The sequence below is a fragment of the Strix aluco genome, chromosome 15 (assembly GCF_031877795.1).
Source record: "Strix aluco isolate bStrAlu1 chromosome 15, bStrAlu1.hap1, whole genome shotgun sequence".
In the NCBI taxonomy this organism is placed as follows: domain Eukaryota; kingdom Metazoa; phylum Chordata; class Aves; order Strigiformes; family Strigidae; genus Strix; species Strix aluco.
The window spans coordinates 11,183,199-11,734,990 of record NC_133945.1 but is presented as its reverse complement, the minus strand read 5'-3'; the positions used below and the strand labels follow the sequence as shown (position 1 = coordinate 11,734,990).

Genomic DNA, 551,792 nt, shown 5'->3' with positions numbered 1-551,792 from the left:
TTTGACTATCATTTCAGCATCCCTTCCTCTTGCAATTATAGCTGTAGAAACAAGCTGTAGAACAACACCTCTAAAATATTATGGCTTGACACACTGCCCAGAGGATTTAGATACATCAGTGCCTCTGACTTAGCTAGCAAAAGCCCTTGCGCAACCCAGAAGATCTCAGCCTAAATTATCTAGAAACATGGTATTCTTAACCAAATCATTTTGAATCATGTTCAGCTGAGTTCATGTAATATGTGTGGAGACTTTCAGACCAGAAGCAAGCTATAAATTGAACAAGTGGCTGTATTTGACTTGTGAAAACATGGTGTGGTACAGAAGGAATCCCTTGTTGCTCTTTTGGGTGAGGAGAGAACTTATGACAATATTCATCGCAACTATAATTCAAAGCTGTCATTTGTTTCATTTTATGTCTTTCTTCTCAGGGATTTATAAACATATACTTTAAAAGCTTGTAGCAAGATAGACTAAAATGTAGGCATTTCAGCATATTAAAATTATGAATGAGAGAAAGAGCTGTTATATGGTCTCATTCACTTCTTAGGTTGATATATTATCACTAAAAAAATATATCTCTTACTATTTTACTGCCCATTTCAAATTCCCGTGACTCTCACATACATGGCATACAAAGACAACAGAACATCTCAGATTATACAATTGCCCAGGAACTTGGAAAATTTCTGTGTTACCCCATGACTTCTTTCCGCTTTCCAAGACCAACCTGTGGTAGCAAGGATGTCCTCTGTAAGGTAGCACTTGTACTGTAGTTCTCTCCTCGTTAGCCAAAAAATCCAAAACACAGGACTGAAAAAAGGTGAAATGGGTGATAACTATCCTTGCTTTATCCTCAATGCCTGGCTGTGGTTTTCCTGCAGGTGCAGCTTTTTCTCACTAAGAGATTGTACCAGGACAGAAGACAGGGGCTATAAAATCACTACAGCTCTCCCTTTCTGCTTCTGGGGTCAGGTCAGGTCAGTCAGGGGCTCTGGGTCTGCAAAACTGGTTTTCTTTTGGAAAGCAGTACTTGGCAGCCTCTTAGCTCAGAGAGGAACAGATATAGTGAAGGTCTTTATTCTTTAGAAGCTGGGTTGTAGGTCAGGAGCTCCTGACAGGGTGGTTCAACCTGAAGGTCTCTACAGAAGGCAGACTGGTACTGTCAGGGATATAAACGTACTGTTATGAACCTCATTCTGAATTTCTATAAGCACAATTAGTAGTATTTAAATAGAATAATTAAAAAAAAAGGTCACTCATCCTTGCCATATTGTAACCAGCTCTCTAGGGTCTCCAGTTTCTTTCCTGAACTGTGCTACAGCTTTCTAGACCTATAAAAATTATTCTTGATTCCAGTTCTAATTAGACATACAGAAAAGCTGAAAGGGAGACTTTTCTTTGGCATGAGACATGCAAGCATCTTGGAAGAAGGGAGATATTAGCTAAGATGCTGGGAGAAGTTTCCTTTCCTCTGTGCCTCTGATGAGAAATTGGGGTGAATTACCCACACCTGAGCAGTGCAAACCTAAGTACACTGCAGGGTTCAGGCAGTGAATGGCAAGAGCTGAGTTCAGGCCCTTCGCGTGGCTGGGGGAGCTGAGGACACAGGACGGATCTGGAGGATATTGTAAGAAGTGGAAGGGCTGATTAATTAAACAAGCTGTGGAGTTGCTTCTCAGTATCTAGCAGGAATCTAGTGTGTTTGCATCCATGCTGCCAGGTAGCTAGAGCTTTGACTCATGAATTTCCTGGGTATTTGGGAAGGGAAAAGGAATTATTGCCTTGTTTCGCTATTTCTTTTCTATGTGGGCAGGGGTGAGTGAGCATGACAGATGGGAAACTGGAGCCAGGGAGTGAACTTGTGGCTCTGCCTTTCAGCTTTTGGGGCTGACACAGTCTTGAGAACAGATCTGTACAGCCCAGGGAGGGGCAAACCTCTACTTTTGGGGTTCATTTCTGTTGCCCCAAGACAGAGCTAGCAGCTGGCCTGAATTTCTTTTGAAAACTTCATGGGTTTCTGAGAGTCTTTAGGCAAAGAGTGTTGCTCTTCCAGGGTGAAATGCATCCTCTTACAGGCAATGAGGGCTTTCTGAGCTATCTCAGCAGTGGGTTCAATTTGAGGGTGCCTTTGCACAGGGACAGCTTGTTCTTGGTGGTTCTTGTAGGGAGGGCGCAGTGGGTTTGGCATGCAGAGGTCGTGCATTTCAGCACACGTGCATGACAGCAGATTACCACAGTGCAAGACGATGACTCTGAAAGGGCTGTCACTGCGTATTAGGTCAGTAATCCATGAACTGAGGAGGATTAGCATGATGCAGTGTAACATCTCTTTAGGAGTCCTACATATCTATCAGACAAAAAGATTCACTCTAAGAAGATATATAAATGTCAGAATCCAATTGGTTTGTCTCCAAATCTCAAAAAATGGGTGTAGCAACAGCACCTAGACAATGGCATACCATGAAATCTGCAGTAGTCTATCATGGCCATAATGTGTTCAGCACAATAAATATAGTGTGCACAGTAAATAACAGATAAAAATAGATAATATACTTCTAAAAGCACCTAATTACAACTGTATCTGACAACCTAGAATAGCTTACTGTTTTTTCCTGAGTAATTCAGATGAGAGCCTTATTTTGTTTTGTTGTTTTTCTATTATTTAAGCATCAAAGAAAATTCACACAAATTGAAGAAAAAAACCTCTTATTGTTTGAATTAGATACCACTGTTGTGATCAGCAGTACCGGGCAAAGCCCATGATGTATATACAAGCTGGAAGCCCGAAGCAGATTGCAATGTGAGCAGCAGCAAGAAGCATTGTGTAGGAGGAGGGAACCTGGGATTTCAGCCTGACTGTTGCCTTTGGGCGCTGAACTGAAAATGAACTTTTCTTACGTGGGCATTAAAGGGAGGAGTGTCTGAAGGATATTCTGGTTCCTGCTAGTAGGTCTGTACATGGTACCTACAGGTCCAAGGGGGACATCCTACTCTCTTCCATTGCAGCAATGGCATCATCCCCTTAACACATGCAAACTCCACCTAAAGACCATCCCTGCATTGACGCATTTGTGGCCTCAGCCTAAGAGTGCTGAGTTTCCAGCTTGGAGCTGGACATATACTAGAGCCTTGATAATTTGCATCCTGATGGAGCAAACTTTCTTCCAGGACTGAATGTATGACCACAAAATTCATTTTCCAGAAATTTTTCCAGATGTTTTTTTCTATGGACTTCCCTGCCAGTGGTTGCTTACTAAGATATTTTGGGCTCAATATGCAGAAATGAACATGCACAAGGAAGATTCTTTTTAAACTGTAAATTGAGTGTTTGAGGGAAATGTTAAGTTGCCTGGGACAAGTTTTCACATGGTATTTCAAGTTATTACCAGTTAGAAACTGCTGGATTTCTTGAGAATATTTTTTTATGCTAAAAGTGATTCATAGGTAGCCTCAAGACATAACTCAGTCTGTGACCAGATCAAACTGAATTATCTGCTTGCTTCTACATTTGTATCAGTATAGTACCACTCCAATGCTTTTGGGGGATGTCTAGAAAAAAAGTAAAATTAATTCAGTTTGGTGGGTCAAAAGACCTGAGAAGTGAGGTCAGACCAACTCTGGTCATGGGTAAAAATGAAGAATAAGCAAAAAGGAGGCTGTAGATTTGGTAGAACCAGTACGTTTTCCTCTAATGAGAGCAATTTTCCTCTAATGTCAGAGAAAAAGTTTGTGTCTAGAGATTGTCTTCAAGAGATGCTAGAATACATGCTATCTGCTGCTCCATTTTTTTTAGAGATATTAAACACTTTCCAAGGTTTTCCATTTATGCATCTTTGATGTTGTTGACATGAAGAAGTAATGGGATTTTGAGCAGAATGGGGGAAATGCCCACATTTGTATTCAACCCATTATATGAAGACTTATGTGCTGGGAGATCAGTTCCTCTCTTTCAAATGACCTTCATACACAATCAGCCCCTGTCCCTGTCAGAAGTAGCATGTGTTATGCCTTAAATCTTGCTCAGATACAGGCCCAAACCAAGCAGCTTGCAGATGGAATTGGCAGCTTGAGCTGAAGTGGAATATCTTGAAATTGGAGGTGTCAGATCAGAGCACTCTCCACTTCTATGACTGTGGGAATCTGGGTCACGTTGTGACTTGGCCACAGTAATGGATGACATTAGGATCCCTACATAAATTCCTCTGCCACTTCTTCTAGAAAGGTGCTCACTGATTGATAGACATATGTACAAAACCACCTACATGCTTGAGTTGACCCTGACATAACTTCAAAATACATCCCAGGGTGACTTAAGATAGATCCTACCTGAAAGACAGACAATTTAAAATCTCATCCCTCCAACTGCTGGTGCTGTACTAACACCGGCCATGTGTCTCTCCAGAGATGGTTGCTGGAGTCTGCTGAAATACAGTCATCTCCGTACACCTACGTTGCTCTCTGGAGCACCTGGATGCCTGCAGAAGGTGCCATAAATCAAGCAAGGACTACAATCTGCGTGCATCTTCTGAATCCTCATGCACAGCTAAATGACAAATGAAAGGTAAAGCTGTTGCCAAAATATAAGCAATGCAGCTGAGGAAGCCCAAGTAGGGGGGGAAAAAAACCTGAAATGACAAAGGCAAGTTGATGGTCAAATCCTTTCTTGCAGACATCCATACATAAGCCAGGAGCAGCACTTATGCTCTGATCTCAGGCTGAGCTTTGGAAATGGAGGACAAATCCTCTTCTGATTTGTAAACTAAGCAAATCAGGCTATCCAAAATTGCAAGCAGTTTTCCTTCTAGCATATACTCCTTAGTCCTTCACCATAACAATTTGTGCCAGCCTCTTAGAGTAGCACCAGGAATCTTTGCCACAGGCAGCACTTTATAAACAGTGATGATAAAAGGCTTTTCTGGTTAGTCCATTGACTGAAGTTCACATTGTTTTCCAAATCAAATCAGAACTCTTTCTGCTGATTTTTAAGCGATTCCTTCCTAATCAGTGAAGTCAGTGAGAGTTGTACAGAAGCAGAATTTAGTCCCATTATCTTCTTTCACTGCCCCATTTACAGATGAATAGTCTCTCTGACTTTCTCATGGCTTTCTTAGCTATAAGATTAAATAATTTATTATTTAATCTATATAATATATATTATATATGTAATACATAATTATTTTATCTATATTTCTAGCTGTTTGCTTCACTGATTTGCACTGGATTTCCATTTTTAATGGATGCTTTTTTAGCCTGAATGAACTCAAAAATGCATTATTTATAAATTGAGGCATCTATAGTAAAGTCTTTGCATTGTAATTGGAACTTTGTTTAAATGCTGTCAGTGGCCTTTAGATTCAACAGTTTTCAGCAAGTTTCTTTACGTTTGTCATGCTTACAGAGCCCTCACTTTGTGGCACATCTTCTAGACTTTTATAGGAGCTTGTGTGATAATTCCTGTGAAGTCACTTATTCCTCTAGAGCCCATTCATAAAAGGCTGACCAAGTGCTTTACCCTCATCGTCCATCTGAGGGCTATATTTGAGGACATATTCTGCACTATCTGTACCTGCACAGATGAAGACCCTGCCTATGTATGTGTAGAAAAGGCTTGTTAAACTTTGCTCCTTAAATTCAGTATAGCATACCCCTTCTTTTCTTCACCAGGAGGGACTGCAAGTGTTGTTGGCACAATCAATCCACTTGTCTGGTGTAAGAAAAAAACAATTCTTATTGATCCAGTACCTACAGATCCTCCTGGCTCCAGCTGTTATCCTGAAAGTTGCACTGAAACTGGTGTTTTGGTCCTTCAGCATTGTTCTAACACCACAGTGTTTGGAGGCAGTGGTTCTGCCATGGTAGCTGTTACGCCTTTTTTTTTCTCTGTGTATTGGCAACAGATGAAGTAAAAAAGGTAACTAGAAGTTCATCTGTCTGAGTCCCCCTGATTCCTTGCTGTCCTAAAGGCTCTTAACAGCAGTTAAGCTGTTGGCTATCTTCAGGCTTGATGCAGAAAGTGGAAGGAAGCTCTTCTCTCTGAAGAAGCCAAGATAAGGTTAGAAAACCAGTGCTATGATTCATGTTTGAATGATAGCTCCAGTGGAAAAATAGTTTTTGTAGTGTTCAGGATGTGTGGTCCCCACACTGGATTTTTTTCACCTCTTAAATAGGCAATGTCAGAACCATCCCACAAAGCCTGAAATGATGAGTATTTTCCTGTTAGAGGACCTAATGTAGTGAAGTTGATAGAAACCTTCCCAGTGGTTTCAAGTTTCTTTGGATCCAGCCCGGAGCAGCTGCAGAGGGCCAGTGGTACAGAGCTGCTTTCCTGAGCTTCTGAGAAACACCCTGGAAATAAGGATGTTAAAAATTAAAAGAACTTAATGGTTGTACCCGTGTTTTATTTGACCTCGTGGTCGTATATGTGGCTCCTGGTTGAAGAGTAACCCCTTGACTATTTACATGGGCCTCAGCTTTGCAACAGGTGAAAATAAATGTCATCTACCAAGGAGGGAGGCTAAGAAATCAGAAGAAAAATATATGGACTATACAGTCCTGTGTAGTCTGCAAAGAGGATACAAACCATCTGGCAGACTGCTGCATATTTATGAGAGCACCTCACACATCCTCTTATTAGAGCATCCTACCTCAAGCTTGTCATGCTTGACTAGCATTTTAACAGGTTCAGACACTTATTTACCAGGTCTCTACACTTTGCACCCCAGACTGGATGATTGAGATGTGCTGGAGACTCGCAGGTATGTTGTCTGTCTAACAGCATCCCACAGCCCATTCCTTACATGTTCCCCTGTGTTGGTAGAAATTGTGGTGAACTGACTGGTTAGACACCACTTAAGCCAGGCAACAAGCTTCTTGTTCATTCATTAGCCTCTTCAGACCCATCTGTAGCAATTCATCTAAACCAGCACAACACTGAGCTGGGGTTGTCTGTGCTATTTGGGCATCTGAGGCCCATTGGTCTGTTTTCAGCCTTCAGTGCAAAGCTGCAGAGAGGTACCAGGAACAGCAGACTCTCACTGCAACAGACCATTGCAATTGTCCAGATGAAGTCAGAACCCAAATAAGTTTAAAAAGTTATATGAAACAAAGAAACATGTTTAAATAGGACCACTATTTAAATAAAGCAAAGGCATTAAGACGTCAGCAATGCACCAATATCAGTTAAAGAGCAACTCCTACCTCCACAGCTTTTGTGCTGCATCAGCACAATCTGCACACCCCGTTCCCCTATTACAAGGCACAAGTGGGTGCCTAGCTTTTGCCGTAAATGAAGTCATTAAGAGGACTGCAACAATCACCCTGGTTACAAATCACATCTGCTTACGAACATCACTTGAAGGAAAATACCAGCTATATCAGTCTGTTAGCAGGTGAGGAGTTTGATGATACCAAACATTTCAAAACCTCTGAGCTGGCCTCATTGCAGCATTCAGAGGTGTTGGTGCACATTGCACAGTTGTGGAGCAGGTTTTGGCAGACTATGGAAGGGATGTGTGTCACTTAGATGTAATTAATGGTGCAAGGATACACCCTATAGGCACTCTCCTGATGGCTTTCTAGCATCTGAATTACTTTGGCAAACAATATATTTTTAGAGCTATCCTCTGAGTCATTGAAGGGGAAATAAAAGCTCATGATTTGGTTCACTTGAGCAAGAAAAGGTGCTTTCTTTTCAGGGAAGGATCATGTCTGAGTTCCAGATACTTGAGTCGAGCCTGACTCAACATGGAGTTGTCCATGTTTGTTGCTGCTGCTTTAGACTTTGCTCAGTGCATGAAACCATGACGTGGCAAAATGTATTTGGAAGTACAGCTAGAAGCCCCTTGTCTCCTGCAGCATGGATCTGGGGGAGGCTGGATAACCTCCTTCTCCTGAATTTCTCAAGGCAACTGCCCGAAACCATTTTTTTCTCTCCTTCAGGAAATGTACTATGGGGAGCTGCATTTTCTTCTTTCTCTGCAACATGTTCTAATTTATAGGATGAGATTTGTGATAATTGAGTTCAGAGCTGAACGCTGAGCCTTCTCCATATCCCCTGGGGTTTTCCTGGGAACAAGATGGATTGCCCAGTATGCTTCAGGCAAAAAATAATGAATGAATAAATAAATACATGAATAACAGCATGCCTCATTTTGCCTATCTCTTAGAGAGAGAGGAAGCTAATTCTTTAAGTATCAGGAATGTGCTCATTATGCAAAAATGGCAGAGCAGATGCACATATTCATAATAAGTATATTAAAAATCTCATTTTAGCTCCTAGAGGACAAGTGCAAGTGCAAAATTGGGTGCAATTATATTTATCTTCCCACCTATGGTGCACTCTCATTTGAATATGTATTTGTTTGAGCTGGTTGTATCTAGAAGCATGGAGTTTCCTGTGATTGAAAAAGCAAATTATTATGACTACCAGTCTATGATACTTCATATCACAGTCTGGATCCAAGGTCCCCTGAAGTCACTAAAAAGGTGCTTTTTGAGTCCAGCTGGTTTTGCATTCAGGCAAGGGCTGGTCTCTTGTGCAGCCAGTGCTAAGTGTGTGTTAATAGCAACACAAAAGAGCAGAGGATACAAGCGGGGCTGCTCATCATAACTATCATTTAATCAAACTAAAATGATGAACTGATAATTGGATGTCCTTGCAAGGACTGCACAGAGCCAGAGCCCTGGGTAGGGTCCCTTTCATATACAGAAATAAATCAGACAAATAGTCTGCTTTGGGCAAAGATATTAATCTTTCACATGAGCATGAACAATAGTGGAAGTAAGTGTTGCTCATGAGACCATCGGTCTGTGCCTGACTGCTGTAATATGCTTGGTGCTTGTGAATGAAAGAAGCCACTCTTTCCTACCCTTAACGTAGCATTAAAGACTGTTGAAGTTCTACATGCCCAGGTTTATTAGAAGGCTGTGATAGTGAAAACCTGACTGGGTCTGAGGCAACTACTTCAATAGAGAATTTATATGTTTTCACTTCAGCAACATAAAATAGAGGTAGAGATATAAGACTAAACCCAAACATGGACAGGGACATTGGGAAGAGACCTGGAGAATGGTACCACCCAAGCAAGGAAGATGGACAAAGTTTTCTACTGGAAATTCAACAGCAGAAGTATCCTACAATATATTCAAAATTCTTCTTAATTAACAGTAGAAGTGGGATTTGTGTTCTCCTGAAATCCCAATCCCTGTACCATCTAGGAAAGCATAACCATTTTTTGAAAAATTAAAGTAGTTATGAAAAATAGCACTCCAAAGACCAAAAGTCAAACGAATAGTAAGGAAAGAGTTTTTCTTTCACAGGGGAAAAAGTAACAAGAACAAGAAGGAAATTCTGAAAATGTTCATAAACACAACTATTCCCTAAAAAGTGGCCTTACAACATTTTAACTGAAAACTGTTATTCTTTTATTCCTGCCCAGCCTGCTTGGCTGTGAGGCTGTAGTAAAGATACTGCTGCCATGGTTAGAGCCTCTGGGCACTTTCCAGTACTGCCCTGCACAACTGGCATCTGTCACAGGTGGTTTTACTCAGCCAATGCAGCATATTTTGTCTGGGGATTATTTTTCTCCCCTTTTGACTAATCCCATTACTGTGATTCCACTGGAGAAGGCAAAGCCTAAGAAGTAGCACTTCCATGTCAGGATCAAAGCAGAAAGCAGCAGGGTTTCCCACATCCCCTTTCTTCTGCAGGAGCACAGTGCGTAACCTCAGAGAAAACTCTGTCTCTCCTGCACAGACGAATCCTTCTCTTACAGACAACTATTTTGCCACAGGAATGGAGTTGCTGCCTGCCTATTCCAGGGTGCTATGTAATATATATCATCTGAAAATCTGCTTTTCAAGCCTTGGTGAGCTGGGATTAATTGCAGTTTGGCACTGCAGGTTCCCACTTGGCTCCATTTTTCCAGTCACATATTATGTGTAATCTGAAGCCAGTGCTTTTTCCATATTGCTTTTGCAGTACTAACAATAATTCTCTTACTTTTTTCCTCTCTCTCTCAAGCAAACAAGTTAATAACTACATTTCCTCTTCCATTATCCCTAAAATAAGTGCAACTCCATAATTTGAGAGTTGTGATGTCTTTAATTTTATAAGAAGTGTAGAGTTAAAAGATAAAAGCAGACAAAACAAAGTTCAGCATCTGTGCCTCTAATTTTATTTCTGAAATGAGTGTTAAAACTAGGATGATGCGTACCAATAAGACTACAGCAAGAATGCTAGTTAATAATATGAAGAGAAGAATCTCTATTGAATTATTCTTGGGTTATCATAAATATATCCAAAAATAACATAAGACAATATTAGTTACAATTCTTAGCAGAGCTACCTGTGTGAAATAGGAAGAAAAAGAAATGCTGTGCTTCTGGGACTATTTTTATTTCTGTAAAGAAGACTTTTGCAAGTGCTTTCATCCTCTCCAACATACAAGAGAAAAGGTTGTCTGCTTTCCAAGATTTAATGAGCAACACTTTTGAGTACTGCTATGGATTTACAAGCAGTTTAATGAATATGGTGCCAATGGAAAGCCGCTGTCATTCAAACTGAAAGAAAATATGGCTTAAATAACAGAAAATCTAATGTTCAAGATTGTGACTGAGGAATATAAAAGTCGTGTCTTGTCACAGGACTGTGAGGATAAAACAGAACATCATCTTCAAGGTATTTAATTGGGTCTAGTTCTGCCCCATAAGGTGCCTAACAATTTGGGTCAAGCCCTGTGCATGGTTCCTGTTGGGTCTGCTGGGCCAAATCCTGATCTCTCTTGATTTGCACACTGGCATAAAACCAGATGGGATTTGACAGAAGGGAGAGGTCACGGTGGCAGATACCCTAAACAGTCTGTTGTCCTTTACGAAAGGTGAAAGGAAGAGAGGAGGGTGCAGCTGAAAGCAGTCTTCTGAAAGAAAACGAAACAAGATATATTTCTTTTTGCAATCTACTCTTGATTTCCTTACTTAGATGGAAACAAAGGCAGCAACACAAAGAAAGATTGTGGCATTTAGCTGAACAAAAAGCGAGATGAATTAAGATGCTAATTATACCTCCCATATGAAGACAAAAGACATTTTCCAAAATAACTAAATATTGTGCATTTATCCATAATTAGGACAGGATAGTGCCAGAGAGGAACATGAAGGTAAGAAGACAAAGAAAGGGAGAGAGGGTTTTTTTATAGCTCTTTTTTTTTTTAAGATTGTTAAAATTGCCACCAGAAATATGCTGAAAAAGACAAGTTTGTGGGCAGAAGCACCACAGAATGAGGAAGAAATGCCACAGGAAGGAAGAAGAGTAATTCTAGGAGTAAACAGCTACTTTTAGAAAGTGCCATCTGTCCTGAATATGAGTTTGCCATATACTGTGACTCAAAAATCTTTTTCCATTGAATTCCCAGCTCAGGCTTTGTTAAAAGTTGAAAAACCTTAACCTGACTCAGGTAAGGTCGCATCCCATGATTAATGTGTACTTTCATCTAAAGCCAAAAGTTCCCAGGTAGGAGATTCTCCAGTTCCAGAATTCATCTCAACTCCTCCTGTGATCTCATAAGGTCACTGCATTTTTTCGCCTCAATTCATCCATCTATGGAAACTTGCAGGACCTGTCTGCCTTGGGAAGTGCATGGGTTAATCTGTTCTCACTTGCTAACACATATGGAAGACAAAGCAGTATATAAACACCAGGAGTCTTCATCGCAGTAGATGCTAAAAATTTGATATTGCTTAAGATCACAGTTGGCAGGACATGGACAACAGGCATAGAGTGGGTCACCTCTGTCTTCTGCATGTAAAAGAGCCTGGGATGTCTAAAATGCACAGAGAAATGAACTATTTTGGGTAATGGAAGGAAAAATACATTAATAAGCAGCTTTGCAAGCCACTTATACTCTATCTTCTAATTATCCACAAACATTGGAGGTGGGAAAGTTGTCTTCTGAAATATATTATTCTCCATCAAAGATTGTTTTCTTCAGGGCTTTCTATGATATCAGTAGGAAATCAGAAAATGAGAGGGAAAACAATTAATAGATATAAACTTCAATCAGGCTGGAAAACAGGCCAAATGGATTTGATCCTTTGAGGGAATGAGGCAGGCTTTCATCACTAAGTCCTAGGCAACTCCTAAAGGATGAAGAACTGAGCAGCGAAGGAAAAAAAAGACAGATCCAGTCGAGGATTACATGGGAACAAGCTTAGGCAGAAACTGTCCCCAAATGGCCTTGTCAGGGAGAGAGGCTTTTTCCTCACACTTTCCCCAGAAAGACTTCCCTTTGGATAATAAAACTGTGCTGAGGACAAAACCAAGCAGGAACACACCACACAAAGATTTGTCTTGGGTCCAACCAGCAACAGTTCCCTGCCTTCTTCCAGATGCAACATGGGGGACTGTCACTGTCCCATCTGTCTTTGGACAAAGGACCCCAAACTGTTAATGCCTCTCTTCACCTGAGCCAGCAACAAAGAGAAAGCATAAGAGTGCCTAAGACGAGCATGCCATGTCAAAAGTCTCTCATAGTTAATTCTGACTTAGTGCAGTTTTTAATAGCACCCTTTGCGCATGAGCATGATGAGGGAAAAAATGCATTCATCAGCAGAAAATGAAAAGGCGGATGAAAATGCTGATTTTGGCTAGAAAATCAAGCAGCAGGTGCTGATCCACAGTGTTTGAGGTAGCACTGACCTTGTCTGTAGGTTGCTGAGTGTGGTATAGCACATGTGGGACATGGGGCCTGACTGATTCCTCTTATTCCTCTGGTTTCACTGTGCTGCAACTCCAGTGATTTCTGTGAATTTTCCACCTGATTTATCCAGCCATACATGAGATTACATTTTTTTCTTCATTTCTCTATGTAGTCTCAGCTAGTCCTGCTCTGGAGCTCTGCTAGCGAGCAGCACTTTCACCCACAAGTAGTTCTCTGACTTTAAGAGGATTAGTAGTGCAAAGGAAGTCTTCCTTATGTTGAAATACTGGATATTGCAACACAGTCTTGCATTAAGTGAATGAGCTGAGCATGCTGAGTTTGCCGACTCCAGCTGGAAATACTCTTTATGCTGGTGCTGCTTTGGTGAGCTGGTGGCCTCCAATTTGGACATTCAGAGTCAGATGTCCAAGGAAATTCTTCGATTGTTTCCTATCAGCCACCCACTCTTACCTCTTCCTGCAGAACTCAAATATGAACGCACAGCATCCACACTATTGCATAGATGTGGACAGGGGCATGTAACACACACACGCTTTATTATTTTATAAACACTGCTTATCCCCTTCTCCAATCCCCTACACAGAAGTGTAAAACCACAACCTGCTTTTGAACATCAGTGTACAGAACAAATTATATATTTCAGCATGGGTAGAAAGGAGGGAAACTTCAGGGACTCAGACTGCTCTCAATTAGCAGTTATCTCCAGCAGCTTGTCTGATTAATGACTGCACCTCACACTGTGCCTATATAATAGGTGCAGAAAAGGTGCTTTAAAAGTGCTTTGCTTCTAATTACTGTGGAGACTGAAACAGTGGGTATCTCTTGTTAGAGTAAACATCTTCTCCATCCTTCCCCTAGCTCAGATCTATGCAAGTGCCAACACTGGGCCTGGGTGAGCAGACCACATACAGGTGGGAGCATAGCAGGTACCAGCTGGCTGGTGCCAGCAGGAGCCTGAACGTGATGGACTTGAATAAAGTTATGTGCTTCCATCGGCACTAAGAATCCTCACTTCACGGGACTTCATACCCTGCACCAGAGTTTTTCTGCCTTCATGGACCGGAGTCCAGCTCTTTTGGAGGCGATCCTCAAAGTACAACAGCACCAATCTGTCACGCCAAGCACAAGCCTTCCCAGAGCCAGAGAGCTGCTATGAGTTGGTGCTTAAGCACTAGTGCTTACAACATAACATGTCGGACCCAACTTGTGACTGAACTGTAGTCCCATTCCCTTTTCTGCCACAGACAGTGACTTTGGACAAATTAATCTATTGTGTCTTTGCAGCAGAGCTAAATCAAGTATGCATATACTTTGTCCTGGGGTAGCTTAGCTGAAGTGTGAACAGCCCTATTGTACAACTGGACCGAAACTGCTGTGACTTGATGTCTGCCCCAACTTCTCAAGAGCTTGTCCACTCAGTTCCTGGCTTATGGTGACCTACAATTTGCTACAACTCTTCCCCAGTGAGTTGTAGAAAAACCTCGTCTCTGTTTCCAAGGGAATGCATTGGAAGATCTTTGAAAACTTAGACAACTTCAGCCTGCATCCTTACTCCATGGGGAGAAAGTGAGCAGCACAAGTGAATCTTTCTTAGCCTGCACAAATGAGCAAGCCCAGGCTCAGCACACCACCAAAGCTGAGCAAAGTGAGACTTTGTGATGTGAGCAGGAGGCAAGGACTTGGAGTCATCTTTTTGTTTGGTCTGCTGAGAAAATGATCTTGTACTCAGTGGATCATTTTCTCCATGTCAAGTCTAGTTTAGCATCTACAGAGCTCTCTCTCATAACCTACATATCAACAGTTCTTTGAGGTTGGTTTAGGTATTAGGACACACTGGTGCAACTATCTGGCCAGACCAGTCTGCTGAACTGGTTTCAGTAATGGCTCTGGCATGTCAGGAAGAGATGAGAATGACATCCTCTCCACCAAGTAGCTTCTTTGCTTTGGGCATAAAGGTACAGGTAATAATAGTCACTAGCCAAGAATCTGGAGATCTTTTCAGAAAATTTGCTCTACCAGCACCAAACCCATGGCTGTACTATGAACAGGAACGCAACAACATTTCCCAATCACAGCTAAATTACATGAAAATTACAATCAATTCACCGCTATCTGGGTGACCCTATTCTAAACCTTGCTTCCCTCTCCTTTTCAGTAAGTTCACTTAATCGCACATTCACTGCAAAGTAAAGAAAGGTTTTAAAGTACATTTACCTTGTAAAAATATCAAATCTTCTTTAGAAACGAGCACTGGTGAATTATGAATGAAGGCATGCAGTGCTGAAAGTCCCTACTTATACATTTTTAAATGTAGCCTTTCACTTCTGATAATACTTTTAAAAACCCACTGGACTGAAGCTTACAGTCTATTGCAAAAAACAGCCATATTCTTTGCCACCACGTTCCCTGATCTGAAGAAGTCCCAGCTACTTCAGTAATGCTGCCTCCCTTGCAGCCGGGAGAAGAGGTCAGCACGTCTGAGCAAAGGTCACTTCAAAGGGCAGGAGAGGAAGAATTCATTGTAAATAGAAATTATACACTGAGAAGAAAATGTAAAGATTAAATTGTACATAAATAAAACCCCACAAAAAAACCATACAGACAAATTTCCAGCACCAGAGCTCTTATTTTGATGCTTGGCTGGGCAGGATGGTTGCTGGTGTGGACGTACCCAACCCATCCACACGGACATCCACAAGCAAGTTTGTCCAGTTCCCCAGACCTGGGCACAGACTCAGATTTGATGTCTCCATCCCCAGCAGTGGCACATTGACCTGACAGGTGTTGGAGGGGACATGCTACCTTGGAGGACACGGTGAATTGCTGAAATGTGTGGAAACGAGCCTTTCAGTGCTGTTTCTGAGCTCAGGTGTAACATTCTGCCGACACAGCTGTATCGCACCCGGATGGCAGCTGGATCAGAGCCGGTGCTGGACATCCTCAAATACTCATGGGTGCTGAATGTCCTTAAAAACTTCGCAGGCTCTCCTTTGCAAACGTTGTTTTATTCTGCAGAGTAAGAGACCTACCAAGCTTGAGATAAGAAGCAACTAAATTTAAGTTACAAGAACAAAGGGGGGGAAGAAAATCCCCAGCTTATGCTTTCCTCTCACACACTGTCTCTATCAATCTTTCTTCAGAGACAATTTTCATTACTTTGGAGTTAAAGGCCAGGAGGGGACCTTAGACCTGATCTTCCTTGTGTCAGCGTTTCACCAGGTATCCCCAGACTGAGCCCAGTAATTATCTGACCAAAGCAGTTACCTGAAAGGCAGCTACAATTGATTTGAAGCCATGAGAAAATGGCAAAGTGACCTGCTTACCTTGGCAGCTTTTCCTGATGCCCTCCATTTAACATGGGTGCCTTGTCTCCAGTCTGAATGTATCACTTTTTTGCTATGTTCTTTTTCACCGTGTTGCATATATCCTGCAGTCACTTTTCATTGCAACCTTCCCTTCAGCTAAGCTCTTTCAAACCAGCACTGTCGGTTTCTTCTGAGCTCCCATGAGCACTCCCAAACCCTTCAACACATGAACAGTCTCGTCACCAGTGTCACAGCTGCTTGATCAGAAGCAAAACGACCTTATCCTATCTACCTACTATCCAGTCCAGCAATCAGACCATACCCAGGCAATTACCAACTTTGTAAACTTAGGCCTTATCTAGAAAATCTGGTTTCTATTTGTTTAGCATTAATTATACTCCTGTCCATGCATTTTATCTTCATAGCATTCACCATCCACCTCTTGCATGACAAGATGTCCCACCAACAGGAATGGCTGGCCCCATTCTAGTACTGACATAGCAGTAGCATCCTTCTAGTTCTCGACTTTGCAGCGTTCAAGCTATCCAAAAATGAATTCTCATGGGTCAGAGATTTCCTTGGCCAATTCTTCTGAGATGCTTAGTGGCAAGAATAATGAAGTCTGATTTTTTCAATAGCAGATGATGCCTAACATTTTCCTAGCTGGATGGACCAGGACATACCAGCCAAGCTCATACGAGAAGAGAGCTGCTTTCCAAATACAGAAGGTATCTATTGGTTACCTTTCCCATGGCTGTGTCAGCTTCAGTATCTCCACCTTATATTAGGCCTGTGATGTTGCTAGGATATGCTTTTGCTTAAAAACAAATCTCTTATTTTCCTTAACCATTCCTGCTCTGAATTTTTGGATATATATCTCCCCCTCACGTTCATTGTCTGGACCAAATGATCTCCCATTTGTGTTGGCTGCTGCCCATTCATACACACACTCTTTCTCATGTGGTATATGTTGCTTTTTTCACTCTAGCTGGTGCATTTATTTCATCGGTGAATCGAAAGTGGGCTTTCATCTCAAATTGCTGTCTTCTGTCTCAAGTGGAGTTTTTGCATGATTTTTTTGCATGTTAAGAATTGGCATGTTTTATTCTCATTTTCTTTCCTTCTTTTTTTTCAATCAGTTCCACATGACATTGATCAGCTTTGTGAAATATCTCCTTTCCAACATGGCATATACACTACTGGTTTTGATAACTAAAAATTTGCAGTCAGCAACCTGTGGTTCTGAGCTATAAATACCCAAAACCATTAAACCACATCTCTTACTCAGGTCTGTGATTTTTCCTGGTCTGACCTCCAAAAAGCTGTGCATTTCCTGACACAGACTCCTTTTTTTTTTAAAAAAAAAAAAAAAAAGAGTAAATAGAATGGTTTAGGTAGAAACTTCATGCACCAGGTTTTAGGAAATATGCATATACCATTTGGACCTGGCTCCCATCCCAACATACCAGCAGTGCAGTGTTCCCAGTCATTGGCAATATGCCCTCCTATAAATGCAATTAAAAAATCTCTGCCCAGAAAAAGGGAGAGACCCCAATCAAAGCAAATTACAGTCTTTTCTCAAATTTTTTATCAGACTGCACCATCTAGAGGGCGGCAGCAGCATCATGCAGCGCCAGCTATGAACCGCTCCTGGAGGGGTACCAGCGCTGCAAAGATACTTCTGTATTCCACTGCATAGAAAACATTTCTATATCCCCACTGTCTCCTTGTTATTGCTGTCAAGATGCGCAAAGGCAAGGGGCTGTATGTGCCACAGCAGGACGAAATACCTCTAGGGACATGACCCTGACCGTGGTAACTCTTCCATGCCCTCATCAGCACCAGACTCTTCCTTTGTCCCTTTGTTATTATGGTCAACCTTTAACCAGTGAGGAGCCTTTATACAATATAATGCATACAGACCTCTTTCGTTTCTTCTGTTTATGTATTTTTTTAAATACATATCCTCACCATCTCTGCATGAAAGTTCACTGCGATCAAGTTGAGCAGACCACCATCTGGAGCCAGCAGTTGCATGTGTGCCCCTATTAAATTCACATTAAGCTTGAGAGTGACCTCTTATTTGGCAGGAGAAGTATTTCCTGGTTTGCTGTGTGACAACTGATTTATCAAACCATTAATCAGTTCATTATTAGGTTATTAGCACATACTACTGTATTAATCAATGCACCATTCAGAGGAGGGTGAATGTTTTTGCCAGGTTACGTAGTGATCCATGAAATCTTAGTTAGAACTGAGGTCATCTGTGAAGCAAAAAGCCACTCTTAAACACTGTTATAGCTAAAGATTATTTCAAAGAGGAAAAACTTGTTTTCAGTCCTGGACCACTTAGCTAGAAAGGGGGCATCTAGTGGCGCAGTGGGAAAATATTTTCTTATTGACTTGTTGCATTATTGGTCAATGGCTGTTAGGTGCTATACAGCTGGGGGAGGACTAGAATGCTGCTACAAATGGCAGAGGATGACTCAGGGAGCAGCGAAGCTTGACAGAGACACCAATTTCTGTCTCCAAAGTACGGGTTCATGTGATGTCTCAGACATTCATCAGAGATGTGTCCAGGCTCAGATTTCCCATCAGATAATAAATAAATCATTAATAAAATTAAATAATATACTGAACTACTGCAAAAACTGTTTGAAATAGGCCTAGAGATTGAGGCAAGAGCTGCCTGATGCACAAATACCTACACACAGACAATGTCTTCACATAATTCTCATTTTTAATGCAGACAGCCTAACAGCAAGAGGTTGGGGAAATAGGAAGAAAATGTACAAACTAAACAGCCAGAACAGTGATGGTCACCCTCATTTTGCAGTTTAATAATTCTTAGCATCATCCTCATCTTTGCAGGACCTTGACCCTTCTCTCCTCAGGGAGCACATCACAGAAGCTGAGTTAAATCTTTAAATGGGTTTTGCACAAAAATTCCCTGCTGCTTGCCTATCCAGGGGGGAAAGGCATGAATATGTACCGTGAAGTTTTTTAGGCAGCTGTACTTGAAAATGGCCTCTCTAATGGTTTCAGTTCTGCTCCTGTGTAATGAAACCAAGTAGGCGGCATCTGGAGTCTTTCCCTCCAAGGCATTAAGGGGGATTTGATCCCGAGCAGTGAACAGCAGTTGACCCTGAGGGAATATACAGCCGGGGAGCCTCCACTCTTGCTCAGACTGGCATACCCTGTGCTCTCCCCTTAGTCAAACCCACACGAGCCTGTTTGGGTCACCCTGATAAGCACAGGGGACAAAGCTGGCAGGGAGCCCTGCCCTGCATGGGGCAGAGGGGAGCAACGGGGCAGCAGGCTCTGCGCTCCCTCGCCAGGTCCCCACATCCTGCCAGATCCCAGTGCTCCTCTGGGAGCATCCTGATGCTGTGGCCCAGGACACAGCTGAACCCTTGCTGGGGACATTTCTGTGGTGACAACCTGCTCCAGCATCACAATACTGCCAGTTTCTGATGCACTTTGACATTACAAGTTGAAACCAAATTGCTGTTGACAACCTCACGTAATGCAGGTCTTACTGTGATTTCATTAGCTCCACTGGATTAGTTTCCTCAGAATGGACAAGTTAGTTATTTCTTCTGAGTATCGAGCATTTTCAGCAGTTCAGCCACTTTGAATCATGTTAAATAACCCCTGAGTGGATAATCAGTTATACATGTCATGTTTTGCCTTCTGCGGGATTTGTGGATTGCCTTTCCTATTGCGGATGGAAGGGACCAGGAACTTCTTGATGTGAAACTGCTGGATTTGTCCCCACAATCCCTGGTTCCCATTCCAACATGTCACCATTTGCCTCCCATCACAGCACAGCTTATGCTGTCGAGCACCACTGCATGGGGGAGCCGATGCCAGAGTGGGGAAACAGGATGAGAAAACTTTTCAGCTGGGTACTCTTACACAAAGGTGTTGTCCATTCCTTTGGCATCCCAAGAAGATTCATAGGTTTCCCGTTCTACCTCTCATCTGATAACAAAATACATTGACAAACTGCAAGACGGATGCATCTGTGAGACTCAGATTGCTCAAACAGCTTTATGCTGTCCTAAGGAAAACTGGGGACATCCCTTGAAATCTGTGAAGGGAACGGTTGCTCTTCTTTGCTTCCAAATAAAGATTAAGTTCTAAATTGCCCAAATCAGATATGAATGCATTGGGGTTGGAGCCAGGCAACAAGCTTCAGATCCAGACTCCAGCAACCAAAAATAACCTTGGGAAACAATCTTCTAAACTCCAAGTTTTAATCAAGAACATGTCCATCCCCACTCATATTCCAGGGGAATGAATCTAAATACATCTCTGGCTCTCTACTTGATGCTGTTCAACCCCATACCAAACAAATAAACATAAATAGTTGCAAAGCCTTTTTTTAAAAGAAATTTTCCTCACAAAAGCTAGCAAGAGATACATAGGCCCTTAACCGCAAGAAGACTGAGATGAATTCTTCATGCTCCAAATTTAGAGTTATTGGGATCCAAGATTTCTATTGAGTTTTATTTCAAAATACAAATAAGAGTTCATGATTCAGACAGCCATTCCATAATCTTTTCATCCTGGTCTCTGATTTCTACTTATTAAATAAAATGAACAAAAAGATGTGTTCTCTCCCAAGCTTAGTTATTGCAGAATAGCTCAAAAGTACATTGTACGACCTGTAAAACTCTCATGCTCCAGTTTTCTCAACTGCACACAGTGGTGCACTGCCAGCACGTATCTCTGCTGTATGTGCCAGAATAGGATTCTCCACTTATTTTAAGTGATAATTTGGCTGCTTTGCATCCCACTTCCTAGAAATCTTAATTCTACCCCAATGTATTTTGTCAATGCTAATTAATCTCTCCACATCTGAGCAGTTTTTGAGATTGTTTCTGTTTATAGGCTGCTTCTGCAGTATAAGTTGCCTTTAGCAGCCCAGAGCCTGATGTCAGGTAAGAGGCTGCTTCAGGTCTTTCCCAAGTATGCTGAAAAAATAACACCAAGCACCACTGAGCCTAGCTGACTCAGCAAAGACCCATACTTATTCTCCTGCTGTCGGACACTGCATTGGAACAGGCAGCTCGTATAGCGGAGTTACTTCTACTGCAGATCACCACTTCTCATTTTAGCATGGGCACGGTGTTTGGTTGAGATAAAACTGGAAACAGAGAGCAAAACATCCAAGACTCTTGTATCATTGCTTCCTCTCAGATCAATGCCCTGTGTTGGGCAGTGGCAGTATGTGCTTTGTAGGGTCAGCACTCAACTGTCTCGAAGCATTTAAAATTCCTTCTTGTGATTGTGCCTATCTTTTTTCAAAATTGACTGGTATTGAAGAGGGAAAAAAAAAAAAAGGCAATTTATCAAGACTCCCAGGCAGCTATAAAGAAAGAATGGTTGAAATCATCCCTATGCCTCCACCCACTGGTCACTCCTTTATGGGCCTGTCTACAAATTATAACAGTGAAATTCCTACTTGAGGCTATCATTAACAACAGGATCTGCAATTAAATACAGATACATTCCTTGTTGTTTCCTGGGTCATGTCACCACCCACATAACTCCTCCATGTCTGCTCCTGTTCACCCCAAGCAGCTGCTGCAGTGTCGATTGATACAAGCCCTTTGCTCATGGCTCTATTTTACAAGTACAATGTTGGGCTATTTGGGGGCCCTTGGACTTGTGGCTGCAGACTGTTGTGTGGGCAACAAACAGGGCACAAACCTAACTCAGTTGCTTGTGATGCTTTGTGCTGCAAAATACCTCATATAATTCCATTTTCACCATATGGCTGGATTGCAGCTCTAAGGAGAGATGTGCTTTGTTCACTTTGGGGACCATTCACTAGTATTAGAGCAGATGAGCACATAAGCAGTTGGATTTAGGAATATCTTTTGCATGGCAGAAGTGCTGACTTTGCTCCCCTGTGATTTCTGAAATCCTATTTGTTAGCTTTTGAGCATACAGCCAAATAGAGTCCCTGAATCCTTGAAGTTTCATAAATTGTTGTTTGCCTAGAAATTCACACCAGCAGTTAAAAACATGTAAGTCATCTTATATTATTTCCCCAAAAGTGTTCTATCCAGAACTCAAGAATTAGGACCAATATTTCTAAATTCTGAAGTCCTGAGAATTATTCATAGGAATTGATGAACAACTTGGAAAATAAGGAAGATACTAAAGAAAAATGAACCACTCTCACAAATACTCATTAACTGAGAGGTATCCTTGTAAATAACCACCCTTTTGCTTACACACCTTGTCTAACACACTGCTGCAAAAATAGGTTAGTCAGAAAATACACAGGATTTGACTCTCAAATAAGGAAATCTTCAATTCTCTATCAAGATATGTGGTTTACTGAGAACTTACCTATATACACCTGAAAGCACTACACGCTAGATGAATGGGAAGAAGCTGAGATTCCATTAAAATACTCAGCTTCTTAAAGGTTTCATTTTGTTAAATTCAGCTGTCTAAAGAAAGGCAGCCTCATGCTGAGTATAAGGAAAGGGAGAAAGTTTTAGCACTGTAAGTTAGCTTCAGACACTTTTAAATTCTGAAGATACTTCAAACTGATCAAACTAAAATGCTGATGAAGACAAGTAATCTAAGGTCAAAACATAATGAGAAGAAGCAGAAACAAAGCTAGTTTATATTTTTATATATATTCTTTTATCACACTTACCCAGTTCAAACATAAAATATGACTTCACAAAGAGACACACAGCAAAACTCCCAACCTTCCTAAAGTCAGGCAAACCAGTGACTAGCATTACACTACATATATTTTCACCTGAAACTACTAATGGTGTGAATGCACTTCAGGTGGCAGAGATCAAAGCTTATTTCTCTTTAGACTCTGCTGTGTGCATTGGAAAGCCTCTCATAAGATGAAAAGAATGGAAAAGCAAAAAGGGAGCTTACACCTTCTTTAAGGAGCTATCAGCAGAAACCTCAAAATACAATGTTAGCTGACGGTTCTCTGCTGAGAGTTGCTTTCATGTGATAGATAGCTAAATACTTGAAGGATGGTAAATGATGAACTGTGAATGATTATTCTAATTCAGAAGAAGAGAGGAAGGCTTATGTCTGGCACTGAGGAAAATGTAATCAGATGTCCCTGACACATTAACTGTCAAGTGTTTATCCTGGAATGAAGTTGAGTAGTTTAACTGGTATTATCAAAACATGAAATTTTTTCAGAATGAAGAAAAGCCTTGACAATTGAACTTACTTACAGGGAGAAATACATCAAATCAGATCTATGAGTTAGGAGGGGTGGGTTATCTGAAAAATAAATCATACTGGTAATGGGGAAATATTATTACCACTTGGTAACTAAGAGGTGGAAATCTTGCAAAGCGTGATCCTATTTTAAAGGTGGGTATTGTGGAAAACTGGAATATCCTAGGAGGTTTATGCAGTTACAAGCTGTACCTTATTGAGATACTAGAAGGGATTATGCCTGAAGGGAAACTGGTAGATGGAAAACCTAGAGAGAGGTCATCCTGAAGCTCAGTTACGAATGAAGATGGAGTCCTGCCTACCATGCCCTTCTTCAGCAACAGTGCTCACTTAGGGGCCAGTTTCCAGTTACTTTTGTCCTGCCAGTTTGATCTGTGTTTTTTTGGAATTGTTCATGCAGCTCCCACAAAACTTCTGCGTGGGTGAGAGTTATGAGTAAGTGAACTGGAGTGAATTACTACTTTCAAGTGAAAATAAAATCAACAAAACATAACAGTGCTGCCTCTCCCTACTCCTCCTGTTCCCCAAAGTGCAGGATTTGTAATGCTAAAGGTGCCAACAGCGTGCAGAAAGAGGCAGTAAATGACCATCAGCTGCTCAGTCTGCCTGTGCCCTACAACTGTGGGTCCCAGCTCAATACACACCACTAAACATCACAGGCTTGTGCAAGGGAAGAATCAGAGGTCAGGGGATTTTTGATTCAAATGCCCTCTTGATTCAGACTTGATACAAACAGTCCCTGAAGGGTCATGGCTTTTCACAGTGACTGTCTCTGGTGGTTGGAGACACAGACCACATAGACAAGCTCTGCATGTGCTCCAGCAGCTCAGGGCCCACCTCCTCATCCATTAAGAAGCTGGTGACTCGCATCACCATGGGCAGTTTACCTTTGCACTTACAGGACCACATGCATTCAGTCAGCTTGGGCAAAGCTTGCCTGCACCTTTTATTTGCTTGCCTTATATTTGTCTATCTTGCAATATCAGATAATAAAAACTTGATTCGCTGACTCTGAGCTGTGTGCAAGGCAGATGGGAGAGACAGGTTTGAACTATTTTGAATTTGCTGTGTTGTGGCTCTGTCAAGTGCTTGTGTGACTCCCTTAAACCAAGGTACGTGTGGTAGAGAGCAGACAAAGCACCATAGACACTGGCCAGGTCCTCCAGCCTCCAAGTAGCTCCCAAACGTCTAAATATTGCAATTTGTGACTGGGTAAAATGAGGCTGTTCTGTCATTTAGCTTTACAGCAGTAGGACAGCCACATTGCCTATGGGATATTTGATAGGCATCTCAGAGGCTTGTTGGTGCCACAACAGTAGACCTTAGCTTGGCTGGGAATTAGCTTCTTTGCTTCAGTGTTGCTCCTCCACGCCTGGCTGACTGTTGTCTTTTCTCCTCTGGAATAATTATGATGGCTGAAAATAAATGTGTGGGACAACTTGTGCCAGTTTCCACAATTTAACAGCACATGGACATTTGTGTGAAAGTGTGAGCCAGGATGTTTGTGTTCATTCTCCTAATTCTCTCAACAAAATGGTTTTATAAATAATCAGGCCTTAATTGTGTGATTCCAGTTAATGCAGAGGGAGTTAATTAACATCTGGAACAAGTTTCCTGGCCCAAGCTATTAGCTGTGTCTGGTGCAGAATTCAAACAATGTACGAAATGGGGCCTATAGCCAAATGATTTTGAACATAGCTGAAATGAGAAATGACCAAAGATGGATGAAGCATGTCAGCTGCGCCAAGATAATGTCCGTTTTTGGTAAACAAGTGTGGACTCAGTCAAGGCATGATTGTTGTGCCTGTCCAAGAAGTGCACCCTGTGGCAAAGAATAGGCATCACCTCTCAATTTATCCCCTCTTCAAACCCTCCAGCTCTTCCTATTTGTCTCCAAAAGCCTCATGGATCAGTGATTCCAGAGACATTCACAGCTGGGGGTGGAACAATCCCACCAACATAAAGGCCAGATCTCCTGTGCAACCTTGCACATCTCTACTGTGTTTTATCCCATCTATCTGTGAAGTCAAAGAGGAGGATTTAATCTGGTGCCACTGGGAAGGAGAAGAATACACAAGCAAGCAAACTCTGAATCTCTGCCTCATGTATCTGTATCAAATATAGAAACTGGGATGTGGCCTTTTAACTGCCAGCATCCCTCTTGCAGAAAGGTGCTGGGCAAACCAAGGACAGAATGTAAAATTTTGAAAATCCTTTTAGGTGAACCAAAACCATTTTGTCCACCCTAAACTGATTTTTTTTTTAATTCTTTTTAAAGCTTTTTACTTCTCTTTCCATCATTTTTGGTTTTAAGTAGAAAATAGGATTTAAAAAATCAAGAATTTTGCTTAATAAATATCTAAAAGGTATCTATCTGCCCATGTTCTCCCTCCATTGTCTTTGAAGCCATGACCCCATGGGACCAAAGGAGAAATAATATATTATAGTGCTAATTTGTGTGATATTACTCACAGTCAACCCTCAAACATCAGTTCACACAGCTCCACCAGGAAACCCAGCACTCCCAGGAGCTACTCTCACAGACCTGCAGACTTTCTCCACAGCTCCTGGCTTCTCACCCACTCAGTAGTTGTCACTTCACTTGTTTGAGAGCTTCTCACTAGGAAAGAATTTGCTATGCTCTGGGAAAGGGAGATGATGTTAGAAAAAAGAACAGTCCACTGTGTTGAAGAGTGATGGAGGGGAGTACCAAGTCTGCACACCAAGAATATAAGAAAGTGCCATCTAAACTCCTTCCTGGCCCAAAGGGAAATATAGTCCATCTTGGTGACAATGTGGTCATAGGGCTTTACAAGACTGTGTAAAGCCCTCAACCTGGCCAGCTGGAATTTCTGATAAAAACCATTCGTTTGACCAATTGTCACAACCCAGGAGTAGGTAGGAAAAATGGCTTTTCACCCTGAAAACCCTTATTTTCTTGTTTTTCGGTACCAAAACACACTGAGCATCTCCAGAAATGGATTTTCACATATAACTTGCCAATCTCCATATCTACCTAGGGCAGGGATAATATATCTGAGCTAGTTTATATAATTGCTTTGTTATTACCACCTTTAATATGATGAATTGTTATTGAAGGTTTCTTATCCATATTCCTGTTTTGGTAGAAACCCATTCTGTGTTTTATACATGAGTTCTACATTGCTGCAGCTAGAAGACATGCAGATGAGGAATGCCTCTCCAAATAATCCCCTTGCTAGGAAACATAAATGATTCTTGCTGAGCTCCAGCAAAAAACCACGAATTGTGGTGCAAACTGTATCCCCATGAAGTTCCATATATGAACACAAAAGAAAAGCAGAAGGGAAAGCAATTAAACTGATGGCCATGGGTGAAGCAGAGAACAATTTAGGATGAAATGCAGGTGAACAGTGTAGCAAGACTCATTGCTTTCCTAGAAATGAGGGTCACTGAGTTGAATGTCAGATCCCTTATGTGGGGTATCAGATGCCTTCACAGCCAAGTACCCAGCCAAGTCTGGGGAACCTTCCTCCTCCTTATCTCATATCACAGTAACTGGGAGAGTAATTACCAACACCTTCCTTTCTCCACCTTCTTCTCTGTTTGCCGGAGCTACAGATCTCACACTGATATGAAATTAGTCTACTGGTGGCATAGCCTACCACTGAGTGATCCAAAGCCTACGAAAGCCACCATTTGTCTCCACTGATTTAAACAGAAAGAGGGCAGATTTAGATTAAATAAAAGGAAGAAATTCTTTACGATGAGGGTGGTGAGACACTGGAACAAGTTGCCCAGAGAAGTTGTGGATGCCCCATCACTCCAAGTGTTCAAGGTCAGGTTGGACAGGGCTTGATCTAGTGAAAGATGCCCCTGCGCATAGGTTGGACTAGATGATTTTTAAGAGGTCCCCTCCAACCCAAACCATTCTGTGATTCTGTGATAAATTTAAAAGGTTTGGGATAAAGTCCTAAACTACAACCAGCTCTGATTCCCAAGTCCGTGAGAGAGCAGGAGAAGCTGTGTTGCTGGGAAACACTAGTCCACACCAGTAAGAGGACTGGGATGTCAGTGTGCAGTCCTACACACTGTTATCATGAGGAGTTATAATGATTAGTAATTGAGCCCTGTTCAGATTTATGACTGGTCTGAATTTCATGTACAATTTTCATAATCTGTGTCATAATTAGAAAAATTGCAAATAACTTTTTAATATCAATGTTTAAAAAAATAAGCAAATCTTTCACAGCATTTTTATTGCCTATTTACAATCTCAAATCAAATGGTTTACAACTTTGTGTTCTGAAAATATACAACATAAGAAAACACTAGCCTGGCAAAATTATGCTTTTATGATAATGACAGGGATGAGTTATAGTTACTCTAGTTAAACTATAACTGCTTCACAGATGCTAGGAAAATTCTATTGCACAACATGTTTTGCCACCCATAAGCATGGCACCTGCTAGCTCCACCATGGTACATATAAGAGCATGTTACCATTTCTTTATGAATATTATTTTCAAGGATTATAATTGGACCATAAACATTCACTTGGGGATAAAATATCAGTATGCAGGCTTTAAAAAATACCTTAAGAAATACTCAGCCAGTTTTGCATATCTGGATTTCAAAAGCAAGTTTATGAGAGATAATATATAATTTGTTTCTGATCTTGTAGAATTCAAAAAATGGTCTGAATTCTTCTTATGGTCCATATGAATTTGCAGCAGGTGAATTTAGTGATATTTACAGAGCCAGAAACTAAATCCTCCAGCCCACTTCTGGCTATCAGGAAATAATAATATTTATCCAGAGATTATGTGTTACACTAATGGCAATGGCAGGAGTTTCCTATGCACCTTGCCAAGCTGCCCCTGCACCCACGCATGGTTCCACTCACTCCTGAGATGCTGCTCAAGGACACCAGCACTAGCTGTTATGACCCACCTCCATTTGCGAATTTAGTCTCACAAACCAGCCGCTGAGACAGGAATGTAATCTAAGTGTTATTTTCCACTGAAATGTGTGAGGAATACAGTGGCCATGAGCTCTTGCACAGAGAGTAGAGCTGACCACCAGCCATAATGCACGTTATATGTGCTACACATGGGCAAGCTGATTATTCTCACCACAGGAAAAAATAAAGGAACTGAGGTAAATAACATTACCAAATGTATGACACTACAATCACTTGCTCTAATTCCCATTACAGAAAACTTTACCTATTATATACTGTCAGTAAACATGTGAGGATTTTGGTCCAAGTGTATTGCCTAACTTTCTTAGCAAGGCAGTTTTCATAAATAGAGTATGAAGAACTGAAAAGAGGGCACTAACGGGTTGTGTAAAATCAGAGTCAACTAACCCAGTTCTGCTTTTTAAAAATTGTTATAAATCAGAAGCAAGACTGAATTACTGTCATTTCAGTTAGGTAAAACACCTCCAAAGAGAAGAACCACTGCTAAAAATCAAAGTAGACATTTACTTGTCTCAAGGATCATGGTTTTTAGTGAGGGAAAATCTCCCCAAGTCTGTGGCCTTGCTTCTTCTTTACTTTAAACCTTCTCAGTCCAGCTGGACAGAGTATGAATGAAAAGCAGACATTATATATTTCATTCCCCACCACTGAATCTGCTCTATCTTGCTCAATATTAAAGCCCTGTAAAAGCCTTAGGCAGCAGTAGCTGACCCTTTGTATTAAGACCTCGTCTGCAGTGGGTGCCTCATGCATATGCCTATTGATGTATTTTAGAGTGGAGATAATTTTTTATTTCAGATATCATCTGCTCTGTCTTCATATTCCCAAGAAAACATTTTTTCATGCCATGTATTTCCCCCTACTCCCTGCTATAATGTATTGCTATATTCCACAGAAAAATCTTTCTTATGTCCATCTTCGTCAAAACTCTAGAAGCCACTTAAGCATCATTTTAAAGGGCTCTTTATCACTCAGATGAATTTTCCCCTAATTGTATCCTTTAATTCCAAAAGGGGTTTGGGGACATGCTTTGTATGAAAGATACTATAGAAAACAAAAGTTGCATTGCTAGTGGTTCTACTTCTATATTTCCATCCAGGTAACTGTCTGCACACCAATTTGCTTTTTCTTTTCCAATCCCATTTCCTCCTGGGGCTAGTTCCTGGGACAGAGCTGTCTTCAAATAATTTAATTATCAGGTGGCATACACCTTTTTAGTCCCCCCCCGAAATGGTGCACGATGCCTTTGGTTTACATCACTTGTTGGAAAACACTCCAAAGCATTGAAAAACTATTAAATTGTTACAGTATTGGATGCCAACACACAGGGCTATTAGTCTAATTCATCCTTCAGATCAAAGCCCACACAGGCAGCTCTCCTGCCTACAGCTATTTTCCTTTTACTTTCCTGCTTGACAGTAGTCCCTCATATCCCTCTGTTCTACTTTCTTTGAACATACACATTTTCCTTTAGTCATGGAAATATAATTTATGTCTATTATACTGTATTATAGATTGCAGATCAGGACAAGCGTGCATTACTGCCTGGAACGTCTGTTTACTGTACGTCGGGTTTCTAAAAATAAATAAATAAGAAAGCCACCCTGCTTCGCTGGGGAGAGAAAAATACAAAGGGGGAGGACTCCGGGGCTGGGGGGAGCTGCACTCTGTTCTCAAAGTTTAATTTCCAAGTAGAGACCTTGAAGCATGATTTATTAACATCATGCTGTTTGCTTTTGTCACGTTGTGGATGTGGCGGGGGGAGCGCTGGCCCCTCTCCAGCCCAGACCACCCAGCGAGCTGAGCGGAGCTACCGGTGGTGCACACCCCGGTTCAAAGGTTCACCCCCAATTCACCAGCTCCATCAGTCACCAGCCGCCTGGCTCTGCCACCCCATTGGAGGCAACAGCAATAACAATAATAACACCACCACCCCCCCCCCCCCCCCCCGAAAAATAATATCCTAACAGACGGGCTGTCTGGGACGCGAGAATTGCAAAAACAATCCCCACCCCATCACGGAGAGTATGTGTGCACAGAGGAGAGGGAGCGTGAGGAGGGGGGAGAGAGGGAACGAGACAGACAGAGGGGAGGGAAGAAGGGAGGAGGGAGTCCAAGCTCTGAGAAACATCACTCCATCTCTCTCACTCCACAGGAGCTGAGCAAGGAGCAGGACGATGTTTGACAACACGCAGTACCCCTATAACTGCTTTAATTATGATGGGGATGATTATCCTACCTGTAGTTCTGACGAAGAGAAAAAATTCACCAGACCGGCATACAGGTAAGATGAAGTTTTGTCAAGTCCCTCCATCTCTGGGGAGGTTTCTGAGCTCTGGGATGGTGGGATCATAGCTCTTGGGGGAGTGTGGGACCTCTCCCCAGGTATGCACAGTGGGTCTGGCCCTGGTGTAGTCACCACAGCAGGCAGATTTCCCCCCCCTCCATGTCTGAAGTGTTCATGATTTGTTTCCTACCGTGTGGGGTCACAGCAACTCTGGCATGCCGTTGAGCCACCAGATCTCAGATGGTCTCCTCTGACCTCCAGGAGCCCCGGGAGAAGGGGAATGAAATGTGCAGCATTCCAGGAGCTGAATCGGATGCAGATAATCCCCAGTGCAGTGGGAAGATGCGCAGTGTAGTTCAGAGGGGTACCTAAGGTTCTTCCCACGAGCAGGCAAGGTCTCCAGTGACAGAGTCTCTGAGCCTGGTCTGTCTCACTGCAGCCTTCCAGCTCAGGGAAACTTTTTTGATGGGGTTTGAGAGGTGGGTGATCTTTCGTAATCCTCCTGTATCTAAGCACTCTGCGCTGAGTGCCAGGGCAAACAGCCTGGTCGGGACTCAATTGCCTGGAAATAACGCCTGCATATCACCCCAGGGGCTCAGGGCGGAGAGGCAGCAACCACGCTCAGGGCTTATCCCTGGGACGTCTCGGGTCAGGACACAGATCCACGGGGAGAACTTTTGGAAGCAGGATATAAGTACACATGTACTCATGTGGTCCTAAAAACTGAGTATGTGAGTCAGGCAATGGTGTAACAGCAAGTTTTCCTTTTTTCAGCTACATTGCCTTAATTGCAATGGCCATCCAGCAAAGTCCTTCAAATAAAGTCACCCTCTCTGGCATTTATGACTTTATAATGAAGAAATTTCCTTACTACAGATCAAATCAAAGAGCCTGGCAGAACTCCATCCGACATAACTTGTCGCTTAACAGTTGTTTTGTAAAGGTAAGATCAGTAACTATATATTTACATTCACACTGTGCATGGCTTAAAAAAATATATGCAGGAATAATCTCATCACTAGGAAAGAAGGGAAGCAAACAGCTGAGCTGCAGATCACTTAAAATCTGAGTTGACAATTATAAAGAGTATATCCTTGTCTGATGCGTGCTAATAGGTAACAAATTGAAGAGGATGAAGTTTACATCCTATTCATATAATGAAAGAGAATAGGCTTTAAAGTCTTGTCATGTGTGTTTACACCATTCTTGAATGTAAATGAACGCAGATGTTACGCAGCAGCATCTGTAACACATACAAATACTGAACTGCCTTTAAATAAATACAGGTTCCCAGAACAGAAGGGAATGAGAAGGGGAAAGGAAACTATTGGAGCTTTGCGACGGGTTGCGAATCCATGCTGGATCTCTTTGAAAATGGGAATTACAGGCGAAGACGGAGGAGGAGGAACGTGAAAAGGGAACATAAGGAGCAGAGACCAAGCAGAGGGAAAAGTCCTTCATCCCCTGATGTGTCTTCTATGGACTCTGCATTAAACAACATTTCCTCTTCTGAAAGTAAACACGAAAGAATTGAATCAGGCCCAAGACTACTGGAGCCTCGTGGGTTTGTTCCAAACAGCATGACCAACAGGCAGAGCCTAACAAATTCCTCCTTAGCAAAATCGGATTCTGAAATTAAATTCAGCATCGATTACATCCTTTCAGCCCCCGACCCTTTGCCTGTCCTGAGATCTCAATATAATATACAAGACAATACATATCATCTACTGGAGGCCCAGCAAATTAATCTCCAGTTCTGGACAATGTGATGTTATTTATTCATGGTAATGAAGTCTGAGTTACAGTGTATTCAGCAGCCTCATGTCACTGAAAATCAGCCTCCTCTCTCATTTTCTTCCTGAGCAGTACTCAGAAAGGGTTACCGATTCACCAGCTGACACTCTCTCTGCACCCAAAGAACTTTACTAAGATTAAAGCATAAATAACAGTTACCAATATCAGTTTTCACTATGCTGATATTCATGAAATTCTAGCTCTGTTTTCTAAACTGTCTCAGACATCATTTAACACCACAAAGAATTTCCTTTCTCAAGCAGAATCCAACAGAAAAGAGACTTGCTTATCACCCATTGCTTTATTAAAGACAAAGTGAATTTGATTTCACTTTCACTGGTGGAAATTAGGATTAATTCCACTGAAGTATATAGGTCAGAATTTAAGCTGATCTAAAACAGTGTAACTCTGTTGACTTACACTGGCTGAGAATGTAAGGGTGGGGGCTTTGTTTTCTTAAAAGGAATCACAGAAAATCACTCTGTTTTCCCTTGGTTTTTATTTTAACATCATGTTTCAAACTGTCGTGCAGCTTTAATTCATCCTTAATTAGAAAATGTAGTTATTATAAGTGTTTAAAGTATATTTTTGTTGATATTCAGGGCAGAGTTGTTTAAACTGTTGAAGTGAAGTTTTATTCAATATAATTCCAAGAAAGCTAATTGCAAGACTGTTGAACCCTGGTTGACTTTGGTGGGTAATGTGAAAGAGGCATAGGGCCTCTTAATGCCTTGGTTTAAAAAAAAAATAACCCTCTCCCACTTGTACTATCAGAAAGCTTCCTGACATGCTGCAGTAAAGTCCTTGAATTTATTTCATTTAGCAAGTGTGAAGGGAGACCCGGCTTTGCAAGAAGCTGTATCTAGTGTTGACCAAAGCCAGAATTCCACCTACCTGCTTTGAGACAAGTTGTACATTCTTATTAAATAGATTTTTATTGATCCTTCTTGGAAGCAATTACCAAAGTGGTACTTGATATGATTTCAGCAAAGCTGGTGAGATTTATAATTTACAGAAAGCAGTGTTAGATCATGAGCTCCATTTCTGAAGAAATACATTTCATTACCATTTACATACAGTGGGGTATTTCAGGACAGAACCTGATGGACAATGCTGAACTGTAACAAGCATTTAAGAACCTGCTTTTATACAACTTGTTCACGATGAATTGCTTCCCAGTACCTAACAGCAGCATTAGTAAAGACTCCACAAAATCTTGGGTTTGGCTTGACTACTACAATCTTCACTTACTGCAGATAATAGAAAAAAAAGACAAGGATTCTTCTGGTGGTTTTAAGCAATTATATACAGAGATATAAAATTATCTTTGCAACATGAACTAAAGGTAAATGAAGGTATATGAGATAAGATTAAGCAAAATTGTGCTAGAGGTATGCTCAGGCATGACTTGAATTTTTATGCAGAAGCTTTGACATTTCACTAAGTTATTTTACATTGTGTCTAATATATACTGTACATTTATACTATATATTCTTATATATTGTTATTGAGAAAGGGAGCAATATCACTGCACTTAAATGTTGTAAAAATGCATGATGTACGTTGTCATGATGCTGAAACTCCTGCCATATACTTAAAACTTACCATCAGTAGTATTTCGCACTGATTGGTAATAAATGCTCATTTTTTGGAAAACTATAAAACTTGCTGTCTTCAGGCATTTCCATAGCATGCAAAAGTCTTTGCTTCTTCTCCAGAAAAGACAAAATGGAAAATCATGTCAGTTACACCACTGCGTGTCTTCAAAACTTTGAAGGGATTATTTCTTGTGCGCAAATTCTGCCTTCATATAGGAGCTTTCAATTCTCTGTGAATCGATGGGTTTTGTGGGAGATTATCTGAAAGCAAAATTTGACTCTAGACCTGATTGATCTGCTGTTTACATTGATGTTAGAAGAAGAAAACCTCTAGGGTCACTGGGCAGATGGATTCTCATTTGAAGAGGGACAAGAATTTGCTCCTTCAGTATTTATGTTCAGTCGTAAATAGATGTGGGAAGAGCATGCCCTCATTTCGTACTTCAATGTATGCATGCACTCACGTGTAGGTTGGTATGTGTGCACCTCTAGGATCCTACCTACGTTTATATATTGATGCGTTATATGCAGATTTTTTCTTGATTGTTTTAAACATGGCAATGCTGCTGTTAGGCTGATAGTTATAGTACACATCTGCAGTATATTTGAAATATATATTTTTTGCTCTGAAATGTGCAAATATGATTCTTACTATGTGTTCTTTGTTAATGCTGTTAGCAAAAGGTAACTCAATGACAGCAAAAGTTCCTCCTAAGCATACACCTTACCCAGGTGAACACAGTGGATTGCTGAGACCAATCGAGATACAGTTATGGCTACTAAGCCATATGGGAAAGGCAGAAATACACCCAAGTGTTACAGCAGAGATCCAAAACCATTTTCAGTAAGACGAATTAATATTCACAAATAGCCATGTCATTTGCTCACAGTAAAGTGCCTGCTAGGAGAGACTGTCATACTTGAGTTTCCCTAACATATAATCAAAGAAATTTGTGTACAAATAGGTGTTAACATTTGTTTTGCAAAGGATATCAATCATATTTCAAAAAATGAAGGGACATATTTCAATTTACCCAGTATATTATATTCTGAAGACTCCAGAAAGGTTTCCAGCACTTAAAGTGAATGGCATTTAATATAGAACAACATAACAGGGGTGAGGGCTAGACGTGACCTTATTCAAATGTCGTAGCCATTACAAAGCCATTCCCAATGTAATTATAATTAAATACTTTATGCCTTTCTTGCAAATCCTCTGATCGATCATTGATATTAACATTAATATTGTATTACCCCCGAGCAAATGTCTCCCACACAAGTGTTATGGATCACCAGGTTTCCATTAACAAAGTTGTGAGCTATTGCCATATGCTGGTCGTGGATAAATTTACGTAAATTACCTTTTCTCAGGGAAGGGGGAAAAAAGTCCAGGTTTTTTTCTTTTTATCCCTGCACTCTGAGTCTAGAGATATTTCTTCAGCTCCATCACAGCCTGCCAGCCACTTGCATAAAGCCATAACAAAAGAAAAAAGAAAATCTCACAGGAACATCCCTCTTTGCCCTGTGTTGAAGCAGGTGAATATACTCCAGACATAGCTGGTTTGGTACATGGGTTAAAAGCTGAGCTGAAGCCAGGGCTCAGCAGTGCAGGGCAGGGGTCTGCACCCCACCAAGGCCATCACCAGGATGGTAAGGCTGTGCACAGCAGCCAAAGTGAGAAAAGGTATTGGTGTTTGGCTCAACTCATCATCTCAAGGGGTCTTCCTGACTGCAAAGAGACACCCAGAATGAGACATGGACTTCCTAACCCCAGAAGAGGTGTTTCCCTTTGGGGGCTCACACTGCCTGTCCCAAGCCTGGGATGAGGCAGGAGGTGGGTGAGGGAGAGCAACTCCTCCCTGCCAGGTTGGTGGTCAAGGCAGGGGAAGAACAAGACTTTTGCCTTCTCGTTTTAGGATCATAAATACCTTTGCAAAGGAAAGATGAAAGGTTTCTTTCTGGGGAGAAGCTAGCCTCAGCATCACTGAGGGACCCTGGTGTGTTTTGTTTATTTATCCTTTTAAAGGAAGGCTTCCCATGATAAGACAAAGATTTTGATGGAGCTACGCCAGGTTATTCTGCAGCTATTTGTCTTCTAATGATTTAATTTCTTAGGCTTTTGTCATTGGTGTCACAGAAGTGTTTTTTGCACAGCAGGACGATGCTCTGCCTCAGATTGAAATTCAAAGTACTTGAGCAAGAATGAGGCACTTTTTTTTATCCCACCACAAGTGAAGAGAGGCCAGATAACACCCAGTACAGGCCAGTGGTTGACCTCACCTACGGGAACCTCTGCCTCAGCAGAACCTCCTCCTCATTATGGGAGCGTTAATGCAAATTATGATAGCTGAAAACAAACCTTTTCTTTGTCAGTAAAGCCAAGTTCCCCTATTTTTCTGCCAATCAGATAGATCTTATTAGTTGAGACCCATATAAACAGAAGCTGTGTTCAAGGAGCATTTGAAGGTCAAACTATGCTGGAAAGCTGGCTCTCCCCATGCCTTTGCTTTGTTGTGCTCCATCTTGTTGCTTGGGTTGCCACAACCTTCCTCAGCCACGCAGCAGGTTGGTCCTCATCTACCTTGCAGAGCAATCTGCATGCTCTCTCAAAGCTGAATTGACATTTTAGCACCATTTTCGGGTCACAGAGGGTTTTCCTTTTGCGTAGCGATTGCCTGTTCAGGTCCAAATCTTGTATGTCCTTTCCACTCTGCTACACATCTTCCAGTAGTACAGAACTGGTTGGGACTCTGTGAATTGTACAGTGCAAAGGCCTATGGCATTGTGTATCAAGCCTCGGTACTGTAAATCAAATGCAGCATCTCCCCAGAGTCCCACCACACTCAAGCTGAGGCAAAAGATGGAACCTAGCCCACATGCCCCCAAGCAAACAGGGCTTTAATCTTCACCTCTGGCAGCATAACATGAATCCCTGTCCGTGATCACCACTTCAGATCCCGAACCCAAGATATGAAAATCCTGCTCTGCTCATTCCAGCTGGCCTCTCCCCTCTCTGACTCCTCTGGGGCATGTTCTCCTCCCTGCTGTGTGGGTTTAAATCCTTACAAATCCATTAAGTTTGGTACAATTACTTTTGGAATTGAAATAGCACATGTGAAACTTATACCAATGTCTCTACTCACACAGTCTGCCAAACTGTGCCAGCAACTCATCTCCTAGATAGCATTCTCAGAGCAACAAATGGTCCTGCCTCTTTATTTTGCCTTGGCATTCAGCTTCTGATTGCTTTCTCCAAAACATGGGTACCATATGCACTGGAATGAACAAAGAACCTAGTACATACCCTCTGTCTCTCTTTTACTGGGAATGTCTTTCTTATTGCACTTAGGGTCATTAAATTAAAGAACAGGGTAGGTCCAAGTCCTATGGATCTTGCCCTGGAATTTTTTTACCCAGAGAGCTAACATAAAATTACAAAGTAAGTTGTGCTCCCTCCCACCCTAGCTACAACAGTTGGAGGCAAATCCAACTGTGAGAATTTTGCCTGAGAAAGAACTGCCGGATTTCTCCCACTGTGAAATCCAGCTGTTAATTCAAACAGAAGGGATGGACCTGACCAGATAGGCCAACTGGCTTGTTTCCATCCTGAAGTCCATTGTGTTCCACAAGTTCCTAAATTTATGGTCGTGAAGGTCTTCCAAGCCCTGTAACAAAGTATGACATGCAATGTTTTTGTTATGGAATGTGAGCTGCAAAGGAAAAACAAGGTTTGAATTTATCTTTCAAATTAAGATCCTGGAATCTCTCAGGATAAACAGGCTAAATTAAGAATCAAAACACACCATGTTTCTCACCATAACTATGAAACTGAAAATAGCACTTGCAGAGTACTGTCAGAGAAGAAAACTAGAAGTTGCAGTAAGCCCAACCAAATTTTTTTTTGTCATGACTGCTTCTCTGTGTGTTCATTGTCACTTCATAGCAGGGGTTGGCAGTGTGCAGCAACAGGAACAACCTTTCATCTTTTGGGCGTTTTTGTTCTGCTGGAGTATTTCAGAAAAAAGTTTTGCACTTCAAAATTGAGCTGCTGGTCTCCATCATCAGCATTTACATTAGGCATGTACTATCTTGTCTTGCTCTGAGCTGGATGGAAATAAGATACTGAAATGCTCTTTGACTTGCCAGCCTGTATGTGTAGCTCAGTGCAGCTTTCTCATTGCTATGGCTCCACAAACTAACTGTTCTGCGCAAAAGCCTCTCCCTCTTAGGTCTTTGGTGAAGACGTGATGAAGACTTCATAGTCTTGGAAGTTTGTTCAATTTTCATAGTGATATCAGTGGTTCTAATTTAAAAAACTAGGCTTCCTGAAATTTGCACAGCTACAAAAATGCTACTCTTTCCCTCAGTCATTAAAACCTTTTGTTAGTACTAGCACTTGGCCTTACAGCCCCATGTATGCGGATCTAACTGTCCCTCTGAAGCTGCAGTTTCCATAGCTGCTAATGGTGAAAAACTGTCATGTTTTCCTTTGTCTGGGAAAAAAATTAGGATAGAATCAACTTTTCTCTTGAGCCCAAAGGCTCTGCTGACCATTAGCCATCTGTCCCAAGCAAGAGCTGCTCTAGCTGAAAATCCTTTTTGAGGTTTCATGCCACAGATATTTGTTCCTACAGCAAAATTGCTCCCCATCTTCCCCTCTTTGCCTTGAGGCATTATGCTGTGCTAGTATTGACTGCAACCAGCATCCTCTGCTGCCATCTTCTCCTTCCAGCATGGCCTCTCTGAGACTGGGAAAAAGAAGCAGTACTTTCCATAAAAGTGAATGTGGAAAATAACAGGTGCAATGAACTGTGTTTTGTGATTAATCTGTCTCAAGCTTTTCCTAAGCTGAGGGCTATATGACCAGTTATTGAGCCCTGGGAGGCATTTCAGTACTAATCAGCCCATAACATTGTTCTGCATTGGAGCATCTGGGACTGACTCCATGGGTTGAATCCTGACTCTCATGAAATGAATGCGAGTTTTGCGATTGTGTTCAAGGAACCAAAACTTCATCTTCTGTTGCCAGGACCAGAGATTAATCAGACTAAAGGCCATGTGGACTGCAGAGAAAATTAAATACCTTCTGGCAGTTACCTGGTGTCTTCTCAAGACAAAATAGCAGCTTGTTTCCACAGGTTTCTTTGGCTCTGTCTTTCAGCCAGACAAAATACTTCCTGAATTCAATGGGAAATATATCCAAATAGGGAAGAAGTTCCCCAAAGCCTAAGGGCTGAACACAGCAGAACCAGATGTTGGCATCTGGGGTGAGATTCCTGGTGCAAAGATGTTTGTATGTTCTTTGAGAGCACCTCTGTTCTGGGGCTGGTGTACACACTCAAATAAACAAGTTATACTAAGCTAATACCCAGACTTGGGATCTCAAATTTTCTTTCAACAGGAAACTGTCCCAAGGTCTTCTACAGTTTGGCAAAGGGATGACACTGTATTACTTTCTATTTTGTTTTGCTGTTGTTGAAATTACAGGAAAATAAATATTTTCAAGATGATACATTGTGTATCCTTAATAAATACCAAGGGCATTTAATATAAACTATAGACACATGGTTTGCTTTGTTGTTCTAAGTAACCATTTCCTTTTAACCAAATGAAAAGCTAGTTGTGCTGTGATGCTGCAGATTATAAATTAGCAGCTCTCATATGGTTTTGTGCAATTGTTTCTTGAAGAGCTTTAGGCTACTTCAGACAAAAAATTCAAATAAAATGTGAATTCATTGAACTGTAACTTGCAGTATTAGATTTATAATAAACAAAGGTAGGTCACACAATCATGTCATGGAAAACAACTTTTTAAAATTCAAGCAGCAACATTTTAGTCCAGTTTAGGTTCTGATCCTGAAGTCAAGAGGAAGCTTGGCTCTTTCTGCTTCCCAGTGCGTGAAACCAAGAAAAGCCTAGACTCAGTGGAAAGCACACAGCCAGACATGCATTTCCAAACAGGATTGTTGAGGTAGAAGAGAAGACAGATTTCTTGTCAACCAGAGAAGAAATGATCCAAAGGCAGTAGCAATCTGCTCCCACGCCAGACCAGAATGGGAGGGTCAGGTGAAGAGAGGAGGGGGGCCTGATTCCATCCTTCTTGCAGCGCTTCCTCACTGCTGGCCCTCACCTGTGCTTGGGAGAACAGCTGGGGAAGAGCTGAAATCAGGGGTGGCCACAGCAGAAAGGCAAGCAGCCCCCCAGGGCAGCAGACTGCTTGGGGAACCTGTCTGATTTCCAACCTCAGCTACACAAAGGAAAGACCAATGTCAGAGTATCTCTACCCTCTGCGGATGTACACTTACCTTGACATGGCAGAGGTGGAGCTGTTTTCTAGAAAAGATCCCCCTTGCCTTTAAGGAAACCTTATATCTGGGATGGGAAACACATATTTTCCACAGGTATGGTCTCCTCTGTTGTTTTATAAAGACACCTGGGACGATCTTTGCCTCCCAGGACATGTATACCTCAAAGACCATCCCTTAGCCTGGTCTCACCTGACTTCTCTCCCAGGAGGATGGAGGGGAAAAGCCATGTGAGCTGCTCCTAGGCAATCCCCAATCCCAGCAGCCTGCTCTCTCCCACATCCTTTCCCATCAGGTGACAGCAGAAGGGACACAGGGTTGCTAGGGAAGATGTGCGAGGAGCAGACAACCTCATGTCTGGAAACCACCGCATAATTTGTGCCTGGGTCTGAGCTCCTCAGGGAAAAATGGTAGTACGTTTTTCATGGTTGAAAACAGTGTAGGATCTTCTACTCATGAGATATTTTCTGCCCACGTGCTGTTCAGTCCACACACCGTCCCTGCCCATGATGGGGACAGGCAGCAGAGCTCAGTGTGGGTCGCTGTCCACTGGCACTCACTGGCAGAGAAGGTTCTGCAATGAAGCACTCTCCCCTGAAACACTCCTTGTTTGACAGATGTTTATTCGAGAGGAGGTTTAGGTTTTCTTTTAGTGGATGTTTTGTAAGACAAAATTAATAACCATGATGCTGTGCTACAGCATCATAAAGCCGTAGCTTGCTACTTAACTTTCAGAGATACGAAATTAATATAACTTAATGTATAGGAACTTGACTTCTTGACTTCTAAGCCTGGCTGAATCTCAATCATTTATACCATGACAACAACATCAGCTGCATTTGGAAAGTAAAGACTATATTGGAGCTGCAAACCCAAGTGAAATTTATTCCTGTAAGGAATATTCCTATTAGCAAGTAAGTTTTCTGTGTACTGGGCTCTACAGACATGTGGGCATGTGTACAGCACATATGAAATTGATATCGCTATCTTAATTCTGGGTTGCAATTACTGGAGATGAGGTTTAAAATTTTTCCAACTGCCGAACTCACAAGCTAAATGACTGTATAGCTACTGAAATTGATTATCAGGCTTCCTGTTTCCTTGCTTGTGATCCAGTAATATTGACATATGGTACAAGAAAATTGCAATCTGAACTACTAGTAGCAATAGCTGGAGGCAATTACAAAAGTAGTATTGCTGGTGGTGGCACATAGACTCCTTTATTAGATTTAACCATACTCTGATTATAATCCACTCATTTGAGATAACAGGAAATTCTATATTTCTTTTTTAAACTACAGTGAAGAAAACATTTTTGTTTGCTTCTGTATTTCAGCCTTTTCTGTGAAATAGCCTAAGAAGAAAACCTTCTGGCTCCAGAGATTCAGGTCTATTTTGTCTCCAACATGGGCAATGCCTCGGGGCAAGTCATTTTATGTCTTTGCTTCTCCACATCCCCATTTGCAAGGCAGTACAGAGAGTTCACCTTTGCAAAGCATTTTGTTAGAAACATGCTATATCAGCAAGCTTATGTTATTGACCTTCTGCATTCTCTTCATTTGCTGTCACCTTTCCTGTCTCTGCTTTAATCTTCTCTAGTGCTTGAACATTTCATCCATCCTGCCACTGACCAGTTGCCACAGACCAGTTTTGTAGAGGACTGAGTCATACATAAATGTGTAAAAACTACCAGCTCTCCCACTTTCACGTGACTCCAGGAGCAGAAATTCTCAGAAACACAAAAAAAATACAAAGAGAACTGGGATCGGGTTACAAGGCTTGGAAATGTTGTTACTTCTTAAAAATAATCTTCTTGTTCCTCATTTTCAAGATGAGGTAAACCATACCCATGTCTCCAGTTAAATGAAAGAAATTTTCCAATTTGCATCACATATTAATTCACACTGCCACCTGCATTAGCAAATACTGTACCGTTATAGCAAGTATAAGCCTTTTGCAGCCAGTTTTTGCCAAAAATGTCCACAAAATAACCCTTCTACTGGCAGTAAAAACAAGCAGAGAACCCCTGTAATAGCAAAAGGAGTCTCTAGCGCTGGTGACAATGGTATTGCAATGAGCTATTGAACCACTCTCTTCAAAGGAGCTCTACAATGCCAGGATATTTGTTCAAATCCAAGGAATCCATGCAGGATCTTAAAGTAATTTTTCCATAGTGGATGTTCCCTGGATACAAAATCTGATGTAGAATCCAACTTGACTCTTCTTGTGATATTCCCAACCCTATTCAGACGGGAGTAGTATTCAACATCCCAGTTTTATAGGCTAGACAAGAAGAGAGCTTTGATTTTGCCTTCAGAGAAATTTCCCAGGCCCAAACAAGCTCATTACTTAGCATTTGCTACAAACCTAGTCTTGATGCCATCCTGAAGTAATGATCCATGGCCATCTGTTATGCAGAGGCTGAGAAAAAGTGGATTGTCATGGATCATGGCTTCTCGACAGGCCAACCTTTTCAGAAGAAAAGTTCAGCAGAAGTGGGAAAGTTGTTTGTGTTTGGTTTTTTTTTTTTACTTGCCTGCGTGACTTGTGAGAAAAGAGCTTTTACTAATGAGCTCTGCCCTCCTCAGTCCTTCAGAAGTCCCTGGGGCTTTGCATGTAAGACTAAGCTACAGCAAAAACTAGCTGTGAGTGTGAATAAAACAGATAAAACTGCACTGTAATTAGACATCCTCCACCTGCAACCACTGCTGAAGGTGTAAGGTAGCATCTGTTGGGGCCACTACAAGCCATTATAAGGATGCAGCATAGGACTTTCTGTCTCTTTGCAATGCCAGATGTTTGAAATTCAAAAAAAAGCTTAGCTATAATGAACCCTGACTTTTAAGTCTTGGAAACCTTCTGTGAACCTTAAGAAAAATGAATATTTAAGAGAGTGAGGACGCAGACATGCCAAAATACGATGAGAGTGACTTTTCTTAGTGAACTTTTCCTTTCTCCAAAGGGGACAGAGTGGAAATTTCACTGCTACCACGAGGTGTCTAAGACAAAAATAAGATAAATTCAGAAGAGTTGTTCAAATGTAACCAAATCTGTCAATTTTCTCAAAGCTCTTACTCTGAGTATATCTCTGATCATGACAAAGTGGTAGACGAGTGTATGTGGCAATTGGGCAAGTCTGTCATATCTTCTCCATGGCTTATGTGGAGCCAGACTGTGTTATACTCAGCCAGGTGCTAATCCCCTTTTGCTTGCAATACAAAAGTTAATGGGAATTTCATGTTGATTAAATATGTGTAAAATTATGTTTGAAATGAAAAGTCCCCAGTTAACTGACTATTCATCACTAAAATCAGTTTAAGTTGCATACTGTTTTTCTTGTTAAAATAATTAGTACCCAACCAGGGCAATTTGGAGGACTAGCTGCGTTATTTTAAGGCAGTGTTATGCTTTATTCAAGAAAACTCTTTTGTATTTCAATTATTTCCACAAAGTGATGCAGATAATTACTTAATGCTTTGTCATTCTAATACATAATCCCTCAGCAGGAATATGAACAGTATTAATGGGAGCAGAATTTGGCAAAACTACCTGTAATTTTTTTTCTTACTCTTTTCCATGCCAAATAGAGAACGTGTCAGACAATGAGGTATGCAAACTTTCTATTTTTCACGTGCAAATTGATCCTGAAATAAAATGTATTCCTCTGGCTGCCGCTTCAGGACTGCTTTCATGTCACTTTGGTTTTAATACATTACATTTTAGCCAGGTTTAACCCCAGTCAATAGGTGCACCTTGTTTTCCCAAGATAAATAACTTTACTGAGCAGAATCAGGACCCAAGACTCATTTGTCCTTCATAAAGGTTTGGGTTTTTTGTTTAAATATTAGCATCCACCAGCTGTGCAAAATAGACCTTTTTCATTAGTTGCTTGATCATGGTGGGAAAAGCTATTAATTTAGTCAGTTCCCTGCAATGAGCTCTGGGGTTGCTACCAAACCACAAACTGATGAAAACAATAAATGCTAGACTGTATTAACTGTAAAGGTTAATCCATAAATCAAAGGGAAATGTCAGATGCCTTTTAACATTGATTGAGATGTAATTTGGTGTTGGTAGTGATATGTTTGTTACATAAATTCACAAATGCACTCAATTCCTGTTAGGAATCCGGGTCTTTGTAACTTAAAACAAATTAAGTAGTTTGGTTTTTTTATATAACCATATGAAGATTGATTACCTCATTCTGTTTAAGGTATGATATATTACCAATTTAAAAATAAGTGACTATTAATATCCAGATCTTCTTCCAGGGTACATTTGACTTGGTATGAAAATGAATACACTGTTGTTTTTCCTGAAAGTATGCCATTACCTTAAATATGTCTAAGGCAGTTGTTCCTTTTAATTTTTGTCTTTGATTCATGTTTTTCAAATTACAGCATAAGAATTAGCCTTTGTATAAATGTGCTCAGAAGTATGGAACATATTTTCTATATTATGGATACATCATATTTAAATATATAATGTAAAACAACAAATATGAGGAAATGCCACAAATTAGATCAGAATGGAATACAGTAACTGACGCCAAAACAGCAAGGAAAAGATCATTATGGTCACTCATGGAAACATTTCTTTCCACTACTCTTCATGACAGAAATTTGAGGCCAAGGAATTCTTCACTTGGTGCAAATGAGAATCAGGTCACCAGACCTCAGAATATAAACAAATAAAACCAACCTTTCTAGCTTTATCTATCCAAGAAAATTGCAAAAGAAAGTCCTCAAGAACAGGAGCATCACTCCCAGGTCTCTATTAGCCAAAAATGGAAGCCACAGAGGTTTTTCACTAGCTGTCACTTGGGTGGGCAGGGTGCTGAAGGCTGCCAAAGCTGGGAGTACTCTGTGCTTCCAAACACTGCAGAGTCTCTGGCTCAATCTTTACGTCATATTTCTTTCTTAGAGAGAATCACAAATGATACAATTTAACAGGGTAATCACTGCAAGAAGTCTGTGGGAGTAGTATTTTAAAGGCAGTCAGGTAGATCACAATCATTTTCTTCTGCTTAACTTAGCAGAGCCAAGAGCCCCCCAAATTCCTGAAAGGCAATTGATCCAAACAGGTATCCAGAATGCTTCTAGTAAGATTAAGATGTGTAAGGACAGAAGACTCGGTCAATTTAAAAATTCCCCAAAAGTTCTTAATTTTGCAGTAACAGGACTCTTTGAAGCTCAGCAATGGCAGCCAAGTATTTCAGCAATGGATATGAGCTGGGCAGCACCTTTCCATGTGGATATATCAGTTAACTCTTTACAGCTTTAAGCTCTGAACCACCGCCTGATCAACATTTAAAAGGAGATTTTATTGTCTGTGCACGCACATTACAATTAGAGAAAACACACTCTTTACTTACCTACATTTCATACTTTCTTGCAAATGCCTCGTGAATGTAATGAGACATTTCAGTAATGTTTCACTTACCTCCAACAGATCTTGGCCTATATATGAAATTTTAGGAGGGAAATTCCAGGACACATGTGAATCCCTCTCTGCAACTCCTGCTGTTCTTTGCACTCTGGTACATAGGCCATGATGGGCACAGGTTACACACCTAGATAAGAGGGCAGCAAATAAATGCAATATCCTCAAGCTCAGGTGGCTACACCTTCTGCTTCTGCCCTCCCAGGCAGATCAAAGGCTGGGGAGAAGGCAGAGAGCATGGGGACAATGGGTGATATGTTCTACCATAGTGCTGTGGCTCTTCAAGCTGGGTGGGAGATCTGTGTGGTGCTGTCATTCACTAAGCCCTGGGGACAGTCTGTCATGGCTATCTAAATTAGGTCCTCAGAAGAGGGCAAAGAAAAAAAGATCCAGAAGGAGATTAAGATCACCCTGACCTCCAACCAGCTCCCATGGCTCTGCATTTTGTCCTCAGAAGGAAGCGGGAAAATGTCTTTGTAATCTGAAGCAATGCGGTCAAACATGAACCAGAGATCCACACGCAGGAAAGGCATTCTGATGAACATTACAAGGTATTTTGATGGGAAGAGCAAATCTCTGTGCTAACATAAGTCCATCTCTCTGTCTGGGGCTTTCTTTTACTATTGGCTTTTTCTCTTAATATAAGATTGCAATTCACAGAATTTTTCATCTCCATTTGCCCTGTTTATGTACAGCACTCTAATCAAATGTTCAATACTTCTCACCTTCAAGGATGGAATCGTAATGAGTGTATAATGAGCTACACCACAGCCACTAGTTCCCATGTTTTTTAAACTAGCTTCAACAACTCTGAAATCTTCAGTGTAGATTAATGGAGCCCTGCTGATTCACATGGCTATTGTCTCTGGAAATAAGTGAAAATCATATTAATATTCACAATGTCATTCACTCATATGTTAATTGGAAGGATTGCAAAATAAACTACAAAGACAAACACAAAAAGATGTGTGGCTAGGGTAAATCTCAAGGACAGGAATAATAAAGAGTGTTGAATGGAGAGGGACCTCTGAAACCACTAACTTTTGGGAATTCTTCCTACAGTCCAACTGTCACACAGATGAAATACAGAGGACAGCTCTCTTACCAGTTATCATGTCCATGTTCTTGTCCCGTGGGCCAGTGTAAACGGCAAGGATAACACAAACAGGGCAAGAAGGTCTGCAGAGGTTGAGGTCCTCTTGTAGGTGGGGAGAGGAGTGCCCTGCTGGAAACTGAGCTGCATCTCTACCCCATGGCGATGAGTTTGATCAGCTGAAGGTGGGTGTTATCAGACTTTCATAGCAATCAGCTCAAGGTGATGAAAAATTCCTTCCTGCTCCATCTTCACCCATGGATCGTCTCAGATGAAAACTTTGATCACTGCAATGCTTTGGTGAGATTTCCCAAGTTAAATGTCACTGGAGTTTTTCTTTTCTTTGCTTTTATTTTTCAAAAATTTTTGGAAAATTGTTCCCTTGATTTCTCTGGCTCTGATTCAAACCCTTGGATTTGCCAGCTCAGAACTAGAAAGCGTAGATTCCTTCTGTAAGGATCTGCACTCTATACATTGCTTACATCTGGCCACTTGTAAAGAAAAAAGTATACAACAAACTATATAGTCATCCATGAACTAGTCCTCCTATCAATTTTATGCTAGACACCAGGAGTGATATCACCTACTTTGCTGAACCTGCTCTGGTCTGACCCTGTTTAATTATGTGCAGAACTCCCCATCCAAAGTTTTATATGCTGTGGGAATACCAGCATCAGTGGTGTGTGAAAATAAGAGTAACATTGGGTTTTGTCCTGCTGCTGTCATCTTGGGATGTCTGAATGCAAATATCCAAAATATTTTCCCTTTAGAACAAACCATGCATTCCTCTGTCTATCTGAATAATTTTCTATATTAAAGAAATCAATGAGCAAAGAAAAAAAAAAACCAAAAAAACACAAAACCCCACAAAGGAAAGAGAGCAGAACACACAGACACAGGCTAGGAGTGGGAGGACCCCTAATTCCCTGTTTCTTTTTTATACCCTGATCACAGAAGAGTTGAACTGAATCTAAATTATTCATTAGGAATTAAGAATCACTTGGATTTTTTTTTTTCTTTCTATTTGCTAATTCTTTTCTCTCAGCTACTGTTTCCCCTCCACTGCTGATGACACCAAAGGCCAAAGCCAGACCAGGTATGAAAGGGCACAACACTGAGGTCCAGTCCCTTTCTCCATGTCCAAACTTAGTGAAGGGAGCAGGGTCCCTTGCCCAGTTTTAGATGTCAGAACTATTGCATGACAACCAAGGAACACACAATAAATATGTGGAACAAATTAAAAGGCGTGGGCAGGGCAGGTATGCAGTTCTTTAGCCTTATAAATGTTTTAGTTTCCATTTTAAACTAAGTACCATATACTAATAGGGTCCCATCCTGGCAGAGGACATTGTCTTTGACGTGAGCAGATCTCACTGGAGCCTTTCCACACTTCAGGCTCTTTCTTTTCCCCCATGCAAGCCTAAAGCACTGAAGACCTTTCTTTCCTTACCAGCCAAGAAGTCCGCATAGAAGCCTTTCAGCAACTCCTTGGGTGAAGCACTGTCTTCCAGCTAAGTGAAGCTATCTGAACTGAGGTATTTAAGATACAACTCAGTCAGATGGGTTTTAAAAGCTCTTGAGTTCATCTGTATCTTAACCAGTCCAAGGTCATGTTCCTTAACCCCTGGCTCACCTCACAGAGAATTTCCAAAATCTGCTATTTAGTGGGGAAAAAGTTCTGACTCAGTCTAGTTTTGGTCCTTTCCTTGGCAGGAGACACATCCAGTCTCATCTGCTGTAATATGCTCATCACTTGCCAGCACTGTAACCTGGTTAAGGCAGTGCTGAAGTTCCCAAGCAGAGCTGACAAGTATAAATAAGGGACAGTTGTCACATTTGGTTACAGGAGGGCAGCAGAGAGGAAGGTTGCCTGCAGCAAGAACAGTCAGGCTGAGACAAACTCTCCCATTGTTTGGGGTCATCTGGTCTACAAACTGTTTCACATGAGAAAATTAGATTATGCCAAACCAACTTCTTTGGAGTATTTTTTTTTTTTAATCCAGCATTAAAAGGATGCAAGTAATCGTAAATCTGGAAGCAATCACACACACATCACTTGGAAATGCTCTGCCTCAGCGCAGGAGAAACAGAATATATCAGTGCTGATTGGCCTGGGGTATCTCTCCCCCCACCAAGCCCATGTCCCAGACAAGTTAAATGTTTCATTAATTAGGCTCTAACTATGGTTAAAATTAGGAGAGCTGCAAGGATCTCTCCTCCTCCTTCAGACTAATCCTCTGATTAAAAGCAGGGCCCCCAGTTTGGGCTCTCAGGGTCACTCCGCGTTGCTGGTTTACATTTGCTGATTTGAGTCAGCCTGGTGGGTTCTGTGGGGCAGGAGGGGATTTGGGTTTGGTGCCAGAGCAGGGGCCAAACAGTGGGAGCAGATTGGAGGAAGGGGACACCACTGTTGGCATGCTATGTGTGATGGATGTGCACACACCCAACTGCTCTCATGAGTCTGCAGTAAATTCCAACCATGTATGAACAGAAACTGGGCAAACCCCACCATGGTCCTCAAAGGAAAATATCTTCAGAGAAGGCCACTTAGGACATCCACCATGTGCTTTACTCACACGTGGAGATGTAGCAGAAGGCACAGCCCCTACCTCAAGCCCCCACAGAGCGAGGGATGCCTCACAGGCATCTCCTCCATGATCCTCACAGATCTGTGACACCACCATCTCCAGCTCCTCCACAGCACTGCAAGGCAAAATGCAAAGAAAAGCAATGCTCCAGACAGGAAAAATCTAGGTTTAAGGGTGACATCTTTTTCCCTTGAAGAGGCTGAAAGCTCCTTACCCCTGCCAGGTTCTTGGTTTTCATTTTGACTGTAAAGCTGGCTGTTTTGCAGCATCATTTACCTAAAAGGGAACAGCACATGGATTTCAGGGCCATTTTCTTTTTAAGAAGCAGAGAGAAGATCGCCTCCATCTATCCATCCAAAGTGCTGTCAGACTGCGATATTAATCAGAAAACAATGGTTTTGGCAAGCCATTCTGTCAAGAAACAAAAGTAAACCTGGCCATTGAAGGCGAGCAGTGAGGGTAGCACAACAGAAAAGAAAACAATGGGGACATTCTGTAGTAACCACAAAACTCCAAGCTTTCTGCCATATTCTGTTTTCCATAAATATTGGCCTCACTTTAATGTAGAGCAGCCAAGAACTGCTTGTATGAATTCAGCCTTCCTAACTAAGAGCTTTAATCAACTATACATACAGTTACCATGACAGACAATAACAAATATAAATTAACCATGCTAAGGTACACTCTAGCACCTTTCAACAAAGGCAGTTGCTTCTGGGCAAGAAACCAGTATTTCATTAGACGTAGTGGCAACATTCAGGGAATAGCCAGGGGAAGGATGGACCATTGCCTGCCTTACAGAATCCAACACTTCAAGAATCAAAACCAAAAAGTGGTTAAAATACCTGTAATTTTGCTCAAGCACCACCCCCACCCCCACCCCAGGTCAACATCTCCTCCTGTTTTGGGTTTTCTCCATTTGCCATCCAGCTTTTGAGGATGAGGGGTGACTTGGACATACTGAGCAAGTTTTGTTCCTCATAAATCCAGAGGGTTGAACATGATGTTCTCATAGTAAAAGCTGAAGTTGTCACATGATGCCTCAGCTCCAGGAGCTGGGGCATTTTAATACATCACATACAATGAAATTGGCATTGAGATCCAAAGATGCCACAGCCAAGCGGGATACTGGAGAAATGTTGTGAAGCCCCTATGCACTGGTCCTTGGTTAGCAAATGTGCCTTCTCAAAAAGTACCAGGGGATGAATATCTACCAGCAAAGAGTACTTCATTTTTAGCTTTGAACAGCAGGTATCAGGGAGTGACTTCCCAAAGCAGTGAATCAACTTTATCTAAAGGAAAGCACCCACCCACCAGACCTCCAGGACTATTCCAACTGGGCAGCAAGACTGCCATACAAAGTTGTAGGAAGGGACTTCAGTTTTTGACCAGCCCTGCAAGATGATGTTCCACCTGATTTTTTTAACATACACAGTCTGGAACTGAAAAAAAAATTCTTAAATTTCACTCAAACAAAACATTCCAAGCAAAAATCAACCATGAAATATTTAATTTCCGTTATTCCTCTTTCCCTGAAGCACAAGCATGTTTAGCTCCATCTCTAAACAAAAGTTCCAACAAAAATGTTGGAATCAAAGCAAAGCAAAGCTCCATCTTGAGAACGTTGCAAAGATTAGAGCATTATGAATTATTATTTTGATTTACTGTTTGCTATCATCTTCTCTTGGCTGAAGCACCTGAGAAATTTGATTTAATTTACAAGTCTGTTAGAGGGACTCACATCCACATTTTTTTTCTTTTTTGCTAATAAAATATTTGGCCACAAACATTCACGCAGTTCACATCCCAACACCTCACCAGCTTTGACCCTGTTTACCTCATGAGAGCTGATTCCTTCCTAGTCTGAAGTGGGGATTGCTGGAGGCAGGAGAGATACCACATAAACAATGTTTGTAATATTACCCCACAGCAAAAGAAACTACGATACATTATTTTAACTCTCCCACTGTGCCAGGGAACTTCATCAAAGTGCGTGACCTTGGTAATCATATGCTTTGGCACCCTGCCAGAAACAAACAGTGAGTTTAAAGTCAAGTAATCATTTCAATGCTGATTTTTTTTTTTCTATTACTGGCATTGAACTCTTAATGTTAGTTTAACATACTTTTTGTCTCTAATATTAATATGTACAGATATTTACAGAAAAAACAGAGTGAGTTACACTGGAAGGGAAGATGCTGGAGTCATACTGTTGAAATTCAGCTCGTAAAGAGGAAAAAGAAAGTCCCGATGTTATTTCAGCTGGAATAGCTGCTAAATTCACTACTAGCAGCTTTCCTTGCTGAGAACAGTATCTTTAGCCTGGTCAGTGCTTCTGAGATCCTGGGATAAAATTGCCATTAATTGCAAGGAACTTTTTTCTAACTGAGATTCTGGATCTGAGTTTCCATCATGAACCTCAATGACTGTCATTACAACCTACCTAAAATCCAGCCTGAAGAAGACTAAAGCCTGGAGAAAGCAACAGCTCTCTCATTACCATGTATAGAAAGGGAAATATGTTTTTTCATTGACTGCTCAATAAGATCATACAGTTTGGCAACTAGAGATTCCCTCTCTCCCAACAACAGAGCAACCAAAAAAAAACTTGTAGTAAAAATCCCATCAGACTGACAGAGCGAGAGCTCAGACTCGCGCTCAGGAGGCCAAGCCGTGAAGCAGTCTGAAGTTTTTCCATGTAGATGTGCCAAAGACTGTGTTTGCCTCATGTACTTTTTTGCTCAAGAGCACGGTTCAAAAGGGTGAGTCTTGCTGTGATTAAAGCCCTATTATCTTTTGACGAGACTTGTGGCAGGCTTTCTCAGTAAATTGATGGGGTTTTGTGGTTGTTCTAAGTATTCAGAGGGTTCCATGGATACATTTGATAAAATAAAAGGAAAAACATTCAACCCCCACCCCAAGCTTTGGGGGTGGGGAGCTCATCTGTGCTGAAGCACAACTGCTGGTTGGCAGAAGTAGTAATGTAACATGAGTCATAAAAAAAGGCACCACTGGAGTCATCAGACAAGGGGAAGGTGAGGGCAGCAAAGCAACTCTTTAGCCAAATGGCTGTGAGTTAGGATGTGGGTGAGCCACCTGTTATGGCTGAGAAATGATCAGCAACACTAAAATGGATGAATAAGTCAGCACAGAAAAATGTTGTTACAGTAACAGGGGTACATAGATGATAGCACACATCAGTAAACAGGTAAATACAGGATAGTAGAGAGGTTTTATTTTCCCCTTAGCCTATCCTTTTACTCTTTTGCACCTCTAACAGTCTAGAACGCAGATGTCAGCCTGTTTAATGGATGAGACAAACCCAATCTGGTCATTTTTCAAGCAAGTCCATAACTTTATTTTTCAATGAGTAAAAAGTAAAATAAAGGACAAAAACTGTTCTGAAATCTTTCCAGTCACAAAAAGAAGGAATAAAGGTGAGGGAATAATTTTGATGAATTTCAAATTAGATTGTTTCAATGTTTCCTGTATGAAATGTTTTATTCTGAAAACTTTTGCAGTTCATATTTTGATGCTTCCCAGAGTTAAACTCTTTGACTTCTTACTTTGCAAACAGTGCTTTTCTTTTAATAAAAATCACTTCACAAGCCTTGAGAAGGATAAATAGCCTGAAAATTAAAGACAATAATGCATTTTCAGTCAAACAAAAACATGCCTGGTTAACCAAATTGAGAAGTTGGGGAGGGGGTATTTTACTTCATTTCATTCAAAAATTTCCCCAAACTTCTTTCACTTCAACCAACTTCTCCCCCAGCTTTGCTTGTTTTTTCCCAATTTGGTCTCAGAACCACCACAGGTCCTTCATGCCCTATGTCTATCAATCAGGGGCTCCTCTCCCCATGTTGAACTTTTGAAGAGGGAGGAGCGTAGTCACTGGAGCTGTCTGGCAGCGAGGGGGACAGGCTGTTCCCATGGCAGGCAGGGACATGGCAGCCCAGGAGACATCCGTGGCTGATGCCTGGAGGAGCTCTTTGTTCAGGAGAGGAACAGACAGCTTCAGCATGGTCTGGTCTGAGTTAAGCCAGAGTTGAAGCAGTCAAGATTTCCAGTGATGTCCCTCACAAAAGAGGGGAGGAGAAGGCTGACTGAAGATGGGACTCATTGCAGTGGACTGCATGCATATATATGTATATATATGGTGTCTACAAACAAGATTGCCCTTTGGCTTTCCTGTACTACCAAGTAAGATGAAGTCAAGATATTGCAGTCAAAGCATGACTTGTATCTGTTGATGCAGCTTTCTCAGTCAGGTCAGCTGAATGGTGCTATAAGTGCTCATTTCTATAAGTGGACTGTGACATGGGATGTAGGGTAACTGACTGTAGACACTAAACTGAGATGAACTCAGTTCCCACCCAAAAAAAATATAAGGAACCATTAAACAGAGCCTGTATTGGAAACAGGCTTCAGTAAATCTGCCTCATGAATGGGGCAAACAGTAGATGCATTGGACCACCTGTAGGGATAGGGGTGTCAGACGTGTTAGATGATAGATGTATGCTCAGACCTAACACATAGCACAGGAAAATACAGACACTAGCCACAATCCCTGTTCTTATCTTTGTTCTCAGAACAGGCCCGTGGCCACACAAAGAGATAAAGGCAAAACTGGTACCCCATTTTAAATGTTTGAAACCTTAAATGATTAAGGAAAAAAAGTCAAGACAGAGGCCAGGATTAACTGGAAGGAAAATGGCATGGGGATAGCTATGGATCAAATGCTTGGTAACTGTTTATCTCCTCAGATGCACTTCACGGCAGTGGAGGAACCAGACCTGAGGGGAAATGGACATGATAGTCCAACTGGGACATACACTGTAGGAGGATTCCCTAACCCCCTGGTTAAAATACTAGGAAAACTGCTGAAATAACCAAAATACAGGCTTTGAGACCTTTAAAAAAATGTCCTGTAGGCTTGCATTAGTAGTAAGGCATCTGGCTGCTCTTCTCCTCTCTGAAAAATCTCTATTAGACATACTTTAAAGTGAAGCAAAGTAGAGTTCCGCAGACAGCTACCAGAATTGCCCTGCAGTTTCGGTCCCATCGGGTTACCTTTCATCCAATGTCTTTTCATTCAAGCAGCACAACACAGCGTTACTTGTGATGAGGGTTATTGCATCAGCTGAAACTCTCCAGCCTGGTTACGAGTCCCCACAATGGGTGCCAGGGGGTGAGCAGAGGAACGGCTGCTTGCTCTGTCCATCTGTGTCTTTGGGAAAAGTAGTTTAGGGGAGTTGTCCTGGATGGAAACACATTTTTTTTTGCAGTACCCATGACATTGCTGCTTAGTGGAAGATTACCAACAGCCTGAGACACTTAGGATAAGGCTGCGAATGTCACAGGAAAGCTGTATGGTCCCCTGCCCCACGGATCCAGCTGAAAATGCCAACTGCTTTTGAGCAACTTTAATACAGATGCTGTGACTTAAAACATGGATGAGCTTGCTGCATCCGATTGAAGGCTTTCTCTGAGAAGGTAAAATAAAAATTGTAATTCCTGTCATTATTAAAAATATAGTGGTCTCTAAATCTCTCCGAATACAGTTGGCATGAGACAAATCATAATAAACAAATACATTTTGTGGCAGCTAAAGGAATCTTTTGTCGGATTTCACCACATGGTGGCAATAGTAGTAAAGGTTTGATGCAAAAGATTTTTCTGGAAGCTCCCAAGCCATTTAAACTATAAACTGGGCTGCTGTTCAGTTTACCTTGTGGCATAGTATAGCTTTATTTTTCTGTGTGGATAAATCAACTGTCACAGCTCCATTATTAGAAATTGTGTACACTCTTCATTCTCATGCATCTGGTGAGGACTACAGACAAGTCCAAGATTTCTTTGAGTATCTTCTTCACTTCTTTTTTTCCCTCCCACCTTTTCCTCCTCCAAAACACATAATTGCAGCTTCTGTGAAATGTTAATTCACAGAAGGTTGTATTCTCAGAATTGGTAAAATTGCAACATTCAAGTTTTCTTTAGCAAACAAGTGAGACTTCAAAACACAAAAGTTGCCTAAAACTTCCAGTAAGGTCAGATACTTGTCTACCAGTTAAATTGCCAGCAGAAAACAAAACAAAACAAAAACAAAAAACCAAACTCAAAACAACCCAAAAACCAGCAGAAAAAAAACCAAACCCAAAAACCAACCACCAAACACTATGAAAAAACAGTGCTTTAGAGATGAAGTCTGACTTCATCTCTGAAGTACTGCTTTGCCATCCATTCCTCCCAAAACAAGAAAGGAGAATAAATCCAGAGTCAGTTGCTAGTGGTGACTGATGAATATTGCAACATCATTTCTAGAGGTAATAATAAACTCCTATCATCTTTCATTCTGCAGAAATACAAATTCAGTGCTGACATTTACCCATCTCTAGGGTGGAGCAGGGTAGCTGGTTTGCACCAGGCACAGTGTGCACCTTTTGCAGGGGGGAAAAAAGCCACAAGGCACAACAGGGTGCAGGCCATATTTTAGGTAGTCAAAGAATCATGCATGTTGTGGTTGGGGTGAGACACTCGTGCCCCTTAAAACCACCCTGCAGCCACAGTGAAGGGCTCCAAGAATGCTCATTGTAGTCTCAGTTGTTGCATGAGAAGAACGTTAGTTGTTGTATGAGAAGCAGCACAGAGGAGGAGCGCTCTCTCATGCAGGAATTACAACATGACAGCACACACACATACGAGTTAACACTCCATTCCCATGAGAAGTGCCAGGGATTTATGGCTCTCCCAGGGGCTTTGCTGCCACTGCAGCCATGCTCCAGAAGCCCCATGAAGCATTGTCTGTGGTGCTGGATCAGCAGCGGCATTTCCTGGAGCACCTGTGTTTTTCTTGGAGGTCTCTCATCTCCATACTGACCAGACCCAATGTTGCTTATCTTTGGTGATTAGATCAGCTCCTATCTCCAGGATGGAGATATGGGGAAGGAATGATATAAAAACATACCATCCTACACCATCTCGAATGACCTGCCAGGAAGCAGTTTATTTATATGTCCCAGGCACTCAATCTACTGTGTAGATATGTGCAAGCAGGCAGGTGCAGATTTAGCAGGAAAGCCCCCAGTAAAGGCTTTAACCCTACTGTCACCCAATCGCATTAACAGCGAAGGTCACACACTCTACCACATCACTCGGGACCACCTGACAGCTGCCCAGTCTCTTTGCCACTGTTTTGGTGGTGGCCACATACATCCTGGCTAGCAGAATATGGTTGTCACACCTCTTACTGCCATCACCTTCTGAGGGTAACCAAGGTGCATGGGTGAAATAAAATGTCACCTGAGTCAGGCTTTTAAAAATGGCCTTTGAATAAAAACCGGCACCAGTTATCAGGTGGTGCAGGACTGTCCGTCAGTGCTAACAGCTACTGCTGCCTGTGCTTGGAGACAAACACATGAACCACCAGCCCAGACTGCACCATCCGGGGCAACTCCCAGCACATCACTCCACCATGACCATCCACCATTTGTCTCCCAAACCCCATGCTCTGCCCTTCCTTCCCCTGGCAGCCCTGGAGAGGTCAAACAGCCACTGAAAACTGCAATAACATCCCTGAAGCAAGTAGGACCGTGCTGGTTTACCTCAGCTGAGCACTTAGTCCAAGCATCCGTGACTTCATCATGCACGATGCAAAGCCTTCCTTGCAGTAGCTGTGCCTGTGTGCACTGCTCGGGCTGTCCAGCGGCTCTGTTTCAGAAACAAAGCTGTTTGCAGTTCAAATGTTCGATGCAACATCATTCCAAGAAAGGAGCCATCAGTTAAATTGATCTCTATGTCTGAGGAGGAATCTTGGCTGAAATCTTTCCCTGCGAGTCCAACAACAACAGTACATCAGTTACTCCAGTGAATTTCATTTCTCAACCCTTTAACATGTAATTCCTGGACAGATGCCCTGAACTGAAAGAGTAAAATACTCCGCTCCTGGCCACTTGAATTGCATAAGAGTGAATGCCCACTCCTAAGCCATATACAACTAGTTATTTGTTTCAGACTGCCACAAAGCCTGCAGTCTCAAGGGACCAGTATTTTTATATTGGTTCTCCTGAACAACAAATATGTATCACTCAAGAAGGATCAGAAAGAAATAGTGCTGGAATCTCTTACAGAAACTGTCTCATTTAACCAGGTTAACAATTATCACACATGAAAATAATCTGTAAGAGCATGGGGTATGCCTTCTGGATTTTATGTTTGCTTTTTGAATAAGAAGAGACAAGATCCTACCGGGCTTGGACATCCCTGGAGACATACTTTGCTTCGGAGCTTTGGAGTCTTTCGTCCTTGCTCAAGACAGAACAAATCCCTCAGGCAGAACTTTTCTGTGTGTTCTTGGTCTAGTATTCTTGCTTTTAAATGAATCTGTTCTTTCTCCAAGGGCTGTGAATGTCCTGGAGAGTCTACATGAAAGGTGTTCAAATAGCAGAAGAAATCAGTAAGGCAATTTAGTGGGCTATTGCCTTATATCACACTTTAGCATGTGTCTGATGGTCTATCCATTGTTTAGCTAACTGGATAGCAAGGAGGAAGTGAGGGTTCAGCTGCTGTGCCTACTTTTTTTTCTTTTTGTTAATGCATCGAAACATATTATGCCTTGAACTGATGCTTGTAGCAGCAACAGTGCCTTTATACGCCTGGAATATTTATCCTACAGTCCTTCCAGCACCCTTCAGTGCTGTGAGTCAGCAATGTGCACCCAGTTTCTACATCCTGACAGAAAGATGATAAGGGTCACACAGCTGGACACTACCCACATCTGGGGCTGTCCTAAGGAGCACCATCTACTTGAGTGTCATTTAAATCAGGTTCATCATATGATTTATTGGTGTATATATATCATTAGCTGTGCTGTTTGCTTTACAGATGTTACTGCTGGTCTTTCCGTAGACAAAGTCACCCTTTCCAAAAGATTTCCCTTTTCATACATCAAATAGTGTTAAGCACCATCCAGTCTTCAGTGTTATACCCCTTTCCAGTATGCAAGACCTTAATGAACACCTTATCTGATTGGCCATCACACTGGGCATTAGAAATTCATGATTTCTTTGGGCATTTCTCTTAGTTTTGCTCCTCTCTCAGCTGCATTTGACAGAAAGTATTTCAGGCAGCAGGAAATGTTTAGATGTATTAGAACTTCCTTACAGTAAATATGTTTAGTTAACATAGTGATAAAAGAGTAAAGGAGGGTCAGGCTGACATCAGGAGCGCACAGTGCCCAGTTATTCCCATTGTTAGTAGCTGGTGTCTCAGCCAATTCCTGCAGGGACAAGGGACATGGCTGTGAACTCTAAACAGGGACAGTGTGCAGATAAACCTGATTACCATGTTTCCCCTGAACAACATCTGCTTGTTAACACAGTTGTAACTGAGTGCATGCCAGCGCATACTATTGTCTCCGACACTGTGATTTCTTCTACCCCATGCTTTGTTCGGCTGCACAGCCCAGATTCTCCAGCCATTCCTCCTTGCTCCAAAGAAGGGAGGTGGAAGTTGCTGAACAAAGCCAAGCACAGCCCATAGTTCTGCTTTTTATCTTGCTTTTGAAGACTTGCTGTTTAATCTCTTTCTGAACAGGAGCCAGTTCCAAGAAAGCAAGACAGCAAGGTCCTTAGGACAAGATGATGGATGGAGCCATGGAGTTCAGAGCACTTTGTTCAGCCACTCAAGTTCTTTCTTTAGATAATGATAAAGTTAACTGGATCAATTTTAGAGCTTTATAACAGCAGAATGACTATGGATTGACAGGTCATGTAGTACATAACCCACTTAGATGTCATCAGACTGACACAACACAGACTGTACCTGGAGTATCCTGTTCTAGTATGTTTTTAATAAACTAATTTTCTTGTAGATGACATATCTTGAATAATACTAAGATCATGGCTTACCTGGTCAATGTTATCCTGGTTTTATTTTACATATCACCACCTACTAACTGGGACAAAACTCAAGCTTTCCTAAGTCCATGCCAAAGCACCCATTAACTACTGTGAGCTAATCCTTCTGAGAACAGGAGCAAATCCCCATGGAAGTGAATTAGTGTAACTCCATTAACTTGAATGGAGCTTTATTTTCTCACAGCAAGCAAGTAGCTCTCTCCCTTGGTTTCTGAATTAGTCCCACATGTAAAGCAGAACCTCTTCAATGAGTTAAATTGCCTCATTTTGTTCTGATGCAAAACTGACCATAGAGAAATGGTAGAGCCATGTCAACTTACATTGGACTATGGACTCCAAAGACACTTTGTCATCTCCATCATGCTCTTCTAGTGAATCTGAAAATAGGAAACCACGAAAGCAGCTGCCATGGGAGTGTATTGTTCTTGCAACTTGACCAATATTTTACCTGCCCAACTGGAAACCCAGGTGTTCTTCTGAAAGCATATAGTAGCCCATCATTTTACAGACTAATGGTATTTTCAGCCCTTACCAAAATAGACAGGACTAGAGTGCCCTTTCATTTACACTATTTTTATAATGGTTTAATTTCAACGAATAGAGGGTCTTGCTTCTCAGCAGTGTAAACGAGATCAGATTTGTGTCTACATCATTTTTGCAGTTCAAGGCAAACTTGTTAATTTATGCTGAGAAGGGACTGGAATATTCTTTGAAGAAGGCAGTGCTGTATAAAGGGCATGCAGTGATAGCAGTTTTGATGTCTGGCAGTGGGCCAGCATTCCCCTTCAGATCTACACTGTGGTTCTCTCCAGATCCATCCATTTTTCCCTTTTCTTGATGTTTGTAGTCTCCAGAAAGAATCCACCACAGGTAAGCACAAAACACAACTTCACAGTTTCAACAGAGAAGTTTGTGAACATGAGATGTCAAAAGATATGCAGATATGAAAAAAAAAAAAAGAAAAGTTTTGTGATTCACCACTTGAAAATCGTTACAATTTCTTACCATCAAGGAGTAGTGGTGGGAATTGCCAAGAATATGGTGCAGAGGAGACACTAAAGGAGCCCTGGTGCAAGTCAGAGGGGAAATCCTTGCTTTTGAACAAAAGCATTGTGAATTGTACTGTAAATTTTGTTGTTTGTAGAGGTTTGTACAACTTTTCATCTTTAGGTAGCTGGTTCATTGCTTCAGGAAGAAGAAGCAATGAAGTGAAACTCTGATATTGTTTAACAAAGCAACCTGTGCATGTAAGTCAGGGTGAGGTCTTGGCTTTCAAGCTGATTCCTGGCATGCAAGGAAATCCAAGAAAAAGCAACCTTTCATGAATCAGGGGATTGCTGCTGTATTTCCAGCCCTGATTTTGGAATAGAGATGACTGCCCCAGAGTTATTTTATATAGCTACCCTGATTTTGGAGGAGAGATGACTTCCCCAGGGTTATTTTATCTAGCTGCCCTGATTATAGCAGTTGTGTTATGATTCAGGCTGGTAAAAGTGAGATGAGACCAAGGCTTGCTGAAACACTGTACTGATACAATTCTGTTTATTGCTTATACTGAAAAGAAATGACACAGCAGGTTATGTGCAACCTTCACAAACTGAGAAGGTATAAAATCAATATATTGAAATAGCATGGGCAAATTCTGATCCCTGTCACAACTGGAGAATTCTGAAAGCTGAAGCAGCACTGTAAAGGCAGCATATTGCTGAAGGTCTTCTTTGGACCAGATGGTCTCATCTTCCCATCTTACTTGCGCACTGAGTTTGTAGTTGTGTAAGTCAACACCTGAACTCAGTTCACTCATTCGTGCTCTTTCCAGTCTTCAGTGTAGAGCTGGGCAAGATCACTGTTTGTTGCTTGTTATTATTTCTTGGTTTGTGCCTCTGACAATTTCATAAAACAACATTGAAATTAATGGATTAACACAGAAAACAAAGATTTACATATTTTAGCAAGCTGAAAAAGCAAATAAATTTTACTGTTAACTCTGAGACCAACAGAATAGCTTGTCTGGGACAAAATGTTACATTTCCCTTCAAGTTTCAGAAATTTCATTAAAATTTTATTTTTTAAATTGACATCAGGGATGGTGGCAAGTGTTAAGATATTTGATCTGACTGGAAAATCAAAACATTCTCTTTTGAAGGGTGCTTTTTCTGAATGTTTGTTTGCCTCAGCAGGAACAATTCAACAGAAATGAGGCAAATTCACAAAACGTTTTCATGTTGCTGAATCTACGTTTTTGTCAAAAAAGAAAAAAAAAAAAAAAAAAGGCAGCTAGAGCTTTTCCCAGTGCTACTTCCAAACTTTTACAGAAATTAGAGTGAAATGGTACTGATTAAGATGGGGTGGGGGGGCATCACCCTTGCAGTAACTCTATCCAAGTCAATGGATTTACACGAGAGCTGACTCTTGGCTCTTGGTATTTATAAAGCCTATAGTCTTCAGCAGTTCATTTTCAGAACATTCTTCTTCAATGACATGAGGGTGGAATATTGCAGATAATAGCCCTAGTGTTTATAAATGACAAAAGAAGCAAGATTTACTTGGACAACAACATGCAACCTGGGCAATACTGAGGTGTGAGTGCAGATGGGCAGTAGGTTCACTGTAGTGTGCAGCCAACTGGTCAGGAGAACAATGTCAACACATGTCTGATAGGACCTGTCTTTTGCTTCCTCTTCCTCCTCTCACTTGTTTTGTTATTTGCCTTTATTTGGTATGTCAGGTCCTTCAACTATTAATTTCAATGTGCCATTAACCCACATCTTAGAGGTTTCACCCTTCCATTTTGCCAACCTGTGGCAGCTCCACTTCCCACATAACCCGGTTAGTTTATCCAGGAGTCAAGCTTCATACATGGGAGTGAGTGAGAGGACACCCATGTGAAAAGCCCATGAATCTTTCAGACAGGGGCAAGTGTCCTTCCAAAGAGTGCACATGGTTCCAAAGGGGATACAGAGGAATTAGTGTTAAAATAATGTGTTGGTTATGGGAGTTAAAAAAATACGCATAGTTGGAAAACACTCTCCCCCATAAACTGGAAAAACATCAGCTATTGTGGGCTATTTGCCAAGGATTCAAATTCTCATGAACAAGCTCCTCTGAGCTCATTCGAAAATCCTCGTGAACTCTGCTGCCATGCACCCATTAGGTTCAGGATGAAAAGAAAGCCTGGAAGCTGCTGAGAAACCAGAGGGCTGCCAGCCCTCCCAGATCTGAGCGTGGGACTCAGGCGAGCTCTCCCCACCCCATGGAAAGCAGATGACACAACGCTTGGGCTCATTCTGTCCATCCCTCATGTGTTAGAAGCAAAGACAGGAATTAGCTTGCTTCTATTTGTGAGCTTTCACAATATGAAAGGGATTGGGAGAAAACTAGGTGTCTGCATCCATATTTACAAGTAAGCCCAGGCCCAAGACTACTCTCCAGTTCCAACTTACCAGTTGTCCACATCATGGGTACACAAATGCACAGCCCGTCTGGATGGTCTGGTCCTGTGGTGGCTTCAGACCATCTTGAGGTCCTTGGGCCCCTTTCTTTCTGTGTCCAGCTTTTGACAGAAGCTAGAGTTGGTAATGTGCTATGAAAGCACATGGGTCATGAGGCTGGCTGAAGTGAAGCCCTTTCCCAGGTCCTTACAGCATGGTCAGAGTTGTGAGAGCCGGGCTTGCTGTTCTGCAGAGCCTGCTTTTGTGTGAATCACAGGGATCGGGTCCTGCTTGTGTCCTGCCCTCTGCCACACTAGGGTCATTAAAAATATGCTTTGAGTTTTACATGTACTTCACTTTGCTTGGCTATCTGTCCATAGCCATCCTTATCTGTACCCAGAGGTTGGGAAGCCTGCTCTGTTGTAAATCAGTGAGCATGAATAACATATGTTACCAGCCATATGGGCATGTGGCACTACATGTAGGTAGACATGTATGTGTGTCAACTTTGGTGAACTGATTCAAGCATGCAGCAGTGGGGAAAATGTTGCACATTGCACAAGCTTCCTTAGGTGAGGAGGGAGTGTAGGACCCCCTGCCACAAAGTGCTTATTTGATTTCATTTTAGATAAGGACATTCCAAAGTTAAAATCCAAACCTTGATAACGGTGATGAAGAATGAAATTAGTGTTGAATACTCACTGCCATTCATTTTTTTTCTTTTTTTCACAAAGACATGAGCAAGATCTTTCTAAATTATAAATAAAATATGATACCTGGGAAAGAAGGAAGATTCAGAGTTAAGACTCAGCCCTGTAACCTTCTTGCTGTATAGCTGAATAGCCAGCACCAGGACATGATTCGGAGACAGTCTGCGGGCAAGTCCATAGCTGTGCACAGCTGAGAAAATAAAAGACCCTCAGCTAGGGCAAAAACCCAGATAAAGCATCACTTTTCCCCTCCACCCCAGCAGCCAGGGGTGTCACTGATTTCCCCAAAGCCACAGACTGGAGTCCAGTGTCACCCCCCAATCATGGCAGTAGGACATGCAGGTGACAGTAGCACATGCCTCTGAGTCAGTAACCTCCTGGTTTTCTGTTGAGTTAGATTTTTCACTACTCCAGCTGCAAAAGTCAAATGTACTGTGTGTTTTCCCCTGGCATGAGACAAGACTGGGGACCTGGGGGCAGCACTGAGGCTGTCTGGGTGACCCTGGCTGGGCCATTGGTGTTTCTAGGGGAAAGCTGCTGAGGAAGATTTGTAACATCTATCATTCATTTTTGGACGTCAGTGCTCAGGAAGACAGAGATAGTTTGGGGGATTTGTTTTGTTTTAAGAGAAACATTCTTTTAAGTGATATTTTGGAAGGGCTGCTGATAAACCTCAACACTGAAATCCAGGCTAATGGAGGAGGGGAGGTTTGCATGGGAGAGCCTGAGTTTTGGAGGAAAACCAATAAAGATCAACCTGCTTTAGCCACAAATCTCACATAGGCTTACAGAGAACCATTTCAGTCTGCTGTTTGCACAAAGGACGTTTGATCTTTCAAAACTTGCTTTGTCAAAATCCCTTTCACAGTTTGCAAGGGAAAAGCAGTGATTATTTTTGATGCAGATTGCTGGGGAGGCCACAAACATCTGCCACTGCTTTCCTCCCACCATCCCAATGCACAGGGGAAGGTAACTCAGGGAGAGTGATATCAGTGTTTTCTTTACTGCTATTTCAGTGTATGATTTGCAAATTTTAGTTCTAGCGATGGCCTGATGTTGTCCAGTGACATACAACCAGACTGTGTCATCTGCAGCAGGGGGAGAAGAGCCAGTTGTGGGTTAGCTCTCAGGATGGTCTACATTAGAAGTCTAGAAAATGATGGCGCCTTTCTGATCATGAAAAAGTTTAAAAGACTGATTTAAAGGTAAGGGTCAGACATTGGCTCATTTGGAGAGAACCACTCTGCCCCTTCCCTGAGCCTGCCTTTAATATCTAATTATCGGGACTAATGACTAATTATGTGTCTCCAGTCTTTTCGACTTTTAATAATTTCTGTACCAACAAACTTTACCACTTTCCAGGGGAAATGTTATCTGAAGTGTGAAATTAACCATTCTTTTGTTATGAACTCACCACTTGGCCATAGCTGCTAAATAGTTTCAAACCTGAAACATATTTGAACCGTTTCCAAGTTCATCTAGAGCATGACCTTCTGTGTTTTAATAATTATAATTTCCTCAGTAAAGTACAACTCTAGAACCAGAGAAAAAATGTACAGACAGCTGCAGGGGTGGGGATGGCTGACTGTAATGATGAGATTTACAAATATAGCAGGAGGAAAGCAATAAATCTCCAAAACCAAAGTGCCTCCTGATTTTAACCCCTAGTATGCAGCAGTGCCCTGATGGTACAGAGGAGCAGACCTTTCCTCAGGCTGCCCTTATGACAGGGGAGATGGAAAACATGGAAGGAGAATAAGGAGGCAAATAGATATCAGGTTGATCTTTCTTTTCCCAGCGAGCTGCTCTTGTTTCAGATTTTTATCTCCAGCATACTGGTGTAAATCAGCTGAAAGCAGCAGGATTTACCCCTGCTTTGCAGAGACGTGAGCTCTGCTCAGGCGCACAGTCGCGGTATGCATGCACATGTGAGTAATCCCATTGGAATCAAGGACTTGAAAGAGGAGCATGCACATGAGTAATGTTTTGTAGATACAGGGGCTGGAATCTGGGCCACATGGCTCAGGACAATGAGATGTGTCAGTTCTGCATAAATAACACAGGCATTCAGCTTCAAAACTTCAACCTACTTAGCAGGGGCAAAAGTCACTCTTTCCGTTTCACATCTAGGAAAGTGGAGACCAGGGCAGCAGGGTGACCTGCACAGCAGCAAGAGCTGGGATGATCCCAGGTGTTGGGTGCTCCCAGCACCCAGAGAAAGATGGGTGCACAGCAGCCCTTTTGCTCAATGCCTGGATGCTCCAATGTGCAAGCAAGAAAGTGTGTTTTGTGCTGTGATCTTGCTTGGAGGAAAAGCCTGCTGTAGGTACCATCCCTGCTGCAGGGGAATTTGGACCATAGCAAAAGGAAATAACCTCTGTTTCTCCTCCAACAGCTTTTCCTATGTATAGCAATCACCTCCTACAGCCTCAATGAAACAGGGTTAAAAAACAATAAGAGAGACAGTGCGACAGACCACCCAGGTCAGGGTCTGTTTATCAGGCATGCATCACTCCATGCAATGTAAGGCTTCTCTTAGCCACTTCTGGGAGATTTGACCAGGAATATGTCTAACACAACACTTGGCAAAGGAAAGACTAATAGTGTGATTGTTCTGTCGGCTTCTCCCCTTCTTGAGTAATATCATGCTGAGCAGTGTTCGAGTTAGCGATCTGAAAGGCCTTTTCATTATTGTATCGAAAACTCCTCTGACTGCAGATCTCTTAATCAAAGGACTTTTATGTAAAGTCACATTTTTTCCAAAACCAGAAAAGTTCAGGCTCAGAGCATAAACATTAGACTCATTATTTAGAAATAGCAAGTAAGTCCTTTGGGTTCTGGTATCAGATCAAAGCTAAAAAATTAAATTGCTTCAGAAAAAAAAAATTAGTTCGTTTTGGGAATCAGCATATTTCTTGTTTGCTTTTTCATTATGGAGCTAAAAAAAGGAATAGTAAGATTTTGTCGGTGGTTTTCAAGTGTTTTCCAAAACTGGATGGATGCTGCATGCTAAGTACTTCCACAGTCTGTGGAGGCAGAAAATATTTTGTTGACATGACAATAAAAACATTCTGCAGACTTATCAAATTATTTTCTCCTTCACCATCTGTAGCCACAAGAAAGCAACGTGATCACCACACTCCTGTGGCATAGAAACCTGCACTCAGCTGACGTTGACTTTGAACTGAACCTCTGGAGCCTACACCGACATGTAGAGGAAGACATTTCCATCCAGATTGTGGGTGAGACTTGGGAAGTGGCCTCAGTTCAGCAATGTCCCCTGCCAACATGTGTCCTGGCCGTGCTGTCCTGAAGGAATCACTCCTTTTGGGGATGTCCTGTGGTAACTGATTTACTAATGGTGGTTTGGGCAAAGATAACTGGCTTATTATTTTTAAGGATTTTAGCCCTACTACTCTGATCACCAATGCTATCCTATCTTCCATCAATCCTACCTGTCATCCTATCTTCTCCCAGTTTGTGGCCTTCACCCACTTTTTTAGGTTGTGGACACACGAATGATGGAATTGTCTCTTGGCAGAGGATCAGGATGGAGATGTGGGGATGGGAGAGAGCCATGTCAGACAGATCAGCCACTACCAAAGCAGACGCTTTCTCCATCCAAGATAAATCCCACCTTGGAGATCTGCTGCTGCTGACGGCGGTTCCCACCCTTCTGGTGGTGGTGAATCATGAATCCATGGTGCCAACTGCCATACTGGCCACCAGGCACCTCAGAAGATGGGGGAGCAAGGGTAGATGCAAGACTGATATTTGGTATTACTTTCTTTTTTACCATTTCCTTCCTGATTTTTTTTTCCCCCCAACATCAATTACCTGTTGTGCCCACAAGGCAAATGTGACCAACCTTAATTCCTGCTGATTTTTGTGAACTTTGCAAGTGCCTCAGAGAGATGTGGGACTTTCAAGAAGTACCCAAGAGAGCAGACTGCTGAGGGCTGAAGAATGGCAGAAATGCCCACATGTTTTCTGTTTGTGACACCACCGCTGATGGGAGTCTTTTAATCACACAGCAAGACCAGATCATGCTACCTTTACACCACTCCTTAAGATGTTTCCCTTATCTCTAATTTTCTGTGGTCTGCTAGGGTTTTCCCTGCCCCATTCCTCTGTCAGCTAGAAATAGTTTTGAGCATTTATTCCTCAGGAAATGTGAGTTGTCTCCATGATGGCCACAGTTTCCCTGCTTGGTTGTCATACAACATTTCATCTTTTCACTTCTCAGGTCCCCATCTGTACAAAGAGGTTAATAATGAGAGGAAAACAAGCATAGCAGGGCCGGCTACACACAGATCCCCAAGTCTTGAGGCGCTGAGGGGCCATATAATTTCTTAAATGAATCAGTCACATGATATTCTTTTTTTTTTCTTTTCTCCTTTACTGGGTAATTGAACATCATAGATGTTAGGAATCTGAAACATGCGTAGCAGTTATTTATGTACAAATAGCCTTTTCAATGCAAACTGAAGTTCTTGTAGGGAAGAGAGTCCTTCTGTGAACACTGGAGCGAACAAGCACCTGTTTTCACAAATGTTATGATTCCCACAACTGGCATGAACAGTTGATATTCAGGGTATAAACACACATTTTCCATCTCTGCTTTGCAACATTAGCTGTGTTGTCCCCAGCCAAACCTCCTCAATCAACAAATAAATAAAGTTTTTCAAATGACCATCCCCTCCTCCCTCTAATAAGGTCAGTGTTCATCTGGCCCAACTTCTGCCCAAGTCTTTGTGGTGAGCAATTTCTATGGGCTCAGCACTTTAAGGCCTGCAAATAGTCTCCTCGACTTGAAGGTCTCCAACTAGTAGGAGATAGGGGGCCCAAGAACGCAGGTGGATGAGCTTGGCTGTCTTACTGAACGGGAGATGAGTGGCTGTCAGACTCAGCACCGTGCCAATGGAAAGGTGCCTGCTAAGGCGAGAGGATGTAATTTGACCTTGTAAATTCAGTAACATGGGAACCAATTACACAGAAATCCAAGCTTCAGCAGGCAAGACTGCACTCTGGTGTTAGCTGCTCTCCGGCAAACGGCTGCTTGATGCGCAGTAAAGGTTAGGATTGAGTTGATGCTGAGTTGGCAGCAATACTAAATTCTCTGGAATTCATGTTCTGTCTTCAGTAAGGAAGAACAATATATATATATGAATGTCTTCTGGCAGTCCACTTCCATGCTCCCATTCAGCCCCTGACCCATTATTTGGGAAACTGCTACTTGAGAAAGCAGAAGATAAATCAGTGTACAGTAAAAAAATAGCTTAATGTTCTGGCTCAAGGCAGGGAGTCAGAGGACAACAGAGTCTAAGCTTATCTGCTAGTTTAGTAAAATGGTGTGATATTGTATATGAAGCAGGAGAAAGACAAGCTCTCCTGCAGACATTGCTGAGCAAGGTGAAGATACAGGCTGGGGGAAAGAACTGGTCTCAAGGAAGTAGAAGTGTTTCTTTCTTAGATATCCTTTCCTTAACTACATGCAATACAGTCCAATGGATCTCATCAATCATGCCATCAGATCACTTTCCACCACAGGGAGATTGTGCTTTAAAGATACTTGAGCTGGTGCTGCAATCCAAGCAAGAAGCTGGCAAAACACACCACAGCTGAGGGAACTCTGCACAGGCACCACCATCCTCCGTGTGGGTCTGGCCATGGAGCCCCAGCCTCCAATGATCCCTACACCCCACTCCAGTGATAATACAGCATTGCCTCCATGCCACTGCCTTCATATCGCTACATAAAAGCCTTTTTCGAGGAAATGGGATAACACCAACACAAATCACTCCCATCTGAATTGTTCATGGACCTTCCAACACCACCAAAATCAGAAGCACAATGTGCTTGTGGCCAAAATCACTCACTCTATTCTCACACTGGGAGAGGGAAGGGTCAGCAGTAAAGAGATATTTTTCTGTGTTTGAAGGAAACACTCAACCAGAGACCTATTTTTCCTTCTATTATGGAGCAAATTGGCCATAGGTGAAAATGAACTGCAGCGATCCACTTCAGACCAGGACAAAAATTTAATTTTATTTCATTGTAATCAGAAATTTCAGAATTTAAGGGGTAGAAAGCATTGATTTTAAAAATTAAACACTGTAAGATTTTATAACCTTATACTTAAAAGTGTCTATCTGTAAAGATGGGAAAAAAAGGACATTATGAGCCTTTGATGAGCACATAGGACTCTAAGATCCAGGAAGACTTCTGATTCTCTGAAACTCTTAAATGGTCACCTAAATATCTTTTAAACTCTGGCCTGCCTGTGTTTTTGCAGGCAGCAGATGCTCCACTTGCTTTTCAAGCCCAGGCTTCACCCTTCAGTCCTCCACTTGTTCCCTGCACACCTTGAGTCCTGGCCATTATTCTTTGCCTTTGTGTACTGAGCCCCTTTGAGCAGTTTTCATGTCTCTGGCCTACAGTATCTCTCTGTTTCATATCTGAACCTATCCCTTCCCTTCCATATCTACACTTCTAGAGTATCTCTTCCATTCTGGTATTACTTACTCCTAATAACTCTATAATTATATTGTGGAGCCCTGTCAAGCTTCTAGGAACAATGCTTGTATGAAGGATGCTATACAAAATGGACCTCTATTGCAGGGGAATTTGCGCTATGGCAGAGATGAGGAAGTTGATCATTACTCTTATCTAGAACAAATTGCACATAATAACCTTTAATATTTTCTATCAGACTTTGTTCCTCAGACAGACACAATTTTTTTGAAAATTAATCTGTATTTAACTCAATCATCTAAGTATATCTGAGTTCCCAAAATAAGATACTTAAATGTGCATTAAAAAATAAACAAATGACTAGTTCACTGAATGAGGCCCTTGTTTCACTGCCCTTGACATAGGCTTAGGAACTCAAAACTTTTGTATTGACTTAAGATAAATGCTGTAAGACCATTAAGCAATCCATTGTTCTTATGGTACCCAATAATCTAGTCTTTTTATTTAAATATGATAGTAAGTAATCCCAGAGCCAATGAAAGCATGGAACTGACCAGGTGCTACGTTCCACAAATACTATATTGCATAGAAGAGTTTAACTCCTTATCTGAAAAACAGTTGGCTGTGACCATATTAACAATTATATTATCAGTTTTACTTGGCAACATTTATGTGTCAAAATGTATCATGGGTTTCACAGCTTAGTTCCAGAAATAGGCTGTGATATGGGTGACATCATACCTCTCCGTAAAATCCTTTTTTCACTTTTCTTGCTTCCATAAACACTCATACTCCCAGCCCTACTTTGAATTCACTCAGGCTATTAAGGTGTAACGAGCTCTTCCCACCTTTCAGCTCTATGGCATGTCAAGAGGGTTGAAATTTTACCAAACAGCACGTTTTGCCAGTGGAGAACAGGAGTCTTTAGTGGCTCTGCTATAGTAGAATAGGAAAAATGCAGAGACAGTATTAAAACCATAATCATTGTGCAATGAAGAGACACCAAAGGCTGTCAATGACTGAATCAGGCTGTTGGTTCACTGCATGATGTAAAAGGATAAGAATGTGTTATGACTGGGAGGTGTAACTCCCTTACTCAAACAACATCCCTGGATGAGCTGTGCAGATAGCTTAGCCTGGGGCAGGGAGGAGAGGTAGTACTGTGAAAGATTATGAAAAGCCAGGAGCAGGCAGAACTGAAAGTCTCCTCTCAGAACCCTAACTGGTATTTTTAAATAGTAAGCAACCAGATTCTTAAAAACGAAGTGGTAGAAAGTGGCATTGTGAAACTGCATTGCAAAATTCAATTAAGTAAAGTTGCAAATAGCTATGCAACTATCTGTTGTGTCGGAGCAGGCAGTCTGGCTGCCATTTTTATGATTCATGATCAAATATTACACTGTCTTTTCAGTTTTTTCACAAGTGTATATTAGGAAAAAAATTAAATTCTAGCATTCTTCTATAGCATTCAAAGAAAGGATATGAGGCATTCTGCTCTGTATATGTTAATCCTTTCCTTCAAAAAAAGAATGAAAGATGGAGTGTAATTAAAAATATGTAATAAGTTGCCATGGTTAACTCAGTGTCTTCATGAAGTAAGTCACAGACCATAACATTTTGCTTTATTTTGAAGGACCAGTTTCCCGAATCTCAACATAACTGTCTTTTACCTTCAAACTCTAGAAGAACATCCTGAAAGTTATGTGCTGGGACAAACAAAAAAAAAAAATCCACCACTGAATTGAAAAGTTGTCTCAGGAACCACTCAGGAAAATTAAAACATCTAACCTAAATTTTGAAATTGATTGTTTGGTCCACATTAACTCTGGGGCAACATTACTCAAGTTTTAGCCATTCCAGCTTTTATTTAATTTATTTTGGAAAAGAGTTAAGCAACAGTGAAGTTAAGGCACTTCTGTCAGAAGCTGAAGAGAAGCTTTATAACGTACTTTAAGGTCTTTAGGTTTTTTAGGAAGATCCTGTGAGTTTCTTCATGCAAATAGCTCTTCACTGGACAAATAGCATCTGAATATTGGGGTGTTCTTATCAATTCCTGTAGAAGTTTAGCAGTGACATGATACCCAAAGTAAAGGTATATTTAAGAATTTCTTGGGGGGTTCTTTTCTATTTCCTTTTTTTTTTTCCCCCAAAAGCCAGAGGCAAAATTAAAAAAAAAAAAAAAAAAAAAAAAAAGAGGGGGAAAATACAGTGGAATTGCAGAACAAACAAGATGGCAAAATAACAGAACTATTTTTTAATAAGCTGGGAATTTGCCTCAGTATGCAGTTCTTGGAGGAGAGGCAGTTTCTACGAGCTGGCCAGATTCCCCGTTGCAGACATATGGACACCTGGAAGAAAAAACAAAAGAAAGTTTTATTCTTGTCTAATCCTAAGGTTACATTTTTGTGACAAGCATAAGTACTCTTTATTAGGAAAGCCTGAAAGATTGCAGAACCTGTAAACTGCAGCTTTTACTGGATAAATGATAAAGAGGTATAAAACTAGGATCTTTACTCTCCCTGTGAATGCAGGATAACTGTTAACATTGATGAAGCTGCAGAGTCCGAAATTTGTTTTAGAGAGGATAGTGCAGCTGGTGAAAATAAAACACACTGAGAAAAATGCAGTGGAGATGGGGAGGGAGAAGAGGGGGAAATGCTATAAATACAGCCTATATTTGAATTAAACTCTTCTTGATCTTTAATGAGTTACGTTTCCTAAGGGAAGAGAAGAATAAGAACAGTGATGAGGGAGACAAATACTTGTTGAAGATTCAGAAGATATTTTCCAAGGTCCCAGCCTTGAGGCTGAATAGGAACAGAGCTGGACTCACCCAAGGAAGAATACAAGATTAATAAGGAAAACTACAAAATCTGAAATAGAAGAGACATGCAAAAGTATGCTTCTCTCACTGAGACTAAGCAAGGGCTAGAAGAGGATTAAAAAATAAATATTGTTCATATGTCAACTTTTTTTCAAACCTAAGCTATGGAAAGCTTCTTAGCTCTGTGATGATTTTGCTGATCTTTCTATACATCAGTTAGTTATTATTTCTCTATCATGATTATTTATTTTAATCTATTAAATGGAGGCTAGGACTAACTGTGAAGCTGATGTGAGGGAGCTCTGGCGCATCACAGCATCTCCTGGAGAGGTGATATAGAGCACGTTCCAGTGGCATGATGTTGTGGGGGTCCAGGAGAGTCTGGGCAAGGGAAAGATACCGCTTGATGCAGTTTATCCTGCGCTTTTTTTTAGTATGAGATGACCTGAATTATGCCTAAATATTGGCAGTTGGCCTCAGCTGCTTTACAGGGTTCTCTGGTAGCTCTGGGCACTCTTGCTGGGGACATCTGTGGTGAATAAGCAACAGCAAAAGAGCCAGCCTGCTTCATCAAATGTTCTCTGAGCTATGTGTGCTATTAAATGTATTTATTTTTTTTACTCATCTTTTATTGTTAGCATCCAATGGGTCACTGCAGAGAAATCTCCCTTTTTACAGGATGTCTGGAAATGGGCGTTCAATGCTTCCTGTGACTTTAACAGGAGCTGAATTTCTAGAAACAATTGGGAGAGTTGGGAGATCTCAAGCTTTCTTAATACACCAAAAAAGGAAGGAGGGTATTTCCTTCCCTTCGCTTGCAGAGATTTTCTTTAAAATGGAGTAGTTCTCTTTTGGGCAAAGTATGTGCTAATATGTATGGAAGTGTGTCACTCAACTAGATTTCATCCATGACTTGTGGCATTCATTTTTTAAGGGAAATATGTTTTGCCATCAGGACTTATAGCAGTAACATTACCAGTACTCATTTTCATACTTCATGAGCTCCAACTACATCAACTTAAACAGCAAGGTAGCTATTACAAGGGAGTATGTGATTATCTAAAGGCAATATAAAACAGTCATACAGGTTGCAGGTGTTTTATTGGAGTGCTTCAGAGGCACTTTCTCATTAGGGATTGACACAGATGTGTTCGTACATTTTAGAATTCATATTGGGTTACTAAAACTCTTAACATGTGCTTGCCGGGAGGCATTAAAAGTACTACCATCCCCCTCATGAAGCACTTGGATAGGCTGTGTGTATGTCTCAGTGTAAGCACAGTTCCTGAGGTGCTCCTGCATCAGGATTTAGACTACTTTTACCCTTTTCTAAAGACCTGTAGAGTACGTTTCTAAAGTCACCACCAGCCTGTGTCACAAGTTTGTCAGAGCACTGCTTAGCCTCTGCGATGGCCCAGTTTCTGGCACTGGTAAGGATGGGGAATGCAACCACCTAAATGACATCTTCAAGCATTGGGTTTTTTTTCTCATACATGGCCTGAGAAAAACAGAATCTATCAGGAAAAGACATTTCTCTGCAGTTAGAAACAAATATTTTTATGATACCTCGTAAGTATTTGGTGAAGGCAAAAATACTGAATAATCTAAAAGACTGAAAAATGACACTTTTGAAGGCATCTTCTTCCCACTGGCACACTGGGAACAGGCATTGTGGGAACTGGTAAGACTTTAGCTCTGTTGATCTAGTATTCATTTGGCCACAAGATAAAGGTAGAGCTGAACTTCTTTGTACTCTGAGTATAGTGAAAAAAAAGGAGGTGGAGTAAAGTCAGATGTGTCCCCTCTCTGAAGGATCTGCCGCACACAGATAAAATTGATGAAAGACCCAGTCTTACTAAATCACTAATTTGAATAGAGACATGATGGTGAACATTGATGCAGAAGAGCAAAAAGAATGTTTCTGCCCACCTAGTCACCAAGGTTTGCTTCACTCCATGTCATTAGTGTGGTAGGGCACCTCTGGCCCATAGATCACTCCCACACTTTATGGCTTCTTCATACCAGAAGTGGAGCTGTAGAAGACAGGTAACAACACTCTTGATCTGTCATGAACGTCGGATTTATGAGGTCACATACATCCTGTCCTTGGATGTCACAAGTCAACATGTGTCAAGAAAATACATTTGTCAAACATACCTGTTGACTTTCCTGAACAAGTTGCACAGATGCTCACCTCTTCTTTCTAAAAAAAAGGATTGTGTTGCAGCCAACAGTGCTATCAGAGCTCAGGAACAAATAAATGTGTGGCTCCCCTCCAAGGGGTTTTCCCCCTTGTTTCCTCACAATTGACAAAGAAACCAATGTTGTTTAAGAGTAAGGCAGGATGACAAATCCATGCATGTGCTCTACTTTGTAGCTGTCTGAGCCTGCTGCTGCAGTGTTTTCTTAAGAATGACAGCATTATTATATATTTCCTGGCAAAGACAATCTAAACTGATGCCCATTTTCTTCCTTCTATCCTGGGAACTGCAAGAAAAAAAAAAAAAACAAACAAAACAAAACAAAAAAAAACCCCACAATTGTACCCGGGATGGATTAAAACAGGAAATATTATCTAAAATGTTGGAAAAGCTGGCTGACAAGGAAAAAAAATAAATTAAAATAATAATTCAAATCTTACCAGTGGACAGATTTTTGCTGTAGTTTCATAAGTGGATGTAAAACTGGAATAACCTCAACAGAGCAATCGTGTTCTGTTATGCCAAGTTGTATCCCAAATTACTTCAATTCATTCAATGACATTCTTTGGGATCTCTACCAGCATGAAATAGTTGAATGGGGATTGATTTTATAGCAGTTTGAAATACATACCCATCAGAGGAAATCTTAGCCAATTAGAAAAAACACAGACAGGTGCCCATCAAACATTCACAGCATGGTCTTGATCTTTGCCGGGATTTTCCTAATAACAAATGACAAATTAACCTAGCCCATCTCATCAGGGAACCTGTAGGGCTTGTACGCAAAGGAAACCAAGCTGCATCATGGAGGGATTCCATGCAGTTTGTTGTAGCCAGAAAGAACTGATCCTCTTCCTCGTTAGCTGCTCTCATGTGTCTGAAATTTCCCATCTCTAGGGAGCCAGGCTTGAAAGTTAATCTGGAAGGGCTACAAGGAGTTTGCCACGGAAGCTGATACTGTGAAGTTACAATCTGATAAGAGGGAGAGACAAACCAGAGCCAGCTAACAGCTCTCTTCCTCCTCCTGGTTCTGCCACTTACCTCTGGCTGCCCTTCTCCCAGATTGTGCGTTCGGACAGAGAAATATAGATTTGCAATTGCATGAAAACTGCTTGTAACCTCTGACATGATTGCCAGCTACCCATATCTTAGAAGTCTACTTGAATTACAATAAAACACTCTGAAAGTCCCCCCTTCTTCCTCCTGTTTCCTGTAATTAGAATTATGCCCTATCCTGTGGGGTTATTAGCTACCTGCGTGTTGAGCAATTCCTGCTAGCAGGTCCATGGGTAAATGAGAAACAACAGTACTGGGAGAGCTAGAGAAGAGTTTGCACCTCGAAGAAAGGTCTGATGGCATCATCACTGAATTTTGATGGTGAAGAGTAGAGTATGTCCTTGGATGTTTCTGTGAAATGGAACCATCTGGACATAGTCCTGGGCAACCTGCTTTAGGTGACCCTGCTTGAGCAGATGCGTTGGACATGATGACTTCCAGACATCCCATCCAACCTCAACCATTCTGTAATGCTGTGAACCCACTGATGAACTTTGTTTGGTCCAATCTATGTGGTTTCTCAGTCCCTTAGTTACCCATTCATTTTATGTTTTAGAAGAAAAAAGAACTTCCTGCCTCACACATGTCTTCCACTGAGACTTGTCTCACACATGTTTTGTGCTGAGACAGACCAGTAAATCTAATGTCACTCTCTATTTGGCCCATATTGTTAGTTTGTGGGGGAGGGTTTGAGGGGACATGGGGGACTGGGGACTGGAATATCTTTTCTATTTTCTTTCCTGGGGTTAAATATCTTATATTGTTTTCTCTTGTTTTAAACTGGCAATTTTCCCATTGACACACTGGGTGGTAACATGGGCCCACTGAATTCAAACTCCCTCCTGGGCTCAGTGGAGCCAGAATTTCAGCCAGTGTCTTCCATCACATTGTCATAGGTCAGCTCTACCATTTAGGGTTTTTAAAAATGTCATGCAGGTCCCCTGAAGCTCCTCTTCCCACTGAAATAACTGACTTAGGAAGAGTCCTTGGTTCTTGGAAAATTATTACCTGTATTCAGAGGGATGTATATTCTAACTGAAGATTTCATTAGATGATCTGGTATGATCTACTGTATGACTCACTCAATGTCATTTCAACTACAGAGTTCTCTAACTCCTTGATTAAAAAATGTCTTATCTGTAGGCATCTAGTCACCATCTGAAGACTTCAGGAGACAGACAGATAAAAAATACTCCTTCATCCCTTTGCTGTAATTCTCTTCTTAGACTTCATTCTGTTATGTCCTCTTTACAACCTGTCAGTGCATACAGTAATTGGAAAATACAAACTATAGGGAGAGCTTAGTAATTTAGATTAAAAATGAATCACATTCCTCAAAATTAAGAGCATGTGAAACTTAACAGTATATATTAGAATGTTTTTAATTTGGGGAGAGAATTTCAGTAGGGTCATTTGGGAAAATAAACAAACTTGCTTGTTTTCACATTGCTGAGATTTTAACTTTGTTTTCCGGTTATGAAAACATGTCAACCAGCTCAGAGCCTAATGAGAATTCCACCCATCAAAACCAAATTAAGTTTACAATGAGTAGAAATGGTTGAAAATTCTGAATTTTGAGTGCTTGATGAAAGTGTGTTGATCACTTCATTTTTCAAAAGGGAAAGAACAGATTCTGATGTAAATATTGTCAAAGGCTCTTTTCCATATCAATTGTCTGTGTAATTAACAGCAAGTTGGTTGGTTTTGTTCATTTCTTAGGTACAGAGGTCTTCACAAAGGTTGTGGTTCATCCTGAAGTAGGGTTGGTTTATATACATATAACACTCAGAGAATGAAAGCCGTAAATCAGACAGTCTAGTTTATAACTGTAAAAAAGAGATTACCCTTGCACTAGTGCTTTGTCTTCACTAGAGGAAAAAAAAGAAGCTAATTTATAAATCAAGCTAGTCATTGAAATAAGAAATCCACGGAGACAACAGAAAATTTTTACTTCAAAATGAGTTCGTTGCAGCTAGTACACCTACCCAATCTCCACTAGCAGTTAACTATTTTGGTGTAAAAACATATTTTTTTTTCCTCTTGTTAAGACATATGCTAAGATCGGGAGAAAGATACAGAGAAAGGTCAGCAAGGATCAGTCTTTAAGAGGGACAGATTGCTCATTAGTGAATGCAATAGACTTATCACCACAGAAAGAAAATTTAGTGATTGTATTTAAGATGTATGAATGTTTTCCTTGTCAAATGTCATCCCCTTTAGAATTTGGCAATAGTAACTTAATGTAATTTTCTTTCATGTGAAATTCAGCTGGGCTGTGACTCTGTGTGTAATCTTTTTCTCATGATGGTAGTATAATTTGACATATCAACTGTATATTTATAATGGAAATAAACTTCATTATGACTTCCCAAAGGGATCTGATCTAAATCTCATTGAAAGGAAAATGGAAAGACTCCCATTGACTTCTCTGATCTTTGGTCAAACTATTGTTAGCTGTAGAATTCTCACTCTTTCCCCCTTTATGCTTTGCATCCGGAAGCCCCACATATTTTAAATATGTGTATTCGAGTCATCTCTTGTTTTGTTCCCATTGTTTCACAGAATGTTAGAGGTGAACTTGCAATGTAAAACTGAACAATTATCACCTTGTTTCAGTGTTATTATCTTGGCAGCAGAGTGTATGAGTATGAACGCTAAAGTCTCAAGTTTACATTAGATTGCATGGAGAAAATTTTGCAGGAAGGTAACTGCTGACTTCTGTAGCATTGCGATCAGTTACAGGGGAGCAGAATTTGGCCCCATTTCTGCAAAATAACTGTGGCTTTCCCTAGCAGTCTGATCATGTCATAATTCACTTTAATGCTCATATATACTAGCCCAGGGGCTTATATAATTATTACGCCTGTCTCATCATGAAAGACAGATAAATCACACCTGAATACAAGAGTAGGAACTTGTTGTTTTGTTTAGATTTTAAACATTTTAAAATCATTATTAAATGAGCAAATTGCATATGCCCTGCAGTAGAGGGTACAAGTCAAAGCTATACTTCTTACTACTACTGCTATGGATTTCGGAGAGTACAATCTCATTAGAAGGAAGCGTTGATTAACAGGGTTGTGATGAATTTATCTGAATATAATGCAAGGAGTAAAAAACAAAGAGAAACTCATCGGACATAAACTACAGTCTAGTTGGATTTTAGAATATTTAATAGATCAGTTAATACTTTATCCTAAGCCACAAGATACCATATTCATGAGGGACTCTAATTATGCAGACATCTGTCAGGAGTGTTATTTACAGGAAGGTTTTTGAATAACCCAGACAATCATTTCTAGTTAAGATAAAGTCCCAGAAGGTGGGGACTGGGGACTTCCCTCTGACTGGGGAAGCAGAGAGTTCCACATTAGCTGCAACACACAAGGAAGTAACGAAAAATCAAATATTCCATGAAAACAAGTGTCAGGGAGATGAAGATATCTAGGGCCTGATTTAAACCCTAGGGAAGTGAGCAAAAAGGATTTTTTTAACTTCCATAGCCTTATATCAAGGTCTTCTGAGGTATGCAAATGAAAGTATGAAAACCCTGGAGTGTGGTAGAATGAAGATCCTGCAGATATGGGATGATACAAGATTTCTTATTAAGGAAACATGCCTTGCTGCTGGAAAAGCACTCAGAAGCACTAAGCAAGCTGTTTCCAATCACTACATGGTCAGAGTAAATTGCACAGTTCCCTCCCTGCATCAATTACAAATACATTCAGACCATTGTTGTTAGCAGGTATATATTTAACTTCATGATTTTCTCTGATTCATTTATAACTTGTGTAGGTAACTCTTACAAACACCACGAGTATTAGTTGTTGTATCAGCTGTAAGGAGTAGGAATATGGGTCTGTAAAAAACAGGTTTTTTCTTTCTTTTCTTTTCTTTTGTTTTCCTTATATTTTATACTAATGATCTTAATTTTCTTTCTTCTCCAGCCAAATCAGCAGCATTTATATTAAGATAGATACTAAATGACTACATTATTCAGGGCCAGTTTCACTCCTTGGGTTACTGCTACAGCCAACTAAGTGTATAGTTATAATATTCTCCCTCTTCATAATGAACACATGATAGTTAGATCAACTTTACCTCCTGTGAGGAAGAGGACGAGACAAGGGCTGAATGTTAACATCCTGCCTTCTCTTTCTCAGGAAAAACCAAGTTTTGAGTTGCCATGTCCGCTCACACAATTTCTGCTACTCACTTACTTTGACGTCAGCAACCACTGGCACCATTTCAGATAATACTGAGATCTACAGCTTTTCTTTTTCACTCACCATGAAGGTAAATGCCATGTGCAAAAGACTTTGGGAGTTATGGATATTGTAAAAATCGAAAGTCCTCCTCTGTTGCAAGACTTGTGCAAGTAAAAATAGATAAAATCTCAGGAGGCCACAAACTCTCCACTACTTACTGTGCTGATTCAGTTATTCATGTCAGCCAGGCTCCTGTATTTGTCTTTTCCATGCTAGGGAAGACCTTTCCTTGTGACAACGGTAATGTGAGGAATTGGTACCTCTGTTCTGACATCTCTACCAAACTTGCCACACCCTGAACAAAGCAGGACGTGACAGGGAGAGGGGAAGACAAGGGAAATTTACCCATCCCAGGAGCGTGCTGCCTATTTGTTTGTCAGAGAAGGTGTTTATTTACAATGCATTGGGTTTTGTTTGTTGCTAATTTCATTATGAGGGTCCCTAATTTAGATAACACAACTGGTACAAAGTGGGGCTTAAAGCAGGTCTTGCAGCCTCAGGGAGAGGAAGGGGCAGAGCTGTGCTTTGGCAGCATGCAAGGCTTCAGCCTGCAGGGCAGCGGGGATGCTCTCAGGCCATTTGGGTAAAACAAGTACAAATATGGAGAGGAGGGACCCAGGCAGAAGGATTTGACTGTTTAGCATGGTGACAAGGACATTATATCCCCACTTTAGCCCTGGCTCAAACTTCAGGTCCAAAGCTGTCATATGGCTTTAGGCACAATGTCTAAGACTCTGATCATGGTTTTAGCTGAAAGATACTTGAGTTGATGCTAATTGACCCATCCCGGATGCAAGACTTTTTATCTTTGTGGCAAAGGTAATCCTAAATCAATAACATGAGTCCAACATTTACTTTCCCCGCAGCCCAAACCAAAACCTCAGACCTAGTGAGGTTGTGCTCTGCTGTATGCTGTATTGTAGTGTTCAGGTAGGCTACAGCAATATTCCTGAACCCAAGTCTTTGACCTGCTTAAATCCAAGCCAAAGTGACACCTCTAGCATCTGCTACAGTATTTTATAAGGTAAGTAAAACTCAGTAAACTGAGTTTATATCAGTTATTCCCTATAGTTTTCCTCATGATAGTTATCTTGCATTTTTTCTGAATGCTACCCACCCTGCCTCCCCCATCATACTCCAGTGGAAATGAAATGCAGCTCAGTCCTGTCATCTGCTTTATCTTTTCCTACCATTATGGTCACCTGCCATGGCTGACCCTTACCTTTTGTCAGAATTTTGATCTTTTGGAGTAAAAACTCGGTGTATCTTATGAAATAAGTTGGAGATCATTAGGGTTTGTAAGAAATCAAAGGGCAATTCCAGACTGAAAGCAATGGAGGCTCTGACTGTAAACTTGTGAGGATGGCAGAGAGTAAATGGGGTGATTTGTCCCACTGAAATGCTTCAACCAAGTTTGAAAAATCATGGTTGGCAACTACGGAGCATGCAAGTATCAAAGGGAAGTATGGGTTAAAAGGAAAAATCTAGTAAAAGAATGTATCCTTTGTGCAGGGAGGTTATGCATTTAACAGATCTCTACTGAGTTACTTAATAACATACCAGATGCCAGCGACTTTACAGAAAAATGGAATTACTTAGAACTTCAGTGCTAAAACGTTAGCAGGCATTCCTCCTGACTGACCATACATGACTAGCGTATGAGACATTACTTCTGCCACAATAGTTCAAGTTTTGTGTTCTCTCTTTTCAGTGTTTTTATTGTGGATCTATGTAACTGTTCTGGCTGTGTTTGCCATGCAACAAATGGACATTCGTGTTCCATGAAATCACAGGCTGAGGACAGAGCCCTGCCATTTCACCACAGCTATAAATAGGCGAGCTTTAAGTGAACCCTCCCTTCTTGATCATCAAGTCTTGCGCTCTATTAGGGGCTGTGAGTGAAACTGAGGAGGGCGAAAATTGTTTCCCCAGCACTAATCACATTAAGAATTTCAAGCCTGGATGCCAGGAGGGTGATGAATAAGAGCTAAACCACCTTGATGGATCTTGAAGTTTCACTGGAATTTCCCTTGCCTTGAAAATGGAGCCTAGCCATGATAAGAAGTGCCACAGCTTTCTTCACTGATGGACCTTCAAAGAGATTCCTCCTTCAAGGTATATCAGACATGAGACTCCATGGAGAAGGAGGGTACTGGGGTTTTATTAAGGTAGTGGTCAAAATTTTAATTTTATCTCTCATCATTTAGACAACAAAGCTGTAATAGCTGCACCACTAATACAGCTCTGTCAGACCATTTCAGAGAAAGGCTGGGGCTGAAGCCACCCTTTCCATCTCCTGCAATCCTCCCTGTAAAAGTCTCTGGATCAAAATTGCACCCGGTCATTTTTGTCCTTAGACCAGCACTGTTAGTTGTTTTTACAAATCTTAATGCAGGACTAAACCTCTGCTATGACCTTATTGGGAAATTGAGCTTCAGGGAAAGTTGGAATTTGTCTGCAATTTTAAAAAAAAATCTTTTGTAATTTTTTTTTTTTTTTATTTCTTCATGAACCACAGGGCATTAACTTTAACTGATTAGGTGTTTTCTTGATGAGCTTAAGTGACTCAAAGAAATGGTCTGGGGAAAAGAAACAAGTGGACTTTTTGTCCTTCTAAAGTCCACTTTGTTAATAAATTGGCTTTTCTTCAGTAATGTGATGTTAATTTTCCAGCAAACTTATGAGATACTTCTGCTAGTCCTTTAAATGCTTGCAAATATTTTGCAAACAGACCAGCATCCCACGTGTGCAGTGACTGCTGGACTACCTGAGAGAAGAGGATGACTTCACAGTTAAATTCACTGGATATGGACCAAAAAGTTCAAAACCTGCAGGGATTTCATGCATGAGCCTGCACAAACCATTTAATCCATTTTCACCTCAGGCTTCGTAACCAAACTCCCAACACACTAAACGTATTCTCTGACCAGTCTGCAACATCTTCACAGCCACGTCTCTGGGAGATTTCCAGTCCAGTCTGGGGACATGTGCTGAAACCAAGGCATAAATCCAGCCAGACTCACCATCACTCACCTCCCAACCTGTGCCCTTCCTGGGGCATGATTGGGATTTACCCACAGGAGCTGACCTTAATTCTTACAGCAAGTCCAGCAGCAGCAATAGCTCTGTCCTCTGCTCTCAGCTAGGGAGACCTTTCTAATCCTCACTCAGGTTCCTCCTTGGGACTTTGCTAAAATAAATTCCCCTTCAGTTATTGTTTGAGCTACACAGGATTTCTTGTTTATTAAGTTTTTTGTTCTGCAACTTGCAGACCACTTTCTGATTTAAAATGTGATTTAGATGTAGGGCCAGTCTTATTCTTGCGTGGTTTTACCACCAGATTATGAAAGCTACTAATGGAATAGAAATGGTGCTAAACAAAAAATGAAGGCTCATCTAATCCCATGTCAGGACAACCTTTAAAAGAGGGCCTAAGAAAATACAGTTATTTTTAAATTAAATAGATTGGTACATTTACTAAAAGGAAAATTACAGAAAATATTAATGCACTTCTAAACAACTGACCTTTGAGCACATCATCCTGTGGTCGCATGCATGAAAGCAGGGAAAGCTGTATTATCTTCACTGGCTTGACTGAGATGTTAATAGGTATCTGGTTAATGAACCGGCACGCTTTCACTGGTACTCCAAGCTCACTGGGGCTGGATGCTGTTCAGTAAACAGAGGTCTGTGGGACCAGAAAGATTCCCGGATTTGTTTAGCTTTTTCCAAGTGCATTCATGTTTCTCTTTAAATTCTGCAGTCCTCTTCTGAAAAGTTTTCAGAAAGAACAAATGGAAACAGCAATTTTTTGCAGATAAGAGGAAATCCAAACTAGACAGATCCCATCCACCCTACATGCTTTAACATTTTTCTTACCTGGTTGAGTAACAACTCTGTTATAAGTAGATCCCTTGCTTGTGTTGTATTTGTATTGTAGGTGAACCCTCATTGCAAAGGAAGAGCATGACTTAGGTGAGTCATCAGTTTAAGTACCTTAGTGGTTTAATACTTCCAAGCTGCTCTGGACTAAAAGTGTGAGGATCTAATTAGGTCTTAAATTTCAGTGACTGAGTCTACTGGCTGGAAGAGCCATCTACTTCTTGTCTCCTAAGCAATCAAGAGGAGTGGAACAATAGGAGTGGTGATTAGCTCACCCCAAGAACTCTGGCAGGGATATTATCCACCTAATGGGATTAGTATGACGAACGCCTTTATAGTGCAAGCTAAATAAGAAGATGCTAATATTGTGAGACAAATAAATAAATAAATAAATAAATTTTAAAAGTCAATGTGATTGGAGTAGGAATCTCCCTGGCTATCTGCACATTTCATCTTACATTGCCAAGTGGTTCATGAGCCTGTGTAAAAGAAGGGTTTTTATTAGCTTTCATATCCTGTACATTCGTTCTACCTCCTCCCCAGATACTCACCTCAGCTGACTTATGACAAGCACCATCTACCCTATCTGGAAGAAAAATAAACAGTTCTTGAGCCCTCATGGTACAAAAGGAAGTTTAGCTGGTACTCCAAAGCCCTGAACTGGGAGAAATTGATTGATTTATAGTATGAGGAATCCCACAACGAGTCTCTTACTTACATCAGTAGGTTGTAGATTTCATTCTGTTGAAAACAACTTTCTCATCCCCCAAGCATAAATTAATGAATCAATAATTTACTGAGTCAGTCAGCTAAATCTTTCAATAGAAGGGGAGAGGTGAAAAAGAAGTATGCTTCAGAGGAGCATTAATGTGTTATCCTCTTTATTTGGTGCAGTAATCACACTAATTAGGGCAACTTTTAATTAAACCATTTTCATCTAGATTGACTCACAAAATTGCAGTTATTAACAATAAGAAAACTAATGGCTCATATATGCTGTAGTGGATTTTAATAACAGACATGTTAACTGTGAGAACTTGCACCCCACAAGTTTTTCAGAATAAGCAAGTGGGTGTGTTGCACCCACTGCACTGACAGAAATGTCACTATTGTCCACATTGTTTTTATTCCTTTTCCACAATAGCCTAACTCACTGTATATTTGCCTTCTTTGTCTAGCTTGACATTTGGTCCCACACGACCAAATAGTGTCTGGTCTGAGGTAACCAAGTAGGAGTTGGTTGCATTTTAGGGGTTTTTCTTCTTTCTTTCCTAAACAGGTCCACTTGATAACAGAGCAATGAGGCATTTTTGAATGCCACAGGGGCACCCAATGTGGGAAAGAAGCCCCTACCTACATTTTTATGGTCTGTCCACACATGAAAAGGTGCCTTTACAAGATGTCCTTCTTCGTAGTCTAAACATGAAACCTGTAATTAAGTAGGAAAAACGAAGTTACCAAGCAGTAAGCACTAAAAAGGCTCATGCTTCAATAACGTTCTGTTTCTAGGAGCTCAGGTTAGCCTGAAAGGATAGAAATGGTGCAAAAAAGCAGGTCACAGCTATTTCTAGAAATCATGGAAGTGACTGGAGCCCCTTGATGCCAGGAACTGGAATTTCCAGACATTAAAGTAGCACTAGGGTATAGTATATCTGATGCCAAGGAGCTCACAATTATCATTAATTCAACCACAAGTAAGTGCATTTCAGGTAGTACTAAAAGGTTGGATTAAGACTACAATAGCAAGGACAGTCAGTTAAGGATAAAAGTCCAGACTGACGACCCAAGCTCTGCCCATCAGAATGTCTTGTGGAAAAGAGGCCCAATGACATAAACAAAGATCAGAATGATTTATCTCTTGCAGGTCTTGTTTTTCCTCTGTTTTGCAAATGAAGACATTTAAAAATGTACACGTTCTTCTGATTAGATTAGATTAGGTTTTTAATTACTTTTGCAGTCTTCCTTTAAAAGAGCCCTGAAATAGAACAGTAACTATTACTTACATATAATAGACATTTTATAGTCTTCCTAATTACATATATTTCACCAATAGCTATTATGTACAGTCAATTAAACATGCAGTTAAAACACCTTAAATTGCATACCATGGACCATACTGAGTAAATAAATAATTAGGGAGTTATTAAAATGCAAATTCCTTACATAAAGGAGCAATTATGGAAGAAGAAACTATTTTAGTTCATGACTTATTGACCATATCAGCTTTTCTGGGGGTTCCTTCTGCATTAATGTGAATGTTGCTGACACAATAGACAGAGCAGCAAAATGGTTTGTTTCAGTCAATGCCTAATTACTTACAGCTTTTAGATCCTGAGGTCTTGACTTAATGGATTGTAATGGCACAGAAGGGAAAAGGAAGCTCTTTGCACACCCAAAGACTTCATAACATTATGGAAAATAAACTTTATCTATTTTCTCTGTATCTACCTTTCTCTCTGCCTATTATTCAAAATTGGTAATTTTTTTCTTTTTTTTTTTCAGATTTTGCTAACACAAAAGGAACCATTCTGTTTGCCAGATTCATGTCAGTGAAAGCTGAGATCAATTGGAGCTTGGTTATCAGAAACTGGCATAGATCCCATCAGGGTTATGATCTTTCAAGCTACAGGTGAGTCCTAGCTGATGCATGAACTCCTGCTTTGGATTCATGGAGCTGCCTTTCACCTCCAGCTTCAGATGTGCCTCCTGGCTTTTGAACATATAGCTCAGCAATTTGACCACCCTGTCCAAGAGCCTATCCGAAACAACATCAGGGCTTATCTCTTATGGGCACACACATTTTGATCTCTTCAAACATAAGTCATTGGATGTTCACAGCTGGAGGGGTCTTGAAAATGTTGCCCAGGGAAATCTTTGCAGTGTTTTGTTTCAGAGCCACTTGTGTCCTGTTTAAATCATGAAGAGACAAATTACAGCTCAGGAGCTGTTTCCCTTGGACAATCAAAAAAGTTTGGTATATACACAGTTTCTCTGAGCTAATAATCAAATACAGAAACAAGCCCCTAGCGCCACACAAAGCAGCGGAGGCTGTAGACCCTGAAAATAATTCAGTAAGCTAACAGAGGATCTGTCCACTGGTAGCTGTTAAACACAAAGGTTTGCTGCCTGCAGTTCATCAGCCCCAAAGCTACAGCTCAAGCAAAACCTGAAGGAAAACTGAGGGAGGACAACGCCCTGCTCTGCCCTTGCTATGTGTGTGCTTGCAGGACACAATGATGGGCAAAACGGTCCTTTTGGCCTGACCCACTGCAGGTCTTCTTTACCACGGGTTATGGGTATCCAAGGCTGGACTGGGCCCCACAGACAGGGCTGTCCCACCAGGCAGTGCTCAAGCATCTCACGCACTTCTTGCTATGTGGAGTTAATAGCTGCTTTTCTATCATGGTCTATGAGATCTATGTTATTTCTGAAACACAGCACGTTTTGTTTGTTTTCTTGTCCCTACAGAGACCAGACCAGTGAACTTGCTGCATAAATCAGAGAAACTCTTGCCCTTTAGAGTATGTAGAGTGGAGCTGTGTGTGTGCATTACTACAATATATATGCTTTGCCATCAACTTCTTTTGTCTCTCTCCAAAAGAAAACTAAGATTTAATGTATTAAGGATCATTTTCCTTTGCAATAAGGCATGCTGTGTATGCTGAATGAATTTTATTCATATAAGGAACAGACTCAGATTCTTAAACTGATAGTGTTTTCAGTGTTACCCTAAATGTTTAAAATTAATTTCGAGTCCTCCACTTTCCTACAAATACATTTTCTTCAAGATTTAAGAGGAAATTCCTATGTGTTTCTGCTCCTGACAAATTATATTGGCATTATTTTATTGACATCAATTCCAGCTTTGTTGCAATAACTTTCTTCTGATGCTGTGTTCTTTGCTATGACTTGGCTAGACTTACCAAGAAAATTAAAATTAGAGGAAGAGTTACAGTTCAGAAAATATTCATTGCCATATTAATTACATATAAAAGTAATTTTTACAAATCATGTATTGCAAAATTCCACCAGGAAAAAAAAAAAAAAACAACACGTAGCAGTTGGAATAAAACAGTTGGTTACCTTTCAGTTTTATTGGCATGTACAATGTGATTGCATCAAGCCAGATCCTCAGTTAGTGAAAACTAGAAAAACTGTATTGCCTCCAGCATCCACTGCTTCAACCAGAAATAAATAAATCTTTGGCTGTTTTATTGTATGTGCAAGGCAAATAAAATCAGAGGTATTTTTTTAAAGATCATTGCTTAGTGAGGGGGAAAAAGACAAAAAATACTGTCTGAAAATATTCCCATTTAGGGAAGTAATGCACTCCCAGGCATCTCACCGAGTCCATTCAGCAGACACACAGTATAGTGGTTGAGTTAAAAATGTGGGGATATGGGACTGAAACCATGCAATGAGTAGGAGATGAACACACACCTTGTGGACTGCAGAATCTGTGCAAAGCTTGAGAATGTTACCACAGTGTACTGATTATTTTGAAGCTTTTCTTTTCTAACTGATCATGGCTATACAAGGTCACATCTTTAGCCAGTGGAGCTTCCCCTAACTAAAACCAGTGCTGCTTCCTAAAGCCCCTGCTAGGTTGGAGATACAGGCTTAAGCAAGGCAGGACAAAGAGGAAAACTAATGAAGAATGACTTTGTACACATACTGTAATCTCTCCAACAACTTCAACTTCACAAGTTTCAGGAGGAAACTCATCTAATCACTGTAAATTTTTCCTATTTAAAAAGGACAAATAGTTCCTCGCAAGACCATGAGAATTAATTTGGTATGCAATGTAACTAGTTTCAGTAAATTCAGGAAATCATGTGTGGCATACTTTTGTGGAAAAAAAATCCATATTCGCCACTGCTTTTCCTTAGCTCTCCATTTTCAGCTCTATATGTTGAAAAACCACATGGGTCATATCTAATTAAATGTGGACTCCTCTGATAAAGTATCTTTGCCTTGGTTTAGATATCAGCAGCAGTAACTCTGATATGATCAATTCTTTCAGAGCTACAATAGACATAACGTGTTCTGTAAGGTACACAAGGCTGGGACTACAGGAACTTGAATTCAGCTCCTAACTGAGCAACATGCACCCTACATGGTTCTTGTCTGCCCACTCTGGCTTCTCCACATCTATGAAATAACTTCCCCATCTCATGGTACTATTGGCTGGCTGAAATCTGTTAATGAATATAAGGTGCTTAGATGAGTATGTGGATAGATAAGTAAAAGGAGAATTCAAACTCTTTATTTCATTAGTGTCCCAGTCTTTAACTGCTACTCCACACTAAGAAAATGTTAGAAATATATAATGTACTCATGTCGTGTTGTCTTGCAAGCAAATGTTAAAAGAACCACAGTAACCAATTTAAAATATGCGTGAATACATACAGTATGTTTACATTGGTAAACCCAGTCTGTTTGTACTAGGAAGCATTTTTAGCAAATAATTTTATTTATAACTTCTGTGCAAGCATTCCAGACATAGGTGGTCTGTAAATTCCAGAAGACACTATTTTAAAAGGAATTCTTCAACTAAAAAATGAAAGTAATAATATCCTCTTGAGGTGCTAGATACTGCTCCAGCTGGTACCAAGTGTTAATCTTTGGAGAAGTGAACTCATTTTTGTTTTGACACTAAGATAAAGTTCTATGATTTCACAGTGAAAACATTATCTATCCTCGCTCTTTCTACCTCCAATAAAGTTTTACAAGCAATAAAACGGCCTAGAGATCAGCTATCTTCCTGTTGGTGCCTTTGAATATTTCCTTTTGATGCCTACCGCACAGAAACCTCCCCAGTGAATTACTGCAAGGAACACTTTAATACCACTTCTCAATTTAGTTATTTAGTCTGAGCTAGAGAGTCTGGAGGATAGACAGACACTGGGAATAGCACACTTGTTAAAGGCAAGAATAGTCCCAGATAGGAGGAAATCTAGGTTAAATTTGGATTTAAAGCAACTTTTGCTTTCCAAGTACTGGATGATTTCTCCTTGGCTTCTCTTGGCTTGTTCCCTTCAAAGGCTGAAAATGAGTTTTACCCCCACGCCCAGACACTGGTGCCTTCCCCAGGTGGCAAAGCAAGAGTGGAGGATCAGCTTCACTCTGCGGTGGTTTGTAATAGGCTTCACTCTAAACATATAATGACACTGGCGACGGGGTAACTCCCACTTCCTACCCTAAATAACTCTCTTGGGGATGATCCAGTTCGTTCTTAGCCAAGCACCACGTCCTTTCTAACTGGTATAGCTTTCCTACTAAAGTAGCAATTAGGAGAAACATTGCCAATTAGCTAATTGCATTTCTCACAGCTGCCTCAGTACAGATTGCCTTATATGTCATAAACTTCTCTAGGCTTTACAAATGACTTATCTCGGAAGTATTTTTTACAAGCAATGTGTTCATTTATATTCTAATTCCAGGAAAGTTGTTGGCTTTCCTGTTCCAGCCTGTGTAGAACAATGCACCCATCCAGATTTCCTCACAGGGTTTTCTAGCCCTACGCTCACAGAGACCTGAACCAGAGCCTCAGCACCCTCCCGCTCAGGAAATCCCTGTTGGTGCTGCACACAGGAGAATATCCACAGGAACACGTCTCCATAAATCTGCACTAGTTCTAGTCCCCCTTGAGCATCCGCCTCTGCCTACCATCAGGACAGGATATGGTTCTATATGGCTTGTGAGAGCTGGAACTACCCAAAATGGCAATTCTTGGCTTATTATGCTTTTAAGCTTTTAGCAGAAGTGCATCAGCCATGTTAGTCACTTCCTCCCCTTCCTTCTGGAGCCCGTTACAGGAAAGAAGGAACAATGCACCCTTGTGCAATTCAACCCTTGCCTGGTAGGCAACATGGGGCAGTGGTGGCACGTGGCACTAGGACACTCACCCAAGCACAGCTGCCCAGAGATGGAGCAGGAGCAGTGGTGGAAGAGCCAGATCTGAGGGGATGTTCAAGGTGATGTCATTCAGACTTTCTAAGATCATCTTGGATTCATAGGCATCCTGACATCTTGACCCAGTCTAACAAAAGCTGTGGTTGCACTGCTGTAATGTTCACAATCTGGAGCTGTCAGAATGTGACATATTTTTAAACTGATATCTGTCCTACTTCTGCTCATGTTTATTTACACCATTGTGCAAAAAGACTCTTCTCCAGAGAAATACTCCCATCCCATGAATCCTTGTGGGTATAAACCAGACCTCTGCAGTTCTGATTGGCTCAAGCCACTGATTGAAGCAGAGGGGTTGAACTAAACAGCCAAAAAAATAATGCTTCCACTAGAATAATATGACCTAAGCACTGTGCATGATAAGGTCCATTTTGTGCTGCAGAGGAATTTTTCAATGAGAGTCTACAAGTAAGGTTTTTTTCAAACTGGACTAGTAATCACTCAAAAGATCTGAACTTCCACCAAGTCCAGGCCAAGATGTTAAGAAATCCAATCTTGGCAGGACTTTTCAGAGGATGGTTATGTATGGGCTGGTGACATGGAGTTGCAGGCAACTAGGGAAATTAGACCTTCCTTCAGGTAAATAATGGAGAGCATCTACTCTGCCTTGACCAATTCTACTGTTGCCTCCAATGGAAAATACAGGCCCTCCCATGGTTTATTTCTTCTTTCTAGACTATATAAAATGAGTTATTATGAGGGTAGATCAAGAACCTCAAACAAGGAATCATGGGGCAAGAAATACATATAAACCGAGTGCCAGGTATTGTTGCTCACTGTCACAAACCATCACAAGCCCGTATCCTGTGAGAACTGGAGGAGTTAAGCTTCTTTATTTTACCCAAGAATGAGCATAAATGGTTGTCTTTAACTAAATTGTCCACAGATATATTCTTTAATTCCAGTAAGAATTCCCATATTTTCCAGATCTGTACTGCCTAACCTTTCACTGTATCTTTTTTAATTGCATTTTAGCGGCAAAGATATTTTTGTTATTTTGTGTGAGTTCAGCTCCTGCCAATATTTCAACACAATTGCTAGGTCCTGCACATACTTAAAACGATAGGCTTGTGCTGCCTTTCATCTGAAGCCAAATGGGTTTTAATATAGTTATCTCTTTAAAAGCAGTGTTCCCCCTCCTCATTTGCTGCTTCACCAAAACAGGGCAGGCAGGAAATTCTTCATCTAACTTTCATTCATAAACTGGCTTGTAGTAGCTGTTGCAGACGACCATTGAAAGCAATACCAAAAAATCTCATTGGTTTAAATGGGTCATGGATCAGGCCCAAATAGCTTTCTGGACCTTTATCTAAGTTTTGGGGTTTTCCAAAATATTTATAAAGTAATACTGCTCCTTGGCTGGCTGAAATGTAACCTTTCACGTTTTTGGAGACTCTGTTCTTCATTTAGCTGGATAAAAAATACTGGAGACCATACTGGAGTTTCTAAACACAGACCAGAGGACCTTAATTTCAAACCTGCTCATTAACAGGTAGGGTTTGGCGTATGCTACCCATCTTGGAGGAGGATCACTCGCTGCTGGAGCTCCTCACGTTGAGTGGCCAGCCTGGGCCAAACTGCTGTTAACTCTCCAGACCCACTCATTTGCTTCTTGTGCAAATATTTACCCTGGCCCAAAATGATACAAAAGGTTGTGTCCCAAACCATCCTTTCTGTAATAAGTGCATGAAGGGGACACAGTAGAACCAGTGCTGGATCCTATGTATTTCCACGCATAGTCTTACTCCATCCGAACTAGAGGGAGGGAAGAGAAGGCACACGTGATGGTGATGGGGATGGGAAACTGTCCTGTTTACTGAAGGGAAACACCGAGATAAATTATTCACATCTCGCATAGGTCGACTCATAAAGGGGCCTTGTATGCAGACTTGTGTTACTGCAGAGTCTCAGTAGCACATAGCTACCAATCCCCCAGAAGAAAGGGCCTAAGCAGTAAAAACCAAGATTACTCTCCTGTATTTGGGTTTTTTACTGAATTGGGAAAGATTTTAAATGTCATTGTCAGGAAACAGAAGACAGCAACATTTGCCTATAGAACGAAAAGGAAAGGATGCCAAAGAAATGGTTTGCAGAATGGGAGGGAAGGGAAACATCCTTAAAACCATGGTGTAAGCCCTGCTGCTTGCATTCCCCCACCCCATCAGAGCCCAGACCCCACTCCTTGCTCATCCAGGTCCAGTTTTCCAGGCTGCAAAGGCTGGAGTTACTCACATTTTGATTTTTGGTTCAGATGACAAATTCCACTTTATTCCCAGGGTATATTACTAAAACACTTTGAGCCACAGAGTGAGTTGGCCTTTTCAGACACCCTGTGCTCTAAGGAGACAGCCATTTGTACAAAAGTCTGTGCAGTGTATATGGGCATTTAGTAGGGAGATTAATATTAAAATACTCAGCTATCCAGTGAACTTATTAGGATAATGCAATGACTTGAGTCTAGATGTTAGAGTTCACTTAAAGTTCACTGACTATTATGGGACTGATGGTATATAGAATAGCTTAATCTTACCGTGGGAAAACTAAAATCATGTAGGGGAAAATTAGGCAAGACATGGAGGATAAACTTCCATTCCTATGAGAGATACCATGGGACATGCCAAAAAAGGCAGAAAAGGAACCATTTACTTCCAATGCAGTGGGAAAGGCTACGCCGTTACCAACACATACAGTAGCCATTTGCAATCTCGATCTGTTTTGTAGACATTTTGCAAAAGCAGGGAGGAGAAAAAAAGCTGCTTTATGTTTCTTTTGCAGGCACACAATGCAGAGGGGAAACCAGAGATTCAAAAGACAGCTCTGTTTTGCAGGCTAAAGATTCCTGCTTCGTTTACTGACAGGACCTTTCTATGCATAAGAGGAGACCTCCCACACCTTAAATTACTGCACTGAATGGATTTACATTCTGCTTTATCCTCTGCATTCCAGCTCCTGCCCTTAGCCTTGTGATTGTGTGCATGCGACTCCACCGGCTGCACGTCCCAGAGAACTCAGGTCCCCCCCACCAATAAAACCCAGAACCAAAGCTGTAGGAAAAAAAGAATCCTCATTTAGATACATCCTTCCCAAGTGCCCCTGCTTCCCCAAGTGAAATTAAACTTGCAGAAGAAAATATTTGAGAGAAAGTTAAAGCTAATGAAAGCTGCACAAGGTACTTTGGCTTCACTCGTCTGAAGAAGAAAAGTATAGCTCTAGGCAAGCAGGAGCTTGTTGAGTTTTAAGAAATGTTACCTGCTTAAAGGCAGGTAAAATCTGGCATAAGCTGTTAATCCATCATTCACGTTTTTACATGCCAAACTCCTGTAAATGTTTTTCTACCACATCCTGTCTCCTCCTTCCCCAGCTGAAAAATAATAATAATTTTGGAAGGGCATGAATTAGGCCTGTCATTCTTTTTTTCTTTTTTTCTTTTTTTTCTTATCCTTAAACTACATCATATAAACTCCCTATCTCTCGGAGGACTTGATCCTGTGCTCCTAGTCAGGGGGCAAAATTCACCATGACTTCAATTTGAAGTGAGACTCTGAGTTTTCTTCCAAGAGAGAAAAACTAAAGCCTTCTTCCTGCCCATCATATATTCCTGGCCATCATCAGGATAGCACTTTGGTCAGCTACCAAGTGACCCAGACAAGGCTTTCGAGCAAGAGATCCTGAACATGTTCACCTCAGGCAGAGGCAGAAGGGAAAGGGGAAGGGAGAGAGAGGTTGATAATGATATGAAAAATGGGGCAAGGCCAGATTTGAGTAACCTTAGCCTCAGCAAGGAGAAGTGTTGACAAAACAGTCAGCCCGCTGCCAAGGCATTATTCTGGATGAACAGTCCCTGACAGCGGGTTTCAGCACGGCCAGCAGCAGGATGGATCTCTTGCTGTGCCGATGCTCATTTGGGCAGCACTGATGTTGTGTCCTTTGGACCTTCCCATCTCCTGCATGCGTGCATACGAGCACATCCAGTCTCCTCAGAGTAAGAGGGAAGATGACTTTTTTTTTACTATGAATTAGAGCGATTTTGTGAAGAGTTTAGCACCCCATGTTTGCACAGAGACTAGTGGGGATGACATCCACTGCTCACTGCTCTAAACCTATGGATTATTTCAGGGCCAGTCTCACTTTCTAATGGCAGACTGGATCACTATCTGATGATTTCCACATTGAGACCAGTCACCTAGTGACTCTAGAGACATCCCCATTTGGTCTCTCTAGCATTACCTCTGCAACAGGCTCCATTCCCCTTTGCAGAAGTTGAGTCTTACAGTAGCAGTGCCACACCAAGTCCAGTGACAGCGCCCTCCTTCCCACGCACCCCCACGTGCTGGTTACCATCCTTTCGCAGGTCTGCGGTATTGCAGACTCCCTGGTTCACAGCTCACCTCTCCAGATGCAAGTAACAGCTGGAGCACCTGGACTTTGTAACACAATTCTGCTGCGAGCCAGACACTAAAAGAAATATGTAGATCTAACAAAACATCCGAACTCCCCAGTGCACCTGCAAGCCCTAAGTTTCTTTATCGCTCCTTAGCATTCCTTGGTCAGAGTCCTCAAGGGTGCTTGCAGTCTCCCCACCTGCACAGGGCTTTCGCGTCAATTCAGCCCTCCCTCAGCCTCCTTTCTCTTTGCTTAAAGTCTTCTCTCCTCTGTAAGATAGCTCGTAAGATTATGTTCCTTTCTGCTCTCCTCCTAAGCAGCATCACTACTTTTGCCTAATTTCTAGGGATGTGATCTGATATTTAGTGCCACATTTGGCAGGCAGGCTGATTTCCCTGACCAGTAGCACTTCCAAGTGCTCACAACATCACCCATGGGTAAGGCCTTCTGCTACTACAGGGAGATAAAGACTACAGAGAAAGTCAAAGACTCCCACATGGAAAACACAGTTGACAGAGTTGTATAAAATACACAACCTCTATTTAGATCCTTTGGCTTGTCGAGCTGTGCTTTTCCATGGATTTTATTTTCCCCAGAAGTAACAAAGTTATGTATAACACCTTTTAAAAGGCATTTGACATTTACCATATCTATGGAAATATGAGTTGCCTCCCTGATTTCCTGTTTACAGTGTCACCTGTCTGTGGAATGAATAATCCCACAGAGGCATTGGTCTGTAGCAGAATACTTTTCTTTTAAGAATTGTACACACAGAAGAGAGCATTGACACATTCTAACTTTAGGTCTATCTCAAGGCCAAGCTCTCTATAGTGTCAATGCAGCCTCCAGAGAGCAATTCAGGATACCTAAGCTAAAAGTCCTAAATTAAGCCACGTGAATACTTCCCAAAGTGTCAAGGACTCCACACTCAGCGTAAGGAGAGATCCCAGTATGAATGAACCAGGAGGAGTCATTGACCTTAAGAAGACCAGGATTTTCATTCACAAATTTAATGATCTTTTGTTAAAGTGAATGCTGGGGTTTTTAAAGCCATTTATGAACTTCCTTCAGAGTTTTATGAATCTGCATGGAATAATTAAGCAAACAAATCTAGTCCCATGCTAAGTTAATTACATGCCTTGTGGTTTCATATGTATTTTTCTCCCTTTCATAGTTACCTTTTAATATCTCCTCATATTTCTTTCTGACTTTTCTGTATTACTTTCTTTAGTCTTCAGGAAACCCATTATTACTCATGGGACTAAGTAATCAAATAAGTCTCACTGAGTGCAATTAATCTCTTCAGCTAGGAGGCTGACTGTGAGATGGCTTTCACCTTTATTTTTTTCAGTTGCTATGGATCAGCACAGCTTCCCGCTAAACTCACATCTCCATGTCCCTCTGGACCCTGCGATACGTAGGACCTCAAGCCGGGGAGAGTTTCCACCACTCCTGGACAACTATGAACTGACTCCTTATATTTGACTATGTTGAGCAAGGAGGGAAAGGAGGGCTTATTGCAGTATTTCAACGATACCCTTAATGAGGCAAATGATTTATCTTCAGAAAGGACAGATTAATGATAGTTCTATTAAATGTGTGGATTTAAAATGTTAATATTGCAGCAGAATTATAGCTAAGTGCATTTTTATGCAGCTTGGCAGAGTCATCACCCTGGGGACAGGGCTTTCCATCTGAGCTCAGAAGACCAGTTCTGGGGCCAAATATTACCCTGTGTCCTACAGAAACATTAGATAAAAGAGATTTAAATCTTCCAGAATGTTTGGAGATATACCTAGACTTCAGTGAAATTTTGACAGTGTCTCATGGTATTCTTATCAGCAAGTTTAAGAAACGGATTGAAAATAAAATTATGCAAAATGAGAACACAAAACCACAAACTGTTCTCAGGAAGACCTATCTAGAGATTACTCTTAGAAGACAAGTGTAAAGGTTAGGATATTCTGAAAGCCTGTTATTGGTCTGATACTTTTAATAATAAATCATACAATTGACTAGATAATATACTTATTAAATTTGGAGATGGCATCAAGCTAGAAGGTCTGCAATTCGTAAAGATCTTACAGATTGGAGAAATGGCCAAGAAAGGATGAAAGTCAGTAAGGACAAATAAAATTTTCTACAATTAGGCATAAATAATTGATTTCACAAATACAGGATGTGATTAACCATTGACATACCAGTTCTGCATGCAAGAACCTGAGGTTTATAGCAGATCACAAGTTAAGCATGGGTCAGGAATGTCCATGTTACAACAAATGCACAAATGCACCCGTGAGATGTAATACCCAGGAGTCTCGTCTCTAACACACACACACACACATCCACATCGTGCTGGGAATGCCTCAGCTGAGAGATTTCATCCTATTTTAGCACCACAGTTTAAGAAAGATGTGGGCCATTGGCAAGAGTCCAGAGGACAGTAGGGATGACCAAAGGTCTTGAAAACAAGGGCCACTGAAATTCAAGGGTTGTTTAGTCTAGAGAAGGAGACAGAAAGTCTTCAAGTATGTGAGACCTATAGGGAGGGAAGACACAAATTCTTGTCCTTTTCCATTATGGATGGGACAAGAAGAAATTTTCATGAGTTGCAACAAGGGACATCCTGCTTAGGCATTAGGAAAACTTTCCAGTGGTAAGGATAACGCACTGGAAGAGATTGCCTATGGAAGCTGTGAAGTTCCTATTTATTTGAGTTTTTTAAACTGCTAGCAGAGCACAGAGGACAAGTAATCCTCCCCTGGGGCAGAGGGATGAACTTGATGACCTCTTGAGGTCCCTTCCAGCCTGTTTTCTGTGCCTCTATGTAAGCAAGACAAGAAACAAATGAGCATGGGAAAATATCCTGTAGCAAAATACTATAGATCCAGTTCACATAGCTTTGAAGGGCAAGTCAAAAATTAATTGATCTTTAAGGAATTTTAAGCAAAAAATATGCTATTGCTCTCCTAAAGATGTTACATAGATATTTCATAGCAGTGTAGTACTTATAAATTATACCACTATACTGCTGAAGCAAGTGGGAGGACAGTGGGAATATAAAGCTACTCTGTGGTGTGGCTATAGCCAGGGAATTTTAGTATAAAGGAAAGAATCAAATTTTTTCCCATTTAATCCCACAGAGCAAAACTGGCCCATGTATTTACAGAGGGAACATTTTCCTTTCTTGATGGGAAGTGGTGCAATGAGGTATACAAGACCTGCTCACCAGGCAGGGCTCAGCCCAGGCTGCGAGACAGGGGAAACCACTGCCCTGTGCCAGCTTTCAGCCCTCTCAAAGGAGCTGCAGAAAGTCTGGTCTACTGCCGGGGTGGAGAATAAATTGCAATCTTTACTTGGAAGAATATCTCCTACTGCCTCTTGGTGTATGTACCACTAGTATTTGAACCAGTATTGAGTATTTGAGTACTCAGACAATTATTCAAAAGAGGTGAACCTGGGAGACATTTCTAGGCAGAACCAGGAGAACCGGTGAGACAAAGAGCAAATTTAGAGATTTACAAGCTGCTATGTCTGACCACGAGTAGTTAAATTCTGAAGATGTTACACTTTCTACATTTGTCTTGTAAGCTATTTAACTGCATAAAAACTGAATAAAACATGAGTATTTTTGACTGCACAATCTTATGTTCACCTTACCCTATGGGAAGGATAGGCTTGCAACCCTTTCTGAGTGAAGCTCATGCTAATTAAATTGTCATGAAGATAAATATTAAAGTAACAACTCAAAGGAAAAAGTTAAGCTAGGCTGTTATAGATGGCATCACACTGACTAATCATTTCCCACCACTCCTATTGGACTAAATACCTCTGGAAAGCTCTTATTCATACAAACTCATGCAGTTTACAGAGCTTTCTTGATTTAATGAGACATGTATTCTGATAGCCATATAGGAAATATTACACAAGACAGAAGGAAAGAGAATATAATACAATAAGAGGGAAAAAAAAATCACCCTTCAGAATTACCCACTGCAAAGATGATGCTCATTATGTAATTGAAGAGCTTGCTGCATTTCAGACATTTAATTTTTATTTTGGTTTCTTTCTGCAGCAAATATTTATAGCCCTCTCCTTCACTTACAAGAACATCCAGTGGTATTTTAAAAGGATTTAAATAAGCAGTGTGTCCATGTTAATATCCACTCTGCAATCATTTTGACTCAGTTTTCTGGGAGTTATTTTTTCTCAGTGATGGCAAATGAAAACTTCTGCCAGACTGAGATGGGATCTGTCAGATGGGGGTAAACAGAGCATCACGTTGACAAGCCAAATGCACTTATCTGTATTTCAATAAAATTTTAGTTCAAGTCATATCAATACAGAAGGTGGCGTGGGAATTGTTTTAGGTGCATTTTGCATTTCTTAAGTGTGGACCTATAGTCATGTTTTAATGCTATTCTTCCTTATTCTGCTACTGAAGGCTACATGCAGAAGATAAGCATGCCATTTTTTTTTCATTCAGGGCGTTAGTTCCCTGAATATGCACCAGGCATCACCAGAAAATTAGAGAAGTGTAACCAGTGGGTGAGGAGAGGGGACCTCTGACATCTGAACCTCTTTTTTTTTTTTTTTTTTGTGCACCTGATGAGTACCTGCTAGTCTACACTGGCTTTTTTTACATCTTCTGGAAATCAGGCCTCTGGAGAGCATTCAGGGTGCTCCAGATTACTCAGTGTTCTTGAGCGCATAGGTCTAGGTGACTGGCCAAGGTCGTGGGGAAAATTGGAAGTGAAAAACAGACTTCTGTGCCCATTGCTCTCATCAGTCACTGCCCAATGGAAAACACTACTGAGATAATACAACTACTGTCTGAAGCTCACTCACTCACTCACTCATGCCTTTAGAGGACTGGATGTGCTAACCCAGACTTTTTCACATCTCATTTACATCCCTGCATTGGGCCAAGTGTCCATTTCAGAGACATGCATGATAAATGGTGGTGAAAAATCACATTTCATTTCAGTATCAGGTATTATACAAAAGGCAAGTTAAATAGCATCAATCTATTATAAATGTTATAGGAAGGTTGTTCTGTTTTGGAAATACAGTAAAACATTTTCAGCATTTTAGGGAGTGCTCATTCCTTTGAGTTTTACCACATAGAACTGGATAAATAATTTAAACAAACATTGTGAACAGTTTTGCAAAATGCACTTAATGAATTATTCAATGAGCTCTATTTGATCATCCTCAGACACAATACTGCTGTCAACAGCAATGCAGAAATTTCTAAGTAGGTCTTAAATATTCATTTTTCCCCATTTGAGAAATAATGTGTACTCTGTCCTATCACCCATGTTAGCATGTCTTAGAGAGAAATAGTTTCACAAGTTGTCATCTCTCCCTGTATTTGTGTTAAACTTTAAATTTAAGATTAGATTATCTCTTACATATATTTTTTTAAAGATAAGTGTAGGAAAATGTTTGCTGTGCCAGTTAAAACCATGTCTACAATGTAAAAGTGAGTGCATCTCTGGATTCGAATAGTTACATAAAAACACAAGAGAAACAATGGAGAAGGAATGGCATTCCTGGAATGCAGTCCAGATGTATATGGGCTGGGTAAGGCTAGATAAAGTTTTAGAATAAACTCTGCAGTAATAATCACTTAAGACAAAAGGTCTCTAAAGCTCTAATTGCTGATGTAATCCTTGGGTCTTAAGGCGAGATGTCTGAAATTTAGATCAGAAATGAGTGCTATGTGATTTTGCTGACAGGTAGTGAAAAAAAAATTGTGGATATTGAAAGGGAAAGCATGAAAATGAATATTCCCCAAATTTCACATTAGGCGTGAGAAGCTGCTAGAAAGGAAGCAAGTTTCCCACTGGGCTCCTTGGGGACCACAATTACTCCAGATTTATATTTAATATCTGCCTGATGAAGGCAGTTTGATGCAGGATTCGGCAGCAAGAAGAGAAATGAGAATAAAGGCACAAAGTGGAGCAAAACTATGGCACTAGACTTTATCATCCACTATAATCCTTTTTTCTTTACCTGTATGACAAGGCTCACAACCAAGGTAGTTTCCCCTCACAACCCATCTCTGGTAGCGGGAAGGCAGAAAGAGAGGGAAAATACCCATGTGCCAGCTCTGATTCTCTGGTCCTTGGGCTGGTTTTATACTGGATCTGGTTTTTGCTGACTCTGCAGCAGCACAATAGCTCCACTGGGGTGGATCAACTTGAAAAACCAATGCATCACCACTGACTGAAGCAGTGGCATGTACTCATGCAGGGCCTTCACCTTGAAAGCCAGAATGTACACCTACCCAGCCAACAGCCCCAGGGTCATTGCCGTTTGTAAGTCTGAAGGGTCTCTAGTTCTGTCACAACAGAATAATGCGGTTCTACAACACTTGAATTCAGGTAAAATTAGACCTAATGTAGAACTTCCTAATGCCTCCAGAAACAACTGACATTCATTTAACATCATACCTCTGGTCCTGACTACACCATATCCCATTTGCAATATTTCCTCCCCCCACAACATCCCATGAATATCAGACAGAGAGATCTGTTGGATATTTGGCTCCCACCTGCTGCTCAAAAGCCAGAAAGGAGTTAGAGCAGGCAGCAGAAATCTGACTCAGAGTCGTGTAAGGAGAACACTTCCTTACAGGAACGTTAACTTTCACTATAGCTTTGAAGAGATATTGTAGTAATTGGAGATCCTTGGAGAAAAGAGTGTATTGTATGTATTTATATACAAAAATTAATTTATACACTGAACAATGGGGATGTTAGATATTACAGGGAGGACAGACTCACTCATGTGAGGGCCCATATGCACTTCTTCAACTTGTATTTTTCTAGCTTGAAAGTTTCTCACACCTGTTAGCTTTTCTTCACTAAGAAGTATCTCTTCAAATACAATAAAATTAAAAAAGAAGAAAAACATTGCAGCTTTTACCAAAAACTCTCAAGCCTGTAAGTGATGTGCTTTTCTTTTATGATGAGGTGAAACTTTAAAGATTCTGAAAGGAAGTTAGTTTAACCTCAGCATCAGAAAGCTTTGTTTGCAAGTTAATGTACTGGTATTATTTGAATTGCAAGAGTACTGCAGCTCCTTCAGTCTGATGACTTAAAAAGAGACTGAGGATGCCAAACTCTTGAGAGCCTCTGTTCTCCATCTCAGCTGTTTTGTTTCAAAGTCATCCAAGACTGCTGCAGAGCCCGGAAAGAACCCCAAATCTCCCACATCACCTTTGTCTCGTTACCAGATGAAACATTATGCCTGGTGTTGTAACAAATGCATGAGTCTGCAGCAGGCAGAGAAACTGAAGATTTCCTCTTCGTGCAACTGTCCATGTTTTTGCCTAGCTGGGTACATGGCTGCTCATTTTTTATTCTTACATCTTACCAGAATTTGGATTAATAGCATTCAGGCCACATAAAGACAATCAGCTGCAGAGATTGTTTGTGGGGTTCTTTTTAATTGATGTTTTCAGGCAGCAAGTGCTGTTTAAATCCAACCCTAGATTTAAATCCATGTGTCTAGAAGGTAAAGGCTGGAATGCTTTTCCAGAGCCCTCAGATTAACAACCTTGCTATAAAACTCATAGGTGTGATTATTTATTAATTTTCAACCCAACCCTTTAGCAATGAATACAAAGTTGACTGGTGCAGATGTAGCACTGATTTGTTAGTGCTTCACCAGTCTTTTAGTTAATCCATTGAGGTTTTCTTTTTCCCTAGAACTAATAACCTTTCTTGCTACTTTTACATGTCTCTCTTTACTGTACAAGATTCTCGATTCTTCATCCATACAGAAATGTGTCAGACAAGCCTGTGCTGTTGGGAGATGTTGACTACATTGTGGAGGTATTGTACTACTTAAGTTTCTGTGCATGAACAGAATATGTAGCAGCTACACATTACACTAAGTGTCCCCTTAATATTTTCATTGGAATGCTCTGCAGCAGCTTGTTACCCTGTTCAAAGACAAAATATATAACTTAACAATTTACTCCTAGAAGGTATGCTTGACATCCCCCTCCACTTAACCCCAAATCACAGGAACCACAGTCTAAGGTAAGAGGGCAATTCAGTCCTGGCCCTCAACAAGTCTTAATAGTTCCTTTTTGCAGCAAACACTGCCAAATGTGGTCAAATACATACCTGGGCGATGGTTTAGAAGTGCAGTTGGCTGCCAGCAAAGCACTAAGTTGGGATCACTGAACTTTTTTAATTTCTCAAATGCTGCAGAAAGAACTCAGGGGACAGGAATAAAAAAAAAAAAAAAATAAAGGGAGGGAGGGAGGGAGGGAGGGAGGGAGGGAGAGAAAATTAAAAGACATCTGTGGAATAAACTCCAGGACCATCTGGGCAAATCCTATTGAATAGGGTTGGTAGTGAGATGTTGATGCACTCTCACCCATGTACCTTGACTGAGGAAGAACCCAGGGATTTGGCCCTGTTAGATTATATTTCCAGGAAAGATTTTAAAGCAAGCATTAAACTAGAAATGTCAGGAAATGTAACATCTGGTACAGGACTAGGGAGTATTTTAAAGAAATGCAATGTCAAAATAAATGTCTTTGTATCTCTATCTTACTTAAGCATAAACTACTGAAAATCTCTGTCTTACTAGTTCACATAGTACAAGTTACAGCTCAGTAAATTTATAAGTCTGCTGCTTTTGCTGTCTTGATACTCTATCAGTCCAACTCCAGCTGATTCTGGACTGAGATTAGATACAGCCCTGCTTTCCATCTGTGTCGATAAAATGAGAGAAAATGAAATTATTTCTGCAATCTTGTAATTCCATTTCACTTGCTGATTATCAAGAGTTGGCGAGGGCAATGACAGAGACAAAATCCCCAAGGTCACTCCAGCACAACTGTGCCTCCTTATCCTGAAAGACTTCTCTTGCTCTCTTCTAAATTAGTTCATGTGGGAAAAGAAAGATAGGAAAAAAAAAATTAAAAGGAGTACAGACATATCCAATATTCCAAAAGAAAATAACAAGACCATGTCAAATTGCTTTATGTTCCCTTCTGAAAAAACATGCATGTTCAAACAGGCTCTGCAAAAGTATTTGCCTTGCTCACTCTGAACAATGGAGAAGAAACTCCTGTGTGCAAGGGGAAACATCACTTGTAGTTGTATCGTAAGCTTCTCTTTCAAATCAGGAGGAAATCTTGGGGGGTGAAGACCTGCAGGATTTTGTAGGGGATCATACCTAACACTTACAAGCAAACTGTATCTCCTAATGAGAACTACAATGTGAGATCTGGATCCACTAGTGTATGTGCCCTGTTACATATCTATATGAAAGTTATTGTAAGCTTTCTGCAAAGCAGACTGCTTTCCAGGTATCCTAACCTCCATGGAAACTTGATAATCAGCATACTAGGATTCAATTATCCAAACATCTACTGATACAGACTCCCAACAAACTCCCATCTATTTGAAAGTCTGTTTCATATTCCATGAGATTTGTTTTCAGTTCTGGTGACAACAAACTTTCTTGTGAAGTCTATCTGGGTCAAGTTTTCAATCTGCTTTTATGAACAAAATTTACTTGGGAACATCGTGATGTGATGAATATGAGCTTAAGTATCTGTCAATAAAAGCCAATTCATTCTTCAGTATCAATATGGATTCAGTTTTTGCTTGCAAGTCATACTAAAAGCTGAATCATACTGAATCTTCAAGTTATACATACAGAAAAACAAAGCAAGTTTGCAGAGACCTGGCACTAAAGTTCCTAAATCTTCAGTGTTTGTGAAGTTAGAGAGGCAAAGCCAGAGCTGGAGTTTTGTAATCTCTCAAGCCAATCAATACAAAAGATAAGCACAGAAGACATGCACAGATAAATAAAAAAGAGAAGTGGAGGTACCCAGGATGTTAGCTTTGAAAACCAAAATATATAATACGATGGTTTTCTATTGCTTCCTTGGTCACATGTCTTTGTTAAAGCAGATGCCTGCAGGGTCAGGAATGTAGTCAATAAATAGGTCGGAAAGCGTGAACTTCTACTGTAACAGCCTGCAGGGTCTGCTGGCCAGCCAGCACCGATGCTGAGTAAGCAAAATGCTGCAGACAACATGTTTTGCTGTCTTGACCCCCAGAATGGTTGCAGCAACAGCAGCTTTCCTTGCTTGTCAGAGCTCTGCGGTGTTTGCTTGCTCCCAGCCACGGTGCTGCCACCCGAGAGGAAGCACACACATTTCCTAACTTGGCCCCCAAAGCAAACTCATACCTGTGGCTTGGCCAGCAGAAGAGGACCGTGAAGGAGATAGACAGTATCTGGATAAATCATCTCTGCTTGATGTTCTCTGCATGTTGAGATAAAAGGTTTTAATAGGGTAAGGACAATAATAAGGATAATAGGACAGCTCCCTCTATGTGTGGTTGAAGATTATCCCAGAGAAATGCGAAGTGATGCATGTGCAGGCAGATAAATAGCAGCTGCAAACTCTGCAGACACCATCACAGATGGAGGTTAGCAACCTACGGGTGTCTCTTTCAGTTCTGCAAGAAGAAGAAGAAAAAAACCCCTGTAAATTGGAAGAATCACAGTGAAAAGGGAGAGAATAAACATGAAGGATGGAAAGATAATTATAAAAGTATGTTGCACACATTCACAGCAGTGAAGCTTTCTCATCTGTTAAAAAACACAAAGTAAATGTTCACTTCAGAAAACCACATGGGAAATGCCAGCGAAGGCTGGTATAACACCGTGTCCTTCCTTTATTTGCAGTAGCATAAATACCTTTTTATCAGACATTCTAATCTTGCTTAGCATTTAATAGGACAGTGTGCTGGGATATCCACTCTGCTATTTATTATTTAATTAATTTGACAGAAGTCCAAAAATACTGAAGGCAAAACAGTGTATCAATATTTACTGTACTGATTCACTGGAATTAAAATACTGTAAAAACATAACTGTGCACAGACACCGTTTGTCTTGGCCGATAAAATATTTTGAAGTTTCATGTTCAAAACACAGGTTTGGAGTAAAATTATCACTGAAAGGTATTGATCAAGCTGTTATGTTCCTAGCTTTGTCTGATACCACAAAATATTTTGAACAACTTCATTAACTATGGGATATTAATGATCAAGGCAAGGTTAGAAAAACAAAGGCTGACATTGATAACTAAATAAATATTGCCATTAACACACTGGAATCTGGAATTTCTATTGGCCAAAGCTGGACATTTCACTAGAAGTGTGAAGGGAAATGTGGAAATGCAACACTGATTTTTAATATGGCAGAATCTTACTAAATTGTTTCTGTGCAATCCCTTCTCTTCTCTAAATGAGTAGAAAATATTAGACCAGGTGAATGAAAGACCACATGGGGGTCTTGCAAAAGACAAGTGATGGATCCAAATGATAGGGGATTTGATCTGGAGGATGCAGAGAATGTAGAGAAACTGCATTGAGAATATGCATGCTAAATGCTTTTGTTTAACAAACCACTGAAAAACTCCTCCTTTAATCCAGGTTTATGTCAAGAGCACTTCAGTCTGGGTTTCATTCTCAAGCAAGTATTACTCATTAACTGCATAACAGGAGCTCTGCATTGGCATCCTGTCCCCAAACTGAAGTGCCTCAGTATCAAAAAAATGAAATCAAATGCAGTATAATAATACAATAGAGCATAACTCCATTAAAAGCATGCGGAAGAAGGGATATGCTTTAAGGAAACAGTGAGACCCACGGAAAAAAGAATGGGTTAGGAGTGACCGTTGCAGAAAAGATTCTTGGAAGAATCCAGCAAGAATATTCTTAGCTAAAGTTTTTATGTACATCAATGTATAGTATGATGTAAGTCCATCCAGTCCCAAACATATTGCTGAAGACATGATAGCTTTAGCTGCACACCACAGCATTGCACTCTCTCTTCCTTTTCCATGCACTGACTGGTATAAAGTGACATGTACAGTCCCCGTGTTTGGGCAGAGGAGCCTGTGGCATGAGAGGGAAGGTATCCTTAACCAGGATGGCCAAAGCTCAGGGGGGTTTGCAAGAAAAATCAACATAAGTCAAGATGAAGGAGGGTCACTGGTGAGTGCTAGAAAAAAGTCCACAGGCTTGAGAAGCAAATGCACAAAGAAAGGAGTTGACCAGCACACAGAGTATATAATTACTAATCCAGCTTTCTTAGGCAGGCAGGTATCAGGACGACATCTCAGACATTTGTTTTCTTTTTTAAAAAAAAAAAAAAAAAAAAGTAAGAAAGAGATATGGTATCTCTAAAAAAGAGATACCAAGGTTTCTGATTGCTCACAGCAGGGGTAAGCCATTAGACATCAGTCCACATGTCTGTGATGTCCTGATTTTGACTGTCAGTCTCTGACTTTGTGGTGAGTGCACTTCAATGTTTTGCTTCGTTCATGTCTGTAAATTTGGGCAGTTAGGCAGAATCTAAATCAGGTCAAGGGAACTACAGTTCCCCACTGCCCTGGCTGCAAACCAGGATCTCCAGACAGGCAGCTGTGGAGAGCAGGGGAGAACGCTTGTTTAGCACATTCCTGAAGGGCACTGACTATCTGCAGCCATTTTCAAGTGGTTCTCCTCAAGTCAACCCAGGAATGTGCTGATGGGCCATACAGGTAGGGCCAACCTCACAGAGAGGATGCAGGACCTTCAGTACACTGCAGGGAATGTAACATGACCCTACAGTCCCTTGGAGAGCTGCAGGGAGAAGCATCTGCAATGGGAAGCATTGTAGACCAGTGGTCCCCTGCAAAAAATTTGTTATTAGCTCCTAAATTAAGCACACTTAATTGCTTAGCCCCCTTCTACTTTGTGTCAAGAATAAATCTTGTGCAATCATATGAAATAAAAGGAGGTGACAGAGGAAGAAGGGGATGCTGGAGTGTCACCAAGAAGCCAGCATTCACACCAGCTGGGGAGGCTGTGCTTTAAGTCTTCCAGAGCCTCTGGCCTGAGCTGAAGCAAGCAGCATTTCACTCTTTTGCCGGATCACTGAGTCTGAGGGAGGAAATAGGTTGGTTGAGAAACTGCTTTTCACAGAAGAGCCAACATCCTCCAGGATGGAGCACTTAGAAAAACTTTGCATGAATTAGCAGGCAAATGTGAGGCTGGAACAAGTAGAGAGGGACAAAACTTGTCAGTTTGTCATTCATGCAATAATCCTGTCAAATATGAAATTTACTGAATTGGTGAATTTTGGCTTTGTTTTTGGAAGGGAGGAAGGAAGAAGGATATTTTACTTTGTTTGTGATGCATTTGTATTTTTCCAAACTGGAGAAGCAACCCTATTATTTATGATCATTTTTCATCTTTAGAATGTCATATGGCAATTTCAGGATCCTTTCTGAGTGCCACACTGATGTGCAACATCTGAACATCCCAAATGGCTATTGGCTTCACTAATGGGGACAATACATAAATTCAATGCTTGTTGCATATTCAGAACAACCACCAATGCCAGTTTCAATTCTTCATGAATTTAAAACCTGGCTGGAATACAAATCAAATCATAACCCTATATTTTGTGAAACAGTCCACATTTTTTGCCATCAATCTCCAACTCTTCTAGTCCTGAGCCTCTTACAAAAAATTTCATTCCAAAAAGTCCATTACATTCTCATGATCTAGTGTTATGAAAGGATAAAGAACTGTTCAAATTGCCAAAAAAGCTCTGAAAAGACTAGTCCGTCTTCCAATTCCTTGAGAAGGGAAAACTAAATTCACCCCAATTACGTATATACGTGTTACTACAAGAAACACTGAAAAACTCATGACAGGTTGGTCTAGGTGCCAGTCATCTTACAACCCTGCAAGGAAAATGCCTATAGTTAAGGGCATAAGTTATTGTATTTATGGTGACAGAATGGGGATCCAAATCAAGAACTGAAGCTCTACAGAGCATAAGAAATGATACCTTGATTGTCACCCAACAAAGTATCTTTGTTTGAGGGGTAGTGATCTCACTGGCAGGGCTCAGAAATGAGTCCAAGTTTTCAGATTTAAAACTGACACAGAAAACCACATAGTTTCTGGTCTGTGAAGTCAGACGGAGGAGCTGTTATCTGAAATAGTGCACAGCGTCTGAGTAATCTGCCAGACTTAACACATCCTGACTCAGGAGTCCAGGTGGGAAACTTTACTATAAGGAACAAAATGAAATACAAAAATACCTGCTGATAGTTCAGCTACTGCATCATCAACACTCCACAAATAAAGCTGTTAAACGACACGTATCTCCACTGGTGTAATTGCTATGCCAGCTGGAAAAAGTCTGTAAGGATAGGTTTAGGGAAATAAGACTTCCATCACCTGTCCTAATTAAGGCTAGATCAAAAGGTGGAACAATTTGTCTTCATTAAACAAAACAAGAAGATAGAGTGGGTCATTGCCTGTAGAGTTATGGAAGAAATCCTGAACCTCTGCTGGGTGCAATACACTTATACAAAGACCATCTTACGTAGGAGGAGCAACCGACATCCAGGCAATGATCCGGAATAGATAAGCAAGCAATTCATGGAGAAAGACACATCCCATCTCCCCAGGAAGTCGTCGTTCCAAGATCAGAAGGATCCAAGTTCTTTCCTCTATAGACACTCTAAAGCTTTTCTGGCAGATTCTCCCTCCTGACGGCTGTGCCAGGTTCAACCACTTATCACAAGCTGGAGGGGGATGTTTCCCCACATTTATATTTGGCACAAGAATTTCAGCTCAAAATGATGGAGCTGTTACAGAGGTAGTGCTTACGAGAGCAACATCCTCCCAGATGGCCTCATAAAAGAGGGAGAGGGCGAGCTCGTCTCACTGACTTGGAATTGCCAAGTCGGCAGAGTTAAAGATCAAGTTTTGAAAAGAAAAGGTCACATTGCATCATATAAGTGCCGCCCTCCTTGGGACAATAGACAGCCTTAATCCAGCATCACTCAAATCAACAAGAGTTTTTCCAATGACTTGAACAGCAGCAAGATCAAACTTTGAGGACACCATCTAAAGCCAGGGAAGATAATAGGAATCTTTCTAATCACTGGGGTGAGCTTTACATCAGTCCCTAAATGACTAAGACATGGATCCACGCCTGGAGAGAATAAATCTTAAAGGGAATAAAAGCATGGTGTTGCCAGTAGATGATTTTACATTAGTTTAATTTTCAGAATTCCTAGGTGTGCAAGCAGTGTTGACTTCTGCAAAGATTTTGAAAGCCATCCAGAGAGTAAGGTGGAGCTTTGTCTTGCACAGATGCGTCTTTGCAAAGGTTTATAGACACCAAAACCAGCTCAAAAACCATCATCATCCAGCAGCAGAACTTAATACTAAACCACACAGGGTTCCCTGGTAGGACTAATACTAACGGCCTGCGACACACCAGACAGACAGAAGCTGAGCTCTCGTCAAAGTGTTGCCCATGGGAAACTGACACATATCTTCCTCTGGGGGCAGTTGAAAAGGCTGGATAATGCACAACATGAGTGCTGCTTTCCAGCCAGCTGCCATTCAGACAAATCAGGTACCTCTCCTGCATCTGCTCTTGTGAGAGTCTGATACTGAGCAACACCTTGCGCTACACAATTGCATAAATCTTTGAAGTTTAGTGACAAGGCTGTGGGAGTTTTTGCCAAAATAATAAAAAACCCCATCCAGACAATGCCTCCTCCCTCTCTCCTTGCTTGCCTTCCCCACTGAAAAGCACAATCCATTGGTATGTGATAAGGGTTCAGCTTCCAGCCAGTTAAAAATTGCCAGTTGGAAACCAAATCCAGAGAAACCCAGTGAAAAAATAAGACTCTTCTTTTAACCAATGCTGGTTAAACACTGGAATATCTTAGCTTAGGCTCACTATGTATCAGTAGACTTGTAATACACATTCCTCTGGCAGCTTGCTAATATCTGAGTTGGGAAGGGTCTAGGATAAAATTTAAAAAAAAAAAAAAAATTCATTGGTGGTGGACCCAGATTCACAGAAATGTGTTTTCAGAAGCGAAGCTGGTCTTCCAGACAGGGCTGGATTTCAGTCTTCAGCTGTTTTACAGAGTCTTTGTGGCAAAATTCTTGATCCATGAAATTCACCCTAATTTTCTCCTGGGTAACAATACCCTGAAATCACAGCCCATACCCTTGTGGCTGACATTTCATCTTGTAGTGGGGTATTTCAAACCACAAGGATGCCAATTGCACATGTTACTATGTATTTTCTACTGTTTCTGATGAAAGATTTATAGCTTGATTTTGTGGGTTTTATTCTGGTGAGTTTATTGGGAATATCTTAATAAATAGGGCATTCATTGAAATATCCTATATCAGCCACAAGTCGCTTCAATACTGAAGATGCCTGTTGTCAAAGGAAGATTTTTCTCAACTGTACTCTACACACAGAAGTTACTTCTTGTACTTGCATAGGAACCACCCTACACTGAGGCAGATGCAACATGACTAATAGGCTCATCATGACTAATAAATTCACCCCAGTTACAGCACATCAGTCAAATCAAGTATTGCTTTTCACCAGACATGACACATCATGATGTGTAAGGCTGGGAATTTTGAAAGATAATGTTAGTGATAGACTGCACCCTGATGCAACATCTCAAAATGCAATTTTAACTATCTCCAGGTTAACCATGTGGAATTTCTGCTGTGAAGCCTTGGGCCAGGATCTCTGCTGACTCCCCTGAGTAAGCATCAGGTGTTCATAAGGATATTGATCTGCAGTGTCCGTGTCATCTTATTACACAGGGGATGTTTTTAGGAGGTCAGTCAGACAGGTTGGTTTCCAAGATTATTGGGATTAACGTTTGAGATGGAATCATGCCTTAGGTAAAATGCTTACAAAGATCAAACCTTTGAATAGCTTTTAACTAGGATTAAGAGGTGAATAAAACAGGAAAGAGCAAAAGTAAGCACTCAGCAAGAGGGTCAGTCAGTCTGGCTCTGGAACAGGGAGTTCCTCGGTGGCTGCCCCAGCATGGCAGGCCAGTGAGCACTGAGAACTGAGGGTACCTGCCTGATGTCATTGAGAGATGGGTGTATCTAACTGAACTTTAAAGCAATACTTCAACTACTGCCATAAAAAGGGGGGTTGGAAGAAATAGGGGTTTTTAAAAACAAGAATCAAGGTCTGTGAGTTCTGAAAACAAGAACTGGTAACTTTCTGCCATAGTTATGACCCCATTCTCCCACTTCTCTCACTCCCCACCCCAAAATCTGTCATTTCAGGTAAAGAAATACTACCTTTCCTTTAACCCTCACTGCCCAAGCAGTGGGAATTATGGTCTCATCCTTGAGTTTCAACACACAGAGACCTGGAAAGGCGCTGTAGAGTGAAGATCTGAAGCTTTATCATGAGAGCATCAATGTCTCTTAGACAACTTCAAGACTCCCAAGGTTCATGTGAAAACCTCTACTCTGTCATTTCTAGATAATAAACCCCAAACCGTAGCATTTTGATTGGCACTGGTAGGCAGTCACCAGTTTGCTGCTAATTACAACCTAGGGGTGTCCGTGAAAATCACTCTAGCTTGTGGTATCCATGAAATATGCAGAGTGAGAAATATGTAGGCTGATGGGAACATTTTCTTCTGACCTTTGCAAATTTAAATGGTGATGTGGTGGTCACACTGATGGTCAATTTGGTTTGGGGGATCCTTTCTTCATTATTTCTGCTGCTTGATGCTGTAAGGCTAACTGGTGTAGGAGTTAATGGCAAAAAACTCTCCTAAGCTGCAGTTAAGTATGATATAATGAGGACATCAATTAACTTAGGGCAAGCGTTTATGATTAACTGTGAAAATCGGTAGCATTCAGTGGTGCATAACAGCAGAGGGAAGACAGTCTTCCAGACCATTATTTCACTACAAGCTCATAGTCTCACAGCAATTTCTTAAGCGTCCTGACTGAGAAAATATGAATTTTCAGTAGAGCTTCTATTTTGGATGTTACTGCATTTATAATATCAGAAAGGGCCATTACCTTTTCATATAGCTCTCTATAGATGTGACTCTGCCTTCTAAACCTTTATTGAAGCAGAAGAAGAGATATTACGTACTGTAGAGATGTTACATACTATAGACTGCGACTGCTAGCTGATATTACTACATAGTCTGAAGATAAATATGCACTCTATTCTGATATTTACCAAGAGGAGTAGAAAAATTATCTACTGATTTGTGTATCTATAAACCACCTCACGATCTTAGAAAGGGGGTCAGGGAGAAATCTTGATAGGAAGAAGAGATTTATGGATAGCTATGTTTCACCCTGGATAAGAATTTGCAAGATGATGAGGTAGCAGAAAAGGCAGTTCTGTAGAGAGCTGTTTTCCTTCAACAGAGACCCTGGAAGCATGAGGCAGAGAAAAACCAGGCTGTTTGTGTGTAGCTCTGATCTGGCCTCACCTGGCCAAGAGGCCAACCCACAACTGACAGAGGCTGGCAGACCTTCAGTATCCAGCCCAGTCTGTATTCTGGGTAACAAACAATGAGAAAGATAGTGACAAGCTGGAGGGTGTTCAGAGCAGCAAGAGTATTACAAGGTGAGAGGAATTGAATTATAGGGAGAAATTATAACAAAAATGAAATATTGTTCTAGGCCAGGTCTGCACCTAGAGCAAAGCTTTACACATACAGAGTTAGACTGATTTATATTAGCGAAGATTTTAACTTTTAATGTCCTTATTCACGTTGCACAGAACATTTTGGTCCTCAGATGTTATATGGAAGTCAAAGGGAATGTTTTGCCTCTTATCAGAACAGGATCTTAACAGACTATCAACAAGAGAAAGTCAGTTTGGTTGTTGAAGTACAAAAGGTTGTAGCGAGTAGCAGAGATTTCCACAGAAATTAAGAGGAAAAAAAATCATGTAAAGTGTCAGTTAAGTTCTCAAACACTGGGATTTATTTAAGGCCTAAAATTGAGGAATGTTGTTTGTCTATCAAAAGGTTCACTGGCCTGAGTGAGAGCTGGTTGTGCTAAAGGCTGACCTAATTTGTGTAATACAAGTGTCAAGCCAGCAGTAGAAACAGAGCTGAATACCTTGATAATGACAAAAGCAAGAAAAGCCACAGCAGAATAGAGGCAAATACCTAAGTGGGAGGGAAAATGAGGTCTGCAGCACTCACACATACCAATATTCATAGCTACCCCCTCCAACCCTTAGCAGATTGTCTGTTGTGGAGCTAACAGGTCAATAGCCTCTGTAATCTACTGCTGAGCTTCTGATCAAATACTACTCACACTTAGAGTGACTAATAACTATTTCAGAGCTCATTTCTAAAACTGCACAGAACATTTTATAAATGGAAGTGTACCATAACATGCCATTGCAGAAGGTGTCTCAGTTGCTCTGAAAAAGGTCCACCATGAAGGAAACAAGTGTAACTCAACATCTAAATAGCCCAGACAAGCAGTAACAGCCAGAAAAATGCATAAAATTTCACTTGCAGCAGCTGCCAAAAAAATAAAATAAATAAAAGCAGACTTATTTCACCCATTAAATCCATCAACCCCTGGGAGATCCATTAACAAACCTACTCTCAACACCCCAAGGGTCCCACTCCCCAGGATGTTATGCACTGTGGTCAGAATTGCCCTACCCAGTGAACGGTAACGTGCAGAGGTGTCTCCCCTTGCTTGTTCTGCAGGAACTGAGTCTCTCTACAATGATTTTTTTTTTTTTTTCCTCCCTGTAGTCTGGCCAAACGTCCTGCACACTGCGTCTTTTCTGCACACTTCATCAGAGGGAGAGATGGCTGCGGCTGTGCCACCCCTCCCTCTGTGCTCGCATCCAGACCTCGCGAGCTGGGAGCTCGAGTGCAAGGTGTCAGTCCTGGCGGGGGAGAAGTGCTGGCAGCCTGCTCTGCTCTGCTTGGCTTGCAGGAGAGAAAGGCTCTGCTGGTTTGTAGCCCTTTTACAGGAATTCTACGGGCTACAGCCCCCAGGGAGACGTGAACATTAGAAGTACCTGTGAAATGAATCCCACGCTGCCTGGTGGGACTAGTGTAGAACTTGCTGTGAACATAATTTTCCACAGTTCTGGGACATTTTGGGGTAGGATAACCCATAATGAGCTGATGCTGACACACAAGGTGCCAGACACTGTTGCACCCAGGCAAAGTTCCCATCCTTTGCTACTCTGAAGGACAGTGTCATGTGTGACCACTCCAGCCCAATGTAACATCACCACCTATTGAACTTCTTTGAGCCTATGCCATGTAGTAGTCTCCAGTTCATGGAGAATACCTTCATTTTTTGCCCATGATCTCCTGTTTCATCCAAAAAGGCACTGCAGAACATGGGGAAGATGATTATGAGCCTGCCTCTTAATGTTTTTCATTATGTTCTGTGTAAGAATGGTTGAATCCTGGTTGCTATCGTATTTTCACTAGGTATCTAGTAGATATATACATAAATCAAAGCAATGTTTCTCATGGTACAGGCACATCAAACCAGCAATTATTTTCTCATTTCATTTTTAACCACCGAACTCCTGTTTTATCTCTAGATAATGATGAATATGGTTCTGACACCAGAGGTCCACACACTCCTGCTATACTCATTCAGCACAGAGAACAAATAAGTTACTTGCTAATATATGAACTGTCATGTAAGAAGCCACAATTATGCATGATTCACCCCTACAAGCTATGTAAATCTGTGGTGTGTATATATGATAACAAATGAGTGTTACTTGATGGGAAAACACAGGTGCCAAGAACCAAGACTCTCTGTACTACGGATGTCAGATATGGCATCAGTGTTAACACCTCTGCTAACCCTTACCTTCAGGTAGACACATTTCCAAAGGCTTATCAAGCATCCTCTATCACTCCAGTCTGTCAAAGTACTGGCAGCGAGCCAGACCAGATCCTAACCATGCAACACTGTTTAGTGGGAAGGTATGAGAGCAGAGAAAGCACATGCCTCCTTCCATAGATTGAAATGTATGCCACATCCAGGCTCCCTGCTTTCAGTTTTAAATGGTGAAATTTTGGACCCGTGCCTGTTCTTGCCATAGCAGTTATTAAATGGCAGTGACAAACCATAAAGGAATTGCACTGCTTACTCATGGAGCAGCAGGCTTGTTAGTCTTGTTGGAGACAGCCATCAGCAGGACACATAATGAGATATCTCAACCAACATTTTGCCTGATAAAGCTGTTTGTAAAGCTTTGGGTTGCTATTTCACCCACGGAGGTCATCTGCATGTATGTCAGAGAAAGGTACATGGTGGGGAATGATTATTTTTTCTTAACAGTTCTGTCCTCTTCTAAGCAAACATCAGGCCATTAACTTGCTCTGTCCATAATCCTGAAAACATTCATTTCAGTACATGTAAGCATGACTGCACACTCTGCATGATGCTAGAAAAGTAGGGCTTTGTCACATGCAGACCTTTGTAAAGGTGCATCATTACAAACATAAAAAGCAGAAGGACAACATGGAAAGGTTTTGTCACACACCCTCACCTCCCATTTCAGCTCCCACCCTGACATACAATTTACTACGACTTGTATAAAACTGGGTAATTCATAAAATCTTCCAGCATACATGTAAGTCATTATACCTGTTAACATTTTCCTCTCCTCTTGTTTATCTTCAGCAGAAATTATCATTGGACTAACCTTGGCCACTGATTCTGTCTTTGGTTAAGTAAACTAGGGCGGGAAGGAGGGTGTTTGGCTCCCTTTTCCACTTCCATTTCAGCCTGAAGTGCCAAGTCCCCAAGCACATTTTCAGCATCAGCCCTGGGAGAAGTTAACAGGTTAATGACTTGAGCAACTTCCTCCCCATGTGTGCCCAGTCTGCTTTCTGTCTCACGACGCCAGTGAAAGACTGCACAGGTGAATCTGAATTATGGACAAAGCAAGAATGCAAAATTATACTCTTCATTCCAGAGAAAAAATATACAAACCCACAAGTTTCAGGACATATCCTGACCACTTCAAAGTAAAATTAAAAGTTACAGTGGTGGAGAGCTTCATATCAGCACAATTTTTAACATTTGAGATCCTTGATGAAGCAGCTGTTAAAAAGAGTGTTTTGTACTATTTGGCTCTGATTTATTCATGTTATAAATTATAGTGTAGACCACCCCGTAATCAAGTGCTTGTGAACCCTGTGTGTAACACCTTGAAAATGAGAAAGTTGGTAGGTAACAGAAGCAGTTTCCTTCTTTAGATAAAAATGTAGACGCTTGAAACACAAGCCAGAGCAGTCCAAGGGTCAAAGTGAAAAAACTGCTTTTGCTCACAGGTTTTGAATTCTTCTTCATGCCATTCTGTTAGTTATGGTATTGGATAACATCTTTGGTGTTTTCTTAGCCCCCAGTGGACAGTAACACACATACCCAAGCTCCACACACAATTGGAATAATCTGTGCGTTTTGGAAACAAAGGGCTCCATTGAGTCACCGTTAACATGTGTAAATAGGAACGGGCAGAGTGCCACTTTGGACAGGGATACATTTTGATATGTGTCCTTGATTCTCACCCACACAAACTAAAAAAGACCACTTCATTTTTCCTGCTCCTTGCTACAATGCTTCATGCTGTAAAGACTGGGGAAAAAAAATCACTGATTTCTTTCCTTTGAAAGGAATAAAATGCTTCTAATTTGTACTCCCAGTAGGGGAAGAAACTGGTGGGCAGCACGAGCAAAACACTTATTAGCCAGACGATGCAAAGATACAGCAAGAAACTGGATATAATTATGCCAGACACCTCATGTTCATTGTAAGGTGCTATTCACAGGGCTTCTTATCTTCTGAAAACTTTGTCTGAAAATTACTTAAGAAGTTAGAGTGTATCCAGGTGATACCCTAACAGGTCTGGTATCTCTCTCAGGTATTTCTGCATTGTCAATCACCATAATATGCAGACACTATAGCATGCCATAACTCAGTTTGATCTTCTTTTTCTCTCTCCCTCTCTCCCTGCGTGACCAGGTGTGCAGGGTTCCTCAAGCAGGTTTCCCCTTGACTGTTGCTGGTGCACTTCCTTGGCACTTGATTTACAGATGAAAGATAAGTATATGTGGCCACATTCACACAAAGGAAGAGCAGATCTTTTGCTTTCTTTCTGCTGTACAAGTTTTGCAGGGCAATCACTTGTCAATCACACTCCATTCCTGTTCATGTCCCTGAGGTGCAGTTTTGATACAGGGAAACACAATGTACTTTGCTCTGTACCCTGGGGAACAGCATGTGCATCAAGAAACTATCTCTTCATCTCTGTATTCATAGTGCCTCCACTTCCAGTTTCAGAGTTCCTCACAAATTCTTTAAGATGTTTCTCCCTGCAGTACATGCTTAGTTATTAACGGCATCTTAGATTTAAAGGTTTGCAACTAAGACTCAAAAAAGAATGGAGTTTCAAAGACCTCTAGTTTTCTGTACTTCATTATCTAGTTTACTTTTGAAAACACTGAAGATCCAGATCTCAATGACCTGCCCAAGGTCACACCAGAAGTCAGTGGCAGAGCAGAGACCAGAACTGCAGCTGCGGAAAAATTTAGAGGAGAGGATTGTCAATCCTTCCATAATATTTGCATGAGATGTCTAACCAAATAGGTTGAGGAACCCTGAATACTCCAGGCTGCAGAAATCAGGCCACTGAGGCCCAAGTAAACCCTTCCCAAAGCGGCTTAGTGGGTTCCTCAAGTGGTTAGCCCACATATGCTCTACATTCGCTCTTCCACAGGATGTCCCTTAAATAATGTCTGGCTGAAGTAGTTTTTTTGGGAACATTGATAACAAGACAGCTGTATCTGGCATGCAGCTCCCACTCATGCCCATAGTGAATGTGCAAGCCCTTGTTCTGCAAGCAGCAAGTGAAGAGCGAGGTGGCACTTACCTCCCGGAGACAGAAAGAAATACTAGGAAGACCATAGCAATGCACGGTTGTCATTGCAGTGACCTGGTTATGAACAACAAACAGGTCCTCCTAAAAGCAGCACCCCTGAAGCAGGGAAACCTGCTATTCATCCCCCAAAGAAGGCAGTAAGGTTTCAAAACCTGTGGTCCACAGGGATTGTGAAGCCAGCAGCAGAGAGCAGTATGGCATCATCTCCAAGAAGAAACAGTTGTCAGAGACACAGTTAGCAATTAAGCCAAGTGGGCTAGACAAAACAACATCCAAAAGATGTCCGAAGTCCTGACCTCCTTTCTGAACTGATGAGGATGTTTTTATTTTTGTTTTTCATGGCAGGGTGGGAGCATGGTAGAAAACTCACTGGGGTTATTGCTTCTTCCTTGCCTGTTTTTCCTCTCAAACCTGGATTAATGTTTTTGTTTGGAAGGCTTGCTAACAAGTTGAGGTTTTCATCTTAGTAGGTCTGCTAATAGTACAGGACGTTCCCCTGGATTTGTGATTTCAATGCAGGGTTTTCTTCAGAGAGTGAGGAATTTTTTTATTAGAACCAGTCAGCCTACAGAACTGAACTGTACCTAAAAATAGAAGGGATTGCTTTTTTTTAGATGTTAAAAATAGAGATGTATAGAGATGTATAGAAATGGTCATGTATAGGCTGCTTTTACAAGAAGGCAGAGGTGCTCTGAATGGAAACATTTGCTATCTGCCATCTAGCCAAGAAATGTAGCATTTCACAGTGCCATGAGCTGCTGCTTGTGAAGAGCAAAGAAGAATACAGTAACCCTGGATGGTCTGAAAATGAAACTGATATCATGCTGAAATACACACATGTTTCCAGGGAACGAACGAGACATTTATTTTGTGAAGCATAAACAGAATACAGCTCTTCAAAGATGGGGAGGTCCAATGGGATGGATGAAGCAGGATCATCCCATGTTGCTATTGAGCTCGTCTAATTCTCCTGCTGGTGGAACCTGCTTCGGCCCTTCCTCTGAGCACTGTGGAAAGTAGGATTCCTTCCAGTTTCGCTGAAAAAAATTACCAAGGCCCCTTTTTTCCCCTCCAGAATACCTCAGTGTCCGCCCACGCCACTTAGGCTGAACACTGAGCAGAAAACACATGGCTTAGTGGGGAGAAATGCTCCCAGAGATGTTTTCAAAAGCAAACGAAACTCACACCCATTTAGAAAGATGCATCCTCTACTAAGCCCTGTCTTTTGGGGGTGATTTGTCAGGATAAGGATCATATAAAGACAGATGGATTTTGTTTGTTATCCTGTTCTCATTCCATGTTCCTCAAAGTTAATTCTTGATCATATTAATGTGTCATATTATAGCTGAGATATTCAAAGCTGTTAAAGTGATTTGGATAAAAAATTACCAATAACTAGAATTGGAATTTGGCATCAAGATCTGTTAAAAGAGGAAAAATTCTCAGCCTAAAGGTCTATATGCCATCTGAAATCTGATGCATTCATAATTCTGTTAAGTATTAATAGGTTATTCCAAATGCAAAAAACCTCCACCTTTATTTTGAAAAGATATTTGCACTAGCCGCCCCATAAAGACTCTAGGTAGATTTCACATGGCATGGCTCAGACAGTAAGAAGCTCGCTAATATGCTACCCCAACTCATCTAAATGGATAACTGCTTTTTTTTTTTCCCTGAACATTATAAATGGTTCACCAAGTTCTTAAGACATATTAACCATCACCTCCCCAACCTCCCACCACCACATAAATCCCACCCTGGAGAACCAGCTGTGTCTCAAAAATCTCAGGTCAAGTGTTCACAACATTTTACGAGATGTCAGTACCATGTGTGTCAAATTCAGTCCTCGATTACCTCCAGTTTAGAGACACTCATATTTCCATCAAAGGATCTGATACTCCTTGATTTAATGGCTTGGGCAGTTAAGTTTTTATTGCTGTATAGATGTCCTTTCAGGCACAGTTATGTGAAGCAGCCACAGCTCAGTTCAATCCTCTCTAATACCAGGAAAAGAAAGTGGCCAGCAGCCGCCTAATGTCAGTGGTCTTGTGGAGCTCAGCATGCTGCTTGACCTCCTGGTCCATCAGGACTAAGAAGCAGAATAAGAGCTCCCTTCCAAGAGAGAGCAGAAAAGGAGCTTAAAAAAACACCATGGGATTTAGAGAACAGGGTATTCCTTCTGTCTGGTTTGATTCTCTTTCCCTTGCAGGACTATTCCCTGTAGAGATAAAAGAAGGATAGATGCACAAACAAAAAAAGTGGACCTGGATCGAAGATATACCCAACAAATATAGCAGTTTTCCATATGTTCATCAATTATGCAGAGGAAAGATTAGGACTGACTATGACTAGGACCTCTGAGGTGTAAGTTAGCACAGGTCTCAGGAGCTAGCTCGAACAGCTGTGGATGGATTTGCTCAAACAGGAGGTCCCATCCTTTGGGTTCCTACTCCCTTAACTAATTGTAAGTTGTTTTAATAGCCACGATAAAATGCACGTCTGAACAAGTTCTTGTGGTGTCCATGCTACATGGAGCTAGGGTCTTCTTGCTATTTAAAGTGAAATGTAAAACTCTTGATGATTTCCAGTAAAAATTTAGTTCATTCCACTGTTTATGTATAGGTATGCCATATATTTATAGCCTCATAGAGATTCCAACAGCAAATCTGAGGTTATGTCTTGTTTTGCATAACTATAGATAGATTTGGCAGTGAAATGATGTTCCTTTTGAAATGTCAGTGGTGCTCTGAAACAGAATGAATAATAAACAACAGTAAACAATACATTTGTGAAGAAAAGTGTGTATTCCCATCATGGGCAGTAGCTCCAAACTGGATACCCCCCTCTTAACTCTGAAACTACAAGCCAAAGGGCTTTTCCTGGACTTTATGGCCACTGAATTAACAGCAGCTCCTGAGTAGACAGAGAATGAAGTTTTATAAGAAAAAGCATGGGGAGACAGGAACTCTGTGACTGAGTCCTCTGATACAAAGTGTTTGCTCCTGAAAACTTAGAAGCCAAAGGAGAAGATTCCTCTTGTCCCCTAAACAGCACCACATGCATAATTGATTGTAAGCAAGTCATTCATGACAAACTCAAAGCTGCTTCATGCACATGACCACATTAGAGGAGTTCCAGGCCATGGAAAGAACAGAGCTGATTTAGGCATCAATTATGGATGAGAAACTTCAGTATAAATAAACTTGCTGTTTCACCACTGTACACTGAAACCTCTAAATAAAGTAATTGATTTTTCAGAGGCAGAATTCTTGCAGCTTGTCTCAAGGACATATTTTCTGTTTGAGTACATGCACACACACATGCGACCATGAACACACACTGAAACCCTCAAACCTCAACCAAACAGAAACCATAGCTTAATCTATTGATAGACTTTTCTTTCTTGAACAATCCAAGAAAGTAGTTTATCTGGGTTCCCTCTGAAGCCACCTGCCATATTTGCAACTCTGGATGTCCAGCTAAACCCACCATCTCTTCAGGAATTTTCATGAAGGGCAAAACTGGAATTCTCTCTTGAATGTAACTATTCCACTTATTTGTTCAACTTCAGGGCATACCCACACACTCACAGACACACACGTGTGTATATAAATATATAGCTGTGAAGGTGACCTATTTTCCAGCTGCAAAATACTGTTGCTATCAGAGGTTTTTGCCAGCTAGGAAAGAATATGAACCAAGGAGGTGCAGAGCGAGCTGCAGTATCTGCATTACTTAGAGGCTCAGCATGCCAGGTTCACAGGTGTTCAAACTACCCAGGAACCATTTGGCCCACTATTACGGAAAACACGATTTTAGAAATTTAAATCAGCCAGCATGAAAAGGTGTTTAACCAACTAATTACTGCAGGACAAAGCAGAAAGTCAAGGTTTTCTTTACATTTCTTTTTATTGTTTTTGCTATTTTTTCCCTCCCAGCACCTGCAATACTGCTTGCCTGACATCCTTGAGAACTGCTGGCAGTGGAGGAATTTCTTAGCTAGAAAATTCCCAAAGTGTCTGTAGGAAATATTATTCACAGTTGCAACATTTCAGACAGAAAAGAACTTGCAGGAGGGAAAAGGACTAAAAATCAAGTTCTGAGTCTGGACTGACTCTCCAAACAGAGAGACCAAGTACATAACACAACACAGTACATTTTAGTGTACAGCTTTGCCGAGACAGTCACAGCCCCGTGTCACTGGGGAAGGAGGGCAGGAGAAAATGGGCAGGGGATCTTGTTCCTTTCCAATGTCCTTCCTGAAAACTGTGGATCAAATTGGTGGAGTAGAAGCATCTGCCCAAAGCATGATTTCCACCATATTTCTTTGCTGGACTGGATTTAGGGGGAGAGCAGAATTATTCTTCAGCAGAGACTGAAGCCCACAGAGTATCAGCCCTCTACAGGATCACACCTGTAACTGGGTGACCAGGGAACATGAAAGTACCAAGCAGCGTTTCTTCTCTAAATACATGGGACCTATCTGACCTGCCTGGGAGGTACCAGGAGGTACCTCCTGCACACTCTGTCTTTCTCACCACTTCCCAGCAGCTAAAAATAAAGCAAATAGCTCTCCTGAGCTAAAAGTCACAGCCACCATGCAGAAGTGCACTCAGCTACCTCTTTCTGTCCTTATAAGACTATTATTAACAAGCAGAGAGAGAAATATTATCATAAATATATTCCTGAATATGCAATATGAATTATGAATATGAAAAAAATCTCTTTTCTCTCTCGGTTCCTTCAGTTCCAACTCACTGCTAAATATACACCCAGATGTATAGGATGGAAGTGTATAACATTGCCTCACTGACTGAACTCAAAATCCAATTTCTAAAAGAATTTAGTACCCGACTGCCAAAGAAATTTAGGTACCTGAAGATGCAGTTAAGAATATTCCCAAATATTCAGACATCATCAAGTCCTATAATCCATTGTTTTAAAAAGACTTCAGGCTCCTGAATCACCTTTGAGAATTGCAAGTCTGTTTCTGCATTACTTAGGCATTGTAAAATATGGCCATATATATATTTTTGCCCACATTTCCTACTTTGCAGAAACCAAATTATTTTCTTTCCTCTAAATATATATTTATAAATACACATGCACACACTGTAGTTCTGCACTAATTGGTATTTGCAATGTAAGCACTGGCCTTTCCTTCCTTTTTGTCAATGAAAGTAAACATGATCAAAGCCTGCCGGTATTTAATGATGAAAATGTACCGTGTCTCTACCAGTCTTAATGTCATTGGAATGAACTTGAAGATAGGTTTACAACAAAAATAATTTAAAAAAGATTTCATAACAAATTCAGGGAAAAATCCATATTTAGCTTTTCTTTCCTTATTTTGTCTAACGGAAAAAAAGAATAAACAAAGATGTTTTAAAATGACCTAGTGAGGGGCAAAATAAATGCATAGAGATTTTATCCAGCACTTCTAAGGATCTTGGAAGTGCTACAACTACACTGTAGTTTCTTTGTTACAGCTCTGTATACATTTATACAAAAGAAAGATGAAAGAGGGGAGAGAGTGGTTGATATGGGTTGTGAGAAGTTGGTGGAATTAGATGGCAAGGGGTCAGGTTACAGACAATGTAAGCTAAAATGCATCAAAGGATATGAAGCAAAGGACTAGATCAAAGTCTAAGAAGCCAAGTACAAGAATAAAAGAGTGATAATTGTAGGCAGCGAGAGAAAGCACTGGAATAGAAATGTGATAATGGTATGACCTCATGACTCAGTCTTCTTTTTTTTTTCCAAGTCAGCAGTTTCCTCGCACGGGGCGCACAGGCTGAAGAGGGCAGGAGTGTGTGCGGCAGGAGGGAGCAATGCGGGGAGAAGGGAGAGGAATTCTGGGGTTGATAACCTTCTTGGGCTTTAGGGAAAAATTCGCTTTGTTTATTGCAATGTGTTCCATTCGTAAGTTCTCCATAAGATCACAGGGCTGTCCTCATAGGCCCTAGTGTGAAACAGGGAGCATAAAGCTGAAGACGGGTGCCTGGGAGGCTGAAAAGCTAAAGGTCAGATCCTGCTCTCGCAGCCCAGCAGAACATAGCAGACACCAGTGGGAGTGGGTCTGTTTTAAAGTTACAGTTGGGCCCTATTTTAGAGAAATTACTGGGCACTGTCTCTCTGTTCCATGGTTGAGACATCACGGCTGAGAAAGCTGTTGTCATCCAGAGAGCTCCTAAATTATACTCATCTTCAGCTGTAGCTTTGTTCTAAGGAAGATATTTACATTAGATATTAACTTTGATAGGAACTAAATGCATTTTATTGCCAAGAAGGAACTTTCCCTTTAAATCTAACAAGGTCTCTTAGTCCTCACCGTTGTACAGCATGGAGTGCAAGTCTCTATATACCCAAGATAGTTGAGCAGACCAGGGGATCTCTCACCCTGGCTTGCTGGACTGATGATGTAGAGTCTTCTCAGCTCTCACCATGCCCCAGTAGGAATCAATGGCATCGTTTCAGCTGACTGCATCAAGGCTAGGATTTGTTCCGTGATCCCTGAAAATATACATTTCCCCATTCACATAGGTTTTAGTTTGAGACCGGGTAATGGCTATCATCATCCGTCACAATCAGCCCATACTGACATAATTTCTGGTGTCTTTGAAGGCTGAAGCCAAGGGTGCACAGAGTAAAAGCTCCTCTTGTGAACTTGTTGCTGCACTTTGTTCCATGCTTGATCTATGGGAGTGGGTAACAAATGAGGACAGTCATCACAGGCAAGTCTCCTTCCACTGACCACAGGGTTGAATTGGTGCCAAGACCCTACCCTGCTCCAGCGGCTTTGGAAAAAGCAAACAGTTGATGCCAGAGAATAGCAGCTTCTCTGTTGCCTCCTTCAGCAATGTAGACACCTATTTCTGTTTTATCTGGAAGGCAAAGGAGGCACCACTGTCTTGACTCCCTCCAGCCCTTTTGCTTGCAGGCTGCCTTCCCTTCTCCAGTGAAGCCTCAAGACATCTGTCTTCTCTTAAGTGGGTGAACGAATCAAAGTAAACTGCTTATTGGTCTCTCAGATCTCCATTTGTTGTTTGAGATCTGTGCACCATTTATCTCTTCAGGTCCTTCCTTTCAATGCAGCCTACTCAGAGTCATTTGGCAGTGTATTTGTTTATTTTTCTGAGTTAGTTGTTGTGCTCAATCTCAGGACAATGTTATGGGACAGAGGAATCTCTCACAGGGTCCTGGATTAGTGGATTTTGAAGAAGCAAAAAATCTTCAGGAAATTCAGTTAAAGTCTTTCCTTGCTGGGCCACAGGTTCATGTTCAAGTCTTTCTTCCTTGAAAAAATAACTTACTGAGACATAAAAGAGTCAAATAAGCAGACAGCTCCTTCTCTGTCTCACTGAATCTGTTGAACTGTCCTTTATTTTATACCTGAGTGAAACAGCTTAGGAGACCTTCCAGACAAAGATCTTTACCTTCTCCATGTTTGAGTCAAAAATCTTTGGCTGCCCTGGGCTGGATTCTTGAGAGACGCTGAAGGCAATTAGTATGTTGACTGACTTGAATCGGAAAGATCATTGATTTCCAAAGCAATTTTATTTCTCTGTGTATTTCAGCTCTTGAATTTTCAGCTTACATAGAATACAAAACCTGTGTGACACCTCTGTGAAATGTTGCTCTTGAACTCAGACGTCAATCAATATTTCCAGTGTTTAGAGGTCCCTATGCATTGTCCCCAGGAGCTGGACTGGCAGAGTTACTGGAGGAAAAACTCAGGTGTTTTGAGCACACAGGAGGGTGTGGGAGAACAGATAGGAGTGTGATGGTTTCAGGTTCAATGTGTTTGTCACAAAACATGTGAGAAATTTTACAGGAGAGTGGAAATTCTCAGTGTTGCATCTTTTCTGGTTCCCTACAGGCTTTGGCATTCAGGTCAATGGGTGATGCTCCTGAAGAACAGGTCATATATGGAGCCTGTTTTTTCCATCATCTGACCCCAGCACACCTGTGGGGCGGTAGCAGCAGGTTTTTAGTCAGAACTCCAGAGGGCCAGAGCTGCTGACTAGCAGTCATGGCTGAAAGCCAAGCTCCCTTGCAGATACGCTGACGCTGACATGGACCAGAGGTAGCTGTGAAGTGTGGCATGCTATGTGTTGCTCTCTGCCCTCACTAAACCCTTCTGCCCTATGCTGATAAAACAGCTCAGGAAACATTGCCAGGGCTGATCATGGTTCAGTTGTGTCAGGCCTGGTACAAATAATGTGAGTCATGGAAGATAAAGAGAGTAAACATGTAGGAACTTTTGCCTTAAAACTTGCTTAATCCCATCAACTGTTCAAAATTTAATACAGAGAAGCTGCAGTTGCAAGGTCTGAAATGTCTTCTAAAGCTTGAAAGGGACATTGGTCATTGCTCTACCCACTCTTGGGTAGCCACATTGGCATCACCAAGACCCAGATCCACCAAAGATTCATCCTGTTGTGCGCTGAACCACCACTGGTCCCCCTCCAAAGCCTTGGGACCATGCAAGAGTCTGGAGGAAGACACATGGAGGGTAGAAGGAAGTGTGGCCTGCACGATGATATGGAAATTGGCTTGCACATCAATAGAGAACTAGCCAGCAGGAAGAACAGAGTAAACCCATTTACATTAATTTTGGTTTAGGTGCATTTGTGCTGTGAATTCTGATCTTTATAGATGTATTGGAAACACAAAACTTTGTTCCAAACGGTCTTCATAAATCATTATCTTGATAATATGTACATGACAATTCCCAGACATGAAGGGTGTGGATGGATTAAGGAATAGTGGTTCAGGAATATTTAAAGAAATCTGAAGGTATGCATGAGAAGCTTGTCTGAAAGTTGCATTTTATTAGGGAACTAGTTGTTTTTAGACACCTGTAGAGGCCCTGCACCCAAAATTGATGTCATACAGTGTCTAGTGGTTGTCTACCCCGGAAATGTGGGTAAAAGAAACTTCCCTAAAACCAGTTCCTGTTTTTCTTTTCCATTTTCATTCTTTTTAGGGTTCTGCAAAACATGTGACTTGCAATGACTCACATCTTGATGAAACAGCAAATTCAGGCAGGAATTTTCCAGAGTGCTGTTAATTTCAGTGTCACTTGGCTTGGATTTGACCATATCAATTACATTCCAAAATATCAGTAGTTACCGATTTCTGACCCTAGGACACAATAGAGGAGCGCAGGACGACCCAGCAGCCACTGTGCAACTGCCACCCTTCATGTGACCAGAGGACATAACACACAAAGACATTGACACTCATTGTTACTCAAAAAGACAAAACAAGCAAGACTCGCAGCTATAAGACTGGGGTCAAAAGGACAAGAAAGCTTTAAGGTCCTTCACATAAGAGCTGTGGGCTTTCCGAAGAAACGGAAGGTGGAGATTCCTCTGACCTCAACCAGCCTGGCCAGTTTCCTCAACCAGGAAGTCCCCGTATTTTTTTGTACCACATTTGACATGAACCTGGAAATTTTTTACTCCTTTTTGCTCAGTTATTTTCCCATTGACACGTTTGGCCTTGTATAAGAAACCACAAGAGACATCTTAAATGTTTCTTACTCGAGGGTGCAAAGGGAGGAGGGCAGTCAATAATGGGTGTTGGGTGTGCACGGGAGCGTGAAGCATTTGTAAGATCCTCCAAAGGCACCAAAGAGGAAAAATGCCTTATACATAAATCACATCAAATGTTGTCTCTTTAAATGGTAATCACAAAAGAGTTCTATTTTACTCCTTGTAGGTTCATTAAACAAGAGTGTCTAAACTCATGAGGTAGTTTGGCCAAAGTCTTCAATGAAATCTCTATTGCAAGAAAATCATCAGGTAGTTATGATCAATCCAGGAAGTCAGATAAGACAGTGATAGGGAAAGCTTCCTTGCCTGAAGTGGAGCTGGAGGGACAAACATCTCCTTAAATTCCTGTTTGTCAAAGTTGATTTCTTCTTCTGTAAAATTTCAGCAATTTAAGTAGTTTTATGATTTGATATTCTTTCGGTGTCTTTCTTCATTTGGATTATTTAACCTTAGTTAGAAAGCAGAACCATGTTTACCTGGCTTTGGGATTAGTGTCCTCTCAGCACCAAGCATCTTAAGGTCACAGCTGCATCTGGCCAGTCCCACACAGATTTTGGGCAGCCCAGCAATAATTAATTTATCTAGTAAGGCCCCTGTTCCTCAAAATTTTCTAACTTCTCTTAAAAGAAAACATTTCATTCAAATGAGAAAAAGCAACAAAAATGGCCATCTCCCCTGAGATGCCATTGGGTTAGAGACAATTGCAATTCAGGATGATGGGGAAAGTTGATAATAAAATCAGAGGAGACTCAGATGTTTTGTGGATGTTCTAACACCACTGACCTCTCTGTTAAAGGACGTTACTGCTTCCTTTAAAAATGCTAACTTTTTAAAAATTTTTTATGGTTATATAACTGTTTTAGTCCAGAAGAAAGATCTGCAACCTGCAGATAGTTCAGATTTTCAAATGCAAGAAGAAAGAATTGTTAGAAGACAAATTGGGATCTTCTATGACCCCAGTAATTGGGGTCTTCTGTGACCCCAAATAACATGTCAATGGAGAGCAAACCTGTGCACATGTAACTTCTGCTCTTTCATGAAGAATTCACAGCTGTTAATGAAGCCCATGATTTTTAAAGGGGAACTGCCAGTTTCTGAGCAAAACATTCTAGAAACTATATGCTCTGAAGAGTTTCTAAAACAAGTTATATAAGCTGGTTGAAGCTTTTCCCAGTTCTTCCATTGCTTTAAGAGCCTTATCCAGCATGCTTTTCTGTGTGGTTGCTGGTATGTTAAAGAAAATACACAAATGAAAAGTATGATGGGACTCCCGTCTATTTGGAAATGAAGTGTCTGCAGTCTGTGTTCCCAAGGAGCAAAACTATTTTTTGGGTTGATCCATCTTTACGAATCAGCTGAATCCACAGTGACTAAAGGTACCCAAACACATCCTAAACTCTGTGAAATTACTGGCTTAATTCAAGTAGAAAGAAAAATAGTAGTAAAGACATTATAGAGTGAATCCTTAATCTCTCCTCACCTACTACCAGAAGTCCTCTTTAGACACTGCCTAGCCCTGATGTGTTTTCTGCCTGCAAGGAGAAGACACTGAACTACGGAGAGCAGTGAGCTGCTCGTGGGCCAAGCCAAGGAGGGCACCTGCTGTGGAGACAGTCCTCAGACCCCCTGTAATGGGGCTGACAGTCTGTGAGTGGATGAAGCAAAAATACTTCCTGGGAAGTCTTTGGAGGAGGGATGTGAGAAAACTCCTAACAGCCCCAGACATCCACTGGCAACACCTTGGGGGGTTGTGACCCAGAGACTTATAACTCTTCTTTTTGCACATTCTTCCCTTCTGGTGGAACTGTTGCCATGACACATACCATGTCTTAGAGACACTCTCTCTTCCCCACCAGCAGCTGTGTTTTCATCACACACCCCATAAAGCTTTTCAGATGCTGCTCTTGGTCTTCTCTGTTCCCACTCACTCCCCCTTACATCTGAGCACCCCCTTCACATCTGAGCATCCCCTTCAGCTAGGAAACTCCCTCACAGTGAGGAGACCCCCACTGGGAAACAGCAATCACAAACTTTGCTGATTGATTCAAGCTATTCTTCACCTCCTCCTCCTTTTTTCCTTTATCGTTCAGTTTCAGGGAGATTCATTCCCTTGCAAGCTTGTTTGCTTTCATATGCCAAGAATGAATCTCTCCCACTCAGGCTGCATTAATGGCTCATCCTTGTGATACTAAATTTTAGACCCAAGCTTAGACCAAGGTCACTATTCCTACCATTTTGCAAAATGGTAGAAAGCACAAATTCCGTAATGGCTTGTGACAATGAGTTCAGTTCAATATAGCTGGCAGCTTCTCTTAGGCAGATCTGCAGCAGAAGTGACCTCATTGACTGAATGAATCACTTGTCCCCCAGGGGCAGGAATGTTTCTTCCAGAACAGGATTGAAGCTGCTTTCTTACAAAAGCACTATCAGTCCCAAGCAGGGAGTTGGAAGCTGCCTGAGCCACACACCTGTCTTGTAGATAGTTCCTAGGCCTGTCAGGCATTTACCATTCAAAAAATATACATTCTTCATCAACTTGAGCTGAACTTTGGAAAAGGGTGTAGAGGGGAGAAAGGAGAGGAAAGGAGGAGGGGAGGGACTCAAGGGGTTCAGGTGGAAGTTTTTGTTCAACCCTTGACGGAAATAAATATCCAAATCTGTCCATTTTGGCTCTAGTGCATTTGCTAAATGTGCCAAGGCTAAAGTTGTTACCCCATACCAGTTTTCCAATGATTGGTTTCAAAAATAATAATTGGTTTCTCGTTAACAGGATTATCCCAGCATCTTCAAGTGCAATGAGTAAGAAGTACCCTGGAGGGAGAAAAAATGTGAAATGAACCAGTGTGGTCCCAAAGAGCAAGTAGTCTCCATCCTGCCCCAAACTGTCCTACAGGTGTCACAGAGGAGAACCTGTTCCCACCAGGTTTGTAATGGGGCACATGCCCTCATCGTCCCAGAAGTATTTGCCCACCACGTCAGGTCAGGAGTAATCAGGGAGTGAGTTGGACACTTAGACCTGACAGCAAAGCAAATGTGCACGCAAGCCTAGTATATTCAGACTTTTAATGGTCAAGGTTACACTCCAAACTGGATTTGTGACACGCCCCCTGAACTGACACTGGACACATCAGACCAGACACGTGGTGGGGCCCTTGGTCTGTGCTGATCACCAGAATTTCACTGGGGCTAGAGGGGTATGTGAGAAGCGTGGAAAGATGAGAGCTCGGGAGAGCTTGATACATCCCAGCACTTCAACATGTTTTCAGCCTTGCTTATGCTGAATAAAGCCAGAAATAAGAGTCACCTACTCCTGTGGCTATGGCTAAGAGATGCTGCATCCAAGACTTAAATATTTTTGCATGCCTGATCCATACCTCCCATGCGCTAAGAAGCCTTTAAGCTCTTTTTGGCTGATGAGACATGAGCAGGTGGTCCAATTGTGAACAAAATGTCAGAATCCTTTCCCAGCTACAAAACCCCACTTAGAGAGACAGTCAAGCTATGCTGATAAACGTCAACTAGCCCCAGGCACCACCAACCCCCAAATCTCTGCTTTCAGTGCTAACATTAACTCTAATTATGTTCATCCTAAATCTGCTTCCAGTCTGTTTTCATTACCTTCATTCACGTTACTTTACTATCGCTTGTCCCTGCTTGCTGGTCTGACCTATGATCAGATCTATTAGCAGACCTGAAGCAGTGTATTGATATTCATCAGTTTGCATGTGGCACTTCTGCTTTCCTTGACCAGCAATGTAGCCCGTACGTTTCAGATGCAAATTTCTTATACTGGAAAACAGCTTCATGACTGTTTTCAGAGTATTACCAAAAGCCTGTTCCTCTTTCACTGAGGTCAGCAATCAGAATAAACATAAACCCTGATGTGTCATTAGTGGGAAGCTGTCCTTTACACTACACAAACAAATAGCATGCATATTAGATGAGGCATGTAAATAAGGTACCTTTGTTGGATTTCCAGGAGCTCTGGTGGCTTAGATGTCTGCCTAAAAAGTTTGTTTTTACGAAGATGCTCACTCTCCAGCTAACTGATCTTTCTAACACCTAGAGAGAACAGTGATGTAAACATACTTGGGAGATGTCAACTCTGTCTTCTGCAGCGTTGTCACATACAAAGAGGTAGGATAGCAAAGGCCTTTTCTGATTTCCCTGTTTCAGTTGTATGGTAGTGCTGTCTGCAGGTTACATCAGGGAACATTGCATCCCAAGAGCCTGGATTTTCAGATGCACTGAGCATCCAAGGCTTCCACTGTTCACAGTGGGAAGTGTAGGTGCTCTGTGTTTCTGAAAACAACATTTACAGTTTAGATCAACATTTTATATCTGCGTGAATAAAAACTTTGAAGATTATCTCAGTGTTTCTGGAAGGGGTCTAGGTATTTACAGCTTCCCTTGTGCCTACTGAGTGTTGCAGGCTCAGCTCTGAAAGAAGACAAAAGACCAATGTCATCTCTAGGATAAGGGCACTGTTCCCAGTGTAGCTGCTAAAAGGACATATCTAGATCAGAGAAATATACTCCTTTCTTCAGAGAGTTGTAAGATTCTGCAAATGATTGTAATAAGTTGTGAGACCTTGAATGGAAGGTGCTACTGAACAGCAGATTATTATCTCTGGGTGGATTTTATAGGCATTTCTACAGTAGTCATGAAATAGATAAGGAAAATTATATTTTGAATACGTTCTCAAATGTATGTCTCATTTCTGTGTGCTCTCACCCAGTTGGCAAATGAGACAGATTTTTAAAGGATACTTAATGAGGTGTTACTATCCCAACATAATATGTAAGTTCGTTTACTGAATTTATATGTAGAGTATCTACTGATACACAATCATTCTTACAGCATTTTCATATTTAATAAATGCATTTCTAGTATTTACCATTCACTCTCATCCTTTTAGTTATTTGGTCCCTATTCAAGCCATTCAGTAAGACCAAAGATTAGCCACTCTTCACAGGGGTTTCTTTTCTTCCATTTCTCAACTTTGATACTGTCTAACTAAGATATTGCCATAACCTTTCAGAAGAAAGGCTACTACCCGTGGTACTGGGCAATAAGACAGGCTTTCACCACATTCTTTGCTTTATAAAATCAGTAGAAGGATTACCAACACCATTGGAAAAAGCATATTTCAACTGACAAAGAAGAAAAGAGGAAAGTTCCTTAAAAACTAGAGAAGACTCATTAACTTCCTTTCTTTGCATGAGAACAGAAATTAAATCAAGGCCATCCTTGATCTGTGCAAATGAAAGAAAAGAGAAGAGAGTTGCACTCCAGGTTCCTTGCAGAACAGTAATTCCTAAAATTTCTAGCAAGAAACTGAACAATTACAAAACCCCCTTTTGAACATGATGTAGTAAGATGTTCCTCATATGAAGTGTGTCTTTCCTTGAACACAGGCGACTACCTCCTTTACAACCAAGGACATGCAACACTGTCCATGTGAGGAGCAGTTATTTGGAGAGGTGCATAATATAAACACTCGATATGATTCAAATGACCTATTTGCATGCCAAGGTTTCTTCTTCAGTGTTTGAACCCTCTACAGAGATTAATAACCTTTGGATGCTTGAGCAGCAGGCCAAATAACTACTGTATTTTAACTCTATATATGTGTGTTTTATTATTAGTTGTATGTATTGCCTATCCATCTAAATTATGGGTCTTGGGTTTTGGGGTTTTTTTTAAACTTTTCTGTAGAAATAGGAACAGGTCCTTCATTAATGCTAGGTCAAGTCAATGCTTGTTGGGATAAGGGAGGAAACCATTTAGGAGAAAGAAGTATTTTAAATTCCTACCTTCCTCAGTCACTTTTTGAGCTTCACACAAGCATTCTCCTTCTGCTGTTTTACTGTTTCACACTTGAGCAAGAAGTAAATGCGAGAAATGTGTCTCAGAGCCAACCCTGAATGGCTGCACATTGCCACTGATGTGTGGAGTCCCCCATTCTGTAAAGCTTAGCACTTTTCTGAGTTGGACCCTCAGAAAGTCAGTAAAGAGGAGTGTCATCTGGGGTTACTTTTTTGAGAGGATTAATGCCTTAATCAACTTACTTGCTCAGAGAAAAATTAGCAGATGCTGTTGCGCTTCAAGCGTCCTTCAAAACACCAGCAAAAATTCTTTGTGCTCACTAAGATCAGATACATGTGTGAAGGTCCCTATTCAACCCGTGTTTGCAGTTTGCATATTTCTGTGTAAATGTGTGTCTTACAATTAGCTTGAGGATGTGCTTACAGTTGCTTTTACAAGTCCTCATTCTTGACAGTTTTACGGATGTTTGCACTAAGTAGCTTTTAGTGGCATACTGGTGAAACTAGGCACCTTGTTTTCCTTTCTTAAAGGCCCTTGGTTCTAATACCTACAAAGACTAATCCATTTGCCTCAGCTAATCCAGTCTAAAAGTACTCCAGTGCACTTGAAAGGATGTCCTGTGAGCAAAACATCTCACCTTGAGAATGGGGAAAAACTTGTTTTGGAGGTTGCTTCCCTCTGAAGCAGCAACTCCAATTGGCTAATCTATTTAACAAAATTAATTAGAGGGCCATGGATTGAGTTTCATGGCAGACTAAAGCCCAGCTTTCTCAAAGAAAGGAATTCATTGTTGAACCTTTGATGGTCTAAAGGAGGAGAGGTGCATTCATATGTTTTGGGTAACTCCCTCATCATTACTAAGATAAAATAAAAAGGCTTTAAGGTTTCTTTCACCAATCACCCCACAAGTTGGCAATTATATAGGATTACTAGTATCCCATAGACCTGAGCTACCAACAGCTATTTTACTCACTTGTGTAATGCATTTTATAGTAATAACAAAAGAGCCCTTCAGGCTATTTTGTGGTCCATACAGATTTTGAAGGAGGGAGAGCTCTTATTTTTGTTTGTGTTTTGAGTGGGGGCGATGAGCAAAAGGGCATTTGTTCTGCCAAGAGATTAGTGTGAAAGAATGAAATGAAATGAAATGTTTCGGTCTTGTTCAGTTCTAGTCTAATCAAGCCTACTCTCAAATTAATGAGCTCTTACCGGGGGGAACATCTCTCGATGCTGGAAGGCAGCAGTAAAGCTATGCACTTCTATTTCGAAAAAATGTAAAGCAATATCCTTTTTGGCTTCAGATAAAACAGTGAAAGAAGCATTTTTCATCTTTTAAGGTTTGATTTAATGCTACAGTGACTCACAGGGTTTGTGTTTATTGGAGGCATTTTTCTAGAGAGCTGAACAAATTGCCAATAATTTGAGGGTTAGTATTCTGGTCTATTTTGGCTCATGGTGAATGAAAAGTGTAGGACAAGAAAGTCTAGCAAGGGAAAATAAATTCCAGTTATTCTGTGAAAAGGACTTCCTAAACCTTCTTCAGATCATACCAATCCTTCTTAAGTGCCATCTTCTAATAGCCCTTCCTTGTTCTTTCCTGAAGTTGTTCCGTGCTGCTCTGGCTAGTTACAGAAGTCATTCAGCTCTGGAGTGATGGTTCTTCCATGAAGGGAAAAAACTTTCTTTGAAATGTATCATGCATCAATGGCTCACAACACCACAGTCTGAGGGGCACCTCCTGGGCTGGGATAAAGCACAGGCGCAGGTTTGTAGTGGCTGAGAGCTGTAGATGCTGGTGTTGTGGAATAATACCGCACGGGAGAGTCCTCTGTATGCCAACAGATTTAGGTCACCTTGAGCTATTCCACACTGCTTGGAGCAAAATCCATATTTTTTCTACAATAACACCCACACACAGTTTTATTCTACCAAAAGCTAAGGCTGGCAGATCTCAAACTTGCACAGTAGGAAATGCCCATTGAAGTCTCATGTGCAATTGTCATTTGCCCTTTTGTGTGCCATTATAGAGCTTTTATGAATTATCCCAATTCATGCTATTTTTCTCTCTTTATTTGGCACAAAGAGTGGCTGGGGCTCACTGAAACCATATGTGGTTTGTATTCTCTTGTAACCTTGTAATTTCAACAGTGTTTTCAGGTCTTATCTACTGTTCTCTATATCCAAGCATTGTACTGAAGCAAGGTGTGTTCATATATGCTTTGAGTTTCCAATTATATTGCTACTATAGTTTGAGAATATTCCACTAGCATCAGTTAATCTTTACAACACCCCTGTGAGATAAGGCTGAGAAGGATTAAGCCCAAACTTGTTGTATTTTCTAATGTGAGTCATGTAGAGGCTGACTAGCTAAATATACTGCAGTGTGATAGAACAAAAGTAAAAATGTACAAATACAAATCTCGTTGTTCCAGGTCTAGGTGACATCCTTTTTTTTTTTTTTTTTTGACAGGCTGAATCCTTCTGTGTATCAGGGGAATTTAGGAAAGGAGGAATTCACCATGAGTGAAGTCATATGGAAAGTTTCCTCTAAGTTATTTATCTAGTATCACATTGGAGCTCCCTAGCAGACTCCAGGAGAAAATCAATTATTCTGGTCAGGGATTCAGGTCCCTCAACCTCACCATCATCTGTGTTCTTCACCAAGGTCCCTGCCTCATTTACTGTCTGCATTCCAGCTCCTGGGATGTGTGAGGCAATGGCCTGGCTAACAGTAGCCTCCTTCAGCAGAAACCATGATTCATTTCCTCAATATCATTCTCAAATAGTGCTAGAGGCTAAAATGCCAGACACTACAATTCGGTTCTTCTAAGGTTTGCTAACAAAATACCCTTGGATTATACTTTTAAGAAGAAAAATGAAAAAAACAGAGCTTGCCACTGGTGGAAACCTGCTGAGTTTCATCTACCCAACCAGCTAGACTGGACTTTGAGAGAAACAAGGTATACCTCTAACTTTCGAGCTAAGAGAGGAAATGATATCAGTATATATGCAGCATTTTCCTCTGTGGGCAAGCCCTGATGGGGGATGAGGCAAATGAGTTGTCATACAGTCTGCAGGGTAGCAGACAGAAGTGGAAAAACTGGCCTCCACATTTGGAAAGGGATATAATGGCATCTCAGAGGCTTATTAACTGATCCAATCTTTATCCTCTGCTGCTGCAGCATCATAACCTGCCTCTTGCTTCTCTCAGATACACACCAGCATCTTCATTTTGTCTTCAGTGCTGTAGGTTAAGTTGAGAGAGTGAGAGAAAGACTCCCTGTTCCTTACCCCATATTGTCTTTATCAGCCTCAAAGAACACTTGCAAACGTATGGTCTGATTGTTGAAGCCACTGTCTTCAAGATGAGTATGGTGTCCCCAAGAGTTTAACATCTTGAGAATGTGCAGGTAGCAATGCTTAGTGATTTCAAAATGTCTCCTTTAAAAAGACATATCCTGGTCCCCAGGTGAGCACCCCAGCTCATTTTCAAGCTCCTACTCCAAAGCAAAAACAGCACTGTAAACTTTTGGATGAAATAGCTGCAAAAAGTGTTTTAAAGCTGTTCAAATTATTTTTTCCTCATGTTTCTTCCCTTCAAAATAATGGAACTACTTTTGCTAGAACATTATCCAAAATATTCAGGCAGAGGAATACACCCAGCATGGAAGATTCCAGTGGAGACCATTACAAGGCCTTGTTACCAACTCCTTGTAATTTTGCCAGACACTAACAGGAAGAGACAGGCTGCTGTAGCGATAGCTGCTGGTGTCAGCTCCGTGTGGAATGACATGATGAGTCGATATTGTTGAGTGGTGCCGCATGTTGCTTCTGCTAGTGCTCAGAAAACAGAACTTTTTCTTAGTAAATGGTAATGCAACAGGCCACAGTTGTATTTTAAATAAGTACACTTGCAATGATCTGTAAAGATGGAACTAATCAAAGAAATCTGTATGGCAAAGTCACAGAGGCTTTTTTTCCAGAAAGGATTGCTATGCTCAAGCAGCCCGGCTTCCTGCAGATCAAGGTCAACAAACTAGAACCTGAAAGCTCAAGGTGAGCTCTCTTCATCGTGGGCTGCAGAGCAGGGACTGATTACAGGCAAGGCATGTTGGTGCAAACTAAAATTTAAGTCTATAAAATGTAAATAGGAGTGCAGCAAGACAGATCCAGGTCAGAAAGGGCTGGGAACAGGAATTGGTGCAGCCTGTCTACAGGCCAGCAGAAAGGTGCAAACATTTGTGGGATGTGACAAATCAAAATCAAATTGTCTTTCAGCTAAAAGCCTCTCCAAAATGCAGCAATTGTTCTTTTAAAATAAAGCCTCCCTTATTTATCTACCTCAGCCACATAAGCTTGTAATTAGACCATATGCATAGCATCATAGACAGCTCCCTGAAACTGGAAAACTCCAAGAAAGCTTTTCCAAAGTGAAAGTCATATCAAGTTGCCCTTGTTCACAGCATGCTCTTCTCTAGAGAAAGAAGCAAAATTAAGAGTTCAAAGCATATGACAAACACCAACACACCTGAAATGGCTTAAGGGCCGATTATTATTGCTATTATTATTATTACTCTGTCTTACAGCAGTTAAATGTATTTCAGCTCAGAGACTCCAAAGTCCAAAAAAGAAAATCCAGCTGGAAGTACTGTCACATCTTTCTCCTTATCTACCTTCTCTTCAGATGCCATCTGACATATTTTTGTGCTTGCTTTCACGACAAACATGAATCATTCATACATAACAGTGTCACTCAGACTAGTAAAACATCTCTGGCTCAGCTCGCCCTGTAGCCTTTTTATGAGGCTGTCTATCACTCCACATAGTTGGCAATGATGTGTGGACTACCACGGATCTGTTTCTGATCATATCTTCCAGTTATATTGCAAATGAGAACTCCTAATATGGGGCTATCAGCAGACAAATTGCTTAAGCCTAACAATGCCACATGAAGAAGTGTAAACAACTGGAATCTGCTCCATTTAAGCAATGCACAATGCTTGCATTGTGTGCCCAGAAACAACAACTGGAAAGATCGTTTCTGGATTTTTAAGCCAGTCTGTTGCCAAAGCAGAATGGGAAAGCACACAAAAAAGGGAATGTTTTAATGCATCCACTGACACCACTTCAAACTGGAACAGGATCACAGAAAACTCCAGTACTTGGAAAAATCAAATGTTTTACCCTTGAAATTCTCCCTGTGAAGTAGTTTTGGGAAGACCGGGAGGATTGAGAACAAGCAGTAAACAGAAAAGCATGTCACCCCTCAGAGTCTGGGTTTATTGGCACAACCAAATAAAGGTGCAGTCGAAAACTGGTCATCCTATGAACGCTACCTTTCCTCCAGCTACCACAGCTAAGAGGAGCGGAGAGGGCTGCAGTGAAGATTGGCAGTCCCAGCTTCAGCATGTTTGTTCTTGGCTCTCTTTCCCATAGTACTGACTCTTCCCTGGCCGTAGTATTTTTGCTAGATTAAATGTGTAGACTTCTCTATTTTTTTCTTCTGTCCCTATTCATCTCAAAACAGGGGCAAAGAAAATTGGCTCACTCTCAGGTGACAAACTGTAGCATTTCATCCTCTCTCCCGTCCAAATTATTTAGGAGAGCACTGGATGTAGAAGAAGGGGGCAGCCATTGAAGGAACCCATTGTAAACCGCTGATATCCAGCTCCAAGGACTGAGAAAGGCATACTAACTTTAAGTCACCTAGATGGCACTAGCAGAAACTCCATTTGGTGCAAGCTGGCCACGACATCTGGACTTCTCTTTCACCACAGAGCCCTCATTTGTGTGCTGTCTTTTCCTGTGGTGGTGTCCTTTTCTCTACTAGAGATGCGGGAAAAACTGAAGGTGTGGAGAGGACTAATCCACACTTACCTACAGGGGAGAATTGTAGGTTGAGATACTTTCAAGACAAGTTTGTCTTTTTTTGCTCCAGAAGGAGGCTATCTATTTTTTTACATTTTAGGAAGACTGATAACATTCAGTAAGCACAGCACTCTAAAACAGAGAGGCATCCACAGTCACAGGATGTAGAGCCTGAAGGACCTGGCAAGAGCCTGAAGAAAAGCACCTTTGAGGGATAAAAATGCCCTTGGTTAGTAGGGCTGTTTATTTGGGCCTCTCTTGTTTTCTGGTTTGGTTTTTGTTATGACAATTGGATGAAAGTCTTCAGTCACATCAACTTGGAAGCTAATCTACATCTCCTGTTCATAAACCCTTCCTGCTACGATGTAGTTTGTGCTATCTCAGGTATGAAATCAAGCACTGTAGCTTTCTCCAAAAAGTCCTTTGCCATCCTTGTATGAAAGTGTCCTGCTTTTGCTCCCTCTAAGAGATCACTCCCTAAGAGAGGGAAAAAAATAAGCCTTTACCGCATGTACTGGTCAATGATCATTACTTCTTCCTAGTGGAGGAATCCTTGGAACTCCACACTAGTGTCGTCACACCAGTTTTCTGTACGTGGAAGATGACTACTGGCTTGGAGCAAGATCTCAGAGGAATCATCAGTTATTTATTCCCTACATTCACTCCAAACTAGTGTAAGAGTCACCCCAGGAAACTACAGCTAGTAGTTTCATGAAGACGGGGATCAACCAGCTGACACCAGGTCTGCTGTGCTCAGGACTTTTCCATGCTGTGGCTCTTCATAAGTGTGCTGCTTCTCTTGGGGGTTCACTTGGGGAAATTTTGCTTGTGACCCACCAATCCTTAGTTGTTGTATAGCATAGAGCAAATTCTTGCAAAGAAATGTGAACAAAAGCATTGTTAACTGTGGCTAAGAATCACAGGTTGTGACCCCAAGAGGCAATGTGACACCTTCAATGCACATTTTTACCTTTGTAAAATTTAGAAAGTCCTGTGGATGTATCTATCGACAGGGCAATTCCTTGTTGATTAATTATACACACAGTTTTCATACAGCAAACCTGAAGAGAAATCATGTTGAAGAGAAGGAAATAGACCACTATATTCTATGAAATTTCAGCCAATAGATCTTGAATCTGGAAGAGGAAATCTTTCCATAAAATATGAACTGCAACATTTGAAATAAAACAAGTTAGAACCCAAAAGACTGCAGGACTCAGGAAAATAGATAGGTAGCTTGATGAATCAATGCATTTTTTTCTTTTTGGGGATCTTTTTCACCACTGATAATTTTGCTCCTGAACAAAATGAACAGGGAATTGAAATTTCATTGCACAGACATTTGGGGATTCCAGCAATTATAGCATTCCCTTTCAGAGCAAAATTATTTTTTTTTCCCATGGAAAACTTCTGCTTTGATAGAAATCGTGTTTCACTCATGGCTGTTTTCTAATTTAAAGTAATATATAATAAAGTATTGATTTTTAAAAACAAATGACACAATTTCAAAAGAAAATAATGTATCTGCATTTTTTTTCAAAGTTGGAGTTAATTTAGGATGTTTCAACATTATTGGGAATTTTTCATCACTTTTTTTGAAATGAAATTTCCCCAAAAGCAACATGAGCTCACAAATTGCTTTTTTATTATTATTATTTTAGCACTACTGCATTTTACGGATGGGAAAAAAACCCTTCTCCATCAAAGTATTTTTCCAATGAATACTATTCCTGAGTCAAGTAGGAGCATGTCTGAAATCTTTCAGATGGAAGATTTATTATGTATCATTGGGAAAAAAAAAGCTATTCAGGGCCAAATTCTCATCCAAGCTGGTTTGTGCAAATACACTGAGCTCCAGCCAGTGAAAACGAAGCCTTTTCAGTGTACTTTGCACTCCTAAAATAGAGAGGTACCCAGTAAAAAACATGAAAAATGTTAATGTGTGTATGTGCATGTACACACACACACGTGTATGAACATAGCCACTCTGTTACTGCTCCTAGCACTCAAGAAAAGCTTTCTAGATAGTTTTATAAATACATATGTTCAGTGTGATGGCCCATAACGGTATGATTTTCAGGTGGTTTTATTGGCTTCCACTTCTTTAATGTTATTTTTAAAACAGCTTCTTTTATTTTTTATCTTGTGAGAGAGAATTTCATAATCCTATGACCAGATATATCAACTAAATTTTGATACTAATGAGCAAGACCACATTTGCCAAGAGAATCAGCATGTAACTTGCCTGTCACTAAGAGCCTCCCCCTGAACTGTTACTGGATGTTAAAAAAATACTCACTTAATGGAAGCATGACCATTTGTGGATTACAGAAGTGCCCAAACCAGCAAAAGGGTTAAGGAAGTTGTGGTGGAAGTAAACCAGCAAGTTTCTTGAGTACAATTAATTATCCTCACTACAACAACTTTTATTTTTAGAAAGATGGTAAATAGAAAGATGTTTGTGTTGCCAAGCTTCAGAAACCCACTCAGCCCAAAGATTGTCCGAGAATGTTAGTCTGATAATGCGGCTGTACAGACAAAAACATTGTGATGTGTATCAAAATATTGCAAAGGGGTAACTGCTCTGCCAAAATGAAAGCCAGCCCTAACAAATGTGAAGCACAACAAGCTGGGGTGATTCAGTCCATTCCTATAAACAAGATGCAATGGAAAGAGGTTGCATAATTAACCCGCTGCCCTAATAAACAGTATTTAATATGCCATCTATTTAAAATTAAACTGCTGTCAAAAGCAGCGTTTTTATTTCTTGTTTTAATTTTGTTCAAAGCAAATAAAGTCCTGTCTGCGGTATTGCCCTAGGCAATGACATTAACTGTTCCAAATGTGGGTTTTTGCAGCCTGATTTACAATGTTATGGAATGACCAACATTATATTGCTGTTTGAGTGACCTGGATACAACTGAGAAACACCCAGCACTCATCTGGAGCAGGGGGCAATGACAATTTAATGCTCTCCTTGGGCCACCTGGATCCTGTCAAGTGCAGGCATAAATCAAAGCAACCTTCACATGACAGAAGCTTGTCCAGGCTGAGACTAGGTCAGATGCACTCCTTCAAGCAAACTAGAACTAAACTCTAAAAAGTTGTGGTATTATTACTTGTTTTGTAGTAGCTCCTAGAGTCATTTCACCATGCAAGCAGAGGAAGTCATAGTCCAGAACAGTCAAACTTGTCTTCTTTCTTCTGCTTTGGACGCTTCTGCACCTGCTTCCAAATTTCTTGGACAAGTTTGGCCTTGAGCACAGGCTTGGTCTGCACTTCAGATGTAATATTGACACTACCACAGAGGACAAACATTTTGCCCATTTTCACACCACAGACTGGTGGCAAAAGCAAGGACAGGACTTGGGGCTCCGGAGGAGTCAGTTATTCGGCTCTGCCCTGGACCCCAATGCCTGCATGGTGAACGGTGTTGCCAGTTAGATTTGAGCTTTTCAGATGAGATTGAGTCTAACTAAGAAGATTTCTGCAGGTGGTAGAACTTCAAAATACCACCTCTCTACATGGAGGAAAGCTTCTAGTTAAGGAACCACTTGACAATTACACAATTTCTAGTCTTCTCTAACCTATCCAATATAGACTGTAAAAAACACTCATATGACATATATTTCATTTGGAGTAGTAAATATTTATTCTTCTAGAGGCCCAGAGCTGAGCAACACTGGATAATTGAAGTTATTCCTGCATGTACTGGCAGTCTTTGCCTACCCCAACTCTACCACATGTTTACTTCAGCTCTGACATGCAAGACCACCCTTCCATATTTATCCTCCATTGTGGCCATTGTGTGAGTGGAGAATGCCAATCGCTCCAAACTGTGCAGAGCTTGTGGTAGGACTTGTGTTGTGGTGACAGCTGTCCTCTGCAGTCAAGGAAAAGATTCTCTATAGGTGGAGGTAGATTTTGTGGTAGGTGGAAGTATGCTTGGTGTTTTTCATATTCAGATGGACAGAACTGTGGCTGAATTTGTGTATAAAAATGGCAAAGTGAAAGGTAGGATCAACAGGTAAAACTACTGAAAATAAAGAAAACTTAATTGCCCATTAACGTATTTTCTCTCTTCACTGTTGGTCAAAAAAGATAAGAATTATCCATAAAAATCTGCAAAAAATCCATCCCCTGCTGTGGAATTCTGCTTTATTTTTTATTGGCTCCTATGCAGTCCTTATCACCAGAGTATAAACCATTTCACTTCTGAAACATCATAAAATCTCTGCCATTAAAGCCCTGGTAATTAAACTTGTTTGAGATGGAATGGCCATGGAGTTTGTAAGCTGCATGAGAAAATTCCTAAAGCTGTCTTTTACAAAGAGTTTTGATCAGAAATTCTTTCCAGATTTGGGCAGCTGAAATATTATAGAGACAATCTCAAGACAATCTTAATTCATATAGCAATGATTTACTTAGGAGCTCATAGCTCAAAATAGGCTTTGATGGCAATAGCTTATCTCCTCAAATCTGATAAACTCTGAGGACAGATGTATGACTACAATTAACATAAAGTATATACTGCAGAAAGCAAGGAGGAAAATAAGTAGGCTAAGAAAACAGGCACTCCTTAATGCCACCTCTCTTACACTGTACACTTCATAGCCAGGCTCCACACTAATTGTAGGACTCATGAGTAAGCTCAAAGGAAAGGAAGGAGGCTCCACTTCTGGGAGGCTCCCCGCCATGTCTGAGCTCTTTCCAGAGGTAATTTTTACAGCCTAATTAATATCTGTCACCAGTCTCTTCCCTCATGTCTTCTTGGGGAAGAAATCTCTGCTTATGGCCTTGTGTTTTGTGAGGCCAAGGGCAAACTTGAATCATTAGATTGGATTTCTGAATTGCTGGTTCAGTGTGATTTTGTTATGTATTAATATTTTAAAAGTCCAGGCACTTGGAGAAGAAACTGAGGACACCTGTGATGAGACTGTGCTCCTGCAGAGATTCATCCCACCCTTTCAGACCCTCCTGAAGAAAGCTCTCCATTGTCCTGCAGAGGCAGGTCTGCTAGAGAAGTTATCCCATGGTGTGGGAGTTGTTACTCTTAATTTTCATATATTGAGTATCCCAGACACAAGCTATTGGTCTAGGGTTTGTACTTGAGGGAAGGTGAAGGAAAAGTGAGGCTGAGAACTAAGAACACTAAGACCATGACAAGAATCTTACCAACGCAAAGTAATGCAAGGAAAGCAGTCCTGTGTAAGTCTCCTGTAAGACAGCATGAAATGCTATCTGAAAACCAAATGCTAATGTCTTCTCTAACACCAAAATCCTTAAAACTCTTCTTAGAGCAGTGAACAATGGTCAGAAATTGCTTCTTGGAGCTATGCCTCAAAACCACATAAACACAATCAAACCACAAGTTACCGTTCTGTCTAGCTAGCTTGACGAAAATAACATGAGGGTGAAAAGCAAAGCATTTCCAGGTGACCAGTTGAAGGTTGCTTGTGCTACTCCACGTCATGGGGAAGGACACAGCAGGAGAAGAGGTGCTGCCTCTCATGCATTTCTCTCATCACCCAACAAAATGTGTGTTATTTGCAAGGAAGCATCTACTCAAAGAAAGAAGGTGGGAGAACATGGTAATTACATAAAATTTCTCAGGTGCCTACCTTGGCACTGGCCCAGTGCCAGTCAATAGTTGAGGGGTGTTTAGCAAAGCTGGTTGAAACCTGGAATTTCCCTTTGAAGCCAGGGATATTACAATCTTCTGATTATTTTTTTCATACCTTTCTGGAAAAAGAACATGAAAAGTTGAAATTTCCTATGAAATTGAAATCCTGAGTGATTTTGCTCTGATAGCATCAGAACATCCTATTGCAAAGATTTGTTTCAACATGCCTGCCATCTTCACAAGGTCACAATGCTTCACTCCCATGGTATTATTTAGAGTTTTATATAAACACAAATTCAATAGGAATTTTTGGGTGAAAATACAATCTTTTGTTTAAATTGAAATAGTGGTTTTCAGTAACTTCCCCCAAAAAAACGAGTTTGTTTGGCCATAGCTTTCCTTCATTGAACAAGTATACTCTGTTGGAAAATTTCCACAATCTCAAGTCCATTTCCAGTTAAGCCTATGCAGTGAAGTTTTGCAAGTGCTTACATGCTTGCAGGAGCCATGCCATGGGCATATCATTACAGTTCCAAGTTGTTTAATCTTTTGTCTAAATATAAATAGATGAGTGAATATCAGTAATTTCCTCCATCCCTGTAGCTGTGGGGAGTTTATCTGTGCAAGGGAAGGCTTTAGGATTAGGGCCAGTCATTGGGGCTGTTTCCAGGCTATCTGTTCAGGAAGGTTCATGAGCTGTTCAAAGATAACACCCTGTTCATATTTGGCCTGATCAGCCATGCTCCAAAGGGCATCCCACATCAAACCACACACTGATTTAAGGAAACAACAGCTCAGCTGTTCTGTGCCTTGCTGCTTCTGGTTCAAAATGGGAATTTGCCCATGAGGCTGAACTGACTAAAAGGGCCTTTTTCTTCCATTTGGCTGCTTGGACCAACCTTCTATTTTTTTCATTCCTGGCTGATTTGGGACCTGTTGGTGTGCAGAAATCATCTTTTCTCCGTTGACCTGACTAGCCCAGTAAAACTGGAGGCTGTGGTTGGCTTTCTTCAGGACAGATCTCCTGGAGTTTCATGACAGTTTACAGGAGCTTTTGCTCCTATTGGCCATGGTCACCGCTCTTATCTTTTCCTGTAAGTGTTATCAATGTTTTTCTTCTAATCAGAAATGTCTTCTTTTCCTCCCTCTGGTGGGACACTCACCTACCAAATATTCAGCAAAAGGGTGAATGTTCACCCTGATGAACTTGGATCCACATTTCTTCCCAGTCCCACCACTCTCCTCATATGACCCCAGTTTCTGCTTTCCCTGTCCAAGTCCTATAACTAAAAAACCCAGCCCCATCACAGTAGCTAGCTAACATAACCAGATAAAGACAACACAGCTCATAAGGAAAACCTGGAAGGGAAGCCCTAATGTTTGGATTGCACTACACAGATAGTTAAATATTGTCAAAATAAAATGCACCCCCTCCAAAAAAAAGTTTCTTATGGGATCTTGTTGCCCCCATAAGGATTAAAACCCATGCTTAAGATGGGCAACTCTCCTGCTTGGTAATGCCATAATTTAGAAGTTTGCTGAGTTACAGCTATTTGCAGTTGTTAGACTGAACTGTCCTTTCATCTCTGCAATCTCATTCAGTCCCCTAGCATTGTGGGGACACAGGCAAACCACTATAAATAACTGAGACTTTTCATGTCAGCTGGTACGAATACCAGCCACTTCAAACAATCTGACCTTTCTTGGGGATTCTGACCAATCTGCAGTGGAAGACGGCTAATATCTTTCAGGATTTTCCATGGTTAAGGTATATATAAAAATTGCTAACTGTTTGTGTGCATTCCAAATGCTTTCTGGCTTGTTTAATCTGGCTGTGACACTTTGTTCTGTGGTTAAAAAATGAAAGTAACGATCCAATTAATGATTTTGATGAAACTCATTATTCTCACAGCTATTTTTAAACACCACGGAAGGCAAATCAATCTAACACACCTACAAGACTAATATTTTAATAAACTAACAGAGACAGTGGTAAAGCCATGGTATTTTTCCTCTGAACTCTTGTTTTTAAATGAAACCCTGTGAGGTTACCTTGGCATTCCTTTGCATGAAGAAAGCAAAACCTAGAAAATAAATTGCTGTTGGTGTTTCCTGAAGTTCATCTTCAGCTTTAAATTGAAAACAAAATAGAAAATGGCTTCAGCTTCATAATTAGCAAAAGCTGATGAAGGATGTTACTGTAGAAGGTATTAAATGATTATGAGATTTCCCCTTCTTCCACACACCTGTTAAATGGAATGTGATAATGCCTCTCTCTTATTAATATCTTATGAGAAAAGTCAGAGGGGATGTATCCTTGATCAAGAGATATCCATATTATACTTACTGCTATAGTTCAGCCTGGAATATAGGATGAATCTTGTCTCTGTGAGAAACTGAAGATATTGACCCTCTTCTTAGTCACTGTAACCAGAAAGCTAATGAGAAAATGTTATGAAATATGGAAAGCAATCTATCCTGTGGCTTACTTCCTAGCTTTGTTAGAAGCTGTACTGAAATTTCAACAGGATTTTTCATGTCTGGCATCCCCCATTCATTCACACAGTAGCTGAGAGGTTGACCCCCAGCTGCCCCATTTATAGGGATCATAGCAAAAAGGATCACAATTTTCACCCACTGGGAGAAACAGCTTAGGGACGTATTCCTTGGGAAAAAAATTAGATTATTCACAGAGTGAGTCACTACCTGACAGGAACAACAGTGGCTGTATCTAGCTTACCAGGTTTGTTAGGTTTCTTAAGCTGTTTTGCAGTCCACCATGAGCATAGTACATCTCAACTTTAGATGCTCATCTGTTTCAAGATAATAAATTTCCAAAATATATACAGAGATCAGATCTTGGTCTAAAATACATTTTAGACTTTTACCATGCCCTTTCTTGGGCTTTGGTCTTTTCCATTTTGCTCTTTTGCAGCTTAAAGACGAGTTCCCCATTGTTATAGTTAGATGAGAAGCTAGGTACCTAATCGAAGTTGCTCAAGAGCACAGAGCACAGGTCCTTGTTCTGTAGGATCAATATAGCTGGTCTGAGAGTGCAAGAAGAGTTCTCTATCATGTCTTTATATAAGCTCTTAAGTTGCCTACAAGTAAGCAAAGCAGTGTGATGGTGAAAGAGTATTTGCCTACTTGCTGTTGCAGAGTAAAGCTGGAGATAATGAAATTATTGCCACGTTATGAAAGTCTATGCCAAAACTTATTGTCTTCAAACAAGTAGATGCTGATGTGAAATTTGAGAAGCCGTTCACCAGTTTAAAAATGCAATAGATTTGAAGGACATCAATGAGAAAAGGTGAGGAAGGACCGAAGGGAAGTGGATCAGCTGGAATACCTCCCCATCTCCATACATTGCTTTCCCTGCTCCCCAGAATGAGCAGGCAAGTTCTCCCACAGCTTCTGGGAAAAACTCAGAGAGCCTCTACTCTCTACTGTGCTGGGCAGTACACAGCCAATGCAACCACTTACTCTTTATTCTGGCTCTTCCTATTTGCAGCTATATGTTGTGCTTGAATGAGTGGCGATGTTTTTTCACTTGCTCCTTCACAGTGAAGCAACAAAATTTTCAGATGCATTTCTCAGGGACTGTGCTGTCACTGCAGCTCAAGCCAGGAGCTGTAGCAGGGAGCACAGAGCAAGCCCATGACTGGCATTAACAGTGCTCACTCTATTAAAGGCAGCCTTCAGAAAAGAAGAGTTACTGAATGTCAATTAAAATGCTTCAGTGATTTAAGTGGGCAACTTCCAAGCACTGCTTTGTAATGCTACACCCCTCTGTCTCCAGTTAATGGCACTGCTCTTACAGCAGCCCCTAGTAGGTGAATTTATGCAACAGCATTGACAGTGACCTTAAGGAGGGATCATTAAACTACTCTCCTTGCTTGAAATTTGTAACTCTATCTGCTTCCTCTGCGGGAGAGGATGAGACAAGGAGGGAAGGAAAGGAGCAGCTCATTGACCACCCAGAATGAAGGAAGAACCTGAAATTACTTTGTTAGCCTTGATTCTTCTTGGTGCACACCCTAGGAAAAAAGTGAGAGAAAAATTTTAAAAGTGGGAGATATGATACCTGCAGCGGATGAGAGTTTGCTAGTGTCTAAGAGCAGAGCCAGGGCGATCTTACTCCCTGGCAGAGTGGGCAGCACTCTGTAGACTGGCATGGGTCCTGGTGCAAGCGATGCTCCTCCGCTGCCACTGCCAGGGAGGACAAGGGAGGCCTTGTTCTCGCTGGAGCCACTGTTGTCCCAGGGCTCTATGGTCACCGCCCCGGTTGCAAGCACTGTCCCAGCAGCCCGCTGCCAGATGCACCACGAGCACCCAGCACGCTGAAACACAGCAAGAGGCTGGGAGGTGACATCCCAGCAGCCAGCACCACGCCAGCGGACGTTTCGGCAGCTGTGCCTGTTAACGTATGGGAAAGGATGACTTTTGTCACTTGCCTCATCTCAGACACGCTGCAAAGTTCAGCTGAAAGCTTTTAATGGTCCCTTGATGCTGAGCCTGCAGATACAGAGAGATAGAGAGCATAATAAACTTTCAAAATATGATCTAACTGCATAACACATCAAATGTGTATCTTAACTGTATCCAGTGGAGCTGAATGGAAACAAACACACCGTTTCAAACCAGACCACACACAGCAAGATAATGCACATGACTAATTTTGATGACTGATTTTATATAAATAATGCACCAAGATTAGTAGATGCACTGTAATATCCCTTCATTCCACTCCTCTAATTAACTTTTCATTGAGACTCCAACTGGAAGTGGCTAATAAAGTGTTTGCTTTTTACTACTTAGATTAAAAGTACATCCCGTCCTTACCAAAAACAGTGAGTAACTGCATGAAACTTAGGGAATAGCCCGCTTAATGCCATTCAAAATAATGCTGGCATTATAGCTCTTAGCTGGGTGGCAAAGAAATAACAGGTGTGGATAAGGAGTGGGAAGAGTACAGTATTATGGTTGCTACACGTTGTAAATTGCTATGGGAACCAAACAGTTTTGTTCTAGATCAGTTTTGCCACCTACACTAAAGGGGAATAAGACATAGATAACTCTACAGCTGAGTTCTGTTCTTCTGATGTCTGGCAATGTTTAAATGAACTCATGAAGGAAGTGTTGAGTAGCGAAAGACAAATGACCTTTTCCATCTGGGAAAGGTCTTAAAATCTTGAAGCTGTAATGCCTGTGTTTATCAGAAAAGAAAGAAGGGAAAATGCAGGTGAGGAAGAGAGAAGCCAAATCCACGCTATCTGAATTCAAAGAGGATGGCAGGATTTAAAAGACCTAGTGACCTTCAGGAAATTGATCCTGGTGTTGATGGATCACTATATATAGGATGCAAACTAATAGGTCAGCTGTTGCCTCTTCACTGTAGAAAAGGTAAGATTTCCTACTCCTCCAAAGACAGAAACTTCAAATGGCTTTGAATGAAGCAATTTTAACACTTATTACACCATCCCCAGGGATTTTCAAACTGTTTTTCAAATAAGGCAGGCAGGTAGGGCAAATAAGTCCTCCTATCCTGTCATCACTGATGGAAAAACTGATACACAGAGATGTGACACGACTTGTCCCAAAAAACCTCCCTAAGAGGGACTCTCGTCGCTTGCTTCTCAGGTATGTGATTAACCACCAACCACTTTTCCCTTTTAAAAGGTTTCATCAGCTTTCACGCTGGAACTGTGCAGAACCACAGATTTCACATATTTTTTTAATACTATGCCATCAATTAATCCAGGTTTACTCAAAACAGTGCCCAGGGTCTCTTTATAAGTCTATAAACCTGAGAGGACCTATTTGTGATCTTGGGCTGAGATTCAGGTTTTAAAGGAACAGTGAAACTGGGTAATTTTTTTCATTACTTCAATTTTCATACTTAGTTCTCATATTCTACATTTGAATGTGCCTGAAGGGTTTACGTGGAAGGCCACTTGCAGATTTCCAAGGCCTATTTCTGTTTCAGCCTTGACCCCAAATTTTGACTCTACTAAGGCTGGCAGCCCCTCCATACAGCATTCATAATACTAACACCTCAGATATTATTTGAATTGGACCTTCCAAGACACATTAGCAATCAAAGGCACATTTACCAGATCCATCTGTAATGGGTATTGCCCCTCTGTCACACTGTGGTGTAGGAGAACAAAATACTACAGCAGCAGTATCAAAGCTGGATAGAGGAAGCTAATAACAGCAAACAGAACAAGAATAAAAATAAATAATAAAAGGATTACCTTTTAAGCATGGAAAGCTTCCCAAGGTTCAGTATGACTGTGGGAAAGAATTCATAATCCCAGGTTTCATTCAGACCATTTCTGGGAACAAAGGCACCTGTATTAAAATCAGTGTTGTTGATTTTGGCAAACCATGATCAAACAGAATAGAGAAGAATAGAAAAGATGGTATAAATCTGATTATCCCTGGGCATATAATTCTTGGTGCTTCACACATCCTCTCTACTATTCCCACATATGTCTTGGCATGACCTGATATCCTTTGTTTTGCACCACATCTTTTCTGATTGAGTGAAAGCTGAGATCTGAAAATATCCTTAAGATGGTAATAGGGTGAGTATGAGAGAGCACTCTGTAGCTGGAGCGAGCAGGCTTCACAGGGGCAGCCCTCCTACCTGCCAAGTCTCACCACAGTCTCCTGTCCCCTGGATCCTTTTGGAACCCACTCTGAGAAAAATTCAGTCATATGTTTAGTTAATTTTAAACTAAAAACCAGAAGACAACCAGAGTTAATAGTACTCATTTAAATGAGAAGTTCTCCCATATATGGAAAAAGTCCTTGGCCGGGTTTCTCAGCAGCTGGAAACGCACATAACTCCTCTCAGTCCATAGGCTGTTTCAGAGTAGCTAAGCATCAATAAAGTGTTAGAGAGGTAAGAATGGGTACAGACAATGATAGCTAGTAAGGAGAAATGGGAGACTGGCACAGGATCCTTCCACGGCAAGGTGTGGAGCAACTGGGGACCATCACTGTATGGGCACCTTTCCTGAAATTAAACATGTAGCACCTTTACATGCCCCCAAGACCCAGAGCATTTTACAAGCAGAAAGAAGTGCTACCAGCTTAAAGTGTCATTCACTACTGAGCTGTAGCACAGAGTGAAAAACAGAATCTATTCAATAGCTGTTTGGGACAGAAAGAGAAAAACAAGATGACCATTGAAACAGCAGGAGGAATTTCTGGTAGGCAGAGCGTAATTAGCCAAGTTGGCCTGTGGCCAGGACATGGAGGTTAGTCATCCCCTTTTGTGAAAAGTGCCATCAAATCTTCAATGACTAAGACCATTCAGGACCTTGGGTTTATGTCTAATCCAGAAGATGGATAACAATGCTAAAGAGGAAACATCATAGGCGAGTATGATCATAAACAGGGACGATATGCAAGATATCTTCCAGACAGAGGGGGAAAAATGGAGCTCTAGGCACTGGCCAAAACAAACAGAAGTCACCATGATTGGATGGGGGTCATTCCAGGCTACTATGTGAATTACATCAGGAACTGACATTGCCCTCTGCATGGCTTCACAAAGTTTGGCTTTAACACTTGAATGTCACTGGCAGAACAAGACAAAAATGCTGCACCCATGGTCAAAAAAGCCAAGAAGGAAACACAGGGAGATAGAAACTAGGAGTCTGATTTCACTTGGGGGAACAATTAAGAATTATTTATCGAGGATGAACTAATGGATCTTTATTTTTAGAGGAGAGCTTTGGGGAATTTTAAGAGTTTCCCGCTCTTAGATTGTATTTAAATAATAAATAAGTATTTATCTGAGTTCTGGGGAAAGTTCAAGACAGCAGTTCATCCAGTTGCAGCCGGGACACAAGAAATTGTTTTCAAAATTGAAACAATAAGAATAACTAGCACTCCTGAAGCCAATTCAGATGTTCTGCCATCTTTTCTGAAAACACACAAGTAAATAATTTCACCTAGTGTTGTCATTGGGATCTGTGCTGTCAAGACAGGGGAGTACCCCAAAACATACATTTCTGAAACTACAGGACTGATCTGTAACATGTCATTCAGCAAGAAAGTCTGCAACTGTGAAAAATAACTCCTGCAAAAATAATCCTGATCGATTTTCAGCCATCGACAGACTGAACAAGCCTGGATATAAATGCACTTGCATTGGAGTTTGTCTATGGCTTGTATTTGAGCTGAAAGAATGCTTTTCATCTGCTTCAAACTCTAACTAAAATGCAGACCCACAAAGCTAGCCCTAATTATTTACTTTAAAAACATTATGCACTTTGTTTTAAGCACAGCCTTTAACTCTGTCTGCAAGCTATTTATAGGGATTGTGTCTTTCTCTATCCATTTCACACACACACTGCAGCAAAAGGTCATTCATAAGTATGTATCAGAAGTGGAAGACGGTGAAGAGGCATGCTAATCAGACTTGCTCCTAACCACTTGCTGTTCAAAGAGCAGAGTGGGGCTAGATGCTAATGTATTTGACCCTTCAAAAGCTTAGTAGACAATTAGCTTTCTACAGGCTATGATGAACTGCTCTCGTTTGCTGTGCATCCACACATTCAACTGTCATGTTTAACAAGCAGCAGGACCACCTACAGCTGCCCAGCAAGGCCCTTTGCATACTTAACGCTGAGGTTGCCTATGTAGTCACTAGAGAGGAAAAAAGATGTAAAAAGCACAGCTTGGGATGACTTCGACAAACAAAGCAATGTCATTCACAAAACTGTAAGGCTCCAGTCAGTTCCATAATTTACAAAGTTTTCCTTGAATTCTGAGGAACAGCTCCAGAACATCAGTTGTCTTTGCTGCATCAAAGGCAGGTTGTATGTTTCCTTCCAGAGCACCATAGTCACAACCCCTGGAAAACCCAAGGTGATCCTTGACATCTTCATTGGAAATATTATTACTAATATGCCAGACCACATCTGAAGATGTTCACACGTTTGTTTGACATGTCTAGCTCATGTTTCCCTCTGCCCTACCACAGCATGCTTGGCCAATACTGGAGCCCATCATGTCAGAGCACTTCATTCCCATCCATAATTCACAAATTGGTAGTGCAGATTTGATGGTTTTCCTCTTAGATATCAAAGCAAGCTAACCAGGGCTCACAAAGCAAAATCTAAGTAGATAAATGCAGAGACAGATTATCAGAGACTCCTATCCCTCAGTGTCCTTCAAACAATGCAACACCTGAAGATCACCAGGGCTGATAGCACAGCAACTAAATGGTACAGTTGTGAACATCCTTCATCTGAGAAATAACTGTACATAGTTAGTCAGCTACTTGTGAAGGGCATTTATTGGTCTGGTACCAAATCACTGAAACGCTTAACATACTCTTAAGTCACATATGTCCCATAAGTGAAGTACGTCTTTGGCAGGGAGCTGAATCCAAACAGACTTAAACAAAGGCTTAAATATAAGCACATACATAAGTGTCTCACTAAACTGTGGCTGTGTTGACATTTGTATTACTAGACAAGGTGTCAAGCAGAATCATTTATTAGTTTCTTCTCGCTCGCCATTTACTTTTTTTTTTTGCATAGGAGTCTTCATAAAGGGAAGTTGCACTTTATACCAAGTAGGCACAACTAATCAGTCTTTTTTAATACAGAGAGAAATTAGGTGAGAAGAACAATGGTGACTGTGAAATTGGAGACTGATGTTGATGTCTTATTTTTGAAGCCCCTATTTTTAAAAAAGTGCTGTGTTTTAGCCCTTGTCACCAATGATTATGCAAAAATAAGGCACTGTGTTCACTACTTTCAGCTAAAGTTTTCTTTAAAAATTTCCAGCAAGTCAAATTAATGGAAAGTCAGGGATGTTTGTTTCATGAATTAAAAGGAAAGTTTCTCCTTTTAAGTAGCAAAGCAAGAGACTGGGAATGTTGCTTTTTTCTCAATATATACCAGTTATGCTGTTGTACTCTCAAAACTTCATATGCTTTTTATGTTCCTCTTTTGAGCTGCCATGATCTGCCTAAAGACATTCCAGTCCCGTGTCAATTTGAGGGCTACATCTAAGACTCAGCCATAATTCGTCAGGATCAGATGGCAGCCAGTCCTGAATGCACCTCCTGAGAGCTGGGACACTTCTCACCCGTCATGGAGCAAAAATAATTATCTGAAGCTACCCACCTGCTCCAGGGCTACTTTGTCAAATATGATACTTCAGGGGGTGATACCTACCTGTCATACTGATTTTTTGGATGTTGACACAGTGGTTGGAGTGAACATCTGTTGCTGCTACTCCGCTCTGATCTCATTTAGACTCTCCAGAAGCAAAGATGAAAACATGTTTCAGTGCGTCCCTCCTGCCTGCTCCACCTGAGAAACCTTCTGTGTCTCATCTGAGTGGCTGAACAACTGTGACCAGACAACTTATCCCCTTCTCTCTTTGAAACATCAGTTTAATTCCCAGCTACTCACTCACTGAATCCTCACCACCAGTGGCATTCCTCTGAGTATCTAGCTGTGCATATGGCCATTTTCCCATCCTTTCATAGCACCCAAATCAAGGGGAAACTAGACCATTTAGGATCTCAGCCAAAATTACTTTCTTGGGCTGCAGGAGTGAAAACTCAAACCGAAACAGCAGTGCTGCTGAGCTTCAGGCTTAGACATGGTATCAACCCTCTTTTCCAAAGCTGACAGCAATTAGAGGAGGATGGCAGATGCTTTCTCCCAACAGCCTCTTGCTTTAATGAGCACCTTCTCTGCAACTAAAATGTAGCTGCCCCTCTAGACTGGAGACTTTCTGTGTCATGCACAAAGCTTACATACAGTGTTACTCAGTAAATAATAAAGACAGTAATATAATCATAGCTACCTATGGGATAGAGATTTTCTCAGTATGACAGCTTCCAGAAGTTCAAAGCTTTGCATGAACAGAGTACACGAAGGCTGTGTGTGTTAACTAATCAGTGTTTCCATCTCTATGTGATCATTTTCTAAATTACTATAAAAGTGGCACCAAGAGCACAGAAGATGACACTCTTCTGTCTGGGTGCTGTAATCACACTGAATGCATCTGAGCAGACTGCATAGCAAATGGGTACTGGAGATTTTAAATATCTCAGTTTTCATCATCAAACATCACAAGCTAGTTCCTGTTTCCTTCTCAGTCACCTCTCCTGACTCCATCAGGCTATTGATGCAACGTTGAGTGATATGTGGCAGCACGTTACTCTCAGTGGAGATTAATTATTTCTTTTTAAAGGCTCCTACAACCCCCATCCCCTCTGGGTCTCTCATTTGGTAAAGTAGCATGTCAAAAACTAATGGGAAGGTGTGAGATGTGACATGACTTTACGAGAAAAGAAAATTTGGGCCAAAGGCGATGGAGTTTGGATTTTGACAACGGACTTTGTTTTTCTGCTTGTTTCTTCCCCCTAAGAATAAGTTTCTATTTTTACATCTGAATGCATTGCTGAGATTCATACTGTAATTGCTACATGAAATCAGGAGGGACTGCACCTGTGTTGGACCATGAGGGAGAACAAAGTGATGCTGGTTCCTCCCCACACTGACTAATATTTTTTTGCTGTGCACAAACACCACTACCTGCCTGAAACCCCTTCAGCCCTCACATTTCCATTTACAGCTGTCTCCAGAGTTTCGTAAGAAAAGATGATGGATGGGCAGAATTTTATTTCCATTAGAACGAAACCAACAATATTTCCATCTGCTTTATTAAAAATACTAGTTCTCACTTTGCTTAATCTTGAAAAATGAAACATGTTTCTGCAGCTGAGTTTGCATTTTGTCTAGGAAATGGATGCCTGAAGTGGAATGATTTTCTGAGGGAACAGAGCAAGGTGTGGTTTAGTGCATTCCCTCCCATGGGCAGAGGACATCCAGCTTGGGAGAGAGAAGCTGATAGCCTCACAACTACCATCTCCCCAGGGGGTTGTACTTCGGGTTTTTGGCAAGGTGACCCCTGCAGTGCAACAACAAAGGCAGCCAGGGAGATAACTCAAACCTCCCTGTCATCTAAGTCTTGCCACCAGGCTTGCTGCTCCACTCCCTGACCACACCCAAGCTCTGTAGAGCATCGCTCTTCCTCCTTGATGGGTTTCTGTAATTCCTGCTGTTGACACACTGCTCATGATTCGTAGTTGGCATCGGTTACAGAAGATTGCTGGAAGAGAGCACTGAAGTGTTTGAATTCAGTGGGATTGGGTGGCAGGGAGGGAAGCTCGTTAGAAGCACAGGAGCTTGGCATCTAACATAGGGGCCTGAGGGTGTCAGATCTGGGTGAACAACTGCTCTATCATAGTGTCTGTATAACTAAAACTCTGCTCAAAGAATAGAGTTTGTTCAAGGTTTTTCTTTTCTTACATTGCTTTTCCTATTTCCCTCTTGTTTTTCCAGAAATAGAACATGACATTTATTTTTATGGACAACATGATCTTATGGCTATTCCCCTGTGACAGGGTAATCTGAACACAATTATGTTCTGTTGACAAAAAGTGATAAAAGTGTATTGTGTCAACACTCCGAACTAACAGATTTGTCAACTGCTCTACTCTCAGATAACAGAAACATAATTAGAAAATGCTCTGACAGACTCTATCTTCTTCTATGGTTAGGTAAGCCCCAGCTCTGTGCTTAGTTATTGTACCCCCACGTTCTCCCTCTTCCAGCAAAATCTGTCTGGCTGTGTTTTAAATTCAAGTGTAAATTTTGCTTTGATGGACTTCTTTTTTCAGCTTATAGCTTATATGCTTTGAAGTAATTTGACCTAAGTTCTCCATTTCACTTCAATTCTATTACTCCCATTTTTTTTCCATGGCTTTGGAAAAGCCAACTTTTTTGTGTATCATTTTTTGCCATGCAAATTTCCTTCTAGAAAATGTATTTGACAATTGTACCTGCATTACATCCTCCCTCCAGCTGACTTCTTCATAAGTTCATGGACAACAATCTACCTGGACTGCTGTTTTCCTGAGACAGGCACCCACATTTGCCCAATCTGTATGACCAATCCTAAGCACATGCTATTTTCAGCAGAAAGATCTGCATACATCATAACATAAACCACCATCCCATCCTAGGTCTGAAGACAAGTCTGCACTTTGAACTGCTGGTTAGCTGGATGACAATTACTGCTTAAGAGCTAAAAGAATGATGATAGCATTCAAGCAAAATAGAAAAAGCTTTTTCATGGCCAAAAAAAAGCAATTTCCAAAATTTCTGTAAAATATTTTGTTTTGCAGCTGTGACTCCTGCACTGTTAAATGCCATTAAGCAACACTTCCGTTCCAAAGGAGTATGTGCAATGTATATTAATGTTTTCCAAAAATAGGAATCAATAGCCACCAGATGCAAGTGTGGAATGAGTCCAGCATGATAGCACTTGGTCACCTGTCTGAAAAGATCATGAACATTGGCTTCCCCATCAGAACAGAAGAGAAGATAGGTGCTGTGAAGATGCTTTTAATTTACACATCTGGTCCTTCCTCAGCTCATTCCCCCAGCTTCCAGCTTAATTCCCCCAGGTTATGTCAGACTGGGACTCCTGAAAGTCAGTTCTTTTAGGACCACAAACATCAGAGTAATCCAAAGTCTACTCTAATTTGAGGTGCATGCTGGACTCCCTCTCCCTTCCAGCCTATCCACTACAGCCCACCTTGCTCCTCAGCTTCTGCAGTGCCCAGTGCATCCAGCCACAAGGAACCTGACCCCTGTGAGTAGAATTTTGCACAGGCCTTTCTTTTGGTTTGATACATTTGTTGTTTGAACAGAAAATTGCAATCGGTTTTGACAGCAGGGTGAAATGAAATAAATATGTATACATGAAATGCTATTGTTTATTCCCCTGATCCAGCTCCTGCCAGTGGGACTTCTTAGTGTGGGGGTGGAATCAAGGCATTTACATCCTGAAATGAGAATAATGGTGTGGAAGAGTGGTTTAAGATAATTTGGCACCATATTCTGATACCCATAGCAACCTTTAAAGAAAATTGAGCTGGACATTGCAATGGAAAATTAGCACCATCTACAATTTAATTCACAATCCAAATTTCCCAGAAGCCATAGCTCATTACCACACCTACAGAACCACTCTTGAAAGAAAGCACAGATCTGACTCTTGTTCTTCCTCCTCCTCTCTGACTGACAGCCAACTTGCTGCTCAACAAAAGGATGCTGCTGTGAGAAAACAGCTAGGGGGAAAAAAAAAAAAAAAAGGTGCTAAAGTTCTTTTCAGAATTGACTTAAAGCTGCAACTATATTGCGTAATGAACAAGTTTGGATAAAATGAAGCAGTATCACTACAGACAACAGATTTTTGCTTACCCACTAGGTTGTTCCTCTCTGTGTTACTGCACCTAAGACTTATCAAGAAAATCTCCTTGAATAAATGAATATTTATCTTGTTTTATCAGTAACTGTCTCTCTATCCTAATGTATTTGACCACATCAAAACAAGCTGCGTATACCTAATGTGATTTATTTGACCAAAAACACTTGGTCCTAACTATAATGATTTTGTAAGGTTACGTTCAAGATTTTTTTTTGGTACAATTTGGTCATGATTTTAACACTAATCCAAACTATCTTAGAATGCAAGATACTCAGCTTGTAGCACTTGAGTTTTCCACTGGAGTCAATGAGGCCATTATTCACATGCTTAAAATTAGGCATATGCTTAAGTGCTTCGCCTTTGGGATAAAGACCCCATTTGGGACTCTTCGGTACTTAGCTCTGATAAAATCCATCAATCTTGCTTAGATGATTAAAACAAAAGCATCTTTCTCAGAACTTCCAACAGATGTTTTCATAAATTTTAACATATTTCTTTTCCCTGTCTCATTCATTTCCAGTACAAGTATTCCCTTAAAAGCTGAATGAGGAAATCTGTAAACTTAATGGAGGAAATTTATTTGGATAGAAAGACATCTAAAGAAGTATAACAGCACTTGCAATGATCTCTGGCCAAATTCTGCACCCATTAACTTTCTTTATGCCTTTCCCCACTGCCAGATGTATCTGTGCAAATGAGATTTTCCAAAGTAACTATTGTCTTCTCTGAATCCCACAAAATCCTTTCTAATGGTCTCTGAGCAGAGTTTCTAACAAACCAAGTCAGTGTATAACTGCTCACTCCATATGTCTGAAGTGTATTCTTCCTTGCACCCGCCCCATTTCATTCTGTCGACAACATGCATTTTGTCAAATCTCTTACTGCAAATCATTCAGTCAATGAAACTGAAAGACATTTCAGCACATTTTTATCAACAGAATGTAATTTTGTGCAAATCATGCTGTCAACAGGAAAGAATGCCAAAAGAAAAGTGAAAGAGCCCAAACTCATTTGTCCACAAAAAATAAATTGCAGTTTGCTTTTATTTTGTGCATGTAGACAAAATGGAAATAGCAAAACTACCCCATCTGTGGACAAAATTAAAATTGATCTCTTAATTCAGGAGACCAAATGGTATTTGGTAGAAAAATACCAACGCTATGAAGGACAGCTAAGATGCTGAGTCAGAATAATTTTTCCAGCACTGTACACTTTTCACTGTTTTCTTTGTATCAGTGAAATACCACCTGAGATATTTAATCCATTGTAGCAAAATTTTCAGTGATGGGCTCAAACACAGGAAAACAGGCTGAGCTAAAGAAAAACACAGATGCTATTTCATTTTCCAGTTGATGAATGGCTTGGGTTGATCTGCAGGTGCAGGTCCAATGCTGCCTGGACAGTGCTCTCTGGTCACTGATGCTCCTCACAGCTTTGTGTTGTAGCTGTGGCCACCTTCTATTTTTATCTGTTGTGATGCTTTCATCCTTTTGTTGTTTTCAGTTTTGCTCGTGTTATTACAAAGCTTGTTCTTTCAGCAATCGTCTCTATACCTCCAGGTCCCAGACTACCTGGTACTGTGAAGGCTGGCACCATGCAGCACAGCCCTGTGGTCACTAAAGCTCTGCAGGTCAAAGCAAAGCTGTTTTCAATAACTGCCTTACAATTGCTCTCCATCACAGGACTGAATCCACTTTCTACCTCCTAACAACTAAAGGACCTTTTTTGCTGGTCCACACAAGGGACAGGATTCCTGCCCAGCCCTCTGTGAATGCCCAGCAAAACCCACCTAGGCAAAACTTCTGGCTTCTCTAAAGATCAAGTGAAAATCGGCCCTTGGGAGAAGAAGATTACAGGAGGACATTAAACTATTTGCTTTCCTACACTTACTCAGGTTTTACTTCAAGGTGTGTTCTGCTGATTATGATTATAAGCTTATTTTCATAAGGATGGCTATTCAATTCTCTTCAGTATTCTGATACTATTTTTCTATGGACTGGAGTTTTTTCTTTATATGGTAAAAACCAACAACAACCTTCCTGGATTTTGGAGAATTTTACTGTGTTTTTAGATCACCTTATCCCTTCCAGTTCTTCAGAGAATTGTTTAAATAAGGCCTTGGAGAACTGACAGTCCCGAAGAGTCTGTATGGGGCTGGAGGAGCAGAGACAGTGGCTGTTATCCAGCATTTTAGAAATCAGAATGAGACTTACCACATGCCATTTTGGTACACACTGTGGGGGATAACAGATCATTTTCTCCATCAATCCCCAGTCTTTACTGGGGAAAGTGATGATCCAGCCAAATTCCCTGAGTCCTGCTCATCCACAAGAGAGGGACGCACAGAGAGAAGGTACTCATTGTGCAGCATTAAAAATGTAACTGCTTTGAGACACGGGCCAACACACTGACACCAAAAGCTGGCAGCAAATATGTCAGAGGGATCACGAAGTTGGCATGAGAGGGTTTCAGCTAATACAAGAGATTATTTTCAGGGCCTTATTGCGTGCCAAACACAACACAAAGCTGGCCTCAGAGAGCAGCACTTCTGCTGGAGCCGTAGGGGGTGGCAGCAGAGCAGAGCAGACGCTTGGGGAGAAACCTGGCTTGGGTTTTTATCTGGGACAGCACTAGGGCTCTGCAGGGACCAGCTACTTTTTGGCTGTGTATCACTGCTGTGTGCCCTAGCTAGTCTCTATTTGCAGCAGTCTGCCTAAAATGCCTATGGGATGGGTCACCTTTCTGATTTTTATGCTCACGTTGACATAGTATTAGTAGGGGGAGTTGGTGCATCCCTTTGGCTGTGCCAGGCTGCTCAAGTGAATTTCAGATTTGAAAGTCTTCATTTTTGTCACCTTCAAGGACCTCCTCCTGTTTAATCCTTACCTGTCTTTCTATTCAGAGCAGCCCCAAAGGCAAGAAAGTATTCATTAAAAGCATAGTGTCATTTTAAAAGTGGTAGATAGATTCAGTGTAAAGAAGTATTCTGAGGAATGAAAAAATAATTTCATACCATTTTGCTGTGCACTTCTCATGGTATCTTCTCGCCATTTTGGTTGTGTTGACAGTGCTGCATATTGAAAGAAGGATTCATATCTGTGAGGCATAGACAGCAAGCACTGCAAAGCATTTACTTGGTCTAGATCAACAGAAATTTTCCTCCTTTTAAAAGCTATTACACCAAAGCCTTTCTGAATAAGTGGATGAGGGTAATGGCTGTACCTTCAGCCTGGCCATCCTTGTCCACTGGCACTAAATGCACTCACCCTGATCAGTTCTGCTAGCGTGTGACACAGGGCTTTTTCATAAGCATAGTCGACAGAGGGAGACTGACTGCACCCTCCTTGCCCCGACACTTGGTATTGTGGCAGAAAGAATCAAGGTCTTGCCAACTAACCTGTTTTTTCTTTATATGCTGCCTTCAGCTTGCACAAAATCCTTGGTCCTATCTTAGCCATGTCCACCCAATCCCATCTTTTCGACAGAATTTTGAACAAAGGAGAGGAAATTAAGACCTGGGAATTTCCATGTTTTTCATGGCTGATTTCTTGTATGTATGTTACACAATTAACTCACAGGGAAAGCTGGAAATCTTATATCAATACAAAACTACAGTACTTGGCTGTAGGACACCTGGAAATCAAATCATTAATTGCCAGCACACAAGAGGTGGATTGTACATTCCCTGCTGGAATTTACACACATACTCATTCAACAGCAACAATAAATTTACAGCAGTAGTGATCAGAAACAAAGATTCGGATTGCAGCCTGTGTTGCTTGCCTATTATTCTGCCAAATGCAGCCCATCAGCACTTTTAATTTAGAGTGAAAAATTGGGCAGAGATCAGAAGAAAATGAGGAGAGGATTTGAGCGGTTACTTCATGGCTCAGCAGCAACTGCTGCAAAAGCCATGCCTCGTGCATGTTGATGGGAGTCAGTGAGCATCTGCTTTGGTTCCCCCTTCACTTTGAGGGAGTTGAGGCTTGAGATGGGTGTTTGAGAATAAGCTGCTTGAAGAAACTCATGAACTTCCTACCCACATAGCTTGTTGCGGTTCACTCTAGTCCACCTACTCTTCATCATGTCGAGTAGATGGTTGCAAGGCCTTCTGGACCATTTTGTGATAAACATGGGACCTAGACACATACACAGCTGGCCTGTTCCAGGCTAATCTATTCAGTGCACTAAAAATTTTGAGCTCCAGAATAGAACTAAGTCACGCCTTGGTACAAGTTTGATAGTAAGAATTTTGCTGCTGGTTTGGAGATGTACCTATCTGCCGATATAAACATGCCATTGGAGGAAAAAACCCTTAATGTTGTTACATGTAATAACAACAGTCTCCCACATCACTGTGGATGTGCTGCCAAATCATGGCCAGGAAGGAGCAGTAAATACAGTGCTCATGCAGAGCTGAAGAGAGGTGTGTAGTACAGTCAGGATCACCTATTGCAGACTTTATCTCCCAAACCTTCTGCAAAAAATGGCTATTTGTATTGAAAAACTGAACTCCCGGTAATAGAAACCTGGCCATTTGTTTTAAAATGGCAAAAACCAGCTATTCTCAACTTTTTGCAGAAGCACAGAACAGTTCAGATTGGAAAGGACATCAGGAGATTTCTGGTCCAGCCTCTTGCTCAGAGTAGGAACATTGAATTCAGCCCAGGTTGCCCAAGGCTTTATCCAGACCAACCCTCCAAATGCAGCCTCTCTGGGAAATTTCTTCCGATGTGGACAGGTCTCATGTGATTTATTTTTTTTTAACTCTTTTGTTAGTTGGAACCTCCCCTCTTTCAATTTATCACTGTTATCTCTCATGCTCCCCCCATTAACCTCCTCTCTCTCAATTAGTCCTGATTTTGTTCCATACATGTTACATGATACAAGCTTTCAGTGATGGGAATCAATCAACATGCCCCAGTAATTCTAAGTGCACTATGGGGAAATAAAAATAAAACTTTCAGGAAGGGGTATGTGTTATGCAGTTAATTAATGTATAGTGGCATTATGGGGGAGTGTGGCCCAATGAATCCAAAGTGATTTACTGTGTTCTGCTGTGCATCAGGAGTCTGCAAACTCTTTAAATATCTAACATTTAAAAATATGTATATCTTCCAACATGCAGACCTAGAAAATGTTCGCAGGCTTTGATGTTGGCACTTTTCATTGCTGTTTTTTTTGTCATAATAAAATCAGATCTGCTAATCACCATTCATGATATGGAACTTATTTCATTTGAACTGCAGTTCAGAGGAAAACAGTTCTTGGTTCTATTCCTGTCCCAAAATACCTGCAACTGAATTCAAAGATGGACTTCAAACCGCATCCTTTGCTAAAACCAGAGTTCAGTTCCCTGATGCTAGCAGTTGGATCCAAACCTAATGTCGCATCAGTCTTGGCAATCTACAAAAAAACAGTGACTTTCAATCCAAAAACCACCTGTATGCAAAATTATTTCTTCAAAAAACAAATCTGGAGCAGGTATCTGCAAGGCTAGGGAAATCAGGAGACCCTGGCCTCTCTGCTTTGCTCGAACAGCTGGCATTCCAGGAAAGACGCCAATAAAGGACTCTGGGGCGATTTTTGCCAAGTTGAGTTTTTAATTTGTGTAGTTACGTGACTGAATGCAACGTAAATCTTTAAGGTTCGAAAATGAGAAAAGAAAATGGAAGCTTACCAGGACTCTTCAAGGTTTAGCTAGGGTACTTTGGATCCTTCTTCCCCTTGCTCGAACACCTCTAAGCCAAGCTGGAGTGCCATGAAAATTAACCAGAAACCGAGGTATTTTGCCCTGAAGGGTATTAACAGGGGCTGATAATGTTCCTACATCATTTGTAGCCAAATTAAAATCCTGGGACTCTGCTCCACTATGTAAAAGATAAGCCATGCAAAACTAATAGGAGTGAGGACAGTGGAAAGGGATGGAGCCTTCCAGCTCAGCAGCCATGATGGGTTATTCATTAACTTTGGCAATGTTGAACTGATTTTCTCATCACCTCTATTTCATGCTTTCCTTGTAGTGCTCGTACTCAGTGATACAAATCATTGCCAGTGACCTCTGCACTATCCGGGATGCCTTGTGTATATGATCATTTTGGGGGGAGCCTCTGGGCGCTATACCTTCTTTCAAAAGCCGGTGCACAACCTGTGCCCTGCAGTAAGCATTGCCAGTACTCCTACAGAGCAGGTGTAGCCAGCAAGGTCCCCAGCACAGTTATTTTAACGAGCAGGAGCTAGGCTTTCCTCCCATGTCTCACTCAAGGCTTCTTGAAGGCTCTTGCTTCACATCTGAATTGCACTCGCTTCTAATGCATCCAGCAGATTTACACCTGTTGGGGGAGGAAGCCAAGAACATTTTGAAATTACCTGGCCTACAATTTTGGCCATCCTTTGCCTGCTGTTCATTTCCCTGATACATAGAATGAACTCATTCACTCCAGATATTTGGATACACACATCTCTTTTCCAAAACTGCTTGGTCTATTTTAGCATAACTTTCAAGAATGTCTCTTAGTACAGAGAGTCATTGAAAAGTAAAGCACTGTTAAAGCACCCGACAACCAGCTGCATTGCTCCAAAACTGATTTATTGAAAGGGATTTGTGGAAAAAGGGATTTAACATGCCTACTCTTCCAATATAAATGACAGTGCAAAGCTGATCTGCTTTCCGGTTTGTTTGACTTACACGTTTTATATGGCACATGTCCCTGGAGGAATTTATTAAAACTCACTAACAATTACAGTATGGAAAGAGATATTGTGGCCTGTTGCCTGCAGCCAGGCACCAGTTGAACTCCAGGTCTGACAGTGCCACGCACTTGCTGTGTGGCCTCTGGAAGTCACTTGGCCTCCGGGAATTGAGTTGCCCAGGTGAAAGGTGGCCTCAGCCCTCCCTTCCTCTCTGCAGCAGCCCCAGGCTGCTAACGCTCTCAGCTAGATCAGCTCGGTGCTGCCTCCACTGCTGCCTGCACTGCCAGTTGCTAACCACTGCCATCAAAACACAAGGAACAACACTTGTCTCAGGGGTGCAGGATTAATTAATTTACATGGACAATGGCATTTTGGAGATGCTGCACTCTGTCTAATTACCAGGGACTGTAATAGGTCCCAAGTGCATCATTTTCTCTACAAAAGCAGTGCTGCACAGACAAAAGCATCTCTGGGCCCTTAGACTGCTGCATTATTACTGTGGCAAAAGCTTGTCTGACGGCAAGAGCCCTTTGAAGATGATGGCTGAATCAGCTCCCAAATATCAAAGATTTGTTCTGGTTGCCACAACACACAACGGATTTCTGCCGCAGCATCTCTGGGTTAACCTCTGCATTATATTAAAGATGGGAGCAGAAATGTCAAGACCCAAATGGTGAAAGGGAATTTTTGTGACTCATCACTGTGTGTCCAGAAATACTCCAGGCTCCTGTTCCTCAGGAAAATCTGAGGATGTAGATGTGAGAGTGATTCTTTCTGACACTGTTCCTCTGGCTCAACCTGCATTATCATTTAAGGAATCATATGAAAGAGACTGAGAGAGGCTGGAGAACAGACACCTCAGAGCAAAACTAAAATTCAAACATGAGATAAGAAAGCGGAGGGGAAAATGTCAGGGTTTCTCTGGGGAGCACACAGGAAAAAGCAGGCACTACCTGCTGCGACTGTTTTGAGACATCAGGTTCTCTCTACCCACGCTGTATGCCAGCGAGACTCAAACAGAGGCAAAAAAATACACCTGTCTTCTTCAAATCTCTGGGAGCATCACTTTTGCCTTTTAAATGTTCCAGCCTGCGTCATCCGCGCGTCTCCGCAAAAGTCCAAGCGTGCAAAACATGATAACCCCCCCAAAGAGGTACTGCGAAGGAAAGTTCAAAGAGCTGTTGAAGCCAGCGAGGAATTCGCCTGTCAGAGGAAGGAAAAAATGAAAAGATGGGGAAAAGGGAATTGCAGTAGCATAAGGAGAGCTGTGACAGTGAGAGGAAATGGGGCTTAGGAAATGCTGCTGAAGAAGCACGGCAGTAGAAGGACAGGTAGTTGGAGAAGCAAAGCCACGGTGGTCTGTAAGAGACAGGCCATCGCTGGAGCCACTGCAATGAAAAGTGTCACCTGAGTCCTTCTGCAGGGCCCAAGTCCTAGAGCAAAGCCCACAGCAGCACCAGAGATTGTCTGGGGATAGCAACACCCGCCTCCACACAAGCAGACTGCATTTGTGACAGACAAGCAAGATTTCTTTGCACTCTGATGTGCTTTCAGTCACACCGGTGAAATTTTGCAGCCTGAGAGCACTGTGTAGGTGTTTGTTCAATCGTTACCCACACATGCCCAGCTTCCTTGGCAAATACCCTGTGATTTACAGTTGCCTTAGTTGGGCACCTGTGCAAAGCTCCCCATGTATGTTTGGCATCCCTGGTCCCGACCTCACCGTCCCCATCCACCAGGCTCATGCTACCGTTCCAATGACGAACGAGCCATGGGGTTTTTGCACAAAAGAAGGCCCCAGAGAAACACAGGTGTAGGACTGGAGTCTTATATGCAATGTAGCGATACAAAATAAAGCAAAGTCTGCAGTGCTTACTCCATTCTTTCTGTCTTTCTCATTTCCTGTTGCTATGCCATTCTCCAGGCAAATACAAAAGAAACAGCTTCCTCAGCCGCACAAATGAGATTATTCAAAGAGCTGCTCTGTCTTCTCATATTTATTGTGATAGGCAGTGTTAGAAGTGTTTGACAACAACTCAATTATTCGCAATGAATAGGAGCAGGATAGGCAGGCAATTATCCACTTTACCCATGTGAGAGACACCCATATTCAAAATCCACATTCAGAGAGATCCACATTATTTCCAAACCATTTTGCATATTTTTAATTACCAGCTTCAATTTAGCTGGATGGTTATGACTCCAATCAGTGTGCTTTGGAAGGGCTGAGCACTTGGTTTTAAGCCAGGCATGCATTGTCTCATTCACATCAGCACACTAATATGAATATTGGGACTGTTTGGTTTACATTTTAAGAAACAGCCTCCAGAACAGTGCACATCATTAGAAAACCTGGTTAAAAATTTTAATCAAAATACCAAGAAATTAGAAAAATTCCCTTAAATATAGATTTCAACAAGGTGGAATGATTATATCAAAGAATTAAATGTCATGGAAAGTTTTTATGATATGGACTTTTCTTGAACATTTAAATTTTTTTAGAACACACTTTCAAAACAAAATTTATTGCTTTTTCAATGTACATGTTTTTACTTAATACTTGAAATATTTCTACTTAATATTTCAAATATTTTGAGCAATTTGAACTGTTCTTTCTGGAGGAAATATTTATATGGTTTTGATTTTCTTTCTTTACTGGGTGAGAGCATTTCACAACTGCATCATAGGAAGCTGAAAATCTAGTTTCTACCCCTCTGAAGTACACATATATCCTTCTGTATTATTTTCTCCCAAACATGATCCCCTATTGCAACCAAATTAGAGTTAAAAGGGGAAATGACGTTAAGTAATTTTACCAGCTTTCAGCTCAATAATAGTATGTTTCTCACACAAAGAATGGTAAATCACATCTTAGGTCATGAAACTGTTCATTTTTAAAATTTGAAATGGGACTTTTACATCCACTGTCATGCGTGTTATCAGAATATTCTGGCTAGAGGAACCCACATTTCCCTGTGTGAAGGTTTCTAAGTTTCACAGTATCACTATTATTCTTAACTCTTCAGCTGCTGAAGCCATGGGATTAGATAGGATTCGCACTTACTTTTTTTTTCAAGAAAACCTTAAAACACTGAATTAAGCAAAATGTGTTACTAAGGATAATTTAAAGTCTTAGAACCAGAGGTCAAAAAATTCTATTATTTTAAGTGATCTTGGAACTGGGGGAGAAAGTTCACTTATTGCAAATGTACAAAGTTGTACATTTGAATGTACAACTTTGCAATGTTAGTGCCATAATTTTAATAAAGTTATTCTAAATTTGATGAGACATAACAAGGTCAATGGTATTTTTTACAGCTTCCTTACATTTTTACCCTTTCCAATTCAAACTCAAAGCACTTTTGAGTGCTTACACATCTCAGAGCAACTGGGGTTCAAGCATATAGGTTGCTCCTGAATGCACAAATCTAACCACAACAAAAGATCCTCCTTATGCCAGCTGTGAAAATTGGGTAAAATGAGATCAAAGGATCAAGGGTAAGGGCTTCCCACTGCTACCCCACCAGAATATCATTTGAGGCTGTGTACATACTAAGCAATTCAAGAAACTCTCAGTTTCCATCCTTGCTATGTACTTCTCCTCATTTTCAATTTTATTGCATGCTCTTCATCAGTATTCCTCAAAATGTTGACTATGAGCTGGACAAAGAGCACATCTTGCCTGGACATCACCAAGGTCCCAGACCTAGGACATTTCCCACATTGTTGTAGGATCACCCATATTTCTCATCATCATCAGTCATCCAAGTTGCAAAAACACAAAGGGGACATGCAGAGGCTGCCTGGCTGGGTTTTTCTGCAGCCAGGACCTCTGCAAAAATTGGGAGCCTGCAGTAAAATTATGCAGGAGATCCCAGTAAAAAATGAGCAAATCTGCTCCACATTTTTTGGTTTTAATTCCTGTAGCAATATGTCCTTAAGGACATATTTGCTGCCAAATGTGACATTGCCTTGTCTGTGTGGCACCACTTAGTGATTTCACTGTGTGTGTTTCAGGTTTCGCAGCACCGAAAGCTCTTTAAGGCAGTAGAGACAAAGCTCCCTTAAGTCAATGAGCCTTGGATCAGCTCTTAAAAGTGTCAGTGCCGTGACTATTACTTAATTTTTATATTTTCCTTCTCATTCTCCCAGAACATCAATAAGAAAACTTGTTCAGGGAAATTGGGGTCTATATTTGAATATTTATCCAGCAACATTGTGGGTAACATTGGCTCATATTATACAGTGTGTTTATTTTCATTGTGCAGATTTCATCTGCTCAGGGGGTTCAGTTATTTGACCTATATTAATATTTAATGGTACAAATACTTAAAATAAAAGTCCAGGCACAGCCAAGACTTTTGGTAACTCCACTTTAAACAGCCACTCTTCGTTAAAATCTGGCTCTGTTTGAAAGGTTTTGATTTCTTGCAGGGATTGAAACAAGGAGCAGTACTTTTGATGACTGTTTCACGACTGTTTGAATATTGTCTTGGCTAATATTGTTGTACATCAAGTCCGCATTGTAAAGGACCTTTGTACAGTTCTTGATTTACTGAGCAGAAGAGATCTGCAGAAAAATGAAAGAGAAAAATTTCAGCTGGAATAATAAAATCTATCATTGTATCAAAGCAATGTCTGTTTTTACTTTGCAGTCAGCCTAGTCCGGTATTTTAGCATGGGCAGTTACTGAAAATGTAATAAAATGTTGTCTTTCTCTTCCTTGTTTCCCCAGACTAGTGACGACTTAGGTTTTTCACTAAAGACTGTAAAAAAAAAGATATTATTTCATTAACTCTGTCCTCTTCCAAAACAAGGTTCTCCTGAGTTGCCTTAATCTCCTGAATTTCAACCAAAAAGCAATCTTTCCTGGCATGCCTGTAAAAGAAAATTTAGCCTATGAAAAGGGTAGGAGGCTTCTTGGCATTAGGATAAATTATCTGTATAATACAGTTCAGTCTATAGATTTTTTTGCTATGAAGCAGCATGAAAGCAAGTGAATGGCTCGCTATGAATCAACCAGCTGCTTTTCAGTACCTCTTTCATTAATCCAGCATATCTCAGCTTGCCTTTCACTCCTTGCACAGTGAAGAATATCCCTGTGTCTACCTTCCATAGACAAAATGCACACTTTTGCCTCAGGCTGGGGATGTGTTGAGAAGTGGAGGAAAAAACATAAACCAAGCCTCTAAAGAAAGAAAAACAATCTTTAGAAACACACTTAGCGTAACTATGTAAGAATCCTGAAAGTTGATGACATAAAGAAAAAAAAAACAAATTTAGAGCAAATGTGCAATCAGCTTGGATATGATGCAGTTAAAAAGCACACAAAAGCTTTATACAAACTAATGAATTGATTTAAGGCTCCACTGGGTGATGTACCATGACATATTATTTATGTAACCTGTAGTTTACTGTTCACATAGTAATTTCCACCTCCCACCCTGTCAAATAGAAGAAAATTTTTCACCTTAAATCTTAGATGATGATGAGACCAAATAGCAGGAGAGGATGTATAAATGAAAGTAATTTAGTGAAGAAGGTTTGACTGACATGAAAAGACAATAAAAGTTATGATAATGTTAGGGATATCAAAGTGAAAGCCAGGTGGGCAGACGAGAATAGGCAAGTTCCCAAGTCAATCTGAAAGGCGTTCTTCAACACTGGGGAAAATCCAGCCATTTATTTTCCAGCTTATCACTCCATGGGTCAAAAACTATGTATTAAAATTTGAAGCACAAAGACCTGCCTTGTCTAACAATTGTACTTATTGTAGAGACGGGCAGAGAGGAGGGGGAAGGGGAAGAGTTTCAAAAATTCAACATATAGAGAAGATGATTTGGGATTTTCTCTCTGAAAAACAGACCATTTGAATCTCACCCCTTCTACTGTTTGGGGAGGCATGTATTAAAATGTCTTTCTCCAATGTCCATGATTGCTTTTTATTGGAGCATGGCTTCCAGTGTTTCTCAGTTCACTGGATTGTAGTCACCATCTCCATTGAGGAAATAGCCTGGCTCCCTGAAAGTGCTCCCACATGGGATCACAAGACCTGGATTTTCAGAATAATTTAAGAAATGAAGCTCTGAAAATTATCTGAGGCTCTGAAAATTATCTCTGAAATTATTAAACTGCCTACCCAGTGCTTAGAGAGTGCATGGCTTAGCCCAGCAATCCAGTTGATCTTCAGCTGATGTGATGCAGTTTGGATAAGGCCCTTACAGATGGTAAGTGACTAAAATCCAGCAGATCAGTTCCCAAAATCAGAGTGCTGCCAGCCTGTAGAGGAGCCAGGCTGCATGAGCAATGGGTGCTAGGAACAGAAGTGCTGACAATTTGGGGTCCCACTGTTAATGTCATTCCCTAAGGACTCTCTTGCAACCCAATAGGAATTGAGTTGGTAGAGGGACCACCAGTAGCTGTCAACCCAGAGAGATCTGGCTACTGAATTTGTATAGAGCTGACACCTAGTTATACATAGAAGGGTCTTGCTCTTTCTGAGATGGGCTTGACAGCTGTTTAGACATTTTATAAATAATAACAGAAAATAAGCAATCACTCCAAAAACCCATGGGCACTTCAGTTGTGTGAGGGATCCTACACTTCAGTAATAATGCTTTTCCTTCCTGTTGGATTCATTGATGCTTCTGTCCTTGTTCTTATAACTGCCCTGCAAAAATACCAAAAAACAGGCTGGGAAGAGATGTTTTTGCTTGAATCTTTCCATTTTAAGTTTCCATCTCCCCAGATAAAATCAGAAAGCCCTGCTGAGAACAGAGTAAATAACAGCCCCAGTGATTAACTCCTCTTCTTTTAAAGCATACAGTCAGGTGTTCTGAGCACTGGACTAAACCCTTCCAGCTTAACCCTGCCAAGTTGGAAGCAAAAAGAGCTTTTTTCATACTTTTTTTGGGGGAAAAAAGTGTGAGACATTGTTCTCCAGGACAGAAAGGACACAAATGTTTCTATTCTGAACCTGCTATTTTTGGGACCAGTCCAGTGAGTCAGTGGAGAGCCCTTCTGCGTGCTGACATGAAGGAAATCCCGGCTCTGGGTGTTGCTTCCGAACATGCTCTGAGCTCAGCTGAGAACAATACAAGTGTGGTGTTTCCAGTGGGGGCAGCTCAGCTCAGACTGCTGCGATGGATGGATGGATGGATGGATGGATGGATGGACAGTAAGCAGGGCACCACAGCTGGTGAAGCAGCAAAGCACATGGCAAGACTGGAGTGGACATGATCACATTGTCTAATTTAGCCTATTTTAGCTTGCAACCAGAGGTGCAGCACACAGGACCAAGAAAATTTATGGATCCCCTAAAGGCAGGGAATTGAGGTAGCCACCTCCATTGAGCCAAGTCAGAGCATTGTTCAGATGACTACAGCTGGCATAGTGGTTCCCAGTGGTACCAGGGCAGCTCCTCAGAAGAGACAACTGGGGAATTACACCTCAAATCTTTCTCCTCTCCTTTATTCAAAGGGTATTGCCAGGCAAAGAAAAAAAAAAAAAAATTCAAACTGGATGGTGAATTTTATATTAGCTGCTTTTAAGGCATTTGAGACATGGCCTCACTGACATCCTGTCTGGGATGGGAGTGGACAAGGAATACACATTTTTGCACTTTTATCTTAAATTTTCTTTACACACTTACAAAGTTAGCAAAGCTAGCATATTTCCTTTACCTCTCTTTTATAATAAGAAACAGAACGGAGGCCTTAAATTTCACACATTACCAAAACCTGGGTATAAATGTTGGAAAAACATTCCCTTTGTGCAGGAGTACATACTGGGACCACCTTGTGCTAGGTAGTCATGCTAGGAAGAGTCTACAGCAAAGCTCCCACCTGGAAAGGCTGTCATTGGAGTTTAGCTTCCAGACAAACTGGGGAACAACTACTGGTGTCTGAGGAAACACAAAAGTCAGATATAAATCTTGGATTAAACCTAATTTCATTTGCTTTTGTACCTTTTTTTTTTTTTTCTTAAGTCAGAACAACATGGAAATTTTGAGCCAAGAGGTCTCATTCTACGCAAACATTTGAAACACTGAAAATTCAAAGTCTGTGAGTCATCCTGACAGTACAACCAATGTGTTAATCCATCAGCTTTCCTTCCGAGTACCAGTAAGAAGGGGAAATATCATCATAACAGGGAGAACGGTTTCATTTTCCAACATCCACTTCCTCAAGAGGGTACTGGGTAACTAAAGACAAGGCCAAGTTTGCCAACAGATTGGCAGCATTCAGAGTCTCTAGCTTCAGGTATCTAATTTTGTCACTCAGACTGAGGCCCTTAGGAAACCACCTTTGAAGATGTTCATTTAGCTATTCTGTATTGCTCCCACAATGACACAGAAAAGCACCAAAACAATGTTATCACATTATGAGCAGACCTGTGGATCTCCACATTTATTTATTTGAGTTCTATTCATTCTAGCTATTTGAGTTCTATTTTGAATATTTTGAGTGCCTTCTGGTTGTTGGGCAATATTCTACACTGTTCTGGTGAATGGGTCAAATTTGTCATGTGGTTTATTTTCAGCATCTCGATCAGCTGATTTTCATCTTGAATAAAGAAAGACAAGCTTTGGGGACTAGACTCGCCTGTGAAGCAGGAGTTTTTGAAACCATTGGCTTCTCATCTGCAGCTCAATGAAGCTGGGATCAGTAACCAATTCACAAACCTCTTTATGGGCAAGTACTTAGACTGAGAAAACGAGCCATGCCATGTAAACATAAGCAATTCCTCAGTCCCATGAAAGGAGTCACAGACACAACTCCTTCTGATGCTTGCGTTCTGCAAACACTTGTGTCAATACAAAACTATTGCACCAATGTTCATGGAAAGCAAAGGCACAGGAAGTGCAAAAATAGAAGCGATTCATTTTCAGACGCAAATAAATATTTCTGGGGAAAAAAACATTATTTATCCATCCAGCTCAACTTGAATCCCTAAAATCAAAATAGGGTTACTGGGAATGTTGACGGGAAATAGGAAAAGGTAACATAGAGATACCTTGTTGAGTCTATTTCATTGATAAGCAGGTTCATCCTGCATCCCTACAAGCTAAAATGAGTTTATTCCTGCTTCTTCACCAATTGATGGAGCTCTTTACTGAGCGGTGTCTAGCAGTGATCAAGGTGATAGTGTATCTCTTTGGAGAGGCAGCCCTCTCCAAGGATCTGTTAGTGTCATGACTTGCCAATGATGTATTACTCTAAAAATGGTGCCTTCTACAAAAGAACAGGTCCTGGAGCAGATTTAGCCCTAATTACAGGAAGGAAGGAACAGGAGAGGTATGCAGATACCGGGAGATTCATCTTGCCAAAATAGAAAGTGTGTTGCTGCAAGCTGGAGAATTTAAATGGTGATGCTTTGGGAAGAGACCCATGCTAAACAAATACCTCCTCTGCAATAATCAAGAATTAGGCTGGAAAAATGCAGATATCTGAAACCATAATGTATGTGGTTTTTTTAGATAAGAGATTTACTTCTAGCCAGAGAGACTCAAAATACCTTTTAACTTCATCTTCTAATATAGCACAGCGTCTCACATTGAATCTATGACTCAGTATCATACAATCACATCCTGTTTTTATTAGGTAATTTAGTCCTAAGTAGCAACTGAAGAAGTCCCACTCCCCTCTCAGTACTTCTCAGATTTCCTGTATTTGTCACCTGAAGATGATTATTTGATATCCTGCGTTACTGCTAATTATCATTATTTTTTATAGTAGACTTTCACATTAGAAAACTCTGTTAGTCTAATGACGATGACACTTCCATGCAATGATACACCAGGGTGCACATAAGAAAGTTTTTTATGTATTTTCTCCATTTTACAGTGCAAGACTTCGAAAATGGTTGAAACTATTCTATGGCCTTAGACATGTCACTTAAATTAGTAACAAGCCCAGGAAAAAACCCCAAGCCATCTAAACCTCAGTTCCCACTCTAACCAGAGAACAACACAAATGTACCTCTGTAGTGGTTCATTATTCTGTATAATATAACCACCAGTACATTGTCTTTGATAGCTGAGCATGGTAGAGATTAAGTTACTAAATGCTCTTATCATAAAACAGATATTGCAGTCCTCAGGTTTCCTCTGTTAATCTGTTTGTTTTGCTGTATCTGGAGAATAAAAAATGTGGGAGTATGAAACATTTATCTGTTAATTAGCAATTATAAAACAGTAATGGAGCTTGGGTGTTTTAAAATATGTGAGACAATGTTTGAATTTATCCTTCATTTAGAAATATCATAAGAATCTAAGCATATTCTATAAATAATTTAAAATGCACTATATGAGGAGATACGTGTAATCAAATGAGAGACAAAGTCCATGTTGAAAATAATGACCTTTTTAGCAAAGATGGGTGTGTTTCTATAAATACAAATGTCTGGGTACTAGCTTCAGTGTTTGCATTTGCCTAATTCATTTAAGCATATGCAAATGAATACAAGGTGTCAGGCTATGCCATTTAATTGCACAATGAGTTGAGCTTGTCAGCAAAATTTCCTTGCACTACCCTTCCTCTGCTCCACTGATAACAGTAACAGAACACCGACATGCAGAAATATTTGTTCTTTCTCTACATACAGGGCTGAAACATTTGGGATTTCTAGGTGCTTACCTGATGGGGTGCAACTATCATCATCATGGGAGAAGAGGAGAATAAATCAGTCTCTGGTCCGCAGAGCTGTTTTGATTGACACTTGGTGGGATCATACATGTAAGGTTTAACCTGGCAGAGTTTCTGCCCCTCCTGAGCCATAAACTCCTGTTAGCTTCACGCTGCAAAGCAACACCAGACAGAAGTCCCCACGCTGAAAAATTTACACTGAGCCAGCAGGAAACTGAGCCATTTGCAAGTATGTTCACCAGGGAGAAGCTGAAAGGAAAGGTCACATTCAGAAGAGGATTGCTGTGTCCTGATTTCATTGAGCACAATATTGTACTGGTAGGGGAAAAGCAAGCCCTGCGAGGTCTGCCGGCTGTGGCCAAAGCTTGCAGAGAGACAGAGCTGCAAAGAGCATGGGCAGCAATGCACTAGTGTAAGACAGCAACAGAAAACCCATTTCTTGTTAAAGGGGTATTGGTTGGCCTTTATAGCCAAGACATATCCACTTTTTTTATTTACTACTGTCAGGTGATAGACCATGCCTTCAAAATAGCCTTTTAAGGCTTCTCTCCCAAACACTCAGAGGAGGTGAGGAAATGCATAACAGAACCATAAATGTTTGTTTTCTAAACTTGTGCTGGGTCCAAATCCTGAGCACAGAGGAGTGCCCAGGTTAAATTGGGTTTTTCAGCTTGGAAAAGAGAAAAATGGGGGACACAACAAGGATTCAAGAAAGCCATGGGTGGCCTGGCCCTCCAAACTGACCATGAGCTCTGTACATCTCCTCAAGTTGGCTCACCAGGTACATACAGCAAGATGCACAAAGCATCCCTCACTGGCACGGACAGCTCTGCTGTGAGGTTCCTTTGTCTCCAAGCTTGTAAACTGATCTCATTTGTTGTGAGATAGGACTTCTGCAATGCTCTTTTTGTCACTACTCCACATATGGGGGCTTTTGTGAAGCTCCAAGGGCTTTGCAGCTCAGAAGGGCTTCCTCGCAGTCCCATGAATTGCTTTGTATCACAGAAGAACTGCCTTATGAAAGGGTAGGAAAGATGACCAATCTCTGAGATGACCAGCTTAATCAAGATCTTAAAGAGTAGGGTCAAGATGTTGAGCTGGCACAAGCAGTGACCTAGGGAGGGAGCAGAAGGGCCCTGAGGAAGTGAGGCATCAACGTCCATTATTTCTGAAATTTCCTTCTTTGACACTGCCTTCATTTCCAGATCCAGCTAGTTATGAGTGTACAGGGTAGCTTTGATGAATTTTCCAAACCCATGGCCAGATCCTCACCTATGCAGAAAAGGCATGCTTTAATGGCAAGCCAGAAGGAGCTGCCCTCCTTGCCATTAATGCCACCTGAGGATTGAAAGCCATAGGACTAAATCTAGTAGGATTGCAGCCAAAGCATCCTATTGTTTCAGAAACAATGTGCATGTCATTAAAGCATGGCAGGGCAGTGCCTCATTAGCTCCTTAAGACACTTCTCCCTTCCCATCACCATTTCCTTCCCATCACCACCCTGACAAGTGCCTCTAGAAGTAGATGCTCTTTATAACACTCACTGCTCTCCAGCAGGCTTGGTGTTATTTGTATTAATCCAATATTAATATCGCTATTAATCCCAGGGGAGTTGGGAGGGCAGTTATCAAGCAGTGCGTCAGAGCAATGCCAACAGCATCTCACTTCTGCAGGGAGTTTCATGTCCATCCCTCAAAGGCACCACAAAGAGAGAGACTTTAAGAGGTCAGACATTGTAAAACCATAAAAACCTTATACTTCCCTGGAGTACTCCGGATCCTATTCCTCTCCTAACTCTGCACCTTCTCTCGCAACTGCCCTGTATCATGGCAACCAGTTATTGGGACTCTGCATTAATAAAAATAACCTCTGCAACCAGAAATAATTGAATATAACATATTTTCCCTTATCTGTGACTTTCACAAGACCTTGCTTTTTTTTTTTTGCTCTTCCTGCTGCCTTTTTCCTGAGGCCTTCCCAGGGGTTCAGACCCAAGCAAGCGGGACACAATTTTCAAATAGAAATAGCCAGCTTATTCATCAAACAAATTCAAACAGATTTTTTTTCTAAATTGTAGGTTTGCGGGAGTCCTATGTATGTTGGACCTGAAGTTCAGAGATCCCATTTCACAAATAATGTGTCATGATGACATCCAAAGTGTTCTGGCTCTTTCATCTTGGAGGAGTTTCCAAGGGGAAGCAAGTCTGTTCGCTCTTTTGCAAGACTTACCAGGGCATATGGGACACCAGTTGTGCTTTACTGCAACACACAAGCCTCTGCTGTCAACAAAACTGTGCACTGCTAGAAACAAAATTAAAAGAGAGGGGAAAAAATTAAAGTTAGCTTTTGTGGAAGGAAGTCGCTAGTTAAGAACATGGTTGTTGGAAACAGGTGTTAATCTTTACTGGCTCGGTCCCTGCGAGAGTTACACAGGGTGCCCAGTGTCCCAGATGTCCCTGTGCTTCTTGTAATGTCATCGCCAGCTGCACCGAGAATGAAGTGACTTCTCCTCCCTTCCCTGCCCTGATAGACACAGAAGAAATAAAGGGGGACTATATTTGGGAGGAAAAGTCCTACCTCAGTAAGTGCTATGCTGGCTCTATCTGCCATTGCCCATTAGAAGCAATCAGTAGTGATTGCAGTTCAGCTGCCAGATTAACTCAACAGCAAAACTGCTAATATGAATTTTAACTGATGTATGATTTCTGAGCTCTGGCCATGTTACTTGTCTCAAAGAAGCTCCTTCTCCTTCCACTGCTTTATCACATCTTACCAAGTTTGGCAGCGCTGCTCCACAGTCCTGCAAACCTGCAAACCTGCAGGAGGTTTGTGTTGGTGGCAGAGCTTACGGGCAGCTGACATGCAGCCCCGAGTGGTGCGGAGCTCCAGGCTCCAGGCAGACTCATGAAAGGTTCATGAAGCAGAGGTGGAATGGGAGAGAGGTTTCAGGAAACTGCTCTGCATAGTGCACTGGGGCTATTGCATTGTACTTGATAACAGAAGGGATGGCATCATACTAGACTTACTCCCATTCTTTCTATGCAGTTAATAATAATGGCAAGAATTATCTTCTCTTCCCTGTTCGTCCACCGTACCAGGTGAGTCTGATTTTTAGACAATACGATAATGTTCACAGTTACCTTATGATCCAGTTTGCAGCCATCAGCAGTAACACAGCAGCTTAAGTATGCAGCACACACAGCTGTAACGTACATAGAGAGAGCAACCGTGTGTTATTCTGCTTCTGGTCTTGGGCAATTAAACATCTGCTTTCCACAGAGAAATAATCTTTTCTGTATAACCCTAAGGGAAAGGAAGCTGGTTTATTTCATTTTTCACACTATGCATTTACTCTTCATTAAGGCAGATTACAATTAAGGCAGCCCAGCATAACTCAAACCATTCCTTTCCACCAATAATGACAGGGGGCAATTTTTGATCACTGACCACTTCAATCGCCAAACTATCAATCTTTTCACAGTTACTGCCTGTTTATTCAAAGAGCCTTTGGGGAGCTACCAACTAATGTGCTACCTCCAAACACTCCCATGGCACAATTCACATCCCAGCCTCTGACCCATTTCTAATCATTACATTCAAATCATTATTTTTAGATTACACACTTATGAAAAATAACTTCTATGCAAGCCAGATAAAGCCAAACTTGCAAATTCAAACAATTTCACACTATGGCACCATCCAAGATCGGGGCCATAGAATCAGAGAATAGTTGAGGTTGGATGGCGCCCCTTGGTATCATCAAGTCCAGTGTGAATGCCTACGGTCACCTCTACTAAGAGATACAATAAATATAAGTCTGCAAGAACAGAGCAGAGAGATGTTGCTGAGAATCCCAGCATTTGCAATGGGATTTTTAAACTGAAGTGTTTCCTGTGATGTGCACTTAGCTACAGACTTTCAGAAAAGCCAAGAGTACTCCTTGTAATAATTTGTCCATACATATGAACCCCCACACAAGAGTCAAGACATAGGAGCCACGTGCACACAGCTATTTGTGCCCAGACACCTATTCTCCATTTACTGCTGCAGCAGACTACATGTAATTGCTCATGTGTTTACCAAACATGAATGTAAATCTGTCCCCTAAACTTGCCCGGTCCATTTTGACACTTCACTAAACCACAGTGGCTCCCTCAGACAGGTCTTCACTGTCCCTGTGTTTTCCACTTTTTGCACATTTCCATTTGCAATTTTGCACATTTTCCAGTGCAATCAAGCAGTTTTCAAGCAGTTGGGGGTTCACAGATATACACGTGCATTTTACACACTTTGAGACTTCTAAGGCAGGTGAAGAGAGGAAACAGTTTGGCTCCTCCTAAGCCATCACACGGATCTGGAGCGGACCCAAAAGGGTGTGTGTGCATGTGTGAAAGGAAGAGAGAGCACTAACAAGCTCAGGTTGCATCCAAGACAAAACAGTTACTCATTGCCAGAAGCCAGTGGCTTTGCCTACTTGAGGAATTCCCATCCCTAACCTTTGCAGATAAAAAAAAACCATCACATTTAGCTAGCCCCTCATCATCCTCTCATTTATCAAACACAACCAACTATCTCTAACAAGTCAACTAAAGCATACAGGGAAATGCAACGTTCCCAGCTCTTAAACCTATCGGTTACAAGCAAAGAGCCAGTGGCTAAGCAAACAGAAGAGTAATCTTTCAGAGCCCAATTGGCTTCCTATCTATTCTGAGAGTGTTTGCAAATTCAATGGTGATTTATTAACCACTATTGAAGGACGGAGCTGTTAATAAAAGCTCACCTACAAATACCTCAGAAAATGTCAATACCCACTAATGACAAGTTCCTGAGATTCCCATTTAGCCCCAAATCAGCACAATACAGTGTATAAACAATTGTTTCCATTTAAATAATGTGCTTAAATCCCATTGGTTGCTTTTGTTTGAAATAAATATGTAGACCCAGAAAAAACAACAGCACTTTTCATTACCTAAGTTCTTAGAGGCACAGCTGGCAACTCCGTACAGTTAAGATCACGTTCAATGTTACTGAATCAGGATCGAACTCAAAAAAAAGTCTAGAAGTAGTGCTCAGAGGCTCACACTTGCAGAGATCGCTCATGTATTACGGCTTATTTGCATTTGCATGAAAACCGCAGATTTGGGGTATTTTTCATGTACACTGGCCTAGATTAGATGTACTTCAATTGAGAGCAGAATTTGGCTTCCTATCAGTGGGAGTGTTAAGTGTATGATCTCCTAGGGATTAATATTCTGTGTCACTATGTTTTTGTGGAGATCAGGATGTTATGCTAAGGGCCCTCTCAATTAGTTTACAGGCTTCTTTTTTAATACTTGAAACATTTTAATAGTGCCAAGGACCATAAAGTTGTTGTGGCAATTAAAAATAACATTGATTACATTTGTAAGTAAGGTACCAAAAATCATACTATTCATGACTGCCAAAAATAGCAGCTTTGGATTTCTCATAAGAATTTCAGTACTGAAAGGAGGGAAAAAATGTCAGAGCAATCATTCCTCACTCTGGAAATCAGTGAAAAAGCTTAGTGGTCCAGACTGTGCAAGATCCACAGTCCAGACTCCCGCCACTGTGTCCCTCCTGTGCTCATTTAGACATGTGCAAAGTAGGTATAAACTTCTACTGCAACAGAGAAATATTCCTGCTTTCCCAGTTTCCAAAAGCTTAAATGACAAAACATATTATAAGCCAGGGGAGAATCAGCCCCATAATAGCAGTTGTTTAACTGAAACTCCCCAGATCTTTTTTTTTTCTTTTTTCAGAAAGACAAATCGCCTGAGACTAAATTTTTCTTGTATTATTTCTAATAAATTCTGGTCCCAACACAATGAAAATATATTGAAAAAAACTTTTGTCAGACTTTTCTATGAAATTAAAAAAAAAAGATTCGAGTAGAAAAATTAAAGGAAATGTTAAGAACTTAATGTCAAAAATTCAGGTTTGAGCTTAAGTTAGGGATAAAGCTTTGGTAGACATTCCTCCTTACTTTATATAGTTAGTTTTTCTGGTTTTGACTTACAGATCTACAAGAATTTTCATTGCATTTGTCCCATGTGAGAGTTCATTAGACTGTTAAATCCATTTTCAATAAAACATGTGAGGCTTTAACCGTGCATAGACTAATGAATGTCTATGCAATAATGATATGAACTCTATCCAATATATGTGCTGTTTGCAGCATATTAGTAAATATCAGGCAGAATATAAGTCATTTGTTGTAAAGGAGACCATAATTTAAGACACCTAAGGAATTCCAACACTTTGCAAGGCAGTACATGAAGTAACATGTCACTTATGCTGTCATTAAGGCTTATTTGAGAGGTTTAGATAAAGGGGAAAAATGCCAAAAGCAAGCTAACACTTCAGAGGCAGAGTTAAAAAATGACATGCTTTTTGGTGGGGGAGGAGTGGTTTTAATTTTTCCCTTGCTGGGTTGGTTTTTTTTTTCGAATCTGTGTAATTATGACATTCCATTTCTTGCACAGCTTAATACCTCAATGTATTGCCTAGTCTGTGCTGCTCAAATACATTGTCAGGACACAAGCTTTTCTTTCCTAGGGTGCAGTCTGAGTGATCTGTTCCTCCACTGTCAGATTACCCCATTTGTGTCTGGAGCAGGACCCAGTGGGGATACACAGGAATCCTGCAGATCAGCCAGGAAGCACTCCAGCCCAGGAGAGACTTCCCTAATTCCCTTCTTAGGCGCCAGTGCCAACATAATGTTCTTGGCTTCAAGAAGTGTGAGTTTCTGATTCATTTTTATTTTTAAATGAGCCATTGCATTGTGGAAACCCCAAGTCTTTCCACTCCAAGGATTGCCATTATTATTAGTGACTATTAGTAAAGGAACACTGATTATCACAAAAGGGCAACCTTTATTGGAGGTCAAAATACTATCTCAGATCCAAGTCAATAGTGCTGCTTTGTGTAGGTAACCAGCTGAAGATGTAGGGAGGTCTCTTTGTCCAGGATGAGCAGGGTCAAGAGCATCATCTCTAGATTCATGATGCCACTGTTCCTCACAGAAGAGGAACGGCTTCTATTTGGAGAGCAGGGGCTTTTGGTGGGAGAAGGGAAGATAGGAAGACAGATGTGGAAAGAGAATACAAAGAAACAGAAGCATGCAGAGGGGAGGGAAAGAGTGAAGGGCAAGGGAAGAGAGAGAGAAAAAAAATCTGGTGAACTCCCAATGACAGAGCAATAGATTATCCACTTCCCCTGGCCCAGCAAGCTCTGAGGCTTGCAAACACAGCAAGACTAGATGCTGCAAGGGTAAGAAACACTCAGACTCCTATTTCCATGGAGATATGACAGACCAGGCCTTTGCAAGCAGGGCGTGCCTAGGATAGAAACTGCCATGCAGCAAGGACTGGCTCCTCTGCACTTTGCAGGCATGTCCCCATGTAAAACAGCTTTGTATTTGGTTTTGGCCCTTTGCAGCACAGCTGCAAAGTCAGGGCTTTAATTGCATGCCTGGCCGTAGACTATTGATTAATAATCCTACCCAAAAGTGAGCTGGTGACCAGCCCTAGATGAAGGAACCAACCTAAAACTGTGACATAGCTTTGGAAGATCAATGAGCTTTGTCACTCTTAAGAGATTAACTCAGCAGAAGAATGGGAATCTCTTCAAAAATTTCCTTTTCTTTACACCAGCATTATCCTCTTCTGCTCCTGGTAAAGCAGACCATGCTAGGCAAAGTCAGGATTGGGGGATCAGGGCTTCAGCTACACTAAATCTCCCAAGGCAATTAATATCAGCCAAAATGAAGAAGCTGGGTAGGGAGTCACTCACCATGTCTTGGTTTGGGATATTTATTTTTTTTTTATTTCCCTTGGTCTTACTTCAGGAATAAAGAAGCACACACCAATTCAGCAGCTTCATGAGTGCACTGTATCACCCTATAGCCAGAGAGCACAAATCTGGGCACATCAGATGCTCTGGACCCACAGTCTGGGCTTCAAGGTGCAAATCTTGGTCAATGCAAAACCATGTTCTTTTATATAGTGATATATAAGTATGTAGCTGACAGCTCTCACTTGCATTTTACATTATAGAGATGGCAACTCTGCAGGTGCATCAGCATTTAAAACACTCTTGAGTTACTGTGTATGTAATTGCTCATATGTTTGTGCCACTGGCGGGTCTGGCAGAAACCCAATATCACTCCTGACTATGTGGCAACCCTGAGTTTAATGATCAAAACTGAAACAAAAAGCTTAGATAACATTAAAGTCACGTTTCAGCTCAATCTCTGTAACTTTGAACCACTAGGTCAAGGCTGAAAGTTTTCTGCAAAATTTTTCAGGAGGACAGCCATGTAGTTCACTTCAAAGCATGTAAACTTAAAAATCTCATCTTTTCCAGGGGACCATTTTAAAACTGCCCAATGTTGTTGCTGAACAGAATTCTGGTCTGAGAATGAAATAAACCATTAACTTTCTGACCTGCTACAACTGGGTCCTGTTCTGCTGAAGGGAGTGAGCTAGAAACTCACTCCCCACAGTCTTTTGGGCCCATCACCATTTTTGATTCTCATTAGTTGCCTCACAGTAATATAAAGGACCCCCAACAGAGATCAGTGCCTGACAAGATAGATAGAGGGTGGGATTTCTCTCACCTAATTTTAGCTGTCTAAAGATTAGCTATCTAGTTTAAACTAGTCATCTAGACTCCCTTCCTAGTCAATGGAGAGGGATAGGCACCTTTGTGGTAAAATTTGTCAAGGGTCCTAGCTGATGAATTTAATGTGTGTCTTTAGACCTGGATTCAGCAAAGTACTTAAGCAAATGCTTATCTTTAGGCACATGAATAATCTGATCTCTGTTAAGTGGAGCACTTCAGCATGTTCTGAGTTTAAAGATCACCATGGGCCTAAATGCTTTGCTGAATTGCTGAGCATGGAGTCAAGCTTGACATGATAAAGCATGGCAGAGCAGAAACCAAATACGCAGCATTAAGCTCAGAAGAAAGAGGGATTCAGGGAAGGGTGAAGGAAAGGAAGACAATGTTCAAGGGATGGCTGAAACTCCCAGGTATATAAAAGAGACTGGAAGTATTAGAAACAATCCTCCGTGGGTATCTCTGATCTCTGTAAAATTCCCAGTGGTCAGGAGTAGGTGTTCTGCTCTCTGTGTTTCTGCCACAGAAAAACAAGGTGACATTCAGTGCAATAGAAAACAACAAATCCAAAACCAATAAAAGGGAACATAGCTTAAATCCAGGTGCAGTGAATTTATGGATATCAACACTGCAGGAAGTGACAGAGGGCTTAACAGTATCAAAAACAAGGCTGAATATTTCTGAGGATATCCAGAGAGTGTCAAAAATAATACCAAGAGGGGAAATTACGGTGTGGTTACTCATCATCCTTCTTTAGGGCTTAAGCCAGTTTCTAACAGCTGGAAATCAAGACACAACCCACAAGGAAACAACAATGGAGGGCAGGTAACCTCACAGCAGCCAAAGCTCAGATACCTCCCATGACTCTGAAGCTTTTGGTACCAACCCCTGTTAGGTTCACACTGGTGTGTGGATCCAACCCTTTTGAACCTTGGTATGTAAAAAAACCTATAACAATTTCAGCACTTAAATAAACCCCCTGAATTTAAATTTAAAACTCAAGCTTCTCCTGCAGTTAATGGGTGTTCTTTGGACCACAGCACTGCATTTAAAAAGGTTGGCTTGATATTGTAAAGTCTAGGGAGACAACATTCATGTCTATAAAATACCCTCAATGATATGCTCACCTTTCTAAATATCCTGCTCCTTTGAAGTCTCTTCATGCTGATAAAAGTGAGATCTTAACTATTTCCTGAAGTGTGGGACAAAAACAACATCTCAGGTGGTTCTGTACGTGGATGCATGTTTCAGGTTTGCATGCATCTGTACCTGTAATCAAACCTGTCCTCCAGTCTATTAAGCTGAGATATCTTTCTTAGCAGTTATCTTTCTAATCTTGGCATCATTCTGCCTGCAAATTGCTGACAGATTGATGTGATGCAGGTCCCATGGATGAGGATAGGGGAAAGGAGGGAAGCAGATACCAAATTCAGTGTAGGGAGAAAAATATCAGAGTCAAGTGAGACAAGCAGAAGACCCAAAGTAAATGCAGAAATTCAAAGCACACAGCAAAAACCAATTTTGATTGTACTACACAGCATTAGGACCTTTATGCAAGAATGGGTGTTTTACCAATTTGGGTTTGTGACCTTATTTTATAACCATGCTTTTCTTACAGAGCACTGCTCTGAGAGACATCTCTCTCTCTTCCAGAAAGGCCAAGTGATGTAAACATCTGGCAGGTCACCTTGCCTACAGCCCAGACTACAAAAAGTCACAGCTGAAGCACAAAAAATTACTGCTGCACTTCAAATCAGGCATCTCAGATGCCGGTGGTTGGGACAGCACAAAGGCTGAAGAAATCTGAACTCTGAGGAATAAATTCCCCTATTTTTTTTACAGAAAATCTTTGAATGACAGGGTAATTTGCTCATGAGGCTCCAAATGGGAAACAAGCCTGAAAAACATCAGCATCTGGAGATTTTAGCTGTCTTGGTCTAAGAGACGGAGCAGACAGGGAAACCAAGATGGTTTAGTTTTTGTGGGAAAGAAAAAGGACACTGGAGCAGAAAGTCAGAGGAATCTTTTCAGAGTCTGATACAGAACCACCTTTACAATCATTTTCTTTCTCTGTTTATACTATGTTCCTTTTTGTTTTCTTCTGTGTGTGATAGTTACAGGAAGCTGACTGGAGATGTTTTATAGTGCAAGTCAGGAAATATTAATATCACCTTTTAATTACCATACAACACCCTGAGTGCTTTTACAGGATGTGGCAAGGGGGAGAGCTTTATAGATAAAATGAGTAATAGAGCACCTTTCCGTACCTAAGGTCTTTGGGGTGCTGAGCAGAAAATTAAATTCAAAAAACCTAATCAATATTTCTAACACAAATACATTGCTTCTAACTCTTTTGAATTGTCCTTCATCTCTTGGTATTTTGTTTTTCTTAAATGGTCTCCCTGGAGACCAATGCTTGCATGAGGATCAGAGCTTTTCCTTAAAATAGAAAGAACTGTAAGGTTTTAACTCCTGGTGCCTATGAAGAAAAACCTGAAAAATGTTTCTAACAGCCCAGAAGCTGAATAAAAGGAGCCCCATATTTCTCACCCTGTATTTACCGTCTCCATTTTCTGGAGACCTGCCAGATGAAATATGAATATTCATTGTAAATTATCAAAATACAAAGTAAAATAAATGGGGGGGGAATTAACAGTTTAGGCATTACACTGGCAGACTTTGGATGAGTATTCCTGGGTTTTGTTGAGCATCCAAGCAGAAACTCAGGTGCTGGAGCTGCACCAAGCAGCCACACACACCAACACACAGGTCAACACATGGTCATTGATTTCAAAGGAATTTGGGTCAGGTTCAGCTAGAAAATTCCTGGGTTTTGACTGTTCCTTTGAACTTTATTCCTTCTGCAGAAGGTATTGCCATTGATTGATTAAAATCTTAGATCACTGGCCCAGGCTTACTCCACTCCCGCTTTGCAATAACGATGATAATTACTGCTTCAGCTCCTCACAAAGAAATATGTAGTTATCTCTTTATGGAGGAAGAAAATAATGTATTTTCCCCAGTGATCAGCAATCCACATGGATTTCTAATAATCAAAGGGTTTCCTCTGGTTCAGCAGCATGTTGTAAAGTAAAGTTTATGATGTTGAAACAGCAATTGTTGGCGGCTTTCTTCCTAATTTCTTGCATAAGTGAAGTGCAGAGACCAATTTCACATTTTACTGTTACCTTCAATAAAAATTAGCATTTAACTTGTCAGAAAGAGCTAACTCGCATGCCAAGCAGTGTCACAATGTTGAACACTCTGCAGTAGTATGTTTCTGTAGATTTTTTCAAGCAGTAGGGCAGCTCCCAGAATAAAAGAGCCAAGACTCAATTCGTTGCATTTATTGACAGAGAGTTCTCGAAATGCATGTGCTTAACAAAAAGGCAGGCACAGAAGTAAAGCCCAGGGCCAAGTTTAACGGTCTACCAGTGATAGTCTGTGACCAATGGACACTTGAGAAATCTGTATGCTGCCTATGAAATGAATGAAAATGGCTTTTTAATTATGCATCAGCTGTATAAGTTGTTTGCAGTCAAGCCACTTAGAAGCTGTGTGTTGGAAAGATCAAGAGGAGAGTTTTTGTCCTGGGAGCTCTTGAGTTTGGTTGCAACTGTTTTGCCACTTAGGCAAAGCCAAAGCCTTTCCTGGTGGTTACAGCTGAGGTATTCAGATGATGCTGCCACTGTCACCTTCATATATATGAGCTTTCTGCTTCTTCCTTCACCCCTTGTTGTTCCCCTTCACCGTGGTTGTGAGCCCCCACAGCTAGGCTAGCTACATAGCTCACAGTGACACGACCATGTTGACTTTGAGGAAGTTCCATTGGATGTTCCCAGTTTTTTCTACAGCAACAACTGCTCAAGTCAGGCCAGCTCTCCAAACCTACATCACATCACATTGCCCACCCTGCAGTGCCTGAGCTGGCTTTTTTAAATATATGTATATCTGCAAGATCTTTTGCCACTGCAATTAGTGATGTGTGAGCAGCCTGGGTGGGATCCATCTCATCCAACTTCAGCTGCCTAACACGGAGGTGTCTACCCATCTGGGCTTTCCCTGTCATCAATGGAGAGAGGTAAGAACAGCCAGAGGGTGATTCATCACACCTCAGCTACAGGTCAGATACAGTGAGTTCGCTTCTGGAGGCAGGTATTTGTCTCCACGGGTTATAATGGGAGTCTAGACACCTATCTGCAGCCAGACAGACAATTCTGAGACAGTGAAGTGAGAGGAAACCCACCCCACGTACCTGTCTACAGTGGCAGGCACTGATCTCAGCTAGGGGCTTTCAGTGTTACTGGAATGCAATTAGTAAAATGCATAAACATCAGCAGGACCAATTGTCTGCAGGAGATTAATTTTTTTTGGCTCCCTGACTTCCCAGAAATATACCCTCTTGCACCACTTCCACTGCTGACTCCACAGCACTTAAACCAAATCGAACCAAGGGCAAGAAACATTTGAACTGGTAGACAGTGTGTTTGGATGTTGTCTGACCATGTCATAAGGTTGGACTTGCTAAAATATGGAATTTGATAACATTCATGATGTGTTGGTGGGTAAAGAGTTTCTTCCTTCAGTTTCAACCATTTCCTTTCGACAATCCTTAACATTAAACACTGCTGAAAGAATTATTTGATTTGTCTTCAATAGAAAGATCAGGAATCAGTGATAGACCACATTCCTCAGGAAAAAGCTTTCTCTGACCTGGCCAAACTCTGAGTTAAGGACCTCAAGATTTGGTCCTTGTGAATAAACTGAAATGGAAACAACTGTGGTTGAAGTAATGAGATAAAGATCACTGTTTCAGAGGACTTTTAATCAAAATGATTGTCTTAGTTTCTGTACAAGGGGGGCTTCTTTATATAACCCCATTGTCTTTTTGAGTCTGGAAGGGATTCTGTAGGTTTCTGAAGGATTTTCCCATGAAAAAAAAACCAAACCTCTTATAGCAGACTACACTGAACTAATCACTTTTCAACCCAAATGCTCACTAAGCCTCTATTTTAGGGAAAAGGAAAAAAAAAAAAAAAAAAGAGGGGAAAAAAACAAACAGGGATAACTACTGTTTATTCTAAATCAAATGACACCTTATGTAGACTTTTTCTCTTAGGTTGTCTGAAAAATTTACCAAAACTATAAGTTTTGGAGAAGTGCTCAGATTTTGCTGAAATCCACACCACTGAAGGAAGTGTAAAACTCCAACTGACTTTAAGAGGAACAGGATTAGGCCAAAAATGAGTACTTCTGAAAATTCCACACCATTATATTTATCAGTAATGTCTGAAGGGAATATGGCAGACGCTCACAATTCAGATTCACTTCAGATGTAGATCCCAAACTTAACATAATGAACTTGATTAATTCCAAGAAAATATAATTAGGACATGTTTATAGGCATTAAGCCATTTTGATGAAAGAAATATTTTCCAGCCTTATGAAGAACAAGTCGTAACAGACTAGTGCAGGTTTAAAAATCTCAATATGATTAATGAATTGGATTGTACTTCTATCCGTAAGCAGAACAGTAATTTAATTCACTGATGAACAGTAAGAGGACAAAAATTAACCAAACATCCAGTACCTTCAAGTGTAAAAAACCTTAGTAGCCCTACAGCACCTGAAGCAGTTCCCCATTTAAACCATGTTCTGTAAAAAATGGAAGACATCCCTTTAAGCTGAATTAATTACGCTGATAGAACTATATTTATAGCCTTTAAACCTCAAGGATGAAAATAGTATTTCTATATTAGAGAATGATCTGGACTTTCCAGATGTTATTTTGCAAGTTTTAGCCTTACCTCTGATAGTCTTAAGAAACAAACAGGCTGCTTAAGGCATTCTTCCTTGAAATCAGAGACAGCACAGCAGTCCATGCAACACCACAAGTGAAAAGCTCTCTAAAGTCATTCCTAGTTTAAAACATTGCTTTGCATCTGGCCATTCAAAGGAAGCAATGGGACTTACGGATTTTAAAGCTGGTGACTACAAAAACCCGTGAACGTAGCTTTCTGCAGTTGGCAGCGGGGAACAAAAGAAGAGCTACACTCCAACTGGTTTCAGGAATTCAGCTCAGACTTTGACAGACTTTCAGAACTTAAAAGGGAGGAATGGGAAGGGAGAGCAGTTGGATCTGAGCCATCCAAAGGACTTTCTGACCCGGAAGGATTTCTTCAAGCTAGAATAACCATTCTGCGGTAGGCTTTGACAAATGTGCTTAAACAAACAAGATGGCCCAAAAAAAAATTACACTTTATACCATTTTCTGGAGACAAAAAGACAACCCAACTGGAAGAAAGACTATCTGTTAGTTTGTCATGGCTGATTCTCTTCAACTCACAGAGTCTTCAGTAATTGGGAGGGATTCACAGAAGTTCAGTACATTCCTGATTTTTGTATAACAGTAATAACAATGTTCATGATGTGCTTGGAAACCCTCACCATTTTACATGTTCAAAGCATTGTATAAACATCACTTAATTAATAGTTGCTAAACAGTGCTTTATTCAGGTGGTTCAGATATACCTTTGAAGGGTACATAAGTACTCAGATTGTATATTGTGAAACAATTTGATATATTTGTTCATTTTAATTAAGTTTTTCCATGTTTACATACATAATACAAGGTAACAAAACATGATTGTACAGGTGCTAGAAAGGAGAGGAATTATGGGGGCCCAAGGGGATATAGAAAGGTGTAATAGGATCAAACTGGAAAGGCAAATTAGGCAGACTAATCAGGCAGTGTTTCCTACTGACTAAAAGCTGGAGAATTTCTTAACTGTGCACCATGCTATATTTATGGCACTAAATGTATTAGCCAGAACGATGCATGAGAAAGCTCAAGGAAAGCAAGTGAATTTCAGACACAAGTCCCAGAAATGTCATGGAAATATAGGGTCTGCTCCAAAGGCCATCAAAGTCAGTGGAAAGATTCCTACTGAATGCAGAGAGCTCTGGATCCCAGATTTCCCAAGGGAAATCATGAAGGCGTCATTTCTGGCTCATTTTAAAGCAACAAAAAACTGTAGAAGAGAAGTCTGCACTTGAACAGGGGTCACAACCGGTATCTGAATTCTGCTCTTGCTTAGCCCAGTGATCAAGCAGCTTGCCCGTCTCAGGCTTCCTCCTTTGCCTCATTAAAACCGAGTTAGTTGCATTGAAGTTCAGCCAGAGCTACTCACCTAGTAATACCCTAGTAACAACTGATAAAACTAGTTATCTCCAAAAATCGGTCATAAAAAGCTATTACAGCAGACAGAGCAAATGACCCAAGAACAATGAGTATTGCCCTTAAGTGTAGCCCTTAAATAATGACACCAAGGACACATCTGTCACAAAAAGAACAATTCTACTGATGTCCTTTGTTTACCATGGTCTTCTGCATTTGGTTCACTGAACAAGAGAAGGAAGTTTACATAGTTGTTAGAAATGACTGGAAATGCTCAGGGACTGTGGTCTTTACTCTAGATTTTAATTCTTCCCATAACTTATTTTTCAGAGCTAATCTGATCTAGGAGGAGACATAGTTCCTCTCCAGTGTTTCCCCAGAGACTTTGACCTCTTCTGCTCCTAGATTCCACCCTGACCATCGCAAAATATGAAGACTATCCACCAAGTACAGTGGCATATTTAGCCCCACTCATTTGCAAAGCTTTTTTCCACCCTGTTCCCAGCTTCCAGTATTCCCTCTGATTTTCTTCCTCCGCTGAAATATCTTCCTGAGTTGTTTTTTTTTTCCTTGTGTCTGTCCAGTAAACCCCCAAAGTCTGCCCTCATACACTTACCATGGGAGTTTCTGTAGGACACTCAACTTACTAAAATGTGTGGAATTTCTTGGTCCTACTAGTTAGAACATGATTTGGTCTTCATTCAAAGTGAAAGGCAAATATTTGTCTGGCAAGGTGACTCTAAGCATTTACTACACGTTACTTACCCAGTTGAGTCTTGGCAGTTCTCCCTACTGACTCTCCTCTCCTTTAGTTTTTTATGCTCAAATACACTCAAGTAAAACTTCTCCTACCTTATTCTGCTGCTGAGACTAGCAATGCTAATATCCATTCTCTCAGTGTGGGGTGTAATACTGCATTCCCATCCATGTCTTCACTGTCTGAAGCACAAATATGAGCCCTTCCTACCCAGAAAAATAAATACATTTAAGACTACGACTTGCTCAGGCAGGACAGTAATGGAGCCCATATAAGTACTTTGCTGGATAGACAAGACCAAGTCCTAAAATGGGATAAACTTTCATCTTGCTCTTCATGAGGATAGTACAGCCATTTCTCTCTGTGGGATCTTACATGAAGAAATTAGTTCTTGTGAATGTTTCATTCCCCCCACCCTCATGAAGGACACTTGTTGGCATGTTTCCAACCATGCTAGAAGATTGCTGAAGTTTCCTGGAGGCGAGCCAAGCCATGTCACATACAGGGGGCCCACTTTGCATTTTTGGCTTGTGTGTGATTTTTGTTTTCAACTATGGTGGATAAAGTTTTCAAGTATATGACTCATCGGTGCTCTATGTCAAGCCTACAAATCTTTGCTTCTGAAAGCCTTCCCTTGCTCCTAAATTATATGCCAGCCAAGGCCAAAAAAGCAGAATTGTCATTCAGAGGCTCGCATACGGTTCAAGTGAAAATTACTTAGTAGGGGGTGACGTGACTTTATGATACCTATGCTGTCAACTGAGGAGGGCTTTTTTTAGTTAAATGTGATGACAACTGCACCCTATTTATATCAATGAACTTAGGCGTATCAAAATAGTAACATCAAGAGGAATATCCTGGGCAAAAATTTCACACTGCTCAGTTTACGCTTTAAAATAAATATTTCTTTAGCTTACAATTGATCACTGGCTACAAATGCTGGAGAAGTGTTTTGTGGCTTTGACTCCACCCTGAAAACAAGAGAAGGTTTGGGGCTTGGCTCATTCAGGATTACAAGACTGACCAGTCAGACTCATGTGGACATAGGTTGCCATCCCTACGACCAAACATCCACGGTACCACTGGACATTTCACTCTCTCTCCAGGGCAATTTGAGCAGAAAACAACCAGCAATGGAAGAAAACTTGTAGTTTTGTGGTTTGCATCACTCAACATAATTATTACTGAGGAGGTCCAGTGCCCCTGTCCTCCGAGATTTTGGAATGCCCTTTCTGAGCCAGAATCAGTGCAGTTTCACCAGCTGAGTGCAGGGTGGAAGGAGCGTATCTGGAGGCCGGGCATCCCTTTGTACTGTGGAATTTTAGGGGTGTCTTTAGGCTATGCTGAAATGAGAAGCGGCATTCCCCAGCTCTCAGCTTTCACCCTCTCTCCCTAGAGGCTTCCCGAGCAGCTGAGCACAGTCGAGCGGTGCAGGGCTTTTAGATGCATTTCACTTAATGGAGCAGGCAGAGGCTGTGCAGTCTGGTAGTACGAACTCGCTGCTGCTTGTGGTCCCAGAAGAGTTATCCACAGCTCAGCCCATTTACTTAGCTTCATGCTGAGGGGAGAATTCACCTTCAGAGGGTAGGCAAGGCTGGCCTGCATTGCTGAAACAAAATTCAACTTTTAATAGTCATATTTTCTATTTCGTACCCTGTGGTATGATTACCAGAAGTCAGTCTGCTCCCAAATCCCCCTTCCCACCAACTCCCACAACTTTGGAATGGTTTAAGAGGTCACTCTGCATTTTGGTGTATAGCCCTAATTACTACTCAGCACTATAATTGATACGTTAAAGCCTATTAAAATATGGAGCTGAGCCACTGCTTTACAGTCACTGCACTTCTAATGCCAAAAATCACTTAGAGTTTGTTTTTGTGCTTCATTTCAGCTACTTTTAAATAAATGTCTCTCCCCAGGACCTGGACGATACGAAAGGGATTTAGTCTCCGAGTGTGAAACTTGCAGCCTGCAGCACCAGAAAAATAAAGCATTCTTACAAAGCTATTCAAATGGATTTCCCTCACTGATTGCTTCAGCCAAAAGTAAATTATAAGCCAGACATTATCAAAGAAAATCGCTGTAGCACATTCCAGTTCATTTCACTGTACAGCAGGGATTTGAATGCAGAGGTGCAGGCCTTCAGTCACATTTTCATATTTGCAAGGAAACTCACACACTAGAGCAAACACTATTTGTATATGTATACTTTAACTATCACTTCTGTTATTTATTATGGCACAGGATGCCTTCAGGACATTCTTGAGGGGATGAGCTGTCAGGCATGTATATAAAAATGAAGCGGCAAAATCAAGTAAAATTAAACTTAGCAGAACTATTAAAAGACTTACACACCCAGCAGTCAGGCAAGGCTACTGCAGGACATTTCTAAAAGCTCATGAATGCAAGAGGGGAAGGGTCTGCCAAATGCCAAGGTGAAATGTGTACTCTTGCGTATCATTTCAAAAGAAACACTGGGAAACAGAGAGAAAGCAAGAGAACTCAAAGAGCTGACCCACCTGAAAGCAAGTTGTGTCAGAGCAAAGAATAACAAGGGGAAAATACAAATGATGAGATAAATATAGCAGCAATTTATTAGAGAACAGCATTCTCAAAATCTAGGAAATAGAGGGGTTTCTCCAGGACATGCAAAATTCCACAAATACAGAAGGACTACATGAACCATACCTATTTCAAAAGAATTAAATGCTCTGCAGTTAAGACCATGCTGGGAAAACTCCAAGTCAAACTGAATTCTTTATGAGGCCTTTTAAGAAATAGTTTGGCCAAAGTTTCCAAAGGCATCTCAGAAGTCACCGGGCACTTCTATTCAGGCATATAAATGGGCATGCATGCTAGAAGGGTTTTTTCTATTATTATGTTTGTTTCTTCCATCTGGGTCTTTTAAGGAGGCATTATACACACGGAAATAAATCTTCATCTGTGTGGAATTTACCCCACAACACAGGGGACAACCACCAAAGACTGTCAGATGCACCAGATAACACGTGGAGATGTCTTCCCAGACTCAGGACAAATCTGGACTGACACTCCACAAAACATACAGCTTCAGAGGAGCTCAGCTAACTGCCTTATAAGAGTGTCTTTATGTATTTCTCTGGTGCCACACTCAAGAGGGAGAGAGGACAGAGAGAAACTCATTTCTAAAATCAGTGGGGGACTATTGGGTATGATACCTGAGACAGCAGGAGGCTGGACTTTTCAGCCCTGTGTTTCACAATTCCTGAAGCCTTGCAGTTCTCACAGGGGTCAGCACATGTGGATCTGCTGCTTCTTTCAACCATGGCCTGGATTTGGCCACCAGGGAAGAGAATCCCAGACATGCAATGAGACCAGCTTGCTTTTCAAGCTGCTGGGAAAATCTCTACATCAGCTGCATCTTCTCCAGCACAGGGAACTGCCCTACTTAGAGCAAGCAGTGATTCCAAAGTGATAGCCACCAAGGAAATACCGCTTTTAAAAAAGAGGAAGCCCCATGGTGGAGGTCATTTGAGGGATGTGTGGAGTCAGTGTGCTCATGTCCCATCTGGGGCAGGTCACCTGAGCAAGGACAGCGCGCTGCAGTTGGACACCACCGTCCTCCTTGCCTACCCCTCAGAAGACTTCTTCTTATTTTCCATTTCACTCCTTGGTGCTTGCAGATGCACCATGGCCTACAGGTCTGGATTTAACCCAACAGGACATTGCCAGTGACAAAATGATGCCCAAACAACCTCAGCCTCTTTAGACCTTATTACATTTCAGATGTGATCCTGTACAGCTGTATTACATATCCAAACTCTGCATATCACACTCAAGTCTCTGATAAGGAAACAGCTGCTTCTGCAATTCTTGCATTTGGCTGTAACCAGTACGTTATGACAGTTTGGCTCCCACTAAATTTTCCCTACCCTTGGCACAATTGTGACGGTATCTGACTCCTCTCCCATCTCCTAAAAGAAGGAGGATTTTATTCTGGATCCACAAGAAGAAGAGATAGGTCTCTGCTGGTGTTTACGGGATACAGCTCAGCTTTATGAAGATTAGCATTAATAGTGTTTGAAGACCTAACACTCACTCACCTTACTGAGGAGGTGCCATCATAGCTTCTGGAGTGCATTGGACTGACAGCCTGCAATATATGCCTTATACATCACCCCTGCTACACGGTAGCACTGAGCCAGCCTCAGCCAAAGTCAATAAAGTGCCATGAACACTCAGGATAAATTTTAACCAGAATAGCAGTAATTGTGCCTGTTACCCTCTGGAGATGTAGAGAAAGCAAAACCCTCTGATACTGTTTAAGGACCTTTAAACTGCAGGGCAGACTGGCCATGGAAAATCCTTGAACTGAATGAGATTGTCCCAAGGAGCTGCTGGAGGGCCAGTGGACAGGAGCTGCACACTGTGAAGCCACAACTCGTTCCAGTTTTGAGATATGCTAAGAGACTTTTCCATTATTACTTCCAAACAGGACAGGAACAAGGCTTTTCTTGCCATCTGAAACACATTCTACTAGTGTAATACTGGTTTAGGGAAAAAAAGAAAAAAAAAATATTAAAAAAATTATCCTGCAGTTAAGTCGTGCCCAGGAAACATTGTGGAAAACAAATTTTGTCATGTGAGCACTGGAGCATAGATGGGTGTTTTTAACCAACAAGATGATTGTTGTGCTAAGCTAGCTCTCTTTGTGCTCATCAAATGGACTATGTATTTCAAAATTAGTAGTTAATAATAAAATGTCAAAGGGTGAAGGAAGTGCAGGTTCCTCCACATGCCTAGGTCCCTCTTTGGGAGTTTCTGAGCAGTTTCCACATCCATTTGCTATTCAGTCATGGTGCCAAAATGGCCAATAAATGGAGCAGTCATAGTCGTGCTTGTTGTGCTATTCATCCCCAGTTGCTCTACATCGGACAGACACAACTCATTCATTTCATAAGGCCACCAAACAGAAGCTGGGTGGTGAAGGCATCCGGTCCCTGCTGAGTTGGCTCAGGTCTTCCTCACGATGAGGGTCTCCATACACCACTATTGGCCCTTGGAACTGCTCAGCTGCCGAAATTTGTGTTCCTTTCTTCCGATTAGTGAAACAGAACCACATTGTCAAGGAAATGCTCACACTGATCTAATAGGTCATTTCTATCTTTAACTTCTATCATTCAAAATAGAAGGAAATTATTTTCCGATCATTTGAAAGTCCGCATTGTGAGCAAAATAAAGCAAAGTTCACTAACCTTTCATTTGCTTTGTGAGTTTTTCCTCTTATGGGTATTTGAAGAAATCAGATGTGACAATCCTGGACAATTAAAGTCTTTAAGAAAGGTCAAAAATCTCCCCAAAATAGAGAAAATGTAATGTTTCCAAAAGGCTGCTAAGTCCTTTCCAGTAGATTTTGAAATAATAATAATTTTTTTTAAAAAATAGTCCTCTGTTTCTCTGCCAAGTGCCACCAAACATACCCGTATTAAAGCCAAAAACCTCTGTTACAGGCTAGTGCTGCACACTAGAAAGATAAGTTTCCTGATCTGAAAATTAATCTGAGTCATGTCTGCATTTTAGCATTTGTGAGGAGCACTTTTGTTATACTGCTAATTCTCTGATTAGTCTGACAGGACTTTTTTTTTTTATTCAGATAAAGAGATTCTGTAACGCAGCAGACATTACCACATTGTCTTTGTGCTGTTGTAACTGCAGCAGGGAGGAATTGCAGGCTGGGGTTTTCAAGGGCACATTAGCCATTTGATTCCAGCTGAAACTCCACAGAATTGGGCACCCTGTCCTGTAACCATCATGCTCCAGCTCTCCAAAATGTACAGCAGGGATTTCAGCCTCTTCTGGCACAAATTCCTGAGCTAACTTCACCTCTTACGTTAATAATATCAAGTTTTTCCTTCTCCAGCAGTGAGTGGGACTGGGATGAAATTCAGCTCTGGCTTGCTAAAGTTCTATTTTGAGAGCTCACATGAGACTCTCCTCCTGGAAGAATCAAGAAAGTCTTTTCAGCCTCTGGCTACTGTGCACCTCACAGCAGGTTAAAGCGATGTCTACAGTTCCTTGCTTGTTTTCCACGCAATTTTTCACAGTGTCCTTTTTCTGGAGGCTTAAGGAATGGCGAGAAGGGAGGAAGAGAAAAGGATGGCCTACCTACAGATGCTTTGGAAAGGTCATTTCAGTGTTGGCATCTCAAAACTTAATAGTCGTGTGTGTGAGCACCTGCATGAGGAATAAACAAAGCCTGCTTGAAGAACTTACTGAGGAATGCAATGACCAGTGACACGACTTTGTTTTAATACTAACTTCCTACAGCGTCACAAAACGCTCAGCCCTGGGTCAGAAGCAGCTCTGTCCTTAGGGCTACACTGTCACACTGTGTCCTGGTAATCCAAATGTGGCTGGAGAACTGGAGAAAAATGGCAATTTAGAACAAAAGATGCAGGCAGACCTATCTCCACACATGGGAAGGGTAAATCAGCACTTGGCTCAGCTGCCAGACCAAGCCTCCAAACACTGGTTATTGCTACAACTTTCTAAAAGTCGATGGTCACTAAGGACATTAAGCAATGCGGTATCCCCTTTGCAACACAGGGTCTCTGATGCAAGGGATGTATTTTGGGCTGCAACCATTTTAAGTCTACTTGCTGCTGTCACTGTTAACCACTCATGTTAAGGCAGCACGCAGACACCAGGCACAAAGGCAGGGACCTACCATGCCTTAGAAGTGATGACTCTTCACCCAGAGATCAAGCCCAAATGACAAGTGGACAAGAGAATTCATCATGGTCTCCTAATTAATTCATCTGTAATGGAAAATTGATACTTATTCCTCATCTAGGCATTTTCCAAAGATTTTTTTTTTAACTACCTCTAATTCCACTCTAGTTATTAGGTAGCAAACCAGCTGACTGCACCTACAGCCACACAGTTAATGTCTGATGCAGTCACTGAAGCCAAAAATTGTCTCTGAGTACCCTTTCACAGCAAATTCATTTATGGCAACCTGCTTAATGACAAACGGGTTTAGACCAAAACCTGCATAGCAGAGGTCAGCTCCTATTTGCCCTGATGAGGCTAAAAGGGTACGTTTTTATACAGTGACTCAGAGATGATTTCATCATAGATATTTATTAACTGCATTTTTGGGAGTGACATGATGTCAGAGGTCCTCGCAGCAATTGTCATTATCAGCACCACTGCTGGGCACAGCACAGCATTGCTGCTCTTTGGCTTCCTGCTCCTCCACCTGACTGTCCCAGGAGGTTTCTGTATCGTGTGATTTGCACTCTCTGGCCTAGATATTGCAGGAGAACAATTACATAGATTTCAGCATCTTTTTTTTTTTTTTAAATGATGCTAACTTTCCTACTGTGACTGGATCATAAAATTATAGGCAAGCTATCATTTAGTAGGACACCAATGAATTCACCCTCTGCCTGAGTATTTTTGGAAATATTATTGGCTCAGCAGGGAATTAGAAATTAATAAGGGAAACCTATTGAAACTTTCACAATACCTGAAAGATAAATAGGCCATGCAAACCCAGTCCAAATGGTTAATTACCTCTTTCCATTTTAGAAAAAGCTTATGTAATAATCCATTCTTTTCATAATCCTATAAATCTTTTTTTTTTCTTTATAGAGCTTGCTCTTATTGGGTCAACAGGAATTTAGCCATGGATTTTAAATAAAGAGTAAAGAACAATTAGACCTAAATACGATTAAGTCCTAGGAAATGTAACAATATCTTGCTTCAAAAATGCCAGTTTTATACAAAACAAAATAAAAAAGTTTATTTTCAATCAGATGATGTCAGTACAAAAATGCGAAGGAGAAAAAAAAGACCAAGAAAATATTTCAAAGGAAGTAGACCCCTGGGAAGATAAAAGTGCTGTATATTAGGAGAACGATAACAGGACTGGCACAAAATAGGAAATTATAAATATAGACCAGTGGTTCTCAGACTCTTCTGTACCATGACCCCATACTTCAGGAGAGAAAAATTTGGGACCTTATCCATGTAGCCAACAAAAAAGAAGGATGGTCACCTGCTCCCTGGGGATGGAGAACCACAGATCCCACACAGGATACTGAAGCAGAACCCCTTGGAAATCCAGAAGTCATTCTGAACAATAGCTGCACAGCTTTTTGGAGGACTAACCTAGGTAATTTCTTAATCATTAGCAACAATCTATCATCTAAGCTACAACTATTGCTGCTAAAAAATGTTCATACCAGAAAATAGGCCCCTAAGTTATTTAGGTCTCTTGGGAAATCTTAATCTCTGATCTCAAGACCTATTTTCAAAAGAGGCCTGGAAATCAGGACTGCCTTGCTGAAAAGATGATCAACAGCTGAGAACAGCCCAACTCTTTGTGCCCTGGCTCAAATTTCAAAGTCCATGAGAACCAGACTGCTGACTACCTGTGCCACTGCAAATAATGTCATCAGTCACCTAAAGCAATTAGGACCCTACACACCAGTTATCACCGAAGCAACTTAGTCATCCAAGTTTTATCTCAGTGACATCTCTTATTTCCTTGCCTTGGCCTCATCCTGGCCTCAATGGCAGAGGCAGCTGTTGACCTGCACCCTCTGGGGGACCATCTCCTTCCATTCGGGAGAGCAGCTCCAAAAACAGCTCAAGCTGTCTGTTCCTCTGCTGTTATTAGCCTGCTGATAGAGAATGAGGTTGACTTAGTCACTAGCATAACTACAAATATGTTAATAGGAACTCATATCCCCTGACCAAATGTTGAACTCATTGGGAAACTTGCCTGCTGCGTTTTGTTTAAAATGTGAATTGAGCACTCGTTGCCAACATGTATTCTTCTTTGTCCATCACGTCTCGTGGTCTCCTGTCTGTGCACAGCTACATGCCTATTGGCAGGGCTGTAGCGTTGATGGCTTCTTGGTTTTCCTTTTCTGCCTTTGGCTTTGGTCCAGGGAAAGGAGCAGAGGTTTAGCTGGAGAGTGTCACTGACACTAACATCCTTCTCTGACCACCTCAGCGGAGGGGAAGATGACCGTGAAACCACTTGGTAACTTAGCTCAAATTTCACTTCAGTTCTTCCCTTACATACGCTCCCCTTGTTTCTTTCAGCAGACATGGAGCGTTTTCAGTTAGAAAGCTGAAGATGCCATAAACTCGTTAACTTTAAAGAATTTTGTGGCAACATGTTCACCTAAAATATAAGCCAGGTTCTCCTCAGTGGTCTTACCCAACTAACTAAAGTGTCCAGTGAATATAAAAAGCCCCTGAAAGGCACTCTACATTCAGAAAAAGTAGATTTGCATTTTGATTTTCATGACTAATAACATGTTTATCACTCAAATGTCATAGATGTTCTCTTATATGGGGGAAAAACCATGAATATGAAAGGCACCTCCTTTCCCTATGAAGCTCTGTGAGCCAGTGCTACCTTTCCCCACTGATCTATGTTGATCTCTCCTTTTGGGGGAAGAAGGGGTTGGTTGTTTTAGCCAGGTTGAGAACCAAATCCCAAATCCTTTCCAAGCAAGAGATCTTCTGCAAAGACTGGTGATACAGCCCTTTACTTGTGTCTGGCCATCCTGCAGGAAATGAATGGGACTGTCTCCATATGAGGCTTCTCAGTAGTGTCCCCAGCTTATCAATAGAGCATGGCACATAAATGAGAACTTCAGCGAGAAAACAGAAAAGCTCATCAAAATGCTAGCAGCACCCCCACCCCCACACACAAGACAAAAAGGACTTTCATGCTCACAATGATTTTTTTCTTGTATCTGAGACGGACAAGCACTGAGCAAATTTTCACCGTCTGGCCAGACTTGGGTGGGCTCTGCCTCCTCCCGAAGAGAGAAATGTTTATTGAGGAACAGACCTTAATGGTGTGTCTAAGTGGTGTTTGAGTGAATGTGACCTGGGGACAGCTGGGGAGCAACTCAATGACTTATCAGGGAGTGTTGGTGAGAGCCAGGGCTGCTCCTTTCCCATTAAGCTGTTTCAGGGAGATGGCTTAAAACCAGGTGCTTCTGTTACTTGGCTCATCATTGCTCTGAGGAACATTCCTGGCATTTCTGCTTCCTCCTGCAGGCTGGTTATGTGGGGAGCACCAGGGCATCCTGCCCAAACACCCACCTGGGATGGGCTTTCCTCCACCATTGCTTATGAAAGTCTTCTCAGGCTGCCTGTGCTCTGCCAGGAAATGTTGAAGAGCTGAGCCCTGACCTCTAGACTTCAAGCATCCGAGGACCTGTCAGGTGAGGGTCTCCCCCTCACCCTCTTTTCTTCCTCACTCCACTGCTCCACCCTGTCTGAGCCATATCAGTATGAACAAGGCAATGAAGGAGGCCACTGGAGGTTTGGAGGCTACTTGACCAATGGTGCTACCTTCTGCTACCAGAGAGGTGGCAACATCTTACACCATTTGGATGCAATTCACCAAAAAACATCTGTCACCCTCCTGAAGCCAGTGGGGATTGCCAAAGAGAAGGTACTTGTGTCATCAATTTTTAACGTGCATTTCTCCCTGGGATCCATGATATGGATGAACAGGTTTTCTAATTTATGTCTAGTCAGAAACAGAAGAGAAACCTAAGCAAATACGAATAAATTATGGTCAGCACACTTAGCTGGCCTGTGGACTGTTAATGATTTTCTGTTGTTCTGTTATATTCATTCATCCATGATGTGCTTTTATGTTACAATAGAGCCTCCCTATTCTGTGCTACTGCAGAACAGCCTCTCTGGTGGATTTATATAATTCATATTAGTAAAATTTTCATGTGTGCTAATACACGAGACAGCCAGAGAGAAGAAAGAAAGTTTGCTTTGGGGGGTGGGGAAGAGGAAAAATACCATCAGCATCAGACTTAAACGTTTCACTTAATAGCTTTCCTGGAATATACCCATCTTGCCAATAGGAGATAGTAGCTTTAGTAAAGCCATCTCATTCACACAACATATGGGAGCGCGGAGTGTGGGGAAGATGAATCCTTAGAGCTACCTTTTGAAATGTAATAGGATCGCCTGGCTCAGTCAGCCGTGCTGCCTGTTACCAATTTAATAGTAGAAGAATGAAATGCATCTGTGTATCTTTTTCCACTGGAGTAAATATTTTATCTGCAGCTACCAGTTTAATCACACTGTACTCTGCTCCCCACAGGGAGCCCACCAAGAGCTCCCAGCCACCCCTTCGCTGATCTGCCACAGAGGCAAAAGATCAACACTGCAGTCCCAGTAGAGGATGGGGAGGGCAAAAAGTCGCAGCCTTCTGGTTCCTACCTTCCACGCCTACAGAAACCTAGCCAGGACACAAAACTGCGAGACCCCACACACAGAGCAGCAGCCATGAGGACAGGCATGGCTCTGGGCCCCTGCCACCTCCTCAGCTCTGAATCTCCAGGCTTTGCTCTCCTTGCTTGCAGTGACACTGACTGTGGGATCCGCTCTGTCCTGCTCCTTCGTATCTGTTTAGGTCCCCCACAACCTACCATTGCTCTCCTCATTGTGGAGGTTTTTTGCCCTCTTCTGATCTCTCCTCGCTCTCTATCAGTCTTATCCCCCTTCACTCATTTCCTTCCCTCCTTTCCCCCATATTTTTCCATCATTCTTCCCTCTTACCTCCCCCTGTATCATCCTCTTCCAAACTTTACCCCAAGGCATATATTCTCACTGGACCTCTCATGCAGGAAAGAACAACTGGGCTCCTAAAATACAGCTAAAGGTCTGCTTATGCACATCTTTCCTCTTTCTCCTTCCTCTCCCTTTCTTCTCTGCACAGTGTAAGCTGTGGGGGCAGAGACATGATTTTCCCACATATCTACTAGCATGCATTGCACACTATTGTTCTACTGAGCTGTGAACCTACCCAGCACTGTAGTAAAAACAAGTCGCTTAGACAAGGGACACGGTGGATATATTTGCCTTGTTTCTTGGAAACCTGAAAGACAAAAACCTGTTTAGTAGAAATTGGTTGGACATTTTTGCACTGGGAACTGGAGGAGGGAAGAAATTTCAGCCAAAAAAATATCAGTTTTCTAACAGAAAATGTAACTAAAGCAGATACTAATAAAAATGTTCGACTGTCAATCCAGTCTCCATCTTGATGGAAAAATTTCCAGTAGCCTTAGCACACAATATTTTATATAACTGCAAATCAGTTTATAGTATTATGTTTATTTTCTGTGAGTTATTTGTGTATAGAAAAGCAAATCTTTTGTGGCTTACTCTTGTTATGAAAGATTTTTCCAAGATTAGTCACCGTAGTCAGCCGTCCAGATTAAAAATATTTATTGGAATCAGTAAAAGATCAAACATGAAATGTGAGGTGCTGCTAGTTCATTAGGCTACTAGTAATGAATTCTTCCAGAATATATGATTTTCCTTGAGTAATAAAGCTTCATATAGTTGTTTTAAATTCATCAGGTCTTGTCTAACCCTCAACCCCCCCCAAAATCTTGAGAAAATCTCGTTTCACAGTTTCCCATAAAACCAGGTGCAAAACAGCTGCTTTGGGCATGGAAGGATTCCTGAAGCACTTCGTTGGTATCAGTAGCCAGTGAAAAACCATGAAATTGAAGGGATTTTGATAGGTACATTCACAATCCTCCAAGAAGGTGCCATGGAGGATAGTATGGCTGAGCTAGTGTTTCCCACATTTGGAAAAAGGACATTCACGCAGTCTAGTTTTCCAAACTCTGTGAAATTTTACAGTAATGGCTTCATTCTACTCTGTGTTATTTTTGAAAACACCCTCGGTTTGCTCTGTGGGGATGATATGGGTGACTGCACTGATATCCCAAAGCTCACTGAGACCATCCACTGGAGAAAGGAACTCCCCAGTGTTTCTTTAATGACTGTTTCTAGGATAAATGGCTTTGGCTATTTTGTGTAGCATCCATGGGTTGTTGCTGCCTTCCCCATACACCTTCCACTGAATCACTTGTTCATATATGTCAACTAAGACCTTAGGTAAAAGGGGGATTTTGCCTATAACTGCATCCAAAGCCAATTAAAGACAAAGTCTCTCCATAATTCATCTTCTCCAGCAGTACGTCGAATGATCACAAGGTTTCCTTCCACTGATTACCTGTCTTACTATGAGCCTTGCTTGAAAATTGTTCTCTCCAGGCAGGTTCCATAGGAACTGTAATTTAATTAGCAGTAGTAACAAGAGCTAGGTAATTCAGTCCTAGAAACATTTCCCACCTATGCCCCATTCTTCCTCCACCAAACTGAGTTCTGCAACTTCATGGGAAGATCATTTCAAAGAGCATGTTTTCATCCACCTGGAGAACAGAGAGGGTGAGATCATGTAATGTAATAAAGCCTGTAAAATTAATCCTAAATCATTGAGGAAGCAAAAGAAGCAGCTGCAGGTTCCAGGTTGCTAGCTGTTTTTATTATAACTCCATTGAACTACTTAGTGTTCAGCATTGATTTAAAAATATGCCATTCTTAACTACTGGTTAGGCATTTCATTCACTATGTATGGTATTTGAGGAAGACATAATGATACATGCTTAAAAGAGTCAAAACAGAGGATCAAACATTGATACGGGAAGAATGACAGTTCTTTTTTCCAGCCCTACTTTAAATGATTATTTTAAAGAAGAACGTTGAGCAAATTACAATGGCTTTAAGAAGACAGGTCACCTACTGGGACAAATTCTGACTCCACTGCATTGTAGAGGATGTTTTCCAGGGCCAGGGGGGACATGATCATTCTGGCTATAAGACTGATACCAGTGATATTCCTACTGTGAAGAAAGTATTCAATTTTCATCATTTGCTTAAAAAAGTACCGTTTTGTTTTAACAAATGGGAACATAAATGAAAGATATTTCTGTGTGCTCTGCTTACATGAATATTTCCCAGTGTTTTTATATCTCAGTTCTCTAAGGAATAATGTTTTCAATTTCCTTCTGAAATGTAAAATAAGACCTCTGGGCTTAAGGACTCCATAAACGATAGTTCTTACTCGCTTTCTATTTAATTAGCATGAAACAGATCATGTAATCATTCAGGGATAAATCCTGACCTCTCTGGAGGGAGAGGAGGGAAAAGAATAAATGAATTTTCTTCTCTTGTCAATAGCAAATAAACAAATGCAGAAAATGTATGAGGGTGAACTGGCATTTATTGTTCTATTCAGTAGTCAACCTCTAATTGGAGGGGCAGGCTGGCTGGTGAAAGGATCTTACCAGCAGCAGTTGGAGAAGGCATTTAAAATACCGCTCCACATGCTTTGTGCCATTACAAATCTTACTCTGAGTAAACAAGAGTTTTCAACTGCTAAACAAGAGGCATTTACCTTCCACTGCCTATGTTACCAGCATATTCCAAGTTGACTTTTGGTTAGGAAAAGGCCATAGATGATGAAGAACCACTATAGAACTATGTCCATAGGCAAGACAAAACCTTGGCCCAGTGCTCTCAAAACTGTCATTATTTATTGACACTTCTCACAATTTTCCATTGAGAAACCTACCTCTGGAAAAGCAAGCAGTAATGTTAATACAGTCCATAACTGGTTAGAGACACACAGCTGAGCTTTCAGGCTCAAAGGCTCTAGAGACCAGAGCACAGGGACTAAAACCAGGACATTTTCCATGAGCAATTCTCACATCCAAAGCCATGTCCCCTCCTCTTCCAAGGACATGACAAAATTAGTGGCTCAGGAGGCTTTCTTCACAGCTTGGGTTAGCCCTGAGCAGATGAAGTTGGAAAGAAGCTTTGAGATGCTGTTGTGTGTGGAAGGGATTGCCTTAAATACCACTATTACACTGCTCAGGTATCATTTGCTTTTAACACTGGCTAGCCAGACATCTTCGCATACGGAACAGGTTTAGCATTGACTGCAAAAAGGAGACTGTTCCTCAAAGTCTCTGCTTTTGCAAGAGCTGCGTACTGGTTTTGGCCCAGGGATTTGTTGGATGCTATAAACCTGACCTGCTGTTCTCCCGAACTCCAAATAGTTGTTTGTGCCATGAAGTGCAAAGCAAGTACAAAGGCAGCCAGCCCGGTGTGCTAGCAGTCTGCATTTATTTTTCCCTAGAGAGACTACTACAGACTATAGATGCAGCAATAAACATCTGAAATGCCAGGAGAGATGGTCTACTAAAGTGCATGAGGGTAAGGACATAAATGAGTGGAACAAGCAGGTACTGGAGAAGCAAATTAGACACTTTGCTTCCTGTAGCTAATTTAAATGGGAAATGGGAGTTGTTCCAGGTATTCAGTAAACAGGCTTGCAAATTAGCTTCCCACAGTTTCCTTATGCTTCTGTACATGCATAAAGAACATGTACTGCAGTTCATTGCTTTAACACACTTTGCTTCCAAAATCAGTGATTTTTTCCATTAATTTCAGTTACTTGCAGAAATGTTTTCATACCTGGTTGTGAGCAAATAGGGTAGGAGATAACTGGAAGTGAGTGCTAGGCTGTTAATAACCAGGTAGCCAGATTCTTTATTTGTGAAATGTTTCTTGAGCCTGGTGTTACCAGGGGATACAAAGCTGCTTCTCAGTAGCTGATATCACCCTGTACGAGAGAGAGAGAGAGAGAGAGAGAGAGAGAGGCTCAGAACAGCTTCGTATCTTCATCCACTTCTTTAATTCCATATGAATTAACTGGAGGCCAGTTCAGGCTTCAGAGGAGAAGTGCAGAGGGAAGGGGACTGCTTGTCAGAACTGAATCAGTTCCTGTTCATGGGGAAAAGAGGTCTGAAAGCATACACGTTATTTAATGAAGAAAAAAATGGTGTAAACCAACCAATTACTTCAGACTCCAATTTTAGCCCTATATTAGCTTCAACCCTTACCCCAAGATTAATCTATACGCCAACAGATCTAACTGCCTGTGTTTGCCTTCAAAATATCTGTTCTCAAGCTAAAGACAGCAATAAGATAGTGTTACGGAGCTCATAATAGTCTTTAGCAAGTAGATACATGTCCCATAAGCTTTAACAAACAGTCCCTTCCTATGTGCTCCCTACTCTTACATGGGACGTAACACAAGAGTGGAGGAGCCCTGTTTCCCTTGCTTCCAAATCGGTCATAGACTGAAATGTTTCAGCAATATAATTCAAACTTAACGATTCTTGGCTCTTGAAGTACCAGCAAATGGGCCAACAAAGCTCAGAGCAAGACACACGAACACCACAACTACTCACAAGCCATTTTTGCTGGGAATATTCAATTTGCAACATTGTCCATTTAATTGAATGCTAAAGGCAAAAAAGAAATCAGCATTTCCAGTTCTGCTCATTCCTTATATGGTGAAATGTTAGATAACTTGCGTTATTTATAACCTGCACATTTGGTATTTTTTTTATAACGGGGGGAGGAGGAGGACATAGTGGGCAAGAAGACTCTGGATTTTTTCCAGTCTAACTGAAGAATTAAGAATTAAACTGTGTCACAAGCGCAGTCAACTTTATACCTATGCCTTGTAGAAGGGCAAATCTTGACCTGGGCAATTAAAATCAATGTAGCTTATGACTTTAAACAAGGGACTTACACACACCACATACAGCATGGTAAGAGGTAATGAACATTGTTCCTAAAGTTTTGAGCTATAAGGTAGTCTTTAGATGTTTGTATTTCAAGACCTCCATACTTCCCAACTCAGTAACACTTCTAATAATAAGACACTGGAAATAGGTTTTTGGAATTACAGAGATGGAAGATGTCTCATAAAAGTTCCTGGCTTTCTCCCTGCCATGACCATGTTGCATTTTCCATCATGGTGAGCTGCCTGACATGGATGCACTGCTGCTCATTTCTAGGCAAGGCACTCTCCATCCCTCTTGTCGCTGCTGTCCATGTTGTGTTGTATCATCTGGTCATTTTCTTTTTCATCAGTGTCATTGTTCCAATGCTAAATCCTGTCAAACCACACTATAATGACTATTTTCCCCCCATGATGCTTATGTCATGCATAGTGTGGAGCAGACCTGTACCCCAGCCCCAGGTTTCACAGACATCACTTATTAACCCCTCTTCCACACCCCAAGAGGCTTTTATTTCAGATGTGAATTGAAGGTCACACTATTACCCTGCCACTTACCTCAGTCCCCTGATCAGCGTGTAATGACATTTCTCTGCCATATTCATGACCTAGATCTTTTTTCAAAATTGGGAAATAGGCAATTTTATTTCATAGAAATCACTTTAGGACAGATGACCTTTACCTCAATGCGTGTGGCACAAAGCTCTTTCAGGCATGCTGCAGGGCTACATCACAGAAAACTCAGAGGGCACATAAAGTTGCTCTATGTTATCTTCCCAAAATGTCAGTTATTTTCTGCCTAACGGCATTGAACTTGGGAGGAAACCTCTTTGCATGCAACAGTCTTTGTCCTAACTTTTCACTCAGCAATAGAAATGATATACAGAAGATCACAGGTTATTTCTAAACTAATACTAAGCCTAAAGCAAAGGTAAGTAGGGCATTACATATGTGAATGTACAGGCAGTCTTTAGCTGTGGTTAAAGATTGCTTGCAGATGTTGACTACTGTTTTTTATTTTTTTTGCCTTGCTCTGCCTCTTCGAATATTGTTTTCAATGTCCTCATTGTCTTATTAGCTTTCCCTTCCCCCTGGATCCAGCGACATGCAAAAGGAATGACGGTAGATGTTACTTTTTCCTGCTCCGTGGCAGAGAGGAGTGTAGGGTTTCAGAGATTGTAAACTATTTCTTCTGCACTGAGAGATTGTCTGCATGGGTAGAGCCCATTAAATATAGCTATGCTGACAGTATTGCTTCGGAGAGTTCTGTGGGAAAAAATCTGTCTGTGCTATGTTGGTACCTCCAGCCAGGCAGAGCTGTCTTGATAACTCATTCAGATAATGAATAAAATGTGGAATGAATTCCATGCAGGATCAGTGCTCTGTTGATGTGAGAACTGGTTGCAAAACGTACGACAGGATCCTCCTGTGGCTGTTGTTTTAAGCTTGGCAAATACCGTGGACTGTATATGCTAAAGTCAGGATATTATTAAAATAAACCCCTCAAAACTCCAGAGAGCTAAGATATGATGCGGCTTCCTTTGAGCTCAGGTCCCCTTATCGCTGAGATATGTTGTATGTGAATGCAATTTATATGAAGTTTTCTAAGACTAGAACAGCCTGTTATTTCTGCCGTGCCCAGGAAAATCGGGAAAGGTATGTAGCAGTAATAAATCAATTATTTCTTACAAATTAGACCAAGACAGCATTGCCTAACAGCAGTCTTCCAGATGGTCAGGATGAAAGGTGGACTGGTCTGGAGGGGAAGGGAGGATTTCTAGATAACCAAAATAAATGGGATACAGTTTAGCAGTAGAACTGAAAAGATCCAGAGGAATGACACCTGTGTGCGAGGAAACAGATACCGTAGAGCTTAGGTTATATCACTGGGTTGGCAGAGCAGGTTTAAACAAAGAAATTTCCTAGACATCATCAAGGAGGCAAATTCTTTGTGGTGTTGAATTAGGAGTAACCATGGGGATAGAAAATGACAGATTTAAATAAAAATGGTGTAATTCCTAAATATTAGGGGCAAAATATACTTATCCCTAAGAGAAAAGAAACAGTCAAGAGAGGAGTGGAGGGGCAGGCACTAAAACAGGCTGTAGGAAACTGAGGAAATGGGAGGGCAGCCCCAAAGCCAGCTGCTGCACTGTGCAGAAATCAGCCACTGGTTGCCTCTGACGCTGGATGCCTCTGCAGCCAAGACAAGGATCAAGAGTTTTCACCCACTCTTCCTGGACTAATTGTCACTCTGCCATTATGCATGTGGTGGGAACCATTCCCCTGACACGCAGGGAAGCCTGAGATGTGGAGTATTTGTCCTCACGCAGTAACCCTCCCTCAAATGACACAGGATGCTTTCCAGCTACGGCTAGGAGAGATTGGTCCAACATTTCCTCACACTGGGATGTTGAAAACAATAAAAGTTTTGATCCTACAAGCCTATTTCAAATATAACTCCCAGAAGCAGTAGGCTTTTCAACTGAGCAAAGCCCATAACTAAAGAAACCTGATGCTAATTAACTAGAAATTCACTCGTTAATATCTGTATTTTGAAATATTAAAATATAAAATATATTACTATTTGTCTATCAATATTAATGATTCTAACGTTCATCTGTTTCTAATCATGGGAGTAAACCTGTTAATGTTACTGAAGAATACATCGGTTCCCAAAAAACAGCAGAGTTTGTTGAGCAATCTTGATTGTCAGTGGAATGGGCAATTATATGAGTCCCTCAAAGAGGCAGAGGTTCAAAACCCGGAAAAGTCCCTGACTACCCACCACTGATGGCCAAGTGGGAGTCCAAGTAGCTGAATCCAGCTTGTGAGGCAGTTTCATACGGCCCCCATGATAAACCAAGCAGATAGAAAAGTATTTTTGCAGGTAGTCGTCAGTGAGAACTCGGAGGGTCTGGTGAAGCCCCGCACAGATGCCAGGCCCACCTCTGAACATCTGGCTAGGAGTAAGAGTAGCTCTGGAGTCTAGGAAAGCTGACTGTGATAAACCAAATAATCCCTGCTAATTCTCTGCATAACAGGGCAATGCATCTCTCCCTTCTAACTCCAAGAGGGAATTAGTCACACAGATGATTTGGGATGAACCTGAAGGAACAGCTTTTCACTCCATGGGAAGCAAGAAACACTCAACATCATTTTGTTCCTACACATAAAATACTGGTGAAAAAATAACATGTTTTACCAGAGGCATTTTTTCCAGTGTCTCTCAAATCTCTGCCACTTTCCCAGCACTCCTAAAACAATTAATTCTTCAACATAATTCTTCCCCCCATCACTGGGTTTGCTCAGGTCTAATTGCACTTGGGCAGCTGCCGAGAGCATGCAGTGCAAAAGGCTATGTAGCTCCTGGGGGACACGCTCCAAAGGAACAGGGCAAAGACAGACCTATGTCCCTCCTACCTTATGCAGATTCTGGTCTAAGTTGGTCCTAGGGCAACATGGAATAGCCCCATGTTCTGCTATAATTTAATTACAGCCTCCCCACAACTGTCTCCAGGATGATGTGAAGATCAAAATCTACTGAGGGCTCTCACCAGGTGCTCAGGTCTCACTCTGCATTTTGCATACGCTCTGCATCAGTCCCACTGTCCTTGCCTAAGTGGCTACTTTTCTCTTTTCAAAGACAGAAAACAGCCACATCTGCTGCATTTGGATGCTGGACATCTGAAAAAAGAATAACTCGTGAAAATAGCCTGAATGAACCTGCTGAATGGCAAACCATGCCAGCTAGACTGAATGATTTTTCTTGCAGAGATGTTTTTGCTATTTTCTCCTCTGAAAGCAATAGAAATGGATGGGGGAAAGAGCTGATTTCTTTTCTCATGAACGCACCCATCATCAACAGCTTTGTTAAGTCCAAAGAACAGAATAACTCACAATCCAAACCCTATATGTAAATCTCAGAGCTGGCAGGCAAGAAGATGATTTCTGTGTTGTTTTTCTTGTTCTTAAAACTTGTAAATTCAACAAAAGTATTTCAGATGTTGTTGTAAGGTAAACCTCCCTACCTCAGAGTCCAGAAATTTCAGGAACAGAAGTATTTAACACAGACAGAGTGAAACAGAAACATGAATCTCTTTGAGAATAAGGCAAGGGAAAACCAAAGAGCAAGGCAAGAGGACGAGGAATTGTTCTGAGGTCCCCTTTGTAAGTGAAGAGGGTGGGTGGTACAAGATAAAATCAAGAATTTGACTTCTCAAGACAGATGGATTTGAAAAAGGAAAAAAAATTATCTACAGGCTAAACTAAAAATGGTTATCATGGTGAGGTTACGGACTGTTTCAGGCTGCCAAAACAAATAGCTTGCATCCCAAAGCAGTAAAGGTTACATGCATGGAAAATGGAGCTATCCCTGAGGACTAACTAATATACTTCAATTATTATTATAATTTTTTCAGAGAGCTTTGAGAAAACCCGGGCACACTGAACTACCTAGTCTGACTGCATCTACAAAAGTCTTAAGAAGAGATGTTCCAGCCTAGAATTTTTTTCATATTCCTAGCTGGGCTAAAATCAGCTAATGCTGTTTGAGAAGTGAAGGCAGTATTACTTCAGCAACTAACAAGAACGGTTTGAGGCTACCGATATATTAAAAATGCTTTGAATTTCAATAAGTTTGAAATTATTTCCTAATACAGCTCGTGCCACTTCTGCAGAAGACATACCCAAGTAAAATGCAATCACCTCTGGAATTTCGAGTAAGTACAGGTACTACAGGGGGGGAAAAATCCACACTTCTGACAAGGTTGTATCAATCTCCACTTATCTGCTGTTTTGCTAAAACTGCCAAGGTATTGGCAGTGTTTTGCTAAAACTGCCAAAGGCACAGTCTCCAGCCTTGCCCTAAAACTTAATGTAGTCTTTCTGCAGGGTTTGCTGCAGGATTAGTTACATTATTATGCAATTATTATAGATTTGTATTAGCTACTATATAAGAATATTGCTTCTTTTTGGAGCAACCTGCATGGTTGCGAGAGAATGTAAATTCCCCCATGTCCCATATTTCTTCGAGGAGAAGTGTAGCCAAATGGTTAGAGGAAAAGACAGGACACTAGGATCTCCTTGGCTTCTTTCCCAGCTGTGCAAACTATTTAGGGACGGCTTCTCTTCCACAGAAATCAATGAAACTCTGTACTGAACTTTCCTGGGAACATGATAAAATCCTTAATCTCTCTCTGCCTTCCTACCCTATCCTGCAAGATATCAAGCACACTAGCTTAGCCAGTCCAGCAAAGCCCTTAAGCATATGCACGTTAAGTGCAGAATTGCTGTAGCCAAAGCCAGTGCTTGCGGGAAGCACGTCTCTAAGTGCGCTGCCATTTCCAGAGCCAGGAATGAGTGGGGGGCGATTATATTCATCTACCTCCGAAGGATGTTTCAAACATTAAGTAACAGGATTCTTGGAGACTGGGCACAGGATGCAACAGAGGGAGATTATCATTTCTATCCTTATTCTTAATACCTATTAATGGAAATAGATGATAGAGTATCTATGTCTATACATATACAACATCTCTCCCATCCTGTCAAGGCAGAGCATTATCTGGTAAAGAAGCAGTGGTTTCAGGTTTGAAAGGAGGAATAAAAAAAAGGAAAAGCTGTTTATAACACATTAAGCAGATACTATTTGGAAGTTTATACTATAATTCCCTACAGGGAAGCCAGAACCTACCTACAGGGTGTGTTGGGTTAGTTCCTCATTCCTTCTTTTTTTTTCTTTTTAAACTTCTTTTGAAATCCCTGAGTGTGGAGCATACCTTGCCCCAGGGGAACATATTGCTGAGCTGTTACTCACACTATAAAAGGGTGTCACTTCTCGATCCTCCCTTTCTTTGAGGCCCCGATTTGAGGTGAGGAAAGGGCTAACTGGCCAAACCACCAAACCCTAGGGCTTATCAACCCTGGGGCACACAGCAGGATGGTTCTGGGGGGCTCAGCCTTGGTGCCCGGCTCTGGGGAGCTCATTCTGGCTGGGAGTGCTCCAGCCTCAGATTGCGGTGGGCTTCAAGAGCATAGTCTGGAGGTTTGATGTATCTCCTAAAGTTGTTCTAGCCTGGAAGCTGACATTGGCTTAAGAAAGAGCTTTCTTTGGGGGAATAGTTTCCTATGAATGGCTGTAGTTTCTCTCTCCTGAATGACTGGCTTTAGACAGGTTGGGGATTAGGAGGGGGAAAAAAAGGGGGTATCCTCTGAAATTTAAAGCTAAAATCCCTCACTTTCTGTTTTAGTGGACTCCGCTCCTCTTCTGTTTGCTTTTTCCCTGGCATGTGCCAGACGTTGGCCCACAGCTGAGGCTGACACAGGGTCACATCGATGACCAAGTGCTGGCAATCTCCGGCGCTTTCCCCTTCCCCTTCAGTGCAGCGCACAGCTGAGGCACCTCACAGGCCTCAAGGCTGCAAGAAAAAGGAGAAATTCTTTACAGTTTATAAACCTCATTGAATTCACACATCCCCATGAACCTGCAGCCTTCCAGCTCCCTAACACGCCACAACCCAAGCTATGTGAATGAGGAGAAAATCATCAACGTAGTTAGCAACCTACCATGATATTCACTGATTGAATTACTGGATAAATATTTGAGTGGATCTAGCTGACAGGTATGTAATGCATGCAGTCTTAAAATAGGAAGGTAATGGGAAATGAGGAAGAAATGAGCCAAGGAACAGGAACAGGAATGTGATTTCTGGTAATACAGCTCATGTTCATCAGTGCCTTTTTAGCAATATAGAGGACGTGTGTGGTGAAACTGAGAGCAAGACACCATCGTTAAAATAAACTGAGAGAAATTGCAGTTATGAAGAAACAGGGCATTAAGCAGCAGTTCTCCAGGAATAAGACTGGAGAATAAATTTATGGGGATTTATGTCGGCTGAACCTGGCAGGTAGTTTTTAACACGCTCACAAGAAGCAGACATAGCTATTTCCAGTAAAATCTGGGAAGCTGTGGTGGGTGTAGGCTCGCTGGAGAGGCACAATGCTCACACTGGCCTGATGGTGCTGGGCTTGTGGCTCCGCACTGACTCCTTCACCTGCCATCTCCACAAGGGCTTGTTTCCTCTTCAGCCTGAGGATCTTGTGTTTAATTTAAAAAGCTGAAAGGAAGAGGTCGTCCTGATGTACAAAGGCATCAGGGCAGTGCATGGCAGCCAGCAAGACTCTGCTCATGAGCTGTCGAAACAAGCACACATGCAACTCCAGGCAGCATCAGCAAGGGCAGGATTAGGCATCACCACATCCATCAGGTCAAGTCTGTGGAGGTCTCTAAGGACGGGCCAATCATATTTGTGTCATTCAGAGTAAACAGTCTGGAAAGTAATTGCTTTAAAACACATCTAATTCATTTTTGACTGATTTTGCAAATGTTTCCCCTTTCCTCAATGCTGCATTGACTGGCCCTGCAAACCATTTGGCATTGGCCTGTGTGGTGTGTGCAGTCGCTTTGCTCCTTGATGTTACCTCATCAAAGAGCAGCTGAAAATGATATTTCCAGCCAGACAGTTTTCAAGAGTGGCCAGTGAACTCGCTCTGCTCTGTGCCCTCCGACTCACGACTAGATGGGTTTCCTGTATGTCAATTCAGCTACACATCGGTGATAAATTTAAGATTGCGACATGCTGACCAAAAAAAAAATCATGACAGGCTATTTTTGGTTTCAAAAGAAACTCCCCTTGCTAGGTCTTTTCAAGCCTTCACCTCCACATACAGCTGCAGCGGATAAGGAAAACAGGATGCAGGGTTGTAGAGTTGGAGTGTAAATCAAAGGAGACAAGCTGGTCCCTGTGTGTTGCCTGGGTTAGACCTCAACCTTTGAGCAAGGTGAGCAGTTGTCACTTGCTGGGGACTCTCCCAGTAACAGCATTGCCCAGCTGCCTGAGCGTTTATACTGGGCCATAGCCGCGTCTCACTTTTTCCTCCCACTGTGTCACCTCCTTCCCTTGTGCTGACAAGTGATTTAGACAGCCTGCCCTGCTGGCCCTGCATTTGAAATGTAAATCAAACACATGGGACATAAAGCTGGGTTTCAAAGTTGACTATTAACTAGGGCGGAAGGGGTGGCGTGGCAAAAACAAACAGTTCCAAGTTCAAGTCTGAAACCATAAGAGCAGGCTGAAAAACCTTCCTCCTCTTCCACCACCAGCCAGTGTGAGGGTGAGCACTTTCCCTAGGGCAGAATATATTTAGTCATTCCCTGATTTCCCTGATTTCCCAACCTAGGTGCTCGGACTCCAAATCAAGTCTGACAACCAAGTTCAAAGGGAGGAGGATGCTGGGGTGCCAAGACTGGCCTTACACATTAGTGAGCAGTGGCTTTAGCCATAGAATCATAGAATCACAGAATGGTTTGGGTTGAGTTGGAAGGGACCTTTAAAGGTCATCTAGTCCAGGGCTTTTTGCAGTTCTTGATGTCCTGAAAGCTTTTGACGTTGAGCTCTGCAGCGTGCTTGGTCCAATATCTAACACCCAGAATGCTAATTGAAACAGTCTCTGGTATGGAAAATCTGGTGTTTAAAAGTACAGTTTACTCAGTTTCCCCCAGGACAGCTAATGACCAGCCATACCTCTCAAGACATGGGGGTCCCCTAAGCCTCCAGGCCCCCTCTTCTGTCCTAATGCTTTCAAAACCAGTGGAAGTTTTGCCCAAAAAGACATTGGAGGCCCAAAGCAAATCAGTATGAATATGTTTTTTATCAAGTAGGAATGTACCTCTACCATGAACAGAATGTAGTTTAGTATTTCTTACCTGTCACCCTAAATAATTCTGGGGTAAAAAAATAACAGCAACTCCTATTTTCTTTGAAATATTTTCTAGCAGGACTTACATAATTTATCCCTGATAATTCTATAGTGACACCCTCACCATTAAGGTCTAACTCAGAAATAGGACACGAGTGACTGGTAATCCAGAGAGGTTTGAGTCAGTTCTGCTAAGCCCATTCATTCGGGTATGTAGCAGTTCTCTGGGCTTGGCTGGGTCAGCATCAACTCCTGCCTGGATATGAGGTGAGACTTCATTGCTCTCAAGGACAATCTAACATGAAAGAAAACCCTCACCTTTCTCTGAATTCCTTAAAGCGGTATTTTTCATGCAAATTTTCTGCCAGTGAGAGATGGTGAGAAGGGCAGCTGTGAGAAGTACTGTCCTCCAGTGAGTAGCAATGCTCCCAGCAGTGCTGGGCACCACGCTGGCTGAGCAGGGGACAGCTCGAGCCTTCACACACATTACTCTGATAAATGGGTCATGGCCTCTGGTAGACAGGGTGGTGTCCTGGGACTCCAGGGAGCACCTCTGACTGTCAACTGGGGCAACCTCAGACACATCATTTCATCTTTCTGCAGCTCAGCTGCCCTATTTGTGGAGTGACACCACTTAACCACTTCTGAAAATTGATTTTGGAGAGGGAAGCAACACTGTGGCGCTGCTGAGCGATGCTTCCCCACAGACTTAGTCCTGTATTTCTGTTCACAGCAATGGGAAGGGCTTCGCTGGCATATGTGCATTCACAGGTGGCTTTTCCATCTTGGGGATCAGCTCCACCCCCATGCTCTCGGAAGGCAGAAAGCACTAAGGGCAATTTCACATGAGCCACTAACCAACATATCTGTTAATAACACTCCTTTGTTGATATCTTGGACCATTTTCAAACAGGCTTTGTCATCTCCTCCAATATGGGAAAGCATTGTCCGAAACTGTATAGGATTATAATTATGTAGTAGTCTTCCTGTAAATAATGTGTCATTCTAGGGAAGTAAACTGCTCTGCTCGTCATTAGGCTGCATCACAGAGCAAGTCGAAGCCAATTTACTAGAGTAGCAGTGAGGATATCATTGCATGATCTTCATTTCCATTAAACAACTGGATCTAACTGTCTTTTATTTTTAGGGTAACCATGCTGAGCTTTAAAATTGCTTTGATTATAACATAGCTTTCAAATGATTTGTCATGGCCGATCATTTTGCACATGAAAGTTGCTACTAGCTGATTAGGAAAAAAAATCCACCATTGCTTCTTCTATTGCTTAGGAAATTGCAATCCTCAATCTGCAGCTTGAAAAGCATGTTGCCATGGAAATGATGCCTATGCTGCTGTAAATAAAAGTATTCTAGGGTCACCAGGGTCTGCGGCATAAACAGGGGCACAAATACTGCCTGGAAAAGGGCCAGAGTGGTTTAAACATATAGGAAGATAATTTTAATGGTATTTCACTTTCACCATTATCATCAGAAGGACTGATGAAGGTTAACGTGTAGCTATAACCTTGGCACAAAAAGAAAGCAAAAAAAGTCCTAGCTATTGGTATTAATAACAGAGTAAACAGCATTGTAGCCCTCCTGAGCAGCATTTCTCTGCCGATCAGATCAGTGTTCCTCTCCCATTGTATTTCTCACACATTCAACAGTGAAATCTAATTGTATATTCATTCAGGAGCAGTTTTATCGAATTCATGAGGACAGCACACGAGAGCTAAGGAAAAGCGGTTGATGTTTTAAAATGCTGTACCATGGACTACCTGATGGCGCAGTGAAGCTTCCCTGATTCCCCAGCTATGTCCCACCCACAGCCCAGGAGCAACCATAGGAAATTGACCTTTCCTTGGAGGGGAAACACTTTCAAAGAAGAACCTGGCTGAGGGAAGGAGTCCACGTGCCATTTGCTGCTCCTGTGCAAGGGTGATGTGAAACATCTCCACGCAGGACTGAAAGACAGCACTGACACTGTTTCAATGGAGAAATATAGAGGCCAGGGACAGAGAGGGTTTGGGATGCGTTGGTTCGTGCGAGTTTTCAGGAAGAAAGCAGGCAGTTACTGTTTCTGGTGGGTTCTTAATTGTTCAATGGACTGCTCAATGGCATTAAATGGGCCATACCGTGAAGCTGCCTTGGGCAGTATCAGATCAAGGATACATGCTCTTTGTATTTTTAATACCCACACAAGCATCTAGAGCACAGGCAGTCACTTTAAATAAAACTACAGAGATTGCAAATGCCACAGCTTGCTTATTTACTTACTGTCTCTTAGTCTGCCCAAAATGTGGAAATAATGTTTCCAGAGATGCTGGAATTCATGTGCCTGTTGAGGATCCTGGCTCCTGTCCTGGATGATATTGCATATTCAAGGGATGATTCATTCACTCCTGAGAGGGAGGAAGGACTGTACCAGCTGTACCACCTCTCCTTCGCTGACTGACAGCGTGGTGATGTTTCCACAAGGAAGCCTCGTGCCTCCAGGTTAAGCCAGCAATTATGGAACAAACAAAAGAGAAGTGAAATGGAGAGATGATTCAAGGGGAGAGAAAACAAAAGAGAATTGGAAAGGTGATGCCAAGCCAGACTGACAACAAAATTTTCATTTGTCTCAGCCCAAAATGTGCAGACAGGATTCTGCATTTTTTTCATGTATAAATTAACAATGTCCTTTGCCATCTGCAAGGGAGGATCCAGGAGGGAACAGCTCAGCTTTCAGGGCTTTGCCACCCCACTCCTGCAAAAGGGTGGTAAAACCTACAGCCAGCAGCTCTCAGTTAAAGTAAGACCCAGCCCCAATAGCCTGACTGCTCCGTAAAGTGACTTAAAAGTTCCAGAAATGGTTTTTCCCTGTTGTACTCCAATTTTTAAAAAATAATTAATCTCTGCTGGGACAGGAACTGTGTGGGATATGGGGCTGATACCACACGCATTACACACCTCACCATGATTTATCACAGAAGGGCTGGCAGAGGCTTTGAAGGCAGCTGACGTCTCCCAGCTGGCTGGGGGCTCACTCGCATGGCCTCTGCGCCTTCTTAATGGGAACAGGGTGGAAAAGTTGGGCTCAAAGGTTGCTCAGAATGACCAGGAGAGAAAAATCTCCTCCTGCCACTCCTGTGCTAATCAAAGGGGTGTGGAGAAGTAGTTTCGATTCCTCATGTTTCACACTGCCAAACAGAAAAAAAATTAAAAGTCTATATATTAATTACACAGCCAATTCCTGTATTAAGGAAGAAGGCTTCACACTATCAAAATCAGTCTTGAAATTAATCTTGCCTGTGGTATATGGAAACTGAGCCAGATAGTCCAAGCTCCCTTTCAAACACACCTAATCTGTTTACTCCAGGCTTTTACTGCTGGCAGTACCTGGGACTTCGCCTCTGAGATTTCCTACAGTTTGTGATCTTAGCAGGTCAAAGTTTCCAAAGGTGGGGAGAAGAGAGGCAATCCCTTCCCTGCCTGTATGAAAGGTATGTGCCTCTGAGCTACTAATTTAGAACCAATGAATCAGAAATAAGTAACATGAAAACCATCTAACATTTATGTTTACAGAGCACCTCCTCTAAGCAGACAAAAGCATGTGTCAACAGGGAAACTGCCATGTAGAGCTTGCGTGGCAAGCGGCTCGGCATATTTAAACAGCTTTTGCAAAGATGTTAACATGTTGCTAGGGAAGCAAGAGCCTGCATGGATATAGGTGCCCTCCTGCACTGAGACCCGCCATCCGTACAATTGGAAAATGGAGCTGCCCTGGCACTCACAGCTTTTTGTTTTCATCTTTGCAGCTTAAAAAAGGCAGTTCTCCTAGCAGCTGATTAATGGTCCTTCTGGAGAAACTGCATTTTGCACATATTTAAAAATCTTGGGCTAGATAACACTTTGACCTAAAATATAATAGGTTCTTTTTTTTTTTTTCCTGATAGTGGCTGATATTTATAAGTTTTAATACCTTTGTTTTCTAACTTGAAGATCAAAGGTGGCCAGGCTGTGGCTCTGTAGCCTGTGCACCCCCCTGCACGCGTGTGCCTGGTGGGTGCTCTGAGCACATCATCACTAGACCTGGGACATGCCGACACATCTCAGACCACCAGAAGAGACACGCCAGCCTGGCACCAAGAGGTCCTCCTGGGCTGTGGAAATATGCCCGGCACAGCTCCTGCTCCTGTGGTGTGTGGTCCCTGGGGTAATAATTGTCATCCCCTGCCTGTGAACCATTCCCCAAATTTTCTCTTTCCCTGAGCTCTCCATGTGCGTATGTTACAAGCCTGGGTTATACTAAGCCCCTTGCTCAAAGGACCAGAAGGGATGGCTCCCATGGGCACATAACAGCTACACTACAGAAAGAGTGAAAAATTCAGGGAACAAGTGGCACTGTAATATATCTTACCTACCTGGAATATATCTATCCATGTACTGATCTCTATAAACACACCCATTTCTCCATATGGGTGGGTATATATTTGTATGTACCAGTCTCAAAATACCAGTAAGTTTTTATTAGCCCCATTTGCAGATGAGGTAATGATGACAGACAAAGTGCTGTGATCCCTCTAGGCTGTTCATTCTCAGGAGGGGAGAGTTTGGGTCTTCACTCTCCCTAGAAGAGGGAGCTGAGTTTTTCCAAAAGCCAAGTAGCTCCTTGGTGCAGGAGTCTTGCTCAGCTCTCGCTTTGAATCATGCTGGCAAATAAACATGAAAGTGAAAACGGCATTGTGAGATAGTTATGCAAGAGCGGGCGGATCCCAGGACCGAGCCATTGTTCCAAACGTTTAATTAACATTATGAAAGCTGATTAAAGGAAAATCTTTAACCTCCAGGGAGATCCCATTTTCCCTCACTTCCCATACCTCTGCAATTTTCACAATGTAAGAAGGAAAGTGTTATTTAAGGCATGATTCATATCAGCTACAACCTGATCTTTGCCACAGCCATGTCCTGCAGCTCAAATAATCACTAGCAGTGACACTAGACGGGGACACTTCTGAGGCAGCATTTTTCCCCCGTTATACCATGACCTGAATTGCCATCATAATTTCTAGACTTTGTGTCATCCTGGCACGATGACAAGTGTTCACCCACGCTCAAGAACTAAAAGTTAGTTCGCAAGGACAGCGATACCTTCCCAGACACAGCATCTCAGATACAAAGTGTGAATGACACACCACGGTCCGGCTCTGTAACAGCAGGGGTTGTTTGCTTTGGTCACTGCAGCAAATTCCTCTGAAGGCAGGAGATTGAAGCACCATCTCCAGTGACTCCCCATCTAACCTTGAGCAAATCACTTATCCTTACTCATCTTTTGGAAGTGGGGATAAAGGCAGTGTTACCTCTCTCAGGGCATTGCAAACATGTACCCAGGCACTGGAGATGTCTAGGTGGAAAGTGCGATTGCAAAGTCATGTTAGTGGAAAGATTCACTTTCAGCTGCAGTCGGTCTGTAAGCAAGCAGAGCCCCCCCCAGCATTCAGCTGTGTAGGGGTTGCATATTGCCTCTGCTCTCCTAGGCCTATTTTAATTATACGGCACACCCAGCCCATCAGAGACCTAATCCCAGGATCTAATCTTGGAGGCAATGGACAGCTGACTGTCCACACTGTTTACTCGGAGGAGCGCCCTTGGGGCTGTGTCGAGGGCGATGCAGCTGATGGGAAGGGGGGACGTGCACACAGAGCAGGTACTTGCCCAGGGGACAGCCAGGAGCCTGCTCACCCCGCCTGCCCAGGACACATCAAGCTCATCGGCCTCCGACAGCGATGGCACATGAGTGGCATCGGGTAGACACCACGGCCCTGGGACCTCCCCTGGTTAGCAAGAGAGCCTGGGTGGAGGATGCATCTACAGACACCCAGATCTAATTCTTGAGAATACACACGGCTTCAGTCCTCCCCAGGCATCAAGCTTATATAAATACATACACACATAAACACATGATATAAATACAGCCTCTGGCAGCAATAAGTCTCGTATGCATATCTTCAACAGTTTTTCCCATCTGTAGATCTTGCAGGAAAAAGACATTGTAGAACTTCAGGGACCATTCTGAAAAGGTGAAAGATTATCTTTTCCCACTGTTGTCTGCATTCACCTGATGCAAAAACCATTTTAATTATGATATAACGGGATCAGCCTCACTACTCCGACTGTGAAGAACAGGCACTGCTTTTGTGCACACAGAGACATCAGTAGAGTAGAAGCTTTATTTACAGGATGAAATTCCTCCTGCAAAAAACGCTAGAGATAAACCAAAGGAATATTAATGCAACGTAGTGAATACCAAGTGCATGAAATTCTGACTCAATAAAAGGCAGACAGCTGGGTATTCTGATAAAAATGGGCCTTTATTTTGTAATTCTTCCTTTCATTACCTGGATTCTGTGTTTGCCAGAGCAACAAAATATAGTTTCTTTGATACGCAGCAAATCTGAAAACAATTCTGCAAGTAGCACAACACAAAAACTCCCACAAAAAGGGAAAGCTATAAAATTTGAGAGGCAACGAGGCTTTCAGAAGTGCCAGTTTCCCAGTGCAATGGCTGGAAGGGTGGCCTGGCCTGGCGGCAGTTCAATCATTTTGTAACGAAGGACAAATACTTTCAACATCCTGAGAAAGAGGGCGGGGGGGGAAGGGGGGCACGGCTGCCTTGCTTTCCCTCCTCCTGCTATTCTTTCTCCTCCCTCCCCCCACCCCTTAGATTTTCAATAGCTCTTTAGTGTTTCCATCAAAGGCTTTTGCCATTCATCCTCCCTTCTGGTGCCTGCCTTCCACCTGTCTATCCATCACAGCCCTAACCCAGGTCCTTTTTTTTTCCCCCTTTGCTATTTTTCACGCAATGGGATTTGTTTATAAGCTTCTGTATTACCTAAGCTCGAGGGGAGGAGGCTACTGGGAGGAAAGTGAGAAAGCAGGATTAAGGAGTAATAATTCAGCTCCATTGCATTTCCATCTGAACGGTCATAAAATGTGCAAATCCTATTCCTGGGAATTTCATGTCAGAGGCCTTCCCTGCCATTGCCCTTCCCGTGCCCCCTTTCTCTCTCCCTCTCACGCAAAAACAAGCATTGGGAAAGATGCTTATAACATCTCGGACACCAAAGGCCATGACGTGTGCAGCAGTGGGGAGAAGGCTCCTACCAGCACGTGTGCAGGGCAGACACTCCAGATGTGGCCGTAAACTACAGACGAGGGGGTGGGAGGCTGCAGATTGAATCTGGCAGGACGACAGGAGAAGTGGGGAAAGGTTTAATACGACAGCTCCCAGCACCCCCAGCTATAATTAATTAGGCTGGGGAAAAAATAAAAATAAGGTAACTTTTCAGGCTTGTTCGCTCTGTAATAGAATGATACAGAAATATATGTGATTCAGACCCCATCAGTTTGCAGAGTTTCTACTATCTCCTTTTTAGCTCATCTACATCACAAGGCACCAAAATAGACACAAGCTGGCTTTCTAGACCCCAGAGATCCACCAACAATCCATCTTTGATCAAAGTGCAAGACAGAAGGACCACTGCCATATACAGGTCAATGAAGCTTTGTCACTGATTCAAGCAGACGTCTACGTGGCTGGATGTGGCCTCTGTGCACGCTTGCCACCTGACCAAGCACATTCAGAACAGCAAACAGTGCTAAAAAAGGAGGTGGCGTTTAACCTCCCCCCTAGTGAGGCCACAAACCTTTTCTTGGTGGAACTTCATGTCATGTCTGCTGGACCTGGCAACAGCTGGCAGCTTTCTTCCACTTACAGACACATCTTGGAGATACTGAGGATCACCCAACAGGTAGCACATGTCAAAATAAGTTCCTTTGATTGATAGTTATTTATTATTTTTAAATAAAATGAGAAGAGATTGAATGGGTTGCCCATCAGCAGCTCAGTTCTTTGTTCAGCAAATTCTTGGACAGTTTGACCATACATATGACAACACAAAATAAATTTCACTTGCTTGCAGTAGCAGTTTGCTATAAACTCAGTCCATCAAGGATTTATAGTTCTAGCAGCAGTGGGATATATGAAATGAGAAGCCCTTTCATCCTTAAACTGCCCTGCAGTCTGGTCGAGATGATGAAAGTCACTGTTTCTAAGGCCAGAGGAAAGCAGGAGTTCATTCAGCCAGTTCGGCTGTGCTAGGAAGAGGCGTGCAAATTGGGTCCAAAGACGAGAGGAGGCCCAGAGAAACAGCAGCCCTTGGTTTTGCAGAACAGTCAAAAAGAAATCCTTAATGACGGTAGCCTTGCTTTGCAGGCTGGAGGGGAGCAGTATTTCCATCAACTAAATGATCTCAACTCTTTGCCTTCCCTGAGGGCACTGCAACAGGACAGACTGCGATCCATCGCTCACCAGAGTCACTCTCAGACGTTAGTGTTCCTCCCACCCACCAGCAGCCTCGAACCTGAGCATGTCTTTGGCACAGCAGGTGGTATCCTTAATCCCAGAAGGGCCAGCCCGAAGCGAAGATTAGCAGAAGAATTTGTTTTCATTAAAATCCAACCTACCATTACCATCCTATCTGATGGTGTGGTTTTAAAATGCACATGTCCAGCTATTCTAGCAGCTCTATTTCTGCAGGGAAAGGGCAGTTCAGCAACCTGCCTCTTCACTTTCTAATGTCTTCCTTTCTCTTAATCAACAAGTAACCAAGACAGACACAGTGAGGAATGTTAAATGCACCTCCTCCTGGAGAATTTTGCCAGCAAGGTCAATGGAATTGGGATTTTGCCTTTATTATGTTTCTTTTGACCATGGAACTGGTCTGATTTTCCTCCCAGAGAAATTTTTTTTATGGGCCCGTAATAAAAAAAAAAACAAAAAAACCCAAAACCAACAGAAAGAGACATACAAATAAACACTAATACGTGCAGGAAAAATACAAACCTTAGCACCATGCACTCCCCTCATTATTAGACAAAGGTTGGGAAGGGTTCACAAGTGTAAAATGCTCATGTGAATTATGAGATTACTGCTCAGTTTTCTTTCAAGTCGTGGGCTGGAAACAGATGGTGGCTGTAGCATTTATGACGGCACAACATGTTACTGCAAGCCTAGCCATCTCTCTCTCTCTCCTCAAAAATGCAGCTGCAAGGAAAGTTGTGGAAAATCACATTAATAGTCTCTTCCACCACACAGTTTTCCAGCCCTTCATCCCTGGCCAGCACATGGACAGAGCCATCTTGTATCCCAGTAAGAATACTCTTCTAATCCCTGTCCTGAATAGTTACCACTGACTGGCTTATTTAAAGGCTAGTTAAAATGTGGGGTTTGCCAGCATCGTAAAAAAGCCTCCAGAAAGCAGGTCCTTAAGGTCAGAGCAGATGCCATGTGACCCCAAGCGCTCCATAAGGGAAACAGAAAGAAGCAATCAGACTGTCCTTCAGCTGTTTATTATTTAAACACTCAGTTCAGGCCAAGCAGGTTGATTTATAGAGAAGCAGAAAGACAGATACAACATTTGCAAAAGCATCTTTGTGACTTAGGAGTCCAAATCTCACTTTCAAGCATGAGTAGAAACTTTCACAAGGGCAAATGCCTCTTGATTTTCAGTAAGACAGACTTCCAGTGACCACAAGTTTGGAAGTAACTGGGTGCCTAAAGATACAAAGAACTAACCCAATATTTAAATATCTGGCCTGTACATAAGAAAAAAATGTTCAAGCTTCATTACCTGTGTGCTTCAGTCCTGATGGAAACGCCTTACTGCCTAAAATATGTTCATACATACAGCAAAGCTATCCTTACAATCTGAGTGAAATACAAGAGCTGGCAGGTGGACGTATCCCCATGGTGGAGCACAGCAAGGTAACTGGCCTGTGCGCAACACGCTGCACATGACAGAGGTGCACCCAACGCCAGCTGGTGCTAACCTGGGGACAGCACGTCTGGACTTGAAACCATGAGCTGAGCCTGGGGCACAACCCCTCAGCTCTCCAGTCACTACCGAGGGGCCTGCTTACACCAGGGAACTCTTTAAACAGTAGAAAACTATTACTTGTCACCTGTAGGATCTCTGGGTGCTTTACAGATATGAAATATTCCTGTTTCACAACACTTCTAAGAGCATTAACTCACTAACAGTAAATTCAGTAGCTTCAGATTCAGGCCCTTGTCCAAAACCAGGATTTTAGGATTACTTCTTCAGCTGAGTTAATTAAGAGTCCGTCAAATATTCATTTTCCAGACAAGTGCCACTGCTAAATCTGAGTATCCATTTTGCTATCCTTTTTGCTAGCCTCACTACCTGATTGAGAACATCAGCACCAACTTTATTGTGTTCATCCTTAGTCATTCAGATGTGTTCCTGCTGTTCTCCCTGCAGCTAGATAGACGCAGTGCAGTATTTCTGCCTTCTAGGGTGTAGAACAGAGCAACTGAAAACAAGATAGACTTTTACCATTCCCTTTATCACTTTTCGCAGCTAGACCAGGAAGTTGCTACAGAAATTCAATAGTGTACACACTTAAAAACTTTAAAAAGCCTTTTCCCAGAGGTAGACTCTTCCCAGGTGATATGACCATACACATCTACTACGTATCTATCGTAACTACAAAAGCCCTGAGACCTTTCCTCTAAGATACAGAAGGTGCCATTTTTTTTTTTCTTTTGGAAACCTCATCCTGCAGAATTCATTAGTATCCTATGCAACAATGTACTTCCTGTCAGTAATGAGCTATAAAGTGTATTAGAAGTTTCCACTTCTGGTTTTATCTTTTCCTGATCTGGCCTGAAAATTCTTTTGAAGTTGCTCAAAGTGTTCTTCATGTATGCTTGTTTTAGGAAATACCAGATCACTATTGGCAAACTTCTCCTTAATTAAGTGAGATAAAGGGATCAAGATGATACGATCTACTTAATTTCCCACCTTTTTAAGGTACTATTTTAAGATACTGTTTTTTCACTTGCCTTAGGAAAGAAACATGCTGAAGAAAATAAGGAAGGAAGAGGCCTTAGAGGCCCAGAGAGCTTAGGCATTGCTATGGGCTTTCTAGAGTAGTTGAGCTTGCTGGTAGAAAGCCACTGAATAGTTAAAACTTTCCCTCAATACTATGGAATAGTTTACTGAGCAGACTGCTTATGAAACTAACATCACTCCAGACAATGCATAAGAGGAAAAGACTACACTTACACTGTGTTAGCACAGTAGGCTCTTCAGGGCCTCAGCTTAGCAAGCCAACTCAGATCATGCCTAACTTTAAGCACGAGTAACTTCAAAGAAACATCTCACATGCCTCAAGTTCAGCTTTCCACTGATTCTCTTGCTGAATCACAATTTAGGGGAATGCAGGGAGCTAATGGGAAACATTTGCACTGGCTAATCCCAGCTGCAAGGTCCCAAAACCCCTATTAGATATGCAGACATAGCCTAATCATTTTGGATCGGCCAGGAGGCTCTTCACAACAAATGGATACAAGCTGTTAGGCATGCTCTTCCGAAGCACATGTAGGAGAAACATATCCCTGAATAAAAAGTGACAATTTGATTTAAAAGCAGTATTTGTGGCAATCAGTAAAGCACGCAAGCTGAGCATTAACCTGCAGGACTCATACGTGGCCTGTTGAAGAAACCACTCTATCTGGGATAAATTGCTTCTGTCATTTTTGTTGTGGAAACGCACTGCAGTCAAGGGGAATTCAGATCCTGAACACATTTTTTAGTAGCTTCCTGGCTCCAAGGAGACCTCTGATCAGCTTACTTTACTGCGGGTGAGTTCGGACCAAGAAATGTCTTCACTCCCAGGTGCATGAGCACAGGGCCCTCAGTCTGCATGGAAATCTTACTGTCAAGTAGATGCCACATCTCCTCAACCACACAATGCAGCATGAGACCTTCCTCTGCATGAGGGACATGTTGGGATCAGGGAAACATCAGTCCTCAAGGCAAGGGGCAAAGGGGGAAACTGCAGTACTTGGTGGCAGCCAGGGAGGGTGTGTCTTCAGGCAGGACCGTATGAGCACGAGGAGACATATCTTGGCTTCCTTGAAGTGCTGCAGAATCTCTCCCCCCCTCTCTGGCCCCACACAGTTGACAGAGCTGGGCAACAGGCTCCAGCAGAACGGGGCCCATAGCAGAAAATCTGACCTCTTGAAACTTCCCTGGTCTTCAGCTTAAACCAGCACCACCTTCATATAGGAAAGACATGTAAAGCCAAAGTGCTAAGAAAAAGTTGAAGCATGGCTGGAATAAAGACTCCCCATCTGAAATGCCAGGTTGTCCCATCAGTGAACAAGGCACAACAGGCACTTGAAAAGTCACTGCTGGGAAACACCTACACCAAACAGCAGAAAGCAAACCTAAGGTTTGAGTGCCGCTACCTAGAGAAGAAGGCAACATTCATGGTGACATCCCTGGGTCAAGATTAGTCTCTCTGCAAGACAAAGTCAGAGGCATTCTGAAGCCAACTGAGGCTTCTTGAAAGTCTTATAAAAACAAACTAAAATTAGATGCCCAAAATCTCTTAGACTGCTGAAAAAAATCACAGCTAGGGATGTCCAACAATTCTGGAGGGTTCTTGATACTTCACTGAGATTTACAAGTTTGAGTTCAACCCCAAAGGGAGCTGAGGCCGCTCAGCACTTCACCCACAGGCCCTCTGTGAACAGAGCCTTCTTTCTTGTGGTCAAAGAGGGGATATCTTGAATTTATGTCTTGCTTCTCCCCTTGTGAGCAAACAAAACAATTTCTATGAGTAATTCTACCCGCTAATTGCCAAGGAAAAGTCTGGTAACAAATGCTCTGCATTTTTGACAGGTCAGAGGCTTCCCTAAACAAAGTTGCTGTTTTATGTTTTCTAACAGCACATGTTCGCATCCGGGGACCTTGGCAAATTCCAGTGTGGATGAGTCTCTGTGGGAAATTGCTTTTCCAGATTTTCTTGTTTTAACTGCTCCAGGAAATGAGTCTATTTTTACAACACTAAGCAGCAAAATATGAAATCATTATCTGCTTCATGGCACGAGTTTCAGGTCAATTTTCAGGTAACTGTCATCTCCAGTGAAGTCAATGGAGTTGTATCTATTTATGCAACCAATTACAAATTATGTAATTGGTTGATCAGTTACTAGAACATAGAGCTACCACTGGCCTAAGGAGTGTCCCATTTTCATACGTCTCAAAGTTCATCCAAGCCCTGATGTATCGATAAGTGAAGTATTCAGGTATTATGGTCTGTAAAGATGATCATTAACTGCTGAAAGATTTAAGCATGAGCATTTTCTATGAACACCTACTTTGTCACTGAATGATCATTATATGTAGTATATTTCCTGGATTCTTTTTTCACCTGCCAAATAAACCAGGGTGGGATTTTCAGAAGTGTTTAAAATGCTTTTATTCTACTTATTTGTGATTGCTGTCAAGCATCAAGATATTTTCAAAATCCCCAGGGGATTTCAAGCGCCATGGGCTCAACTGTATCTCTGGGTGCTTCTGGTTTTTGCATGCCTGATCTTAACAGCTACTCTCAATTTCAAAGATGGACAGTAAAACCAGTTGCCTTCGTTATGCAAGATCAAAGACAGTATGTAGAGGCCAAAACACCAGGTCTGATCTTGGGAAGATGACTGTGCAACACTTTTTTACAAACTTGGCTCCTTATTTCCCTGTTTGAGGGACTACTCCAGCCTTCACATGTGGATTTCTTTTCTGTTGAAACACACATGTCAGCCTTTCTTTGTGTATTTTTATCTAAGATCCTGGAAGACATTTGGCATGCACAAGTATCAATCCAAAGAGAAATTTTTAGATGCTAAAAACTCAAACCGAGTCAGATTTGATGGCCTGCTAATGAATCAAATATAATAATGGTTGGATTCCCCTCTAGGGGAAGAAGTAGCACTGGAAGAATGTGACACTGAAACCTTCAGTGACAGAAATTCTATCACCAGGATGTTGCCAGAATTTCATCTATTGGTTATGAACAAGACTAAGAGTTAGCACTTCCTTAGATTCAGGTTGGGAACTACATGTTCTTGACTTTACACCCAACTGAAAAGCTCACCAAACTTCACTCAAGAGACTAGCATACAGAAAACAAACTTAGAGACAATATCTAAGGAAAACAGTACCTAACCTATGACTTGTTCTTTGATTTACAACTGTGATTGCAGGCCCCACCTCACGGTCATATGCCATGATAATAGGTAGCAGTTCAACGAGAAACAGCCATAACTTTTTACGTGTGGTAGGGATTCTGAGCTACTTCAGCACATAATTTAGCCTGATGCAGCAAATAATTAGAATAACTAAAGAGATAGGTAACATTCCACAACTGAAAAATTAATGATCAATCTTTTGATCTTGTTCATTTTATTTTCCAATTCCTTTTTTTTTCCCTCAACTAAAAGTTGCCAAATTTCACATGAAATTTGCTCAATCTTCCCATCTCAAATTTGTCTGTCATGGGTATGACTATGAGTTTTCAAATTACATTCTCTGAGGTACCCGAACAGAAAATCTTAAATCAGCTCACTGGATTAGCAATTGCAGTCCTGAATCCACCCACGTCAGGAAAGTACCTTCCCAAAATAGAAAAAATACGTATTTCAAAATGGCAACCTTCACAGGAGTAGAAGAGAGTGGAACTCTCCCAGCTGTTTTTCTAGTTGAATATTCTAGTCTTGTTACTTCATCTTTGGCATTGCTTACAACATACTTTAACGCTCGAAGAGCACAAAGACCCCCCATCCCACAACCGGGATCCTGTGTCAGGAAGGCACACCCTACTTAAAAAGAGTAATAAAGCATCAACTCTGCTCCATTTGCCTGAGGTCAATGGGATGTTTGTCCAAAGTTACGAGCATGCTTAGGCACTAGTTTGAAGAAAGGGCAAACACAGGCACCTCTTAAAGTGCTTTTCCACATTAGGGCCTGGGAAAAAAAATCAGGATTGGGCCCATGATAAAAGCAGTTCCCTTAGGAAATGTTACCCACACCATAAAAGGAATGAATGACACTGAAGGGAAGTACAATGAAAATTGTCTACTGAATTTTTGTAAATTCCCATAAAATCTGAGTCTTGATTTGTTCTATGTGCGTAATTTTCACTGTAAGTCACAAAAGATTGACTCCTTAGAGATGCAGGAAATGACTAGCTCATGATAGCATAAAAGGCTACATAATTGCATGGGCAGAAAGCTGGATTTTCATCAGTCACTATATTCTCTGACGATATGGCAGTGGTTTTTGATCATGTATCCAATGCACAATAATTAGGCAAAATGACTTACCCTCAATCTTTTCAGTATTTAGCTCTAAGGGTGCAAGGATTCACTCTTGGAAAGGGAAGATGGTCGTGTGATTTAGGGCACTGGATGAGCACTCAGATCTGAGTCCTATCCCTGCTTCTGCCATAGCCTTGCTGTGTGACCTTGCACAGTCATTTCTCCATGCCTCGGTCTCGCCTAAAATGGGATAACAATAGTTCTTTATTTCAGAGGAGATATGAGTACAGATCAGTTCAAGGCTGTGCTGCAGAGATGCTACAGCAAAGAGCAGCACAGAAAAGCTCAGACATGGAATAATACCTTGCTATTAAAATGTGGGAAAACACACAGTAATTAAATGGAATAATAAATACAAAACATAGGCTGATTTTTGAGGAATGCAACACTGATAGATTTTTCTCTGTTACCTGGAATTAAAGCAAACTTAAGTGGGATTCTTATGGGTTTAAATGATTTTTACCTGAATCTGTTTCTGAGATCTGCTAGTACTAGAAGCTGTGTATTAGAAACACCAAGAAAATTACTTCATTGAAAACCTCCACATTGTGTCAGTTTCAAAGCAGCCATGATTTCCAGCCCAAGAGAGGGGCAAATAAATATTCAGAGTAAGATTTTCAAAGCCATGGAAGGGGCCTACAATCATGATTCCCTTCACTTTACAGTAAAATATGAGCATAAAAATCTGAGGTAGCTTTGAAACTTCATCTTTGCTTTTGGGTACACTTTCAAATTAAATTATAAATGGGGCCACTGATCTTAAGTGAACTGTCAGATGTCTGAAATAGCTTCAGTGCCACTATTCCAGAGTTGCACTGTCACTGGAATTGGACAGAGCCTTAGCAGGGAGCCTTCAGTAATGAGTATTTTTCCAAATGCAAAGATGAATCTTCTTCTCTCCACAAACATGTCTATATAACATTTGTCTTTCATGTGGGGGTCAGTTATGGACCTGTAGGCCTGGGAGACAGGATCTCAGGGCACATGCCTAGATAAAGCAACTGATTTGGAGATAAACAGATCAAAGGCTGTTCTGTCAGGCAGGACAAGAGAGAAGAGACATGATGAGACAGATCCTAGGAAGGGAAAATCATTTTTGAGAGACAGAAACAGAGGGATGGGAAAGTCAGGCAGGGAATAGCTGGAAAGCAGACCACAGAAGGGCAACATGGACCCGAGGACAGCTAAGAGAACCTCATAGCTGGAATTCTGAAGCCCGTTGGAGGGAGGAGACCCATGAGATGCTGTTCCAAGCAGAGTAAAAAGCCTAAACTCAAAGACTCAGAAGTGCTGGAGCTGCCTAGGAACCTCCAGGGCTGGAGAGGAGCAACTGCCTGTAGTCACTGCGCACTGTCTAATAAAGCAGATGCCAAGCAGGACGGAGGACAGGAGAAAAGGAAAGCAAACTGCCACGTAATCCTCGGTTTCAGTCAACAAAAGCAACTGAAGGGCAGCTCTGGAAAGATGAAGCACAGAATTAAATATAATTAATTGACTACAGAATCGGTGATCATGCACCATATTATAACACAGAGATTGTTTTCGAGCAGTCCCCTACACATATACTTTCTGACCAGAAGAGACCTCAAAAAAGATGAAATCAGACCAACAACTTCTGAATCTCTGGACAGAGGATGTGACTGCAGAATGTAAAACAGAAAAATGTTTTATCCCCAAATCCCTACCTAGTATATGCAAGGACAAAAACAACAAGGTGTTAAAGGATTGCATGGAAACATGACTTATAACAACTACCATCTTCAACTCCTTCATTAAGCCCCCTACTAGCCCCCCACCCCACAAATAACAGAGCTGTTAATCAGGTATCTTGCGGCTCTAAGTGCTCACACCCTTCCCTGTAACACTCCAAATGCAGCACTTCAAAAGTCCAGATGGAGTCCACCTCCAGCAGACAGTGGAAGAAGATAGGACACGGCATTCACAAATGCACAGAGAACTGTTTAATTTACAGCCACAATGGTGAAACAAACCATTTCAGAGCTTGGACATTCAAAGTTAAGTCTGACACTCATTCTTATATTCACTTATTGTGCTTAAGTATTAGAGAACACAGGATTACATTAACCGTACACGACAATCTGAGATCCCTGCAGGACCGAGTAGCGAAAGGGATGAGCAAGAATGAGGGACCAGCCCCTCAAGTGGTGTAAGCTGGTACAGCTCCATTGCAGGCAATGGAGTGATGGTGATTTACACCAGCTGAGGATATGGCCCTTGAAATGTCCAACTTAACTTTGAATTAATGTCTCCTGTGTCACAACCTTTAACATTACTGTTCCTTCTGGCTGTATCTGCCACTTTGAAGAAGAAGGACTAACACCACAGCCTGTAATGTTCGAAAGGCTGCCGGGCAGTTATCTTAGCTGCGCTACAGTAAGTGATGCTCACGTCGTGACACTACTCCTCGTATTTTAAAAACCGTGGACTGGATCCTCATCTGATGTAAATTAGCTTAGGGGCGGCTGAAGTCAAAAACATTTGCCAATTTGTACTAGCTGAGAATATAGCCCTGAGATTTTTGTGTTTTCTGCTGCATGCCATATAGACACTGTGCTTGAGAACAAAGACTCATGTGCATTTCATTCCTGGTAACAAAATTAACTCGAGACTACAAGTCTCAAACAAACAACTACTGGAATAGACTCCATTCAGTCTTCATTCTCTCCTGGTTTTCTGAAGTTGGCATAGCACGCTTATTTGCAGGCACCAATAAAACGCATGCCTCTCAGTTTGCTTTTTTTTCCAAGACTTTACTATAAGGCCAGACTCATTCGTGATGTAAATCAGCAGAGCTCCATTATACTCAATGGAGTTGCTCCAGGGAAGCTGGCCCACAGATCTGAATGCAACCTTCTTATGCCAGTGCAACAATAGGACTCTGAAAAAGTTGTTTCGCAAATTATTCCACTTAAGTGACTTTGACATCCTTTCATACCTGCACAGTGTCTGAGTGGGTCACATAATGCTTTTCATCTACATGATTTTAATGGATATATTTTTTTTCATTAGATATCTTTTAGACAAAAAAGGAACGGAGCAACATTATTGGCATCCCACTGAAACATAAATATATAAATTACATTTTATACACTTTTTTTAAACGCAGACACATACATTCATGTGCATAACATTGTGAACAGTACACTCAGTGGAAAACAAGCACAGACAATCTTAGTTAAATGTATTTCCAGTTTTGGTGCTCAACAAATACACTGGGAAAATGATCACAAAACGGTGACTAACTCTATCTCTGCATTAGCATCTGAAGCCAATAATGCCTGTTAGCTAACATTGCTTTGTTTGGTTGAAATTGGACATAGCTACAGGAAGAGGAGGGGAATGTTTGAACTATATTTAAAGAAATGGAAAGTTAAAAAATCTCTCTTTTGTTGTTTTAAGGTTCTGCAGTTCATTCACATTTGAAGATATTTTGAGTGGAAACACTTTCTTCAAGACAAACTTTTTTGTCGTTCCAAACTAAGAAAACTCTTTCATCTCTTTGTAGATGTTTCACAAATAAAAGAATCCAGTAGTTCATTTCACATACCCAATGTGATAATCCAAATTAAACAAAGGGTACATAATCCAAACTACTGGGGTGGGGCAGTGATTTTGGCCAAGTGAGTAGCCATGTCGTATCTGGCACAGCCCTAAATTTCCAAAGCAGTACAGAAGGATTTAGCCATGTGGCTCCCACTGCAATCTGTGGGGAACTGAACATTTAATCCTTTGGCACTTTGAAAACATAGGAACTGGTGCCAGAGTATTTTATCTGCCCTGCTATAGTTAAAATAGATTTTGATGTTATTTGGGCTATTCTACTACAAAAATATGACCACAAAATGCTTTTTTTTTCTTTTTCTTTTTTTTTTTTTGGTTCAAGAAAACATAGCAGGCTTTCTCAGGTATATAAAACTGTTAATTTTTAGATAAAAATACAAACTTCACCTTTACAAAAACACATATTTCTGTTGAATACACATAAAGCATAACATTTTACCAAAAATAAAGAATTTTAGGTTTTGTTCAAATATTTGCAGCAAGGTAGTTCCCATGCCACCATGACATTGTACAATGCAGATACAAGAATTTGTACATTTCACACAGCTCCAACATGTGAAATAAAAGTATCTGTATACTGATAAGAATGACAATTGCTAACACAATATCACTAGTAGGCAACTGGCATAAGTCTTAAAGGAAAAAAAAAAAGGATTTTTGCATGGATATCCTATGATTTGTTTACGCACATCTCTCTTTTTTTTCTCTTTTTTTCTTTTTATGTAATGCTTTAAATTACGGGGGAGGTTGGGGAACATAAACCAAGAAACGTCTAGAAAATTATGCATAGGTATACCATTTTTATTTTAATACATCTCATTAGTTTGCATCCCACTAGGAGAAATACCATAATGTTTTGTGTTCTGCTTATTGTTATACCAGTCTTTTATATGTGTTATTGGCAAATGTAGTCCAAGAGATAATAAAAAGCTAGGCAAAGAGTAAAAAGAAAACTTAATAATCACTTTATGGTGTAAAAAAAAAAAAAAAAAAAAAATCCACTTAAGGCTCCCCAGAAGGTTTTTTTGTATAGACTTTTAAAACACCACCAAGCAAGGATGTATTGTTCTATAGTGTTTGCGTGGCATTTGATCATTTCATACATTCCTGCTTTTTTTGTGCCTGAAGTCCACCAGTGTCCATCCATCTTCATCAAGAACGCAGGCACATTTCTTGACGTAAAGCACCGTTGACTGCTCTGACAGAAATCCACTATTCACTTAGATTTTTGTCATGTTTTTGAGTACTTTTGGTATCCTCCATTCATTCAAACTGTCTTTTTTTCTTTTCTGTTTTTCTTTCTTTCATTTTTTTTCTTTTTTGGACAGGGAAGCTTCCTATTGTTTCACAGAGTGCTACAATACTTGCTTTGATGTCACATTAAACAAATGTACATTGTCTCTTTGTTCTCATTAAGTGTTCTTTTGAGCCAGTTTTTTCACACAGGAGAACAAATAAAGTATACAGTCAGTAAGCACCATACATAGTAGGTTCAGGAATGTAACAAACCATGTACATCCATGTCCCAGAGAGAAGTTTTTTTTCTAGCTTATTTTCACCTTACATCTGCAGGAGAGAAAAAAGATACAATAACTCTATGATTAGAATCAAAGGTCCTATCCTCTAAGTAGATGACTTAAAAAAAAACTGTTCTGCATGAAGAGTCACTAACCTGGGACAAGAAGCTCTAAATGCTGTTTTGATTGAGTTTACATGCTCACTTTTAAAGTTGAATTTTAGAAAATCTTTGCTTCTATCATACTACTCCCAATAAATACCTGTTAATCTGAAACAGGATATCAAGTTTAGCATTTTTTAGAAACGATACATCAGTATAAATGAAAACTGCCATTGGGAGTTTACGCGCAAAAATAGGTGCTTGAAATTAAATTCACCATCATCCAGGTGTAAGGCACATACACTGTAAAATCCAAATCATTCCCGCTCCAAATACTGGAATCAATTGCAAGTGCTGCAGTTCACATAATTTCAAGTCATTAAGAAATGGAATTCCGTTTTAATTTGGAACGTGTATCGCCATCATCATACACTGCTAATATGTTGGCCAAAGGACTTCAGTCGTTTTTGCATTGAGAGGGTGTAAGCTTTTCACTACACTGAAAACCTCATGAATTTTGATGATTGACTGTTATTATCCTACTGAGGCTGAAGAGACCAAAAAAAAAGATCTTAATTTTCTGGTGTAAGTAACAGAGGGCCCTGCAACACAAAAAATGTATTTCTAAGCATCTTCCTTGTCAGGTAGGCAGATCATCAGACCGTCTCAGGTGCATGTACAATCAATCCCAGTTCATGCCAAGACATGGGTTTGATGGTCATGGATATAATAGTATTTGCTGTACGTACACTCAATGTTTTACAGCCAATGACTGGAAACACAAGAACTTGTAACCTGGCAATTCATTCATGCATTATTACGTGATGCTTTGACCTCAGAAATCAATAATAATGAAACAAAAGCAGAGGCAATGGAACTTGAGATTTCAGAAGCTGAAGTATTAGCACCCTCCAAAAAAAAAAAAAAAAAGAAACAAAAAAGGCAAGAAAAGGAAGTAGCTCAAGAATGTAAGATGCTGATGGTGATGTGGAGCTTAAAGGAAAAATACCAGCAGGTAGAATTATCAAAGCCAATCAAATCTAATCTCTTTGCAGCCTTGAGGTAGCAAGTGTCAAGATTCTGAACAGTGATTAAGTTGAAGTGATGATATTTGATTAAGTTTTCCAGTACTTGTGCTATTAGGGTGTTCAGCATATAGGTCCTACCTGGATATCAAATAGTTCCAGTGGGTTTTATGTTGGTTTTAACCTTTTTCGTTTCCGTTTTTTACCTGATTCCCTAGGCCTTCCTGTTAACATAAGGGCAGGGCTGGTAAAAAGCCCTAAGGTAATGCATTTCGTTGAACACTGAAGTAATAAATACTCAAACCATTTACATTTCAAAGAAGTTTCATTATCCTTTGCATTAAAGTAATAACTTTATAACGTCTGATTTGACATTCCATTTACAAAGTAATTATACAAAAGTAAAGAAATAATAAACGAAGTTGGCATTGCATACGTCATTTCCAAGAGCCATCTATAATTACTGTTACCATGCAGTACTCAACATTTGCTTTCAGCTCTGTAGTTAAGCTATTTTCAGCTCACCATCCACTTGCTGGTGCAAGTTTTATTCCTATCAGTAATTAAATCCTAGAAATCTATATTCTTCCGTGACAATTCTACCCCATTTTTCACACACATCAAAAAGAAAAGTTTTCATCTGAAAAATCTTAACTGCTTAGTCTTTGGCAATTAAAGACATTTTGGAAAACTGAAATTAATCTAATGAAACTTTTTGTATGTCTTCTATTTGGAAAAAAAAAGCAAACCATACACACATAAAAATAACCATTTTAAATGTGTTTTTGTCTACTCATAACTCAACCTAGTTTCAGCTAAAACACTCAGCTCAGATTATAACTTGATGTCCAATAAAATCACAGCAGAGGCCTAACTTTGCTTTTATACAAATTCTAATTCTTCTGCTCTGTACATAGCAACAGAAGTTTACATTCACTTAGACCAGATTTATGTCTCCACGCTGGATGGAAACAGTACAGACAACCCTTCCTTACCCAGCCACCTACAAAATCCATCACCTTTGGGCAGCTTTCCTCCTATAGTTACCTGCTCTTCACCGACACTAATTTAGGGCTGGGCCTACTGTGCCCCTAAATGCCCAGCAGAGGTGCAAAACAAACTTTTGAGCCTGCCTTCAACCAAAATCAGAAGAATTACTGTAGTGCATTTCCTGAATATGTGTCAAGTTCTGCACTGACTGCAACCTAGTAAGAGGATCTGAGCTAATGATTTTAGTCGGTTTTATGAAAGTCATATTGAAAGTAAGTATTTTCCGCCATAAATCTTTCCCCATGGCAACTTAAATGTTGTCTTGATAAGGCAAAGTTAGGTTTAATGTGACAACGGACAATACATTTTTGATTATAAATAAGTAAGAAAACAATAAGAATAGGCAATGTTGTTTCAAAACTCCTTAGTCTTGAATAATGAATTTATTCCTAAGTGCTTTACATTCATTTCATTAATATTTTCCCCAAGGTCAAGTAAATCTCAGCCTTAGCCCTGTCTCCAAAAAGTCTAAAGAAATTAGGCAACGGAGTTCACCAATAAGCTGCAACACGACAACCTTTAACTCAATTAAGTAAGACCTGAATACTATCGGGCATTTACATTTCTTTAAAGGCTAATCTAATGAGAATTGATACACGTTAAACTTCAAATCCAAACTCTTTATACAGCCAAACTGTCCCTAATTTTGCATCTTCAACACACAGAGAAGTAGCTGGGAGCTTCTCTACTGAATTCACTGGAAGCAAAGTTTGCTTTACATTCTTTACTAATATGAAAATAAGGTCCATATTAAGACAGCATTAATGCAAAAATAAAAGGAAAACATACCAGTTTCTTCTTCTCTATAATCTGAATTAGTATTTGATGATGTACAGGTGCATTCCATATGCTCTTCTAATCTCACCAGAACTTCTTTTAATTTTGGCTTTTTTCTAACATATTCCACTTTTGCCACCTATAAAATACGATGAGGTATGTACTGAGACACATTAACATAGTTATAGTTCAGAACTGAAGACAGATAACTATATACCTCTATTTTTTAATGCAGCCAAACCCATATAAAATGTTAGCATACTAATCATCTTTTATCTTAATTGTGCATCGTGTAACTATTTATTGCACAGACTATTTGTTTATTCAAGTTTAGCACTTTGAAACAACTTTCTTTTCCCCCAAGAGATAAAACAATTTTCCATTCATTTTGGTTTGAAGTTTTAAGCAACTCAGTTTTCACATATATCACAATAAACTTATATATAGATTCTAATCAGTGGTTGCTCTTGTAGATTACCACTTTCAGCATGTTCTTCTGTACACGTTGACCACTGTTCTTAAGCTGAAGGCTAACACTGAAGGCATTAGGTTGGTTTGTAATACATTTTAAAATTTACAAATCGGTGTCTCTGGAGCCCTCTGAATGTAAAGTGCTCAACTCTACAGAACCAGGATCTGAATAGAAAGCAGCAATTTCAATCCTACTCACTTCTTGCAATGACCTGGGCCTTGTTCACAAGAGCTCCCATGCATAGTTTTTAGGTTCAAGGGAACTACCCCTCACAAACTGGATCCAGCCTTTGGGTTTATTGTGGACAGCTGGCAGGTACGCTATTTCTCTCTAGTCCATTCAACTTCTTCCAACTGCACTACTCCACTTTGGGCCAAAGCACTGACATCCTTAAAAAAAAGTCTGTAAGGCAAGGAGAGGTTGGAGGAAGGAGCATGCTGGAGAAGCTCTGGCTACATGCAGGTCTCTCTCGTCTGAAGGAAACCAATGCAGAAGAGAGGACATTGGGGTGGGGAGATACTGAACATGAGGACATCCTGACCAACTTGGTGTCAGCAGCCAGGAGAGAAGGAACAGTGCAGGGTGCAGGAGCACTGCTGTGCTGGGGTGCTGAAATGGGCTGTGGGCTGCTGGGCACCGACTTGGGCTGAGTGTAATGGGCACGATAGTCACAGCAGTGCAAGGGAGGATGGCATAATGTGGGCCAAGAGAGTGCTAAACAGTGCGTAAGGGGTCCAATGTTTAGTTTACAATTGTGTTAAACACTGCACGAATAGGTGATAAACATTTGCTTGAAATAGAAATCACTGAAATGAAATCATGGCTCCTCAGTCCTGCTAATGATTTATCCACCATTTGAGAAAAGTGGGCTGCAATGTGGCTGTCCCAGCAAACAAGAAGACTGCACAGTTGCAGGTATGCATTATAAATAAGATTGATGAGGGAGCAGAAGGCCAAGAGAGACTGGTTGTCTCTACAAAAGTTACATGACAAAGCCATAAAGTCTGATCCAACCAAAAGGTCCAGTTCCTACCAAATAAAGCATCCACAACTACACTAGACTCTCCTGGTAATGGTTTACTTGTATATTTGGTGGGGATTTAATGCTCCAAATCAATCTTCACACTATGAAAATCATTCCCTGGCCTTCCCAAAACTGGAACAGTGTCACAAAATGTAAGTGGCGGCTGGAAAGAAACATCACATTCTCAGTTCCCAGAAACACTCTTCTGGCTCTGTGGACACAAACTACCAAAGCCCTCCGAATGGCAATAACAGAAGCTAGAGCAAAACCCCAGCCTTATTAAGTCAACAGGAGATCTGCCACTGCTTTCATGGAAGAGAAGTTCCGATCCACATTTTAGTCACCACCTCTTGTGTCAACAGGATCTGGAGACAATTTTCATTTACCCAGCAAACAAAAGTTGCAGAAAGACAGATGCAGTAACTGAAGTGTGCACATTAAAAGGTATCTTCCAAAACTGTCAGACCTCCATATAAACAGATTAAGAGCTGGCCGTGACATACAAGAATGCTTTTGCTGAAAGATTAACTATGGGTCGAAGCAGTATGTTCCAAAATCTCCTAATAGAACCCAACTCCATCAAGCCTTTGAATGCAAAGATTTGAAAATGTACGGTATAACTGAGTCATCTGGCATCAAAGCATGACTAATCCTTAAAATTTACAAAAACAAACAGTAATTAAGACACCTCCATCATCAGAGACAAAGAAAGAGACCCAGCAGTCATGAAAGAGCTTTCAGATCTGCCATGCTTATTACAGCTGTTAGAATAAACCACTCTTATTGAAAATTACATGCAACAAAAATAAACTGTAATCAAGCTTTTTAAAGACTGTCCTTGTTTTGCTTGGTTTTCCAAACTGAAAGATATATTCAGTTCCTGTGACTATCTGGTATTAAACAACAGTAAAAAAAAAACCAAACCACCAAACAAAAAAGTTAATACTTTGAAGAATAGGAACATAATGAATTTATGCAGCCATTTAAAGCTGTTTTTTACTGTACTGTAGTTAAAATACAATCCAGCATATGTTTCACTGCCCTACTTCACGCTACACAAGTTAAAAGGAATGTTGTTTTGTAAGATGTTGCAAATATTCAAACTGAAGCAGCACAAACCAGATAAATTGCTGTGCCTGTGTCATCTGTTAACACCTGCTGCCACACAGGATGCTAATCTAAAACGATGAAGGCTGCAGGTCAGATTTTCAGTGGGTATAAACAGGGATAGCTATGCTAACAGCATGGGATTTGGCCTTGTGTTAGCATCTTTTTTCTTCTTTGTACTTTTCTCCCTGGTGTTTATCTTGTACAGTTACTCTCAAGTGTATTACCAAATGCTTTGAGATCATCAGTCCTCAACAAACCCACATCAGCTTCTTTTACTTGTCTCTTAACGCAACAAAACTAAAAATCCTCAAATCCTCCAAACGCACAAAATATCACTATATGAAAACTCTGTAAAAGAAAAACAGTGAAATAACCAACTAGCTTAATTAAATAGTGTATAATTGGAGGCACCATACTTGCATCACTGTAGACTCTAGGTACTATCCTGTGGTATGGTGTGGTGGCTAAGTAAAAATGAAAATAAAATCTGATAAAAATATGAGGCCTAATGGAAACATCATAGGTACACCTCTTCCAGAGCTTCTCCAGGAAAGATGAAATCAGGGAGTAATAGTAGGAAAAAAACAAGACTGTAAGCAGAAGTGTCCAAAACACCTCTAGCACAAAGCCAAAATTGATCATGGGCAGGAACTTACAAGAGAAGTCTCAGCACAGAAAATTCCTCATAACAGCAAAGCTCATATTGCTAAATAGAGGATGGGAAATAAAACCAAAAAGCAACTGAATGAGGATGTTTTTTGGAAGCAGCTATTTCTTCCATATTAAAATAAATGCATGCCAATACGACGGAGGCAAAAACCTATCTTCACCTTGCAGCTGTAATCTTTACAGCCCTCAGGTCTCCGAGGAAGACATAAGTCAACAGGGCATAAAGGCACCAGAAGGACTAAGCAGGGATCAGGGATCCTGCAGGGCCTGGCAAGTCACTGAGCATTTTGCAGGACCGGAGCCACGGCTCCAGGGACAGGATGGCAGGACTGGCGCAGTGCCCTCCAGGACACACCGCGCCAGCTGTTCATGCCTCCCCAGCGCAGGCAGGATGGAAAGTGTCGGGGAGGCCAGCCGCCTCCGAGCCTGGCAGCCACCCATCTTAAAATACGCATTAAAGACATTACAGGGCACTCCTCTGGCAAAACCCCTACCTCAGAATAGCTTCAGGCACAGTTATTTAGGGTCGGGTAGGGAGAGTTTTCCCTGAGGGAAGCGAGGCCCTGGGGCGCACTGTCCTGCCAGCTCCGGGGACGAGGGAGCGGCCCTGCCAGTGCCCGGGACAGGGAGAAGCTCTGTCACTGCCCCGGGTGTGGGGGCTGCGGCCCTGCCAAACCCCACGGCAGCGGGAAGCCGTCACAGCCCCGCGTGGGGGGGCTGCGGCCCTGTCAGGTCCCGGGTGTGGAGGCGGTGGGGAGCCCTGTCGCGGCCCCGGGGGGGGTCGGGGGACGGCGGGGAGCCCTGTCGCGGCCCCGGGGGGGGGTCGGGGGACGGTGGGGAGCCCTGTCGCGGCCCCGCGGCACGCTGGGAAACGCAGTCCCCGGTGCGCGGGAAGCTGAGGCGGCCGCGGGGCACGCCGGGAAGGCGCCGGGGGAGGGGCGGCACGGCGCACCCGCGGCGGGAGCCGCCTCAGAGGGCGGCTTGGCGGTCCCTCAGTGAGGGCACGGCTGGAGGAAGGGCCCGGGGGCAGAGCTTGAGGGAGCTGCGGCCAACTCGTCACCCGCCCTCGGGGGGAATGGCTGATGTGGGGTCTCTGTCCTCTCTCCCCGAGCGGGAGCAGCCAGACCTTGCCCTCTGCCAGGCAACTGCCGCTGACAGGGCTCCTCTCATGCTCTGAGGGCACCCCTCTGTTTTTCCATCTTGACTTCACCTGCATCGGGGTTTCCCTTGTTTCTCCCATTTTAAATTGACCTTTGATACCTGTCAGCTGGTCTTACCTGCAGGTCCCACCAAATCCTGGCAGTAATCTCCAGTGAAGCCACAGCTAAAATCAAAGTGCTGTTTATCCTAATGATAGAAACAGTCACTGAAGAAAAATGTTCTTAAATCTGCAAACATTGCATACAGCCATTTTACCTACATGCACAATTTGCTCTTGCAAAGCCTTTTTAACCTCTTCAGAGGCTGGGTAGCTCTGCTCAACAACTTGTTCTGAATTCCTGCATTTTTTCCCTCTCTGAAACCTCTCTGAACAACTCCCAGATGGCGCCTGAGGAGCTGCTCCTGCATTCCCTCATTTCCAGCTCCTTTTCTCTGCATCTTTCCCTCATATTAATTTACTGTAAGAATACACTAGGTTAAACTTCCCCAAATTGTCTCGACATTGAATATTCAGAAATGCCTAAAGCTGGTATGGCTCTAACTCAAGGCCAAGCAGAAGGCAAAGCTGAGGTAGATGGAGTGATTTAGCTCTTTTTTCTTAGTTTTTTTCTTAGATCCTTGTTGCAAACAACCATAATATTCAGCTTGGCTATTAAAAATTAGCAGTATAGGCAGGATTTGCTCTATAAGACTGTTTTTTGCTGCTGTGACCAAAAGCACTAAAAACATGCTCAACATTACAAAAAACCTCTTGGGAAGACTCAGTTAAGAAACCCCCCCAAATAAATTATGGTCTGGTACTTGGCAAATACTTGATCTCTCTATGCAGAAGCAACAGAATCTGCAGATGTTACTGAAATGCTTTTGCAGACAGGGGAGGAAATATATCTGTAACAGACACCAACACCCCTAACCCACCAATCCTTGTCACCATTACTCTATCAGGAGAGAAACGCAATGCTTTCCTTCCTATCAAAGAGCAATTCCCAGCCAGCCTCTTCATTTCAGCCTGATTTTTGCAGTGCTGTACAGGTACAGCTGGCTGAATAGAGATGTCTTTAGGACCAGGAAGCTATGCTCTCATGGGCTCACTCCGTTATGGTGCAAGGCAAACCTACCTTTTACTAACCCCCTCCATGAAAGGGAAAACCTTAGAAGACCCATTTCAAGGAAGCTGTTCCAGCAACACCCCTGGCTTGGAGCACCTTACAGCTCCAACTCCACAAGCCCATTAACAGTACTTCACTGACCAAAGCTCAGTGAAGGCGAAGTAAGGACATGCCCGAACCCTACAGCCTTTGAATCACGTCCCAAGAACGGAATGCCCCAATACAAGCACCTCCGCTGCTCCTCCCACACTGCCACAGCCGTCTCTTAACCTTGACTACAGTGGCCCTCAGTAAGACAAAGAAAACACCCTTTGCTTTCGCCTGTTGGATGATGCAAACCCACTTGCTGACCTTTCTGGACGAACATTTTTCTAGTGTGAATGGGCCAGCTATGATCTCACTACCTTGTCAATGAAGAGGAAGTGGGAAAAGCCTTTTCAATGTTCAATCAAAAGAGGGCTTTTATGCAGTCTGACATCAGGGGAAAATACAAGACGGCTTTCCAACCGGAACAGCTGAGAAGGCTCTCCAAAACCGCTCCCCCTACCTTTCCAGCGACCCTCACTCCGGGCCAGCTACTTAATGGCATGAGCAGACATTCAGCTCTGAACGTAGGATTGGCAAAAGGCTCATAAAACCATCAATTATATCAAAGCTACAAGAAGATCTGACTCTGGAGGACATAAATATGGATTCTGTTCAGAGATTTCTGGTGTGACAGTGGGGTCAGCCTACAACCTTTACAATGAACATCCTGTTCCTGCTTGACCTCTTGTCCTTTTTTTCCCTTCTACTTAATGACCGTTTGGAGCAGTCTTGGAGCTTGGAAAAAAAAAAAGGTCCCCAAAGCTGGCTGATGTATATTGATATTGCTGGTGGCAATATATTTACACAGCCACAAAAAGCAGCTGCTCAGCTGAGCCTACTTTTAGCTTGCGCCCTACTAAAATGAATGCAAATCTAAAACCACTGAAACTCTATCAGCCGGCTGATGAGAAACTAAGATTTTATTAACGTGGCGGTGCACTGGGGAAGCAGGCCCAGCAACGACATCCTGCAAAGCTGCTGCCAGTTGTGGAGTTTGCAGCTTCTAGGGAACCTCGGTGTCCACAGCAGCAAGGGACTTCGACAGCCAAACCTCTCTCTATCTATAATCTCCCCCATCACTGCAGGGGTAGGAAGCAAGCACAGGGTTGCAATGTCACACACAAGTACCAACAAGAACCAGCAAGTTCACAATACACGGCTCAACTCTTTGCTGGGCATCTCCAGCTGCTTTGTATGTATTAGTTGCGACACAAAATTAGCTGGAAGCTGTATCAAACGGAAAGGCAACAGCACTAGATATTATAACCCTGAGGCACTTCGCTGTTTAGCTCTTATTCTTAATGGCTTACAATTGTAGCACTTCAACTTCCCCAGTTTGCTCTCAGCCCTCCAAAAATTATTGATCTCAATTCTTTCCTCATTTTTAATTGTTTCTGCAAAGCATATCCCACAAAGGAAGGGCATCGAGCAAGTGTAAATTATAATTATTTTTGGAAAGACTGAGGGAATCTGTTCAGATGTTTCTCCAGCTTATTTGGGTGTGAAAACATTTTTCAGATGTTCAGAAACAGAAAAGAAAAAGAAATCCTGCTCAGATGCATGCCTCTGTGTATGAAAAACACTGAAATGGCTAAGGTGCCTTATTTTGTGTTTAGGACATACAGCACACCTTTCTCAATACAAAATCCATCGCACATACGGTGATCAGTGTGTTGTGCTGGGCAAATTTATGTTCAAGAATGTGGTTTGGATTTTTTAAAATTCTGCTCTTAAAACACTCAGGGCAACAAGAACTCAGAGTCTTAACAATATAAATGCTAAGTGTAAGTCTAATCTCCTACACGCAGATGTAGATCAACATTACTTGTTTAAATACTGATAAAAATTAGAACACAGTGAAGCCGAATGAACTAAGAAATATTTCACGTAATATTTACTGGAAAATTGCAACAGGGATTTTGTCTAATGAGTAAATACAGCATGAAGCCGTTGAGTCTTCTATCCCTGGGGTAAGATAATTTGAAACACATTTTTTCAGATCAAAAGTGTTATGTTGTCAAATATAAAAGCCCAATTTAGACTGCATAATATTTAATTAAGAAAACAGCATTCCATACTGTGATTTACTTATTTTTTTAAGTCCAATGCCCCTTGAGTCATTTTATCTTCTTAACTTCAGATTTGTACTGTGCGAGATCATGGGAAAGACACAATCAACTTTATTTTCATTACAAAAGAAGAAAAACCTAAAGGGAATTCTGTGAAAATCAAATCCAAACCCAAGATTTTTCCAATGATCGTGTAACTTGAAAAGGCCATCTGCTCACTCAAAATGGAGAGGAGCATTGTATCTGATCCTGCGGCTATGAGGATGGATAATAAAGATCCAGGTCACACAGAACAGCCACAAGGATACCTGGAGTTTTTAGACTTAAGAGGAGCCTCTCGGGGCTCTGCAGCCACGATTTGCTCACCTTGACACTTCTGTGATGTATCCGCGATGGCTGGCATTTCACGCTGCTGGTGTTGCAACAGCCAGTGCAACGTTTCACCTCCACGCAGGGTGGCCATATCAGGAAGTTGGCAGAGGTGGGATCAATCTGACTCCGAGGTATCTCATATATAACCGTCCGTGTTTTGCAAACAGCCGGGATGGCTTCCTCTGTAAACACAAGAAATTCACACTTCCAGGTGAGCAGCTGCTCTCAGCTCAGAGCACCCAGATACTTTACACCATCGATTTATGAGTGGCACCCTTAGCTGGTGGGTTGAGATGGTGTTTTCAGTTCCCACTGCTTACTGACTAGTTGTGCTGAGTACTGTTTGCCTACCACTAAGCTGTGTGTGCTACCCAAGCCCAGCCCTAACATGAGGGTTTACAATGGCCTGGCTCCCAACATAGCTTGGAGCACAAACTATTAGATAAGACAATCCTGGCTCTTTAGAAGTGACAGCAGACAGGGGCTTCTCCAGATTAGATGATCCTCTAATACAGCCTCATAGTGACTGTGTAACAGCAGCTGTTATTCTACAACATTGGGGCAATCATTGCACACACATATTATCACACAAACATGCAATACCTGACAAATACCACCACAGAAGTTGCACTGAGGATATTTAGATCACACCCAAAGTGGCTGAGCTGGGAAACAACCTGTGCCAGCTTGAAACTTTCAAGTCTTGGGTTTCTACTTCCAAAACCTCATCATCCCCACATCAGGGAGTCTGGTCCATCTGCCATCCCAAAGGGCAACTGCCATTTTTTCTGAATGAAATTATCAATGCTTTTTATATGGTGAGTTTTATTTGTTATTTCTTGAATGAGGCAAAACCGTAAGAGTAACATGAATGAAAAACCTGCAGTTAAACCAGTATCCTGCTGGGCTCAGGTAAGGTGAGCTTGCAGACAACAGTTTCAGCCACACGAGGATCATAAAGAGTAGCTCTGTACTGCTGCATGCTGCAGCCATGAAATATCCAAACCATGTATTGTTCTCAACCTAGGGACTGCCTAAGAAGTCAAGGGGGTAATTCAAAACAGTCCAGAAAATAATAGCAATTGCAGGGACAACTTGTTTGATGTAAGTTCTCAGAAAGCAGCTTGGATTTTTTTGTCTTGCAGTGGAATCAGTGATGGCTTTGGGTTAGATGTGTCAGGGAACTGGAATACTGCCTGCACTTCTTCAGTTACTTCTGAAGTACAAGAAGTTCAGGCCTGTAACATGAAAATCTAGGCTTAGTTTTGAAAGAGATGCATTTCAGTTGGCTAAACAGAGTGAAAATTCCTCTTCTTAATCCCCAGTGCCATGAACTCAAGAAAATTAATGGATCCAATACTGCAAGATAGCTGGCAACTCCTACAAGTTATTGAGCATATCCAGTTCCCACTGACTTTTATGGGGAGGCATTCAACACCTTGCAGAGTAAGGTGCCAAGCGTAGCAGACTGTTTCAGAACCGCTGTTCTCTAGAGGCATTCAATGTGCCGAGCAGGCTTGCCAATTCACACTGCAAATCCATGCTGACAGCATGCTGTGCTATCTACTGCGTACCACCATGGCTTAAAGTACAAATATATTGACTCTGAATTACCTATAATAGATAAGATCATGGTTGTTTTCCACAGTCAACTGGAATGGTAAAACACTCAGATCTAATCAGATGAACAAGCACTGCATACTAATCCTATTCTAAAATTCATTAGCATCTCTTTAAATTTATATTTGGGCTTTGTTGGATCACCATCATGATTGTTCAGTACGAACAAAATCCTCTGTAAACATACCTGGTGCCCTACACAATGATGGAAATCAATGCCCCAGCGTTTTCGTCAATGGCTTTTAAATTTTTGGATAAACTGTTTTTTTCTTGTGAATAAAGAGTCAAGCTGTTTCCTTTTGTGGAGCTTCTGTACTGAAAACTCTACCAACTGTTGATGTTTTTTAAAGCACACTGCTGTAGCTGTTCCCCACACTATGAATTATACATCGAATATCACAGCATTTTCTAACCAAGGTCTAGCTTTCTAACATGCTGCAACAAGAAAGTGAATGTAAAGAATTTGTGCTTGTCTGTCTCCTATGGACATCCTCCAGAAGACAGCTTCTCCAGCAACAGCTCGTTTTGTGCAGAAAGAAAGGCAGAAACTAGCAATGGCCTTTTTCCTTTGTGCATGTCACTTTTTTCCAGTGAAATGTCCTGCTTGGCTGACCAAAAGCACCCCCTCTGTTTCTACTCCCTAAGTACAAACAGCTTGTTTCTTACCAATGCTTCTTTTTCTGCGAATGGGCACAGGACGATTCTCTTGCACATGTTTAGCAGAATGAACACTATAAGACCTCAAGTTTGTTTCTGAAACATCATCATATCCTAGAACAGGAAACAAAACATTAAACCTCAGCTATGTTATTCACATCAACGTCGCTGCAGCGCTGTTCCATACATATAAATCGGGGCTGTTCATATGCACAAGACCAAATCCTGCTGCAATTAGTCTAATGTAACTCCTGTCAGTGCAACTGCAGGGGCATAAGGCAGGAAAGAACATAGATGTTAAATGTCATGTATAAGCATGCACAATTTAATTCTAACATCCGTATTACAGCAAGCCCCCAGAAACAGTGCACACTTTGTGACACTGAACCATATCTAAAGTAAAACAGTTGCAATTTTATGTGAAAGGCATAATACAGCTTTTCTTACTGGAAAGGTGTAGAAATAAGAACAATAATACTTCACGTGAAACATTTCTTACAAGTTTTTTGAAGTTCTGGTGTGAGGCTACGGTAGAAAATATGGTATTACACACCCAAGAGCAACAATGCTGCCTCTGTAAATTTCCTCTTGCTTGGGCAGTACTAGGACAAAATCAAAAGCAAAAAGTAACTAGCATGGGTTTCCTTTTAGCCTCTCTGTTGCAGAACAAATCCCCTGTGAAGTATCCTAACCTTTGGAGGGGCATCTGAAGCTACTGCAAACTCTGGGACTGCATCCAGGCTTGTCTTGTTCCCTAAATAAGCCTACCACATGGGTTAAAGGGCCATGAGAAAAAGCAAAGATGGAAAACTTGGCATTTCATTTATCATAAAAAACAACAAAATAACTGCTCCAACTATTTGGTTTTGTTAAGTGAAGCAGTCCAGGTCATGTCCCATGCAGTGGGGTTCTGAAAATGACAAGCACAATCTGCAAACAGGGGATCAGGAAGACGTAAGCAAACTGAGGACTGCATACAGATTTCAGTACACCAAAACTAAGAATCCTAGCACTCTGCTGCTTGGAGTGCCCTCTGTAACGTCACTGGAGAGTTTCAAGGTTTCACTTCTGGCTCCAAAGAAAACTGTGATATGCACTAAAAAATGTAAATGGCTATGACACAGTACTCAATTACCCTCTCTGCAGGCTACCAACATCCTACACTCCTGTCTTCTGCACTGTCACGCTCCCTGCCTCCAGTTCCGTTTTGTATGCAGAGTTGACTGTGACTCTGGAACTTGTTTTATTCTCAGCTATTAGTAATACACATCATAAGGGTCTCCTCTACAAACAAACCAACTCCTTTTCTCCTCCCTCCAAGAAATCCTGCCCTAAAGAGCACGCAGCTTGTGAAATCACCTGCAGAGCCTGGTAAGACATGAAGACAGTGGTATCTTCAGCACCTCAGAAAGAGCTCTGTGCCTCAAGGTTTATCTTCAATTCTTGGAAAATACTATCGTAGGTAACTAAGAGAAGATGAAATGGGAGGTCCAAGAGGTAGCGCCAGGATCACCCATTGGTCCTGTCTATTTTCCTTAGCAGCTGAACAGATCCTTGTCTGAAATAAGTCAGTGTGGAATCCACATTTTCAATTTACCCAGATAAGTTGTCTCCTACTTCCTATGTAGAGTGCTTGTTTCCCATTGATTTCGATGGGAAATTTTGGAACCTGACTGAATAGCTGATAGTGGGCCTTATTTGCAGTCCCAGTCCTGTAATGTAACACAGCGATGACTAATGGATTTTATTTCTCCTTTTATTATACCTCGTACTCCAGAAAATTCATCAGTGGGCTAAATAAAATGGCTTGCCTGAGACCTCACAGGAAGTTTGTGACTGAGTTGGAGAGCGGAGCCAGGTCTCCTGCATCCCATTCCAGTGGCACCAGGCCATCCACCTGACCCCAAATGGTGTTACTCAAAATGAGGACCCGTTCTGATGTTCCTCCAGCCCTCTTCTGCTTCCTAGCACTCAGCCACCCAACACCTTAGTACTGACCTCTTTCTTGGCAGCTTCAAGTTGTCACAACCTCTCCCTCAATTTGAGGCAATGAAGTGATACTCAAAAGAAAGCAGCAGGAATTCTGCTCAGTGTAAGATCCAAGCTAGGCTCAGAGCAAGAAGCATCTCTGTCCACATGCAAACAGTGTTTAAAAAAGATTAAACACAAAACTAATGCCTCTAATCCGAACTGCTTGGTGGGCACAGACATCTTGCTGCAAAGAGAAACCGTCGATGACGCCAGCTGTACGGCAGGCCCGAGCCACAGGTCCTAATCCCACATTCAACACGCTGGCATAGCTCCCTTCTAACATGACTGATTTCTTGCTGTCTTGTTTAAAGAAACTGGTAAGACTAAAGGAATAGTATGATCAGCTAACCAATATGTTAAGCCATGTGCTTATATATAACTGCTCAACTCAGCTGCAATTAGCCATATTCTATCATCATGTTTATAAAGCAAAATGACATGTCGAGGAGCATGTGTTGCTTATAAGATGATTTCTAAGGTGAAGAAGGCCTCTGGCTCATACTGTATCTCACTGTCTCACTACATATCTTAGGCATGTATATCATTTCATAAGTTCATGCCTCGTTGTGGGGGTTAAAAAAAAGAGATCTACAAACCTAGCACAGCAGACTGCAAAACAAGTTCCAGTCAAACCTCAATGCATTATGCAACACAAATTCTATTATTTCTATTGACACGGCATCGATTTTTTTTAAAAATAATCAGAATTATGGAGCACATGGCTGGAGACAGAAGACACTATAATGCTAAAGGCACTTGGTGTTCCCCCGATCCCCACAGGCATTTGGAAGGAATTCCATTTCCCAGTGAAGTCAATGGGAAAATCACTGCACTTCAAGCAGTCTTTAAGTCAACGGGAGTCTTGCTTGAGCGGGACTGAAAAATCAGAAAGTCAGCTTTGAAACCCACACTTGACTCTGGATGTGTGGCCAGAAGACTTCATTAAAACAATGATGCTACAGTAATTACAAATAGCACCCTCTAGCTTGACTTTAAAGATGCCTGATACCTAATTTGCATCAATTTTTTCCCCCTGATGTACTGATGTAGGAGCATGAAGTTGCAGGATAAGGATAAGCTCTTAGCAAAGGAAACAGGAGTTTATGGGTGCTTAGCGCCTCACAAAATGAGGCTTAGAGCAAAAAGCTTAGAAACGTGGTTCTTAGTTTAGCAATTGAACACTGCTTGTCACTAAGTGAAGATGGAGGATGCTGCAAGGAGCCAAATTAATGCAGCTCTCTTTTAACGTTTTAATAATAAAAAAAATGTTTTCATGGCAGCTGATCAAGAAATTTCTCTGTAATCTTTTATGTACTGACAACATATCAATGATGGGTATAAAAACTCCCGCAATTAGCCTTGGTCAATCCATTAGTGTAGCTGAAATTGTTCTTTTTTGTCAGATTGGCATTTTTCCACTGGGTCATGGAGTATAAATCACAGAGTTCCTGTGACATTCTGCCAATATGTGATTACTCTTCTCACTAAATAAGCATGTGGAAAGCATCCTAAGACTACTGTTGTTTTATATTTATCACTTTATACTTTCACATTGCCATCTCCTTCCCAAACAATTTTATGTGAGGTACAATCCCCAATATATGCAGTCTCAACACAAACCCTTCCAGATACCACTTTGATGTGCATCCAAAAAGTATAGGTCTCATATTCTCATACCAACAGCAGCAGTGTAGGAAATTCTCATTATCTCCTTTTTTCAGGAATTCAATGTAAGGTACAATAAACTGAAATGGTCTGTCTTACAAATCGGTCCTAGAGCCAGAAAGCCCAAGGCAACGTCAATCTGTTTGTTTGATCTTCTTTCTGGCTGATGCAAAATATGCCCTTCTGACATCCAACTGCAGAGATAGATGTCATTAAGTTTTCAACTTTGATCTATTAAAGGAAATATAAGTAGCAGCCTGCAAGATCCTGTTTTGTTTAGGTTTTTTTCCCTTTACCTAGATGTGATCAACCAGCTGTAAAGGAGGAGGAGTATTCCCTCTATCTGTCTCAGGAAAAACACAGGACACACATGGCAGTTGCCCACCTCGTAATTTTTAAGAGGTGCAAGGAAAGCTAACACATTGCATCGTAACATCCTTAATTTGAGCACCACACCAAAAGCCACAAAGTCAACAGAAGATTTTCCAATAGATTGAGCTCTGCAGCAATCTAACACTTTTCCATGAAAGTATATTGTTAATTTAGAACATTTCTCCACTTAACAAAAGCTGCTCTGCTGGTTCTTAATCACAGGCCGTTAAATTCACATGGCCTAAGGTGACCCTGTGGTTGATGCCCTTAAACCATGCAAAGAAGCACACTCAGCCCTGCGTTTCCCCACGCAGGGAGATGACTGGGGGAAAATCTGTTCCCAGCGGGAGGCAAACATAATAGGTGATGAAATGAACTCTACCTCCCACAGGACAGATGGGTGAGGTGAAGCGCGAGGAGAAAAACCACGCTGCTAAACCAAAGAGAACTTCACAGGCGGAATATAGGAAATGCCCCCGTTTCGGTGATTTAGTCTGTTAGTAGTAAAACTGTACTCTGCACGCTACAGCTGCCTACTTCCTGGGATCGTGCATGCTTTCTGTTTTAAATAGGGTCAGACTCTGCTCTCCGTCACGCCAGCAAAACTCCATCGCTGACTATGGATCCCCCTCACAGAAAATTAATGGAAGACCCTCTTCTCTGACATAAACAGAGAATTTTCATGTTACCTTTACAGGGATTTCTCTTTGAATCGGACATGCAGCACTGGCCTGGATTTTCTTTTTTGAATACAATGATAAGCTCCATGTTGGGTAGTGTTTTTCTTTAAGTAATATGCCAGATGGTCTGGGGGTGTGGTTTCTAATTTTATGAAGGGGGTTATCAGTCATCTCTGCGCTACAATATAGAGACCAAATCTGTCAGAATAGAAGAAAAACCTGCCCACTCCGACTTACAAAACTTACTTTTCCAATTAAAAATATATGCTTTGCATTGCAGGAAAGAAAAATGACCGTTCTTCCTTCATTTTTCACAGATTCCGTCTTGTTACTCAGGAATATCAGATATTTTCTGCATGCATGCCTGATCCTGCAAACTCTTCCCCTACAAGATCATTCTTAATTCTCGAGTCCACCCACTGAGTTTAAACTGGGCTACTCACATGCAGAAGGACTGGCAATATCGTGCACTAAAATGAGGGAGAAAATAAGCACTAGAGTGTTTTTATTCTGAGCCTCACTTTAAGTCAATATATGCTATGAAATAGAAATATATCTACTGTACAAGCCCTCACTGAACCAGCCCTTCCCTAAATGCAGTTACGGCCCTAAGGAAATATATTTCAGAAATATCATCTTACCAGTGACAATTAGAAAACATTTGATTCGCTAATCCAAGCTAATACTAAATATAGTAAACAGGCCCAATCCTGTTTATTGAAGAAAACATGGTAATGTCAATGTTCAGTTAGTCACTCCAATAAACCCTTAATAAGAATTACTCATCCCAGTAAAGACTGCGGGACGGTGCACAGAAAACATAAATATGGGTAGTAAAGACCGGTTGCTCTCTGTGAAGATCCAATCCTGTCTGTGTAGCTCAGCATAAAGCTGGGAGCACTCACATAAGCAAGAACAGGGTGAAAGGCTGAATATTTTGGTTTTATTTTTTAATATTGAGTTCATGTCTTAAGGCATTACTGTTTCACGTTGAAATAGTAAAATATTTATGTGTCTTGTTTCTCTAATGGTTTCTAAACTGACAAATTGCACAAAAACGGCAAAACGAAATGGTAAACTTGTGGCTGACCTCTTCAATTTTTGGTCATGCATCCTCTGGTTAGTATTTGCCACGAAGTAAATAATTATTTTCTGAAATAAATTTCTCTGCTACATCTACTAATTTATTCAGCTCCCGCCGTTGCTCCCCTTGTCTTCCTGATTCTCTTGCGATGGAGCCATGTGAACTTTTGCTCTCCTTGTAAGTGGTATTTAAAAATGAAGCATGTGCTTGTTACACTGGGGTATTTGAAGAAAATAATGTATTCTGGTAGCTACAGAATACCGACTCAAACGCAGAAGAAGCATGCAGTATTCTGAAATGCCAGTGCTCAGATCCAGCCCTGCTGCCACCACAGCCAAGCCTTCCACTGAGTTCACTGGGAAAAAGATTGTAGCAGTAGTGCACTTGTCTGGTCCAAAACAGTCTTCAGTGGGGAAATATGTATTGCATACCCCTTCCCTGTTGTGAAAGCTGCTTTAATTGCAGTGATAAGCAATAATGATGAAGCACTGCTCTCCAAAAATATTACACCAATGCCAACAAATCTGGTAATCAGTAATTAGCCTCTATGGTAAAGTATTGTGCAAGAGAGAAATACTCCCATTTTCAGTGTAATGGGAAACCGTTTGCTCCCTAATCACATGAAAATTGAAAGCTATGTCCATAAAACACGTTCCTAGTGCATTCCTGCTCATTAATACAGCACTATACAAAGAGCAGTGAGTTAAACCCTAGAAGGATCCTGCAACACTGAATGAAGGTGATTGAACCTGGCACAGACTTTACAAAAATACACAGCATATGGTTTAAAAGGAGATGGCCCAGTACCAACGCAAGCAAGAACTCATTCATTTTTCTCCATGTTTGCTCTTCAGAAAGATGCAGGTTTCCCTTGGGCACATCAAAGGTGCCGGGTTTATTCTCTCCCAACTAAGGGAAGAAATCGCCAGGAACAAAGTGCATCGCGTGAAACCAAACGATAAGAAACCCAGTGATAGTGCTTCTAGATCTGATTTACTGCTGCAACGATCTGTCTGAACTGCACGTTCTCACTACACCCATTTGCATGCCTAATGATGCAGAAAATAACCCTGCACTATTTTCTTTTGGAAAAAAGTGTATTTTTAAGGGTAAGCTTCGTATGCAGGTTCCTGTTTAAAATCAGCGCGGACGGTTTATTTTCCTTTTAATAAGGCCCGGCGCTTGAAGAGACATTACTTCATTCATAAATATTGTTTCAAATATTTTAAATACCTCTAGGACAGTAGTTTAAAGATAACAGAGCAATGCAAGACCAACAACAAACCTTACAGAAATTCTTCTCCGCTGAGAGACGGAGAGCTCTCAAAACACAGAGGGTCACCAGGTCCCTCTCCGCCCTGAACCCCCCGAAGTTTTAGTTCCCGATCGGCCCCTTGGCCGCCGCCTCCCTTTGAAGCCACGCTCCCCCGGCTCTCGAGGCGGGGTCCCTGCACGCCTCCCGCCGCCGAGGCGAGGCAGCCCGGCCCGGAGCGGCGTGCGGGGCGCTGCGCGGCGGCGGCCGCCCGCGGAGCCTCCCCCCGGGGCGGCGGCGGCCGACGGCGCGGAAGGAAGGAGGACGGGACTAATTTACCTACGGAGTCAATCTCCAGGAGGCGCTGCAAGTCGCGGATGCTGTGGATCTCGCTGTGCGCCAGCCGCTCGATCAGCTCCTGCGGGATCTCGGCCTCCTTCAAAGACACACACACCGCGGGTCACCGCGCAGCCCCGCGCAGCGCTTCCCCTGCGCTCCTGCAGCAGCGCCGGGGCTTCAGCGCGGCGGGGTTGGGGGTTTACGGAGGGGGCAGGGTGTTTGCTGGACGTGTTTGAACGAAGCAGGAGAAAAATACACACACGCGCGCGCTCACACACCCCCCCCCCCCCCGGGCGCTGGAGCGCTCCCCACCGCCCCTGCTGCCTGCGCGCCCGCGGGGGCTGCGCGCCACCCGCTGAACTGCGCCACGGCTCGCCGGGGCGGGCAGCGCCGCACGGCTCCGGCCTGACGGAGCGTGTGCCCGGCCGAGCCGCGCCCCCCCGCCCCGCTCGACGGCTGGACCCCCCCGCCGCGGGCAGCCCGCTGCTGAAGTTCGCCCAAGCGGGCGCGGGCTCCCCCCGACCCGGGGGGGAGGAGGGGGAGAACCGTGTCCCACGGGGCCACCAACATCCTACCAGCGCCCACGTCGCGGCCCCCAGTGCCAAGCAGACCCGGTCCCGGGAAAAGTTAGAGTGGCCGTGCAGCGCCGAGCACCGCGCTCGCCCCGACCGGGGCCACCTGTAGCCACCCCAAGAGGCGGCTCCGCGCCCCGCTCCGTCCCCCAGCAGCCGTGTGCGGGGGGGCTGGCTCCCCACCCTCGCCCGCTCCGAGCCGGGGATCGTCAAAAACCGCCGAGGGGTGTTGGGGTTTGCGGGGGGGGGGAATATTCAACCAACTTCTGCCCGCGGCACTAACGGGGCCCGCGGCCGGCGCTGTGCAGCGCCGTGCGCCGCGGGGGCGGCCGCTGCCAGGCGGCTCCGCGCACCGCTCCGCCTGCGCACAGCCGCAGCCCGTTTGCACCCGCGGGGCCTGAACATATATATAATATACATTATATATATATATAAAATTTTTAAGGGCAGCCAGCAGCCCCGGAGCGGAACGCACGGTCATTCCCCTTCGCCTCTGGCACGCATGAAATGGCAACTTGCTTTCTGCCTCGGCTGCGCAGGGGCTGGGGCAGGGCGAGCGCGGCCAGGGCGCGGAGATGCCCGCGGAGCCCAGGTGGGCAGCCCGCTCGCTCAGACCGCCGGCTGCGGCGTCCCCCGGGCACCCAGGAGGCTGGAAGCCGCTCGCACCTACCTCGGAGAAGGTGAAGGACAGGTAGCCAAAACCTATCAGCAAAACGCAAGCCCAGGTCCTCATCGCGGGCTAGTGCACTTTAGACACGGAGGGAAGGCAACGCTGATGGAGAGGAGCTGCAGGCCGGCTCCTGCCGCGCAGAAATTCAGTACCATCCCTCAGGGGAAAGGCAGCGGGGTGGCTCGGGGGTCCTCCGCATCCAGGGTGGGTCGGGGCTGCCTCGGGGCGGCGGTGGTTTAATTACGGCGCTGCCGCTGTTTGTATGTTCCCCTCGCTACGGGAGCGTGGCTGCTCTCCTTTCTGCTGCTCTCGCTCGCTCCTCTTGGCTCTTAGGACTAGACCAGCCGGTACTTCTGCATATTTGCTTAGATCAGACCAAAGTGAAACCCAAGGAGTCGATCCGGAGCGCAGCCGAAACGCCCATCACCTGTCTGGGGCGGCTGGCCCCCCTCACGGCGGGCGGCGCTGGGGCCCGCCTCCCCCCGCCGCCGCGGCCTCCCGCTCCGCGCCGGGACTCAGGGATTTCGCTATTTGCCGGCTTCTCCCCCACCCCGCTGTGCTTGCCCTCCACCCTCTCCCCCTCTCGCAAAAAAAAAAAAAAAAAAAATCTTTATTGATAGGGATCGAAATGTTTCTCTTGCTGAGAATGGTCCCGCTTACCCTCCCCGGCTGGGGTGAGGTTAAAAATAATAATTAATTAGGAATAATAGCAGTGATAAATCGGAGCAATATTGCAAGATCTCGCGGGCTGCCTTGGTGCAGTTCCTTCTCCACTTTGCACGGGAGAAAAAAAGAGAGCAGCAGGAGGAGGAGGAGGAAGGAAAAATAATAATATATATATATATGCAAGAAGGTTTAAATCCCAAGGGGATCGGAGACGAACTGCAACTCCTGGCGGAGGGAGGACTCCCGGGCTCGCTCCGAAGCGGTGGCCTGTCTGGAGCGTGGCTGGGGCGAGGAGCAGCATATACCGCTCCCCTCCCTGCCATGCGCCTCCCCCGTCCCTCCTCCCGGTACTCCCGGCACCAAACCCACAAACAACAAGTAGTGGGGGTGCCGCCAGCTGCAGCCCCTGCTCGCAGGGCGAGAGGGGCTCTGCCCACATGTAAGGAAGAAGAAAAAAAAAAAAAAAGGAGCCGGAGGAGGGCAGGGGGGCCGGGGAGGGAGCGGGGCAGCGGGCCCGCCACCCCGGCCCTCTGCGGCACTGGGGCGGGGGAGGGCTGGTAGCTGCTGCGCAACAGCCGCCGTGTAACCTCCCGGGATCCACCTTGTGCCCCTGCCTTTTATGTAAGGCGGAACAGATCGCCATGACCACGGAGGGTTTGGGTGGTTTGTTTAAATCGCTGATATTATTTATTTTGGGGGGCGGGGGGGGGGGGGGGGAAGCTTGTCTTTTGCAGAAGGGGAGGGGCAGAGGGGCGGTGGGTTGTGTTGTGGGGATTTTTTTTAACGTAGGTTCTTCGCTGCTGTTGCAGCGCAGCCTTCATTGCAAAGGAGAACCCCCTCCCTTAAGAAATGCATAAGCACCCCCCCGAAAATAAATAAAAAGCAGCTGGGGGAAGGGTGGCGGTGCGGGCGGGGGGCAGCGGGCGCCCTCCGCCCTGCGGCACCTGGCTGCGGCATGCGCGGGTGCGGGGCTCCCCACCGCGGCCGCGGAGACGCGGCGCCCCGGGGCTCCGCCGCAGCCGGCCCCGACCCCCCTTCTCCCCCGCCGGTAGCCCGCGGAGCATCGGTGCCGGAGCCGGGCGGGGGCAGCTCAGCTCGCTCTGCCTTCGCATCCTCTCGCCTCGGCGCCCCGGCGAGAAAATGCCCCCTTTTCCCGGCGTAGATTGGCACAAGGTGCCTGCTGCACCCTGACATCTCCCTGAACTCATTGTGATTTAAATAACAGCCCTTTCTCATCTAAACAAAGCATCTTAATAGCAGATGCAAAGAATTCAGCTCATCTGAAAATCCAATAGCATTTAAGTGGATTAACTGCAATAACACAACTGAGGAGTGATACTATCCTTCATGGAAGACAATAGACTGTAAATGCACAGCCAGGGAGACTTATCCTTTCATCTCTGAATTTCCTTCAGCATTTCAAAAGCGAATGCTTTCTAGAAGCCCTGAAGGGGTTTGCACGCTACTGGCTTGGACATGCTTCTAGGAAACAACCTGTGCTTTAATGGGCACTTTGCAATTGCATAGAAGTTCCCACCAAAACAGAAGTGGCCTTTCAAGTACGTTTAATTCTCTCTCATGATGTCATGTAGACTTACAGGGTGGTCTCCAGGACCACAAGGGGAAAAAAAAAAAAAAAAAAAAAAAGAAAAAAAAAAAAGGTGGGGGTTGAAAAGAGAGAAGAGAGAAAAGGAAAAGAGATGTAAAAGATTTGGAAGCACTTTAAAAAGGAGAATCCTTTTTTTTTTTTTGTAAAGACAAAAAATGCTGAGCCAGTGTGGAGCCATTCTCAAATGCCTCCTGATATAAAAAAAATGATCCGAGTGCCACACTGCAGCAGACCCATCCACGCAGGCTGCGCTGGCAATCAGCAGGGCAAGCGGGAGGCAGAGCAGGGCAAGTCATTCTGGGAGTTGCCATCACTTTCTTCCACGGAGGTTGACATCACAGAAGTAAAAAGTGATGACTTTAGTTTAAAAAAAAAGTCTCATCTGCACTTATCATTTGCTGGGGTTAAAGAAACAATTCTTATGGTCTGTGTTGTCATAGTAATACAAAAAAATAATTACCAAACAGTGAAATAGATTCTGACAGTACCGGCTCGCTGAGCACTTATTTCTTCCTTCCTTCACTGGCTAATGTGTCTGGGATCAGAAGTGCTGGGCATTTGTAGCTCTTTCAAGTGGTATTCCACTACGAAAGCCAACATAGAGGTAACTCCTACTTTATCTATTGGTAAAAAAAAAAAAATCTATGCAATTTTGATTTTTCTTACATTTCCCTCATTTTATGAGAAAAATACTGCATCGGCATCTTTTTTAAATCTGTCATTGTGGAGCTCAGATAAGCATCTTTCCCCGGGTCAAGTTACATTTGGAGTAGCTTTTAACATTAGACTGTTTATATGGATCATTGCAAATATTTGATAATAATGAAAAATATGTAAGATCCCAGAAGAGACCAAAGACCAGGGAACGTAAATAAAATTCACACAGATTCTGCAAACAAATTTATATTTGGGTTGTCTGTCTGCTTACAAAACACATTTTCTCCTCGTCTATTGCTTGATCTAAAAATGCATTTCTGCCATGTAAGTCCTTACAAGCGTGCAGAGGTATGGCTGTGTGAAAAACATCACTCAAGTGCATCTTTACTTCAGCATGGCACCTTCCTACAGTCCACAAGTCTATTAAACATGCGTGCACCAAACATCAAATATCATCTTTTATGTAATACCTACAAGCCACACATGTGGAAAGAGTGACAGGATGGTATTTATAGGTTTAAAAGAAAATCAGTACAAAGAACAGAGCACCAGAAAATTAGGTTTTGCACTTTTCTATTTGTCTGAGAGCAGTGAGCAAGATACTGCTTGTCTAATTTAAAGCACGTACTGTTAGAAGTCCCTCAAATGCCAGGAATTATAATAGAATTATACTATGACAGAGTGTTGAGAGGGAGGATTCCCAGGGTTTGCACAGCACTTGGCATAGGGGAAGGGATGCAGAAGCTCCTTGACACAAAATGAAACTACTCGTGGCACCAGTGCTTTCTGCAGGCGGTGACGCATGAAGCCAGGGTGCCCCAAATCGGGCTTCCAGCACCAGCTACAAAGCTCATTTAAATCTCTGCTGGCTCAGTTGGTAGAAGCACAGGTCCAGCCGTGTAGCAGGACCAACTCATGTTTCAGCGAAGCGTGCCGGGGCTGCGATGCACAAGAGCGGCCCGGCCGCGGGAAGGTCACTGGGAGAAGCGTGGTCAGGACGGGCAGCAAGGCAGGCGCTGCGGTGCTCGGGAGGGGGCTGAAGCCACGGGGAGCACTGGGCTGGCTTCAGATGGGACCTGCAACCCCTGGCAGCTATTTCAGAGGCTGAAATGTTGACACTTGCTTGGCCCTCCTTGAAGTTGTAGGAGGAATCAATTCATTGCAACCACATTCCTGCTGAGGGAGTCTTGGGAAACCTGTCTGAGTCTTCTCCAGACTTGATTTTAGTGGGGATTTTGCCTCATTGACAATCATGTTAAAATTAGCAAAACAGAATGAGGTTGGGTAAGGGTTTTTCTTTGGAAGAGCGGCCTGCTTTTATTGTAGGGGCTGTTTGGGGATGGCCAAACTGGTTCAGTATGCTCTGTGGGATACATCCTGCCACCGCAGCTGAAAAAGGACCAAGAGCCGAGAGTGTCCTGGCTCCGGAGAGGGACCATAGGAAATACTCTCAGCAATCCGGACCTGCACCGTTCAGTGTCAGTGCCACACAATATAATATGAAGGGTGAAAGTTCAGAACATAAAATCCAAAAAGCTAGACAAGAAGTTCACCCACTTTGGGTGGTTTCTCTCTGGTTTTGAACATTTATTTGGCCTGTAGCTTCAGAGGGGCACATGGCCATGGTTGGGGAAGGTTATCTTCCCACTCTGCAGCTCCACTGCAGCCTGCCTGCAGAAACAGGCACAAAGCTGCCACAGGTGTGGGTGAAGCACTGGCAATGGATTGCAAATGCAGAAGGTGCTGATGGCAGGCAAACCATTCCTGTTCCTGCAGCTTGTCCCATAAAGAGCAACAAGGAAAGCTGCAAGGAGAACAGGCAAGGCAGTTATTCTTCCAGCTGGTATACCTACAAACATTACTGCCTCTTTTTCCAGCTCTTCATTTTGGATCCTTGCACTGGCTCCATCCTTCTGGCTGAGCTTTGTTTTCTTTGAAACTTTTGTTGGTGCGGCTTTCCAGATGCTTGCATGGTTGATAATTTTCTTAAATAGTCAGAAGATGCAAATCTGCTACAAGGTTTCAGCTAAGTGGAGTGATCAAAAGGGGATCAGAAAAGTTTTATGATGTCCCTGCCCCTGAACACAGAGGGTAGCCATGGCCCACACCACCTACACAGGTTGACACTTAAAGCCACAATATTTCTGGAGATGCTTTACCCTCCTGTGAACAGGGCAGAGTCCCACTAGAGCTGATCGTCCCCCTAAAACTGCCCCTTTGACTTCAGTGGGGGTTAGACCCAACTCTCCCTGGAGAAATGGCTTGGTTTAATAGCAAAGACAGTTAGTAACGCTCTTGTTAACGTGCTCTTCTCTCCCCCCCTGCCCAGCTGCTTCTTACCAGGAGGTTCAGCAGCACAGCCAAAAGCGAGGGGCTGTTTGACCTTCCCTGCTGCAGGAGCCACTGCTGAGTGACACACAGTTCACCTTCAGGGCTGGAGTACGAACTGGCAGCCCTGCCAGCCTGGGTAGCAAGATACCATGTTTAGGCATTAAACGAGGGCACTTGCATACCAGCACAGGCCGCTATTTTAGTGGGTATATGATGTTGCTCCCTGCTCTCCACCCTTATGGGACAACAGAGCTGCTGTGAGTGCAGGATATCCTCTGCCTGGTGGATAAAGCTATTAAAAATGGACTGTGTTTTGTTAGTGATACTTGGTTCATGGAGCTGAATAACTGTAGAAGTACCAGCCTAGCTTAAGGTATACTGATACACGTTGTAAATGAAAGCAATACGCTCTGGGCTTGGCCTCTGGGGTCCTGTGCGCGCTGCGCTCGTCTCCTCAGCAATGTGGGTGTAAAGATCTTCTCCTCTGACTCAAATCAAAGCCAGTTGCAGTGATTCTGTTGAGACCATCCAGGATGTAACTCAGCCATGCTAAGTACCATAAAATTGTGATATTATTCTTCATTGTTTGTAGCTTGGAAGCCTGTAGAGGCCTAGCTTGGAGCAGTCCATTTTATTAAGCTCCATCCAAACACAGTGAGATAGTTGTTCTTCCGAAGGATTTGTATTCTCAAAGTGCAAGCCGCCCCATTTGTGTTCTTGTATCCATGCAACCTTGTTGCTCTTACAACATTACACATTTGTCCTGTGAGATTCCCTCCCTTATAATAAAAACTCACGAGAATGATACGCACATTTTCAGCTCTGCACACACCAGAGACTGCAGGATCCAGCAGTACCCAAAGGACAAAGGAGATACGAAGGCTGCTGTAGTGGAATTGCTAACTTATTTTGAACTGCAGATGTTTGTAATGGCTGTGAAGTTTTCTAATTGAATTTCTGACCCTTTTTGTCACAGAAACCCAGTTAATATAGGGGAAGGAGAAGAGCAAACAGAAGGATTGGTTTGCCTTTTTTTAATTATAATTTTTTTAACAGAAAGTCCGGTGTAGAGTTCTGTACATTTTTCTTTCATTTTTTTGCATCTAGAAGTACAGCAGCCTCACTCTCACATGGCTCAGTGGTTACACATAGTTCAAAGGACCACGCATGAAACCCCCAGTGCAGTGCAGGGTCTCTCCAGAGGGCTTCATGGAGCCCACACTAATGAAACCCCCCAAAGCTAATCCTCTCTGAGCGCTTCTATCCTTTCGAGGCACGCTGTTACGCACAGACCCACTGGTGGTGGTGGCCAGACCAGAGCAGGCAACCCACATTGTGTCTTCTGTTCCTCAGCAGAAACTCCCAGTGCTTTCCAGCTGCTTATTCTCAATACTTTGTACTTACGCAATTTCTTACTAAAAGCTGATAAAACCCCTCTATAACCACAAGGCACATCAGTAATCAGAAATGCAGAGAGGACATAGTGAAGCTATGTAATGAACCTGCCATGTGACTGCAGCCAAGTTGCAGATGAGAAGCTGGGAGTAACCATTTCCAAAGCTCTTTTTTTCTCAGCCACCCACCACGGCAGGACAAGTTTTAGCATTGCCCTACTACATTCCAGGTCCAAGGGACCTCCTAGAAGCACACAGTGGTCACATCATTTGGCTGTGTCACATGTAGATGTCTTAGATCAGCCTGTCACCTGCTAGCCACCATTGCATGTTCACTGGGAGCATGGTCTTGCCTGTGATGTGCTGTTGGGCCACAAAGGGGACACGTACCCCCATTTACACCAAAAGTGAATTTCTTGGTTCTTGCAAAAAGTGAAGTGCAGAACTATCTTCTCCATCCTATTGAATGTAGCACTTGTTTACCTTTCAGCAGTGATTTGTGATGCTGTACCCATCAATCTGGATAGAGAACTCCTTCTTTCTTGGAAATTGGTGAGAAATACAATGTTAAACCAGAGCACAGGCAATGGCCCTTTAAGCATTGTCTGTTTAACTGTAGCACGATCTCTTCTGCACTCGAGTGCTTTCCATAAACAGCAAGTCATCCTGGAAGGGGAGGGAGAGGATGATAAATAATCCTGTTATTCATGCGACTGCGTTCTTTCATGAAACTGGGAAAAGGCAAAATAAAGTGGCGACTGCAAGACTGAGAACTAAATGCAAGGCAGTGGGTTGTGCTGCTGCAGTTATTTTGGGCTGGAAGAAAATCTGAAAAGAGAAAGGTGAGCAGAAAAGGTTTAAAATGCCAAGAAGAAAGCCAAGAGACAGGGTATAAAAGAACAGCTTTCTCTGCGTCCCTGCTTTGTGTCTCGGCTAACTGCTAGGGCTGGCTGTAGCTCTGGCTGCCCACCGCCTGCTCCCGTGGCGTGGCTACCTGTGCCGGAGGCTTTCTCCTGTGCACACACCTTGCGGAGAGGTGGGAAGTGGAAGACACCAGAGCTCCAGGAAGGGCATGAGCTGGGCAAGGAGAGAGGCAAGAGTGGGCAAACCCTGGGAAACCATGGAGCAATGGGGAAGCAGAGAAGAAACCTGTTTGCTGACAGTCCTAGCAAATGAGCTCTAGCTAGTTTTCCTAGGACAGTCTGTGGTGTTCCCTCCATCACGCTTTGCCCCGGTGCCAGAGGTGCCTCCCCAGCTTGTGGGGGAGGTGTCAGTGCCCATGCTGCAGCCGCTCCAGTTCTCTATCTGCCCTCTCCATGCATCCCGCCGGGCCCTGTGCTGGGACAGCTGAGGCCCAGGCATCCATCCCATTCGGTCGCCTCTGCTCGCAAGCAGCCTCCTGCAGAGAGCCCGGGCAGACAGCTGTGGGGTAACAGCTTAAACCACTGCAGCTGTTTGCATGTGAGTCAGAGCCCTCCATCCCTGGGATGCTCCTGGAAGCAGCCTGGCCCTGTACTGCTGCCAGATTGCCCGGTACCAGCCCAGTCTTCAGCTTGTAAGAGCATCTTACGCCAGGAGAGTGTGTCAGCCCCTCTAAGACTTCAGTAACGACACACATCTGTTTCAGTGGTGTGGCATCAGGGATTAGGGTAAGGCAGCCACATTGTTATAATCTTCCAAAAGTGCCTCTTCCCTGTGTAACTTCATGGCATCAGTGCAATTCCTTCAGGCTTATAAAAGCTTAAGCCATTGTAAACAAGGCAGCCTTGGAGCCTAGGTATTGTAGAGAGAGAATTCCTCTCCATGTCCTAGATATTTCAGATGGAAAAAAAAAAATAGAGAAAGAAGAAGAACATTTAAGACGTCAGCTTCTCTGCTAGTGTAAATGGGACCAGCTCCATCTAACTTCAGTCCGGTGTCTCTGTTATACCGTCACTGTATGAAGCTCCTGTTAAGGCAGATGGGAATTACACATGGTGTGATGAGAAAGCAGCAGATACCTTTGTAAATACTGCACAATCGCATGAGCCACATGTATCTTTCCTGAGACACCCTGCCAAACTAGCAGGTGTTTTCTACATCAGGCCTTATATTAACACACTCCTGCGTATGTCTGGCTGCATCTGCTGCATTAACAATCGTTCAGTGCATAATGGCTGGGTTGGTTTGTGAAGTTAAATACCATGGGCAACAGCCCAGCCACAATACATACAAATGTTAAACTGCTTCTGTTTGAATCACAGGGTTTATTACTGCTGCTCCTTCGCTATGACTTTTTCTTTTTCTTTCTTCCTCTCACTGCATTTTTTCCTTGTTCCTGCCCATCCTTTCCCCAGTTTGTGGTTTCCAGATTGCCTCCATCTCTTTATTTTCTCCATCTTTTGCCATAGCTTTCCTGTCTCATTCCAGTTGCTGTGGATGCCAGAGAAGATGAAAGCTGCAGTCAGCCAGCCCCAACTGTCCAACACACCCTGACAGCTCTGGAGCGATGGGATGCTCCTCCAGCCAGTGCATGTCTGGAGTCCAGGGGTAGTGCTATGAGGGCTGCTCCTTGGGGATGCCACCATTTCAACTTGGATGCTCTTAGTGGCTGCTGTGGAAATGAAAAAGGACAGATCAGGGACTGATGCTGTTTGAGTGCCTGCTCCACTTCTACTCTGAATGCAGACAACTGGTGGATCTGTGTCCAAGTCCAAAGCCACTGGGGAAAATCTGTGCCCTTAGCAACACCCAGTGTAAAATCCTGCTTTTACAGAAGTCAGTGGTAAAAGTCTTTGGGGATTAGTCTTCTATTGTAATTATCAGTGACTTCAAAAATATTCTGTGGCCAGGCATGAAAACCATTCAGAAACAAGGAAGGGCCAAATCTGAAGCCAGCTATCGTAGACTTCTACCAAAAAATCCCACTTGTCTTTGTAGGGCTGATACTGAAGTTAGGTAGAAATTCCCAAGGGCATCAAAGAGGTGTGCATGGTCAACTCCCACTGAAATGGGATTTGAGGGCATTACTTATTACAAGGATTTGAAAACTACTTTTCTATCCTCCTTTGTTTACAATTAAGATGCCAAATTCAAACATCCAGTGCTAGCACGGTGTCTGTTTCCATTGCTCATGCTTTTAGTCTTGTAGTTGTTGTCATAGTCCTTCATGGAGGTCTCACCTTTGGTCCCAGGCTCTCTTGGCCTAAGGTTTAGTTTTTTGCAGTACTTCCATGGCATTTGCACATACACAAAGCACAACAGCTGGTGGATCTCTTATTCATGGCTTAATCACTTCCCTCCGGAGGTGTGCGGTGTGATGTGTGGTCTTACTCAACCCTGGCTTTCTGAGGGATGGAGAGGCAGGGTCAAACACAGCCCAGATTCAGCCCAGCACTTAAGACCATGACTAACCCAGAGCATGGAGTGTTATCTTGATGTCATTAGGATGGACCTGCTTCTTTTCCTGGCGTTAAGCAAGCATTTAGTCTTTTGGAGTTTGCCTTACCACACCCTTCCCATCTCATGCTCATCTCAACATCACATTGCTAGCTGCCCACTGGGTTTCCACACATCTCTGCTGACTTTCCCCAGGCCGTCCGTCTGATCTCATAACCACATCTTCTCTGGTGGTTCACCATGTGCCCCTGGTCCCACCCTCTGTAGGGGTTTGCTGTATCACTGCTACTTTCCCATCCATCTGGAATTTCCCCTGAAGGCCTTGAGCCACCTACTCCCATAAATGTCATCAGAAACCTTTTGCTGGGAGGGACTTTCTGTGTTGTGTCTTGTGTTTCTTTGCTTCATGTTTGCGTAATCCAAATTGGCTGTTGATTTAATTTGAAACGCCATTACACCAGAACAGGGCCTCAGCATTCGCAGCACTTGAGAAAGATAAAATAGTGATAGAGAGCCAGATGGCTCAAGAGACTGGGAATCAGCGATGGAGTCTTTAATTTCTACATCACTGCTTCAAAATGCAGCTCTGATCCACAGTGAACTTCGTGGTCTCAGTCCAATTTCTAGTGTACGTATGGTCATGCCAGAAAAACTTTCTCCCATAAAACACCACCTGCTTTGGCTGGGAGGCCTGAAGAGGTGTGTGGTGGTCACCTCAAACCACAGTGAAATGTCACCTGCTGCACAAGGGTGACATGGTCACAGTGGCTCTAGCAGTACTCAGACATGGTCTGTGGCAAGGGAAATTCTAATTGCAGTGCTGCCCACCTGGCCGGCCTCTGCAGGAAAGACATTTCCTGCTCTCCCAAATTACCTTTCAAGCCATTTTAAAAATAACCTTGTTACTAAGTCTCATGAAGACTGTAACTCTGCAGTCCCAGAGGTTTGACTTTGATCCCACGTGTTGCTAATGAAAGACTCCTCGGAGGTGAGGAGGGCTTTGCCAGAGTATCAGAATAAGAAGCAAGTAAGAAATTTGTGTCTGGGGTGTCCCTAGGACAAAAACAGTGCGAAAACAAAATCTGGCCATGCACGCAGGAGCCAAAAGCCATACTAAACTAAGCTACAATTTCTTGCGGCATAGTCTTCCTTCCTGATGATGGTTATTTTCTAACCTATCTTTGCATGAACTAGAAAGAAGCAGGTGCCAGAAAAGAGGTGACTATGAAATGGTACTAAGGTCATTACACATGGAGCAGGAAGAAAGCAATCCAGCCTTTCAGGTTTCATGTACTAAAGCCATAACAGTCCGATAGGGCATCAGACCCCGTACTGGTAAAGTCTTCAACTGTACGTGAAGGCAGCAGAGCAAATGACTGTTTTTCCTTGCAAGGCTTCTTGGCTTGGATGTTGTCCCTCCTCAGCCCATGTTCACTCAGCTGCTCTCTCCCGGGTTCCCCTTTCCCCCACTGGAAAGCTGCCCAGAAACTCCCTCCCCAGTTTAAGGGCCAAGACTAAAACAGCCGAGTCAGGCTTGTTATTTAGGTCTCTGCCCCGCCTCGCCTCCCCGTGCAGGTCCGTCTCGTGCCTTCATCCTTGTTTTGGCTGGATACACTCCCCACACCCCTCGGTGCTCCTGGCTGTTAGATGCACACAGCCAGCCAGCGCATTTCTGCTCCGTGTGCCCCCCCATAGCCAGTCCCACGCCGCATGTCTGTAGCCCCGCGTCGGCTCTGGGGATCTGCTTTGTACCATCAGCAATTGTTTGGTTTATATTCGCGTATCGGGCTATGACCCTGAACTGGCTTCTCCCTTTAAATTCCTTCCACTTGGCTCTGCCCACACTGTCCACAAAGCCTCTCAAAGAAATCCAGCTTGAAAAAAAAAAATCTAAGAAGAAAAACCCCTTCACAACAAAATGTCCTTCTCTCTCCCAGCAGCTCTGCTTGGGTGCGGTTTTCCCAACACTCCCCCACAACTGAGACGCAGAGTCTGTTCAGCACTGCTCTCTCCGGCACTGCAGGCGATAGGGTCACCCCACGGCTGGGCACAAAGCACCCGCAAACTGTCCCTGTCTGCGGGGATTGTCCCAGCTTGCAAGGGGTTCCCGGAGTCACTGTATTGCTACAAAAATGTGCTTTTACCCAGCTTTCATCCCAAGACCCATATCGCCCTTTCAGCTTCTGCCATTATGCCGTGCTGTGTCTCGTGCTGAGCTCACAAGCAGGGTAGCATGGCCCACGAGTCTTCTCCTCCACAGTGAAGACCCCTGGCTGTCTCATTCACTCCCTTATATATATATAGGATTGTCCCCATAAAGTGGCAGCTCCACACATGTGCTGGTGGGCGGATAGCTGTGCATTTGCCCTCATGATTTCATGCCAAAAACATTTGCAAGTTCAGCTCGTCGCTTGATTTCCCTCTCTCTCATTCTCCCTTTCGCAGTTACTCACTGAGTCTAACGAAGGCGACCTGCGTTCGTCCCCCCCAGCAGGCCATATGCTCTCAGGCTTGGGTTTCTGCTTCCATCCCTACAGCTTTATCATTCCCTTGTCCTGCCCCAAGTTCTTAAAGATTTTCTTAAAGACTTTCAGTAAGATCAAAATAAATTATGTCATACGCATTGCTGTTATGAAGCCTTCCCTTTCGCCTCTATTTTCAGCAGCTATTTTGAGATGATTAATAATTTACCCCAAGGCTTGGCACAACAATGGTTAAAGGGATGAAGCTGATCTGGTGCAGGAGCCTTCTGGACAGAAGCAGTTTTATTAAGTCTTATAAGTGCTATTTTTTCTTTAGGAAAGGAGTAGATTTTTTTAAGTGTTGTGAGAACAGGAATGTTTCTTTTTTAGCCAATTCCACATACTTTTTGTTATAGGAGAAGATGTGGTCTGAGGGTTTTAGCAGAGGCTAAAACAGGGGAGAACTGGATCTATTTTGGTGGTGTATCAAATGAATAGGAAATAATTGAAAATGCTGCATTAAAAAATGAGTTTAGCAGCAGCTCCAGGCAAACCCTGTTCTGCAGACAGCCCTCCCCTTACCTGCACGGCACCCAACAGACCGCACGTTGGGTGCAAAGGTGCCGATTTGATCCATTTCCACACTGGCCAAAATACATTCCTTTAATCACGCCCTCCTGGGAACGGAGGTTTGGTGTGTAATTGTTTTCCTGTTGGTAAAATGAAACATTTTGGCTCCCAGAGGTTGTCGCAAGGCTGTTTTCAGGGTGGTGGACAGACAGGTCTTGCCTGGGGCTCCACTGAGATGCTCTCACACATTCTGGTTAATGGGCAGCGTATGCTTTGCTCAGACTGAAGCACATCGAATAACCCTTGCTCCCGGGGTGCCAGTGACAGCAGTGCAGCAGCAGCCTTCTGCCTTGTACAGACTATTTCTCTTTTCCCCACCTGCTGCTTGGGCTGAAATCAGAGCTCAGATTCATCTATTCCCATCTCAGCACCCTGTCTCCATCACACCCTACTCAGTGGAAAGGTGATGGGGGTTTTTTGGGACCCCACATGACACACACATCCCCTGCTAAGGACACACACCAGTCCTATCACTTCAGATACACGTCCAGGTCTGCCAACAGCCTCATCTGTAATGATGGTGGGGCGTGAAACAGATTAAAAACCAGAGGCCAGAATTTTTTTAGGTTAATCTGCTAATGCCAAAGGATCATATTTGGCAGCAACATAAGGAGAGTTCTCATCAGTTTATAATCCTGCTTTTCTTCCCTTTAACAACCTAATTTTGTACATCACTGTGTGGAATCCAGACACAGATAGTTGTCCCCCAGTTAACACCAGCCTACTTGTGCCCTATAGAAATCTGTGTGCTGCCTGTGGGAGCTGGAGAGATGTGGGTGCCGTGTAGGTCTAGAGACTATCTGGAGGGGTTTCAGAGAGTAACAGGTAGCTCAGGGTCACAAGAAGTGCTGCTGGAGACACGTGCAGAGCTTTCGTTGAGCAGTTTTGAAGAAAGTGACCTTTCATGTTTGTATCTCACTTTGCACTTTGGTGCAGGGGTCAGTTGGTAGCTATTGGGAAATGAAATATTTTGATTGTCACAGAGGAGAAACTCACAATTTTTCCTGAAAACTTTCACACCAAATGGAAAATTTCTGACAAACTATTCTGTTAGAACAACTTTTCGTACTGCAGAACAAACTGTGACGAACATTTTTTCTACCAGGTTTTTCTTCTGACATTATGAATCCTGATGGGGGATTAGCTAACATGGCTTGTTATCAGTGTATGCAGCATCAGAGAGGAAGACTTGAAGCTATGTGAGATCTTGAAAACAACCATCCGATGCCAATAAGCAATTTGAGATGTTGGTAGAACTGAAAAGCAGGAACCGTGGGCTAAAGTCAGTGCTGATGTTACTCCTAGCTGTGGGTGAAGTTGCCCCAGGGCTGAATTTGCCTCAAGAGAGTCAAGCCAGGGAGCAGCTTAGCTTCTAAGAAACTCAGAGTGAATGAATTATGGGAATTAATTGGTAAGGTCAGCAATGAAATCGTGAGTCCATTGCAGAGGAGACAGGATGCATTTCTAAAGGGCTAAGAATGGCCCCTGTGCTAGATTTATGGGGCTAAGGTGATGAGAGAGAGAGGACAGATAATAACCTTTCAAATCACCAAGGCAGACCAAATATGCTTTGCTATCGTCCGCTTGCTTTTCAATGTACGTGTGTCACGTTTAGAAAACAAGGCCCTGTCTGTCCCTGCTGAAACAGAAGCAACAAAATAACACTGCTTGTTAGGGAAATGCCAAAACAGAAAAAAGATAATTGAAACATTCAGGCTGGCAGTAAATGAGGATAAAGGCAATAAATCTTGAAAGCGCGCTGCTTATCTCAGGCAGGAGCTGCTGGCGCTACTCTCTGGCCAGCATTCTGCCAGCCCGGGGAGGCTTCTTTGGTGCCCAGTTATCTGGAGTGTCAGCCTTCAGCCAAGGCCACCAGCTTGCAATAGAAAAGGGATGCTGAATCAGAAAAGATACATGTCCCTCCTGCCACAGCTGTTCTCTCTCCTAATCAGAGATGCTCTGCCTGGGGAAACGGCTGCAGGTGAAATGGTGTTTATGAACTAACCCCGCAGGCACATGGCCAGCAAAACCCTGCCAAGCAGGAGGCAGAGAGGGGTGGCTTCACTGGGGAAGGACACACGGCCCCTTACAGAGCTGCTCCAAGGCTGTGTAGCACGGTCCTGGTGCTGCTGCATCACCCCCAGGGCTCGGTGGGCTGGAGGCTGCCACTGCGGTACTAGCAGCCTTCTACGCCATTTTGAGGGCTTTCTTGACGCCTGCACAAGCCACTGATCCCTGGTGACTCTGAATTTATTTTAACATGAATAAACTCAGAGTAAGTTGTCAAGGAACACCCATAATTCAGTTACAAATCTGCAAATTTGGTATAAAAGAAGACACAAATTTTCCTTCCGGATTTATGTATAGTTGAAACACGAGCAATAGAGGGGGAAAGCCTGCAAACAAAAATAGTATCCTGGAGTCTTATGCTTATTACATGGCAACGAAGGTATGTGATGCTGCAAAGCTCTTGGCTCATGGCCTCGCCCTACTCTCACACAAGTCCTGGAGAAGTTATGAAAGTCCAATAGAAATCTATGAGTTCTGATGAGGAGTATCCCTGCTTCCCACCTTCCCTGCCCTCATGACAGGAGTCAGCACAGAGATGTGCTGCAAGGCAACTGGATGATAGTGACCACTTCATTGCTGCCCAACATTGCTCCCCATAGCTTTGTTCACCCAATTTTCCATCCTCAGTGTCCACTCTCCTGTTGCGGTGCTAAGGTTGGTCTGTGAGTGATTTTTCAGCTGGCAGCCTGTGCAGCGGCGAGGCCCAGCCTTAGCCAGCCAAAGAGGGTCACCTGGTGGGACATGGGCTCCAAGGAGCACATCAAAGCCGGAGGACTACAATCCTTCTCTGAAGACCAGCTCCCCTTTGAGATTTTTCAGAGACCACCCTCTGCCCTTTTGCTGGCTTTGATGTTCTTCAGATGGAGACAGGATTTCAAAATGCTTGACTATAGGGAAAAAAACCGTACTGGAGAATGCTATTTCTCCGACCGCTTCTTTCCCCTATCTGCTCAAGGGCTTGATCCTACAAGTACCACTGAGACAAAACTGCAGTCAGTGGGGGAAAGATGTTTTCCAAGGCAGCTCCAAGGTGGGCAGTAAGCACAGAGCAATCAGCTCCTGTCTGTGTTGCTTTGGGCTTGTCAAGCAGCAGCCAGAGACTCTCCAGAGAGAGCTGCTTTTTCTAAGGTGCCAGTACAGCTCCTTACACAGAGCACGTCAGTTTGAGGTCTCGAGGCATCGTTGTAAGACCCCAGCTTGCTATGGAAATGTTGATCTGGTAAGGATTACTTCTCTTCTGCAAAACAGAGGTCTTTCTTTTTCTCTGCTGTAGTAATTTTTCTGCAATTATAACTTACCACCAAACAGCTTAAACTGCAGGCACTAATACAACACAGGCAGCAGCCTCCCTCTACCTTCAGTGGACAGCTTGTATCAGATGGCACCCGGATGGTTTCAGCATGAATCACTCACTGCCTCTGTAACCAACATTCCCATAACCTAAATCTATCAAAAAGAACATAAACCACATCAGAAGCCAGTTCTCAGATACTCATTTGCTAAGACTTTGGAAATCTCTTATATTAAACAGATCATCTCTTTATAGGAGTATGAAGCTGCCCTAATTATACAAAGGGTGGAAAGGGACAATCTTCTATCTGGGACGGCTGTTTAACTTTTTCTGGCTTCCTAAAAAGCCATTGTCTTGTAAACTGAGCATTCCTCCGCTAGCCTGGTAGACACAACATTCCCCACGTCCCAACCGAACGCCGTGCAAGGCCGGCTTTGCTCTCTGCGGAGCAGCGGTCCTGAGCGGGCCAGCCTGGAGAGCCCCGTTGGGGTCAGAGGTGTGGGCAGGCTGGTGCTGGCTGCCCCTGAAACACCCCATTTGGAGCACTACCTGCTGCCAAACATGGTCCTGCACTGGCTTTTGTGTGTAGTCCCTCAGCAGTGGCCTCTGGCCTGTTGTATTTTGGAAGGATGCACTTTGCTCCAAGCACCTACCGCGCATCGACCCCTTGTGCCTCTGCTGCTGGTGCCCTCCCACGCCGACCCTCACGAGCTGCACACTGGGATTCAGCTCCAGGCAATGTGGCATAGCAAGAGATGTTGGTCTTCAACCTTTTGGTTCCCTCCTTTGCCAAGCTGTGCGACACCAACAGCAATTCCCACCTCTCACCTCCCCAGTGACACTTTAAATTTGGGAATCAAACCCAGGAGCTTTCACACCGCAAGTCACTGGGCTTGCAGGGATCTCACCAGGGTCAGCAGCAGCCTCTGAGGCTTTGATCTGGTGCCTCTTATGTTTTTCCATATGGTTGGAGATATGATGAAACCCCTGAATCTTCAGGAAGATGAACTGCTTCATTACAAAGGCTGCCTCGTTTCTTACCAGCCACCTGGGCAGCAAGCAGGGCCAGGGTCACTCACACTGCCCACCCGAGGAGGGTGACATCTCAGGATACTAAACAACATCCATCAAATGCCCTTTGCTTGCAAACCATGCACAATTTTTTTCTGCAGCTAAAGAACCAACTGTGAGTAGCAGTGAGGTGTTAGCTACTAACACCAAGTCAGGTCTTACAGGGAAGATTTTAATTCCATGTTACGATAATCCCAGGCATTTTTATTCTGCACGAATAGTATTTATTCTTAGTTTCCTTCATCTGTTGGCAATAATGTATTCAGTTTCTGTTTGTGTACATGCTCTGGTACATGCTATTGTACAGATGATGGGCCTTAAATTCACGCTTTGTTGAAGGTACATTTCTTTCAAAAGGTTTTACATTACTAAAGGTAGCAAGTCACAAAATAAAACCATTGTTGCAAATATCATTTGAAGTTAATCTTCATATAATCCATAGTAAATATTTATACGCAATACAAAAGTGGTTGGATTTGTTTACAGTTTGAAATTGTTGGAGAGAGGATTCCATATAGATTAGTTGGCTAATCTGCTGTAATCTGCTTAAAAAGCAAATGAAATGGGTTTTCTTTCACCGAATCATTTTGGCCCTATGTGTGCAGTGACTTCAGACAGGGAACGGATTCAAGCACAAAAGGGCATTTACCTTGTGGGCGCTCAGAGCATTGCTCACATTGCAGGAGAGCCATAAATTTCCTCTTCTGCCTTAAAGAATGGGACAGCTGCAGTGACTGAATTTAAACTGAGATGGGTGTCATGCTCTTCTATCCCATTTCCTCGCTGCAGCGTTTGAACTACATTGCCTGGGGATAAGCTGATCTTTGAAGAGGCACCTGCAAGGTGCTTACACAGAAGTCATCCTTTCTGAATTTATTCTGTTTTATTTCACTCCCTCCTAAGGAGGCTCTACATGAGGTACCTCTACACTAGCATGCTCCTGAGTTAATAAGGAAAGTGTCCTGCTAGCTTTCTTGATGTCTCTAAATTTGGGGAGGAATGGGAAATTATCCTGTATTCTTTACTCACAACTCAACTTTGCTCACAAGAGAATTGCAGTTCAAGGTGGAAAAAGATTTTAGATACTCCTCATACTTCACAGAAGGTTCCTGGCTGATGTGGGCTCCCATGGGACCCATGTGTCTCCTCTGTGCAGGGACTGCAAGGTTCAGGCTTGGACCTCTAATAGCCCAAAGAGTTAAGAGCAAAGCACGGGCAGCACACTGAGACATCCTCCTCCAGACAAACAACGAGCTTGGCTGCAAGGTTCATTTCACACATGGCTGAGACAGTGTGAATGGTGATGAAATCCCGTTTCATGGTTGTTCACAACACACCAATATTCAGAGGTTGCAGAGGGCAGAGGGATCCTTCTGAGCCCCTGTCCCCGGTGTGGGGACCCTCATGCAGAGGTGACCTTGCTGAGACAACACACTAGCTGCAGCGTAGGCGAGTCCTAAGCCCTCTGCACCCTCTTGATCCAGGATATGGTATGGGCCAGGCAGGAAGCAGCCCCACCGGGGGTGGGGGGGGGAGAAACGGGCTGGAACAATCCTCCCTGTGGGTATGAGGCCACTTCATTTCCCATTTCCCCACCACACCTGGGACCAAGCAGGTGGCCATCAGCAGAGCCCACTGACATGAAGTATGGAGTTGCCCACATCTCCCTGCTCCTCACTGGTTTTAAATCCCATCTCCTGCAGACCCCACGCTGGGCAGGCTGGGCTCCCCCCTGTCTGTAACCTGCTCCTCCGTCTGGGTCAGAGCAGTAGCTGCAGCCCAGCTCTGCTCCTGGGGGTTGAGACAGAGAACCTCCCCAGGGAAACCCCGGGGAAGGAAAAACACATCTTGCCTCATCCTGTAAACAGCAACACCCTCAGGGCTGCAGATCCCCGCCTGGGAAGGGATCTGGCCCATCACCTGTGCTGTCCTCTGGCAAATGCATCAGCTTTCAGTGTTGGGGCAATCACTTTTTTTTCCCCTACCGCATATCCCCAGTGCCGGTAGATTATTTCAGTGTGGGTCCCTCTGAATAATACATTCATCCGCAGTCCTTCCCCCACCCCGTCCTCAGCAAGGCCTTCATTAGTTGAATACAGTGGCTCAGCTCCAGCACGCACAGCTGCCGTCACTGCTGCAATTCTTTTGCCTTGAGAAAAAGCATATACAATTTAATATGCTCCTGGCACAACAGCTTTTCTGTAGCGGAGGAGGCGGGTTTGTTTATGGCTATTTTGATAGGGCAGCTTTCATCCGGACACAGGTTCTGCTGCATCTCCCCGCTCGCACAAGGGTGCCTTTGTTGGGCTGGTTCTTGTGTTCCTCGGGAACCTCTGGCCATTTCGGCACCTTCTCCTGCCCCCTGCAAAGCCACGTTTTAAAAAGCCCTCCTCGGCTAATCCTGTATTTCTCTAAAAGCTAAATCCCGGGCTAAGAGCCAGAAATGCAAGGCAATAGGAGAGGGTGTGATGCTTTACTGGATACGTGTCAAGGATATGAACCATCCTGCCATCTCATGGGAATTTGGCCCATGGTAGCATGGGCTGGATGCATCTGAGCGTCCACGCCAGTGGGAGCAGAGCTCGTGATGCTGCCAGTGGCTGTGAGCAGCGACTTACAGGCTTGCCAGGCTCGGGAGCAACTCTATTGCTTTCCCAGATACCTTTGGCCTCGCCAAGAGCCGTACAAACCGGGCGCCGGGGCATGACTCCCTCCTCCTGATTGCAGGACCAAGACTGGGGCTTTTCCATCTCTGCAGGAGCTGGCGCTAGGAGATGCAGATTCTGCTCGGCAGCGATTCCCGCAGTCATCGTTACGCAAGTTAAACTGTGAACAGTGACGCATCTCCCCGCTCGGCGCTTCTGCGGCACGTTCAGCTCCCGGGTAGGGTGGGGTGCGGCGGAGATGCACCTCCGGGCTGGAAAGTCTCAATCAAATAGCCCAGAGTCTGCAAACGTAGCCAACTACTTCTATCTGGCAAATTGCTTGAGCTGCCCCTGGATGAGAAGGAGCAATAATCTCTTGTATTTTTCAGCTGCTAAGTCTGTTCCCTCTTGCTGCCGTAGTGGAAATAAATGGTGGGAGGGTTTAGCCAGCACTAATTCATTGCCACGTTCGATTTGAAGTCGCTGCGACTTTGTGCTTGGCCCACAAATACAACTGAGAAAATGAAAACGGCTAGAAATACGACTAATCATCCGATCATCGTAAACACATGGTAACGAAACAGAGTCACTCTGTAGCGCATATAAATTCCACACATGTGGAGGAATGCAAAGCAGCTATTGTACCCCCACTTTGCAGCTCCATTTCACTATTTTCCCAGTTTATCTGGAAAATACATACTGCATGGTACTGTACGTCGTATTTCACTGCTATGCACCATGATGTCTTCTGATGGAACAATTGCCATGCTTGTAGTCTAAGGGCAATACAAAAGTGCTTTCAAATAATAACAATACATTTTCTGTATAAAGAGGATAGGGAGTAGCCACTTCCCAGAAAGGCTTGATTTCCCTAGAGCCAGCAGTCTGAACATCCAGAGCGCCAGTAACAGCAGGCAGTGGCGAGAAAATCCCTACCTCATCATCAGTCTATATGTCCCATCTCCAACTGCCAGTCCTTGCAAAGAGCGGAGGCTGCTGCACCCACCAAGGGTAAGGTGAATGCACCCGGCGAGTCCTGGCAGCCTGAGGCTCGATTTATCCCATCAGGGCTTGGGTGAGGGGCACTCTTTTGGCAAATCAACTCTTTCAGCTTCAAACCGAAGCTGTGAGTAGAGAGGAGCAGCATTCTCACAGCCCAGCTACCAGAGATCACGCAGCAGCGCAGCATCTGCCAATTCATTCAGCGCTGCTGGCCCATGCAGCAACATGGCACGCCGCTGTTCCATGTTTGGAGACAGTTTATACTGGAATAGGAGCAGTCTTCTTGGGTAAAATGATTATTTTTTTCCTCCACGAGAGCTCACGACTTTTTTAAAGAGAACTCTGCACACTTAAAATTGCCTGAGCACAAGAGGATGGGACGTGTGTTGCAGCTGGTCTGGGCAGCGGAGGCTCTCTGTGATAGTTTTGCAGAGAGTGACTTGAAAACAAGGATTAAAACACAGCTGGGGAGGGGCTGGAGCACTCAGAGGCGAAAAGTTACCCATGCACTTCTGAGATAGGAGTCACAGTATGCCCAGGGAGACGCTCATGCTTTGCTTTCCTTTCCCAGGCAAAGTGCGGCCTCTTTTCTAAAAGCTGAATCCAGATTTTTAGACATCAGAAGAATCACTCTGGTATTGGAGCCTGATCAAGCACAAAAAACATCCTCAGCCTTCACAAAAATACCAGATGGCTGCAGATGCCAGGTCCTTTGGCCAGGCAGCTTTTTCAGAGAAAAGGCCAGCTTGTTGTGCGAGTGCTGCATCCCAGATAAAACTCTGCTGAGCAGCAAAGACACCCTTGGAGAAGGAGAGGCATTGAAGCCAAGGCATTCCCGTAACATCGGATTTTCAAGGCTACGCATACGCTCATATCCAAATATGTTCTCCTTCTCCAGAGAGAAGTAGGACCTACAGAAGTGACTCTGGCTGTGGAAACACTCTTGAGTTTCTGAGCAGTTGTGTACATTTGAAGAAAGCAAAAATGAGCTCCAGTCAGAGTTGCCAAATCATTAAAAACAAATTAAAAAAACATGTCTGGGAATGTAAGAGTAGATAATTCAGTCTCTGAATGGTGAGCTGGTCTTTGAAATATCAAGTGTGAGCTTTTAAACTGGTTAGTGCTCATTGGGTCAATGGTGCAACACCACCTACTCTCTCTTCCTACTCTGCTAACTCCCATCCACCTGCAGCAGCCTTTGGGGACACTACTGCCGTTGCAGTGACCATATATTCATGTGGCACTGCAGTGAACAGCAGGCAACAGGATCTCCGGCTCCCTTTAAGGAGATCATCGTGGTTTTGCCTCTGAGCGAGATAATGTTCCGTCTCTCAGCTGCTACACAGAAATGTGCCGAAACAACAAACATGATCTCTTCCATAAATGGGTGAGTGAAAGGATTTATGCACCATTTAAGACTTAAAACCGAATGCGATGCACACACCTTGTGCAACCTTCACAACAGAAGAAATGTCACCCTTCGTGTGGTGACTCTGCTTCTGAAGACCACTGACTGCAAGAAAAACAAACCAGCAGCCAGCAACCAAACTGGCATGCCCTGGGATTACTTGGTTCTCTGCAACGGCTCTTGTTTTCCACCAACACCTGAACAGGTAACATGGTGTCAGACTGTGTTTGCTTGAGGATCAAGGATTCACCCGCCTCCTCTGACTCCACAACTTACAGCACATACAGAGCAGTGGGAATGCTTACGAGAGCTTACAGTAATCTGACACACACACACTAAAGCCTGGGCAGCCGCACGGGCCTTGTAAAAAACCTGGAGGTACAATTAGTTTCTATTACAAAAAAAGTATTTTCTTTTGTCTTGGGAGTCCTGAAATGGCTGCGACACAATTAAAACCAACCGAAAAAAGAATGACAATGAGAAGTGGTGAGATGCTCTTTTCTGGGGAGCGTGGGCTGGTAACGTCCTTCTGGAAGAACCTCAGAGAGAGTGGTCACTTTTGATTACTACATAATGTGAGTAATTCTCTGGAAAGACGAGTCCTTCCCGCCTGAATCATAGCAAAGGGGGGAAAAATAACACATTCCAAAAATGGAAAGCTGGACAGCCCTTGGATGCCGGGAGCCGCCTAAGATTCCTGTGCAGGGGCCACCGCAGAGAAGCTGCATGGAGTGAGTCCACCAGCCCTGCACGCTGCTCTGGGGTGATGGCTCCAGCACCGGAGCCAAGCTTGGACCACAACATACCTACACTCCTCTTCCTCACCCAGAAGCCATACTCGCCAGTCCTTCAACCTCTGCATTCACCCCGATGCATGAGATACAGGTGGTTCCTTTGAAGGCTCTGCCTTCTCTGAGAAGTTTGTCCTCAATGTGGTTCTTGGCCAGCCCATTGCATGAACACAAGCCATGGCAGCAGAACAGAACATCTCTGGGGCCAAAAAAGGCTTTGTGCTTTAGACCCAGGGCAGCTGCACTTCTAAAAATCCATGCATGGCCAGAAGGTGAGAGGAATGATCACGACAGATCCCCATCGTGGTCGGGGCCATGGGCTTTGTCTGTGACACTGGAGGAAAAAGGAGCATCATCGGTATTCGAGAAATAAAGAGCCTGCTCTTCCCAGTGTCTTCCTGCTGATTGTACAGCAGACTCATCAGCAGTCCTGGGGGTTTCTAAGCTCTACACAGGGTCCCTACGACCAGTGAGACAGCTCACAAACTTCATGTTCCACATGTGCTTCAACGCCTGGCTAAGCTGTCATCTAAACCACAACACGAAGGTCTGAGAGACACCTTGAACCCCTACTTCTTTATATAGACATACAGGGTTACATTTAAACAGAAGACATATTTTTCTTCATGCTAATCCTCCAGAAAACCAGTTTGGTTTCCATTACTATATATAGCACTGGGATTCTTGGTCTATTTTTTATCCCTTTGCATCTGATTATTTTCAGTAGAGTTCAAACTTTTTATGATATGCAGATTTTAACTAGAACATGACTTCTATTCGTACAGACTGCCATTATTATTAATAAGCCCACAACGGCCACATATAATGTAGAAGAATTTTATTCATACTGTAATCCTGTCCCATCATCCACTGCAAATATTACAATTATCTTTAAAATGTCATTGAATATCATTTTGTTCCACTTAAAGCATAGGAATCCTGGTGTTAAATTGTTACACTTCTCATGAGATTGCTTATAACAGAACCATAATTCAAATGTATTTTCCATGAGCTGTAAAGGTTTAAAGCAAAGAATGTGTGGTGTGTGTGTGCTCGAGTAACTTCTAAACAGTGAGGCTAATACCTGGTGTTTAACAAGAAATGTATCTTGCATGTTATGCGAAACACTCACAACTTCTTACCAATACAACAGAAATGCAATAGGTAAAGGAAGATACATGAGTGACTGATAATCTTTAAAAAATATTTCTTTTAAAAATTGCACAAGAGAATACAAAAACAGTGAAGCAAATCAAAAGTTTTGCAAATGCTTATACATTTATATATATATATATAATGGGGGCCTGCCTATATAAATGTATGTGATAAAAATTGAAAGGTTGAAAAATTGAATGGTCATATTTAATAACACGTGCAAGAAGCATAATCATAATAAATAGTAGCAACGAATATACACTGACAGGACCACTGAAAATATGCTGAAATAATTTAAGCACCTTGAAGTGATGAGAGGACTCTGAAGTCGAGAAGCAGTTAGCTCTGTAAAAACCACTGTGGGCAGCTACTGGAATATTGGCCCCTCTTGGTGGGAGTCGATAGGAAATTCCCAAGTTAGTTTTTGTTAATTCCAAAGAAGAAAGCATTTGCATGTCAGTAGGCGTAATTTTAGCCATGTTCTTCACTAACACCTCTAGTTTCAAAAGGGAGATTGCTGCCTTACTTCATTGCATAACATTTGGCATGTAAAAGGTACAGAAAGTTCGTATTTACTCAGAAGAATGTTATCATAAAGAAGAAATGTAGTTTTGCCACAACTGAAAAGTGGGCAGTGCTATTTAGGGCAGCTGAGATGCAGAGCTTTGCTGCTGTTAGCAAAGACAAGTTTTCCTTCAAAAGAAGAGCTTCACAACGAATAATCTAAATGATCCCATCCTCGAGGGCTGCACAGCAGAGTAAGGTCCGGATCTGCAAAAAGAAGCTCCATTCAGGAGGAGACCCTGTCTAGGCAGGACAGCACCAACTGCCAGCGAGGTTGCGTGCCCCGGCAGGGACCTGCGCTCTAGGAGCTTCTTGCAAGATCCTGGTGCTTTTTGTTATGAGATATGTGTCTTTTGGAGGACAGGCAGCATTCTGAAGCATGTATTTGGCTTTCAGGAAATCCTAAAAAATCCTAAAATTTAGTTATGTACTAAAAGAAAGGCATCTGAATTTAATTAAGTGAACCTTATTAAAAACAAACTGGCGTTGTTGCCCCTGATGTACAACTGGCACCATCTCTTCAGCATTTCATACAATATTCAGGGAAGTGGCTGAGGACACTCTGCTGCCCATAAGTATGTTTTGAAGCCCACTTAATTCAGTGGAGAAGTTCCTGTTGGACTTCTAAGGGATCTAATGCAAACCCTCATTTTAAAAAAGCTGAGGACAAATAACTTCGGTCCTAAAGGCGCCATTTGAATTCTTACAAACATTGTTCCTTGACCTCTTCACCCAGAAGACTGGAGCAGGCTGTTTGGCTTAGCATATCCTACAAAGCAGACCTGAAAGGGCTTGTAACACGGAGGAGTATGGCCCCTATATCTCAGCCACAAACAAAATGACTCAAAAACTCTACTCTTCCCTGGCTTGCTGGAATGATCAAAATCTTTCTCCGACCTTCCCTCTTAAACTGCCACTCACCCCGTGGGATTTCAGAAACCTCCAGCCCATAACCAGTGAAAAGTCTTTTAAAAGTGACAGGCAGAGGGACATCGCTTGATCAAAGAAGCTTGACAAGAGGTGAATAAGACCAACTCCAAAGATAATGAGGGAAATAGAAATTCGTATGAATTTTAAAGTTAAAAACACAGTTTTAAGCTATATGATCCAACAATAGGTAAAAACCTTGCCTGCAAGCCAAAAGCCTAATCTTTCCCAAAGCTGGTCTTATCCAAACAGTTGTCTTCCTATTTACATGATACATGAGATTTGAACTGACATCCAGTACGTGACATAAACAGAAAAAATACACATAAAATGCACATCTTTTATTTTTTTCTTCATAAAGCTATGGAGCTGCACAGAGCAAATTTAAGTGCACAAGGTCACACAAAGGCAGCTTTCCAGAGGAATCCTTCAGACGGTGAGCGAAATGAAACTGTTGTATCTCTGAATGTTTCTCTTGAGGATTTCGGAACAAGGACCGAGCACTCGTTCGAAGCGGGGCCGATCCAGCTTTACGCACTTCAGGGGTCCGCGTGCCACCACCGTAGCAGCTCGGGGCCGATTGAGCAGTAACGCTATCTCACCTGGAAACAGGCAGAAATACGCTGTCACACACCCTGTGCCTCTTTTTCGGAGGGTGCATATTCTAGCTACCATCCAGTTGCTTTGGTTGTAGAACATTTCCCTTTATATATCTCTTGATAGACACTTTACATAATTCTGTTGACAGTACAAATGCATTACACATGCATAATGCATGCGTGTAAAATGCCTTTGAAAACAAATGCTTTCAGACTGTTTTGCTGATTCTGGATCTGTCTCCTATCAGCTACACTGGTGTAAACCAAGGAATGGTTTCAGCTTCACTGAAATCTCTCCGCATCGCTGAAAGCAGCGACTGACCTACACATAACCCCTCGCTTGTAAGAGAGTACTGTAAAAAAACACTAATTAAGACAATAACTCCTTGATACAAGTCCTTGTGCCCGTCCTTCTGAACCACACTTAAGCTTTTCTTACCAAAATAGTCTGATGGACCAAGTCTTCCAACTTCAACGTACTCCTCGTTGTCAGACCTGCGCTGCAGAACAGAAGCTGTGCCCTGGGAAGGAGAAGTGCAGAAAGTCAAGCTGGCTTTCCTTAAACCTGTTATGCTTTAAAAAGTAATTGAGTCCTGAGTATTTCCTTTTGCATGTCACACCCCTTTAGTTCTGCTATGGGAGAGTTGACAATTTCAGTCAATTCCTTTTATATGAATGAAAAGAATTAAAGGATAAAAAAATAATCCATCAGTGTGGCAAGTGATTTCTCTCTTATGTTTGGATGTGGACAGTCAGCTCACATAGAAGAGAAGAGGAACAGGTCAGAACCCAGTAACTCCTAATTTAACTAATACACATCATGCTGTGCAAATGTATGCTTTAATATAATTTAAAAATATGTTTTGGGTGGATGCAGAACCTTCCAAGAGACACAGTAAAGATTTACATCAAAAGGACTAAAAAGGCAATTTTGCCAGTCACAATCCTGGGACATGATGTTGTAAGACAGAACCTAGAGTTTATTCCTCACCCGATCATTCACCGGATCTATTGCTGAAATGGTTGGTAAAGGGAGTTTTTAATGCTTTTTGCAACAAAGGGTGACTTTTTTTAGTGGCTTTGCCCGCTTGTGGCCTGTAGTGATCTGGACACCTGCGAGTCAGTCGCTGGAGAGATGGAATGTGTCTTGTCTCCACTACCTTTAATAACTGCTGTACTTGACACATGCTAATACATGTCAAAACTCAGTTACAGTCTATTTAAACCTTCAAAGAGGTTTTACATGCAGAAATATTCTAACCTGGAGGAAATCTTAAATTATTGTGGCATAAAGCTTTTGTAGAGGAATAGAGAAGGTATCTGCTTTTCTGGAAAAAAATTATAGTAACATATGAAATTATCTTCTGAGTCCAAACCAAAAGCATAGGGAAAGGCAAAATGTTAACATATTTTGATTTTAACTGAAACTAAAAAGATTTTTTAAAGCCAAGATTTTTAAATAGACTGGAGAGCCATTTTTAACAGTGCAGTTGGAGAGAATCAATGTTTCAATGTTTTTTAAAGATTTTCAGCTTGGAAAGTAATTTTAAGGGCTGATCCTGCCTCAGCCGGGACAGGGAAGGGGAGGAGACACAGTAATGTGGACTATGCTCGGAAGATTGATGCCAGTTCTTGCAAATATCACAGCCCTCACTCTGCAGTTGACCACCCAAGCCTCGCATTGCAGTGCCCATAACCAGCTGCAGGACCACCCCAGCTTGGAGCGCAAACCTCCCCCCAGTGCAGAGTATTTAGTGCATATTCACTGGCTGCAAATATCCTGCAGCTTCCTTCCACCGAAAGAAACTTGTGTGCCTTCGGGTTTGGGGGAGGGACTTGAGGAGACACTGAGCACCCTGAAACAGCTTGACTTCAATGCAGTTAAAGGCACTCAGCACCCTGCAGAACCAGACTTCACCTTTGCACTGTGTTTAACACATCACCATTGAATTACAAATCTGAACAGTAATGTAAGTCTGCTTCAGGTCTGGCTTCTGCTTTTCTAGGACCTGGAGGCCCAGGAATAACCAAGAGCAGTAGAATATCCACTATTATATAGCAAATGATCATAATTTGCTTTCTTCTGAACAAGCACAACTAAGCTGCTGTAATACCGTTGTATTGCATCATGTCCTATTTCATAACAGGGATATTTTTAAGCTCATATACTTCACAAATTGCTGGGGCACTCTCTAGGTTAACTTATGTGCTACATAAATGAAGAGGTAAATTTTACTTCTTCTGATGCCAGGAACCAGAAACAAAAACCAAATAATGTATTATTTGATACCTGCTAAGCAGATGATGTTTTTTATACTGACTTGGATGTATATCAAATTAATCTGGCACATTAAAAGTTATAATTTCTTATTTTGCCCATTAGCAGTAACCTGTGCTTAGTATAAATCCCTAGATATCAGACTGTCAACACGTTACATTGGTTATGACAATTTACCATTCCACCCCATCAGCTACATGCCATATCAGTATTACAAAAATACTGAAGAAACACCAGGGCTGTAAATCCAGGTACATTTGAAAATAAACACAAAACTCTTCTCAGCTTCAACGCTTTCAGTCTTAATATGCCAGGCAGCTGATAGCAGAAGATACAGAACCACGTGCTTGGCACAACATGCATGAGCAATGACACCTGAACTGGGCAAGGTTGTTCAAAATTAAGCTGAAAATACAGGGGAAGGTTGGTTTTGGTCTTTTGTGGGGTTTATTTGGGGTTTTATCTACTATTAAAACATGACATGCACATAAAACCGTCCACAGAAGTGTAAGGCTATCCACAGAAGTAACTGGAAGTACTGGATGTAAGAAAGTGATTTGGTGCCTGTCAAGTTTCCAGAAAAAATTCCTTATCCTTGATATAACTAAACTGTTCCGCCAAAGTTGCTGTTTTCCAAGATCTTCCAGTAAATCCGCAAGGGCATGAAAACGCAAAGATAGTGTAATAAGTTTTGTTATTCACACTTACTGCAAGTTTTCAGACCAAACACACATTCATATGCAGCATTCTCGGAAATACCCCATACAGGGAATAATAATGCGTAGATCAACCTCCCTCTTGCCAAACTTCAGATCAGGTGCAGCTCACTACGTCGATGCTGTTCTTATTGCCTGTGCAGTGTAGATGGATTCAGCTTCAGAATCGCTTCCAGCCCCTGTCCTCCTCTGTGTCCCCATCTGAAGCCTGGCAAAAACCTAACCCCTTGACCCAAATAGCTGTCTGCAATCCATGTCTCCAGTCTCTTTCCCAAAACTATTTTTTTTTTTTAAAGAACTTTTATTACAGATGTTTTATTACATAAAACAAAAAAAAAAAAAATCCCCGAAGTAATCATATTGACCGCCCAGGTCAAATGAAGAAAGGACTCAATTCCCCACTGCCTACCTTGACCATGCTGCTGCAAAGGTAATCACAATATCAAGCATTATTGCTTTCATCTCCCCAAGTGTCAGCTTTTATTGTGGCTAATATTTTTTTGACAGGGTCCATATGATATAGGACTCCAATAAGTCAGTCTTCTGAAGCAATTTCTTCCACTGTTCCACTACAGTCGGCCTTTTTAATCCAAGAAACACCATGATATCTGTTGGAGGAGGACAGATGTGTCTGGCCTCCACAATAAACACTTGGCTTGGCAGGATAAAGCAATGCATATTCCAGATACATATTTTTCCACTCTTGTTTTAACAGTCACATAGGCTTTTCCCGTTGCCCAGTGAGAACAGGTCTATCACGGAGCAAAAGAAGTTTCCTGAAACCCTGACAGCAAGCACCCAGATGTAAGATCTGATTACGCCGCTTGGCCTCTCATTGCACCAGTCACCAGCTCCACCAGTACATCCTGGAGCATTGTCAGAGTGACCTCCACGGGAAGACTGTCCACACCATGAAACAAAGAAGATGTATTTATAATTATCCATCTGTATCACCTTCACTTTGCGTGTCTTATCTCTGGAATCAATGCTATCCTGACTGTATTAGAATCCAATTGTAGATGACCAGTGTAACCAAGGCAAAAATAATACAGAAATAAATTAAAACAGAATAAAATACTACAGAAACAATACTTTATTACCCATATACTTAATGAAGTTGTGATAGTAAATTAATTTGGTGCCTGCCCCTACCCTTGCCCCCATTGCAGGTTTCGTGGCTGTACTTCATTTCACTTTACTTGTCAAATTTTTCCGACACAGTTTTTGAGCTTTCTGTCCTTGTGCTTCAGCAAACCCTACCTCCTATAAACGATACGACTGAATAAATCTCCTGAGCCCTGTCCCGGAAGGTACGGGCATTATCTAGCAAGGATTAAAGGGGCTTATCACTCTTACTCCCAAAAGCATTTGGTCTTGGTGGGAAAGATTCCCCCTCAAATGGCACACAAAACTTGGCAAGATCAGTCTCTCTGAAATAAACTGCACGATCCTAGATTTGCAGGATTAGACTATTTAGTGCTGCTCAATTTAAAATACTGTCTTGTACACTGATAGCCATTTCAGCCTCCTACGCCACCAAGAAAAGCCTACAGAGCACAGGCTCAAAGACTGTCAAGAAGTTTGACACCATTTAATAAATCAGCACTTTGTGATGATACTGAACTGAAGGCAGACAGGCATGTCTTTCTGCTAGCAGATGCCTGGGAGTGAAATTATGATCTTTGGTGGATCCAGGAATATTCCCTTTCACTCACTGGGGAGTGCCTGTATTCCCAGGAACCAATATCATTAACCTTCTCTCCTCTCCTCCAAGTAAATACAGGCATCTTATTGCAAAAACAACAAGAGTAGCAGTTCCAAAAGCAATGTGCCATCACCAGCTCTCTGCCATCCTCACCCCACGCACCTGCTCACTCCCTCTATCACTGCTCTGTCATGGTGCTGAGAGTATTTATTTGACTCTTTCAAATGCATCAGCAGTTTGTTTTGTAAAAATTTATGGCCTAGATATGGCACCATAATTTAAGATATAAAAAATAAATTAAGGTTTATAATCCATGAGCTCCCATCCTCCCCAAAGTAATGAGATTTTGATAGATGTCTCCTTTTAAAATATCAGACCATATGGATGAGTGAGACATCCTACAGTGTAAAGACAGTGACCCATCCGGATCAATGCTGAGATTCCCAGGCCTTATCCTGCATGGACCTATAAGCACTAATTGCTTCAGGAACCCTACTTTTATATTTAAGTATGAATCCTATAGCCAGCAGTTGGCCTAAGTAGCCTGGCTACAAAAGTCAAGTGTTCATGATGCTAAAAAATGAAATCCTGTATTTTTCCCTCTATTTCAGGTCAGCGGATCGGATGGGATAATTCCCGAGCAGCACAAAGCAAAATGTGGTGGACAGTGATGTGTCCGTGTTACCTCTGGGTAGGACAGGCTGTGCAGTATGGTCCTTCACCAGGGCCAGTGGGTGGGAACAGAAATTCAGCACTGTTTTAAAAACTTTTTCATTTAAAAGTCAATCTTGTTGATGTTTTGGTTTTGCTGGTCTAACCTCCCATTATTAAGATATAGCAATCAGTAAAAAATATAGTGAGGCTCCATCTGTAATAAAGGACATATTTATCGTTACTAAAATTGAAGAGTGTTTATTCTCCCATGTGAGTATGCAATGTCAATGTCTACGTCCTTTTGATACACTAAGTATACAGAATAAATTTCTACTTTTTAAAGAAAATAATTTCTTTAAAGGAAAGTTACTATTTCCATTTCCATTTTTATTTCATACTTTTACTTACTGATTTTTTTAAAGAAAAGCACAGAAGACAGTTTTTTTCCCCATGCCCTCAAAATGTTACATTTTTATCCTAGTTTTCAGCTTATAAAGTTTTTCTAGCCTATATTGTTTTCCTCTTCACCATCTACTAGAAAAGAGCAGTGCAGTCTATAGAATCAGAGATGGAAAAGGTCAGGCTGATCCATCTGCTATTGCTATTAACTCTATCAATTGCTATTATGAACATACCTTTGCTCCTTCTCACTTTGCTAATCCGCACACTCCATAATTCACACATTCAAAGATAAGTTTCTCCTCACTCCACAGTCACACAAACCCTCATTATATGTCGCTATTAAATCTTTGCGAAGTTACTACAAAAGAGGAAAGAAGAGGCTGTGAAGTGGTATAAAATGCTCCTGTTCACACAGCGAAGCAGACGGGACTGGATGGCAGCTAGAACAGATCTGAAATGAATTAAAAGCTCTTTCACACAGCATGATTCTAGGAGTATTTTATTTAATTGCAGGCAAGATGAGGCTTGTGGAAGTAATACCTTTTCTTAGATCAACAAGCATAGCCAGAGAAGGGAGAAGAGCTTTTGGGCACACATGCCTATCTTCAAGTTGCCTATTTCTCCAGGTATACCTAAGAAAATATACCATTCACCTATCTGCTGCGCAATGTTCTTACACTATAATTGCTACAACCATAGCAGGTTGCACCATATTTAGTCATATCTGCCTGCTTACTGGTTCATGTATGTGATTAAATCAATCATAGAGCATCTCCAAATCATTACTTTAAATTAAGGAGAGTCAAAAGCTACAGCTCCTGATGCTACAAAACTCCTGGAAATAGTGATTGCCTGGTGAATCTGTGAGACCTGCTAAGATCTGTCAGCTAATGTTTCACCCTCCACTTTAAAAAATGATCATTTTAATCAATTTGGTCATCTGATGTGAAACCTCAAACAACTTTGGTCCAGGTTGGGAAACTTTACTTTTATGACTATCCTTTATGATGTGTCTGCTGTAATGACTGTTGGGTAAGGACTACAAGAACAGTCCCCAGGTTTGCACTGACTGAAAAAGTGGTGGTTGTTTGGTTTGCTTATCTCTAGCAAGTGAGTTCTTTCCTGCACCCATTAGGGTTCACTACAGATTACAGTGTGAGACAATGCACAAGCTAATGAGCTACTGAGAGCTTCTGAAAACAAACATACAACATGTTACACATTCAGCTTTTTAAATTTGGCGGTGACTCTGGAAATCTGGAGTGCCGCTGATTTCAGTGGATTTTCAGAAAGCCAGCACCTTGGGAGTATCGTTAGGATTAATAATGCAAGGTCAAATGAGCTCAAAAGGCAACACTAGAGTAACAACATGTGCACTGCAATACTCATACAATCTTCCTGAGAGAGAGTAGTGCTGCAAAAAGTGCCTTTACACTGCAACAACCACGGTGTCAATGGCTATGATTATCACTACACTGTCATTATAACATTAATGCATCATATTCTTATTGGCCATAATTCTCAACAATAGTAATGCACACTGCAGTCTAGCAAAGATGGAAAGCAAACGTCACCACGCAGCTGGCACGGATCCTAGACATCAGCTCTACAGCCATGCTTGGTACCAAGCAATCTGCAGTTCGCCGTGTGTACCAGCTGTATCTACCTGCGTAAGACTACTGTATGTATGTCTAAACTTCCACCATTTCTGCTACTTAGGCACATTTATATTAGTTTTAAGAATAACATCCAGACTCAAGAGAGAGGAACAAAGCTGTCTAGAGCAGTCACCAAAATAGCCACAAACATAAAGGTACTTTTAAAAATGACAATCAATCATAAACCAAGTGTAGCTTAAAACAGCAGAAACAGCTGAGCCACAGGGCATTTCCTAGGGATATACGAGAGGCCAGGGTTAAGGCCCAGACATGACTACACCCAGCCCATCATTAATCACCAGGAAACACCTTTGCCTTGATAGTTTAGTATTTAAAATCATAGATGTTTGACATGGGAAGACCTTTTCAATCATTTTGTTCATCCTCCTATTGCAGTATCTCAGACAACCTTCCTCTTCAGTGTTTCTTTGACACAGTCTGCATTAAACCTGTGCTGTACCTATGTATTCCCCCTGAAGTAAAAGAAATGTTATTAAGATGGAAGAAGACAAGATTCAGGCAGAGAGAGACCAGTAAACAGTGAAAAGCTGAAAGAAGCAGAATACACTGCACCAACTAAAATTCGCTTCGTGCATGGAGACCCCAGCAATACTTAAGCAAAATAAAGTGGGTTTTGCACAAAGAATAAAAAATTGGGATTTTTTTTTGTTAAGCCTTTTCTGTTGAAAGGCTTGTCAGAATTAAACCACAAAGTTTTATAGTATTTTGACTTCAAAACGTTGCCCTGGAGCCACAGCAGCAGAGCTAACATCAGGCTAGATCACGAAGGTGACCAATAGAAGCGTATCCATGTGTTGGGGGACTCAAGACTTCATCGGCAGTCATCATCATCCTCCATCATGAGACAGAGGGACACCACAGTGACCTCCGTGCTCCCCAGCCTCAGTGCCACGGTAGTCCCATGCTCCTCTTCCATACCACCAGTTGCCCACTGGGACTGGGAAGCCTGGGAGCGAGGGGATGGTGACAGAGGGATAAGGATACCAGCTCCGAGCCCTGGGAGGAGCCCCTTGCCTGGGGTGTGATCCTCCTTGGCCAGTTGTCCTGGCTTCATGCCCAGAAAGCTGGGAAGCGGTTGCACCACAGCCCAGCCTTTGGGGTCCCCCTGCGTTTTTATCTTTACTCCATTCTAGGATTTTAGTTGCCCCTTTTATTACACATTCAATCCACCTGTTGCAGGGGTGACAAAAAGCAGATCCACTCAGTAAAGGTGGGCTCAGATGCCGGGCTTTAATGAATCATCTCAGTGATACTTGGCCTTGACTAATCAGTAGCTTCTGTGGGAAAACAACTGAATTAATATTCATCCTGGTGCCAGATTTTAAAGACCGTCTGTGCCAAGCACTCTGGATTATTGGCAACAAGGCACTGTTTTCCTCCCTCAGACATGTCAGCGTACAAAGCAATAAAAGTCACAAAGGAAAAAAAATGTTGCATTTTAGAGATTCTTTCTTTCTACAAAGCTAGCCATTATCTTGACTCTCTCTGAAGCCAGGAAACATCCACTGAGTCAACATAAAAGTGACTCTATAATGGGTTATTCATCAACTGTTCATATTTGTGACTGACCTGACAGGGCTCATCTCCTGGAAGCAGACAGTGCAGAGCGCTACCACCTACAGCAGGGGCAGGGTTGAATGTACGGGAGAGAAAACAAGAAAACAGTGCTGAACCTCCCTCACCCTGCCCACAAAATCCTTTCTGGTGAAAATCGTTTTTAGCTGTTAATGTTGTTTTACGGCCCAATTACTCCTACCACCATCTGCTTCATTGTGAAAACATTCTGTAGATGCTGAAGTAACCAGACCAAGCAAAAGGCTGAGACAGACATCGTCATTAAAGTCTCATAACTAATGCTGTGACCAGGGCTGGGTGAGCAGCTGTGGCCAGCTAGGGCAACAGCTTCTGAGCAAGCAATAAAACTTGGAGCAAACTGGGGGAAGGAGAGAAGAGAGTTTATCACAGAGATCAGAAAAATCCCCCATGGAAAAGCTCTCCTTAAATCCCTTCAGTTGGTGAATGTTGTGTATTCAAAGGACCAAATTCTGAAATTCAGAAGAAAAAAACTCATGCGCTCAAAGCTGCCTTTTCCTGGAGCACACTGTGGAGAGCCCTGCATGCTCCACAAAATCCACACTATACAGCTAATGAATGAGCCCTAAGGGGTATATTCCTTCAGCAAATCTGCAGTCATCTCAGCTGTATCTTTGAAGAGGAGGGACAAAAGCTATCCCAGTAAGGGACAGCTTTAACATGATCTAGAGAAAGGGATGAACTCCAGCAGGGATTAGGAAATTCTCCATTCCTCTTCCACCAGGTTGGACACCACTATATTTCAGGTCTTGTTCATACTGCAGTATTTTTACTTAAAGACAGAGAAGCACTCCTCAGGACGGAGCTCCTGGCTCCTTTAAAACAGCAGATGCCTTTAATTTCAGTTTAGATTTAACGTGCCTCAGGCCATAAAGTTCTTGGTCATGTTGACTAAGTGCTTTGCATCAGGGCTTGTGAGCTCAGTCTTCAATGCCAAAAGAGCTTATAAGGATCCTAAGAACCTCCTGAAAACCTTGAGGGGTAAACAGCCTGTGCTGCTCTCCTTACTCACACAGAGAGGTATTTTGTTACCTGGGAAACTCCACTACTTTTGCAGATTTCCACGGCAGGAAGACACTACTGTACGAGGCTAAAGAGAGGAGTCAAAGAATCAACCATACCTTAAAGCAAGTATTAGCTAAGTAATAAGTCACAGGCTGTTTTGAACACAGAGAAAATCTAGCACTCTGATTTTTATGAAAATTCAAATGGAGCGTGTATATATTAAGAATGAAACTGCCAATTACTCACTTCGGGTTTTACTTCTGTGCACACCAAACGATCTCCCAGTTTTCCACGTATCCTATAGTGGTAAGAGGCCAGGGTGTGTCTGTATTTCCAGCATAAACTTCAATTTTATGGGTTTACAAATCAGATGTTTTAAATTACAGCTGAATGAGACTGAAGACTCCTACACAAGTTGTCATGTCAAAAGTGAACTGGGGAAACATTCATACGTATTTTTTTGCACTGGGTATAGCATGTGCAAAAGAGAGGTTATGAAAACTACTTTTAAGCCTTTGAGAATAGTATGGCTACACTGCATCCTCCGGTGGTTTTCCTTCAAGACCTAAGTTTACCAACATCCCAGTGACACAGGGTAACACAGCAAGTCCTGCCTGTACCTCATGATGCTGGCATAAGCAATGTTCTCAGTCTCAATGTCCTGGAAGACCACTAGCATATCACTCCTCAGCTGCCATTTTAGCCCTTTGGGACTGCTGATAGCATCATTCCTGGGATGGCTTTTATGTTACAGCTAAGGATCTGCAGTTCTAGGGCTACTTTCCAAGAGAATACAAATCCTTTGAACTATGTAGCCAAAGACACTGTAAATATTCCTTTAGCCAGTAAATAATCTTTAATTTTTATTATTTGCTAACCTTTGATTTGTGAAAGACTTCTATACAAAAACAAGGGAAGAAATAAACAAATTTCAGACAGCAATACAAAGTGCAAGTGACTTCCACATAACCTGCAGTAGAAAATAACACCCATCATTTCTGGATGATAAAATTTAACATAAAAGAAAAAGGACAGTCGGTTGATGTGTTAGCCTGGGATGGTGGCCACAGGGCTAACACTGCTTCTCTGCCTTAGATCTCTGTGAGCAAAGCCATGAAGGTTCAGACCTTCAAGGTACCTAATTCCCATCGATTGTTTTCAGCAAGAATGAAGAACTAAATTCTTGTGCCTGTGCTTCAGACCCCACCATGCCACATGACCCCACCATGCCACATGGAGGTTGCTTCATGCACCTCATCACACAGGTGTAGTAAGGATAAACCCCGCGGAGTTCATGAGATGTTCCTGTAAGTAGCTAAGGTGAAATGAGCTGGTGAAAAGGTTACATATATTATATACCACAGCTATTACGACTCAACATTATTTGGACATACTACATGGATGTACCAATCCAGGTGAAAATTTTTTTCCATAACAAACTACTGGCTCTGTACATTGCTTTTACATTGTTTTCCTACCCATCAGACTTCTTTTTAAAAAAGCTTCATTTTCATAATATAAAAGCTAGCTGATCTTAATGGTCTTGGAGAAGGATGATGCAAGAGGACTTAATTCTGATTGTGGACTCAAGATTGAGTCATGACTGGGTCTGACAGTATTTTTTTAACTGTACATTTTTAAACTATTATACATTATTCTCCAGTCTCTGAGTTCATAGCAACTCACAGAATTTACATACAGTTGTCCTGGTTTCTGCCACAAATGAGGAACAAAATCTGCAAAGTTCTAAAATAGACTAGAAATATTGGCTAATCTGAAGTTTCACAAAATTGTAAAGAAAATGCTCCACTGTACATCACTTCTGAGGTTTTAGATTTTGCAGAATTTACCACAGGTGACTGCACTGCAGCGGTTATTAGTGGGGCCAGAGAAAGAGTTGGAAGGAAAGGCCAAAAGCTGCAGTCACTGACAGGTCTTCCATAGCTGGTGGGAAGAAGGGGAGCAGCCAGTTTCTTCCTATGAAACACTGTCCCTTTCTGACAGAGGAGAGATAAGGATATGCTCAAGGTTGCATGTACATGGATATTGCATGTATGTGCAGCCTGATCCACTGCCCTCGGAAGTCAAAGTTAAACTGAGTGTAACAAGAGCTGGACTAAGCTGACATTTTAGTTCCTTTGACTCAGCAAAATACTTCACCTCCATCCCTGGTCAGGATGGGACCCAATCACACACCTAACTTTCAGTCTTTGACATCAGCTGGCAATTAAAAATGCCATCCTGAACAAAGATGAACTTTGACGCAGAGCCAAGGGAATCGCTATTGCTCCAGCACAACTAGGTCATATCTAGAAAATTGAATGTACCTTTCCTGTAAGAGCTCTATGGGAAACAATGTCTCTGCAGTTAAAAATAAGCAAAGTACAGAGACCTCTGTGACTGCTGGCTCTGTTTATTCAGTATATTTTGTTTATTAGGTATATTAGAAGTCGCTGTAGACTGCCTTTGACAAACATTTTCAGTATCAACAAAATCCCGGTAACACTAAGCAGTTCAGATTGTAGCCTTTGAAACTCCTTTTCTAGACAACATTCATCTTCCTAATTAATAATTAATCACACTGTGTTTTTAAGGAGATTATCAGGTGTGATAGCAGAGTGTGCCTAAGGCAGTGACTTCATTAACCATGCGGAAGAAGTTTACTTTGTAGTTCTCCTGCCTGTCGCAGGGGTAGGTGCCAAAGGGGTCTCTCTTAGGTTAGAAAGTCAAAGAGCAACAATTTAGAGCAGGAAACAATTGGGCTATTATTTTACTTTTTCCTTTTCCTTCTTAAGGAGCTTTTAAATCATAAATCTTCAGATGCTTGTTGTGCAATTTAAGACTCAAGTCGACTTTTCCTACAAAAAGGCCCAGTTCTGTGAAGAACAGAGTTAGACCAAGGACCTTCCTCTGTCAGCGCACGTTACCATGGCAGGAAGAGTTTACAAACACTGTTCCACCTAACAAGGCTTTGAACTGCATTTGTGCAGAGACGCTCCATAGCGTGCCAAGAGTGTCAGCAGGGCTGGAAACACTGATTTCACCTACAGGACAATATCTCAAGTACACTCTCAGCAAGAACTCGCAGCGGATCCTGCCCAGACCAGAGCCAGTTTGTGGCCCTGACTTGAAGTGTCAACAGCAGCATGAAAGCTAGCAGCCCCCCAAGGATTACAAGACTGTTTTCAGTGTGATCAGCCAAGAATAGTGCTGGGCAAATAATCATTACCTATTAATTTGATTCATTTCTGTCAGTGAGGCAGCTCTATGCATTAATTCTGGACGGATTTGTGTACTATCATTGAAATTTTTTCTCTTATTTGTCAAACTTGCTATTTCCATTGCCTGGTTTCAGTAGTGACAGGTAATTCACGTCTTTTCTCATTAAGCTCCTCCTCACCTTTATGAAGTGTCATTAGGATTATTCCCACTGATGAGGAAACAGGGAGGGTAATGTTCTGCCCACAGACTGGACTGATAATAGAGGTAAGACTGAAAATCAGATGCCCTGACTCTGCCTCCTCTCTAACCAGCAGGATAATAACAAAGAACACAAATCCCCAGCTTTTTTGAAGTGCTTTTCACAAAGGAGTGGCATGAGGAGGGTGCAACTATCCCCTGTAACTTAGCACTAATCTGCAATTAAATATACTAGTTTTTAAAGTTAAAAACAAAAATCTATGTAGAACTACTTGATACAATGGGTCCATTTCTCCTTGACTTTCCTCCTGGATATTATCTTCTATTTTTAGGTCTTTTATTTTTAGGCTGCTGCATGCTATTGTGGGGCAGCTCGACCAACTATTAATTGGAAATGTTTTACTTCTCATGCAGTTTTATTTCTTTGCTTTCTACACCACTTAAACCAAACTGTCCTCTGAGGAGATGACAGGCTACGGAGAGCACATTTAAAGGACACTTACAGGCTGTGCTCTTCGGGCACAGTGTGGCACTATTATAAACCTTTTGCTGGTCCCCTACACCTGCGTACGTCTGTGTCTGTCCGTGCATTTTTCTTAAGTCATGTCAAACTTTACGGAGCATTAGGGCCATATGGCAGCAGTTCAGCAAGCTCTCAGTAAGCAGCTGAGATTACAAGACTCCCAGTCAGTGGAGTCCTGTGATAATATCCGTGTGCCGTATATAGTGCTTGGTCATGACAAGTAGATCCAAATGATCTGACATGGGGAGGGATGGGAGCTGGAAAACCCAGCAGCGCACTTCACGGCTGCAGGTCCCCACATTTTTGGCAGCTGCATTACAGACTTCGAGGTACTGTGCCACCCAGCCAAGTTTGAAGCTGAACTTAAGAGAGTGGTACATGATCATAACCGCTATTTTTAATACTATTGTCACTACCTTTCTCAGTAACCTAGACAACAGCAAAAACCTCATTTCTTTCCAGTTTCAGAGCACTACTACACTAGTTTGAACTACTAAAGTCAGTGGCAAAGCATGAGTCGGGAATAAAATCAGCTCCTGTTCAACTGGCATTTCATTTAAAGGGGCTTAACATTTGCTGGGATATTTAACTCCACAAAGCTCCCATGCCTTTGCAAGCTACCACTTTAAAATGCTAGCTAAAAATATTTGCGTTATCTGAAGTCAGATGAATAAATCGTCCCTACTGCTGGGTACACAGTGTGGCAGTGTACAATACAACTGCAAATTTATTTGTTAGAAACTGTACATCTGTTATGATTTACGCTTGCCAAAATATAATTCTTTATGGCAACAATTGTTTCATGGTGCTTAAAGTTTTTCACCTCTGTGCCAGGAATCTCATATGGGATAATTCCATGACCTTGGAATCCAGCAGATACATTCCACATCTGTCTGGTCTGGGAAAGCCCAAGTTTGTTGTGTGAAAACTGTAGTGGGAAAATAAGGCCTGAATATATCTGAAAATACAGAAACTGCAGGGCTGCTTCTTTTCTTTTTTTAATTACCAGTTTCAAGTGCAGTAAATCAATCTCACAGAAGCGGTTACTTTGCTTTTGTAAGCAGACATTCCCTTCTGATCCTATCTCCAAATTAAGGAATATGGTATAAACATTAAAATAATTCTATCTCTGGAAAAAAATCACAGCCTTTAAATATTAAAACTAGATCTTGTTGAAGGCTGCTTGAGATTTAAATGGAAAAGCACCCAACCTACTTCAAGTAAACATCTTACTGGTGCCTGTGAAGATTTAGGGTGGCAGAAAAACTGTAGCTGTCCTGGAATCTCAGGGTAATACTTTTCTCATTAGACTTTTTAACAAAAAATGAACCATAAACAGCTTTGTGAGCAGTGAACTTAAAAAGCCCCGGTTTCCTGTGACTCTTCCCTGTGCACATTTTCTGTTATTCTAATAATTTGGCTGAGCTCCTACTGCAGCCTTGCTCTCCATAGGGCACTAAAGAATTTTCATGCATACAGCCTGCACATCAAATAACCTGCACCCTACTACGATCTGTGCAACACTAGAGATAAGATGGTGGAGAGAAAGACATGAAAAAAAAGGCTACACTAAGGAAAATGGAGAAAAGGTGAATGTGCTTGCTTGACAGAAGGGGGAGACTAAATATTCTTGTCCATACTAATCAGGATGATTTTCCTGGTTTAAAGCAGGAATTGCTGTTCTGATCATCACCGAGGCTGGAAGTCTCCCTTTCAAAAGGGTTTAATGGTTGCTCTTCCATCTGCAAATCCTGAAAGTGCCAATTCACTTATAGGCTATGTCCTTCTGCAGGACCAAACTACTTAAAAGATGATATCCCAAAGATATCACAGAGGAAGGCAGCATTGCAGGCTAACCAGAAATGAATGACTAATTTATGAAGTTCATACAAGACCGTGCTAACAATTTAAAATCCATGTGTGAGCCCTGGATGTCTCAGAGAAGTTTTTATGATAGGAGTCACAAGATCCCACTTGGAACCAGTATCTGTGATGCTGGTACACCAAAGCTTTGTAAATTGGTAACTGATTTGTCTAAGGCATGCCTTGAATGATCGTGGTTTATAATACATGAGTACCATTCCCAAAAATCTGTGTGGCAAGGTACAAGTTAGCTTTGTACTACCGGACATACTGTGCTCTAAAGGAGACTGCATTCTGGTGATCTATGAAATGGTTTCTGCATATACAGCAGCCAAACAAATTGGCTGCAATTCTACTGTTTTGGATTATAAGGCCATAAACATCAAAAAAACATATGAAAGAAGCTAATGACTTTTCAACATATTGTGACAACAAACCAGCCAAAACTACTTTCAACCAGTTTGTAGAATAATGTGTTCCTGGCGGCTCGCACCAACTCTCCTGCAGAAAAGTTTAACATCAAAGATGTAAACTCCTGTGAAATCAGGTTTAAAATACAAAGCTTAAACTATGTGTTAGCAGACTGAAATACTGCTGCAGCAGCACCAGAAATGGTTGATATTGGATTTTCATTCTTTAATGTAGAAAAACATAGGTGATTTCCAAAGTGAGAAACCGTATTAGATTTATAGTGGAAGGGTGAGGTGAGCAGATACTTTATGATTGTGCAGTATTCAGTGTTGATACTCTTCTACCCATTCAAGTCTTAACAGCTGTTCCATCAAGAGGGGGAAAATAAAGGCACTTGGTAATTCTTAAGCAAGCTGCCAATTTTCCACATGGGATTCGATGGCTAAGAAAATTAGGTTTTCCTAGTCTCACACTGCTGCAAGGAATAACAGCACACTTATTAACACTAGTAGAAATGAAAATTCCGTATTTCTGAAAAAAGGTTATATTTCCTAAATTTTTCTTATAAACTAAATATCTTGTTAACAAAAGAAAATTCCGTATCTAATATCTAGTCTCTTATTCTGACACTATTTCTTGAAGGGGCACTGCTCATCACATATTTAAAGATCCTTAAGTGTCCAACTGTATAATATACAGGTGCAGTTATTTGCACTGACAATTTTGTAAGCATCAGAAGAGAAACTATGTTCATAAATCAAATACGTTATTTCCAACACTCAAGAAGGATAGAATTTTAAGTGTCAGATATTGATTATGAACCAAATTCTGGCTGCCTTGGATAGATGCACCTGTCCAAAAAAACACATATAAGGAGCAAGCAAAGAAAAATCTGTTGGCCTCTAAACCATCTGGAATGAGCGCTGTACAAGCCCTTTATCACCTCAGCTGGGCAGGGTCTCTTTCCTCCTAAATCACATCACAACACAGAAGCCTGATGGAGCCAGAGATGTGTTCTGTGTACATCCATCTGACCCCAAGGCAACACAATGATACCAGCTTCCTTACATCCATCTGACCCACCTTCTCCCACAGTGAGGGATTCAGATGACCTCCTAGCTCCTGTGCCACCACTGCCTTGTTGCTGGTCATGTAACACCCAGCCTGGCATGTGCACTTGAACTGTCACCACACAGCCATATGTCGGCCATCCCCAGTTTATATATTTGTGTATGAACACTTACAGCTGGTACTGAAAAGCTCCTACTTCAATACATATACAATCACATCCTAATGCTGCCTTGTTATTCTTAGTCTGAGTCTCTCTAATACCTTTTTTATAACTTATTATATCACAGCGCCTAGGTATTTGTATGAGATACCAATGATCCAAATATTTATGTCAGAAAGGGAGGAAGAACCCCATCAGCATCTGTTTGCAGAAGTGAGATGGTGGAACTGAAGTGTCAGATAATCTCCCAGAAAGATGTATGCATTTTCAGCTGCCTGACAGATCTGTCTGCCTGTGTGAGAGTAAACAAAAAAATGTCTCAGCCATTCGGGCTGAGTTTAAGGCAAAAGGAAGAACAAATTATCCATTTTCAGATCAGGTCTCCTGCTCCAGTTTACAGATGTTCGTTTGCCATTTCCCCTATAAGTCCCATTAGGAACAACGATCAACCAGCCTGGTTGAAGTACAGGCAATTTGGAACAAGAAAAATCTCATGTAGAAAACAAACCTTCAAACAGTAAGAACACAGACACACCTCAAAATTCCTCTGTGTCTTCAATTTACTGGAAATGGGGGATTGTTCCACTTAAGACATTTCCATGGAAGTAGTGTATGAGTTAATTAGAATTTTGAGTAATTCTCCTGGTTTGACTGGAGTTAGTTCAGATTTGTTCTGAAGTAAGAGATTATACTGAACCCAAATGTCTTTTATTACAAAGTCTTGATCTTTACCAGGAAGTGACAGAGTTTATCAGGATGCCAGCCTTACCTCTGTAATAATGAAGAAGTCATCACCGGGCTCTCCCTGCACAACAATTTTTTCTCCATCTTCAAACTGGACAGGTTCCAGTGCATCAGCCACTGTCAGCCGCTCCCATTTATCCAGGGACTCTATAATATTGAAGATCATAAAGCTTTATTATAAAAAGACTCTAACTTTGGCTGAAGATTTGTATCTAAACTGACAGTTCTGCAATGCCTGGTTCTGTTATAAAAGAAACATTTCTTTCATCCAGGCACTTTGCACGAACCTCCAGTTGGGAAACATGAATGTATTTATTCATTGTGTCTTAGACTTTAGTAATCACCCAGATAATAATCTTAAAAGTTGGACAGGAAAAGTTGGCTCCGGTTCCCTACGCCTGCGATCTGATCTGCGCTGCCCTGATGCTGCAGTGGATTGGAGCAGCCTAGGAGCTGTTTGGAGACACCAGTGATATGGGAGCGCCGAGATTCTCTTACCACATCCCACACCAGATGTCAGAACAAGTCCTGCTGTCTTTTCATCAGAGTTGCTCTCAGCTGGTTACTGATGGCCTGCCAGATAAGCGATGCAAAAGTGTCCATCTCAGAGATGACTCTGCCCCCACGGGTGAGACCACGCACTACTGAAGCCAACAGCAAGACCCTGGTAGCCTGGGTGGCAGCAAGACCAGAGGCTCAGTATGGATGTCTGAAGTGGCACCTCTGTTTCATTTGCCAGCAGGATGGTTTACAAAGTGTTTTTCTTTCCATTCGCCCACTTAAGACAGAAAAGTTATAAAACTTCAAAGTAAACTTCAATAAGAAAAAATGACCGGTCTATTTTATGAGTGATGGAGCTAATACAGCCTGCTCCCTGGGGCTTGGTGTCCTTATCACCCACCTGCAGCCGCCACAAAGCCCTGGTGATACCCACGTGGCAAAGGACAGCCTGCACCTGGGCTTCTCACTGTCCCACTGCCTTCCTCCTCCTGCCTTTGCTAAGGGATGGATTTCACCTATACTGCCCTCGGGGAGAGGAGGGGTACCAACCTGTGTCTCTCCCCTCTACCTATTTGCATGAGAATTCACAACAATGAATTGTACTTGAACTTCTGTACTTTGTTATCAGATTTGACTGAAAGAAGTGACAGGTTTAAAAGTTATTAAAAGAAACAGATAATACAATGATATAACTTTCACTGCCTCAAAAATCTGGGCTAAAATTCACGTACTAGAGCTCTGCTGATTCTTACTTACTACGAATTATTGAACTAATATAAGTCAAGACATGGCTTCTGATACCAGGATTAGCTCTGGGCTGTTCTCTCAGACTTTCCCTATTTTGTTCAAAATATTGCTTAGAAGTATTGTGTGAGGGTGAAAGAGTTCTTTAAAACTTAAAAAGCCTTTTGGTTGAGCTCAAAAGTGCACACTGAGTCTGGTAACAAAACCAGATCAAAGTGATCAATCCAGCAAAGGTAAGTTTTGAGTGGCCTGACACACAAACATCTTCATGTTTTTATGCCACTTTCTGTTGCTGTTTGGGAAATGACTATTTCTAATATTTTCCCCACCTATAATCACTAATGCACTTTCCTGGTGTATTTGTGACCTTTGCTGCAGAAGCATTAATATCAAAGACCAATTCCATATTGTCAATGTAACATTCAAAAAGTGCTCTGTTTGACTAAAAATAAGCATAAAACTCTTTCATACCGAGTAGAGTAGGCTTTTTCATTTTTTTAAAAAAGAGAACTCGGTAATTAACAATGAAAAGAAAGAGTCTCTTGAAACTTCTTCTTCAGTTGGCTTTATGAAAAATTCAAAGCTAATTCTAGCTCCAGTCACGAAGCGTCTCTCTTTTGTCTAAGAGAATTGTACCACTACAAATACATTGGTTAATGATTCTTGCCAACAGAACATTATATACAATATTGTACACAATAAAACTCCTGAAGTTTTAGTTGCAGAGTTAAAGTCAAGCTTCAAATAAAGTAGACCATAAGCAATTTTTTGCAATTTCTAAATTGTATGTATCAATTCATGGCTTTATATTTAATTAAAATCCAGAAGAAAGATTTAAAATAATTAGTTTTCTCATATCTTGTTTGATACATTATAAGCAGCTACCGATAATCTAAAAAATCTTTACTTTTTTTAAAAAATATGACTCTTACAATTATATGGCTAGTTACAGACACTAGACAGGCTTTGCAAAAATATATGTAAGAAGCAGGTAGAGGTTTTTCCACCAAGAAATCACCGAGTTCTGACCACATTAAGGCATGAAGAGAAGTTGACTTCTCAGTGCTGTGTTGAGATTTCTGAAATACCTTTCTGTTTCCCAGGTGTCATCTACTTTTTAGACATGTGAAATAGATCCTTACACACTTCACCTAAATTCTCCATGTTCCTAAAATGATGCGTTATTTTGTCCAGCTTTTCCATACTTAAAAAAGGTTCAAATCTTGAAGTAATTCCTCTTTTTTTACTGGGATTCAAAAGCCATACTACAAACTAGGATATAATTACATTGCAAACCGCATGTTTAAGGAAGCAGATCTTTGAATAACCTTTCTACTCTGAAATTGTTTTGAGATGTCTCATTGTTGTAATTGCTCCTCATTAGTGCAGGTGCAGAGATCCTTTTTTCTTTAAATAGTCATTGTAATTTGGTATAATTTGTGCTCTTAATTTAGGAAGATTTAAGTTAAGCATAAAAGAAGACATTTAAATGATGAAAACTTCATTAATAAGTGAGCAACATACTTGGCCTTACTCTGAGCATGCAAATGTAATTGAAAATCTCATGGATAGCACCTCTCAGAAGTTCAAGTATATTTTCACTAAGATACTCTCATATTTCAGGTACCTAAGCAAGAACGGTGGATGAATACCATACCAAGAAATGGAAATTGTTTAAGTAGAAATATAAATACTTTAATTATATAGCAAATTAATCCTGAACTGTTTTTTTCAAAATAGCCCCAGCAGAAACATGATGTTTCTCCTACAGAATCAACATTTCATTGTACTGTGTAACACTGTCCTCCTTATTAGAAGCTTTTGTTCTCCTAATGGTGATTGATTGGTCAGGCATTATGGGTTTGTTGTTTTTCCTACTGAAGGCCATCAAGAACATGTCCAAATTTCGTGGCTATCACATTAATCAAAGGGAAACAAAATCCAAGGACAAGAAGCTAAACAGATGTTTTAAGAATGTGAGACAGGGGCTGTAAAATACACAGAAGAAAAGAAATCAGTCCATTTTGATTTGTAAGGTTAGTTTGTTTAGTGCACATAAATACAGTATTCTTGCAGGAAAAAGCTTCTCACCTGTCACCTGGAAGGATGTAACTAGACTTTATGAAAAATTCATATCTCTACACTGCTTTCTCCTCTATCCATATGATCTTTATCACAACAGCAGCTACTGAAAGGTTACCAGTGCATGCCTGCTCCCACATTTAAGGAAAGATTTGTCCTTCACACACATGTTCAGTGCGTATTAAAAAATGAGAAAAACAAGTCCTAAAAAGGGCCCTATACACTTTCATTCCTTCGGAAATGATGAAACCATGAGACCTTCTGTTTGACCACCATTGCTTTCATCGTGCCATCAAAGACCAAAATTCATCCTGCCAACACGTATAAGAGAGGAACTAACAGGCAAGCCCAAAGGGCAACTGACCCAAAATGGAGACCTTGCTCAGGAATTCTTCATACATCTTCCGCTTTCGCAGTGTGCTGCCCTGTTATTAAAGGAGAGAGAAAAAGGAGGTAGAACATTACACAAAGTATTTTTGTGATTTCTTCCTACAGCTGCTCTTTTTTTTTCCCCTCCCCTTCCAAATCTTAAGCATAGCCAGTATAAACAGCCCAAGGCAAATGTTTCCCCATAAAATGTCTGGACAAGTTGTATTGCTGATAAGCAAAGACAGAAGGAATCGAATTCAATCCTGGTGTAATTTCACTGACTTCGCTGGTGTTACTGGACACCATGGATGACTTGTATCCATTATTTACAGGCACTCATTTTAAAGCCAGAGCTTCATCAATTAACTGTTTAGCTAATTCAATATATATCTTGTTACCAATGAGGCCCTGCTAGAAGGGAATTTACAATTACGAAGTAGGATAAAACTTAAAATGTCCCCCTCATGGGTCCCATCCTTTTAGGTTAAAACCTCTTTAATGACAAGAGTGTTTATCTGTAAGCCTGGTTTATATTCTATATAGTGTTGTATGTACTGTTACTGCTAAGCAACCTATTCATATTATTATTTTAACAAGATTTAAACGTTTTGGAGGAGATAATCCATCAATGTATGTGCAGCCACCAGCACAGTCATTCTCACTCTACTAAGCTTTTATTGTGTGATAAATTACTGAGAAATCTTCTGCTTACATAGTGTCTGATCACCATAAACAGAAACCGTAAGTAGTCATTCCAGCACGCATTTTTGAAGGAGATTCAGGTATGAATAAATACAATGCAGTTTTACCAATACAAAAAATAATTAATTCATCCTTAACTCCTTCTGCAGTGACACAAATGACTTGAAAAGACTTCCCAGGTGCCAAAGAGGAACTCCAGGGTCTTCCTTGGTACCATGTAGTTCATTCCACACTGCTATACAACAGCCCACATCGTTTCTGCCTGGGTAGATTCCCTGCGGATGTTGAAGGCTGCCTGGTGCCTGCTAGTTAAATCTACTAGGCAGGAGTACAGCACAAAGAAGATACATTCCTCTTCTGAAGAAAGGGAAATAAAGATGGCATTTATTCATAGGCTGGGCAGAGAAGACAGAAGCAAATGTCAGTGTTTGCCATAGAAAAAGCCACTACTTCTCCATTCCTCCTTCTCCAAGTGAGCACTGGTAAGTGCTGGAAGCAGAGGCAGAAAATGGGGATAGAGAAAGGAAAAGGAAAAGAAACATTTTGCCCTCCACTGTGAAAGCATTCAGAAGTGCTTTAGGTATGAAAATGAGAAAGGCTGCTGTACTCAAGCCCAATAATATAACTAAGAATTAATCATCCCTTTTCCTACATGCACTGCGCAGGTCAGGCTTGATCCAGCAACCACCAAAGCATCGTGAATCCTTCCACCAACACCAACAGGCTTTGGCTCCAGCTTCTGACCGCAGCACCAGCAGAAGCTGCTGAGTGGTCTCCTCTGGTGACAGCTCCCATTTGCTCCCCTCTCCTGGAGCCACCCCTGCTCCAAAACAGTGGCAGCACCATCAGGAGATGCCACTCTTCCCAGGTATCTCTGGATCAGCAGCAGCACCAGCTACCAAGGTCTCCCCCTCCACACCCCGTTCATAATTTCCGAGTCTGGTGATGACAGTTCGCCTCTCAGCGATAGCATCGGTAACCCTTGTCTGACCTCTCTGTCTGACAAACCTGGTTCTCAACCTCGGGGGCCCCCGAGAGCATTTGAAGTGCCAGAAAGAAAAAAAAAAAAGAACTTCAAACAGAGGAGGCTCTGCAAACCACGCCAGACCCTGACAGCTCCCTGCGAGACAAAGAATGGAAAACTGGACACTGCACAGTTGTTGCTTTCCTCCCTGCAATCGAGTGGAAACGAGACCAGCAAAATTGACAGCTGTGGAAAACCAGATTGGTGGTTTAGTTTGATGGGCTGGGGCACCCAGGGACAGATGTGGAAAATGCTTTTTAAATGACTTGCGGACACAGATGAATTTTAAGAAGCAGTAATCAGTAGCCATAAGTGACACCTGACCACAGCTTCGAGTATTTAGAGATGCAGACAAGACTCAGGAAGGTAAGAATTGCAAGCATCTCACCCGGCCCGGAGAACAAGAGCCCATCACTTCCTACAGGAAAACGGGTGTGTTATGTCTTGGCTAAACTAAGCCAGCACAGCAGTACAGAACCCACCGTGAAGACAAGTGCAAAAGCAAAACTGAAGTGGAAAGAATTAATTAAATGTGTTGTTATAATTTTTTGTATTGTGATGGTATGCAGAACCTCAGTGGGACTCCACTTAACGCATAGCTACACTGTCTTAAATATCCCATGTCTCAGAATGATACCACAAAGGTAAAGGAGAACAAGGGTCTAGGGAAGAGCTAGTAGTTGAGGCTTAGGACTCCTATTTCCCAGCATGTGCACTGAAACCCAAGATGACCCAACTGATGGCTTATGACTCAACCTGCAGGGTGGCTCCATCCAACCCTCCATCTCTCCTGGAGGAGACAAACAACAACCTCCAGGGTGGCATGAGCCACCCGACAGCAGAGCTTCACCTAAGGGTGCCCAGGCAGGCACAGAAGCTTTCTCTTAATTTTCAGAGCACATGAGGCTGGATCCCAGTCAGCACAACCAAATTCCAATTTCTCTTCCAGAAAGGAAAAGCTTAGCTCACCATCATACATATTGTTTTCACTTGAGTGTGTTTTCCCACTCAAGCTTTCACAAGCAGTGTGAGAAGAGATTTTGAGAACACTGATATAAGCTGAAAACAACCCAGCAGTAGAAATCTTACAAACAACCAAAGCATGTGCTTATTTCCACTGGTATTAATCATCTTCTTCTCCCCATGAAATAGAGAGAGAACATGCCTACTTCCCATCTTCCTTGATTAGCCTAAATATTCCCCTCTCATCCCCTCCCAGAGGTATAATGTCACCTCTGACTCCTGATGTCCTTTTTATACTTGTTTTATTTGGTCTAGTTGCTTTACTCAAATTGTTGAGGCCACGGGTATGAACACCATCATAAACTCTTCTCCTACCTTCAAGTAATTTCCACAGAAGCGTCAACCTGTGTGCTCCCTAGGACATGTGCTAATTCTGTTCTTATACAACATTTTCATGGATCTTCTAGAAGCAACCACAAATCAGACAGTAACGATATCTGCAGACTAGAAGATACTATGAAAGCTTGCCAGAACAGGAAAATAACAAGAAAGGACCTGGAGACATTAGAAATGGAAGTAGAAAATAATAGAATGAGCTTCTGTTCGGAAAATACAGCTAAGAAATGCAAGGAAAAAAAATCCAAAGTACATATGTTTGACGAACGGAAGAAGACTGGAAAGTTGTAAAGCTGAAAGAGATTTATAGACAGTAGGTGAGACCTGGTTTGCAATATCAGACTGCAACAAGAATACAGCCAAGCTATTTTGGTCAGTATACTCAAAGACATCATCCAGGAATGAAGTTTAGAGGCTCCATCTCCATGGCTCAGATGTGACGGTGCCTGGCGTGCTACACTCTGTCTCAGTACCTCTTCTCCAGAAAAGTGCTCCCAAACCAAACCAAGCCTGGAGAAATGCTAAAACACTTGGGGAGAAGCCGATAAAGAAGCAGCAAAACAAATTCAGCCTGTATATGTTAGCTCAACGCCGGGATCATAGGTACTTCATGCTCATAGCTAGCATGCATTGTTGCAAGGGTTTTAAGTAGACAGTGATAATCATCTACAGATATATGACAGAAAGAGAGGGCAATTTAGTACAGCATAACTTGACATAACTCAAAGTAATAGGAGAAAATTAAGAAAATCTAATTTAAGATCAATATCAAAAAAGTTTTCCCAATGTAGGAATTATTCTCTCGCAGAAAAGTTTCCCAAGGGAAGCAGTAGAAATCTTCCTGCTTGAGCCAGATAAAAACAATAGTAAATGTACATGAATAATTCTGCACTGGCAGGGTTCTTGATGGCATGTTTTAAAAAGTCTTTATTAATTCTGCTTTTTCTAACCTATTAATATCTTATTTCAACAGTCACTGCTTCTCCCTCTCCCCCCTTTCCTTTGTTCACTTTCTTCCTGGTTCTGAGCTGTCATGCACAAGCTCATCTTCTTAAAGACAGTGGTTCCCACTAACTACAAAGACTCATTAATATTCAAAGCTGCAGTGCTCCTCCCTGAAACAGTCCCAAGGAGAAATGACATTGCTTGCATTTGCCAAATCCACCCAGAAAAGAGCTCAAAGCCAGTTTTAGGACCACTTAAAAATGTAGCAAGCCCTAGGCTATGCTTAAGCAATACACAGGCTCAGAAAAATGGATGCCCCAGAGATTATAACAGGTCTTGTTGAATAGGACTGTTGCATGTCTTTTCCAACTGCCCCTTCTTCACTTTCCCTGTTTTCTTGCACTTTTTCTTCCCACACCTCCAGTTCACCTCTTTGCTTTGTCCCTCCAGCACTCTTCATGTGTTCTTTCTTGCTTCATTGTTTCAGGTGAGGTTCATCAGGTCCTTCCTAGAAATCCCCACCTTCAGTAAGAAGCCAAACAAATGGCTACCAAAAGGCAAAGTATGGCTCGGGTTTCAAATAAAAATAAATATCTGGCAGGAGGTGCCGGAATGGCCTTCTGGACTGCTCCCACCCTGTTTAATCCCTGCATAAGCCTAATATTGAATGATGCTTTGGGTGTACATTCTTACAGGAGCATGAAAAAAGAGTCACTGTGCATACTGGCCATGAAAACAAAATAGCCTGCAAGATCCCGGTGCTATAGTGCACAGACATCGAATGGACTGCAGACTTCGGCTCTGCTTTATGTTTTGGCCACCATGCAACCTACATTTTATGGCAACACGAAGTCCTTCTGACTTCCTTTTCTCTGAGTAGAAAAAGGCACTTGTTAAAGAACTTGTTCACAGATTCAAAGCTGTGAAAAGATGGTAAAACAAAGCCAAAATAGCATAAATAAAACGAGGCATAACATTAGGAACTGACTAACCTTGATTTGTCATGACTTGCATCCCAATATTACAACTCACTTTCTGCAAGCAAAGTTTGCCAAATAGGCAAAAAGTATGGTACCCCATGCAGCTCTGCTCTCAGAGCCAGGTATCTTGGACCATGGGAACTAGAGGATAGTTAAATTATCCTGAATCAAGACTTCTTAAAGAAGAAAGTACAAGAAATTAATACTTCAGATTTCCTCAGTCTGGGAACTAAATTGTCTGGGGGATCAATCTGATGTTGGGATACAGACATTTGCTTCTCTGGTATTTGTGGTATTTGCTATATTTAGAATACAAATATTGTACTACCCCGGGATGTTCCCCACTCCATGATGCTCTTGAATCCCAACTGCAAAGAAGAGAGCAGCAACATTTCAGCAACTGAATTACATGAGAATCCTATGGCAAAAACATTCCTTTGCATCTCTCCCAGAAGAATGTAAGTAAATAAATACAGAATATTTACAAAAATATGTGTGTGTGCCTGTGTGTGCACACACAGAGAACGTATAATAAAAAAATTTGCAATAGAGTGAAAAGTATGCAACTCAGCACAGATAATTTTATGAGATAAATGGAACACCCAGATGGACAGATAATTTGTGAGTGTACTGAGAGGGGAACATGTTGAAGTGGTTTTTTGTAATCCGTCTAGTACAATGAATTTCATGGTATAATACTTTGTCAAGAACTGCAGTGAAAGCCAAGCAATTTCACTGCAAATCCTGACAAAAAGAACTATCCCAACATTTACAATCATCACAGCTGCTAAAACAAACTTGAATGTGACCTTCAAGCCACCAGGGTACCTAAGCTGAGACAGTGAAATATAAAGAAATATATCTGTTTTAACAAACTTCCTTTGGGACAGACTAAATAATAAATGGATGACAAGCATAACTAAATGCCAGCAGGAACTTTCTGCATCAGCCTTTGTCCATCCAGAAAAAGGAAAACCCAAACTCCTGAACCTCCTGAGATGCATTTCATTCATACCATAAACCAGTCAGGATCAATGAGACACGTAAGTGGGGAAAATGGCACTAAGCAGAAATAAAAACTAGAAATTACTAAATGCAAAGCAAAGAACCAAAACAGAGCCTGCAAGGAGAAATGAGGTAGAGGGTCAAGTGTCTCATGATAGGATAAAATCTTTTTGGCAAGTGTGGATCTGAAGGCATGACTTGCAAATAAATATTTACAACTTGAATAAAATTTCAACACTAGACTGAGAAAACATGGGGCTGGTCATGGCCGGGAAGGAATGCAGACAAAAGAAACAACTACCTCGGGTTATGCAGGGGCTTTATCTGACTACAGAAAAAAACATATCTTTGGGAGAAAAAGGTCATTGATCCCTTGGAGAAAAGTATTTGCAAACAGAAAATAAAAAAGAAAAAACCTGCTCACTCTCAAGTTTTAAAACCATCTTAAATAATATATTTCAGAAGATATTTGAAATATTACTACCTCTTATTTAAAGGCAGAAGCATTTCTACATCCAAAATATCCAGCAGCTTTCTAGAAACATAAGGTTAGAGGCTAAATGGCAGGAAACCACGTTTCTGGGACTTGAAAGGCAGCTACTACTACATCTTGCAACTGAGTACAGCAAAACGAGCCACGTAATGGTTCAGTCAGATTTAAGTATGAAATGTAGCCACTGAAACATGATGTAATTAATTCTTAGGCTTGGGGAAATGTGCAGAGAGCCACTGTAACCTGCCCTCACATGAATACACAAAGACAGGTGTCTCATTTCACCTACAGCAAAGAAATTATCCACACTGCACCTACAAATAAATGAAATTATGACAGAATTCATGTAGTCTGGATGGGTAAATTGCATTCACCATGGACAGCACTTAAAACTGAACATCTTCTACACCTGCAGCAATGAAATCACCACGCTACCTGAAATATTTCCTATCTAAGTACTGGGAATACTACATTTACACTGTCTGGGTAGCTAATGTAATGCAACAGACCACCAAGTTTTAACGGCCCAATTGTAAAAAAAGCAAGAAGAGAGAGAGGGAGAAAAAACACCTCCATGTGAAGTTAAAGGTCTCATCAACTGCAGAAACCGAGCTTCCTAGGTAAGGTATGGTGGTCACTGGTTCAGAGAACATGTAAATTAATTTGAAAAGTACCTAGCACTATACCAGAATCACAAAGAAGTATATCTGTAGTATTCAAGTTGTATGTATGGCTAAAGCTAGCATTAAAAACACAGTCTTTTTCACTTGGGACTTTAAACCCTTTTAGTAAAATCCTGTCTCTGCATCAAATATTCATCTTCTGAAGGCTCCTATCAGACACATGACCAAACCTGAAAGCTCACAGGGTTGGATGATGTTAGGTACCACTATCTTTATCAATGCTAAAACTGAAATTACCTCTAGGCTACGAGGCCCGTGAATCTGTCCCTTCAATTCTTTAGTAGCAAGGTTATAGGCAGTTGTAAAAAGCTGTGCTTAAAAAGCCAAGGAATACGTGGCTTGTCCTCCTCCATTTATTTCCCTCCTACATTCCTTCTCTTTTATACCTTGTATTCTTCCTTGCAGCCTGCAGGTTATCCCAGGCACCTCTCCACTGCATCCATGTAGGACATGGGACAAATAAGTTGAGTGTGCCTCTTAAATCTGTTGGGAAATTCTCCTGCTCTGTTTTAGAAATACTTTGCAGAAAGGTCTCAGTTACTACTGCCTGCTTCCCCGCACTGGAAAGCATTCAAAAACTATTCATCCTGCTTATCCACAAGAGAGAAGAGGGTACACTTCTCATCATTATTCCTCTTATTTTGTCTTGGAGTGATCAGGCTGAATATTTAGGGATAGAGTAAATTTCCATCAGATGTACTCTCCTAGATGTCATTGTGATGTTCGTTTATGTGATAAAGAACTCAGCCCATGAAATACAGAGTGAAAACCAGCAATGCTTCACACAGACATCCAACAGTCATCACACAGTATAAAGATCACTTTTACAGTCTGTTGCTTAAGAACTAATCAACATGTAAAATCTACTCAATTCTTTTGCTAATTTTTGTTATCCATGACATTCACTGGAAATATAGAAGCTCTCAAAATGCACACTCCTTTATTATTCTGAGAGCATAGTGTGATTTCTTTCAGATCAGAATGAAACAATGCAGCTTTCAGAGACAAGTCCTATTGAGAAAGAAGCTTTACAAAGAGTTATGTCTGTTAATTATCAAAAAGAAAGGAATATTTTATGGAGAAGGAAGATATGCACATGGACATCGGAAACAAACTCATAAAAAAAAGTTATGACATTGCTAAAGTTAATTATCTGTCAAAGTTCCCATTATAAACTCACCACTCAAGAACCAACAGCAAATTCATAAGCTAGCACACACCCCAGGTGCCCAGAAGGTCTGCTGAGCTTTGCAGCAGAGATGAGGGAGTTTGAAAGGAGCAGAGCAATGAATCATTAGCAGGGGCTCTGCAGCTACCATCCTATGATACATGTGGCTGTGGGGTGGCTAATGAAGATGGAGGGCACAGTCCAACTGAGACTTTTTTTAACGGAGCTGGCTTTACCTTGTATTGCCTGCTTTAAAGAGCATAATACAAGTTCAGACAAAGACTTCATAGGCAAGGAGTAGTCCTGAAAGACATTTTGAGGTTCACGATAAGGAGAGGATTTGCATAGCTTCAGAGGGTAACGGAGGCCTCCTGAGGTTTTCATTCATGTATAATAGTTATGCATAATGTTATTCAATTGCATTCCTGACTCAGCGTCTTTCTGCTGAATCTTGTCCCCTTTCCCTTCAGTTCACTTAATTTAGTTACTCAATGTTATTGTCATGTCCTCTCTCTTTTCTGTAGAAACACAGACTGCGCAGCCTTCTATCATCAGCGTACTCTGAACACAGAAGTGCTGGTGACACAGAAAAAAGTAAAAAATATCAACTCCATAAACAAGCCTTTCTCCGTAAACTTACCATTAAAATGCGTCTGTAGCTGTCTCTGTCGATGCCCCAGAGCTTGAGATCTGTCTTGGCCTTGACAGTGGCGGCCCGGGGTGTTCCATAGATCAACGCCAGTTCCCCGAAGCTGCCTCCTTCTCCGATACTGGTGACCCATTCCCCGTTGACATAAACCTACCACAGCACAAGACAAAATAAAAAGCAAAACCAGTTTGGGGACTTAGTTGCAGTTCTCCTCCTACTGCCAGTTACCTAAAAAGCTATTAGTAATTTCCTTTCTAATCGTCAATGCTGGGGACACAGAAGGAAAACAAGAGCATAACAGTTTCCGCAGTTGGTCCCCAAAGAGGGCAGCAACCTGCTTTGTGGACAGAATTTCAACTCGTCTTGCTTCAGTACAATGATTGCATTTACTCCCCCAAGTTTTCAGCTCCCATGGTTAACTGGCATCATGTTTTCCCTCTTGTGTTCAAGGCTCAGACAGTCAACAAGCAGAACTGTCACAACTTTGGCTTTTTATTAACACTGTCAAACTTGAAAGGAAGGAGATTTGTTGATATGTGTAATGAGGTTTGCTGAAAAGCACCATGGCCATGAAATGAAAAACAGTCAAAACAGGGAAACATCTTTCGAAAAGGAACATTTTTTTTATTCCCTAAGCCTAGTGCCTCCAACAACCATTTAAATATAACTACTGAGATCTCCTTCTTCCTTAGTGAAGACTACTAAGTGCTCTGGTCTTGAGAAGCTATATGCAGAATTACCCTTCGTCTTTACGGCTCTACAGAACTTACGAAGCAGTGTTTGACCCACAGCCTATTTAGATAACATATCCTCTTGAAACACAGTATGGATCGATACCACTATCACAGTATTTTTCCTGGATGACATCTAATTTGGGAAGAATTCCTACACTTGAGTGCTATGTAAAACCTTCACTGGAGAAAGTGAGACTCATGCAGGTGCTTTCCGCTGGGCTGCATCTTCCTCACCATTCATGGACAATACAGCTCATGAGACATAATAGTGTATTCAAAGACTGGTATGGATTGTGTATTCTGCAGCTTACTTGTAGGCTTGCTGCTATAAACCTACACAATAAACCCTTTTCATTCTGTTAATGTGTCTGTGAGTTTACAGGGTAGGAAAGGCTGTGTGCATTTACCCAGTGCAGAATATATCCCAATCTGTTACAGACCAATAACGGCAGAAATCAACCAGAATTAATTTCATTTGTTCGGAAGCTTTGTGAAGAAAAATAATATGAAGAAAATATGCAGGTATTCTCATCTTAAGCAGAAAACTATGGCAAAGGAAAAGACTATAACCTATTACCAATTACTGAGTCACAGACTAGCAGTTTTTAAAAAATATATGAATTAGAGCTGTGTTCAAGCTGGGCATGAGAAAAGCTGGTGACCAAAATAAATGAACTGGGGTCAAAATTCAACAAATTGTCAGTATTAATTTTACTTCTATCTTCATTTTATGATGAAAAGTCTTATTACAAACTACAGCTGGAATCAATCCCAATTTATCTTCCCAATATTCAATTAAGATCTGATCCAGCTCCTACTGAGGTCAGTGAAATGCTGGTTCAGTAGAAGATGGATGAGGCCACAGAGAAGTTCAGCTATCAAGAGCAATTCAGCTGAAAAGCAGCAATATTAGCATCACTGCTGAACTCCAGGCAATGTTGTGGCTCTTGGTGTTCCTGGAGCATCTGAGGATCAAGGGGCTGAAATAAAGGGTAAAAATAATCCCAAACAGGCAGGTGGTAGCAGACTGCCAAGAAAGAGCTCAAGCCACAAAAGCCATAGCTTCATTTCTTTGCCAGGACAGAATGAATGTCACATAGGAGAGTATCACAGAAGAGAATAACAACAGCATTTCCTTTCAAACTTTTACACTCACCACAGAAAGAAAATCTCACAGAACATTGAATCTACTTTTGATTCTCCTCATGATGAAAAAAATGAAAGCAAAAAGTTTTAAAAAAGCCAGGCAAACCCAAACACTTCCTGGTGAAACAAGCAGGTAATACTGTGGCTCCTGGATCTTTTTTTTGTGAGACACATGGGAGAAATGGATGAATAAATAGGATTCTGAAAGGCTTGTAACATAATGAGAATGTACAAAAATTTTTAAACTCAATCCATTAAGAATTGTTCAGATGAATATCTGAATGTAGGGATACCCCCTTACCGTGGGGATTTCACCAGAGGGACTCAGGGTTTCCTACAGTACAGGAATTCAAGTCCTCAGTAAAAAGACTGAGAAATGATGGGGAAAATCTAATAATTCCATTGAATTTTGGACCACATCCTGAATGTCAACTGACATTGCATCCTTGACTCTTTTTCAGCACACCCAAAATACATGTGTTTCTATATGCTCTTCTGTTGAAAAGCACAGGTTTGGTTATTGCAGAAAGGTCTGCATTACAGGTGGGAAATAAACTCATTCCAACACGTATTTTTTTAAGCAATATGGTTACGTTTCTTGTTAAAGCAGAATACATGATATGACTGCAGCCCAGAGAGGGGAATTACCCTGGTAAAATTCAAGGTGGAGCAAGTGAAGGATGGACATTTACCGTTGCATGGTTGTTATAAAGAGGCTACTACTAAACTGCTCTAAGACTTCTTTAATTTTGCTGTCTTACTTGACAAGACTCCCCAAAACATGTTTGACATCTCACCTCTAAACAGTTTATGCAAACAGCCATTCCTCCACCCTAAGGGTGTCGGGTTTAAAGTACTCTGAGGTGAAACCAAATCACCGATCTGACAGTCTTTGGGCCTAGCATTCACTCCCCCAATAAAAATGGCATTTCCAATATCAATCCCCAAAAGAGAAAACAGCTTGAGAATAATTATTGTTTTCTAGGAGGAAAACCACTGCAATTCATTCTCTGCAAAGACCTAAGTGAACAATCAACTTCTGTCTTCATGATGAAGCTAAAGTGCATTGATGGCACATTACAAAGCCATTCTACACCTTAACAGAGCATTCAGCTCCACTATGAACCCCTTTGAAACAGATCTTTTAAAAAGTAGAAAGGAAAGTAGCTCTGTTCGTAAGGTGTGGGAAGTAAAGCTATTTTAGGCTCAGAACAGCTTATGAAAGCCAATGTTATATGGCAGCAGCTCAGATGATCTCCTTCTTTATCCTAAAAATTGCTGGGCTGAAGTTTTGGCTCAGGTAGTTTTAGGCATTTGTGAACTCTTGCCAAAGTGGTGAGTATACAGTGATTTATTCCTCATTGTTGCTTGACCTGCCAGTCACAGCTCCGTTAATAGCTGGAACCTTCTTCTTTCATGCAGCTGACGAGGAATGTAGAATTGCAGGTGCCCAAATATGACCAAGCCATCAGGACCACGACCTTCCACAGATCAAAAGTACTTTAGGTTTCTATTGTTTTCCATCATGTAATATCAGCACTGCAATTTTTGCAGGCTTGAAAAATCACACAACTTGGTTCATTTATTTATTTTTTAGGAATCAAATGGGAAAAATCTCTTGTGAACATCAGCAGTTCCTTCCTTCACGGGCTGTGATGTACATAGGCACTAATTGTGAGAGAAAATGCAATGAAGTCACACAATGCTCAATGCAATAGGAAAGCATCTTAGCCTCACTCATCTTCGTGTTGTCTAGAGAAGCAGAAAGCATCCTCACCACAACCAGTAATACAGCCATTTTACTTTGAAGGCAGGATATGAACATCTATCTCTGAGCTTCATTAGAGTGAATTTACCATTACCTGAATTTTGCATTGCGAATTTCAAGTTAACTTTTAGCATTTTTTTTTATGCCACTTTGTGATCTTATTTGTTCCAGGCATTACAACTTTTAGATGTTAAATCCCCTTCCGTGGATCTGTTTGTAATAATATATGCTTTGTGCCTTGTCAAGCCTTAATATTTGTTATCCAAAAATGAAGATGAGGTTTATTTATTCTTGGAAAAAAAAAGCAAGCCTTAGACATGAAGGGTATTTATATGTGGGTAGTTTTCTCAAATAAAGCCAATGCTTTATTTGCAGTATGAATTCACTTTTCTTAAATATAAATATATGAACTTGGAGACCACCTTGAGAATACTTAAAAATTCAAGCTGAAAAACTCCAAACTTTAAAATGTTCTGTTTCAAATTTCTAAAAGCATCCTTCTGAAATTAGAAAGATCATTAATGATGGAAGAATTCAAATCAAAAGCAAGCTATGGAATCTAACCACAACTAGTTTTAAAATCCAACAGTATTCTCACATAAACCACCATGTAATTTTCATCTTTGTATATACAAATTAGAGAGTTTGTATATATGAATAAGGGCTTCAAGAAGATTGGACCTACAATCAAAAGATAATCTTACCTATTGTCCACAATATTCATGTATAGCTCCACATATGGATTTATACAGTAAATACAGAACCTATTGCAGAAAAAATACTGAAAAGTTTTCATTTTGATTTTCACCATACTATAGTTTGGCTGCTGTTGTTTTACAAGAAGAAAACCTGAGAATGACTGTAGGGAAAGTTGCTGCGACATTAAATAGAATAGGAAGTTGTTGAGTCTAAAAAAAACCACATCTGTTTTAAAAGGGTAGTTGACGGTGCTTTTTAAAGTAAAAAATGTGAGGTTATAAGATTAAAATAATAAACAGGAAGTCATTTTTATATTTAGAAATATGGATTAGAGATTTTTGCAAGACACATACTTTAGCAGGTACTTTCAACATCTTTACTGGAAACTATAATTTAGGCTCTCCCAGATACTTTTTGGCATAAGTTCATATTTGTCTGAGCAGAAAAGCTTCCAGTAGACAATTGACCTCTAAGACTTCAAACCTCATGCCATCATCTACCTACTATAAACTTTATCCACCTGCAGGGCTGGGTCATGACTTAACAATTCTCTTCAACCACAAAGTTCTAAGTAGGAAGACTGCAACCGATAATGCTATAATGTCTTTTCCCATCCAATGACAGTTTTGGTCAAAGTATACCTGGTTTGTAGTATACAGTATAAGAGAGGAAAACCCCAAGTTGCCCAAGGCCTACCCTTTCCTGATTTCTAAAAACCTTTATTTTACATATTAAAAATATGTCCTTCTCGCTTGGCCCACAGTCCATGTTGAGTGTGCTTGCCAATGAAACAATATTGAGTCTTCTTTGGCTGTCCATAGTAATGCCAAGAAGGAAATGTACAGATAAACAAGGCTTGTTTATACCCTAAGAAAGTGTAAGAGTTGAGGATAAAGTGTTATATTAAAAATACTTTATTGTACTTCTAATTTGACTCAGATTATTTTTAAGGGAAAATATTAGAATGCTCTTATTTACTCTTTGGAGTACCTATGCCAAAACTCTAACAGTAAATTACTTTTAAATGTTGCAGTTTTTAAACTCAAAACACCACACACTGATTTTGCTATTCTGGCTTTGTTGGTGGTTTCTATTTGGTTTTGGTTGCTTGGTTGATAGATTTTTTTTTTTCAGTTTGCCATGACTTTCTTCCGGGGGATGGGAACTTTATGATGGCAACTGCAACCTCCTTTTTGCGTATTTTTGCATGCGTATGGAAAACCTCAGTGTTTATCAGTCACGATGTTCACCAGCCCTGGTATACCTGTCACTTTTGAGCAGATCAGGGAAATGCTGAAGGCAGATAGCCTGGTCAGGGGTTAAAAGCCTCCATGTATATGCCAACACCAGCTGAACTAGGCAGAAAATGGCTTGAGGCTTTAAGTCTCGGGGTCAACTGTCTACTCTCCAAGTTGCTTTTTTTCCTGGAGAAGGGTGGAAGCATGCCAAAAAAGTATCTGGCAAGGCTTCAATGAACTGCAGCTCTTACTAGCAGTGTGGATTTTCTTCAGACAATAAGGAGTTTAGCACTGCTGCCCAGGAAGTGGAGAACTCTTTTCTGGGGAGCACTATATACGGTGTGATAGTGCACACCCATGGGGTCTGGGAGCTGCTGCCTCATACAGGGGCAAGTTACTCCGCACTAACTGCCCTGGTAGAGACTTTACCCTATAGGGGGAAAATGGGCTCATCTCCCTGCAGCTTCCCAGCAAAGGCAGTTAACATAGGTAATTTCTGTAGCTACCAGGGTGTAGTTGCAACTTGCTCCTGGATGAGCACATGTTTCTTGTGCTTTCCACAGTATCTTGCAAAGAAACAGTGTGTGTTTTGGCTGAAGATACAGGAAAATCTTAGGAAGGAGAGAGCACCTAGCTGAGGACATGGGGAGAGCAGTGGTGCTAAGGTACAGCAGGATGAAGGAAGGGGGATGCTGAAGTGGGACAGCATGAGAGTTGGTTACAGAAGAGTTTTGCAACACTTAGAGGGTCAGGAACTTTGGTTGTCCCTGGAATAAGCTCAGCCCATCTCTTAAGTCTTGTAAAGATATATTTGTCCCACAGGTCATGTCAGAAAACTGTCCATACTTGTGTCTGAGAAGTGTCAGGATGACATTATTGTGGATCTGTCCATTTTGATCTGTTCTAGCAGCTATAGGCTGATTTTGGCAATTAGGGGAGTAGGGATTGAGAACGCTCATGAAATTGAAGTTGCAATCTACTCAAAGAAATAGTTATTTCATTCATTCCTTAGAAAGTCTGCTGTTCCAAGTCTCAAAGACAAGGCAGGAAAAATGTATATCCTATATCATATATAACTACTCGGAACGCAAAGAAAACTTCTGCCTTCAACTCCCAATAGCATAAAACAAAGCTGTGCACCAGGTTCTTCATTTAGTAAAACAGTAAGTCCCACCAAAGTCAACAGAATTACTCACGTGCTTAAAGGGGGACTGGTGCTTAGCTTGTCAAATCAGGGGTCTGGGATAAGACTTTCAAAAACATCTATACAGCTTAAGAGTCTACATGTAATTGCAATGCAGTGGCACTGAGGCCATTGAGTCACTGTGGCAGTTTTTCATATTTTACCCCAAATCCTATCTCAGAAGCCTCAAAGGTCTCTGAATTGTTCTCGGAACTATAAGATTACTCTGCAAAAGACTTTCATGAACTCAAGAAACCATCAATGAAAAACGATCTGGACACATGTCTCTTCTTGGGCCATTCATGGTCAAGATTATTTATGAAAGGATTTCAAATTTCTGTAAAAACACGGAGAACCTCTGATATACAATTAACATGGTGTAGTAAAGGTGCATCTGAGTAGATGCCAGGATATACCTGGGAAGGGAACTACGATGCCATCGTACCCGACAGAGAATACAACAACTGGTGCTCTAAACAAGCCCTTGCAGAGCCATGGCCACCTTCACCATTAGTGGCAACCACCAGCTACAGAAAATGCACAAACCACCTCGTGCAATGGTTTTACAAGCAGACACAAAGCTCGGTAGGCCCTGGACATTTATTTTCCACATTTTGTCACTGCTTTGTAAGAGCAGTATGTGCATATGGAAGATTAGCTTTTTTGCAATTAATTGCAAGGGTTTTGCAAACTATTTTCTGATGTCGGTCTCCCACTATCCCTGAGCCAAATGCTGAAGAAAGCTTTCCTAAAGGTTTTGAGCGAGGACAAATTATTTTTAAAGAGGATTAATCTGTAACTTCAATATGTGCATTTGCGTATGTTTGTGGGTCTGATTCAAAGCCAGTGAACTCATTAAGCTCAGTATCAGGCTCTAACCAATTATTTTAAAACTAAATTTTAGCGCTGTTCTATAAATATTGCTCTTTTATTTTCTGGCCCTGTGGATGTGGCAATGTTTGCTATTGAGAGGTATGCCTGATAGGAACAGTGAGTCAGACGGATTTCCTGAGAAGCAACTTCCAGAGACAGAGGCAGCATGTGAGGTTTCTCAATTCCCAACAATACCAATTAGATGGTCTCCTGACACAAACAGACTGCTAAAAAAAATAACTTTCACTAAAATAACTGTATGTCTCCTGCCCAGATTTAAAATAAATCACTTTCTTCTTTAAATATGCCAAACAAAACTCATCTGGGCATCTGAAGAGCAATGTTGCTAATGAGCAAGCCTGCCCTATCCAACAACTGTGGATGTGTCAGATGTGTGTAGAAAATTCAGTCAAATGAGGAACTTGTAGCAAAACTGCAAAAGGGTGAGTTTCATACAGAATAAAAATTATAAGGGGTGAATAGATTATGATTTGAAAGTCAGGTTCAGAAAGAAGCTCATTTTCAAAGACTTGCTGATTAAACCACTGCATACTCCTGTAAACATTTTGTGGTCTCACAGATCACTTTAAACGTATAATAATCCTTGCATTATTAATATGCTGCATTGTTCGTATATTTGGACCTCATTTTAAAAGCAAATTAAGGTTTCTAAGATGAAACTCACGGCCTGAGGCTGTATCTCAATTTGGGGGAAAAAAAAACCAACACATGAGCTAAGCTAACTGATTAAAGAAAATATTTTCCTTATGGTTGATCTGAACCCTCGGGTGCATTCCAGCATGGTGGCCTGCTCTGCCAAAGACTGCACACCTCCAGGTGTGGTTAGGGTTCTAAAGATAATGTCATCTGCTTGGTTTTGATACCATATTCTCCTGCTTGGAATGGACAAATAAGCTAGGATGTAAAACATGCCAATTATAAAATTATGCACAAATGACTTAACACAACAAAAGCAAAGTAATGAGACCAATCCTGTGAAATCTATTTCAAGAAGAAAGGAGAGGGAACCACAGCACATGGCTGGATCAAGCTGTGTGCCAAAGCATACAATTTTATTATGTAGTTTCAAAATAAATATTATACTGTAAGAGTGTACTTACATCCACCTCGCCTTGGTCAATCACATAGAAGTTGTCTCCTTCGTCACCTGGAAGCAAAATACAAAAGGTGATTGTTTCCTGAAGGTCTGCTAAACTATTCAATAATTTCCTGTCTCCCTATTTAATCCTGTACATATTTGCACAGGTTTGTACACCAGATTACTTACAGAGATTCATTTTCTGAAACATCCTTGCCTATTTGCCTTCATAAATCAAACCATCGCTATGATTCCTTTCTATTAATATCTCTCAGTTGCATTAATTTCTCTCTTTTGACTGATTCAACACTTCATTCAGTGTAAACACACAAGAGGCTTTAATATAGCCTGAGGGTAATGAAGTCCTCCACAACATGCTGCAGGCACGCAGGTAAGTTGCCAAGTGCGATAACTACGATACAGCACAATGAGGTGTTGAATATTCCCAACAACCATAAAAATATTTTCCATCTCTAATTACTCTCAGCTAGCCTGTGCCACCCTTATGCATTCTGAGCTGTGGTTTACTTCCTGACTATCTTCAATTAAGGAATGAACATTTTAATTTGAAGTGCTCTTTATCTACATTTAACTGCAGCACTTTGAAACCCTGGAGATCTACCAGTGTGGTTTTGTAGGAGACCTCTGCACACATACAAAAAGACCTGCATCCATGAACTTATGATGTAGCTGCACTCTTAGATGATTTCAGAATATGGTTATTCTTCTCGTTAAGCAGAGAGGGTGAAAGCTCAAATGGAGAGATGTGAATTGTACAATCTTAGCAAACATGCAAGGGAAAAAATGAGAGGAAGAATTACCCTGTTGTATGACTGTTTCTCCTGCAATGTGTGTGACAGGGAACATGGCATCGAATATGTCACTGGAAAAACAAAGACACATTTATTAATTAATTTATTAATTTCTTATCTAGTCAGTAGACCTACCTTCATTGTTTCATTCAGCCTTCATTAACAGATTTTGCAGAAAAAGTAAAGGAAAATGTTAGTTGTAATTGGAAAATGAGCCCCCGCTTGGCAAGAAATCAAAATAACTAGTTAGGCACAAGCTGTGGTTTAAAACTAAGTGAGACCGTGATTCACTGCATGCTATTTTGAAAGAACTCCTGAATTATATGCATATAGGCCACTTCTTATAGCACAGCACAAACTAGCCAGCCTATTTTATTGTCTAAGCAGAAAGATTTCAGATTTCAGCTGCGATCAGTATGTGTCACACCAGTAACTGCTAGATGCCTAAACAGGAGCTCTCCTCTTCTGAACATCTGGCCTCGCATTTACAAGCAAAACCTGTTCCACAATACAGAGCACATTTGGAAAGGTAGATGGCTCTAAATTAATGTAGCATAAGAGTTGGCAAGAGATTGCACTCACAGTGCAGAAAAGGCCAAACTCTGAAAATCTGAGTTACTCGTGAGAAGGGAATGTGACCAATGCTACAGAAACACCGAAGCTGCAGAAGAGCCTTGTGCTTATTAATCATCGCTGAATTACACACCTTACCGTGGTCTCCAGCATACTGTCGCATATCCTTAAAAGGCCAGGCAGAGCAGTAAGGACGGAAACGCACCCTGCACCAACACTTTGGGCAACTTGCCCAAATCCAGTCCTTTTGTTTATTGAAGGAGACAGCAGGCTCCGTGGAGCCAGGGCTTCCTTTCCCCACATCAGATTTTGGGGAACTTATTTTCAGAAGCATGAACCACACTGAGACGGGCGCTCCCCACCTCTCTTCCCCTTCCTATGCATCAGTCTCAAGGGCTAAAGGAAATAGCTCCCCGACACAAACAAAAGGCAGCAAGGAGGGATTGTTAATTAGTCTTTTCCCTGGCCTGGTCTAGGAATGGTCCATCCAGGGACCACCAATGACAACAGCGAGATGAAATACTTCAGCCTGGAATGAAGCAAAGTCCTCACAATTGTAATGAAGCACGAACAGTGAAGAAACCTAAAATTTTCATCAAAATAGCCAGAAGATAGCAAACAAACCCATGCTACGTTTCAATGCCTTATATGGGAAACGCATATTGTAAAATCCCATTATTAGTTTATTTCCTGTTCAACTGTTCCAGAATTTATTCAGGCTCAGGTCTAGGAAATGTTTCACTCCTAAGTTCAAATTGGTCATGTCTTTCCTCTTCAGCAGCCAGAATGTTTTTGCTCAGTATTGTAGCTCTGCGTCAGCACCACTTGTAGGAGAACTGGGAGATTTCAAACCAGACACCTCCCACTACTCCGCTGTACCTGCAAGGGATGCTTACCCCATGACCTATAATAAAATTATATATTTTACCCCTGTTGTTTCATCAGGCCCACCCTGTGCTATTCCTATTCACATTCAGGAAATACCTCCACCACAGACAAAAAGCTTGCTCAGAGACTCTAAGGAGAAACCTCTTTCTCACCTCATTCTGAGTACCAATGCAAAGACATATAATAAATTATTCTGTATGGACTGTATTCTTATATCCACTAAACTGATTTTTAATGATCTTGAATGGGTTCAGCATTTCTCCAGTTCAAGGGACTTCTCTGATAGCAGAAAGCATCCATCTGGTGCAGGCTGCGAAGTTGGTCCCTGTGCCAACCTTCGGTGTTCTCCACCTAAAAGAAATGGGAGCTGAGGTTCAGATGGGATGGAGGAAACTACAACGATGGTAGGTGCCGAACTGGAACAGCCACCGAGGGACCTTATGTCGATGAGGCAAGTCAAGCTGTTCTTCAGTAGCTCTGGGACCTGGAAATTCAGTGTGACAGAGGCTCATTTGCCTCCCTGTGGTTTCCCCTTGGCTGTGCCTGGGCACCTCACCAAGCTTTAAGAACAGTCCTGCAGCCTGCAGAAGATTTACTGGAGGAAAAGGCACTCTGCGTGGCAGAGAAGAAAGTCTTCAATGCGATACATCCAAAAATAGGCACAACACTGTGAATATCAATAACCAAACCAAAATGTGACTGCTTGAACAAACTTGGAAACCTTTTTTTTTTTTTTTAATAGAAACACAGAGGAAATAACTACCCACAGTTTCATCCTTTCATCTTTGTTTTAAGGCTGTATTTTATTTATAACTTAACAATTGACTGTACAAACAGTGCCCAATAAATTATGTATAGCACTGTACCCTTCTCCAAAATGTTTCACATTTTGTTTCTACACCTTTTAATTATATCAAAAAAACCCTCTTTAAAACTCACAGACTAAAACTTTCAGCTGATGGTGTAATGAACCCAAAGTCTATTAGCAGCAACAGCAGTTTTACACTGTAGCAGTGTAGCAGAATATTAGTGCAATATTATAGCACCCCATATACAATGTGTTTCAGCAAAGTCTTAATTTTATTAGACCAAGATTTGGATTTTTAAAGAGACCTTTGAAGGACATGTCATCAAACATGAGTCTAAAATACATATGAACACACAGACACACAAGGTACCCAAAGTCATGGTGATGATGATTTACATCTCCAAAGTGAGACAAGGGCATATCTTTGATAAATAAATGTAAGTGACCAATAATGCCATGACTGTCACTGGAAACACATCATGATTTTCTTCTACTAGTAGTTTTTTTCTACTAGGGAACTGTTGTTCTTAATTGATATGGTTAGGCCAAGATCTCTCACAGTGATTAATGAGTTGGAGTGTTTCTGCTTTTGGATGCTCAATTTGATATGCATTAAATAGACTCAGATCTCAGATGATACAGATCAGCAGGCAGCCTCAAAGTTTCTCAACCTACAAGTCTGGCAGCCAAGAACTGGGACATTCAGAATACCACCAAAGAAAACCACCCTTCTGGAAATTATCATCTCCTAAAGTACTAAATGCTTAAGGTCCCTGTATGAAATCTGGCTTTTGATTTAATTCAGACTAAGTGTAGAATCTGCTTGGAAATTTTTCCTATTGCCTTTATCCTCAGTGTCTAAAATAACACAAAAAATGTCACAAGGATCAATATACCAAAATACTTTGAAAATTTGAAAAATTTGTTCCTGATCCAAGCCAAAATCTGAAACTACAATTGTCATGGTTTAACCCCAACTAAGCACCACGCAGCCGCTCGCAGCACAACAATAAACAGACATATTTTCCACCTCCCCAATAAACGTCCATGAGTCCTGGGTCTGTATTATGTAGAGAAAACACCTTTAAATACTGAATAAGTTAAGAAGTGGCTCTTGCTAAAGGCATAAACAAAATGGCCAAGGCCAAAAATATGGCCTGTTGTTTTTTCCCTGTAGCATGCAGCTGTTCATAAGACATTCAAAATCATCCTCTGACCATTTCAGTAGAAAAAAGCCCTTACGAATACAGTGCTGCGACCATCTCACTACCAAGAAAAGACTGTAGCTGTGTTCTCCTACAGCTCTGCAAAAGTAGGTAGTTGTAGTCCTTGGTTTTGAAGGTTTTGTTAAATACTTAGGGCCAAACACATGCATACACATTCTAACAACCAGAATTTTTTTCAAGCACAAACAAGTTTTATTTCAGCATGAACAGAAAGCCAGAAAATCAGTAGTTAAGTCTTCACCAAATGTTGAACTACCATGATTTCATCTTCTGTCTGAGCTGCAGCACCAAGAACACAGCAGCCTCTGTCTTCTGCCCCTGCACCAGCTATTTAACTGTTGACGCTGCGCATGCTAGCAATGCTGTGCACGGAATTGATATGGAAACGGTTTGATTTTTTGCCAGGATTTTTATGATTGTGCTGTAAATGAGAACTGCTCAGAGGGATTTCCTTATTTTGTTGAAAATGTATCATTTGCCCTGTTTCCAGATGACTTATTCAGGTGATGGAAGAAGAAAATAGGGCAGCAGTTCTGATATTTCAGCTGTTGTTTCATGAGACTGCAACCAAGACAGATGCACTGCACCCAGCGTGTCCCGGGCTCAGCATCAGTACTTGGAGGGCTCTTTCTCACCCTCTCTGGAGCCAAAGCTTTTGACAAGCTTCGCAGTTTTTTCACAGCTCTCTACCTACTTCCAGAGGATCTGTATCTGGTTACTCATGGCACTTAAAGTCAAACATTTGTTCCAATCAGAAGGTATCAAGGGCAATTTTTGGCTTGGAAGTGTAGTTGCAGGTAGGACTGTATGTACCTGAATATACACATCTGGGATCCAAAGGGAGATGCTAGCAGGACATTACTAATGTTTTCCAGGGGAATTTCTGCACATTTAACTCCTTGTAATTTTTTGAGAGTATCATTAAAAAACAAATTACAAGAAAAGATTATGAGCAGCATAGGATATATAGAGAGCAGCTAACTAGTCCAACAAAGTGAAACCAAGAAATGTGTTTAGACATGAAATCTCTATCTATTCGATCAAAAAATACCATCTGTCTTCTTAGGGAATATCAAAATTTAAAAGACTTTTTTAAAAAGGTCAAAGATATCAAAGGCTTGCAGCAAGTTTTAACACATAAAGTGTCTTCCATGAGCGTACAGGAGAATTGCAAACAACCGCGATCAGACTTGAAATCACAAGGGCTGATCCTCTGCTGCCTGGCATCTGTGATGACTTCTGGCCACCTGTCCAGGTTGAGCCAATTCCCTTTTCATGCAAAGAAAAACTCCACTAGAATCAGTGAGACTGCAGCTATTTAGTCCAGCAAAGAGCCTATCACAGTGATTGCAAAATAAATGTGATGAAACACTTTGCTGATTTAATTCAGTAGCATTTTATAGACCCCATTTGCCAAGATGCAAATGACTGTACTAAGAGGAAGCCAGTAGAGAGGGCAGGGCCAAGGGTTCTCTTTCTCACGAGAAAAAGTGAGTGATAAAAATAAATCATCTATCTGCTTTTACACCGAGGCTGCTTGGAGTTGACATGGAATATGAGATGGACAAAAAAAAAATAATGTGCACTGTAGGTAATACAGCACTGGCAATGGGCAACCGAGAAGAAGCTTGTTAAAACAAAGCGAGAGAAAGAGGATTCCAAGCACTTTCAGAACCAGACCATGGCAATGGCCAAAATAGGGAAACTATGTAAGACAATTTATCAGTTTCACAATCAGATTTCTTTCCAGCCCTTGCTGTGCTGGATGCATTGCAGGAAAGGATAAATGGAAGAGACAAAATGCATATGTGTTAGGCAAAAATGGAAAATCCTCGTTATACCTGCAGGTTATAATTTGTCAAGAGTTCAATCAGAACAATTTCATTGTGCAGGCAGACTCAGCCTTCAACGTGTGTGCTATACAGTTCTTTCTTCTTTTGCTATCACTCTAGCAAAACAAAGCAAGCCCTATATTGTTGAGGATAGCTTTAAAAGATATGTAGCTGCTCTGGCATAATTCAGCAAAAGACATGCAACATTTTCTTGGAGTGAGGCTGCCCTAGCAGGAGGATTCCAGCATTTTAAATCTTTCCTACTTACATACCTTTAAAGTTTAGTAAACAGAGTTGATAGTAACTCCACCTTTATTTAGCTGCAGCTCTTATATCTGGGTACTACTTTAAAATTTCTAAAGTTGGGGGGGATTTCTCTTCCCTTGTATGTCTGAGATTTTCTTGTGATTCATTTCCTGAAAAGATAACAGCTTTCTAGCAATCATTCTAACAACCACTTCTCCTGCCCTGTAAGGATGAAGAGCACAGAATTTAAACCAAACTGGCTTCAATTAACATCTATGCAGTAAAGGAATAAATGCAGTACTTTACCACTGAATAAAATGCAAGGGTCTATGCTATGTGTAAGTATAAGGCTTCAATCCATACTGCTTGTTCCTAGGAACACTGCAAGTCCTTGCTCATGTATAATACTGAAATCACTGAGAAACTATTACTATTTTTTACTGACTACTGAGAATAAAAGCAATGCACCCAGGTAAAATAAAAGATTCCTTTTTAGAGGTATTTAACATTAACAGCCCTCAGCTTACAATTGCAGTAATCAAATATATGGTGTCACAGGCATAAGAAAGAGAGTCAGTACTGAAGCCTTAACAAAAACATTACCCATCTACTTCTGTTAATTTCTTTTCATGTTAGGACAGCAACAAATTAATAATAGCAGCATACAAAGCTATTAACAATTAAGAATACTGAATTAATTCATTATAATGGCCAATGTTTAGCTAGTATTACAATTAAGACATGCATTAATTTTACTATAATGACCATATAAGTCTTTGAAATTGGACATGAGAAGACATTCTGAATGGCAGGTTAACATTAAAGTCCATGTCTAATTCCATAACATTTATTAAGTCACAAGTCCACATAACTAATAGACATATGAAACAGAAAGAAATAAAAAAACGTCGTCTTCTATTTCTGTGAAGTGTTTCCATTTTTACTGTTTTATGAAGTCCTTTTATAGGTACATTAATTACACCGAATGAACTGAACACAACTTTGTGAGCAGAGCATCAGTTCATTTTACAGACTCTATACATCGACGTGTTAATGGTTCACATCATCTCCCACGTTAACAATAGCATTCAAAGAGAAATAGTTTCTGCAGGGATCTTCATCTGGAAAACCATCTGCCATGGCCTACTGCAATAAGAAGTAAAAAGAGGGGCCAAGCCTTGTCCCTTGAGAGTGACAAGGTCCAATCCCACACCCCACCCCATTGCTTTTGCCTTGGACTCTCTTCCTCCTGCCCACCCCACAGAAGCACCGTTTCATTGAAGTCGTGCCGCCAAGGCCTTGGCTGTACCACGCTTGTCCAAGAAGCAGAGCTCTGTGGAAATGTAACTCAGGTCCACCTCTTACTATCATCTCTACCTAACTTTTCACGGGGTTGAGGGAAGACCCACGCTTCCTTCAGCTAGTCTCAGTTTCAGACCCATCAGCCTGTTTGCATAAGAAGCCCCGTGGCAAGGCACGCGACGGATGCTGGGAGGTAGGGGAGGACATTACACAATGTGCATGTTAAGCCACATATCACACTGTGTCTAATGCCAGGCTGCAGCCGTACAGCATCCCTTCCAGCAGAGCCAGCTGAACACAGGGCAGCTCTCCAGAGTCTTTCACGGCAGACCAATTTCATAGGTTTTCATAGTTTGTAGTTCAAGGACAACTGCAGACTGGGCTGCATCAAGAGGACTGTAGCCAGCAGGTTGAAGGAATTGATTATTTCCCTCTGTTCAGCCCTTGTAAGACAGTCTGGAGTACCATGTCCAGTTTTGGGCTCCCCCATACAAGAAAGACACTGACAAACTGAAGCAAGTCCACAGTGGCCACCAAAATGGTCCAGAGCCTGGAGCATACAGCAGATGAAGAGAAGATGTGAGAACCATGTTTATTCTTGTATGAAAAGACAATCAGGGAGATCTTATTGCTGTCTACAAGTGCTTAATGAGAGGGTGTAGAGAAGCTGGAGCCAGACTTTTCTTAGTGGTGCACAGCAGAAGGATGTTAAGGCAACAGACACCAATGGGAATGGAGGAAATTACCACGTGATATAAAGAAAAATAAATCACTATGAGGGTGGTCAAACACTGGAAGAGGGGCCCAGGGAAGGGGATTGTTTTCAGACTCAACTGGGCAAGGCTCTTGGTTAGAGCAGCCAATTCTGACCGGACCTGCTTTGAACAGGAGGTCGGAGTAGGGATGTCTGGAAGCCCCTTCCACCTGCCGGGAGCCCAGGGTTTGGCATCGACCTTCTCCCAGTGGGAGAGATGAGGTGGTCCTGCGCTCAGCCGCAGACACGGGGGAGGCGGGGGAGCGTGAGTCAGGAGGCCAGCTGGAGGAAATCCCATGCATAATGCATGGAAAATATGCTCTCTGTGTACTGATGTAGGAATATCTGCGTGCTTCTGCATGAATAATTGCAGTGAGACTGTATCCCAACTTCACATCACTAATACCACTGCTCATCAACAAAGTCTCTGCATATCAGAAGGCCTTGATTAGAAATTAGGCAACATGGGTTTTGGGGGAAAAAAACAGTTTGCTGAAACTGAATATTCCTGTGGAAAATGGCTGATGTCATTTCCCATTTAAAATGTTTTAAAAGTTTCAAAACCATCTAAATGTCCTACTGTGATATCTGCAGAGGATTTACTTTTCACTATGAAATTACTTCAAAATTAAGTTTCTTAGTAAAAGTTTAAAACCAAAATTGTTGAAAATGATATTTCAGTTGAACTTAATCGTATTTGTTTGCTTGTTTTTTTGCTTGTGAGCATTCTAAAGATTTTCATCTTGGAACGAAGATTCAAGATGGGGGAAAAATTTAAATACCAAAAGAAAAGCAAACAAGCCAAAAAAAAACCAAAACAGAGAAACTTGGGTCAATAAAATACACTTCCTACTTGATTACGATGTACAAATATATATACACACATATAGAGAAACAAACATACTAGACTACACAGGCTTCTTTCTGTTTTAGTAGGTACAGGATAGTGATCAGGAATTCTCTCCTTAGCCCGGTACCAGACTCTAATGTAAAGATAGAGACATTTATGGAGGAGCCTATATACTATAAGAATACAGCATTGCTGCAAGCATTCTCTACTGAAGCTTTTACTTTGAGAAAGCTCCAAATACATTATTATTAAAAGCAGAAGGGCACTGTAACAAAGTCAAAGGTGTTATTTGTGTGCACTGGCATTGTAGAATTGACCTGGGGAAACACTTAGCACAATGACAAACCATGTACTTCAGACAAAGTGGGCCAAATTCATCACTGGCGTCACCAAAATGAGATCAGTGTATTTGAGCCGACAAAAGGATCACCCTTTAAGTCACAAGTGAGTACATTTTTCATTCTACATAATTAATTACTTGTCTCTTTCTCAAGCATTCTAGAAAAGCAAGGTCAGATACCACACTGAAATAAGTATTTTAACTTAATAGCTGAAAGAAAATCACTTCTAGTGGGACAGAAACACAACACCACAAGAATAACTATCATCCCCAAAATAAATCTCTGTTGTTATTAATATGAAGCAAATTCCAGCCATGATAAAGGGTGACCATAACAAAGTTCCCATATTTGAACAGTTTATTCCTTCTGGTACTTTTACATCTCTTCACTCTTTAATTTCAAGCTCCCTCTTCTGGACTATCCCAATGAAGCTAGACAGTCACTATGCACTACTCCTCATCCTTACTTTAGTATTCAGGTAATACAGCTAAAGAAGCCCTTGGTAAATGGCGCTGGCATAGATCACTAATCAACATGGCCCACTTTCATAGGTACTACAGCTGAAGTTCTTTGAAAATGTATTAGTATATGCTGCGATTTCAAGAGCTCCCAGAGGTTTGCAGTTATAAATGCACTATTATGTGACCTCTTGGAGTAGATGATGGAGGAGATGTCCCTCAGCATAGGGACACAGGACATTATATCCCTAGGGATATGCCTATATAGGGATATAGGACATTATATTAAGTAATGAACTATGATAAACTGTATTTCACATGTACCTAAGTAAATATGGAGAAAAACATACTATGTACATTATGTTATTGTTCACATTATGCAGTAAGGAGAAATACCTCCCCCGCTACAGTAATAGCATTTTTTGTTTTGCCTTTGAGATTGAGATGGAGGACATTCTTTCATGAAAAAGAAATTAGCAAACTGTTGACAGAGAGAGATTTATTCTAATACTTCATTCAATTTTCCTACTCCCACAAACAAACTCTTGTGATTGTAGGAACTTAGGCATGAACACAATATTCATCTATTTACATTATTTTATTTTACTTTTTTTGCACTCTGTGCTAGAATCACTTCTAACAGTTTTCTATAAATATGGGAAAATGAAATTGTATTTGATAATTGTGACTGTTCCTTCAAATCATATACTTGCTGCTCCCACACACTATCTTTATGACTACAGCTTCTGCACCTAGAAGAAAGGCTTGAGTGCCACAAGATAGCACCTGTGCCTGGCAACTATATCAGCACAAAAATAGATAAAAGATAAGAATTATCAGGTATTAGAGTAAAATCTTTTCCTTTCTGTGCCTGGTGGTCCTTGCCATTAACACAAAAATCTGGGTACTGCAAGAATGCTAAAGATGCTAATGCTAAAGAACGACACGATGCTGAAGAATGACAAGATGCTCAATTTAAATGAAGTTAGAGGGGTTTTTTATCATGTTCATAGAAAATAGTTCTGTACATCAGGGAACTCCTGGGGTAATTCTGGTAATATGAGTACCAATATGTAGTACCACTGGAAAAGCTCTGCAGAGTTGTACTTCCCGAGACACTCAGCAGCGTGCCTGCTGCGAGACAGAGGAACGCATGCTGCAACTAATCAAGCAGTGTTTGACATGCGTCTCCTCTGGCTGACAAGCACATAACATACGGCTGCAACCATCTCCCACATCTTGCTTAATTAATTTCCATCCTTGTTGTGTTCTCCCACACCTGGAGATATCAAACAGCTGTGTATAATAAAAACATTTTAACCTGTGTTAGTGGATAGGATTCAATTTAGTTTATAATTGGATCTGTAAATGAAATCATTATAAAACAGCTGATAAAGGTTCCCTGGAATGAGTCAGAATTATTTTTTTAGAAGTGTGTAAATCTAGTGTTAAATAGCTGATGAATAAAATTCATAGCTGACACAAAACCACATGTCCACAAGCACTTGTTTTTCTATTTGCATATCTATTATAGCTTACAGACATGTGCAAACTCATACACCCACACATTTTCCTTATGTTTTCCCTAAGTTTATCATTACTCCCCTTCATCTCTGATCCACAGCATTTCTGAGATATAATCTTTTACAATAAAACAGAGATAAAATTTCTCTAGACAATAAATACTTTTTTTGTAGGAGCTTTTTAGTGAACTATCGCAATTAAGCAGCTTCATTTTTTACAGCTCCAGTAGTTCAAAGAAGTAGAAAATAGAGATCGATTGGATCAGATGATACATGCATTTTTTTCTTAAGTGATCTGTATTTGCAGGGGTCTGACAAAGGCAGTTTTTTAAGCATGAAGAGCTGTTTAAATCTATAGATGCACTTTCTTCCTACCTCTATAAATAAACTCAGATGCAGTTACACTACTTTGTTCCACCTTTCTTAGTAATTTTCTTTCCAAGTCTTCACCAACCACTAAAATGTACATCAAAGACATCTCGAAGACACCCAACAATATCACTGGCAGCAACACCTGCTACTTCGAACCTCACAGCACTAATTCCTTAGCAGTTTGCTGTGTTTCAAAAACCTAGCTAGCAAGCATGGCACTAATCTCTTTCTTCTGCATTCTGCTGCAAACATTAACAAAATCAAGAGTGCCCATTAAATTCTGCAATGTGATGCGCATGGGTCTACTTTTATCTTTCCACAGTGATAGCAAATGTGGAAATCTCAGCTATGTTGGTCTTTCATCAGCATTGCTGGGATGAGAGAGGGGAAAAAGCAGTGTTGTATATGCCTTCCTGCATATCTGCAGTACATTTTTTAAATGCCTTGTTGAAAGGGAACATGAAGAATTCGTCGGGCAGGCTGGTGGATCAGTGTTAACGCAGACGTTTGCGGTCACTCTTACTCCAAACCTTCAAACACCTTTTGCTTGGCTCTGCTAACTCTGTGTTTGCCTTCACACTGGTATAATTTTTTAAGCAGCTTCTCAGCAGGAAGAATTATATTTTATGGCATTAAATAAACCAGGACAAACTCAGCCCCGAAACAAATTACAAAAAAACCCCACAGGAGTACATTATCACACGACCGATGTTGCTTCCTTGCAACTAAATAACCCTCCTGGTTCACAGATTTCTGTTTAATTTGGCCTCTGGCATGACAGAAAGGAATTTTTTGCCCATTTACACAACTCTATGAATCAATCGTTGACAACAGTAAGCTGCTCTTCCCTCTGACTTAGAGGCATGCACCAAAGAACAGCCAAGTGCTGTGCTTGCTCTATCAGGTCTCTCGAATAAACCAGTTATGATACGGCCTGTAGCATACAAATCCCTCTTTAAAAAAAAAAATGCTTCACGGTGCCTTCTCTTAAAGACTTGATGTATCAGCAGGTATAATTGCTCCGAATCTTGAATCCTGGCTGGGTACGCTGTGGTGAACTGCTCCAAAACCAGCACCTTAAAATACTCTGTCTGAAAGCTGAGAACTAGCTTAGGTTAGGTTTAAAAAACAGTTTAAAAAAAATTGAAGATTTTGCTGTTTAAGAAACATATCTCCACTGGTTTAAATATATTTTTAATGTAGAGCAAGCAGGCTTTATCTGTGTTGATATGAAATTCCAAAATACAATAAAGAAATGAGCAGAAATTTCTATACTAAAACCCACTTAAAAATAAATCCAATTAAAGGGAATAAATAGGACAAGAGAACAACTAATTCCTTGTCTTTGCTTCTTTTCAAGGAATATTCATATAAATCCCCGGTCTGACATTTATGCCGTTTCATGTGACAGGGATCAGAATTCTCCATAGCACAATGTTTTTAAACCATTTACCCCGACAGCACCTTTATAACGAATAATAGAAACCTCTCTGCATTCACAGAACATTTTCTATAGGCTCACAAAGGTTTAACCCTGCAAGCTTTTATCCATGTGAACAGTCAGCACTCACACTTGAAATAAAAGGAGTAATTTAATGAAAAGGGGGTGGTAGAATCGGGGATTTGGAGTGAGAACATTCTGTGATGAAGAACATCTCTCTTATCTGTGCTGGTGAAGTGGCTTGTAATCACAGGTATTATATATGTGCTTTGTAATGCAATAATAATAACAACAAGGAAAATTTTGAGCTCAGTGCCTGAATTAAGTAACTGTCCTGGATCCTTCAGGCTGCTTTATTTTAAAGAGGGTTTCACAACTTGTGGACTCACAACATACACATCCTTTACATGTTCCTGTGGCCACAGGAGGTGGAAGAAGGTCACAGGTGTCTAAACCCCACTTTGCATCTCACTTTTTAAGGGGAGGACATCAGGAGAGACCCCACCCATGACTGAACGGCTCGAGATAACATTTAGATGCGATGCTCCTGTCTGTATACAGGCAGGAAAGGGCAATCTCTGTGTGTTTAGGGGTGACAGCCTGGAGAGACTGACAAAGCAACAATCCAGACTTTGGGACACTTCAGTTTCAATCTAGACTGAGATGTTATCACACTAAATCAAATGCAATTTAAAAAGAAAACTTTAATAAGAACACCGCAGACAAATTTCATCTTGGTGAGGGTCAAAAGAGATGGGAGGATGAAGGCAGCGAAAAGTGTTTCTTAAATAGAAGAGATAAAGATGGCAGGAGATAAAAAGGTCAGACCAGGTGGTCTAAAGGTCCCTGCTAACCCTAAACTCAGTGACAGATACAGAAAAGCAAACACTTGATCTCAGAAAGATTTGCTCATACAAAGAAAGTCTTGAAAAAAGACCAGAAAAGAGTCAGCTATCAAAGCAATGCTTATATCTTAGTAGTAAGTAAATACATGATGAACAGCACAAATATACACCGGTACTATGGGCCACCTCCCTGTACATTTGAAATAGCAACTTGCACTCACATTCCTGAGATTCTCCTCAAAAAACAGACCGCACACTTTCTGCAACACCTCGACAGTAATATCAGCGGTTATTAAAAAAATCTTAAAACGAATAAACGGATTTGAAAAATAAACTACCAATGTGCCATAGGATTTGTAACATTAAGTTGACTTTTAAAAATAGACTAATACATGCAAAGGTCACTAAAATATTTATATTAATGATGGAGCTGAACACTAAGCAGATATTGACTTCTGTTAAGGTGAACCTCAAGATTTATTGGCCTAAGAGGTAAACATTGACTGAGATAAATCCAAGGTCAATATTTACTACCAAGGACAATAAATCTTGGTGGCCTATGAAACATGAAATAAATAAATATATATGTACATTCATAGACACAAGTATATCTACAGATATTTACACATTATTTGGAAGAATGATCATCAACATCATTTTTTACAGCATGTTTTCTTAATTATGATAGAAAGAACAAATGAATAATTATGAATCAGTGTTAGATATATCTATTTGCATATGTCAGCACTGATGATATCTAAGGGTGACATTTCTGCTTCTCCAAGTGACTCCCTTTGCCTACGGAGCTGGGTGAAAGGTTTCTAAGACACAAAGGCAAGTCAGGACCTTAAATGCAAATTAGCTGCCCTATTTCCATTTTAGCCTGAGAACCCATGCTTGTAACTTAAGAAGCTGAGTTACATACAGCAAAGTAGTCTGAATAATTGTCAAGCTCTGGACTTATCAACCAGAAACATTTCTGATGGAGCACTTCTGAATTCAATGCACCTTCACCTAAGGTCAAGTTTCGTCCCATGCAAGGCAAGCGCAGGAGGGAAACATGTGGATATTCTGGAAGCGTTTTAACAAGAGGCACTTTTACTGCAGTTGTGGTCGATTTTGTATGAGCTCAGAACAAAGATGTATCAATCAAACTGAGCAAAATAAATAAATAAAAGCATTGGATGACTTTCAGAGTTATAGGCTTTTTCCTTGAACTAGAAAAGCAAATAAATTTAACAGGAGTGCTGACAAAAGTAGACCTTCTTCCTCCAAACAGTATACAAGATCTAAGCCAAAAGGAAACAGATGACTTTGTGTGTTTGTAGGAAGTGATTAGAGAAGATAGAACTTAATTTATTAAGATGGGAGATGGTGATTCTTTTGTTGACTTTTCAGGTCAAGTGTTAAAACCTTCCGCAAATAATGCAGTAGATATGCTACAACTAAGCCTTAATGGTTCAAGAGACTGGGCTTTTTCAATACTCTAGGTAGGTTTTTCTTGTTCTTTGAACAATTGTTTTGGAAAGCCAAGTGACAGAAATTTGCAACCCTTTCCTATGCCTCCTGGTGGCCCCCCGCTTTGCAAACTGCACCAGCTCAGGCAGTTGGTTTGGACCAATATATACTCACCGTCCCAATGCAGGACACTGCCTAAAGCCAACGGGGACAGCTTCCACATGACTTCTGAATTTTTTTCTATGTACCCAAGGGATGACAGAACAGGCAAAAAAGAAAAAGGAAGAAAAAAAAGAAAAAAAAAAAAAAAAAAGAAAGAAAAGACAGACCAAAGTGCTCTAAAAAAAGTATTTCATTTATCTACCAGCCTGACAAGTCTCAGGGAGGAATGCGGCGCTGCGCAGGCAGTGCTGGCCACTGGATTTGCAGGAAGGAAGAGCAATTTGAAGTGCTGGGCAGGAAAAGGCCTGTTAGCACTGTTACCTTTAACTTAATCTTTAATCTCCTCCTATGCCTCCAACTTGTCACCACAGGCATTAATCACCCGGCAGGTCTTATAGCTGTCTCAGGCTCATTTATATTATTTGTTTTAATGGGCTCTCTCATGCCATCAGTGTTCGGTGGGGTATAGTTCTGCCCTTATTTCCTGCTGGCTGTTTTGGTCTATCAAAGTAATGTGGTTTATTTTTACGCAGGTTTCCCAAGACTACAGTATAGCCACAGGTTTCAGTGATCACAGTTGCCCTCTACAGAGAGTAATCCAAAACAATCCATGAAATATTATTGCTCCAAATATTTTAGAAGCCACTGAAGTCTCGTTAATATGAACACTTTGTATTTCATTAAATTTTATTAATGTTCTTAGTAATTCAAGGAATGGCAGAATGGCTGCACTCTTAAGCAGGATTTATTTTTTAGCTTGCAAAGAAAGGAAAGGCAATTTTCAACTATACAAAAATTGGAACATGGAGGGAAGATAATAAACTGACAATGAAAAACCAAAATGTCTTTGTACTCTTGACTTCCAAATCCAGATGAGATCTCAGGCTAAGTGTTCTCTCGACAGACAGAATCGCTATATAAAACTTATAGCCAAGATTTTCAAAATTAGAAGCCAAAAATTCACATTTATGGCTTTTCAGAAGAACTGATAATTTCAGGACAGTCCTGTTTAGGAAAATATAATGCCAAAATAGACTCAAGTAATAAGCACAACTTCAAAACACTCAGCAAAAGGACTGCTGTCTCCTTTGAGTAGAAACTGTGTCCAGGCAGATCTTGTTTCTCCTGAACTATTTACCCCTGTGAGGATGCTCGTAAAAGGGACTGTCAGTGAATAGCAATAACAATTACAATATTCAGAATATTTACTTTCAATGTCACTTTCACTTTGAAATAGTGCCAAAGAATTTCTCTTAAAATTGAAGTTATTTTGGCTACTGTGAAGAGTCCACTATGGATTCTTAATGCAATACAATCTATATTTTATATGGTGAAACATTTTATATGGTAATTATCTCACAGCATGCAAAATGATGAGGAAATAATGAGGAAAGCTTTGAATGAGATTTTAAGAGAAGTAGTGACTCAGTGACCTGTTGGGAGAAAAAAAGGAGAAGCATAAACCTCTTCCAGTTTTATTTTTTTAATTAGAAATAGAGATTTCTAAAAATACTGTCTACTTCACTAGTATTTTGAGGGGGAGATAGCCTAGTAGTTAGCTTTCATGCAGCTGAAAACTGAATCTGTTAGACATCCCACAGTCTGAAATTCGTATTCCAAAAGGCTCAGGAAGGTGTATTTTTCCTGATGTGAAATCAGGATTGCAGTGTGAATGTCTGGCCTTTTATTAATCAACTCAGAAATGACTGAACTAAAAGCCACTTTGTTCATCATCTTTGATGGCTATAGGTTGATGTCATCCCAAGGTAACCTGTGCAGCCTCAGATTCACCATTAATCCAACCACAGTAATGCAAGGCTTAAAAACAAATTTTGAAGGCAAGAATAATGAAAGTCATGGAGGTAACTGGAAAATGAGACACATTGCAATATCCGCTTTCTCCCTTTATTTGATAACTGATATTCTAGGCAAAATAAATCAATCAATTCTTCAAGGAAGCATGTTCACTGCTATGAGGTAAACTGCTGGTTAAAATGGGAAAGTTGATTAGGAAGAAGAACTGTAGAGTGTTTAAGGCAGTAATTTAAGGTAGATTAACAACAGTTGATATGGAAGTGGAAGAACAAGCCCAGAGGTAATTTTATTAAGAATATTCCAAGGCTCAGTCTTAAGAAGTGGAGATGCTGTGTTCGCAGGTATTGCACAGAGTACCACAGGAAAAAAATGGATGCTTTTGATGACTGAAGTAATAAAGTTGGAATGAAATTCAGTAATCTAACATGAAAGGCCATGCATGTTGAAGTTACAGCAACAATTTCTACTTTAATCTGAATTTATTAAATCACTGGATAACTGTAAACTACCCTTTTTACCCTTGGCTGGGGAAAAAAGCAAAACCACCCTATATCAGTAGAAACTGGGTTGCTTCCAAGTGAGCAAGGAAGTGTTAATGCCACTGTAAAAAGCACTTCTGTAAATGATCTCACTTCAATATCGTGCACAATTCTAATCAACCACGTGCAAAAGAAACAAAGAATTCAAAAAGATGTAGAAAAAGGTATTCTGGGGTTAGATGGAGAGCCTATCTTTTATAGAAAAGAGTTTGAATCATTTACAGCAGTAAAATAAGTAAAGAACAGATACCATTTTGATTTATAAATACATAGAGATGAGAGGCAAGGGTAAGGGTGAACATCAGAGATGAAAAAGAGTTATTTTAACTAATGGACAATGAGGGCATAAAAAATCAACATATATAAACATTTATTCTGGAAATGAGATGCTCTCTTGCCATGGGAACAGTAGTGTTATGGAGCAGCTTTCCAACAACTGTAGCCCAATAAACTGGAGAAAATAAAAATATCTTCATTTAGGTTATATCTGAGGGATCATATGAGTTGGTTTTCTACAGTATCAGATGGCTGAACTCAATGATTCAAGAGAACCCTTTCAGATTGTACTCCCAAAGACAAGCAAAAAGATGTTTCCTAGCAGGGCAATGAAGAGTAAAACAAGTGCAGGATCGCTGTCGGAGAAGACACACTGATTTCTGACAGCCTACTCTTGTAACTGAGACAAAATAGCTGGAAACCTCATCAGATTTGTTCCTCTCAACTTTTTAAAAGATGAGAGGCACTGCCAAACACTCAAAACAATAACGTCTTGCCTTTATAAACAACCTTTAGTATCACTGGATATAAACCAGAGACTTGGACATCTGCTGAGCATGCCTATTGGATTGGCATCAGTGCTCTCCCCCTGGCTCGCACGGAAGGTGACGGGGTCAAGAATGAGACATCTTGTTCTTCAAAAACAATCTTCCATTTTGCCACTGGTAGCTTTCAGAATCCACCTCCTTTATAGCTGAAGCCTGTTTAATTTTGCCTGCTTTAGGAGGTTTTTGAGCATCCTCTAGATTTCAATTAGGGCTGGAGAATCTAACTGCATGTGTTGTGCTGAATTACTGACTATCAGGAGACGTTTGGAGTTCGGTCTCTTGGCACGGCCATGGGTAATGCTGTATGTCCTGGTACATACTGGGAACAGATTGTCTGAGACTACTGTAAGAATTTCATTATTACACATGTAGCCTGGGACTGCCTTTCTCACTGTTCCACCAAACATCCTTCTCTAGCCTTTAATCTATCAGCTAATAAATGTTATTTTTAAACTGCACTAGCCCTCTCCATATTTTGCACATCCCCACCAGAGATGCAGACAGCCTTTATCCAGACAAACATGCTGGATGGACAAGGAATGCAAGTAACTGGGAAAGGTCAGTACCAGTGGTGTCCCACTAAAGGTGTAAGCCCCAAATAACGCTATCATCCCCCTATCTTCTCAATTTTCCCCCTATTTTTCCACCCTTGCCAGGAGACAACCCTACTTGGCATAGTCCAGCATCATGCTCAATGAGATGCAGAACAAACCAGTGCCACGTGCCACGAAGTGTTTCTCCAGCTTCAACTAATGGGATGATTACACCAAAACAGAGTTGTGGATGAACACAGTAACTGGTAAAGACACTGGGTGATTCAACCAGGTCAAGACAGAAGGCAGGCATTTGGGTACTGGAACAAGCAGTGTGAGATCATTAACACCCAGCTGATGGATTAAAAGAAAGGCAAAGGAAATCTCTGAGGTCTCCCTGTTTCTTCCTTTCACCGGTCTGAAGACCAGACAGAAATACGGGCATGTGTAGGGGAGTGTGAGCTATTTTAACCAAAACATTTCATCCATCCCTAAATATGGTCACAAGATTTTAGATACTTGGCTTACTCTTAAACAGTAAGATTCTGAATTATCTCCAACTGTGTAGGCTGTAAAAGAAAATGCATAAACCAGCAATCCTGCAAACTCCCTAGAAACATATTCACTGCCAGTTTTTCCTCTGTAGCTGTTATATTAATCAGTGTCTTAGGAAATTAGAATGCCCTGTGATTATATCTCTTTCAAACCTAATAAGCAATGCTCTGCAATTAACTTCAACTCGCTCTCCTTAATGTCATTATCTATCATCTACAGTTTTGAGATACACCAGAGGAAAATGCCAAAATTATGGCACCGTGTATATGGGTTGCATTTTCCTTTCAGTGAGCAGCAAACAGCAGTATTTCAGTGGCATCTTGGTTACTCTCTTAAGATTTCTAACCCAAATGGAAAAAATGTGAAAAGATCAGCTGTTCTCAAAAATATTGCCAGAAAAACATATTCAAGGGATTTTGCCTGAATCGGAACTCAAATAATTTTCCAGAATCTGGCCCTGAACCAAAACTCGAGAGATCAGCCCAGATTTCAGGCTTCAGTTTTATATCTTATCAGATACTCACATACAAGTTCATCCTTCACAGCAACTTATATGCACATGTGTGTAAGTGTGAGTGTACACACAGTGAGTGTGACACTGGGGTGTAGTCAATGGATGTTATTTCGGTACTTGTAAATGTATATAGTCTCACAGAAACATCTCTCCTCATCTGCCATATGAAAGTGCTATATATATGGAATGAATGGTATAAGGTATTATCAACATAAATTTGGAATAGTCAAGTTATTTATAAACAGGCTTGGTAATATCAGATTTTAATTGACAAATGTTGATAAAAATGGAATTTATATTGCCTTTCAAGACTCAGGAGCTAGAATTATATTTTTTCTGAAATTGAACAGATGCCAGAAATAAATCAGAAATTGCAAAGTGGAAGAGAGATGTAAGGCAGTGCGCCGAGGGCCGGGAGGAGAAGAAAAGTGGAAAATTACCAGAATGTAAAACTGACGGATTTAAGAGAGAAAGGCAGAGTGGCATCACTGTCAATACCAGGGGAATAGAGATAGGAAGAGAATTAAAGTTGACCAGAATTTACAATCAATAATGTAAGTCAGGAACTAAAAACATCCTGTGAGTTTTCAAAAAAATAACTGCAATATCCTACCAATCACCAAATCTCCAAGTGCAATAGATGGATTTTGCCAAGCAACATACATAGCAAACATGGGTGAGTCTTCTCTCAAATCTCATTTTGAAAAGCAAACTGTTATAAACTTGCTTTAAGATATGACTTTTAATTATGCTGATTTTTCGTGCCTCTGTGACTGAAACGCTGGGTCACTCCACTACCAAGAGGCTGAATCAGAGAGCAAAGAACTAAATACACTAAGAAATATAAAAGAAAAAACAGAAACTTTCAAAAATGACAGTTAAGAAAATATAGTTTTTAAAGTCATGTACTTGCAATCTATGCAATGCTGCACCAATGAAATATTATACTCCTGCATATTAAATCAACAAAAATAAGGAAAAAGCAGACTCCAGTAACAAGAAAACATTAATTCAATCACATTAGAAATATACTCTGTTTTATGTGAGACTTCCAGTACTATGAAAGGCAGCCAAGTTTAAACAGCTCACAGAATTTGTAGAAACTAATTAGTGACTTTCTGACTGAGTTAGGTTTACAAAAGAGCTATCTAAGAGCACAATTTAATTCTCTCCTACCAATATTTTCTGTTGTTTTCCTCCCAGTCCACAGCTCCTTTACTTTGGCCGTCAATTTAATATCGATTAATTCTCCTGCTTGTAGTAGCTCCCATTGACACCCACTGAGCTCCTCCAGATTATAAGAGCTGCTCACATAGATTCACTTTCAGGATCAGATACTCACTTTGTAGTTTTATTCATCAACCACAATAGCATCCAAAAAGTGTTCAATGTAGATAATGGTTACTTACCTTTCTTAATAAAAAGCCCAAAGCACAACAGGCAAAGAGCACCTTTTAAGAGTCAACTATTATTAATATAAATATACTTCACAAAGCTTTCCATCATTTGCTTTTCACTGCCATTCATCCTTTCCACTGGTCTCCTGCACAGATTTTCTATCAAGCTACAGATCAGATCCTACAGCTGGATTCTCCCTTCTTCCTGAGACTTAACATAGTTAGATGCCATTAGTAAGTATTGATTTACATCCATAAGGGTCTTCCACTTCTGCCTTAATCTGCTATCTGATCCATTAGCAGCAGTTAACTGAGAACTAGACAATGTACTTTCAAGGAACTGCTTAAGTTCAACAGTGCTTAAAACAACTTAGGCCACAGAGAAGAGAGTTAGCAATTTCAAACATAATCAACCAGTACCAAAACCCATCCTGCTATATACTACTGCAGTCATGCTGCTTTGCTGTGTCAGGAGTACCAATCCTTCCATCCTTACAGCAACAAGTGCTACGACCAAGCCCTCCCCTTTGCCCTGCCCTCGTGATAAGACTGGTGTCTCAGCACTGAACGTCCTGTTTTCTCACCCAAAAGGATGCAATTCTCTCTGTTACTTCACATTCCACACATTTTCACATGTGTAAAGGGAAAGCAGCTGTGCCATATTTTTAGCTTAACTAGTTGAAAGGAAAAGCAAAGGAAGCTAAAATCAGAAGTATTATTTTGCACTATTGAGCATATTAATGATGCCTTTCCAACCTCATCAACATTCCCATCAAAACTAACATGTTAATTTATATTCTTCATATAGTACTAATTATGTGTACAGCAGCATGATACCCTGTATGAGGAGCTAATCTCACTGTAAGAGATGAAAACATAATGTTCTGATTCTGACTTCATCATGGTATAAGTAACAAGCTACTCCAAAGAATATTGATTATAATAGGACTAAAATGTGGTCCTTAGAGATGTTTTAAAGATCATGTAATTACGAAAGATGCTAAATAATTTTATTTAGAGGTGGTGCCAGTGATGCAAAGTTCATCTGAAAAGGCACAGGAGTAGAGCAGTTCTGACTACATAACCCTTTAGTATTGCAAAGAATGCATGATTTCCACTTGCAAAGAGCTGTAGAAGAAACACTACTATGTGCAATACTGTTCTCACCATCCTATTCTCCTTCAACTACACCTGTAATGAAGTACATCTTATCTAATCGAATGCACAGACACGTCAACAAAAGCAGTAAGTAAATTATACACATAATTTCTAACTAGTAATGACAAAAAAGGGTCAAAATACTGATTTACCACATTTTCATACTCAAAAACCAGCCTGAATTCCATGCAATGTCTCATATAGCCCCATTATCTAGAAGTTTCACCAATATTTAGCTGAGAAAAGATGTACTCCATAGATGTAAGTTCTCTTCTTCAGCTCTAATAGAGGCCACCCAGTGGCCAGGTACAGCAGTAGAAACATGTTCTCTGGATGCCTACAGGTCTTTATCAAAGGATTTGTGAACAGAAGAGAGTGGGAAAAGTGTTTCTGTGCCTTACTGCTTTAGCTCTGACTTTCTCTTTTAGACTACTAGGCAGCAATTTTGCAGCTGCTGTTAAGAGACAGCTCTCAAAAAGCACTGGGGATGTCCAGCTTCCAAGCAGCACACACACACTGCTGGTGCTGCTCTGACAATAAATGGGGTTTGAAGTCACATTTGCATCGTCTGGAGCTGCTCTTTTCCCAGCACACAACCAGCCTTTTCTCTCTCAAAATGCAGCACCTCCACAGAAAGATTTACATCCAGACAACATTCTGAGGAGTTTTAACATAAATACATACTTTGACAACTTTAAGCCTACCCAGCTTGAAAATTCAGCTAAAGTGCTTTTAAAAGTACTGCAGGTATATAATATATCATGTGGGGTTAGCTGAGACAAAGGTTTAAATAATAGCACACTTAAGAAATTCTGTAAGATGGGTGAAGATTCAAAATATATATTAGACTCACCTATAATCTCACATGTGTAAATAATATGAAAAGCCACTGAGATATGCGCAGCAATTCCAGTGTAAAACAAGATCAGTGTCAAGACCACTGAAGATTTCTCAACCACAAAATTACACTGCTGCAAATAGCCTTCAAGTCAGTTGTAACACACTGTATGAACCACAGGTAGAAGAGCTAAGACAAAATGCACTAAGAAAAGGTCTACAAGAGATAACGCTTTTTGTGTGGTAATTCACCTCTTGCTTTATACAAATCTCTAACCTGTGAAAGTAGACTTCTGTTTACACACTGAAATATAGGGCTTCATTTTTTCACACACAATATAAAAATTGCAAGTAATTTGTACACTTACGGCAATCGCAGTTTTAGCCTCCAGGGGTTAGGGTTTGGAAGTAAGTTTTTTACCGCTTATATTTTCTTTGTTACTTTATACTTCTCCTTTTTAATAACCTTGAACACAGTGACCCCAGGTGGCAGATACAACGATGGCTGCTTTCAGAAGCTGAGCCAGACCTTCATACTTCATCGTGAGGCTGAGGAGTCTCTGTGTCCTAACACAAGAGTCCCCAGCATCAGTCCAGGCCAGGTCGGTCCCTGCTATGGGACTGGGGAGGGTTCACTCCAAGCAGGTCAATAAAAGTCCTTACAGGACAGAGCAATAGGTCCTGTAAAGGTTTTTATTTCAGAACCACCATTCCCCATTTATGCATGGAGGTTTCTCTAACAACACAGCCTTCAACTTTGCTTGAGTGCTGGAAGGAGTCCAGCAGCACAAACCTGTGTATCTGGGCTACTTCAGGCTGCTGGGAAGCCAGGTGAGGTACCCGGCACAGATCCTCGTGCTGCCGCAGCCGGGCAGTTGTTTTGCCCTAACTTGACCATTTCGGTAGTTCTGTACTAACAGCTTGCCCTGTAGACATGCACGAAGTTGCTTATCAAAACGAGACATAGATCCAACAAAAAAGGTTAAGTATTCTCCAGCACCTTGATTTTAATAGGACTTAGGCATCTTAATGCCTTTCTCCAAGCCTCGGCTGCCCCACCTCACTGTTCCAACTGCCTCAACAGCTTACTGGTTTTTCTCATGATATTGCTTGGAAAAAATTTCACCTGCAAGAAGTTTGCATTTTGTGACCCATAGTGTAAAACAGTACAAATAAAAGGATTACTGGTGCAAAATAAAAAATTAACAGTAGGCAGACAACTCACAGTAGCTTTTCCATCTTTAAAAATCTGTTTTATTTCACAGGTAGAATGGATCAGTGAGTCATCTCTGTTCTGGTGTGAGCTGCACAGCAGCCAGAGCATCCATAAGGCTTTGCTCAGAGGCTGCACTCCAGAAGAGAAAAGCGTGCTTTAGAGTTGTTGTAAACAAATTAAGTACAAAGGCAGACTTTTCAAGCTGCTCACCAAAAAAAGCTGCCCAACACTACTTCTGACACGGTACTTTAATTGTACCAATTAGCCATACGATTCATGTACAACATTAATTAACTTCATGCGTGTGATTTTTAGTCTGGAGCTAAACTAGCTCTGAGAGGGAAGGAAGCACACACTATGCCAATGCCTTTCCAGTGAGATTGCTCATGGATTGCTAAAGAGTTCCCTAATGGCAACAAAACTATCCTGCCATTGCCAGAGGGTGTCACTACGGCACTAGAACAAGCAACAAAACAAATAAAATGGATAAACAAGAAACGTGGAGAAGTTTAGCAGAAATAAGCTCTATGTAACCTTCACAGGAATCATTCATCATTTCACCCGCAGGCTTTAGGAACACGGCTCTGGAGTCTAAGAACAATATAACTCTGTATTTTCTTTTCCTTCCTGTATCTCTTGTGCTCTAATCTGATTTCTAACACTAAAGAAGGAAGAAAAGAACTACCTATTAGAGCTGTTTGCAGAATCTTCATTATACCCACACAATTAAACCTTATTTTCCATGAAAGCACCCTTTGAAAATGAAACTATTCTAAATGCACATTGTTCACATTCACAATAACTGTATTCATCAGGCAATTGTTTTAATCGGAAGTTGCTGCAAAAGAAATATAATTTTCTGACATAAATAGCCCAGGTAACTAAAACGAGCCTACGCTGAGCATATTAAAGTAAAGATCAGATCTCAATTTGAATTTGGCTAAAATCCTAAACCAGAAGAGGAAGGAAGTCCCAAAGCCAAAGAGCACAGTAAATGAAAACACTCAGAAGCCAGTGGAAAAAACCCTGCAACATAAGGAAGATCCCAAGGTGCACCTAATTAGTAGGTTTATTGTCTTTCTAGTCTAAATACAATTTACTTATTACCAAAAAATGCCAGGAGTCAGATGACCATGAGCCTATATTAATATGGTATATGACAGCCAAGATAACTTGATAGATGTTGGATCCATGAAGAACTCAATTAGGACGTCCGTGTAAGGGATCAGACATTAAAAAAGCGTGTGTTGCTAGCTCCTGTTCTGAAGATGACTTCAGAGGGTGGGGTGAGTGTGAAAAGGAGATTAAGTCCCATATGCCACAACACATTGCCCAAGCAATTGAGCAGCTTTATTTCAGCTATATTTTAGTACCAGCGTAAACCAACTGGCATTGCTGAGGACAGTTTTGATTAGGAAGGGCTGTTCCCACAAAGTGCTGCAAAGCTCTTGTCAACCTGTCAAGGAATCAAACCCTGTGCTCTAATAATAGAACAATAATTTCATACTCTTGGAAATAAATTCTAGTCAAAGCACAAGATTTAATAAATAAGAGAGGAAACATGACACATGACATACCATTAAAGAACAGCAAGTAAATTTGGATGAAACACTACTTATCACTATTTTAAACGAAGTTTCTAAAAGAAAAGGAAAATCTGCATGGATGTTGTAACCATGTTGCAGAAAGCAGCTGTATGAGGAACACAGGTCAACTGCAGTGATGAAACTGTCAGGACTTGAAATCAGGGCACCGCTACAGTATTTTAACATAGCAAATCCAGTCTATCGTGGTGAAGGTTCAGCTGGCTGTTCTGGGAATTATTAGGATGTCAAAAGGCCAAAGTCTGTTTCTGGACATTGAAAAGTAATTCCCATTCATCTCGTAAGATAGTGATGTGCCTCTTAGGGAAAAGAAAAGCCAGCATTTCAAAGGTAGCAGCAAAGTCTTCTTACAAATCTTTTCAACAAAGAATTAAAAAAATTCAAAATTAAATTCAGAAGATATGTAAATCTGTCGTTTTGTTTCTCTTGTTTCTCCCTGACTTTTCATGACAAATAGATCTCACGTTCAGACAGATGAAAAATACAAAGATGTGGAAATCTGAGATGGAATTTAGCTTAATGTCAGCAAACTTGGTCTTTCACCGAAAATGGAAAGAGGGATGTCAAGAGGTCTACCTTCTATGTGGACCTTGTAGTAACAGTAAATATAAAATAGACTATCAGGACAGTAGAGTGCTTTCCTATTAATGAGAATTAAAGCTCTAGATTGTGCAGTTTATTCTGCTTACCTCAATTATTACATCTGGAAAATCATTCAATTTATGTCAGCCTTTACTCTAGGACATTCATTCATGTGAGCAAAAAACTTCCAAATCCTCTGGGGTCATGATACAAATCTACTTTTTTCCTGCAGTCATATCCACAAACAGAAGAATAAACTAAACTTGATTCTGCAAACAGTGACGGTAATTACCAATCTTTTAGTCACTCAGATGGCGCAGGATAAGGACCTAGGAGTACAGGGCACAGGAACGTAGGTTATATGGGATCAGTAAAAGAGTTTTTATAAGAAGCCATCGTTATGCACTGCTTGGAAATACTGAAGTAAATCACTTAGGAGCAGGCTTGAGCCAGCATGGCTCTTTGGGCAAGGAAACAGTGTTCAGTGCTGAGACACGTCTCATCATCTGCTCAGCAGCACTCTTCATGAAGCAAAGCAGAGGGCTTGGGGTACCACTTGCTGGGTGCTTCACCTTCTCCATCAGCGGTACGATCAGCCATGCTGTGCATTGAGAATTAACTGATGAATAGATGCTAAGGCAACTACAGCTTTCTTGATACCATCCAACACGGACTACAAAATCTCAGAGGCTCCTGAATAACAACCCATCCTTTGTAATTGAACTAAGACAATAGTTTAGCAAGAGACCCAATATGTGCCTATTTCAGGCGTCCAAAAATCAGTCAGGCTCCAAGTTGTAACAGCTTGGCTTTCAGGCGTACCAAAGTCATACAAGTGTTTTGTTCACAAGAGATGGTTGCTGACTCTTCATTAAGTGAAATAAATTTTCATGTCATCACATTTTGCCATCTTTGAAAAAAAAAAAAACCCACAATATTCTGGAGCACTTTAGAAAGTGCTGCAAGAACTAGCAACAGCAGAGAGCCAAGCTTGATCTGAAGGCTTCATGCAATGGAAAATCTGCCACATCCCGAGCTAATTTAAATTATGGATCAGTTCCCTGATTACTCTAAAAGAAAAAACTAAACTTTTCCAGTCTGAATGAGCCCAATTTCAGCCACCAGCTTTTGGAACTCACATCCCTCTGCCTATTAAAGAGACCGTTGCTATCACTCACCTTTCTCTTCTAGACATGATCAATTCAAGTTGATTCTGCTTTGTTAAACTAAATACACTCTCCATATACAAAGCCTGGAAGATGCGGAATGCCTTAAAATACCATCCGACTCTGTTTTCTGGACACACACTATTATATTTTCTATTTAATGCACCACACAGAGGAGCGTGTTACACTTTTCTAAAATCTCATCTGTCAACAAGCATGTCTTCATATTGCTTATAAATCAGAAGTTGAATAAATATAAAAAATAAAATCCCTACAAAGATAGTGATAGTTTTGTGAGGGGGTTTTTTCAGTTTCTGAAAGCAAAAGGCAAACTGAAAACCCAATATATTTTCCTGACTTTTTTTTAAAAGAAAAAGAGAGAAAACGAATCTGATGGTGCCAAAGGGTTAAAGTATCCCATTTCGGGCAGTCTGAATATCTGAATTTAGCAGCTGACAGTGCATGGTGTGTCAGTCTCTTACAGCTGTTCCAGTTGATTCAAAGACCATCTTTGTTTCTTGAAATCTTAGCAACTGTTACTTTTTTCCAAAGACAATGATGGACCAGCTGTTACCTCACAAGATGCGATGTACTTCAGGTCAAAGTCTTTAATAAGGAACTTGTAAAACAAGAACTAAATCATTGTTTCTGTTTGTCAGATTTTTTTTCATTAAAACAGAGTTAACAGCCTAACAGTCAAATAACTTACACTTGGTATTTCCATTAAGTGCACTGGAATGACAGAGAAATTTCATCTGGTTGTTGAGCTGAATCCTCTCTTTCTATAAGGAAGAAAATCACTACTAAACCTCATAGTATTATAGAATATTTTTTGTTTGAAGGTTGGTTTCTTTCTGTCTTTCCAAATGTGGTGTTACTAAGCAGATGTCATCTCATAATGGAAATACACAGGTCTAAGCATTCAGAACATAAGATGGGGATTTTCAAGAGAACCTTACAGGAGTTAAATGTTCACTTCCCACTATAAATCAACGTGAATATTTAGTTCCTCTAAGCTCTTTGAACATCCTCTTCTAAATGCATAACTAAGCAACTTAATCATACAGTTGATCCTCTAGTACCGGTACCGGTAATATTCCCACTTGAAGACACGTAAGCTTTCGAAGCTGTGCAAGGTTGCAGAATCAGTCACCTAATGAAGACTTATTAGAGTAGGAGTAACTGTTGACAGGTTACCTAAAACCCTTCTGGGGGGGGGAAAAAAAAAAAGAAGCATCATTTTAAAGAGCTTCAGTTGAAATAAACCCTTGTTCGTCCATGCACAAAGACAAATTACTGCTTCCAGCTGCTCTGATGCAGAAGACAAAGACTTGCTGAGAATAGTGGATGTTCTTTTATTCAACCTTTGTGTTTAATTCTGGAAAGCCTTAGCATTGAGTAATGTATTTTCAGAACTACTGCCAGCTAATTGTTCTGTAAAGAAGCATACAAAGGCACGGTCATATATACTGCTGTGGCAGAAAAATTTTACAAGGCCTGTTAAATTCCACAGTAGTCTTAATTTTTCTATTTTATATATAGAGAGATTAAACTTATCTCAAGATTTTTTCATGAGCATGCATGAATACTATTTGTTTCAGGCTATTTTTTCTAGATCTAAAAAGGATTTATGTAAATCACTTCTCTGCTTTAACCCTGTTTTTCAGAATGGGTGATATACTGCCCATATGTAAACCACTACTTTATGCAGAATTAAAAATAACTACCATTAGGAATGGCGCCACTAGTGATGAAGAATATAAACTGTCTAACAAAACACTAAGGGTGAATCACAACCTCTAAAAAGCTATGAACTGACAGTATTCGTTTCTCATGATAAAAATATCCATAAATACCAAATGTGTGTGCTTTTAGTTACGTTTAAGAGAGTAACCTACCTACCAGGCCAAATACTGACATCACAAAAAGTACATCCCTAGTACAATGTCTGTATGCTGTCAGCCTGTTGTAAAGACATTGACACTAAAGCAAATACAATCTCCTGATGACTGCTGAGAGCAGAACTTTGCATAACTAATTTAAAGACTGCTGCCTGCAGGCACCACAATGGTAATTAAAGACAATAAATCTTGGATAAATGAGACGGATGTACTAGAAAATAAAGTCAGTGTTAAATTCATGGCTAATCCTTGAATGGAGAATTGGATCATTTATTTTCCAAATGGCTGGGAAATTCTACCTGGTTTCATTTCCATCTCTGCTGCCAGATGACTGTTGTCTCCAAAATCCATAACTTTTTCTAGTTTAAGTAGTATTCCTCACTGGCAAGCTCCAATTCAGCAGGACTGAATGTGCTTCCATTTAAACACATTAATAGTTCCTTTGACATCCATAGCAAGTCAATGGAACAACTCACAGTTAAACATGCACTTTTAAATACCATGCCGAATCAACGCCATGAACAAGGCATAAAAGGCACAAAGAAAAGCTGGATCGCCAGGCAGTTTACCTGGAAAATACCTTGGTGTTATCCAGAGGGAAAGCTTTGTTTAGCGTGCCTTGGTTGATTTGAGAGATGAGTTTCCTCCTCTGGGTTGCTTACAAGTAGAATTCAAAGCACAGGCTAATCATCTAATATGACTGATGATCAGAAAAAAATCCCCCACAGAGAGAAGTTCTGCACCTATCTCTTCGATACCAAATCTGTTAAATATACATACAATTTGTATATACACATCTCTGCCCCAAGTTACCACGGTCTGCTGACCATCTCCTGGAGTTCCAGCATGGGTGAGACCTTCATACCTCTATAACCCCTCACGGGATGCAGCTGGCCTTGCTGTGCAACCCTGCACAAAGTGCATTGGGATGATGCCGTCACCTTCCTTTCTCTATTGCCACTCACAAAAAGGAGTGGCAAGAAACCCATCCAACTCTTTGGTCACAAAATATCCTAATGTAACCCAAGGAAGCCATGTTATGTACTCAGCCAAGCCCTCCGCCCCCAACTCTGCCATGCCTCGCTGTACAATTTCCCTTTCAACTCTTATTCTTTCTTTTTATCTCTCACCTTCTGAGTGATTTGAGGATTCTTGGCACGGAACAATAGCTCATTATAGAGGTATTCATGCCATCTATTTCCATCCTCTGACTTTGTCCAATGGCTAGTAAGGGAAATTAAGGTGCAGTTTTGTCATCACATAATTTGATTTCAGCCCCTGCTGCTCCCCAGAAGGGGAGGTCCTGCCCTGTCCTCTCCTCCCTTCAGCTAGCCAAAGTACTTCTGCAGACAGGTAGAGGGTGGGAGGAAGGACCTGATCTGACTGAAAACTAACCCTCTGGGGGAGGATCACTTTTCAGAGAGCTGATCTGGCTAACCATGGCCAGGAGAGCAATAGGAACATGCAGCCAAGGTTTGGCACTTGCTGCGTTACTTCCTCCTTTGGTACCAGCTCAGGATTTGGCTGAAATCAATGGTGAAACAATACCCCAAGGCGCCAAACTGAGGTATTCTGAGCACCAGCAAACTTAAGACGCTTACAGCAAGCAGAGCAAATATTCCCCCTTAACATCCATGTGGTTTTAGCAGAACATGGACTCCTGGAGATACAGAAATACTAATGCAGTACCATGCAAGGGAATTTTTCTAGCAGTGTTCTGCACCCTGTAGGCATATACGAAGCACAGGCAGAAGCGAGATCTGTGTTTGTTTTTTAACAAAAGAGTTAAGTTACAAATGCAAGGAAAATACAGGATGTATAATGAATATGTCATAGCTGTGGCATCCTGTTTCTAAAATATCTTGCTCCTGAATGGTGCCGTCTTAGGTTTCTTCCACATATATGAGGCTTTCCAGCTGGCCTGCAGCCAGTGCTTTAATAAAACATGGTATTATGCAGAAGCGAATAAAGCTTATAGCAATAATAATGTCCTTGAAATTCACTAATCACCAGAAGTTTCAAGAATATTTTAATATGAGATCAACAGGACAACAACTAAAATTCATGTTAGCTATGGAAAACCACTTCTCTCATGTTAGATCACGCCTGTACTGAAAAAAGTACCCAAGTCATTACTGACCTGGATAAAGAGTGTGTTTTCTGAATTTGATGACAATACCTAGCATAAAGGAGCTTCAAGCACTTCAAAAAACAACACTAGGATGTAAAATGATTACAAATTGAAGAAATGGTCTGAGATAATATATGTACTTTCAATAAAGACACAACAGCTAAGCCTATTTGGGTAGGAATAGCCAATGGCATAAAAATATGGTGAAGATTCACTGCCAAGGTAGCATTTTTGCAGGAAAGGATCCAATGATTTCTGTGATCACATGCTAAGCAGTCAACAGTTGTCGCAGTGAAAAATATAAACAAACAAGAAAAAGGTGGACCAACTGGAGAATGTTGAAGAGAACAACAAAAATGGTCAGTGGTCTGAGGAACCTGGTCTGCAAAGGAAGATGGGAAAATTAGATTCATCTAGCTGAGAAAACAGAAGATGTGCAAAATAACAATAACACTTCAAATACATTCAAAAAGAGAAAATAAAAAAAAATGTACAGAGAAAGAATACACTAGTTCCCCACTACCGAGGATCCAAGAATTATAAAAGTAGAGCTAAGAGGCTTCTCCCATCCAAACAGAGGACAACCTAAATTATGTTCAAAGATATTTGTCTAACCTGTTCTTAACAACTATAGATTCTACAATCTGTTTAAGTATCCTAGAAATTATTACCACATGTCTAGTTTACATCCATCTTGTACAATTTAAGCTAATTCTGATGTTTTGTCTTCAGGGGACACAGATACATGATAACTCTTTTCCTCTCTGTGGGAGCCCTTAATACATTTTAAGAACATTACTGTGTCTCGATACTGAGGAACTCTTAATTTGGACACTAAAGTCTTTCAAATAGTGTTATGTTTATGCCCAGTAAGTCCCTATAGGACCCCACTTTGCCACCCATCATGGCGTACAAAACTGACCGAATTGCAGAACACGGGTTACTTACAACACACTTTTAAGAAGGTAGTAGAACATTTTTCTGAAATGCTAACAGCAAGATGATGGTATCTACAACAACTTGCCTCCAATTTTATCTACAGCATCACAGCAGCATGTGCCCTCCAAGATGCCTGGGTAAGAATTTTTCCTTGAAGAAAACTCTTGGTTGGCTTCCATGCCCAGTACAAGTGCCAATTTTCATCTTTACATCCTGGCCCCAACAAGCATAGACAATAAAAAATGCCTTTTTTTCTCATACCTTTGCAATGCAGGCAACACACAAGGGTAAATGCAACACACTCTGTTGCTGTAGTAAATACAGCAGTTTTGTCTACTGTTTAGTTCATTTGTTGTTGCTTTTTTGCACCTTTGAAAGAGCTCAATATTTTAGTAAAAGCATTAAATACAATTTCCTGACTCTTTGTTTCCAAAGCACTTTCACAGCAGTATACTGTTCACACAAACCAATTTATTATTAATCCAAGTAATAAAATACACAAAAGCATTCCAAAAGCTGTTGCAGGCATTACAGCTGCCTGTACATTAATAATAAAGAATCAATGCTTGTAAAAATTATTATATTAGCTAAAATGCCAAAAGTGGAGTCTGGAAGTGCATGTTAAATATTTATCTATTCTCTTTATTCCTTTACAAACAAGCTTTTCATAGCTTTCACATATAGATTTTACACCACATTTATACACAGATATGATGATCGTTTAACCATTCCACTTCTTTATGTGGTCAGGAGGCCACTGAGCTTCTGAACAGGGACTGGCAGACATGGCTCATGACTCACAGCAGAGCAGACAGGCATTGGTGACATCCTGGAACCAGGACTGACACTCCTGCTGCTCTCAGTCCTGCTCTCTCACGCACTGGTTATGCTTCAGTTATATTTCCTTCTCCTCCTTGACAATCATCAGTTTTGGGTACAACTTCCATTCCCACAGCAGGTCACTTCTCAGTCTTCTCACTGCCCCCCTCTCAGGGGCTGCCCCCATCCAGGAAAGACAGAACATCCTGTCAATGAAATGATGAAAAATATCTTTTATTTTTATCCACAGAAAGAAAAGGAACAATTTCTTCCTTTTTTTTTTTACCCTTTACTGTTCAACATCATGGCAAAGCCAAGTGGGTGTACTTGTATTCCAGCATTACATGCTGAACCAATAAAAATTCTCACTAGCTACACTGCCAGGTTATAAGAGATTAGGACAATCAGACTAGCCCCTTGTCACCAATTTTGACTTTATACACCATTTCACAACTAGGAAGGCTTAGAGGATGTTAATCTGCTGAATATCCAAGAGTGGGAGAGGAAATAAAATGCTGCCAAGTTATGGGTGTAATTCTGTCTTTGCATAGATAGAAATCATTCACTGCCTGCTGACTGAACAAAACCAAAGCAGCAGAGAGGGCATCAGTACAACGCACCCTGCCGTGCTGATTTCTCCCATATGCAAAATTCTCAAGCGTCACAGACCAAAAGAAGGGGGAAAGTTTATGCAAACTCTTAACAGCCTTCAGAATGGACCTGAACCATGAGATCATGTTGGAACCAGGAGGGATGAGATCAGCAAGGAACTCCTTCCCCTTATTCACCCACTAGAACCTATAGCACAGGCCACCTAAGACAACGCTTGAATGTTATTAAGTGTAACTTCCCACCAGCACTCTGGAGGGACACTACAAAGATAGATCTACTTTATGAAATATGCACTTCTGCAAAATTTGTAATTTTATCTTTGTGTTCTTTTTATTAAGTACAAATGCCATAATCAAGGATTGTATTTAATTTTATTCTTTTCTGCTGGGACTTCCTCTTGGATCACAGGTGTAATGAAGAGCAAAGAAACAAGATGGCTTCTGCCCTCAACTGATGTTAAAGACAAACTGTTGCAAAGAACATAATCTATAAAAAATAAATTTATGTTTATAATGCAAAAATCCCTCACAGTTAATGCTGCCATTTCACTTTTCCCCAGTATAATGAAAGAGAGGATGAATGTCTCTTACCTGGCTGAAGGTCCAGCTCCACCAGTGTTTTCTCTCAAGGTTGTTCATCCTTGAACAGACTGCAGAGCAATTCCTAGTTCTTCTGGGTGCACAGCCTGTGCAGCACTGTCTTCTGTGTCAGAACATGTTCTATGCTGCAAGGAGCTCCTTCAGAGCTGTCACACGAGAAGCTGTTTTGCAGGACTGTGTACATATATGTAAGGCTTTGGTGAGCACCAAGCCAGGACCAGAGTTGCTGATCCTGCAGTGATCTTAACTATCTCTGCCTGGGAAAACTGTCCTCTTGATGGCCACCTCCACAGCTTCTGCATGATGTTTGCACACCAGTATGAACCATGCTTTTCAAGAAAATCTTGCTGCGCTCACATCTGAGCTTAACTAAAATGCTCCACTGCCCACCTAATAAAACCCTTTGAGCAGTCTTTTCCAAGGGTTTTTGAATGGAGTCACGAAGGAAGTGGAGTAAGGAAAAAACACAAAACAAAGGGCAAAACCCCCATGTGAACATAAGCCAACCAATATGTCATCACATGAGGTGGAAGAAAGGAGAGAAGTTAGAGCACACGTGCCTAGGGACCTGCAGGATGTTATAACAGCACGATCAAAATCCAAGCTCAACTACCCCGGCATTAAATACATCCTAACTGCAGAGGAAATACATCAAAGCCTGAAACAAAGTGAAAGGGCTTTGCCACACATCCCAGCCAGGGAAGCAAAACCCATCAAAGCACATACAACATAAGGCTACTCTGAGAAGACTGCAACTGAGTTTGGGCTGGTAAGACAAGAAACAAGAATGAGCTCAAAGGCAAGCACACTGATACACATCCATGTACTCTCTGCAACTAACTGAGCTTTTTAGTTCATAATTAAGCCCATCACCACTTTAACATCCCCCTTTTCCCCACAGCTCACAAATATTTACCTTGCCTGTATTTCACTGAAATTTTTAATATAGTTCAGTATTTTTGTTAGATGTGCAGTATTTTAATAAACAATCAAAATCAAACTATACCTATTAAGACACAATAATAAATTAATTTTATGAAGCCCTGATGCTGCTTTAATGTCTAACAGCTAGTTTCTCATCAATTAAAAAAAATTCTGGATGAGTATGTGATACATCCATGTAAATCTGAGGTTTTGTGTCAGTGAGAATGTAACAGACCAGCTCTGGGCAAAGGAAGACACACATAAAATATACATCAGGTGCACATGTGCAGAAACACAATTAAAAAGCCACATATTCCTGGTTTTGCAAATGAGAACAACAGCTCCCTTACAGTTAAAAGCACATTTCCACTTCAGATAATGGGCATTTTGCCACTGGCTTTGAGAGAACCAGAACCCTACTCCAGAGTTTAATCAAGATCTTATTGAAGTCAGTGGAAAAGTCTCACGAGAAAACAGTGGACTGCTACATCACTTTGCAGAGCTGCACTGTTCTTTATAATGTTAGCAACTCCTGAAATGAGCATTTTGGCAAAAGTTGCTGATAACTAGCTCTGCTGCCTTCAGTACTGATGCAGTTGCAGTTTCCCTTTTATTGCACTTTTCAGTATAATTTTACACAGAGACTCTGTGTGTGTGTTGTGTGCATGAGATAGACAGCAACTCTTTTTTAAGCATGGCACATGGAAAGACGCTATCCAAAAGAAGACCTGAACAGAACTATTTCAGACACCAGTGCAAAAAGATACTTGTTTACCTTAACTTCACCATGACTTCTCATGCAATTAATCATTCATATGGAATATCTGCCACAGAGATAATACGCTACATGCTGCCTTTATAAATAAGGGTTTATGTCAGACATAAGGCCCTTTACAGCTGCCAAGCAGCAAGCACAACACAAGTCACCTCTCCTAGCTTTCCACCATTCCAAGAGGACAGAACACAAATGAAGTCATATACCACTTACTTCACTGAACTACATATCTCCAGCAACAATATACAAACTGGAAGTGATGGCAATGGTGTGCTCCACTTTGCTGACTTCTCCATACTTTACAAACGAAACCTGACAAGGGCAATAGCATGATGTGGAGAGTGAGCTCAGTAAAATGCAAAGAGAGAACAACTTACTCGTCATTGCAATCATGTCTGCAAAAGCAGAATGCATGCGTCCTTCTGTGAGTTACTTGTTTTTTTGCACAGTGCCAGCAATAGCTTGCTGTGCTTGTCATGAGGCTTGAACAAGGCACCTAGACACATCCCTGAGCAAGGGAGATGGTATAAAGCTGAATATGCTGCAGTGCACAACCCAGAAACCAAGAAGCTTCTAAATCTTTTGACAGCAGAGGCAGTAGACACCTGGTCAAGCCATAGTTTGAGGACTGCAAAAGCTGACAGTCTAGAACCCATCTGCAGCACACACATGGGAATCTGCACACATCTCTTCACTCCTAACGCATACCCGTAACAGGACAGTCTGTCTGACAGAGGTAAATGGGTCACAAGGAATGGATAGGAGAGTCTATGACCATGATGTACAATCAGCACAGTGCAGAAAAAGCACTTTTACTTCAGTTTTTCTTTCAACCTACTTTGATAACATATTACCGAAATGTCCCTTTTCCAGCCCTAAAACCTATCCTTTCAGTGCCTGTGACATTAGCATGCCAACGGTATAATTAGGATTTATAGCAGTTCTGTACAAGAATTCTCTGCTGTGGGTGAAAAATCGAGAAGAAATGTGCAAAGTTAATCCTCTTCTAATTACTCCAGAAATCTGCGTGCGAATGCAATATCATAATAATTAGGATTGCAAAGTAATTAAACTGTGCAAACGTCTGCAAGAGGGAGCAAAATTTGCACACTTGGAGCGTGCTTTGACTGAAAGTCTTCAAGTAGCCCCACCAAAGGACTGTACTGCTGATGTTCTGCCAGTACTAAAAACGTCAGTGTAGACAAAGTCTTTGTCCTTTCTAACCACAGAAGCACAGAAAAGCAGGGTTGGCAAGGACCTCATGACATCACTTAGCCTATCCGCTGCAAGGCAGGACTGACACTACTTATGTCATTCCTGGCAGACCGTAGTCTAATCTGTTCTTAATGTCCTCAAGTGGTGGAGACTCCACAACCTACCCAAGCAGAAACCTCTTCCTATCTGACTTGACTCTTTCCTACTGCACTTTAAATCTGTTATTCTTTACCCTTTGGCACACACAGCAGTTTATTCCTCATATACCATTATTCATACACAATTATAAGCTATTATCACATCCCCCTGCCCCTGACTTCTCTTCTGCAGGCCAACCAATCCCATTCTTTCTTCAGAAGAGATGTTATCTAGATCTGTGATAGTTCCCACTGCTCTTCCCTGAACTTCCTCCAACTGTTTATCCTTGAAGTGCAGTGCACAAACTGGACACTGTGTTCCAGATGAAATGTTTCCAACACCAAGACGTCTTGCATGTTCTCCTGTTTAGTTACCCCAGTAAAACATTAGTATTTTCAAAACAGCTTGACATTAGTGACTAATGTTCAGACCATGATTCACAATAAGCTCCACATAGATTTTCAAGGAACTACCAGAACTGCAAAACCATCTTATAGTTATAAAGGTGTTCTTCCTGCCTAAGTATACGTCTCTGCACTTGTCTCAGTGACAATCCATCCTGCTTTTACTACAACATTTCTTCAACCTGTCAGCCTAATTCTGAATTCTAGCCTTGTCTCCCAATGTTTTAGCAGCCCTTCCCATCTTCATGTCATCTAAAAATTCAAGACTCATACTCTATTCCACCACTGAGGTCATTAATGACAACAACGATGAAAACCAGACCAACCCTTCCCACACTTCAACGTATCTTTCCATTAGAATGTTAGACCATTGATAACTGCTATTTGGCATGGCAACCCAATCAGTTTTGCATAGACTCCGTAGTGGTTTCACTGAAGATGTTTCCTTTGATTGTTTATGGAACTGTCATATATATTAATGTCAAAATGTTACTAGATGTCAAGCTTCTTTGGCCTCTGTTGTGCCTTCCCTAGCTACAAGACTTGCTACTCAGTTGTAGAAAGACTTTTTCAAGTGTTTAAAAGTCACATTGGCTGTTACTGAACTCCTTGGTCTCCTTCAGGTGCTTACACATAATTTGTTTGTTCCAGCTTTTCAAAGAACAAAATAATTTACCTGTAATTCCCTTTTACCTCTTTATAGACATTATGCTTTTTCTTTCCAACTCTTCTAGCACTTGACCTGTCTTCCCTGAGTTCCCAGAAGTAACTACAAATGCTTCCGAGATTGCTTTAGCCAATTACTTAAGTAACCTAAAGTTCATCAGGCATAGCTGATTTGAAAATATTAAATATGTCTGAATATATTCTTAACCTGTTCTTGCCCTCTTTTAGCTTGTGATTTTACCCTCTGTCATAATACTGTAAGTGTGTGTGAGGGTGCATCTAGTATGACGCAAATGTATCAGTAAGAGTAGTTCTGATCCCTGAGTCAAAATTTAATATAATTTCTTGCCCTCAGGTCAAGCTATTTAAATCATAAAGCACCTCATACCTTCGTTCATTGTCATCAAGATGAGCAAAGAGCACGTTCTTGGAGATGGCCTTTGCCAGAGCAGTCATAGTTTTATAGTCCTTTGGAATAACCTGTAGAGAAAAGAACAAAGGGTAATTACATGCCTGGTTGTACTTCTTCACAGATCTTGAAATCTATAGAAAATTCCACTACTCAAGATAATGGATGCAATTTGATTTCAAACACTGAGACAGGTTTAGACTACAATATAAAGCCACTAAGAAACTCATAAATTACAGTTTTGATAATGTGAGGATAAGAATTTATGTTCTCAGTATGACAACCAGAAAAGAAATATAAGATCCGGGATGAGTGGGGAGAAGGATATCCATAAAATACTATAATTAGCAGGTACTGGCAGCTGTGTAGTCTCCTTTCAAATCTCTTGAACTGAGGAAAACATATTTCATATTCTTCTTCCCCCACAAACAATATTAGAAGCAATCTATTTTTAAAACTAGGGAATGAGCAACCTTTCTTTAGGTAAAAGGTAAAAATGTGATGATTACACCATACTTTTCAGTACTCATTATGGTATAAGAAACCAAGCTTCTGAGAGGCCCACCTTCCTCACAAAGAACTGATCTAGATTTATTTCAAGGGAAAATACTACAGTGTGAAGATCTGAGGTTAAACTCTGGCTTCAGACATCACTTACATTGACTGCTGTGGTCATTAGACTACTCAAATTAAGTCTAGAGAAGCATGTATGTATAAACAGCATATTTGCATCAGAGTGAAACATAGTCTAATTTATCTAAAAGTTTAAATTTCTCAATGTTAAATAGAATTAGTATCTTATTCTTGGTTCTTACTCTAGCAAACAAACCTTGGACTGAATTGCAGTCCTGAACCCTTGCTCTATTAAGAATATCCTAGCTGTTCAGCTTCCTGCTGATGAGCCAAAAGGGTAGATAATCAAATCACTAAGACATTCAACTCCAACCTTTCTGGCTGATTATGGAATAGCGTTGACAAGCCTTTCTCAGTGAGAATCTGCAGCAGTGAAAGCCACAAGGCCAAGACCAAAGTGGGTCTGTTGGGGCAAGAACACAGAAAACACAGAAGAGATTCTCTAGATGTCACAGTAACCATACGTCTGACCAAAATCAAATGGCAGGAAGAATCACTTGACCATTTCTTACATCACTGTTCCAAGTAATCATTGAATGTTCTCTTCAAGCCAATAACCCTCTTTACAGCACGATTCCTATTCTGTTAGTTATTAACTATACGTTATGTCAGATGTGGTGACAAATATTGCTTTCTCTAGTTTCAGGAATGAAGCAATAAAATAACCCTCCGCAGTGATCTTCCTTTGTGCTCCCCAGAATGGAGCCATGCCATGTGCTTGCTCAAATCACAAAGCTAAATCTCCTTTGATTTCCTCTCCAGTGACATAACTCATTGCACTGCCTTTAGCAGTACTCACCCTATAGCTCACCCCTTCAAGGGATCCTTTAAATTGGCTTATGACCCATATGTGTTTCTATCCAACACCTGATTTCAAGCCAGTGGTTCTTCCTGGCTACTATCTAAAATTCCATCTGCTTGCAATAGTCTAACACAACCCCTGCCTTGCTTTTTACACTTTTAAATTAGTTTCATAATTTGTCCTTTCAGTGTCTCTGTTTATTTCTGTATTCTAGAAATCTCTGTCACAAACACACATCCATGGGAGTCACCATGGGATTCATTTGCTGATGGCAGAAGACAAAGCACTGACACAAACCCTCCCAGTGCTAGTTCTCTATTCCTTGCAGCATCTGCAGCCTGACAAGAAACCATCCCCTAAATTATTATTATTTAAGTTCAGTCAGTTCCTAGGAAATTAAAATCATAACAGCCCTAGTCACAGAACACAAAGAATATGATCTGAATTGCTTCTTCTCATTCTTGCCTACCCACTGTCAGGGCTTATTGGCATCACTGTAGAAAAACGAAGACAACAAAGTTAACTTCAGGTTCCATATAAACATAAAAGAATTACTCAGGGGTGTGGGAAGGAATATTTCCTTTGATTTTCAGAAAAGTCAGATGGAGCCCATATTAAGCAGAGACAAATGTGATCTCTTCATGGAAGTTTTTAAGGGGGATATTGCAAACTGCAGAGAAAAAGAAGTGTTTGAAAGTGGCTTTTAAAATAACACATAAGTTTTTTAACAGTGCAGTGCATTAATAGCTTGACCACACTGTTGTTAAAATTTACTGTATACTTGCAAGTATTATTTAACTGCCACAAGAATACTCCTCCATATTGTTTTTAGGAAAAAAGGCTCTCCTAATTCTTTGTTTCTTGGGTCAGAAATCCCCAGAGCAGCCAGTGAACTTGTTTTGTAAGTGGATGACAAAAGCACATCTGACTGCAAAGGCAAAAAATATTCTGCCAAAAAACAGTGACTGAAAAAAATGTATTCCCATAAAGAAAAAGCTCTTTGGGTTAAAGCTACTCCAGGCATGCACAAAAGCACATTAGTAGCATCTGTCAACCTTACGAAATGCATTTTTAGCCTAGCTCCCTAAACAAGTATGACATATGCTATTGTAATGATTGTCTTCTAATAACATTTGAAAGCTTTGGCCAGTTTCAAAAAAAAATTGCAGTTGTTAAGAGATATCAAGGATAGAGCATATCTAGATATTTTTGTGAAAAAAGCAGATAAAACAAGAGAAGCCCAAATTAGTGCTCCTACCGAAGAAATTACCTAATTTGGGATTGGCACTTCTTCAAAGACTACAGTCACATAAAATCACCCAAGTATGGTCAACAGCCTTCCAAAAACCCATGGGTTAGGTGGTACTAAATCAACATTGAAACCATGTGTCTGAATGGTCTAGGGAACCTAAATGATCCTGGTTAGAAGAAAACTTGAGCTAGAAGTGACTTTTTGGAAAAAAAAGCAGGAAACACAGCAATAGAAAAGGCTGCTTTCCAAAACTGTGAGGTTCTGACAAAACTCAGAAGCTGCTGAAGTCTGTGAATATTAAGAAAATGGCTGAGAATTACCGACCCTGCTAGAGAGGGAAACAGATTAGCAGCACATCTCAAAAAGGAAAGAATAGAGAATGCTGAAGCCATATTGACAGGGAAAGCAGCAAAAGAACTTGAGTGTGAAGAAGATGGTCAAGCCATGCACATGATGGCATGAGGACACCATCCTACAGGCTGACACGAGTCCAAATTATGAGCAAAATATAAGTCCCTGGATTGCCCTGTACATCTCAGAATCAGACAGTAACACATTACCTTTCTGACGTAAGAAACAGCATCTTCCTCAGTGTACACTTCTGCACTGACACCCCCTCTCCTGCGCCGGGCTTTTACCACTGGGTTGGGAGGAGGAGGGGAAATCTCATCGTCATGAGAATCAGACTGGGAACTGGATTTCTGCCGAGCCAGTATTTGTTTGCATTCTTCCTGCAAGGCAAAAAGAGACAATGAAACATCTTACCCATGTAGCTAACTTGCTGGATGTGCTCAATTCACTCTTTTACAACTATCAGCAACCCCTTCACTTCTACATTTGGATGACTGTCAATTTACACATGTGTATTGCTGATATTAATGTGAGCAGCATGAAGGACTGACACTAACTACAATGTGTGTACTGGTATCATCACTCCAATATTTGACCTGTTCAACTCTTCCTCATATGTAATGGAAACCTATGTATTATAAACTGTGGACATATCTTTGCAACTACTGAGAAAGCAAAAGAACAAGCCTCTTTTGCTCACTCTAGCATCACAGCTGTTATTTTCTCAGTTGGCTTGCACATATCTTTGTCTCTTGTACAGAGAACATATCAGAAGTCACACATCAATATATCAGATAGGTTTTTTCATCTTACTCCGCTTTACAGGCTCACTATCACCAGAAAGAACAAAGACACTCCCTACTCCAGAATTTCTGCCATATAACAGATTTACGATCAATGGGACTACCTCCAAGCAAGTAAGATCCAAGGTAGGCTCCAGAGGACTGTGAAAATGATGGCTGGCCTAGCACCAGCTGGCCAATAGGGAGGTTATTCTCCAAATTTCATGCTCATGGAACAGAGAGTAAAATACGAAGGGGAATCCCTGAAGACATAGTAACGACAGCAGGGAACAGTACAGAAAACCTTCAAGAAAGGATGTCAGAGTTGCAAGACTTTGTCAATTCATACACTGAATTATATGACTTCTAAAGAATTGAGACAAGATTAGCCCATAATTATAATATTTTCCCAGAGCCCCATCTCCTATTCTTCAGCTTCCTGGGATTTAAGGGAAAGCACACAGGAGTAAAATTCCCTTTGCATCATCCCCGTCTATCAGCCAAAGGAATGGGGGCCTGTCTGCTCATTTCCAGCCCACCTCCTTGCCCATGGCACCACCTCAGCCTGGCATCCTGCTCACAACACACCACACTGCCTTTGCTACTTCTTCAGTGCCTTCTTAGCTGGTACCTTCTGGTCTTCACTGACCCTGCCTCAGGCAGGGGAGAACTGGAGATGGGATGGACCACATGCCCTGTCCTCAGCTTGTCTGATACAGGAAAACTGAAGGGCACGTGCAGGAGGGACATGAGCATTGTAAGGGGGCAAGCGGTCTTGTGTGGCAGTAGACCAGTAATTTTACTTGCCGTCATCTATTATATTGCTGTAGGCATAATCCACACCCTGATAGTCTCAGGGTTATGTTGATCAACGTACATGTAGCCAGCTATCATCCAACGACTCCCTGAACAACTCCAGTATTTTTGAGACAATTCAGATTAGCAGCATTGCAGGCTACCCAAAAGCAAACGTAGTAATGCTGAGCTCCCTGTGCACCCCATAAAACCAAGGTTCCTTTGACAGGGATGCCAGAACCTGGCCTCTGTCTTACACAGCTAATTTCCAATGAGACTTTCCAGTCAGAGCTAATACATGGGGTCGGTGGCGGAGGGAGGATCTGGGAGCACCAGCGTAGACATGTGGCAGATTACCAACATAGCCAGTTGGTCTCATTGACAGAGGAAATGAGTTATAGTTAACTCATCAGGTATGACACCAGAAAAGAGCGGTACAGAAAACTGGCACAAGTTCACAATTTTGAAGCTTGCAAGAAAAACAGATGATTAATATATGTTTTGCCATTGATGTTTACAAATGTCTGACAAATCCAGTCACGCCACTTGTCTTTTCTGGTCTTATTCCAGTTTCTTTCCTCACCATCACCGACATTGCCCCTCTCATTAACCTAAGAAGCCTTTGACACCAATCTTTGATGTATTATTGCTACGTGAAATAAATAACTAAATAGTATCTCCCATGCTGCATAATTCAAAGTAACAAGTCACACGTTCTTGTTTTGATTAAGGAACTACTGAACTATTTAAGCGACAAGCACAGAGGTAAAATGTAGAGGGCTGGCTAAAGATCTGACTTTTCAAGGTCCTGACCTGCCTCAGAAAGTACCAAGTTCTTCCTGAGATCAGTATTTTTTTTTAAATTGGGATTACAAAACTGCAACTCCTGGGCCATAACACAGTTGAGCTAGGTGCTGTAACCAAAGACCAGAAAAAAAAACCCTGATTTCAGATATATTAAATCCTTACTGAAACTATTTCATTTCCAATTCAAATTTCAAATAGCAGCACTGGATATGTAAAAAATGACTCAGCTAGATTTTCCTATCGTGTAACAACTGCAAGTCCTATTTAAGCATTCTCATCAACTTCTTCCCTACTCCTCTCTGACTGTCTCTAGCTTCCTTAACTACAATTGGGCACTTGTAAAAACACACATATTTAAAATACAAGTATGTGTGCTACATATTATTACATTTAGTATCTAGTCATCAAAATCAACCCTATGACTGAAGAATTTCAAATAATATTACTGGCTGTTGCAGCTTATGTATCTCTTTGATAATGTCAACATTCTCTGTTTATATTAAATGAACACAACCAAATGCACCTTCCTCATAAGCTTAACTGAAAGGTAATGAAGACCTTTCTGGACAGTAAGCAGCTGAAAGTATACTAAAAAGTAACTACAACAAGAAGACAGTCAGGTAACTATTTAATGGTATGCAGCACTTACACAGTTCTTTTTATACATAGCATATTTACTCATAGAGAAGAGTAGTAGTTTGTCCCATCTGAATATCAAATATACACTTCTTTTTCAGTACACATTGTATAAAAGGCACTTCCAAGGAATTAATAAATAATATCTCCTCTGCCCCAGCACAGATTTATACACGAAAGAAAGCTCAGTGAGATAAAATTAATATCACAAAGCATGCTCTTAAACCCAAATACCTTTTAAAGCCAAAAAGATATTAAAGGATTATAAAAGTGAGTTACCATATGATTCATTTTAAAAGGAAGACTCTTCGCTACAAACTCCTTTTATATAAACAGCAGATAGTTGACTGGCTGGCTTTTCCATATGCCGCTATTTGTAGTCTAGGTAGGATTTCCATTACTGAACTAAAGAGTGCCTTTTGAAAATAAAAGCCTACGCTCTGTCCTGGGTTAAGCTTTCAAAAAGCCATCTTCCATATATCCTGGGGTAAAACTGCACGAATACAGCAAATATTTTAAAGGAGGAATAGACTCTCTGAAGAATAGTTCTTCAAACACTGATCTTCAGACACAGCTTGATGTGAACGCTTGTGCAGAACTCACTTTCAAGTAAACATCTCACCATCTTTTGTTGTCATGACAACAAGCAATCTCACTCTCTATTTGGATGGCACAGATAATTCACAATCATATTACCCAATTATGTCCACCTTAAAATGAGAAAACACGGGGAAGACACAACTGCAAAGCAGTGTAATTGCCTTTGAGCAAGCACCAGTATCTTGTTCTTCCCTTCACACCAGTATCTGCACTGGCTTCAGCAGAGATGCTCCAGACTTGTAGGACATGTAGGGTCTGATCCAGTTATCCATAGTCCAGTGACATTTTGGGAGACCTTGCTCAGCTTTCAGCTGCCAGCTGAGGAGGACACGAGTCTCAGGCTGTCCTGTGTCACATCTACCATCCCCAGTGGACATCATACATAATTCAGGGAGTCTGACATGGCAATAGGGCACCACGTGTGCACCGCTGACTGAAGCCTCCAGTGTCACTGCCACAGTCCAATACAATGATACACACACACCAAATCTACAAAACAACTTTGCTGTGTGACAATAACACCGTATTTCATGTGTACATAATCTAATACTACTTCTATTCAAACCATGTTGCAAGTGAACAAAAACCTAGCTAGAGTTGTGAACAAAAGTCCTTCCTGGGAGTTCTGGGGGAGGTGGATGGTGAAACTAGAATATCATCACTGACTTCAAAGATAATAAACTGAAAAGGAAAGAAAATATACCATCATCGCCTCAAATTAAAAGAAAGAAGAGCCAATAAATACAACTGCAGTGACCCATTTATCTTTTGAATGTTCACCTTAGACTAAGACATTTGTGCTACAAGAGGCTGAGGTGTAAAACACAGGAATTTAGCACGCTGTCCTCAGCGTATGGGGTCATCGCCTTTCCTGATTAATGTTTCCACAAGTTTGTAATGAGTTTAAACACTGCAAGTGAAGTGGCCACAATGAAGAGACAGTTTTTAGGTTTATCCTTCCTTTCAGACCGCTGCCGAAGAGCACACATGCTTCCTGACCCAAAAGCTTTTTTCTCTGTCAGCCGGAGCATTTCCAAACAGAAATTCTCTTCCAGTAGTTCCTCTCCTGGTCTCTCCTTTCAGGCTTTGTCACCACCTGGAAATTCAGATGTTTCAGTTGAAGGAAGGACAGCACCTGAGGAGGCTCCAAATCACTGTGCAGCTTTACAACAACATCCCAAGGAGACTTTTAAAAGCAAGTCAGCCGTTCAGTATCACTGCTCACTATCTCTGCTCTGCCTCCTACAATTTACTCACTGCATTCAAAAGCAACAACACAAAGTACACTCTAAATGAAATGTTCTCTCTTTTTATTTTTTCCTCAAGCGCACTCATAGAGTCTTCTGACTGACAGACCTGGAATTCGCTTTCTATTTATCCACAGAAAATGTGCAGGATACTTCATGCGCATGTAACTAATCTCTCTTTGCACTGGAATTGACCCAGAGGAGATGTTCTCAATACAGGAAGGCTTCTAACACCGCCCCATCACTCCTAGAGGTTGACACAATGATTTATAGCAACTAATAAAGGCCAAAGGCAAAGCACTCTGCTTTGTTGAAAGCACAGGACCGACTGATGCCATCACTGAAAGCTGGAGAAATTTGGGAGGTCTTAATGTCCTTTCCAGCCTTGTCTTTGTCACACTGCACAACTCTATCTTTATGATCGTTCAGCCTTGTAATAGAAGACTTTTCACACAATCCCAACTATTGTTCCACTGCCTTCCCAATGTGAAATGCCACCTTTTCTTCTACAGTGTCACTAAGAAATATCTTTAATATCCACCCCTAACCCACCTACCAACATGTTTATCCACTCCGTAGTTATCCACTGCTTCAATTACTACTACTGCGTCCTCGGTGGCCTCTCTGCATCTCAGTTCATTCCCAATTTCCATCTAGGCAAAATTCTCCTGCCAAAAATCCACCTACTCTTCTGCTGCTCTGACTGCATCGCTTGCCTTCTTGAGTCCCTTTACTGGCGTCCTTTTACCTCTTGCAACATGTTAACACTTCTTGTTTTCCCCTCCAGTGTCTTGCAGTATCTCAACCCATCACCACCTCTTCTGTACTTCCTTACATACACCTCACAGTAAAGTAAGAGAGGTTATGTTACAAAACACAGACGATATTTTTGATACTTAAAAGCTTATATAATCAAAGAGAACCATAGCCAACACTTCTGATTTTTAAAATCCAGCCAAATAACAATGTATGCACATATACCTTGTATAAGAAGAAACATGCCCACAGAAAAGCTCTATTTCTACTACATAAATATAATTTAAACTAAAATGCTGAATACTATGCCATATTTTTCAGCAACAACCAGAACACCTAAGTCATTCTGAAGTTTTTAATCACTGGATATGTAATGCCAAACCTGCTTATTTATTTTTTATTCCAGCCTTCTAAAACAGCAGATCCTTAATCCAAGAGAAACAACACCAACCTCAGTGAGGCTTACACACATGTAAGAGGCAGAAATGGACCGTCAGAGCATACGAAGAGATAGCTGATAATTGAGGTTATCAACGAAGAGGGAATCATAAATGCTAGCATGCCATTTTGCTCCTTAAAATACTTCTGTTGTGTAGGCCCACTTAACATTTAGAAGCGTACTGATGCCCTAAGATCAAATGTGCTGTTGACTGCAAGGATGGTTATTCAAAATCTTGTGTTCCCTCAGTCATTTCAGAGTGGACATTTCTACATTTTCTACTCTTCAGTAAAATTCTACTCAATTTATTCTCTCTTCTAAGAAATTATCTGATGTTAATACAAATATGAAAATATATGTGCTGGGCTGCCCACCTTAAATATACACTCAGCTTTTTTTTCTCTCTTTCATCCTCCTCCCTTTCACATGCATTTCATTTTTGAAACCCAAAACAACTTCCATGTGCTATCAGTGCCTTCACTGGTACAGGGGTATTAAGGCTAGATAGCAACTTGAATTGCATGCTCGGGCAGGAATCCATGTGACCCCCTTAACCCTTCAGTGGGATGTTCACAACTCATTAAGTATTTTTTCCTTCACAATTTGCCAATAAATCCAAACTAAAATAATTATGGACGTGTTTTTATTTTGAGTTTCCCATAGCTCACTTTCTCAGTTCCCTAGCGTCTTGCCCAGGGGTGATGGAGCTGGCAGGCTGAGCTCCCAGGAGTTGCAGAACCTCAACAGCTTGAGCTTACAAAGCTGTCAGGGTACAGCTCCAACACAGGCTGCCAAGCAGGCAACCACAGAGGCGCAGACCTCAGCAGAGCACACTGGAAAGCAATTAATTCCCCTGCCTAGAGCATTTCAAAATCTAAGGTCCTTTTCTTAATTGAAACAAAGTCAAATCTCAAATAATCTTAAATCTGCTGTGAAAACTGCAGTTCTCCACCCAGTCTTACTGGTGTCCAGTTGGACAGTCTCAAACCCCATACTACGTGCCTAATTAAAATGAATTCATGCAGCATTAAAAAGGTTTTCAAAAATAAGAAGTCATCTTTTTCTGCATTTAGGAGAACATTAACACGGAACTACTGGAAAACTAACTTAAAAACAAGAGCAAAATCAAAACTCATCTTCCTATTGGAAATCTGGTTTAATTTGTATCATTTTTTTACATAGTCTTTCTCCTTGCTATCATTCCTACTCGTTATGCCCCTCACTTTAAAATAATTACTGTGGGAAGACAGACAAGGCTTAACTACCTCTGTGCCTCAAGTCACCTCCTGCAACTGAAAGAGAATAAAAGGAAATTATTTTGAAGATAATTTAGTGCCTTCGAGAAAAGCTATTGCCTCGCCTTGGCTAAGCAATCAGCTGTAATGGAAAGGGTCAGTAGCTGTCAGAGCACCTTGCCCCACGCTCTAATGATTGTAAAACACAGAGAATGGGGAGGAATTGCAGAAGCGCAGCTCAAAACCCCCCATCCCTGAAAATGGAGTTCTACCTCATCTGAGGCGAGTTGCTATGCAGTCCAACCGGCCTCTCAAAAGATTAGTGAGGGATTTGCTGAGCTGCAGACAAGCAGGAGGGTAGATACTCAGCCAGTTCTGCAGCCACACACTCCAACACAGGCAGGAGTTAAGCCCCAGCAAACTCTTTTCAAAAATCGATTGGTAAAATAAGGCTTAAGGGCTCATACATCTGTTTGGGAGACTATAAAAGGCTGCAGTCAGCTGGGGGAAAATACGTGTATGTACCCGTTCCTAGCTGTAAAGGCCCATTAGTATCGAGAGCTTTCCCAAAGTCCATTGTGATCTAGTGAAATCTGCCATCACATGGTGCCTGACCCAGCACCATTGTTAACCTTTCACGAATTTGACAAGGTATTTCATTCATGTGTTTAAAGCTAAGTATGAACTTGTTTCTTTAAAGCCCCTTAGATGCTTAAAGATTGACATGGATTAAGTATCCTGATGAATATAAAACATGATAGCTTGAGATGTGAAACAGAGACAACATCCAGACAGATTTCCCTCCTCGTTCCATCACTGTGCTCCATTTTTGTGAGTTTTTGACTTTGAGATGGGGAAAGCTACTCACACTGTAGACACACAAAGTAAACAGGGAGCTCAGTGACACTCTAAAGTGTTCTGCACAAGCTTGTAAGAGCACAGCTTCACTTATAGCCAATTTTATTTCTTAGGAAAAAACTTTTTTTCTCTTTCCACTCTTATCCCCTTCATCTTCCACCCTTCCCTAAACCTCCTGCATTTAGGAAAGCTTGACTGAGGGATCTTAAAAATTCACCTAGTTTTTCCTTTACCTGTTCCAAGAAAACTGTCACCTCTCACAGCACTGCTTGTGGCTGACTACGGCAATCACTGAGGTCTGACCTGAGCTGATTTTCCTCCAGCTCTCTCAGGTGCTGGTATCAGAGGAGTGGCAGGAGCAGAGGCTGCCCAAGCCTACTCAGAACCGCAGTCACACAGCAAGGGCACCCGGTGCTCCCACCGTTGTGCTGCTATCAGCGTCTCGGGTAGCACAGGTATGTTCCCACATACTTTAGCAACATTTCTGACCACTGAGCTGATACCACCCAACTGCTTTGCAAGCTTTGAAAGATACAGAAATATTTGTCTTATTAGTCTTTATCAAACTGCTTAGTTAATGCATTTTTTCGGTACTTTTTCCTCCATGGGATTTTCCTTCCAATAAAACTCTCCCCAGCTTATCTTAAAGGAATGAGTTATACTTAGCATAATCACCTGGACTTAGAAGAATGAATTTCATTGTTTTGGACAGGATCTGGTGGAAATTATTGATTGAAAAATTTCTTGTTGTGACAAAATGTAAATACTGGGAGAGAATACTGTTGCAGATGAAAACCCTAATGCTCAAATTTTGATGCTCAAATACCTTTTGTTCTGAAACTTTTATGATAAATAAATAAACTGTATTTTACTAACAGCGAATGAATTTGTAGCTTACTACACACTTTCTTTTCAGTGCTAGTTTACAGCAAACCTGTCACATAAATGCCTTTATTTTTCTGACCAGGCCTGTGTGCAATACTGTCTAATATCACCAGGTGGAGCTACGCAGGAAATCTCATTTTGGTTTATTTAATCACAGACAGTACAGTCCAGGTTTTTCTAAAATTCTTTTTGGATGGTACCTTAAGACATGCAGCATCAGCCTGGGTCCATAAAACCACTGCCAACCCACAGCAATCCAAGACAGTAAGTTCAGTATGCACAGACAGTATTTCTTGCATATGCACAGGGCAATAGAAGGGACTAGGAGAGAGCTCAGGTCCAGAAGGTACCAGCAAAGACCAGCTGGCTTAGCTAGCAAAGCCACTGCTCTGAAATGGCTTCAGCAAAGCACTTGGTAATGCCTAAATATATCCTGCAGGTTCCTGCTGCTTCCCCTCCTTTTGTGCCATTTTCTTCATTAATTCTACTGAACAACAGTCTAGCTTAGCCTGGCAAGACAACTCCACCTTTGATCGTATAATCACTGCACTAAACAGCCTGACACTAACGAAAGTTTTGCAGTCTCAGTATAGCTGAAAACACAAGGCTTTGCCTGTAACGTCTTAATTAACTTTTTTACATAAGGTAAGAACCAGAGATAAAAGATGCGTTCCCTGTTTTTTCTGCTAGGTCTTCTTTAGTTCTCGAGTAAACAGGGCCTAATTACAGCTGTTAAAATAATGCCATAGTTTCTTAGCTAATATCCATTTCCCTGCTCTAAAAAAGCCAACGGATACCCCTAAGGGAAAGGTTTCCCTCACCCCATCCACCAACAAGAAGTTCTATACAGTCACAGGGAAATGTAAAAAAAATTATTCAACAGAAAAAAATACATAATTTTTAAAATTTCAGGTATCTAAACTGTTTTCAACTCTTTTCTGTGCGCAATGGAACGTTGGGGATTTTTACTAAGTAACTGTTAACGTGATCAGAGTAGATGTCATCTTGAAGTTTGTAGGTCACAGTATATGAACACTGACTTGTATATGAACACTGACTTGCAGACTTCAGAATATAGAAACTTAGGCTGATTCCCAGCAATTACTGGCATCTTAAGACAAGCAGGTCCTGCCAGTATTAAGTGAACCAAAAAATACCTATTAAAGTTCTCCTACAATTATTTTCAGAGTTATGTTTTTTAATATTGTACTTGATACAAATGAGCTGAAAACTTAAAATGGCATCAAGCACTTCTTTTTAACCTTGGCACTTCTCCAGCTGAAAACAATGACTGCAGGATCAAACATCAAACCTCAATCTCTAGCACTTTATTTGTAAGTATTTATTCATGTTCTCACTTTACAGCCCTCTCAGGCCGTGTCTATACTGTGAAATAAAAAATGGCCCAGCCCTGGACCCGAATACTAGCCCAATACAGTCCACATCCTTCAACTATTACCTCATTCCCTGGCTCTGTTCTGAGCTGCTCGTACTGATTCCTGCCAAAACAAACCTGCTCCTAGACGTGTTAGACCTAAGAATTATATTTGAGGCCAGTTAGTGTCGTGGGGTCAGGGGTTAGTCCCTGGCCCTTTTTCATTTAGCAGTACAGATGTAGGCTGGAGGCAATGGACCTAACTCTGGTATCATCAGAAGTAAGGTGAAAAGCATTTATGATCTGGTCTAATCTTGCATATGATAATAAATCTTGCTTTTCTGAGTTGATGTTATGAGATGTAGTTAAGAATTAGCAAAATGAAATAATTTTTTTTTGTATTCACTCTGAGGTAGCTCCAGTACATTGATGTGGATTAAGCTCCACTCGTTTTCCATAAGCTTTTTTTTTAACCACTTGAGAAATATCCCACACTCCATCTCTAAACTGCCTACATGATTTTTTGACAGATAAACTGTTATTCCACTGCTCTCTTCAGTGGAACATGTTGTCTATTTTAATGAGTTTGGAAAATAACCCCAAAATATCACACTTCAGTGGAAAAATGCATGACTTTGTTTAGAAAATCGTGCTTAAACCCAAAGATTTTCACTCCTCTCCCTGCACAGGATCAAAATTAAAGGAGCTAATAGCACATGTGCTGTATCAGTGTATTGCTCATTGACATACAAAAATCTAACAGGCAATTGCTAAATTCATAATTACATTAAGATTCTTCAAAGTACCTACGTATGACAAGTGCCTTCTAAAAACAGGATAAAACTTATTGAAATTATTTCTTTATCTTTACAAGTCTTCCTTCAACTGTTACTATGCAACTGACCAAGTCAAAATACTATCCTATAGCAGAAAATCCACCACAGTGCAATCCTTCTCAAGAAAGTCCTCAGAGATGGTTGGGCAAGGAAGTCAAACTGCTGTAGGAACAAGAATTACAGTGCTGGAAACTCCCAGAAGCATCCTAAAGCCTTTAGACTCAGCAGGCTTAGCTCCCAGCCTGCTCTACAGAGTCAGTGGCAAGACTGTTTCCTTCCCTACAAAGCATGATATTCACTGAAATTGATGCCTTGAGACTAGTTGTTTCTAAATCATCTTGTTTTGTTTTGAGACAAGTGACATCCATCAACTTCTGTGTTTGCATCCTGATCAATATCCTGCTACAGAATTCTGGTATCTGCTGTTCTTTGAGAAATAATAGGAGTTTACATGAAAGAATATATCATTTCTCAAGGGTGGGAACTGCCTTCCTGTCTCAATTCTGTGTACTGTGCTTAGATCAATAAAGCCAAACTGCCCCAGTACAACAACTCAAGTAATCCCACTAGCTGTGAAGAATATTCTAAAATACTACAGCATGTTTTAAATTTTTTTTTTCAAAAATTATGTTTATCCTCTTGCCAGGAAGTTGAGAATTGCACACATAACAAATTCATAACACAGTAAAGGAAATTCAACAGATTTGACTCTCTTGAAATGGATCTTGGCTCTCAGAAGTTTAGAATATGCAGAACTAAGAGATTACTTTTTTTACTAATAAGCATTACGACCTTGTACTTCCTACCCCTCCCTGATGTTCCAGTCATCCTTACTGGGCTTCCACCAAAATGCAATGTTTGCATTTTTTTAAAGCTACTCAAATTTGGCATATACTCACCTATCTAAAAATTTATCTGAAAAGCAGACAATGAGATGTATAAAATGCTTATATCACCTATAATGTATCAGCTCTACGTATTATTCACTATATTGTTCTTGCTTCATCCTTACAAAATTCTGCCTCTAGAAGGAAAAAGACTAGATAAAACTCTTATCTTAAGCCTACAAACTTTAGACGTTTCCTTCAAAAAAAGCAAATAATCCTTTTCTTAAACTAAGTATATGAATAAAGTCTCTGGCAGACTGAGGACTTGTACAACCAACAACTTGCAGCCCTGTGCTCCCATTTATTTCTGGAGGAATCCCATCCCCAGAGACGCAAAAGACACCCATAGGCTTTAGCAAGAATTTGTCTGGGAATGTTTTAAAATGTTTCCCCCTCTATGATGCTTTTGAAGACAGTCACAGTATCTGAAGTCTCTCTGAATGCATCTCTTGTTGGAGGATCCTGGGATAAGCAATGCAGATGGGTGAGAGCCGTAAAATTAAATGGCAAACTGTTCAATGATTTTTAGAACTTGCTGGCTTCCTCATTTTGTTCAGTTTTAGGGGAAGGGAAAACCACATCACCTGACACTGGAATAAACAGGGAACAGCAACTTTTCCTCTCACGGGCATTTTTCTTCTCATAGGTGAAAGTTCAGGACACCATGTATGATAACACAAAGTATGGTCATAACTCAGGGCCATTTTTAACAAGTGCAGTTTGATGAGAAATTATAATCTTGATGCTATGCACAAAAAATCCTATACAATAGCCAGTAACATAGTAGCCATCAGCAAATAAAGGGTTGGGTTTTTTCTTCTAACAGCCTATTTTTTAACAGTAGCCTGATAATTTAAAATTTAAAAGGAAAAATGTACCAAAATATTTGAAAGTCTTTAAACAACCTTTTTCAGTTTAAAAATGGAGAATTATAAGTCACCTGAAAATCACTGACCTTTTCTAATTTTTCAAAGTGTTCTCTGAGGAACTTCATGGGTCGGTCTGGCTTTGCTATGCAAAGGTTTACAATGCACTCTTTTAAAATCTGTTGGATGTTGTGCTTCTGAACATAGAGTTCACATCCCTTCAGGCTCTCATCTTCTTCCACATTGCAGGAAGAAGCAGCAGCCATCTTCAGGCTTGTAAACAGAAAACAGACCTAGGTAAGAAAATGGTGCAAGAAAGAGATAAGAGACAGTTCCCAAATCCTTTGTCAGAGAGATCTGAAGGAGCAAAGACATTTTAACATTGCCTGTTGCCTATTCAAGAGCTGTCGGTTCCGAATGTTTTAACGTTCTGGGGTTGTATGTGGAAATGCTGAACTGTGTCATCATACCATTAAGTACAAAACGAGCATTTTAACTCCTAGACGGTTGTCTACCTTTGGAAATAACAGTGCAATGAATCATACAAGGCCGTGAGTTTCAAAGACAGCTATTAAATGACGGCGTAAAGCCTTCCTTTTCTATTCCCTTGGGGACTCCCTCCCCGTCACCAGAAACCCAGTTTTCCGCAACAGAAGGATTTCGGGTAAATTTTAACATCTTTCTCAGCGAACGACCCTTCCCGGTCCCGGGGGAGATGGGGAGGAGGTCACAGAGCCGCCCAAAGGGAAATCTGGTAACCGGGGCGGGGGGGGGGGAAGGTTAACAACGCAAAACCCCTCTCTATTGCCCCCAGCGAGCGTATGACCGCTCAATTACAAACCCAAAACCGCCAGGGCAGCTTTTACACCGGCCCCCCAGCCGCCCCTGCCCGGGACGCTGGAGCCCCGGGGGCGGCGGGGAGCGGGCACGGCGGCCGGGCCGCCCCCGGCAGCGGGACAGGCCCCGGGAGGCGGGAGAGCGCCGGGCCGGGCGTCCCCCGGTCCCCGCGGCAGCGCATCCCCCCCACCCCAGGCCCGGGCCGGCGAATCGGCCCCTCCCTGCCCCCGCCGGGGCTCGGCCAGCGCTGGGAGGACGGAGAGGGCCGGTAAATACCTGGGTGTCTGGAGCCGGCTGCTCGGCGGCGGCTTCTCTCTCCTGTTCCCCGGCGGTGCAGGCGGAGGAAGGGGCTCCCCGCCAGTCCCCGCACTGCAGCCGCCGCCTCCTCCCCTCGCTGCCCGCCCGGGGCCGCGGGGCGCCGCGGGGACCCTCCCCCCGCACCCCGCCGCTCCCGCACAAAGGCTCCGGCCCCGCCGCCGCTCGCCCGCAGGAAGTCCCGCCGCCGTCACTCAGCGGCGGGCGCGGCCTCCCCGCCGCCTCCGCCGGAGAGGCGGCCCGGCCCGGCCCGGCCCGCACCGCCCTGCACCGCGCCGCCCGGCCCGGCCACCCCGCTCGGGACGGACTGGCCACGAAGGACGGGCCTGGCCGTGAACGGTGGCCTGCCCTGAAGGGCGGCCTGGCCATGAAGGACAACAGCCTGGTCACAAAGGATGGGCTGGCCATGAAAGGTGGCCTGGCTACAAAAGAGAACAGCCTGGCCAGCGAGAACGGGCTAGCCACAAAGGACAGCCTGTGGCCTGGCCATGAAGGGTGATGGCCTGGCCATGAAGGATGATGGCCTGGCCACGAAGGACACCAGCCTGGTGAGTCGAGGCGGGAGTGCGGCAGCCCCAGCGCTCTCGGTGCACACGAGTGGCCGGGCCTGTGACACCCCACGGCTCGGGCCGGGCCGGGCGGCTCCCCAGCTCCGTCACTTGGGTATTTAAAGTAAAGCCGTCGCACCCAGGAGATCCTCCGTGCAAGGCCGTGAGGAGGGTGGTCGCAGGTGGGACTCGGCCGGGTGCCAGCACGCGCTGTCAGGAACACTCCGATGCACGTTAACATTTCGACTGTTCCCAGGGAATTCCCACTTGCGGTTCCCACGGAATAAAGGGTGAAAAAGGACTCCAAAGGTTCGCAGTCAAGATAGGAGCAGCGTAACAAGAGAACAAACTCCTTGCTGATAAATACAAGGCTATTTTAAAGGAATAATTTGAATTAGTTCTATAGTTTATTGCACTTTAAAGTGTGATTACTCAAGAAAAGGACCCTGACAACCCTTCAGATGTGTGTTGATTGCACAGTCACTAGAGTAGCACACAAAACGTTACGTTGTGTAAAGCGCACATAAGTACATGAACACAATTTATATACACATTAACTAATACAAATGAACACTAAAAATTATATAACGCTGTTACAGAAACCCGTGACTTACTGCCACTGCAGTATTGATCCTTCCAGAGAAAAAACAGACGGGAAAAGTGATGCAAATAACGTGTTACATGTGAAAGCCTCCACACGGTAACACCCCACCCCCAGCCGCTGTGCCGTGCCGCCGCGGCGTCCGGCTGGGAGGCTCCGGCCGGGTCGCTTTGCCTCCCCCCTCAGTCCTTCCACCATCCACGGCCACCCGTGGGGTTCTCTCAGGTCTGCGTCTCTTTTTCCCCGCGATATACGAACAACGGTTCCCTCTCCTGCTGGCAGCTATCGTACCTGCGGCGGCTACCGGCCTGTCTCCTCGGAGCTCCGCCGCGGGCCCTGGGACGTGCCCTCAGCGCGGCGAGGACACGGCGAGAGCGCGGCCCTCCCCCGCCGCCGCCACACGCGGGGCCGGCACAGCTCCCCCCGCCTCGCCGTAAAGCGCTCGCCCGCCGTCGTAAAAGCCTCGCGCGTCCTTAGCAACGCAGCCGCACTTCCGTGGCGACGGCGGAGCATGGCGGCGGCCGAGGTGGCGCAGGCCTTGAGCCGGCCCCTGAGCTGTTTGCAGGAGCCCGACTGCGGCCGGGCGGCGCGGCTGCGGGCGCTGGAGGCCATCCGGGCCGAGGTGCAGGAGCGGCCGCTCTCGGGCGCCGTCCTGCAGGAGGTTTTCGGGGCGCAGCTGGTGCGGCCGCTGGCGCGCTGCCTAGCGGGGGACGCGGCGGAGCGGTGCCGGGAGCTCGCCCTCCAGCTCCTCTGCCACGGGCTCAGCCACGGCGACCGGCCCGGCGAGGCGCTGCCCGTCCTCCTGCCGACCCTGACCCAGCGCCTCTCCCCGCCGCAGGGCTTTGAGCCCAGCGAGGAGCTGCGCCTCGGCCTCGTCCAGCTCCTGAGCCTCCTGCTGCAGCGCTGCGGGGCCTGCGTGGCTCCCTACCTCACTGATGTTATCCGCATCCTCCAGGCCACGCTCCTCGACCACTATGCCGAGGTCAGGCGGGAAAGTTGCAGGTGTGCCGTGGCCTGCGCCCAGGCCATGCCAGGTGGGGCCTAGGAATGGGCAGAGGGGGGAGTGGTGGGTGATGTGAGCCTGGGGGGACAGGGGCTGAGGTAGGGACCAGTGGGAGGTTACAGGGATGCCACCGGCATTGAGGAAGAGAGGTGAGAAGTTGCACACACCTTCACAGGTGTCCTTCACAGGCTTTGGAGGATCAGCTGAAGAAGAGCCATGCCAGGGATGGATGCTGAGCCATTACAACATGTGGGTAATAGTGGGAGGAGGTGGTTAGGGGAGTGCATGTGGGCTAGTGTTAAGCTCTAATCTAGTCTAAAGTTAAATCTGCATGCCACATAAATGGAGCAACATGAATCAGGCTGCTTTTCATAGTGTTACAGAAATCATGTTGCTCAAGATCTGTCACCCACATAGAGAAAGACATGTTTGAAGTTTCTGTCTCTCTGCCCTAACAGAGCACTTCCATATGCAGTCAGAATCTCTGATAAAACCCTTAATGCAAACAATTTCACACCAGCACTACAGAGTTCGTGTTGATGTAATTCAGGCTACCGGAGCAGTGATACAGTTTGGAAATGGAAAGTCTGTGGATGATGTTCTGTCTCATCTGGCCCAGAGATTATTTGATGAAATTCCCAAGGTTTGCTTTTCTTCTTTTTTTTCTGAATTTATTTTAAATCTGTTCCGGGGTAGGTTTTTTGGTGTTTTCTTCCCCTGCCCCGTCACCCCCCCAATAATTTTCAACTTTCATTCATGCAATGGAGATGTGTAAATATGTTACATACAGGCTTTGTCAGTTGCAAGCGATCCAAACCCAAAGTTGGTGACCTGTTCACCTGCTGTCTAATCTGCAGGCTGTTGACGTTTGTAGGCACCTTTTTATTTTAATGGGTCCCTTCAATTCTGCCTTAAATTATACTGTCAAATCTCTCTGGGACTTGATTCTATGGCCTTTTCAGACGATTAACAAACACGGTATTGGTCCCTTCGTAAGATGCAGTTGAGGCAGTAATTTTAAAATGTGCAACTTACTCATAACTAAAATATTCTAATTTCTGAGTGCATGTATTCACATTATTTAACTTAGGCTTCCTTTGTAGTGAACAGAGAAAATTGTCTTCTGGAGATGTGCTTGCAAAGCTTCAAATTCTGGAGAAATGTACATTTCTTACATTCTCAAAAGAGATAGTAACCTTGAGAATCTAGAGTTTTCTGAGTTAGGTCTGTATCTTGTCTCCATCTTGGAGATGTGCTTTTGTGCAGCAAATTATCCGAAACTAAGCCAGAGTGAGAACACAAGAGGGAGCATGATACCGTGCAGGTTACTTAAGATGCTTGTCGCAAGTGAGGAAATCCTGGGTTCTTGTAATTTCTTCAGAGACTGTTGCTGCACTTTACCAAGTCTTATATACCAAAACCAAGTACTATTTTTTTAATTTTTCTGGTATTTTCCTGACATATTGAAAATGGTCTTTTTGTATCCGTGTAGGTTCGGCATGCTGTAACAAGTGTCATTGGAGAATGGTTGTTGCACCTACGAGATAGATACTCATATTTTCACAAGTTGATCCCTTTGTTACTTGGCAGCTTTACTGATGAAATTCCTGAAAATATGTAAGCAGAACACTCTTCTTTTTACTTTTTTTTTTTTTTCTCTCCCCTAAATAGTTGTTCTACATGGAAGTGTTCCTATGTTCACAGATGTATTGCTTGGTGAAAAAACCCTCACTTTTTTTTTTTGCTTAAACCCAGAATAATAGCATTATCTTCAATAATTTTTGTTATATTGTCCTTTTATACTACATTCAAGTAAGTATGAGAGACACAAAGACAAAGAGGTAGACAGAGACAGAATTATCCTTTAGAAGAGGTGACCTCTGTCCACTGAGTACAAAAGAAGCATTTAATGTGCCTAGGTTAAATGGCAGGAACGCTTCCTGTCCTTCCAGCTGAATTTAAGAAGTCAGAGTTCCGGAAGTCTTATTTTAAAATGTTTTTCTTTGGGGCGCACGACAGTATAAAACTCTTACTTTATGTCTAGGAAACTGGCTTGGACTTACTGGGAAAAGATAGGTTTGCAGTGGGAGAAAGAGAATGAAGAAGATCTGAAGGATAAGATGGATTTTAGTGTTTCGCCATCTCATTATCCCAAAGGAGGTGAGTGTTGTACTGAAAGTGGTTTTTACTTCCTGAATAATCCCTGAGAGCTGCAGTGCAGTAATGACAGCAGAGGAGGATGTGTAATATTCAAATATTCATTACAAGATGTAATATACAGGGGTATAGTGAGGGGTAGCGCCTATATGTATAAATATAATATATAGTGTGTATGTATATAAAATTCTTTATGTTAAATTTAAATTTTAAAAAATGTTTGTTCAGTAACTACATTCAGTTTTTCCATTAATCCCAAAATGCATTTTGGAGAAAGAGTACGTGAAAATGCTGATGGTGAAAAAGAGGTAAAGCAGAGGTGCAGAAGCAGCAGAAGGTTCTACATTAGCAGCAGCTGGGTGGAGAATGGGCACAGAGATGACCAGAAAGGAAGGCAGGATGAAACAACCTGTGAGCAGACTCCTTGAATGATGAAAACTAGACACAACATTAATGATCCACAGAATTGGCGTGGAAGAAAAATTTGTGCTGGAATGATTTCAGACTTCTTTGTGAGACACTGGGATGCTAACTAAACTCTGCCAGTGTACATGAAGAACATGGGAATAGAAACAATAATTTCCTTTATTATACATAAAAAACAGGATATGCAGCACGGGTAGATTACTTTTTAGTACTGTATGATTTATAGGTAGCTTTAAAATGTTATGTTTGCAGTAGCTTGAGGCTTGTTTCCTGTCTCAGGTTCATAAAGTTAATGTTTAAAAATATACATATGGGTGTTGGTGAGAGAGAGGGTTTAAATGGGTCATTTATTGATTTCTATAGTCATATTTAACAGAACAAAAACTCTTTTGGTGTGAAAGAACAGGTTCATGCTTGACTTGTGCCTACATGACAATCACATCACAGAATACCCAGCAGCAAAATCCTTTCCATGACAGTGGGTTCCGGAGTTCGTTCTTCTTTGAAATTGCACTTTTTTTCTTTTTTTTTTTTCCCCCCCCCTTTAAAGTTGTTTTACTCAGTAATGCTTGAATGAAAGGGGAAGCACTTCATAATTGTGACTGGTTTGACAGAGCTGTTTAGCTTTGAAGACAGGCAAGTTGATCTGTTATCCTTTCCAATTTTTTTTTTCTTTCTTCCTTATATATAATATTACCTCAGGGGGTTTTAAATGGTAAAGAATGCTTTTACTTCCACTACTGATGGCAGAAACATATTTCTTTTTTTGGCAGTCAGAGAATTTTTTAACATACATAAGCTAATGTCTAAGCTCCAGTCAGTTATTCTGCAATGACCATGATATAGTGAAGGTCATAAAAGGCTTCATATGCTAGTCCTTGAAACAATTGTTACCATTTATATTGGTAATACTGTTATCTTGTCGAATTTTCTCTAGGAGTGTGTTGGGTTTTGTGTGTATGTATGCTGTTCTGGTTTGTTTTATTTTTAGAAAGGGACATCTATCAATTACATCATAATTAAATTATATGTACTTTCTGAAATAATCTTCTTAGAACAATAAATATGCTTCGCGAATTTGGGCAACATTCCAATCCTGCATTTAATTGACTTTTCATGCATCTTGCTTGGTGGAATGATGCAGTTAAGGCCTGAATGTGACATAAATACACACACATGTATATCTGTACATATACGTTAACTAAAGAATATTTTAAAGAAATGACATGATAATTTTGGACTTGAGTCCAAATTAATGGTGACCTTAAGATATAATTTCCTCCTGCTTATCTTCCAAATTGTGTGTCTTATTAACAGTCAGGCTTTATGTGACAAAAGAGAAGAAAAATGAGAGGAAAGGGTAATTAGCTACTTAATCTTATGGATACGAAACTTTGTCAGAGACACTAGTATACCTTAGTTTCAAGTAATAATTTGTGGTCTCCTACCACAGACTATATATGGATGAGTTGTCATTATGTCCCCTTTGTTTCCCCTACACAAACATTTACATTTTTTTATATGATAATGAAATATTTTAAGACTTTGTTCCCATTTCTTCTGACTTATTTAATGTACTGGAATATCTTTTTACAAGTGTGAGTTTCTAGTAGATTTTATTTAACTATCTCTGCCCAACTGTCAAACTAATAGACCTGACATATGAGCCCCCCTGTGCTTTGATCTCACGATGACAGATAATGCAGGTCAGAGGAAGAATAGAGTTAGACCTCATACCTGGTGTCATCCAACCAACTGAATAGCTTTCCATTGAGCAACAGCAGTCTTTGCCTTAGGATACAGGTGCGGACAGTTTATAGCAGGGAAGTCTTTGACAGGAGTAGCTACAGGGATAAATGCCTCCATTTGAACATCTGAAATGAAGGAACTGCTGATAAAGAATGGTCCAAATTCTTTAAATAAATTTCTGCCTCAGGTCAAATAGGATGCCAGTCTGTATTTGCTGTGATTTCTTTATTTGACCTTTTGCTATTCATTGTCAGTTTTCTTAATCCAAAATGTTATCCTCCATTGACAAAGGAAGCAGCAATTCATGTCCTGATGCTTGAATTTTATTTTTTTTTTCCTACTCTAGGTATTTCATAGGCATTTGTATAAGCCTTTTGTATTCTTCAGACCATTCACGTTACTCTGTTTTCCTTTTAGCATTTGTAGTTACACAGGCCAATGTGGGAAAACATCCTGAGACAACTCAGTCATGTCCTTTCTGAGGAGGACTGTGTACCAGAAATGAAAAATGCACTAGCACATTCAATGTTTTTTGACACCTCATAATGAATAATGTTTCTTTCTTAAAACAGTATGTGAACATTGTGAGTGGCAATTTAAAAAAGGTTGTTCTCAGAGAACAACTTTTCAGATTTTGTTTGTATAAGCATGTACAGTATAAAGGAAAAAAATTGGCTGTAGAAAAAATCACTGGAAATGTTTATTGCAGTTCTCAGAAAGTGCTGTCATAGCGTTATGTGTAAAGTACAGAGTGGAGGTTTGATAGTTTCTTGTGATATTGGTCAAGTTGCTTCTCTGAGTATCAGTGATTTATAAATGAGCTAAGAGGTAGATTTGATGATTACCAAGACAGGGCAGTAAGCATTTCTTGGGGAAGGTAAGTTTATTAGTTCTCTAGAAGTCTGCGTCCTTTACTGAGGTAGGGAATATGTATTTGTAACACTTTGGAGTTTTGTTTAAAAACAAAAGATAACAACAAAACCCCACTTTCCACAAAGTCTTTACAAATCAAATTCCATCTAAAAAAAAAACCCAACCCCCAACTCCTGTATTATCTTTCATACTATTTTGAAATGTGTTATTTAATATAAAAATTGGACGGAGATTGAAGAGTCACATCAGTGATCCGCTTTTCCTGAACAGGCCTTAGAAAAGAGATCATGTAACAGTTGTGATTTTTAAAATACTATCAATTTGGTTGGCCTGATCTATTGCACAGCACTTGTACAAGTCATAGTGCTCTTTCTGCTTTTAATTTGCTAGATACACTTTTAACCTTTTTCTTAGAGGGCACAGTTGACATTATCTGTTTTACTGCAGTTCATGTCCCTTGTACTATTTGTGACTTCTACCTTTCTTTCCCCCTCCAAATGACATTTAACTCAATGATACCACAACGTTTGCATGCAAAAGTCTTTCTTCTGTTTTATCTCTGTGTGTGTCAGTTTGGTTTTTTTTAACGGGATTTGTGTTGCTATAAAAATGAAAAGGAAATTATTAAGCTGTGTTTTCCAAAATAGGTAATGTCCCATATTCATTTAAGTTCTCTTTCTCTTCCCCTTCTATAAATATTTTAAAGCACATAATCTAAATCACCATATAGTAATAAATACATGAATTTTTAGAGATCTGTGTGGAGTTTAAATTCTGCTGTATACGTTAAAGAAGTGCAACTTGCGCAGGTAAATTCCTCAGCAGCATTTGGAATAGTCTGTTCCATGCTGAAGCAGACACCCGTGGCTCTTCCTTGGAGCCGTTAAACTTTTCTAAGGATTAATGTGCGTTAGCTTTTCCTTTGATTTTTCTTTTTCTTTTGTTTTTGTATGTTTGTTTGTTTTCTTCTAGTGACTCGACCAGGACTAGGTTGTCGGGAACTTGTGTCAAGAAACCTTTCCAAAATTCTTCCAGGTCTCTGTCATGATATAACGGACTGGGTTGAAAGCACAAGAATAAAAGCATCCCAGCTTCTGTATACATTATTGCTACATGCAGAGGATCACATAACACAACACATGGAGCTACTGCTTAGAACTTTGTACCAAGCATGCTTGGATGAAGAAAGCGATGTCGTTAAAAATGTAAGTTTAATCTGTTAAAGTATCTACTATACCCTGAATAAAGACCTTTACATCCTTTACAGTCCCGAGCCCATCTTCTGAGGGTTCACCCTCCCTTAGGTGACTGGAAATTGCCCATGACTGAAGGATCAGGCTCAGGTTTTTATGGATGTTAAAAATATGTGAACATTATACTTCCTTACTTACTATGTCAAAATAAATGTATTCTTGTACTAATGGTATGGAAACCAATAGTAAAGTTACTTAAATGCCATTTAGTTTATATGCCAGCCCCATGAAGCATTGATAGTGATCTCTCTAAAAATCATAAGCAGTGGATTAAAGTATAAAAGCCTTGGGGCAACAAATGCAATTTAAAAAAATGTGCAGGTCCTGCCCTTTCTAGTTAAATTTCACTTATCTCCCCCTGCTGCATAATCCAACCATAATTCCAACTGGATACTGAGGTATGTTTATTCCATATTTAGTGTTTGAATACTTGACTTCATGCTTGTAAAATGCCTTTTTTTCTTTCCCCATGCTTTTTGCGAGGAATAATTAGTATCAGATTTTTCTAACAGTTGATCCTCTCAACACTTTGGTCAACAATAAGTCAATAAAACAGATGTAATTGAAGACATTAGATGAATTTAGCAGAGGGTAGACAGGTGATACAAATGTTTTTACAATTTTAAGATAAAATCGTCTGTTCGTATTTCTACACAAGGAAGAGAACATATGTATAACAACAACAAAAAAAATCCACATAATTTACTTTAAAGCTACAAATTTTATTGCTTTGGGAAATTGGAAGAATGCATTCTGCTTACCGAATGCAAGTAGCCCAACCAGTGTCAGAATAGTTGATTTCCTAAATCAGGCTTTTCTGTAGGTTCCTGCTATCAGTTGATCTATATAGACCGTGAAATCAATTCCTGAAATTATCCTTTTTCTGATTTTTTTTTTTCCTGCAATTTCTTGTTGTCTTTAGGCTTTCTTAGTACTATTGTCTCTCTCAACTTTTCCTGAATTGTTCCTCCCCTTCCCCCAATCCTTATCTGTTATCCCCTTCTAGCTATTCCACCCCTTCCCCCTTCTACCTCCCCTTTCAGAACCAGCGTCTGACCTCTAAAGATACTGCCTTACAGTGAGATTGAGCTCATAAACTAAGCCAGTCACACACCAGTCAATAGTAGAGAGAAGTAAACCTGGAATACTGTCAGAAGTCATGTTGTTGTTTCAAAAAGGGGTGTACAGGCCTTAGAAAATCACTGTCCCAGGACTGAAGAGATATGCCACTGTGGGTATGCAGCTTTTCAAGTTCCTTAGTGCTTGTATAGAATCTATAAGAAAACTTAAATAATAAGAAGAATAAACCCACATAGCCCTGCTGTCCTGGTCAAATTTCCTATCTAATGCTTGTTGCTATAAATATAAATTCAAAAGTATGTGTTCAAGCAGCACATAGTTTTCCCTTGCCTTTTTTTGACCATACTTGTCTCTTTCTTAGAATTCCATCGCTAATCTTCTTGCAGGTGCTTCCAAGAGATTTATTCCCAATTAGGAGATGGTTTCTGTATTGAATTTTACTCTTCCTTGTGCCAAAATTTAAGATTCAGCAACTTTTGTTTGTGAATGCCTTTTATCTCCATAGTGATGCTGCTTCCCAGGGTACTGTGATTATCATTTGTGACTGTAGAACCCATTTCAGAGCAGCCACCAACTTGGGAAATGTGTATGTCTTTCTCCAGCCTAATAATATCAAATGAGATGTGTAAAAGACCAGATGGTCTCTTAGCTTTTTTTCTTTTTTTCTTTTTCCCATGTTAAAATGAGTAGATAAATTGTTCCATATAAATGTATCAATTCGTATTTTTGAATTAATTATTTTTGAATTTGTTTAATTGTATTGTCCTTTTCCAGTTTTCAGAGCACTATGAGTTTTTTTCTTTCTCTGTGGCAAATAGTGGAGGCAGACAGCGTTCACATCTTCACAGAGTATGTTAGAACTGTTTTGAGTCTTCACCCTTGTGGAAAGCAACAGCTATATATAGTGCAGATTTAAACTATAGAATTCATGGCTACATGTTTCCATTGAGACAAAAAACCTAGGATGATTCAAGTATTAATTAGGAGCAATTAAGAATCCATGGGTAAATCACTAGACTAAAAATTATATACAAAGGGAAATAAGCTTTCATGTTTGGGGAAATGAGCCAACCATTAAATGAATGGATTAGGAAGAAATGTTCCTGTTGCACAGGTAATGGCACAGTAGTTGACTGTATCTTTATTCATGCACCTGACTGTAAATATTGGGCATCAGTCAGGGAGTAAACTCTGGCGTGATGGTATTTCATGTGGAATACAACATACTGATATGTCTGCAAGGCAGAGATGGGATCAAAGGGCATGAGTATCATGGGGAATACATAGTAATTTAAGCCTTTTCAGTTAAAGAAGCGAGAGATTGAAAGCAGTGGGCGGTTCCCCCATGGCAGTGCTTTCACGCTGAACCAGATCTGTAGTCTCAGTGTCAAAATATAGTACGATAACAAAAAAATTCCTCTTTCGCAGTTTTACTGTTGTTGCTTTTAATAGATGGGTAGTGAGTGCATTAAGAGCATGCCTCAGCATGCATTTAGAGGACAAAATGCTAAACCACTAAATCTGCAACATCTGGTTCTTCTAAACTAGAGACTTTATTACACTGAAAGTTGTACACTTCATTTCTGTGCAGTAGTTTCTCATGGAAGTTTGTCTGATGCTGAGAAGAGGGCTTGCATGCCTTATTATGTGCTTACTGAACACATGTCAAGAAAATTTCTTCATGCATATAATCATTACTGAGTGAGTGGAAAAGGCCTTCAAGGCAACTGCTGAAGCATTTAAAATAACAGCTGGAATCATAAAAAGAAAATGCCCGTGATATGTTGAATGGTCTTTGTGTTTTCAGGAAAATCCTGAAGTTATTCCTGTTCTTTTTTCAGTGTGTGAAAGCAGCAGAATTGATTGGAACGTTTGTCAGCCCTGAAGTGTCATTGAGATTAATCACATCAGCCTTTGGGAAGACACCTAAGCCTTCTTGTGTAATGGTTCTAACTGCGGTGATTCGAGGTAGCCCAAAAGAAATCTTACAGCCTCATTTGACCAATCTTGGCAACACACTGTCACAAGCTGGAGTTTGTCAACGATCTGAAGAGGTAAGGCTAACTGGAAAATACTCAACAGACCAAAGTTTTGGACCGGTGGTTCTCTCAACTTATTTTGTCCCTTGTTCTCCCTAACTGGTCCCATTCCTATCTCTCCCTTGCACACCTTTACCACCCTAACTCAGGATATAGTTGTGCACATGAGACTGAGACAAAACAGGAGCTTCCCTGTCCTCCCTGAGCCATGTTGTGGTCACCTGGTCAAATCTGCTATTCCCAAAAACTTGCTAGCAGTCCATCTTCTCAGCAGATGTGGGTTCAGGTTTGAGAATGGCTGTGAAAGGCTTCAGGTAGTGGGAGGAAAACAAAAAGGTATGACAGGGAGAGAAGCAGCTGTTTAGTATGTACTGTACTAATAGAGGACTACCTTGGCAGATCCAGAGGCAGAATTTAGCCCATGTTTTGAAATGCTTTGTGTTCACAATCCAAACAAGATCATATATTTTGATCCTCATCAGTAAAAATAACTGAAAACTTTTCACAGTCCATTGTAATTGTCACGTCAGGTTTCCCAAGAAACATTCCCTCTTAATAGCTTTTTTTGTTTTGTATTATTATTGTTCTCCATTTTAAAAGGAAGGTACCAGTACTCTTATGTGTACATTTAGGAACATGCTTTGTAAACTGTTGGGCCTAGTTGATTCTCTTTAAGTGAAAATCTAGGAGGAAGACCTTTATAAATTATAAATTTGCTCCCAAGTGTACCCTTAACTAATGGCTGAGCCTGAAGACCATTTTCATTTTAGCTTTTGAAGAATATTCATCAGTTGCTATATAAGGAGGTGAGAAATTCTCTTCAATGTGGAATGGAGATTTTTAACTTCCAGGATAGTTTTTTTTTTTCCTCTTCAGTTGCTCAGAAGTGGAAATAGATCTGTCAGAGATGCACAAGAGTAATCTCTACTATTTCCCCCACAAATGAAATCCCAGCTTTCATTCCACCAAAAGTTTGTTAGGCCTCTGCTCTTAAGATGACCAAAAAAGGGCCAGTGCTGTGCCTTCAGAAAATTGATTTCACGTCAGATGCAGACTTCCCTTTAAAATCGCTATTCATGCATGTAGACTGAATCTAGCGTAATTGTCTTTTTCAGCCAATGTAAGATATACGTTTGAAGTTCTTCCCTCATTAGGTTTCTTTCCTAGTGGAGTATGTACCAGTGATACAGGAATTCACCTTAATCTCTATGAAGCCTGTGATGATTAGAAACTCATATAACTGGAATCGCTATAACTTGATTGTCCAAATAACAATTCCCTGAAGTATATCTGCAAAATTGCTGTGAGCTCTTAAGCTTCCACTTCCATTTGGCATTAGATAGAGTTGATACGTTGATCTGCAGCTGAAGCATTTGGTGGGATTGTTCTAGCCTTTGGTCTTGGAAAACAATCTTTCTTTATTTTAACAGCAAATACAGCATAGACACTCTTTAGCTAAGGATTGACCATGTCCATGAGATTAATAACATTTATAGCTAACCTATTCCTAGACTTGATTTATTTTTTTGGAAGTAAACTTGTAACAGTGGTCCCTTCTGTTCATTGAATGTAATCTGACAGTGTCGTGGAATATCTGATGCACTTTATCATAGAAGTTACTGCAAACTAACTGACAAGAATGTTCACTTCAGCTGGTATCAGTTGAATCAAGATGACAGGCATTATATTGCATCAAATGAGATAAATTGGCTGAGATAAAAGCAGGCACTCGGGTTTTCTTGGTTTATGTATTTAACCATTATTGTTCCATTCAAAATAGTCAAACATGGAATTATATTTGAAAGACTTGTAAAAATACGTTATTAATTAACAAATTGCGCTTCAGAATGAGAAAGTACAGTTGGTAAGCATTCCAAAATGCTTTGATGTTTTTATTCACAGTGGAGGAATTGTGTGATTAAGAGCAGGGTCATTTATTTTGTTAACAGGACAAGGTAAATATGAACGAACGGTGTGGGAGGAAGATTATGTTGTAGTCTATAAGAAGTAGAATGTAAGTAATCAAAAGAACGAGCGAAGTTATCAATATATTACCAATTTAGGGGTTTATACAGTGCTTAGATTTTATTATTGTCATTTCCTGTATCATTCCCTTAAAGAGAATGTTATGTTTTATAACAAAACATAATAAATGTATGCTTTTATTAAAAAACAGGTCTTTTATATGGAGCAGTTGCTTTACTGTGTACAAGCATTGATTGAAGTATGCCAGGAAGACTGCAAAGAAATTAGCTTCCAGCTAATGAAAGTTTTGGTGACAATAATGGCAATACCATGTTCTGAGCACCTTAAAGAAAAGGTAAACCATGAGCTGGTTTAATATTTTGTTGTGTTTCTGATTTTTACTGTTGATAAGATACTTTGCCTAAACAGACCCATAATTATTTGTCTTGCCGGTAGGTTTAAACCACAAAAATCCTTAACTAAGAGCTCATCCACAAAGATTGGTAGAGTTTGAAATGACTTGGTGTTGCATGACCTTGACTGTACCCTCTGTCTGTCTCCTCATCTTTTTTCCTAGCTGAAATTTCCTAGCTAGAAATCAGTTTTAGTTTGTGGCCAAAGGCACCCAGTGTGGGTCAGTAGGCTATAGTTACAACTAGATTTTTTTTTTTTTTTTTAAGTGTGTTTAGATTACATTTTAGAATAGATGGCTTGAAGTACATTACTAGAGCATGGAAAACTCACAGTTGGACAAGGGCTGCTATTGGCCTAGAAGAACACTTTACTTGGATGGATGGGCCGTGGTTTAGGTAAAGTTTTGGGACAGGAGGTGTTCAAGAGCTTGTTGCTGGATTCTGCAAAGCTTTGGCCATGCTGTTGGTGCTGCTTGAACTGTTGATGATTTTTTTTTTAGGTGGATATAAGTCACTGGATTATTGTTAATGTTAGGTTATACACAGGAGCATACAAGTGGCCAGGAAAAAACTCGCTGACTGTTAAAGACCAATTCACCTATAGATGAAGAGCACTACTAGCCTTAAAAGTGATAGTTTCATAATAAATTTTTTTTATCTTTAGACAAAGATCAGACTGATTTTACAGTAGCTGACCTTTTTACCTCCCCACCGGAACCAAAAGTTTAAATGTTTCAGGAATGCTTTAAAATCAAGACCATCTGTAGATGCCCTGATAATAGATGAGCTTTTTTGGCTAAACGTTATCTCACCCCCTTATTTCTCTCTTCCTCAAGCTAACTATCAAATAAATCAGCAAGCCATCCTCAAGTAGTACAATTGTGACCTATCCAAGTTGTCTTTTTTCAAATGTGCGCCTTAAATGCAATGGCTATTCTACTTCCTTTTCTTTTGCTTCCAAGCATGGTATTCCAATGGCATGTGTAGCATCGGTATTTATGGCCCCTTAGCTGACAGGCTGCCTCCAAGAAGGCATACACTTAGAAACTATTCTCAAAGAAGTAAAGTAGAACAAAGCTTGAAACAAGTACTGAAAAAACTTTGCAGGTCAGAGAGGTACGGCGTGAAGATCTGTCTCATGGAGAGCCAGTGTGAGGGTGGGATTTTCAGGGGGTTTGTTTTGGCTTTGGTTTTGGTTTTTTTTAGCAATCTGTCCATGTAAGCCTCGGACAGATGGATCTGGTATGTTTTGCACTATCTTGTCTGTTTAGCCCTACAGTTGCCTATGAAGTCATCAATGTCCATTTAAAACCTTACAAATTCATACTCCTACAAAGAAAGCAGTTTCATGGAGATTAACTTTCTGTATATGAAAATCAGGATTTATCTCCCAGGTTTATTAAAGGTTTAAGATGTTCCTGCCATTACAGATGATTTTTAAAGTTGCCAGTACTTTGGGTGAGAATCCTTTCTTTAAATTTTTTTTGTCCCCAGTTACTCACTATTCTAAAACTTCAAAGTGATCTGTACACCTTGCAGAAGGCAAGAAATCCATTTGAAAATAGTTTAAGATCATATAGAACAAATGTATTCCAGCTAGCTTTACAAGTATAAATTTGTTGTTTGGAAAAGAAGTCTGTATTCAGGATATATATGAGTGTAAACATAAATTATTCAAAAATTTGCATTATAGAACTTCAATTCAGGCTTTACTATAAGGGGACAGGAGATCACAGAGACAGCGGAGACCACAAGTGCTGTGACCTGATTGTGAACACTCAGTCTTGCTTGATTTTTGGCCCCTTTGCTTTGTGTTCATCAGTGTTTCTGGTTGCTTAGGGCTAAGGAAAAAGATCAAGACCACCAACTGAGCACTTCGGTGTCCTGATGAGGAGTACAGTTTACTGCCCCAAGTAGACTGAAGCCATAGCAGTTGTTACAAGTCTGTTCAGCATGTATTGAGCTTGTCAGTGATTTAACTGGTGAGCTAAAGATAACGTTTTATTACCAGTGGTCTGTGCTATCTTGGCTCTTCTGGCACACGTTGATTATTAGCATGAAAATAATGAAATAATGTATTATTAGACTTGTTAGCTTTCAAATACAGGAAAGAAAATCACCCTTGCTATTTTATTATTTTTTAACTGTGAGACACTTCTTAATGAGAAGATATGCATCTGTCTATTGGCATATTTAATTTTTTTTTTAATTGCACTCTTGAAACTATTTAAAGAGTTTATTTTAAATCGCTTGTGAAAAATGTATTATTCTGTGTCTTGTTCAATGAAAAGAAAACATCTTGCAGATTGTGGTGGGATTAATAATGGGGAACGGTTTCTGTCTTTAGACATTCTGTCATGTAAAATGGTCCCATTAATTTACAGATAAATTAATATTTTACATATAAGTTATTCTGAGTTGTTTTGGCTGGCTGGCAGAATGCTCCAGAAAGGAGAAATCTGTTGTTCTTGAGGGAGGCAAACCCGCTTTAAGAGTAACCTTTGTCCTTGGCAAATCCTGATTTTTTTTTTTTTTTTTTAAATGTTTTTTCCTAGAAATCTCATTTATTTTCTCCACATCTGGTACTTCCATAATAACATCTTTTGTCTGGCAAGTGATTAGTCTGTAAAACTGTAAAGGTCCTAGACATGTTTCAGCTAACTTGTGCGGTTGAGTTCAGCTTAAAAATATGACTACAATTTGTAGCTCTGCTGCACCACTTAGAGTCAAATGATGTCACGCATAGCGCTGCACTGTATCTTTCCCTGCTAGAACTGGCCATGCTGACGACATACGTTATTTCTCAGTGGGATTTCTAACAGTGTCTTCCCCCCAATTCTTGATTCACTGTCCACTGAAATCGCTAAGACTCTGGATGCTGCTTCCAACATGCTTTTAATCTCTTCCTTAGAGAAGTCTTGTACCTCTGGTAGGGATCTTCAAGAACTGTCAGAGCAGATTTTCCTTTGCTTTGAAACACATCTGCTACAAGTGATTAAGAAAATCTATATGCTTCCTTGCCAAGTATAATCATGTGTGGAATTCATTTAGTAGTTCTTTTTACGTGTTTTCTTTGTACATGTTTTATTTGTCTGTCTCATGGAATAGTCTAAAAGTAAATATGAAGAAGGTATTTCAAATGTAGCAGTGAATTTCAGTACTTCTAAGCAACAGAAGTTGAGAATTTCAAAATTAACCTACCCAGCTACTGTAAAGAGAAAGCATCTTGCATAATTAAAATTGAGGGGGAAGGGCAGGAAGGGAAATACCATGTCTTCTCTGAGCTGTAACAGCAATAGTTTTTGGAAGCTGCCATAGCCTGCTAGATAGGATTGCAAGAAATTTCCTTTATGTTAATGTTTTAAAGCATTCTTAAATTAAGGAGGAAAATCACTACATCTTTAAAACTAGTAAGAGGTTTTTTATTATGTGGTTAGTTTTTTGGATAGATTTTCACATGGATTAGAGATGCTTTCATTTTTCTGTTACATTGCTGTGTTCCTTATGATTTCATCTTGAACTCAGGACAAATGTTTCACTTTAAATAAAAGTTAATAGGTGTAGTATAGGCAGACATTAAATATCAATCTTGATTGTCCACGTAGAAACTATGGAAATCTTGTGTCCCTTTTGTTCTTATAGTATAATTATGAGTTTTAAATTTTTTTTTCTTTTTTTTAACATTGTTTCAGTTAAGATAAAGTATCCTGTCTCTGTTTTAACAGGTAGGGGAAACAATGTCTTCATTGGCTGAAGTGCAGCGATTGGATAGCTTTCTTTATCTCTACAAACAGCATATAATTCAGCTTATGGAATGGGTTTCGATATCATGTGATTGTTGGACATGCTATTCTCCAGAAATATTACAGTTAGATGTCATCGCAACCCATTCAGGTACGACTTATTTAGTAGTTCTAAAAAAAATAAAGTAATAATCTCCATAGCCTGTGGACACATTATGTTTTATAATGAATAGTGTAATATTCAGAAACTTCACAAGACTACAATGGAAAACAAAACCAAAAGTGTTGAAGCAGCTCAAATTCTGAAAGACTCCTTGGCTGCAAGGAGCATACTAAAAGCACTTCTGTAAAAGTACACTTTCAGGTAAATGAAATAGGTAAAGATTACGGAGAGATGAACTGATGTACCTTATGTGTCCAGAAATTGATGTATTTTTTCCATCTATTCACTAGTCTCATGAAAGATACTATCTTTCTGTAGAAACATTTTCTTACTTATGTTCTTCAACACATTGCTGTGTATAGATTAGTGAAACACTTTGGCGTACGTTCCACCTAGCTTCAGATCTGCACAGTGAACGTTCCTCCGGTGCTCTCTCCAGATTGCATCTACAGGCAAGGGATGCAAGGACAGGCAGTTCTGGTCACCTAGACACCCATTTTAAGATTATTAAAATGGAAAGTCCTGTTTATTTGGTTTTTCCTTTCTGTTAGTTAAAAAGGGGATGTAGACAGCTACTTCAGCTACAGGTAAAATATTATTATTGCTACTGCAGATAGTTAAATTGTGGACAGGTATGTTTTAAGGGACTGTATCTTCTGCGTTTGATCGTTGAATCTCATAAAAAGCCTCACAAACCTATGTGAAGCACCCACTTGCTGGTTTCTGCAGCAATCAGTGTAAGTACTTTTTCTTTTTTTCATCTGTGGAAAGAACAAAGAAGTTTTTTGAGAGGCTAACTTTTCTGTATATTTGCGCTCCCGTTTCCATGACGGAGAGACTTCTAGACAGTTGTCTCTGTTTTCCTTAATGCTAAATAAATCATCAAATGTCTGGGCAAACATTCTGGCTTGCACCCAGCACTGGTAATATGCTATTGTCTGTGTTTTCTGTCTGACACAGCAGCTCCTAGAGCTATTTTTTTTTTCTTTGTTTTCATTCCCACACATACTGTTGTTTTTAATCAATTTAATCAGGTTTATTCATTTCAAATTTCTCAGTTTTTACTGTTTTTCAGGAACTTATGCTTAAGCCGAAATTAGCAATGTAGTTTATTTTGTTTATTTTCCATCTGTTGAATTTGCTGTTATCAGTTTGATATAATAGTAGTATCTTTTAAATGTCTCAGAACTCACATGAAGCAATGTATTTTGAATAAATGCTGTGAAAATAAAGACCTATTTGTTGGCACAGAAATTTAGCAAACTGCAGTTCAACACCCTGTATTGCTTCAGTCTAGACAGTGAAGATTGGGGGGGGGTATTATTATTTTAAGCATTATATTTCCAGATATTATTAAATGCTATTGAACTTCGTTTGGAATCTTGAATACTTCAATCTGTCCATTCCATGTGTGAGGAATATTCTTGTCATCAGAAATGCCAGTGTTGTGTCTCCTTCTGGGAGGATTTTCTGAGTCACTGGAGTTGAATGGAATGTGCATCACAAGGATGCAAAGCTGAAGAAGATCCTAGAGGAGAGTAGTTTATTGCAAACATAAAGCTAAAAGAGCATCCTACAGCAAGAAGCTTGCAGAATAAAGCATGTGTACAGCCTCTATGTATTCTTCCTCTTTAAAACCATGCAGATGTTAACTGTTATCAAGGAGAAAGGCACAAACTTCCTTCTGTTTTGGGAAAATCTTTTCTTCAAATGTTGGGATAACAGCTTAAGATTTTGTTTGTTTATTGTTCAGTGATGAAAACAATTTACTATGGGATGTGAAATGTTACCAAACTAGAGAATGAATTTGGAAAATATTTTTGTTTCAAACAGCTTCTAAAATTGATGATATTTTAGATTCTCTTGTAAAATGCGAATAAGCATTATTTAAATATGGAGAAAGAATACTGCTGCAGTAATTCTGTTATCCAGGTTTTGAGGCTGACCATTTCAAATGCCCTTTCCTGTGCCTCTGGGAGTCATGAGCATCTTTCCTTGAATGCTGCATGTGGAAAAATGTCAAAGAAGTAAAAAAGCATAGTTAACACTGCTGTTTGGAGTGGTGTCATGGTCATACCAGATTCAGTATAAATTTTCATTAAGTTCAATGAAACAAAAACTTTGTGCTGACCCTCGAGCTTTCAGAGCTACATCGTGAGCAGCGTTAATCCTCCCCCCAAAATGTCATCTTGTACTGCTGGTTCCAGCAGTGAGCGGGTGTCATTGATATGTCCATGCTACATAACGCAAGGCAGTACAGCAGTACCAAGGTGGCTAAATGAGATCTGGGGTAAATGTTCTTCAGGGAGCACCATGGTGCTGTGGCTAAGACTGGGGGTACTTGAGCCCATGCAGAACTAGCTTGGGTATTTGTGCACTGCCTAATACGATGTAACATGGATACATCAACAGCTGCCATACAAGAGTGGAAAGTTAAGTACTATTTTAATACCAGGCGTATTACAAATCTTAATGCATTCACATATTAAACATCTAAATAGAACTTATTAGTACCCTGAAATAAGTTACATGTTTATTTTCTAGGTCCTGTCATAGGTGAAGCTCTGAATAACTTTATTCTCATTCTTAAGACATGTCTTCAGCCAAACAAAGATCCCCAGATGCGGTTAAAACTTTTCACTATTTTATCACAGTTGCTCCAGAAAGCAAGTGAAACTGTCAATTCTCAGGGGTAAGTAGAGTTCTAATTTCACACAGCTGTTTGAACACTACAGTGGCATTAAAAAGTAATGACCATGGTAGTTATTTAACCCCTATAATTGTGTCCATGTTAACATGTCTGGAAGAAGAAAGACTTTCCCACCATCTTCTACAGCAGATTTTTCTTGCTGTATTTTATAACCATGTTTAGAAGGGCGGAGTGCAATAATTTAAAGAAAATATAAATAAATTGAAGTTTGGACTTCCTCCACTGTAGTCTTCCTACCTCTGCCACTGTGGAGAATTAAAATGGATGTCATGCAGATCTGGATAGTTTTCAAAAAATAAAGAGCTATAGTTGAAAAGAATACATGTTTGAAAGCTAAAATGGGGATGCTTAGGAAATAAATGGAGGGGAGGGGTAGTATCTTGGTTTTTTCTTTTTCTTCCAGCAAACTTCTAAATCCCTAAACTTTGCCTATAGTCATTGTAAGGAAACAATAAAACACTCCAAAAATGGGCAGTTAAAAATGCCCATGATCTAGCATGGTGTTTAAAAAGCATTAAACCAGGTGTTTGATAAGGAATTATTACTCTCAGTGACTGAAGATGGAAGTCTCCTGTTGCTTGGCACTATTTATGCATTGCAAGTACAATCTAACTATAATTTATGATGCTTATAAAACCCCTCTATTTATAACAATGCCAACAGTGGGGCTCTTTTGTCACTATTAATTTAGCTTTACTAGTAGTGTAAACACTCTGCAAAGTTGTCCTGAATGCATAAACCATATCTGCTCTGCTTGTCCCAGTGCCTGCTGCATTTAGTGTGTAAATGTATTCTCATGCATATTTTTTTCATTTTTAACTCTTAAAAACCAGAAACAATCACAGGAAACATTCTTCCTAAGAGTACTTTGATAGGAGTGGTCATTTATACTTAAAAGTTTTTCATGATTCCAATGAGCAAATTGGCACTCAGTGGGCGTTCTGGTATGTTGAACATTCATTCAGGTTCCATGAGACCACGTTAGTATGAATGTAGATGTATTTTTACCATTTTTAGATATATTTAGTATATTCATGGCCTGCATCCTATAATGGGAGAAGGAGGAGGAGGAACAGGAACCCTGGTGTTCCCATTTATTGCGGGATTCCAGGTGAGCTGAAGAATTCCTGCTAACTCATCTCCTCACAGATTTTGAGCTAGTGTGCTAAAGATGAAATATAATGAAGCTGACCTTTTTCAACTGAAAGCTTTTGTGCTAGGTGTATTGTTATCTGTTTCTGTATTTTCATGATTCAGTGTTAAAATCCCTATTCATGTGAAAAATCTCTTTGTAGTCAGTGGATTACTTGTTTAAATAATCATGTAACTGAGTGGTAGTTACAAGATCAATCTAGATACACAAGAATCTTCCTAAAAGAAAGCAAGCACTTTGAAAACTATTTTAAGTGTTCCAGGATCTGGCTAGTTGTAAGCTAATCTGTTATATCTCAGATCTGTATCGTCTAACTGAGAACGCAAAGACCATGGAGCCAAGAAATGTCATCTCATGTGTCACACCCTGAACACAATAATGATGCTTATTAAGTGTGGAATAACGTATTTCAGTCTAAAAATGGCTAATGCAACTCTCTCCTATCTATTTATTTTCTTTTATGGACTAATTTTACTGCTCTTTATTTACTGCAGAATACATTATTAGCTTCTGTTCATCTATCATACAATCACATTTATTATTTTCTGCATTGGTTTTTAAAACATCAAATATGTTTATTCTTTCAGAGTATTTAATCAAATTCAGACCTGGTCAACAAGTTAGTCTCACTGGCATTTCTCCTCTATACATTTTCAGTTACCTGGCTCCAGCTCTTCTTCCTCAAAAACAGCATTACAGGTTACAGCAGAATAGAATTTGAAGAACTGAGTTAAATTCTCTGTTCTGCCCCTCATTTGTGATCTACAGAAAATCATTTAGACTGCATCTAAGCAGTATAACAGGTACATTACATGCTACAGAGTCCTGACCCACAGTGTTCCTGACTAGGGTTGCTAGGAGGTAGGCAGGACTTCTGCATTAACCCAGAGCCTTATTAATTCTTTGTTTCTCACCTGTACAGTAGGATTGATAGCACTTCTTTATCTGAAAGTCTCTGAAGTAGTCAGGTAAGTATATTGTTAGGTCATGTAGGTATTGCTGGTAGAGAGAGATGAGCAGTGCAGGACCATATGGAGAACATCATCAAAGAGTAAACTTTTGTTTTGGCAGTAGTCAAAGTAAATAGGATGAATAAGAAAATCTTTCATCTGCAACCCAACCATTTGGGTAAATAATGGAGCCAAAGAGGGGAGAAAGAAAACCAACTCACTGGACTGCCAGCTTCACTAGGATTCCCAGGAAAGGGAAATTATCAGCGTGGAAAAAATAGAATATGTTTCAAAGTAATATTTTCAGCAACTATAGCCACACATCACATCAGCTCTTCAGAGATGGCAGTGATGGAAGTTGTTTTGCTCAGAGCAGTATGACTGAGTGGCCTTTTGTCAAGATTAGATATGTCCCGTGAGGTTAATAGACCTGTTTGTATGAACAACTCTTGGCCAAGGATGGCCCAGTCTAACTCAGAATGAGGCTCTCCGTCCTCTAACAATGAGAGCAATGCAATGGATTTTACCAGTAGGCTTATCTTCAGAAACTAAAAAGCAGTAGAGGGAGCTAAATGACTCTTTGAAGTCTTGATTCTACTTATCATTGTCACAGCAAATGTTTTAATGTAGGAAGTAACATGTAAAGTTCTTGTGTTTGAAGAGTTGTTTGCAAAACATTTTGTAAAAGCAAATCCAGTTTTGTTTTGAATTACCTGAGTTTAGGATACTAAGCTTGGAAAAAACAAAAACATACACAAAAAACCAAAGTCAACAATCCACAAATTTATAAAGCCAAGTGCAGCAGTGTCATAAAAGCAGAAAAAGGAGCCAATCCAGAACAAAAATGTATAAAAAATAATTAACATGGAATGAAAGTTTTAAGTATGTAAGTCCATAAAATGGCGGTAGCAATCTTAATGTAAACCCAAGCTCTGCTTTTTATAACTGCATAAGCACTAGGTCTTATTGTATGAACAGATCACGTTTTAGTTATTTCATATCCAGTTGAGAATAAAGACTCAACTTTGTAAATACAGATAGCACAGACAGGGTATGTTCTCTCATGGAAATGGCTCACTTTTAGAATTAACTTACATAAGTTTGCAACAGTAAGATCTGAAAATGGAAAGAGGGAGAATTTAATTGCATCGGCAACAGCAAAAAATATACCTTAATGGTAATGAGAGATAGTGTAGTGAAGCAGTAATAAGTTCTGGTTACACAATCGCATTCCCTGCTGGCAGTAATTTCTTTAGCTCCTTAAAAACATTCTAACAGTTTAGATAGAAAGGCTTGCAGTTACTACACTAAACACAGTTGTGTGGTCATCTAATCTTGTTTGAGTCTGTCATGACTGAGTCAGATAATTGCCAGATAGTGCTTTACTGATTCTCTTTCAAGGCACTAGAACAGATATTCTCACAAATAGCATAGCATTATGGTTAACATAATGCTGATGGAATTTACCTTTATGTTTTGACAGATTGGTTTTTCTTTGCAATTTGGCAGAAAGCTTTATTAAAAACAGAAGCAACTACTGATCAGATAGCAAAGTAGCACAAATAGCACAAAGCTTTTTTTTAGCTTTGGAGCTAAAAGGAAATTCAGAATGATAGTGATCATTAGTTATATTTTTTTCTGGCAACTTTTTGAATAAAAAATTATTCTCAAAAATGTATTTAAAATAGTAAATCTAAAGGTTTTTGACAAATTTATGTGTGCCTAATGGGACATCAGTTTTCTTGTTATTACTGAATCTTAAGTGCCATCTGCTGGACGGGAAGCAAGAATGGATCTCTGACTCTCAGACACTGAGTGCTCCCTTAGCCAAGGAGCTAAGCAGCAGCCAGGTGTATCTATTTTCATCATGTTGAGAGTTTCAGGTTTTTGTGTGTGCAATAGATAATTAAGGTCTGGCAGGCTAGCTGGTCATACTTTAGTTGGATTATACCTGGATGACATGGTCTGACTGCAGTGGGTAGCTGCAGGAAATAAGTAAATTACATTTCTTATTACATCAATGCAATATTATTATAGAATTTTTTAATTGCTGGATTATCATTGCTGGATGATTTTGTTTTGCTATTGTGGGGATTTTTGTAAAAGTACTTGGTGATTTTTGTTTGTTGTTAACATCTAGCCATTATATTCCTCCTGTGGCTTGGCACATCTCTGTAGGAGCAACTTATTCATCCTGGAAATGTACGACTCTTAGAAAAAAGTCAGCAACAGTTTGTTCCCTTTCTGCCAAGCACCAGGGGTGTGATGTGCTGTTTTGCACTTGGGTGGCCGCAGTCCAGATCTGCGGGAAGTTTGAATAGAGTGGGACACAAGTCAGGGTAGATTTAGCCCGTTACTTTTCAATCCGTTTTGCATGCTGCCAGCTGCTTTTTAAAGCAGAGGGGCACAGTGAATAACCTGAGCCTTAGTTATCTAGTCACAGCCAGGCACATATGTCCCTTTGATGCAGCAAAGTCATTTTTAACTTGTGTGTAAGATCTATATCTTTTTTTCTTAATTTAAAGCTGTTTGAGCTGGAATTAAGTGAGTGCGAGGGAATACTGCCTATTGGAATCGCTGACTCACAGCAACTTTCAGCATTATAATAACCCGTTCAACAGAGGAGGAGGAAGAAGCATCAGCAAAAATACCAGATTTGTGTGTTTGTAATGAAAACAAACTAGTATTGGGACTGGCACCATCAGAAAATCCTACAGGACCTCTCATCCTTGAGGGAGACGAGTTTCTGAGCCAAGGGAAAGCTGAAGTAGGCTGTGTAGACTCCCTGCAGTATCACTAGCTCAGGTCTCATCAAGAGCATTCATACTTTTCACGTTATAAATACTTTTCACTGGACAGTCTCAAAGGGCCTTACAAATATTAATGAATCCTCACAGCATTCATATGAGGTGTTATCTCCACTTTGCAGACGGAGAAAATGAGACAGAGAGAAGGTAAGTAGTTTACCAAGATAACGCAGTGAGTCATGGGCATCGTCTGAAGTGGGAGAAAGTCTAGCCTCCCCTTTCCATGAATGTTAGGTATTTGTTTAAATATTATCTAGAAAAATTAAGTTATGAAAAGCTTATCACATACATTATAATCACATTGGCTTATAAGATTTTATTTATTTTTTTACAGAGTCTTTTTTTTTTTTCCTTTTCTGCCTGTGTTTCTATGACAGAAAATTGTCTTTTACATCCTGTCAGTCTCTTTATCACTTTCTCATGAACCTTTATTTTGCTTTCTTATTTTTGGCTTCAGGCTGTTCCCTAGCTACCTTGAGACTGTGATAAAAGACATACTGGCTCCTAATCTGCAGTGGCATGCTGGAAGAACAGCAGCTGCCATCCGCACTACAGCTGTGTCGTGCCTTTGGGCTCTTATTCACTGTGAAATGCTTTCACCAAAAGAGGTAAATTCTCTCTCATCAAATGTACTTTGAAATCTTAGGCAGGAAGATAAAATAAATGCAAGGGGGGAAAAAAGAATAAATCCTTATTGTAAGTAATATTTTCAGATGGATGTGTAGTTTTCATAATAAAATTCATTAATTGTAATTGAGTATTGATAATTGAAACGATCAGTAGTGGAGGGACAATGGTATCCTGATAAGAGACCTGAGGCCAGCAATCTGGTAGGCTGTAGAACTCACCATTGTCAAATTTTGTACATCTTTGTTCTAGCTTAATGTCCGTTCTGTCGCACAAAATACTAACTGTTAGCACAACAACTTGGGTGCGTGACGTTATTGGACCTGCGGCAGCACTGCAGCTGGCCGGGACAGGCTTTTGTGTAATGCGGCAAAGACAAGTTGTCTTGTTGCCTTGGAGCCCACAGGTCCATTTCGGAGAAAAAAATCTAGAAGATTCCTGGAAAAGGCAGCAGGACTTGAGATGGAACTTGAAGGGTATCTGTAGAAACCAAAGGAGAGAACTAACAAGGAGTACACTTAAAGAAACGTTAATCACCGTAATGACTAAGGATGAATTGAATTTGAGGGGGTTTTTGAAGCTTATTTGCTAACAAAAATAGCATTTGCAAATGATGCACTGGAAATGTGTTAAATATAAGGACATTTTAAAAAAAAAGTGATTAAAATGTTATTAAATGTTCATAGTCCTTATTGTCTTTAAAACAGACCTTAACTGAACAAAGTGCTTAAACACATGTAACTAGTTGAGTTCACATATCTGGAAACATTTATATCAGAGACTACTGTTCTAGTTAAACATTTTTTCTGGATCACTGCCTTAATGCCGTTTTTGCATTAATGTATAAGAAAGGTACATATTGAAGTCAAATTATGAAACTCACTAAAATACTGTATTTACAACAGTCTTTACTTAAATGCTTCCTTTTAGAATAAGAGCACCATCTACTGGTATATACACATAATCCTCATCTCCAAATTATTTAAAGTTCTGCCAACAATTTTTTAAAAATAAAAAGGCAAGTAAGTTTAAAGCTTTTACAAGTTACATAAAACTCATCTGCATATATACTGAGCATTCATGAACTGGATGATCGACTGGTGGATTTTCATTTGCCAAGCTTGCTTAGAAGCAAAAATAGAGCTGTGTAACTTCCAAGATTTTCAGGTTAACTTTTATAGTTAACTTTTCGTTTTGAAACTAAGCAAGCCAGTATCGTTCAGACCTAATGGTAACTGATATAACCACTAAGCTGGTTGGTTTAGAGTGACTGAGAACCTGCTGTTCTTCTATGCTTTTCCTGTTAATTGTAGATCTTAACGGTCAAAGATGGGCTAATGCCCCAAATCATTGCCGCTATGGATGAAGACTCTAAAATTACTCGATTGATGGCTTGTCGTATTGTTGGTGTTTTTTTAAAAGTCTGTGGGAGGCAGTTTGATGAAGATAAATTTACCACCACTTACACAGGTAAGTGTAAAAGTTTAATTTTTATAAAAGATTTTTTTAATCAAGATTTCCACGTTGAAGAATTACAGTTGCTTCTTTACCTGAAGTATCATAGTTAGCTTAGCTTTTTGGGGTGAAAAGCATCGTGCTGGAGCAGTAGGCAGTCACTCTACAGCTTTGGATTCGCTGTGCAGGTTGTCCACTTCACCTGCAGATGCACTGCAGCTGGTAGCAGTGAAAGCACTAATACAGACTAGGGAGTGACAAAAGGTGCTGTATGGCACTATGGCATCTGGCTTTAATCCCCCGTAAAGAGCAAAGAGCCTTTAAACAGTTAGAGGTGCAAATAGAGGCAGATTTTATGTAGACTCAGTTTCTCAGTTCTTATTTCACTCCCATGCGCATATTCTAATGCTATTTCTGTGTTCTCTTATCTGGTGTTTTAACTATTTGGGTAATTCTCCCCCAGAGTAATTTTATAGATATTAAGGAAATGGAAAAAGTGAAGTGCTGCACAAAATCATACCATTAGCAGCATTTCTATGTATGAGAGGCAATTTAATGTCTTAATCCTGCAGAGACTAAGATGTGGTTTTAAACTGATAAGTGAAACTGTTTGAAGTGTATAAAGTACACATATACATTTTAGAAAATCAAGGTGTTAAACACTTGAGTAGGCGTTGTTGAGTGGGACTCCAACAGCGCTTGCTTCTTGCAAGGCCTTTCCGTAGCAGCTTTTTGCCTGCAGTATTTCATTTCATTGAGGTGGTATATTGCAGACAAGTTGATGTCCTTTGGAAATGCCCTTGCTCCCAGTCGAGCAGAACTGAGCAGTATTCCCAGCGTTATTATGCATTAGACCACTAGATGGAACTTCACTCAATATTCCGGCCTTTGCAAGGCTTGCCAGTATTTCATCTGCATTGCTTCCTAGTTTAGACTATGTGAAATAATGTTCTAACTATAGTGAAAGCAGAACAGTAATGCATTATATAAATGGTAGTCACATTGTTCTCCTTGCTGTGTTTCAGAGTGCCAAGAGCAAGCCATTTAATTGTACCATAAATAGAGCTGAATAGGTAGTGGGTTGGGTTTTTTTATTAAAAAAAAAAAAAGGACGAAGAAAACCCTAATCTAGAGTTCTGTAATGTCAAATAGTGCTATTATTTGTAGTGCTTCTTAGGATGATGTTTAAATGCTAAACAATTAATCAGAAGTACAGTCTATGCTACGTAACAGGATTTATGTTCTCAGAAATATATACACATAAATTGGACTTTCCCAAACTCAGCTTCTTAATGACTGATACTTTTTCTTAAATGTCACAGTAGAGATCTAACAACAGACATCCTTATTTTGGAGAAATTCATGATCAGACAATTGTCAAAGTACATCTTTGCATCTTGCATATTCAAATAGTCTGCAATGCAGTCATTCACTGAAACAGTAATATTTGATAGAAAAGCTGTGCTTTATAGAGCATAGAAATACTTAAACTCCTGTAATGCATTAATAGACATTTGTAATACCTTGTTAGAAAAAGTGCTAGAGAATGTTCAACTAATCTAAATAATGTTGTATATTTTTGTAACGTTTTTGACAACAGTCCAATAACAATGTACTGTGTGGCTTTAGGAAGAATGTACTACGGGTATTTGTAATGTTCGAAAGACAGAGTATGTCATAAATGCAACAATAATTTCAGTGATGACAAAGTACATTTGTTTTTTCAAATGCAAAAGATAACTTTGCTGTTCGCAGCGCTGTTTGGTTATGTATATGTACATATGTATATGCTCCTTTCCAGAAGTTTTAAAGCGTCTGGATGATGCTTCATGTGATGTACGCCTGGCAGCTGCTCACACCTTAACTAATTGGTTTAAATGTTTAGAGGACAGTGACGTGAAATCTGCTATGGAAAGTCATATTGAGTTTCTGTACCAAGAACTGTTGATACACCTCGATGACCCGGATCAAAATATCCAAAATGCAGTCCTAGGTAAGACTTGCAGTCATTTTAAACAATGCTTTTTTAATAATGTTTTCAAGTGTTATATGAAAGTAGCACGTACAGCTAGAGGCTAATCCAAACAGGGTGGAAGCTTTCCTTTGGGTTTCAGTGAGTATGCGCTCAGACCTTTTACCTGTATGCAGAATGTCATGTTTTATCTAGCATTCACCAGAGGGGGAATATCAGTGCATCTGATGTTCCGGAAGACTTTATAGATGGTAAACAGGATATGGAGCGTAGACACGAACCATTGCAGGATGTGACCGTATCCTAGCTTGCTTGATGGATTCTTTGGAATTTATTAGTGTATTGCTCTGTGTTCAAGCATGTAAATGTCAAAATACAGACCTCAGCAAATGCGGGAGGAGTCAGGCTGTCATGACTGCACAACTTGTAGAAGAATAGCATCCAGGTTAGGTTTTGGTTTGAGAGAACTTGGATAGAGAAATGCAGAGAGGCTAATGATTTCTAAAACATATTTTTGTTTTACAGAAGTTTTAAAAGAAGGAAGCGTTTTATATCCAGAACTGCTCGTGAAAGAAATTGAAGGGGTTGTACATAAGCATCAAACACCAGTCTATTGTAACCAACTGCTACGTCACATTCAGTCAGCCAAAGAGTCAGCTTTATGAATCAGTGTGGAAATTCCTTTCAGTGAACTGTATGTGAAATCTGTATGATCTGGATTACTTTCATCTTTTCATTTGCTTAAGAAAGGCTGAGCAATAAATAGATTGGTTTTTCTTTGTAAGTTCACTATTAGCTCATTTAAAAGTCAAATTGACACAATTCTGTGTTCTTTGCTGTTTGAACAGTTCTTTGTATTTGCTAGCAATAAAACAATGTTTTAATTCACTTCGCATTGGAAGTTTTTCAGATACAAGGTTTAAAGGAGGAATGTTTTTCAGGAATTTGACACTATTTATAATTGAGAAAGATGACTATTACTTTGTTAAATAAATTTAATATCAAAGTTATTAATGTGATTCAGCAAGGACTCAGTCTTTCAAGGAACATTTCAAACTCTGGATAAAATCAGACTTTGCAGAGTCAGATGTGTGAGGATCAGTTTTATCAGGAAAAAAAACCACCCAGACTTCTCTTGCATAATGCAGAAAAATCCTTGTAATGTTTTGAGTACTCGTTATACACATGTATAATAGGGACATATTCTGAGTAGGTGTCACTAAAGGAATAGTTCTTATTGTATTACATTTCATGACTGAGAATAAAGGTAAGCTTTTTAAATTAAGGTTTATACATAGGAGGAAATGTGCTGTTTTGTCATTTAGATTAACAGTATTTATATTTTTGTATTAAATATCACATCTGCGGTTTTGATGTTTGTACCATTGTGCCTTGGAAAGCAAGCAACATTTGTTTGCATATTACATTGAAATGAAATTCTGCAACATTAGGTTAAAGCTTGGTTTATTTTTTTTAAAAAACCTTTGTAGTGTATAAGTTTTAGTGTTGTCTTATATTCTCAGCTATGTAATAAAGTAAGTGAGCTCCTAGATTCTTGTCTACGTCATTGTGGGGTCATGTGCTATTTATTGCACACACAAATCATGGAAAATTAGGATCCTGATTTTTTTTTTTTTTTTTTTAATTATCTGTATTACAGACAAAAAGTGTTCTTAGGCTTCTAACTCCAAAGTGCCTTGGCTTTGTATCAACTCTAAAAACAGGCTCAGTGGGGTTTGGTAATGCTCCTTATGCTGTAGGAAGTCCTCATATTTGCTTATTCTGAGCTAACTTTACCTTTTCAGACTTATGACATAATTGTTAACCAAACCACGATCTGTTTACAGCAATATCTACTTGCATTCTTAAAGAAACATTTGAGAGAGACTAGATACACCAGACCAGTCTTATTCCTAGCTTAAAAGCAAGTCATGCAAACTCATGGCCCCTTCTCTGTAAAATGCTAGGTTGCTTTGAAAATTCTGCCAAAAAGGGACAATTCCACTAATGATACAAAATAATTCCATAGTTTGTTATGGATCCGAAAGCTATTTTGCATTCCTGTAGAATAGGATAGTAATTTTAGATCATATGTACTGTCTTTGAAGTTGTCTTTTCTTTTCATGAAAAGCCAAAATATAACCATCCCTGTATTGAGCAGCATTTTAGTTGACTGAAAACTATTAACTGTTTAACTCGCTATAACTGGAGGGTCAGCTGAAATTCTTAGAAGATGCAATGTGAGCGAAATAAAAATCCCTAGAAGACATTAAATGGAGTGAAGAGGTTGTGGTGTCTCCAGCCTTGGAGATACTCCAAACCTGTCTTATCCCAGCCCTGGGAAACCTGTTCTACCTGACTCTGCTTGGGCAGGGGTTTGAACTGCGTGATCTCCAGAGGCCTCTTCCAGCCTCAGCTGTTCCGTGCTTCCGTGAAATTATTTCCTTAGTCCAATCGATTATTAAAAAGCCAATTTAATTAGACTGGAAATAGACTGCATAACTATCCTAGCAGAGCCCTTAGAGTCCTCATTCAACACTCTCTTCTCAAGAAAAACCCAGTGTTTCAAAGTGCTGCAGAGCAGCAGATTCTTCCAATATAGCCTAAAGTTTCACTTCAGCAAAAGAACCCCTTGAAAGTCCACCAAAGGACTGTGGGGTTAGGGAAGAGAACCTTCTTAGGTGAAGTGAAATCTAGTCAAAGTTTTTCAAGATGTTCTAAAGCTGGTACACAGTAAGAGCTGAAGTATTCATCAAGCTTGGTATCTTCAGCAGGCCGGGAATTTTTTTTCTGCATATGTTGAACACTTTTGTTATCTTTCAGAACAGTCCGTTGTGTGATGCCTCCCAAAGAAAAATCTCCGCATCATCCAACAAACCAGGTTTTTTCCTCAGAGCCAGGAGAGGTTTTTGAATTGAATATTCTAATAGTCCTTCTGGAGACATGTTAAACAGCAGCCTGATCTTGTTTATGCACGTGTGACAAACTAGATATCCTCCACTATGTCTTTTTACTAGAAAGTGTTCTGGACATAGGACTTCAACAATATGCTGACCCTGCTTATCATTTACCATATTTCAATTTATATAATCCAAATTTTGCAACCCCCTTTATGAAAAAGCACTATTACCGAGTCTCCTGTGGACATTGTATGAGCCTGAGTTTTAAAGTTCTTTTGAGACTCAACTTTCTCAGCTTCAGCCTTTTACTGCATCAGTAGGAACACAATTGAAATGTATGATTTTTTTTTTTCTATTTTGCTAGATCAGCTATAATACATACTAGATTTTATTTGTGTTCACTGCATAATGTTACTAGGATCATATTCATTACGTAACTTTTAAGCAAGGACGATTTTTTTGGGCAAACCAGTTATCTCGAACTTTCAGACTCTTTAGATAAGCAGGCTTTAGCCCTGCCCTTCCTGTGACGAACAGATGTGCTTCTGTCTTCGTCTTTGTAAGCTAGAAGGCCTGTTGTGGAGGATCCTGGAACTTGGATTCTCAGCAAAACAAAGTTGGTGGTAAGTGCATGCATTTGTCTAACAGAATATAGAATCTTCTAAATATTTGTTGACTACCTTAAATAGAATCAATTAATTAGACATCAAAAGGGCTCTGTCAGATGAAGCACCTAGTCTTTGAGAGAAAGTCTACATCAGAGAGCATTTTTAGGGGAGACTGGAGGTTGAGTATGTTCCCAGATCCATCCACTTCTCATCCATGCAGGTGCTTACAGGCAACCTGCAGATTTCCTCAGAAATGCTTTAGGCAGATTGCGGACAGTCTGTCTGCAGGTGTCCAGCAGTGCACTGTGTCATCTGAGCCCACTAATGCACCCTGTCTGCTTGCGTATGCAGTCTGCTCCCCAGAGAGCAACCTCCAGGTATATCCGGAAAGTTATTATAAACTATAACAACCCATCAGAACTCGAATCTAATCTAATCTCTACATATAGAACTTCAGCTATTGTTGTATAATAACTTTCCGGATATAACTGGAAATAACTATTATAGTATATAGTATAGTTTTACTGTAGTATAGTAAAGTAACAGTGTAGTATAGTAAAACTATATAAAAAACTATATAAGGTATGGTAAAAATATACTATTATACTATAGTATAACCATAATATTTATGTTATTATACTATAAGTTATTTTATATATTATTTTGCTTACTATATTTAAGTTCTTATAATAGCTATAGTTATATAGAGATAGATCAGATTAGTGTTCTGATGGGTTATTGCATAGGCTTTATCTCACCTGCGGGAAGTCCCTTGTCTGCACAACACAAACATACTAGAACATTGCCCCAGATATAAAGTAACACCTTGGCCTGTGGAAGTCAACCGCTGGCATGAGAGCAGCCGAGTTTCTGTTTTATTTGCAGAATCAGTGTTAGGATCACTGCATGGGAAGGTGAGCAACTGTTGGCTAGAAGAGTGGATCAGAACTGGTCCTGGTGGATACTCTCAGTGCCTCAGCCCTTCACGTGAAGCTCTAACCATATTTTAAAAAGAGAGAAAGAAAAATAAAAAAAATCTTCATTAATAGCAGCTGAAGGATCAACAAAATTACAGTTAACAGGCTTCTGTCCATCTACTGAGATCAATCCCCCAGAGGAGCTCACAAGCAGCAGTAACTGAGATGAAGTAGCAGTTGAGAGCTGTGAGGAGAACGGCTGCTCTGTCAGCCTGCCTTACATGTAATCGGCTTTTCTTGTTAATGTCTGAAATCCCTGTAAGTCAGTGCGGTGGCAGGATCTAGTGACAAAACTGAAGTGCTTTGCAGCCCCCTGTTACCTGATAACCTAATTGCTCTGTATGGAGCACCCACTGCCTTTGGCTGACAGCAATTGATGGTGTAGAGAAAGGGCCCATAAAATGCGATGCAGATGGCGAGAAACTTTTTCTTTAATGAGCAAGAAATCAGATTTCCAGATATTTTAGGCAATTTTCATACTAATTCATACATACGGTCATCTCCCCAGCCTTGAACATAAAGGTCACCACATGCCTCACGCTAGGGAACAAACCCACAGCATCCCCCTTGCCCAGCACGTCCCTGCCATGCATTACCCCAGCACCCTGACCCCTGCAGCCCTCCCCAGGCTGCTGCTGAGCTCCCTGTGACTCACCACAGCGCTTCCCCAGCCCCACCACCTTCAGACTGGGAAGCAGTGACCTGGTCCCCTCACTGACCCACCACACAGCACCGCCCCGTGCTCAGCAATCTCAGTGCTTCCAGGCACCTCTGCCTGGGCGATGGGCATGCCATGGCGGGGTGGCCCTCACAGCCCTGGGAAAGGCAGCGTTTCACCCGTTCCAACCTGCACAGCAGCATGCCGTGCCCGCTACCCAGTATTACCAGTCAAACACCTTGCCGCACTGGTTTCTGTCACATTCAGTCCATACCTTCCATCACTGTGGGGTCCTGTGCCTTCTGGTAGCAAGGGCCAGAATGTGGAGCAGCCCTGGTTTCCTAGGTGTGAATGCAGGATTGCACTGGGAATGGGAGTGGGAATCACAGCAGGAAGGGAAGGGAGCGGAACAATAATGTGGGAATCACAGAGGGAAGGGAAGGGAAGGGAAGGGAAGGGAAGGGAAGGGAAGGGAAGGGAAGGGAAGGGAAGGGAAGGGAAGGGAAGGGAAGGGAAGGGAAGGGAAGGGAAGGGAAGGGAAGGGAAGGGAAGGGAAGGGAAGGGAAGGGAAGGGAAGGGAAGGGAAGGGAAGGGAAGGGAAGGGAAGGGAAGGGAAGGGAAGGGAAGGGAAGGGAAGGGAAGAAGAGGTAGGACTACAGAAATGTGGACCTTGGACTGGTTTGGCCTTGTATTGCAGTTTCCCTATACCTGGTGTCAGTAAAGAAAGCTTTTTTTTGCAATTCCCAACTGCCCTCTATAGTGTTAAAACTGAAATATTTTTAATATGATCAATTTTTATTTCTACTGACCATTTTTCTACAGACTTCAGCTTAGCCAGTAAAATTAAGTGAGCCCGCTTTGTGTTCAGAGCTCATTGTTGGATGCTGAAAAACTTTGAAATAATTTCTTTTTGCCTCAGAGCAGTTTCTTCTGAAACGTGGAAAAATTAACTCCCTATTATACGTACCAGCTTCTTCTAACAAAACTGGGACACCCAACCAAGTTTCCCTTAAGTCCTAGAAGCCAGAGGCCCTATTGCTCCTCATAGCCAAGGAGCGGAGGGACAGCCAAGTCTCAGCCATCCTCCTCCAGCCTCTTGGCCTGGTCCTGATGGAAAAACAACTGCTCAGGACAAGTCAGAGCGGCCCAGGGAGCTGGAGCAACGCCCGGGGAGCGCAACATGCCTCGTCCTGCCAGAGCAGAGCACAGCCTGCCCTGGCTGGGCTCCAGGGGAACCGGGGCAGAAATATCCCCAAGAGAGCCTGGCCTCACACCACCAAAGAGTTTCAGGGAGATTTAAAGTAAGAAGTGATTTTTCCTAGACTATCTTAAGCCCTTAAACACTACGTACTCTAAAGACAAGAAAACAGGTGTGAAGTAAGTACAGAAAGAGAAGGGGCAGACAGAAAAGTGAGGTGATTTACCGTTCTGCAAAGTATTTAGCCGTATGCCAGGAGGAGGTGACTGGTGAGGGGATGCACGTCTTACTAAATTATGTGTTGGCTTCCAAGTGTTACTGGAATCAGATCAACTTTGGCTGCAGCATCTTAAAACTTTCACATAGCTAGAGCAAAGGTCTTTTAAAATAAACAGTAATTGCCTAAAATTAGTGCTACATCAACATCAGCTAATGTCTTAAGTGAATGTCTTTATTTTACATCTCTGTGTCTTAAGGATTAGCTGGATTTTACCCATTTTGTATCCAAAAAAGTACACAGAGTCTATTCATTTATTTGATAATTACATATTTATTACCCAGTCTTTCCCAGCAAGCTGAGTCATTTCTCCTGCATGCACAAGTAAATAACAATTTTTGGCCTGATTACCCTCTCTCAAGTGACACATTCCCTGTTCTTTTGTTTACTGCCATCTGAACCGTCCTTGCCCGCAGCGCACAGCATTGCAATGCCCGCAAGAAAACTGTAGGCTCGGGGAGACTAAAGATTTGACAAAACATGACTCAGATGCAGATTTCAAATTGAATGTATTTGCATACATTCCCCAAATATTTGAACAATGGGTCTTATTTCACACCACGACTTCTCTGCTGAAAGCAGGCCTGTGACATTTCTTTTGCGTGCGGTTGTCCAGCGGTTACCGCAGCCTGGTGTTGGCACCGGTGAAGCTTGTTTGAGCATAGAGCAGGATCCGAAATGCTTAAATCCCGCTGAGTGGCTGGGTGTGCTGTGCAAGCGCCAGGAGTCTTAGAGAACAGCAAGTGAAAGAAAATCCAAAGAAGACTGAGTGGGAAGGAAACAGTGAGGGGAGACGCAGAAATAGTGGGAAAGAAAGTCAATGAGGATCCAAGCAACAGAGGCCGAAGTGAAAATTAGAGGTAACTCTCCTCGTCTCCAACATTTCTCTCTCCAGAGGCATCCCTGGCTCCATTTTGTGGAGGGGGAAGCTGAGGCAGGGAGCAGCTTGGCTGCGGCTGCCAGCAGGCCGCTGCTGCCGGAGGGAAGAGCCTGAGGCAGGGCAGGGCAGCCCCGGGGAGCCAGGGCCATGGAGGGGTGCCTGATGAAGGGGAGGGGAGCCCCATGATGCGCCCCGCTGTAAGGGTTGTGTGCAGGCGCTGTGAGGGGGTGTGTGATGGGCACTGTGATGTGAGGGCGGTGTGAAGGGTGCTATGAGGGGCGGTGTGTGAGGGGCTGTGTGAGGGCAGTGAGGGCGGTGTGTGAGGGCAGCGTGTGAGGGGCTGTGTGAAGGTGTGAGGGGCTGTGTGAGGGGCTGTGTGAAGGTGCGAGGGGCTGTGTGAGGGTGTGAGAGGCTGTGTGAAGGTGTGAGGGGCTGTGTGAAGGTGTGAGGGGCTGTGTGAGGGTGTGAGGGGCTGTGTGAAGGTGTGAGGGGCTGTGTGAGGGGCTGTGTGAGGGCGGTGTGAGGGCGGTGTGTGAGGGGCGGTTCCCGGTGGGCGGTTCCCGGTGGGCGGGGCGGGCCGCAGAGGGGGGCGCTGGCGGCACGCGCCGCGCGGGCGGGGCGGGGGCTCCCGGCGGCCTCGGCAAAGCGGGCGGGGCGAGGCCAATCTCAGCCGCTGCCGCCGCCACTGTTGCTGCTGCTGCCGCCGGCGGTTCAGCCTTTCCCTCGCTCCACCGGCGCCAGGTAACCGCCACCCGGGCACCGGCGGCTCCGGCGTCGCGAGCGTTCGGTCTCCCCCCTCCGCCGCCTCCTCTGAGGGGGAGCCTCTCCCTCCCCCGCGGCCGCGCTGGGGCGGGTGGGGTCTCCCCTTTCCCTTAGGGTCAGGCCGCGTTTCCCCCGCCCTTCTTCAGAGCGGGGGGGGCCGGCAAACAGCTCGGCGCCAGCCCGTTCCGGCCATTGCCGCGCTGCCAGCCGCCCCCCCGCCCCCGTTTACCCGGCACCCGCTGACTGGCGGCAGCTGCCGCCCGCTCTCGCCTCGACCCGCCCGCCGCCGCTTCCCGCCGTGAGGGCCGGTCCCGGGCAAGGCGGGCTCGGGCGGGCAGGGCCGCGTTAGGCAGCTGCCCGCGTGGGAGCCGTGGGGCGTTGTGTCTCGGTCCGCGTCCTCCTCGGGGCGGAGGGGATCGGCTTGTTCCTCAGCTCGGACGGTAGTCCAAGGAAGGCAGCAGGACGTGAGGATGTCGCGTTGGAGAGCGAGCTGGAGTTGTTTGGTCAAGTGCTGAGCTCCCTTTAGGGCCCGAAGTCATTTGGATCGGTGCTGTTAAACTGGAAGGAGAGAGACAAATCTCTACCGTAGCAGTGTGCCTGCCTGGGTGCCTCTTGGCCTGGCCCTTGGAGCATTTCCTTGTCGGAAGGAACTATAACCTGCAGCTTTCCACCCTGATTTAGAAGGAATTGATAAGTGTGCTGTAGTGCCAGTGCTCACCGCAGTTGCTGAGGCTAAGTGCAAAGGTAATGTACTGTAATCGATGTTGTGGCCTGGTGCTGGGTAGTGCCAAGCCTGTCTTTACTGTCCCCCTGCTTGTCGCCTCAGGTCCGCTAGTGCTAGTGAACTCCTTCTGTGGGGAGTGTTGCTAGACAGGGTTTTGCTGTAAAAGAGTTTGGCATAACTCAGTGAGTGATTGTGTGTAGTTTTACTGCAAAATGTGATATTTCAGTGTTGTGCTTATTTTGAGATGATAGAACTGTGTTCCTGATGGGGTGATCACATTTGGTTGCTCTTCAGTAAGCACAGGGGTACAAGGGTCTGAAACACGAGACTCTTTAGAGGCAGTGCCTGTCTTCTGTTGATCTCAAGAAGTTTTATGGCTGCTGGAAAGCAAAAGTATTTGGTTTGCCATATTTCATGTTTCTTTATTAAAAAAAGTTGTTTAATATAGGGAAAGAAAATCTTAGCTAGCAAATTCCATGTTCTGTGTTTCTGCAGTACTTGCAATCCTCCTATCCCATGTCTGGTTTTCAGTTTACCATAACACAAAAAGGAAGTGAAAACTTTGTTCATTTTCTAAAAATCTTCTATTTTAGTGGTTTGCAACCGACTGTTACAGGCTAATGCTTCTGTTCAATTTCCAAGTTAATCTTGATGTTTAATTCCCCCTCTCACCTATGGGGGTGTATTACTGTTTGCTGATTTTCATAATAATGTTATGGAAGTAAGTTGCAGGCTTTTTTGTTGTAAGTGTAAGGGCTTTACTGGCAAGCTTAGTAGGCTTTTTACATTGATATGTTAGTAAATACGGTGTGTATATATCTCCTTAAATCTGTGCTACCTGACTGACTTGTGAGTTGGTGATTTTGAGAGTTGTGGATATTTTAGGCATTCAGGTGTAGGAGTTAGCTGTAAAGAGGAAGACGTTGGGGTTTATGTTGTTAGTTAATATTGAGGCTGTGTTCTTGGGCGAGTGAAGCGGTTTAGGAACGCGAGGCATTAAGTAAAATGCGCCTTTTGTTATGAGCGGCGAGCTGGCAGTTGGGATGAGCGCGGACGGCGTGCTCCCCGGCGTTCGCCGAGCCAGCTCCGGCGGCGGGACCCCTCCGCCCGGGCGCCCGCGGGTTAAGAGCGGTGGGCTGGCTGGCGCGGCCGCGGCAGCGAATTCAAACCCTGCCCCTGAGTGACGGGGAGGGGGGGCTGGCTCCCGTCAGCCGGAGCCTGCGGGCTTTGTTGGGGCCGGGAAGCCATTTTGGGATCCTGCGGTGTGGCATGGAACAGCATGTCCTGTCCGCCGGGGAGCGCGCCCTGAGCCCGGGCCGCCATCGCGGGCGCGGCGGCCCCCCGGCCCCCCCCCGCCCCCCCGGCCGGTGCAGCCCGCGGCGCCGGGCACCGGGCGCGCCCCGCAGCCTTCCCGCGCCGCCGCGCCAGGCCCGGGGCTTACCGGGGTGCGCTGCCGGGGCGCCCTGAGCCCCCCGCTTCTGTGGCAGCGCGGCGAGTCGGATGGGGGAGGCCTCGAGCAGAGCGCCGAATCTCTGGAGAGGCAGAGGCCTGGTGAGGCTTTGGGCACCGAACTCTTTGTGCGTATTTCAGGGAGACGGTCTGGAGGTTCCTGGCTTATAACGTGACTCGGGGTGTTACCGTCAGCGTTTCAGGTGCTGTGCGTGTAAACAATGAACAGGCGTGTTTATTGTTTCACCATAGCTGAGGGTATAGCTGGCTTTTACCAACCTTTCTTTTAAAAACCATTGGCATGGGTACTTAATGTGAATATGCAATATTACTGCTTTGTGAAGAACCTCTTTTGTTGGTAGCGTTACAGTCTGACACCTGCGTTTGGGAATCTTTGCCATAATACTCAATGGTAACATCTAGTTTAATGTGGATTTTATTACTTGGGATGTTTCTGTTTGCTTTTGTGTTTCTGTTTTAAAGGAATACTAATGTTTTAAGAATGTGCGTTTTAATAAAATGTTGATTTAGCATGGAGCTCTTTGCCCTTCAGCCTGTTTAAACTAGTAGTTAGTTGGGTGTGTGGAAACATTTTTTGTGGCGTATATTTATTTAGGAATTTGCCTTTTTTCTTACCAAAAACTAATTTTATTTGTTGTCCTGAATAATAGTAGAAAATAAAAATTGAAATTACGAGTAAAAAATGGCTTGCTCTCATGAACTGATGGGGTTGCATACTCCAGTTTCATTATTAATAATTTGCCCAAAAGTCTGTTTAGCTTTTGTGGCATTGGTATGTTAAATCATGATGACTTAGTTTGTTTGCTTTGAAAGATAAGGGTATAGGTTCTACTTGAAGTAGTACTACCAACATCTAAGACTTTAAATGTATAACTTTTTTACCCCTTGTAATTTAGAAAATGAGACATGCTTTCTTGCAAATTTTCTCATTCTATAACAGACTCCTGGTGAATATTTCTACTGTGTCAGGGTCCCGTTTGTGAAATGGCGATTTACCACTTCCTTTGTCACAAAGGGTGTTCATGAGGAAATGCCTAGATAGCATGTTTGTGGAAGTCTGTTTATGTGCCCCAGAAGACATAAGTGGGGGTTCATCCTTGTCCTTGCCAGGTACTTGTAGTGTATATACAATGTGTATGTGGTGCTGCCCGCCCCCACACCTCTCCACTGTGATCCTTCTGTGTTTAAAGGCCGCTATCAGAGCTTCTCATCACCTTCCATGAAAGCCAGGAAGTTTGCTGCAGCGCTACTAGGGTTTTGCAGAGGCTGATTCTGAAAATTACTTTCAGCTAAACAGGATCATGTGGTAGTGGCGCAGCTTCGTGTCATTCAGATGCTTCGCAGTCCACATCCTCTGCAAACAGCCAAGGGGCTTTGTGCGAAGGTAAATCTGCTGCACTGATTACAGGAGTCCCTGTGCTTCCTTGTGTTCTGACCAAGTCAGAACCTGTCTTCTCCAGCCCTTCTGCTCTGCTGATTTACTCTAACACTGATTCGGTTGAATTGCAAGGGACAGATGATACTTGAGATGATTATCATTGTCTGCTTCCCCTAAAAGGCAAATAATCCAGCTGTGTCCTCTGCAGGAATGTGGAAACTAGCTTCTAAATTGAGGTGCATCTAGTGTCCACTTGCATTCTACCTGAAATGTGTGCTTCTCATTAATTGCCTTTAGCTTGTCTTATAAATGTATTCTTATTATTTAAGTTTTATGTAACCACATGCGTAGTTCTTTCACTGTATATTCCTTAGTACTTAGCAACAGATGTTTATAGGCTTCTGAAGAGGGGAAAAAAGGCTACTTAAAGTTTGGGCCCAGTAGTGCTTGCAACAAAGTTAATTCTGAAAGCCTACATGAATCTTGGTCTAGACAGATGTATGGTACCTAAATCGGAAATCTGCTGGGCACCTAAAAGTGTTTAAACTGGAACTAAGTACTATGTCTACCTCTCAGGTTCTCTGCCAAATTTTGTGGTTTTAAATTTCCAAAATACTTTATTAGCATGTCTCTTTCTGTTCCAGTTGTATTCATAAATGAGAAGAATTAATATATGAAGGTGGAGCGCTGTTAAACAGGAATGAACAAATTAGAGGGGGTTAGTGTCCTCCACCCAGCCCTGATCTGTTCTGTAGTTTAAAGTTCTGCTGTAATAAGAATGTAGAATATTTCTAAATAAATTGGGTTGATCATTTGTTTTGAGATGGATAACTAAGCAGTTGAACTAGTAGCCAGGGTGGTTTTTTTTAAAAAAATCCAGTTTCATAGTGAATTTTAGATGCCTGTTTTTGAAAATTGTAGTGGTTATCTCTGAAGATTATTTTCAAGTTCCGTTTCAGTCAGTTAAGCCTGTTTTGTTGCTTTGAAAAATTGAGTACAGGTTTTTCCCTTTGAATCCGAATTAATTTTAGAGCATCAGGAAAAGTGAATTGAACCAAGCTCCTAATAAGTGATTTCCAACTACGTGGTGTTTAGATGGCAAACCTGTTATCTTTACTGGAGATCTTGGTGCTGTGAAAATCGGCTATTAATAGACCTGTGCATAAATACCTTCAAGGCTTTTCAGTTAGCGGTGCCATTGTCAAGTACATATTTTGTCTAATACTGACTTAATGATATATTTTGAACTTTACCAGATAAGAAATATGATGTAACTTCTAGCATTTGATTTCTTCAGAAATCAAGTAGACAGAGCTGGTGGGGAAGGGGAAAAGAATGAAAAAAAACCCTGCCCCAGTATGTTACTTTTCAAAGTCTGTCTTCGCCCTGCCCATACAGTTAGCAGAGACAGCGGGGGGAGTTAGGTAGCTGCTGAAAGCTCACTCCCGTAGCCCAGCTGTCCATGTGGGAAAACTGCTGGTGTCAAAAGCATGGTATCAGCTATTGAGTTGCGAGTTAAAAACTAGGTTTACTGATTAAATTATGTGTGCTAAGCAATCAAGATCACCTCCAGTGGAAACTAAACAGAGGTTTCCCTAGCTTGTGGTTGCAAAATCTTTCTATTGGGATAGACCAATTTAAGCAGATCAACCTTAATCATAGTTTTGAATTTCAGTAGGCACATGTCTGAGAAATCTGGTTTGCTGTTGTTTAAGACAAGTGCTCTCTGATGTTATCAACATCCCTCATCTTGAAATTCACTGTATTTCCACTTTTCTTACTGCAGAATCTTTACTCTCCAGTCCCCGTTCCCTATGTTCTAAAATGAGCTCTTATTTGTTAAAGTATGGCAGCAGTTGTTATGTATTCTAGCAATATTTGCTGCTTATTCTAGCAAGAGAATTAGGCTGCTTTGCTAATACTTCTGCACTACTGGTTTAAGCTTCCTCTAAACAAACAACAAACTTTGTATATGAGCCATTGAAAGCATTATGGCTCTGGGACAAGTGAAGTAAGTGTAGAGAAAGGTCACTTAATGGAAATGCTTTCTCTATAATATTAAAAAAAGATCTATAAACAGCAGAAGTGGGATGTTGTATTTCATTAACCCCACAAATGCATGGGAGGTGCTTGCATTCAGAAAGCTACAATGTTTAGGCCTGTAAGTTCTGATTTTTAAGAACAAGGAAACTGTCTTCAGGAGTAATGGAAATATCCTCCTGCTTTATTGACATCAGGATTTGGAGGCTACAGGTGGACTGACTTAAGAGTGTTTTAATGTCATGTGTAGAGATTTCTTTTTGAGCTGCACCTGTACCTGTGACTCTGCTTGTTGTCTCTATTTCTTACGTATATGTAGCTATACAAATGAGAACTTTTTCCAGCATAGCAAAGTACATCCCCAAAATGAGATACTTGTTGATGTTTTGATTATAAGGATTAAAGTGTAGTTAGGGAATTTTTTACTGTAGTTCAGGCACGTCATTGCAGTTGTGTGGAATATCTTACTGCTCCTGAAACAGGAGCTGTAGATAATCTGAAAATAGCCAGGATTCTGCTTTGCTAATGTAGATCCAAGGATAGCCAAATCCCTATTTGTTAACCACAAATAACCTACTATCAAAGAATCTTTTCTAGAAAAGCAAAACTTTTCTTGTAGCTAATAAAACTGAGAAGGGCTCAAGGATTTTTTTGTAAATATTTTGAACTTGAAAGTGAAATCATACAGAATATCACAAGTAGGCACACATGCAGCTCTGCAAGTTTCTTGATATGATGGCATCAGTTTTTATTTTCTTCCTAAAGCTATAATACCTTTCAAAGACCCCATGGAAAGTGTTGCAAGTGTTGTTGGGTGGTTTTGGTTTGGTGGTTTTGGTTTGTGGGCTTTTTTTGGAAGTGCACGGCACTCTGGAAAACATACCGAATTCTAGGCATGTGAGTCACTTTGCAGTTGGCTCTCTGCTAGGGTGTGTATTCAGTGTTTTTATGACAGGAATAAATTAACTGTTACAAAATATTACAATTTTGTGAAATGAAGGAAACTCCCTCACTGCTTAGTGGATGTTGTTCAAAGGTTGTAGAGTAAAATGATTTGACTATATGTAAAAACTTCTGTGTTATGCTTTGCTGCTGCACAGAACAGCCTGTGCTTTGCTCAGTGGGCTTTCAAAGCAAAATTAATTATGAAGAGATCTCTGAAAGCATGGCTGTTTGTTGTTTTTTTTTTTTTTTTTAATTTTTATGCTTAGCTTTTGGGGATGCTAGCATAACTGAGTTCCTGTGGAAGTGTTGTAGTATAGTTGTGATAAGAGCTTGGCTCATATTACAGTAGTGTTCCAGAGAACTCGGAAATTGCTGAAAACGGAGTATCATAAAGAAAGTTGCGGTCAGAAGTACACTGAGCTTCATGCGGTAATGATAAGGGATATCTAGCATGAGCAGCAATACTGCTGAAATACTGAGAGCTCCATATTTCTCTTAACAGTAGGGTTTTTGTTTCAATACTTTGTAACACAGGCTGAACAATGCAAGGGCTCTTACATTGACTTTACATAATTTTAAGTCATTGCATTGCTTTATTTTCACCTTTTACAGTATGATTTGAAACAGTCAACATGGACTTTTCACGTCTACACACGTACACTCCTCCCCAATGTCTGCCAGAGAACACTGGCTATACATATGCACTCAGGTGAGAACTCTTTTCTTCTTGTAGAGAAACTATATGTTCTCTGAATGTTGTTAATTCTGGACAGTTTGGCTTCCATGGTAAGTAGCTGACTTCTTTGAAGAAGCATGCTTTATCTAGCCTGTTTTGAAAATAACTGCTGTGTCCTAAATGGAGGAAAGAATACATGTTGAACTAACAGGACAATGACTAAGATAATGACTCAGTGTTTATTAGTTGCTATGAATAACTAGTCTCCGCCTAGTTACAATTGCTGTTTTATTTCTATAAATAAGTCATCAGAATTCTTAGATGGTTTTTCTATGTCTTGTAACTTCTGTGTGTGTTCTTTTTCAACTTGGCACCATTTTAACTTTAAAATACTGATTGATGCACACTCATTGCCGCTAGTGTGGAACTTAGCTGGAGGTCACATTGATTACTTTTCTTTTACCAAAACTGCTTGTTGTGTGAATCTAAAATCGGTATTCTAATGAACTTGTTTTTTCTTGTCTCTCTTTTTTATTAAACTGACCATGATTAGACTGTCTTTCTTAAGTCACTTTCCTTTTCTAATAGAAAATAGCTCTGTGGTGTGTTTGCTAGTTTTTGTATTACGTGTTCAGAATAAATATTGTGATGCCCATTTGAGTGTTTTTAATATTAATAGAGCAGATTGTGGCTGCTGATTTAATCTCTCTAGCTTTTCCTGTTGCTGAGTTGTTAGATGTATTTTGAAGCAAGTATACATCAGTGAACCTGAGTTACTGGTTTAGTTAATTCTAAGTTTAAAAAGAAAATTTTGTTCATTGGGACGCAGTATGAGATTGCTTTTCTGTTCTGTGCCTGTAAATCATTATTATGTATTAAAGTGTATTAAGATGTAGTATGTAGATTGGAGAATACTTGGGTACTTGCCAATAAAACAAAGTTGGCAAAACTGTAGAATTAGATCACTAACTTTCATGTATAATATTCTTGCTATTGTGTACTCTAAGACTGTAGCATCGCCACTTTTTCTTGGGGATGATGGGGTTTTTTTAGCTATAGCCTGATGTCAGTAGTGTTGCAAAATGGGATCTGTTTTATGTTGCATCAATTAAATGGCAACTCTTTCTGAATTTTTAGAAAAACTTTGGTAAAATGTTGGCTAAGTACAAGTGGGTTTACTAACTTCAAGAAAAGACATGTTGGACAATGAAAGATTATTTATGTGCCTTATATCAGCCAGCAGATTCACTATTATATTACTAAATGTTTTTAGGTAGCTCTTTGTTGCAAATGTACTTTAGAGACTGGCCGAAATATTTTAACTCTTACAGAGGAGAACTTTCCCTACTGTGAGCAATGAAAGTAGACTTTGATTCTTCAGGTTGTTTAGACAGTGATTTTGGTGTCTCTGTGAGCATATATTTCTTAAGCCAAGCTGTTAAATAGTAATCTAACCTGATTTCTTTTCCTTAGCTGTTATATTTGTTTAAAATTATATTAGTATGTTCTACTGTACAATCTTCTCCACAACAACTAATCTTTCTCGCAGACACAAGGGAATAAGTAGGTCTTAGTATTAACTTAAGAAATTGATTTTTTTTTTAAATGTATGTATTTCCAAGAGTACTAGCGAAGTAAAGTTCAGTGGCTTCCTTAAACTAACCTGGGGTTAAAAGCCTTCTGAGCTGAGTCTTTCTTCTTGCTTACTGTTTTGTTGGATAACAGTTTTGTTTCTCACTGAAGCAAACAATACCACAGGAGCAAGGATTAACCTGCCAGGAGAGGAAGATGCAGAATGATAAATCCTATTTGAAGTCTGGAGGATAGATCATTATGACTTTGGGTTTTGTGTAGAAGATAGTTGGAGGGTTTGACTTCTTACATAAATGAAGATTGTTGTTTTGCAAACCTGAGAACTTACGAAGAGGCCTTTGTAGAAGGGAGGGTGACATGTCTTGAAACTTTTTGCCCTCCCATTTCGCTATGTTAAACTGCAGGTGTAGGTATTCAGAAATGGATAGAGGTGGCTAAGCTGAAGTTTAATAACTGGCTTAATGAAGGCAAGTATAGTTAGACTAGGTTGAAATTAATTAATTGTAATTCTTGTGTAGAAAGGAAGGATTAGCAAGCACTTTCTTTAAAATTTCCTCTTGAAAAGTTCTGCAAAGCCCCAAATATTAAAATAATGGTGGAAAGCTACTTGGTACGCTGCTTACTTTCAGGGTGTCAAAAGAGTAAAACTACAGTTGTTGAGCAGGCTCCTGCTGTGTGACTGCTTGCTGAATCTGTACAGAATGCCCTGTATTACTGATGTAGCTCTTCCTACCTTGGGTCAAGTAATATTTGAAGACTGTGAGGAAAGGGTGAGTTAGAGTTGCTAATCAGAAATGCTGAAGTTCATTCCTTCTCCTACCCCCAGCCCCTGTATTTATTTTGCTTATATTCTGATCTGTCTTGTCTGCCTTTGACAGTTCAATCTTTACAAAATCTGTGAGTTTCTTTAAAGAAATTGGCTTGTAGCACTGCAGAAAGAAGTACAGTGCAGTTAGATACTACAAAGCTATTAATAGTTGGCTATGACCTATTATTAGAATTTACATTAATACTCACCGGTATTACTGTCTGTTCATAAGTGTTTGTAGTGCTTCTACTTTGTGCTTTTATCCTCCAGCACAAATTAGAAAAGCATTAAACTGATACAGCTAAATAACCTTTATCCTCCTCAGAATGCAAGTCAGACTTGTGAATCTCACCCACTTGTCAACATATAATTTACACCCCCCTCTTAAGGCTGATCTTTGCTTTTAGTCACTGTCATTTTTTGAGTTGTGGTGTTTTTGTCAATTTGGGTACTTTAACACTTCTTTTTCTTCACAAATATGAATTAAATTGATGAGAGTTTGGTTTGATCCCCCTTCCCCATGTCAGAGCTTTAAATCTGCAGAATAGTTAAGTGAAATCCTTTGGTTTTTTTACATGTCTTCTGTGACTGATCGAAGCAATAGCTAAACAACTCAAGGTAGTGAGTGTCCTTGGTCAGTTAATACAAGTAATGCCCTTGGTCAGAAAACATATGAACATTCATATACTGATCATGGGCCTGTGTCCACGTTAGATGTCTGTTTAGCTATAGTTCTGTAGGTGTATTGCATTTATCTATTATTATCCTGAATAATCAAGTACACCACTACCCATTTCATTCCAAGGAATACTTGTAAAATAAATGACACTTAAGGTCCTCCAGACAAAGCTAAAGGTGTGTTAAAATTGGCAGACCTTGTTTTCCTTCTACTTGTAAATACGTAACTTGAAAATAAACCCACTGAAGTCTAGGATATTCTTGTTCTGTAGAAGCTCATGTGAACGAGGTGTCAAGGTAATAACCAAGAAGCTGGAAATGTAAGACTAGATCTAGTCAGCAGATCTGCCAGCAGCGATGGGAGCTCTTTCTTGGGGGAAGAAACCAGTCTGCACTGTGTAGGTTATCTAGGAGCGTAGGTTAATCACATCCCACCTTTAAGATGTGTTTTGGTTAGCCATCCATATTGGATAGGAGTACCATCAATATACAGGTTCATTTCTGTCCTGTGAAAGGAAAGGCAGGGATTTTTGTTTACTGTAGTCTCTTCTGTAGAAGAAAAAAAGGCCACTTTCGAAAGCATGGAAAGTGAGATGGCAAGTTAGACTTCTAGATAGTGTCCTAAGGACAAGAGGACAGATAACGCACTTTCTGTGTGAAGAGAGTTGTTATCCTGCATAAGCAAGAGAGAAGCTCTCTTTTTGTTTGAAAAGATCCCATGATTTTTCTTTTTGATAGTAGAAGCCAACTCCAAGCTATGTATTCAACCCAAACTGATATAAATGCTTATTGAGATACTTAATAACAGCAAGTGTTCATAAACAGAAACAAATTGAGGCTGGTCACAGCTGCCAGCTTGTCCTGTGTACTTTGTGTTCTTGTGAATGGAGTAGCTGTAAGAAACATTGGGTGAAGATGAGGAAAAGCAAATGTGTCATGGCAAGTGTAAATAGCAAAACTCAGTTCTGAAACAACTGTTTAGGGAGGGACTCAATAGTAAACTATTGTGGCTTTGACCCTTTCAGAATGAACAACAGGAGGAGCCGTATTTAACCCATATTCTCACTTCACATCTGTCAGAATGCAAGTTCTCTAGACATAATATTTTTGAAAACTGGAAAAATTATATCCATTTGTACCTAATCAAATGTAGACTAAATTCACTTTCATATGAGGAGGCTCCTCTCCCCCTTCCACCCAAATGTAGGCAAGGATTAGTAAGCATAATGCATATAGTAATGTGTGCTGGGTTTGTCTTAAGCTGTGCTTAGACTCATGCCTTGCACTGGGTTGCGCCGCATGTGACAGCATTAGCAGGACAGACCAGTCAGATCAAGCAGGTAGTGCTGAAGATCTGTCAAATCTGTGCACCTCTGGGCGATCGAAGAAGTTATTTTGGACAAGCTCTGATCTGGTCCTGTGGGCTGAATGCTGCTGGAGCAACTAGATGTTTTCCTGCGTTAGGTGGATTTTTTTAGCTGAAGGTTCATGTTTTAGCTGAAAAAAGTTCATACACTCTGACACAGTCCCATTTTATGTGCTTTACTTTGCGTTGTGGAGCAATCAAGAAACTTGCTTCCAGAGCTTGTCAGAATTAAATCACTACTGTAACTAGTGAATAGGCCTTCTGATGTTATTTGTATGCCAAAGTAATACAATACATATATTATTACTCTGTAACATTCGGGGATATTTAATGATTGTGTAAGAAAATTACTTCCTTTAAATTGTGTTTGTGCAAATACGTTTTATAGTAGATGTTTATATGTATTTTTTAAAGTAGAAGTTTCTATATCAAATACAGATTGCACAGTAGAATCTACTCATTCATAATTTGCTTTCTTGGGTGTTCTTGGTATTGTGGGGAGAAGGAGCTGCTTTAGTTAACAATACCTTGCTCAGCTCTTCTGTTAAAAATCAAACACAAAGCCAGCTCTGTATATTCCTGTGACCCAAGAGGGACCAGACCCTGTAGGGGAGCTGGCCTAGAGCACTGAGTGTGTAGATACTGCAGGTCACAGTGCTGAGTGGTTCTAGAACCTGGCCTCCAGCTGCCCCGTATCCCGTCCATGACAACAGACTCTGCTTGGTTATGTGGCTTGAATGTTTCCTTTGACTGTAAGTATGAGTATTCTGCTCTAGGCTAAACTTCTAGTAAACGTGTTTCTTACTGACTCCTCTGTTTTAATCTGTTTGTGTTTGCCTTGTGTTGCTGCTTTGTCTTCGTTGTAAGTTTTCATGGAGGTTCTGAGAGAATCAAATGTAAAAGTGTGGAGTAGAGTTCCTGGGATAATAATGCAAAGCTTGTCTACATGTAAAGTTGCCTCTGTAGGATGAAACAGAAAAATGGATGAAATACTCTAAACCATTTTTATTTGTTCCGAGTTAAATATTTCTAATGATGTGCATTAAATTAAGAGAACTTCTTTTAAAAGTACTTCTTAAAAGTATTGGTCGTTAAACTAATGTAGCTAAAGTAGGGAAGCCTTTAAATATCTTAAGGGGGGGAAGTTGCTACTTGTTGGGAGATATAAGTTTAGAGTAGCGTGGCGCATGGATCTTTCGTTCTCAGAACAAGGAATGGGCAAACAAAAAATTAAAAAAATAAACTTTGACTATGAATGAATCTTTGCTTTGTAACTTAAGAGCGCATCATGATTTTTAATTTGCTTTTAGGCATGGTGAAGAAATGGTCATGAATGGCTTCCTCTCTCAGATTGGTCCCGAAAGAACTGTGTCTGAGGCTGTATAATGACTGCTTGCTCTGGCTCACAAACATGGTTTCCATAGTGGTTGTTTCTCTCTAACTGTGACTTGCTTTCAGTTGTTAAACTTGTAGTATGGATTGGTTAAGAGATCCTTGAATATCTACATACTTCTAAGTTATTTGGGTTACATGGCGTATCATCTGGGAATTGCTCCATAACCCTGGATAAACTGCTTTTAATGGAAACTTAGACTAGCTTGAAGGGCATGTTTGTTACTAGGGGAATTTTTGCTTAAACTCTAGTAACTTCGCTGTTCTTATTTTGCTGCAGTTCGAGTTATTCTTCGTCTGCTTTGGATTTTGAGACTGAAAATAAAATAGATCCAGTATTTGATTCACCAAGAATGTCACGGCGTAGTTTACGGTTAGCTGCTGCAGGATTTAATAAATCAGATGATGCACGAAATGATCGTGACAGCTCTTATGCTGGAAACACGTCCTTCAGAGAACAGTCTTCTAAGTAAGCATTTTTTATCATCACAAGTTAATTTATTGGTTGGCGTCTTGAGACTTCCTGTTTAAACACGATAGTACAAACATAGGTTACCTACTGTTTTATTCTTTGTTCCCAGTGCTTACTTTCATACTTTGAAAATTATGTTCAGTGTGTGGTTTACAGGGAAGTCTTTGCAGAAGTACAGGTGCTTGAATGGGAGGATTTTCTTTTAAATCTGATTTGAGCTGTCTGTCACTTCAGTATTAAAATACCTCAACTGTTTTTTTAAATATAAAATGAGAGATTTAACTTAAAAAGAGAAATCTGCATCTTTGGTGCAATGTCTTACTTGTCTTTGCTTTGTTTCCTAGGTTGATGAAGCAATGTAAAAGTATGAATAAACAATCTGGCAGTGTGAGACACGTGCCAAGGAAAAATCTATCCAGCTCTTCCATTTTTAGCCAAAGCAGTTTCAATAGCCATGCCAGTGATGCATCAATGGTATCCACTGTATTAGATGAATCTTTGATTCGGGAGCAGACAGAAGTTGATCATTTCTGGGGTAGGTAATCATTGCTATTGCAGACTATGGCTTGGTGTGTATAAACATAAGTCTGCATCTTCCCTCTTCCCCACCCATTTTTCAGTCCTGCCCTCAGATGTGTGCATGTACTTACTCTTTTGCTAAGATGCCTGCTGGAAATTCACAGTCCAGTGTGTAAACTTGATTCACAGACATAGTCAACATCAGGATGTGTTGCACAGTCAAGTTAATGTGCAAGCCAAATGTATACAATTTGTGATGAACACCGTAGATTGTTATCTGTTATCATTACTTTCTTCAAAATGTGCATGGAGTATCGTTTTTAAAGAATGGTAAACATGTAACTTGTCTTTGAAAAGCCAAAGGAAAAGCGTTTTCTTGTTTATTTATAGGTAGAAGTGTGTTTCAATTTAATATACCTTAATCTGAAAGTTTCAAATTAGTGGCACTTCAGGATTTCCCGAGAGGGTTTTTGTGTGTGGCTGGCTGGTTGGTTTTTGCAAGTATTTACAAGTATGCTTTTCTTCAACCTACTTTTTTTCATTGAAAAGGAAGATGTGGGAGTTGTCTACATAAAGCATTGTTCACATAAAGCGTTGTGTAGATGATCAATAATTTATTATATCTCCCAATTCAGATTATTTTTTTCTAGTCAGTATGTTTGTGATCTTCCCAGAGTCCTCATGTAAAGAACTGTTTCAATCTTAGTAGAACATGTTCTAAACTCTAGATTACCTGGCTCTTAAAACAGAACCTTAGAATACAGTAGCACCAAAGTAGTTACCAAGCAACAGAAATGGTGTAAACTTGTAATTAGCTGCTTTAATGCCACATGGGAGCTAAGAAAAGGTGTAGTTGTCATTTGTAGTATTTTGTCTGCTGTTTCTGTGGTAGAATGCTTTTCACTGTTACCCTACTACATTAATGTCTGAATATATGAATCTATGCATGTGGTACACTGCAAAATATGTTAAATACTAATCAAAGTGGCTTTTCTTTGCAGTCTTAAAATTAGTGGGACTTTTTATTTGAGTTCGTGTCTGATATTGTAGTTGATTATGGGACTGCCTTATATTTGGGACCAAATTTTTTTGTTTTTTTGTTTTGAAGGTCTTGATGATGAAGGCGACCCTAAAGGTAACTACACTTTACTTTTTCTTCCACACACATTCTAGTTAATGGTAAGTGGTGATGGCAATACTGATGTCAATGCACTGAATGTTTTACTCTTGGTTTGCTAGGTAGTGGTACTACAGTGATGCAGGTAAATGGTGACATAGCAACAGCAGAAACACAGACCACGATGATCAATGGCTACACTTGCAGTGACTGCAGCATGCTTTCTGAACGGAAGGAGGTTCTTACAGCATACTCACCTTCTCATGTGCCATCTTCTAGAATTTACTCTAGGGATAGGAGCCAGAAACATACATCTAGTAAGTTACTTTCTCTTGTGTTTTATCTGGATAGCGGAATGGTATATGGTGTAGTTGATGCATTTTTATGTATAGCGTTATTTAAGCACTTTTCCTACCCTGCTAAACTTACCAAGAACTAAATTCTAGACATCAACTTCTGAAATAGTTTTTTCTGTATCATTTGAAACTTCATATACTTGTCAGCTTCTAATACATAATTACCAACTCTTTTTAATGCTGCTGTAGGAATTAAACAATTTCAAAATGACAATGCTGTGGTATCTTAACAAGTTATACTTCCAGACTCATGTGGAACGCAATGGGCTGTTCCAACAGCAACGATTGTAAGAGTCTCCTAATCTGGTATTGGATCTATATGTGTCTGTTTACCAGTTTTTGGTCAGGGTTTTCAGATAGAAACTTCTTCTACGTGGTCCGGTTATTTGGTTTTTTTTCCTTACAGGAACTTTCAAGATTGAGCAGAATTGTTGTTACTTTGCAGTGCTTCTGTTATCCAAGAAATCTGAGAGATACCTTCCTACTTCCTGCTTTGGTTTTTTTTTTTCTCACATAACCTTGCAGCTTATTAGAGTGTTTTTAGAAGCTACACCTCAACTACTTGAAGAATTGAACTCCAAAGGGAGAACCTGATTCCAAATAAACTTCCTAGTGACTATGTTCCTAAAGCTCAAAATCAGATGAATCTGCTGTAAACAAGGCTCCGCCTTTCAAGGCAATCTCCATTCTATGGATAAGTTGTCTTCATTATCTTGACTGTGTCTGCCTCTTGCATAGCATCTTGAATTTCTTGATTTTTGGTAGTCCTCAATTATGATGAAGTTGTTTCTTGAGTGGCTTTGAATTAGAAATGAACCAATTTTGGGATTCTGTAGGTGTGTTTATTCTTGAATGAAGTATGTTTTCAGTAGCAAGAAACCAGTTTGGACTATAAGGTGTGCTTTTCAGTGCTTTGAGGCAAGTATTTCTTTTTGGTAAATGTGTAGCACAGGTGGGAATTCTGTTGGCTTAGCGTAATGAACTAAAAGTGACTCTGTATGAAAACTGTTTTCTGTCCTCCTGAGTTTGTATTTACACAGGAGAATTTTACAAGGAACTCATCTCTGTACATTCCTTTGAACTTTAATCCAGTAGTTTGGGTTAAAGTTGAGGAGGGTGGGGGAAGGGGCACATGGCAGGTTTTTAGAATGTGGCTGATTCTAAGAAAGCAGCAGTATGGGGGGCTGCAGCTTTTTTCCCATGGCTGTGAAGAAGTGTTTGTCTCTAGCACTTGAGGCAGACCACTGCAGTATCTAACTTCCTTCAGTGTAAAGGCAGAGAAAAGAAGGTGAAAAGTCCTCACCCTTTCAAATACAAAGTAAGAATGCAGTTTGTCTCTTGTAGTGGGGACCTGTGACCCACTAAATCAGTATCAACAGCTCACATTATTGAGAAATCCTGAGTTCTGTAAGCAAGGAATTAATTGCTATTTAGAGTTCTTAATTCTCATGAATAAAAGGTATTCTTGCTGAAGTCATACTTTCTGTCTTGAAGGCATTTTCCCTAGGATGTGTAGTTCTTACAAAAGCTTTGCTGTAGTATCTAGTGCACCCAGACTTCTCAAACTATGCTTGCTTAAGTTTCCTATTCCTGGCTAAACAAAGGCTCTCCATGCTTCATCCTTACTGTTCTACAAGCTAATGGTCACCAGAGAATAGAAGTACATCCTTATATAGGTGAATAATTTGTATTCACACTTTTTTTCAATAGGAGGAACCTATTTCTACACGAGTAAGATTCTGCGATTGGTCAAACATGCTACAGCATCTTTTGCATCACTATTAGTGCAACTATTTCAAATGGTTTTGCTGAAGCTGGGTTATGAATTTAAAGGTACCTTTTCAGTTGTCTTCCTTGGTCTCCACACAAAGGCAGAGTGTGTGTGTTGGGTTTTTTCCTTAGGGGCTTCATCTCTGGCACTATGGTGTTCTTTTTCTACAGCTTTTTGGCTGGCTCCTGTCTTTCTCCCTTTATCTCAGCTGTGCTATCCTTTTATACTTTCCTCCTGTTTTGGAAGTATCAGGATTCACGTATGTGAGATCTGTTACAGTTAAGATTCGTGTGTTGATTTTTTTATTAGGAAGTGACAGAAGGTAATGTTTAAATTGGGAGACTTAAGTTAATTTTTAAAAACTGTTTGGTGTGATAGTATCAAACCCTAACTTTTCAATGTCTTTAGGTCTGGACTATCTTACTACCTTAAGCCTGCTGTGCACTTAAAGCCTGATTAGATCTGTCTTGCAAAACTAAAACTGCCATCATCACTTTGCACTACTCTAAAGCACATCTTGTTTTCCCTGAAAATGTTCAATTCTTTGGTGCTTTCTCTTCTATAATGTATGCTCTATGGGTGAAGTTAAACTGCCATAGGCAGAAGGTAACTGATTTCTGCGTGTGAATAAAACTTTGTTCTCTCCTGTTCTCTCTGCCTCAGTGCCTTATAGTTTGGTAATGCGCTCTTCCCAGTCTTTTAAGATCTCTGGTAAGACCAGCACAAATATTTAACAGTTGGCCTATTTGACAGGATGGTGGGAATAGGGGCTCAAGTTAGGGGCTTTACTAACTTTGCTATCTGAAAAGTAGCAGAAAGGTTTTTGAACAAAAAGGCCCCCTGTTGTTGAAAGAAAAAAAAAAAAATTTGCACAGAGTAGACTTCTTCCTTCGTAATTTTTCAGGTTTCCTGTGAGTAACCTGGCTTTAATAGTGAACCAAGCCAGTTTGACTAAAATCTGCATATATGATAGCTGAAATGTGCATATATGAAAGCTTTTGAACTTGAGAGTTACATTCCATGTATGCTTTTTGAATGTGTTGCAGCTCACTCAGACTACTGTGGAAGCATGAACGTAAAGGAGTTTTACAGAGAAGATAGCCATCTTGGTGAAAATGAGGAGTCAATATGTAAGTATAATGATTGATGTTGTCTTTTAGCCTTGGGCAGTACACCAGGTTGTTGCTGTGATAGTAATATCAGATGTCCCGTGACTCTTTGGAAGCTACAAAGTAAACGTTCGTTTTGCAACTTAAATGTAGGGGGGGAGAATGGTCTATTCCACTGAAGTTTGCTTAGTGGTTTTTGGTTTGATAACTGATACTATGAAATAGACTTGTTCAAGTTACCTTGTAACAATCTTGACTTGATCCCATTAATCGATTGTTACCGCAACCAACAGGTGATGACTGTAAGGGGAAGAAACATCTTGAAATATACACCACAGACCACATGCAATCCTCATGGGCTAAAAGGGTAGCAAGGACCATTTGGCACACCTTTTCTTATGCAGGTTGACTTGGACCTTTTTTCTTTTGCTTTTATTTTGCATCACAATCTCACAATGTTAATAATACATATTGTTTTATATCTCTTTTTTACCTTCATCTATCAAAGTAGATTAAAAGTGTAAACTGTCTAGAAAATTAACACCTTTCCTGTTTGACTTCTTGCTCTGATACTGTCTTTTATGCAAGCTTGGCAGACTGCTTACCTATTAGTAAAAACAAGGTGTAAGGACAGCATACACCTTGTATGTTAGAACAAGGCAGATTGCTAATTTATTGCACTTTGGGGAAGTCTGTATAGCTTGATAGGTTGAAAAGCTGCCTTTAAATGAAAGCAAGGTATGAGGTATTGGTATGCAGATTATTTGAATAAAGGGTTTTTAACATCTTATTTTTGTTCTAGAGATAGTCAATTTTTACAGGAATCTTATATAGGGATAGAATCTTCCCTGAGATGAGCGTTCCCTAGCTTGAATGACAGAGGCATCAAGAATCTGTTGAGTGCTCTTTATTCAGCAAAGGAAAATGATTTGAGACACTTCAGTCACCTAAATGCTTTGCAAAATATTGGGTTGGTATATCTATAATCTGTCAGATTAACCCAGACATATCTGCTAATCTAAAAATGTAGGATTATTTTCTAAATGTATACTACTTGGTTTGTTCTGTAGAATGAACAGTTCTAGTCTTGGATGTATTTGTTGACTTCGGTGGGCTTGAAGTTACAGCATTTTGCTACAGTGTGTTGGGGTTTTTTGCTGTTGTTTTTGTTCTTTTTAAGAGACTCAAAGCTGACATGCTGAAGATACTTGGGAACATTCAGTTTAATGAAAATTTACTGGTTGTAACATCTAGTAGGGAATATTTTCTATTATTTATTGGTCTTAGACATCATTTAGTTCTTTCACCAGGTTTTAAAATTTTCAGTTGTTCCCTCTTCTATACATGAACATACATAACTAATTCCATGTATAACTTGGAACAAATAAGATGCTTTTAAAATAATGATGTGCTTAAAACTTGTTTTTATGGTAGTACTTTTTCTGCTATTCTCTGTTATACTTAGCATGGCACTGTTAGATGAATGCGCTACAAAGCGTAAACTTTGATTTTTAGAAAAGTGATATTCTAACTGCACAGATGCTGTTGATCATTCTCTATATATGAGAATTCGATTTCTAAATTGTCTTGGTTTTACTTGGCTTCATATTTATTAGCAGCTTGCTTTGCTTTTAAATAGTGAAGAACCAAGTTCGTAGATTACTGAAAGGTATGGTTTAAAATTACATGTTCTGTGTAATGGGTGGGGGATTGAGTCTGTGTCAGTGCATGTATTGCAAAAGAATCTTAAATTCATTTATGTATGTTACCACAGAGTTAATTTGTTATAATCTAGGTTACTTTATGCTTCATGTGTTGCGAACAGTGGGAGCAACGGGATGGCTTGTGTCTCAGAAGGTGTTGTCTCTACTTTGGCTGGCCATTCTTTCTCCAGGTTACTATCCTAATCCGTGTGTGTGTGCATTGCCTGTTCTTTTGACAAACTAGGAATCTGCAGTATGTGACTTATGCTGTAGCTTTTGTATTGTGGAATGCATGTGCTACTTTACTTTCTTTATTGACCAAAATACGCTTAATGAGAGGGTATATTTCTGTTCTCAGGCATAATGGGAGACTACCCAGACTGTTTCATGAGGGAATATATGTGTTATTAGCACAGATTGTGGGGTGTCAAGAACAATGGGGTGTGTTTGGTTTGGTAGTCGCTTTCTATCTTGGTATTCCTCTTAGCAAAAACTGATGCTGCTAATCTGTGCATTTCTTGAAACATACTGAGGTCTTCATTGTGTTTGGATTCAAACATTAACACTGAATTTCTGGCAAGATAACATTGTTATAACAAACGAGCACTTCATCTTTTTGCATGGCTATTGATTTTGTTGAGTAGCTGATGTTCTAATGCTGCCATACTTGTGATATCTAAATGTTAAGCTGCATGTGTTGTCTGTACTCAAGTATTTCTCTGCTGTGCAAAGTATTCCTGGCCACAGTTGCATGTCCCTCTGCTTGGTTTCTTTGGTGCTGCAGTAATTACATTTCACACTATCCCTTTTTGTCTTCCAGGGAGAGGAGCTTCGGGCATGTTCAGGTTGCTTAGAACTGGGTGGTATCAACTTGTTACTCTGATGTCTTTGCTCAAGGTGTTTCTTTTAAGAAGGTGTGTATCCCTTGAAAAAACTGTTTTGTGAGCAAATTATTTGCCCAGTTATAAAACCATAAAATATGGTAAATGTATTTTCTTGTAAACTTTCCTCTCTAGATGCCTTCCAAAGATCTACAAGTTGTTGCTGTTTCTTATCCCACTCCTGTTTCTACTAGGTATGTGAACCAATTATAATATGGATCAGTGTATGTTTACTACAGCTGTTCCAAAATAGCATTTTTAGTTGAACTTTTGGTTTATGAAGAAGCTGCAGAAGCAAAAAAGAGCAAGTTTGTGAACAGGGCAGTAATTCAAGGTTTCAAAGTTACCAGTAAGTCAGTGAGCTTTCCCCTTGCTGTGTAAGGAATACCCTTGACTTCATTTCAGAGATCTCTTTAGACAGAGTGGGTGAGTAAGTAAATGCCCTGAAGTCCTATTCTGCTTTACCTCCCTTCATAGGAATAGCAATGAGGTCATAGAGAGTAGGCTGCGCACTGATTGCTTTGGTTGTCAATCTCCGTAAAAGTGTAGTTAAGTTTTTACCAGCTCATCCCCAAGTCTTTCCTTTGCTCTAGACCATGGTTTAGTTGCTTAAAATACTGCTGTTTAGACTGGTTAGTTGACAATATTCCTGGCCAGCTGCCTACCTTGAAATAAACTCAGTCTAAAATATTTACCAAAAGTGCTGGGCCATTTCTGAAAAGCAGTTTCATGTCTTTGCATGTCCTAAAAAACTTGATGAAGCTTCTCAGCAACTTACAGTGGGGATTCAAAATCCTCTGTACGAGGGAGAGTAAGAAAGGAAGAAGTTACCTTGTGTAGAAAATGCTGTCATTTCTCACTAAGATGTTACAAAAATAAGTGTAATCTTTGTGAAATGCTAGAGTGTTTCCATGGAAGCCTAAGTTTCCTCCAACTTTTATTAGGTATTATGCAATGTAGTAGGTAGGGTATAAGGCAATATATTTTCCATTGAGATAAAAAGCAGTATTTACACCTGCCTTCAGTGAGCATGGCCTGTCTTAATCAGCAAATGAGATCTAGGTCCCAGAGAAGCAGTACTCTGAGGTTAAGGATGTGTCATGGTACACGTAAGCACAAGTTGCCTGCCATACAGCTGTGAGTGGTACTGATGGATGTTCCCTAATACTGAGTGCTTGACTTAACAATTTTAAAACTGGCTGATGCTAATTTTCATTTAGTCTGGAGTAGCATCACTGTGTGATGTCAGCTTTGCAAACTTAAGGTAGCTTGTGCCCTTAAGTAAGAAGTCAATTTGTAGATATAAACAGTCCTAAGGGGGAATTCTCTGAAACGCCCTTTTTGCCTTTTTTTTTTTTTCCCCCCTGATCTAGGTATATGGTTCTGGGGGTTTGATGGCTTCATTTCATTATTACCTTCGTTGAACTTAACAAGAATTGATAGGATACAGAGAACAGATAACTCTATTCGTGTTCCTGAACCACAGGCTGATTCTTTTCACTCTGTGCAACCCCCAAAGGTAAGGGAGAACAATCTAAGGAAGACCTTTCATATCTTTTAAGACTTATTAATTGCCATGTCTTCAATATTTTGCAATAACTACTTGACACACAAGGGTAATGTAAATAAATGTCTTTATTTTTATATATTAAAAAAAAATATCTTTATACCTTAGGATACCATAAATATCTTTGATTCTGGTCGTATAAATGAGCTGGAAAAGCAAATGGCCTTCGTGTCTGACAGATGCCATCACCATGATGAAGCATATAGCAAAGTGATGCTGCTACTCCGTAATCTTCAAGATCAGGTTGCCCAGATGAGTGACAAAAGTGAAATAGTGAAGCTAATAAAAAATGTGATGGGTCAACACCTTAAAGATATGAAACTGGAGGAAAAGGTAAGATATTTATTAATGCTTTCTATTAAAACAGAATACTTTGATCATTATTAATGCAGATTATTAGCAATTTGACTTCAGGATTCCTTTTCTCTTACAGAATTAACTGATAGGTAGTAGATGCCAGGGAGTGGTCATTGGCATTTGTTCCTCCTTTGTTATTGCTGTCAAAGAATTAATTCCAAATAGGTGGTCTGAAGTAGAATCTTATCTTGCTGAAAAGCAGATGGATTTATCCTGTTTTCATACAGAGAAAGAAGACTATAGGAAGGACTAGTGACAAAGAAGGGGTTTTGTGGTAAACTTCCCTGTGTATAACCCCTACTACTGCTGAATCAGGCCTTTTATATTTATTACAGATTCTATAATTTTTCACACTACCTGCAGGATAAGTCACTTAAACACAGAATGAAATAAAAACTACGCTTTGTAGAAAACCCCAATTATGCTATTTGTACTTGGAATAAAAAACACACCACCTTTTTCTTCTCTGTTTTTTAAGCCTGACTTCCTGACTTTACATCAGGAACATGAGTTGCGCATCCTGACACTGGAAAACGTCCTTGCGAAGCTCTCTGCTGAATCGAAGGTATTGAAAGTCAGCTTTGCTAACTCGCTGTAATTGTAACCCATTGATAAAATAGACCAAGTTTTTTGTTGGTTATCTGAAACCCCAGTTTGCTTTACTCTAGTTATTACAGTTGTTTAAGTCTCAAAACTTGTTGGTGGTCTTGCTTTTCCCTTCTTGGACAGGGTTTCAGTCCAAAGATTAAAAATTATTCACTTGACCAGTAAGGCAGGTTCTACTTGGAATAAAATCTTATTATACAGAGGCACAAATATAAGTATGGGGACACAGACAGACCTCTACAGGTGGTGCTAAAATGTGTCATTTTCATTTAATATTCATCCTCTTTCTGTCACTTGTGTTTCTTTCTATATGTTAAAACTAACTTTTGTATTTTTTAGGACATCCAGAAGGAGTTTGACATAGCTAAAGCAAAAACAATAAGGTATAAAGCACTTTTAAAACACATTTTGCTTTTTCAATCCTGATGCTAACTGGTGGTGATATACATGTTCTTTGAAATACAACAATCCTTTTCTTTGTGTCAGTTAACTGACCTTAAGAATTTGTGTCAGCAAGAGTACTTCTATCTTACAGTAGACTTTAGCTGTAATGCCCAACATCAGCACAAGGCCCACTTCCAGCGTGTGAACAGTACAACTATATTTTTTACCAGAGAAAGCTGTTTATATAGAGGAGAATGAGTGACTTCTCATCCTCTTATAAATGCATTAGAATTTTTCCTCAAATTGCGTAGTGAAATATACAGTAACTGCTTTTGATAGGCTTTATATTTAAATTCTTAAACTGTATCAATTCCAACCTTCATCTCTGTTCTTGGTTTGTCTGCCACTCATGTACTGTGTAATACCAGGATAAAAACTACAGCACTTCATTAAGTAGTTTCCCCATTGGGAAGAGGAAAAGAAACACTTATTTGCTGAATTGTCGTTTCAGTTAGATCTAAATGTAAAATGGCTTTAGAGTGGTGGCTGATACTTTTTGCTGTAGCATGCACTGAACACTGATCTGTATCAGTCATATGTGACCCACTACTTAAGCTCAACTTGACACCTGCCTCTAAAGTTATTCTGGTTTAAGTGAGGTAACCTGAAACTCACTCTAACCAGTGGCAAACTCATGCAAATAAAGTTTGACTGGTTTGCCAGAAACCTTAAATTCCCAAAAATCTAATATATGTTTGACTTATTGTCAGCCTGGTGATGTTCCAAAGTCATTACTGCTGGATTTGTTCACAACTTCAAAATACTTTGCCTTGAATATATTAATCCTAAGTATGCCTTAAATAACATCTTCAAGGAACTGCAAGCTTACAGTGTCTATCATGGTGAATAACTGAACTGGGAGAGCACTTTGTATTAGACAAGTATGTTCTCACACATTTGGGATTTGATGAAATGATTCACACTACTTTCCTAATTATTGACTCCTTGTTTTTGTCAGAGATGATGATGAACATAATCAACTTTTGTCCAAAGTTAAAAAGCTAGAACTAGAGTTGTCTCAGATGAAATCGGAGCTGTTAACTGAGGAAAGCGTGAAGACAAGTTGCGAGAAAATAGATGTCATTCATGAAAAAGTAGGTTCTGTAACTGTCCCAGTAAAACTTGGTACTACTTGATTTTGTTCACTAACTTTCTTGAAATGCACTGCAATAATTAATGTGGGGGTGGTATTCATCTTGAAGAATGGTAGTGTTTTAGGTAGTGGTACTCTAAATTTTTTCCACTAGTGTGTAACATTTTACTGGACAAGCGTTTATGACTTGTTTTCTACAATGGCAGGGTTTTTTCATTTAAGATATGATTCAATAGCGGTTCTGTATACAGTACTTCGCTTTTCTTACTGATGTATTTTGCCTAACCCGTGGAAATGTGGAAAGGAAACATGTAAAAACAAGATAGGTTTGTGATATGAGAGCTGTTTTAAAAAAAAACAGGCTTAAATTCTTTTGAAGCCTTTTATAAATTCTGACTAGAGTGTAGCCCACAAAATACAAGAGTAAGTATTGGTATGGAATTATCAACTTTGACTGAAATACCATCTTGTGATAATGCTCAAATATGATCCAGCTATTATGTGTGCAATCAAAGCATACTGTGAGTGATTAAGCAACTTGCTTAACTAGGCCTAACAAGTACACTGCTGCCCTTAGTGTTGCCACAGTGCTGCCTTTGAACTGTTGCAACCAGCTTTTTTATTCTGAAGCGTTGGACCCCTAATGTAAACTACACAGTTTGCTAGGGCTGTGTCTTGTTCACCAAACCAGTGAAGCATCTGGATTTCACATATGTTCTTCTGCACACCTGACTGGTCTGTTATTTCGCTGTAAGTCAATGTAGTTAAAACACATGGGAAAGCTAGACTTCCCTGTGGTACAGAACGTATGTCTTGATTTCACATGTGCCTATTTTTTTATATATATATATATATATAGTATTACTTAATGGTTTATAGAGACTAATAATTTCTCTTGTAATTCTTAATGGCTTCTACTAGGTGGATGCCCAAGTCAAAGAATCTGTCAAGCTCATGCTTTTTGGTGATCAACAAGAAGACTTTCCTGAATCGCTTCTCCAATGGCTTACATCCAATTTTGTGAGCAAAAGTGATCTGCAGACTCTGCTGCAGGATCTAGAGTTGCAGATCCTCAAGAATATTACTCTCCATATGTCTGTTACAAACCAAAAACTAACATCTGAAGTAGTGACAAATGCTGTGGCTAATGCAGGGATTTCTGGAATCACAGAAGCGGTGAGTGAGTTTAAGTTCCTAAAAGTTCAACTAAAACTGTAAAGAGTCCATTTATATAGGTGTTTTGTGGAGCATGACTGCCAATATAAATGTTAATGACTTTAAGAGATGTTTGGAATGCTAACTGAAATGGGAAGAACTACAGAAAATGCTTTATCAAGTGTACTGTTACAGCATTGCTTGTTGCCTGTTGTAAATGTTTGTTTTTTTCCAAAATATGCTATCTTGAAAACTGAAGAATTCCCAAAAAACAAGTTCACCAAAGAAATGTAGCTCAGGGTCTTGGGAAGGTGAGGAAGGAATGCAACTTTTGAAGAAAACTCCAGTCAAGATGCAGTAGGAATTTGTATTTTAAGCCAGACAACCCTGCATTAAAAATGGCCTCTGTCTTGACAGAGGCTCTCAAGGACTTGTGATGGAGTGCAGCATCTCAAAAAGATGCTTATATGCAGATGTATATATATTAGTTACTTTATCAGGTGATGATACTAAAATCTTTCCATTCTCTTCTATGTGTACATCTGTAGCAAGCACAGATTATTGTAAACAATGCACTGAAACTCTACTCTCAAGACAAGATCGGTATGGTGGATTTTGCCTTGGAATCTGGAGGTAAGTAGTAAAGGAAACACCATTTTGTTATTTACGGTATTTACTAAAAGTGTTGAAATGAAGACTAAAGGTTAGCAGAACATTATGTTGCCTAATCATTAGACTTACTGCACTGTGTGCATGTTGCTTACAGGGTTATGTATCAGCCTAAGTATGCATGGACAGGGATAGAACAGTTCTAAGCATGTGTACAACTGGATAATAAAGAACCACAGATCTGTGTGGAGCGTACACACCACTGAACTCACTAGGGAAAATGCATATTTTTCAGCCTGCTTAAATGAAGAACCTTTAACATGTTCTTAAAATAACACTGTACTTGATAGAAGCATTGTACCCCCAGAAAATTATTAGACTTCAATATCTTTAATAGCTTTTTTGAAGAAAATAACTGGTATATTCATTAAGCTTTGTACAAATCTCTGCCTTAAAAGTTGTCAGGAAGAAATAAGTAATTATTTGTGCTAACCTGATATATCTCTTTTGAGGTGGCAGCATTCTGAGTACTCGCTGTTCTGAAACTTATGAGACCAAAACAGCATTAATTAGCCTCTTCGGAATTCCTCTGTGGTACTTCTCTCAGTCTCCCAGAGTGGTGATTCAGGTAACTAAAGGCTAAGTAAACAACTTCATCAATGTTACTTTGATTTGGATTGGGTTTTGGATGCTGGATGTGTCTGTGGGGGCACAGGTACTTTGAACTATGTTCCCAAGAGTAGGATTTTTCTGGTAGTTCCTGGACACTGCTTAAGTCCTACTCCAGCAAAATTAAGACACCTTATAGGAGGCTTGGGTGGTGCGTTGGACTTGGGCGATGCAAAGTGTGAGCACTGGGAGGGTTCCTGTTGAGAAGTAATCTCGAGGTGGGTCTTCAAAACACTGCCAGTAGTTCAGGTGGATATGCTGTCTTCCTGAAGAGTTCTACCAGAAAGATTAGATTCTGCCACTTACTGAGACTATCCCTAATAATCCAGAATTCATTACAACTCTTACAAAAAATGTAAATCATTACAAAATGCTTGTGGCTATTTTTGTTGTGTCCCACCCTGTTCTCTCCCCCTTCCTCGTGTCTAGCCGGACATGTATCCAGGAAACTGCTGGGCTTTCAAAGGATCACAGGGATATCTTGTAGTTAGACTTTCCATGAAGATCTATCCAACCGCCTTTACAGTGGAACATATACCAAAAACACTCTCACCAACAGGAAATATCACCAGTGCTCCTAGGAACTTCTCAGTATATGTAAGTTTGTCTCTGAATTTAAGTTGATGTTTATATGCATAAAGAATATTTGTGTTACGTATCTTGGACAATAATGACTTGAAGAGAAACTGTTTCTGTCATTGCTCTTAAAATTGCTTATATGTTTTTGAGCTTTGAGATTAGGAATAAGAAGTGTTAAAGCTAATTTTGGAAGTTGTTTACTACTGTATAAAGCAAGAGAAAATAAATGTTTTTGGAGGGAGATGATGTTTTTTAATTTGGTGTAGATCTTTTATACACCCCAATTGTTCCATCCTTCCTCCACTCTTCCCCCTTCCCCTCGTCATTTTGGGTCTTTACCTTATCTATGACATACCTTAAATATTTTCTCTGATTTTTAACTAGCACCACAGTTGTGTGGGCATGATTGCAGAACAGAACCACAGGCTACATCAGAGTATAATTGTGATATTTGAGAACTTTTTGTCTAGTTCTTTTAAACCCTTAAACAGATAGGCAAGCATCTGAATCTTGCCTTCTGTCTTGTTTATAACCTTGGTGTTTCTTGTTTGTCCTGAGCAGTTTATATTGTACACTGCTAGTGGTTTTGCCCTGGAAATTAAGGGGTTTGACCGTCAAAACATAAAGCATAGCACAACTATTGGCAGTGTTGGAAACTCAAATACAGACCCATGCCTGAACAGACATTAAGTTACATGGCAAACATTCTGATTCTGGTTTGATAGACTTCTGAGTGCTGTCTGTTGATACTCAGTTATGTAGGCATGCTTCTGGGTTTGGTTTGACTTCAAATTTGACAGAAGCAAAAATCTTTATCCTGTTACAGGGTCTAGATGATGAATATCAAGAAGAAGGCAAGCTTCTAGGACAGTATATCTATGATCAAGGAGGAGAACCACTGCAGATGTTTCCATTGATGGTAAGTCTGGATGATAAGATTTGAAGTGTCAGGAGAAAGATACTCATATTTTCTATGGTAGTGCACCACGAGCAGTGGAGAAAAAAGGCCTCACTCTTCTGGGCACTGTAGAAACTGAGGTAGAAAGTATCTACCTATCTGCCTCAAAACCTATGGTCTAAGTAGATTAGAGGGGAGGAAAGGTTTGTGCTGTCTGGACACAAATGGTGTGAAGATGCTAAACATACGAAGAGTGTGCTTCAAGCTGCGTCTGACTCCCTTCACAAAAAAACTAGCTGTAAGGCAAGGAGGGGTCTGGTCAAAGTGGCAGGAAGTTCCCAAGGCATGATATGGTTACTAATAAAAGTTGGTAGTTGCAGGAGTCTAAGAAAGCAACTTCAGTTGCACCCGTTCATACTAGAAACCTAACTCTGGTTTGTGTGTTTGCTTTTTCCTTCTCCAGGAGAAAAGTGAAAACGCATTCCAAATAGTGGAACTGAGAATTTTTTCTAACTGGGGACATGCAGAATATACATGCCTTTATCGGTTCAGAGTGCACGGGAAACCTGCCGAATAATCTCCTGCACTACAGCTTGGGTGGTTTTTGTTGTACATCTTGTTCTCAATTTGTATATACCGGAAAGCCTAGAACACTGGAATCTATAAAGGACGAGGATGCAAGATATATACTGCAGAACTATTGATCCTCTGGTAAAGGCAGAAGACTGTCAGCAGAACTGCATAAAAAAATTATTTGCTCTAAGGCTCAGCTAGTAACTGCCAGTTAGCTTTATATTTTTGTGTCCATGCTGAGAGAACTAATGCATGCAAACTACTCTGGTTCATAAAGCCCAGTTGACAAACAGGCAACACCTATTTTGTTACAAATGAATGTATGGGGTTTTTTAAAAGAATAAACCACACTTTCTGCAACTAGGAATCTGGTTTTTTTTAAATCCAGGACTTAACTGCATTCTTCTGTTTTTTGGCTTACAGTGCCAGGCTAACTGTGGTACATTTTAAACACTGACTGTGGCTAAAGGTTTGAACCTTTTTGGTGGATCCAAAAGGGTGGCTTTGATACATGTGGAATATAATAAACATTACTGTCAGGGAAAGTTAACACAACCAAAACTAGTTTAAACACCAGCGACTGAGAATGCTTTGCTGTAATTTGTGGCCATGACTTGCTCTGAAAGTCAGGGATAAGTAACTGAAGTTATTTTAAGGGTTTTTACCATAGCAACTTGGCCAGTTTGTTCTTTTTTTAGTGTTAATTCCAAAACGACCTTGATGTACTGACTAACTGGATCGGAGCTGATAAGCCTGCTGCATTGCTTTGTAAACATTAGTACACAGGATTAAACAGTCTTTAATTCATCAAAAGTCATCTCTTTGGGACAAGAATTTCTTAGGCTGGTTCAGTGTTATACTCAGTAAATGTTGTACTGTGAGAATGCAGAAAACAGGACGTGACGTAAACCTTGCTACTCCACACTTGCGAGAGGGACTTCTGCTCAGTACTGCTGCATTGAAACACTCGGGCATTCTTTAGATCTTCCCCCAAAACCTCAGTCGGGTATAAGAAGAGTGATATCTTGCTCTCAAAAGCAACATTTCCATCTAGAATGAGATGAAACTGCCTATTGCCTCCCTTAGGATTGCTACATCGAAGATTCCTGAAATGTACTTAAGCAGAATTTTTACCTTGCTGTTATAATGCATTTTATAATTACATATGAACTGTTAACACATGGAACTGCTGACTGGTTTTCTAAATAGTTATGTATGTTGCACAACAGTCCTCAAATGTTTAACAAAGTCTCCATGTGAAGAACTTTTTTTTTTCACTTGAGCTAGAGACAGAACCTATGGCCTACGCAGAGGAGCTAGATTACACATGTACAGGTGTTGTCATATTATAGGTTACATATTTAAAATTAGAATTATCCTGTATAAATTGAAATTAGGGAGCCAGGGTGGGAATATTTTGAATAACACTAACTTATTTTTAAAAAAGCAAGATAGGACTTTGTGCAATGTATTTTTGTAAATGCTTTCCAAAATGTCTGTTATTTGCTGCCTCCAAACTGACAAGATGCTATCGAGATGTTTAAATAAAGAGTTTTAATTTTTGAAAGTGCATGTAATATTTGAAACAAGAAATAAAGTTTCTTTTCTGTATTTTTGATCACCTGCTTAAATAAGGGAAGCCCTTAGAGCCTGTAACACTAAAAGGGAAGGAAGGGTAGGCAGAATCGGTTTTCCCAGTTACAAACTCCCTCTTTCTCCTGCTGCCCTCCTTCCCGCTGACAGAAATCATTGCTCTGCAGCAAGGAGGGGTCAGCAAAGCTGTTCACAGGGCTGCGGTCACCAAACCTTGTGCTGTGAGAAATGTTTGGGAGTTAAATTCCTGGGGCTTACTTTTCCTTCAGAGTTTCTGGGCAGCACACATTGAAATTTTTGAAGAAAAAAAAAAAACCCAGAAGTTGGTAGTTGCTTGGTGATTTTTTAGCTGTGTGCAACACAATTGAGATGTTGGGGGGTTGGGCTTGTTTTTTAAAGCCAGTTTCCTCAGCTTTGCCCCTGTCCCTGAGCCATAGCCCTACTCGGCTCACTTCTGTCTGCAATCCACGGACCCACCCTGGACTTTTTATATCCTCCTCTCTCCCCGGGGTTACTGGCCGGTTGTGCGGCACAGAACCAAGCTTTGCGCAGGCCCCAGCCCTCGGGGGTTTCTCCGACGCCGTTTCTAGCCGGCCTCGAGGCCCGGCACCTCCCCCTTCGGCGGAGCTTGTTCGCAGAGGGAGGCCGGTTTCGGCCCCGGCCGGGGGTGCCCTCCTGCCCGCCTTCGCCAGGCCCCTCCGGACCGCCCAGGCCCCCCGCGCCCCGCCCCCGGGGCGCCACGTGACGCACGCGCAGCCGCGCTTCCTGAGCCTCGCCGGCCGCCGTCGGAGCGGGCGGAAGCCGGGCAGCGAGGGGCGACGCCGCTCCGGGGCTGCGTGCGTCTGCGCCCGCCTTCCCCTCCCCTCCCCCTCCTCCGCGTTGATGGCGGCGGCGATTATGGCGGCGGAGCAGGAAGCCGCGAAAGGCGGCGGCAGGAACCGCGGCGGCGTGCAGCGCGTGGAGGGCAAGCTGCGCGCCAGCGTCGAGAAGGGCGACTACTACGAGGCGCACCAGATGTACCGGACGCTCTTCTTCAGGTAGGGCCCGGCGCGGCCCGCCGCCCTGCCCCTCCCCCGCCCGGCCTTCCAGAGCCTTCCCACGCACTCTACCCTGCTGCCGCCCGCCGCGCCCACGCCCGCTCGCCATTGGCCGCCGCTTCTGCCCATCTTCGCCTCCCGCTCCCTCATTGGGCCTTGGGGGGGCGGGGTGGGGCGGGTACGTGCCGCGAAGGGTAGGGTGAGCGGCGCTGGCCTAAGCGGGGCCCGGGCCCGGCCTGGGGGCAACGGGCGGCCTGCGGGTCGCTGCGGCCCGGCCCGGCCGCCTCCCCCTCCCTCAGGCCCGGCCGCCGCTGCAGGGGCGCGGTGATTGTGTGAGCGGGCCTGGGGGCGACGCGGGGACCCGCTGTTCGCCGGGGTTTGAAGGTGAACTCCGACCGCGGGGCCCGGCGGCCCGGGCAGCCCGGCTGAGGAAGGCGGCGGCAGCTTTGCGTCATACTTCCCAGAGGTCACGGACAGAGCTGGCTTCTGCCCCCCGGCCCAGACGTCTCTGGGCGGCCCGACGCCCCGAGGAGGCCGAGTGAGGCCCTCCCCTGCCAGGCGGGATGGCCTCGGGGTGCCTCCCCGGGCATCCCCTGGGGGCCCGGGTCCGGGCTCTCCCCCTGACCCTGGCTCCAGGGCTGTCCATGAGCTCTTCAAGCAGGCACTCTCTGAACAGCCTCTGGTTTGCTAGCTTATTTTAAACGTCAGCCTGGCTGAGAAGTAGATTGTTTCAGGGCTTTAAGGTTTTTGTTTCAGGATTTTAAGGTTTTGTTCAGATTATTGCTCAGCCGAGAGACAGGGCTGCTTTGCTGCACAGTAGTCACCCTCTGGTACAGCTTCTAGGAAGGGGCGGCTCTCAGGATGGTGAGAATCACCTGCACGGAGGAATATTATTAGAATTACTTCTAGTTGGTGTAACGTTTGTGTACATGACAGTGACTAGGTAGAGCAGTCCCATTTGTTCAGAGATACTACTAGTGCCTGTTATGTCATAAGAAGCTTTTATTGCAAACCTGTAGATTTTATTTTACTTTCCACATCCACCATAACTTACAGTGGTCACCCTTTCTCTCATCAAAATTTACAGTGTAGACCCTTGTTTTCAGGGGCACAGAATAAAGTGTTATTTCTAGGGGCTTCCTTGGTTGGTCCCAGCTTTGTTCACCTGGGGTTCTGCTGGGGGAGGACAGATGGGAAAAGTGTCTTCTGAGTCTTGGTAGCTCACCTGTGCCTCAGCTGCCCTTGGAGCTCCTCCGAGTTGGAATGGGAACAGGCCTGTGGGTATCCCCTGAAGAACAGCAGCCAGGTATGTGGGGAGGAGAGTCCTTGTGCATAGTCTGCTACCAGTGTACCTTGCACAGTCTGCCCTCCCAAGCACCATTAAATTAAAGCAGTTGTGTTCTGCCGTAGCCTTCTGATGGGATCAGCAAGGGCACTGTCTAGGCCTTAAGACTTACATTGTATTTGAGAATAAATCTAAATTTACAACAAAGCATGGCCCATTTTATAGTAAGGGTTATGTGATGTGATGGCTGCAGTGGCAGAAGATGACTTGGCTCAGCAGGTCACTTCTCATCCAGTCTTCTGAATGTATTAACTCACATACTTTGCTTAAGCCTCCCTGAATTAATTTGGAATCAAAGATCCTGCCTTTTCCATTTTAAATGTAAGAGAAAGAAGGTGCTCAATTAAATGAAAAGGTGACATTTGCATAGCTGGGAAGAGCGTTTCCTTCTAGGCAGAAAGATGTAACAAGACTGTGAAACTTGTTTGGAAAGTCACTGAGGCCAAAAAAGAGTCCTGGATAGTCTTGTGTGTCCTCTGTAAAATGTATGTTAATGTCAACAGTTTCCCAGAGACACATTAACACAGAGTGAGGTGATCTCAGCTGCGGAATTGTAATTGGGATAGACGGTGCTTACTCATTGTAAACAACGCTGGCCTGTAAAACATTTGTTCTGTCATGAGTTGCGTGTTAAACTTGAAATCCTGACTCAGAGTTTCAGAAGCCATAAACTGAGATGTATTTGAGGGTGGAGGAGGGGAAGAAGGGGAGGAGGAAAGATTATTGTAAGCCTGCTTCCTGCAGACTTCTTATCCCTCCTTGTGATCCCCAGAGCAGTTGGAAAACTGCTGTTGCTGCCTGACACCAGCGAGTCCTGTGCTCCTCCAAACAGGAGTACCTGGGGCAGTGTTGTTACTGCATGGGCTGACTGGCTTGAGCTCTGTTTATGATTTGGTGATTGAGTCAAACTTCCAAATTTAACATCCCTGTTACATGGATTTCTGTTTTCCTGATGCTTGTAGGTACTTTTTCTGGTATGAATAATCTGTTCCAGAATTTCTGTCATTCTGAATGCCATTTAGATCAATGATGTCATGAATATTTATTTTTATTAAAAAAACTTTTTAAATAAAAGATTTTTTTAAAAAAAGAAAGTATTTTAGATGGATTTTATATTGTAAAGCTGTTTTCAGCATCTTTTAGTATCTGCTGTAATAACTCCCAGAGTAGGAGCTCCCAAGTAACATTGGGAATCTACTGGAAGTAGAATTGTTGGAAGTTTGACACTGAGATTCAGAGTGAAACACCTAGAAGCAAACCTGGATGTGAGGCCAACTATTAAAGTGTTAGAGCTGCTGATCCGTTTGACTAACGTGCAGAGCATTTACTATGGTGATTGCAAATCTGAATTATTCCAAAAAACCACCATCGTGCCATCCATTATTACAGTTCTGCTGTTTTGGATAAAAGACCTTGGGGCGTTTGGAACATGGTGAGCAGGCTGGGAGGACTCTATCTCCTCCCTTGCTTGTGGTCTGATCTGATTTTACCAGTACGACCTGTCCCTGGGACTGCCAGGTGTGACAGGAACCTCACGTGCTGCACAGCAGCATGGTATCCACCGTATCCTTGTTTTCCTGCTGGTTAGTGTGACTGCCTCTGTGCCCACACTGTCTCACTGCTCCCTGGACAGCTTCAATCCCAGAACCACCAACCCCTCTCTGTTACCCCACAGGGACACTCGTGAATCAGATTTGCTGTACTGGGGGCCTTGCTGCTGCAGGAGGCTGCTCTGACTGCCGAGAGCAGAGAGGGGTGAAGTAGGGGCACAGCACGACCAGGTGTTGTAGCGGACAAAACTAATATTGCAGATAGTAAAGCAGTGTGGTAAAACTGATGTCTTACTGGTTTGATGTGAGCAAATTGGTTGTTGTTATTAACTACTCAGAAAATGGGACATTTTGAGAAGCAGTTAAGAGAAATGGAAATTGGAAACTATCTGCTGCCACACCTTAATTGCATTTATAAGAAACGCTGTGTTTGTAATCTGGAGATGTGACTATCCAAGGCCTTTAGTACCGATGATGTGCAGGAGGCTGCAATCACAGCACCATAGTAAGAGGCTCCTGCTCTTGAGGGAACCATTGGGAATAAATTCTTTTATTCTTCATTTCTTGGTTAACTCTTAAGTGAGGAAGGTGGAAGCTGCAGCAGATGTGTTTTGAAGCATTATATTTGAGGGACCAGACTTGTTTCTATTTATGAATTGGTGACTCTCTATAGTGTTGCATGGTAAATCTTGCTGGCTGTTCTCACCTTACTGGAGCCCATCAGAGAGAGAAGCGACTTTGGTTCAGCAGAGGACTGGTATGTGGCTGGTGTCCCCTGGCAGAGAGTAGTAGTGGTCAGAGAGACTTAGAGCAGTGGAAAGGAGACATCCGTGAGGAGAGGGCTGGAGTCACTTGGGCAGCGCTGGGTGTGTGAGCTCTCCAGGGTGTATTCCGAAAACTGTTTCACTGGGACGGCTTTGGGTTTGGTAAAGGCTCTGATGTGACGTTCTGTGCGGTGTAGTTCAGTGCATTGGCATCTTTTGCTCAGGTGAATTCCTGGGATCATTTCCTTTTGTTTCAGCCCAAATTGGATTTGAAGCTCTTTTTTCATTCTTACACCCTTTGCTTGTATTCCATCAAGTCTGGAGCAGAAAACAAATCATAGCTTGCAGTTAAAGTTACATCATTATTGAAACTAACGCAATTTAAAAACAAATCCCTTATTGCCTTTATTTTAAATTTTAGTGATCTTTAATCCTTTAAATATAAGTAACTTTTACTTAGTTGTGGTAATTTTTATCAAGGCGTTGGTATTGTTTTCAGGTATATGTCGCAAGGAAAACATGCAGAAGCAAGAGAACTGATGTATTCAGGGGCTTTGCTGTTCTTTAGTCATAACCAGGTAAGCCACTGGTTTTGTGTGTGTCGTTTGGGGGGTGGGCAGGAATTGTTATTCCAAGATTTTGAGGAGTGAGTGGTGAATTCTCGATGGTAAATGTTTGGGGTAATTGGTTTGTAATCTTTTGTTTTATCTCTTTGTTGAGCCTTTCTCCACAAAGAAGGATTATGCCAAACTGGGACATAAAGCAGAAGTGTTTGTGAGCATCCAAACAATAATCATAACCACATTTGTTTTGCTGTCCTGGAGGCTTCTCTTTTGATGCCGTGAAATTACTATAATTTTTTTGTAAGGGAAGGTTGAGACTTGATACTGTACCTTAGCTGTAGATGTTGATAAAAGTATTAAATCTGCCTCTGACAAAATTTTGGTTGATGTTTTCTTTTATGTACCGATATGTTCATTACTACCAATATGTGTCCGTTTTGTAGCAAAACAGTGCTGCTGATCTGTCCATGCTGGTTTTGGAGTCTTTGGAGAAATCGGATGCAAAAGTAGCAGATGACCTTTTAGGTGAGGTGACCTTTGTGCTCAGTTTGATGGTGTTTTAATGTGCTTTCACTTCACAGTGACTGTTGTTAACAGCCTTGAAACCTGGATTCCTTTCTATATGCCCTCCCACATGGCTAAGGGTTACCTTCATCATAGAAATGGACGGGGGGGGGGACTTTATTAGAGAATAATGGATTCCCGATAACTTTGTGGGCATGCTTAGAACAAACATTGATGTCTTGTGACATTGTCCTTTCCTCGATGCAGCAGTAATGTATTGTCTGCACAGTTACTGATGTCCCCAGGGCTTCGTTGGATGGTGATTTCCTACCCGAGCAGTGTGGTAGTGTGCACATGATTTGTGATTCAGCTGTTCACAAGGAAATTTTTCTTGTTTGACTGTGAGTTTTGGTAAGCAGGCAATCAGGGAGCCCTTTTTAAGAGCTGCCTGGCCAGACTACTGCTGCAGCACGGGCAAACCACTCCTATTAACCGCCTATGGATGGAGACAGACGGAGCTGTTTTTTGTTTACTTAGATCAGCTCTGACATTTTGTATCCCATCTATGACTTCTGGTGGTGTTTTTCCAAACTGCAGCCGTCTGTCCCTCACAGCTTCCCTATGAATGGCAAGCAGTCCCGGAACCTGCAGTCTTTCCTCCTCCTTGGAACTGCATGGTCCTCTGGGATATCCTGTCCCAAATGAGGAGACAGGGAAGCTGTCACCAGCTGACTGCAAGGCACAGCTTTTGGCTGTGGAGGAGTCATACGAATATTGCTGGCTGATAGATGCAAGATTGACTTGATGTATGAGAAGTGGCTCAAGCTCAAAGTCACTCTTTTCTAAGGTGGCTTATGGAGGTTGTTAAGGGAGCTTAAAGACACAATAGCACTGTAACTTAAATGTTCTTTCTTAAAGATGCACTAGAAGCAGCATTTCATTCTATTTCTACTAATGGTAAATATTTGTGAATCTTACTGTTTCTAGAAAACTTGGCAAAATTGTTTAGTTTAATGGATCCAAATTCTCCCGAAAGAGTGGCTTTTGTATCCAGAGCACTAAAATGGTCTAGCGGGGGATCAGGAAAACTTGGACACCCAAAACTACACCAGTTACTAGCAATTACGCTGTGGAAAGGTAAGAAAAATCAACAGGCTTTTATGTGTTTTCTTTTGAAAATACTGAAAGTGGGATATTGTAAGAGATCTACTTTGGAAGTAATCTAAGGAAGCTGAGATGGAAATGACTGATGGAGTTCTGGTATTACCTGATTTTTGCAGTAACTTCAGCTTAATGTTACTAACAAAAACCTGGGGCTGTAGATCTGTATTAGTGCAAACCCCAAAACACAACTGCTGTAAAGCTGTCTGTAGAAGGAAGGATGATCCTTTAGACATTGAGGTAGTTTAATTGAGTCATTAGGAGGAAGTTTGCTGGGGTGCAAAGCTGTTCTGTTGTGGGTTTTTTGTCTTTAAATCCCGGATAAACATGATAAAGATTGAAATACGTCACCTAGCATCCAAAACTGTCTTTGGATCAGTAATTAGGTGCTTTTTGAGACATTGACCACCAGGCTTATTCTGGAATGAATGCTGTTGCCTTCTATTTATGTGGAATTTTATCACTTGTGATGGGATGTAAGATAAACCAAAAATGCTCTAGGTAATTATTTTAGTTGTGGATGATAGCCAGTTTTTAAAGTCTTATGTTCAAAACATAACAAAGGTAAGAGCGAACAGTTGAATAAATGCCATCTCTTCTGTGGTTTCTTGTGAATTAATAACTGTGCAAGATGATTGTTTGTTTATTTTAAACAAAGTGATGAGAGTGGTTTCATGTAACAATCCTGACCCAATGGTCAACATTCCAGCTTACTGCCTTTCTGCGAGCCATAGGCAATCCCATAGCTGTTCTCATGGGACTTAACGTTAGTTTGGTGGCTGCTGCCAGCCAGAAAGGGAGGATTTTCCTCAGAGCACTTAAGTTAGAAGCTGAGATACGATTAGGATAGAAACAGTTGCATTCTGAAAGTAAAAATCCCCATTTTGTAGCTGTCTGCTCACTGTTCTTTTGAAGAGCAAAATGCGTACGTTTTCTTAGTCTGTAGTTTTTGAGAGCTTCATGAGAAAAGGCTCAGATTTTTAAAACAAAGCTTTTAAATTCCAAAAATTAGCAGCTATCCAGTTTTGGTTTGTCATTGCAGTGATTTTGCATAATGCTTTGCTTCAAGTTAAGTTCTAACAAATCATTGCCATTTCTTATACCTTTTTTTCCTCTGTAATTGCTGTTCTATTCAGCATATGGAAGCAATTTTAATTTTGATAGCAAGAGTGGGCTAAGCTAAAAATAGGAAATGCCTGCTTTCTGTGCACTTAGAAAGAAGGACACTGAAGTTGCTGTTTGACTTCTTGGTGCACATGGTCTAATATGGAACTTCTTGATTCTTTTCCTAAGCACTGATGGTGCACATGAACTGTCAACATGCAGTTAGAGAAAATGATACGACAGCAGCTTAAGCTGTTTGTCCCAGTGGTTCTGTTTTGGGTGGCATTGAATAAACTGTATTTAATAGCAGTTGTTCACATGCATTTAGGATAACATTTATTATATCCCTCTATAACTTGTCTGTAACTTATAAAGGAAAAAGCCCACTCTCTTTGCTAGTTGTCTTGTTTATATGCTATGTGTGTAGCTCTTGTCCTTTTACCAGCTATAGTGTACAAGCCTAACAAATTTGTTTTTGTGTTCAGGTATGATGAACTGATTTCTTAAAAGCCATTTTCTTTTTCCTTTTATAGAGCAAAACTATAGTGAATCTCGGTATCACTTCTTGCACTCCACAGATGGCGAAGGATGTGCAAATATGCTAGTAGAATACTCCTCGTCCAGGGGATATCGCAGTGAGGTGGACATGTTTGTAGCACAGGCAGTACTACAGTAGGTGTTAAACCTTTTTTAACTATTTTGCTAAGATGACGCTGTGTTTGAGGCCAATCTAATTTAATCATGATAACTATAGGCTAACCATGCATCCTTTTCAAAAGAAACTGTGAAACTGGCCAGAGCTCCTGAAAATCACTTTGTATGGTAGCAACAGGAGAAAACCATCTCAAAACAGCTGTGTTGAATTGGTCATATTGGGGAGAGAAAAAAAAAAAAAAAAAAGCCCAAAACCATATTAAGGTCAAAACCTGAAATCATGTTAATTGCCTGAAGAATTAATGTAATCTGTTTGACCCTGAAAGCACAGTTCTTAGCTTTGTTAACACCACTTCATGTCTAGTTAGGGCTTACTTTTTGGTGTTTTTACTAAGACAGGACCTAAGTAGGCTCTATATTTACTTTTAGCATAGTGCTTGCTCTCAGTCTCATTGTCTTAAGAGACAGTTTGTCTCAGATCACCCTGGTCTGTGAGCAGCAGTGCAATGGTTCCTGGTTTGACAGAGTTGCTGGTGGCTTTCACTTACTTTAGGCATTTATTTTGTAGGATGTGGGAATGCAGGCTATTATGTGCCTTTCATGTACAATTAAGGTTGACAAAGCCAATCTGACTGCGTTCAATCAGCTGATGGCTTTCTTCAGTCAGGGAAAGCAGCTCATGGAGGAGTCTGAGGAGGAGGTGGAGACAGGACTGTGCAGCAGGGAGTCAGGCAGAGAGTAGGTGTTGGGGGAGAGGGAGGAGGTGAGAGCAAGTCTGTCTCTCTTCTGGCAGCAGTGAGCTGTCATGTCAGATTTGTCCTGCTTTCCATAGCTGGTTGATATAGATTGCAGTGATTCTGAGCAGTAGAAAATCCTTTATGGAAATCCAGTATATGCAGGACTCTTAAACAATTTTATGGGGCTTTATTCTGGAGGGGGGAAAATTCTGGGGAGAAGTTATGAGTAAGAGATTATTTTTTCAGTATTTATACAGCACTACTACCGCATCCCTTACTGGCCTATATCTCAGATACTGTACTAAATCCTCTTACATAGCAGTTTATACTCTAATGAAAATAATTGCAGTTCCTTGCTCAGCAGTAAGGCAGAAGAGCCCAATGCCCTTGCACGTGTGAGGGTACAGAATTGGAGGCCAGCCTGCGACCAAAAATGAGACTGCACGTGGCAGCCTTCCCAGTGCTTGCTGACAGCATTTGTCCCAGATAAAGTCTCTTGTTAAGCCTGTGGGACTTGCAGAGATTGCCAGTTAAATTAACTTAACTTGACCTGAACAAAGATTTGATCAGTTTGGGAAATCGATCTGTTAACCAGTGATAAAGGGCTTGGGAGCTCAAAGTGTAGCTTTATTATGAGACTTTCAGATATGTGTGTCAAGCTTATTAGTGGTGCTGATGCTATGTTGTTTTGAGGTAGTGCTAATAGAAGGACAGACACATACTGCAAGGAGATGTGTTTGGGAGTGGATGGAGCCAGGAGAGAGGTCTTTAATTTGGTTTTTGCCTCAGCATAGTAATCTCTGGACCAGTAAATGCAATATCATGTTTAATTTGAATTACGTGGTGGCTAGTCTTTCCACATTTTGATTTAATTGATGCCCTCTTTTAGTAACCGTCCTGTATACAGTCTGCTTAGATCTTGGTTAATCTCATTCTATTAATGTTTAATGTCAGTTCTCCCTCCCAACCCACTTATTCCACAATGTATTCTAGTAGTGCTTTTCCCCTTCCTCAGTTGATAGCCAAAGCATTGCCAAAGATGTACATCTCTACCAGTTAGCTTTTGCCATCAGTTTAAGCCTGAGATGGCTTCTGTGCACAAATGAACTAGAGATTGTTGAGCTTTTGGTTTCCCTTTTCTGCATGTAAAAATACTTCTCTGCCTGTTATTTTTAACTTGCCCTGTTCTGTTTCCTTTTGCAGATTTCTCTGCTTAAAAAATAAGACCAGCGCATCAGTTGTTTTTACGACATACACACAGAAACATCCTTCAATAGAAAAGGGTCCACCCTTTGTTCAACCACTGCTAAACTTCATCTGGTTTCTGTTATTGGCGGTTGACGGGTACAGTCTGATTTTCCTCATGTTGTTCTTGGTTTCCTTTTCAGTTGTTACTGAGATTACATTTTTGGTTGTTTCTTTTCTAGAGGAAAACTAACAGTATTTACAGTATTGTGTGAACAGTATCAACCTTCACTGAAAAGAGATCCCATGTATAATGAGGTGAGTTACTCGTAGTTGTAAACAGGATTGAACCTACAGAATTAAATAATAGCTGACTGTCTCCTGTTTTGTGACTTGTAGATAGGAGTCAGTGATCTAGCTTGTGTGGTGTGACTGCTGCCCATGGTATTTCTACCTGTAAATGAAGTAGCTGACGTTGTTCTTCATCCTGTGTCGTTTCAGTACCTAGATAGAATAGGACAGCTTTTCTTCGGTGTTCCGCCCAAGCAGACATCGTCCTATGGAGGATTACTAGGTAAGGTTTATGCTGACAGTTGTTTATAGATACCACCAGTCTTTTCAGAGCAGTGGCTTATATAAAACAGCTGTGCTGGAAACAGATAATTTGTTCTAATGAATATATCAGTTTTTTCATAGACTGTAGAAACCGTCCCTACTGAATTGCTTGCATGTGAAATTAATTTGGTGAAGCTAATAGACTTTTCATCTTTGAGAAGGGGAGAAGCATGTAAATGATTCTTACAGTTAATTATTGACGTTATGGTATAACTTCCAAATGTAAAGAAAAATCTTATTTGTATTAAAGCTTAATTTCCTTATGCTTCAGTGGCTGATTTTCCTTAAGTCAAGTCTGGGACTTTGGTAGAGATCTAACCAGTGCTGATATAAAATGAGTGTTCCTACAGTAGGAGTTCTGAAATTAATACTGCCCTACTACAAGAAATGAAAGGGAATAGAGAAATTCAGCCCTCATTTCCTGGCTCTTGAATAAAATGTGACCAAATTGAACTGAATTACTTTTGTAAAATCAAACTTTTTTTTCCTTGAGAATTAAGCTTTTTGTTTGTAAACTGACTTGCTTTACCTGCAAATGTCAATTCACTGATACCCAAAGTTTGATGAAATACTAATGTCTTGCTGAGGGAATACTAATGTCTTGCTGAGGCTTTTTGACTTCAGAATTCTCCGTTTTTTTTAATTATTGAGATCTGCAACCTAGCAGGATGGAAGGAGAATAGTTTAAAGTTTTTGAGACAAGAATGTAAAACTTAACAATTTTGACTGTCCTGTATTTTATTCTAGGAAACCTTTTAAACAGTCTGATGGGAACTGGAGAAGATGATGACACAGAAGATGGTCAGGAAGATAGCAGTCCTATTGAGCTCGACTGAAGGTTGTTGTCATTGGGTGCCGTGTAAATCTGATGATTCGATGACTCCAAAGACAGTTTTGGAATTTGAATCCTGCAGTTGTTTCTTGGTGCCTAAAAGGGCTCCTCCGGTCTTTTAGAAATGGTTGCTGAAATGTTTATAATGTTCGGTCTATATTATTTATGTAAAAAAAGAAAGAAACCAACAAAAAGTAGCCAAATGAACCAATCGGAGCAATTGTTAGCAGGTTTCCGATACAGCGGCTGGTGACTTTGATTAAAATATAGTCTTCTACGGTTTCTGATGCAGTATTCCCTTTTGCACAGTAATTCAATAAAGCATAAATATGGGTCTTGTACTTCACGGCCTACCCAATACTGTCTTTGTTGCAAGAAAGCTTCCTTGACCTCTGCCACCTCCAAGGAAGATCTTGAAAGGCAGGGTGATCAGTTGAATAATTTATTTGCGAGGCTGGTGCCAAAAGTACTGTGAGATGAGCCAAGCAGCATAATTTGAGATGCACATCCAAGAGACATTGATACCAAGAACTCGCTTCCACTGCCGTGAGTAACATGCACGCCATTCATACTGCCTTTCACTCGACTTAAGGTCTGGTTCTGGCCGAGCCCACGTGTGTGTTTAGCCGATATACTTCCTGAAAAGCACAAGATTGAATTGCTCTTGAGTAAAAGCCTGTCAGTGGAACATAGGGAATTGGCTTCCATGTGGATCTCTCTTGCCTAGGTATAAAAATTTGGCATCTAAAATACCTCCTCTGGCTTGTGGCTCTACTCCTTTGGAACAGATTCTATTTCGGTGTAAGTTCACAACCATACGTAAAGGCAATGGTGTTACAGTGAATGAAATGAAATGATTTGCCGTGAGCAATGTATGTGTTTGAACTGCAGCTGTATGTAAAGAAAAGGGATACTGCAGAACTTTTGGTTCTTTATGATATATTTATTTTTCTTGGGTGATTGATTCATTTAACACTTTCTGTAAAAGAATAAATCAATGAATAATGGAGTAACTTCAACCCCAGTGGTAGGCATAGCCATTCTACATCTCCTCTTTAATGCAGCACAGTGGATGTCAGTGGTACAGTGAACAGATGAAATGGTGGGGAAACGCTTTATTTTTTCACGATGAAAATAAAAAGGCTTAGATTAATAAACAGCAATCATGCATGGGGGAGGGAGGGATTAATACAAATTTATTGACTGTATGAAAAAGAAAAGGCATTGAAAGGAAGACTTTGTGTTAATTGTGAAGTCTCAAATAAACACTTTATACCAGGATGTGTGATGTTGCTGCTTTCTAAGTTTTATGAGCACAGATCTTGCTTTCTTTGCTATTTTTTTTTCCCCTCTTCATTTGCCTGTGGCTCATCCGGACCTCAGTGCTGCAGCTTTATCTCTGTCAGTGAGGGCCTAGCTTTAGTCGGGTATTGTAATGGCTGGAGCCGGTGTGGATTGCTTTGATTTGCAGCATGTTCAGCAGAGAACCCCTACCCGGATGATGCCGCAGACATGTAATAAATGCTCGGGGACGCTGGCAGAGGACAGAGCCATGTCACTGCCTTTGGCCGCCACCGGACGTGCCTGTTCTGGGGCAGCTGAAGGTGCCCAGCAGCGTGTCCTGCGTTCGCAGTTTCTGCGCTCACCTTGGCTGGGCCAGGTCCAGGCTGCTGCCACCCCCAGCAGCCCCCTGATTTGGACCTTTGGGCTATGTACAGAGTCATTGCAACAGCCCAGACGTGTGTAGAACATGTACACAAACAGCCTTTTGTGTATATCGTAATTTATAATTAATTGTATAGCATATATAGTATGAATTATATTTGTCTTAATTATACACCCACACAATCTTTATAACTAGCACTGAACACAATGAGCCTAGCCCATGCTCTCCCTGCTTCTGACACACGTGTGTTTTTAAGTGTGACAGTGTGTGTAAAATAGAAATACTTTTAATCTAAATTCAGTATCTATAGTTATGCATACACATATGCGTGAGGATATATGTTATATGCAATATAGTGCTCTTGAATTTATAATTACTTTATACCTATATAAAAAGCATGCACATGTGTATATAATACATAATTAAATATTTTATAAATTTACAATTATAAGAAGTCTATATACAGACATGTATGAACTACATTTAGCTTACATATTTGCAAATTAAATGTGTATGTCTAATGATAGCTACATATATACATGTGTTCATACAAACTATATGCAGCTCATACACACGCCCTCAGATAAAAGTGTATTATATATTATGCTGTATCTACTATGCACAGCTTATAGCTGTGTCTGTGAATATTCAACAGCTCATAGAATTTATTTCTATATTACTAAGATCTAATTTTTGTGCGTGCATACATAAATATGAGTATTATATATAAAATATATAAGATAAACACACATACACAAATAAGTATAATGTATAGTGTGTTATATAATATGCTGTCCTGGTTTCAGCTGGGCTAGAGCTGCTTCTTGGTAGCTAGAACAGTGCTGTGTTTTGGAATCAGAATGGGATTTAGTATGAGAAGAATGTTCACAATGCACTGACGGTTTTAGTTGTTGCTAAGAAATCAAAAACTTTTCAACTTCCCATGTCCTGCCAGTGCGCAGATGCACACGAAGCTGGGAGGGAGCAGAGCCAGAGCACTGGGCCCAAAGTGGCCAAGGGAATGTTCCCTATCACAGCGTCACGCTCTGTGTGTAGGTGAGGGTTCATCCGGACACTCGCTCTCGCTTCCCGGATTGCAGTCTTGCGCTTCTCTCTTCTCTGGGCTCACTGGCTGGGAACAGGCTGGGCATCAGTCAATGCATGGTGAGCAATCACATTGCACATTACACCTTTGTATTTTCTATTATTACTATTATCATTATTTTTCTTTTATTTCAATTATTGTTTTTATCTCAACCTACATATCTCCTTACCTTTACCCCTGGAATTTGCCCCCATCCCTGCGGCAGGGGAGGGTGAGCAAGCAGCTGCGTGGTGCTTGGCTGCTGGCTGGGTTTAAACTAGGATGTATACATAAATACATGTGTGTAGTTTATATATTTACCTGGTATACACACAAACACACGTGTGTGTGCAGCTGCACCCCACCCCCCCGCCATTGCCCCGAGCAGCCAGGGCAGGAGGGACCCAGATGGTTTTTGTGGTTGTCCTGCACCCCCAAGGCTCTGCCAGCACCGTTACTACTTGTTTTCATTTACTGTTTTTTAACCCCACCTCACCCCCTCCCTGCCCCCCCAGCACCACACGGCCACAGCTCTGACATAATAATTTATTGGTTTGAATGACATTTAGTACCACAGTTGTCTTACCAGTGACAGAACAAATGCATACAGCCGATGAGATGCTCTCATTTACACACACCAACGTAAGAAACGCATCGGACAGGTCAGTGTCTGGGGCTGGTACTTCAGCAGACGCCAGAAATTTCATTTTGGGGTAAAAATCCAGCACATGGTGTGCAGGTCCCAGCCTGCCTGCCCCGACCGCAGGAATTACAGTGCTCAACACAGCGCTGAAACGTCACTTCAAGCAGCTTTTTTTTTTTTTTTTTGGCGGGGGGGGAAAAAAAAAAAATCAACAAAAAAAATTGAGAGAATTATTGAAAAAAAAAAAAGTGCAACCACCAGTCTGGAGAAGCAACGTGCCATCGGCTGGAGGGACGCACCTGCCAGGGCTGGGCTGGGACAGGCTTTTGTAGTGCCTGTCAGCAAAACTGCACCTAAAGCTCAACCCCCCCAAACCACACCATGCTCCCAAAATGGTGTGAACCCCCTCAAACCATAAAACAGGAACAACCCAGGGGGCAGATCATGGGCCCCAGCCCCAAAAGCTTTGCTTGCCCAGCCTCATCTCGTGGCTCAGTGTCCCCCCCCACACTGGACACCCCCTCCTTTGTGCCCTTCGTTAAGCAGTAACGAGGCTGATTTCCTCCATTTCTAACTCCCATTTGACCCTAGCCTGGGTACAGCACCACCACCTCTCCCCAGGGGAGGTGATTTACTGACCATTTACCCCGATGCTGTCGGGAGGCTCAGCCATCTCGCACATCACCATTTCGGGTGGTTCCAGGTTGGTGCTTCACATCCCACGAGGATGTCACCACTCAGGGACTCACAGCCCCCCACAGAAGGGGCTGGCAGAGACCTGGGGCTGTGGGGATGCTCAGTGCCAGCCCCCGGCGACCAGCTCGTGGGGAAAAGCCCCATCTCCCCCCGAGATGTGCCAGCAACAGTCTTCACCATCCCGCCGAAGCTGGGTGGGACCCCCCTTTCAGCAGGTGTGGGGTGACGGGGTCACAGGACCACCCGTCCCAGCGGCACATCCCGTGGAGCGGCCACAGAGCTGAATTTCGGGATGGAGCAACATCTTCTCCGACATTTCACTGCCGCCCTTCTTGGTTTCCAACATGATCAAGTGAATGATGAGGGGAAAGGGAAGTATTATTATTATTATTACTGTTATTATTATTATTCATTATTTTTAACATTTCAAATAAAACCACGTTGTGTTGTAAACAGAAGCTCACTCCTCAGGTCTGCCCAGCCAGTCCCAGCTAAGGTTTATGTTTGAAATGGGCTTCCACTGAAAGAAAAAACCAGAGAAAATAAAGTTAAAAGTAGGACAAGCACTGGCAGGCAGCAACAGCCTGGCACAAGCCCACCCTGCGGATGGCCCTTGTCTTGCTGTTGCTCCTTGGCTCTGATTATCCTTATAACTGGGTGACTGATCATCCTTGTAGCACCATAGACATCACGCCAGAGGTGATGAAAAGGGAAGGCTATCGTCCTCCTTCTCCTCCCAGCGTGAGCCCCTCTCTGCTTGGACAGCCTTTGCATTCTCCCTGGGCTGGGGAAGGGCTGCCCCGCTCACACCACACAGGAGGGAGCGATGCGGCCGCATCCCCGATCTCCCTCCATCCAGCCCGTCCTCTAACGCACAGGAAATAAAGGGGCCGAGGCTGATCTCCAGCCCTCACCAGCAAACACACCTGCATATTCCTGAGGCAGCATGGGCCGGCTTATAACTTTCTGAAAAGTCGTAATCCACTCCAGCTGGTCATCCTCTGTCTCGCAGGCAAAGAGGAATTTCCGATCTGGGGTGACGATGGTGATCCCGTGCTGCCAGTGGTTTCCCTGTGTGGATGGCGGGAGCCCTTCCAGGACCTTGTAGCTGTTTTCCTTGCTCCCAATAAAAACTTCCCCTCTAGCAAAGGCATCCTAGAAGACAGCGGAGCGGTCAGGCAGGCTTGACTGTGAAGGGGAGCTCTGCATCCTGGGCAGCCAGGACACAGCTCACCCTGCACCATCCAGAAGCCCCATCAGCAAAGTGCAGCAGCCAGACACCGAAAGCACCAGCCACCCCACAAAGCCCCACTCTAGCTCCTCCCAAGGGCACCCACAACACGGGACCAACACCAGGGATCCAAAATTCAGCTGCAGAAAAATCTGAAGCTGGTCCACAGGGTTTCCAAAGCATTTTTGGGTGAATATCTGTGCACAGGGCTACTGCACACTGAACACCAGGCAGGTACACCTAGCAGTGATGGCTCAGTGCCCTCTTGGCTCTCCCATCAGCCTGAGCTTCACTGTATATTATTATTCTATTATTATTATCATCATTATTACTGTATATTATTATTCTATTGTCATAATTATAATTACTACATATTATTCCCAGCAGACAGCCCAGGCACCTTCATCTTACCAGGGGATCTTTGAAATACATGAGCCGTCGGTCATCCATGGTGAACCATCGCTTCTTGAATCCCTCTGTTTGCTGAAGAGTCAAAAAATGCCAGATTACACACCAAAGCAGCACAGCTCCTCTCTTATCAGGCATGACCCAGGAGTATCAAGGCACTCGGAGGAGCCCGACGGGCTGGGGGAGCTGGGAACAGGTGGCTTCTGGGCCACCGTGAGCCACCACACCAGGGTCTGTGAGATGGGGTGGTTGGTGTGTGAAGTGGTTTTGCATTTTTTAAATGTTTGCTCCCGGGTGAGGAAAGTCTATTAACACATTCACAGCGTTAATGCTTTGCCTCTCTGGCAAGCGTGGGTTTGTCCCACCAGCAGACCCTTCTCAGCCCTGTACAGAGCAAGACTCATGTTTAGAGGGACCGCAGGAACATTTTATATCCTACCTTTGGCCCCGTTTTCTCCATGTACCCTTCCTTCAGGTAGTTTCTAGAAAGCTTTGGCACCAGCTGGAGCAACCAAAGAGGAGAGAAAAGAGAGCAGCGTCAGATGGAGGGAGGTGGGGGGTCACCAGGCGTGTGGGGCAGGGCTGGGGTGCCTGGGAAGGAAATCCCACGTGGACCTCACCCCCGGCCCTGAGCCCACCCGACGGCTCTGGCTGAGCACTTCGGTCCCACTCCCCCAAAGCACTCAGAAGAGGTGGGTGCAGAAACATGAAGCATCTCTGAGCACTCTGCCAGCAAAGCCAGCAGCCTCCAGAGGAAGCCCCCGCGCCAAATCCCACATCACCGGTCAGCTCTGGCAATGCACCTCCTCCACCAGACACAGTGGGAGCTCCTCACACAAGCTCAAGTACGATTTGCCTGCAAAACCCCGTTAACACACGCTGCCTGTGCACTACCCCTGCCTGCAGATACTGCTGACAACAGCTACCAGCGCCAGGGATATTTTTAACGCTGCTTCGCAAAGACAAGGCAGTAGCTGCGAGATCTTTGCAGATGCCTCTAAAAGCCTCTTGAAAGATGAGTCTCACCAAAAAGAGGGCTGACAAGCCTGACCACGCAACTCCCCACCCCTGCTCCTGCCTTTCATTTGAACAGGTTATTAATGGCTCCACTTGCCAAACCACACTCCAACAACACCTAACTCCGCCCAAGAGCAGCTCTCATTGAGCAGGCACATGCTTGTAGGGCAAAGACACCCCAAAATGCAACAGCCCAAAGAATCACAGCACTGTTCCGCAACAGCCAGGAGCATCTTTGTCTCGAACGCTTCATCATGGGCAGCAAAGGGCTCTGCAACATTCATAGCCCCAGTGCTTCACTCCTGGGACAGGGCTGATGACACTTTGCTAAGCCAGGAGCTCATCACCTGTGGCAGAGACGTTCCTCCACCCTGTAGATGGGTCCTTGAAGCATCCTTCAGAGAGCGTCACTCCCTGGGAGCTGCAGTGGCAGCCTGGGCATCCTCAGGGTGATGTGAGAAATTTATAACTCTCTACCGCATTTAACCTGGCTCCTGTTTACGTTTAATGCCTTTTCATTTCTCTGACAGGCTAAAGGAATCATAAATTAGATGCTAATGATGGCAACACCCAGGATGGAGCTACTCGGGTACAGAACCCAGTCTCTACAGAGGTCTTCCCAAGATGAATGCTATGAAGGGTTTGTTCAGTATTTCAATGTCATAAATTAAACCTCACTAAACATTACACTGCTCTGTTTCTCCCAAAGAATAACTGATGAGAAGGGGATGATAAGTAAAAATATAAATAGCGCATCTCCCACCAAAACCGCCAGGGGGTGAGCATATAAACACCCTCACCAACTGCTGGACAAACGGCAACTCCATCAAGGTCTGTGTGTTTTTTTGGGGGCAATTTGATTCAGATGTGCCAACCAACTTTAACAGAAGTAGAGGATAGGGAAAGGGGTAGAAATAATTAAGGAAAATATACGCTGTACAGCAACAGTACTATAGCTGGCTAACGAGGCTCTTCTTATGGATTTTTGAATTTGCCTGGTTTAACTGGTCTGAAGTCCCTCACGGTGGGGATCGGATACCAGCTGTGGGACTGTTCTTCTTTACTCTCCCCATGGATGAGGACAGTGTCTGTGCATGGCTCTGACAGGAAGGCTTTGGCTCTGGGGCTCCTCGGGGTGCACAGGCAGCAGGGACAGAGCCACCTCAGCTCAGAGCCAGCCCCAGCCCCTGACCAGACCCCTCCCCGGTAATTAACGGAAGGCAGGTCATGCAATTAGATTTCAAAATCTACAAAGTCAAGGAGGTAACAGAGTAGTCAACAGCAATAACCAGTGACGTTACACACCAATTGCAGTGCAACTGCAACACAAGGCACTTGCTGTCAGCTTACATTAATACCGCCTCTAGTATTATATTAGCAAAAGGTAATGCAATTAGCAGTTCCAGCTCCCGGAAAACAAGAGACAGAGATTCATAAGACAGGCTGCATTGACCTCTACACAAGAACTCATTTCAGAGGCTTAGGTACAGCATTGACATTCTTTTGCCTTCATCTTTTCTACCTTTCAGCCTTTGTTTCAGCTTTTAACATTATAGCAACAACCTTTGCAAAAGACACTTATGGCTTCTGTACAGGTGACAGTGCTGGAGTTACTCATACACACAGCTCCCGTTTTGAGGGTGAACACGTGTGCATGCACACGCACATGGTTTCCAAGGCTGGATGTTGGTAACAGATGCTGCACATGGGCTCGACATCCCACCACAATAATTTCAGCCCAGTAATTGTAAAATGCTCTGAAGGATGGAGCACTCTCCAAGCCTTCCAGCTTGTTAACAAGATGCTAAAATTGAGCAAGAGGGAAAAAACAAAAATAACTGCAGGAAAACTCACATCGACGTCGCTGGCTCCAGGGAATGCCACTTGTAAGTAATGAAAACGTGCTGCCCGGATGGCGTTGAACCAATCCACTATTTCCTAATAATGAGAAAGAAAAGCATAGTAAGTGACATAGTCTGCACCTAAAATAACGTGACCCGGCCATGTTTCACCTCTCCCATCGCTTTGTCCTGAGTGACAGAGTGCAGTTTAGCAGCAGTCCTAAAAAAGTAAAATACAGACGTAAAAGAGCAGCAAACAGGCGAAGGATGGCAAGGATGGGATGAAGGTGCTGTCCTGGGCTGCAAGAGGTGCACGGGGCTCTGCAGCCCCCTGCGAGTACCAAGGGGCTTTCTGCAGAGGGAAGGATTTAAGCACGTCTCTGAACTGATAAAACCAGCAACAAATCAGCACTTGAGATATTGAGCCCAGCATTGAGCTTGACCCTATAGACACTGCTCAGCTCGTGCCAGCTGGGTGCAGAGGCAGCCTGACACCTCTGTGGCCTGCTCACCCACCCCGCCCCTCCAGCAGCCACAAGCTGACTGCGGGCAGGACATGCAACACCTGAATCCCACCCACATTTTAGCAACGTACTTCAGTGTTTTGCTAAAAGCATGGCTAGATATCTCTTCACCTTTGTACTCCAGTCTATCAGTCATATCTGCAAGTCCTCTAGGGACAAGCACAGTGAGATTGAAGTCCCAGCTCAATTCTCAGAAGCTCTGGCACTTCTTCCTTTCCTTGGCAAAAATCTCACTCAATTTCATTTTTTTTCCCTACAAAATAGTTGGTTTGTAACATCTTTGCTTTTAAACTCATCTATTCCTTTGTCTCTGGTGAGACTCTCAGAGCTTGTGCTGCACTGGATGTCTTTTTGAAGGTTTCCCTGAGAAATGCAACATTAATTTTAAGTGATCCACACAGGGGGCTCTCAAATACTGCCTTGTGGTCTAAAGGTATGGGCAAAGGAAAGGCATGTTGGAAGGGAGATGTAACAGCTGCCCGCACCGGGATGCTGAGCTGCAGGTAGACAGATGCTGAACTACTAATGCACATGAAACTTCACACATCAGGGACAGGTTCAATGAGCCAGCCTTGATCCTAAAATAAACATGGTCAACCCTTTCAGGTGAGGTTGCTGTAGTGTAGGAAAGACCATATGAAAGTAGAAGTCAGCCTTCAGTAAGATTTAAACTTTTTTATGCTTTAAAAATGATTGGGGGACAAATAAAAAAGGCTCTTATGTGTAATTCTGGAGATCTCAGTTTTAAGGAGTTGAACTGAGGGTATCTCAAAAATGGTCTAACATGGCAAATAGCCACCCTCTAAAAGTTCAGTTTGCTTTGGTTTGTTAATCTACTTCAAACTGAAGGGAAAAAAACCCACACCATAATAGGACATACACAAACAATGTTTTGGAAAACTCTGACCTTCTTGTCAGCTTTTACTTACTTATCACTTGCCTTTCTACCCTCAGCAGCAAAGCAGACCCCAGATAGCAGCACAAAGAGGATCAGTGAGAGGAACTGGCTCCTGAAGTTAACGATGACCAAACCAGACGGGAGGTAATGAACAATAAGCTGTAATGTTAAAATGTTGGTATTTCATACAGTCACCAGCTGGATGGCTATATATGTATATGTGGGTCTCCTCCTTGATCGTGATGTGAGATAGGGTTTCACCCTGCAGAAAAGCAGAGGCTGAAACCCTCCTTGACTTCCAGCAGTCGATTGCTTCTCGGATTATTGATCCTCCATCGCTGGAGGAAGGGGCACCACCACTTTTCTTTATACAAACCTATACCTGTATATGCAAAGCCAGAAGGCTCAGTTGCTAAAAATTTTCTGTGTGTATAATTGCAAACAATACCACAGATAGAGTGAGGAGCTTATATCTGATGTATTAAACCAATGCTAAACGGCTCAGTGTTTTCAGAAGGGAAGGTGTTGTCTCATTAGCTCGTTAGCAGAGATTCCTGTCACTGATTTATGTCTCTGAGGAAGCAGAGAAAATGAACTATTGCCTGCACCTTTGCAAATGGCTTTGCCAGGCTCTCAGCTTGCTCCCGGTCTGCTTGCAGTGCCACCACAGGCTCCCCCTCCATGTGCCACCTTAGTGTCTCACCAGTCTCCATCCTGCACCAGAGCCACCCCCATTGCCGTGGCAGTCTCAGGCTGACAACCCCAGACAAAAACGCAGCTCCTTCTCACCGTACCTCCTCTCATCCCTGGAGCAGAAGCAATCGGCCCTTCTGCTGTTGCTGATCAGTCCCTCTCGCCACCTCTTCCCATCCTGAAAGCTCCTGGTGTGGTTCAGGAATGAAGGAGCATTGGGGAAGAACGTTTTGCTAATTTCTCCAGAGAACACCCAAAGATCTCGGTTTGCACCCTAAAGGATGGCCTCTCCTGGAGACTCAGCCCACCTCTGAGCATCCGAAGGGCGATGGTAACACCAGGGATGGCAGCAGCACAGAGCAGCTCCTGCCGTGGCTTCCAGGAGGAGCCCTGCAGAGGGAGCTTCAGCCCCGGCCAGGAGCTCCGAGCGGTGGGAAATCCACTCCTGCAGCTCTCCTGCCCCCCACGCCCAGATGGAGATCTGGGGGCAGGTGAAGGCTGGCTCCAGCCCTGTGCCCACAGCAGCGACAGCCCCTGCAGATCAGGTGCTGCCAGGACACGGGGCAGTCTGCACAGAGCCATCACCCCATGCAGAGGGTCGGTCTCCAGCACCAACGGGTGCCTCAGCTTCACCCCAGCTGGTGGTGGGTAAGTGCTAACAAGGGACCACAACATCCTTTAAAATGGCCAGAGCCCAAGACACACCTTGCCCTGCCCCTCCAGGCACCCGCTCTCATTAGGTGCCCACATCACAAAAGCACCCAGATATCTCCATTTTGAGCAGGGTGCTGGGGCTGGTTTCCGTCTCTTGTTCGCTGTCAGGACACACCGAGGAGTTGATGAAGCCTCCAGGCTGAGGTCACCCAGGAACTACATCTCCAGCCATGTCGCATGATGCTGTTTCAGCCCACGAAGCTCTGGGGAGGCAGCACAGTGACCCGCTTCGTCCGTCTGTCTTTTATCCCTTTGGGTGCCTTATTCCAGCAAATGCCGCCGGGGTGGTGGGGCTCTCCCAGCTCTTTTAGGGGTTAAATAAGCACACGTGGGATTATCCCATCTGAGAGATGAGCCCGCTTTCTTCCGGGGTGTTGCAACAGAAGAGCCAAGTTGAGAGCAGCATGCGATGCTCTGGATTACTGAGCTCCTCAGCGGAAAAAACCACAAACGAACGCTGCCCTGGTGGGAGGCCAGCCAGATCGGTGACAGGATTAGGCAAGGAGGGATCAAACCCCAGAAATATGAGACAGGAGCCTAAATCAGGCTTGAGTGCTTCAGATAGGGGAGAGGCAGCACCTCTGGGGTACAAAGGGACACCCTGGGGCTGCTGGGGGAGTACAGGAGGGACTGGAGGGCAGTGGGATATCACAGGCAAGTCCCGAGGCTGCCTCAGGTCCCAAAGGGTGGGAGTTTACCCCAGGGGTGTCATCTTCTTGCAGCCCTCGCTCAGCCAAAGGGGCAGACCCCTTTCAGGGAAGTCAAAAGAAATTCAATCTGGGTGTTATCAGATGGCATCAGAGTGTGTCCTGCCAAACCACCGACACAAAGGCAGGAGCAACTGTGTGAGACCTGCGAGACTGCTCCTTCCACGAGCCCCCAGCAGAAGGCTCAGCATTCTAAACCCAAAAACCAAATAACAGTAAAACCCGACTCCATTCCTAGCAGCTGGGCTAAGTGCACCACCAAAGCCCCGCAAACCACAGACGTGGGCACGACAGTGGGATGCAGCTTTCACAGGAAAGAGCTTCTTCCTCTTATTTCAGTTTAAATTGTGGCCAGGGAGGTACCTGAGAGCGACCCAGCAATACTTTGCAGTGCTAAAGCAGCATCTGGTGACAAGCGGCGCCTCTCCGCACCACAGGACTTGCATATCCCACCAGGCAGAGTGGATGGAGGGGAGGGTAAATTTGGGAGCAGCCCTGCCAGAGCAGCTCCCTGGGACCCACAAATGCATGGAGTGAGACCTGGCGGTGCTGCAGGGTGTGAGAGGCTGGGCAGGCTGAACTAGAGCACGGGGCTGGAGAGGCACAGCCGGCTAATAAATCACTGTGTGTGCAGCAAGCAGAAGGCACACAGGCATGACCACACTGTGCTGCTTCCTACTGAGCAGCAAGACCCGCCTAGTTTTAAGTGGTCATCATTGTTCTCTTTTTACAGGCAAACATATACATAGAGGGGGGGAGAGAGAGAGACTTCCTTTATGTATCTATATACAGCAGCACAGACACAGGCACACATTCATCTATTATGCATATGTCTATTACACACATATACATGTGTATGTGCATGTGTATTACACACACATTTCTGTGCATGCACAAAACCACGCAATGCCACTAATTAACCCAACCTGACACGCTAATTGCCTCCTGCCAGAAGTGCCTGCACTACACAGGAACCACATCCAGCCTCTGCAGTGCAGCCCTGCGAGCACAACAGGCATCATCCAGCTCCACAACCGGATGCCTGAGTGGCAGCAGAGGCGAGATCAGCTTTGCTCATCCACAAGTGAAGAATATCTTGGGTTTTGGTGGCATTATTGGCCTATATAGTCTGGAGAGAAGCGACTGCTATGAGCACAGACTGCTTATCCCTAGCAGGGCTGCCTGGCTCGCCGTGCCTGGGTGAACAGCTGGGAACGGGCTGTGCAGCGAGACAATCCTGTAAATCCCTGCCGTGCCAGCCCATGAGGGATCACCCCCAGAAAGCCTCTCTGACAGACAGGGCGCTGAACGGGATGTAACATCAATGGCTGAAGGCACCGTGACGGCCAGAGTGAAGTAGATGCAATGTGAACGTGACAGCTTTAGGCTCTGATTTTGTGGCTGCTCCAGGGCTGCTGGTATTTTATAGGGAGCCCCAAATATTTGGGGGAGGAAAGAAAGAGATGAAAATAAGGCTGTGAGATGGCATCCACTGCAAACTTGCCCAGGTCTGCTCTCTGCATGGACACCAGTCCGTGGAGACAACACCCACGGGGCAGCATCCTGACTGTTACTGTTCTTCACAGTGACCTCCAGGCTGGGACCTCTCTGGCAGCCTCCAGGAGGGCTGGGACCCCCCTCACTGCCCTGGCCTCCACATCCCGCTGTCCTCGTGCAAACAACCACCCCAGACCCGTGAGACCTCTTCTTCACACCTCCCTTCAGAGGCACAAGGGCACGGAAGCAAGGGGATTTATTTCAATACAAACATGCAGATTTGCATTTTATAAAGCACAAGACAGGCAGAAAAACCACCAGTTCCTCAGTTCTCCTACAATCCAGTTCACTCCCCTTTTGTTAGTCATTAGATCAAGTCCCCTCACCTTTCATTGCTCCATTCACTCCATCTCCTTCTCCAGGCACTAAGAGCCTGCCTTAAAAAATGTCTTGCCCCTACATCTAGTTGCAAGCAGAGGAACAGCAATTTCTTCCATTTGCATCTCGTTATTTAGAAGACACGGTTTGCAACCTTCATGCTTGGAAGGACATGACAAACATGCTCAAAGCTGGCTGTGCATCGTGTACTCCCATCCCTTCCACAGCCTTCAATTCCCAGCTCAGTTGGAGCCTGGTGTGCCACAGCTGGCTCTGAGCAGCATCAACCCCCAGGACCACAACCCAACCCTTCTTGTTATCTCCACACTCTCACCTTGCCATCTTCATGATAGACAAAGATGTTCCTTGTGCTATTGTCCTTCAAGTAAGTGATCTGCAGTCCGTGTGGGTTCCCGATTTTTGCAGGCTGGAAAGTCGCATTTAGATGTTCGATCTTCATAATTGCTTTGGGTTCTTTTGCCTGGAAAACACAGCTGAGTGAGCAAACACCTGAGAATTGGCTTTCAAACCAGAAAGCAGTTCACTTGGTCAGAAAAAAACTCCTGATTGAGGCCATTAGCTAAAAAAACTGACTCCCAGCCCACAAAACTGCCTGGTGATGAGCTATCAGAGACTTTGCTCAGGCATCAATGAGTGCTTTCTGCCAGCCTGGAAAAAATGCTCTGTTCTGCAAAATTCAGCAGAGTTCAAGGGGAGAAAGGTTTCAGCCCAGAAGCAAGGTGGACAGACCAAGTCTCGTGATAGGATGTTATTCTATAAAGACAAGCATCTCCACCATGCCTCCTGTCTCAGCCTCAGTCCAACTGCCTCCTGACCCCTAGATCTTTACCAGCCTCTTTACCTAATGATAAGTGACCAGCATTTACAGTGGAATGAGCACTATCAAAGAAAGAAAACCACTCAGCCAGACCAAAAAAAGAAAAAGCAGACTGCTAATTAACAGACTAGGATGCTTTCTGCATCTCAAGTACCCACAGCCAGTTCATCCTTGCCCAAGAAGATGGAGGATTATCCCCCTTGCCAACTTCAGACCCGGGTGCTAGGCTGGCAGCGGGCACCATGCCCACATCCCCACCAGTCCCATCCTCTCACACGAGCCATTGGCTTCCAACTCTGCTCCTCCCCATGCCCTCCAAACTGGGAACTTTCTTTTCAAAGGGACAAATATATACCTTACAGCCCACCTCTTGGGTGAGTTAGCCTAACAGTGAGCCTGGATCAGGCCCTCCCAGGCACCAATCCCACCCGCACCCTCTGTGGCAGGTCACTTGAACTGCGTAGCATGGTTCATCTTCCTACAAAACGTCTCTGGAAGTTTACCACCCTTTCAGGACAGTGAACTAGCAAGCATGAATAAAGCATCAAAAAAAATAAAGATTAGGCTCTTGGAACACCAGTTTTAGGACACAGCCAGGGGTCAGCAGATGGTCATGAGGTGGTGCCATGGTCCCCAACACCACACAGAAGTCCCTGAGCTGGCAGAGATGCTAGTGCTGCTTTGGGAACTTGGGGACTTGCCGTAGACACACAGCTGTCACGGGTGACCACAGCGGGGAAATCCCAGCCAAGAGGACGTGTCTGGACAGTGCTGTTCCCACCATGGCCATGGTCAACAACAAAGCAAAGCAGCTTTAAACTACCGGAGCAGTCAATAGTGACTGAATGGGGGCTGCTGAGACTTTCACTTCTCCCTCAGTAATGACTGGCTCCCTCCTGTCCACGAGATGCAATTGCACCATACCACACCAAGCTGAAGAGCAGACGGTGCTATTGAAGCCAGCTGCCAGGCGTGGAGAAGTGTGGATGGCTGTTCCCCTCCTCTGCACAGCATGGCTCATCATGACACCGTGATTGCATCAGCTACTTGAGAAAACTGGCTGGTGGCTTCGTCTGCGCTGCTCTCAGCTCCAATGTTCAGGGGAGACTCAAAGGTCAGAGAAGACACCTTGGCTTCCTCCACTATGCGGTGCAGAATAGTAGAGCATCTGTCCATTCATCACAAACACCATTTTCATGGTAATAATTCCATTTCTCACTTACAATAAATGAAATGTGCTCTGGGGAAAAAGACAAATGCTTCCACACTGCTTGACACTGGAACAGAAAAGGGAGATTTTCCTCTAGATTGCTTGCTGTGCCATGCAAAGGAGGTTTCAGACCCCAGTGACCACTGCAAGGTGGCGATACCTTCATCCCAAGCTAGCCATAAACATGAAACCCATATCAGCTGGATGATGCAGAGCCAGAGATGAGAAAAACTCCTTCATTGGTGGTTTCAGAAAAGCCTTATCGACTTTAAAAGGGCAACAGAGCAGGAACGCGTAAAATGGCCAGTTAAGGTGTCTCACCATGACTGTGGTGGTGGCGGACCAAGAGCAAACCCTACTGAAGAGAGCGGTGAGCTGTACCTGGTGCCCTTGTCCTGGAGTGCCTGGGAACTCAGTGCTTATGACAACTGTATAAATAAATGGTGGCCTAGGAATTACTTGTTCAAAGATGCTCTTACAGTTGCGATTCCCTGTCTGCACACAGCAACCCCAGGTACTCACGTCATTTTTGTTGAAGTACTTCAGTGCACCTTCCCTCTCCGATAACACGAACTTTCGGCTTAAGAATTGCCCATTGTCACGTCCTCTCTTCCACAGAAATCCTTCTCGGTACCCTGCAGCAGAAAGCAATTGCTGAGAACCAGGGATAAAACGCCATATTTTAAAAAAGAGATAGTGTAAAGAAAAGGAGAAGAGCTTTGACTTCAAATCCAAACAGACCAAACGTGTGGCTGGATTGCTCAAGACATGAACAAAACAGGCCTTCTCCTTCAGATTCGCCCTTCTCACTCTGCTCTTGCTCTTTTCCAACAGCTTGTGCTTCAGATGTCCCCGCTCTGACACTGTGATGTGGCAGTCAAAGGGGGATTTCTGTTGTGCATCCTGTGCTGCAATACTGCTGAACACTTGAGGAGCAAGGCTGTGTCCCTGCGCAGGCTCCCGAAGGGCAGCTCCCGGCGCCAGGGATGCTGTTCTACTCACTCACATGAGTAGCACTTTTGGAGCAAGGGAAAGGCAGGTGAGACCTACCCTCCTCTGCTGATGCTGCTAAAAAATGAAAACCAGGGTGTGTGCACCCAGGGAAAGTGGTTCAGGGCAGATGGCTGTATCAGAGTAAGCCACAAATACATTTTTCACATGGAAAAAGAGGAAAACGCCTGCAGTTCTTCCCACTGACTTCAGGGCACTTTGGATCAGAAACCCACTGAGACAGACTCGTCATCCTCTCCCCTCCGAGTGGGTCCCTCCAGCCCCAAGGCAGCCCGGCTGGGCAGCCTGTGCCTCTTCTCTCCCCTTGGATATCAGCCCCACGGGCAGACTTGCTGCTTGGGAAGAACATTGTTCAAAATACACATGCTTTATTTAAAACTCAAAAGAGCCAGAAAGAAAGAAAAAATAATCTAAAAATCTTAACTCCTCAAATCAGAAAAGCAATTGCAGCTGATTGCTGCCAGCACCTCCTGCAGCAGCCCCAATGCCCAGCTTATCTCACAAGTTTAACTCACACCCTTATTTTAAATGCTTCAAAATAAAGAAACCCCCAGGACTGTCCAATCCAAGTTTTGTGAATATTAACAGAGCAGTTTCATGGTCATCTTCCATTTATTTAAGATATACAAAAGTCCCATTGAAAGAGTGTTCCCTCTCTCTCTTAGTTTCACCCCTTTTCGATTTTTGTTACTGGCTCTCAGGAGCTAGGATTTTAAAATTAAAAATTATGTTTTATAACAACTTTCAACTACGTAGCTAAACTTTTTTTTTTTTAGTATGCCAAGTGGAATATTAAAGCCTTTCCTTCACCTGCCTGCTACAAACCAGTGGTGTGAGAAATTCCTCATTCAGCCCGTTTTGCACTTGTCCATCTTGATATAGGATTGATTTAAAACCACAGATTAAAAGATGCAGAAAAATCCTTCAACCAGTTCCTCAACACTGACTCTACAGGTGTAAGCGATATAAATTATTTCCATGACATAAAAACCTAAAGCAAGAAAAAATGCTCACACACACTTCTGTCTGGACTTATGAAATCCTACGCCAAATACTTTCTCCAGGTCCTCAAAGAGACTTTACTGAACGCCAGGCAAATCCATCCAAATCTGCCATAAATAAGTGCAATGGCAAAGCCCGTGCTGTCGCTAATGCTGAGTGCTAACCGCAGAGAGCATCATAAATCCGACCGGCGCATCCGACGGCTGGCACGCGGGACTGCAAACGGGCTGATAACTAGATGCAGATGGAAGTGGTGGAAATATTTAAAGCTGTCAGCAGCCTTGCCTTTGTTTTCTTCTATATGGGGCACATGTTGCAGCAGGGTTTGATTTGAAAACATGGGGCTTCACTCTGCCTCTCCAAATGGGCGTGCTCTGCCACCCAGGAACTGGCACGGGTGTTTTCATTTCAGAGCCTGCAGGGATCCCCCCTCATGCGTTATTTACAGCTCGCTTGCTCGACTGAGCCAGCACAAGCAGAGCATCTCCCACCATGAGATCCAGCAGTCCTCACTGCCTGCGCTCCCACGAACCTACCGTTCCCCACAGCAGCGACTGAGTCCATGTCACTGCCCAGAGATGCAGATGGGACAGCCCAAACCCTCAGTTAACCCATGGCCACAGCCAGCCGATGATGCCATGCCACTGCCCACCTAATCCTTCCACCTTCAAGCCCTCCTCATCCCTCCAGTGCAGGACAAGTGCTTCACCCCATGTGGAATCATCACCCACGTGCACCAGCCCAGTAACCCAGAGGACTGATACTGGATACATCAGGGGAATGACAAGTCTGAAGCTCCTTCTCTGGTCCACCCATCCAGCTTGGGAGAGACTTGCCCAGCACCACGAGCAGAAGTAGCTAACTCAGTGCCTCAATTCAATCCTATCCCAAGTGTGGGCCTGCTACGTACTTTTTCTAGCAAAAAGACACATCTAACCCCTTGGAGGGCACTTGCAGTGTCAAAAGAGAAGAACCCACAGGGAGCAGGATTATCCAAAGTCTAAGCAAGGGAAAGCAGCCAAGAAAGCCACCGAAACCCAGCAAGGGCAGCCACATCCAACAACAGCGCAGGAAAGACCTGGGCTGATGCACTTGTAACACTGCTGTGGTAGGAATTAACTGCTGGGGAACTGAAGCTCTGACTGATTCAGAGTCAGATGCTGTTACCTGCCAGGCTCATATCAGCAAAAATGCTACATACCTATAGCAGGCTGTACATGATGGAGCTGAATAGGAATAACATCTCTCTGACAGGAGACAGACAGGCAGTAGGTGATGCCCAGCTGATACATTTATAAAATGCAAGATCCGCTTAACATGAGGCAGAGATGCTGCTGGGGCTCTGACGGCTGGCGATTGCTGACTGCTCTCTTGAATAGCAAGATGTTAAGCAGCTTGCTCTCAAAGTGTGTGGTTTAGAAACCAAGGACAGGCAGTTTCTGTTCCTGAAGGGTGCTGATTTTTAATGCCAAGCCAGTTGGAGCAACAGGAGAGTACTTCAAAAGCCATTTCTATTCACTCCACTAAACAGCAGTTTCAGAGCATCTCTGCCACCCCTCTGTGCCTGACATTCAGGGAACACTAACATCTCATAAGGGGCTGGAGAGAGCTGGGTTTGGAGGAAAGGACATCAGTGTCAAATAGGAGAGAGGAGAGACAACGTGATGAGGACAGCGACATCTCCAAATGCAAACACGGGGTGATGCAGAAGGAAAGCCCATCTTCTCCTTCAGAAATCCCCACCTGGGATTGCTCAGTTCGCAGAGTGCTAGGCACACAGAGCTCAGCTCTCAGCAGCTCCACCTCGGAGCAGCTCATCTCCACAAGTCTTGGCTGTTGGTCTCATCCATTCATTCAAGTGTTTCATTACAAACATCTGAACAGTGAAGGATGCTGCAAGCATTCCTTATTATACTTGTTCCCCTCCATAACATATCTTTTGTGATTTTCCTTAACACTTAAGGGATGAAGAATAAAATTGCACTGACTTTCCTCAATCAGAATCTCAAATAATTGCAGATCCGTAAAGTCCACCTAATAGTCACTCCTGTCAGATGGGTATCCTAACGGTTATATCCAAAGAAAAGGAAGCACAGAGAGGTTTGGTGAGCTGTCCAGGACAACACCGTGAACCAGTGCCAAAGTTAGGCTAGAAACCCAGTTTTCCCTGCCCTCTTACATAAGGACATTCCATCATTTTGATATTTTCTTTCCAACCTTTTGTGGCAAAACACAGTATCCAAATTCTACTCCAAGGAAAAATTAAAAAAACCCAACACAACACTGTTAGCCCTTTCCATAGTTCACATGCCAGCTTTTCCCAGACCAATCACCTCTGCAAAAGAGTTCCTGGCTGCTCTGACAAAGCCAGCTGCTAATTTCATTGTACTTCGGTACAGATTTTCATAAATCCTTTACTTGCTTCTTTTTCTTTCTTCCTTCCTTCCTTCCTCGCAGGCTGAGTCCTTGGGAGCTGTTCCTCTGCTCTGCCCAATTCTGCTGCCTGTGATTCTGTCAACACCAATCAGTGCAAAACACCATGAACTGGACTTGAACCCAACATGAACCCATCCAGGTTCCCCAGGCAAACAGTATGTCAGCAAGACGTGTCCTCAATGTCCTGATCTAAAGGATTGTGAAAACAGCTAGAGAAGGTGTCGAGAAACAAAACTGCAGGAGGCTGAACAGGGAACAGATCTCACACCGGAGGGCATCGGATTCAGAGAACTGAACCGTCTCCTCCTGGCCTCTGTGGGCTGCACTATCTTAGCAACAGCTTCATATTCACAGGTATCCAGTCAAATTCAGATCTTCATGAGGGCTGTTGTGCTTATGTTGAAGCTAAACAACCACTAGCCCTACAACACTTGCTGACTGCTGGTGTTGGACCACACAGCATCATGTCACCAATACGTTTGCTTCCTCTCCCAAGGCACAGAACAAGGGATGCAGCCACCTGTCATCATCCCATTTGATCACCAGCACCCAACCCTGACCGTAAAAAGGACCACCTGGTAAAGACCTGCTGGAAGGCACCTATGGGCACACTTTAGAAATACCATTCTCGTGTTGCTAACACTGCTACTGCTGATGACCAAATCGTCTGCATCACTTCAGCCACGCACCAAGAAGCAAAACCAATTGCTTGCTTTTGTAGGCAGTTCTGGCACAAACCTGTGACACTTGCAAAAAATCCACCAAGCAGTTGTGACAAAGTTAGCCAACAAATGGCACGTAATATAACCTGAAATCACACAGCCCGAATGGGTATTTCTGACCCGTTACGTAGTTTCCAAGGTAAATTGAGGAACTGTCGCTTCCACACTCACTTCATCGCCGCAGATAAAACTCTGCAGGGCAAAGAAAACAGGATCACCACTTTGGCTGACTGAAAAGAAGATATCACATGGCCTTGTGTCAGCTCTGTTGAGCTGGTGGCTGGAGCTTCTCCAAGCCAGGCATCTAAACTGGCAGGACCCACTGGGTGCTCTAGTCCTGCCCAGCTTTCTCACTGTCCGAAAGGCTGCAGAGGAAGTGAGGGACAGGATTTTCTATCAAGACAATCTGACATACACATGATCTTTCCATCCGACTTTCACCAGCAATTCGTTCAAGTTCCCCATTTTTTAAGAAGAGGGATATTGCTACTTCCCCACCTCAGAAAGCCGTTATGGTGCTTAGTTAATGATGGGTTTTTTTGGTCTCTGAGAATGTGGATTATAGGAAGTACCCAAAATTACATTTTCAGTTTCAGCCTTTGTTCTCAGAGAAGAAAAAAACCCCTCCTTCGAGGAGGACAACCAGATCCACCGGCTTGGAAAAAAAACCAAGCCTGCATGGACTTTGCTTTCTGTCATCCTAAACAAAGCATTATAAACTTGGAATTAAACCACACCTGCTCTTCACTTTCTTTAGCGTTTTATTTTGCAATTTCACCTGGAAAGAGACATCAGAACTGCTTGCTTCCATGACATTTCTAGAGCTGTGGTAAAAACAAGGTCTGGTCCAACGCTTTTAGGAGAAACACGTTAGTGTATGCAAACCGAGCACAGCAACAGAGCCAATACCATACCCGAGCCCAAATGCATCACTGTGTTGTTTCTTGCCTTCTTCTCTCACTGCAAGACAAAGCAGGAGAAAAAATTTATTTCTGTGTATAATCCAAGAGCAATCACATTTTCCTAGAGCTCAGGCAGGGCACCTCCACCTACAGAAGTAGATTTTCTTTCCTCTAAGCAGTTAAAATGCTTTGACCCCAATTCAGAGCTTTGGGTAAGATTTAAATACAACTACATCACTTTGCTGCTGAAATTGCAGGGTATATATCGCCACTTCTCCGTATGTCAGAAGCTGAGTAGTCTGCTATATTAACATTGTAAGATGTTAATTAAACCAGAACAGCAGATAGGTACTTAGTAGAGATGATGTGCCCGCTTTTTCTGCCAGGTTAAGGAATTGCATAATTATTTGGAGCAGCTGAGTGGCAAATCCCTGACATCCCGCATCACCACTTACACCAATGTCACAACCTCCTTTTAAAACAAGGAGTCTGAAGGATATTTCTTCTGAGATAAGCCACACTGTCCATAGTCAAAGGGCTGGATGGAGAAGGTAGCATATTCTAAGAGATTTCCCTATGGGCTGGACTTTGAATAGTGTTGCAAAAAGAACTGCACATCTCCTGTTTGGCTGTGTCAGTGTAATTTGCTTGGTTTGATTGCTGTAAGTTGTAATATTTCTTCCTGTAGCATTCAGCCACCACCAAAACAAGACATTTCAATGACTTCAATTTAAATTTTTTAAGCATTTGTATTCCAATAAAAATTATTTAAAAAGGGATATTACATTTTCTCATGAAGTTAAAACACTACTGTTTGTCCAGACAAACTCATCCTCCCCACATATAAGGCAGTCCCCCTGCAAGCGGTGTCAAGGTTGGTCAAACAACTCAGAGCTTGCAGTCAAGGCTCCAGCCGCTCCCCCACTCCACTGCACAGCACCAGCAGCTTGCTTTTTTTTTCCCCCTGCCTGCAGCTGTGTTGAGGAGCTTATAACTTCCCTGAAAATAATTCTGCAGTCATCTCCGGATAAATACACTTCCTGCTGGTTACATGTTCAGCAGTGCAGATACAGGCGTACTGGAAATGTCAGCATCCACATGTGCAGGAGGCAGAGGGGACCTCAGAGGCTTGCTGATGAGATGGACATCCCTTCCCCCAGGTGTTCTCCTGCACAGACCACGTGAGGAGACACCAGGAGCTGCTACTGCTCAAGCACATTTCAGTGCTTTGGAAATGAAAGCCTCAGCCAGAAGCCAATGAGAATGCATTTAGTGATGCTCCAAACCAGTCTCTTCGGCCCTAGAAGGACACCTGGGAGGTAAGCTCTTGGTGCACCCTATGTAAGGATGGGTGCCTGGCACGTCTCACGTCACACTTTCTCGCAGGCGTGAGAAGGGAGTGATCTCCCTTCATCCCCCTTAAGACAACTCTTTATCCCCCTCTAAGACAACACATCCCTCCATCACATCTCACCCAGCCAGGCAAAGGAGCCCAAGACCTCCCATGTGCCCACACACCAACACCCACACCAACTATTTTTTCATGCACACATGTTTTAGTGGCGAGAATTTCCCAGCTCTTAATCAATCAGTCCTCTCTTAATGAGCACTTAGCATCCAAATTACCTTTCCTAAAGGCCATTTTGCAGAGGAGGGTTTCCTGTTGCCATCCAGTCTGCCTATGCTGCCTTCCAGGAGCTCATAAAACAATTATTGTCCTGCTGCATTGTAGTGCCTCAGCTATGGATGCAAGCAGCTGATTAGATTGATTGCTTCCACAATACCCAATTAACCCACTCACTCTGCAAATGATTGACTTAATCAAAGGCAATTAGCACTTGAATGGCTGCATCAGACAGAAAACCAGGATTTAGTAGATGATTGAGATAACACCTTACAAACATCTTCTTGGCCTTCTAAGGGAAAACATCATTAATACTCAGCTCAGAGCTGGAAGTAGCTGAAACCTTAGGTTGGTGGTTTAGGTGGCACAGAAAACACAAGGGAGTAGTAACACATACATTTCCCTTTACTCATAAAGGGAACAATGCCACATGCTACTCCTAAGGGGAACTTGAAAAGCATTGATGTTCCCCTTTCCCCCCTCTTCCTACTCATGCAGGACTAGGAGCACTGACCAGTTGAATAGACCTCAACAACCAACTGTCACGAAATGGTAAATTTTGTCCCTGACAGCTCTAGACAGTCAGTCCCTGAGTACTGGGCATACGAGGTTGTCTCCCATTACCAATACTCCAAGCAAAGTGTTTTACAAAACAGTCTTCAATATTGATGCCTTGCAAGGCATCTTCTCCCACAATGTAAAAAAGTCACCCAAAAAGACTGGATTTGGAGGCAGCAGTATCATGGCTCTGCAGAGATATGGATGTCAGTGTCCTCAGCAATTTTCCTCTGGACAAATCACCCCAAACCAGCACAGCCAAGACAAAGCCTCACCACGGGAAGGTCAAGGAGAGCAACCCATGCTCCCTAAAACAGAGGACAGAGACCATTTTAGGTCATGTGCAGGACAACTTCGAGGTTGAAGCCAAGCATGGAAAACAAACTCTCCAGATCACTGCAAAAATATGTTGTCATCTTGCTTCATCTTGAGCAACAAAGCCTTTGAAATGGAAAAGTTGTTTGTTCAGCTATCCAGCTGCTGGGATCAATAAGTGACATGGAGCCAAATACATTGTCTCTATGGAAAAAACATGAGGCTGAGCTTAAAGAACACATCGAGATCCTGAGGTTGACAGAAAGAAGACAAGGTCTGTCCCCATATGTAGGCGTATGGTATTTAAATGCAAGGTCAGTCCCTGGGTTTCCACTCCCTTTTAATGTCATCGTGAATACACTCGCATTGCTGGCTCACAGCTGAAAATCAAAACTGCTTCTACGCAAAGCCCCAATAATAAAGCTGAAATCCATTAAGCCTGTGATGTTTGCCACTATTTAAATCTGATTAAATTTGTACATGACATCACTAAGCCTAACAGTCAGAAAACACTCCTGTCAGGTCTGATGTTTCCCCATGTAATCCAGACCCCCCTTCTTTCACCAGGTTATCAGCTAAAAGGAGCCATAATAAGAGATCATGTACCTAATCCAGCTTCCTAAGCTCTTTTTAACTGGTTTCTTTAATCACATGTTGTGATTCCCTATGGAGTAGCTCACAGGTGACAAAGACATTAATACACTCATTCATACTCCCAGAAGGTATCTTGGATGGGATCACATTGCCCCTTGTGCCGATCAAGTGCAGCAGAAACGAGACACGTGAGGTGCCTCTGCAGAGCGTGGAGCACGGGGAAGCCCTCAGTGGGATGAAAGGTGGGAAATCAAGGCAGCAGGAGGTGACAACCTTTGGGCAAGTGACTGCAAAGTAAGGTGGTGCAAAGGACGCTCGTCAGAGAAAAAAATCCCTTTAGTAGAGTGATTCTTGATCTCCTAGTGAGCACTCACCTCCCCTGAAAATGCTGCATGGGAACAAATATCAGGAGAAAATACCAAAATATACAATTCTCAAGCCTTCACCTGACCACTGCAGGCATATCAGGCTTGGCGTCCACTGCAGAGAACACAGCCACATCCTCCCTTTTATCAGTTTATCTTATAATTGACCATCGATACAGTACAACTTCCATGGTAACTTAATTACTGAGCAAGTGTTTACATATTAAAGATAAGACAATAGTTGGCTGCTGCAGAGCAATTCGATTGTAGTTGCTGGGAGATGTTAAAACCCTCTGCTACAGAAAATGTCTTTACTGGAAGTCTCGCGCTTGCGTTACTGAGAATTGAATGTGGAATCTAATTTTACTTGGAAATCAAATGCTTCCTCTTCGAGTGGCATCTCCACACACCCACCTGGGAGCTGCTGGCTGCTCAGAGAAAAAAAATCCAGTTACAGGTAAATAACCTTCAGGTTTTGGTCTTTTGAAGCCAGTCTTTTATAATAAAAAAGGCAGATGAAAGCTGAGAGGTTCCCAGTGCGATGCTCATCCCATTTACCAGCACCGAATGCACTCAAAGCCTGATTTAGCTGAAAAGCTGAGCGAGAAAACATTTAAGGACAGGCACGCAGTACTAAGTCATAATAATATCTGTACAGTAGTGTGCTGTCAGAAGCTGAAGTTTGAGAGCAAAACCACCCCAAACCAGAGACCAGGATCCTCCTTGGGCAAGACAAACACTCCAAAAATTCCTCGCTGCAGCCATCGCAAGTTATGTGGAAAAAAGCTGCAGCTTTCTCACTTGGCACCTGGAGGAGCCGCTGCCACCGTCCCACATCCACCAGCCCCTGCCCAACACTGCCCATGTGCAGAGCTGGCCCTGCCTGGACATCGCCCGGGGGGAGGGAGAACCCACCTACAGCCTCCCATGCAACCTCAACCACTTTAATACAGTAAGCAAAGAGGCGAGACACCAAAAGCCTTGGGGATGAGGAGCCTTTACCCCCTCAACATGCACCGCAGATGGGCTACACCAACCTACATGTTCCTGAGGCTTCAGCTCAAAACAACTGTGAAGCACCAGGAACCACCTGAAGGTCTGGATTTCATACAGGCATCCTGCAGAGCCTCAAACCACAGCTACAGGATCAGGCTAAAATATCCTCCAAGCCCTGAATAGTTTTAGATGGGTTTCTTAGCCACACCAGTAAATAAAATCTCAGCCTGGGCAGCTGCTCACATAGATCAAACCAAACAAGGATGAGATTAATTTAATCCCCCAATAGAGCTTTACAGAAGTCAGCAGAGAAGTTCACCACTGACTTCAGATGGGTTTAGGACCCTCTCTCCAGGGCATCCTGGAATAAAGCATTCCCCCCACGTAGGCAGCATTGCTGTGCAACCATAAATCACAGAAACCCGTCCTCGCATGCACATAACATTCCTCTTTGTTTGCTTTGAAGAGAAATCCAAATGGCTTCGAGCACATCTGCTGCGGTGCTAACAGCTCCTGATCGTCTATTATTGAGCGTTCGACACATTTACAGGCAAAACTATTGCTTTATGAAGGGAATGGAGAATTTTTTAATTTAGGACTCGTTCCTTTCCTGGCTGCTGGTTTTATAGCTGTCCCAGAAGTCAGCTCGTACAGGATGCTCCAGCAGCTGTGGTATCAAGGGAGGGGCATTCAGCAGTGCAGCCACAACCTCCGGGTTGCACGTTGGTTTTTCTAAAACTATCACCCCCATCCCCTGGAGCAGTGCAATTGCACTTTATGAACTCCTGTAATTATATAATCAAGGCTAAATTCTAGCCTGAATAAATCATTGACCAAAATTCCCATCAACTTTGCTACACTAAAATTTCTTTCTTCTGGCCTCTGCAATATGTGAAAGTTTAAATTCATTCCCTGCTGAGCAGCCTCCTTGTCTTTTGGTATTTTGGGGATATACTGTTTGTTACTGACGTGCCACATAATTACTTCCCTCAAGGGCTACTCTGGTTATGAAAACAGACCTGGCTCATCTAGGTAGCTGCTGTGTGTGCACCTCAACTGCAGCAATGATTTTAAAACCAGTCCTATTTAAACAGCAGGGGAGACACCTCCCAGCCCAATTTCACTGTAAGCATCCCAGAGGTGGCGTGTGGGCAACTCCACTGCTGCAGACTTCTCTGCTGCATCAGAGACTTCAAGGTGAAAACTTGGGCGAGATCACTATAGGGGGGAAATGCAGATGGAGACAGGCTGGTGTCGGACAGAAAGAAGCATCAGCAAATGCTTGCCCTTCTCAGTTGAGGTTGATCTAAGGCTCAACTACATCTTTGGCAAACTCCAGAAAAAGACATGACCTCACTCTGGAAAAATGTTCTTTATCTGGTGAGACAGAAACTGCCTGGCCTTGCGCAGGTCTCCAACATAAAATGGATCTTTCTTTAATAGAAATTTAATTAAGCTAGGAAGAGTTGCCATGAAATCAGTCTTTTCCATATACTTTGTTATCATATTGCTTCCTAGTCTCTCCCTTCTCATTAGCAGAAGAAAGATGCACCAACCTTTTGGTCCTGTGTCACCCTACAGGGAACATGAACGTGCACAGTATAAAACCACCGATTAACACCAGAAGATCAGGGACACCAAGAACTACCAGAACCACCAGAAACAGAAAGAGATGGTTCCCTTATTCTTACCCTAAATGTTTGTTATCAAAAACATGGAGAACCAGCCTTATACTTCTCTTTAGCTCTCTCCAATTAGTATAGATCCATTTATTGACAGTAAAAACCCAAGGTTATGGGAACAGGCAGCCTGAGCAATGTCAAAATATATTATTTCAAGTTGGTTGACCTCTAATAGGGAAAGCTCAAGACCAGGAGTGACTCATGCTAATTATAATTGGGGTGTTTCATACACTTACTGATCTTTGTAGCCTATACTCACTGGGTGGACTGACTCTCCCAGGGGGCACTGACTGCTCAGGGCATTGCCAGAGAGCATCCAGAGCGCATCCCAAAACACAGGCAGCACATGGAGCCACCAAGGGAATCCAGGGGCAGGAGGGTCTCAGACCATCTTGCCCATGGGAAACTGTATGAGTTCAGCAAATACAACTGACCTCAGACTGACCACAAAATAATCGTTTTTGATTTGGGTTGATAAATGTAAATATTTCTGTTAGGGATGATGCAAAATGAAACATTTCTTAGGTGTGCGCTTTTTTTGAGATGAAAAAACCTAACCAAGCATTTTGCACAAAGTGCTTTGGGGGAAAAAAAGAAAGACCAGACCTCAACTATTTAAAATTTCACAGGCCAGCCCTTTCCCCTTTAGATAAGGCTCACTCCCGTGCTACCCTGCTTCCCCTGCAATGAGCATCACTGCTGCTTTAATTTTTGCACGAGAGCTGCTGCTCTTTGGCTAATTATAGAAGCTTGGATCAGAGCTACACCGAAGGCAGCTTGACAGAACCAGCTGTTAAAATTACAGCTGGATCCTAAACTAGCTGTGAACATCCAGCTTTAGCTCGTGGTGCTACCCCCTCCCTGGAGCCGGCTGCCAAGGGCCTTGCTTGGCCGACTGCTCCTCCTCCTCCACCGCTCCAGCTCAGACCCACAGGTTTGGCTGCCTAAATGCTTTTCTGCTTTAGGGAAGCTGAAGACACCTGTGTATTTCTTTTTGCTAGATGTTTTTCTTCCTACAGCAGCTATCTGTAAGATCCATCACTTCATCACTGCAATGTTCATGGATTTCCTGGAGAGCATAACAGTCGTCGCTGGCCTCTCACCACAGCCCAGAGAGGTTAAAAAAAAAAAAAAAAAAAAATGCACCAAAGTTATCTCAAAAAGAAAACCTTTTGCATTTGGAGCCTTTTCCTTTGCCTTCTAGTGGTGACTTTGTGCGGTGTCTCCTTGATGGCATCTCCCTTTGATTTTAACAGAGCCTCAGGAAGTGGCATTACTCTTTTGGGGGGGCTGCACTGAGCCTGAATCAGCACTTCCAAACGCTACTGGAAGGCACCGAAAGGCTGCTTCGGTTCCTGGTCATATGATGCCTGTCCTGCTGAAACATCAGCGCATCCTGGCACGGGAATGATGCCACGTGCAAGTCCCTGTCACAGGCCCGCTCCCCTTGCAGGAGAAAAAATAATGATAAGACAAACCCACTGTGATCTCCCCTTGCATCCTTCTCTCTAGTTTAGTTTGTTAAACAGCTCTTTGATGCGCCTTGTCTTCACTGCAGTAAGGTCCGTGTTTGATGTTTAAATCATTTGTATTGCAAAGTTGCTGTACGGAGTGAGGGCTGAGCGGGACCCACCACAGGCAGCTCTCCAGGACCCGTTTTCTCCTCTGCCTTCCCTGGGCTGATGCTGCAGTGAATGGCGTTAGCCTGGCTGGGGATTTTATCTGCTGCTGGTTTCTTGAGTGGATTTTTTCAAAAGGATCCCTTTCCTTCCAAGGCAATTTGGCTCAATATTTATCTACCCTGGAGACAGGCTGTTGCGTGAGTTTTCACTCTGCTCTGGATGAGGCTGCAGAGACCAGGAGAGGTGACCTGCACAGCATCACCACCCCTGCCCTGTCTGCTTCCCACGGGAGCAGTGTCAGGGCATGCCGAGGAAGAAGAAGTAGTCGTTTGTTTTAAAGCAATGACTACATTTCCCTCAAACCTCCAAGGAAAGGATGGGGAAAGGTTTCTTGGAACAAGTCCTGACAGGGAGTTGTGTAATGTTAAATGTAGGATTATATAGGGAAGACATAAAAATGAGACTGAACATCAGCAAACGGTGTCCTGTCTACTTCAGCTGAACATACTTTTCCATAGGGTTTCCTCCTTCCTCCATTTCAATTTTTCCCACTTAATTTTTCAACTTAATGTATTCCTCCCCAGCAGACAAAAATTTAGGGGAGAAAAAAAGAACCCCAGCCCCTAGACCCCCTTCTCCACACCAAAACTCCACAGCACAAGCACCACCATGTGGGTGCAGACGCCAGATCTCGCACCCACCCACTGGGGCATCGCGCCCTGCCCTGCTCCCCGGGCTGTGAACTCCACACCCGGTGCGTGCCAGGCGGCCGCGCTGGCGAGGACCAGCTACAGTGGCTCAGACCCACCGAGGCATGGCACACCAAGCAGCATTTAACCCAGGAGCATGCGTGCTCTGAAGAAGCACCATCCCCACGGTAAGTGAGATGTCTAACATCTCGCTCCGGCCGTGGGAGAGCCCTCGCAGGGGTGCAGGGAGCAGTGCCCACCGAGCCTGGCTCCCAGCGTGACTCACGTCCCGGCCGGTGGCTGAGGTCAGTGCCCAGAGAACAGAAGCCCTCTCTGTAGCTCCGGCAGCATGAGAAGGAGGTTTCTGTGCCAGGCAAGGTTGCTCGCTGGAGGGATGCTCATGCTTTAACCCTCTCCTGACAACAGCACATCAGCCTCCAGTAACCCTGATATTGGGTTGGGAGAACTGCAGGGTTTGTAGTTTCCATCCGGACACTCACATACCCAGCCCTTGGCTAAATGCTCTTTGATTATAACCTCTCGGGATCAGGGATGCTTTTTCAGTGCATCTGTACAGCACCCAGAGCACTGGATGCAATCTGTGCATAATGCTCTTACGCACCCTTGAAATGCAAATACGCCTCTATGCTCCCTTGAAATGCAAACAGCGATGAGGTTTGCATCCTTTCTGGAGAGGGCTAGAGCCCTGCTGCCACTCAGTCTGCCCTCCTGCATCCCTCCCTGCCATGCTTCCCCGCAGCTCCAATGACCACGAGAGATGCATCGGCAGAGCTTGCACAGCACCAAGCTCACGGCAGGCTGCAAAACTCAGCCAAGAAGCCAAATTTCTCAGCACAGTCCCTGCGTGCCGCAGGCTGCGGTGCCAAATCATTTTATACTCTGGGACACTGAGACGGGGCAGAGGTCCATGCCAAAGAGATGCAGCATCCCTGCACCCTGGGCTCCTTGTTCAGACATAAATCCAGCCGCCTTCTGAGGTCAGTCGTCATGTCCAGCTCTCCCAGGGTGCAAATGCACACTGCAAGGGGGTATCAGTGCCAAGCAGAGGAATTGCTTGTGGTTTCAGCTGGGGAGAGTGAAAATGCAGCCAGACTTTGGGACCAAGCAGCCAAGATCTCACAGACGAGGGCAGGATCAAGCACAGAGATTTGTAACACAATTTTGCTGAAAACCAGTAAAAGCCGAACCTGGTGCTTTGGTTCAGCCAAATACCAGAACTGGCTGCTGGGAATTTACTGGAAACCATGATTTAACAGAAGGCACCAGCGATGCAAGCCTAGTGTGCGCACCAAGCACCAGCACACACTGCAGGGAACTGGTGTCATGACTTCCTACCACAAAACATCTCCTCATTCATGTCCAAATCTCTGCTTTGCAAAAGTCTACATGCATTTACAACAAAAGATCAGGCTACCCTGATTTTTGCCACTTTTTAGCTGCGCTATTTTTTTATTTCTATCTCTAGATGGAAAGAGACCTAGAAATCTATGAGGGATCTGCTTACAGGGATGGGAGAGAGGGGTAAAGACAGTGGTACCAAAAAGCACCCCACAGTGAGGGATGCTCCACAGATCTCACGGCAGCCGCATCTTCCCAATGCATGCTGCAGCTCTGCATCACGAAAACAAGCACTTCCCATCAAAGAAGGACAGAAGCAGAAAATGCTGGCGCTTCTCTCAGAGCCCAGCTCTAATACTTGAGCCTTTCAAGCATCAGAAGAGGATTTAATCCATTTTACAACTAGCATCAGATAAAGTGACATTAAAAAGCAGTTGGAGCAAAGCAGGAACTCTCTTTGAGGCTAATAAGTAGAAATAAATTAACTGATTTCTTTATATTGAAAATCCCTCTCTATGGACTAAGATCAAGGCCTGCTAAAGTTTTTGACAGCTCTCTTTGCCATTCAGCCATGTGTGCACTGGGGTTAAACAGAGATTTACACTCACAGAAACTCCTGAAAAACTCAGATCTTTGGATCAAGATTACAGATGTAGCCAGCATTTTCAGAAGTTCAACTCAAAAAATGTCAGAAGAGCCAGTTATAATTAGGCTTTTTCTGAATTTCTATATATGGTGTAAATCAAGAGGCAAGTCACTGGCATTATGGGAAACATGCCAGCAAAAAAACAGAATGAGGGGAAAAAACAACCTCTTTATTTGTATGGTACTATTCACTTTACAGACACATAATGCAGGCTGGGCTTTAAAGGCGACTTACAGTTTTGCAGCATTATGTGGCTCTAGAACTTTTATTCTGATATTCAGAGTCTAATGTAACTTAATGTTTACAAAGTGACGTTTCAGATCTCACTGCTCTCACCAGAAATGCCTCCATGGCCATCACTAGGTTTTGGGGGAAGGCTTTGGGTACACTAATACAAACCATTGCAAGTGCTCTGCAGAGATTTCTCCACCACTTAAAACACCGAACAGGTAGCAGAGATTATAAACCGATTTTTCTTAACAAAGTGTTTATGACCTAATTAAAAACTGCTCCGAGCTGCTATTGCAAAGCCAGTCACATCAGTCAGCAGATCTGCGCCGGAATTAAACATTCATGGGGGCTGCCCCCAGGTCTGTGCCACAGCCCTTCGAACAAAGGGCAGGCAGAGCCACAGTGGCTCTGCTCAGCCCCACATCGACACCAAAGGCTATTTTTATCATGAGGAGATGTAAGCACGTAAGGGACTGGGGGAAGGGAGAGAAGGTGGAAGGGGGAGGAAAAAAAATAAATGCTAAAGTATTTATATACTTCGTCAGGTAGTGCACCACCCTGCACCATGGCCAGGTACACCCGTCCTCACACCGACAACCACGCCAGCATTCAGGCACAGCATGGAAACAATGGTAGATTATTTGAGACACACACCAAACCCAAACCAGCCAAAGACCCCCACCCCCCAAAAAGGCAGAGGGATGCTCCTGCACACACCAGTGCACCCCGTGCCTCGCAAGGCTCTGCTGTCGAGGGGTGAGCTGGGCAGATGACCTTGTTCTGCACCGCCACACTCTCCTACGGCACATACTGGTGCCCGGTCAAAGCCCAGCAAGTTGTTGCTGGTAAGCTTAGAAACAGTTGCTTTTATTGTGTTGTTTCTCTTATTGCTCTTGTGAGCTCGGTTTCCTAAGGAACCAAAGCTTACGTGGAGCATCGTCTCTCCATCTCCCCCTCTGGCTTTCCATCTTGGACACTTTCAGACAGATGTAGCTCCCCATAGTTGCTAAACATTCCACTCTTTCTTGCTTATAAAGCAATGGGATAATTTACACACTTAAAAAAAAATCAGCCTCATCCCTGCTTTTTGCAGAACCACCCTTGTAGTGGTGCACTGCCTCTTTCTCTGAGGGGCCTGCATCTGCCTGCTCTTACCTTACACTCAACTGTACGGGCATCTTGCTTTGCGTTTGTATAGTGCTTAGTGCAGCATCACCTTGGCCACCCCCACATCTTCACCTGGGAAAAGCAAGGAGAGCTTCCCTGGAGTTGGTGGAAATATAAACAGGAACATCAGCCAAGGATGGGGGCTGCATTTTGGGAAAAAATGGCGATGAAATAATCTTCACGCTGGTCTGCACGGAGAAGCTGATATGGCAGCTGGCTACTGTCCTGATCACACACATTAGCTGGCTCAAGTCTTCCCCAGTGCTAAAAGCAGCTCTTGATTTAGCTGATAACGCCTTTGCAAGAATAGAGTTTTGGTTCAACTATTTTACTTAACATGCTCGCCTCGTCAGCAGTTAAAGGATGCTATAGGAAGCACCTATGTCACTTCTCCCCGCTTGCAAGGAGATGGTTTCACACAACAGCTTTGTATCGCCCATATCAAGTTGCTCCCACAGTATCATTCCATCAGACGCCGCCAGGGCTTGTATGAGGAAGGGCATCTCACTACCCACGGCGTGATGCTCTGACCACGGAGCAGGTCCAATGGGAGGGAGCAGTCTCTCACATCAAGACTCTCAGACAGCACAAACCAGCACAAGCATTGCTGGAGCAATGCAGATTCATGCCAGTCAAGGCAGAAATACAGCAAGGAAAAAAACAAAACAAAACAAATATACACTTGCCTCTCTTGTACCTCTCATGAAAGCTCAAATCTGGGAACAAGCTGCAGCCACAACCTTGATACTGCTACAGTGCCCTGAACTGAGACTTCGCAGATGACTCTTTCTTTAAGCCTTTTCACCAGCATCAATTTCTCTTTTGCTTCCACCATCCTTCCCCACAACAGAGCTGCAGCCAAGCCTGAGGAGGCTGTATTGCAGGGCAGTGATTTATTGGCACAGGTAAGTATGTGTATGTGAAAAGATGCTGGAGAAAACGCCTTTCCTTTGAGCAGCATGCTCTCTTTCACTACTTTATCCCCAGCGGTTTGCAGCATAAAAATCTCGCTGACTGCACAGAAGATGCCTTGTTCCCCTGAGCCTGCAGGCCCAGCACGTGCTTGCACAGTGAAGGGGACAGGGACGGTTCACGTATGGCTTCATGCTCCCTTCTGCATGAGCATCTCCTTAAAGACCATATGCATTAAGGGCTTAGCAAGCGACACCAGCAGCCCTCAAACCAATGCTTTATTTCTTTGCTGTGGTTGCCTGGCAGACTCCCCCGGGTGCTACGGGCTGTCTGATGTACAATAAAACCTGTGCTCTTTTAGGCTGCCATTAGCACTGGTTTGCTCTCCAGGTGCTGTTCAGCCCTGTAATTCAGCAGCGTGCGCAGCAGGAGAGAGGAGCTTTGCTTCTGAGGTTGTAAAAAAAACACACGGCGGAGCCGGTGTTGCTCTGACACTCGTAGCTCCCTGCTAGCTAGCTGATATGGGGTAAGAGACAGCAGAGCATGAGGTCTGTCAGTTAAAATAATTGGGTTTTAACTGCAACGCTGTTCACCGCTTTGTCTGATCAGGCCCAAAATAAACTGCATTACATCACTGCAGGTCAGACTGAACTAATAAGGGTATCTTTCTCACACTGAGAAAGAACGTATTTATGTCCCGTGCGTTTCCTCTAGTCCTTTGCAGTCAGAGCTGCTTCCAACTGTGCAAGTGCAAGGGAAAATTAATTCAGACTGTTGCCCAAATTATACAAGAGCCACATGGAATGGAAAGTGCATATTAACAGATTTTACTATTTTAGGGTATTCTTTCATGTCTCATAATTTATTTTGCCATCATATTTGCAGACAAATACAAAATAACATACAAGCCAAGTAATCTTTGGGGTGTTGACAGAAGATAGTACAAGCAAATAGGCTCCTTCAGACAAATGCTGCCCTTTGTAACTACCTGGGTAAACCTAGAGCTCACCTGAATAATGACAAGATCTAGTCCATAGTGTTATAAATACAGAAATACAAGCCAACAAAGCCTAAAGCCCTGATCATCTTTGGCTTTGCTAATATGCCCAAAATCTGGCCTATATCTTCTAGCTTTCTCAGTTGCTTCAGTAGTAGCTCTCAGGCCATCTAAGGTTGCAGTAACACCATATTATCTTACTGTGCAGTCCAACGGGCCATCCCACCCAACTATATAACTGCCAATCAAATAATCAAAGACTCCTCCAACTTCCACCCTGAAGGATAGGGTTTACATCTTCAGCTGGCGTAAATCTGAATTTCTCCACCTTTTTTAGGGGACCTGTGACAATTTACATCAGCTGAGGAGCTCCAACCCCCCATGATTAAAGAATGAAAGCAGTGATGCTTGTTGGCATTTACTATTCTTCTCCCTTGCAAATGATGCATTCTCATCCTGAAGGCTTTTGGCAACCAAATGTCTCAACATGAAAGATATGCAACAGCATCTGCTGTGAGCGAGGGAAAACCACTGTTCCCCAGTCCTGCTGCAAGGGAATCGTACTGGCATGCAGAGCTGGTAGCAGCACTTTTTATCAGCTGTACCCTACTGCGAATCTTCTCCCGTTCCCGACTGCTCTTCCACCATCTGATAAATTAACAGCAATAGGATTTACTGGCCTATTTATAAGAAACACAGGAAAGCAGCATTTGCAGCAAAGTTGCAGAAAGCTGCACTTGATGCTGTTGTTTGTGCCCAGTCTACCCTGTGCCTCGCTGGAAAGCACGTCACACTGGGAAGCACCTACACCCTGACCTAAGAGCATATAAATCACTGCTGCACTATCTCAGGCAATGCTTTCAAGGAAAGGGTGGCAACTGCTTTGCACAGCCCGGCATCTCTGTCTGTTGCTGGAGATACCCACCAGCCCTCTCCCACTGCACCAGCCACATCCATAGTGCTTTCACGGTCCTAACACGGTGAAGTTACGCTATTTTTCCTTGACAAACATTAAGAGATTAAACACCTGGTGTTAAAGAGCTCTCCCGCTTCATTTGCTAATGTTAAAGCAAAGACCCAAAGATGTGTTATCCCTGCCCACCTCTCCTCCCAGGCTGGGCTTCAGCTCATCCCAGGACACCAATTCCTCCTGGCGTTTGGGCAGTAACAAGATGGGTCCACCAGGACCCAAAGCCAAGTTCAAGGAGCAAACGACTCCATTTTGCTTTCTCTTGGCCACATGCACATCCCGTTCTCCCATCTGTGGCCTGAAATGAATTAGAGCAGCTGCACCTTGACCAGTTTATAATATTATAGTCCTCCAGCCCTGCAAACACTGTTCCCTTTTGCTTCCTCCATGCCTCCCTTGGTTAAAATAAATCTATTTGATTTATTTTATTTGCAGCAAGACTTTTGGGAAGCATTGCTGTAACTGCTGCCTATCAACAGCAGGGGAAAATGTGCAGTCCAAGCTTTTTAAAATTGATCAAAATATTTTTAAGATTATGAAACCTTTCAATTGCCTTGAGATCCAGATCCAGACTTTGACAGCAATTACCACCATCGTCCACTTCTAAAAGAATACAGCACCTGTGCCCCATTAAACACCGTTAAAAGGGATAGTTAGCCAGAGACTGACAGTAATTTAGCCAGTTCATTTACCAGAATGGATAAAGCCAACCTGAAACACATTAATGTGAGGGTCTTAAAACTGGTATTATTCTGTACTGTTGTGCAACAAACGTATCGCCAGCAGAAGGGACTCAGACCACGGTGTTAATCAGGATTGCCGGGGTGTAAATAATGTTTTGCTTCATAAAGTCTGGCTAGGGCAAACAAATTATTTAGCTTTCATACTACAGCTGAATTAAGAGCTCAAATGTATAAAAGGGTGTATCTAAGAATCAATAGTGGATCACCGAAACATTTAATCACTGTTTTACTAATCTCCCTGCACTATCTGAACTCAAACTGGCTCCTCACACTAAAATCAATGGTGCTAATACACTCATTAACAACGGCTCTTTTGGAGGAATGAAACCATCAGAGTTTGAAAAACTAACTGGGGGCAGAGGAGCTGAAAGCTGTGAACAGCACATGGGCTTGTGCTCCAAGGCTTCCTGGGGAAGCAAGAAACTCTAAAAATTCCCTTACAGGAATTTCCACTGCAATCTTCTACTGAGGGTAACTGTGACTACACGTGTAACAGCACATCCCCGAGAGGGGATGCCTGATGCAGGGACTGAACCAAGACCCATGGATCTACAGCCACGGCTCCTCTCCAGGGAGAGGCTTGAGAGCTGGCCTCAAGGTTCAGTGCTGCCCAGGGATTTCTGCATGTGCAAAGTGTCATCCAATTCTGGTTCTGCTACCTTGCAGGGCTCTATCTCATGAGGCAGATGTTTCCCATCGGTTCAGGGGCTATGTAAGACCTTTTGGGGCAGCTGTTGCCTTTGCATCCCACACTGTCTCTTATTTATACTCTCCACCAGCAGCTCAAGAGTTTGCCACATCCTCCTGCCAGGCTTCCCTGCCTGCCTATCTCAGCTCTGACCTGCACATCTGACACTCCTGTCCCGAGACTCATTTCTCCTAAGTCTGTCAGTTTGGCTGTGATAGCTTCTGCTTGGCATCTACAGGCTCCAGACAGTCTCTCCCCAAAGGATTCTCTGAAAGACACTGAATTTCTGACCAGGGTTTCATCAGGCTGCCTGGAAAAGGATGTTGCTCAAAACTATTCAAAGATAGCATTTTCTTATTTTTTATGCAATTATTGAACAAATATCAGAATGCAAAATTGCCCCTGGGATTGGAAAATGGAATTAAATCTTCCAACAAACATGAGAAAATGGATAACGATGTCTCTATTAGCAACAAAATGTTTCATGCTTACAAACTGGCAACCTAACACCCCTCCAGGGAACTCAGAATGGTGAGAAAAAAATGGTCTAAGACAGCATTCAAAAGAAAAAGAGATATACATACATTCAAGTGAGACACAGACTGGATGTGGGGTATGCAGGAGGGTGTCCTTGTGTCAGTCCCACCTCAGCGCATTCACAGGCAGTTCAAGAGGTCATTAGTGGAAAGCAATGGCCCAGATCCTCTGCAGTTCCCAGTTGTGCTGAGCCCAGCATAATGAGGCACAGAAGGTCCACCCCACACAGGGTGAATCCTCCAAACCACTGGTGTGGCCACTAAGTTGTATCGACCCCTGCAAGCAGTGAGAAGGGCAGAGCCGGGACGTGTGGCGTGGCTGAGCTTCTTCTGCAAGCACCAAGCTCCAGTCTGTCTTGAAGGGCTCATGGATGGCATGGCTCAGACCAGCTTTGATGGCACTGGTCTATAACAGCTGGGCAAACTGGTGGTCCAGCACCACGTACGACACAATGATGAAACACCCCCATTTCACCCAACTGTCCCAATGCACATGAGAACATCTCTGCCGAGGACATGGTTTAGTGGTGGACTTGTTAATATTAGGTTAACAGTTGGACTCGATGATCTTAAGGATCTTTTCCAACCGAAATGATTCTATGATCTCCAGCATACTGCTTCCCTACAGGACACAGGATTTTCCCTGGGCTCCCTTCTCAAGCCACAACCCTGGGAAACAACCGACTCCAGGTGTAACAGCCCCGGAGCTGAAAACAGCACCATCAACTGAGTTACATCATACAGTCCAAAAGAAGGAGCACCATTTGGCACGGGGTGAAGTACGGGCATGCAACCACACCTGGGGTTCAGCAGGAGGGAAAAGTTGGCACCGCATGTTTGGTGTGTCCCTCCCAGCGTTGTTTTGTTGTAACACCAACCTGGTCATGCTAAGGAGGAACCACCTGGCCAACGCTCCCCTTAGAATTTACTGCCCAGAAGAATCAACAAATGACATCCCAGTTGCACAGGTCATTTGCACAGCTCCTGTGCTGGATTTTCATGATGGTACAATTCTCAAAGACAATATAGAACCTAAAAGCACTCATATACAACCTGCAAGTTGTCCACCAGTCTGCCTTCCCTTCCCTCCCCCTCCTCCTCCCAAGAGGACTGATCATTTGAAATGGCTTACCCCATTCTCTTCTATTCTGCATTTAATAGTTTTTGAACTTCAGAGAGGGGAGAAAACCCTTTCACTTCACCATGCAGTTAAATATTATGCAGTCACATTACTCAAGAACACCTACAAAATACACTGCTAAAATAAACTCCCATTTGAACTCTTCCTGTAATATTTTTCAGAGAGCTAGAACACGCTGCCCCTTCTTCCCACACAGCACTGAAGCACCTACTTCACTTCAACCAGGTACATGCTCTTCCTGGAGTCGAAAGGACTAATCATGTGCTTAAAATTATGCATTTGCCTGAAGTACCTAGCTGAATCCAAGCTTTTGTATCTAGAAGTTGCACGGTATAAACTGGAAACACTATTCCTGAGTGAAAGTTATACACATGTTAGCAGATAGAACATGTCCAACTCCAGCAGACTGCTTTGAAAATCTAAAATAAAAACATGCACAATGTACTATATATGAGTATGGATACCCCCCACACACACCACGAGCATGCCTCATGTATACAATATGGCAGAGCAGAAAGGTCTAAACATAAATTGAGAATATATGAGATAAGATTTTAATTGTGGTTTTAATAACAACAAACTGCTGGAGCTACCTGCTTATTACTAGTCTTGAAAAGCAGCATGAAAATAATATTTTAACCTTTCATCTGTAACATGGTCTTTGCTAATAGAATTATCCCAGAGTCATGCAAGCACATAGCTGATGTCAACTACTTAATATGCAGAATAAATTAAATGCCACTTACATATAGCAAAGAAATACCCAGCTAATTTCATGCACTTTCTTGCTGGTCCTTACGCTGGCGTAGCCACACAATGAACACAGTTGAGCCCTGCATCTCCTTTTCAAATCCCGTCCTTCTGCAAGAAAACCATCCGATCCACTGCTCTACTAAAACACCCCTTTGCAAGGCCACCGTCACTCTGCCCATCATGCTGGGAGTGCTGAAAAGAGCTGTCACATGTGCTGGGTCTCTGCAACTGCAAAACACTGTGTGTTTATTATACTACAAGGAGACCAGGTCCCACTGATGCCACTTGAAGTATTGTGGAGAGACAGTAAGAGAGATTTGGGAAGAGTGGGGGACCTGACACACTTCTCTATTATTAACTAAACCATGTTAATAATTCTACTTCATCCTCCCAAAGCAAAAGTCACCTTGATGAGACAAACACCTTTAGCTCCATTTCAATCCAGCTTCATGCCTCACGCTACCAGAAATGAACTCGCTGGTATTATATCTGACTTGCTGTTGGTGAACAGCCCATGGAAGTCACAAGAAAGACTCTTGATAACTGATTTATTTCCATCAGCTATTAAGATTCCCAATATTCCGAATCAAATACAGGGAATGCCAAGAGGGATCTTTCCCCAAAAGACTACACTTTCTCCTCCTACTTAGTGACGTATGAGCAATAATCAATATAAAAGAACATATAAACAGAGACAAAAAAATGGAAGGTCCCGGACATAAAAAAAACTTATCTGCCAAAAGTGTCTTTCACTACCTGCAGAATAAGGCTCCTGCTTCTCACTGTGAATGAACTCTTTTCGTTCGTATTTGGCTCTGATCCACTGTTCCCGCAGCAGTCTGGAAAAGAAAAATAGAGAGAAAAGGAAACATGGTCCAAGATACACTAAGGAAGAATCCAGAATCATTAATTCTTCAATCAAAATACAAGTGTGATTTAAAAGTTTTCCAAAAATTGCATTGTACAGTCTGGAGTCAAGTGTTTCTTCTGTCTACTGTTGGACAGCAATAAATCGTTTCTTTGTACATCCAATTTTATTGGAAACTTATTTAATAAAATTTACAGATTTAGCAGAATAGCCTTTTGCCACCCACCTAACCAGCCTCTGTACAAAATTCCCTCAGTATATGAACGATTTTAAACCTAATTTCCTCAGACTACATTCTTCAGTAAATGGGATCAGTAAATGAAAAAAACAACAAACTGCATACTAAAGAAAAATCTTTGCCCTGAAGCTATCGATATGGAAGTAGAAATCGGGTATGCCTTGTGTGATGCATGTACATGATGGCCTTTTGGCAGTCGAAGCTGCAGAGATATTGTCTCCTTGTCACACATGGACAGCTATTCAAAAAAATTGTGATGTGTCAGGTTAAAATTATACTTGTAACAAGGAGGGGAAGCCCAGCTCAAGGATGGGTAACATTTGTGACTCGGTGAACGTGGAGCTTGCTGCAGAGTGTCATGCATCTCCCAAACTAAGAGCAACAGGAATTGAAGTGAGAGGTGACCTCTTCAAAATGAAAGGGCCGTAGGACAGTCATATCCCAGGCCCTAGCTAACCTCTTGGAAGGAACTAGGGTGTGAAAAGTGAAAAAGACCAGAAGAACATGGCTGGGTAAGGATGTGAGGGCTGAGCCCTGTGGAACGCAGGATCCAAACAGCAGAGGGTAGTGAGAACCCATCTGGCAGAGCTCTTCCAAACCCAATAGTCTGTATTGCCAAGTCTAAGAAAGAAATCCATGATGCAAGGCAGGAAACGTATCTATTACAAAGTCCTTTACCTTTCATGTTGAAAATGATACCAATGATTTATACACCAAGACCGTAACTTCCAAAAAAGGAAAAGATACCCCAAAGGCTATAAATACTTTTTTTCTATTTTATTTTAGCATGAATGCTGGAATTAATGAAGTAGTTTAGATCTAGAATATGCTAGAAATTGCTTCAAACCATTTTTAACTGCACTTAGTTCTTAATTGCCCTAGAACCTTAAATAGCCCAAGCAGGCAGAAATCACATACAGAAATAAAGGTATGTGTCATCCCAGATTCACAGCAGACATTTCGAAGTGGCCTACACTGATGACAGTAAAAGATCCCCCAGCATTGGGCATGCTCTGTAAAACCCATCACACTTCAACACATCAACTTCTCCACCAATGAAAACTGTTGATATGCTTAATTACCTTTTCTTTTTTTGCTGACTATGGAAATTTCATGCTATCTTTTGAGCAGACACATTCCAGAAATGCTCAAAGAAGATAAGCATACAAACATTGCTTATGAAAATTCATCTGCAGGTACAGCAAACACATTCATCAAGACATTATTCAACGAAAACTGTGGCTGTAATCAGCTTCCTGGCTGTAAAGGAGGAAATAATTACATGTATTTTGTCCCATCCATTGTTTCATCTCCTTGGTTGGGGCACCAGCCTTCTCCCTCAAGGCTCAAGGAGCACCATAGCTTCCCTGCACCCAAAACTCAACTGTGAGCTTCTGCTGTAACAGAAATAATGCACCAACTCTGCCTTTCCCCCTTCTGTTCCTGTTTTCATGACTGATCTTTAGTTGTTACACACACATCTGCAAGTTTGACTGTGAACTCTGAAGATGAACACCCATCTCCCTTCTGCTGTCACCCTGTGCTACGCTCTGGTTTTGGGTACAACCCATCTTCAGTTCATCTCAGGAGGTTCAGATGCATTTTGTAGAAGTGTACAAGGGGGCTCTTCTGGGTTGAGCAGGATACTCTTTCTGGATTTGATATCCACATCACAGTAGCCTGCAAACACAGAAGACTCATGACCCAAAAGGTAGCACTTAATTGCCTGTTTCTATACTTCTGCTGCTCATCAACAAAACTACCAAAATTTAAACATAAAATCAACACAAATATTTAAATTTGTTACCCTTCTTGCAATTTTTCCAGCCCGGCTGTTGCAGAGAGCTTGTTATCACCATAGCCAAACTTGGACCTTTTCAACAAGACGATTAGGGATTTAACTAGAAGGAAGAAAATTCACACCACCCTCAGCTCCAGCTGACTTCAGTGGATTCAGCAGGAGCTGCAGCTGTTCTGAGTCTCTGAAAGTCAGCCTTCCAGTACAAATGTTTAAATACAGTATAAATTAAGGTTCATGTGCAGCACTGGGAAAACACTTTTGCTGTATAATGCAGACAGTACAAGAGATACACTCTGCTGGTCTCACGCCTTAGGGAACACTGCTCTGCAGTGACTTATTTCCCGTGACGCTGTCAACAGCGGTGGTTCAAAACGTCCCCAGCTTTTGTGCAAGAAAGCATAAACTGGGCAGCTGTGAGGCTCCTCACCCAAAGGGGTATCCTGAGAAGCTGCAAAATGTGCTCGATAACCTCTCCCAGCATTTGGGCCAGAACACGAGTGGCTCCAATCGCAACTCCCACGGCAGACAGGACACCAGCTGTGCCACTTTCCCAGCTCACAGCAAACACTTTCTGACAGCTCACATGTGCTTCCCCTTTCCTCATCATTACAAACCCAGGCTCTTTCAGCAATAATTTCCAAAAAAAACAAGATACACCAAGAGCAGCCCACAGTTAGGACAACTCAGTGCAAGGCCAGTAGCTGCAGCTTCTGCTCCAGTGGTTATTTATAGAAAGCAGAACAACTCCAGCAAAAGAAACTGAAACAAAAACCCAACAAGGACAGTGAGGAGTCCAGCATCTCCCTTCAGCGGGACAAAGAAGTTGAACAGGGACTTGACCACACTCACTCTCACAGACTGGAGGCAATCCTACCATAAAAAGCTGCTTTTGAGTCTGGCATTAAACCCTAGTTTCACTGACACAGCTTGGATGAATTTAAACAGGAGCAGGAATTTGTCCTGGTGTCTATGGGATATGGGAGCAATTGGAGGGCAGGGACCATCCAGAGGTCCCTCAAGCCATACAGTCTTCACCATTTTCAGTGAACTTCAGACCTGATCTCCATTTCATTTCAAGTATACCTTCAGGGGCCTTTTAAACATCTGTTGCTGTGTTTTAGTTGAAATGTTTCTCCTGAGGTGAATATGTATGTAAATAACCTGGGGTGGACATCACATGCCAAATACAAGACCCTCCATCCAAACCCCACCTTTGATTTCTGTGAACAGAAATGACTGTAGCAACAGTCTCATGGTATTTTATTGCACTGTTGTTGATAGGATAATGTAGCAAATACGCCATTCATGTTTGTTAGAAAAATATAAGTGCATCATTCCTAAACTGTGGAGATGCACAGCTTTTGGGATCAACTCCAAAAGCTTTAACAGCCCACCTAAAGTCTGGCAGGCTGCTAGTTACAGGGAATGTGTCATTTTTTGGCAATTAGAACAGAAAGGTCTTTGTAATTATCAAGATAGAAACCTGGGAGCAAAGGAAAAAAAAAAAAACACACAACAAAAACCATAAGGAAAAAACACATTTCCAACAGAATAAGGGAAAATTTGACCCCCGAATGGAACAGGACTGGTCTGCACTGGGGAGATGGCAGGTCCAGAGGCCAACAAAGCACTGCCAACACCAAGGGCTCCAAATCTCACTTTAGGTGCTTGTTTGCTTGCCTGGCCACCCACATGAAAACAAGTGTTCTCTGTCATCAAAGGGTCAGCAAGGAAGGTTTCAGAAGAAGCCAGTGGAGCAGCTTTATCTTGGTCCCATATACTCAAAGCCTTTCGCTCGCAGCAAAAAACACCACTGGAAAAGCTGTTCAAGCAGTTTAATATCAAACTGTGGCTGCATGGCTTCATTGCACTCTGTGGAGGAGTGCTGGCCAGCCAAATTTATAGTCTCCAATTTATTGTTACCCAAGACCCTCAGCTGGGCTGGCTTTCCTAGGACGCACTGCAGTGCACACACCACAGATGCTGCATGGCTGCTATGATGGCTTTTTGGAGACGTATGACAGACAAGAAGCCCCAGCCAGAGGTGAAAGTGGCCCAAAAGACATCAAACACCATCCGCTACCACATTCTGATTGTATCTTTGTGAGCCTCCATTGCGTCCAACAAAGACAAAAGAAATTAATGTCAGCCAGGAACACCATTTCCAAAACCCAAATTTGTAGCTTCTGGAATTTGTCAGAAGTTTTTCCAGAAAAAAACCAATCTGCTTTCCACAGGCAGCTCTGTGGACGCAGCTATGCCAAGTTTCCATCAAACAACTGTTTTAATGGAATTTTAAGTCCGAGTCCAAATTTTTGCTCAGATTACAAGGAGAGCCACTGCAGCGCAGACTAAAAGCCTGTCTAGCTTCACGCTCTGCCTCCGCATCTTTTCCTATCTGCTAAGTCCTCGCTGTGAGGACTTGCTTTTAAACGGCTTTCTGGAGGCATAAGACAGCTGGGGGGCTTCTTCCAGGCACTCTGTGCATCATCTCGGCTTGCAGAGACCAGAGACTGATGTGCCATCCACCCCCCCAAGACCAGTGACCAACAGTAAGCTTCTGGAGGAGAGCAAACAGACAGGGTTTTTGACTATCAAGGCATAAAAATCTTGCATTATGGATTTGAAGAAGCTAAAGCTGAATTTGAGTATGCAAAATCATAACACACTCAATTAAAATGCTAACTGGTTCCTTTTTTGTTTGGTTGTTTTACATGCATGGTCCAGTTCACCACAAGGCTGTTTTTCAGAATGACTAAACACAGATTAAAAACATGTAGGAAACAGCCTGTGTCGGTACTATCTTAACCTTGTAGTAATTTCCTTTGGAAATTAAAGGAATCAATATGAATTAGCAGGCTTATGAGCTAACTACAAAGAGAAAATGCACAACAAGCAGAGAAGACCTTGTGGCCAGCTGGGACTGAAGGAGCAGACAGGTCTCAGGTACTTGGCTGATGACAGGGCGATGCTCAAGCAAAGAATTCCCGAAGCGAAGTGCCCAGTTTGAGCCACCACAGGAGGCTCCATCACTTAGGAACTGATGAGCAGCCACTCCAAGAGGCCATGTTGCTTTACACCCAAGACATCAGGCACTCTTGAAAGCCATGGATGTAGAAGCTGAAGACCCTTATTAATAAGTAGGAGCCTGAGCAAAACACTCAACTTTACCCCTCTGGATATTAAGCATTAAAGAAGTTTATCTATAAAGCACCAGCAAAAAGGAGGTTGCAGAGGAAGAGGAGGCCAGGTGAGAAGTTTGCATCCCTGACCATCATTATACCCCATGTATGGGAGGGGGCCAGTCAGACCTTCAGACACCAGACTGAGGTGGTGGGCTTGGTAGCTCCTCTACCAAATGAACCAAACTTTAAACGATAAAGTAAGAACAAATAATCCAGGGATTTACTAGGCAATTTTCTCTCCCTACATTTTAATCGTACTGTAATACAATGAGACACTTCTGCTAATAACTGTTCTTCAGACAACTATATAGGTGACTCTCAAGATACGAGCTTCGCTGGGATGCACCCTCTCCCTGACTGATGTCTCATCTCGTTCCAGATAAGTCAACCACCCAGTACAACTCATGCCATTTCATTCTGCCCCATTTTTCCTACCAAGGGACTCAAATGTACTGGCAGTCAGTATATTTAAGTGTTCTACATAAGGAGCAGATGTAGCTCCCACTTATCCAAGCACAGAGAGGAGCGGAGCAATGCACTGCAGCTCATACGCAGTTCCACAGAACGATGCTCTGTGTTCCCGAATCAAGCAAAAAGGCAACAGAAAATGACGTTAAGTATTGGGCAGGGACATGGATGTACTTCCAGTACTGCAAAAGCCCAGCAAAACCTTGTCTCTGTCTTTTTCTATCAGTTTTCAGCCAAGCATATGGATGAACAAAGCCTTTTTCCTTTGCTTTTACTCAAAAGCAATACTACCCCTGTTGCTCACTGGTGACTCAAAACTCAGCCATGTGCTTGAAGTGTATCTGCCCCAGAAAAGGCTGTTTTACAGCTCTCGGTCTGCTGCCGCAGTGCACAAAGCTGGGCCATGACCACTCATGATCATCCAAAGATGGTTTTTGTGGTTTAAGTTACTTACCCAAGGCTCTTTGGGCCAATGCTGTGGTGGTGTAGGAGCATCCCAGAGTCTGGGATTCATTTCAGCCTCAGGAACTCCCCAGTGGTACAGAAGTTGGCTGCCCTGCCCACTGCTCCTGATGCATGGGCCAAGTTGCTGGCAGACAGAAGATGAGAGGAGAGGACAGAAGGGGATTTTTTTTCCGGTGGGTTTTTTTTGGGATTTTTTTTTGCCTATGCACAGCCAGTAAATTTTCCCTGGGCAATTCCAGAGCACCTCTCCAACTTCTCTAACCTTCGCCAAGTGTCTGACAGAGCCAGGAAGCCACAATGGGGTTTCTGGAGGATGCAGAAGCCAGATGCAGCAGACAAACACCACTTATTTCCCAGGGAGTCAAACACAACATTGTAGGCAAGAAGAAAAAAGGACCAGCTGGCACTGCAGCACTCCTTCCTTCTTGCTCTGAACTTCACAATTCTTCAAGCAACCGAAGTAGAGGGATTCCAGAAGTAGCATTATAAAATTAAGAAGCTTCAAATGAACAAACAGCCTGTCCTTATTACAGCTCGTACATCAGCATCCTGCTGCGCTGAGACTGGGGGCAGCTCCCACAAAGCCTGCCCAGCCAGTGCAGCCAGCCAGCGCAGGTTGTTTTAACCAGAAGCATCAAAACCTCTTGATGCTGCAGAATGTGGGTCGGCACACAACGGCATGGTGCCAGTGCTGGATGGAGGTGTCATCCATCGCGATGCAACCCAGGGCTGTGAGCTGGGAACAACTCATGCTATTGCAGTGACTGGACTGCAGCGAGGCGGGGAGAAAGCTAAATATATACCCCTTTAAAAAGCAGCACTCCCCTGCTCTTGTTCAGCATGCATCTGTTGGAAGGCACAGAGCGCATCTAACTAGAGGAAGAAAAGTACAACCTGGCACACCATCCTCGAAACATTCCCAACATGGAATGTACCCACAGCTGCTTATACTGCAGCAATGTCAGAGGGAGATCTGTTACTGCAAGAGGTTGCATCTATCCCAATGCACCCTGCTGCTACTGCAGAGGCCCAGCAGTGCTGGAGAACACTTACATGAACTCCAGGCTCAGTTCAGAAATCAGGGCATTCAGGCTGAAAATTGTCCCAGGGCAAAACAGGCACAAGTTGGGAACACAGAAGAGCCAGAAATTGGTCTCCCAGACGCTTGCAGGAAGACTAGCCCTGCCTCATCTTCCCAATCAATCAATCAATAACCAAAAGAAACATCAACAAAACCCCTCAACCCTCCTGCTCATGTTTCTCACAGGCTATACGCCCAGCAACATGTCTCTCCACGGGCATCAAGAAGGGCTGTGGATAGAGCGGGCGCCCCAGCACCAGCACAGTCCCTGTGAGCTCACAGGCAGCTTTCACAGGGCCGTGGCTGGAGCTCAGCCACCGCTCGGCAAAGCTCCCTGGAGTGCAACTGCACCGCAGGATGGAGGAAGGAAAATATCATAGTGGCAAAGCCCAAGCTGCACTACCAAAGGAAGCCAAATCAACCGAGCACAGAACCAGCCACAGACTTTTCTGCAAGCCCGACAGCAGAAAGAACGAAAATGCTTGTGGTGTCTAAGCTGCCTGAGCCGCAGGGCGAGCTTTCACTATCTCTCAGCCTGACCTCTGCAAGGAGAGCTGGGTGTGATTTGCACCCAGCTCTCAGGATGCCCCAAGCTGCAGAGGCACCTGCCCCACCTCCAGCCAGGCTCCCTCAGCATCAGCTCTGCACCCCCTTGGGCAGGGATGGGGTGTGGAAAAGAACCAAGAGTCTGCTCCTGAACAACCCAAATAGCAAAGAGCCCCCCGCCCTGTAAGGAGAAAACAGCAGCTATGGCTGGGGTGCAACATCTAATGGAATTTAACTAAGACTTCTTAAGAGTAAATAAAATCAAAATCCCCTACAATTGTGTTTCTCCTTCCGACGACAACTAGGTGAAAAATCTTGCTTCTCCATTCCTAACATCACAAGTACATGCAAGTCTCAAAATAACACAGCTGACTGGAATTTTTGGAGCTCAGCGATACAGATGTGGTAGTGGATCTCTTAGGACCACAACAGTTCACCAAAGCTGTCTGTTCACCAAGGATGGCATCCACCTCCCAGCTCCTGGCAGAGCCAACAACTTCTCCTGCTGTCTGGCTAGCATGGAGAGCTTGGGGCACCCTTCTTTCTCCTTGTATCAGAAAGACACTAAGGAGAAGGCAGAGGAAGTAAGCATGAATAACACTCTGACAAAAGACTTTTTGTTTCAACCCAACTCTGTGGAGAAGCAAGACAGAAATTATCAGTGATTTTCCCTTTGTAGATGCACCATCTTAGGAAGTGCAATCTATTTACACAGAAAGATGCAAGCAGCAGTGGATGGACAGGGATGAGAAGAATGCTAGGGCCATCTACAAGGGGCACCACAGACCCCATGGGGATGTTGAGACATGCATCAGAAAACTCTGGCCACCAAATTCTGCAGTAACAGGATACATCTGTCCTTGGGCTGCCAGGTCTGCTGGTCAGGGGAGAGGCAGGCAAGATTTTGTGCGTGGAGATGATGGATTAATGTCGTGCCCAGAGTGTGAAGAAAAGTAGGAAGCCTGGCCTGTGTTAGGTGGAGGAACAGCAATCCTGTTGTCTGAGTGTGGACAGGCAGGAGCAGGAAGGTTTCATCCTTGACTGTCACAAGGCAAGTCCCCTCCACCTCCTCCAGCCACCAGGTTTGAAGCGCTATTTTTCAAAAATGAGTCATTACTAAATCACAGCCCTGACCTTTCAGATCCTCACCCACACAAGCTCTTCTGAGTCCCCAGGAAAACCCATATGAAGCATCTTCTCCACCTTCCCTAAGCCAGGACCCAGAGGTGATGCTTGAAGACCAGTTCAGGTGGGAAGAGAATCTAAAAGGTCCCAAACTCCCAACATGGTCAAACATATACAGGCCCTTCCCTCTCTCTGCCTGGGGAGAGACAGGGTTAAAAAACCAAACCAAACCAAACCACCTCACTTTGCTGAAGCTGTTTTTCTGAAATGAAGGGAAAAAATAAACAACGGCGCTGCCACATTCAGCTGCATTTGCGCCATCTCCTCCCTTGAACCTGCGGGATTGCTCCAGCTCAGGGCACCTTCCCAGTGGCTTCTCCTTGGGCTCCCTTCCACAACAGCAGAGGTGTTCCAGTAATAGGAAAGGTAAAAGGCTGAGGCAGTTTTATCCTGGAGAAAAATAATCCTGGCAAGATAATCACAACACACTCAGAGTGTGCCCCTCCACAACACACAGTGGCTTTGCCAATCCTCAAATCATTTCTGTACTTGTCAGAACTGTGGAAGCTGCTGCCAGAAGCCATTTTAGATCAAAACTAAGATCTGGGAGCACTGCATAAATGGATGCTTTTTTTTTTTTTATTGTCAGGCCAGGCAGCGCCACTCGTACCTGGGCCCTCCCAGATTTAGCATTTGAGCATCATCAAATAGGGGGTAACAGATGCACCACTGAGATATTTCACAGGCACAACAGGTGCCCTCTTTTGTCTTCACTATAAAAGGCATTTTGCATGACATAGGAAGACAATAACTCTTTTAATAGCTATTACAAGAAGATTAAAACAAAGTCACTTTGAGAACGAGCACAGGTACTCATGAACACTTTGGCCCACCTTCAGTATGATTTCAGATTTGGGGAACACAGCAGGGCCTTCCTACCCAAAGGCTAACATCTCACACAGGGAACCCTACGAACCCTTCCAGTACTTCTGTTTTGGGCACCTCTTACAATGCTCAAATACATCATCTGGCTGCTCAGAGCCTCGCACATCACTGCCACGCCACCGAACCACACCTCCCTCTTTAACTAGTGACACCCAGCTAAAGCAGCAATATTGAGAGGGATCTCATGGACCAGTACTCACTGGTTTGTTAATACTAAAGAACTGACTCTGGAAATTATGCCCTCCAGACCCTCTGTAAAGACTAGTTTCACAAAGATACAACCCCCCCTTGATATTCTGCAGGATTGGACCCTAAAAAAACAATTTCAGTTCATCTTCTTGCTCAGCTCTCTTGGTCTACAAAGTCTACCCCAGCTTACTAGGGAGGTTTACTCTTTGTGTGACAGAAAATACCTTTTCACTTGCCTTCATGGAGGAGATTATTTGTAGGCAAAAAAAGAAAATCCACCACTGTGGCACTAAAGCCCAGCATTATTGCACTGAGTAACCTAGCATCTCATATAGCAGATAAGCAAGTTCTGTTTTGATGCAGAAGGGCTATTTGAAAAGGTAGAGGAAATCAATGGGTAGAAATTGACATTTTTAGCCTTAGAAATTTGGAAGAGTCTGGGGAACAGACGAACTATTGACTTCCCTGCATCATCTCAACTGTACTTATTAAATAAGATCCCACACGTAGTATAAACTCTACCATATGCATGCAGAAGAAAAAAGATTTTCAGGGCCTTTTATAAATGAAACCTCCTTTGTGGCTAAAAAAAAAGTGTATCATGCTAAAACTAAAATATTACAGAGGCTGCAGCTGCACAAACAAGTAAATGTTGTTTACCAGCAAAGGTATTTACTTACTGACAGTCAAGAAATGTTGGCTTGTAATAAAACGGTGGCATTTTAGATTCATATTTTGCTTTTGCTACATTGTTTCCATTCGAGGCCATAAACTGTAAAAAAAGAAAAAACAGAAAGAATTAAAAAATCATAATGGTATTTTCCTTTGTCCTCTTTTGCTTCTACAGAGTAATAAAATTATTGGGATGGGGCCTCTGTTCGCTTACTGAGAGGTTTCCCCAGGAATGGGCACAGAAGGGACGCTGTAAAGATTGTGCCTGCAAACCAGGGCTCAGAAATTGATATTGATTATTATTGCCAGGGCTCCCCCAGCTTAATATGACACTGGGGACAAGTCCGTGTCCCAGTCCCAGGTGCACAATCCCCACAGGAGCAGAAGGCAGCACGTGGTGGCATTTCCCACTTGCAGGCATGGGAATGAGATGGCTCCCAGGTAATCCAGCACAGAAATTAGGTAACCAGAGGGCAAAACCTGACACTCACTTTAAGTCTCCACGTGTTATGGCTCCAGCAAGGTAACAGTCTCCGACAATATGTTCTTTGCTTGTTCCAAAAGGATAATTTTATTTTTGCTAAGCCATGCCAGCAATCTCAGAATGGAGCTTGAAGTATTTAATAAATAAAAATTCTATCTGCCCTGACAGCCCTCCTTTCCTTCTGATCTTGTATACAAATGGTTAGTTGAGAACTCTGCAAACAAAACCACACATTTCCCAATTCAAATATTTTATTTAATGAAAGTCACTTTATAAGTGTAAAAAAAATCATTCTTTTCCAGGCAGCCATGCTAAATACATTTTGTCTTGTATCAAATGCCAAGCATACAAGCATAACAAGCAGCAAGCAGCTAAGCTTTTTCTTTTTTTTTTCCCTAAGCAATTTTTTTTTCATTATTTTCATGTTTTTGAGCTTCTCAAGCTTACATATTCAATCTATTCTCAAAAACATCAGGGAAGGGAAAATCCAAGCAACATAAAGGCTTATTTTTCTTATAAAACACATGATTCCATGAGCTGTGGCTTTCAGAAAAACCTCAAATCTACAACCTACAAGATAAAGATCAATGACTGGTAGTGTTCTTCATGCCTTTAAAGACACCAATAGTCAAAGCAGAAAGGTTTCCTGGGTAGGCTTGCCTTTAGCAACATCACCCAAACCTACGTAGGTGCGTGGCATAAATACAGAGAATTTATACTGTGAAGGTTCAGTTCTTCAACGTCTGAGTTTAAAGTCTTCAACCCTAAGTGGAACAAAGCCAGAAATAGGTAGGCTGGGCAGGGGTGGTGGACTAGAGGTCTAGTCTACTGCCTAGTCTTGGCTAGAGGTAATGTAAAAAACAGGAGGAGACAATTAATTTAAAATTAGTAATTTTTACACGCTCTATTTCATTGACATTTTTATAGGGGTGGAGGAAACCATCACAACCTCTTCGTGAAACGGCTATTCTATTTTTCAGTCAGCATCACAGACCTCATTCCAACATTCAGGAATTATCTAGACATGTTTTCTGAAATTACGTTTGTGTGGCATCTGTAGAAAGGACTTGCGTTTACAGCTTTTCTGGTAAAATGCAGCAACCCAAACTCACTGGTACTCCAAGTCTCAGATGCACGTACCTCCACTTGAGCATCATCCCAGTCATCCAGACGGACCGACTTCACTTTGCTGACTTGGGGAATATTTCGATGGATTCCTGAACAATTCAAGCAGATGAAAATCCCTAGGCTATGGGATGCCCAGTCCGGGTCTGAAAGCAAAAGGAAAGAGAGAATTGCACTTGACTGGTCTATTGGATTCAGCGCAGGAGGAACGAGAGACAGGGCAGGACAGGGTATGCCAGGGGAGTTCAGGAGTCACCAGGTCAGAGTTCCCTGATTTTAAAGGCATCAAATAAATATACAAGCAAAACAGAGATATGTGCTAGTTTATATTGATAGCAATACATATTAAAATAACAATTAACAGATTTGCACTCTCAAGTGCAGCTGTTATTCACAAAAACCCGATATACAGACAACTGCATATGCCCAAGACCTCCAAAACTCACTCCATGCTCACACGAAGAAAAGAGGTGAATGTCCATCTTTCATCAGCAAATCCCACCCAAGCACTGAGTGGAACAGAAATTGCACAATTAAAACAAACAGCTCAGAGAAACCGCTATGCTGCTCCCTTGCTTTGCTATTTTTTATTTTATTTTTTTTTCCTTTCTCCACAGTGGGAGTGCTCCACAAAGAGACTCTCCTCCTACAGCTACAGCTGCCCAGCACCACAGCCCTCCATGCCAGGAGGTTTCCAGCCCTTGCCTTAATGGAAAAATGCTGCCAGTGGCAGCTTGTACTTTCTCTGAGCAAAACCACTCACTGTTTACAGCCCTGAGCTGACGTCTCACACAAAGCACTTTAAACACAAGTCCCTCGCCTCCAAATTCCTCCTTGGGAGAGGCATTGCCCAAAGGAGACTGAGAGGAACCGGAGGAGGGCAGGGGCCGGGGGCAGGACACATCCACCAGTGTCCCTGGTGTTGCCTCGCAAATAAAGCCGATACAGGGATCTTTGTTTGAACTCTGACTAGCAAATGTCAGAGCCTGCTATTCCAGCTGCGCCCCAGCAGAAAGAGCTTCCTTGCAAGTCACCGAGTCAGCCACTAAATTCTTCCCCTCCTTCCAGCGGAGCTCTCCTCGCTCCATCCTCCCCCAAACCCACACGGGTGGGAGCCCCCCAGCCGCCCCATTGCATTGGGCTGTCGAGGGGTAAGGGCAGGTCTTCCTTTCTCACTGTCATCATTTGTTTGTTCCCCTGCAGTAATTACACTAAACACTCACTCCTCACAGTGCAGCAATTATTTATAAAAAGCACGGGAACGTGCTTTCTCCTTCTTATACATATTTAAGGGTCTGGTTATGTCAGTGGAGCAGGAGGAGGCTGGCGTGGGGCAACACAGCTCCTCTGCACAGGTCTGCTACCAGCCCCTGCCCATGGGGATGGCCACCAAACTTCCCCAGCACACCCTAGGGAAGACAAAGTCCATTTCCCAGGGGTGGTTGTGTTCAGATATAAACCCAAGAGCTAAATAAGCAGCCTCATCGGACGCAGCAGGGTGCCCATCCAGGAGAGGAGAGCAAATTCCCAAGCTGTTACAAATCCCATCAGCCGCAGCTCCCTTGGCACAGGGCTGGGACCAGCAGCTACAAATAAAGGGTTTTTTTTCTCTTTCACGTGGTCTCCCATCCTCACGTGAGACCCCAACGACGGTAGCTCAGGCCTGGCAAATATAAAACCAGTCAAGTCAATCTAAGCCCACCACAGCAGCAACCAAATGCTGCCCACATCCAGCCATGCCAGTGAGGACACGGGTGCTCTGCCCCATGAGTCCCGATCCCCGCACCCTCACCCCGCTCCTCCCACAGGACCAGGTGACTCAGCTTCACACCACACCCGAGGTCAGGCACTCCCACTTACTCCAATTGCAAAGGCTGCTGCCAGTTATTGGGTTATGGACTGGCAACAAGAATCAAGAGTTTTGCATGCTCATGCACATTTCTGTACTTTAGCTCCTCATGTCATCCTCTCCCATCTTCAAATACATGGCTGTAATCCAAGTCTGGGACCTACCAAACTTCCTACCACAAAAATAGTCCAAGGTGCAGAACTGTTGCCTCATGGTAGCCCAGGACCATGGGACCAAATGATGCGAGTCAGGCATCAGGGTCTGTTGTGGAAAAAAACATCTCCGACTTCCACACAGCAGATCAGGCACAAGGAAGGGTGAGAGAATCCAGAAGACAGGGCAGACACAGAGCAGCGGCAATGGTGAGGAAGAAGAAGCCATGTCAGCAAAGTTTGGAGTAATAACCGTGCTTCAAGCCTTCCGATGTAATGATATCTGATCAAAGCAGTGCTCGACTCAGGGAAATGGGTATCAAAGCATGCGTCGGCCTCCACAGGTTTTATCGGGAGCCCCAACGCTTGTTTTATGTTAACAAATTTATCTTAGGCATGCAGGTGGATTTCTTCATATTGTCTGCAACTTCCTAGACTCAGGTTTCCAAAGTTCTCTCGAAGAAGTAACCCCTCCACTGCCTGCACTGCTGTGCGCGACGGGACCAGAAGACATCACACCTTCCTCCAGCCAGGGATAAGGACACATTTAGGTGGAGGAACATTCTGCAAGAAGATCCTCAGGCTCAGATAGAAGACACCCCAGCTCTGGTGGACACTGAGCCAACTCATGCCCAAGCCATTTCTTCTTGACGTAGGCAAACAGCACCTCAAGCAATGGGTTTCAATGACAGCTGGGGTTTTAAAGCATCCTCCTGACATGGACAGTATTTTCTTTAGACCAGCCTCTTAAACATGCATCCCCCCTGCTCCACATAATGTCAAGCAATGTCTAGTTAGAAAACAAAGGCTGAGCTATATGCAGGAGCATACACAAATGGTTTCCAGAAGATGATAGTACTTCAGAGGAGCAAAGATGACAGGGTCAATGGTGACCGCGCTCTTGGAGGGGATGACCTCAGCTTGTTCAATAAAATCACCCCTGCTAGCTATCTCCTCCTGATCACCTTCCTTTCAGTGTTTCCTCTCTTGCCTAGACTCAAGGTCCATGTCTGTCCAACATAAACAGCATCCCACACAGTAAACTTCAAGGAACACCATGACAGAGCTGCATGCTTCACTCAACTCGCCAGGCCCAATACCAGCAGTCTGCATTGCTGCCTTATATTAATAGCAACTTACCCTTCATTGCTCTTCTAGTTTTAAAAATACATATCTCTTAAATCCAAAAATCATGCAGCAAGGGGGGATGTAAGAGTTGTAGATGCTCGGCTAGTTGTGTGCTGCTTTCCTGCGACAGCCGCAGCCCAGAACTACACAAATTTGGCAATTGTTTTCAGTGCCAAAGGGAACACCAGGCAGGAGGAGTTCAAATGCCTCAGGTGCTGAGTTAGCTCCATCCATAAAATTGCTAAGTAGCAAAATACCCCAGAACCAACTGATCTACCAGGGAAATCTCTTTAAAATGTCACTGTTACAATAATTTATCAGAGATTTCCCATGGCTCTTGCTCTCCTGGCTGAAGACATCTGACTGAGAAAGCAAGCCAGCCCAGGCCTTTCCTGGACTGTAGCTGAAAGCCAAAAGCAATTTCAAAGCATTCTCTGAACAAGACAGAGAGTTATGGACCCACACCAGTCCCTGGGCTGGTGCCTCCCTGTGACCCCTCTGTGTCGCCACTCTGCCTGTGGACAGGCTGGAGGATTCCCTGACTCCATCTTCTGAAGGGCTCTGCCAACGCTGCTTCCCCTTCTCACCCACTCCCTGCCCTTGTGACCATTTTTTAAGCAGCCTAGCTATGAGACCTCTACAGCCACACATCTTCTGCAGGAACTGGTGACAGATCCTCAGGCAGATGGCTGCTGGCCAGGGTGAGCACCCACTTCTGCGGGGATGCTTTTCCAAAGCCCTTCATAAGGCTTGGGGCTGTCGGTGGCTACGGCGCTCCCCAGGCACATCACAGTCCCTCTCTCTTCATTTCTGCTCTCCAGAGTGAACAACATGAAAAATTGTCACCTCAGGAGCATAGTAGATAACACCAGCAATCTCCGCCGTCGGCATAATCACAGACTCCAACCCTTCAAGTGACTGCGCCAATGCAGGCTTCAAGATAAGACATCTTATCAAGCACAGGAATAAATTCACATAAACGTATTCATACAAGAAAAGTGAGTTTTGGGGCAGCACTATTAGTTTAGTGAACCAGTGTCCCCAGGCTGTACGGCTAGTGGAGTGAATGCCTGCCCGCAGCGAGCTGAGGTCTCCACAGCCAGCTGAAGTCCACCTTGCTGCTAAACACTTCAACTGCTGGAACACGTTCTCCATGCTGGACATTACTGGGGAGTTCAGTAACTTTATTTAAGCCATTTTAGCTGGGCAGGGCACAAAAAAAATGCACCAAAATGGTAATATATCATAATCTGGACATTTTGGGCACTGCCCAAAAAAGATTATTTTTTTCTAAGCCTCCAGAGTTTCAAGCAAACAGCAGTGAAGCCTAATGAAAACTCTCTGGCATGCCCAAGTTCCACGCAAATGACTTTATTCCATTATGTCCAGCCAAAAGGAATAAAGACTAACAAGGAGCAAGGGGAATATTAAATCAAATACAGTGTTGTAAGTGCAGAAAGTCTCTTATCCTGCAGCATCATTGCTTCAGAACAACCGATGCCAGCTCTAGAAGGCTTTCACTGCCCAATGTGGTAGAGATTTCTGGTCACTTATAAACAGATTATAATGACTTGCAAAATAAAAAAACTTGATGCAACTTCATTTAAAAAAATCAAACAATTAAACAAAGCTAAACTAAGTGAAAGGGAATTGGGGTGGTATTCTCCTACCTCATTCATCTGAAAGGGAAGGCACAAACAGAGATTAGGGAAGCATCCAAAGCTAAACTAAAACACTTGGGCAACAGAGCTAAATTCAGAAATTAACCCAGCCCCTTTTGCCACCACAAGTCCCAGGAAAACCCAGCACACAGAACAACGAACTCTGCAGCTTGAACCCAACACGACTGAGAGTAAGAACAGCCAACAGAGGGAAAAACAAAGTCTGAACCCAGAAGAAAAATAAACAAGAACCGACATAAGACATAGGACAATTTATACAAACCAAAAGGAGAGTAGAGAAGATTGGAAGTGTCATGCCAATGGAATTTAATTTTTTAAATAAATAATCAATATTTCCTGTATCCAGAATATAAACATAGGGTTCCAGTTTAAAAAATCCCTAGATGCCATCAACCAAAGCTGTAGCAGGCTCAAAGTAGCCACAAAACAAGAGCAAAAACTTACTCGGATGCCCCTGCTCCACCTTTTGCCTTAAACCACAGTTACCACTATATATAGCACAGTATATTGCTGACCAAGACAAATACCTGTGAGAAGGTAGCCAATGCACAGCAATACCCTGTTAACACATCCCCCAGCACACAAACAATGGCCTGACCCTTAATTAGCTGCCTGGCTGCATCCCCACTACACCAGCTGGGTGGGAGCTCCTGTTTTGTTGGGATGGAGATTCAACAGATTTTTCTGATCTCTCTCCCCTGTTTGAGGCGATAAAGACTAATTAGAGGGGAGAGGAGGACCTCTCAAGGTAGGCAAAACCTTTTCTACCCTGCACTAGAAAGGTAACTCATGCCCTATGATACGGGATATAATCACAGGGATTTCAGTGCAATCAACACAAGCAAGAAGACTTTTCTGCTTGCCACTCAGCTGCTGCTGATTTCCTAAATGCCCCAGCCAGGAGAACCTCGTGTTCACCACTGAAGTTGCTATTTACTTTGGGAAAAGATTAGGAGATTAATAAACAGACCCTGGTCATGCATGTTTAAAAATAACAATAAAAGACGTTAAAACTGAAGCCAAACAGCCTCCCACCAACACTCCTCTCTAAGTAGGAAAATTTTTCAGTGAAGGCACTAATCTTGCCAAGGTCTTTTTATTCAGCTGGCAGGTCTCAGCAGCCCCCTCTGCTTTCTGTCTGCAGCCCAGGACTGTGCTGCAACCCAGGCACCAGGACTGGGCAGAAAACACTGTCACATTAAGCCTCCTTTGTTTCAAAAAGTCCATTTCCCTGCTGAAAGTGGCATCGAGCTAAACACAACTGCTACGGGATTATTTTTTTTTTTTTTTTTTACTTTCTTACCCCTCCACTCTGCTTATGACCAGGGAGAAGGGCTGGCAAATTCCCAGGGGGGGGAAAAAAAAAAAAAAAAAAAATCACTGTTTAAGTGAGAGGACAATGGAGGTGCGGGAACAAGTTTCCACTTTTAGCTTGAAAATGAAAAGCCCGTTTCACGCCATTAGAGCAGCGAAGCTCTGGAACAGCTTTCCAGTAGGTGGTAGTGGGGGCAAGAGAGAGAACTAGCTGTGAGGCAGAGCCCCATCACTCCACAGAGGGGATGGGAGATGTCGCTGCAGATGACAGCACGAGGCAGGACCCGATGACTCAGTCAGTTGTCTTCCCGATCTGTGTTTTTAGGACCGGCAGTTGGATAGGGGAAGGAGAGGGTTGAGATCGAATCCTTCCAGTGCCTTCTTACCCTGAGTAAATCAAGCAACCCCCAGCAGTTGTGTGTTCCCCTCTAATCACCACCTTCACTTCATGACATCAAGGGAATGGAAAAGCTTCACCTGCTTTAGAAATGAGAAGATGCTGGGCCTGCAGGAAAGGTGATTACAACCACCTCAGCCACACACCATCCACCCGCAGGCTTTTATATATACTGTTACACCAAAATACCAGATCTGCTCGGCTTTGCAGCACAAAGCTTCGACACCAGACTCCCCTCCATCACGCGCCTTCTGCTCTTCCTCCACCCCTCATCCCCCCTGAGCCCCAGGCACCCAGGCTGATGTTACCCAGGATCCACGTCCCAGTAATCCATCCCAAAGAAGAAAGATGAAAACGATAAAAACAAGCCATGTAAATTGCTGCCGGAGGGTTTAAACTGCAGGATCACTTTGATGGGATTTCCATTTCTGTCTTCAGAGCTTCCCTGTCCTCCTACAATGTAAATGATTCTCACTCCATGGAAACACAAGCCTAAGCCATAGAAAAATGGAGTAAAGAGAGAAATACTCAAGGTCTTGTTATGCCCTGAGATAACCATCCGTCTCATGATGTGAGGAAAGATTGCCTGAGACAAAGAATCATTTAGGGGAGAAAAAAAAAAAAAAAGGCCGAACTGCCACATTAGTCTTGAAGAAAAAAAGATTATTCTAATACATGGAGAGCCATTACACACCAGCAATTCAGCAAGATTGTTCAGTTTGCACTTAAGACTGCATTACCATGCTGTCTTCACTGTGAAAGCACATCTTTAAACCCACCAAAACAAACACACTGCAAACCAACATCCAGGACCCTGACTTCAACACAGAAGTATGTCATGACAGGGGACGTGATGCCCCAGATAACGAGTTTATTACAGTGGCTCCTACCCCAGAATTCAGTCTCAGAAATGTAGCTAACGCAATCTCATTATTCATTACAGATGGATGATATTTTTGTAACTGAAACATCTTTTATTCAAAAACAACCTTTCATTGCAAAGTAAGGTTTTGCAAAGATACAATTAATAAAAACCTAACTAGAAACTTAAAAAAAACCCAACCAAAACTGCAAGTGAAAAATGTAACCTCTCAGGTTTTTTTCCACTCTGATTTTCAGTTTCTAGTTTAGCATCCTTTGTGCATTCCCAGCTGTTGTGGCCAGAGCCACTGTAAGCCTGTTCTCCCTACCTGAGACATGCCCTCAAAATCTGGGAGGAGTTTTTGGAAGCTCTGCTTTTGCACAAGAGATTTTTCTGCCAGACACAGATCTGACCTTCCTGAGCATCACATTCAATACCACATCCCACCCAGCTGCAAGTGTAGAGATCCTGTGCACAAACCTGGGGAACACACATCTTGAACACAGCAGCCTTGCTTGCAGGACTTGGCCGCTTAAATAATCCTCAATCACGATTAAGTGGCAAATCCTGGCACAGACCTAGGCAATCAGCAGGTTTTGCCTAGATGTCCCCAAGGAGATGCGATGACCCTTCAGGGGATGAAGTTACTTACACAGCCTGGGAGGTAAAAGCACTACCTCCCCTGATGCTCCCTGTCCATCCCAAGCTTTGATTTTTTGCATGGTCACAGCTTAGCCTCAACAATGCCAAGCTGCAAGCTCTTCTGCATTATATACATGAGTATACAATACCCAGGACAAGCTGTTACTTCAGGGCTATGACTACTGAGCCTCACCCAAATGCCAAAACAGTAACAAAAGAAAATAACCTTTCTTGACAGCAGGGAAGAAAAAAAACTTTCACTGACTGGCTGATTTCTGAAACAAATACTTCCAAGAGCAAAAGAAAACCCAGCTGTCTTCCAAACACACAGATTTGTGAAGTGACTAATAGAGATTTTTCTCCTCTTCTATTTCTGACCCATCCTATTCTTTGTTATCAGTATCCCTGAGCTAAATGGCTACCTCTTATCATGGATCCTGTATTAACTGGGGATCTCAGGGAAAGGAACACACCCACCTGAGAAGCAGCAATAATTAATTGGGATCCTGACCTTTCTCTTACCCCCAGCTGTACCAGATCAGCACTATGATGATACACACATGTGGGAAAGCACAGGTACGCCCTGCTTTCCTCATCTTCTGTTCATTCCCCACCCTCCCTCTTCTTTCAGTCTCACTTTTTTTTTTTTCCTCTGCTTTAGTACTTTTCCAGTGTCTAGCTGTCCACTCAGTTCCAGCTCTCACCTTTATCTTTCTGTGCATCCCACTCCTCAGCAAAGAACATACTTGCACCCCATTCTGGAGGCTCACTGGACACCTATCCCGCATTATCTCATACCCAGAAAGACCTGGTCTGCCACACTTGCCCAGGACAAATAACAGAATTCAGCCTGAATATTTTAAATATTATCTACAGACATTAACTTATGTTAAGCAGCCCAGGGCATCTCAAGTTTATCGTTACTCCCAGGCAGATGAGCACATTAGAGCACCATGAGTAGCTCTCATTTACTAAAGAAACTGAAGCAAAGCGATCACTAAAGAAATTGGGTTGATGAACAGACATACAGTCCCAAGGAAGTAATGCCGTGACAGTTCAGAAGAGAGGCCGAATGGTATTAATATAGCACATCTTGTGTTACAAAAGACACTGGCCCAAATTCTCCTCTCCAAGTTTCAGATTCACTAAGACAGCTCTGCATGCAAATGTCACCACAAGCAAAATATGGTTTTGTTGTTTTACAAGCCCATTTGGAGCCTTTAAAAACAACCCTCTTTCCCTGCCGTGAGCTATTTTACTGACCTACAGCTTCATCTCCATCCTGCTGATGCTGGGAAACTTCCCATTTTGCAGAGGGGGTTTATATTACATGCAGGGCAAGGGAGAATTACCCCATTGATCTGAATGGCCCAGGCTTGTAAAGTCTTCTCTGGGAAGGAATAATTTAGGCAGACACCTATTTGGTAAGCCCAAGCTGTGCTCAGCAAGATACCTCAAGGGTGGGTTGGTACAGTTAGACAGCAACACCAGCCAGCAGATGGGTGGGAGCAGGCAGAGCAGCACAGCGCTGCAAAGCAGTTCACACTATGCAGAAAGTTCTTTGTCCTTTCCAGCCCAGTACCGGGGGACACAGTGCATGTGAAAGTGAACTGCAGTGTCCTGAGATGTAGATTGGGGACATAAAACCATTGATGATGGTATGAGCTGCATGGGGGTATCCAGGATTTAGGATCTTGAAACCCCAAATAAATCAATAGCCAGAAAAATAAGGTTCAGCTGAAGCACTGGGTTTTCTTTAACCTATAGAATGACAGGCTGAAAAGGACATCCTTTCTCTACATCTCTTCAGAGCCATCCTGCCCAAGCTAATACAAATGTAGGTGTTTCTACAGGGTATTTTCTTTAAAAAAAAAAAAAAAAAAAAAAAAAAGGAAAGTTACTTGCTATGCAATTTTCTAAGATTCTTCTCAAAGGCAGGTGCCACCACACCACGCAGACCCTGCTCAGCAAGAGCAAAGGCTTTTTCCCACGCTCACGCCCCGACCCCAACAATTCACCATCCAAAGGGCCAGGAAGATGCTCCTAGCTCAGATCTTCTCCCCTCTGCGCACCAAGAGGATCACGGACATCTCGGCCCCGTCCTCTGCGCCGCGTTAAGCTGCGCGCAAGGCAGGCGCCCATCGACGGCACCGCTGGTCAAAGGTTGGTGGGCAGGATGCCCAGGGCAGTGCCTCTGGTTCCCCCGCTCTGTTTGCTCACTGACAGGGCGGGGGCAGCCACAAAAGCCAGGGGACCCGGAGGACAAGCCGCCCCCAGCAGCACAGGGCACCCCCCATGGCAGAGCCCCCAGCCGCCCGGTTAACGACACCGGGGCTGCACTGCAGACGGCGGGGACCTGCCGGGGATGACATCAGCGCTGCCACGGCCGGGCGAGGGGCCGGGCCGGGAGGGAGGGAGGGAGGCGGCGAGGTGGGGGGGGGGGGGGGGGGAGACCTCAGCCGGGGCTGCTCGGCGGGTACCGCGGCAGCGCATCCCCATCCCTCCACCCTGCCCCGGAGCATCCCCGCCGCATCCCCCCGGGGGTAGGGGGGGTGGCATCGCCCCTCGGCGGGGCACGGAGAGGGCTGACACCCCTACCACCGCCCCGCCGCTGCCTCCGTGCGGGCAGGTGCGGCCGCCGCCCGCGCCCCCCGCCTCGCCCTGCCCTTACCCGGGGCGGCGCAGTCGGCGCACGCCGCGTTGCCCGGCCGCTGGAGCAGCTCCACCAGCGCTTTCCTGCTCCTCTCCTTCGCCATGGGGGCGGCGGGCGGTGCGGGGCGGTGCGGGGCTCCGCTCGGCTCCGCTGCGGCTACGCGAGGCTCATGGCGCGGGGCGGGGGGCGCTGGCGAGGCGGGCGGCGCGCCCGGGCTGCTCCATGCGGCCCCGCTCGCCCCGCGCAAGGTGAACGCCTCCGGCGGGCCGGGGGAGGGGGACGGGGGGGGACGAGCTGGGGCGGCTTCTTGCCCTGGACCCCTCCTCGCCCCGCCGCCGCCGCTGCCGGAGCTGGAGCCGGAGCCGCCCGCCCGGGCACGGCGCCGGTTCCGCCTTCCGCCGGGCCCCGGGGGCTGGCGGCTCCCTGCGCCGCTCGCCCGCGACCTCCAGCGGCCGCTCGTCGCCGGGGCGCCCCGTCCCCGGGGGAGGGGGTCCCCGACCGTCAGGGCATCCCAGCACTCCCCACCCCGCAGCGGTCCCTTCCTGGGTTTAATCTCGGGGCGACCGTAACGCGCCCCGGCCTCGCTGCGCGGGGAGGGGATGCTCTCGCCCCACGGGCTTGGCAGAGGGGAGGGTGGGGGCCGGGGGTCTTCACCTCGGGGAGGTCGTGGTTCACAGCACCCCAGCCCTCCCTGGGTGGGGCCTCGCCGCTCGAGCAGCTTGGCGCGTTAATAAGCAATGCTTTTGGGGCGCCTCTTTAACGTTAGCATCTTTTGGGGGTACCGATAAACGTTTAACTGGTACCCACGTGCGCTCCAAAACGCTCCTCCTTCACCGCTCTCCTTCCAAGCACACCCCACCACCGCCTTCCATGGCTGCATCTTGGCAGGACTGTCCTCCAAAGTATCTTCCCACCCCTCCACGGTGTCAAGGGAGTATCCGGGGAGAAAACACCCCTGGGGTAGGGTCACAGCTTCACCCTGTCATCACGGCTATGTTGCTGGGACCAAGGGCTGCAGCCATTCGTGCATCTTGTGTCACAGATGGGGCAAGGCTCCTGCCCTTGTTTTACCAGCTAAGAACTAAAGGGTGACTCAGGGGTGTGATGTGAGAAGCCTTTGGTCAAGGAGGGGTTCAGAGCAGTGCCTCGCAGGCTGCTGCCCTAACCCAGGCTGAAACCTTCCTCTCAGGTGTGGGTGACACGCATCTGCGATGCTGCTATGGCCTATTTGTGGTTCACACAGCCCTGCTTATAGAAACGTTTTTGGTTTTGCAAACCAAGTCCCCCATTCAAATCACCCATCTCTGCTTCCTCCAACAAAGCAGAGCACCTCCTGCAACGCTCAGCTCGTGCCATTCATGCTCCCCACGAGGTTCAGGGCGTGCACAAGCATCTGCAGGACAAGGGTGCCAGTAGCTCCTGGAAAACTTCCACAACCAGATCACCATCTTGGTCCTGCAAACGTACACAGATGGGAGCAGGTTTCAGGGAATGCTTTGTGGGAGAAAATAGCATATACCCTTAAATACGGGCAGAATCACAGCTGGGTACATTCACAACGTCCCCCTAGCCTGGAATACATTTTCTAAATGACCTTTGCATTTGTGCTGTCAGATAACCGACTGTAACCAAGTTGATTTTTCACTGGTTTAAACTGATGTCAGACTGTTCCTTGCTGACTCTACGCAGCGTTACGCATCACGCTGGGGTTTGCTGGTTTTACACATGTAGGCTGGTGATGTCTGGAAACTCATTCCCACACTAACCAAAGGCGTAATCCCACACATGGGCTTTTTGTGGAGAAGTTGAGCTGCTGCATCCAGACCCTCGCCGCCTTCAACCCCCAAGTCACTAATACTAACCTGGAGCAGAGCACTGACTTCTAACATGCACCGAGTAAAACCAGTTCCAGTATCTTAGCCCTAATTCTTCACACCCATGCTATATCCAAGCTTGTCAGTGTAAACACTTACAGGATCAGAGCTTTACTGAAGTCCAAGTTAGGTTAGGTTTTCATTTGCACTCTGGCTTTTCCAGAATATGCACTTGCTGGATTCTTCACACGATAGCCAGGATGCTGCACACCACTATGAACTTACCGAGGGCAGGGGCTGGGAGGAGGGAGGGGGATTAAAGTCTCTGTTTAGCTTTCCATTAAGACTTATCGATTCTCTTAATTTTTTGTTCTCCTGGTTGCTAGGCAATCCCTCTCCCTCCTCCACATGCTGGAAGCCAGGGCTGCAGACAGAAATTTATATCTTGTAATAAAATCAAATATAACAGAGCCTGCTGTCAATGATGAGAGGGAAGTGTTTTGTAAAGGACAGGCGGAGCAGGAGAACAGGGCCAGCAAGGGTCGATCACCAGCGGTCCTCAGCATTTAAGTCCCATCCCAATTACTCCAGACTTCACATCAGGAGACAAACAACCCATGTGGGTGGAGAGGACGTGGAGAAAGAGGGAGAAAAGTTGGAACTAAATGAGCCAGAATTGAAGATAAACTTTTGTTCTGTGGAAAATCAAAGGCTTGATTCAATCTCACATATACAAGGGTATCTCCATAGATTTACTCCTGGTTTATCCAGGTTGGTCAGCACAGTGTTGATCCAGGGCAGGCAGTGAGGCTCTCCTGGTGGACATTGGCTCCTAAGGACTGTGATTCTTGGTATAGAGCAGGGACAGCCTCAGAATTCACCATCCCACACAGGGCAAAGGACAAAGGTTGCCCCAGAGGGCTGGCAGAGGCTCCCAGGAGGCTGACGGGCATCACTGCTCATGCTTGTCCATGTCAGACTGTTCCCTCCTGCCTGTGCCCGCAGGACTCGACACCTCATCTGAGCTTCTCCCCACATTTTGCCTGTGGGTACAACCTGCCAGAGAACGCTTAATGAATTTGCTCCTACTTCTTGCAAAGTCTCTGGCCAAACTCTCTGGAGACCGGTTGTCACTGTCAATACATCACCCTCTCTCATATGCTTTCTGTCTCTCCACTGCTAAGTGCCTTGTTAGGACTGATATAAATTTCTATACATATGTATATAAATACTTACATATTTATGTGTAAAATGTGTTTGTTTGTAAACACACACACTTTTAACTCAGTCTTTTCTAAATCACAAGGTTGTTGCCTTAGAAACGGACGTTATTAATGCGATCTCCCGAGGTGCTAAGCACAGTGGTAGCAAGGGCAGCCTCTAGAAATGCCAGACTCTGAGGTCAGGGCAAAGGATGCTCAGAAATTCCTGGAAACCTTTTCATCATCTTTGTGGTGATGCCCTGAAAATGCACAGACATAACTCTGCCTTCTCCTTGCCCTTCCATATTAGCTCCTTTCACCCTGAGACTGCCTTGTTTTGTTAGGAAAGAGCTGTTCACACTGTGTTTTAGTTAATTTTGCAGCCCCAGCCCTGAAATGGCTAAATCAATGTCACAACCATGCAAGTAAAAGGGTGTTAAACTCAACCCTTTATGTGACCCAGGAGCGCATTCACAGCATAATGTGGGGAAGCATTACAAATTCCTGTGTGAACAGCAAACCTTAACAGAAATATCAATAATTCATGCCACTGCAACTGCATTCAAGCAAAACTCTCTGGAGTAGCTGATACACCAGGCTGGATCCCTCAGGCTTCCTCAGCACCACAGGGGAGGCAGCTCTTGCAGCTGGAGGTTTGTGTGCACAAGCCATAGCACTGGCCACCCGCACCCATGCTGAAGCAGCTAGTTTCCGTTGTAGTATGGTTTCCTGTTCAAAAGAAAAAAAGAAAAAAAAAAGAAACTGAAATCCTAGAAGTTTTTCTTCAAAAAAATTATATATTTATTTTCTGGGTTATCCAGTTAAATCAAGAGTGGCCACAGCTAGGAGGGAGGAATGCCACAGAGCAGAGAGCTCAGACCAGGGCAATTAAAAACTCTTGAACTGAAAATGTGATGCCAACTTTCTCTGATTTTGAGCAAATTGCTTTACATACCCTGTGGGATTTTTCTCCTGTAGAACAGGGAAAAGCACACTCACTGCATCTGCATGGTTAGGACATGTCGGTCAAGTTGAAGAGGATGATGTAAGAGAAAATGATGCGAGGGTGCAGAAATAACAGACTGAAGTCCTACGTCCGCAGAGCTGCCCTGCACCTGCACCGGCCCTCAAAGAAGAAAAGACATTGTGCAACTCTAAAAGTGCCTCGCTGCAAAGTAATTTGCAGATCAGGGTTTCATTACATTTGCATAGTGGTTAACTCTGTTGCAAAGCTCAGTGTTACCAGTGTGAAAAAAGGGGAGTCCTTTACTCCTGTGATTTAATAGCCATGCAGGTAACGTCGCGCACACCAGGCCACAGAGATCCTCTGTGGGGGAGAAGAAATGGGGAGAACGAGGACAAGAAAGGCGTGCGGAGCAAAATCTCTCTGCTGATTGACTTAAACACCATTTTTTTTAGGCTTCTGCAACACCCTGGAGCTGAGAACTGCTCTCTCACAGCCACACTGCAACGAAAAGGAAAGTAGCTCCAACCACTCTTCTGAGACTGCCCATCATGTGCTCAGGACAACCCTTCTGTTTCTTCTCTGCCTGTGCTCTGGCCAGGCTCGCTGTAGGAATGGGCTGGTTTGGGAATCACTGTACAGTCACAGGGGCTGCTTAGTCGCTCTGGCAGGGTGGTTGGGAGCCAAGAGACATCCTAGAGAGTGAGGGGGTAATTGATAGCTTGAGGATGTTGGATATTTGTACATCTGCTCTGCAGTACACAGAGAAATCTCAACGCAAGAAAAAACGCACTGCAACAGTCCTGTTGCTGCTGTATCAAACCCATTTCATGCAATGTTAAATATGACGTGGAGGGGGCAGCTGGGGGAAGTGGCTCCATGGCAGCTACCAGGCATCTGACTGAAGCTATGTTGATTTCTATAGCCTAATGATGGGCTCTTTTCTGCTCTCAGAGAAGATGAAATTAGACCAATGAAGTCAATAATTCACCTATGCCAGTGTTAGACCACTGCTTTTAGCATTATTCCTGATTTAAACTAATTAAAAGGCTTAGGCCTGGGGAAGCTCCATATGGAGGAAGCAAACATGTGCGAAGAGATTCATACGTCAGGGTATCAGCTTCTCAAAGAAAAGTCAAAGTGATTATTCAGAGCAGGCCATCATCAATTCAGTCTGAGTCAGAGACAGCAACAGGACAGGTCCGACGTGCAAACCGCAGGGCAAGCACTTATCATGGAAATTGCTTTTGCTCAATTCCAATAATTTAATCTCTTCCTGGCTCAAATGGCTCATCCTTCCAGGAACAGCTTGGAGACATTCAAGTGGGAGACTGGACTGCACGACGTCCCGTTGCAGGGTAAAGATGGAAGTGGCCCAGCCAGCTGCTACCTGCTCTGGGGACCCTGGGAACTGGTGGCTGCTCCTGCCGGGAACCCAGTGCCAAGAGGATGATGGAGATGCTGTAGGCAGGACCATAGGACAGAGAGCACGGGGCTGAAGCCCAGCACATTACTTCTGGTCTGGAAGTCTCCACAGCAGAGCCCTAGTCCCTCAGAAGGAAGAAAAGCCTTTTAAGAGGACACAGAGAAAAAGAGAAAATGATGCAATTATAGGTCCCAGCAATTGGTCTCGTATCACGGACTGCTGCCTTCAGCTGCCAGTCCGGCTCAGGCATCTGAGACCACATCACTTTCTGTAACGTTGCACAGCTGTGATTTGAATAAAGCATTAGGTGGAAATAAATCTGTGGTTTTTCTCTTTTTCTCTAGAAAGAGATTAGAAATTATGGCCTGAAGGAAACTGCTGAACAGCTGGAGATGGTAATTGAGCCTCCCTCCAATTAACTTTGTCCACAGAAAGTTGAGGACCATGTCCTACCCTTCCTCTGGCTGCTGATGGGATTGTTTGGATGTCACTGCATGCCTCCTAAAAGCTCCCACAACATCAAGATACAGAGCATGCTGCTCACTTATTTGTTTACTTCAATATGCTTTGCCAAAGAAAAATCAGCAAAGAATTAATTAACAGCAATTATTTCTAGCAACAACAGAGCAGCCCTGCTCCAGAAGCCATTGAAAGCAACATCATGAGACTCCTGTGGCCGAAAACCCTTTATAAACAGGTGCAGAAATAAACAATTTTATAGCAGGCTATAAAAGGAGCCCAAGCCAGGTTGGGGAATGGCAGGAGAACAGCCATTTCAATGGCTGAGTCAGAGCAGCCACCCAGGTGACTTTTGTGAAGGATCTTTAATAAACAAACCAGAGCAGAAGCACCAACCTGAGTCAAAGAACCAGCAGGACCAGGTTATTGCTGCAATAGAGGGTTTACTATACCCATCACTCTGTGTTATTAGTGCTGCTAAAGTGATTTACTGTCTAAGTCAGTCCAACCGATTAGAGCTGTGATCTAAAGTACTAGCCAGCTCTAGTTTCAGTGATAAACATCACCCCCCCCTTGCCTATTACTTGCTAAAATAAGTTGAAATAAAGCCATCAATCCAGACATCTCTCTGCTCAAATGAGTCCTTCTAGCTGGCACACCACACCTGCAAGTCTCCTGCCGTGCACGCTGGAAGGATGGAAGTAGATGTTCCAGACATGGTCTCATTTTTCATCCACCTGGTTCTTTTTCAGCAGCTGGTGAACTCAGTGTTTCTGCCCCTTTGACCAGAACTCACACATCTCCTATCGCCAAAGCCCTGCGGTGACCTGGTTCCTGTTACACTGCTGTGCTGTATGTGCACATGCTGAGCACCTCCCTGTGCGAGGAAGCCAGGATGCATCTCCTGCCAGAGACGTTCAGCTCCATGCTGTGTCCTAGTAAGTGGCAGTGGACAGTTCCTGTCTTCCATCGGACTCTGCAGCACAGTTTGGGGAGGGGGGAACTAAACTGAAACCCATCCTCCGCTCACCTGTACCATTCACAGTGATGTCTGTGCATGTAGACTGTTAACACCTGATCCGTGGCATCGCCTGGGCTTCTCCCACAGAGATACCAGTCTGGGATTGGGCTGCATGGACCCAGTACACATATACCTCTAGATCAGACAAATTCGAACGCATAGCAAGAGTAGGACAGAATTATGCTGCCTTAGCAACCACTCCGAGCACGCACACGCAAGGCAAAGATGTGCCAAACAACAGGAACACCCCGGAGCGTGTGCTCTGTAAGGGCTGAGTCGCAGAGATGGGTGGTGAGGATGAGGGGTTAAAAGCAGCCTGCTAAATCCATGGGTTGAAGTCAGCACAGTGTAACTCCCACGTCTACGCTAAAGAGTAAAAGCCAAGGGAGGCAACAGCAACCAGCCTCATTACACCCCTGGGATTTCCTATTTGGTACTTGTTCATGGGGATGGGAAGGCTCATTTATCAATGGGGGGTTTTGGTCCTGCTTCGTTCAGCATCCTGAATTACCAGCAGTTTTCTCAGCACTGATCTTATCCGCAGCTTCTGTGTAATTCTGAGTGGCAGTGGGAATTTTTTTCCCATTGGGGTCTGCCTGCCCAAAACCTGGCTTCCTCAGTGTGGTGAAACCCTTTTGATCATCCAGCAAGCCATGCTACCATGGGGGTGTCAGAGCAACCCAGAGGGAAAAGCCTTCTGCAGACTGGCAGCACATTGCTCCTCCAGGCAGGTTGCAGCACACAGTATCACATCAAATCCTCAGGGCAGTCCTGGTGTTCCAGATTCTGTACTGCTATCGTTGCTCTGCCTTGTCCACTAAGGAGAGATTCAGTGCTTCCAAACCCTGCTGAAACCCAGAACATGGTTTGATAACAGAGAAATGTAAATTGAGCAAACAAAACCGGGCCTGACTCCCTTGCAGAGCACCTCCTCCCATGCGACTGCCTTCCCACATGCTATCCTTGATTAGCAGCTTTGCAAGCAAGATCAGAACCAGGTGTGTAAGCAGGTTCTTGCTGAGCAGGGCTTGCTAGCAGTGAGGAAACTAGAAAACCTCCAGAAATCAGAGGTGTCAACTCCTAGAAGACTATTAAAATAGTCAAAGGACTCAGTTTCCCAAAGGGGCTGCAGGAGCACCCCCCACTGTCTGCTTTTTAAAACCATCAAGGTGAAGTTAAAAGCCTGTTGTCATTCTGGGCAGTCTCCTTGATTTCTACACACACCCCCTGCTCTCTTTTTGCAAGGCTACTTTTCACCACTGCTCCTATCAGAGTTTGCCACAATTCATAAGGACCTCAACAGAAAAGCATCTACAATACTGGGTGGTTTGAGGTATTGCTCATTACCAGGCAGCAGGACACAGAGCCAGATGGACCACAACATCCCTCCCACATCGGCAGGAACCGACCCTACTCTGCGTGGGAGCCGGGAAAGACAGCTTGTGCAGGGACTCACATGTCCCACCAGAGGTGGGGAAGCATGGGACAGTAAGGGCTGGATTCAGCCAGATTTGGCCAGGTGCACCAGATTTGAGCACCTGAACTGTTTTACATTCACAGAGATAACTGCGGCCTTTGCTGGGCTACATGGTGAATGCCAGGCTTGTCTGGGGTGTTTTTCATCCAGCCAAGCCCAGCAAGAATCAGTAAGCATGACACACCTGCTAATGCAAGTCCCATCATCTCCTGGAATAATGGGAATAAACAACCCAGTGGTGAAACAGTCTGTGCAGTGCTAGAGAGAGCGTACAAGCATCAGAACCTCTAGGAGGAACCATAAAATCCTCTCCCTGTATCATCATCAGTCCCAGGAAATGAAAAACTGCATCAAGGTCTATCAAGTCCTCTGCACACATGCATTGGACTTCTAGGTGCCTTTCTATGAAGCTCCTATTTTGAGCAGTGATCAATTATGCATTTCAAGCCATATGGCACCTTCATTCCAGAAGGAAGGCATTTTGTCTTGAAATCTGTAAGCTAGAAAATCTGCTGCATCCTGACGGAAATGCAGCATTGCCAGCTATTCACAGAAGCAGAATCATTAAGAGAAAAAAAGAAAGCCAGGATAAGACTAATCAGACATCCAACTTTCATTGAAATACCTTGGAAGGGGAAATGGACCCTTACATGTGCCCTTCCAAACAGTCTTGTTTTAATTAATCTGAGTTACAGCTTTGATTTTTGTGGGAAACCTGATACAATATACAACATTCCCAACTGAGCAGAAGGATCTCTTCCAAAAGGGATCTTCTCCAGGCAAAAAAGTAACTGAAGTCCTCTGGGGACAATGGATATGCTACCAGAAATGACCACACTCTTGCATACTAGCAGAAGCATTGTTCCTTTCCCAGGATCATGGATGAGAAATGTAGAAACATACTGCTCTCCAGTGGAACCAGAACACCCAAGACACTTTTCAGAGCCTACAGCAATGAGTGATGCTACAGACCCTTTTTGTATGGGGAGCAGGCTACTGCTTCTCCTGTAGCCTCACATACCTCAGGTTTACTTCCAGCAGCTTAGTGGAAACGGCATCACCTCCCAGTGCTCTCCAGGCCTGCCTGGAGTGAGATAAAGACAGGGTGAAATTCAAGAGGTGCTCTAACTGATCTAGTTCCCTCCCGCTCTTAGCACTGGTTCAACCAAACCTACAAAAGTGTCAGTAAAAGTTATTTTGATTGCTGCAACAACCAGGAAATTAATCACCAGCAAAGGCCAGCAACCCTGTGGTCTCCAAAGGAAACCAAGTGGGTGATAACTCAGTGTGATGCCCAGCCGCAAGGAATTCTGTGGCCTTGAAGCAGGCAGGATGAATTGGGAACAATGCTTTGGAAGAGGACCGAGCATGAAGGTCGGCTGGCTACACCCACTGCCTGCCTGTGACTGTGCACAACCCCAAAAACATTCCCTTTACGGGTGCTGACAGATGCAACCCTTCTGCTATGCCAGGTATCCCACTTCCAGGCGGCAGATGCAGCGACAGTCCCTCCTTAGCACAGAGGCACAGGCTCACTGTGCTCCTGCAAAGCACTTTGGACCATGGCCCACTTCCAGCACAAGCACAGGAGGCTCTTTGTATAAGCTTTTCTAGGAAAGAACGCCCAGAGCTTTGGAAATGTTTATTAAACCCTTTCTTCCTTGTTCTGCAGGTCATTGCAGTTGTTTGGAGACATACACCTAGAGCTCACGATCTCCCAGGAAGACATAATGACGGTTGGCCTGCAGCAGTGTTCTCCCTGTAAATAACTGCGGTGATCCAGGTTAAGCTCTTTGCGGTTGAATGGATTCTAATCTGAGCAAAGAAAGGGGGAATGCGTGGGCAAAGTTCCGCTGACCCAGAGCCCTCTGGGACTCCCTGGCATGGGATCCCAAGGAGCAGGGTGCCAGAGTTATGGTGTGAACCAGGCTTTGCTGAAAGGCTACTGAAAAGATGATTACAACGCCCTCGCTTATCGATTTCCATTATTGTGGTAACAGCTTACATAGACCTGCACTCCGCCACAGCCAACACTTCCTCCTGCTCCAGGCGATCCTTTCCACACCTGTACAGTCACATCCAGGCTGGCAGTTCGTACATCAATCCCAGCCCAATCTTGTTTCGCAACCGCTTGCGTTTCTCCAACTCCCGGGGTCTGTCTGCAGGTGGTGCTTCACAGCAGCGCGGGTGCAGGCAGCACGCAGGCAGGCTGCTCACTGCAGGCAGCACGCAGGCAGGCTGCTCCCATGAAGATTAATGCACTCGTGTGGGACTTGCCCCGCTCCCGCTGCCACACGCACCTCATCAACTCCAAAGAGCTCCATAAAGAAACCAGCGCCCCTGACAAAGCGCCTCCCCCACAGCACACTCGCCTCAGCTCGGCGTTTCCCCAAATACAGATTTTCCCAACTTTGTGTCAGGCTTCTGGAGAGGTTCCTCCTTGGTATGGGAATGGGAGAGGTCACTACAAACAGCTTTCCTTCGGCTTATACACTGCTGTCATTTTAAAGGAGCATAAACCAGGATCCCCCAAGCAAGGCTAAAATAAAGATGTTTCTATGGAAAGGCTTTAATTAATGATCTATATGTTGGTGGGAATAAATTGAAGAGCATTCTGGGACTTTTCTTCTCCCAGGTGACTCTGGTGTTGCAGGGACTTGTCCCATAGAGCAAGTTTGGAAAATTGTTTGACCCCAGGCTCAGCATTGATTAATGACTTGGTTTGCCACCAACTCTCTGTTGCATTAAATCTCAATCAAGATCAACCGATGGCCCTCGCCAGCTCTGAGCTCACCTCACAGCTCCACTAAACGTACTCTCTTCTCCAGCCAATGCCTTACAGCCAGGAAATACGTGTCCCTGCCAATTCCCTGAGTTTTCAGCTATCCACTCACAGCCCGTTTCTTGTCCTGGCATGAAGGGGACAGCACTGTGAAGCTGACTCACCGTGCTGGGAGGCAGGATGAAACGTGCCTATGGATCTGGACCGGATGAGGATGTTATCTTTTTGGGGTTGGTGAAAAGTGCAAAACTCTCACCCCAGCGCTCCATATTAGGGTGGCAATTACTGTTTCTGTAGTTATTTTGTGAAGGATGAAGTGTGCTCTGTCCATTTTGGTGGCTGACAGTCTGTGCTACTGAGGGTCCTGGTGGCTGCATCGCTGTACCACCACAGGACACCAGGCCTACGAGCAGCACAGAGCACTGTTCACTTCAGCATGCCATCAAGTTTTTTAAAACTGCTTTCTTCCCCCACCAACCCTTCTGCAGCAGGTCCAGAATTTAGGCCTTGGTCACTATAGAAAGAGAGAGTCCCCAGTGGTCTCTCCATCAGTGTGTAATCTGAGACATTTCATTTAAATAGCAACTATCACTCCAGCACACCAACAGTCAAAATTCAGTCACTCAAGACTTCAAAAACTTCACCCCTTTTACTCTGTAATAACCCAGAGGCCAGAGTCAGTATCAATTGTCTCAGGAAAAACATGCATCTAACTCATGAAGGAACTCTTTGGCCAAACAACAGTGCAGAGTAACATCCAAAAGATGAAACCACCACTGATAGCAGCCCATATTACTCCACCACCACTGATGGGTTCTTTCATACCTACCAGGGATTCACTTCAACTTATAATATTCAGGGAGCACAGAAGCATGAAATTTGATTTCTTTCTTCTGAAGATGCTGGAGATTATTTTAATAATTCTTACTTGGTATCACTGAAAGAAAGCTCTTGTTCAGTGGTTTAATATAAAGTCTTTTAATATCTGTTTCAGCAATAAAATCTCTGCTTTCTTTTCTATAAATGTACTAATCTCACCAAAGGATATAATTTAAACAGTAGAACGAAGTAGAATAAAAATATGCAGCAGCAAGTGAACATTCTTTTCAAACAGGAACCCGCTCTGAACTATGTGCAGTCTGTTCAATCAGATTAGACCCGAGCAACAATTTAAATACCAGCTCCAACCAGCAATATGAAGAGCAGAAAACGTTCTTTTACCCTTTCCTGGATCTCTGTGTGAATAGATGCACAGTGGAGAGCAGCAGAAGCAAAAGGAATAATAGCAGACAGCGGGAGATGTGAGATGTATCAAACACAGGACACCCAATAAAGGAGAAAGTGTCAGAGAACTGCCTTGGCAAACTGTGCGTGTGTATCACTATCTGCAGCCCCTGACCCTAAAGCTTGCTGTCTGAGAGCCAGATACACAGAAAAATGATTCACTGGGTTGAAAAAAGAAGAAAAAGCAGCAGGGGGGGGGGACAGGGCAGGAAATACAGCGGAAAATACATCCAGTGGATTTACAAACTTACTGCCTGCTTGAAACATATTCCTATGTGGCTAAATAGGCCAAATTAATTAATACTGAGTTCAAGCCAAAATAAGACGACTCATTTGCATTAGTACATGCAAGAGAAATAACCATGAATTATCAGAGCCAGTGGTAAGTTACACAAACACTTATCAGGGAGCTTAAAGACATACTCAGCCCTGATTGCTCACCTACTGTACAGCCCGCTGCATTACCTTCTCAACGTACGGGCCACAGCTTCGTGTTCTGGAAAGAAATACTGTATTTCTGAGGTAGCTAACTCTTGATCTACCCTGGCTTTTAACATAAAACATTTGTTTTTAAAAAACTGTCCAACCACATTTATATGTACATTTCACAGTTACTTAGAAACAAATAAATACCATTCCTGTCTCCATGCCAATTTCACCACAAAGATACTAAAAAAACATATGGCAGCTCTACTTGGAGAAATGAATATATTCGTAATGATAGATTCCCAGTTAAATGATGAAATAAAGTTAGGTGAACACTGCTGGCATGGTAAATAAATGCAGAATCACTACCTGATTGGTGTCTGGAACTAAAAATACTTGCCCAACAATGATGAAGGTTGAAAGACTGAAGAAACCCCACCCCAGTACCCAAGTGTTTTCTACAGCAGGGTGAGAAGATCACCCCAAATATGGGGATTAATACCAGTATTTAATAAAAGGCAATTTGCAAGTACCACAACAGCTTTATTTCCACCTGACAAGTAACTGCCGTAAGCATATTAGTAAAGCCCACATAAAATTAATCTGTAGTTCAATATCTACATAATAAAGGTGGGGGGTTTTTTTTGCCTTTTTAAAATAAGACTTCACTGTTCTTACAGAGATATATTTCAGGCAATAATTGTTTTCTCCAGGTTCTTATGGATCTTTAAAAGTAGGCTAGAGAAATTAAAAGGAAAAAAGAAATATTTAGGGAAAGTAGACAAAGGCAGTAGTTTTGCTCATTTAAAAAAAAAATATCTTATTTTAGGAAAATTAAACCTTGAAAAAAGGTTTCTTCAGGAAATACTTCCTATTGCAATATGAACAGAACGTACAATATGTACTACATTAAGAGTTATGCTTTCCATACATGAGGAGCAAAGTTGTCTGTCTTCATTATAACTTTTCAGGTTTTGCTTCTGATTTCTCATCTATCAGGTCTTTAAATCCCAATTTTTCCAGTGGTTCGTTAGCCATAAGTTGCCTAAATCAAAAACAAAACAACAAAAACGTTTTGTATAGCACAGTCTATAACCAAGAGAATAGCAACATTTCCCATTTCATTTAGTATTATTTACTCTAAAGAAATCCAAGACGTCCATACAGAGTGACTACCACTTGGCAAAGCCCCAGAAACTTCAGTTTGGGAAAGCAATATTCAGGGATACTTTTTTTCTTAACAGCAGTTTTCAAATTAAATGCATTGTTTCCTGATATTAAATATTGAATAACAGTTCCCTCAGAAACTGACCCGACTCTTGGTTATCTTTAATTAACAGACTGCGTAAGAGCTTCCTAAAATTCTACCCGTGCCACTTATCAGATTTTTAAGTGCATTCGTAGTGTCGCTATACTGTCACGATTTTCAAATGGTTTTTGATTTGCAGCCTTCCTCACCACCAGCCCATGCAGTGCATGAAGCGTCCTTATATTTAAGTGCACTTAATAACACCCTTTGCGCATTTCCCAATGAGCTCCCTGACTCGCCGCTGAACGGAAACCATTACAAAGCAATGTAAGAATGGAAACATCCCTAGAAAACCAACCACCAACAGTTTTTTCACTTGAACAGGGGAACAAGTTAAACTTTTAACTTGTAACCATAGCTAGGAAAAAAATAAAGCTTCACATTGGCAAAGACCGTTGTGCACAGTGGAAGCTGGCCCAGTCTCGCAAGTTATCCGGCCCTTCCAGCTGGATACCTACACCACATCAAAAACATAAGCCAAGTAAACTGCTGAAGCCGCAAAGGACACCTGCTTCTTACATGGACACAAGCTTCCTGCACGAATGCCTCCACAGCGGGTTCCCTTCCCCTCCCCACCCAGGGAGCCCCGCGGCCTCCCCGCCCCGGGGGCCGCTCAGCCCCCCGCCGCCGGACCGGGCCGTGGCGCGCCCCGGGGCGCGGGCAGCACTCGCCTCTCCATGCGGCACTCCAGGTAGGCCATGGCGCGCTGCCGGCAGGCACCACTCTCGTAGCCGCTGTCGCGGAGGCACTCCATGAACCGCTCCTTGAAGGCGCTGCACTCCCCTGAAAAGAGACAGCGAGGGCCGCGCTATCGCCGTGCTCGGGCCCGCGGCCCCCTGAGGGGAAGGGGGGGGTAGGCCCGGCGCTAGGCCGCGGGGAGGCCAGGCCCGCGTTACCGCACCGAAGTGATCCAGCGGAAAGGCACCCTTGTCCGGCGGCCGCGGTTTGAAGCTTTTGCTGCTGAAGTTCATGGCGGTGGACATGTCGCCGGCTGGGGAAGGGGGGGCACGGCCGGGCCGGACCGCGGGTCCCTCCGGTCACAGAGTCGCCGCCGGGGGGAGCCGAACACCGAGCGCCGCCGGCTGCCGCGAGCGCCGAGCGCATCGAGCGGGGCACGTGACGGCTGCCGCGCGGCAGAGGGGGCGGGGCCACGCCGCTATGGGAACGCATGGGCGTTGCTATGGCAACCGGAGCGCCTCGCTCCTGCGAGAGCCCTCGCCGGGGGCGCGGGGCGTCGCCACGGCAACGCAACAGGGCGGCCGCGTTACCCGGGCGGGGGACAGCGGTGACGTCACTGCCGCAGGCCTCGGCCACCGCCGCGAGTCACCATGGAGACGCCGCCGCTGCCCGCCATGTTGGCCCGGGCCGGCGGTCTGCGGGGGGGTCGGTCGGGCCGGTGGCGTTCCCGCTGCGCTCCCGCTGCCCCCGCACCCAGAGCTCGATCGACCTCTGCGAAATAAACTGGTTTCTTCTCATAAAACCAGTTGGTTTTTTTCCTAAGTTACCGCTGGACTATGAATGGGGAGGGTGAGAGCGATGGTCACAGGCAGGCTGCCTGCTGAGGGGCAGGGAACAATGGTTAAAATGGTTTGTCCTCTCGCGTTTGTTCATTGGGAAAGGAAGGGCGAAGGGGCAAAACTCAGAGCCTGGTGTCAGAAAATCAGTTCATACAGGATCCAGCCTCATCCGAGCGTCTCCCATCTCTGCCCAGGACCCGGCAGTCGGGGCTCGGGCTGAGGCCGGGGCTCCTCCTTGTCCTCCGCCACGAAGAACAGGTTCCTCACCCAGCACTGCTGAACACTGAGGCACGGCTCAAAACATTTTTCAGGAGCCGGGTCTGGCTGGCGGTGCGATCCGGGGGCCCTGGGGATCAGCACGCAGAGCTGAGGCACCCCTGGGAGGTGTTATCAACCTTCCTTAGAAATCCAGCAGGATTTCAGAAAAGCCATCCCTGTCCTCCTGCAGTGCTGTGAACTCCGCCATCAGCCACCCGTGGCGGCAGCAACGTGATTGCCGATCCCTCGTTAATCCTCACGGTTTAACGCCCGTGCGCCAACCTGACGGACAGCACCGAGTTATTTTGTGCTTCCTACAAGCGATGGGCGAGCAGGCAGCTTCCCATCAGGCCATGAACAACGATGAGGCCAGCAAAACCAAGTGGCAGATGCTTGGGAAATAGTGAACTTCCAGGTCCTCGAGACAGATAATGAAGAAAAACACCCCTTTGCCCACAGGTTTACAGCACACTCTCTGCAGAGCGTCAGATCTCATCCTGAAAGGAGGATGAGAAATGGTGTTAATTTAACCTACCCAAGTGCAAACTGTGGATTGTGCTGTTAGAGTCTTTTTTCTTCTTTGCCCATAGCTGCAATTGGTTTAAGATGGTCTTTCATCTGTTTTAAGTTGATTTTCTTTTAATTAAATGACTGAGATAAGTAGAAAGAATTCAAGGCTGGGAAAAAAAAAAAGAAACAGATGCAATTGTTAAGGACAGCCATTATGAAAATATTACCTGCAGCCCCATTTAAAGTGTGTTTTGTTTATGCTTTGATTGCTTCCTTATTACAGTATTGAAATTGTAAATGGAAAATTACACCGTGTTCTATTACATAAGCAACTGGTTTACACAGCCTGAAATATAAGGTTTTATTTCTTATTATGTTTTCAGCGCTATGAACAATAGATGTTTTTTATTATACAGTAAATAGCACTTTTCCACTTGACTTCGTTATAACACTTAACAGTAAAAGGGAGATACTCCTCTTTCATAAATACATGCAGCAAACTGTCTCCCAGATCTCAGGGGACTGAGCAGCAGAGAAGCAGCTTTGGTTTATCTGGACAAGTTTAACTGAAGTGTCAAGGCACTTGATTTTATCAAACTGCCCAAATTACGTTCCTTAGTTTCTGGCACAGCGGCTGACTTGCTGATTCCCCATGTGATGAAGGAAGAAATCAAAGGAAAAAGATATGCAGGGATCCCACAGTGGAATTATTCCCAGACAGCGACAATCCTGTGCAAAGGCTGTATCAATATGCTGTATTACATTATATCCAAATATTTTGATTACCTATTAATTAACTCAGTGCCTGTCTTTGGAGTCTTAAATTTTGTAGTTACCAAAATTCAGATCAGGTATACTAGCAAGTGTTTGATTATGCTTTCTTAATGTTTTTATTGCATGTTAGTTGTACCTTCTAGAGTTTCCTTTAAAGGTACAGTTTGTCTTAGAATCTAATACATGTGCTTTAGCAGTTTAGTATGTGTTTTTCTCAAGGAGATCAAATGAAACCCCCGTTAGATAATCAGTGTGAAGAAAAAAACCCCTCATTTTCAGATTAAGCCAACCAGTTCCAAAAGAATTCAATAAAAACAGTGCCACAAAGAGCAGTGCCACAAACAGAGAATTAAATGCTTTTCACATATTATCTTTCAAAGAAGTGAGAGACTTTCATGGCACCAGGGAAATCTGAAATAGCTGTTTTAGTAAAAAGGTGCCCATTGTACAAGAAAAATCAGATAATTTGTAAAGCACCCAGTGTTTTAAAGTATCTCTAGTCTGGAGTCCTGAGCCCTTTCCAGAAATTAGAAGGCTTAAATTAGAAGGCTCCCCAAACTAAAGAAAATCTTGGATCTTCCCCTTTCAAGTTACACAGCTTGATAGATTAAAAAAAAATTCCTTTGCTTGCATCAGAGCTGTTAGTCATTAATTATGGACTAAGGAGTCCTTAATTATGGACTAAAGTAACATTTTTAAAATGCTTGCTCTTTTACAACGTTCTCATATCATACCGAAAACTTATTCCACAATCGGTGCTTATCTGTCAGTTGTACAAATATACCTTCAAAAGGAGATTTTACACACTTAGCATTACTTTTGGAAGCACCGAATTGAGTAATACATCTGAGCAGAACCTTTATTCCTTTTTATGGGCTGGGTAGAGTCCAGGATGTTCATTATTTTCCCTTGCTCACCATGCTGCATCTTTTAAGAGCCTACAGATTCAAGTTATCAGGTAGTTAACTTGAAAATAATTTATTGACAAGCTCTGAAAGGCTTTGAGTAAAGTACTAGGGGATTTTGTAGCTTGACTTGGGATAGCTGTAAGAAATTAATCAGTTGAACAAGACCAAGCACATTCAGACACTGGAATTTGTGCCCTTGAGACTGCTGTTCCCAGCCCAGGCACAGAACACACCTCAGAGAAACATCCTTCCAGGATCACTCATTCCTACGCCTCACCCTCGTGCAGCGAGCACGCCGCCAGCTCTTACATAAGGTCTCTTGCTACATCGCTGCCACAGGCTGTTGTAAACCATTTTTCTCTCTTTTAATTCAGGTTCCTAGACAAGCAAAAATGCAGAATATTGCCAGAATAGTCTGGGGAATGGGGATTTCTGTTGTAGATGATTAATGGAATATTATTGTTTTGCACTTACAGGGAAATCATAGTTTCATGCCAGTAAGGTCAGGGCCTTAATATGTTATGTGCTCTACAAAGATGTACAGAACGATAGCTCGTTTTCTGTTATGACTGAGCCAAAGCCTCATCAGGTTAGAGGGGAACGTGGTAGAAATAGTAACACTTCACTGAAAGCCAAAGCAAACTTTTTTTCTTGCATGCTAGTTGCAATTCTGGTATATCTAAATCTACATCTCTATCTGCATCAAGAAAAGGGGCCCAAAAGTAAGATGCTGGGACCCTGGCTCTGTAGATACCTACCAGCTAATCATCCTTCGTGATATGCCCCCAACTGCCCTTGGATTAATATAATTTCTGCAATACTGTATTGAGATAGAGTGAAACTAGAAACCCAGAAGAAAAAGATCCTTGGAGCTATATTGAAGCATTTGATTTGTTCAGTCATATTTTGAAAACACATTCTTCATAACCTGACCTCCTCAATACTAACTTCTCAGGTCAGGCTGCCTTGGCTTGTTGGCGTAAGTGTGGGGTCTGGAAGATCATGCATCTGGCTACAGTCACAATGGATTTTACTGCAAATATTTTTATAGATATGCAAATTATAAAGTACATTACCAGCACCAGATCCCAGGATCTCCCATGTATTTTGTCACTGAGTAAGACTCATGAAGGAATGACAACTATTCAGTCCAAGAAGAAGGGTTTTAAAAGCAACAAATTTCCTGAGGATGATTTGTTACTAAAAGGAGTAAATGCTTAACACAAATAGGAAATACTGATTTGCAGGACGGGAAGAAGCAGGTGTAATCCAATAAAACAATGCAATAATTATGAAAAATTGAAAGAGGACACAGTCGGAAAGCTTTTGATTTCTTCTTGCACTGGCATTTGTCAAGGTGAGCGAAATCCATTAGCAAGGAGCAGCCTGAGTTTTAACACATCTGAGTCTTTAAAAATGTTAATGTTTAATAGGGTGTGCTCATGCTTTATATATCCCTGATAACAATGCATGGGCTGATAGGCATCTCTTGAGGTTGTAAATCAGTGGCAGAGCCTTGCAAGGCACACAAATACTTGGTGTTCACCCTCATGGTTTATTATGTTATCAGAATTCATTGACTGAATTATGGCCTTATAACAGCTCTTTCTTTGCATTATCCTGCTGTTACTGTAGCTTTATTAACCTATGTCCCATTAGAAGATTATATGTCGTTCTCCAGATGAGCACACAGAAGTTAGATGACTCTGTGGCTGTTTAATGTGCAGGCTTATTTTCTAGGAGGAACTGATTATTTCCCTAAGCTATGCCCACAAAGTCTGCTTACCTGAAGATGGTATCGATTCTGGCTGGGGCTGGTAGAAAGACAGACATGTGAGCAGGGAGCAACATTTTCTCCCCAGTCATGTGTGGGATGCCTCACCTGCAAGCCAACAACTCAGTTGTAGGCTGTGTTCAGGATTGCATACTGGAAGCCAAGGTATGTGAGGAAGAAATGGAGGTGAGGACATCACGTTAGTTGTATTTTAAAACTGCAGGGATGCCCTCCCACTGGAGAACTCATCCATCATTTCCCAAAGTGCATGCATCAGTCCAGCAGGTTGCAAGTCCATAGGCTCATTACTGGAGAAAGGATTTCACACTGTATTATCACCAGGTACTACCTGAAGCTTTAGTCTGAAAGCCCTTGAGAAGGTGCTCTCACTTTCCACGGCAGTAGCCAGCTTTACTCCAACAGAGCACTGGTGTCTGTATGTAAACAGAAACAATACATTTCCTCCACTGGTTCCCAACTGGGCCCATGTAGGGTTTTTTCCTCACTCTTGCTGTATTTTGTAAAGTCTCAAGAGTCCCAGTGGTCACACCATTTCCTCAGAGAA

General features: G+C 42.2%; 8 protein-coding genes and 1 long non-coding RNA gene across 37 annotated transcripts; 5 read left to right on the top strand and 4 right to left on the bottom strand.

The window, feature by feature from the left end:
• The first annotated feature begins 30,381 nt into the window (after window positions 1-30,381).
• FOXL3 (forkhead box L3) lies at window positions 30,382-32,285 on the top strand. The gene is made up of 3 exons (XM_074841392.1): window positions 30,382-30,513; window positions 31,291-31,459; window positions 31,803-32,285. Exons 1-3 carry the CDS (start codon window positions 30,407-30,409, stop codon window positions 32,283-32,285), a joined length of 759 nt encoding a protein of 252 aa, XP_074697493.1. The 5' UTR covers window positions 30,382-30,406.
• Window positions 32,286-82,131: 49,846 nt separating this feature from the next.
• LOC141930338 (uncharacterized) lies at window positions 82,132-89,855 on the top strand. The gene is made up of 3 exons (XR_012625270.1): window positions 82,132-82,332; window positions 86,602-86,728; window positions 87,568-89,855. It is a non-coding gene; the product is annotated as an uncharacterized LOC141930338 (long non-coding RNA).
• Window positions 89,856-209,551: 119,696 nt separating this feature from the next.
• Window positions 209,552-262,874, bottom strand: PDGFA (platelet derived growth factor subunit A). Of its 6 annotated transcripts, XR_012625284.1 has the most exons (8): window positions 261,932-262,874; window positions 260,690-260,786; window positions 253,276-253,380; window positions 250,984-251,171; window positions 242,929-243,055; window positions 241,231-241,313; window positions 240,119-240,232; window positions 236,807-240,012 (listed from the first exon to the last, which is right to left on the bottom strand). XR_012625284.1 is itself a non-coding variant. In XM_074841106.1 (7 exons), exons 1-6 carry the CDS (start codon window positions 261,992-261,994, stop codon window positions 234,911-234,913), a joined length of 714 nt encoding a protein of 237 aa, XP_074697207.1. In that variant the 5' UTR covers window positions 261,995-262,874; the 3' UTR covers window positions 209,552-209,912; window positions 234,871-234,910. The 6 variants fall into 6 exon arrangements, 4 of the variants coding, with proteins under 4 accessions (XP_074697207.1, XP_074697206.1, XP_074697208.1 ...); XM_074841106.1 differs by lacking the exons at window positions 236,807-240,012; window positions 240,119-240,232; window positions 241,231-241,313 and adding exons at window positions 209,552-209,912; window positions 234,871-235,044; XM_074841105.1 differs by lacking the exons at window positions 236,807-240,012; window positions 240,119-240,232; window positions 241,231-241,313 and adding exons at window positions 225,983-228,726; window positions 234,871-235,044.
• A 23,285-nt stretch (window positions 262,875-286,159) lies between these two features.
• On the bottom strand, window positions 286,160-387,180 carry PRKAR1B (protein kinase cAMP-dependent type I regulatory subunit beta). Of its 2 annotated transcripts, none has more exons than XM_074841424.1 (11): window positions 387,047-387,180; window positions 384,544-384,747; window positions 371,660-371,830; window positions 368,392-368,483; window positions 329,071-329,132; window positions 328,272-328,318; window positions 319,501-319,659; window positions 310,497-310,557; window positions 306,831-306,952; window positions 289,021-289,102; window positions 286,160-288,584 (listed from the first exon to the last, which is right to left on the bottom strand). In XM_074841424.1, the coding sequence occupies exons 2-11, from the start codon at window positions 384,718-384,720 to the stop codon at window positions 288,412-288,414; spliced, it is 1,146 nt and encodes a 381-aa protein (XP_074697525.1). In that variant the 5' UTR covers window positions 384,721-384,747; window positions 387,047-387,180; the 3' UTR covers window positions 286,160-288,411. The 2 variants fall into 2 exon arrangements, with proteins under 2 accessions (XP_074697525.1, XP_074697526.1); XM_074841425.1 differs by lacking the exon at window positions 387,047-387,180 and adding an exon at window positions 385,568-385,782.
• Window positions 387,181-387,229: 49 nt separating this feature from the next.
• On the top strand, window positions 387,230-416,843 carry DNAAF5 (dynein axonemal assembly factor 5). The gene is made up of 13 exons (XM_074841423.1): window positions 387,230-387,789; window positions 388,217-388,401; window positions 389,251-389,375; window positions 389,803-389,918; window positions 393,936-394,168; window positions 397,138-397,350; window positions 399,512-399,655; window positions 403,439-403,607; window positions 406,164-406,311; window positions 411,697-411,847; window positions 413,180-413,336; window positions 415,123-415,314; window positions 415,819-416,843. The coding sequence occupies exons 1-13, from the start codon at window positions 387,267-387,269 to the stop codon at window positions 415,956-415,958; spliced, it is 2,496 nt and encodes an 831-aa protein (XP_074697524.1). The 5' UTR covers window positions 387,230-387,266; the 3' UTR covers window positions 415,959-416,843.
• A 1,848-nt stretch (window positions 416,844-418,691) lies between these two features.
• SUN1 (Sad1 and UNC84 domain containing 1) lies at window positions 418,692-454,712 on the top strand. 18 transcript variants are annotated; one of them, XM_074841131.1, is made up of 24 exons: window positions 418,746-418,816; window positions 422,528-422,771; window positions 430,723-430,819; window positions 436,904-437,092; window positions 437,440-437,630; window positions 438,723-438,749; window positions 438,854-439,048; window positions 440,798-440,920; window positions 441,905-441,988; window positions 442,261-442,371; window positions 443,763-443,861; window positions 444,491-444,584; window positions 444,687-444,745; window positions 445,925-446,070; window positions 446,227-446,451; window positions 446,954-447,040; window positions 447,421-447,464; window positions 448,484-448,619; window positions 449,540-449,794; window positions 450,322-450,406; window positions 450,895-451,010; window positions 451,481-451,648; window positions 452,457-452,549; window positions 452,992-454,712. In XM_074841131.1, exons 3-24 carry the CDS (start codon window positions 430,743-430,745, stop codon window positions 453,103-453,105), a joined length of 2,718 nt encoding a protein of 905 aa, XP_074697232.1. In that variant the 5' UTR covers window positions 418,746-418,816; window positions 422,528-422,771; window positions 430,723-430,742; the 3' UTR covers window positions 453,106-454,712. The 18 variants fall into 18 exon arrangements, with proteins under 18 accessions (XP_074697241.1, XP_074697242.1, XP_074697235.1 ...); XM_074841127.1 differs by lacking the exon at window positions 422,528-422,771 and having other exon boundaries at window positions 418,729-418,816; XM_074841128.1 differs by lacking the exons at window positions 418,746-418,816; window positions 422,528-422,771 and adding an exon at window positions 423,420-423,532.
• Window positions 454,713-455,456: 744 nt separating this feature from the next.
• Window positions 455,457-468,026, top strand: GET4 (guided entry of tail-anchored proteins factor 4). Of its 3 annotated transcripts, none has more exons than XM_074840536.1 (9): window positions 455,457-455,731; window positions 459,890-459,968; window positions 460,397-460,478; window positions 461,445-461,594; window positions 463,301-463,394; window positions 465,317-465,457; window positions 465,541-465,616; window positions 465,800-465,872; window positions 466,661-468,026. In XM_074840536.1, exons 1-9 carry the CDS (start codon window positions 455,577-455,579, stop codon window positions 466,747-466,749), a joined length of 939 nt encoding a protein of 312 aa, XP_074696637.1. In that variant the 5' UTR covers window positions 455,457-455,576; the 3' UTR covers window positions 466,750-468,026. The 3 variants fall into 3 exon arrangements, with proteins under 3 accessions (XP_074696637.1, XP_074696636.1, XP_074696638.1); XM_074840535.1 differs by having other exon boundaries at window positions 455,459-455,731; window positions 463,256-463,394; XM_074840537.1 differs by lacking the exon at window positions 455,457-455,731 and adding an exon at window positions 455,961-457,037 and having other exon boundaries at window positions 463,256-463,394.
• A 2,001-nt stretch (window positions 468,027-470,027) lies between these two features.
• On the bottom strand, window positions 470,028-531,683 carry ADAP1 (ArfGAP with dual PH domains 1). Of its 2 annotated transcripts, none has more exons than XM_074840772.1 (11): window positions 531,341-531,683; window positions 520,659-520,789; window positions 519,043-519,134; window positions 508,208-508,290; window positions 483,313-483,425; window positions 481,077-481,223; window positions 475,345-475,428; window positions 472,913-472,975; window positions 472,477-472,548; window positions 471,761-471,989; window positions 470,028-471,354 (listed from the first exon to the last, which is right to left on the bottom strand). In XM_074840772.1, the coding sequence occupies exons 1-11, from the start codon at window positions 531,423-531,425 to the stop codon at window positions 471,326-471,328; spliced, it is 1,128 nt and encodes a 375-aa protein (XP_074696873.1). In that variant the 5' UTR covers window positions 531,426-531,683; the 3' UTR covers window positions 470,028-471,325. The 2 variants fall into 2 exon arrangements, with proteins under 2 accessions (XP_074696873.1, XP_074696874.1); XM_074840773.1 differs by lacking the exon at window positions 531,341-531,683 and adding an exon at window positions 527,474-527,968.
• A 3,084-nt stretch (window positions 531,684-534,767) lies between these two features.
• COX19 (cytochrome c oxidase assembly factor COX19) lies at window positions 534,768-546,655 on the bottom strand. 3 transcript variants are annotated; one of them, XR_012625239.1, is made up of 5 exons: window positions 546,388-546,655; window positions 546,158-546,269; window positions 545,109-545,222; window positions 535,294-536,871; window positions 534,768-535,067 (listed from the first exon to the last, which is right to left on the bottom strand). XR_012625239.1 is itself a non-coding variant. In XM_074840775.1 (4 exons), the coding sequence occupies exons 1-3, from the start codon at window positions 546,467-546,469 to the stop codon at window positions 545,135-545,137; spliced, it is 282 nt and encodes a 93-aa protein (XP_074696876.1). In that variant the 5' UTR covers window positions 546,470-546,654; the 3' UTR covers window positions 534,768-535,067; window positions 545,109-545,134. The 3 variants fall into 3 exon arrangements, 2 of the variants coding, with proteins under 2 accessions (XP_074696876.1, XP_074696875.1); XM_074840775.1 differs by lacking the exon at window positions 535,294-536,871 and having other exon boundaries at window positions 546,388-546,654; XM_074840774.1 differs by lacking the exons at window positions 534,768-535,067; window positions 535,294-536,871 and having other exon boundaries at window positions 543,430-545,222; window positions 546,388-546,650.
• Window positions 546,656-551,792: the final 5,137 nt, after the last annotated feature.

What these genes read in the sequence shown, in the direction of transcription:
- FOXL3 (XM_074841392.1), top strand. Translation starts at nt 30,407, where the DNA reads ATGTTTGACAACACGCAGTACCCCTATAACTGCTTTAATTATGATGGG. An exon ending in TTCACCAGACCGGCATACAG is followed by an intron (nt 30,514 to 31,290) that starts GTAAGATGAAGT and finishes TCCTTTTTTCAG; the next exon opens with CTACATTGCCTTAATTGCAA. An exon ending in TTAACAGTTGTTTTGTAAAG is followed by an intron (nt 31,460 to 31,802) that starts GTAAGATCAGTA and finishes AAATAAATACAG; the next exon opens with GTTCCCAGAACAGAAGGGAA.
- PDGFA (XM_074841106.1), bottom strand. Translation starts at nt 261,994, where the DNA reads ATGAGGACCTGGGCTTGCGTTTTGCTGATAGGTTTTGGCTACCTGTCC. An exon ending in TGTCCTTCACCTTCTCCGAG is followed by an intron (nt 260,787 to 261,931) that starts GTAGGTGCGAGC and finishes GTGTCTTTGAAG; the next exon opens with GAGGCCGAGATCCCGCAGGA. An exon ending in TACATCACAGAAGTGTCAAG is followed by an intron (nt 243,056 to 250,983) that starts GTGAGCAAATCG and finishes CGTATTTTATAG; the next exon opens with GTGGCAAAAGTGGAATATGT.
- PRKAR1B (XM_074841424.1), bottom strand. Translation starts at nt 384,720, where the DNA reads ATGGCTGCTGCTTCTTCCTGCAATGTGGAAGAAGATGAGAGCCTGAAG. An exon ending in ACTTTGAAAAATTAGAAAAG is followed by an intron (nt 371,831 to 384,543) that starts GTCAGTGATTTT and finishes TTTGCCTTGCAG; the next exon opens with GAAGAATGCAAACAAATACT. An exon ending in AGAAACAGTCATACAACAGG is followed by an intron (nt 328,319 to 329,070) that starts GTAATTCTTCCT and finishes TTTTGCTTCCAG; the next exon opens with GTGACGAAGGAGACAACTTC.
- DNAAF5 (XM_074841423.1), top strand. Translation starts at nt 387,267, where the DNA reads ATGGCGGCGGCCGAGGTGGCGCAGGCCTTGAGCCGGCCCCTGAGCTGT. An exon ending in CTGCGCCCAGGCCATGCCAG is followed by an intron (nt 387,790 to 388,216) that starts GTGGGGCCTAGG and finishes CTGCCCTAACAG; the next exon opens with AGCACTTCCATATGCAGTCA. An exon ending in AAAGCGATGTCGTTAAAAAT is followed by an intron (nt 394,169 to 397,137) that starts GTAAGTTTAATC and finishes TTCTTTTTTCAG; the next exon opens with TGTGTGAAAGCAGCAGAATT.
- SUN1 (XM_074841126.1), top strand. Translation starts at nt 418,731, where the DNA reads ATGTGCTTCTGTCTTCGTCTTTGTAAGCTAGAAGGCCTGTTGTGGAGG. An exon ending in CCCACTCCTGTTTCTACTAG is followed by an intron (nt 444,746 to 445,924) that starts GTATGTGAACCA and finishes CCCCTGATCTAG; the next exon opens with GTATATGGTTCTGGGGGTTT. An exon ending in CTAGGAACTTCTCAGTATAT is followed by an intron (nt 451,649 to 452,456) that starts GTAAGTTTGTCT and finishes ATCCTGTTACAG; the next exon opens with GGTCTAGATGATGAATATCA.
- GET4 (XM_074840535.1), top strand. Translation starts at nt 455,577, where the DNA reads ATGGCGGCGGCGATTATGGCGGCGGAGCAGGAAGCCGCGAAAGGCGGC. An exon ending in TGTTCTTTAGTCATAACCAG is followed by an intron (nt 459,969 to 460,396) that starts GTAAGCCACTGG and finishes TCCGTTTTGTAG; the next exon opens with CAAAACAGTGCTGCTGATCT. An exon ending in AGTAGCAGATGACCTTTTAG is followed by an intron (nt 460,479 to 461,444) that starts GTGAGGTGACCT and finishes TACTGTTTCTAG; the next exon opens with AAAACTTGGCAAAATTGTTT.
- ADAP1 (XM_074840772.1), bottom strand. Translation starts at nt 531,425, where the DNA reads ATGGCGAAGGAGAGGAGCAGGAAAGCGCTGGTGGAGCTGCTCCAGCGG. An exon ending in GGGATGATGCTCAAGTGGAG is followed by an intron (nt 519,135 to 520,658) that starts GTACGTGCATCT and finishes CTTTTTTTACAG; the next exon opens with TTTATGGCCTCGAATGGAAA. An exon ending in GCAGGAGCCTTATTCTGCAG is followed by an intron (nt 483,426 to 508,207) that starts GTAGTGAAAGAC and finishes TTTCTGCTGCAG; the next exon opens with GGTACCGAGAAGGATTTCTG.
- COX19 (XM_074840775.1), bottom strand. Translation starts at nt 546,469, where the DNA reads ATGTCCACCGCCATGAACTTCAGCAGCAAAAGCTTCAAACCGCGGCCG. An exon ending in CTTTCCGCTGGATCACTTCG is followed by an intron (nt 546,270 to 546,387) that starts GTGCGGTAACGC and finishes GTCTCTTTTCAG; the next exon opens with GGGAGTGCAGCGCCTTCAAG. An exon ending in CTGGAGTGCCGCATGGAGAG is followed by an intron (nt 545,223 to 546,157) that starts GCGAGTGCTGCC and finishes TTTTTGATTTAG; the next exon opens with GCAACTTATGGCTAACGAAC.